The 461,390-nt window shown below is 35.8% G+C and overlaps 4 protein-coding genes across 10 annotated transcripts; 3 read left to right on the top strand and 1 right to left on the bottom strand.

The window, feature by feature from the left end:
- The first annotated feature begins 91,944 nt into the window (after nt 1–91,944).
- Nucleotides 91,945–150,642, top strand: Cox17 (Cytochrome c oxidase copper chaperone COX17). Of its 2 annotated transcripts, none has more exons than XM_081729090.1 (3): nt 91,945–92,230; nt 108,459–108,581; nt 150,399–150,642. In XM_081729090.1, the coding sequence occupies exons 1-2, from the start codon at nt 92,148–92,150 to the stop codon at nt 108,541–108,543; spliced, it is 168 nt and encodes a 55-aa protein (XP_081585216.1). In that variant the 5' UTR covers nt 91,945–92,147; the 3' UTR covers nt 108,544–108,581; nt 150,399–150,642. The 2 variants fall into 2 exon arrangements, with proteins under 2 accessions (XP_081585216.1, XP_081585215.1); XM_081729089.1 differs by lacking the exon at nt 150,399–150,642 and adding an exon at nt 117,352–117,513 and having other exon boundaries at nt 91,951–92,230.
- A 25-nt stretch (nt 150,643–150,667) lies between these two features.
- LOC145662986 (uncharacterized) lies at nt 150,668–162,350 on the top strand. Its single transcript, XM_081729087.1, has one exon. The coding sequence runs from the start codon at nt 150,674–150,676 to the stop codon at nt 155,135–155,137; it is 4,464 nt and encodes a 1,487-aa protein (XP_081585213.1). The 5' UTR covers nt 150,668–150,673; the 3' UTR covers nt 155,138–162,350.
- Nucleotides 162,351–182,962: 20,612 nt separating this feature from the next.
- LOC145662985 (uncharacterized) lies at nt 182,963–376,095 on the bottom strand. 6 transcript variants are annotated; one of them, XM_081729082.1, is made up of 13 exons: nt 375,877–376,095; nt 354,029–354,100; nt 340,780–340,852; nt 253,323–254,348; nt 245,572–245,634; nt 230,368–230,488; nt 228,153–228,268; nt 225,557–225,725; nt 219,416–219,539; nt 218,341–218,655; nt 213,686–213,813; nt 209,435–209,658; nt 182,963–196,129 (listed from the first exon to the last, which is right to left on the bottom strand). In XM_081729082.1, exons 4-13 carry the CDS (start codon nt 254,325–254,327, stop codon nt 196,085–196,087), a joined length of 2,310 nt encoding a protein of 769 aa, XP_081585208.1. In that variant the 5' UTR covers nt 254,328–254,348; nt 340,780–340,852; nt 354,029–354,100; nt 375,877–376,095; the 3' UTR covers nt 182,963–196,084. The 6 variants fall into 6 exon arrangements, with proteins under 6 accessions (XP_081585208.1, XP_081585209.1, XP_081585207.1 ...); XM_081729083.1 differs by lacking the exon at nt 354,029–354,100 and adding an exon at nt 344,894–345,043; XM_081729081.1 differs by lacking the exon at nt 354,029–354,100.
- A 36,665-nt stretch (nt 376,096–412,760) lies between these two features.
- Nucleotides 412,761–451,553, top strand: LOC145662173 (uncharacterized). The gene is made up of 5 exons (XM_081727506.1): nt 412,761–412,915; nt 421,551–421,708; nt 428,803–428,938; nt 434,565–434,691; nt 451,201–451,553. The coding sequence occupies exons 1-4, from the start codon at nt 412,913–412,915 to the stop codon at nt 434,688–434,690; spliced, it is 423 nt and encodes a 140-aa protein (XP_081583632.1). The 5' UTR covers nt 412,761–412,912; the 3' UTR covers nt 434,691; nt 451,201–451,553.
- The last annotated feature ends 9,837 nt before the right edge of the window (nt 451,554–461,390 follow it).

Raw genomic sequence — 461,390 nt, 5'->3', positions numbered from 1 at the left:
TCTCTCTCTCTCTCTCTCACACACACACACACACACACATACACATAAAAATACACTTTTACCATTTTACCAATTGCTCGCTTATTATACAGCAGTCATGTTGTTAAATTCACCTCTTCGTTTGGAAGGCGGGCGCAGGACAAAAAAAGCAGATATTATCGACGAACCCTTCAAATTGTTTGATTTCAGCAAATTTATGATACTAACAATAACACTTTAAATGAAGAGGTTTTACAGGGGGACCTTCGTTTTGTTACGCGGAAATGTTTGATCTGACCAGTGTGCGAAATTGCCCTCTGCTTCCAAGGTTCGCCGACCCTACTGTTCCTTTCCTCTTTTAAGGTCGCGTCATAACTACCCTTCTTTGAAAACCGAAGATGCAGTAAAATTGTGACGTCACGGCGGGAGCAGAAACAGCTTTCGCCCAAGGTTCTTGTCATTCACCCTTGTTTGTTTCTTTGATTTTTGCAGGAATGTGAGTGATTCTTGCTTTCCTGTATTAAGAAAACATTAATTTCTGTAGTGCTCGTGTTAGCCTATAAGCATGTCGAATTCTACACTAAGTATTTGTCGCAATTATAGTAGAAATACTACGGGTTCCAAAGTTATTTATCATGTATTTCCCTCGGTTCCTTTGCGGAAAGTTTGGCGAAAGAAATGCTGTCGGAAAGATATCTTTAAAGTTGAAAACACCAGCGTCTATTCCGATCATTTTATTCCCGAAGCTTATGGACATAATTTAAAATGTGAGCTTCTAAATATTCTACCCAAGAAAAAGTTTAAACAAGACGTGCCTTCACTAAACTTACCATTACTATAAGGAACCGTGTTGAAGTAAATAATGAAAGAATTAAATGTACGGAAGTTAGGTGTTTAAAGAAAAAACAAATCAGACATTGGGGTGCAGCCAGATGAAATAACTATTGTGACTGAAATAAAAAAAAAACTCTTTGTTTATGTTATTTTTCGTTTGTTTTGTGGAGAGTGAGGGGCATAAACCAAAGGAAGAGCTCTCCTTTTTGTGTAAAGAGAATGAAAAACTGAAGTCTAACAGTATGTACAAAGCCAAATAAATATGTTTACAAACGAAGTTAAAAGAATTGGAAAGCAAATATAATAAAGAATTAATTTCAAAGGCCAGTTCTAAAATATAATATTGTGATCGTTTCAATAAAGTGGTTAATAACCAGTGGTGGATATATTATGAAAAAGTTTTATACAGGGCCAAGTAAATATGCTAATGAATGGCAAGAAAAAACTAAGATGGATTGATTAAGATATCATTCGTGCATTAACACAACATGCCTCATTGATAAATTATACAATCATCTGCGGTTACAAGTTAGAATCCCCGTACCCAATGTGTCAACATTTCGACGTTGTATGATTGCGAATAGATCACGACAATATAAGAAACTTTAATCCAAAATGGCCAATCAACTTTTGTTAGACCACTAGCTAATCTAGGTGTACTGTCATGAGTTTGTTACACAAACGGGGCAACCACCATATAGTGGCACACACCTCGCGGTTATGGGAACAGATTTGTACCATGGAGGTGAAGACTGGCCCCAAGTATTCTTTGGTCCGATGTGTCGTTCAGCTCCCATTACTATGGCACTTTAAGTAGAGCTTACTGTGCAGTAACATATAAAATTTCTTCAAATACTTTCCATTACTCAATAAAATTATTTGGTTCCGAGCTTTTTTTTAAAAAAAATAATTGCAACAAATCTAAACATGCTAAAATGAAAAGTAGTTTTTGGATTGGTATGGAAACCTAAAGGCTGGAATATATGAAATCAAAGTGTACATACATATCTATCTCTCTATCTCTCTATTTATCTATATATCTTCCCATCTCTCTCTCTCTCTCTCTCTCTCTCTACATATATATATATATATATATATATATATGTATCTTTACAGACACTATAAAGCAAGTGGGCTGATAGTATACGATAGTGTCGTGGATGGTGACACCATTACATCGAACTTTGCTTGTCGTGTAAACATTATTTGACATTAGTGTAAAACTGAAAAAAGGGCCCGTTGCCATAGAAACCACCGTTTCCATAACAACGAATCCCGTCACGGCTCTTCAATCTAAAACTGATTGAGGGAAAAAAGAATCTGCAACAAATGTGATGCACGGAATAAGTCGTGAGTGGGAACCCTTCACCCCTGGTGGGGATATTCATGAAGCTATCAGCTTATGTCTAATTATATTGGAATATATTACCCATTTCTTAATTTCGAACATACTAGGTTCGATCGAAACGAGAAAACTCTTTATCGGACTTCTAAAGAAAATAAAATAAAATAAATAAATACATGACCGTGTTTATTACATATAGAATTCCCAGTCACGACCCCCTTTTCAGTTTTATTTAAAAATAGAAGAAGAAGATGAAGAAAGGAAAAGGAAGATAGAAGAGAAAAGAGGTAAAGTAAGAAGGTGATAAAGAGGAAACTGTTACTGGATATTTTGAGAAATATGGTAAAGGAAAGTGAATAATTATCGAATTGGGATCATTTCCAATAGCTATTGGGTGAATATTTGGTATTAAGATAATCAAAGGTAGACACATGTTAACCCATACATCCCAGACCTAGATCCATTTGACCCCAACTACCGAATTATCCCAATCTAGCTCTGAGATAGATGAGAAAGTTTAATTTTACCGTTTATTCAATATTTCCAGAAGTTCTAGACTAATATCCAATATTTGAAAAATGAACGACGAAGTTGATGGCATGTTAGAATCGACCACAGAGGAAAGAAAAAAAAAATCAGAGTATCACATATTTGTCGAAGATTTTGACTTTCACAGTTCTCCCATGATGATCATTTGTTCAGGCTACTTCGGTCCTTTTTACTTCCTTCATAGAGCCAACTTAAATTAAGTTAGTATTGACATTCAATGACTTTAATTGCCAACTACCATTAATTATAATAAGTCACACATATATGTCAAAATAATTGGTGCACTTAATACTAAACCTACATTTCACTCACACACACATTCATACAGGACAATGTATACTTCAGGTTGTATTTAGTTGAATTAAACTAACCTAACTACATTTCTATAGACATTTATTACATTTCAATAAAAGAAAACTTAGTTTGACATAACAGGAAAAATTTAATACACGAAAAGAATGTTTCATAAGCATGCACAGAAATCCGCTACTTTCAACAAGATCAAATAACACATTTCTCTTTCTAGATATATTAAAGTTGGATTACATAAAGAAAATTCGACAAAAGACGAGACAAAAAAAATAAATAAAGGGACAAAAAAAATTCAAAGGTCCATGAGAGTATTTAGTCGTTTTTGTTTTAACTATAGACAAATAGTTGCTTCATATCACATATATATTTATATTTCTCATTTCGTCACTTGACGCAATTGATATAAAATTTCAAAGTTTATCAAGATTTAAAATATCGAGTCTAGTCCCAAACATTAGGAACATATTTCCATATTCCTGTATTCACACTACTAAATTATTAACCTAATTTCAGTTCGTTGAATTTAAGATCACTATTTTTTTTCTAGTATAGATCGTGTAGTCAAAAGATTCTAGTCACTGAATAGTTAGGTTTCCGATCGTAGGGGAAGGATTCGTTTTATAGTTTACTGATAGAAGGATTCGTTGGAGGGGCACACTGTTTCGTAGCTTACTGATTTCACTATGATCTCGCAAAGTAAATTTGGATAAGGATTAGGGTTATTTTTACTTTTCTTACGACCTGCTACTTGTTTTATTTACATGCAGTATTTAACATGATATTCAACTTTAATAGTTACAAACATCAATAACAACTCAACAACATGTCATTTATTACAATTTACGCGGTAATGCTGTATATCACAAATAGTTGGTTAATGTCGGGTGTCAAAAATCTATGGCAACCTAAAACAATCAGGGTAAATACCGAGCCCTTTACATACATACTCGCATATATATATATTCATATTACTCAATATAATAAATTTCACTTTAATATCCATCATAGTATTTCGTCGACATTTAATATCTACATAACCCTTTTATATTCGATAAGTATTCATATTTTATTGGCTCAAAAACAAAACAAAAACCCTGACTATCAAAATTCACTTTTTTCCCTCATAAGGTTGCAACATTGTACTTTATATGTAAACCCGATAATCAATAATCATTCTCAATTTACTAAAGATCCGCGTATATAAAAAAAATAGTTGGTATTATTTAATAAGTTGACATAAGAGGTGGAAATACAACAAATAGAGCAGGCACGTAACTTTTAAAACTATGTAAGTACATATATAGATGTATATACAGAAAAAAAATCAATGTTATTCGAAACTAGTGGGCCCAAACTATTAATACATACACACTATATGACCAATCAATAAAAAGAAAACCAGAAATCAGTCGTCAATGGGTATAATTTGTACGATCAATGAATAACAAATGTTTCCAGGAATCTGAAAGCATAGTGTACCTTCTCGTCAATTTCTCCCGTGGTGGATTAAATATCGCGAAAATGGTCCTGAGATGTGCTGCAATACCTCCACGAATTGCATCCCTCGATGTCTCAGTTAGTACATACGATCGAAATAAGTGATATGAATATTGTACGTTTTCATGAGTTTCAGAAACCGGGGGGGGGGAGGTTGAAAAATTTGAAAAGAAAAAAAAATCTCGAAGTAATGAAGACAAAGAGAGAGATAGAGAAGAAGGAAGACGAAGAATAGGGGCGCCAAAGACTTAAGTGGGAAATAACTAACGCTACAAAGATAGAAGTCGAATTTCTATCTTAACAAATCCATAGCCAAAATATACTTAGCATGCCAAAAGGGTGGTCTACTCAAATACGTAGACTCAAGGAGCGCCCTGCTGCCAAGGATGCAAGTTCTGTGTCCATCAGATCCCAATCCCACAAGAGTTTGCTTGTAAGATTGAAATCCGATCCCCGTATCCGGCCCAGACCAGCAGGATAAAAGGAGAGGGGGAAAGGGACCAGGTAACTGCGTCCCCAATTTTGAAATCTCTAAGTAAAAAAAAATATTCGACCCCTTAGAAAAAACTAAGAAGGTTCGAGGACAGTAATGAAACTAGAATAGAAGTATTATCTAAGATATCCCTAACTAATGATTTGCCGAAATAAAAAAAAATTAAATAAACTGAATTTTGGATCGGTGATTTCTATGCCAAACCTCACCGATAGCTACCCTGCGCAGACACGCCACAGTCTGGGATGTCGTTAATTTCCCTCTTCTAATTAAACTAAGAAAAGAAATGAAAATACTTAAAGGGACTAGGGGTCGACATCCGGGTACGCTAATGACATGAATATTAATTTAGTAGCAGTTGATTTAATCGGATAGTCCGAACTGAGTTATATGAACACTGCACAATAAATAAATAAGGTAAGCAACGGAAAAAAAAATCTCGGAGAGGCAATGAATGTTAAAGGTACAAATGACCGAAACCTGTACTTTTCGATGATCACAGGAAATAGCAGTTATTTTTCTCAATTATCATTTCTGTCAACCTTTAGAAGTAATTCCCACATGATGCTACCCTATCTATTGAAAGGCTTAAGATCCGGGGCTGTTATTATGAGGTACTTAAATGCGAAGTAACACACAATTCCCAACTACAATTTACTATCCAAGTAGCAAACTCGGTTGGATGAATGTACTGGTGTAGAAGTCAAAACGCGAGAGATTTTTTTTTAGTAAACATATTCATATTTTCACTATATAACATACACTAGGCCTATCCATTTAAATATAGGTGTCATCATCTCATTCATATTTTATATCATATTATTAATATATCATTACATTCATTCATTATCTACTAATTTTCGCGCGAAGTAATATTTTACAGACACCCTATTTCATACATTTTACACGCAGGCCATACACATATTTACATTACACAGTAATAAATATATATAATTATCACAATCTATCACGCTCAAACTACTACACGATAACATTCATCGAACCACGTACTCTTTGTTTCGAAGCACCCAAATTGTATTTACTTCGCAGTTTTAAAAAAAAATCATACGTGTATTCACTGAAAGTTAAATTGTCAACGATTAATCTATTTGCTGATAAAACTAAAGCAACAATGGAATTTTTCTACAGCCACGGGAAAAGAGAATTTAATACTACATTTTGAAACAAACAGTAACAGCATATGGGCTTTACTTCTATTAAGAAAATATGTATTCTTTATTTCAGTAGATATTTCAATTACTACTGGACCTAGCAAGCTGAAATTTTCAGTACAGTAAGGTCTCATGCTATCTTATATGAAGGTATACTCATCTGAACCGAAAACCATGTCCACGGGAAGTAATTTGAGAATAAATGGCCAAAATCAAACAATCTAGATCACTAAGTCATGCGATGTCGTAATGTCAACAAACAATTGATTACCGAAAACAGACACTATGGCGCTGTAGTGGAGGCATAATTTACCGTGTACTGAAATATATACTTGTACTCATTAATCAGAAATTTAATATTTACTCCGGTTTAGTATACTTCGAGTTAGACAAATGGTACTAAATTAACGCATATTTATACACTGTCCTAACCGAAAATTCACACACTCACACAAAACTAATAACTACATACACCACTGTTAGTACTATACATAAAAACAACTAACTAAACCAAACATGCACCATTTAATTACATGCATGTTGAGGAAAAATACTCCCTTGTTGGTATATACAGTCGGCTCTATTAAACTTAAAGGGGGGCAAAATGAGAAAAGGTAACCCTAGGTCCAATTGACCTGACCAATTGTTTACATAATTATTACTAAAGATTGATGCCCTGGGGGCACCTTAACGAGGTTTATTGAGGGACCCTTCCCCTGAGAGGGGAAAAGGCCCTAAAACAAACAATAACTAACCCATTCCCCCGCTAGAACTGGTTCAATTTGGAAAAGGGGATAGGAGCCCTTTTACGCTAGCTTAAGCTGCCATTATGATTATTTACATTACAACTATCAAACCTACTACGTACATGCAATTACTAAATAAATAATAAAAAATCACATTTACTGTATACACGAACAACATGCACTAAACAGGTCGTAATTTCCCTAATCCCTAACTGAATCTATGGTTTGAAAGAAAAAGAAAGTAAAGTCACTATTTCACTCTGTCTATTACAGCTGGGCAGCAAACATGGCTTCCTAGCAAACAGAAATCCGGAAGCAGATATTTTCCCCTGATTTTACAGTTCTTTGAACAAAAATATGTGTTTCTGGCTCCTAAATGATCACACGACGTTTATCAATGAAATTAACTGGATATTACCTTAAGTTCGTTTGAATTTCAGTCCTAATGGAGTCAAAATATGGTGATCACTTCCACAGATAGTGCTTCGTGACGTGTCTTCGATTATTCTGATCACATTGCGCCGAAAACGCCAGAGGTAGGAGAATTCCTCCAATCAGAACGAAAACTTTAGCCGCGGAAATTACAAAACAAATAGAAATTTGGCAAATCCAGATATAACCGGATCTGAAAGTGACTATGGACTAATGAGAGGGGGTGAGGGAAAGATTAGGTACCTGACTAAATTCTACATTGGTCTGAAATTAAGAAAATTTATATCCAATGACGGAACTATGTTTCGGTATGACGTCAAAATGGTAAACCTTGTAACTATTCAACTTATATATCCGAAAATGGGATTTACACTTAATCAAAATATAAATAAATATATTATTCAGTGGGAATATGGTTACTAATGAAACCTTTGGATTCATTATATTTAATTCGAAGTAAAGAGAGTAAATAAATTGTGTAACTAAACCGAAATTGAAAAAAAATTACTAGGTACAGGGTGCGTAAAAAAAAAAGTTGCCATTACTTTCAACTGTAATGGTACATTACAGTTTTCCCCGGCCCATTAACAAAATTTTGTTAGAATAACAAAATTTTGCTAATTGGGAATACTAACTACTGATGCTTGTTAAGTTAACACACTCATTCATCCCATTCAAATGTTACCAGTCACAGTAGAACAGTATATTATATCTACTTGGGGTATTGCGCGAGTAATTCACTACGTTTATCTTCTGTACAATTGAAAATCTTTAAATTTCGAAAATTGTGAGTTCCGATACTCTTTTTTTTTTCAGTAGTGTTCATATAGCAATAGAACGGACAGAAGTTCTAACTGAGAAATCGACAGAGACAATTCGTAAGGCTTCAGCCGTCGACTAGTATATCTGATGACATTAGGATCTAGTTTCCCGACTATCGCTCCCATTTAATATTTTTCTAGGCTCACCATTACCACGCACTTGCGAAGGGACTGAATTCTGGGGTCTATTTACATTATTGTTACTATTATTGTTATTATTATTGCCCTGACTATTACCGTTCTCCCTTCTTCCGTACGTCCTGTTAAAATTCCTCCTGGTGTTACCGCCCCTATCCGGGTTCGATTCCATGTTGGTACGGTCATAGGGACGATAACTCCGGCGATTGTTGAACATGGGCCGATTCCTGAATAGTCGCCGGCCATTAGTGTTGTTTTCTGAGCCATACCCACTAGGATAACGAGATCCAGCTTGGGTATAACTCAGGAAATCTGTCTGGCAACTTGCCGTTACCTTCGTCTTCGTCGGTTTTAGAATCTTTGCCTGTCGGGCGAAGTATCGTTTTGGTGGACCACCAACTTCCTTGCCGCACAAGGCAGCTAAACGTGAGGTGACTTCTCGCACCGTTTGGCACAAGTGGGACGCTATGGCCCGGGACTCATCGGGTGGAAGAGCGTTAACTATAATATCTACCAGTTCGGCCTGAGAGGGATGTTCAGCTATCTGATAATATAGTTCAATGATTTTCCAAGCATAGTCCAAGAGGGACCCATACTTGGAGCGATCATACCGGAGTGATTGTAAGTTTCTCTTTTGGAGCCGCTCGATGTGCTCATTACAATACTCTTCTTTGAAAAGAATCAAAAAATCACTGAACGTCCGGATTTGGTATTTAACCGAGGCAAACCATGCGCCCGAAGCGGCGATCAAACATTTTTCGACTATTTGTAGGCGTTCCCCATCAGTAAGTTTGTACATATCTAGATATTGCTGCAATCTTCGCAGGAAAACTCGAGGTAACCCGTTAGCAATGTTCCCATCGAAAGTGGGAAAACGTTCAATATCCCGGAGGGAAACTTTAGAGCTCATACTATACGGGGCAGGAAAAGAATCTATTGGAATCAACGCGTTATCCTGAGCGGTTGGGGTTGTCACCGGATTTGCCACCGACGGAGTGGTCACCGAACTGAACGCTCCCATATGACCAAGAGAGGTTTTATAATTAGTGTTGACCAGGTGAGGTTCGAACTTAGGACCCACCACGGCAGTAACCGACGGTCCGGCACATCTCCTTTCCCCTCCTGGCAGCACGCTGTAAGATTGTACCATTCCAAAGGTAGAGTGAGCATTTACGCTAGTGACTGTTGTAGTCACAACACTCGACTGCATCGGTACATCGAAATTACTCAACCATGATTTCGAGGTTGGCTGATGCGGGGGACAATACATTGTTGTGTCCCGTGCATCAGGCAACACTTGACATTTTCCCGGGGGGACGTTACTTGTTTCTGGGAAAATTTTCCCTGGAGAATCGCCATCAGGAAAAGGATAGGAGATATCAGACTTGACGATTTCCAATTTAGTAATATTCCCCTTAAGACTGTCTACTTCGGTTTGAATTTGACTAATTCTTTGATCAACCGACTCTAGTTTGGTTTCTATTGATAGGTTGGATATTGCAACATTTAATTTACTTATTTCAGCCTGCTGCTGTTCAACCTTTTGTTCGATGTCACAAAATCTTTTGTTTGTGCTCTCAAACCTTACATCTATTTCATTTAATTTTTCATTTGTTTCGTCTCTGAGCTGCTCGGTAGAATGTTGGGCCTGATATCTAACCTGCTCTAGTTCAGTAGACGTTTGCTCTTTCAATTTGCTAATCGAAGAAGCAAAGTCTAAACAGATCTGGTCAAATTTATTGTTTAGTACCTCGAATCGAGCATCGGTCTCTCGTTTCGAGGTATCAAACTTTTCATTTATTTCACGTCTCATTTCTGCATTCTCACGCCTCAGATCTACACTATTCTGATCTAACTTCTCATTTATCTCACGCCTCAGGTCTGCACCGTTCTGTTTCAATTCATCAAATTTGTTGTTCATCATTTGCATCATCTGGCGAATTAATGCAGACGTGTCAGACCCTCCAGATGACATTCCTTCCTTCGGGTTTGCCGTCTGATCCCGAGAATCATTGTGATCTCCATTCTTTTCATCATCATCGAGGTCAGATATCTCCGCTGGAGATATTTGGCCTCGGTCCTTTTCACAATCCTCACAATATTTTATTATTTCGCCGGTTTGAACTTTTTCTGCATTTTCAGCAGTATCATCCAAATTGGTGCAAGCAAAGTGGATCCATTTTAGTCCACAACCGGTGCATCTTATTAATCTCCGCGGGGCGCGAGATCTTTTCTCTTTTTCATCTAACGTGCATTGAGTGCACGTGACTTCACATTCGTCCTGTGACAAAACAACTTTTTTATTTGTTGCCATAGCTTTGACACACTATACACTTTACAAAAGACAAGATATATATCAAAAATACACATATACTATAAAATACTTATTCGCTATCAAGACAAGTATTATTCATAAATTAAAGGACTCCCATTCTCTTTCCTTCCTTGAAACCCTTCTAGCGTTTAGTTCTAATTTAGAAAAAATTTTGACACTCCTTCTCTTTTTCCCCCTTAGAAAAGCAAACAAAAATGACAAAGTAGCCAACGACTCTACTTGTTTCACTTGACTATAAAATTTCTCTTATTAATTTCAATGTTGTAATCAATTCAACATGCCTTCAACCTCACTCTTTGACATTCTTAAAAAATTTCAGATCTATCGGTCGCCATTTAAACTGAGATCTGTTGCCATGGAAACAAACGTTGCCATGACAACCATTCTTGTCGCGGTTCACCAATTCAAACTGATTGGTATGATAACTTGTATTATTCAATAAGCATTTTCAGATCCGTTACCACAGCAAACATGCGTTACCATGGCAACAGTCTTGTCACGTGTCGCCACTCTAAAACTGAAAAAAGGGCCCGTTGCCATAGAAACCACCGTTTCCATAACAACGAATCCCGTCACGGCTCTTCAATCTAAAACTGATTGAGGGAAAAAAGAATCTGCAACAAATGTGATGCACGGAATAAGTCGTGAGTGGGAACCCTTCACCCCTGGTGGGGATATTCATGAAGCTATCAGCTTATGTCTAATTATATTGGAATATATTACCCATTTCTTAATTTCGAACATACTAGGTTCGATCGAAACGAGAAAACTCTTTATCGGACTTCTAAAGAAAATAAAATAAAATAAATAAATACATGACCGTGTTTATTACATATAGAATTCCCAGTCACGACCCCCTTTTCAGTTTTATTTAAAAATAGAAGAAGAAGATGAAGAAAGGAAAAGGAAGATAGAAGAGAAAAGAGGTAAAGTAAGAAGGTGATAAAGAGGAAACTGTTACTGGATATTTTGAGAAATATGGTAAAGGAAAGTGAATAATTATCGAATTGGGATCATTTCCAATAGCTATTGGGTGAATATTTGGTATTAAGGTAATCAAAGGTAGACACATGTTAACCCATACATCCCAGACCTAGATCCATTTGACCCCAACTACCGAATTATCCCAATCTAGCTCTGAGATAGATGAGAAAGTTTAATTTTACCGTTTATTCAATATTTCCAGAAGTTCTAGACTAATATCCAATATTTGAAAAATGAACGACGAAGTTGATGGCATGTTAGAATCGACCACAGAGGAAAGAAAAAAAATCAGAGTATCACATATTTGTCGAAGATTTTGACTTTCACAGTTCTCCCATGATGATCATTTGTTCAGGCTACTTCGGTCCTTTTTACTTCCTTCATAGAGCCAACTTAAATTAAGTTAGTATTGACATTCAATGACTTTAATTGCCAACTACCATTAATTATAATAAGTCACACATATATGTCAAAATAATTGGTGCACTTAATACTAAACCTACATTTCACTCACACACACATTCATACAGGACAATGTATACTTCAGGTTATATTTAGTTGAATTAAACTAACCTAACTACATTTCTATAGACATTTATTACATTTCAATAAAAGAAAACTTAGTTTGACATAACAGGAAAAATTTAATACATGAAAAGAATGTTTCATAAGCATGCACAGAAATCCGCTACTTTCAACAAGATCAAATAACACATTTCTCTTTCTAGATATATTAAAGTTGGATTACATAAAGAAAATTCGACAAAAGACGAGACAAAAAAAATAAATAAAGGGACAAAAAAAAATTCAAAGGTCAATATATTTAAGATTCAGTGCAATGAATACATATCATTGCGGGAAAAAAATATATAATTGGTTAATCATTCTCTTTTTTTTTAAAAAAAAAGCACTTTAGTAGCATTTTATTGAGTCTCTGTCCCAAGAGGAGACATTTCGACAATTTTATGAGTCTTTGTTCTCACGTCGATAATAACTCCTTTTTCAACTCTCTTTACGCACTGTGATTTGTGTCCATGAGAGTATTTAGTCGTTTTTGTTTTAACTATAGACAAATAGTTGCTTCATATCAAATATATATTTATATTTCTCATTTCGTCACTTGACGCAATTGATATAAAATTTCAAAGTTTATCAAGATTTAAAATATCGAGTCTAGTCCCAAACATTAGGAACATATTTCCATATTCCTGTATTCACACTACTAAATTATTAACCTAATTTCAGTTCGTTGAATTTAAGATCACTATTTTTTTTTCTAGTATAGATCGTGTAGTCAAAAGATTCTAGTCACTGAATAGTTAGGTTTCCGATCGTAGGGGAAGGATTCGTTTTATAGTTTACTGATAGAAGGATTCGTTGGAGGGGCACACTGTTTCGTAGCTTACTGATTTCACTATGATCTCGCAAAGTAAATTTGGATAAGGATTAGGGTTATTTTTACTTTTCTTACGACCTGCTACTTGTTTTATTTACATGCAGTATTTAACATGATATTCAACTTTAATAGTTACAAACATCAATAACAACTCAACAACATGTCATTTATTACAATTTACGCGGTAATGCTGTATATCACAAATAGTTGGTTAATGTCGGGTGTCAAAAATCTATGGCAACCTAAAACAACCAGGGTAAATACCGAGCCCTTTACATACATACTCGCATATATATATATTCATATTACTCAATATAATAAATTTCACTTTAATATCCATCATAGTATTTCGTCGACATTTAATATCTACATAACCCTTTTATATTCGATAAGTATTCATATTTTATTGGCTCAAAAACAAAACAAAAACCCTGACTATCAAAATTCACTTTTTTCTCTCATAAGGTTGCAACATTGTACTTTATATGTAAACCCGATAATCAATAATCATTCTCAATTTACTAAAGATCCGCGTACTAAAGATAAAAAAAAATAGTTGGTATTATTTAATAAGTTGACATAAGAGGTGGAAATACAACAAATAGAGCAGGCACGTAACTTTTAAAACTATGTAAGTACATATATAGATGTATATACAGAAAAAAAATCAATGTTATTCGAAACTAGTGGGCCCAAACTATTAATACATACACACTATATGACCAATCAATAAAAAGAAAACCAGAAATCAGTCGTCAATGGGTATAATTTGTACGATCAATGAATAACAAATGTTTCCAGGAATCTGAAAGCATAGTGTACCTTCTCGTCAATTTCTCCCGTGGTGAATTAAATATCGCGAAAATGGTCCTGAGATGTGCTGCAATACCTCCACGAATTGCATCCCTCGATGTCTCAGTTAGTACATACGATCGAAATAAGTGATATGAATATTGTACGTTTTCATGAGTTTCAGAAACCGGGGGGGGGGAGGTTGAAAAATTTGAAAAGAAAAAAAATCTCGAAGTAATGAAGACAAAGAGAGAGATAGAGAAGAAGGAAGACGAAGAATAGGGGCGCCAAAGACTTAAGTGGGAAATAACTAACGCTACAAAGATAGAAGTCGAATTTCTATCTTAACAAATCCATAGCCAAAATATACTTAGCATGCCAAAAGGGTGGTCTACTCAAATACGTAGACTCAAGGAGCGCCCTGCTGCCAAGGATGCAAGTTCTGTGTCCATCAGATCCCAATCCCACAAGAGTTTGCTTGTAAGATTGAAATCCGATCCCCGTATCCGGCCCAGACCAGCAGGATAAAAGGAGAGGGGGAAAGGGACCAGGTAACTGCGTCCCCAATTTTGAAATCTCTAAGTAAAAAAAATATTCGACCCCTTAGAAAAAACTAAGAAGGTTCGAGGACAGTAATGAAACTAGAATAGAAGTATTATCTAAGATATCCCTAACTAATGATTTGCCGAAATAAAAAAAAATTAAATAAACTGAATTTTGGATCGGTGATTTCTATGCCAAACCTCACCGATAGCTACCCTGCGCAGACACGCCACAGTCTGGGATGTCGTTAATTTCCCTCTTCTAATTAAACTAAGAAAAGAAATGAAAATACTTAAAGGGACTAGGGGTCGACATCCGGGTACGCTAATGACATGAATATTAATTTAGTAGCAGTTGATTTAATCGGATAGTCCGAACTGAGTTATATGAACACTGCACAATAAATAAATAAGGTAAGCAACGGAAAAAAAATCTTGGAGAGGCAATGAATGTTAAAGGTACAAATGACCGAAACCTGTACTTTTCGATGATCACAGGAAATAGCAGTTATTTTTCTCAATTATCATTTCTGTCAACCTTTAGAAGTAATTCCCACATGATGCTACCCTATCTATTGAAAGGCTTAAGATCCGGGGCTGTTATTATGAGGTACTTAAATGCGAAGTAACACACAATTCCCAACTACAATTTACTATCCAAGTAGCAAACTCGGTTGGATGAATGTACTGGTGTAGAAGTCAAAACGCGAGAGATTTTTTTTTAGTAAACATATTCATATTTTCACTATATAACATACACTAGGCCTATCCATTTAAATATAGGTGTCATCATCTCATTCATATTTTATATCATATTATTAATATATCATTACATTCATTCATTATCTACTAATTTTCGCGCGAAGTAATATTTTACAGACACCCTATTTCATACATTTTACACGCAGGCCATACACATATTTACATTACACAGTAATAAATATATATAATTATCACAATCTATCACGCTCAAACTACTACACGATAACATTCATCGAACCACGTACTCTTTGTTTCGAAGCACCCAAATTGTATTTACTTCGCAGTTTTAAAAAAAAAAATCATACGTGTATTCACTGAAAGTTAAATTGTCAACGATTAATCTATTTGCTGATAAAACTAAAGCAACAATGGAATTTTTCTACAGCCACGGGAAAAGAGAATTTAATACTACATTTTGAAACAAACAGTAACAGCATATGGGCTTTACTTCTATTAAGAAAATATGTATTCTTTATTTCAGTAGATATTTCAATTACTACTGCACCTAGCAAGCTGAAATTTTCAGTACAGTAAGGTCTCATGCTATCTTATATGAAGGTATACTCATCTGAACCGAAAACCATGTCCACGGGAAGTAATTTGAGAATAAATGGCCAAAATCAAACAATCTAGATCACTAAGTCATGCGATGTCGTAATGTCAACAAACAATTGATTACCGAAAACAGACACTATGGCGCTGTAGTGGAGGCATAATTTACCGTGTACTGAAATATATACTTGTACTCATTAATCAGAAATTTAATATTTACTCCGGTTTAGTATACTTCGAGTTAGACAAATGGTACTAAATTAACGCATATTTATACACTGTCCTAACCGAAAATTCACACACTCACACAAAACTAATAACTACATACACCACTGTTAGTACTATACATAAAAACAACTAACTAAACCAAACATGCACCATTTAATTACATGCATGTTGAGGAAAAATACTCCCTTGTTGGTATATACAGTCGGCTCTATTAAACTTAAAGGGGGGCAAAATGAGAAAAGGTAACCCTAGGTCCAATTGACCTGACCAATTGTTTACATAATTATTACTAAAGATTGATGCCCTGGGGGCACCTTAACGAGGTTTATTGAGGGACCCTTCCCCTGAGAGGGGAAAAGGCCCTAAAACAAACAATAACTAACCCATTCCCCCGCTAGAACTGGTTCAATTTGGAAAAGGGGATAGGAGCCCTTTTACGCTAGCTTAAGCTGCCATTATGATTATTTACATTACAACTATCAAACCTACTACGTACATGCAATTACTAAATAAATAATAAAAAATCACATTTACTGTATACACGAACAACATGCACTAAACAGGTCGTAATTTCCCTAATCCCTAACTGAATCTATGGTTTGAAAGAAAAAGAAAGTAAAGTCACTATTTCACTCTGTCTATTACAGCTGGGCAGCAAACATGGCTTCCTAGCAAACAGAAATCCGGAAGCAGATATTTTCCCCTGATTTTACAGTTCTTTGAACAAAAATATGTGTTTCTGGCTCCTAAATGATCACACGACGTTTATCAATGAAATTAACTGGATATTACCTTAAGTTCGTTTGAATTTCAGTCCTAATGGAGTCAAAATATGGTGATCACTTCCACAGATAGTGCTTCGTGACGTGTCTTCGATTATTCTGATCACATTGCGCCGAAAACGCCAGAGGTAGGAGAATTCCTCCAATCAGAACGAAAACTTTAGCCGCGGAAATTACAAAACAAATAGAAATTTGGCAAATCCAGATATAACCGGATCTGAAAGTGACTATGGACTAATGAGAGGGGGTGAGGGAAAGATTAGGTACCTGACTAAATTCTACATTGGTCTGAAATTAAGAAAATTTATATCCAATGACGGAACTATGTTTCGGTATGACGTCAAAATGGTAAACCTTGTAACTATTCAACTTATATATCCGAAAATGGGATTTACACTTAATCAAAATATAAATAAATATATTATTCAGTGGGAATATGGTTACTAATGAAACCTTTGGATTCATTATATTTAATTCGAAGTAAAGAGAGTAAATAAATTGTGTAACTAAACCGAAATTGAAAAAAAATTACTAGGTACAGGGTGCGTAAAAAAAAAAGTTGCCATTACTTTCAACTGTAATGGTACATTACAAGTGTCTTCATCTTCAACGTACCTATGAGCAATTTACTGTATATTCGTGTATTGAAACTGGTGAAACAAATTTCAATGTTTCAGAATGTAAAAAAAAAAAGCCAGGGTCGAGAAGCCTCAGACAACTAACAGCAGAGATATATTATCTTGTAAATTATTTGTCCTTGCCTTGTGAGCTTATTTGAATTTATTTTTAAGACCTTTAGGCAACTTTGGCTCACCCCGAATGGATGATGATGGGAAAATTAGTGGAATGAAGAAAGTGGTAGGATACTAGACAACTTCGAGAAAACACACACATTCGAAAAATGAAATGAAATATTTGAGTTTTAGGTCCCACGGTAATGCCGGTTAGGCTAAAGGAGACGGTGATGATGAGTAATGAATGAAATGGTGGAATGAAGAAAGTGGGATGAAGCGGGAGAACCCCGAGAAAACCCACGCACACGGTGTTTGTCCACCACAAAGTTCACTTGACAGGGGCTGGGATCGAACCCGAGACCCCAAGTGCCAGAGATGAACGCTCTACCACTGAGCTACCGCGGCCCCCACACACATTCGATGTTTGTCCACCACAAAGCTCACATGGCACTAACCGAGATCGAACCGACTACCACATACACCAGAGGTGAAGGCTTCACGGTGTAGTTACCGTGACATTTCTTGTCTTTGTGTTCTGGTTAATACTTGTAACTTAGTTGGATCTTGATTAGCATGGTGCAGCCTGCTACATTTAACTTTCGTTCCCATGGTATGCTGCTATATTTTTTACGAGACAAGACGAGACAAAACGAGACAAACGAGACGAGACGAGACGGGACGGGACAGAACCTCTCGAGACGAGACACGAGACGGGACGAGCACATTTTTTCGAGACGGGACACGAGACGAGACATGCTTTGCACGAGACGAGACGAGACAGCCTGAAGTCTCGTCTCGTCTCGTCTCGTGGCAACACTACTGACATTTGTAAAATCGTTGAGAGAAACTAAGAAATTGTCATTAAAGATGAAGAAAGAAACGAAACAAACAATATTTAAAATGAAACAATTCAAACAATTAACAACAATGAATCAATATAATGTTTCTATGAGGACCGTTATGAATATTTTCTAGCGGAACAGTCTATTGTCTTCATGATTTGGTTGACATGACAAACACCATCACGAAACCTAGAGACTTATCAACAGATCTGCCATCACAACAAGGCCAAGATATGCAGTAAAATACATCGCAGTACCAAGATCAAAGACAGTCCACTTAGTTGATGGAACTCTGGATAATAGGAAGTGTATAGAAACTGAAACTATTTAATAAGGAGGAGGCCCTATTCTTTCCTTGTGACTCAATGTTCACATCAGCGCTTTCGTCACACCTAGAGGACATTCAAAAGTAATAATTCTTAAAGAAGGCTTAATGAATATAGAACCATTACATCAGTCTGCGAAGCACTTTTATCCATCGACAGAAGGAGTTATACAAAAACTAAACTTCAATCTTATAGTTGCTTATGCTCTAACACTAACTGATGAGCCTTCAAGTGAAGACGCGGAACTGTCTTCCGAAATAATTTTGTTGATTCTATCCGATAATTCCGTCACAGTTCTTCTTGGCTATTATCCCGATAGGAAGAAGGTTATTGAGAGTCCGAAACTGACTCTGACAATGAGTTGTGCTGTCAGGCAAATGAATCCAGTTATCCATTTCTGAAAGTAAATATCCATCTTAGTAAAAACTACCAAAGTAGAAAACAACGCAAACTACAATGGAATATCTAATATCTTTTCAAACCGTTTTCTCTTCCTAATGCAACTGTTTCGTAGCGAAAAGACATTATGTAGCCAAACTTTAACTGTGGCAAATTTTAGAATAAGCCATTTAGGACGAAACGTTGTTGAATGGAGCATCTTCAATTTCTACAAAGACTCAAGCATTTACACTGTTACGTTTGGTCATATGAAAGAAATTCCAATAATTATTTTGGTCCTATGCATTTTTAATGCTTATTACCTTTCTCATTCTCCTGTGGTCTTTTTGGATAATGAAATCATGAGATTCATCACCCAATCAAAGTCTTCTAAAAAAAAAAAATCAATTTTGATCTTTCACTAGGAAATGTTATAAATCTGCAAACTGTGTTCAATGAGCTGTAACATCAAAGTGATTAGTGAAATACCAGGCAAGATATTCGTTGTTCGAGAAACTTTGTGTTCAACCTACAGAATGACAAGTAAAAAAACGAGTCAACTATTACTTGCTATCTTCTCATAATCTCTGCGGATTATACACAGGCCCACAACTAGGGTTTCTGTCACCCGGGGCAAACACACAATTCCCCCCCTCCCAGGTTTAGTCGAAAAATATCACTTACTTATGGATTACAACTGTAAATAACATTCTTAATGAAACCAGTTATATTGATTTTTAAGTACTTTAATGAAACTTACTTTAACCACAAAAATATATTACATTCGTTATGTGCTCACAAGTTTTAAGAATAATTTTGTTTTAATGTTGTATGAAGAAATCAAAACAAAATGAACTAGAAAATATCTGCCACATTATACATTTATTAATTGAAATAACACATTTAGTTTTAATAACCCGAAGAATAATTATGAACATACGCTTTCATATTAAAATAAGAAACTAATACAAAATAAACTAGAAAATATCTAGTACATCATAAAGTTATAATTGAAATAACATGTAGTTCTAATAAACCCAAAAATAATTTTGTACATAAGCTTTCATTTAAAAATATAAAAACAATAAAAAATAAACTTGAAAATATCTGGTATATTATAAATAGAGCAACCCAAAAGCATAAAAAGCATAATAGCAATTTAGACATATGGTTGGTACCTTGAACATGGGTGTGGTTGTCTAAGGGTCCAGAAGAAACTAATTTTAAAGAATAATAAAGCATAATTTTAGAAAATAAAGCATAATTTAAAATATATAGCATAATTCTTGGAAATTCTATTTAACTGCAAGTTTAACATATACTATATTAATATTTTTTTTTTTTAATATTTACAATGCAAAATCATTGAGAACATAACAATGCAACAATGAAAAGCTTATTTTTAGTTCTGTAAATTTTTCGGTGTAATCCTTTGATGTGGAGAAAAGAAGAAAACTTTCCATCAACAATGAAACACACAAGAACTCCGCACTATATTGTTATGTGTACCTCTCGAACTTGAGCACTTTCTGTACTTTTTGTGCACCTTTCTGTATACTTTCTCTTTCTGTATATATGCACCTCTAAGGTGCACACAAGTGATAGATAAAACTGATTCGAGCAAAGCATATCTCTTTACAGTGCATTAACTAGAAAGTTCATTAAATATGAAAGAAATTGCTTCATAAAATATTAATAAATAGATCAAGATATTTAGTTTATTTAATGTATAGTAAATATTATACATTATACACGATTAATGTAAAACCATGATTGAAATTAACAATAAAGCATAATAAAGCATAAGTTGGACTGATAGATAACAATTCAAAATGCCTCGAAAAGCTCTCAAGCAAAACTAATAGATAAAACTTCATACAGCCTTCACTCGCAAAATCCCTTGGTAGGCGTACAAGAAACAATTTTCGTGCCCGCGTTAGAATGGAAGCATCACATGTAGCGTATTCATCGTAAATCATTTTCGTTTTCATACATCCGTGCGTGTATTGCGCCAAATTACTACTAGCTATCTAATGCGCATACGTAAAATAGAAAGTTTGCGACTTTAGTTTGTGATAATGGATTCCCGAAGGAGAGCTATCGTTTTAGCTGGAATATATTATATTTCAAAACGCCGCCGTCAGCAGTATGTTAGGAAAATGTGGTGGGTTCACCCCATTTTCCAGCTTCGACGAGAATACGGAATATACAGGAACCTTTTCTTTGAATTAAAACCCGATCCGGATAAATTTTATAAAACAAATAAAAATATTTATAAATCATACTAAAGCATGTTTCAAATTACATTGCTTTTATTTTATATAGGGATTGATAATTTGTACATACCAGTTATTGTATGAACTATCTATTGTTCCCGGTAATACAACTAGTTAATTACACAAATATAAAAGTACTAACCATCGATACCAATATTTTCAGCAATTTGATGGCATGTTTTTGTCCTTAATACTGAATCCTTGTATTTCGGATACTTAAGGTTGTCCAAATTTTGTTTTCTCTTACTTGCTCTACGAGCAGTTCTTCAAACGTTGTTCTTACCTCCGCCATGTTAGTCAGTGAATACAATAGTGTACGCGCGCTACTTCCGTCAGAATTGAACAAATTTCTACTCTGACGCGAGTGTAGCGCGCCATCTCCGATGCGTGATTTCATTGGCTGTTTAGCACAATCGCTCGCAACTCACGGAGGTAAAGGACACATGAAAATCCGCCTTTAAATACACCGAGGCGTGTAACTTATCTTTTCCGCCACAAAACTGCCCTCTAGTTTAAAAACATTACAGCAATTGCGTAACATTAGAGGGGGCGCGTCTGAGCTAAACTCTTCAACTACCAGCAAGCAATAAAAATCGGTAACTTTTCGCCCCCACCCCTATTGATAACAGCGTTTTAAACTTCAGAGCTGTTCTCAATGGAATTATAGAGCTTCTTCGTGGCTAAGCGGTTAGCGTACGCGCCTTTGGCGTGGGAGACCCGGGTTCGATTCCTGGCGGGAGCTCATGTGGTTCGGATTCCACGTTAATCAGTAGGTCCACGTCTCATATAGCCTTGCTGCTGAAAGGGACGTTAAACTCAAAATCAACTCAACTCAATGGAATTTTACAGACAAACAGCCTCTTGTGGTAGGAAAAGGAAAGGGGGCGGATTCTCTGTGGTCGCTCAAGGGAACAAATGCATGCAATATTAGGTTTTTAATGTATGACATTACACCTATTTAGATGAGACTCTCTCTCTCTCTCTAAAAGAGGTTCCATGGAAAAGGCCAAGTACTTTTCATTTCTTTTAACCTCTAGAATAAGTTCCTCAAGGGAAAGGGTGCGATTTTTAAAACAATTGATATACTATCTTCTTTCTGGCGCCCCCTCCAACCACGCGCCCGGGGCACGTGCCCCCTCTGCCCCCCTAGTTGCGGCCCTGATTATACATATATGTACACTAAATAGTAGCATTTTTTATAGACCTTGTTACTCATATTTACACTGGACACACCATTGTCTGAATGGCATATTTTATTTGCTGATGCTGTTTAATTATATCATCCATAGCACTGTATTCTGGTGTTGAAGATGTGTTCATCAGCTTTCACATTGTTTTCCAACTAAAGTGATCACTTGGTACAGCCAAGCACATCCTGTTACTAAACAATAGTTCAACACGAATTTTGATGGCGTTTTTCTAAGGTTAACGTTCCGGCTGCTGATAATATTGGCGCCACTCAACAACTTCGAAAGAGCACAGCTGAGAACCTGAGGATAAAATTCCGAAGACTAATGGAGTGAATTAAACAGTCCGAGTCAAACATCACCATCGCTATCTTTTGCACTTGGAGGAAATGTTGGTCGTCATTTTGGAAAGACAGCAAAAATGATAGACAATATTTTAAGAAGCAAGTGAATCAGTATGTTCATCAGTGAAGCAAGTGAATACGTTCCAGAGGTCAGAAAATCTCGCAGCATAGTTGATAAGAAAAATAACAATCGATTTGAAAGAGTGTGAAGGTAGTTTGCAGAGGGAGTTCCAGTGATAAACGAGGTCCTTCCAGTCCTTCAAAGTTACAGATTACACAACAAAGAGATTGATTTTGAAACAAAATCTGAAAGAGAAAAATGTTTTGCTGCAAATTAAGTAAATTTGGAACTAAATTGCTAGCATATAAACTAAAAGTTGATTATATTTGGTGAAGATCCATTGGTTGGTGAATAAGTTCCTACTTCTCATCATCTAGTGATATCTTCTGAGGTTGAATTGTAAATATTCTAGTAGTGAGCAATATGTATAAATATACTATAAATGTATAAATTTTGGTATTTTAAAAATAGAAGAATTTAAAAATCGTAGAAATATTAACAAAATTAAAAGTACAAATGATGAGTAAAAATTTTTTAAAAATGTAAATAGGTATTGTAAATAACTGTACATATAATTCTAATATTTTTGTATATAAATAATCTTTGTAAATAGTTGTAAAATGTATATAATATGTTGAATAGTATATAATACGAAATGTATCATACTGTATATATGTAAATAGAAATTTATGTATACATAAATGTAAAAAGTATTGTAAATAGATGTACATATTGTAAATATATTTATGTAACATATACAAGTACTTGTATCTATGAGAGTTTAAAATACTCCCTGCCACAAAAGCCAGAAGGGTTTGCAGCTAATAATTTTGGGTTAAGGGCTTATTCAGCACATATTCCATCCCATTGCAGTTTTGCTGTTTTCTTGACTCTAGTCCACGATTATTTTTTTAAAGAGTAGCTTTCATAGTGCTGTTGAATGCGAATACCATCTTGTTCCCTAGACACAAGTATTAACCAGACCTAAATTATGATTTTTAAATCGTTATACCAGTCCCATTAAGAAATTAGCAGTAAACATAGTTATTAATAAGTTACGACTATATGTAGCAAGCCTATATACCTATGGAGTGGTGGATATTACAAATACATCACAAAGGAGTCATCTGATTCAACCCACAGTTAGAAAATGTGTAGAGGGTGGAAGGACACCGTTGATCGGTTTGAAAGAACGGCAAGCCATTGATCTCCCCTCGGTTGACTTCAGGCATACTTCGGTAGGTAGGTATCTTAAACCTTATGACCCCACCGAGTTCCATCATAAACAGAACATTAACATTAGTCATGTTTATTTGTGTTTCAGATGTATAAAATCAAAGCCCGTCGATAGAAGGACACTCAATACCCAAAGAAAAATATATCCTACCTATCTCACTGGCAGAATCGACCCACAGTGAGTTAATTCCCGCTATATCTAGGGCGGACACTAATATCCAGATCATAAGAGAAAAATGGATTTCGCCTATTGAGTGATTAGTCCGTGACCTTATCATCCAATTGTATATGTAGGTCTACTGGTGAAAGAAACTCTTCTTACAAATAAAAAACTACTGGTATCTTCGGTGTTGTCAACAGAGCTTTAAGGAAAGATCACTTAACCCATGAAGTTCTCCAAGGAGTTGCTATACCACCAGGTATCGAATCCGATCATGTAGAATACCATTCTTTTCTCCCAGTTCCCCGGACTGTGTGATCACCGAAGGACGTCATGCCTTATATGTGACACTGGCTTGGCCATGAATGCGGAAAGCCCAGAACTCTAATTCCTAATCCTGATTCGTCAACTTTTTTTTTTTTTTTTTTTTTTTTTTTTTAGGAACTGAAGATGTTGCTGTGGTTAAAAATATTAGCCGGTTTTGTTTAAATTTTATCAATCCATTAAGTAAAGCGAGTTGCGACTTTTGCGTGTTATTGGAATTCTATTCTTGCAATTTCGATTTTTTTTCGATCCATCCTATATGCAACAAGGTTTATCTAAAAACAGGAACCCCTTTTCGTAGAAATCACAATGTAATGTTGTTTCTACCAAAAGAGAACATATCCACCTTTTCTCTTTATTCCTACTATAAAATTAAAATTTGTATTAAGGTTTCCTTTTGAAAATAAGTTCCTCAAATTTGTGTTTTTGATTATATGAATCTTCGTACTCTAATAAAGGTAATAATATTGAGTTAATTTATAGATTTCTGCTATGTGTTATGTGATACGGGGAACCAAATGATAAACCATTATATCTGTTTTTTTTATTCTGAACTCCCTTCTGTTGTCTCTTATAAGGTACATTTCTAATTTGATTTGATTTGATTTTAACATCTCTTTTCCATCGGCATGAGACATAGACCTACAGTTTAACATGGGATCAAACCACATGAACCCCTGCCGGAAATGAGCCCGTGTTTCCCACACCAAATGCGCGTACTGTAACTGCTTAGCCACAAGGGAAGTCACAAGCAGGGGCGTAAATAAGGCCCCCATTGCGGGAGGGCCACAAGCCATCAGGGGCCCCAAAATCATGAAATGGGACGTAGAGAAGAGCCCCATCCCACGCTGTCTGCGGGAGGGCCCCCAAGCTTTTAGTTACGCCACTGCTCAAAGGTAACTCTTATGCATATTTTTCTTTTCAGTATGGTAATTTCTAAGCTATTCACATGTTCTATCCTGATTTCTTGTACTGTATGTTAGACGTTATTTAATATCTGTTGCAAACTGTAAACGATAGGTACCGATAAGTAAATGAAGTTAGAATTTGAGAAAAATGCATAGTGAGAGCACTACTGTAATTTCTGTTATTACCTAATATTTCAGTGATAGTTATATAATTACAACGTATTGACCAGTTAGAAGAGTTATAGACCTATAAGAAATCCTTCACTGATAAGGCATATAGTCCGTCTAGATCAGTGGTTCTCAACCTAATTCCTATCACGACCCCCATTTTATTACATCCCCCTGCTAGTGACCCCCCCCCCCATATAATTTCTGGTTTGTAATAAGCTTGTGTGGGATTTTTAATATACATATTGCGGAGATCTCACGATATCCATCTATTTCTATAATAGTAGAATCAATTTCTTGTATATAGTGGATACAAGCAAATGGATTAAATCAAATTTGATCAGTTCATTCATATTACAAATATCGAATCCGATCTGTCATACAGTTTCGAAATGGAGACCGTTTGAAAGTTTTAAAACTTCATAACTCCCTTAATTTTAGGTCATATGTTAAAAAATAGTGATTTATAATTTTGGTAAAAAAAAAAAATATATTTTGGACAGTTGTTAAAAAAATTATGTATTTTAAATGACTTGATAATGTGCGTCACGAAGATTGAACCGGGCATTGTCGTACTGGTGAAATCACACCATGCTCTGGTATCTCATTAGCTTTCAATTTTAATTGTATTTCAATATGCAGGTTTTGTTGCATTTGTATTTTTCTGGCATTTCAATATGCAATTCTGATTAGTTTCGTATCGTACCTCTTTGATTTAAATTGATTTTTAAACAAATCTGCACCTGTTGAAAATGTTTAGTAGATCTATGTTTTGTTGTTCTTAATAGTATGTATAAAAATAAAAATGTTCCCATCAGAACAAAATTCAAAATAATATTTAATCCGCTTATCTTCGAGACACCCACGAAACCCTCTCGCGACCCCCAGGTTGAGAAACCCTAGTCTAGATAATACTACTAATAACATCTACCAAACTTGGGTTTCTGACAATAGATGCGATCCACTAATCTATTTAAAATCAAGAAATGGCGCTTTCAGTGCACAAGGGAATCAAATCTACTTTTCTGCTTGTAAGGCATATTAATCTTTCAGAACTCTTCCTCAAGCTCTTTTCAGGTTTTAAAACATTCATGTTCAGACATTGTACTGGATAATCTAATAGTCTTTAACTTTTCCATGTACCTAAGCGTACTGTACAAATTGTATGTCTCTTTCACACTTTAGGGATTAGACTTGAATGCTTTGTGCTTTGAGCTCCCCAAGTATCGATTCCCATTCAAGAGCTGGCTAACAGTAAGAGAAAGAACGAACGATACAATATCAAAGATATTATTGATGACAATTGAAACTACTCTTTGAAGATTCTTGCTGGGTTCACTATATCACAAACTGAATAAAATTATTATATAAAGGGTGTCCCCCCAAAAAACGCATATTTTGAAATGCCCGAATTACCCAATCTTTATTCAAATTCAAGATTTTGAAGTAATTTTTGGAAATTAAATTTTAAGTTTTCTTAGGAAGTTTCCCTGCATCAATATTCCAATGAAACAAGCACAAAACCATTGAAAAGTATAAAATACATTCTTATTAACTAAATTAACTTAGTATTAATGAAAAAATATGCGAAATTTAAACAATCGTACTACATATATTTCTTTCTCTACTTTTTACAAAATAATAAACTTGATAAAACTAATTCTAATGACAAAACAATATATTTTAAAATGTTCTTCCAGTCTTCTTCCTTTAACCAAATCTGGACGTAAATATACGTATATATATAATAGGTCGTTCCAAAGGTTATGGACTATGATACATTATACGGTGTTGTGCATTTTTACACGGTGCCCATTTAGTGCAGTCAAATTAGCAAAAAGTAAGAAAAAAATTAGTAACAAGCTGAAACTTGGTACAGATGTTGGGAATGATGTTCTAAACAACATACTAAGAGTCCTCTGAAATCCCAGGTGACCTTGGCCGCCATATTGGAAAATGGCCGCTGGAAGTGTCAAATGAACAATACCCAGATAAAAATTGTAGAAAATACTAGACACTTTTCATGTGGGCTTTTCTGTATTACAGATTATAATACACCTTTTTATTATAGAGCAATCTTGTTATGTAAAGGCTTCTTGAACAGTGAGACTTTGAATAGACGTCACTGAATGCTTATCAATGACAAACAATTTAGTCGTAACAAACAAGGGCGCCAATTTCTCTGTAAATTTGGGTGGGTGGAGGGCATTCAGATGCAGAAGGCATGTATGAGGATTTTAAGATAAATCGCATTCAAATTATGCCAAATATTGTATATTCATAAACACAATTCGGGGGATTCATATAAGCTTCGGGGGCCCGGGGCCCCCGCCCCCCCAGGATCGGCGCTCTTGGTAACAAAGCCTAAAATTTCGATCAAAATCTGAAATTTTCTTCATAGACAAAAACAGATTGCGAACAGCACATTCGGTTAATACCGTTAATAGTAATAGATTTGATATAACATTACTCTTTTACGAGGGGAGTTGGGGGACTTCCGGAAGTTTATATGGAAAAATGTGATAACCATTTTCTGAACGTTTTATAGATATTAAACAAGCGTGACTATGCGGATGGAGCCTGTAAAATTTCATTCTCTTAAAATCCACTTAATTTTAAAAAAGAGCTGGATTTTTTTAAAATCGAACATTCTCTGTTTTCTTACAGGCACTAGATACAAAAATGAAATCTGGCGTGTATCATAACGTCCCATGATTATGCTCTTTTAGGCTAATGGAAACAGGTGATTAAGGTAAATGAATAATGATGGAAAAATTGGTGGAATGAGAATGTAGGAGGAAACGGGAGTTCTCCAAGAAAACCTACATACACTATTTTGTACATTACAAGCTCACTTGGCCGGGTATCGAATCAGGAACCCCACGCACAAGAGGTTAGCATTGTACCACTCAGCCCCACCGTGCTCCCCGCCATCAGGTACAAAAGAACACACACACACACACACAAACACACATATATATACAGTGGCGGATCCAAGGGGGGCTATAGGGGGGCTTTACTTTCAGATATAGATACACTGGATAAAATGGACTTCAATCCTGCTTTACACTGGATAAAACGGCAAAATATGGTTCAGCCCCTCCCTTGATCATATCCTGGATCCGCCCCTGTATATATATATATATATATATATATATAAAATAAAGGTCCAGGCACGTCGCACACATGAATATGCACGTAGGGTGCATATAATTCTACTCGAAAAATCTCTAGCAGAAAGAAACTTTTGAAAAAAGCAAGAAAGTGGGAAGATAATACAAAACGGGATGTTATAGTGTGTCTACTTACTGATCTACTGGCTATCTGTAGTGCGCGGGGTCCCAGGTTCGATTCCCGGTGGGAGAAATTGAAATTTAAACGCATTATGGTGGTTCGCAGGGACGCCCGCAGGATTTGTTTCCAAAGGGGAGGTCAAAAGACCGATTCCAAGGAAGCAAAACACGAGCACAAAAGCACAGTAGCGAATACACACACATTTTGATGCACCCGTGCAGATAATACATAATATAAACCAACAATCATTTCCTACATACCCTTATTAATTAGAGTAAATAAACTTAACACTATAGTATTTAATATAAATACACTGTACATTAAATGCTGTAGTATGTACGAGCAAACTAGTATATTTTGATACGTATTTCCAAGAACTGGACACACTTCGAAAATCCAGGGGGAGCGACTGCTCCCCGTGGTCCTCACTATGGACAGCCATGGTGGTTCGGATTCCAGTTTAAACCGGAGGTCGATGAATCATACAGCCTTGGCGCTGAAAAAGGGAGTATACTTCAGCAAACAACAATATGATGTTAGACTGGATTAGCTTAGTACGGGATATAATCCAATCAAGAAGTTTCGTCTCTGTGGCGATGAATCTTCATGAATATAGTTACTTAATTATGTTATTGTGCCAATTATAGTATCTAACAAGACAAACATTGGTGGCCTTAGGCTGTGATGTACTCAAAGTGGTCTATCAGGTTTCATTTCAACTTCTAAATGATATTAAGATTATACAGCAGGGGCGTCATTTAGGGGGGCAGGGGGCAATTGCCCCCCTGAGTTTGAGATATACATATATATAGATTTTATCAATAAAATAGTAGTAAATCAGTGAAGAATGAGAAATTTTACTTATATCAAGGGGTCTTGCCCCCCCCCCCCAGGAAAAGCTGAAATGACGCTACTGTTATGCAGTGGAATAAAAATTGAATATTTAAGATGTCAATTCGACGATAATGCCTGTCTGGGAAAAGTTTTTTTTTTTTTTTTCAATTTCTGAAAGAATTGAGAATATTTTAAATACAAGTAATTTATATTGATATCCACAAGCGTACGTTATTACAAAAACGGGCAGAAATACTCACAGTAAGCTTGTAACCTCCTAGATAATCTACAACTCTTGTGTTTCTAATACTTAACAAAAGGTATCTCTCTCATTTGTAGTTTATTTCTCTTAAAATTGAAAATTCAGCTCTCCAGGTACCTGATCAGGATCCCCTTTTCTCTCCTTCTCCCTCCCCTTTGGACTATGTGGGTGCGCGGGGGTAGTAGTTCCGCCACTGAAAATACTTCTTTCACACAACACAAAATAAACGTGGTTAAATTTGTCTTCTAAACTAATTTCCCAAACCAAGTTCAACCTTGTCTTTATTTGGCTATAACTAATTAACACAACAATCCAAAATCCATAAATACTAGGAAAAATGTATGAAAAATAGAGATGAGGCGTATTCCGTTATAATAGCATAATAATGGGTGTCGTTCGGGTTGAATTGTCTTGTTGGCGGCTAAGCGAAGCATTCTTCTCCGTTCGATGAAAGAAACTAAACACAATGCATGCGCCCCGCCCTCAAGACATGTCTCCCATCAGATTGTTCAGAATATTAACGAGGGTCATGCACGGGACGTAATGTAGAAACGAGAAAAAGGAACATCAGCCCACAGGTGTGGCATCCAACACATGATTCCACTTCAAGTTCTGGTGAAATTAATCTAAACACACCTATTGTCAAAATTCCATTTACTTATACATTGAAGACTAATACTGTTCTTTGTTCACTTGAGAAATTTCTTGCTTATGTTGAAACGTTTATGCTTTCTTCAGGTTTGGAAACATTTAAACAGCAGTAGAGAACCTACGAGGTTCCCTGCAGAACCAGAAATGTCCCCTCTTCCCCATTCTAAAATACTAATAGTTTCTTCTATAAGTATACTAGTGTCAATTGCCCGCTTCGCTGGGTTAAAATATATATATATTCCGTTAGTCAGTCACTTCGTACTATTATTGAAGCGCTCTCTGATATCAGTTATTTTCGATCATTTTTATATATCTCCCCCTTCCCCAAGTTGTGGGACTGAATTTGGATTTAAACGGCATTGGAAGTGTCACTATTCATCTCAGCGAACCCGAGAACTATATGGATTCGACAGTAATGTCAGTCATTTACGATCGATCATAAATAAATACAGTAAAACCTGTCTTTAACGGACCCTTTATTAAACGGAAAACTGTCTTAAACGGAAATATTTCACGGTCCCATGAATTTTGGAGAACAAAACGTCTAAAACTGCCTTCATTAAGCGGAAACTGTGTTACGCGGACAACGGAAAGAAAAATAAACATTTAACGGAAAATTCTGAGTTCCGGACTAGAGCGTTTAGAAGATGTTTAGACATTCTGTGAGACATATACATTAGACTGTCTGCGATAAAATGTTCATTCTTTTCTTAAATATTTCTGGACAATGCTGATCTTCCCCAACCACTACTCATATTCAGCCCCACAAATTGTCCTTAATCCCCGCAACTTAATGACGAATCATACGGAATGTCGGAAAGAAGAAAACGAGATAGAGGAAGAAGAGGAATACGATACCGAGTTAAAAGAAGAGTGTAGAATAAATACATATCAAGATTCTCTCAGAAGTTTAAAGGAACTGCAAAAATTTGCCTTACGAAAAAATGATTCTGATTCACTTATTATAATTTCTCAGGCTAAAGTGTACGCGGAAAATCAAGGAGCCAAGCAGCAATGTACACAGAAAACCCTGCTTGGCTATTAGAAAAATAAAGAAAACGTGTGCATAGCATATTTTGTATTCATTTTAATTTTTTTGTGTATTTATTCATAGAAGAAAGGAGTACTGTAATCGAACAATGTACGTACAGCAATATATTTTCTCAGGCCCCTTTATAAGCATGTATTTTTTTTTTTTTAAGGAAAGGAAAAGTCTACCTCCACTAAGCGGAAACCTGACTTTAACGGAAATTTTTGCAAGTCCCACTCGATTCCGCTAAAGACAGGTTTCACTGTAGATATCGTCCTTCCCCAAGTTGCACCATCAAAGTGAAATGATAAAAACTATTCCAGGCCCAAACCTCACATACGTTGAAAACGTGGCCTAGATTGGTCGGGTGGTCCTAAAGTTATTAAGACACAAACATAGATACTTTCATTTTTTATGTGTTTACACATTAACATTCATTTGGTTTTAGTTTCTCATATTAGAAAACTATGCAACAAATTTATTACCAAATTCTCCGTGGGGGCGCGGTGGCTCAGTGGTAGAGCGTTCACTTCCGGTGCTTGGGGTCTGTGGTTTGATCCCAGCTCGCGCCGTGTGGACTTTGTGGTGGACGAACACCGGGCTCGTGGGTTTTCTCGGGGTTCTCCCGTTTCCTCCCACTATATTCATTCCACCATTTCACTCATTTCTCCTTATCACCATCTCCTTTAGCCTAACCGGCATAACTGTGGGACGTTAAACTTAAAGATATTTTTTTTTTTCAAATTCTCCGTGCAATCGACTGTAAAGTGGTGATGCAAATGAGCTCCGGGTTTTTCCGGCTAAAGCCGACTTTCTTTCTCCTAGTCCTGGCTCTGCAGATGAACTACAATCCTAGAAAATCTGCATTGTCGTGCAGATTTTCTGGACTGCGTAATGTCCGTACACTACTACCAGATAATGTTTATCAAAGTACATAACCATGATTTTCTGTATCCTGCATGTGTCGGAGGGGGAAACATTATTTCTGCCTATTTGCGGCTATATAGTGATTGTCCTGGCTAACCCACAAAACCTACAGACTACGTAGCCTGTACAAACGATCTTGTGTGTGATACAGAATCCTGCTACATATCACCTCTCCTTACTTTGTAGACTATAAATCAGGTTTCTCTCTCTCTCTCTCTCAATGCATCATTCAACAAAATATTTTGAATAAGTACAATTATTACTACGATATTAAATTTTGCCTCTTGGTAGGTAATGATTTTCTTTTTTTAAACAGCGATGACAGAACAAACTTCTTACCAGCCCCTTTATAAGTGTTTTTTTCAAATTTGTATCTAGTTCGAAGCAATTTCATCTAGTTCCAAGTATAGATTTAAAAAGTAACTTCCATTTTGTAAATCCAAAACCGACACCTTTCACTATCTATCAACGATTACTATATTTTGTTGATCTGCTTAGATAATTTCAAAGAGATGACAGGGACTGAATCAGGAAAAATTTGAAATTTCCTTGTAAGGAATTTTATACACTTAGTGAGAGTGAACAAGGACTTTTAAAAGCAATTTCCTGTAGTTGAAGTATAAGTTTAAAGAATAAATTTCATTTTCCAATTCCAAGATTGTCACGTAAATATTAATATACTTTTGTTCACTTGCTTCGATAATTTTAAAGTGACAGTTACTGGTAAATACAAATAAAATGATAAATGCCGATTTCAGTTTCTCATTTAAAGCACAATGTGTCTATTAAGCTTATTAGTGAATGTACTAAGGATATGTAGAATACAGATGCTAAAGACCTTTTGTTCACGATAGTACATTTCCTTTCCATGGATGGGTCCGAACAGAGATACTTCGGAATTTTGAGGAGGTGGCGGTTTTTGTTATTTTCCAGAGTTGGAAACCCTATAGCAATATAGTTAGTGTACGCGTCTTTGACTCATGTGCATAAATGTCTATACATGTATGGTATGTTGGAAGAAGATTTTTGTTTGGTTTCACTTTGAAAAAAATCGCCCTCCCCCTGATAGAACATGGCAATGGTACTCTGTTTTATAGAACTGTATGTAGCGAATCTAGCTAAAACGGTGTGTAAGGTTATCTATTTGGAATATAAAGGTACAACAGCTTCAATCACGACGTTTCTACTTGCTTTACCAAAGGAACGTCTTTCTACTCAGTTGGTTGATCTTTAAAATTTCTCACACATGTTCTTTCTGGCCCGCAAATTGACCTGTTTCTTCTTTTTTAACATTAACAGGCAATAAATTATATCTTAACTGTTGGTAACGTGTAAACCTTCACAACGATTTGTTTAAACTATTATCAAAGCTTCCCTGCTAAAAACATGAGCGCGACTCTTGTAACACTCTTCTTTTGGGATCTCAGTTTTTTCATTTAGAACTTGGATTGTATTTGTAAGCAGTGGTGAAACTACGATTTCTAGCACCTTTATCCCGCAAGCTGGAGTCCACCAAATCCCACCCCTTCCCAAACTTCGTAATTCGGTATACTTTCTTAATAAAAATATACTTGTTTAGAGATAAATGACTGATGTAGCCTAATGATTTGATCTTTCACTTCATCTATACCATTCCTTTTGTTATAGAAGCAATCTAAACGGCGTGACAAACATCTTGGCATTTGAAGGCGGCGCTCCAAGTTCCCTTTAAATGCTGCTAGCAAATGAGAGGCCAGCGGTATTGACACGTTTATATTGTACACATCCACGTCTATCCTTGCCACGTGATCGCGCTGTAGTTTGTCTACTTAGCTATAGCCACACCCCTTTCCTACTTGGCAACGTCGCGCCAGAGCTTGCGTTTAATTCGTTTAGCTGAAATGCCAAGATGTTTGTCACAGGCTTTAGTTCTATGAGAGTTTTCCCTGAGAGTATAGGCGACAGTACTTAGCAATTACTTGTCGTCTTTTCGGAGGCAAAATAACAGAGCACAATACTATATAGACGCAGTGTCTTATATTATTAGACCCCTCTCAACAAAAATTTCTAGATGCGTGCCTAAAGGTAAGTTAAAATCCATATTCAGTGGTAGAGCGTTCACCTCTGGTACTTGGGGTCCCGGGTTCGATCCCAGCCCCCGTCAAGTGAACTTTGTGGTGGACAAACACCGTGTGCGTGGGTTTTCTCGGGGTTCTTCCGTTTCCTCCCACTTTCTTCATTCCATCATTTCCTTCATTACTCATCATCACCGTCTCCTTTAGCCTAACCGGCATAAACGTGGGACGTAAAACTCAAAGATTTCATTTCCATTTTTTCCAACTATTCTATATATGGTTATTTATCTTTAATAGGAAGAAAGCTCTAGTGGATTCAAAAAGACCGTTTGGCAAACGGGAAAGGCGACCTCCTAGACGATGAATGTAGATTTGAGAAGCAGAATACAAGTCTTAAAGTAAAATAGAACGTTGGGATATTAAATTGTGAATTATGGTTTGTGAATGGTTACCGAAAGCTTAGTGCTAAGTTTAATTGATAGAAGAAAGTAATTTGTTATCTGGATAGTAGAATAGAAAGTTCTGAAGATGTAAAATTGGCCATAAGGTGATATTATATATAATTATGCAAGAAACAATCAGTAATAATTGTAAGTATGAAATTAATTGCAGACTACTAGGTACAGTATAACAAGACGTTAAATGTGATTCGTGACGTGGGTAAGAATATGATGACAATGAAGATAACAATTGTGTGGTTCGTAATGAAGGACCTGTCATGCTATATTCTGTCCCTCTTATATAACAATAAAATCTCTTATACTATATATAACTTACTGTATACGAATATCACTTCATAAAATCTCTTCTAGAGTGCTTAAATACGTTTGAAGTTGTTTTATCTTAAAATTTTACCATTGTCTTGGCTCACTTTTCTGCAGCTTGTATTATCTTAAAGCTTCATTATTCACACCCATTGGCACATGGGCGCCCGAAGAAAATTTTCTAGGGGGCTCAAATCCTTGGTTGCTATATCATTTTTGGTATTTTGTATTTATATTAAGAAAATCTTAAGAAATTTAATACGTTTCCGTGAACCAGGGGAGGTTCCGGCCCCGCCCTGTTCTACCTTTCGGGCGCCCATACATTGGGAGCTACAACCTCATAATATGTTACACCTTTGGAGGGGATTTTCTAAATCTGTTTTCAGGTTATGCAAAACTCATTTTACAATTATTGAGAAGCATACCTGGTAAATTCAAACTCAAACTTTGATGACCAATATTTGGGAACCGAAAGTCTGTAAAGAAAATGACATTCACATTATGTAAATAAAGATCTACCTCCATACTTAATTCCATTTAGTTTGGATCAGTTATATAGATCCCACATGATATACACAGTCTATCCAGCGGGAATGCGGACTGTTTTTTGTCACACAACTATGAGAGCCATTTAAGATAAGTCTATTTACAATGTAGTGACATTTTCTAACTATCATCCTTCAAAATTACAAAACGCGTAATAAATAAGCTACAAGCGGTTTCTTGCAATCGATCCAGTGACGAAGGGACTCAGTGATTTATCTACACCCACTAACACCACCCCAGCACCCTCCTAAAATTTTCGGACACCCCCCGGAAATAAATTCCTTACATCCCTCCAACTAGGGGGGGTTCTGCCTAAAGCCCTCTAGGATTTTGTAGAAAATATTTTAAATTATTTTATCTTTAGGCAGAACGGGAGTTTCCGTTCTGCCTAATTTTTGGAGACAGGAAATTCTATGCGAGGAGGAAATTTTTAGGGAAACACAGCACCGAAAAGCTTGACTCCTAGCGTGTTTGTATGCATATCGGAACTCACGTATAAAATGGCCGTAGTAACGATGGTGGGAACTAAATCCAAGCGGTCAAAATGCAAGGAAAATTCTGACGAGGACAAAATCACAGGAGTTGGATATACCAGTGCATACCTATATGATTATTTTTTTCCCTTCAATTGTCATATATTCTAAAATGTTATCTATATTTTTTTTCAACTGAAATAACTTTTTCTTTCTTTTAATATGCTGAAAACTCAATAAAACGTACAAATGTTAAGAAGGCAAATTAGCTTTAATTACTTTCACACATACCCATATGAAAAGTTCTGGGTATTCCAATTTATTATACCTTTAATACATTTGAAATACGTTTATCATATTACAGTAAGACCATTCATTTTAATTACGAAAAGTAACTGTGATGCTATTTGATTCTTAAAAAAGTAGTTCTTGTGTGGTAGCATATAGCAGTCTTCTATTTTGAGTAATGTATAAATATTTATTTTGGTTCCTTCCTGTTTCGCCTACTAGTCTCCCAGCAATATGTATCAATATTGTTGTTATCAAGATTGTAGGCAAAACAGGAATTCCAGTTTTGCCCATCCCTGTTTCGCCTACTGTTAGGTCAAAGGGAAATTTTTGAATTCGTGATTTTTCTTGGGGATTTTAGATTTATATGATTTCAGAATATTGATTTAATGCAAGTCACCAAAAGGAAATAAAAATGTTTTAGCATAAAATAAAACTAATTTGTAAGTGATCAGGATTAAAAGAAACGAAAATTAGAGAAGAGATATGTTCTTGTACATATTCATTTATCTGTACTTTTTTTCTGTCGTACACTCGTACCCAGTTTTCCAAATGTATGCAATAGGATACAGTAACAATGTAACCCATTAAACCCATAGCTCTAGATTTTAATCTCTCCTTCAAAATATTAATTCGCTGATCTAAACGTTTGTATTTCAATTTCTGTACTTTTGCCCGGTTCCCTACCTCCAACAACAACAATATATTTTCATTCTCCTGTTGTCCTTGCTTCAATAACTTCAACAATGTAAATATATTGGGATGATAATGAGACAATTTTCTATTCACATTTGAATGTCGTCTCTCAAAACTGTTAGTCGCTCTTGTCCATTTTGTCACATTTATTTCCATACAATACAGTAAAAATAAATGGGTAAGTAGGGTGACTATGAAATTTTCTTCACTCTTCCACTTGGCTATTCCACTGTTCATTGGTAAAATCGGACAAACCAACTCTGTGCCTATTATACTACGAACGTCTGAGACTTGCACTACGATAACAATGCGCCCTCCCGAAGTTAAGAAAAAACACGCCACTGTGTTGTGTCTTACAATAAAGAAATGGACGTATCTGTAAATCTTTGGTAGTAGTTGAACTGGATCCTCGATTACCCTGTTCGTCATTTTATCCACTAAACGTCTGCTTCAATTGACGTTCTTTGTGGCTCGTGCAAATGTATACTTGACGATTTTATGAGCTTATCTCCAAGAAGAACAACAGTGGCTTTGCATCCGAGTGTACATTTCATATATACCTAAGTCTTCTCATCATTGCGCCTGTTATATTAAAACAGTTTGCCTCCACCTTAGTGTTTACAAAGTTCGACATATCTGTGAGGATAAAGGCACTTGTTATAAAAATATTCTCACAAAACACTCAGAAGACAATTCTATTTATAATTTTAAAATATATGCGACATGGGCCCAGGAAAAAGCCTAGGAAATTTCTAAGCTTCCACAATTCTAAGCTTTTAAGCGTACCTTGGTTACATATCTCAATGAATGCTGTCCGGAAAAGGTTAAGAGAACTACTAGAAGGAAGTAAATGTTTTGAGACAGTTTTTAATTGGTATACACCACATCTTAAATTACAACGGAATAGGCTAATCATGTTGCATGATATTGCCAATACTACAGGATTACCGACTGATAAAGAAAAATATAAAACTGCTAAAAAGATGTACAGGAAAGAGAGATAAGCAGCAAAAATTACTGCAAAAATAATTCAAAGAATAAATGTGCATCAGCGTAGTCTATAATTAATAAAGATATTGGAAAACGCGCTGTTCGAGACGCCATACTAATATCCGTAAACGAGTTCAACAAATATTTTGTGAATAGTGTGAAAAACAGAATTAAATGATAAATTAAAAGATGAAAATTGTTTCTCCGAAAATCAAAATTTTGACTTTAAAAGTTTATTAGCGCAGCAAAATTTAATTAACATTGAGTCAATTTTTTCATGGACTGCAATTAATACCAGAACAGTTTTATCGGTCGTTAGTAAAATAAAACCTTCAAATTGATGATTTCTATGGATTTTATAACAACTTGTTAAAAAAAAGTATTGATGTTATAATTGAAGCTTTAGTTTACCTATTTAACTGCATGCTTTTAGAGGGAATCTACTTTAACTTCCTTAAATTGACAATCACTGTAGCCATACATAAGAAAAGCGATAAAAGTAAACCTAATAACAATCGTCCTATATCCTTAGTGCCAATTCTATACAAAGTTTTTGAATAATGTATTAAAATTAAATTATTAAACTATCTAGAAATAAATAAACTGATCCACACTTCGCAATTTGGATTCAGACCGGGGTTTTACACGACTAAGGCTGTGGAAAATATAGTAACACATATATTAGACAATTTTGAAAGTAATTTATATACATGTGCAACACTGCTAGATCTGAGTAAAACTTTCGATACGTCACATAATTTATTGGTTACACAGTTATATATCATTGTATCAGGGAATTGAGTTGTCATTATTGAAGTTCTATCTTAGTGATAGATGACAGGTTGTCTGCATTGCAAACGAAAGGTCAAGATTTAAAAAAATGTAACATCAGGGGTGTCTCAAGGGAGTGTGCCGGGGAGTGTGCTAGGACCTTTATTTTTCCTTATCTGTGTGAATGACTTCCCAAGTTTTCTACCTTGTAAATCTGTTTTATATGCTGACGAAACAACACTTCTAAGTACAGATAAGATCTTAATGGGAGTTAAAATTAAAAATAATGAAATTTTAGAAACGCCATGAACATGGTTAAGGTATAATAAACTTTATCTCAATGAATCTAAGACAGAAACCATTCATTTTTATCTTGGTAATCACGTGACTGATGTAGGTGCATGCTATTCTATAAACCTTCTGGGATTCTATCTAGACCCAAAGTTACACTGGAATGTACTATTGAAGATTTATGTAAAAGACTATCTAGAATATTGTTTTTAATTCGCAAACTAAGGGTAACAGTTACTGAAACAGTTATTATGCTTTCTTTCATTGTCATTTATACTATGGCATATTATTGTGGGGTAATATATAGAGTGCTCAAATTGTCTTCCAATTGCAGAAAAAAGCTATAACAGCAATAAAAGGTTTGTCAGATACTGTATCATGTAGACCATTCTTTAAGGAAATACAGATCATGACAGTTCCTTCTTTGTAGATTTTTAGACGTCTTATGCACGTTAGAGAAAATCAGGATAGTATTGGTTACCGCAATAATGTTCACTCATATAATATAAGACGTAAAGATGATTTAAATACCCCATATGTTAAGCTAAATACAACCAAAGAAGCTATAAATATACTGGCATGAAACTGTGTAATGTATTACCAATATATATTCGAAGCATGTGTCATGTCGATTTTGAAAACCAGTGTAAAGTACTTCTTGTAAATAATGTTATTTATAGTATTAACGAATTTGAAGAAAAATGTAAATTATAACAATCTGACTTTTGTATGTTATTGATGCTATTACAATATTCCTTGTTTAATGACAATAGGAAATATTCTATTGTTCTAATTATATGACACACACAAAGTTCAACACAGGGCTAATACAAACGTTATATTCCCGGTGGCTCATTAAAAGTTTCGATTCAAAGGTAGACATATTCTGATATTCTGATATGTTCTCTCCTCAATGAAACACCAATCAGAGCGGAGTATTTATTTCGACTAATTAGTTTGATTGCCTTAAAAGTGATAGTACGTACATCCGTATTATAGTTGTTTAAATCACGATTATTGATGCACTTTCGTTAATATTAAATTATTTTACGAAATAGGCCTACCTAAATTCACAATAAAAATAAAATTCCCAAGAAAAATCCTAAATTCAAATATATCTCTTCATCTTAACAATAGGCGAAACAGGAATAGGCAAAACAGGAATTCCTGTTCTGCCTACAATCTTGACAACGTAGAAACCTTGATAAATATTGCTGAGAGGCTAGTAGGCGGAACAGAAATAGGCCAAACAGGAAGACACCATTTATGTGAATTCTGAAATACTGATCAAGATTTTTTTTAACGAAGATCAAAATCTGAAATATACATACAGTACTTACTATAAAAGTCTTACGTCTTTTATTGGTTTTCCAGCATTAGACAAGAATTTCAGATAACATTTTAGATGCATAACAGTTGAAGAGAAAAATAATTATTCTTTTATTAATCTGTGCCTATAAATCTGTCGCTTGAATTTAGTACGTTTTGTCTTAATTTCCCTTATGGTTTGTCCTCTCGAATTTTGTTCTGCACTCGTAATAATCTGTTTGGTAATTTTAACAGAGGCTGTAAGAAGAATAATTATTTCTTCAAGTTTCATCATAAATTTTAGACGTTATTCTTCTTGTTCTTATCGGAAAAAGACGAGGATACAGTCGTTTATCAGCAGTGTTATTCACCTTATTCACATCTACTTTGGTAAGGATGAATGTGATTTTTTAAAAATAACTGCGGGCAAATGGAAAATTGAATGACTCAGTTGCAAGAAAGCCGTTTGACATTGTAACTGAAACGAACATAAAATAAACTTAATTCGGTATAATATCAAGATTTTATTCACTTTTCCAATAGTTCATCTCTAAGATTGTAAGAGTCGCAGTATGTAAAAGGTGCCACAGTTTACATCCTCAAGACATGTTTGGCCATATATTAAGTAAACAATTCAAGAGGATGCATAAGGTAGAGGTCTGCACGGGCCGGAATTTTTATCCCGGACCCGACCCGGCACGTGAATCTATAATGTGAGACCCGACCCGAGTCTGAAACATATTTTAGCCTTTAGGCCCGAGCCCGGCCCGAGCACGTGCGATAATCAAAAGAGCTCGAATTACAGGAACTTGTAATAATGAACGCAAAATTACATTTTTATTTACAGCAATTAGAGGTTTAATTTTGAAGTTGTGCTTTAAAAGTTCTCCAGAAAGAACGGTGCAATAAATATCGTTTACAGTATATTTAAAAAAATAGGCCCAAAAAGGCAAGAGAAATATGGTTGTATATTTAAAAATTTACGGCCGAGACCGGCCTGGGTTCGAAGTAATATATGCTTTGTTGGCCCGAGTCCGGCCCGCGGGCAGGGTAAGGCTTAAACCCCCAGGCCCGGCCCGAGCCCGTGCAGACCTCTAGAATAAGGTAACTCTTAAGAAAGAATGTTAATGTTCTACATCACAACTCCTTTTTAGGTATCACCTTATCAGCTGATTTGTCTTATATACATAATTCTATACTATATACAATAGTATCATATGTATGATCTGTCAGGAAAGTAAATGTACACCTATTTTTCGAGTCTGGCATTTCTGCGCTCCATCCGTGGAGAGTATGAGAATTAAATTAATCAAATATTTACTGAGGGGCAAAAAGAAAAGTTTAATCTGAATAAGACATTGCAGAGAAGCACAAGCTGTGAATACGAATAGTGCATAGTGTAAATAAAGGACGACACCGAAAGAGAAAGCCAGATACAACTATTAAACTTAGAAAAAAGAGTAAAAATTGTCGAAGTGGGAACAAAAAAACACAAATACAAAAATACGCCTACAACTAAACGTTCACCATGCCATGAGCTTGGTGCAGTTGTTAAGGTGCTGGCTAACAAATGCAAAGGACGCCGGTTCGAATCGTCGGCAAGGACATTTTTAAAAATTTTTGTTAATAATACATACAACTCATGAGAGATGGTAAAAGAGGTCGTATTTAGTTTTTCGTAGCAATTATTATTGGTAATGTTTAGTACTGATAATACTTTTTGTCTTTGCGTATTGCTTTTGTTCTTGTCTTCATTTCCAAAGAGAAGAATATACGAACAAATGCCACCAAAATTCCTCATATTTTGAATGTAAACGCCATTTGCAATTAGTGAAGAATAAAAATTGAACGTTCCGATGTAGCTGCAAAAAGTAAAAAGAAAAAGATGGAAGTCGACCATACTCATGGTTATTAAAAATACAATTTCTACATGCCTTACACCTCCCGACCACGTTTCTACGTTAGCAAGTAAGAGGCTTGTGTTTAGGTTAGGCTCGTCAATACGTTTTGCAAAGGGGCCCGGTTTAGCTCTGACGCACCACAGGTGCGAGAAGGGAGAAAAACACTTTTTCTCTCTCCCTCTGTGTGTCTATTTATCTGTCTGTATATATATATAACGCTATTTGTGAATGCCATAACCACCCTAATTTTCAGCGGATTGAGACGAAACTTGGCACAAACATTAATTGTTGAAATATCTTGATGAGTTCGTTAACCAGAATAATCAGATGAAAATGTTCAAAATGGTGGCCCTTCAAACTCTTAAAAAGTTCCAAGGGAACCAAATTTCGCCCATAAATAAGTATTCAAAAAGTTTGAATAAATTTTCCTCTCCAAGATTGATTCGAACTCGCATGGACGGCGCGAAAAGCCAGTACTTTGTCCACTATTTTTATAACTGACTCACCGAACGCGTTTCAGTAACTTACTTATTGCTAATTTTACTTGCTTCACTCGTTTAACTTGCTTTTTCTAATAACTTATAACGACAGGGACACGAACACAGAAACATCGAGAACAGTTAAAAATGATAGATTCTCTCCCGCCGAGAATCGAACCCGGGACTCCATACACCCAAGGCTCACGTGCTAGCCTCTAGACCAGCGGGGATGGCAACGCTCACTCCCTGTGTCGTTAGGGATTACGACCACTGTATTGCCAGCTATCACTTCTGTGGGTTGTATACTATGATCACATGTTTCTTCTTTGCTGGAAGAACCTACATTATGTGTAATACATGAGGTATTTAGACCTAAATGCTCTTCATATAATGTAATAAAAGGGTCATGCTGTCGGATTTTAATACATGACGTATTGCAGGATACAACATGTTTGTAGACAGCTACTAGCTTAGTGTTCTGAAAGGTTGTGTATAAACTAGGGATAGCCCGTTCCGGAATTATTAGTTTTCGGACTCCCGAAAGTAAAGCCGGACAAATTCCGGAATTCGGAAAATTCCAATTTTGTAATAATTTCGGATTTCGAAAAAATCCGGAATTTAGAAATTTCTGATTTCGTTAACATTCCGGAATTCGGAAAATCCGGATTTTTTCGAAAGTCGGAGTTTTTCTCAATTCCGGAATTTTCTAAATTCCGGATTCTTTCCGAGTTCCGAAATTCTTCTGAATTCCGGAATTTAACTGAATTCCATAATTTTGCGAAATCCGGAAAGTGAAAGTTCCGCTTCCGAAAAATGAATTTATTTTGGTTAATATGAATCGTGGCGGAAATAAGTCTTTGACCAGGTAATGGCGACTGCTTTGAAAGAAATGGGGAGTATGAGAATTCAATCTGTCATATTTGTAGTTTCGTGTGGAGAAAGAACGAACTTGTGAACCAGTGGTTTAAGAAAAACTCAAGTTATTAATGTAAACTTTGCCGACTTCATAAAAGAAATACGAAAGACATTTTGAATCGAAAAATATAACATACAAGTTTGCAAACGGAGACAAAGAAACCTAACGTAACCAGACTAAAGACGAATCGTTTACCGCGTAGCGATCGCGGTTCAGTGGTCAAGGTGCTTCTGCGAATGCACGTTGCAATTTTTTTTTTTTTTTTTTTTTTTTTTTTTTTTTTTTTTTACTTTAGAATTTTTGATGGCGATTGATCAGCGATAACATACGTTTTATTATATTCAGATATTTGAATACTCGGATGTTTCAATACTTGAACTATCAAATCTTCAGGAATAATAATAGTAATAATAATAATTATTATTATCTCGTAGAAGATTAAAAGCTAGAAGCTAAATTATCGTTCAGGTCATACCATTACAAGCAGAAACGTGACATTTGGAAAGAATATTTCGGTTTGGTTTAATGTTGCTCACGAGAAGAGGAGTTTCTCATCTCGTTTCTAAAGTGAACTTTGTGGTGGACAAACACCGTGTGCGTGGGTTTTCTCGGGGTTCTCCCGTTTCCTCCCACTTTCTTCATTCCACCGTTTCATTCATTACTCATCATCACCGTCTCCTTTAGCCTAACCGGCATAACCGTGGGACGTAAAACTTAAAGATTTCATTTCATTTTTTCATCTCGTTTCTAAAACAAATAAAATAACATGAGAATTAACATTTTGCATTCGAGACGGGTCAGGGCTAAATCAAAATTTTCGTCTCTCTTTGGAGATGAGAATCGAGACGAGACGAAAAGTATCGTAAACATGTCCCGTCTTGTCTCGATTCTCGAAATAGTGTATGTCCATTCTTTAAGTAACAATTGCTCTGTAGACTGAATCTCATAGGCTATTTCGTTACATTGTATTTCAGAGCTCATTGAATTATGCTCTGTGTAGGTATTTTTGTAGCAAAGCTTTTATATTTACCTCTGCATATTCTAAAAATTAGTTTATTATATGCCTTACTGTCGCGTGATATTCAGTTATATTTATTACAGTTATTTTCCTCAAAACATACTTTCTACATGAAACTTCAATGAAAGGTTCTATAATAGCTTAAAATGTTGGTAGTTGCAGAGGTGTGTCTTGAAGGTACGGAACCCTTTCCCCGAAATCTCTACTTTTAAGTAAGTTTTGCCAAATTTCAGGGCTAGTTTAAAACTTTTATTATTATTATTATTATTATTATTATTATTATTATTATTATTATTATTATTATTATTATTATTATTATTATTATTATTATTATTATTATTATTATTATTATTATATCAACACCATGTATAATCTTTAAAAGATATACGGTTTGTATCTGAATAGTAAAAGCTAATTGACTGTCGATCTCGGTCGTCTGGAAGTCTTCAGGAGGCAAGGACATCGGTCACGTTCTGGGTTTGAGTTCCGAAGGGGCAAGTATTCGGGCTCGAGCAAAAAATTGTTAAAAGTTATAGGCTTCAGCCAAACATATTCAAAACAGCTGGGACCGGGTTTGGGCTTCTCAACGGCTCGGCTTACAGCTCATTCAAAATCGAACCGAATTGAGAAGTGAGCCGAGCCAACAGCTCACCCAACCGAGACGATTTGAGCCATCGGCTTAGTTGAGCTGAGTCGAAACGTGCTGATGAACTAGTTTCAACTTAGCTGGCTCGAACCGGTTCACATGAGCCGAGTAGGTGACCCATCCCAACCGAGAAAGCTCGAGCCATCGGCTCAATTGAGCTGAGTCGATGGCTTGTTCCAACTAAGGCGGCTCGGGTCATCGGCTCATCCCAACCGAGCCGACTCGAGCTGTTCGCTCAGTTGATACGAGCCGAGCCGGTTGATATCACTACCCGAGTTGGTATTCTGCTTGGGCTCAAGAATTCGACCGTGCAGATCTCAGCCTTGATTTTAAGAACTACAGTATATACTTATATTGGTGATTACGACATTTGAGGCTGTCTCGTAATAATAATAAAAAAACTCTTGTCTTCTCGTTATCTAGACGAGACGAGATACACTAAAATTGCCCCACGAGATGCACTAAAATTACGAGATGAGACGCACCTCTGTCGTGAGCAACACTAAAATATTCCACATTAGTGCTTACATTTCTCATGGCTTTTGCTTTCCAGTCTGATCAGGCCAATATTTCAAAACGAGTTAAAACGAGCTGAACGAGTGAGCGAGCCAATATCAAACTCAACTCAATCGAAACTCGACCTCGAAAACAGCGACTTGGCTCGGAACTCAATTCAAGCAAATTACCTTTGACTCGACTCAAATTGTACTCGAGTCGAATTGAATTTTGGCTCGACTTGTGCTCATCCCTATTCGTGTTTGTATTTTATGTTTCCACTTCAACAATGTCTACTCTTTTTTCTCCTTTTACCTGCTGTTTCTGGATTTCTCTTTCGGTGTCGTCCTTTATTTACACCGTGCACTATTCTTATTCCCAGCTTGTGACCCGCTTCAATGTCTTATTCAGTTTAGGCTTTTCTCCTTACCTTGACTACACATGTGATTGATTTAATTCTCACTTTCCGCGCAGGACCGATGAAAAATTTTTATTTTTATTATTATCATTATATTATTATTATTATTATTATTATTATTATTATTATTATTATTATTATTATTATTATTATTATTATTATTATACTATTGAACTTGCACGGCGAAATTACTGTATAATACGATATCATTTCTGTAATTTTACTCCATTGTATGTTATTTAGTTTATTAATGGGCACTAAATTGTCTCCAGATCAACGAATAAATTAACTACGGCATGCACATTGGTGGAAATATCATTACAATAAGATTATTGGTTCGTTCCAAACATGTTCATGTAATGATATTTCCACCAAAGTGCATGCCGTAGTTAATTTATTCGTTCATCTGGAGACAATTTAGTGCCCATTAATAAATTAAATAACATACAATGGAATAAAATTACTGAAATGATATCGTATTATACAGTAATTTCGTCGTGCAAGTTCAATAGTATAATAATAATAATAATAATAATAATAATAATAATAATAATAATAATAATAATAATAATAATAATAATAATAATAAAACATTTTCATCGGTCGTGCGCGGAAAGTGAGAATTAAATCAATCACATGTGAAGTCAGTGTAAGGAGAAAAGCCTAAACTGAATAAGACATTGAAGCGGGTCACAAGCTGGGAATAAGAATAGTGTATGGTGTTAATAAAGGACGACACCAACAGATAAATCCAGAAACAATAGGTAAACGAAGAAAAAAAAGAGTAGAAATTGTTGAAGTAAAACAAAATACAAATACGAATAGGGATGAGCAGGAGTCGAGCCAAAATTCGACTCGACTCGAGTTCAATCCGAGTCGAGTCAAAGGTATTTTTCTTGAGTTGAGTTCCAAGCCAAGGCGCTGTTTTCGAGGTCGAGTTTCGAGTTGAGTCGAGTTTTATAATGGCTCTCTCGCTCGTTCAGCTCGTTTTAACTCGTTTTGAAATAATGGCCTGATTAGACTGGAGACCGAAAGCCATGAGAAATGTAGGCAGTAATGTGGAATAATTTTAGTGTTGCTCACGGCAAGGGTGCGTCTCCTCTCGTAATTTTGGTGCATCTCGTGGGGCAATTTTAGTGTATCTCATCTCGTCTAGATAACGAGAAGACAAGAGTTTTTTTTATTATTATTACGAGACAGCCTCAAATGTCGTAATCACCAATATAAGTATATACTGTAGTTCTTAAAATCAAGGCTGAGACCTGCACGGTCGAATTCTTGAGCCCAAGCAGAAGACCAACTCGGGTAGTGATATCAACCGGCTCGGCTCGTATCAACTGAGCGAAGTTGTTGTATTACTATACATCTGCTTTCGCCCCTGTCAAATCTGGTCGATCTCGCTGACGCGACATATTTGCTTTTTAATACCCCTTTCTTCGTTTACTGAACAAAACAGAAACTATTCTGAAATATACTACTGCGCATGCCTCGTAGATAAATATTTCTGATGTCAATAGTTTCCGTTTTGTCCAAGGAATGTTCTTTTTCTTATTCCCAGCATGACCCTTTTATTACATTATATGAAGAGCATGTAGGTCTAAATACCACAGCAAAGAAGAAACATGTGATCATAGTATACAACCCACAGAAGTGATAGCTGGCAATACTGTGGTCGTAATCCCTAACGACACAGGTAGAAAGCGGTGCCCTTCCCGCTGGGCTAGTCGCTAGCACGTGCGCCTTTGGTGTATGGAGTCCCGGGTTCGATTCTCGGCGGGAGAGCATCTTTCATTTTTAACTGTTCTCGATGTTTCTGTGTTCGTGTCCCTGTCGTTATAAGTTATTAGAAAAAGCAAGTTAAACGAGTGAAGCAAGTAAAATTAGCAATAAGTAAGTTACTGAAACACGTTCGGTGAGTTATTTAAAAAAAAAAAAAGTGGACAAAGCCCTGGCTTTTCGCGCCGTTCGAATCAATCTCGGCTTGGTTTTTTATCCATTTGAGAGAAAATATTTCTTCTTTACGCTATAGGTAGTCCACTCTTCGTATTTTTCGCTGTCTTTCAAAGTTAAAGTAACTGACTATTATTCTTTCTACGAATGATGGATCTTCTCTTTGGCTTCATGTCAAACACGCACACGTAATGAAAAGACGCTGTCGATAACAATAATAATAATAATATGAAATATTAGTAGCTAACTCGTGTGTGTATTTCGACAATATAATTTTATATTATTATGTGGAAATAAGTAAGGCTGGCTGGCGCCCCCCCCCTATTTTTTTCGATGCGCTTTATGGGTCCACGGTGTCCAAAGTTGGTCCCATCCCAGTATCACCTCTCGATATAAGTTATTGACACTTTGCCTAAAGAGGGCTCTGCCGTGGCCCCATGATTACCCATGACAATGACTCTTCGTTCCTTTTGCATTGAAATCGCTTACTTTTCTGAGTACTATGAGTGCATACTGTCCAACGTTGCTCCCATCGCTCTACAGTTTCTCGTTCTCTCGATATAAATTGCTAATATTTTGTTTGTAAGGGAGATATGGCGTTGCAATCATTACGTTTGAAGAAGAATTGATTAAGATATTACCTTGCCACAAACAACACCTATTATTATTATTATTATTATTATTATTATTATTATTATTATTATTATTATTATTATTATTATTATTATTATTATTATTATTATCTTTATTATTATTATTATTATTATTATTAATTATTATTATTTTACTTACCACTAATGTTGCCTACCTTTATTTGCAATGCAATGTGTTACTAAAAAGCAAATCAAATAACACTCCTCGCCATTCAGGCTCCCGAACTCAAAATACATTATTTACAGTTCTCTGTGTTAGAGGAAAGCACATTTATTATATTATTCTTTCAAATAACATGTTACACAAGTTACTTCACTTTCAATGTGTAATTTCATATCATCACTAACAATCATCTTTTTCCGATAGGTAAATAACCCCCTCCTGCAAAAAAAAAAAAAAATGCCTGACCGTAGCGAAAGAGCGTGAATCTTCTTTAGGCGATTAATCGGGTCCAATATTTCAATAAGTTTCTGCACACAAATATTTCAGTAAAAGAGGAAAATTTATTCAAACTTTCTGAATAACTATTTATGGGCGAAATTTGGTTCCCTTGGAACTTTTTAAGAGTTTGAAGGGCCGCCATTTTGAACATTTTCATCTGATTATTCTGGTTAACGAACTCATCAAGATATTTCAACAATTAATGTTTGTGCCAAGTTTCGTCTCAATCCGCTGAAAATTAGGGTGGTTATGGCATTCACAAATAGCGTTATATATATACAAATAGATAGATAAATAGACACACAGAGGGAGAGAGAAAAAGTGTTTTTCTCCCTTCTCGCACCTGTGGTGCGTCAGAGCTAAACCGGGCCCCTTTGCAAAACGTATTGACCAGCCTAACCTAAACACAGACCTCTTACTTGCTAACGTAGAAACGTGGTCGGGAGGTGTAAGGCATGTAGAAATTGTATTTTTAATAACCATGAGTATGGTCGACTTCCATCTTTTTCTTTTTACTTTTTGCAGCTACATCGGAACGTTCAATTTTTATTCTTCACTAATTGCAAATGGCGTTTACATTCAAAATATGAGGAATTTTGGTGGCATTTGTTCGTATATTCTTCTCTTTCGAAATGAAGAAAAGAATAGAAGCAATACGCAAAGACAAAAAGTATTATCAGTACTAAACATTACCAATAATAATTGCTACGAAAAATTAAATACGACCTCTTTTACCATCTCTCATGAGCTGCATAGATTATTAACAAAAATTTTAAAAAATGTCCTCACTTAAGATTCGAACCGGCGACCTTTGCATTTATAAGCCAGCACCTTAACTACTACACCAAGATCACGGCATGGTGAACGTTTAGTTGTAGGCGTATTTTTGTATTTGTGTTTTTTTGTTCCCACTTCGACAATTTTTACTCTTTTTTCTAAGTTTAATAGTTGTATCTGGCTTTCTCTTTCGGTGTCGTCCTTTATTTACACTATGCACTATTCGTATTCACAGCTTGTGCTTCTCTGCAATGTCTTATTCAGATTAAGCTTTTCTTTTTGCCCCTCAGTAAACATTTGATTGATTTAATTCTCATACTCTCCACGGATGAAGCGCAGGAATGCCAGACTCGAAAAATAGGTGTACATTTACTTTCCTGACAGATCATACTTCTATTTTCATATTTATTGTCAATATAAATAGTAGCAATACAAAATACCAATATCAATATTGAAATGCTTGTATGTTTTTTGTAGTTTCAATCAAATCAAAAAGTCGGATAATCGGGGATAAGGGCCGTCTTACGCATCCTTTTGCATTGTTTGCATAATATGTGGCCAAACACTCTTAAAGATGTGAACTGTGGTACCTTTTGCGTATTGCGAGCAGTTGTGGTTTTAGCGGGTTTTGAAAAATATATAAACACTAAAAGATACAATAAAAAGTAAATATATGTTCCACTTTTTATATTAATGGAAAACAATTTTTAATAAACAGCATCAACCACTACTGTAAAAGTAATTTCCTATTGTCATTAATGAATTTAATGTGCATATATATCCATACGCGAGGGAGCGGGTCTACCCACAATTAAAATCCTAAAGCCGTCCTTGACTGCGAGCCTTAGCATGTTTGAGCTGAACTACTGGAAAACTGAATAAAATTTTGCTGTTAAATGACTTGATACTAGACCGAAGTAAGTTTGTTTTACCTTCGTTTCAGCTACACCAAACGACTTTCTTGCAACTGAGTCAATCAATTTTTCATTTCTCTGCAGGTAGATTTTTTAAAATCACATTTATTTTTACTGAAATAGATGTGAATAACACTGTTAATAACAGAACTGTATCTAGTCATTTTTCCGAGGAGAATAAGTGGGACAAAATCTAACATTTATGATAAAACTTAAAGAAATAGTTATTCTTCTTACAGAATCTGTTACAATTACTAAAGAAAAATTCTCTTGAAAAAACCCCTCCCTAGAAATAATTCCTCGTCTGGAAAGATTAGGCAGAACGGAGATCACTTAAAATATTTTCTACAAAGTGTTTTTAGAGCTTTTAGGCAGAACGGGAAGACACCATTAAAAATCTTGCTATTTTAGTTTTTAAAAGATTTTGAATTCTTGTTTTTAAATGCCAATGGAATAATACTACTTACTTTCGACAAGATAAATTTTCAAGCAAAGCACGCAACGCAAGATTGAATGGAAATCAACTTTTACAAGGCTGCGATTGTCACAACAACGATTGATCAATCGATTGCCAACGACTTCATCTCGATGTCACACCAAGTATGAGTAAGTCGACGCTAATAGGCTCTGGCCGACGAAGGAAATCCAATGCAATCGTTTGTTGCATCAACGAATTTTAGTTGTGTAAAATAAAACTAATTAAAAAGACGATAATAGTATAGGACGACCTTAATTCAAAAATGCACCCCCCCTTTAGAATTTTTGAACATCCCCGTAAGTTCAACATTCTAGATAAATCACTGAAGGGAATATACCGTCACCTCCTGCAACATTCTACTAAAACCAAAAGTGGTTGAAATTTAGTACTACTCCCGATTTCAGTACTGATTTCCACAGAGGAAAACCAGTAAAAGACAACGAGAAGACTTCTTTCTTTCTTTTTCTTCTCTTCTCTTTTCTTTTTTTTTAAAGCTGATTCAGCATTCCAATGAATATGCTCCATTTTCCGCTAGGAGGCCGCCCCCTAAATTTCCACTGCTTCCCCTAAAATTTTCACGGTACGCTTGCAAATGAACTATAATATGGTTGGGTCGGGCCCCCTCTAACTTCTACCGGGCTCCCCCTACATTTTTGTCCTGGCTACCGGCCTGCATATCATCACCATCCGCAATACTTCACAAAACAGCAAGTGATTGAAATTTAATAGTACTTCCGGTTTCAATACTATTTCATTGAGCAAAAAAAAGTAAAAGATGTCGAAAGTCGGTCTTTGGACAGATTCAGCGTTCTAAGAACGAGATTTGTCTCGGCTTTGATGTACGTTTTGACACCGAAAGCGGTGAAAATACATGATTTTTCAGTTACATCGTGATCACATAATGAATAAAACGGAAATACATAGCGAGCTCTATACAGCGAAACCAATAAGAGCGAGTAATTGCTTTTCCATATGGATTCAGCGTCCCAGGAACCGGTTCTACTGTACATTTGACCTTTATTATTATTATTATTATTACTCTAACCAGTAGTTATAGATGCACTACTTCAAGTCTGAGTATTGAATTTGCATAGTTTAGAAGTCTACCGTAGTTAAATATTGTGAAAAGAAGCTCACTTGGCATTATTACTATTAGTATTAGTAGTAGTAGTACAGTACAGCCCTGATTGTTCGCAGAATTGAGTGGCAAGGGTACAACGGATAACCCGAAAAATGACTGAAAATGAGATGCCAACAACAACAAAAACATTTCAGCATACAAATTATGTTTTATTGTACAAAAAATTTTAAAATACATTTGCTCTACGTCTAAATCACTAAAATAAAGAACGGTAAACAAAAAACAACACTGCACTGTAATCCTATCAGTAATTTTCGATCTTCGAACTGTGGGGCCTAGTATATTTTCCTAGTTCTTGGCTTGAATTAAAATTAGTTTTTTTTTTAAAGGTTCGTAATTAAACCTCCATTGTTCGTCTGCGGATTCTCGCTCTGCAATGAACAATGAATGTAATTTACTACCACGCAAATCAATCTTCCTAATTCTCGTTTTTCGTATGTTATAACAATTGGCTTCTATACATTAGACGAAAGTTGCACTACGAAACGTACACTATTGTTAGAAATATTGATTTTTTCAAAGCAATCTATTTTTTATGTTTTCGAGTATATAGTACTTCCTTGCATTCGAAGTGTCAGTCCGCAGCGACTACTTATGATAAATAAATAAGCGCGATTGTAGCAGGATTTTTAAAAAATCGCGGATAATCATGGCTTTACTGTATATAGAAAAATCAAATGAAGAACAAAGATAAATTGGAAATTAAATGAAACTTTTAAGTTTTACGTCCCACGATTATGCCGGTTAGGCTACAGGAGATAGTGATGATGAGAAATGAATGAAATGGTGCAATGAAGGAAGTGGGAGAACCCCGACAAAACCCACGCACACGGTCTTTGTCCACCACAAAGTTTACTTGGCGCGAGCAGGGATCAACCCAAGGACCCCATGCACTAGAGGTGAACGCTCTACCACTGAGCCACCGCGGCCTCACAAGAAAGCGATGGAATTGGTTAATCAATAAGAATACACATTCTAATCTTTTCGTCAATTTTACTCTGATAAAAAGAAAGGCAAATAAATAGTAATTTGATTTTAATTATTCCTTTTGAGTTATTAAATCTATTCATCCAAGCTACAAATATTAGGGTTAATTACGAGAAAACCTGTGTACTTAGAAAAGTAAAATTCTAAAAGATGGTAAAAGTGATGCATGTTGTTGGGTAAAAATTTCATTTTCCTGAAGTTTTCCCCTTATTAATACTCTGCTTCGCATTTCACAGACATGTAGACATTCAACAATACCCGTGCACGCAGGGTTATGTGCCAATATAAGAAATAATTAAAAAGTTCTATTAATGATGTCAATACGTCCCCTCCCCCTCCCCCCGCCGCATATGCAGCTTTCATGGTATTGATTCAATGTCGCTGAGTGCATTTCAAATGCACTCAATAATTCATACTCTTTATAGCGAACAAGGATAGATCAGTCTGTAAGCCATGTTACTGTACAATGCCTAAATATACACTTCAATTGTATAGCTGGTATCTTTGCAGATTATGTTATTTCAGGTATGTATTTGTAACAGATTTGGATTGAAAATCAGGTTTATCAAATTAACTCCACAAAAGGTGGATTATATGTCGCTGCAGCATTCCATACATACCAGCTCCCGCAGCACAATCACACACACACACACACACACTCACACACACACACACACACACACACATATATATATATATATATATATATATATATATATATATATATATATATATATATATATATATATATATATATATATGTATATGGAATGGGAGTGTAGTGGTGTGTTATATAAAAAAAAACAAAAAAAACCTAACACTTTTAAGCTATATGTTATATGATGTTGAACAGATATTCCAAGTTGATTTACATTTTCATCTTCTTTACTGAGTTACATGCCAAAATATTTACTTAAAGCATAGAAGATGAATGTGGATATAGTTTGTCAGCCTCACATCTTAAACCAGTGCATCATTTAGAAGAAATTTTATAAAAATAGACGACAGGAGATATTTTCAACAACAAACTGAAGCTGCGAAACTAATAACATCGTAGAAGTATTCACCCACATTCCTGGGCACATTGAAAATATACAAAGTAGAGATCAGTCGCTTAATTGTGAGAAAGTCACTGTATCGTTTCCAGATTCGAATTCAGTCTTAATGACTTTTTTAAAGAACGAATCCGTACCTTTTAAACCACGATTCGTCACTATTATCAAGTACAGCGAAACCTGTCAGTAACGGATTATGTACACGAAAACCTTGTTTTAGGTTCCAAAGATTTTTTTTGTTTATATATATATATATATATATATATATATATATATATATATATATATGTGTGTGTGTGTGTGTGTGTGTGTATTCTATTCTTGAATGCGTGCAAATACGGTGGGGTGCTGACTGCCACAGCCAATTATTGGTGCTGATTGCCACGATTGGCGCAGATTGCCAATAGCAAGGTGCTGACTGCCACGATGGCGTGCTGACTGCCACGAGTCTGAGAGAAAGTTGCTAGACGTAACATTACCGGACGCCAAGAAGCATGAAAGAAACGTGATGAGCCTTAGGATCGTGTTGTTCAGACCAACACCTAACAAAGGTAAACAGGTCTCTGTATGTACACTCATGTCCAAAATTATTGTCACATGATTATAAATATGTTGTTCTAGTAATATAATTTGATAACGAATTAGCCCGGTATTTCTTATAATGTTAGCATGTGTATTATCGGCAAAGACAAGTATATGGTAAATTTCATGTCAAAAGAGCAGTAAATAAGAACAATAAAACGAAAATAAAATTTTATTTTCCATTTAGTTACATTTTATTTTACTCATTATCATTTTCGTATTTATAATTCTTTTCCTATGAAATTTATCACAGATATAAATTTCCTGATTACTCTGCAAAATTATCAAATTACCCAGATAGCACAGAAAAATTTTTTAAAATGTTTAAAAATTTGCAAAGGCAAACTAAAAAGTTTGCAAAAAACTTGCCTTTTCAAATGAGAAAATTTGCCGAAAGTTCAATGCAAATAACGAAGTTGACGCTGGCTGAGTTTGCAGCAAAGTTGCCTCAGAAAATGAAAACATCTGCCAATACAAACGAAATGTTTGTGACTGCACAGCAAGAAAGTTTGCAAGGACTTTGCTGCAAATATTTTGTGCAAATTTTCTTTGACAAAATTTCCGAAAATGAGCTGATAAATTTGGTGAAAATATTAGAAGGTTTGCAGCAACATTGCAGAAAGTGTTTTCACCATCGCAAGAGCATGTTTGCTGCAAATTTATAAAGTGAAACCTAACTTTATGAAACATAAAAATTTTTATAATGTGGATCCGTCTTTTCTTAGTGGCAAGCATTAAACATCTTTAGCTACTTGACAAAGATAAGAAACTTACGAACAATAAACGCACAGACAAAGGATATCGCAATTTATCTACTTACTCAACGATACTTACTCTCACACACATTCACAAAATAACGTCAGGCTGCCTGGGTCAATAAAAACATCTGATAAGAAACCAGTGAGTTTATTCTGGAGTCCTCTGGTGCATTGGTTTTTCTCGATTCTCACTTCCCGCTTGTTTTGTCACAGTTGATGTAGCGCAGTGAATTCTGGGTACGATGCGCGCGCACTCGGTAATATCATCACATATTTGCTTTCAGCAAGTTTTTCGAAATAAGTTTTTTTTTTTTTTTTTTTTTTTTTTTTTACAGAGTTGCAAACTGTTTGCGACGGCAAACTTTCGACGCTATATTTTCAAAAAAGATGCAAGTTAATTGCAGTGGTGAATTTATTTTTACAAATCAGCGAAAATTTGCAGATCATATTGAAAGCTTTTAATAAATATTAAGAAATTTTGCCTTCGCAAACTTTCAGATTGTTTGCTTCACTAAACGAAGCAAAAATTTGCCGCAAGTATTCGTGCTATCTGGGTATATTCTTACAAGAAGACAGTTATAGATATGCGACACTAATTTTGGACATGAGTGTACTTTCAGTTTTGTCAGGGAGCGGTGCGTACAAAATTGGTACGATTTATGTATTCTCACTTGAACTCCCTATGTCAGCATGAACTGTGTACAGCTATGCAAATTGTTTCGAGCAGCTCTTGAAAGTTCCATCAAAAAAGCACTGCTGGCTGTACCTCACAAGGGAAGTTTAGGAGAAAGCACTCGCCTGCAGAGAAACTAAAAATGCCATTTGAAGTCCCAATTCATGCTGATTATAACAAGCTAATAAAATTCCTGTACGGTTGATAACGGTTCGAGATATTCAACTTGGAAGTTTATATGAGAAAATGAGGATATACGCATCTATATGCGTTAAGTACAACATAATTAGTAACGAATATTGACATACGAATTGGAAGCTATCGGAAGTAACAGAAAAATGTGTTTCGCAATAACTAACGGGTTTGTTACAATAATCATAGGTTAGAGATGAAAATTGATTACTGTTGTTCTTCTGTTTTATGAAGAAATGACGCAGGCAAAATACTTCCTTGCACCATGAACATTTTATATGTGCAATTGTGTTGCATCTGTCAAGAGAACAGTTCGCAGAACCAAAGCAAAAAGCAAATTCCACAAGTGATTCAAAAGTTATAGGCCTATAATTTGTTCGTAACCTGCCTTGCAGAACGCAAACTGAAACAATCCAATGTATCGCGGTGATCGGAAGTGATTCGTATGGACACGAACTTTATTTGATTGTTTCGTTGGTACATTATAACGTCCAGATGAAGAAGATTCATACTATGTACAAATCTTCTGCTATAATCAAAACACATCAAATGGTTGCACAAATCGTGTGCAATTCTTTGGTATCTTCTCAACCATTAGGTCTCTGCCATCCGTCATGCAACTTGTAATGGACAATTTGTCTTTGAATGGACCCAGTGATCAAGCAATAGCAAGTTCAAACCATCAGGCTTCGACATGGGTGAGAATACTTAACGCATTGAAACGTGCATCCACTCATTTTCTCATATAAATTTCCAAGCTGAATATCTCGAACAGTTCTCAACGTACAGGAGTTTTATTACCTGTTGTAATCAGCATGAATTGGTCGTTCTAATGACATACCTATTTCTCTGTAGGCGAGTGCTTCTCCCAAACTTCCCTTGTCAGCTGGCTTCAGACCATCATATCCATTAAATAATACAATAAAACAATTAATATAAACAATGAAATGTGCAAATTGACATATAACAGAAAAGACAACCCCTTTATAAACATCCAAGTGTATGTCGTTCCACTTAGTGAGCAACTTTGTAACTTATAGGATGCCACATAGAATTACTGTGATGATTACTAAATTAATCCCTACTAAATTAATTAATAATCATAAATTTAGTATGAGGGATTAATTCCTCTCTTTCCAAATACAGTTTTTCCCAGGCTCGTGGCAGTCAGCACGCCGTCGTGGCAGTCAGCACCTTCATATTTGGAATCAGCGACAATCGTGGCAGTCAGCACCAATAATTGGCTGTGGCAGGAGCACCCGTGGCAATCAGCACCTATCCGCAAATACACAGTAAAAAATATACATCTTAATGAAATGCAAAGTTTCAGTATAATGTCATCCAGCCATATATTTTCTTTTCGGTTTCGAAACACTATTTCTATGATAATGCTAGTTCCATTTCCCCTCTAAAATTCCTTAAAATTAACAGAATACTCTTTTACTTAGTAACTGTGTTTGTATTATTAATTTAATTTTGCATTATATATATAAAATTCCTATCCAGCAGAGATGAAATGGGTCAGTGGGTCGTGGGTCAAGTGGGTCAAGTGAGTCAAGATTTGTGAGTGGGTCAGTGGGTTGTGGGTCAACAGGACGAGACCTATTGCCTGTGACAAAATGACCCACTCTGATTCACCGATCCAGTCTCACCCACTAACCCTCCATGACCCACTATGAACCAGCGACCCACCATCACTCACCGATCCACCACAAGCCATCGACTCACTCTGTTCAGTGCATTGTATACAGCATCTTCTGAACAGTGGTGAATTTGTCTGCGACTTACTTTCAATACCTCCGTTTTTATTACTTTTTCATTTGTTTCTATTTACTTACTTGAGATGAGTATATCTAAGTAAAAACAGAACTCCAGGCACTTTTGGATATTGATATTTGTAATTATAATAATAGCAACACTTACTACTTGGCTTTCGAGACACAATCGAATTTTACGCTGGCTTTTTTTCTCTCCTTTACGTGGCCTACTTTACCTAGAGCCTACTGGCCTACTAAATTTGAGATTTTCAAATTTCATCCTCTTTTCCACTGAAAAATATCTGTAATTCAACAAGAAAATAATTAAATACGGTAATTAAATTAAAATTTATCGTAATTTGCCCATGACAAAGACTTTACCATTTTAAATCGTAAAGGTCAGATCCACCGGTATTGTATTTAATAATAGAGAGCTGTTTGAGCGATTGACCGTAGAAATTCAAACTTCGATTAGTAATAATTTCATAGAATTGTTTTATTACAAGTGTAAACTCTTTAGTCAGTGGAGAGGAGGGCGTAGATCATGGATCAGAATTGAAAAATGAAATCTTTAAGTTTTACGTCCCACGGTTATGCCGGTCAGGCTAAAGGAGAAGGTGATGATGAGAGATAAGTGAAATGGTGGAATTAAGAAAGTGAGAGGAAACGGGAGAACCCCAAGAAAACCCACGAGCACAGTGTTTGTTCACCACAAAGTCCACACGGCGCGAGCTGGGATCGAACCGGGGACCCCAAGCACCGGAGGTGAACGCTGGATCAGAATTGAAGACGAAGGGTCGTGGTGGGTGGTAGGTCAGTGGGTCATGGGTCAAATTTTCATTGACCCATGCTATCTCTGCTATCCAGTATAATGACTTGTGTTATGTAATAGTCAATGCCAGTACTCTGTAATAATAATAATAATAATAATAATAATAATAATAATAATAATAATAATAATAATAATAATAATAATAATAATAATAATAATAATAATAATAATAATTTACTTTCTTTCCACATTGTGATCTTACGGTAGCTTTACAAACTTATCTAACCAAACGTAGTAGATTTATCATTTTCTATTCAATAGAAAGGTAAAGGAGGGGTGAAACTTTACTCCTGGAACGCTGAACATACAGGGTGGAAAGTTTATCTTGATACGATTTCGTAATATTTGAAATTATTGATAAAAATCGATGAAATTTTACAACAGGCAAATATTGACAGGGGAGTATTGACTACACCCAATTAACAGTATTGCCAACTTAATATAAAGTTTATTTTTAGAAAAGGCGCTGCGGCAGGTTATTGCATATTTCACATCTACATGTTAAACTGAACATTAATATTCAGTATTACAACCTAAGAACGGTAAAGTATCACACACATATGTAAACACCCATATTTAGGATGCCTCTACAATAGGGGTGTGCAACTTGGAATAGTGGGCGGGCCAATCACAGAGCACTAAATGGCGTCGCGGGACTCACTGTGGGTATATCATTTCTACGATAATTAAATAGTATAATACTAAATGAAGGAACATGTTCATCGCAATTTACATCACAATAACACAAAACAACTATCATACTGGTAACCAAAATATTTACTCACTAAAGAGGAACTGAATAATGCTTGTCTTCCGGGCGTTACCACGTTTCTTACCAGTTCACTCTTAACAGGTTTTGTAAAAAAAAAAAAAAAAAAAAAAAAAAAAAAAAAAAAAAAAAGTTTTCAATAGCTGACCAGCGGGCCAGAAGACAGGGTTAGGAGGGCCGCATATGGCCCGCGGGCCGGCTGCTTTACAACAGCAGAAACAAGTGAGACGGATAGGGCAATGGATATCGCAAGTAATTTAGTAAAAATGAAATCTTTAGTTTAATGTCCTCTCATTATACCCTTTAGATTAAGGGAGACGATGATTAAAGCAAGTGGGAGGAAATGATGCTGGAAGAATCGATGGAACGAGCAAGTGGGAGGAAACGGGAGTACCACGAGAAAACCCACGGATACAATGTTGTTCACCACAAACTTACTTGGCCATGGTTCGAACCAGGGACCCCACGCATCAGAGATAAGCGATCTACTACTGAGCCATCGTGCCTTCTTCACAAATACCTTAATGTCGAATACAATGACCATGATAGATGGATTTCTAATAAGTGGGAATAAAGTTAAAAGAAATTAAAAATTTGACTTTCTTGTGACGATATGATACTTATCTAAGAACTTTTTCCAAACAAAAACTTTTAAAGGAAGTCAACTTTTTAATCCCTTTTAACTTTGTTCCGATTGGTAAAAAGATATACGTCATTTTACGGTCATAGTATTCCACGATAAGGTACTTCCAATGTGCATTGACACGTTTGTCTCATTTGCTTTATTGAAGTTGTTGAGGCCTCCAAAATGCGGATATTTATTTACTGATCCAGGCACGTAGCCAGGATTTCGTGAAGGGAGTGGAGTGAGGGTCTGTGTCATGAAATACTGTGAACATCACACCAGGAGCTCGAACATTCTAAACTATTTTACTGGAACATATATTGGTTTGTTTAACCAGGATTTCGTAACGGGGGGGGGGGGGGGTTGGGGGCGTGATATGAAATTCTGAAGGCTCAGGAGCTTGATCAATGTAAACTACTTTACTATCAACATATGTTGCTTTGTTAGGACAATAAAATGAGGACATGTTGGTATTTTAATAACAAACTATGAAGAAATCTCGAGTAATAAAAGAATAAAAAAGTATTGAAAAAGATTTTACAATATTTACGTTCCTTTCTTTGTTCATTCAAATATAACAATTTTCCTTTCATTATGATCTCAACTATTACGAAAAGTACAAATTCACTATTATTTATTTGCCATCAACACAACAGGCATAAGCCCAATTATAGTGTTGGTGTATTACATAATACATTTACAATAGTTTTTTTAAACATAGAGTTCATATTGCAGATGTCAATTTCTTTGTGTTTGATACATATTTTGTTATAAGTAGAACACATTCTCCAAATTGGTGATTTCAATAATACGTTGGTCCTTGCTTTTTTGCAATAAAACAGACCAGAGTTATTAGCACGAGTTTTAAGTGTCGGGACATGAAAATTTAATGTTGATATGAGATCTGTACAATTAAATTCGTTTTGTACTATTTTATGGAGAAAAATCAAATCTGTCACATTTCGCCTTTGTTCAAGTGTAGGGATACAGAAGTTGTCAGTTAATGTTAGATAATTTTCATAATATGGATAGATTCCAGTTGTCTTGTACGTCAAGCATTTGATAAATTTAGATTAGACCTTTTCCAGTTGGTGTCTGTATTGCTGTTGTGATGGGTTCCAAATCACAGCAGCATATTCCAGTTTTGATCGCACATAGGCATAATACATTTTTGTTAGTGTAGTACTATTGTTAAATTCCTTTCCAATTCTAATTATAAACCCTAACATCTTGAGAGATTCGTTGACTATGTTCTCTATATGGTTATTAAATGTCAGTTTCGTATCAAATATAACTCCAAGATCTTTGACTGAATTTAATCTATTTAGTGAGATCTGATTCATTGAGTAATCAAACTCTATTTGACTTTTGTTTCTGGTAAACGATAAAATGTTACATTTGTTTATGTTTACATTAAGTTTGTTAAGAGAACACCAATTAGCAATATTTTCCATGTCACGTTGTAAATCGAGACAGTCATGGATGGTCTTTATCCTACCATATATTTTGAGGTCATCAGCAAAAAGCAATTTGTTACTTAATAATATATGACCAGGGAGATCGTTAATGAATAAAAGGAACAATAACGGACCTAGATTAGAGCCCTGGGGAATTCCAGAATATGCAATATAATCAGATGATTTATATTCCTTGTAGATAACAGTTTGTTTTCGATTATTTAAATATGATGAAAAGAACTTGATCAAGGGAGAAGAGAGATTATATTCGCCTATCTTATGTAATAGTACCTTGTGATTGACTCTGTCAAATGCCTTTTCAAAATCTATATATATTACATCAACCTGACCTCCTACATCTAACGAATTTGCTATAAAGTCTGTGATAAGTGCAAGGTTTGTTGTTGTTGATTTGTGTGGGATAAAGCCATGTTGATATGGTAAGATTACGGGTTGGATGTGGTCAACTATCCGTCGGTATAGGATTTGTTCAAATATCTTTGCAAAAGTAGGTAAAATTGATATAGGCCGTAGTTATTTATTTCATGTTTATCATTGGTTTTTGGCATTGGGCAAACTATAGATGATTTCCATTTATCCGGAAAAACGCATGTTTTTAAAGCGAGATTGAATGCAATGCTTAGCGGATATGTAAACGCATCTATACAACCCTTTACGATATATGGAGGTATTCCATCAGGGCCAACAGCGGTTCTGGTCTTTAATTTTTTGATTGCCATTTCTACTTCAGATTGAGTGATTTCCTCAATGGTAAGTGACTCTAGTTTGTTACTTACATAAGTTAATAAATTGTTCGTAGGAATGTCAGTGAAGCCTGTATCTGGCACATATACTGACGAGAAATACTGTGCAAAAGCATTGGCTATTTCATCATTATGATAAAGTTCGCGTCCCTCATAATTTAATTTCCCCCCAAGAAGATGCTTAGTCTTATTTTTTATAAAATTCCACAATTCATAGTACATACTCAATAATGTCTTTTAAAATATTTTACAATATCTGCGTTCCTTTTTCTGTTGAATCAAATGCTAATAGAACTCCTTTTTCATATAAATTTTTGTTTTTATTATTCCGTCAACTACTGTCAGTTCCAAATGACAGGTTAAAGGAGCAGTAGAAAATTGTTTTTGAAATAACATGTTTGATTCTGGAAGGATGCGATAACGAAAAATTATTATAAAAAATGTCCACGCAGTTCCTCAATGGCACTATGCTTTCAGAAGCTTGAAATCTCCCTGACTAGTAGCAGAAATTCTGAGAATTCTGAAGCTTTTCTAGAAATTTCAAATTCCCTGACTCTTCCAGGATATTTCGCTCACTTCCCGCACCCCGCACCCTTTCAGAATGTACGTAAAGATACTATACAACTGGATAGAGACAAGCTGATAGCGATAAGAAAAAAGTTTATCTGAACCAGATGATCCTACGAGCCTGAATTGAAACGTCAGTCGAGTGAATGGCGCCACCCAGAATCTCCACTATCGAAAAAGCATGGCAAAAACCAGCAAACGTGAAGGTGATGATGATATTGTCATACGACCACGAATGCATTATCCTGTCACATCAAGTTCCACCGGGCGTTACCGTCAATACTGCATACTATGCTTCATACCTCAATTACCATTTGTGAGCAGGATTACGGCGCAAACGTCCACACCTCTTGGAGTCTGAACCAATTCTCCTACACGACAATACCAGATGCCATACAGCCAATCCAGTACAGACTCTGTTACGACGATGGGGTTGAGAGGTACTGGAGGAAACGCCATACTTCCCGGATATGAGCCCCTGCAATTTTGATCTTTTCCCAAAAATGAATGAACCTCTCACGGGCAAACGTTTCAGAGACGTTCCCATCATTGTTCGTGCCTTAGGGCGCACTGTCAACACCCTCTCACAAAGTGGGGCTTTGACAGGTATTCAACAGTTATCAGAAATCTGGCGAAGGGTTCAACAAGCTGGCGGAGACTACATCGAAGAGCTGTAAGCTTCTTGGGGTGAGTGATTCATTACATTCCATTTCACAACTATGTTGCCACTTCGAGTTAAATGGCCCTCGTATGATAAGCGGCATAGGCAGACATCCTATGACCCAGGTGATCTCATTCTAGTCTATTATTCAACAAGAAAACAGAGGCAACCAGAAAATTTCATCTCCTCTTACCAATCATCATCATCATCATAGGTATTCTGCCTTTATTGGCAGGTCACTTGCCGCAGCTGAGAAGCTTCCATGCTCCACGGTCCTCCGCTAACCTTTTCGTCTTCGCGTATGATCTTTCTGTTTTAATATCATCCATTAATTGTAGTCTCTTTCGCCCCCTCCCTCTCTTTCCCGCCACCATACCCTCTAGGACGTCCCTCATGATACAATCTCTTCTTAGGCAATGTCCCAACCAGTTTCTCTTCCTCTTCCTAATAATATCTAAAAGTGTTCTTTTCTCACCCACCATTTCTAACACTCTCTCATTCGTTTTCCGCTCGACCCAACTAATTCTTTCCATTCTTCTCCACGCCCACATTTCGAAGGCTTCCAGTCGATTTTCGTCACCTTTACGTAAGGTCCACGTTTCCGCCCCATACAGTACAACACTCCACACGAAGCATTTTATGAGTCTTTTTCTCAACTCTTTGTTCAAGGTCCCACAAAACAGACTTTTCTTTCTTTTAAAGGCTTCTTTCGCCATTCCTACCCTTGCTTTTATTTCACGTTCGCATTTCATGTCATTACTAAGAACACTACCCAGGTATCGAAAACTATTCACTTGTTCTATTTTCTCCCCTCCTACTTTTATATTTGACACAGACCCCTTCGTTCCAAACACCATGGCTTTTGTCTTTCTAACATTTATTTTCATCCCATATTCTTCAAAGCCCTTTCTCATTTTTTCTAACATTTTATTGATTTTCTTTTCAGATTCTGCAACAAGCGCCATATCATCTGTAAATCTTATACATCTAATCATTCTACCTACTACCGAAATGCCATTATCATCATGTAGGCTCTTTTTCACTATTTCTTCTACATAGACATTAAATAGTGTTGGCGAGAGGCAGCATCCTTGTCGAACTCCCCTTCCAATTGCACTCTCTTCCGTCAGTTCTCCCCCTATCCTAACACTTACTTGTTGGTTCATGTATAAGTTTCTTATGAGTCTTCTATCTTTCCATTCCAGCCCTATCTTTGTTAGAACTCCCAACAACAATTCCCAATTCACGCGGTCAAAAGCCTTTTATAGATCAATAAATACAACATACACCTCTTTCCCTTTTTCTATAAATCTTTCACCGATCACCCTTAATAATCCAATATCATCTCTTGTGCCCTTGCCTCTTCTGAACTCGAACTGCTCTTCCTCAACATCTTTATTTGTTCTTTCATATAACCTTCTGTTCAGTATTCGGAGCAGAATTTTAGCTGCATGAGATATGAGACTAATAGTTCTATAATCCTCACATCTCTTTGGGTTCGATTTCTTAGCCATCGGTATCATGATCGTTTTCAGAAAGTCTCTTGGCCATTCTCCTGTTTCATATTACCAAGGACCCGCAAAAATGCTAGAAAACTTAAATCCTAATCTGTATCATGTTCAATTACCACCAGAATTAAGACAACGGATACAGGATATTTCTATGGATCGAATTAAACCGTTTTATACCGAGTGAACAACTGCATTCTTGTCGATTTCTGAATTTAAGCATGAAATTATTTTACACGAGATGAATAGTCACAAATAAAGGAAAAACAACAAAAGTAAGGAGTACTCATCAGCAGAGAAACAGAAGATGTTAAGACAGAAGTTTCTTCAATACAAACAGTTCCTAATGAAGACAATACTAAAATATACAATGAACTTGTAACAAGAAACCCGGACTACATACATCCTTAGTAATTTAGTACAGCTATTAAATAACAGTGATAACATGTCTTACCACTCTGAAGCATATGATAACTAGACTTATGTTTGTTTGATCATGCTTAACAGAACTACAATGTTATTGTCAGTTTTTATGACAATGTCTCACAAGTGTTTTCCATGTTATTTTTCAGTGTTATATAGCGTTTTGCGTTTTCTTACAGTGCATCAGTATTCAGTCTTATAATTTGGTAATGCATCATTTGTGCTTTTCAGAAAAATAATCTTGTAGATTATTTTTTCTGGTGTGTGGGGGATGTATGTTACTTCTACAAACACGCGTCACAACAGTAAGCATGTGCTATTGTTTACTAAAACAATTATAAGCAAATGATAGTGGGAGGAAACAAGAAAATACGAAACCGGTCCGAAGAAAACCGAAGATGGACGAACCTCCCAGAGGACACCCATAAAAGCGGACCGCAAGAGGATCAAGGTATCAGTTCTTGACTGATCAATTAACCTTCAATAACTTCTCCTGAGGTCGCTATGGACAAAGGAAGATCCTTATAAACGTCTCCCGAAGTGATTACGGACAGAGGAGACTCCTTTAACAAACAAATCTCTGAGGCTGCTCCGAGTGAAGTGGGTCCCATACAAATCTAACTATGCCTTAAATATCCGAAGCAATTGCTGTGATATAACTGACTTTGGAGACGCTTTTGTTGATATTACAAAGAAACTCTGTAAATTGTTTATAGAAACTTATTTTATAATAAATTAGTGAAGAGATTATCCCGGACTATTTATCGACTCTACCGAAAAACATTTCATGGTGATAGACGTGATTTCAGTACACTGCACTGAACTTTAGGACTCTTGTACGGGAAGCTCTTTCTATTAACGAGGTTCGAACTTTAATACAGACACATTATGGGTCAATATAGTACCACTGTTTTCTTCATTTTTTGTCTGAAAGTGCAATTTTTATGCCGGAAACAAGATATGGTAGGTAAACATTTAGATTGGAAGACAATAGTAGTGAACGTAGTAACAATATCGCAAGGGAGTGTCACAAATGCTTTTCCACATTTAACGAAATATTAAGATCGTATCATGGTTAACCCTGACAGCTTTTTCATGCTATATGACCACATGGCCACTCTTCAATCCTAGTCATCGGCTAAACAAAAGTACATTTTACCTAAATATCTATATTACACGGCTTTGGATTTAGTTCTCCAATTTAAAAACCAAAACAATACGGTACAATAACATATCCAAATCAAAAAAAAATCTCATTAAGTAGACCCGAAATTCCTTTTTATGAGGCAGAACAGGAGATATTTCAGGTATAGCAGAAAATAGACGAACCCATCGATGCCTATTTCCTCTACAGACGAACGAACTGTAAAAAGGAAATTGAGGTATAGGGATACTTCTTTAAGTACTAATAATGCGTTCGTTTCGCCGATAACGGAGGGTGGTAAAACATGGATATTTAGATAGTTCGCATACTAGTCCCTGTGTAATTCCTTAAACCGCTTGTTATAATAGGTCCTATAGTTTCTAAGGCAGGGCGTATCGAAACATGATTTTTCGAATTTTCGGCGGTTCATAACTCTGAAATGAGACGTTTTTCGACCTATCTTTATAAGAACTTTTTTCTTTCATTTCATATAAGGAATCACCTCCTAAAGTATGTCGGTAGAGTTACCTACCACCCTGTATATATAAAACATGTGGAGCTATCCCAGACTGCATATGCTCTATGCCCAGAATCCCAATTCTCATCCTAATAGTATATCTCATCTATTCACTAATGATCCTATACTGCAACTCCAAATACAGCTCCTTATTGGTTAAACGCCACTAATATACAGTTCCTTTACAAATGCAACCGGTATCATACCTACAGCAAGATTATATCCTACACCTGTTCCTAACTGTCAACAGTCACAAGATTTGGCATCTTATAATCAGCCTGTAATACCTAATCAAAATTCCAATTATCAGTGTAAGCCTTGAGCACCGCCATTACAATCTTCAACGTCACGACAACAGCAACCGCAAGAAGAGCAAAAAGCCAACCTCAAGCACATAGAATCTCCCCTCCGACAGAAAAATCCTAACCGTAACGATTTTTCTTCCCTGGTTAACTTTCTCTTCTAAACAAGATGGCAAAACTATTTAATAATAGCTCAGTCTAGTTTTCGTAACCAAACTAGAAATAGAGCATAGAGAAATAAAAAGAAAAAAACAATAATTACCGAGAATGGCGGCAAATACAAGAAGAAGCAGGAAATACCATACAACAGCCAACCATCCCCACCTGCTGAAGATCAAATATTAGTATGTGCTATCTGCAGAAAGCTCTGCCACGGCGTTGCTACCTATTTTAAACAACAAAAGCATGCAGGGCGCCCCTTGAAAAAGGGGTCTAGCAGAAAAATGCAAATTTTAATCAGGATAAAACAGAGCTTGTCAATTATGAATTAGATCGTGTAACTCACCGAATACTACTGTAGATGACCAACCGATAACATTGATGGATCGCCGAGAAAACGCCAGCTTGCAACACAATAAATTAATTTTATCAATAGCAACTAAGGAGCCGCGATGGATCAGTGGTACAGCCTTCACCTCTGATGCATGGGATTCCTGATTCGATCCCAGCTCGCACCAAGTAAACTTTGTGGTGGATAAACATCATGTGTGTGGGCTTCCTCGAGGTTCTCCTGTTTCCTCCCACTTTCTTCATTCCACCATTTCATTCATTTGTCAGCACCACCGTCTCCTTTAGGCTAGCCGGCATACCCATGGGACGTAACACTTAAGGATTTCATTTTATTTCATTTCAATAGCTGCTAAATTGGGACGACTCATTGCAGTGATAGACACAGGAAGTACTAGGGAGTGATAGTGCAGGAAGTACTTTACTAGGCCTCAGTAGTACTTGGCGAAGTTTCAGAACAAAAATGGGGGAGGTAAATACAATAGCAAGCCTTTGTAATCGTAAGAGATGCTTCTTATGGAGCTGTCTCGTAATTTCATCATTATGTCAATTAAAGAAAGAAGAAAATGTCACTTTAATGTGACATATAGATGTTGGACAATACTTTAACCGTAGGAGGTGAGAAAAAACATGTGAATTAACTTTTAGAAACATAGGAAACATAAAAGAAAAGGATAGAATTTGAAATTGACAAGCTTTTTTGTAAGTCTTGCGTAATTAGAACCTTGTGTCATTAAAAGAAAGAAGAAAATGTCATTTAAACGTGACATATGGGTGTCTGAGAATACTTTAACAGCAGGAAGTGAGAAAGAGATGTCAAATAATTTAGTTTTTATGTATTTAGAAAAACATGGGAAAATCTCGATAAAGAACAATTGTTAAAAGCACAGCTATATGTTAGGTATAGCTAAGAATGGAGGGGGGGAGGGAGAGAATCCTTTGATGCGTACTAAAGAAAGAAAAATAGACACCTGCTTGTATGTGTGTGTTCCAGAGTGATGGAGGGGTGAACTCTAATGTGATTTTTGAGTAAAAGACCTTGTTTAATTGGGGCTGTGACTTGCACCCTACGGAGAGATACCACTCATTATTTTGAGGACAGAGATTTTTAGAAATACCTTGAAAATGTTACATGTCACTTTTTAAAAGTTAATGTATTGCTTCCCATACTGAGAGACCACACATAAGATTGCATGAGGGAATTGTGTTGTTATTTTGAGGAAAGGACCACTTTAAATTGGCGTGGGACTTGTTACGCATTTTGTTAAGACCTTGCCACCTACAGTGAAATGTAGAAAATTACTGGAATAGAAAGCGAAACATTTTTTTGTGCAGATGAGAAAACGTGATGTTGCTCGCGAACCCCTGTATGTGCAACCCTTTTGAGTTGTTAGCATGTAAATGTGACTTGTGAAAGTTATTTGAGAAAATGTATGTGACATTTATTGTTGACGGATGAGACCACCTGTAATTTTGAGTTGAATGTAACTCTTTTTTTTTAAAAAAAAAAGATTTTTGTGACTTGTTAGACAGAAAAATGTTTTCTACCCTAATAGAATGAAAAAGAAAAAGCCCTTTTTCTGGAAAAGATTCTTGTTAACTTTAAAGAATAGCTATTGTACTTGTTTTTTGAAAAAACGAAAGGGTGAAAACAGACAGGTTAACCAGTATATATAAGGAAGTTTGAAATGAGAGCAAATTATATAGTGTGCTTTTTAGCGTTGTGGAAACTTGGCTTGTGTATTTTTCTGTGAGTGTGTTGTTTGGAGAATAATTTTGGAATTACGGGAAGGGAAAAGGTAAGTTAAAATTTACCATTTATATAAATAAATATGATAAAAAATATTGAACTTGGATTTTAAATGTATTTACATGAATTAAAATGACTTGTGTTTGCTTTTATTTATTGGACAAATGTCAGATATAACCGTTGTTATGAGCGAAAAAGACATTGAGATTTCCTTACGGGAAATTTAAGATTGAAATACGCAAACCGGAAATGTTGTGTATTTTGTGGATATTTTTATGAAGGTTTAGCTACAATTTAAAATGGCAAGAAGCACATGGTGGACAAACAGGTTACCTAGCATAAGAGAGCGAGAGAGGGAGGAAAAAAAGAAAAAGGTTGCTTGAGTGCAGGCTGCAGTAGGGGTTGCTAGAAGGGTGCGGGGGGAGTTTGTGTTTGTAGTTTGACGGAAAGAGCAGGAGCGATAGAGACGCGAGGAAAAAGAATGTATTTTTGTATTGGTGTGTGTGTGAGAGAGAGAGAGAGAGAGAGAGAGAATGATTGCAAAGATGCATAAAAGCTGATTGTAGGCTACAGTATATGCTGTTAGAAGGGAGCGGGGGAGTTTGTGTTTGTACTTTGAAGGAAGGAAGGAGGGAGAGAGAGAAAGAATACGGGAAGCACACATAAATGTGTTGGTGTGCGGAAGAGAGGAAATGCGCGGGTATACAAGGTTAACGTGAATGGTGCTTCAGGCGATTTTTTATTTCTAGCTGAATGGGAAGGCCTTTGAAAGGAATGGAGAAAGCTTGTTTTTGAACACGAAAACTGCAAAAGTTGACGTAACCCATGAGAAAACGAATACCAATTGATTGAAATAAATTAACGAAAACGAATAATTTGTTTGTTGAAATTAGTGGCGTATGCGCATAGCTTATAAATTGAGATTGTAAGTGAATATGTAAATGCTTTTGAGTGACTATTTTTTTCTTTAGCTATTTAGCGTTACTTTAAAAATATGTGTGCCATTTGAAACATTACAAATGGATTTATCAGATATGTGTATGTAAAGTTACATTATAGTGTAATGGAAAGCACATGTAAAGTATAGAAATGTTAAAATGATGATACTTACCTAAGATAAAATGTCTTCTTTGATGTTTGAAGCACATACGAACAACTAAAATATGGCGGGAAAAAAGACGGGAAGCGACAAAATATTTTTGTCGGTAAGCGTATAAGGCATTGCCGGTTGTACAAATAAGACTAACCCGATACGGTTTGGTGTTATTGGCACAAAAGCATGCATGGTACTGACATGTGTTGCTATATAGGTGGCGCTGATGTAAAAAGACTAAGATTTTTTCGTATAATAACTTTAAATGAACATAAATCGTAAACGATTGATCGTACGACAAAATGGACTACAAAAATCGATTTGTCAGGTCAAAAACTATATAGAAAGACACCCTAAATGATAAATTTGAACAATTTTTTGGGGGGCTAACAGTGGCGGCTCGCTATGTGGGGCTGTACCATTACATTTTTGGCTTTTTACGGCAAACTATTGGTCGTAGAAACAAAAGAAAGATATTTTCTTGATTGTTAGGACCTAATGAACACTACGATATCAGTTAGAACAATGTAACTTTAAAATAATTTTAAATGTTCATATTTCGTAAACGATTGATCGTAGGAGAAAATGGACAACAGAAATCGATTTGTCAGGTCAAAAACTATATAGAAAAACACCCTACATGATAAACTTGAAGAATTTTTATTTTTTTCGAATTTATACGAGGTATGTTCAAAAAGTACATTTTTTATTTTTCGCTTTTTACGGCCAACTATTGGTCGTAGAAAGTAAAGAAAGGTATTTTCTTAATCGTTAGGACCTAAGGAACACTACAATATCAGTTAGAACAATGTAACTTTAAAATAATTTTAAATGGTCATAAATCGTAAACGGTAGATCGTAGGAGAAAATGGACTACAGAAATCGATTTGTCAGGTCAAAATCTATATAGAAAGACACCCTACATGATAAACTTAAACAATTTTTATTTTTTTCGAATTTATACGAGGTATGTTCGAAAAGTAAATTTTTTATTTTTCGCTTTTTAGGGCAAACTATTGGTCGTAGAAAGTAAAGAAAAGTATTTTCTTGATCGTTAGGACCTAACGAACATTGCTATGCATGTTAGAACATTGTAATTTGAAAATAAAAATTTAATGAATTTGCATAAACAATATGGCGTCGATTTTTTTGAAACTTTGGAAATATGCTTATTAAAAGATATATTTTTATATGAATAGGTAAAATGAATAATATTACTAAAATAAATACCATTTTCGGGCGTTTTTACCGCGACCGGTGCGCGCCGCGCGGTATTTGCGCCCGGAAAACGTTTTTGCGACGCGGGACGCGTAAAATATTGCCGCCCGGAAACTGCGCAGGGTATTGCCGGTTATAAAAACAAACAACACTCGGTAACTTGCTATGGTACATGTACACACACGCACAGTTTTATACACACTAATGTCAATGTTATGTGTACAGATGGCGTTCTTTCAAGAAACAAACATGGCGGATGGATTTTAATGTGTTTTCTTTGCATTAATGACATGTATAACTAAAAATATTTACAATTAATCTAGTATACGTTATTTTTAAAACAGTAATAATTAAAAATTTAAACAAGTTAACACGAACTTAACTGAAGTTTTACGAAGTTTTCCGAACATTGCCGAACATAAACATAAAAATGTATCATCATTTGCCGTCGAAAATAATTATAATATTAACATGGAGTATAACACTATTACTTGTATAGGATGTAACCAAGTTTGTAATCTCGTACCCAAACGCATTTAGTTTTGTAATCTCGTACCCAAACGCATTTAGTTTGTAATGTTGTACCCAAAAGCATTTGGTTTTGTAATCTCGTACGCAGGTGCTTTAACATATTTTAAATTAGTAACAGTAATATTACACAATATGATGTAATTTGTAATTGTCGTATTATTTTTTTATTTATTTATTATGTCGTAATATTCATTGGATCGCTTGCTAAGCAAGCTCAGAGGAACTATGTTCCGAAAAATATTAAAATGTGTGAGCATAACATAGATGATTACTGTTCCCTTATGTTATTGGGTTTAAAAATTTCTTTCTTAGTAATGCTAGGAATTTCTTTTGTTTGCTTTACTACAGGTGTTTAAACTGGTTTAAACTAGTTTTATTGTTTTCTTTGTTAGGCATTGTGTATATATACCAACGTTGCTGAGGAAATATTATCATATGATTGCTGGAACCGTACCTTCAACACAATATTTACTTAGTGAATAAATTGATAGAAACATATATTAAAAGAAATACTAAAATATTATATTTAGAAAAGAGTATTAATATTAACTGTATTGTTACAGTTGTTGAAATTCAAAACAACATAAGAAGAAAACGAAAGAAGAAAGGAAGGAAGGAAGAAATCCTGATTTTTATCAAGTTTAGAATACATAGCAGATTTACTTAGAAGATCATTGTAAGTATATTTATATATTATACATATTTGAATGATAATGTTTTTATACTTTGATTAAATATACCTATATAAAATATTATTTTTAAATTGTAAAGTGATAAATATTTACAATAATATCCCATTTTAAAACAAACGAAATTTGTTTTATCATTGCAAAAAACGTGTTTCTTATTAGATTTACACTTTATTTTAAGAACAAAGTTGTTGCAGAATTTAAATACGATCACATTGTATTTTAACATTGAAGTTCTTGTAGAATTCTAAAATGTTTACACTGTATTTTAACAGCGAAGTTCTTGCAGAATTTTAAAAATGTTTACAGTCCATTTTAACAACGAACTTTTTGCTGAACTGAATAAATAAATAAAATTAACAGAAAAATAAGTAGAGCTTCTTAGAAGCAAACTAAATAATATTGTTAACTGAATAACACTATATTTTTATATATTGTATTTATATTAATGTAAACTAATTTTTGTTTTTATATTTTACAGATGGAATTCCTTGGCACATCGCTGGTAAACGAGTTCAATGAAATCGATGAAATTTACCTGGCTGGTGTTATAGAAGGCCTGAACACGAAGGAACGCGTGTTGGAGACCTGGTGGAGAATTATGGATAAGCAGAGGCAAGGATTGCGTGGCAGTGAAAGGTATGATACCTTGCTATCAGCTCTTTTTAATTTTTACCATGATAATCAAGCACTTATATTGCAATATACAATGTCTAGTGCTGACATTGTTGACTTATTTGCACACGGATTTTTCCGTGAGCAAATCATGTACCAGTGGGCACATGATAAATTCGTTCATTTTAATTATTTTAATTGTGCACAAGGTGATAGGATAAATGCAGTAGAGGTAGCCGAATTTTGTAATTATGGATCGCGTTTTAGTTTGGTTCATAATAATGTGTCGCCATCTGTTGAAAATTCCGTAACCTCGGTCCACCAAGAAAGTCAACCCTTGGAAAACATACTTCAAGAAGATTTTAATTTAATTGATGAAATTATTAATGAACAAATAGAAAATGAAGCAGCAGATGGTACACAAACAAATCAAAATTCCGCAGTTTTAGTAAATTCCGATGAGTTTGGAACATCTGATTATGTGAAGGCTTTATTAAACGAGTTATGTGAAAATGGACAAAATCCTGTGGATGTTGTAAATAATGAAGTACAGGTATCAAGTGTACAATGTTCACGGGATACTCGTGGTTACGGAATGGGCTCTCCACAGCCTAGTACTTCCGGTTACGTTCCTCCAAGTGAACGTAGCGAACATACAGATGTTCAAAATACAGGGGAAGGTAATTTCGAAGTAGTACATGAAAGCAGAAAAAGTTTCACTAAGTTTAACTTGGTGGGACATGAAATTGCGGTAAGGCCAATGGGAAATGAAGAAATTAGAAATCCTGCGCCCTATATTGAAAACCTAATGAACTTCGCATTACATAATGTACTAAACAATGCGAGACCTAACGATTTTGTTGGAATGTACATTGATTCGTCCAATAGTAAGGATAAGAAAGCAGTGTATGTTCCATGGAGACGCCGCAAAGATATTTCTGCTAAGTCCGTTTTAGCTTCCATTACTAGAGTGTTAAATAGTAATGAAGACTTCCTTTTAGGTAATCATGTCCTCTTTCGATTTCATGTAGTAAATTCAATGTTTGGTGCTGGAAGAACACGAGGTAATAATTCCACACTAAACAAATATTTACCGTTAAATGAATTTTTAGTACATTTGGTTGAGCTCCCGGGAACCGATAATGAGAAACTTTTTTTGCCTAAAAGTATTGCTTGGGGTATAGCAAAGCATACTGATTCACAACAAAATTTGAGTCAATTAACAAATCCAACTAGAGATACATTAAAAGGTAGAGCTATTAAGCATTGTGCTCAGGCAGGTGTTAGCGTTAAAGGAAAAGATGGTTGCGATTTTAATGACGTTGAATTGTTTCAGAAACATTTAAGTCCAAATTATCAAATTATTATTTATGAAAAAGTGCCCGAAAGCAAACGTGAATTTAGAGTGCGTTACCCGGAAACAGAAGTACAAAGACCAGAGTTGCAGGATGCTAAACCGATTTATATTTATTACGATCAAAGAGGAAGTATAGGGCATTTTCGCCCTATTCGTACAATAACATCATTTTTAAGAAAAGAAAAGTACTGCTTATATTGTTTAAAGGGATTTAAAGGTCTCAATCGTTTCCATAAGTGTGAGTTAATGTGTTCATCTTGCGAACATATGCACAAAGTAGATGTTACGATGTATAAAATGAAATGCAATGCATGCAATAGATATTTTACTAGGGGTGAATGTTTTGACAATCACTTAAAAGGTAATAAAATTGGCAAGAATGTGTGTGAATATGTGAAAGTTTGCATCAACTGTAATGCACTCTATGATTTAAGAACACGAAAATCGGATCATACATGTGGTGAATACTTTTGCAGTACGTGTCGTGAACATGTACAGGAAGGTCACTCATGTTATGTGAAGAAAGTAAAACCTACTCATATCAAGAGGTTTCTTTATATTGTCTATGACGTAGAAACCATGCTCAAACCGGAAAATGAGCGTGGGGAGCGGGAACACGTTGTTTGCTTGGTGTGCGTTAAACATGTATGCCATAAATGTATGAACAAAGGCATTGATGAAGCCTGCAGTACATGTGGTGATGAAAACGGTAATCGTTCGTTTTCTTTTAAAACCATTGATGAATTTATTACACATATTTTATTACATAGACCCATATTTAGTACAGTATGTGTTATAAGTCATAATGGTAGCCGATTTGATAACATTTTCTGTTTGAGATCTCTCATTGAGTCCCAGTATATCATTCCAAAAACTTTAATTCAGGGTCAAAAGATTTTTAGTATTTCTATTCATAATAAAATCATTTTTAGAGATAGTTATTTATTTCTTGGTGTAAAATTATCAAACTTACCTAAAACGTTAGGCCTTTCAGAAAATTTAAAGAAGGGAGATTTCCCATACTTGTTTAATACAGTAGAAAACCAAAATTATGTAGGACCATATCCGGGAATAGAGTACTATGATCCTGAATCGCGATCTGCTGAAGAAAGAAAGCGGTTGGAGGGATGGCACCAAGAACGGGTGCAATTGGGAGAGCAATTTAATTTGCAAAAGGAAATGCTGGAGTATTGTGAAAATGATGTGAGAATTCTCACAGAAGCTGTTATTAAATTTAGTAATATCAGAGAAGAGAAAACGGGTGGATTACAATGTTTTCTAGTATCGTCTACGATTGCAAGTTTAGGCATGCAAACATATCGTACATCATATCTTCCAGAAGAAAGTATTTCTATTATACCACCTTTGGGGTACCATTATAAAACAAAAACCAGTGAAAAAGCAATGAAATGGCTAAAGTATATGGAACACCAATTGGGTATAGAAATCCAGCATGCTGGACGAAACGGAGAACAATCTTTTGGAAGGTATAATGTTGACGGATACAATGCAGAGCTTAATGCCGTGTTCGAATTTATGGGATGTTACTGGCATGCTTGTAAAGCGTGTTTTCCAAATAACCGTAATGCCATAATAGATAATGCACATGGTCCGTACAACACATTTGAAAAAAGGTACGAACATACGAAAATCCGGCGAAAATATTTCACAGAAATTCTAAAAATGAATTTGTATGAAATATGGGAGTGCTCTTGGGATAATAAAGTACGCACAGATGTAGATTTACAAAAGTTCCTTAAAGAACATGGTGATACTACTGCCGACTTTCTTATTCCTAAGAGTTGCTACAACGGAGGCCGTACTGAAGTATTTCGTTCATATGTGAATTGTGCGGACGATGAATCCATACTTTATTATGATATTACATCGTTATACCCCTACGTAATGGCAAGGAAACCTCTTCCGGTGGGGGCACCTAAGGTGCATAAGGGGCCGGTTTTCCCAGATGTGGGAAAAATTCATGGGATTGTAAAATGTACTGTATTGGCTCCTAAACAACTCTTTTTTCCCATCTTACCGTATGTAGCGCAAAGCCGATTAATATTTGGACTTTGTAGGCGATGTATGGAAGGAGAAACTATTGATAATTGCACACATAGTGATACTGAACGTGCATTAACTGGAACTTTTTATACACCAGAGCTTCACCGTGCTCTTGAAAACAGTTATAAAATCGTCAAAATTTATGAAATATGGGAATTTAAACTCATGGGTTCTGAAGATCGGAATTCACCTAGTTTATTCCGGGACTATGTGAATACGTTCCTTCAGATGAAGCAGGAAGCATCAGGCTATCCTGTTTGGTGTAAAACTGAAGAAGACAAAGATAAATATATTGACGATTACTATGCTCACGAAGGCATAAAATTAAATAAAGATAATATTAGGTCGAACCCTGGACTTAGACAATGCGCGAAGTTGTACCTCAATTCCTTATACGGAAAATGGGGACAGCGAACAGATATGACACAGTGTGTAATTATTGATAGTGGGACAGAGTTCCATAGGTACCTTGCTACACCGAGATATGAGGTTCATAGTGTTATTCCAGTTGGTGATGAACATCTTATTCTAACATATAAAGACTTGGAAACTGAAAATGTACCTTTACAATTTTCCAATGTCGTCCTTGCTGGTTTTATTACTTCATGGGCCAGGCTACAATTATATGATTTACTAGTGACTGTAGGACCTGAAGACGTAATTTATTGTGACACAGACAGTATTATGTTTACGTGTAGTAAAAAAGATAGGGAACCTCCGTTGAAGCTTGGAAATTATTTGGGTGATCTCACTGATGAAATTGAAGAAGGGTGGGAGTTTGTAACGTTTATAGGCTTAGGGCCAAAAAATTATAGTATGCGGCTTAAAAATGCCGCAGGGGAATTTCGGAATAATTTCAAAATTCGGGGAATTACACTAAATGATAGGACCTCTCAAAGAATAAACTTTGAGAGTTTCTATGGATTAGTGACAGGAAATATTAATTGTACAACTATAGAAAATCCAAATAGCATTGTGCGGAAACAGGGCTTCACTATCTTTTCACGTAAAGAGACAAAAACACACCAAGAGGTAAACAAAAAACGTAAACGTATTGACGATATACAAAGTGACGAACCAGTACCAAAGACAAAAAGTTTACCTCATGGATACGTACAATAATAATTTTAGCTTGGCTTATAAGTGATTGTTTTTATTTATTTATTTATTTATTTATTTTTAACAGAACATTAGTAGAGTATCATTATTTATTTATTTATTTATTCCATTGTTTGCTGTGCAAACTTATAAATTGTAAACCAAAGTATACTCATAACAACAGCTAAGCTGTGATTCTACTCATTTCAAGCTTTAATATTTATTTATTCTTAATTTATTTTTAATTTATTTTGTTAATTGTGTGAGTGAGTGAGTGAGTGTGTGAATGAGTGTATATAAAGTAAAGTATCTATTGTATGCATTCAGTTTAATACAAGATGTTAAAGTTTCAACATCCATCAACCATTTTAATTGCTGGTCCTTCACGTGCAGGCAAAACATGTTTTGTAAATCGATTATTAAATGAACGTGATCAAATGTTTACTATGAAATTTAATGAAATTGTTTGGTGTTATGGTGCAGTCATACCAAATTTAGATGCAAGTTCAGAAATTCGATTTATAGAAGGTATTCCAGATATGAATAATTTTGAAATACAAGAAAATTCATTATTAATATTAGATGACTTAATGTCTGAAACCAATGGTGATGTTGCAAACTTATTTACAAAATATGCACATCATAAAAAATTAACAGTAATATTTATTGTTCAAAATTTATTTCCAAAAGGAAAACATGCTCGTGATATAAGTTTAAATGCACATTATATTATAGTATTTAAAAATCCTCGTGATAAATTACAAATACAATATTTAGCAAGACAAATTATGCCACGATATAGTAAACAAGTTGTGAATGTGTTCGATGATGTAACACGTGAACCTCACACTTATTTGTTATTTGACTTAACTCAAAAAACAAATGATGCATTACGATTACGTACAAATATTTTTCCTAATGAAACACTGCATGTATATGCAAATGTAAAAGACAGTAATTCAATCGTTTACGTTTAGTTTAGTTCAAGATGTTGAAGGTGAAACAACACTTTGATACTCTCCGTGCTTTGTGCAAATGCAAAAGCGCAAAGCGAAAACAAATTATACGACATGCGTCTGGTGATTTAATACGTACTATTTCACAAGTTGCTAAAAACACAATAAAAGGAAACATTCCGTTAAATTCGCGTCAGAAGCAACGTTTACGTAGACATAAAAAGATCTTGCGTGCTTTATCTGCACAACGTACAGCACTTAATAAGAAAAAGAAAATTTTATTGCAAAAAGGTGGTGCATTTTTACCATTAATTTTAGGACCATTACTTGGTGCAGTAGCAAGTAATTTGTTTGGAAGATAAGTATGTCTGAATTTCGTAAAATGATATTAGTGCCTGAAAATGCAATGCAACAAATGCATGCAAATATAAAATCATTAGATTCACATCAATCGCGTTTAGATGAAGAAATGAATAGTATTTTACAACGTCGTAATCTTAGTATTGATGAAAAATGGAAATTGTATCAGCAAGCATTACAACAATATTTAAATTATACTTCATCAGTTTCACAAAATCCAATTACATTACCTATTATTGAAAAAGATGTTCCTCAAACATCATCATCATCATCTCAACAAGAAGAAAAAAATAATTCTATTTTACCCTTTGTATCGGACATTTTACAATCAGTACCAAAAACACAACGAAGGAAAACAGATCTATTATTAAAACAGTTAACAAGTTCTGATAAAATTCATTGGGATCAATCAGGAACAGTACGTATTCAAGGAAAAATAATACCAGGTTCTAATATTATTGATTTAATAAATGATGTTGTTCGTACACGAAAATATTCAAGAAATCCAATAGGCATTCACGAATTTAAAAATTTATTGGATGATCTTAATGTACCACGTGGATTTATTTCTACTCCTATAGTGAAATCACATAACAAAGTTAAAAAATCACAAAGTCCAAAACTAGTAACAACTATTTTTAAAAATTGGAAAGAATATAAAATGTAAATAAAAATGGGAAAATTGTCAAAGTTATATTATGATTATACGAATCCTGCTTCTTTATCAAGTATTAAAACATTACAAGCAAAAACAAAATTATCAAAAAACAAAATTAAAAATTGGTTAGCATCTCAAGATGCATATACATTACATGCACCAGCACGTAAAGTGTTTGAACGTAAACAATATTATGTTAGTGCACCAAATGAAACATTACAAATGGATTTAGCAGATATGCAAAATATTGCCAAGTATAACAAAAATTATAAGTATATATTATGTTGTATCGATATTTTTTCACGGTATGCGTATTGTGTTCCTTTGAAAACAAAAACAGGTCCTGAAATGGCAAAAGCAATCAAAAAAATTTTAAAAAATTTTAAACTACCTGTGTTTAATGTACAAACGGATTTAGGTACAGAATTTTATAATCGACATGTAAAACGTTTATTTAAAGAATACGAAATTAATCATTACAGTGTACATTCAGAAATTAAATGTGCATTAGCTGAACGCTTTATAAGAACATTAAAAGAAAAATTGTATCGTTATTTTACGGCTAAAAATACATATCGTTATATAGATGTGTTAGATCAATTTGTAAAAAATTATAATCATTCGTATCATAGTAGTATTAAAATGGCACCGGTAAATGTAAATTATTCTAATGTTGATCAAGTTTGGAATACGTTGTACGGTGATAAAACAAATAAAAAGAAATTAACATGTAAATTTCATCCGGGTGATTATGTACGTGTTAGTAAATATAAACATAAGTTAGAAAAGGGATATTTACCAAAATGGTCTCAAGAAATTTTTATTGTTGATAAATGTATTCCGACAAATCCTATTACATATAAATTAAAAGATTGGAATGATGAGGAAATTAAAGGAATATTTTACACAGAAGAATTACAAAAAGTAAATGTAAATTCAAACAAAACATTTTTAATTGAGAAAGTATTAAAACGAAAAAAAGATATGATGTATGTAAAGTGGTTGGGATATCCATCAAGTATGAATTCATGGATTAAAACAAATTCTGTTCAGTCTTCAAAATGAGTTCAATGATAGAACATGATTTCTATGTTACTCTTCGTTCAAATGCTAGTAGTGAAATTTTTACTAATAATACAACTTCTTCATTTATAGTAAAGTTAGCACAACCTATTCACTTAAGTGAAGGAGAATGGTATGTTGCCTTAACACAACTTAATGTTCCTTTTAGTTTTTATAATGTGGGTAAAAAGGAAAAAATTGTAATTGAAACCATCGTTAATGAACTTGAAATTGTACATGTTGATATTACACCAGGATACTATACTTCTATTCCATCCATTTTAGAAATGATTCCTGAAGAATTACGCATGTTAAAATATTATAAAAATAAAAATCAAGTTGGAATTAGACATTCTTTAAAATTAAAAGATTTTTGTGTTATTGCAATGACACGCGGATTGCAACATTTACTTGGATTTATAAATGAAAATACAACAGAGTTTACAGATGCTGTCTTTGTAAAACCAGTTAATGAAGATGTTCCAACCGTAACACGTGCAAAATTTCCATGCAATTTAGAATATAATATACCAAACGTTTTTAATGTTTGTGTTGATATTGTAAAACAACAAGAAAATATTGGACCAGTACTTCGTAAAATTAGTGCCTATAATATTGAGCACGGAGATGTAAAATGTTTTCTATTTCACACACCACAATATGTTAAAGTTGTAAAATCTTATTTTAACACGATTGAAGTAAACTTAAAATATGAGCACGGTTTAAAATTGCCATTTCAATTTGGAACTTCAAACTTAACACTTCACTTTAAACGAAAATGATTTCTGAAAGTATTGATGATAGTTTTTACATTACACTTGTATCAAACGCAAGTACTGATGTATATCCTACAAATAGTCCAACACATTTTATTAATCAACTAAAAAATAATATTCAATTATCAGAAACCGATTGGCATGTAGGATGAAGTGAATTACATGTTCCTTTAACATGTTATAATGTTAACGATGGAGAAAATGTTATGTGGTATAAAATAAAAAATGAAGAAGCACAAAAAGGTAAAATTATAAGTGGATATTATCACTCTGCACATCATGTCATTGATGAATTAAATAAAATATCAAAAGACATAAAATTTTCTATATCAAATATTGTACAAGTAGATTGTAGTGATCGTGTTGAATCTGCCTTATTATCAGCAACATTAGCAATGCAATTAGGACTTCGTCAACATAAAGATCTTGTTTTGTATAAACGTGGATTTAAACAACCATATGTTGATATTGGATATCCTCATCAAATTTTTATTTATACTGATATCATACAATATCAGTTTCTAGGTGATACAAAAGCACCTTTATTACGTATTGCAACAATATCAAATGTAAAATACGGTAAAGTGAAAACATTAACATTTCAAGATATTCATTATCTTCCACTTGCAAAGTTTTCATTTAACAGTATTGAAATCCTATTAAAAGACCATGCATGACGAAATTTGCCATTTCGTTCTGGGACACAAAGTGTTACACTTCATTTTAAGCGCTCTCCTAATAAAAAGTAATTAATTAATTATATTTTAAAAATGAAATTTAGACGACATTACGGACATGGTATCCCATACTTTTCAGGACCTGTATATCAACAGGGACATGGTATAGGTAGTTTCTTCCAAGGATTATTTCGTTTTGCATTACCATTTCTTAAACAGGGTGAAAAAACTTTAGGTCGACAAGCATTACAAACGGGAATACAAGTAGCGGGTGATGTATTAGAAGATAAACCATTTAAAGAATCTGTTCGTGCACGTGTAAAACAGGCTGGTGAAACATTAAAGACAAAAGCTGTTAACAAAGTTGGTCAGTTATTAACTGGAAGTGGTAAGAGACGGCCACGCAAACGTAAAGCTCCGGCAATTGTTCGTTTTGGACCTCCAACAAAACGTAAGCGTACAAACAAAAGCAAAAGCAAAAGAAAAGTAAAAAGAAAAATAACTCGTGTTACAGATATATTTTCATAATGGCACTACTTAATTCAAGCAGTGTGGAATGCTGTACCAACGATTTCGATTTATTTAGTACTCCAATGACACAAACTGCAATAGAATCTTGCTTTAATGCTGAATACCGTCCAATTTCAACATTAAGTTCTGATGGACCTATTGAATTTTTTATTCCCGGTGAAACAGGAGAATTTATTCATACTGCATATCTTTATCTTTACGTACGCTGTAAAATTACAAAACCTGATGACACACCATTAGCTGACACTGATGTTGTAGCACCAACAAATAATTTCCTACATTCATTATTTAGTCAAATTGACATTTCATTAAATGATAAATTAATTACTTCTTCATCAGGATTTTATCCTTATCGTGCGTACCTTGAAACATTATTAAATTATTCCCGTGATGCTTCTGATACACATTTGAAATTAGGTTATGTGGTATAAAGATACCGCTAAACAATTTGATAGCATAAGTAATGATAATGTAGGTTTTCAACAACGTGCTAATTATATTAAAAATAGTAAATCGTTTGAAATGTACGGTCGTCTGTATATAGATATTGCTGGATTACCAAGAGCACTTGTAAATAAAGTAGTTCTTCGTATAAAATTACATCGTAGTAAAGATGCTTTTTGTTTATTGTCTCCTGCAAATACTTCTTATAAAGTAAAACTTGAAGATGTTACTCTACATATACGTCGCATTGATGTTGCACCTCATTTGGCAATGGAAATCAATACTAATATGAATCATGAAACAACAAAATACCCCCTTACAAGAGTACAAACAAGATCGTATACTATTCCTGCAAACGTTAATTCATACAATCTTGATAATATTTTTCTGGGTAACGTACCTAAAGGTGTTGTTATTGGGTTTGTTTCCAATTCGGCATTTAATGGAAAATCTGAACTAAATCCATTTCATTTTCAACACTTTAACGTTAACAAACTGCAGCTACAAGTTGGATCAAAATCTTTTCCTCCCAGTCCCCTCACCCCCGATTTTAAAAACAATTTGTACCTTCTAAGTTACCATTCTCTGTTTTCCGGTACTGGTTTATATTATAAAGATGATGCACATACTATTACTCCTGAAGAATATCCACACAGCTATACTCTTTATGCATTTATTCTATCACCTACAGCAACATTAGATGATTGTACGTGGGACCTTGTGCGTGATGCACCTGTAAATGTTAAAGTTTCCTTTTCTGAAAATTTAACTGAGCCTATAACATGTATTGTGTACGCCCAGTTTGATTCTTTAATTCAAATTGATAAAGATAGAAATATATATACTGATAATACTTTTTAAAACTATCATTTTAATAAAAGAAGTATAACTGTTCACTTCTAAGCATATGAATTACATGTGCCCTACTGGTACAAAGTGTGTTAAACATTGTATATTGTAATATTTTTTGCTTGATTATTCAAAGAGTTGCAAGGTATCATACTATGAAGTTTGTCAAAAGTATTTTTTATGCGTTAGCACCATTCATCGTTATTGGAAAAGTTATAAAAAATCTGTCATAAATATTTTAAACATGTTATTTCGTTTTATGAGAATATTCCATATACTCCACTAGGTCTTCCAACATATACGCGTATAAAGTGATGTAAAGTGAAGTGATGTGATGTGAATTTAAAAAACAAAAGTTATGTACACGGATGATTTAATAAAAGTGTTACTTCGTGATAAACTTACTGGTGCAAATGTACATAGCATTTATCCTATTGATAAAATACCAAAAACTGTGCAACCACCGGCTGGACTTATTATAAATTTAAGCAATTCATCTTCAGGTGGCACACATTGGGTGTGTGTATTCATTGATGAAAATCAAAGAGGGTACTATTTCGATAGCTTAGCATTACCATTTCCAAAAGAAATAAAAACTTTTTTAAATAAAAATTGTAAAATATATTTTACAAATAGTTCCGCATATCAAGATGATAATTCAATCTTGTGTGGACAATTTGTGTTGTACTTTCTGCATCATATTGTACGAAACAAAAGCTTTGAAGAATGTTTAAATTTGTTCAAAAAAAAATAATCTTAAACAAAATGATAAAATTGTATTCAATCATGTAACCAATATAATGAGAAAGAAAAACAAGTAGATTAGTTTAATAAAATTTTTTATTTACAATTTAAAATCTTGTATTTTTATTTACAAAAACATATCATTTCCTTTTTACAACTTTGCAAATGCATTAGTTAATGTTATAGTACGTTGAAACTTCCACCAATAACATAATTGTTGTGCATTACGAAATGCACATCCTGATTTTTTGTTAAGTTTAATATTTTGTTCATGAAAAGCACAATAATCATTAAATACGTTTGCATGCATTGTGTTTAATGATGGACATTGTTTACTTTCCAAATCAATAACATTAGCTAGTGCAAAAATATTTTTAATCTAAAGTGTTTTTTCTGCACCTTTACAATAAAAGGTTGCATCTTGTTTACAAAGTTGATATATAAGGTTACGTATGTGTGATACAGTATAACCGCATTTATCATTCCATGTTAATCCGTGTAAATTTAATGTTAACCATTCAATTTGTTTTTGACAACCTAATGGAAGTACGTTATATTCTACTGGTGATTTTATTAAACAATGCAAATTTACTGTATCATCACACGCAGTTAAACAAAATTCACGTATAATAAATTCATAATTTGAAATCTTAAAACCTTGTATGTCAATAATATATTCATTAACACATGGTGAAATTTTATGTTTACGTTCTAAGAAAAACGGTATAATTTGTCCAACAAATTCAGCGTTCTTTAAACAATCACGCGTTTTGCATATAAAGTTTATACTTGAAATTTCACTATGGTGTTCTTCAAACACTTCAAATAAATCAATGAGAGTTATATCGTTAGATAAATATTCTACAGCAAAAGTTCCAATATCATCATGAAATAAACATTGATGTTCAAGATGCAGCAAGCATTGTTCACAAGAAATATTATTATTAAAGCGTAAGTATGCACTTATAGTTTTTAAAACACAAACTTCACTATGTTCTTCACTACATGATACACAAAAATTATTTTCGAAATACATTATGTACAATACGTTTTCTTAACACACCTCACTATATTCGTTCGATCTGTCTTTTTCAAGAAAAATACTTAAAAGTTCTTTTCGTACATTTACATCCACTGATAGTTCACCAAATGTAATATTAAAATAATCTCTTGTTAATGGTGTAATAACTGTATGTGTTTCTGTATAAATATCAAATAATTCCTCCTGTACACGAGGATTCACTAACAGAGACCAAACACGAATGTCTAAAACATCTTCATTACAGTAAAAACATTCATGAGACAATTCACATGTATCATGCCAATAACATGCATAGCATATTAAATAATCATTTGGTTTCCATTTCACAATGCAATCTCTTACACAGTTCACATCCACATAGTTAACACCACATTCACAGTTCCAACTTAATTCTGATAAATCAGGTGAACATGGCGGCGTATCCACATTTGATACCACTTCGTCATTTGATTCCGCCTCAAAATCTGAATTATCTTGCGAAAATTCATACACTTCATTATCTATTCCCGCCTCACTATCACTTGCATAAACTTTTATATTATCGTTTTCATATCTTTCTAATTCATTTTCATCAAATGTACAATCTGGAGAATCTGGATATTCATTCTCAGCGTCTAACTTATGCTTCACATCAACGTCTTCTACAAACTGACGGTTCTCCATCGCTAACAAAACTATACATGCCTATTTTTTAAAACCAATATTTAAATAAAAATTTCAAATGACGTCACGCGCTCGCGCCCGCGTACGCGGGTATTTTCCGTTCGCACTCCCCGCCCCTTCCCGCGCCGCGTCCGCGTTTCCGCCGCCGGTTTAAAAAGTCTTTTATTTTTCTTTATAACAATCCACTATTGTTCGTCACCTAAATTATTATTCTTTAACGCACACACCTCCAAGGTTTCTCTTTTATTATTCTTTATAACAAACTTCCCATTGTTCAACAAGTTTCCAAGGTTTTAAAAAAAATCATTTATCTTTACAACTTTGACATCTTTTATTATTCTCTTTTGTGTCACTCCTATATATACAATAGTACACTACCCATTACCTGTCATCATATGTCATTTAAACAATACTGTATTTCTATACAACTATACTCTCTACCCATTGTCTGAAGGGTCACCCGCTGGCGCTTCACTATTACCAATACAAAGGGTTGCTATTGTATTTACCTCCCCCATTTTTGTTCTGAAACTTCGCCAAGTACTACTGGTTTCTGGCGGACTTGCGTCCTAGTATTAAGCTAATTCCATATAAATCATCAGTGTGAGTTGTTTGTGGGGAAATCGTAAGAAAAATATATCTCCAAGAATAAACCAGCCCCTTAGATCTTTTAAGGACAAATTGTTTATGCCATAATGTCAAGTTATTAATAAATTATTTACTTATGAAATATGAACTATCGCCTGTCATTTTTGAGAAAACCGCTCGGAAAAAACTTATCTGCAATAACAAACTATCCTTCGTAGATTTTTCCAGAACAAATGAGTTATGCTATATTCTCAGAATATCAATGACATATTTATTTATGAAATATAAACAAAATAACTTCAGTTGTTTTTGAGAAAATTGTTCGAAAAAAGTTTATCCCCAGAAATAAACGTACATTTCCTCAGGACAAATAAATTATAAATTATGTCATATTGTCAAGTCATTAATTAAATGTTTATTTATGAAATGTGAATAAAATCGCCTGAGTCGATTTCGAGAAAATAGTTCGAAGAAAAACATTCCCAGGAATAAACTACTTCTCGAGTTTCCCAGAGCTATGACGTATACAACAGCTTAGGGTTGTTATTGAAAATTTGGTTTATGAAATATGAACAAAATTGTTAGAACAGTTTTGAAAAAATAACAAATTTTGGTTTTAACACTTTCAATCCTACTGTAGTTCCCGAACGACAGGCTGTAAACTTACATTAAATCCGAGTGTCGTTCGGGAACGACACGTCCATTTAAAATTTAAAATACCAACCAAAAGTGAATTTTGTACGCTTTTTTATTTGAGAAAGTAATTTTGAGTGCTTTGTAAATGATCTATTGGTGAATCTGATCCAAGAATGCCTTTCAGTCATTGTAGAAACAGAACTAAAGAAGGCATATCATTATCATTCATAAACTTTAGTATTATTACTTTGCAATAAACAAAGTTATTGTTTGCAATGATTGTTCAAATAGCTCTTGTTCGGAAACTGGTATCTTCTAGTAGATTGGTACTTTTTCTTTTATTTCTGAAAGTTTCAACCGTTTAGATTAAAAACTTAAGAAGATACGATTTTTAAAAATAACCCTTATTTTCTCCAGGACACAGGATTTAAATAACCCTAGGATTGAAAATGTTAACCCTCCAGTAAAGTACCCTTAATTTTAGGGGTAGGAAGAAAATTCGAAACCTCCTTCTGGAGAGTCACATAAACACTTTTCGCCTTTTGCAGAGTCGTTTCGACGTATGATTATTGTCATACTAAATGCCTACTACTGCAGGAAATATATGTTAGTCGAACTCTTTAGTATGGCACAAATCACGCGTCAGAACGACTCTCCATAAAGCCCTTAAGTTGAAAATTTGTTCTTGATACGTTGAACGGTATGGCATCTAGGTGAATGTACAGTCAGGTACAAAATGATTCTCACATGTCTATAACTGTATTGTTGGGGGAATATAATTTGAAAATGATTTTGCAGGGTATTTGTAATACTGTTACTATGTGTATAATCGGGAAATGTATATTTGTGGTAAATTTCATAGGAAAAGAATTATAAATTCGAAAATTAGAATGAGTAAAACAAAATGTTGCTAAGTGGACAAGAATATATTTTTCCATTATATTGTTCTTATTTACTGCTCTTCTGACTTGAAGTTTACCACATACATGTCTTTACTCATTATACATATACTAACATTATAAGAAATACCTGGAGAAATCTTTATCAAATTATATTCCTACAACATATTTATAGACATGCGACAATTATTTTGGACATGACTGTACATAAGGACGAACGGATGAGCAGAACGGAGGAACAGACAAATGTCTAAAATTTACTTTTTCAGTATGTGTAGGCAAGGGCGCCGATTTCTCTGTAAATTTTGGGGGGGGGCATTCAGATGCAGAGGGCCACATGAGCTTTGGTGGGCCCGTGCCCCCTTGGCCCCCCCCACAATCGGTGCCCTTGTATATAGGCCATGAAACGTGTATATATGCTGAAATCTCGAATTAGATTTTTTCACGACCATTTTATTTTCTTCTCTCCTTTGGCGCTCGAGAGTAATAAAAGTAAAGAATTAGAATGAGTAAAACAAAATGTTGCTAAGTGGACAAGAATATATTTTTCCGTTATATTGTTCTTATTTACTGTTCTTCTGACTTGAAGTTTACCACATACATGTCTTTACTCATTATACATATACTAACATTATAAGAAATACCTGGAGAAATCTTTATCAAATTATATTCCTACAACATATTTATAGACATGCGACAATTATTTTGGACATGACTGTACATAAGAACGAACGGATGAGCAGAACGGAGGAACAGACAAATGTCTAAAATTCACTTTTTCAGTATGTGTAGGCAAGGGCGCCGATTTCTCTGTAAATTTTTTTGGGGGGGGGCATTCAGATGCAGAGGGCCACATGAGCTTTGGTGGGCCCGGGCCCCCTTTCCCCCCCAGAATCGGTGCCCTTGTATATAGGCCATGAAACGTGTATATATGCTGAAATCTCGAATTAGATTTTTTCACGACCATTTTATTTTCTTCTCTCCTTTGGCGCTCGAGAGTAATAAAAGTAAAGAATTGATTAAATATAATTGTAAGACTGAAGCAATGATCAATTTCTTATGTTCACAACAATAGTAAATCGGTTTTTGTTTCTAGTTCTAGTCCTTCTACTAAATAGATTATTTGAAAATATTTTCATAACATTATCTATTTATAATACATTTAAGGCAAAACTTTAATTCAAGTATGACAAATTAATACTAACGTTATTGACCAATATCATGAAACTTTTAACGTAATTGTTTCTAGCATAAATTATTTCACTTGCTCAAAGCATTTCAATTTTACTGCAAAATATGAACAATTTTCTATCACTTTTCCCTTTTTTGCCGTTGTAATGATAAAATTCACAAAATAAAATCCGAAACACCAATTTGTTGTGCGTTTTCCACAAGAAGTCTGAGCGGATTAGTAATCACTGAACTTTTTCCTTGTTCCGCTCAGTCAATTGCTACATGTAGCATATATCATCTTTTGTTTCATTGGTCGACATATGAAAACACTCGCCAGTTCGGGACGAATGAACTTCCGCGTGTGCGATAACTGAGCATGTTCGCTACGTTAGTAGGTAACTATAGAACAAACCTACGACGTAAGTTCTGAACGAACCTTGTTCTTGGGGTGAGAAGTGGGGAGAAATAGAGAAGGGATTAGTTGTCATTGTTTGTAGTATTTAATAATCAGCCATATCTGTAGAAATTAGGAGTACTTTAACGAGTGTTAAAATGCCAGAAAATAAGCAAAATACGGAAAAGAAGCTGAAGCCCTGTTGTGCATGCCCCGAAACAAAAAGGGCGAGAGATGCATGGTAAGCAATAGTAGCCTAAGGCATATCGAAATGTTTTTATCGGACATGAACAATCCGAGTATTGTTATATTGTTCTCAACATGCACTTGAATCATCTTCCGTGTGAAACGAGATATATAGGAGCCTTACTAGAAAGATTGAGGTGTTTAATTTAAACCGAAATAATATACATTCACATAAAGGGTGGTAATTGTGAACTGGATTGAAGAGACATTTGCAGTTCCGTATCCAGTACCGGTGTGAATTAGATTATTCTTTATTATCGTTTTCGTACTAAGTTTATAATGCTAAACTTATAGGTTCGTAATTTATTTCAGTGTTAAGTGACAGATTTATAGCAACTGCTCATTTATATTTACGCAATATATTGGTTCTGATATCTAATCTGACTACATTCAGATGATGTTTAGAAACATTTGATAAAGGCAGGGTAGTTTGAAGTAAACTAATCACATATTATAAAACAGTGCGATGTTTATCGTTATTCGCTATATATATTTCTTGCAGATAAGCTACGGTTAATCATTTGATTTCAGAAAAAAATATAATTTGTCGTACATGGTACTTTATTATTACGGGTCAGGCTCCCGAAGAAGATTTTCTAGAGGGGGCTCATCTCCATGGTTGCTATGTTACGTCTCGTGTAGCATGTTTAGTACAAGGGGTCCAGAAGTACATAAAACACAAAATTTACAGGAGAATGAATGATGCAAGTGCTTCGACGTAACATAACGTAACCAAATCTAACCTAACCTACCATAAACTAACTTAAGCTAACCTTAACTAACCTAAACTTACATAATAGTAGAAATAAGCGAAATTCTATCGTTTTTTGGAAAATTATGCGGGACCCCTACACTAATTTAACATAAACCAACCTAACCTAAACTAAACTAACCCAACGTACTCTAAACTAACCGAATGTGAACAAAAATTACCAACATTGTAACTTTTTTAGAGAAAAGAGCTGGACCCCTTCTGCTAAACATAGGCCCGTCTCGTATTTCTTGTATTTAATATACGTGGTTTGCTATTTTACGTATACATTTTCGTAAGCCAGAAGGGGCCCCGGCCCTCCTGCCCCCGCCTTCGGGCGCCCATGTTACGGGTTAAGTTTAGAGTTGTTCCTCCGTTTTTCATGAAAATTTACAGGAGAAAGGAGAAATGAGCCAAGAAATAATTATTTGGGGGGTTTTATATGATGTTTAGGTGTGTAAGTTTGATAGTAAAGTTATGTTTAATACGGGAAAAAATATGTAGAATTTGGTACTATTTACAACATGCGGAAAGTTTCGGTGATTCAGTAGCATGGTAGTCCTATAGGATGGGGAATCGGTGCGTTCAATGTGATATTTTCGCGTTGAGTTGTACAGAATTGTATAAGAATAATAAAGAAAATCTACTAAACTTTTATGAAAACCACGGACTAGCCTACTGAATTTAAGTGATAATCGATGCTTCTATAAGAACCGGTTCTAGTCACTGTCCTAGTCTAACTAAAGTCTTACCGGGTAACCTAACCTACGTACCGTAACTTAAACTAACTTAACCTAACAATGTTTAATGTTTCAATTGCTTTTCATAAGTTTGAAACGAGGTGCACCTCTAAACTTAAGCAGAGGTTGCTAATGTTTGTAATTTTTGAACCGGAGTTTACGTTTCACGATATTTACTATTATTTGTCTGCTTATTCAGTGCTAAAAATAAAAGAAATTACAATATTTTAGGTACATTAACAAACGTTACTTTTATTACACAAAAAAGATAAAGATTTTGATTGGAATTAGATCTTGCAAGGAGTTCAATGTGGCAACTTAATATGGTTATACATTTGATGTTTTTAGATTTAAGTTATCACTTACGAAAGTAGTATTAAATGCCGGAGTAGATTCAGAAGTATGAAACTTAACCATATCCAAGCTAGAATTTAACTAACCTAATCTAAACCTTAACATCTTTTACTCTGTAGCACAAAGTCCGTAAAGAGTACTGTGTGGTAAAATAAGGGCATTACTGCTGTATCTCCGGACCAATTTGAAAATCGAAAAAGAGTACCAAAATGTACTGCATTACATTACCTTACGTTAGATTACGCTATTAAGGCTTGTAGTTTTACTATACGAATCCATAAGAGAAGAAGTAGGAGGAGAAGGAGGTGGTGGAACGGGTTAGAAGCAGGGTTTGAAAAAACCCGGGTTTTTTGAAAAAGCCCAACCCACCTGGGCCCATGTGGGTTTTTTCGGGTTTAATCGGGTTTAATTGGGTTTTTTCGAAATATTTCAATATTTTTGGGGTAAAAGTGTTAAAATGTGATTTATACTTCAAGATTATCATTGTCACAACTTGCAACAATTTTCTATTCACTGCTGTTTTGAAAAATTGGCTGCCATTTTGAAATTTTACGTTAGATCGCCGCCAAAATATATACAGCTAATTTAGAGTGTCTCGTGCTTATATTCTAAAAATTTCAACTTAAAAGACCGAAAATTGCACTTTGTAGCGTGGATACCCGCTATATTTTTTTAAAGCCACCATTTTGAAATTGCAGGTTGGTATGCCGCCAAAATCTGTATAGGAAATTTAGTGTGTCTCGTGCTTGTACCCTGAAAATTTAAACTTAAAACATCGACGGTGGTACCTTGTAGTATGTGTGGTACAGGCATACGATCGAACAAATGAAGATCGAATCATCCCAGAAGCCTCACTGACGTTTGCCAAATATGAACACCAAATATATTAATTTAACAGCGTAAAATAAATGACTTTCGATATTTTGTGCGTTCAATTAGGTGAAATTCCCGAGCATTTGTTGCAAGACGTTTCTTTCCAGAAAATTAATTTAAAACAATTAACAAAGATATAATTTATATTTTATCTTCCAGTGTAAAATAAAATAGTTTTATTGTTGAAGTATTCAGTTCCGATGCTTTGTGCGTTCAATTGCGGGAATTTCCCGAGCATTTCTTTCGCGACTTTTTTTCTTCCCTCGAAAATGCAGCTTTCTTTACTGTATATCAAAACTTCCACTAGTACGGAAGTTTGAATTCAGCACTTGAAGTAGTAAGTGTTACGTAGCTTTCGGAACTCTGAGCATTAAGCTTCTTAAATTTGACAACAATTTTTACGCTATTGTTGGTGTTGATTCTGAAGAACGCTTATTTGAAGAGTACCAACAAATAACTGAACTAAACTGTTATTGTTGGAAAACTAAATTTTACTGAAGAATACTTGTGCTACCATCAAAGGTAAGAAATAATACTAATAGTTTTACTAATGCACTACATATTTACTGGTAGTACCGGCACATATGGCTTTAAACTCGTCAAACGTAGGGGAGACCGGGGCACATTGTCACAAGGGGCATGTTGCCACAGTAGCAATTCTGAAAACGAAAAAATAAGCGCGCCGGTGCTGCTTTCTTGTTTACTTACTAGATGTCACTACTAACTACTCGATTGGAGATACGCGGCAACAACGGTGCTGCGTCAGTTGAACTTCGGTTTCAGTGCCGGAATGTAAATTTTCCGAGTCCTGAAATTGCTGTTTTGTGTGTTCGTGAAAGCGGTAGAAACAAATATTTTTGTGTGTGTTATGTAGGTTACAAATAGAGCTTCATAATGTGCTACTTTGAATGCATCTAATCTTGTCGTTTGTTATAGATATTTTGTAAAAAGAGTAATGGCGACGTGTGGGGCATGTTGTCACTGTGACAATGTACCCACTGTGTGTTCTGTATAATACAAACGGTAGGGTTATCTCTGTTTCGCAGACAGTGAGAATATACAAAAGAAAGACAGAGAAAAGCACCACCAATGGAAGATCTACTGGTTGTAGCAAGAACTATGAAAAGAAATAACCCCATATCAATACGTAGGCCTAAAGCTGCTAAAGAATTTCATATCCACTACAGAACATTGGCAAGATTTTGTGCACGTTGTTACAGATGGCGAACTACAATTCGGGCAATGCTCATTTATATTAGGTTACTCTTCGTAATACTAGGAAGAATTACTAGTATCATACCAAAACAAGCTTCTCACATATAATTTGGACTCACTACAAAAGAGGTTCGCGATTTGGCTTACAACTATGCAAAAGCGCTAGAATTGAAATGCCCAGAGTCGTGGAATGAAAAGGCCATTGCTGGCCCAGACTGGTATCCGGTATTTCTGAAAAGACATGGTGATCTTGCTATAAGAATTCCCCAAGCAAATAGTTTTGCACCTATAAACAATGTCAATGAAGGTCCAAAGAAGATTACGATTTTTCCTCAGAGGACAACGATATATTTGTTTAGTTTATGGCGATCCATACAGTGCGAGTACATGTAGCGAGAAGTGGATTCAGTGCATTCGATGTACGGAATCGGCGTACGAAAACTGAGGGAAGCAGAACTTGTTTTACGTGTGTATGAACTGTGACACTGACGATGACCTCCAGGTATGGTATTTTGTAGGAGCAAAAGGATAAACATTTTCAAATTAGTTTGCTGTGCGTACTAATAAAACGCAACTAAACTTCGTAATAATATTTACTCCTCTTCGAGCTATACAGTAGTCCTATCAGAGAAATTCTTTGCAGTTCATAAACTACAATCAGAAACAGCTTAAATGCAATTGGCTAATTTTGCGTTGGCCTATTGGAGATGTATGCTATGATATGATAATTTCGTCATTTTGTTATGACCTTTCAGTTTGTAGTTTTGATTCCTTAGCTATGAGTTAGTTCTGTTTTCATGGCGGTTTTGGTTTTCCTACAAAGCTTGATGTAACAATAAATCTTTCAGGTTGAGAAAATATAAGCTTCCTGTCCTCCTACTTTCTTTCCTATTTTATTAATATAGTTTCCCCTTTCATTTAATTATGTTTTGATTCTCTTTCAGACGCTAAGTATTTAATGCTGGTAACATTTACAGTCTTTTTGCATTAGTAATAGTTGCATTAATAATATCTATCAATTTCTGGAAAGTGCCACAAGAATAACATGTGACAATTTGCCCCATATATTGTGACAACTTACCCCGCATATGGGGTACATTGTCACAACTGTATTGATCATAAAACATAGTACATAAGTCCAGTTCAGAGCGTGTTACATTGGACAGAGAAATATATGCTATGCACAAGATAACAAAGTATGTGTATACTAAAAATTATAATTTTCGGCCTTACACGAACATCAGAAGAAAATAAAACGTGAAAATCGTGACAATGTTCCCCGGTCTCCCCTATGAGGGATAACGTCCCTCGGCATAGCCGAGTCGGTGAGCACACAATTTACGGAAAGTGTTTTCTAAAATATAAAATTGCATTGTTTTCAAATAGGCTATAAGCATAATCAATACATTAATTTGTTATATAATTATCTGAAGCTAAGGTAAGTTTTTTTTTCATTTGTTCAGTGCATTCAGAACTTTATAAAGGTCTTATGTAGAATGTTGTTGTATACCTTAACGTGAAAGCATTTAATTCGCCCGAGGTAAGTCCAAAATTTGATAAAAATCACTTTCAATGTGATCAAGTTAGTTATAGCAATAATATATTAACAAAAAGCTCAAAAACCCAGGTGGGTCCAACCCGAAAAAACCCGGTGGGTTTTTTCGGGCTGGGCCCACTTGGGCAAACCCTGGTTAGAAGCCTCCCAGGGGTTGGTTGAGTTCTGTTCTCGACATAAAATGGGCAAATTAAAGACGCCCAAATTTTTCTGTGCATTTTAGTATATGGATCCTTATAATAAAACAAGTGTACCTCTCCGCGAAATAGTCCATCCGCCTCCACATACAGTGCCGCTTACAACAACAAAAACAATCAGCAAATACAACCACTTTCTTAACTTTTACTATTCCCCTTACAGTACCTGACTTTTACTCATTCTTCCTCACAAACTTAGATAAATTCTCCAATTGACCCGGTAAATTTCCTAAAACTGGTCCGGCGATACAGCAGTTAACCCGAAACAAGCTGTGTTTACACCTTATATTAAGAGTGATGACGTAATAATACAGCATATTTACCGAAGTTAATATACTACAGACGAAGTACTTTACGCTACCGTGCAGTTTTACGAGATGAGTTAAAAGAAAAAAATTAATTCGTGCTTTAAATAATACCTTAGTTCATTATACATCATTATTTTCTTGGCGCATGCGCAACAATTGCGCACAGATTTATAAGATGCGTGCAAACTGATGTGCCATAATGATTATTCATGAGAAAGAAAAAGCACACACCAACTTAAGCTGGATGATCACTATAAGCGAAAATTTTATTTGTTCAAGTTTGACCCGCCGAGGGCGGTGGGGAGCAGATGCGAAGCAACAGTGGGTATACGCAAAAATATTATTCGTGGTAGATCAAGTTAATCAGTACTAACAAGCAGGGTTTGCCCAAGTGGGCCCAGCCCGAAAAAACCCACCGGTTTTTTTCGGGTTGGACCCACCTGAAAAAAACCATCTTAAAACCCACCTGGGTTTTTGACTTTTTTGTTAGTGTATTATTGGTACAACTAAGGTGATCACATTGAAAGTTATTTTTATCAGATTTTAAACTTTCTTTGGGCGAATTATATGCTTTCATGTTAAGATAGACAACAATATTCAACATAAGACCTTTATAAAGCTCTAAATGCACTGAATGGATGAATAAATAAATAAATAAATAAAAACTCAGCTTAGCTTGAGATAATTGTAGAACAAATTAATGTGCGGTTTATGAGTATAGCCTATTTGAAGTAAAGTAAGCGATTGTATATTTTAGAAAATACTTTCCGTGAATAGTATATTTCCTGACTCGGCGCCGCCGAGGGACGTTATCCCTCATACGTTGACGGGTTTAAGGTCATACATAGGTGCCGGTACTAACAGTAATTATGTAAATACATTAGTAAAACTATTAGTATTATTTCTTACCTTTGATGGTAACAAAACTATTCAGTAAAATTTGGTTTCCCAACAACAACAACAGTTAAGTTTAGTCATTTGTTGCTAGCCTTCAAATAAGCATTATGTAGAATCAACACCAGCAAAAGCATAAATTTCTTGTCAAAATTAAGAAGCTTAATGCTCGGAGCTCCGAAGACTACGTAACGCTTACTATTTCAAGTGGTGCATTCAAACTTCAGTATTAATGGAAGTTTCGATGTACAGTAAAGCAAGCTGCATTTTCAGGGAAAACCCGTCGTGAAAGAAATGTTCGGGAAATTCCCGCAATTGAACCCACAAAGCATCGAAAGTGAATACTTCAACAATAAATCTATTTATTTTACGCTGGAGGATATTTCATTTCATTATTTTAGACATTTTGAAACATTTACTTTATAAAATATGAATTATAGGCCTATCTTTGTTAATTGTCTTAAATTAATTTTCGGAAAATAACGGTCTTGCAACAAGTGCACGGGTAATTCCCGTAATTGAATGCACAAAGCACTCGAAAGACCATTTATTTTACGACCATTTTTTTTATCGAAAGACCATTTATTTTACGTTGAAAAATATTTAAGACATTTTGATGAATTATGTCTTTGTTTTAAATTAATATAGCTATTTGGTATTCATATTTGGCGAACGTCACTGAGGCTCCTAGGATGACTCGATCTACATTTGTTAGTTTGTCTGCCTTTACCACACAGTGTTCAACTTTCGGTCTTTTAATTTTTTAGGATACAAACCAGAGACAAAATAAATTTTCTGTTTAGATTTTGGCAGCATACCAACGTAAAATTACAAAATGGCGCGCTTTTTTTAAAAAAAAAAAAATAGCTGATATCCACTGGCGAAAATCCCGGGGGGATGATGGGGACATATCCCCTACAATCTTGAAACTGTCCCCCTCAATAATCCGATTGGAAATGTGTCTTTTAGGAAGAAATGTGATGATTTGTGTCCAACTGCCACAAAGGAAAGTGAGATGAAATTGATACCTCCCAGAATAAGCCTCAAATTTGACCGCCTCCCAATGTTGAAGACAACTCTGCTCCCTACCCATGTTGTCCCGGAGTTCCACACAGGGGACATAAAATATGACGATATTATTATTGCTTTACAACTTTAAAATCAGACTGGCAACAAGGGGGCGCGGTGGCGTTCACCTCTCAGTGGTAGAGCGTTCACCTCTGGTGCTTGGGGTCCCGGGTTCGATCCCAGCCCCCGCCAAGTGAACTTTGTGGTGGACAAACACCGTGCTCGTGGGTTTTCTCGTGGTTCTCCCGTTTCCTCCCACTTTCTTCATTCCACCATTTCACTCATCTCTCATCATCACAGTCTCCTTTAGCCTCACCAGCATAACTGTGGGACGTAAAACTTAAAGATTTCATTTCATTTCATTTCAGACTGGCAATATTGAAAACTGTTTACAGGGAATGATCATATTTGGATCATCCCTTGTAAACAGTTTTCAATGTTGCCGGTCGGATTTTAAAGTTATAAAGCAATAATAATGTTGTCATATTTTATGTCCCCTGTGGAGGACGCCGGGACCGACATGGGTAATCCTCCTCAGCATTGTTTTTCGCCTTCATAAATATTTTGTACATCGCATATATATATATATATATATATATATATATATATATATATATATATATATATATATATATATATATATATATATATATATATATATATATATATATACCGTCTTACCCGTCCCCCCAATGTTGAAGAAAAATTTGCGCCGCTGCTGAGATGCACGCCACAAAGCGCAATTTTTGGTCTTTCAAGTTGGAATTTTCAAAGTAGAAGCACGAGAGACTAAATTAGCTGTATATATTTTGGCGGCATAAAATTTCAAAATGGCGTCCATTTTTCAAAATAGCGGATATCCATGCTACAAGGTACAATTTTCGGACTTTTTAAGTTGATATTTTGAGGGTAGAAGCACAAGACATTCTAAATTTGCTGTATAGATTTTTTCGGCGATACAATGTAAAATTTCAAAATGGCGGCAATTTTTTCAAAACCGCACTGAATAGAAAGTTGATGCAAGTTGTGACAATGACACTCGTGAAATATAAATCATATTTTAACATTTTTACCCCAAAGAGATTGACATATTTCGAAAAAACCCAATTAAACCCGAAAAAACCCAATAAAACCCGAAAATACCCGAAAAACCCACATGAGCCCAGGTGGGTTGGGTTTTTTCAAAAATACCCGGTTTTTTTTCAAACCCTGCTAACAAGATTGGTATTCATTCACACCCCAGACTTAACGTTGTAGTTACAGAATTACCACGTTTCTCTTCGATAAAACATTGAACAATTCCATGGTTCCGTCATATTTACGGGTAATTTTACCACTTGAGCAGAACATTCATAGGAACCTATTACGAACCGAACCTAACTTTACCTATTACGTACAAATAATAGTGATTCTATTTCATCTCCAATGCCACATTCTGTGACAAAATCAATTGTTCTGCTCAAAGTGTGCTTTCTATTGCCACTGTGTATTGTGCAACATTACTGTAAAGAAGGCGTTCAGCGTGATACTTCCATGAACTTGCATCGTTGCTTTCTGATCTATATTACCATGTTTTATATTTTTTTTAACTTTTTTTTTTTTTGCTGCGCGCGTTTATGTATGTGTGTGTGTGTGTGTTTTTCAATGTGTATGAGAGATATACACAGTGAATTATAGCTTTTTGTTTTAAGAAGACACTTTGTGCTGCAAGAAGTTAGAAATACAGTATCGGTGGAAACACCCCTCTTTCATGTACTTTCACGCATTTTTACCGTAACGGTTTTTTATATATATATATATCAGGGTTGGCTGCTTTAAACCAAGGTGGTTTAAAAAAAAAAGTTTAAACCAAACAAACGAAAAATGTTCGTAAAAGTGTAAATGTTCGTAAAATCTTGATGAACACGCATTTGTGGGTTATCGCGTGTTACTCCCGCATATTATTCGTATTATATTCAGAACTAAATTCCCCATTCATTACTCAAAGAAATTATACTACAAAAATAACTTTTTTTATAAGTTTATGAATGTTTCTTTTGTGATTTTTTTTATAGTTTGTTATTATTGTTATGCAATTGCAATCAAAGAAAAATTCTAAATATTGTTTCGTTTTAATAATGTTTACTATTGATAAAATACGTCGAAATACTGTACTTTTTTTGGGAGGGGGGGGGGTCATACAAACCCCACGAGAGGCATTTACTGAAATCAGAAGTTTCTTTGGTATCTATTTATGTATAAATGGGTCAGAGCCAAAGTGGGCTCAAATAATTCTAATCTTTATTCACTTTTCTTACTGATATGCAAATTAAGTCGTTATATTTCTTTAGCTTGGAATAATAAAAGTCGTAGTGAAGGAACTTGGACTTAATTAGTTCTTCTGTACTCTGCAGTATTTTGAAATTGTCCATATGTAATTCTGTATAATGGTTTCACTTGTGCAACTGTTTATCTTTTTGTCTTTCTCAAATCACTCTTGACAATTATGTAAAGATCAGTACAACTGACAGTATGTAAAGATCAGTACAACGTATCAAGAGTTCTTCGTGAGTGAGTCGGCAGACGTATCACATTTGTGGCCAATTAGCCCCGGTTTCGAGTTCAAATGGAGGACAATTTGTTTTGGATGTAAGTCAGAAACGGTTTGGACTCCGCTTTAAGCTTATGTGACCCCTTCCAGCATAACCCGGTTGTTGCATAATAACACCAAGGTGAAACAAACTTATTTCTGTTCATATGTGATATAAATACATAGAGCAAATTATATAAACAAAAAAAAAAAAAAAAAAGGTTTAAACCAAAAAACCGGTTTTTTGTTTTTTTCAATAAAAACCATGGTTTTTGTCAACCCTGATATATAAACGTCTCGTAAACTACCCACGAATAGCTAGTTTTTAACTGGTAATTATTCTGTGTGGTCCTGGCTGACTTCTCTCGTTCTGTCATTATTGGTTTTTAAGATACGCATTTCTTTGTGCCAGTACATCTAATAAAGTGTCACTTGCGTTATTATTGTTGTAGAACTTCGAAAATTTTGATGTTGTGATACTGTGGTGTCTTTAGTTTGGAACACTGCATAAGTGTGGAATTGTAAGTTACTGTTTTACGTGTATATTTGAACTATGTAATAACCTGACGTAGTGCCATTTGAGAAAATACAACTTTGTTGGGTTGGTAACACTGTTAATCTGTTGGTATTGCAGAATATATCAAACAGTATCTCCCTTAAGATATTTGCATAATACGAAATTTCGTCTTTTTTTTTCCATATTTTAAAAGGGCGTATCATCATAAATGGTCCACTTTGTATGCATTCATTTGTTGCTTTGTGCATTCTTCAGCACTATTCTAAATTGATTTTAGCATAAGCTCTAATGAATTTTTAAAAAATGGGAATCACAAATGATTGTGAACATCATTTTTAAGTTTGCTATGTGAATTTTTAAAAGTTTTGAATTATTTTTTAAATTTTAAAACTGACTTTGTCAGTAGAGAATAGCGTGTACATTTTTTAAAGATATAATTTGATGCATGTTGATATAATTTTTAAAACGTAATAATTACTTATTGCGTCAAAATTGTACTGTAATTGCATTAAATTGTTTCAGCAATCATTCGTGTTTTTATCGGTAGCTCAGTATAACTATCCTTTCGTAATGTCGTCTTTCAGTTTTTTATGTATCCAGCTGAACAGTGATGAAGTCAAAATTCTTCCTAATATAAATCCTTTGTACTCGAACAACTCTTTTCAACGATTTCTATTGACCTTGGATACTAAACGCTCAGCAATAGTTTTTGTAACGACAACAAATCGTTGGATAACTGTTGAATTTATTAACTTACAAATTAACATACGTTGTAACTTTCCACTCTGTTACTTCAAATTTTTGTTAAGCAACTGTACATAATATTATACATTTTTGAATGTAAAGTAAGACCGGTGTTTGTAAAAATTTGCTGACCTCTAAAAAACTTTACGAAGTTACACATTACAGGTTGCTAATAAACGCTATAATGACACATTTCTATAACTAAGTAACAATGATTATTTCTTTTCCTTTCGGTCCTCTTTGGGGCCACTAAAAATCACACACACACCACAAATTCATCCATTATACAATCGTGTAATCTCGAACTCCCAAGACTAACATATTGTCATAGAGGAATAAACTATAGATGGGTTGAAAAATCAGCTTGGACAGCAAGATGTCGCTAGTGCCGATAGAAAAAAAAAAATAGTTCGGGCTGTGTGTTCCCATTTTATTTCGTGTTGGAACACCTAACTTTCTACCTCGGAGAAACCTACTCTTAAGGAGTAATCTCAATTAGCGCTGTGATCTTGGTCACCATTACGTTGATTTGTCACTGAATAGCTGGTCACCACCACAGCAGCTTATAACGTCAAAATTGTAAAACACCAGGTCGTGCAGGTGACTGAAGCCTTATTATTTGAACTGTGCCCTTGGTGGCGCTGCTGTCTATGTGATTTTTCGTACCTTCCTCAAAAGAGGAGGGACAAGTTGCTGCGGCCGAGATCTTTCAATTGTTGGATGCGGAAGCGTTGCCACAATGAATTATTTCACACTTCATTATGCTCTGTCTTGTTAGTAAGCTCTGTCTTCACTCGTCAAGACCAAACGATTGAATGTCAAATTGCCAACACAGCTGAGGTCATTCACTTCTTTTCCCTAAGCACAGGGATGGTTTCCTCCGTCAGAGGGTGAGGGGTTGGGGCCGAAGTATAGTTCTCATAGTTTCCGAGGGCACAGGTGGAATAGACAGGCTCTAGTTATCCAATGATAGGTGGACGTGATAAAGATCGCAGTGCAAATTGATTAAATTAAGATATGTCCGAGACACAGTGGTAGTTCTGTTGTACTTACGTGATATGTACCCCTATAACTTCAATCACCAAGTACATAGAGCTTAACTTTACCTTTGACGTACGTAATCTTTGGTTTGACTCAGGAAGTGGCTTAAAAGTTCCTGTTGGCAGAGGTAAGATCGATAATTAGAAGCGAATTAAATTACAAAATGTCGGACGTGTATTCGACATCGGAAGTTAATTCACTGACCTTCAGCTCTTAAATAACAAATGCATATAACCTACTCGAAGGTCTTCTTGGGCTGCGGTACCATTTAATAACCAGCTTGGTTAGTTCATTCAAAATTAATGAACAAATTTGAGCAGAAAGTTACGTCTACTTGTGTTAGCATGAGGTAAACCAGTCTTGATGTCCCAGTGTTTTGGTTCCACTGCTGTTATTGTATTCATGTTTGTATTATCATTCTTATCTCAAGTCTTCACAAGAATATAGGTACGTTCTGATTCAGTAATTACAACAAAACTAATGCCTATATACCAAAACATAATTATTTTTTTAGTTTAATATCCCACGATTGTGCACCGAGGCTATGGGAAACGAGAGAACCCTGAGAAATCCTTACTGACGGTGTGTGTCCACCGTAAAGGCTCGCTTGGCTCCAGCTGGAGTCGAATCAGGGACCCACTTACCGGCGTTGAGCGCACTACCACTGAGCCGCCGTGGCTCTACAGGTTACATGAACTAAGGAAATTTACATTTATTTTACTCTTAATAGATGACAAATGTACTTTCACATACGAGTAACGTTGGGTTGCTTGAGTTAGTGTCATTTACCTTCAAATATATGTGTAAGACCCTCGTAACTTGATTCAACAGGATATGACAATGAAATGTTTAAGTAAGAGTTTTAAAGGGAGCATAAATTTAATGTTTTCTGCTTTCGCTTATATTGTGGTGTGATCGTTGTATGCAAGTAGAGATTTTTCATTGTGTAGCTAAGAACTCTTCGTAGAAAGTATAAAACAGTATTAGTGTTTTATGAAGCACTGTTAACTTTCGTTTTAGGGTAAAGGACATTATATAAACTTCGGTAATTAGATAGTTTAAATCATAGAATAAAGTTAAATGCATAAAATTCCACAAATTTTATGAACTTCATGGTGACGTTTTCATATATCTTAAACCATCTAGGAGGTCTTTTCACACACAATATAACCCCAGGAAACATGAATGTAAGAGGTTTATTGAAATCAGAAGTACTTTCTGAATATGCATATTTATAAATGGTTCAAAGCCAGAATGAAAATGATTCGTATCTTATATCCTTTTTTTTTTTATTATTGATACGCAAATTAAGTCGCTGTTTTTTTTTTTTTTTTTTCTCAGTGAACTACTTCGACTAGATTGGATCTTTTGTATTCAGTAGTCTTTTAATGTGTATAAGTGTTTACAATGATTTCATTTGTGGAGTTCTGTAACTTTTTGTTATTCTGAAATGACTTAAAATATTCACAAGTGTGCAAGATCAGTACAACGTATTTCTATCGGGAATCCTCATTGAATGAATTGGTAGACTCCTCACCTTTGTAAGCAAGAGATTCCGGGTTCAAGTCCAGATGTAGAACAATTTTTCTCGGGCGCAATTGGAGTAGTGATTCGGATCCTACTGTAAGCTGTAGGACCCGTCCTTCATAACCCTGCTGTTGCACAAATACGTTAAAGCTAAACAAATTTACATCTTTCCATGTAATCTAAATAAATAAAACAAATCTACTTAAATAGAATGGTTTAATTTTTTAAAAAGTTTAGTTTAAAAAATGACTTTTGGCAACCGTGCGCACATCTAGTCAGAATGACCGACCGTGGGATTTCAATCTGGGACCTTCCTCTTACTAAGCAAGAACTTGTACCTTTTACGACACAACACTTTCTTTGCTTATCTTTTGTTCCGTATTAGCATTTTAAAGAGTTTTAAAAAGTATAGTATCGATATCAAATTTAATTATATTTTGAGCAGTTTACTTACTTAACAAAATATTCATATATATACTGTTACCGTGTATTCAAAGCAGGGTTGGCAAAAACCATGGTTTTTATTGAAAAAACAAAAAAAAAAAGTTTTTTTTTTGGGGGGGGGTAAATAATTTGCTCTATGTATTTATATCACATATGGACAGAAATAAGCTTATTTCGCCTTGGTGTTAGTATGCAGCAACAGGGTTATGCTGGAAGGGGTCACATAAGCTTAAAGCGGAATCCAAACAGCTTCTCGGCTTACATCCAAGAGAAATTGTCCTCCATTTGAACTCGAAACCGGGACTAATTGGCCACAAATGCGATACGTCTCCCGACTCACTCACGAAGGATTCCTGATAAAAGTACGTTGGACTAATCTTTACATATTTGTTAATATAATCGTCAACAGTCATTTCAGAAAGACAAAAAGATAAACAATTGCACAAGTTGAACCATTATACAGAATTATATATGGACAATTTCAAAGTACTACAGAGTACAGGAGAACTAATTTAGTCCAAGTTAAAGAAATATAACGACTTACTTTGCATATCAGTAAGAAAAATGAATAAAGATACGAGTTATTTGAGTCCACTTTGGCTCTGACCAATTTATACATAAATAGTTACCAAAGATTCTTATGATTTCAATAATTTCGTGTCTGTATGCCCCCCTCCCAAAAAAGCACGGCATTTCGATGTATTTTATCAATAGTAAACATTATTAAAACGAAACAATGTTCAGAATTTTCTTTTCGTTGCATAACAATAATAGCAAACTATAAAGTAATCACAAAAGAAACATCCATAAAGTTACATAAAAAAAAAAAAAGTTGCTTTTGTAATATAATCTCTTTGAGTAATGAATGTGGAATTTAAGTCTGAATATAGTACGAGCAATATATAGAAGTGAAACGTGATAACCCACAAATGTGTGTTCATTAAGATTTTACGAATAGTTACACTTTTACGAACATTTTTCGTTTTTTTTTTTTTTTTTTAAACCAGCCAACCCTGATTCAAAGCGAGTAATTGATGCATTTGAAGTACTTTTAAGTGGTCAAATGGATTTAACTTGTTTATTACGTTATTTAACTTGTTTGTCGCTCCCATATAGGGAGATTTGATCAACTATTAGCAGTGAAAGTATCAATAAGAATAAGGAAGGACTTGTATTGCTGTATGTATAATTAAGGGGAAGATGATTTAATTCCTCGTAATTAACAGCATTATAGACTATTCACTAAACATCCGTGCTTTTCTTTCTTTATTTTTTTATTTTAAATACTAACAGGCGTATGTGAGGTCACAGTATAAGAGACGGAAACAGTCAAGGAAAATTTCTGAAGACGCAATAAACAAAGTAGATTCATACTGTCACTTTCTAAATGGCAGCTCAAAATTTGTAATTTCTGTTTTATTTGCAGCATAATAGAAAGAGGCGAAGAGAATTGTAAAGATCTTATTGAAGCCCACATAGCCTGTATGAGGAGACATGGATTTAATGTGTGATTTCTTTGATAGTATTACCTGATGGCTCCGAAAAATAGGTGAGGCAAGAATTTGATTTTCTTTCTGTTATTATGTACAGTGGTTAGTAAACGCTTTATGTTTGAAAATACTGGAAAATAATTTCGAAACTGGTATCTAACTGTAACTTGTGTAAGACTTAACGTATTGCTTTGTCAGTTCGTTTTTCATTTATATTTATGGAAAATCACGTTATTACTAACAAAGACTTGTCAATATTGTATAAATAACCGTGCAACTTCAACAGATGACCTGCGTGTTTTGTGTGGTTTCACCATGCTTCAGATCTGTTTTTGTAACGAATGCTGTTAGAGTTAATGCGAATGTTTAGAAGAATGCTATTAATATTTTTAGATTAATTATTGTGTTCTATATAAACTATCACAAAGTAATTTAAAAGGATGCGCCATATTCCTTGCAATTGGATGAGTTTAATATTTAAATGATAGTTGTTATGGATATTGAAAAAGTTATACCAAAGAGTGCTTTGGCAAATTGAAATACTCTACACATTATTTCATTAACTGGCTTCTGTCTGCTTGGTCACGTAGATCTACTGATAAAATCTACAGGGCATACATTCATAAGAGAAGTTACATTATACCTCCGTGTTAGTTACTTCAATTGTATATTTCTTTCGTGGGAACGTCGTCAGGACCAGTTTCGTTACTGCATCACCGAATTTTTACCTTTACATATCGGTGATACGGTTAGAATTTTAAGAATCGGTGGGAATTTTCCACGTCAAAAATATTGGAAATATTGTGTGAATTTTGCATAATTTTAAAAATTGGATGTCTTCGAGATAGAATCCGACTTGCAGCGCACGCTTGAAAATTTTGGCGGGAGTTATTTTGATCTGCAACCAATCCGAATATCGACTGATTGCAGGGTTGCAAAAGTTTATGGCGTGGAAAATTACCAGCGATTCTTAAAAGTCGAACCATATCAGGGAGACATGAAGGTGAGGACTGGGTAATTCAGAAATAAAACTAGTACTGACGACGTTCCCAATGAGAAAAGGAATATACAATTAAAGTAACACATGACGGAACAAGGTAAGCCACTTCTCGGTCCTGCAAAATCTATCCTCAAACTTGTTTTGAACTAATGACTATTTTTCTTCTGATGTTCTGTATTTTGACCGTAAGAATACTGATAAACCTGTAGAGACACTTAATTAAAAAGCTTGAACAACGAAAGCATTAACACAAGGATCTGCCATCTTTTATTTTCAAACTCAGAAAATTTCGTTGATAAATTGTACGTGGCGAAGTTGACAGATATCAATGAACGGAATATTGCAGAATTTTTCAATTTGCGTAGTACAGAGTATGTTCAATTTGTAATGCAAGAAGTGATGTGATGCAGCAGAAGTTTCAACACCATTCATATTCAGAAGTTTCAATGGATGAATTTCAAAGTGGTTCATCCATTGAAATTGTACGGTTATTTATAAATGTGATCAGTTACAGAAGTCTGATGTTTACCAAGTTATGGGCCCATTGATCTCTTCCGGAAAAACTACTCAATTTTATGCGACATTTCCAAAGCTATTGACAAAAGAATGTGATAGGCGGGAGATACATGCACAATTGGTCCAATGTCTAGGACGGATAAAGAATAGTCTAATCTCGCTGTAATGTGGTTCGTGATGTTTCAGTTTTGATTATTCAGAACAAACGTTTTTAAGGTTTCTCGAATGACACTGCGAAATTTCCAATATTTACTTAGTTTCTTCAGTGAATGTAATACAATAAACGGGATACTCAAGGAACATTGTAGATATTGAAGTTTCGTATGATCATTTTCGAAGTATTTCAAAGGATGTATCGAAATTATTTATAAAAATATATAATACAGTTTGGGTTGTGTTCATTTAAATGATTGGAATTTTACTACTGTTTACGTAAGAAATGATAAATCTTGATTTATTTATTTATTTATTTTTTTTTCGTAAATTGCATAAAGAAGTGAGGAAGTAAGAACAAACTAACGGGAACAGGTGAACTAAAAGTTACGTGATATTTCAAAGTGCAAATTCCAGTTGTATGTTTCAGAAAAAATCGGTCTCTATATTAGGTGAAAATTTTAAAGGGAAGGACTAAATATTGGTACAAACATGAGATTTACCTTAGCCTGCTAATGCAAGGATCTTTTGTATATTAGATGAGTTGGAGTCTGGTTAATTCGCGATGTATCAGACCTTATCAAAACGTGATGCAAATATTTTTGAATTAGCGGGTTAAATATTTCATGTGTTTTTACGGATGTTTCATCTTTTCTTTTAATCCTTCCACTTGATAGTGGATTTAGATTTATTCTGAAACGTGAAATTCATAACTTTTACTTTCTAATAGCATGGTGGTCTTTTTCATTTCGGTATGTTGAAAAACAAATCTTGGATTTAATTCTCTTAAATGTGACTTAGTTCATTAACAGAATACTATCAGTATTTCGATTTAATTTAAAATCTGTATTGGTATAGGGAAGACTTGTGCATTTGTATAATTCCAAAAAGTATTGAATAGCATCAGTTTGGTTACACTTATTAGAATTACATCAACAATACCGATCTGGATTTTATCAAATATAAAGGGGTGAAAATGTACGTCTGAATTGGGGGTTTGAAACTGTGACCCTGTTCTGCCGAGTCGATGAGCTATTGCACAATCTGATACATAGTTATTACCGTACGGGCACAGTACTCCAAAGTCTCGGGCTTGATTGCCGATCCACTCGCAGAAGTCTATCTTTTCAAATTCCTTTGTATCTATGCCTTGATCAGATATGTTATAAAATTTAAAGGATGATTCGTCTCTTTGACACCTTTAGCAGTAATTTAATAATCAAGAATTAACGTGTGGCATTCAATAATTTACATAACCTGCCGTATTACTTTATGTAAAATAAATTACAGTTCAAGAAAGTAGAAATTGTCATATAAAAAGGTGCATATATTTGAATACTTCGTATATATTACTTCTCATGAAGTACAGTACACAAAACTATATTTTCTTTTTAAAGAATTTCTCCCAAAATAGACGTATATTTATTATGCTCTTGAGGCATACAGGCTGTTCTCAACTTGAGGGAATTCGTCTGATTTTAATTTTTTATAGTAATTTCCCTCTTCTCTTTGTTCTTTATGACAAAAATCAATCTTACCACAGTTTCTTTCTTTCTTATATCGTATACGAGGGCACGCTATATATATATTTTGAGATACAAGAAAAACACAAGGCACACCGTCTGCGTGGGTTTCCTCGGGGTTCTCCCGTTTCCTCCCACTTTCTTAATTCCACTATTTTATTCATTTCTCATCATGGGGGCGCGGTGGCTCAGTGGTAGAGCGTTCACTTTCGGTGCGTGCGGTCCCTGGGTCGATCCCAGCTCGCGCCGTGTGGACTTTGTGGTGGACAAACACCGTGCTCGTGGGTTTTCTCGGGGTTCTCCCGTTTCCTCCCACTTTCTTCATTCACCATTTCACTCATTTCTCATTATCACCGTCTCCTTAGCGTAGCCGGCATAACCGTGGGACGTATTTCAAAACTACAAGGCGTGTGATGCAAATGGGTTTGTTTATGTTCAAAGTAATCCTCACTTACATCAGTGCACTTTTGTAACCGAAGTTTTTACTACTGAAAGGCTTGAAACCAGTCACCTTGCCTCATCGATCTCCTGCATCGTGAGACGACGACCTCATAAATGTCAAATGTAAAAAGTCAACGGTTTACTGTGCTGCGTGTGACGATGCATTGTCGTGATGCAACATTAACCCGCGAATCCTGACTAACTCAAGCACTGCAGGTAAACATTTTGTGGTGTACCGGGTAGCTGTAACTACGTTGCTCTTCAAGCTTAATTGCTTTCCCGGTAGAAGGTAGCGAATTTTCAGCATTGAGGATATATAAAGATGGACCTTCAGCTTGACGGAAGATCCGAAACCACGTGAGTTATTGGAAATAGAATCTGTGTATCCTGCACAAAAAAGAAAACTTTCGAATATATGGGATAAATGAGTTTTAAAAGGATCATCCGTCTTCGTTACATTCCATACCGGTACTTTTAAACAAACATCACATTTCATTTCGTCTAATCAAGGCATCCGTAAATCATTAACATTCCCATTATTTGTTCAACTTTATAATGAATGGTACTATTTAGGTAGCTTTCGTTATTAAATTGTGACCAAATTGTACGTTACATGTACTTGTATGGTATCCGAAATCAAACTTAGGGGAGATGTTAAATTTTTTACTTAATTATATGATATGATATTTGATTACCTGTGGGAGATCATCTTAGTATATGTCTCCTTTATATATAATATACGAATACACTTCGTATCCCAACAACCCTAATCTCGCACAGAAATTCAATGATTGGTTAAATATTCTACTTTTTGATTTTGCATTTCCTTTCTTTTTACAATACATGTAGCTATACTTGATTTAACTTTGAGCTTATTTATAGTCTAATTAAATCCGAATATTTAGCTGGTTATAAACCAGCAGTACGATAACAAATCTTGACGGCTCCCACAAAAATACAATGATATATGTTTTCCTCTTCTAAATACTTGCATCAAATAACGATATGTAAATAAGCAATTGAGCAAAAATCTTAATAAAGCTGTGTTATTGCATGTATGATTAGGAAAGTTTACGAAGTAGAATATTCTTGTTTGTTTCTTTACGTCAGTAAGAATTGTTGCTGGTCTGAAATTTTGCTACATTATTGAAGAAATATAGAATGTAGTACTAACAGTGGAATAAGGAGTTTTTGTCACACTTCTTTCAGTAAATAATTAAGATACTTCTGTACTAGTGCCTTCAATATTTATTTCTTGATGTATTTTGGTTAGATTGATTGGTAGTTTAGCATCCTGTTCAGCAGTGGGACTATATAAGACGTGAACGTACAGTTTAAAATGGAATCCGAATCACTGTGTATTGCGTGCAGTATTTCAAGGATTCCACATTGAATCGAACGCGGGACCCCACTAGACCAGCAAGGTGATCATGATATATTTCAGGAAAATGAAGTTCCTTTCATTAGTCAAAGGTCGAAAAAAAATTAATAGATATCAGTCACTTCACATAACACCACAAAACATGTCGTCGTGTAACGAAACTTCTAAGTTTAAGAGTGTTGACAGTTTAAACTCAGGACTTCTACTACAGTAGAGCATATTTCGTGTTTTATGTAAATTTATTGGTAACTACTTTTATTTTTTTCGACAAGGAGGGAGCCGTTGCTTCCTAAAGTTTATCAAGAAATAAATATTGAGACCATAAAAAAATCAGTACTTTATTACTAACAATATATTACTTAATTTAGTTAAGTCTTGCTATTTCATAAACATATTTTTTATTATTTTTTATTATCTGGTTGAATTGAAAAATCATGGATTCGAAAGTACTAACCTCCTTCTGTTTTCCAATTTGTACAACAGATCTTTGAGCTGTACGATATTTAGCAAAATATGAAGAGTTTGTATGTAAATAAATTTTAAGAAAGTCGTGCTACAGGAATTAAAATACGCAAGTTTTCACTCAAAGTCAGTGTTAAGAATTAGCTTATAAGTGGATAAATTAACCTTTTTTTTTTTTTTTCGTACACTATATTCTTTTTAGTTGCCAAAGAAGTTCAGAGTAAAAAAATGTGCGACTGGACCGCAAGTTAAACCTGGATCTCCTGCTTTTTATGCCAGTAGGCTAATCACTTTGCTCCTGTGTCCTTTTCCTGAGCAGCTACTCATGAAGTCGATGCTCAACTATTCTATTTGTTAAATAATGTCTAATTCAGCCATTATAGGTATTTAATAAATGATAAAATACTGACCATAGACTGACTTAAGCACCCAAATTATTAACTTATTCGTATACGCTTCAACGACTGCTTGGTCATCATCTTCGGCACTTGTCTATTGCGGGATTCTTTACGTCGGCACTTGTTTATTGAGGGATTCTTTACGTTGATTCGTGGATTCACTGTAACGAAAAATATCTGTCCGCAGAAAGTTGTATGATATTGAAGTACATGAAATCTTTCCTTTTTGTAAATTCAGAGTACTGCTTGGTGTGAATGAAGTATAATAATACCTTTTCTACTGACAGAAACATACCGTTAAACTGAGTACATGACGTTAAAAATCCAGTTTTAATAGACACGTGCCAAAGACTATGATAAGCAATCATTAAAACGTGCTTGAATCGTATGTGAATAAGTTAATAAACTCGGCTAAAGGAAGTATAGAGGATCATCCGAAACGTACATCTATGACTAGATGTGCTTAAACATTTTCGCCTATATGTTATGCAGCCCTTAACTAAAGTATTTGGGTGTTGCATATTAGCGTTACGCGAAAGGTCAATTTATGAATGAATGCGAGAGGATAGCCGCGAAAATGGTAACGGATTGTCTCCAGTAACGAATTCGACCGAGATAATCACTCTAGCTATCTGTTGCAAAACACACGACTCAGAAATTAGCTATCGTTCAAGGGTTGCCGTGTGGAGTAACGGACGCACGTATGTACTATCATTACAATCCTATAATGCCCATTAGCGTGATCCTAATAATACGAGTCTTTTGTAAATTCAAGATTAGTATCTTATTATTAAATATGCACCCTGTCAGTTCATTAAATACGTTTACTAAATAGTTAAGCACCGATCTCAACAGTAAAAATTTATATCTGGTCTGGGAGCGGACTGAGTATCGTAGTGATTAGATACCGGCACGATAAGCCGGAGACCCTGTTTGTGTTTCCATTCCAGTCGTTAATTTTTCACTCCGTGAATTTCCTTCAGAATGGGATTTCTTGTTTAAAGCAGAAATACTCAACCATATAAGGTTAACAACTAGCGTCAAGATCAATTTACTTTATTATTAAAATTTGTTCCTACCTTGCGTCCCGGACTTGAGAATCTTAAAAACAGATTATTTTAGACCATCTCTGGGTTCTCTTTCAGTGCTCTTTCTACTACTGGCTATAGACTCCGGCAATCCATAAAACGTCATGCTTCAATTCGGACTTTGTATAAAGGACACAAAGTTTAATCAGTCCACACTTTATGAAAAATAATTTGGATGAAGTACACACTTTTCTCACAGAGACTAGTTATTACACTAAAATGTTTATCACATCTGGAAATAAAGGTATTGTAATAAATAATGGACACACTTGTAAAAATCGGAAAATATTGAATTAATGTGGTGTTAGTGCAGCATTAGCACACAAAACAGCTTGATTTTGAACGGAATAGACCGATGCAAGTCCCAAAGAGTGGTGAGTGAAAATTGAAACAATTCTTCTTACAGCGCAGCCTCTAGCTCAAGTAGAGGCAGAAGAGGAGGAAATCGACACAAAACCTTGTTTTCGGAAACAACTCAGAGAGGCGCAGTGATATTCAGGTCTGGGGACTGGGCAGACCAAGGAAGATGTTTAATCTCATCAACATTCTCTTGACACCTCTCTTGAACAGCGCCAGCGTTGGAATGAGTCATTTATGGCATTCCCATTTGGAAATAAAGTTTGCACTCAAGAATTCGGACTGATCTTGTGAGTCAACTCCGCAACGTGATAATGGGGGCTGCCAAATCCCAGACCACTATAGAACACCACCATGTTCGATAGACGAGCGGAGACAGTCATCATCGTATGCGTCAGAGAGTGTTCACCAGACAGATACGCATCCAGTGGCGGGGTAGAGGATAAAGAGTGATTTATCTGATAAAACAACACGTTGCTAGTCTTCCAACGTCCAGATTTTGTGAGCATTACACTACGTATGTCGTCTTTGCTCATTCATATCGTTTATAAGGGAGTTGGCATAGCAATACGCCATGGGTACCCATTTTATGAAAGTCCTACCTTACTGTATTGGATGACACTGGAGTGTTTTAGCTGCTCATTAAGCTCTGTAGTCATTTTCTTTCCGTTGTCTTCTGCCTCCTCACAATACGGTTCAAGATCCGGCGGTTCCTATCGTGGAATTTCGTCGTTGGACCACTATTGTAGTTCGCCGATCTTATTTTACCGTGCATTATGTATGTGATCTGACTTTCAACAGGATGCCTTCTATTAACGTCTGTTTTCTTCACCGATGCTCCAGTTAGATGCATTCAGGATTTGGACCTTTTTGAAACTCCCATAAGATCCGACATACCTGCACACTTCCGTACTGGACTAATAGTGCACACTTCATACTACCTGCAATAAGCAGGAGACGGTTGATTTACGCAGTGCTCAGTGTTTTCTGACAAAGTTAAAATATATCGTACTTTTAACAAGCGTTTCCATTATTGTGTCCAATACCAATAGTTATTTACTTCTTTAGTAACGATAAATCTGAAATGTCTAAAAGTAAACCGTATTTTTACTGTCGGTGATAGTGGAGACAGTTATGTTATAAGAATAAATGTAGCACTGAAACAATTTGCTGTAATATTCTCAAGCCCGAGATGCAAGATAAGGACATTTTTTTTTCTAATAATAACAATGTATCCAATAGCTTTCGTAAGTAAAAGAAGTTAACTTTTTTCTGAACATATTAATTTTGACAGTTTATTCTTATAATTTTTATACTTCAGTACCTTTTATGTTGGCGCATTTTCATATTCAAAACTATTGTTTTCACATTTTAATTCTTTGCATGGCTCAATGTGTATCCTTTCTTTTCCTTGATTTGCTTTTGTAAATGCTGTTAAATGTAGTGCATGTTTATAAGCTGTTGCATGGGGATCGTTGCATTTTTTTGGCATTGTTAATTTTTCTTTCAGGATTGTTGTTGTTGGTGGGGTAGCTACAAGCAGCATCCATCGTTCTGTAACTTATTTCCAGAAATATTCTGTATATATCTGTTTATAGACAGGTTGGTGTTGGAAAGAAAGATGTTGTATAAGGGACTTAAAAGTAAATAAATAAAAAACAAAGCTTGAGTATATTTGATTTTTATTTTATGCTAGTACTCCTTCCTTTTCTGTTTCTTTTTGGCATTTTTATTTCAAGGTACTAGACTGTTACGCGTGTAGTAAACGATTTTTTTTTTTTTTGTCTCAGGCATGTAACCTCTTAAGTAGATTCTTTTTTCTGTTCTTTTATTAGAAGTAAATCTATAAGATGCTGTTTATATAGTTGTTCAAATTATAATTATGCGCACTAATTTTGTTCTAAGTACGAGGCGCATCCAGAAAGTAAATTCAGATGGACTGTAAAATGAAGGATGAAAATTAGAAGAAAATTATTTTGTTACTGGTACAGTTAGTTATACATAACGTACTTTTCAACATACGCGCTATCCGTGTTGAGGCATTTGTCGTAGCGTTGCGGCAGCTTTCGTATGCCTGCGTCAAAGAATTCTGCCGCAAGGGATGTCTCTTACGGATGACTAAAGAGTGACATTACGGATTTTTGTAGTTACACATTCATTGAAATGCGTGTCATGAGGGAAGAATGGGTTCAAATTAGGGATGGTTAATTCCAGAATTTTTACCTTGTGGAATCCAGAAAGTAAAGTCGCAAAAATTCGTGATTTTTCTGAATTCCAGAATTTTTCTAAAATCCAGAAAGTGAAATTTCCCATTGCGGAAAATGAATTACGTGGATTACGGAAATTTTGGTCATCCCTAGTTAAAATACTTTCCATAAACATATTCTTCCCGTGCTAAGAACGGACATTTCAGCTAGTTAAACACATGAACTGGAACTAAAAAGAGATCAGGAAACTTGCAAATTCTGTGTATCTGGTGACGTATATGACATTATAGTACTATTCTCACATATTACAAAGGTCCTTTAATCGCAAATTCTGTTGTAACCAAATTGGCCACTAGAAATGAGATTGAAAAGAAAGTTTCCAACATTTTAGTTTTTCCAAGCCCATCTATTTTATTATTATTATAGCTCCTGATTTGAGGTATTATCATAGTAGGAGTATTTGCCTAACATGTTTTGAGTGAAACTAAAGGAATCTTTCGTCAGGGCGACTGGCCCAAGGATTGTAGCCCTAAATGTAGTAGGGGATTTTTATCCTTATTCTATATTATATAGAATTACCAACCTCTGTTACTTTACAAAATTGTCTACTTCCTTCTTTTTAGAAATCGATATACAAGCGAGTGCCAATGGTGCAAAATGTGTCCTACGCGGATGAGGCTTCACAATTCCCTTTGTGCAACAAGGAAATTCCATAGTTGTATGTGTACAATAAAACATGCGTGCTCAAATGATATGTTAAGTAGGAATACAGCTTTTAAATGTATGTCTAACATTTCATGAAATCCTATTTTGCCCAAATCCACTGGGCTGGATTCTCACAACACTGCTGTATGCACGCAGCCATATTTACCATACCACAGTTCTCTTGCCACTAACTCCCAACTATTGCTCTGACCATTCTTGCCATTCTTGGGTACTTTCGAAACTTATTTCCTGGATGCGTTTCGTATTTAATCATCAGTTTGAAATACCTTTCTGTTTTATGTTCCAGTTTTCTGCAAATAGTGTAGTCACAGATGATTGAGAGAATGTTATTTTTATTTGTAAAAGCGTAAGAAATTAAGAATGCAAAGAATTGTGCACTACCAAAAATAACAATTACAGTAAAAAGCAATGATTAAAAAATATGTAGTTTTGATTATAAGAAGAAGTGTATCAACATTCTTCTTTTCCCATTTCAAAGAGCTAACAGGATTGGATTGAGTTTAACTTCCATTTTCAACACCTTGGTATATGAAAGTTTAAAGTGAGATCAGAAACACCACTATGGTGATCTAGCAAATTGCACCCCAATAAAGTCACGTTCTCCGAAGTTACTGATCTAGTAAATTGCATCATTGCTTTAGTTTGCGACTGATAAGTAGCGACTTACTATTTACGTAGTAGTGTCTTCTGAAGGTAGTTGTGAAGTTACGAGTAACATACGTGATATCTTGTCAGTCGGTTCTTGCCTGTCTGAGTGTGCTTCCGTATATGTGAATCGGATCCGAATCGTACCAAGCCAATAATTTCGTTTCTATTTAAATTGATTCTACGTTATTGCTTCATTTTCAAAACTATAGTTCAAATTACGGTCTATAGTTTTGTTGTTAAAAACTAGACTCATAGGATCTGGGTTCAGGACTAGAAAGATCCATTGGGAAGAGAAAATTTGCTGGAGGTTTATTGTGTACCTGGCTCTCATGCTATACCTAGTTATTTCTTGAACAGATAGGCTTACAGTTTGTTTGTTATGTATTGTGGCCTCTTTCTTCTTTTGTATGTTCTGAGCACAATTAATGGACGATTGGAGACTTCAAAGCTTATTACTTTGTGTCTGTGTGATTCTAAAGATAACTATGTAAGTGTATTATATTTTCTTTTGATGGTACGTAATTGAAAAATTATAAACGTATCAGTAAACGTACCTTTTGATAATGTTGGCTTATTTTCAAGAGAGATAATAATAGACTCGTCGTATAACGGGTCCCATTTTCTTTGAAACTGCAGTGAACAGTGTTGTGTACCAAGATATCATTACACAGTTCATTGCGCTTCTTGACAAATATGACCGTGATTGTTGGCTCCAGTAGGACAGTGCTGTATGTCACACGTCTGACGACACAAAGCAGTTCTTGCTCGAGTTTTTTGTCTAGCATATAATCTGTAAAGGATTATGGCTCCGACGTTCACCCGTTTTGAGGCCTCCTTATTTCTTCCTGTGTAGTTTTTAAAGTAAGGTCTATGGCGACAGACCACACACACCGGAGGAACTAAAGATAAATATAACAAATGAGATTAACACCAGTGCACAGGTGTTCCATAAAGTGGCTTCAACGAGTGAGAAAGAGTTCGTACGGTACTTGCAATACTGAACGGGGTAGCCATTTTGAGTATGTTGTGAAAATACACATTTACAAGAGTCCATACGTTGTCAAAATATATAATACTTTATCTAAATAGTGTCAAGTAGTCAAATAGTTATTTTGGTGTGCGCTACTTTTGGGTCACCCGTTATGTTATTTGATTTCTCCTAATATTGAAAGAAACTTAGTGATATATATATATATATATATATATATATATATATATATTGCTAAAGTTTAAAAACTAAATTAAATACAGAGCAAGGCGGTTTCAATAAGATTTTATGATTTGTTAATTTGTTATCCATTTTTACCCAACCTATCTTTAGTATCCTTTGAAAATGTTCTTCGCCTCAGGACAATAACATTAAGATTATAATAGTGACAGTTCTGGTTTGGATACTTAAGTGTAAGATTTTTCTTATGATTTACAAATGTCTTCATTCTGTAGCTATTATCACACTCATAATGTATACTTTTCACCGTATATTGAAGAGAAGTGAATAGTCAGATGTTGGTATGTTGGCCGGGTGCATTACTTAAATAAAGAAATATGCACTGGGTGAGTATTGTTGGTTCGAAAGCCTCTTGGAAAAGGCTTTTGGATAGATTGAAAAGAAGATGGGGTATAAAGAGTTTTGAAATTTACGTAATACCAAACTGCATTTAATGCCGAACATAAATTCAAAGAGGAAATTTGCTTTAACAAATTTTAAAATTAGATCTGCAGAGTAGGAAAAATAGAATTTCACTGGCTGGAAGAAAAGTAAACAAATGGAAAGTATTCTGGCCAATTTGAAGCATCTCTTCGCCGTGATGAATTATTAGTTATCGTCGAGATTCATGGCCTCTTTAAAATCAATAAAAAGATCAGCGATTTGCCATGAAATACTAGCCTTCAACTGCATTTAAGCACCCGATTTGGCGGTTGTGGATGTAAAGAGTCCGTGAGTGCATTTCGCAGGTCTCCTTCATTTCGAAGGAGCTCATACGGAAATGTTTATCGAGAGAATGAAACAGGTGGTTCTGTTGGCGCAAGGTCTGGTGGATATGATGCATGAGTCTCCCCCAACCAAGTTGCTGAAAGATCTGTCGGGTTCTCTTTGCCACATATGGCTTTGCATTGTCGTGCAGGAAAAGCATACCGTTGCGGGTCACCAATGCCGGCTCCTGTTGCAATGCATGGTGCACACTTTTCCCAGCTACTGAGAGTAGAAGTCAACAGTGATGGTCTGACCAGGTGGAAGGTGTTCGTAATGCACCACTTGCCGACAATTCCACCATACAGAAAGTATAACCTATCGATTGGTGCGGAGATGGTCTTGAGGTGTGAGGAAGAGGGTCACGCGGCGACACGCTTGAGAGTGACATAAATGATTAACTTTTCGTCACGAGGAAGCAAGCAATTAAAGATGGATGTGTTCAGATTCCGATTGAAAAGGACAAAGCAGGCAGTTACTCGTTGTTCCTTGTTGGCTGCCGACAATATGTGGGATACCTACTTGCATAACTTGTATAACTTCCATATCCCATTCATGTGCAGGGGAAACATGGAACCTTTCTGCTGGTTAATAACACATTGGACCACTTTCGCCCTCGATGGCTGATTTTAGTCTCGTCATCCAACACATGTCGTCCACCACGAAGTTCATCCGAAAGACTCAAATCTCCCGAACAGAATTTTTAGAACCAATGCTTCTAGGTGCGTTTGTTCAAGGTATAATTTCCAAATGCCTGGCGTATGCGGCGGCTTCATGCGACAGCTTACAGGCTCACCTTAAACAACAAACACAGGCAAACGAGCTGCTTCGATACCTCGCATTTCTCTTCGACAGTGGACGAGCTATGACTGTTGTATATGTGCATTACGTGCTTGTATTAGTGAAGGTCTGTGGTCAGACTAACTCCCGATCGCTTGGTAGGCACGTGCGTCATTTCGTTTCCTCTCTCTGAGCACATGATTAATGGAACGTCGAAAACGGCAAGAACTTTGTTGGTTATCTTGTATTTCGTTATTTAATATGCATTCTATCATTTCATTTAATAAAATGTGCGTTTTCTGTTTATTGCTCGAGTGACACTTGAGAGTTGTAGAACATTTAGTGTTCCATTTATCTCAGCTATCGAAATTCATCTCATAAAGTGATGTCTATGTTTGGAGGAAGAAAGTTAAAATTAAGGCATAGGTGCGGTAGGGATGTACCTTCGTAATCGGCAGGTTAATTGTGGTAACCATTTTGATTTTTCTTGAAGTGGTTTTCCACAGCGTCTCCAGGCAAATACGGTATACGTAGGACAGGCAAAGATTTGATACAGCCTTGTCCCTTCATAGTCAGTGCTGTGTTGTTATCCTAACGTCTATAGATAGTGCAGTTGCATGAACATTATGATGTATTAGTATCAAAACATTTACACCTCAACTCCCAGCATAACGAGACTAAGTGCAAACATGGTTAAAAGAACTTGATCCAAAATTGATCAGATTGTACGAATAACAAGCAGATATCTTCGACCTCAACCCTCTGGATCAGGGTGCGAAATCATAACAGTCGAAGTATCAGACCATTTTTTTTTTTTTTTTTTTAACTCATCTGATTTTGAGTTCTGATGTACTTCACACTTAAGGAAATTGTACTCCACATTCAACAGATATATAATTTCATCTTAATTTAAAGATTATTTCTTGAAGAAAATACAGTAACGGAATAATTACTGCCCGGAAGGGGAAGATTGAGTAGGTTTCTTTTGTCAGTTTTCTTGATCGGAACTCCGAAACAAGGTCGGTTTCACGAAGCCTCACGTGAAATTGTGGTTACTTCATATTTTGGAGGAACAGAAACAAATCAGAAAAGAATATTGGTTTCTTTCCTAATTTAACTTTTTTTTTTTTTTTTTTTTTTTTTTAAGTTGGAGTAATAAATATATGCTACTGTTTGATAGAATTAGATTTGGGGGAGTTTTTCTTTTCTATGCAGATGTGCGTGGGTGTGTAAGGAAATGGGGGGAGTGGGGGTGCAGAATATTCCCACGTTGCACTGTTCGCAATTCTACGAGTACAGACGTGCAGTGATGGTGTGGTCTGATGATAGAATGTTATTTATTCAATTTCTATACCTTTCATATGCGTTATGACTGTTTCCTCGGAAAATTCGAAGTGCTCAACAGATTCACCACATGTTTGACTGCTTGCCTTCTCTATGCCTCCTTAAGGGTTTTGTCATGCAGCACCTTTGCACGCTTACTGCTTGGTTCTTCACAAAGACGTAGATCTCCCGACCAACTTCAGGAACCAATTTTCGCGGTGCGCTTGTTCCCGGAATAACCCTCAAATGTCTGAAGTATTTGACGACTTGATGCGGCTGCTGACAGACCCACCTTAGTCATACAGCAAACAGCCGCGAACGAGCTGCTTCGATACCTCATTTTCTTGGACGCTTTGTGTGCGCAACATGCCTGTATTGGCGCTGCTCAGTGTCTCAATAACCCTCCGGTGCTTGCATCACATATGTTTTTCTTTGTATTTCATTAAATGACGTCAAGAACTTTCTGACTGCATTGTAGTTGGTGACCAATGGGTAAATAACGTAGGTTATCTAATAAGATGATTATCTAATATGCATACTATGAGTAAAAGTATAGTGAAAACTTACCAAGGAGTACCCGGGAGTAGTTGAAACCGTTAATATTTTTAAAATTTCCATTTACAAGAAACGTTCAAAAAGTTCCTTTCTCGACTTATTTGCAAATAACGTAGAACAGTGTTTGCGTTTACACATTATCTGTACGGACGTGAGAACACTTCTGCCAACTCTTCTGCTATAGCTGAATATTTGTAGAAAAGAATGTTTTTCCTTGTTCATGTAACCGTCGTTCACCTACATTCATGACCTCTTCATTGCCGGAAAATCTGTGCCCATCGGGATATTCCTTGAGTTTTGGAAACAAATTACAAAGGCTGGATAAAAAGTAATGGCGACATTATTATAATTCATATCTAGGTTTGTGCACAGTACACCTGTTGAAATTCCTTCAATCTAATTGCTTCCTATCTCTGTTACCTTCTGCCTCACGTATGGAAGGTGTCTTACACCGTCAGTGCGTCAATCTTTGTCATTGTCTACCAGTTACTGCCATATGGCACGGACGATGACTTCTTTTGTGTTGTAGTGCTTTGTGCGAAGTGGTTCCTTAATTTTGGCGAAAGGATCGTCACATAGTCGCTGAAAACATCGTTGTACAGCGCGTCACGTGTCATTTCAATCTCGAACCACCCACGTTGCTAGTCTTTCTGAATTATTAGTCTAATGCTTCGACTTTCCTTCTCTATTTTACGGCACTGGTACTTTTGACTGAACAACACAGTCGTCAGTACTCGCCACATTTCATCGACTCACATTCCCTTATCACGTACAAATCTCTTATAGTGCTGCGACACAAGTGATAATGGCGTGAGAGCAATGTTGACACTACATTTTATCCAACCTATATATATATATATATACACTTGGTGCTAAGTCAAACCAATACAGTGTGTGCGCCACTATTTGTAACCTTGCTTACACTACGTGAGATCGTTTGGGGCAATCCTGAAGAAGCAAAACACCGTGTTGCAATTTCCACGTCTCTTTAATTTTACTCTTAACGTATTTTCGACGTAAGTTCTACACAACACAGGCTTACCTACGTATAAGCTTTACGTGATAGTCAACAGCAGTACCTCTTTTCATCCCCCTCTCCTTTTACCGTGAACATTCAAGAAGACTTCTGGGGGAGTTCTGGGCAAGATACTTGGTTTGCTGTTGTGAATATGAATGCTGTTACTCCGAACATGTTTTGTTAGCATGAAAATGATGAATCTAGATTTTGTCCACTGGACCAATTCTGGACCAAAAAGGCTGTAGGATTCTATAGAAGAGGCATCAAATTAGGAGTTGGAACTCTTTTGCGGTAGTATTTCTGCTCTTATAATAACATGGACGGCATTCAACAAGATCCAAATGTTCCAAGGTCTAACGAGATGGTAGTTAAAATGGACTACCAAGTGATAATGACGCGAATTTCTGCAAACGCTGTAATGAACGCGGCTGCTCACTTTAAATCAGTTCGTGTAGATGCTGCTTGATATTTTCCACAGCAATATAAATCGTCACTATTTTGCAAAAATTTCTCAGAAGCCAAAATAGGTTGACTTCTGTATACCACAGTCTATCTTTTTGTCAGTTATACCGCTAGCTACCTCTGGATTGGCTGGGTTGTAGTTACAACCGTTTCGCATGATGATGCGGTTTTTTATTTCAAGTTCAAAAATGCTGTTATCTCAATTTCGCCAAAAATGTCACCTTTTTGCAAAATAGTAACGAAATTCAAATTGGCCTGGGTCATCGTAATACTGTCTTTCATAGGAAGATCCATAGTTCCATTTCTTAATGGAGGAGTTTACACCTAATGTCTGTTTCACGTGTCATGAGTTTGCTGTTACGTAAGTCATTTCAATCAGAGGTAACTTATCACTTCTGTCTCTGTTTTGCTGCATAAAAAAATCATGCGCTATGAGCCATACTCAATTCATGACATGTCATGATACAATAAAATAATCACAGGTAGTAGTTTTTCCGTAAGTCTACCCATTTATTTTTTTCTTCATATTAAATTCACTTAAGTGAATGACATTTGTGTTTTGTACATTAACAAGTTCCCATATAGAAATTACACATCGGATAAAAAAAAAAAAAAGGAAAATTTCCCTACCCTGTAAATGGGATTTTCAAAAATTTAAAATCATGGGAACTAATCATGAATTAACACACCAAAAATGATTCCGACCTCCAAAATCGCATGTGCAGTTTCTAAAATTAAATTTTATATACGTATAAATGTTTCTAACTTTCTTGATTCCTTTGAATACTGTTTAGAAAAGTGTCCCAAGATAAAAGGTTTAGTTTTACATTACACATAAAGTTTCTTCAGTTTCAACAAGAAGATTTCGGAGATGTATGCGACGCATAAAGTGTGCCCAAAAACATATTACTGGTAACACTGTGCAACAGTGAATTTTTTACAGAAATGTAAATGGTCATCCTTTATTAATTTTTGGGCGCTAAATACGAAACTGACAATAAAAATGTGCTCCTGGATAAGATTTACTTATAATTACCCAATTTGCATGTTGAAATTGTAAAGTCACAAAACATTGAAATGATTACGGAAATAAAAGTAGCTATTCTTTATAATTTCTTAGACGCTGAACAATAAAATGGCAATGATAACAGGCTCCTAGCTCAGATTTAGTGGCAATTGCATAATTTACCTTTTGCATATAACGCTATTATGATGAAATTGTAAAAGGTAAAAGTCACCAACTTTGAAATGATTACATAAATAGAAATATCCGTCCCTTATAATTTTTTGGGCGCTGAACACGAAAAACACAATAAATACATATTCCTAATTCAGATTTAGTACTAATTGCACAATTTACATTTTGCATATAACTCTATGATCTTGAAACTGTAAAGGTAAAATTAACAAACATTAACATAATTACGGAAATAAAAATAGCTGTCTCTTTTAAATGTTTGGACACTGAATATGAATATAAAAAATATAACGTCCTCCTGGCACACTATCGGTGTAATAGCATTCTTAACATTTTGCATTTAGCGCTACAGGAGAACTGTTGGTAAAAGTTACGTAAAGTATCTGTTTTAAACACGCCATGTTTTTGCTTATATCTTGTGAGGAACATCGGGAGCATCTCTTGGAATCATCCAGCAGAAATCCGCTAACATTGAAACTGACCACTTCCCTTTGTAATGTTGTTCCATCGCAGTAATGTCGTAGTGAAATCGCTCTCCTTGATCGTCACTGTAAGATCCACAAGTCACTGGAAAGACATCAAGGTGGGAATGGAGGAAGTGCATTTTGAGTGACATATTGCACCCAAGTTTCTCGTAGGCAGATAGCAATTATTCTACTAATTCTTTGTAATTTTTGGCTCGGTTGTTGCCCAACAATCTGGTACAAACATTGTGGAAACAATGCCACGCATGGAGCTCATCAGCACTGAAAATAGATTCAAACACCTCGGCTTGCAATAGCTTGCGTATTTGCGGACCAATAAAGACTCCCTGCTTAATCTTTTCTGTGCTTAGACGCGGAAACTTTTGGCACAAGTATGCCAATGCACGTTCATTCCTGTTCATGGCCTTCACAAATGCCTTCATGAGTCTAAGCTTGATGTGCAATGGTAGAAGCAGAAAGCTTTTTGAGTTCACGGAAGGTACATTTTTTTATTTTATTTTTTATTTTATTTTATTTATTTATTTATTTATTTTTTTTGCCTGGCAACAAAGCTGTTTGTCGCGGACATTCCTTTTGAGTGTGATGAACATTCTTTGCACGACTATCCCACTCACATATGTAACAACTGTACTTTGTATAGCCACCCTGTAGACCAAGCAAAATAGCGATCACCTTAAAATCACCACAAATTAAAACTACTTGTGTTCACGATATTTTATAAGATCCAGAACTTTCTTTACCCAGGGGTGCATAAGCAACAGGGATTGATACTGATATCTCCTTACTGTTGTACAGGAGCACAGCTTTAAGGCTTGTTTTGGAGGCGTCTATAAACAGTCTCCAATCTTCTGCTTCGTACGGAATTTTCAGTTTCTGCATCAAACCTGGAACATCATTGCAAAATACTAACTCATCGGTGCAACAGAAATATTTTGCAAGATCTTTTTGGCGATCACGTAGAGTTAATACCCTAAGTGTATCCTCTAGAAGGTTCCACTGTTGTAACCTAGATGCTAAGAGCACTGCTTTATCCTTTGGCAGTTCCAAATCTCTAATCAGGTCATGAAGCCCTGCTTGTGTTGTCAATCAGAGCCCTGCACGGGCCGGGCGCGCCCGGTTCGGCCCGGTGCCCGACCCGTTTCAAGTATTTATCAAACTAGACCGGGCCGGGCACATTTCGGGCCGGCCCGGCTCGGCCCGGATACTCTGAAAAACGGTTCGGAAATTAATGTTGTCAGCCTATTTGTTTTTTTAATGTCCTCCACTACCTCTATTTTTGCCGTGTTTGTACGGTCTTACTGTCAGCCTATGTTAATCGTAATGTGTTTGGGAAACTGACTCTTTATTAAAGACTGCGATGTACTGGTAATACTATTACTATTACTACTTCTACTACTACTATTACTACTTCTACTTATTACTACTACGACCACTGCTAATACTACTACAAGTGCTATGACTTCGCGTCAGAGTTGACATATCTGGTGGTACCAAGTACAGAATAAAATGGAGAAATGCTAGTTGTTATGGCCGGTCTGCGTAGAATGTGAACCGATGCTTGATCTACGAGGGAGAACAGTGGCTCAGTAGAAATAACACTCACATCTGGTGCTAGACGTCGTCGGATCAATCCCTACTCATTTTATGTGAGCTTTGTTGTGAACAAACATCGTGTGCGTGGGAGTTTCTGGGGTGGTCCCGCTTCCTCCCACTGCTTTATTTCCACCAATTTATCCCATCATCATCCATACAGCCTGAGCCGTAGTTACCTAAAGAACGTATGATAAAGTCAAGTACTTGACCTAGTAAGTAGAATTTGGTACGCTACCATTGGACCACGGAGGGCAAAACCATGAACTGGCGTGCTCATAAGATCAGTGCAATTTGTAGTAATGTTCAATTAGCAAGGCAAATATCGAATGGTGTTACATGTTCATGTATTGTTTATAGTATGATGCTACAAATATAACAAAATATAATGATCAAATAAATCACCAAATCGCCAGGGTCGATTAGGTGTTCCTGGAACGGTGGCTCAGTGGTTGAGCGTTCACCTCTGGTGTATGGGGTCACTGGTTTGATCCGAGCTCTCGCCAAGTAAACTTTGTGGTGGACAAACACCGTGTGGGGGGTTCGCGGCGTTCTCCTGTTTCCTTCCACTTTATTTATTCCACTATTTCATTTATTTCTCATCACCATCGTCTCCTTTAGGCTAGTTGGCATAAGTTGGAACCACCTACCAAGAAGTATAAACTAATGGATTGGGAAGATAGACATTCAGTCTCTGGTGAATTTGATGATGTAGACATCTACCTCAACATGTCATCATGTGTAAGAGAACTAGATATACTGCAGTGGTGGAAGCAACAAGAACAAACATTACCAAAATTGTGTAAATTAGCGCGTCAGTATCTCGTCATCCCTGCTTCTAGTGCGTCTACTGAAAGAGCTTTTAGTACTCAGGAACGGATAAATGCTCTAAAGCCTGAAACTGTTGACTCTGTTTCCGTGCTATTCGATGCGTACAAGGACATACAGTAAAGCGATGTTCATTTTGCACTATTGGTTTCTTAGGAAACCTTATATTTTCATTTTCTTAATATAAACTATCCCTTCTATTATATGTGATGTTAAGAGGCATTTTTGATAGCTGATATCTATACATTTTTCATTCAGGGGACTTTTGAGGTATTTTTCGTTCAACAATGATATGTGTGGATTTTGTTTTGATTTACTGCCTCGCATTTCGTCATATAGCTCTGTTGTTTACTTGTTACGAACCGTTCCAGGAACACTTCATCGATCCTGGGGTCTGGGTGATTTATTTCTAGAGATGCAAAAAAGCCGGCTTTTTTCAATCGATGGTTTTTTGCACATAAAAAGCCGGCTTTTTTGGAAAAAAAAACTTGAATTTTGGAAATTTTGGCTTTTTTCATTTTCATGATTTTTCTGTTTAAATAGCTTTCTTATAGTATACTCTAAAGTTAAATAAGATTCCATGACCTGAATGCCATATTTCGCTCTGGAATTCACCATCATAATGGATGGAGCACATGTTTTATGAGTTAAAGTAAACATAAAGTAAGTAGTATTTGAGGGCAATTTTAGAAGCTATTTAACTTGATTTTAACTTCTGAATTATCGACATTCTTTCTTCTCTAGATCATTTCTTTTTAGTCATCTGTGTTTCACTTCTTAGAGCTTAGTACTCTAGCTTCTAGCACATAATTAAACTTATGTTTTTTAATATATCCATCAGAGCGTACGTTTTTCAATATATCTGTCAGAGCGTACTTCCACATTTCCGTTATACTGTAGCTGTGCAATGATTTAACAATAATCTTCCCAACACGACCTTGAATACCATTTGATAGAAATAATCAGTATCGGATTTAGAAAAATATTTGAGAGGGTTTTTTTCTGAAAAATGTTTGTTTTTTCTAAAAATTTCTAACTTTTATTTGAGAGGAGCTTAAGTTTATGATTACAGGCATAACAAATATTTCGTTTCGTTTGTATAATCAGCTATAATCTTCCAGATACAACCCTGAAGACCATTTTATATTGATAATCAGTGGCGGATTTAGAAAAGTGGCGGAGGGGCTTGTCTTATTAATGCTTAGTTTTTCTAAAAATTTCTATTTTTTTATTTGAGGACAGCTTGAAGTTATGAGTAAAGACAAAACTAATATTTAGTTTGTTTTAGAACTTCCGTAATTTCGGGCTAGAGGCTTCAATCCGAAAGACATCCCCACCCTAACCCTCTTCGCAAATCCATCACTGCTGGTAATTAGTAATAACAAAGATTAGAAACGATTATAAAGGAAGTCAACAAGGACTCACAGTACACGCACTATCTCTACTTTCACAGATGAAATTAAGAAAAACTTTTGTCAAAATGATCGAATGCGGGGTTGAATCCCGGACTTCACGATAGAAGCACGAAAGCTAACCACTCCCTCATGTTTGTTGTGCAGTTGTGCTTAACTTAAATGTATTCTCTCTCTCTCTCTTCCTCTATGGCAACAAAAGCTCTCCATTGACTTCTGTCCTTATCCAATTCAATCCAGTTTCTACTCTATTCCTATTTCTGCTAGATCCATCTTAATAGTGTCCTCTCATCTGGGCCTAGGTTTTCCTAATGGACGTTTCCCGATTGGATTTCCAGTTAATACTTTGAAAGCGTTCCTACTTTCTTCCATTCTGGCTACATGACCTGCCCACCTGAGCCTCCTAGACTTGATGACTCTAACGATGTTTGGTAAACCGTATAAATTATGTAGTTCCTCCTTATGAAGTTTCCGCCACTCCCCATTCCCGTTCCTCTTGGGTCCAAATATTCGTCTCAGAATTTTATTCTCAAATAATTTCAGTCTGCGTTCTTCCCACAGCGTAAGCGACCATGTTTCACAACCATAAAGCATAACAGGCATGATTATCATTTTATATATTTTAAGCTTTAAATTCTTTGACAGAATTCGCGACGACAAAATATTTTGTACTGTATAATAACACGAATTTCCTGATTTCAGTTGACATTTAATTTCTTTGTGGGCATGATTTTGGGCTGGTAATACTGATTCAAGATATTTGAAAGTATCCATTGTGTCGAAAGTATTAATTGATATTTTAAAGCATTCATAATTTGCCGTATTAGGATCCTTGTTAATTTCCTTGTATTTAGATTTCTCTGCATTTACTCATGTCCCTGCAAGCATTTTTAATAAGGCCTCTGCATTTCTTTCGATTGTTCTCCTATCAGATTTACATCATCAGCATACACCATAACCTGGTGAATACCATTCAACTCTAGGCCCTGGTTCCTATCTTTGATTTTTCTTATAGCGTACTCAGGAACAAACCTGAATAATAACGGCGATGACGCGTATCCTTGTTTCAGGCCAATCTCGACGTGGAAGCTCGCATTTTTCTACTCGGACTTTACTCTGGGATTCATTTAAACACTTAATAAATCTAGCTTTTTCGGTATTCCAAATTCTGTAAGAATGTTGTACAATGTTTCCCTCCTAACCGAGTTGTAAGCCTTTCTAAAATCAATAAACAGTTGATGTACTGGGTAATATATTCCCATTTCTTTTCGAGTATTTGTCGAATGGTAAATATATGGTCGATTTCGACTAAATTCACACTGATAATCTCCAATCATTTCATCTGCGTATGGGGTCAATCTTAATAATATAATGTTAAAAGAAATGCCTCGATAATTATTACAATCAATTTTGTCGTCTTTCTTGTGAATTGGAACAGTGATTGATTCTTCCACTCTTTTTAAATGTATTCCATAGTTTTTCTTTTTTGTAAAAAAAAAAAAAAAAAAAAAAAAAAAGTTACATAATGATATGTTGAATTTTCTTGTTAAAAGTTCAGAAACCTACAGGACTGGGTAAACCGTGATGGTGGTTATATATTCTACAGCCTAGGAAACAATATGCTCAGATGAACCGTCTATTACATATATGATCCATGAACAGAAAATTCGATACTTTTCCGATTCTGAACAAATTTAAGGAACAGTCAGTGCATTACAGAATTTGGAGCTTTACCGATTTTGCAGATCCGAAGCACCTGATAGGTGGTAACAGATTATTACGTATATGATCATTCAGTGAAAAAATTGTTCGAAATATTCATACAATGTATATGAAAGTTAAAACTTAACTGAAAAATTTCAAGAATGTACAGAACTACCCGAAACGAAGCTCTTGATGTGCAGATTTCTCTCATGTTTTTCTTTATTTTGCTTCAAAAAGAGGGTGTGTGATATTTTGAAGTAAAAATACTACATACAATTTTGCTAGCTTTTTGTGTATCATTTTTTTCAAGTACTTATTATATATAAGAGGTTAAAATATTATTACATATATTGGTTAATCCTTTGGAATTCATAATGTAAATATGTTAAGAATTTTAAAAAATCTTTCGAGATTTCAGATCATTATCTGCATCAATCACTAATTAAATGAGTATTTTTGTTGTAGAGAAGCGAAACAAAATCTGCTTCATCAATTTAAAGCAAAATTTTCAAAAAAGCCCAAAATTTCCCAAGCAAAAAAACAAAGCAGAAAAAACCGAGTTTTTTTTCCAAAAAAGTCTGTTTTTTTCCGAGCCCTTGCATCTCTGTTTATTTCATCATTGTTTTTTGTTATTATTATTGTAGCATCGAATTATAAAGAATACAGGAACATGTAATATGATTTGGAATCTGCCGTGCTAATTGAACATTACTATAAATTGCGCTAATCTTATGAACACGCCAGTTCATGGTTTCGGCCTCCGTGGTCTAATGTAGCGGAACAAATTCTAATTAGTAGGTCAAGGACTTGACTTTCTCATATGTTCTTTAGGCAATTACGGCTCAAAACGTATGGATGATGATGGATGAATTGGTGAAATGAAGACAGTGGACGAAAACGGGCTAGTCCAAAAACTCCCACGCTCACGATGTTTGTCCACCACAAAGCTCACATAACAAGAAGAGGGATCGATCCGACGACCTCTAGCACCAGATGTGAATGCTTACTGAGCCACCATTGCCCCTCGTCAAGCATCTGTTCGCATTCTACGCAGACTGGCCATAATAACTAGTATTTCTTCGATTTTTTCTGTACTTAGATTGTAAAGTATCTACCACTAGACATGTTAACTCTGACGCGAAGTCGTAGCAGTTGTAGTAGTAGAAGTAATAATAATAATAATAATAATAATAATAATAATAATAGCAGTAGCAGTAGTAGTAATAATAAGAGTAGCAGAAGTACAGTACTTTACAGTCTTGAATAAAGAGTTAATTTCCCAAACACATTACGATTAACACAGGCTGCCAACATTAGTTTCCGATCCGTCTTTGACAGTGTTCGGGCCGAGTCGGGCCGGCTCGAGATTCGGGTCGAGCCGGGCACAGAATTCAGATCCATTCGGGTCGGGCCGGGCCGTCTTCGGGCCTGGGTTTGCAGGGCTCTGGTGTCAATGTGGTTCAGGATAGTTGGTTTTAGGCTCAAATGACGGACCAGTGTCACTGGTATGTGGAGCAGGTTCACCTTCACTTTCATTCTCTGTATCACTTTCTGTCAGAATGGTAGCCCGGGGATCGGGAACAGGCAATTCTTCTCCATGGGTCACTGAATGAATGACAGATGGTATCACTGGGTATTCGATCTCACTCCTCTTCTTCGTATTTATACCTTTCTTCAAGCAGGGTAGCATGCAAAAGTAGCAGTCTGTACTATGGTTTGTTGGTTCACGCCAAATGGCGAGCACAGCAAAGCGCATGGAAACGTTCTTCCCTTGCATCCAGGCATTGAGAGTAGATGAACAACTCGTACAGCAAACGTGGGGAGCCCACGATTTATCCTGGTCTCCAACACGACAGGGACCGCGGTGGCTCAGTGGTAGAGCGTTCACCTCTGGTGCTTGGGGTCTCGGATTCGATCCCAGCCCCCGCCAAGCGAACTTTGTGGTGGACAAACACCGTGTGCGTGGGCCTTATCGGGGTTCTCCCGTTTCCTCCCACTTTCTTCATTCCACCATTTCATTCATTATTCATCATCACCGTCTCCTTTAGCCTAACCGGCATAACCGTGGGACGTAATTCTCAAAGTTTTCATTTCATTTTTCCAACACGACATTCAAAGTATAGTAAATATGCTCTTCGCACTGCAGCAGTCAATGGCCGCTTCCTGGAACCACAAGTCATATGTAACACACACTGTCCACCGAATTTTTACAACCGCGGGGCATTGCTGCACTTTCCTTGTATCACTGATACTTTGCAATGAAAACAATATGTACAACAACGATAATGTCCTCACTCACTACTTTCAAACTGCTGGTTCACCAGTAACACAAACAGTCTGCCAAACTACTGCTTGAAGCACGCCACGCCACGACTACGATTAGAGACGTTAACTGGAGCTAGTTGCAACTTGCAATCATTGCCTCACGTGACTCATGAGACGCTCACACTAGCTGCTGATAACGTACAACGTTGCCAAGTCGAATATGCAGCAAATACTTGCCAAGAACGACACTTTATACCGTGTAAAACAATAATTTCAAAATGTCTCATAGCATTATATACAAAATACAAAACGCTAAATTACTCAGAAGCCTAAACCAGGAGGGAATTTTAAGTGCGATTGTCGCGCTCTGTGGTCAAAAATCAATAAAGAACGGCTACTTTCGTTTCTGTAAAAAATAAAAAATGAAAAAATGTAGAACAGTGAATCCATTCGGACAACACTCCATAATTTCGTTGAGAGTAAAAATATTAAGGTTACCATATATTTAGAACGATTTAATATGTTCCACACTTTTCAAGATGAAGTAAATGTTATAGTTCAAATCTTAAGTGAGTTCGACTACTAAGTCTATTTAAAGAGAAGAGTAAGAAACGGACTAGAGTGATCAGTTAGTGATGAATCATTATTACTAGGATCATCATGTCAGTCATGTTTGAGAGTTGCAATGTACAGTGACAGACAAAATTAAAAAAATTCCCTATTTGAGAAGTTGTTCGATCCGAGTTCATTTTTCTGTAATTATAGAGAAAACATACAATGACAGAGAATGTAATTTTATGTAAATTATAGAAAATTTTCAAAATGTTTGAACTTATCATGAAGTTACGGACGAAATGTTTTGTCGAGTTTTGTTTATTGTACCTGATTGTTATATGGAATTAGGCAGAGTGGATTCAATTATGACAGTTTAAATTCAAATATGCAATAAATTTCCGTTAAGACGCCAGGTATTTTTTGTTCAGCTACTATTAAGCGAAAGTTGGAATTTTGTCAGAATAGAGTTCTCTTTGAGGTGAAACAAAAGCTTGTGTAGCATTCAATGAATACCTTGAAGATACAGCAGGAAAATATTTTTGAAGTATATTACCCTCAAATAGAAGAAGTGAAAATAATATTGGAACTAAGATAGCACAGACAAAGCAGGTCTTCGACAACAAAAGAAAGAACTACTAATTGCTCAAAGATAATGTTGGTCGTATATTCAAATTATTAAAGAATTATCCTGTGAGCATCCTGTAATACTATAAACCATGACGACTGTTTCAGCGAACCACCACCACCTTCATCAGTGTAAATATATACAGTGCATTCAATACGTTCCGGGACTATCTCAAAATAATATACTTAACGATGCCAGAAGAGTAATTTGTTACCATGTTAGTGGCCTACAATACGTCCCTTCCTGGGCCACACATTCACAGGACTCTGGTAGAAGCTTTGGAAAGCCCAAGGAAATTGTCCACTCGAGTTTTGTTCAGCACAGTCACTTTCTTTATTCCTTGTATTTCTTTATGTTCACTGTCAGTGTTTTTGTTCGTTGCCATTGTTGAGAGAATGGATGATCAACGTACTTCAATCAGGTTTTGTGTTAAATGCTGTAAAACTACTACTAAAACAACAGAATGGTGCAGAATGCGTTTGGACAGGATTGTCGAAGCAACGTTCGTATGATTTTCACGTTTCAAGAATGGTCGTGAATGTGTAGAAGACGATCCTTGTGCCAGTAGACCTGTGAGCATCCGAAGTGGAGAAAATGTGAATCGTATACGCACACTGCAACACGCTAACCGACAAAGAAGCATGAAACACTTATTGCACCAATTTTCTTGTGCGTCAGTTTTTGGCCAAAAGAATGGTTACAGTCCTTGAACACTCCAGTGTTCTCTTAACTTGAGTTTTCCTTAACCTCCCATTTTGAGGATGTTACTCGATTCAAACGAATAAAACGGCAGTGCTGAATAGCATTCCAGCAGCTTTTAGAAGGTGTTCCAGAGCCTCTACACAATCGTCTCCGTGAGTGTGTAGAATGGGAAGAGATATATGTAGAAAACTAACATGGCATACATTTTTTCCGGCAGCATTAAGTATATTATTTGGAGATAGTCTCAGAACTTATTGAGCACACTGTGTATAAATGGAAACATTAATGGAAAATGTAACGAGTTAAAAATTATGATAAAGAAAAATTAATTAATTAAATTAAAAATTAATGTTAGAAAAAAGAAATGAGTAAAATTAAAATTTAAAATGGCAGTTTTCACTGTTAACCATGAGAATTGTCTTGAGTTCTGAAAATTCAGGAGAAAAGTTAATGAATAAATTAGGAGCATGGGAAATTATTAGGTTATTATGAAAAGTTACCGTTCTTAACAAAACTGATAATAAAAAAGGAAGAAAATATAAACGAAATTATGTATTTTTTATATTAAATATATTTTTTGTTTATCTCTTAGTGTACGAGGAACATAATCTTTTGAATATATATAGTTTCTGAGTAATTTGCCCATGTGTGATTTCTTTGAAATTTGCCAGCTAAAGAGATGTGAGCGAGCCTTCCAACTATCAGAGAGCAATGAAATTTTACATGTATAATCCTGCATACCTATGTAAGTCTTGTGGTAATGTACAGCTCGTAACTCTGTGCCGTTGCTGTGTTATAGGTCCGAACATGAGGTAAGGTGTAGTGGTCCAAAATCCATTACTGCACCTCGGAAAGCAGTGTGACAAGTACTTGCCCCTAGAAAATGTCTGCATGGTTGGGAGGAGGTGGAATGAAGATGGTGTGCGGTCAAGAGAAACTGATTTTATACTCGGTCGTGCATCTGTCTGGCCAACTTTCGAGCAGTGAACGGGGTACGTTGTTTTCCCGGAGGTGGACACCTTTCGTGTCAACATAGGATTTCACAGAATCCCGTATCGCACACAGCAGTGAGGCATAATATATCCTGTTAACTGTGGTACCCTTTGCCTGGAAAGCAAGTAGTAATACCACTTGTTGATCCCAAATAAATGTGATCATCACTTTGGTCGCTCAGAGTTGAACACGGACTTCCTTTGTTGGTAGTACGTCGGCACGCTGTAATTGGTTTGACTAGGTTTTCCCTGGTTTTCTTCACTCCCACCAGGCGAAGGTCGGGATGTGCCATGTAGGATGCCAGAGCCAGTTCCTTCTCAAATCCTAGACCCACCTAAAAGACCGATGTGACCCCGGAGTTGGAGGCCTGAGCCCCTTTCCTTGAGCCATTCTCTTGTGTAAATAAATAAAAATAAAAAAAAAAAAAAAAAAAAAATAATAAAAAAGCAGTCGAATACATCGCTTTGTTATGACTTTTCAAGGTTTACATTTTTACCTTTTGGAGTAAGTTTATAACATTAGGTTGTAATTGTAGCAATTGGTACGGCAATGGGCGTAATTTTGTTTTGAGTTATTAAAGCGATTTTTTTTTTTCGATTGCTATTTCTTTCTGTATTTATGCAAGGCAATAACTAGAAGGTCAAGACCAGTTCCTTCCCAAATCCTACAACCATGTGACCCCGGAGTTAGAGGTCCGTACCCTTCCTTGAGTTATCTATGATGATGATGATAACTCAAGGAAGGGTACGGACCTCTAACTCCGGGGTCACATGGTTCTAGGGTTTGGGAAGAAACTGGTATTGACCTTCTAGAAGGTACTATCCCGGCCTTCGCCTGGTAGGAGTAAAGAAAGCCAAGGGAAACCTAGTCAAACCAATTACAGCGTGCCGACGTACTACCAACAAAGGAAGTCCGTGTTCAACTCTGTGCGACCAAAGTGATGATCACATTTATTTGGGATCAACAAGTGGTATTACTACTTGCTTTCCAGGCAAAGTGTACCACAGTTAACAGGATATATTATGCCTCACTGCTGTGTGCGATACGGAATTCTGTGAAATCCCATGTTGACACGAAAGATGTCCACCTCCGGGAAAACAACGCACCCGTTCACTGCTCGAAAGTTGGCCAGACAGATGCACGACCCTGTGTATGATATCCATCATAGTTTGCGTCTTTCTTTGACCGCACACCATCTTCATTCCACCTCTTCCCAACCATGCAGTTGTTTCCTAGGGGCAGGTACTTCTGCGATGTTGCCACGCTGCTTTCTGAGGTGCAGTAATGGATTTTGGATTACTATACCTTACTTCACGTTCGGACCTATAACACAGCAACAGAGCTACACATAGATACAGTTACGAGCTGTAGATCACCACATGACAGGATTACACACGTAAAATTTCATTGCTCTTCGATATTTGGAGGTGTCAGGGTAAAACTTTCTCGCTCACCTCTCGTTAGACGGCAAATTTCAAAGAAATCACACATGTGCAAATTACTCAGAAACTATTGATTTGCAAACCCTGGTTCATATAGGTGAAAATGTTCCAAAGTACTTGTAGAATATCCCCTTGCAAAAAAAGCATCAAAGTACCAGTCACCGTATATATATATTGGGACAACATTGGGAAAGGAGACCTTCATTAATCCTCTTCTGTAGTGGAACTGCATGTGAAATTTGAGAGAAGCCATAAAAAAAAAAGTTCGTGCATTTCTCATGGTTTTCGAGAAAAAGGAAGTTTGTCGCTGTCCTCAGTGTTATAGAATGCTTATATAGTCAAGTTCTTAAATAATAATTTAAAGGACTACTAACATCGAAGAACATGTTGATAATATTAAAAAAAAAAAAAAAAAAGCCATTATGAGTATTGTATGTATAGACTGTGGCTCTCTAGGGAGCAGAAACAAAGAAGAAATTGAAGGCGCTTGGATGGGATACTGGCAAAGAAGGCTGTGCGTATCGTAAACAAATCGTCTGGTGACACTGTTAGGAGCGTGAGATGATGGAAATCCTTGCGTCTATCCTGTGTTGATCTTAGTCCTTATTACAGTTGTTACCTTATTGCTTATGACCCTACCGCCACCCATCGGAGAATACTGGTATTTCCATATTTGCTTGAATTTTTCACATAGAAACCCAACCCACTGGGCGAGCGGATAATCAGGATACTCGAAGAAAATTCTCTTCGTTGTCTCACTGGTGGCATCGATCCACTATTATTGCTCAGAGTCGTCTCCCGTCATTTCTGGAGCGTTCACCAACACTCAGTAGGGTAATAGAATACGCCAATTGCATGATAGACCAAGTTCTGTCTACTGGTGGAGGGTACTTCCCTCATAAATAGAATTTTGTTGACATCTCCAGTGTCGGCACCGGAGCTTTAAAGAAAGCTCACTCCCCTCTTCTCCAATGACGCCCGACGTCACCAAGTATCGAATTCCGCGCTATAACCAAAACCTAGTCAGAAACCAATCTATTTCTTGGATCTCCTGGAATTCCTTAGCCCTGTCTACCTCAGAATCGAATTCAGTGGCTCATGTAGGCCACACATTTGGGAGTGGCACCAACTTCTTCCTCGGGGAAGAGTAGAGCTCCTCATAGAGATTTTTTTTTCTACCCCACTCCTAACAGATTCCGTCATAAGGGTGAAACCACAGAGTTGTTGAGAAAAAAGGCCAAGTGATATATTTATGGATGTGTACTACACAACTTCTTCCAGGCGGAATGTGCAATCGCGCACACTAAGGCCAGTATCGTATACTATTTACAGTAGATCGGTCTGTGTTTGCCAGAGTTTCTCTTTCAAGGAATAATTGTTAAACACAGGAAACCCTTCCGAAGAGCGATAATAGGATGCATCCATTAGCGCGATGAAAACGAGGCACATCTCCCAGTTATACCTTCTAGTGAAGGAAACACCTGTGTCGAGCCGGGCAAGCCTCTCTTCCCACGAGAAGAGATGACAAAGCAGGTAATATCCGTTGCATTTTAAACATATAGAGAAAAGAAGGTATAAGTATAGATGACTGGTTTGATTTTGCTTAGCGTCCTGCTCAGCAACGAGGCTGTATGAAAGGCGGGACCTGAACTACATGAGCTCCCACAGGGAATCGAACCCGGGTCTCCCACGCCAAAGGCGCCTACACTAACTACTTAGTTACAAGGGAGCTCTAGTTGGCTGTTTGATTCGCCACTCAGAATAGACTGATATTAATATACTGCTGGAAGGAGGGAAGAAATGAAAATCAAGAACAAGAACAAGGTATTAGAACGGATATCAGGAAAGAATGATCAAACAGCTCTAAATAAATAAATAACTTGAAAACCACCCGTGTTGCATACAAACATCAGTCGAGGAAAAAAGACAATATCCTCCAAGATCTAGTTTTCAAATTTGAAATTAAGGTAGAAAAATGTTTGGGAGCTTAACAATCTGTTCTAGTACTGAGGCTATATGAGACATCGATCAGCGTACCTTCAAAATCCAGAAGTTGACTGTAAATATAAAAAATGTCCTGACATTATTTATAATAAGCTATTCTTCGTTCGAATAGTACTCGTATGTTGAGTTTTTTTTTTTTTTCTTAATGCGAAGTCGAAAGATCTTGTCACCCACTTTTCTCTGATAAAACACTCTAATCCATAGAGGGAATTAAACAAACGAGAAATTTCTGTAGTCAGTTCAAATTTTTAGATTTTTTACGTGCTCTTGAGAAAATATTGCGTTTATAAGAAAGTTAGGTGACCAGTTATTTTTTACAAGACTACAAAGCACGGCAATTGTATCGTATATATAAAAAATATGTTGCGCGATGTGCTGACGGCACATCATCACTTAAAGCAGTATGACGATCGTATCTTTGTGGGTTACAAAGGTAGCGATTTTTCGTTTTTGAAAAATTAAAAAAAAAAATGAATGAAATGAAATCTTCCAGGCTAACGTCCCACGTTATGCCCTTACGCAAATGAATGATAATGGAAGAATTGGTGGAATGATAAAGTTGGAGTACCTGAGAAAATCCATGCACACGATGTTATCCACCTTAAACTTACTTTTCCTGGGATCGAACCAGGAACCCCACGAACCAGAGACAAACGCTCTACTACTAAGCAAGCAATTAAAAATGTCGCCAACTATTACTCTATTTAAAAGAAAACGAAAGTAACATTTTCTAAAGGCAGATTACCAGTAATACCAAAGTTACAGTCTCATATGTGCATAGGGCTATTTCTTTTCAACCTCTATTAGGCCACTACGGAAATTCTATGTGAGATGACGAAACGGGTTAACACAAAACTGTTCATTAGACATCGCCCATCCCCACACCGATAGACAGACTGCCAATTAATCGTTGTGGAGTAGCGAGGTGAAAGCATATCAACTGCAATCGAAGTGCCAACCAGGTGTGAAAGCATATCGACTGTAATCGAAGCGCCCGCCAAGTGTGAGCTACGTGATGTAATTCGATTTCTCCATTCGGAATTGTAACACAATCGTAATTCATTATCGAATGAGTAAGGATTAGGGCGGGAACTTTATGAGTGATGGCTTTGTACCAGGCACGTAGCCAGGGAGGGTCCGGGCCTTCGAAACCAGAAATGAGCAAAATAAGGAAAGATGAAACAAAAAGGAACTAGTAAAGGAAGAATCAATATTAAACATAAAAAGCTTCAGCAAGCATTGGTTACTCTTTCTTATGAAGAGCATTGTGTAGAGGAAAGGATGGAGGAGGAAGGGTCAAGTTAAAAATGGATATTATTGTAACGAAGCATTTCGAATTCCATCTAGCTCCATGCTAATCCTATGGACTACAAATGACGATCGATAAACCGGTTCTGTTACTTGCGTTACTTGCATTTAGCTGAATTACTTGCAATACGTGGTGGCGAATGAGCGGGACATCCTGGAAGAGTCAGGGAATTTGAAATTTCTAGAAAAGTTACGGAATTCTCAGAATTTCTGCTACTAGTCAGGAAGATTTCAAGTTTCCGAAAGCATAGTGCAGTTGTGTAATAGCGTGGACATTTTGTAAAGGAAAGATAATGTCTTTTTATAAACATAAATACAGTGGTATTAAAACATTTAAACCTTAGAATTAAATCTATTAACCAATCGAATATGAAAAAAATGAATAATATGAAAGTAAATGTAATTCATATTTTGTTACCACTTAAAATCGCTGGAAACTTGCAAATTTAGAAACGCGTAAAGTATAACATTTATTGAAATAAATTCATATTATTCATTACTCTTCATATAATGAAACTAAACAAAATAGTAAACTCATGCACACTAACGTTATATTTGCTCATAGCAATTTAGAAAACATCTAATATACGTGAATTATTAAAATGAAATTGTTTTGTGAAACAAGCTCTGTCAAATATACAACAAACATAAGTTTATTTTCTGCAAACGGAATATACTTAAGATGTGAAGATGATCTTTCCACATCTGTAGATTTCAATCAAGACAAATAATTTGTTTGTTGCCAGGTACAACACTCAGCTCACTGGTAACATCGTTAAAGATTTCAAGAGAATTCTTCAAAGCGTTGTTATTTTTCTCAGTGTTGGTAATAGGTGTAACACTAAATGTGTAACACTAAAAGATAGGCCCTTTTCCAAGGAATTCTTAAGCAATTTTAATTGAAGTCGGATCTTTATAAAAAGTATCGGTGATTCTGTTGACTGATTCAAACTTGTTAGCAAAGTTCATGCACCCATCTCGTTAAGGCCACTGGAATAGGAGGGGAAGTTCAGGAACCATATCATGAAAGATAGTGATTGGTTCGCGAGGGGACCCTCTGAAGTACCTTTTTCACATTTGACACGAAAAGACCAAAGTCGGGAAGATAAGAAAGCACTTTCTTTGCAATCCTATGTAGCACAGAATTTCTCAGTCTTTTCTACTGGCCTATCACCACACCACAATTAATATTACCATAAGTCGTAAATACCACCCAACAGTGGCTTCCGTAGGTTGAAAAATCGTGATGTAACATATTTGCCAGGCAGGTAACATGCATTTTTGGGAATATAACCTTTGTTGCGTTCTTGTATACAACTCCATCTGTAATGACAAGAAGAACCCTTTTGTCACAGAGCGGTCAGGGTGTCTAAATCTTCTGATGGAATCAAGGATGTGTTTGTGGGTTCCAATACTTCCAAAGTTCCAATTACAACATTAGTAACGGAACGGCCTAGAATGTTATGTTTCATTCATTGAATTTTATATACTTCTTATACCAACACTTTCACGGATTTTGTTAACAGTTCTGTTTTTTCTTTCTTTCTTTCTTGCGAGAATTTTTAAAGAAAAGATATTCTAACTCTCACGTAAGAATATCTCCTTTAGAAATTCACATAGATCGTTCCCAAAACTTACAATGCGACGAGGAATTCTTGATCGTATGGAGGAAGTCCTGAATCTTTCTACCATCTGATGAGCGTGTCTCTGCAGATTTATGTTTTGCATTGTGTGTGACAAAACCTTTTTTTCCGCGAAAAGCACAGTTCAGACTACTTACAAACCAGTATAGAATCCTTTGAAAAAAAAAAAACACGTACTAAGACTAATTCAGAAAATTTTCCATCTTTCCAAGAAAGACCTACTTTAGGTATCTTGAAACACTGAACTCTCCACCAGCAAATACGTGTATATACTACACATTAGTCACGCGAGCAACTCGTAATAACTTGTACCTGGCTGCATCTTCCAATATGAGCATACTCATTTTTCTTTGTCGTTGAAAAGTCCAAGAGCTGAAGACTCAGCAGGTTCCACGTGCACTTGCCACATTCCGAAGTCAATTGAGTGTAAATAACTATTTATCGTTGTTATGAGGCGCTATGATCATTAATCACTCCCTAGGTAAGTGCAACCAACTCTTGTTTGGTATGTTATCATTCACATATAAATAAAACATAGAAAGAAACGAGAAAATGGAGAAAGGCAAGAAATGGCTTCTAAACTTAAAAATAACGTTTTCTCTGAAAGTATCAAAATTGCAAAATACGGATTTTCTAGCTGAAATTCCCGTTCTTCGCTCTGGCAGAATAGGTTTCGGGAAAGTATTTGAACACCCTTTCCTTTTCTTTCCTAGGATACACACTTCAATGAAAGTGCAGTGATAGTGATGCAGTTGCTCTCTTGCGCAGTGTCAGTTTGTGTCACAAAACGTATTTCTTTTGTTTCTACACTTCTATGAAATATACATTATCTAAAAAGCTGAATATATTCTTTACACAATTATCTTACTGTTGTTTACCCTTTGCTAATCACTCAAGATTAGAACCAATAATCTTTAAATTAAACATAATATCATTTGTTTAGACAATCAAAATTCTTGAAATGTTTTCATAAGGTATCTTCATAGAGACAAACACAAAACAGCATTTTTCATTTTTTTAACTCTCCGCTCGAACTTGCCTGTACAAACTCCCAACCATTATTAGTTTTAGCCAATAATCTTGTTGCGTATTAAAAGGAGAATCGTAACTATACTCGCTTATAATATAGGGTGGGCCAAAAATCACGAAGGAGTTATAACTGTGAATAACTTTTGTATTTATCATTAGTTTCCATTGATATTTCATAGACTTAAAGATGAAGAATGAGAGATTGTTTACACTTACGTGTGGAATATAATCTCAGGTAGATGTCTGCCATTATGGACGTCATAGATAAGGACCCTGTATAGCACACGATTCATGACACGAATCAACATGTCTGGTCTGAGTGCCCCGTATTTCTGCACGAATATTGTCTTTGAGCTGCTGTATTGTATCTGGTTACCATAAGTATAAACAACAGTGGCGGCTCGTGTTTTGAGTTTTAGGTGGTGCACAATATATGACCTAGTTTTATTATTATTATTATTATTATTATTATTATTATTATTATTATTATTATTATAAATAATAATAATATTAATATAATAATAATAATAATAATAATAATAATAATAATAGTTAGTATAAACAATAATAGCGATTTCTTCATGGTGTACTTCTAACATACAATGGAGAAGCTCATTTTGTATGATTTTTGACGTATTCTTAAAAATTGTTGCGTTTTCTAAATTACTCTTGAGAGCGCTGTCAAATTCAGCGCTGAAATTAATTAATCCACTAAATACGCATGGATTTGAAGAAGTGTCTTGTTTCATTATGTCCTCTTCAAGTCAATTCGAAGACGCCACAAAACCGAATTGATGACTATATTGAACACGTACCTGTTTTGCGTCACTTTTTGATTGTGATTCTCAATGGACCGCCTATAACCAGCATATAGTTGAGCAGCAATATTCACATTTCCCAACAGTGAGATTAACATGTTTTATGTGAGCTGACGATTTTTTTTTTTTTTTTTTTTTTTTTTGCAGATTTTGGATATCCACAACATCTTTTTTACTCTATGCATCATCCCCCGCCCCGAACAACAAACACGGAAAGCAAAACAAAGCATTTTTAATTTCACATCCACATATCACCACATGCTGTTCGTACAAGTTGAGATTAAACTTTCTTGTAAATGTTTGTTTCTGACTTCTAATAACTTGCGTTATATTGATAGTAAGAATCGGCTCTCCGATGTTTTACACAAGTAGCTTTGCTTCTAAAGTTCTTTTTGAAAACGGCTCATTCAACAGAGACGTTACAGAATTCATTAACATTACATTAATTATGCAATACAGCAACCATTCCAATGAACAACAGACACTACACACACAACACTACAAAGTACAAACAAATTCGACAATTTGATCTTGAACAAACTTCTGTCTGACTCCAAACACATGTTTCTTTCCGGTGTGATCTATTTTGCGTCAAAAGAAACCATCGAAATACTCCTCCTCAAATACCTTTTAGTGAGAGGGGTGCTAGCCCCTATTTAAGCAGCCAAAGGCGTGGTTGATAGTAGGCGGAAGAGGAAAGTGAAGAAAGACAAGGTTTTCCTACATTGGACATGGGTCAGTCGAGTTGAGGACAGGGATTGCAGTCCCCTTTAAAATCTCACCCCTTTCCCTATTAACGCCTTTTTCCCAAAACTGCTCTCCAACTCTCTCATTCACCCACACACACATATGAAAAGGAAAACATTCTCTCTATGCTGCCAAATTTCTACTCATTCAAACATAAGTGTATTAACTATTGACACCCTTAATCTGTCTTCACTCTTCATGGGGTCTCTTTTACTGTCTCCATACTTTCACCTTACTTGGTTGACAGAACCAATAGTTATGGCCACTTAGCAATCTCGCATTTAGGCAAGGCGCAAAGTTTTTTTTTTCCTCCTCTGTGTACGACTTGGAGGAGCGGACCATGTCCTTTTAGGCGAGAACCGTGTCAACCAATATTGCAGGGGGAGAAGACGGTGAAAAATTTCCAGTTCCAAAGCGTTTTGTTTTGGAAAAGTTGCTTTTGTTGGTAGACTTGCTTGCAAAAGATCTGCAAACATATATAAATTCCTATGAGGCACTATAAGAATCCTCACACCTCGCAATCCCCGCAGTAGCCTAGCTGGGGAGTTTGTCAAACTCCCAAGCAGAAAGTTATTAGCCAGCCCCGTTTGAAACGCACTTCTTTAAGGAAAGATAATGTTGACAATAAAGCGAAAAGTGATTTAGCATAAAAAAAAAAAAAAACGAAAATATTGGAAGGAGGTTTGTACAAATATGCAAACATTAAGAGAAACCGCTACTGATAAACGATCTCCCATCCTTGGTCTTTAAGTCTCTGAAATATCAATGAAAACTAATGATAAATAAAAAGTTATTTACAGTTACAAACGCTTCGTGACTTTTGGCACACTCTATATAATCAATGGAGTTAAAATCTCAGAAATAAAGTTCAAATATATTTAAAAAGAGAAAAAAAAAGTGATTACTGTATTGCTGTACAATTCAAATAAGAAAATTGAACCTATTTTCCTACTCCATATGGTAATATTGGAATGCCGTTGCTAGGTGCATTTTCTTCTTCTAGGGTACCTTCTCGGGAAAACTTATATATATATATATATATATATATATATATATATAAATCAGTTAGGTCATGGTTCTTTGGTGTAGAGACACTAATCAAAATCGGTGCAGCGGTGTAGGAGTTGGTCACCAAGCATCGTTACATTTATTTATATAAATGACATGGCATTTTGCCATTAATTTAAGCGTTAATTATGAGTCATACACCGATTTCTAGGCTATACGAGAAGGCTTGAAAACTATATAGATTCTCATATTATACTCAACTTAAAATATGTGTTAAAAACATCAGAGAGTTTCTAGGTGGTTACTTGCTTATTGCCAGTTTGTTTCTTGTTTTTGTGTTATGTATGAAAATCTCAAGATAAGAACAGGTACGAGAGGTCCCACTGTGGACACTAGGGATGCGCACGAGACGAGTCGAGACACGGCTCTTCCAATAGTAAAATATTCATTTTTCGAGTCGAGACATCACTTTTACAGCACATTTTCGAGACAAGACAGCCACAAATCTTATCTCGTGCGCATCCCTAGTGGACACTCGGTGGAAAAAATGTAAAAACTCTTTTAGGGCAGCCATCCTGAGTTGGGTTTTGCTCATTTACACCAGTCAGATGCCGGAATGGTGCCTAACATGAAGGTCCTAGGCCGCTTCCTTCCCTTTTCTCATACAATATTATCACTGAGGGACGTCATCCCTCATATGACAGGCTAACATGGCCATAGATGCTAAAAATCCAGAAACCTAATTCGTAATCCTAATCCCAAAACAATGAGAGTGTACTAAAGAGCTTTAGGAAAGAGTTTTTCAATAATAATAATAATAATAATAATAATAATAATAATAATAATAATAATAATAAGCCATTAAACTGAATCATTTTTACAAGTAGTAGGTTCCTACATGTTGGAATGTAAACAACAATAGATACAAATTGCTAATTAACTTTCTTTTAAATATATCCAGTGCATAAATAAAAGATACTTTCTAGCAAATTAGAAGTTCCTAATTAATATTGACAACGGACGTCAGTCGTACTTTTTTTGAGGCCATAAAACTGTTTTTTTTTTTTTCGTTTTTTCTTTATATTCTAGAAAACTATTCATAGAAATTTACCCTCAAGTATGGCATTTTGTTCAGGTTGATGTCTATCGATTGATACATGTTACTAACTTTGGACATGAATTTAAACAGAAATTAAAATTGAAAAGTTAGGGAAATGTTTGGGCTGGATCTCATTAACCATACTATATATTGTCATCATCTTCGTGTCATAACAGGAACTTGATGAGGAGTTATATTTCAGTGTTAGTTTTACCCTAATTGATAGCGGGTTTTCGTACAGCATCAGTATTTTTAGATTTACAAACAAATTCGTTTTTCTTGATTTTCTCTAAAACTACACATGCGCTTTCACACTCACCCATATCATTTTCTTCAGCTTAATGAGATCTATAGATTAGTAATATGACTCGTGTTTTGATAAATGAGATCTATAGATTGGTAATATGCCTCGTGTTTTGATAAATTTGTTATAAATGAGATCTATAGATTGGTCATATCCTCGTGTTTTGATAAATTTGTTTTAATTGAGATATATAGGTTGGTAATATGCCTCATGTTTTGATAAATTTCTTATAAATGAGATCCATAGGTTTGTAATATGCCTTGTGTTTTGATAAATCTTATATATAAAAGAGAACGCACAAATCCTTTGTTCCCTCATCACGCTAATACGGCTGAACCAATTTCTTTCATTTTTGGGGGGTTATTAGGATTTGGACCCTAGATGGTTTTTATCATATCACTTTAATTTTTAATTACCAGTGTCTTGAGATAATTGACCATTCAAGTGTCCATAACGTACAAATCCTTTGTTAGTTCATCATAGGTAAAAATAAACGTATTTATATGCAACCCGCATGAGCGTGTCACTCGGCGGGTTAACATAAATGACAGGCGATATAATGTTAACATTTACTGCAATCTACTATGGTTTTTATCATATCACTTGAAAGCGAAAAAGTAAAAATTATCTAAGTAACAAAGTTTATTGCGTTCCGGGGTGACCGCAGCGAAGCGGGGTGAACGCTGCTAGTTTCTTATAAATGAGATCTATAGATTGGTCGTATCCTCATGTTTTGATAAATTTCTTATGAGACCTATAGATTGGTAGTATGCCTCATGTTTTGACAAATTTCTTATAAATGAGCCCTATAGATTGGTAATATCCCTCTTGTTTTGACAAATTTCTTATATATGAGATCTATTGATTGGTAATATGCCTGGTGTTTTGACAAATTTCTTATAAATGAGACCTATAGATTGATCATATGATTCATGTTTTGACAAATTTCTTATAAACTAGATCTATTGATTGGAAGTATGCCTCATGTTTTGACAAATTTCTTTCACTTAAACTCCAACAGAGGTCTAGAATTTAACGTCTTCAGATAATACTTAAATTGATGTAATACTGTTTAACTAATTACTTTTTTTTTTTTCTGTGTTCTAGGCAAATACAAGAAGTCTACAGCAGTCATCAGAAGATTGTTTAATGTGGTGCTTGAAGTGTACTAATAATGACTTTTCCGAGTTGAGTCCACAAGTGATCATGAAGAAAAATGGTGTAGCAATTTTTCAGTGTGACAATAACGACTATCACAAGATGTAACAATTAACTCGAATTGTGTGTGCGCGTGCGTGCGTGTGCAAGAGTAAAAAAAAATGTAATCGTTTTAATAGGGAAAGTAGTGAAAGAGGGAACAGCACGTAGTTCATCTGTAGAAGATGAACTTAGGTTCCATAGTGTTGCTAATTTGGTGCCTTTTTGTGGTGACCAGCAACACACAGCATCATGCGCGTCTGCATCGCTTCTTATCTGGTCGTCAAACAAGACATGTATTCCCTGATGCTGAAAGTGTCACCCGTGCTGGTCGGAACTCTAGGCATCAAAGCAATAGCACATCTTCTGGTAAGAGTAGTGCAGTGCATGCCAATGAGTCACAAATCACAAGCCCAAAGAGTGTGGTTATGCCAAGTGTATCGCGTATGGATTTAGCATTTGGATGGGATCGTAGTTCGCTAGAAAAGGATGTTGCAGCAGTATTTACTAAAGTAGCCTATGGAAATTCTCAGCAACAGAACGCCACAAGCGCACCCAACATCACAAAGAATACAACAGGTGATAAACCTTCAAAAATGCCGCCGGATGTAGAAGAAGTCACACCGTCAAAGGTACCGGAAATTTTGTTAACGTCATCGACACCACAACCAACGGCACTTCCTCATTTTATTCCACCACCCAGTCCATCTCATCCAGAGTTACCTGTCTACACACCACCTAGTAGAACGCGGTTTAAACCCCCGCTTCCTCCAGAATATGCGAATCCATTTGCTAATAAACCAATTCTTCGAGGCAGCCAGTCGGAAGGGAGTATGAGTGGTGTTGGACCACCACCCCCTCCTCGCCCTCCGCCAGAACGAGAAAGGATACCGATTCGTCCTCCGGATTTGGTGATTGGACCAAGCTCCGAGAGAAAGAAACCTTTGAATACTCCAGCGGGATTTTTGCCAACCAATGCTACAATGTTGAAGCCATCTAGAGGAGCAGCTGGAATTACATATCCACGGGGAATCCCTGTTACTACTCCTGGCAGCACAAGATCTCAAGTTACTTATTCCGAAGTTGATCAGGGTCAAATTCACAAGGATAATTCTGAAACGAATAATACCGAATTTGACTTTGTTCCTATCTTACAGGATCCTACGGCAACACGCATTTTATCCGGAAGTAGTGGGAAGAAACAGCCTTTAGATGGAATTTTAAGTGTGGGAAGTTTTGCTCCGGTGGACGTTGTAAATAGTAATAGTAATAATTACAAAGATAATAATAATAATAATAATAATAACAACAACAACAATAGTAGTTCTAACAGCAGTAGAAGTAGTAGTGAAGCTGGCAACGGTGGCATTGTTACTACAACTGTTGGTACGAACAGTGGGGGTAGTAGTGTTTTATTGGAGCACGTGAATAAGGACTCCATGACAGATGTGAAAGTTGCAAATCCTCCACCGGAAACTGTTCCAGTGATACCAGAACCAGAACCACCAGAAGAGAAACCCAAAGTTGTGATTGTTGCTGATCCCAAGTCCCCGTATCCAGAAGCAGACCTCAAGTTTAAGAATACCGTTAGTGTACTGGGAGTAGCCTTGGATGTACATGTCTACCTCATGGGTTCACTTTTCACGTTACTGGCCCTTCTGTCACTTCTCAATATAATTCGCATCAACACATTTCATCAGCTGTTGACGAGGGGATACTTCGTCATTGTAAATGGATTTATGTTTGTAATTGGAACACTTCGAAGTGTGTATTTATTTTATGATGCTTACAATATTCACAGATCATATCCACAGGTAATGTCGGATTTTATGTTAGATGTTGTGTTTCCATGCCTAACATCGTCTTTTGCTGTTTTGTTTTTTGCCCTTCTCCAAGTTACAAGGGTGCAGTTGTTCAGTCCTCGTATCCAGACACCTGTAGTATTAGCCGTTGTACTTGTCTTCCATTTTGTGCTAAATATAAGCGTTGATATTGTCGTAGGAAGCGTACCACATGCAAAGTTCCTTCTCCTCATCTGCCAAAGTTTCTTTATTATGTGGTGTGTGGCGTTGTCTTTAGGATACTTATATATCTTCAGTGCTCTATATCGTGCTGCATTAAGAAAACAAGGTGAAATGATACGATCCAATTTCACCAAAATGCATATAGATGGAGTGTGTCTTCCTCGAAGATTGCCACACCCAACGTTGGGTCTTGCAGTCCGAGTTACTTTAGCAACCGCCATGTTATGTCTTTTAATGGCAGCTGTACAACTATATGGGATGTTTGGCGTGTATGGAATTTTGAGTGAGCAAGTGAGTAGTCATCCTATATCATGGCCATGGTGGGGTTTCCAGTTCTCAGTACGAGTGATAGAAATCTCCATGTGTTACCTAATGTCATTCGTTGCAACACAGCCTCTCCGTCAGTACGAAGTCCAGGAGAAACAAAGGCATATATTCGCTTTCTTCCCGTGTGGCCCCAGCCCAATTAGTTGTGGTTTAGCTTTATGCAGTTGTGCTGCGACACCTGCAGAAGAAAACAAAACATCCGAAGATATGTATCCAACAATTTGTAACACCAACCAGGCTATACGTAACTACGCAATGCACACAGGAAAGAAGGTATATGACGACTCGTTTCCCTTAAGTAATTTAGTTCCTACTTCCGATACAATGATGTCCATTACTGCCATACCGAAACGTCGCTCCTTTAAAAAATCCGGAACTTTAATGTCGTCTATAGCCGAAGGGCGAGCTTCCCCGAATTGTCAAATAAATGCTCAGACTTTGCCGGCCACTCACAGCAGACCCTCGTCAATGCTGTTTGCTGAAAATGGTTTTGTAAGATTCAGAGCGTCCGGAGATCCCGAACAACCAATGGAAGAAGTTCTTCAGCAGTCCAGCATGAGTAAAAAGGGGTCATCTGCTCAAGTTAGTCTAGAAGAAGGTGTGACAGCTTTCAACAACCCTAGTACAGGGTCTTCAACGCCGTGTTATAAAAGTATTGATAGCGTTCACTATTCTCGACATCTGCCATGTGAGAAGATAGCTGAAATCGAAGTGGAACAGGGTAAAATTAGCGAAAAGGTATTTTATCACCACAAAATGAATGTTCAGTGTTCTGGGAATACAAGTTCTGACACGTTAAGCAGCTTTCCTCCGTCTAGAGGGGCAGCTAGTGCTCAGGACATACATTTATATAAATGCGCAAGCACATGCAGCTCGGAAAGTGCTGCCAACAGCTTTAATATTCGACTATTTCCACCATGTAAGGAAGCATCGGATAGATTCGTCGGATTTTGTGGTAGCAATTATAGAAGCTTAAGTCGATCCCGTCCATGTCCAGAACCGCTACTCCACCAGGGGGAAACCATAGGCGGGCGACAGTGGAGAGTGGGGGAACAACACACAGAGAGGCGGTCTCTTCCACAAGTGGGTGCTGATCAAAGCCCTCAAATCAATGATTTGAGTAAATTAACTCCTTCCAGAACCGCCTTTCTTCCCCACGGCTCCTTGTCGCCCGCCCCCACTGATACTACGTCAAAATCCGACATGAACGTTGATTTTCTTACTGACTTATCGACGTCGAATTCTCACGGCAATATCAACAGCTCAAATGATCAGATGCAAGATTTATCTGATTCATTGAATTCTATGCCATCGGGATATGAGGATAGTGTGGATGATGAGCAAGATTCTGATGCTGGTCCTTCGAATCAGTATCCTGCTCTTAATTTACAATTACTAAATACTCAAGAGTCTTCGAATATAGTGATGTGTAACCCAAATTCACAAGACATTACGCCCGATTCAGCTGTTGTGGCTGATATTAGTGACTATTCAAAAAACGAGGACGCCCCCGTGGAAAGCAGCTATTTTCTGAAGTATAATGATGCTCCTACCTCAAGAGTGTGTGACCGAAACCTCCCATCTCGTAATCTTAAATTATCAAAATCGACCGGTAATTCAGTTAGTGATATTCTCAGGATTAGTGCAACATCTGTGAACGATATTTTAACTGGCTGCAGTGCATATACATTTCATCCTTTGAAAACATCTCGCATTCTTCATAAGTTAAAAGGAAGTAATTACTCTCTTAATGGTCAATCTTACACTTACAGTCCATTATGCTGTGAAGATCCCATTTGTAAGGATGCATCTGGCATGTACGGTTATCGTACAAGCGACTATGATTTTAAGAAGCGCATGAAACCTTACAATAAATCTGCAACAAAATTACCCAAGCATAGTATGGAATCTCAGCTTTGCCCTTTACTTCCGCATACAATCAATACAGGTTTGCCGAGATCTCATGAACTAGTTTACTCCAATGCAGTCTCACCGCAGCTAGTATGTCACAATTATTATTTCGTAGACAAAGCTGGAGTCAGTAGATTAACTTACGGTGCGTACGGTCTGCGAGAAGATGGTAGTATGTGTGACGGTGAAGATGAAGACGATTGTAATGACATGTGTTACGGAGAAAATTGTATTGGATACAATGATTTGTCCGTTGAAGCAGAATGCAGGAAATTAGAGAAATTAGACATCAGTTCAAATAATATAAATGATAACTTAGTTGCATCTCGTACGGAGAATGGGTCAGGTGAACATAATTACGTTTCGGAAGAAGAAAGTGTAGTTTAGTTTGAAACAATAGAATGATATTTTTAAACTATAAAGGGTTGTTCATTTCCTGCTCTTTCTGATATCTTAAAAAAACAGACGATTGGAATTCTCTTGTCATCCAGACAAAACGAAGTTTGCTGTAATTTGTGGTTTACAGTGCACCGTATTTATGGGTGAAGTCTTTATTACTCAATATACAAAACAAAAAGAATATCAGTTTGCAGGAGTAATGTACATAATTCTAACTTATTGTCTAGAGTAATAATTCAAGTAGTTCTTTTTATTAAGAAATACACGATAGTTCATATAAAACAGTATTAGGTATGCCATTTTATAAACTAAGATATCATAATATCCACTCTGTAGATTTTGAGTTGCTTCTAGACTATAGTATGTACTGTAATGAAGAAAGAAATGTTTAAAATTCACCAAATATGTTGCATATTGAGGATATATTTATTTCTTCCTTCATGTTTGTATGGTTACCAATTGTTGTTGAATTAAAAGGAAAACAGAATGAAGTTAATTTAATGGTTTACCAACTAAAATGATAATAATCCTGAGTTCTAGAAATTCTGTCTACAAACATCTGATTCATTTTTTTAAAAATTAATCGTTACATTTCATTTGGTGATGTCTGCTGAAAGAACTAAATATTCTATGTATTGATTCTTTTAATGGTTATTTTAGCTAAAAGATATAGAATGTCCTGTCTATATATATATATTCATCCATCATAAACTAAAATTGAGGAAAAATCTTTGTTTGATACACTAATCACATTTAATGATGAATGAGATAAAATTTAGCGTGAATTAATCTTTGAAACTTATTTACAGAAATCAGCTAATAAACGTACTTCATATGTAGTCAAAATGAATAAATTGAGATACACGTTGCATTTGTGATAAAAATTGTGTTTGATTTAATGTTGATTTAATGTTCATTACTGGCATTGATTCATAATTTGGTATTCTGTTGTAATGTTATACCATAGTTTTCAGTATGTAGCGTGCAAGTGAAAGTCAGGTAGAAGAATACAGTACTGCTTCCAAGACTTACTAAACAAAATAGAGTAGTACACCAGAAATTTCTTTACTGAATTGTAATATTTTTCAAAAACAAACCTTCATCAAAAATCTTCTTTAACCATTTGAGTAATATGTTTAATTGTGTGACAAAAAAGATAGTGTTGTAATCCTGTATGTTTCATTGTAGTCATAGTAGAAAAATGTTATGTTTATATGGTAAACAGAATAAAACTACATAAACTTCACAGAACAACTTGAGTAGTACCATGTGGACACATCAGTTTTCTTGGCTGAATTAAACTATACATAAAGCACAGGTTTAATAAGTAATATTTATGTGTGTGTTTCTAGCAGACTGTAATCTGTCGAGCTCGGATCTTTAGGTACAGTAATATTGAATTCCATCGTGAGCAGTTTGGATCAAAATAAAACATACATACATGATGCATTGAGCAAAGCACATAGCAGACACAAATGTGCGTTTAATGTTTTTAATATGTTTTCATCACACTAGTATCTTTTGTATGTATGGTTAAAAGAAATGAATTCTAGAAAGATACTTGTATAGTAGTCACGGACAAAGACGCAGTCCTGGTATTAAGTATACGCACTTAGTTTTCGAAATTGAACGTTAAGTTGTTAAGAAAGCGAGTGGAGTAAAAAACCATGAATACCAGGATCAGAACTACATTCGTGCGTCACTCAGCGATGAGTGTTGTCCAATATTCATTATGTCTGACAGTGAGACATAACCAGTCTCGTTTCTGGTATTTTTTCCCCTTCCTCACTCCTCCTCAGTTGACGAGTATGGAAGTTGTCTATATTTAATGCCTTCAAGTATATTTTTATTCAAAATCATCAAAGATTTAAGAGAGAAAGTTAAATTATGTTCTTTACAATAGGTACGTTATTCGTATACCCAAAATTTCACCTATTTTCGTAAACTTGCCATTTGTTCATCAACTAAATAAACGCTTCCAACTGACTATTCAGTAGTCCGTAATATTTTGCATATAGAGAGGCTTCGCGTTCTGTACTGTGCTCTTCCTACGCTGTTGATTTCAACAAGTTAAATTGCCTACTTGAATATATTGCAATTTTGGACCAGTTCTGTTGTAATCTGGAAATCAGCCTAAGATGCGTCCATGAGATTTAGTGATTTTCCACTGTATTGTTCATACAAGAAGCGTAATTTTAATCTAATTATGCACCGTAAGCAATGTTCCAAAAATGGAAAAGGGAAAGTGGGGAAGAAATAGAGGAAATATTGTATTAGAAGTAGGAAGTGCATATGAGATAGTACGTAGAATGATCTAAGTGCAAATCAGGAGGAATGAGGTGCTTCAGAATTTATCTGGATTGAGTTTCCTACACATCATACATGTATGAAAACATTCAATATTACTAACATATTTATTTTCTTTTAGGTGCATTATTATATAGAAGTGCGAGCTCGACTAATTGCAGTCGTATTACATGTGTTCAATAAATGTATAATTTGTACAAAACTTGTATCTAATTTGTCAAGTTTACTTTATTGTCTCAAGGCAGCTATGAATACAAGTCATTTTTTCGTTGTTTGGCAGAATAGATTCTTTCTATTTCACAAAGCTGGATGGTAAAAGAATTCTATGGAAAGAGAGAGAAATAGTAAGTTTATTTTTAGAAATTAAGTTTTCAGTTTATTCGTGTATCTGTCATGTGAAAGAAAAAGCTACAAGATAAAACCCTGAGTCATGTATAAAAGTTTTGATGTTACAGAATGGTTGTTCGTATTTTACAATTTAGTGAATTAAAAAAAGTGTAGATAAATCTATATATACATACATATATATAAATATAAAAGAAATTCATTCCATAAAAGTATTATTTGTAACTTATATTTTCTATTTTGTGAAAAGAAAATAAGTCATTCCAATTCTTATATACATATTTCATTAAATGTGAAAACCAATAATTCAATATATATATAAATATATATATATATATATATAAATGTAGTTCACATTTAAGAGAAAAGAGGTCATATACTTATACATGAAAATATTGAAGTGCATGTTATGGTGCTTTTATTTTTGCTGTAAATAGCCTTGCATTTTTTGATGCAATATTCTTAATGACATTTGATATGAAATGCTGTTTTCCACGGGGGACTTCCATCTTGTGAAGTTGTATTAAAGGTATTTATGGTAACTACCAGTACAGGTAGTACCACAGCGTTATACATATATATATATAAATATAAATATTAAATATATTCTGTATTTACTATACTTGTTGAGACTAGTTGGTGGGTGAAGCTGCTTAAAGTGCTCAGCCTGTTATACCAGACTACGCAGAGTAATTGTTTTGAATATTAGTGGCATTGTGCTGTAGTGGTAATGCACAAGAAGTGGGTTGTGTACGTTTATAATTAGTAGAAATGAAAGAATGGTTTTTGAGTTTTGCGATACCACGGAAAGTCATGCCAATTATTTGAGTACCATGTCTTTAATTAAAAGAAAGAGCAACATTTGCGTCTTTTCTTATACAGCGTCAAAGTATAGCAATATCACCTCTAATTAATAATACTCCCCTCTTAAAGTACCTGAGATTCAATTAAAAACAGATAAAAAAAATGTGCATAATGTTATTATGTCTTCAAATTCAGTATTATCGAAGTTACTAAGATTTCACGTAGTAATGTAAATATAGATTATATTTTGTAGTCAGTAGATAATTACTGTAGAAGATGGATTTCAATTTTTCTATTTTATTTTTTATTTTATGAGAGGTTGAAGCTTATTTTGGTAATTAATTGTTGATTCCCTAGCAGCTGCATTCAGGTTAAAACAGTCGGTTTCTATCAGATACAGCGCTTATACCTACTGTAGAATAATGATCTCGTATTACCGTGAGGATAGAACTTAAGCAAAGCGGTGCAATAGTCTTGTCTACTTAAATATATATAAAATAATAATAGTACGCTATTTTTCATTGCCTAATGTGTAAATACTTGTTCATACATTCTTTTGTAATGTACTATTTCTTTTCTTAGAGTAATAATGAATTTTTTAATCTTTAAAACTACTGTATATAATTCTTCGCCTAGATGTCATTCAGTTATATATTTGTATTTTTTTTACCCGCTATATTTATGCCGACTACTTTTATGAACATTTAAAAAAATGTTTGCCACCTGTATTTTTCGAACTAATTTTGAATATCGATTCCAGTGTTTAGTAGTAAGTAATTGAGCGTCATTCGTTACTTCCGCTTAACGCCCACGCTTGAGATGCATCCTTCAATCGGAGTTGAAGGCTCAACTAATTATGTCGTATAGTACAAATACTGGATATCTCTTTTACTTTTGTCAAAATGAGTAAAACAAAATGCTAAATTGAAACTTAAACGACGTAGCGTCTTAGAAACTAGTACGAAATGAAATTGCATGATTACTAATAAAGAACATGATGTGATGGTCATTCCATGATGTAATTAACATGGTGTATTTTTCAGTAAAAATAAGATGTCCAAAACACTTGAAACCCTGTTTCATAGTAAAGTTCGAAGAGCGCCATGTTTTAAAATGTTATTATTTAAAAGATCAAAATAACTGTAAAACAAAAAGCGAAAATCAAACTGGGAGAATATAATATTTTGAAACTGAAAAATATATGATTAAGTAATTGTACCATAAGACGATTATGAGTAACGTCAAGAAAATAGTAACACCGAAATTGATACTAATTTCTACATTTCAGGCCTCCGTATTGTCTTAAATTTATTCTCCAGGACATGAAACTGATTTGCTTTCGCAACACTCTCCTTGCTTCAAGTTTCATGCGTTTATCTGCTTAGGATATGGTAAATAATGTAAGAAAAGGGGAAAACGAATACGTAATATTCAGAACGTAGAATGTCTTTTTGAAAAACGAAGTTTGGGAGACAAGTACATACACACATATATATGTATAAATGTGCTTCTTAAATACTAAAAGAGCGGCTGAAGGACTTAGTGATGGAGCTCTCACCCCCCGAGGCGTGGTGTTCCTGTCGATCCCAGCTTCCGCCAGGTTGGCTATATGGCGGAGAAAGACCGTGTGTGTGTTTTCTCGAAGTTCTCCCGTTTCCTCCCACTTTCGCATTCTACCATATTATCTATGTCATCATCTCCGTCTCCCTTAGCCTCAATGCATAATCGTGGAGCGTTGAACTGAAAGGAAAATATACGTACTAAAGACACCACTACTCGTGTGTCTTATTACGTTAAAACTTTTCAAACACTAAAATGAAACAAGGAATTCTTATCGTGTGTTTCTAAGGACAAGATTCCTTTCCTACCGAATCTGATATGTTGATCGTTTCTGTATAATGGATTTGCTTCGTTTTGAGACTTCGTATATAATGATAAGGAAATAAAATTTCCTACAATTGTATGTATATCATGGATTTTCTCTCTCTCTCTCTCTCTCTCTCTCTCGATAAAAGATTTTCTAGTTGTAATACATGAGTTTTGTCCTGGGCTCATTGGATTTGGGCGAACATGTCCTCATTTCACCTATTTTGTTCACTGTCCTTGTTTCGTGTTTTATTCATAGGCTTTTCCCAAATACATCCTAGTTTCATTTGGTGTCGCTTAGTTGGAGGACGAAATAGGACAGAGTGTACATATAATTCGTTAATTAATTGTGATTGTAAATTTGATTTTCAAATGTACAAGTTCAAGTACAATCAAAAATGGTTCTGTTCTCCATTGGTCATGTAACGGTATGTATATTGGAAGGATTACAAAAAAGCGAAAGGGAATTTAAATTTAGTTGTTAACTGTTAAATATTTCAGTATTTCTAAAACAATATATAAAACCAAAGGTTCAAGAAATCTATCATACATACCTTTTAGCATCATTCACAGTAATATTTACAAATTGTAAAACTTTTAAAATAGGTGTTGAAAGGTGTGGAACACAGATCAAAAGAATGATAATTTGAATGCCGCTACGAGTACTAACCCTTGTAGGGGAATTATATTGTGGATAATATTTATTTTTGTTTCACAGTTATTTTGAAAGTAGACGAATTCGTTCCTTTTAAGTGATTTTGCAGACATCTTTACTTATAATAGCTCTTTACTTTTGTTTAGGGTAAGCACTTATTGACTTGAATTTGTAAAATTCCAATTCGGATACTTGTTTACTGTCGAACAAAATAATGGCAACTATATAATTAAATAATAAAGTAACAAACATACGTTAAATTTTTAAATTAAGTGCCAAAGAGAGGTTCTACCAGTTAAAAGATCTGAATATTCATAGCGAAAACCATATTTTCTTACGATGTGTTCATTTGAAATCTAAATCTTTGTAGTTATTTTGAAAAGCACATGGGGTGCGTTTCTTCAGGGAACATACAAACACATTTCACTTCACGCTATGAATATATCTACCAGAATTTAGGAAACAATTGTAGCTTTGAGAATCTCGACTTGTTTCGAGTGGTACTCTATCAAGCATGCGTAAAATGGAAGTATTTTAGGTTTAATAATTTACAAGAGGATACGGGTTAAATTTTTGATTGGCTGCCAGCTTCATTGCCTGGAAATACGAAGTATGCTGCAGAAGACAGCAATAGTTTGATAAATGCTTACATATATATGTCTAATTTACAAGTATTGGTAGCTGGGGTAAACTATATGGTATGAATTTAGTGTAGTTGAAAACTTAGGAAGGCCATAGAAACATTAAGTTCAAAAGATCATTTAAAAAAAAAAAAAAAAAAAAAAGAAAGAAAGAAATCCGTTCTTGGTTTCGGGCACAACGCGACGAGCAAACATTGAGACTGGAATATTTATTTAAAAGCAAAATTATGATTTTTTTCTTTGTGCAGAAATCTTCAGGTTTCTGACTCTTTTTAAAGCGGTGGTACTTCCTTTGCGCTAGAGATTCTGTAATTTTCTCCCCGAAGGTTGTGAAATAGTATCTAGCAATATTGAAAGTTGAGTATTTATGTATTATTTTTAAATACAAGGAATGATAGCTATTCGTGGAGGAGGGAGAGGTCAAGACTGGTCCATCCTCAGCTGTCACTCGAAAGTCTCAAGAAGTATAGATAATTTTATCTTCATTGACATATGTATGTATTACTACTATGTGATATGTGTCATGTTCCATATGTTTGTATACAGTCAATACATCTGTAATAAAGCTCGTGTATAAACTTAGCGACAGTTTGTTATTATTTCCCTTATTTATTCCACGAAGTTTTATAATTATAGTTAACTCTTTTAGACAGTGGTAAGCATAACGTACTATAGATTTACTGATCATCCAACTAACCTCCAATAAGACGAACGTTGGGCATAGTTCACCCTTCTCTTTTATATTTTTATTCCAAATTTGCTGCACGATATATTCACAGCTTCTCTCCTACACATTCATCCGTGTTACTTATTGTCAATACGTGTGCAATAAGCTGTAGTGTAGTACAGTATTTTTTCCTCATCCAAAATGTGTTAATGAAAAAGATTTCCAAATGGAGGAACAATTATTGAAAGTGTAACAGGTTATATATTTTTGAAAGAACAAGCTCTGTAGTTTTCTGAAATGTCTTTAAAATAAAAACTAACGAATTATTTTCTATGAATTTTTGAAAAATGTCAGAAAACTTTCGTCTCTGCTAGAGAAAGTACGATATTTTAAATAACATTGTGATTAAGGTAGTTACACAATTCGGATGCTTAAATTGCAAGAAAATTGGGTTGAAACTTAAATTCATAGCAGTTTCTCTTTGTTTTTGTACATTTAAGAAAGCACACAACAATCTTTTAGGCAATTTGGATAAAGGTTACGGTTTTAGAATCTCGAAGTATACTTTTGATGTTCCTAATCTTTATTCTTTGGAACTTTCCTGAGGACGGAATGTTAAAATAGTCAAATCAACACTTCGTTATTTTGTTGTGTGCTTTCAATCAAGATTTGAATACCGTTAAAGGTAGAACAAGCATTCAGTTGGTAAGTAGAGATGACCTTGAAGAACACACAACTTGAAAATGGTTTGAATGCTTTAAAGGCCACCAACTTATACAGGTTGCGAAGACTATCAGGTTTTGTTCAACTTGCAGTTAAAACACTAACAGCAAAACAACTCGTGGAAATAATTGAGAAGGTGGATGCGAGCCAATCAACAGTAGAGCTATATTTCCTGTCGTATCATCAGGTATCGTTTGCTCAAACAGTTTTGGTTAATGTTGTTGAATACCTGCGTCATATATGTTTCTCAGCGCATAGATTTTTATGGGGAATAATTTTGAAAAAAAAAAATGGAATTTTAACGGCAATTTTACAGATGTCTTCTTCAAATTATTTCATTTTCTCGTACTTCGTGAAAGTTATATTTTGTTATATATAATTTTAATATTACATTTAAGTAATAATAAATTCAGAATTAATGCAAGTTCATTTTGTAAAAGCAAGGGAGAAGGGACATTTAAATAAACTTAAAGAAAATAATCTATAAAATGACGTAATTAAAATTGGAATTCATTTCAAAGAAAACAGAAAAAAAATAGAATTTCTCGTATAAATCAATGGGCTAAAAAATAAGGCGGTGTATGTACTTAACATTGTTAAGTACATACACCGCCTTATTTTTTAGCCCATTGATTTATACGAGAAATTCTTTTTTTTTTTTCTTTCTTAATTCTTGTTAATTCTTTTCTACCGCAACGTCACCACAGAGGATGAGAAATCGTGTCTGTATATAAATGCTCAGTGATTGCAAGAACGGTTGAGCCGTCTTACAAAGGATGCAAACTTTCTTTGAATCGTGGATTCTGCTATACATCGAGCCCAGCCATTCCGAATAGTTGCTGAGACGGCATTTCAATTTGTGTTAAAGGTAAATACCAGCAAGTATCAGAAATGATTAATTTTCTGTTATAGGATTTGGAAAATGCACAGTAACATGAAAGGTGTATCATGTGATTATTACCGTAATCTTTATCCAAGAGTCGTAAGAGTAGTGTACAGTACATTGTTGTTAGCAACAAGAATTTAGGAAAAGATGGTTTCGAATATACTACAACAACTCAACATTTTCCGATAGCTAAATATCCCACAGCTTGAAAGTACTTGTTCTGTGTTCCACTAACAGTCTCATGTTTTGTGTTTTTTATTTTATTTTTTTTTTATTTAGCTGTTTATTGTGTACCAACCACCAATTTGGAAAGAAATTGAGCAACCTCAATGAAGAACAAAAAAGGAGATTTTCAATTTGAAGAACCCACGCATAAGCCATTTAGGCTGAAGGAAATGGATGATTAATGAAACTGAATGATTATAGAACAACTGCTGTAATGAGAAAGTGGGAGAAAACAGAACCCAGAGAAAATTCACGGACACGATGATCCCCACCACGAACTCTCATGGGCTGGAATTGAACCGGGACCTTAAGAGCCTGACATCTAAAAATAATATAAAATTTACCATATTTCTTTTGCTTGTTTTTCATAAGTGAAAACTGATAATGAAATGCAAATTACCACAATCATAGATACAACAGAAAATATGAACCTGAAGAATTTTCAGTGTTGCTATCCATAGAAATTACAGCGTTGCCAGAATAACATTTCACTGAAAATCTAAGTTAAGGCAGGTACTAGAGGAAGGAACTCAACTGCATTTGATTACGTATCATGTTGTTTTGGTATCCTGTGATCTACTTTACTGTGAACTGTGAACTAATAACATTATTATTTAATTTTAATAACTATATGTTGAAACTATTTTGTTTATTACAAACTAAATACAACTATTATTTAAAAAGTAGTTCACAGGACTCCAAGACAACATTGGAGTAATCAAATGTAGTTGAGTTCGTTCCTCTAGTTGCTGTCTTAATTTAGATTCTGGGGGAAATGTTATTCTGGCAACATTGTAATTTCTATGGATCGCAACACTGAAAATTCTTCAGGTTCATATTTTCTGTTGGAGAATAACATTATCTATGATTATGGTAAGTTGCATTTCATTATCTCCTTTCACTTATGAAAAATATGAAAAAAAAAAAGTAAATTTCGTATTAAGTATGGCTCAAAAAAAAAAGTAAATTTTGTATTATTTTTAGTATGGCTCAACCTATTTTTCAAATTTCAGAAGTATAGGAATGGCGAAAGAAGCCTTTAAAAGAAAGAAAAGTCTGTTTTGCGGGACCTTGAACAAAGAGTTGAGAAAAAGACTCATAAAATGCTTCGTGTGGAGTGTTGTACTGTATGGGGCGGAAACGTGGACATTACGTAAAGGTGACGAAAATCGACTGGAAGCCTTCGAAATGTGGGTGTGGAGAAGAATGGAAAGAATTAGTTGGGTCGAGCGGAAAACGAATGAGAGAGTGTTAGAAATGGTGGGTGAGAAAAGAACACTTTTAGATATTATTAGGAAGAGGAAGAGAAACTGGTTGGGACATTGCCTAAGAAGAGATTGTATCATGAGGGACGTCCTAGAGGGTATGGTGGAGGGAAAGAGAGGGAGGGGGCGAAGGAGACTACAATTAATGGATGATATTAAAACAGAAAGATCATACGCGAAGACGAAAAGGTTAGCGGAGGACCGTGGAGCATCGAAGCTTCTCAGCTGCGGCAAGTGACCTGCCAATAAAGGCAGAATACCTATGATGATGATGAACTTCCTTAACCATATACTTTCACATATATGGATATTTTTACTATCTCTTCACTTTTTATACCGTTGCTATTGTAAATTCCAATAATTGACAATTTTATATGGTTGTCAACAGTAAATACAAGTAGGTGTATGTGAAACTAAGGGAACAAAGAATGAATGAAAAAAAAAAAAAAAAAAAAAAAGCAATTAGCAAAACTCTTGAATTGAACATTATAATTGCAGGGGAATATCCGAGCAAGCAAAATATCGTTCTTTTAAAAGTCATGAAACTGTTGATTGAGTATTATAATTAGAGATAAAAATCACACAAGAAAGCAGTCTTTCTTAAAAACAAGTTAATGACGTATAATACAAAAACCATCTCAGTTGTTACTGAAAACACAAGATATGGAAGTTCCTTTTCGTACGTCACTAGAATGAAAACTTGGGACCAGAAAAGCATAGGCCTTCATTGCTACAAATAGTCCGAGTGGAAGGAGATGACAGAACTTGAGCAGATACAGAGATAACGTTAGAAATCTCGTAAAAGTTGCTGCTTCAGAAGTTAGAATTTTTATCATAAGGTGAACTCAAAGGTAGTCCAGTGATTGCTCCAGTGAGAATTCCTTTATTCAACGTACCGTAAGTCAACTTTTTCTTTACAATCAATGTAATTTGAGATTTGAGAACCTCAGTGTGGACATTAGTCATCTTGTTGGGACTAGAAAACCGAGATACCAGTAATAGTTATAATTTCAGTTATCTAGTGATTTCTTTGTTGATGTTACGTTCATTAACTAAAATCATAGTATAACTTGGGTTTGAGAAGATATGTCTGTTACTTTCATCAGAAACCATTACTTATTCCGATGTATTCTGCAACCTGTGAACCAAAGGTTTCACTGAATTTTCTCGAATAACTCTTAAAAGTTTGCAATACTGTTATGTAATAGATATATTTTTGTTCACCATTATCCAGTCATCTTACATGAATAATAACATGGCATAGTTGCCGTTTGAAAATAAAAAATGCATACCGAATTGGGAACATTGCATTACTTACAGCACTGACAATACTTTTGTCTAAAATGATTGTCGCATATCTATAACTCTTCTTGTAAGAATATAATTTGATAATGATTTTGCAGGGTACTTTTAATACTGATACTATGTATGTAATCGGGAAATGTATATTTGTGCTAAATTTCATAGGAAAAGAATTATAAATACGAAAATTAGAATGAGTAAAACAAAATGCTAAATAGACAAGAAAGTTTTATTTTCGTTTTATTGTTCTTATTTACTGCTTTTTTGACATGACATTTGCCACATACATGTCTTTGCCGATTATACACATACTAACATTATAAGAAATACTGGGAGAATTCGTTATTAAATTCCGTGCTCGTGGATTTTCTCGGGGTTCTCCCGTTTCCTCCCACTTTCTTCATTCCACCATTTCACTCATTTTTCATCATCACCATCTCCTTTAGCCTAACCGGCATATCCGTGGGATGTAAAACTTAAAGATTTCATTTCATTTCGTTATTAAATTATATTCCTACAACGAGTGTACCTATAATGTTACCAAAATTTTATTTCAGAGCAATTAGACTGGTGGTGTTCTCGACACAAGCATAAACAGTTTTTACAAAACAAAACCAGCTGTCATAAACAGAAAAAAAAGAGTAACAATTAATTGTGACCACGTTAAACTCATAAAGTAGAAAGAACCCAGATAGCACGAATACTTGCGGCAAATTTTTGCTTAATTTAGTAGAGCAAACAATCTGAAAGTTTGCGAAGGCAAAATTTCTTAATATTTATTAAAAGCTTTCAATATGATCTGCAAATTTTTACTGATTTGTAAAAATAAATTCACCACTGCAATTAACTTGCATCTTTTTTGAAAATATAGCGTTGAAAGTTTGCCGTCGCAAACAGTTTGCTACTCTGTAAAAAACTTGTTTCGAAAAACTTGCTTAAAGCAAATATGTGATGATATTACCGAGTGTGCGCGCATCGTACCCAGAATTCACTGCGCTACATCAACTGTGACAAAACAAGCGGGAAGTGAGAATCGAGAATCGGGAAAAACCAATGCACCAAAGGACTCCAGAAAAAACTCACTGGTCTCTTATCAGATGTTTTTGTTGACCCAGGCAGCCTGACATTATTTTGTGAATGTGTGTGAGAGATATGATCGTTGAGTAAGTAGATAAATTGCGATATCCTTTGTCTGTGCGTTTATCGTTCGGAAGTTTCTTATCTTTGGCAAGTAGCTAAAGATATTAAATGCTTGCCACTAAGAAAAGACGGATCCACATTATAAAAATTTTGATGTTTCATAAAGTTAGGTTTCAATTTATAATTTTGCAGCAAACATTACCTGATACATTTGCAGCAAACATGATCTTGCGATCGTGAAAACACTTTCTGCAATGTTGCTGCAAACCTTTTAATATTTTCACCAAATTTATCAGCTCATTTTCGGAAATTTTGCCAAAGAAAATTTGCACAAAATATTTGCAGCAAAGTCCTGGCAAACTTTCTTGTTGTGCAGTCGCAAACATTTCGTTTGTATTGGCAGATGTTTTCATTTTCTGAGGCAACTTTGCTGCAAACTCAGCCAGCGTCAACTTCGTTATTTGCATTGAACTTTCGGCAAATTTTCTCATTTGAAAAGGCAAGTTTTTTGCAACCTTTTTAGTTTGCCTTTGCAAATTTTTAAACATTTTTAAAAAATTTTCTGTGCTATCTGGGAATGTTTCTAGTTGAATCCTACTGTTTACTCATACCAATGAAGGAAGAGTTAAAATTGCTTGTGTCAACCATTAAACGAAAACAACTGCAAATATTTTTGATTGAAAGTATTCGTAAAATCAAATAAGATGTGATTTTTCCATAATTATTAATCATCACAACTTCCCAGATAGCACAGAAATTTTTTTTTAAAATGTTTAAAAATTTGCAAAGGCAAACTAAAAAGTTTGCAAAAAACTTGCCTTTTCAAATGAGAAAATTTGCCGAAAGTTCAATGCAAATAACGAAGTTGACGCTGGCTGAGTTTGCAGCAAAGTTGCCTCAGAAAATGAAAACATCTGCCAATGCAAACGAAATGTTTGGGACTGCACAGCAAGAAAGTTTGCCAGGACTTTGCTGCAAATATTTTGTGCAAATTTTGACAAAATTTCCGAAAATGAGCTGATAAATTTGGTGAAAATATTAAAAAGTTTGCAGCAACATTGCAGAAAGTGTTTTCACGATCGCAGGATCATGTTTGCTGCAAATGTATCAGGTAATGTTTGCTGCAAATTTATAAAGTGAAACCTAACTTTATGAAACATCAAAATTTTTATAATGTGGATCCGTCTTTTCTTAGTGGCAAGCATTAAACATCTTTAGCTACTTGCCAAAGATAAGAAACTTCCGAACGATAAACGCACAGACAAAGGATATCGCAATTTATCTACTTACTCAACGATCATATCTCTCACACACATTCACAAAATAATGTCAGACTGCCTGGGTCAACAAAAACATCTGATAAGAGACCAGTGAGTTTTTTCTGGAGTCCTTTGGTGCATTGGTTTTTCCCGATTCTCGATTCTCACTTCCCGCTTGTTTTGTCACAGTTGATGTAGCGCAGTGAATTCTGGGTACGATGCGCGTGCACTCGGTAATATCATCACATATTTGCTTTCAGCAAATTTTTCGAAACAAGTTTCTTACAGAGTTGCAAACTGTTTGCGACGGCAAACTTTCAACGCTATAATTTCAAAAAAGATGCAAGTTAATTGCAGTGGTGAATTTATTTTTACAAATCAGCGAAAATTTGCAGATCATATTGAAAGCTTTTAATAAATATTAAGAAATTTTGCCTTCACAAACTTTCAGATTGTTTGCTCCACTAAACGAAGCAAAAATTTGCCGCAAGTATTCGTGCTATCTGGGTTATTGATGTCGAAATCTAGTTTCTTGACCAAACTTAGCAGAGAAGTATGAAATATCAAGAAATGAGTGTAAGCAAACTTTAAAGCGCTTCCGTCCATAAAACGGCCGCAGTGGCCAAAAACCTGATTGTTCAGAATAAGCCATAATAATGTGTTTCAAGTTTGAAAATTTAATTTTATTTGTAAAACGGGTAAAGGGATGAAAAACAAAAACACCGGGTTACTAGCCGACACCGGGAGGAAGTAGACATCTATTTGAGGGTGTGTGCATATTATGGCCGCCATCTTGAAGTCAGTCTTGTATCTCGCTCGACATTTCTAAAAAGGAAGAGGGTCATGTAATACATCAAATTAGGTTAGAATTTTACGAGAAATAGAATGGTGAAGTCTATGTTTCCATAAGTTTATATTTGTAAGACGTAATGAAATGCGCATTGATATAAATTCGTAGGTTCAAAGATTTCTTAACAGCTTTTTGAAAAGAATTCAAGTCAGAGAATCCTAATAACATCGTACTTATGAAAGGTATAATCAGTTTGAAATCGTTATCGACTGCAGACGAAATGAAATGGTGATGAGACAACACAAACCTTAAGGAGCTGATGGAAGATGGATGACATTTTCTATTGGATTAGTTGAGTTAAAAAGACAAACCTTCATAAGTAGCCACCTATTCAATACGCACTAGTATACATTCCGTTTTCCTGACTTAATTTTAAAAAAAGAAACATCCACGGGATATTTCGCAGGAGAGGGCAAAGTTTGTCCTTGGTTTGGTATTTTTAATATACCTATAATAAGAAAAAGGATATGCAAAGAAGTCGCACTGACAAGGAAAGGTCACGAACTGGCCCGCTGAGATGCGAACGAGACAATTAATTTGATATTTTATAACTAGACGAATCCCAAAGTTGCACGTGCCACCGGTTGGGATATCGTGTAAAAGCTATTAGCTGGCTCCTGGCAGAATAATTTGAACCGGGTCATTTGTTCGGAAACGGTTGAGTAGATGAAAAACTCGGTTAACACGTATCCCATCCTTTTTCAAGGGCATACTTTTTGGGGTAAAAAAAAATTGCCGAGGGTCCCAAAGGGGGTCCAACTCAAAAGTTTTCAATGGCAAGGGGCTTAAGTAGCACATCCTTTGAAAGCTGTTGTCAAATGAAAAACGATGGAACAAGTCTCGACTCTCTACGATAACTGTGCAAAATGACAGAGGGTCAAAATGTAAACACAAACTTAACTGAAAAGTCTATGGCCACCTTGAATCCAAGATAGCCACTTAAAACCTATGTCGAAAGTATAGGCACTCCAAACTGTTGAAGCTAGGAAAACCAAATTTGGCATGAATGTTGATCAGTAAGCGTAGGTGTCGAAAAGATACGAAATGTTCAAAAACACATCTTGAGTTCAAAATGCCGCACTATGTATCACACGCATGTCCAGCTCAAACCACTGGAGCTAGAGAAGCGAAATGTGGTATTTACGTTTATTGTCAATAGTAGATATCCACAAGAAATCAAATACTTATCAACTGTGATCCAATAGGGCTGCCATCGTGAAAAATGAATTTGTATATAAATGCCGACAATTATGTTGCATCTGACAATCACAGCTGACAATTATCCCAGATAGCACGAATACTTGCGGCAAATTTTTGCTTCGTTTAGTGGAGCAAACAATCTGAAAGTTTGCGAAGGCAAAATTTCTTAATATTTATTAAAAGCTTTCAACATGATCTGAAAATTATCGCTGATTTGTAAAAATAAATTCACCACTGCAATTAACTTGCATCTTTTTTGAAAATATAGCGTTGAAAGTTTGCCGTCGCAAACAGTTTGCAACTCTGTAAAAAGCTTGTTTCGAAAAACTTGCTGAAAGCAAATATGTGATTATATTACCGAGTGCGCGCGCTTCGTACTACGCTACATCAACTGTGACAAAACAAGCAGGAAGTGAGAATCGAGAAAAACCAATACACCAGAGGACTCCAGAATAAACTCACTGGTCTCTTATCAGATGTTTTTATTGACTAAGGCAGCCTGACGTTATTTTGTAAATGTGTGTGAGAGTAAGTACAGGGATATGATCGTTGAGTAAGTAGATAAATTGCGATATCCTTTGTCTGTGCGTTTATCGTTCGTAAGTCTCTTATCTTTGGCAAGTAGCTAAAGATGTTTAATGCTTGCCACTAAGAAACAACGGATCCACATTATAAAAAAAATTGATGTTTCATAAAGTTAGGTTTCATTTTATAAAATTGCAGCAAACATTACCTGATACATTTGCAGTAAACATGATCTTGCGATCGTGAAAACACTTTCTGCAATGTTGCTGCAAACCTTTTAATATTTTCACCAAATTTATCAGCTCATTTTCGGAAATTTTGTCAAAGAAAATTTGCACAAAATATTTACAGCAAAGTCCTGGCAAACTTTCTTGCTGTGCAGTCGCAAACATTTCGTTTGTACTGGCAAATGTTTTCATTTTCTAAGTCAAATTTGCTGCAAACTCAGCCAGCGTCAACTTCGTTATTTGCATTGAACTTTCGGCAAATTTTCTCATTTGAAAATGCAAGTTCTTTGCAAACTTTTTAGTTTGCCTTTGCAAATTTTTAAACATTTTTAAAAATTTTTCTGTGCTATCTGGGTATATTGCATCTTCATTCATTCAACCCGTTGACATAGAGATATCTACGGGTGACCCGACTGAAGTACAGATAAATTGTTGCCACCAGGCGGGAACCCTAACCGCTGCAGCTTTTGATTGGAAGCATCATAGAACGGAGACTACTGTTTTTTTTTATTTATTTATTTACCATTTCGATTATTTCTTATTTCTTTGTTATTCTCACTTTCATTTTCTATCCTGTTTTCATCATATATAAATTAGTCCGTCATTGTGAACTCATCTTCTTTCACTTCACAACAGCATTCAAACAATGTGTTACTATATCCCCTTGCCTTCGAAACTTTTGAGTTGGACCCCACCTGGGATCGTGCGGGGCCCCTGGGACAAGACTTTTTTTACTTTAAATCGTTGTACTTTGAAAATAATGCCACACATGCTTTCCTGGTTTGACATTTGTCTCACCGTTTCTGATTCATAGGAGTGGCCATGTGCTTTTCAATTAACCCTTATACGGGCCAGCGGGGCCTCCCAGACCTAGTAGCTTCATATTTTTTTTTTTTTTTTTTTTTTTTTGAATTTCTCAATAACCATAAATATTTCGACGACATAAAATTCTTCTATCTTTAGTCGAAGTTAAAGTCATGAACATATCGAGTTGGTAAGGCTAATAGAGTTTGTAAGACCCCAGTTGCCGTCTACGTTACAAAAATATCTTGCCCGGACAAGGGTTAAGTTTTTGTTTACATTTTGACCCGATACCATTTTGCATAGGACTGTCGTAGAGTCGAGACTTACTCCATCCTCTTTCATTTCGCAGCGCTTTGAAATGATGTGCTACTTAACCCCCTTTGCCATTTGAAGATTTTGAGTTGGACCCCGTCTGGGACCCTGCGGGGCAATTGTTTTTTATCCCAAAAAGTGTGTCCTTGACAATGATGGGATACGTGTTCCCCGAGTTTTTCATCTACCCAACCGTTTCCGAACAAATGACCCCGTTCAAATTATTCTGCCAGCTAATATCTTTTACATTACAAAATATGTTCTAACTCACGATATCCCGACCGGTTCTTTGGGATTCGTCTCGTTATAATATATCAAATGAAAACACAATTGTTTCGTTTAGATCTCAGGGGAGCCAGTTTGTGACCTTGTGAGTCTGATTTATTTGATATCATCTCTGTATTCACGTTAGTATCACATGACATAATCAGTGAGAACGCCAGGAACTTTTACTTAGTGGGGTGTTCAAAACAAAAGAGGTTGTGCACCCAGAATAATGATACACATCTTTACACAAACTCAAAGAAAACAATATTTTTATGCCAAAGAGCGTGTGTGTAAGGAAATTTGAAAAGTATTAGTGGTGTTGCGGGTGTGCAGAATAGTCCCTGGACATATCTATTTTTACAACAGAAGTTGTAAACGTATAAAAATAAACTACTGCAGCATTAAATTCAGAAAATATGTACTTATACTCGGAAACTTAATATAAACTATTCATTTTCTTGTTAGGGAGAGGTCATACCCTCCTTTATGGAGTCCATGGATATACCTGTATTGCAATATGTTGCTGTGTACTTGACAACCGAGAGCAGCAGAACTATCTTAACGGTACCATAGCCATTTAGTTGGGGGCCCGCGAGCAGTATGGCATGTATTAATTACATGTATTAGGAGCAAAATTCAGTCATAGGGACCACAACACACTTGTTTGCTCTGGGGCCTAATATGATGTTAAAACGGCAGTGGAGAGTACAGTAGATTAGACTGGACAGTAGAGTAGACGGAACTAGCACGGGGCCCGATTTGGAGCAATCGGTCCAATCGGCTTAAGGCCGGCCCTGAAGGTAAGTATATATATGTATGAGCAATTCATTACTATATGTCTCTATAGAATAAATGTTCTTACATATAAATACTCACAGTTATTTATTCTTTATTTATATGTCAACGTCATCTGACACCTGTCATGAAAGTCAGGGAATCTCCTGCCAAAAGTCAGGGAAAGAGATTTCTCTAGATCAGTAGGAACCCTGTATTGAATACTCACGTGAAAAATTGTATTTATTTCAAGATAAATAATACGAGCTTAAGCAGAAAAACTCTTGCAATTCCAGATAAGATTTATTTTTTAATATTCCCTTTCAATAACTGGATGGTCACAAATGCTTTATTGTCACGGTTGGGTCTAGATTCTAGAATATCATGTGTTATTCTTACTTTTGAAAGGTGTTCAGCAGGAAAATTACATTCGCTAGCCTCAGCTTGTACCATGTGTATGATTAGATTAGATTAGATTCCAGTTAAGACTTCCCCTTTTCACAATCAGTTTATTTCTTGTTTTGTGAAGAATTTTAAAATATGATAGTAAACTTGAACATAAATGTGGTAAAGCACCAGTCACCAAATTTAATTTGTTTCACTTTTTTTTTTTTTTTTTTTACAATTAAAAGACTTGAATTTTTTTTATTTCATGGGATGTTTTCTATCTGATGAATTAAGTTTTTCATTCTAAGAAATTATTATTTTTCAGTGGCTTAAAAAATAGTTACTTTTTACTGAATTTCCATATCCAAATTTACATCATAGAATAAAATCAGGTACCTTCTTTAGTTACAACACAACACAACAGTTTTCAACTAATTACTTAAACTAATTTTTTCTTATATTCTCACGAAAACAAAATAACTGTCAATAGGACAATATGTGGAGGGCTTTAGTGAACGAATATCCATATTACTACTATCTATCAACGTTAACCAGTCGCGGAAAAGCATATTAAACTACCTGTTTCTTTAATAGACTTCTTTAGACAAAGATGGAAAGATAGATGTAACAGCAGCGCTGTACTTTTCTAGTTTGCTGCAGGACTAAAGTTTGCTCTATCTCTAGCGTGTTAAACAAGTAAAATACAGTGGCTCAATAAAGAAGTCGGACATATACATACTTACACATTTCAAGAGAGAATAAGCATTCCAAGAGTACGCTTCAGAGAAGAAATGTATATTTTAAGTACTCTATATTATTTACTTATGAAAAATAGAAACATCGATGACAAAACTCAAATTCATGACTATAAAAAATATAAAAAGTGAAAACGTAGCTTAAATCCATGTCAAAAAAGAACTTGGACACTTTATTTCAATCAAAAGTTTAGAATGTTATTAGGTATTTTTAACGTTTTGTTGGCAATCATTTATTGTTCACGCTGACTTTCAATCTTGCAGGCATGGATTTTACAAGTTTTTTGCAGAAGGAAGGATCAATTTTTGCACATTCAGTCTGTAGTGTTGAATCCAAGTCTTTCTTTGTTCTAATAGTATACTTTTTTTAAAACTGATTTTCCAAATGAGCCCATAAATGCTCAATAACATTAATATCAGGAGATTTCGGAGGGTTTCCATCACATGTGGACAATTATACAGGAGCCACAAACACACATTGAATGCTTTGTGGTTGGGATCGTTATCCTGGTAATACTGGAAGTTATCTTTTAGTCCCAATGTTTCAGCACTTGTACCAAATTTTGCTTCAGTATGTTTAAATACTTTGTTTGGTCAATAATACCATCGATTACAGAAAGTTTACCTGGACCAGCAGCAGACATGCAGCCCCAGATGATTGCCGAACCACCTCCATGTTTCACACTGGATCGTAGATTACGCTCTCGGAGTCCTTCATTAGGTTTTTTGCCAGATATAACATTGACCATCTGAGCGGAGCAACTTAAATTTGCTTTAGTCTGCAAATAACAAAGTGCTCCAAACCGAAAAATCTTTATTTTATAAGTTCTTGCAAAACTGAGTCTCGTTTTTTTCTATTGCATTTGCTCGCGATCGGTTTTTTACAGGCTACTCTTCCATGTAAATTACTTCTTCTTAAAACCAATCTTATTGTTTCGGGATGCACACTTTTATTAAGATGTTCTTATACTTCTTTGCCCAGTTTAGGAGCACTTATCTTGAGGTTTTTATTACCCTGTAGTACAATCCATCGCTCGTCTGACTTTAAAAACATTCTAGGTCTATTACTTTTTGGTTTATTTTCCACTGATTTTGTTGATTTAAAACGTCTAGTAATGTCATGAACAGTGGAATGTGACATATTTACTAATTCCCCAATATCATGATCTGATTTTCCTCTTTATAATATTTTAAAATAAGTTCTCTTACTTCTAAAGAAGTTTGACCAAGTTGTCTTCCCATTTTGACTTTTAAACACACAGTTTCACTCATATGGGAAAAGTAACGCTTCGACTCGCTTTACTTGGACACCTAAAACTGTCAAGTAGACAAATTCTTGGAAATCCTCCTATTAAACCCAAAAACAAGAGAGTGCTGCCACGTGTCCTAGTTCTTTTTTGACATGGGTTTTAGCTCTATTTTCACTTTTTTGCAATTTTTATAGTCATAAAATTGAGTTTTGTTATTGTTGTTTCTATATTCCATAAGTAAATAATATAGAGTAATTAAAATATATTGTTTTTTCTCTGAAGCATACTCTTGGAATATTTATTCTCTCTCAGAATGTGTAAATAGGTATACGTCCGACTTCTTAATTGAGCCACTGTACATACACTTTTTATTTCTATTCCCTACGGTTCGATATAACGAAGTTTGTTTTCCTTTATTATGAATAATATGTTGTTTGAGTGGCGATTCAAAAAGTAATGCCTCCAAGGTGATATCTTTATTTGTATTTGACAGATAGCAAGGGTACAGGTATCAGTGGAAAGCTTGCAATGTCAGCTACAAATGGTGGTATCATTTTTCAACATAGTCCCCATTACAGGCAATACACTTGCACCAACACGAAACAAGGTTTTTCATGCCGCCAGCAAAGAATTGTGGTGGCTGCTGGTGACACCATTGCCGAACTGCTGCTTCCACCTCCGCGCCATAACAGTAGCATTGTCCCTTAAGGTGATCCTTAAGTTTGGGAAAAGTCAAAAGTTGCAGGGCGCAAAATTCGGACTATAGGCAGGATAAGGCAGAATGTCAACACTTTGCCAGCAGATGGGACAACTTTGAATTTATTTGGCGAAGGAGAGAACATGTGGCGCTATTCTATCGCATGACGTTTTGTTTCCGGATCGTCATGGTGTATCCAGGGCTCGTCGCCGGCGATGAATGTTCCTGGACGCACAACCTTCCGCAGTCAGAAATTCAATGACAGCCCGATGTTTCAATCGGACGTCACCACTGAATGCCATGTAGTGCTCAATTACTCTGGAACGAGAAGAGATAGAAAGATGAAACAAATGACATTCTGTAGCTTAAACATCAGTGCTTTAATGATAAACAGTTCAGAATGTTTGCAGTATTATTGGCCAAGTAGTGGGCTTGGAGGCATTACTTTCTGAATCACCCTCTTGTTAACTGAGTACACACTTCTGTGTTCTCTGAGTACGATTACTAATTACGTATACACTTCTCTAACTTTACGAAGATTTGATCTCAAAGTCATGCTCCAAAATAAGATCACTCACTCCAAAGTTGTAAAAAAAAACTCACTTTTGCCTACTGCACGTCTGTACTATCAAAATTGCAGATTTTTCAATTCGAAGAGGTAGAGAGGGAATGAAAGCTAATAATAGTTTGAAATGCAACGTTTTATTGCTTCTGTAGAAAGTTAGCATACCCAAAAATATCACAGTAATAAAGTGAAACGAGACGAGATTTTCTGTAAAGATACTATGAATCAACAGACATACAAGATAGATATACCAGATTGTGTGTCTGCAAGTATTTTTAACCAACTATTCGAGTACAAAAACAGAATCTAACAAGTATATTTATTTATATGTGTTAAGCTACTTAAAACAATCCTTTTACAATATGATCTCTTTTTACATTTACATAATATTTATATATATATGTATTTTTTTTTTGAAAACATAATCTGTAGCTAAGCACAACTGCAACTAATGCATACAAAGCATTGCGATGTAAACTTTTTAACTTAAGGCACAAATTTACAATTACACTAGAAGTGTAAGTGATAGGAGCTTGGTCTGTGTAACGTGTAGATGTAGTTATGAACAGTTATTGGGCTTTAACTGGATATATTCATACTCCAACAGGCTTCTTTTTTTACCTCCTTTTTTTTCACATTTGACGAAACTTCTACCCGCCAACGTTAATTTGTGCACAATATTTGTTTCAAATATACACACATACAGACAAGAATTAATAGAGTATGTAATTAACGCATTACGTACATAAACAATTGTAATTACAAGTTATACAAGCCTTAAGGTATTTACAGTATGTCTACTGTTACATACAAACCACAACAGCTTGTCGATGTAAAAAGCAAACACTTTTTAGTACTAAACTTTCGTTTATGTCATTCTCGGAGTCTACTTACTTCCTATGATCATAATATTGTGCTATATTGCTTGGAAACATGGGATGGTAATTACGGATACTTTAATAAATAATAATAATAATAATAATAATAATAATAATAATAATAATAATAATAACAACTTTAATAAGAAAATCGGACACATTTTAGAATTTCTTGAATTACCATAAACTGCCAATCGTGGGAGAGAGAGAGATTGAGATTTACAAATCAAAACTTCTCACTGAAAGGAAAAAAACACTTCAGAATTGAACTGTAAAAGCAATATTAAATTAAACTTATTTCCCGAGAATATTAAAGTGCCCAAGTGACAACCAAGGCATTTGCTTGTGCAAGTATTTCATTTTCTATATGTGATATTTGTATAATTTTATTATAATAAAATTATATTTAAGATTAATTAGTAAAAATAAAGCAATTATTATTAATTGGGAAAGTATTAAAAAATATTAACTAACTTCTTATTATGAAAGAAATATCAAAAACCAATCGGAAACAAGCTGATGGTAGCGTGGTACCTTCACGATCAAGAAGTTTAGGATATATTCCAAATCTTTAGTTTCATCTCGCGCTGGATATTCCTTATCTAAAAAATCGTATTCAGAACTATATGCAGAAAAGAAGAAGACCGAATTATAAAAAATTTCGGGAAGTTGTAGTTTATCATTTAGAGAAGGTAGACAATATTTGAATCTGAGATTTTCAATTGAGGGTGTAATTTTGTTTCATTCCCAATTTCTTATATTCTTAAGCAAATAACTGAAGCATATTTAACCCGAAATGGAATATTAAGAGAAATATTTGTCCAATGAAGGAAGACACTGTGAAACAGATTAGTTGTTTTAAGTGTCTGCTTAGGTCAGATTGTATTTAAATAATTAGTAAATTTAGGCTGAAAAGAAGAATGAAAAATAAACATTTCTAATTATATCCGTGGCAGAATTTCTATTACTGCTTGTTAATAAACTGTGGCATGCGGAAGTGTTTTGTACTTTTATTATTAGATTCATAACGGACTTCATAATCTTGGCTTAGTTATGAGCAAACTATGACTTTCGGAAGTAAATGCTATGTTAATAATAACAAAAATTAAAAAGTTTTCAAGTAATACGTTAAATATCTCAAGTATTTGCAACAAAATTGGTAACCAATAAACGGCATGATTACGTATTGTAACTTTGTGTTCTTGAAATTCAATGTGGTTATTGATTTTTCCTAAAATAAGACTCCTACTTCGTTAATTCTTATAATGTACAAATGGAGAAATATTGTTTATTATATTTTACTAGCAGCGTTCACCCCGCTTCGCTGCGGTCACCCCGGAACGCAATAAACTTTGTTACTTAGATAATTTTTACTTTTTCGCTTTCAAGTGATATGATAAAAACCATAGAAGATTGCAGTAAATGTTAACATTATATCGCCTGTCATTTATGTTAACCCGCCCCGCTTCGCTGCGGTCACCCCAACCCGCCCCGCTTCGCTGCGGTCATCCCGGAACGCAATAAACTTTGTTACTTAGATAATTTTTACTTTTTCGCTTTCAAGTGATTTATAGCGCCTGTCAGTTATGTTAACCCGCCGAGTCACAGGGTCATGCGGGTTGCATATAAATACGTTTATTTTTATACCTATGATGAACTAATAACAAAGGATTTGTACGTATTGACACCTGAATGGTCAATTATCTCAAGACACTGGTAATTGAAAATTAAAGTGATATGATAAAAACCATCTAGGGTCCACATCCTAACAACCCCCCAAAAATGAAAGAAATCGGTTCAGCCGTATTAGCGTGATGAGCGGACAAAGGATTTTGTGCGTTCTCTTTTATATATATAGATTAGATCAGACAGATTCACGACTTAAATGCAGCTAGAAAAGTCTTATTTTAGATGCGTGGCCAGGTCACGTTGCCGCAAACAGAGAAGTTTCCATACACTACAGCCCCTATTACTTCTTCGTCTTGATGTAATAAATTATTAACATTATCATTTCTAATATCATCCAACAATTATAATGTTTTGTTGCATCTTTTCTTTTTATGTCTATTATAGGCGCGCACCCAGAAATTTTTGTTGGAACGGGTCCAAAATTACAAGATATCACGTCTATGCTATTGAACAGATGTTACTCTGCATCCGAAAAAACTATAAGTAAGTGTTAGGTACTCTCAACTATATTCTTTAAAAAAAAAAAAAAAAAAAAAAAAAAAAAAAAAAAAAAAAAAAAAAAAACCGCTAGAACTAGATTGTTTTTAGGACATGAAAAGCAAGAGTACAGATGAAGTTTAAGATCAAACCTTTAGGCTACAAAGCTACATCAATAATTTCTCTGCTAAATAAATATAGTTTTATTAAGAAAGTGTACAAATGTATGTCGAATTACGAAGTTCTGGGAACGGTCCGGACCGAGTGGACTGCCCGCATGAGTGCGCTCCTGTGTTTACTGAACTACATTTCACGTCCTTTAGAATTGTATTCCTTCTCATGACAAGCATTATATAATAATAAGTTGTTTTTTTTTTATTTATTTACGAAGCCATACACAAATTTTATTAACATTTACTTGAAATACCCTGAAAACGGATTTGAGCTTATTGGCAGTTCAGTTAGACTTCAGAAATACGAAACATGATATTTCATTACATTTTCATGCTCTCAAATCAGGTTTTACTTCACCAAATTTGATTTACAATCCTCAACGCAGTCCATTACACGTTCAAATCAATAATGATTTCAATGTATTAACAACATACATATGCGTTTCGCTCTTATTTTCGTTGTTCAGTTGAGATACATGTGACAGATTATTCACTCGAAAGGATCAAACAAAGGATATTTAAAAAAATCAATACTAAGATAATTGGTGTATATGTAAAATGGAAGTTAAGGAATACAAAATACGAAGGATAATCGAAAAAAAAAAGTTACAAACCTATTATGGCTTATGTGTGAGCAGGCTCGCAACCAAAGGGAGGCCCGGCCTCTCTAAACTTTTCGTGACCCGTCCAGACCTCAATACAAAAAACAATTTAGATATTTGTAAAATAATTTTTAATGTCATGCTTCCCCTAACATATTTCTGGCCTCCCAAATCTCCGTGGCTGGTTTTGGGCTTGTGTGTGAGGTATAGCTGGAAGATCAACACACCTAATGATAGAGGGCACTCAACAATAGTCCTCGATGTAATCAGTTTTTGTTCAACCGCTTGTCACAATGGAAGATAAAAGGTTTCTATACTATTTACATATAAATCTGCATCAAGTTCTCATAGTCACCGTGAGGCAGCGGTTTTGACGTAATCACATGCCAGATAATGATGGCTATCCTTTCTCTTTTCTTTTCTTTAGAACAGGCAAAATAAGAAAGTCACTGGGGCTACGTCAGGGCTGTAATTTAGTCGTTCCATACGTAAAGTCAGTAGTTGAAGTACTGGGTCTACTGCTGTGTCCAAAATTGTCGTTAACAATAGTGGTCTGTCTTTCTTTGAAGGCACGACACTATTTCTCTACATGTTACTTTGAAATTTAGCCTCCCCGTACACCTCAACACTCTACCTCTATGAGTGTCAGCACATGTAATGTTTCGGGCCCACAAGAACCGCACAACTGACACTTCTACTCTTGACCAATTTTTCAGACGAGTCATCATTTTTAATGTTCGCTTCTTGTGTATACATGATCAGAACTCGAAGTCTTCAAACCTGCACTAAGCCAGACATGCTATTAATCTACAAATAAATTTTCGTTAAGTTACAGTGAATAACATAAAAAAAAGTTTTATGCTTTGTAACTTTTTTGTTCATCCCTCGTAGAAAAAAAAAAAAATCTTTAATTTAATGTACCATGGTTATGGTCTGCAGGCTACAGACATGCATAAATACTGGAAATAAATGGCTATGAAACAATGATGCAATGAGAGTGTGGAGGAAACGGAAGAACTCTGAGGAAGCTCACGGACACGATGTTGTCCACCACAGACATGACCTGAGATTGAACCAGGGACCTCTTGTATCAGAGATGAGCGCTCTACTACTAAGTCACCGTGTCTCCTAATTACAAGACAGAGATAACGAAACAATATTTGCCACATCTATAGGAGACTCGACCCATACCATCATATTAAATTCACTATAACAGTGAAAGAATCACTTGGCAAGTTTTATGCTGTCATACTTTACTGAACTTTATAAATACAGTATTATTTTGGTTTTAAAAAGGATCGTAAAAAGAATAATGCTTGAAGTTACTAACGACTGTGGACTATCAAATATTTTCGATTCAGATCCATAACTGGAATGTTCATAATTAAGTTACAACAGCTAAATATGGCCTATTTTATTATCAGAATACTTCATACCTCCAAACGATGTAAAAGAGAGTTGAAGAACGTTGTGAACATAAAATATACACATTGAAAGAACAAAATAAAGAAAGAAAAAAAAGAATGTAATATCTCATATAGATGGTGTTAATGGGCTTAGTAAAGTATAATACTAATAGTACTGGGAAAAAAGCAATACAAATGGAACAGAAAGATCCCTTGTGCGCTTATCATTAATTATTATTATTGCTTTAATTATTACTTTACGTATTTAATTGTCTATATATTAAACACACATACATACAATACTTTGTTCGTGTTTATAGCCAAGCAACTTGTAACTTTTACAACAAAGTTAAGCATGTTACGTACAAACAATGCTTCTATTTACGTATTTACAAGCGAGTTTTTTTTGAGTGCGTTCTTTAACTGCTGAATAAGAAAGCGTTTATAGTCCTTCGTTGATGGACGTTAGGAGCAATATTGTCTTCCTGATATATTAAAGATTTTATCTACTGGGTGTTTCCTAAAGACTAACAATATTTACAAAGCAGGTACAACGGAAGTCTAAGGAAATATTTATCATAGGAGCAAACTACAGTTACTATTTCTAGTATAACTTGAAATATGTGATTGAAATAGTTAACTATACTAACGAAACTAAATGGTGTAATCATATTCCAAAGTACTAATAGAGTAATCTAATTAGATCTCGTTCATAGACCACGATTTTCGAATGTAACTTTAAGCAATATTAAGCATTCTCCTTAGTACTTGTATAAAATTATTGTAATATTATCTTCAATTCTTTTTTCTACTAATTTAGGCCGTGTACAAATCCATACCTATAGATTGATGATTGATTTTTGGGCTTAACGTCCCTTTCAGCAGCGAGGCTATATGAGACGGTACCTACTGATTAACGTGGAATCCGAACCACATGAGCTCCCGTCGGGAAAACAACCCGGGTCTCCCATGCCATACCTATAGAGGTTGAGATTTCACTTTTAAGAAAGCAGCAAGCCCTGTCCTCACATTATCTCGGCGTTCAAAACGGGCATTAAACTCAATCAATGAACCACGTTGGTTTCTTATATACACCGCTAATGCCATCCAAATTTACTTTCAACCACAATTTGAAGTGCACAAAGTTATTTTCGAAGTTTTGCCATCCAAATTTACTTACAATCACAATTTGAAGTGCATAGTCATTTCCAAAGTGTTGCCATCCAGTTTGGTAGATATAAATCACAATACTGAAGATCATATGAGACTTTTCGGGTAGTACGGACGAATGAAACATCGTTTTTTTTTCCATTGTTATCCAAAGTGATACAATATGTTGCAGCAACCACACTTGCACATGATGTAAATTCTGTATAGTTCGCCCATTTTTCCCACAATATCAATAATAACTAATTGATAGAGGAACGTTTTGTTGAGTTTGTACTACCGGAATGCCACATATCTTAATTATTAAATCTATACTGTTCGTACATTTCGACTTCACCTTTTCTGAATCTCGACCCTTTGTTTGATTTTATCAATCACTTAAGATACGTATTAGAAACAAATTTAATTATTATCTAATATCCAATAAAACATTTTATACTAAAACATTGTTTCCGAAAATTTCATTATTGTTTCTACGCTGGCAATAATATTTAATTTTTTTCATTTCATTTTGTATTCAAGATCACACGACCTGAACTGATTTGTTAAAGATGTTAAACAAGGGGCAAATTTTATAATGTTCACATGATAAAAAAAACTGCTGATCTCTGAAATTATTTACAGGAAACAATGGGATTTATATCGACTTCTGAAATCCATTGCAGTAAGTAGTACAAAATTAACATTGGCGGGTAGTTAACACACAATTTAAAAGAAGTAGACATATAGTAGTAAAATAGTATTACAGCTTTTATATAATGATAAAAGAGAAATATAGAAAGTAACATTTGCATGTATAGCGTAACTTACTTAAAGATTAAGTTCTTTTCTTAGTTTTAATTGTGATTCTTTTTCCTTAAAACGTTATTTTCTCTCCAATATTTTATATTATATTCGATTCATCATTGTTAACAATTAACACATCTTATGCGAAAAATAAATTCACTATTATAATAAAAAGTTACTAAGACTAACGTACAGTAAAACGTATTAAGTGCCCACGTGCTCAACTCCACCACATCTGCGAACCCATACGTACAGTTACATATTATTTCATAAGTTGTCCACTTGTAAATGTTGACATTTTCTGGGAAACAAATATGGCAAACTTATGAAGTTTTACTGTATATCCAACACAAATTTCTAAGATAAATACTTTTGACAAACATCCAGAGTGATTAAGTATGGACCATCCTGGAAATATCCACAAATGTGACATGAACGTAATCATATGGCATATATATATATATGGAATCACGAGTATGTGCTTGCACTTGTCGCCAATTCTGTTCGCCTTCTTGAATTCAACGTAAATATCTGAAATGGGAATACGGACATGTGACTTCTCAGAACGCCACCGGTGCGGTTATTGCATGTTACTCTGTATAATGGGTACATACCGATTTCACAGAATGTACTCAATATGTTCTTTCGAGTTACTCACATCTGCTTCAACAATCTAACTTTCTACTCCTCTTAAATAAAGACGGTTAGTTCCCCTCCTTCTTACAGCAGTATGGCATACCTTCTCATTTCGCCGCACCTGTTCACTCGTATATGACTGAGTAATTTCCTAGTGCTGGATTGGGCGCGTAATGCAGTAGAGTCGTTACCCCAATTACCATAATTAACATGGTTGAGTTGATTTTTGAGTTTAACGTCCCTTTCAGCAGTGAGGCTATATGAGACTGGACCTACTGATTAACATAGAATCCGAACCACACGAGCTTCCGCCGGGAATCGAACCAGGGTCTCCCACGCCGAAGGTGCGTATGCTAACCGCTTAGCCACGAAGGAGCTCAATTAACATAGTTTATATATATATATATATATATATATATATATACTAAAATAGTACATGAAAAGTAAAATTTATGTACGTTCGGTACGAGATTTCCGTAGCTTCACGAACCACTGTTAATGCATGTGAAATACAATACAATACGATAAACAAAATGGTCACGTGCATTCACATAGTTGTGGGAAGTCATTTGTATGTATTAAAAAAGACTACACCATATTCTTCAGCATGATCTGAAAAGTTTGAAATGAAATCTTTGAGTTTTACGTCCCACCGTTATACCGGCTAGGCTAAAGGAGACGATGATGATGAGAGATAAATGAAATGATGGAATAAAGAAAGTAGGAGGAAACGGAAGAACCCCGAAAAAACCCACGCACACGGTGTTTATCCGCTACAAAGTTCACTTGGCGGGGGCTGGGATCGAACCCGGGACCCCTAGCACCAGAAGTGAACTCTGAAAAGTTCGATACACATTCCTATTCTCGGAATCATACGCAGGAAATTTTAGGATTTTGGCTTGGAATAAAAACCTCAAACAGCCAAAGCAGATTCCAATATCCTTGATTTAATTTTATTTATAGACAAAAATACAAGAACCAAGTTGTCTTAACAATACTGTGCCTAAGGTAACACGTACACGATGTGATGATGATTCAAGATACTGTAAAGATAAGAATAAGAGTGAATTTTTGAGAACATTTCTCCTACGTCACATGCATTTACGTTGAATTCAAAATGTCGGACAGATACGTAATATTTAGTCTCAATATATTCAACGTGGTCACATTCATGTTCTGTTAAATCTGGATATTGTAAGGATAGTTGCACACTTTTAAATCAACCTGTATAATTATAAATACCAAAAAGCGAAAATTCTATAACTCTCTACATTATATCTTACAATTAAATCCTGATTTCATATATATGATAATAAGAAACGTAAATAACATATCGTTGCAATTTTCGTTTAACGTAAAACAAATGAGTCCAAATGAACCGTGGCTAAGCTACATAAAGTGTAATTGTTGTCTAACATTAGGTTTTCTTACAGAAAGATAATTTCACAATATTTACAAAGGTACTTCAGTAAGTATGGAACACATTATGTATATTCTCAGCTCCATATCTATAGCTAGTTCAGTTTGCAAATTCCTACTATCGTAACCAAAATAAAGTACGAAAGTAACTAAGACGTTTTTATATTTGCAAATAAAATTATATTAATAATTTCTTTTAAATGTAATGGGAGCAATAATAATAATAATAATAATAACAATAATAATAATAAATTACTGGTGTTTCTAATTAGAAACATGACTCTTGCCGCTCTAGTTGAATTGAAATAAATTTGCTCTTACACTAGAATTTGTGCACTGATCAGCAAGTACGTTTTGATTTCATTTTTTCTTTTGAATTCATCTTATCTTTGTAAAATTATTTCTCAAATAGTAGAAATCAAATAACCTGAAATTCATTGTTACATACATTCAACAAGCCAGTTTCTTAATTAATGATTTATTTTACGATTAAAGACATGCCCAATAAGAAGAAAATACAATGTCTTTCGTATTATTTTCTGCAGAATAAATACACAAAAAATTAGCTTTGAACAAACAGAATAATTAATTTGCAATTTCGTAAATGTTATTTAGAAAGAAATATTCCAAGTTTCTCTCTCTTGCTATACAGAATTATATAATTACATTTTTTTTTCACTGTCCATTCTTCGTGAACGCAATTAATTTTAAAATGTTATCTGCTGGTGGACATATCGTATCATGGACCTATACAGAATTATTTTTCTTCTGACCACTGACAATTACATATGATACTGTTTACAAATGATAGATAAATTTCTTAACATTATCAGTAATCGTCATCGCGGAATCTCTCTACGAAGAAACTAGAGCAAACAATCGAAAAAACGACATTCGCAGGAATAGTGAAATCAGGTATATCTCAAAATATACTTTTAGTTAAGCTGATAATTTTATGAATGTTTCGGTTTGCCTTATCAACATCTTACCACCCAAAATTTCTTAACATTATCAGTAATCGTCATCGCGGAATCTCTCTACGAAGAAACTAGAGCAAACAATCGAAAAAACGACATTCGCAGGAATAGTGAAATCTTGTATCTGTTTCACAAACGATACATCAAATTAAATACATTTTTGTGATTATTACTTTTGTTGAAGTTTAGCTTCCTTGTCAGTACCGAGGCTATTAAACGTGGACCTACAGACCCACAGCAATTCATTCAAGCTTTAATGTTCTCCTACTGGGAACTGAGCCTGGGATGCGATTATTATCATAACTATTATTTATAATTTCAATGATAAATAACCCAATTACAAGACACTATCTTGCTAGGAATCTTCAATTTATGCTAAGATTTTAATTTTCAATATTTTCAAGATGTCCTTTCAAATCAGAGAGTAAATTAGATAGTCAAATCCAATCTAGCAAGAATGATTTTGCAAGTGTTAATTTGATCTAGGATCACCAGAAAATAACAGTATTTCGCTAAAGAACATTATTACATCAGCTGGCTGGAACAGTGACTTTTTCTTTTCGAAATTGAGTTATTGCCACTTGGAGGTAGTTTCTGATCATATTTATCTCTTCACAAATACCGCATCTCAAAACTCAATAGCAATATATCTATAGAACTTCAAAAGATTTTGGTATATCTCAAAATATACTTTTAGTTAAGCTGATATCCGGCCGTGGAAAATCAGCGCCCACGGCTAGAGCATACGATAACGCCCCCATACATATGAGTGAGGTCGACAGACCGTCCGCGAAGTGTAAGAAAATGTTCAAAAATAAACCCTGGTTTTCCTTGATTTTGAGCACTTTTTATTACTTTTTTTCTTCCATTTTGTATGTGCACATGCACATTCTCCCGAATTTTGCGCCTTCTTACTTCGGCGCCTGGGGCCGTCGCCCCGCTCGTCCTCCTTCCCCGCCATGGCACTGGTCGATATAACGACAGTATCTCAAAATAACTCGATTAATTAATTTTGAAAAAAAGACACTATGTCAGCCAGTTGACAATTATTAGTACCTGAAACTTTCATTAATGCCTGTTTGCATATTTATTGATCTAAATGTCTATATGAGTAACATGTAATAATTTTTTTGACAAGTTCTGAAGCCAATAAATCGGAAAAAGATATTGTCAGTACCAACTTAGTAAAATCTTTTTCAACAATTTGATCTCGTACGTGCCTCAATGTGAATAACCTGCAATAATACAATAGTTGCGTGTTTGAATCCTGATTGTAGTGCTTTAAGAGTATTCAAAATATACTCTACACACTCCTTCTCTAATGAAGTCCCTATGACGAATAATACTAATAGATCTATCCTTTATCTTGTATGTTTAACCCTTATCCGGGCAAGACATTTTTGTAACGTAAACGGGCAACCGGGGCCTGTGAGGCCCAGTATATATTTTAAGTGTAGAATAATCAAAATCAATGCCTATTGTCACTTACTGTTCAGACTAGTCTAGAATGTACCGGTATATACTTTTGTCAAGTAGCGAAACTTCGTGTCACGCTTTTGTAAGCCAACCAAGCAGAATAGCAAATCCGGTCCAGACATTTTTGTAACGTAAACGGGCAACCGGGGCCTGTCAGGCCCAGTATATATTTTAAGTGCAGAACACTCAAAATTCAATGTCTGTTGCCGCATACTGTTCCAACTAAAGGTTACAATAGTCACCTGTTCAATATATAATTATGTGACAATTTGATAGGAATTTCACTAAAGTTATACGGGCCCTCCTAGGCCCCGGTTGCCCGGTTACGTCAGGAAAAGATTTTCAAATTAAAAAAAAAAAAAAAAAAGCTTTACCAACTCAATATGTTCATGATTTTAACTTCGACGAAAGATAGAAGAATTCAGTATATTATGTCTTCGAAATATGTATGGTTATTGAGAAATTTTAGAAAAATGAAGCTACTGGGCCTGGGAGGCCCCGGTTGCCCGGATAAGGGTTAAACATATACTGTAGACTAAGGATTATACAAAACACTATCAACAAAAATAAATTTAGTCGAACATTAACTGTCAGATTTTAAAATTTTAATTTTTTAGTAACCTTGTCCATCACTGAAATACCTTCGTATACTAACATCATTAGAAAAATATTTTTATTCACTAGAAGTTACAGTTTCCACTCATAACACTTGCCTTCTACGTATTTCGTTAATTATAAGATCTCGAAGTTCTTATTTTTACGACGCAGAAATACAGGGCGATTCAGAATGTATAATACCATACAAAAGAAAATCTCACCTGTGATTGCTGTAATGAATTTATTGTTCAAAATACTGATTAACTCGAAAGATAAACTTTCCAAATTTATTTTCCAACATTGACGAACTAGCCATTTTGGAAACTGTGCTGATATGCAAAATAGCGGCATCAGCGTCAAAAATGGCTCACTGTGTGTTCAATACGCTACATCTTCATCGTCTTCATCGGTAATGGTTCTTAAAGAGACATTTCCGAGCAATTTGACAAACAAATGCCGCACCGGCCAAGAGTTTCAGGATCTTATGGCCAGTGAAACAGTTTTAGGATACAGACTGCATAAGTACTAGCAGCCTGTCTGTCTCCTCATGCACGAGCACGCAAGAGTGTAGCAAGTGCTTGATTACCGTTTAGACATCTGAGGAATTACAAAAGTTTTCACATCAAATAACTGTATGTCCATAAAAAAAGAAAATCATTGTAGAGTTTACCTTTCACATTACAAATGTATTTTCACAATAAATTCATTACAGAAGTTACAGATAGCTTTCCTCTTTGGAACATTTATTTTGAATTGTCCTGTGATTATATCTCTATCAATATATAAGAAAATTACTCCAAACTCAAATTACTCCAAACTCAAAAAATTATGAATTTGAAAGCATTACAAAAAATATTACAAATTTATAACACCCCACCAAATAAACAAAAGATATTCTGGGTAACTACTTAAGGGTTATGATTCACAGTTACAGAAATGGTATCGTGCATTTTTAATCATACTGATTTTGAGATTTAATTCTAGTAATGACAAATATAGGACTTCGTTGATTTTAACACTCTAGTTTGCATGTTTTACCACTTTCACTTAAATATACATTATCTAATCTACGAAACTTTTTATAGGAACGAGGTATTACGCTCGCATAAAAGTAATGCTAAAAGATTTTACTTGACAGTTTCGTGAGAACAAAATTTGGGAAAGGATATAGTAGTTTATCATTTTGGGCAGTAGCAATCTAATCCTAATAAGCTGAAACGAAACTTATAGATATTGTAGGTTACATAGAATGGATGGTATAAATCTGGTTTAACAACGAGAAAACTGATAATGAAATGAATAGTGCTCTAATAAGAGTGAGAGATTTTAATTTGTTTGCCACTTTCGTTTTCGTGTTAATGGTGGAATCTTCACAGCCGTTATGTAGGCTCAATGCAGTTAGTAGTCACGGATGACTACAAAGAATGAACAACGTAGTATTGTTGTCAAAAATTACAGTAGGCGTTTCGTTTACATTTTATTCGTATATTAGTTTAGCAATTCGTAATTAACTCTTACAAATGTGGATTTGTGTAATGTTGCATGTCTTCCTGTTACTTCTTAAAAAAATCCCTGTAAAACTTATTACAAGTAAGAAGGAAGTTTTACGGAGACAGTCCACAAATTGCATGATTACATGAGCTTATCCTCTTGACACGTCATAACCCTTTTTCTGACACCATACGACTCTCTCTTTGAAAGTGTGTCAAGTATTGTATCAAAAAACCGAAAGTAATTCTGCAGTTGAAGAAAAGACTCCAGATCTTATGGCAAGAATTGAACGATATAATACAATAGAAAAAGTAAGATTACCAGCAAGTCATGGGAAACATTTGTAAGTTACTGTGTTCCACATTTAATCGTATTGTGTGTTCTTCACAACAAAATTAAAATGTAGACACTTTATGAGCATTATACCATCTACTGAAACAATCCTGCGCTCTTATTAGTGCACCATTATATAAGTTATTTAGTATCGACAGTGAGATATACAAGTTAAGATAATTATCAACCGCAACAAGCAAAATCTGCTTTGCAGAATGCTTCATCAGCTAGATACAAATGCTATCTACAACAGGGTATAATTAAAGAGAAAATGTTTATAATAGAGGTAGAAAATATGAATTGGAAAGGTTTTAGTAATGGTAATTTGGGTGTTTTATCTAGCAATTCAAGAAAAATGTATACTATAGGATAAAGGATAGGTGGAAATATTATAAAAAGGCAAGTAATTATTATAGTTGTATACTAGCATTTTACAGTAAGATCTATTATATTTCTCTAATTTAAAATGTGAAATTTCCATAGGGAGGGAAAGCATAGTAGCAGAAGCTAAGCTTCCTTATATCTACAAATATAGACATATTAATTTTTCCTTTCTGTAGATAAGATGAAGTCCCCATATGCAAAATCTTATCAACATCAAGTTCTATAGAGTATTTGACAAACTTAATAATTTGCAATTATGGAAGACTTTTGGATAACAAACAGTAAACATACAGTTCGCTTTTCCTTAGTTATTGGTATTTCTTAGAGAGACCTTCCTGTAATGTTTCTTCAGTCGCATGTGGAAAATACTGGAACGATACTCTCAATTTTGGCTAGAACTGATTTCTCATTTATTATTCAAAGATACAAAAATAAATCATGATTCCTTCCAGTCTCTACAGTTTCGCTTAATTTCTATTTGCTTTTTTGTAACTTTATAAGACATACGTTGATTTCTTCTAGGAAATGGAACAATGTTATATTTCTAACTTGTTTCATTATCAATCGTAGATTTGAAAGATCATTTTTGGAATTCTTAACAGTGTAAAGACATTAAATTAGTCAAACATAAAGTACTGTTTGGTGTATGGACACATTGATGCTTCCATGTAACTGGATGTACACTCTTCTTTCAATTTACTATGAAAGGACGCTCTTCAAAGTTGACAAAGTAAAACTATTTAAATGAATAATTAAAAGAACTGAAAGCTTCCAAGTTAAGAACTGTATGAAGGTTAAACACCATACATCACCAAACTAAAACGTATATTCACACCCTGCTTTTTCTTTCTTACGAACTGTAATAATGGAATTTAATTATTTCACATACTATTCACTTGGTCGATTTCAAAATATTACTAACAAAGAAAGAGTTTTTAAAATGTTATATACTCGCCCACCCAACATGAAGATTTGTCAATACCCCTCATGAGTTTACTTTTTAAACTAACATAAAAATAAGAAGTCTTTTTTTTCTTTTTTAAAGAAAAGAAAAAAAAAAGCTTTTGAGTTCATCCGTCTACATATGGAGTGACTTGGCGGATATACAGTATATTCCTACAAAACGAAACAAATTTGAAACCTACGGTGATTCGACACTTTTTAACTCAAACAAAGTCAGTTACTGAAACCAGATATATCAAGCTCTGACAAAGTTGTTTACATTTTCTAAATAAATGTTGTCCATTTGTTTTGGGAAAACACTAAAATACATCATATGGAAGGCAGAATTATGGGATCTGATGCCCGCTACCTTTACGAGCTCTTTACAAATGGACTACTATAACATTCTCACGTACAAAATACTATTCTACGAAGTCACAAATAAAACTAATGCCATCCGGAATCACTCGAAGATTCAAATTAGCGTTCCATTTTAGCGCCAAAATTTAGATAGCCCTCTCCACTGCTCTAGTGGCTAGCGCGCGGTTTTGGTGGCCGTGGTCCCGGGCTCGATTCCTGGTGGGAGACCATTGAAATTTGAACACATTACGATAGTTCGAATTCCTCCTTGAACCGTAAATCTACGTCTCACATAGCCTCGGTGCTGAAACGGGACGCTAAACTTCAATCTAGAAAATTAAAATTTCATAAATACAATATTAAAACAATTTCCCTTTTCTGTCCTAGGACAATAGTGGATCATTAAACATCATAAAACAATATTACACCGACGCTTTTCCTTGATCAGAAGTGTACGAAGCAGTCTGTGAATATATGAGTCCTCCATCAACATGTCAAAACATAACATTAAAATAAGGAAGCTAGGATTAACAAACTCAACAGGAGAAAGAGACAACAATAAGAGTAACAAACCACTACCCGCAAGTTGTTAGGATACGGAAGTTTTCGAATCAACTTTCATGAAAACAAAAATCCCAAATTAAACTTGGACCAGAGAAATTTAATTTAAAAAAGGTTACAATGGATAATAATTTACACAATGAAATGGAAGCAGAAAATACCTCGACATAATTTCACTGAATTGCTTATTCGAATTACATTAATTTGTACGGTACTGAGCTTAGAGTCTACGGAAGAAATATTGAAGATGTTACTTTATATACAAAAGATACGAAAGGTAAGACTGTTCTATTGTTTCGCATTCTCAGTGAATATAATGAAGACATGTTTCTTGTTTCTTTGTGGTCTCGTTTTATTTTTGCATTTTTTTCCTTTTAACTCAATGTGGCGATTTAATATATCGTAATACCAATTATTACTGGGTTCTATTGAAGTTTTTATATATATTAGCGAATTTGTGCGTTGTATCGCAACTGGAAACAAATATATCTTTTCCATATTAATTAAGCTCTGCTTTCTTCTCTAACACAAAAGAAATAGATTAATGCAGTATTAAATGTATTTACAATTGTAAAGCTTGATTAATTTTCATAACCTAGCTAACAGTGTATTTACACATGAGTTAATGGTATATTATCACAGTCTAACATTGCTTGAATATATTACGTCTTACAAATATCGCTCTGGAGTAGGGACAATAAACTAATTGAATAAATGAGGGAAACTAACTACTTTCGTTGCCTAAATTTAATTAATTCACTACATTAGTAAGTGTGAAAAACATGCAAACTAATTAACAGCTTATCTTGATAATATTATAATCTCATCTTGCTTTAATATGATCTAAATTATACCTTCTAAAAGGAAAGAAGACAAAGAGTATTAACCCACTAAACAAGAAACATATAATTTTTTCTTCGTGTACATGATTTTTTAAAAGATGTTTCGTCAAATGTTCAGACATACAATTTTGTTATTCGTTATCCTTGTTTAAGACATTTCCATCCAAAATACTGATAATATTCAGTCTTCATTAGTCTGAATGTAGCCTAATGAACACATTTTTTTTTTTTGTATACATATATAAGTTTTCTTTTTGTTCATGCTTTCAACAGATATATAGAAATACAAAAATCGTTCGTTAGTTTTCTTCAAGAAACAAGCAATTAAAATATTTATAACAGAAATATATGTTCAACAGTTTTATTATTTAAAATATTCTTAGTTGCCAACAGGAATAGAATTGAAATCCATGAGAATAATATTTGAGTTTAATATTTTCAGAGGTTAGTAATAATAATTATGGTAATGCTAACATTGATTATTTTCAATTTTTTTTTTCAGAAAAAAAAAGTTACAAGAAAGACATTTGGGTGATGTATGTATACGAGTACAGAGAAGAATGTAAGTACTTGTGTCCTATAGATGTTGAATTATTTCCTACGGTGAGCAGGCATCTAAGGCAATGTTTTTAACCTGCCGTTATTTCTTTTGGCAGCCGTTGGAAGTACATAAGTGTGTCCTGATCTTCTTTCCTTCGTCTCCCAGATATTAGCAGAATACGGATTAAGCAGCCAACAGAACATAAAAAGTGCATTATAAAGAATATCATACATTGAAGGTCACAGGCCACGAAATCAACAAGAAGTTCATTTTATTTTTGAGTTTTAATGAAGAAATATGTCTTTTGAGGAATACTCACTATTATTTATTATTATTATATTTATATATTTATTAGTATTATTCATACGAATAACTTTGAATGAGCAGTTAATGCTGCGATACATTACTGCCCGGCATAGTTAAACGCCTCTTGAATAACAATGTTCAAATGTTAAAGCACATGAATAAAACTTACAACAAGGGCTACTTATGCACTGTTATCATCGATCCTGCGGTACGCGAATGGAACGTAGAACCTTGCTTTGCTGAAAGAAAGAAAAGTGTATATTAGAAAGGATACCTTGTAACTTTAAAACTCCACACTCCTATTCTAAAAACCAAAAGCTACGTACTAAGTACTACAATGTTGGTTTCATTTTTAATACTAGCTACTACTTCATAATCATTATACCTACGGTGAAATATTTTATATGGATATCTATTTAGATATATAATTTGACATGAATTTATATAATTTGTAAAAAAATATAACTAGAACTTAATGCGTCCAAGTGTATTTTAAAACACCATATTATCCATGAGGTAAAAGTTCTAAACTGTTCATGGATCATATGGTGATACAAAACAATTGTCGTAACTTGTCTAGTGCTGGCTACGTCATATCAAGCTTGTTGACGTTCAAAGCCAACAAATTATGATTTCGAAATCGATGTTGCTTTGATCTTTTGTCTTCCCAATACGTAGATTACGACAATGCGATGTAAAAGGGATACAATATTTTTTTCTTCGTTCTAACCATCATTTAGGCTTGTGAAAAAAAAAAGTGCTCCTATACCTTATACATTGACTTCATTCTTCACTGCTGCATTATTCATCTTATGTCATATTTACAATAGCAACTGTGAAGCAGTGGTTTCAACTCGTCATCGTAATATTCACTAAATCTCCAGAAACAGACATGTTTCTTTTTGCCCTAAATTATAGCGAAAAATCAGTAAACTTTCACGTGTTCGTCACGTATTGTCCTAAAAACGTCCAAACGAAATTCTATCTCATGCCATGTGTTTACACTACAAGCATTTGCAGTGTGATGATTTCACAAGCACCAACAATTCTCTGCTGCAAATCAACTAAATCCGATACTAGAGTTCTTTAAGCATTGTTCTTGTTTATTCTACTTAGTTCCTTATTTTCAAATATTGTACATAACCATTATTCTTCCCGTGAGAAGCCGGGCACTTCTGCCAATATTTTACATATAAAAATGAATATATATAGGTTTGTCAGATATACAAATCCACACCGTTGGCTAGGCGTACTTCTAAGTAATTTTATCGATGAGACTGCACGGAAAGTATTAGTTTAAAATTTATATATATAAAAAATAAGAGCCTAATGTTGGCAAGATGAAACTAGGTATGTAAATTCATTGTTAAAATCGAACTCACACACATATATTCTTATAATCTGGAAACATAACTGTGGGGGTAAGCCACCCCTATGAGGTTCGGCAGGGCATGAAATATAAAAAGTAATCAAAAACAACCGATATTAGTGTCGAATTTAAAATTTTCGAGGGTTCTGATAAGAATACTGACACTCCTGATGTCATTTAAGTTCAAGTCCAGCCAGTCCAGACAAGGGGGAAGGGGGAGAGGTGAAAAGATATGAAAAATAAAATGTTCAAAATGACCGAGATTAGTGTAGAATCCAAAGTTTTGGGGGATCGCTAAGCTGATTAGTGACAGTTCTGACGACATTTAAGGCCAAGTTCTGTCGAGAAGGTGCGTGTCAGCAGGGAACTGATAGAAGCAACGCCTTCGTCGTTATTTATTCTAATCAGTTCTTGTTTTCAAATATTTTGCATAAACATTATTCTTCCCGTTCGAAACCGGACACTTCTGCTAGTATTGTACATAAAAATGAATATATGTGTATTTGTTTGATTGTCCTGCATGCAAATCCAACCGTTGGAAATAAATTTTTGGACATATTTGGTATCTATTTCGAGCTGGACCGTAGGTTATTCAGAATTTTATTAGTACAGGGTGGCCCAAAAGTAGGTATACAAACCAACATCGATCAAGTATGACATTTAAATTTATTAAGATAATAAATTTATTTGCTATGGTTTGTTTCGAGCTTAAAGTATAAGTGAAAATAAATTAAAATAGATAAGGAAAAAATTAATCAATACCGGTATGGATAATAAGTAAATGGTATAAAATGTCATGACCGATCAGTAGGGGACTGTACACCTACTTTTGGGCCACTCTATATATCCTAAGGAAAGAGGGGGGAGTTCAAATATACCTTTGAAATATTTTCCATAAATCGTAATTCTTCCCATGCAAAGAAAGGGAATTTTGCTACATTATTACGGAAAAACAGCTGAACCGTTTAAAATGAATTTTTCAACATTGTACACTCATGTCCAAAATTATTGTCGCATGTCTATAAATATTTTGTTGTAAGAATATAATTTGATAATGAATTTGCCTGGTATTTCTTATAATGTTAGTATGTGTATAATTGGCAAGGACATATATGTGGCAAATTTCATGTCAATAGAGCAGCAAATAAGAAAATTAAAAAGAAAATTAAACTTTCTTGTCCATTTAGCAACATTTTGTTTTACTCATTCTAATTTTCGTATTTATAATTATTTTCCTATGAAATTTACCACAAATATGTATTTCCCGATTATACACATAGTACCAGTATTAAAAGTACCCTGCATAATTATTATCAAATTATATTCTTACAAGAAGACAGTTATACATATGCGACAATCATTTTGGACACATGTGAACTGGGTGTTTTTGTCAAAGTCCGTCTCTTACGGGAAGAAGGGAAGGGTTCAAAATTTAAGGAAAAATTGAGTATCTTAGGAGCCTCACAAGTCAGGGAGATTATACTCGGTATGAAATCTCCTCGTTAAAAATAACTGGAGACATGTCCCAGCGTTTTTGACAATTTCGCTCCTAAAGAAGAATTTCTATAGTATTGTTTGTGTGTGTGAACCTGCTCTACAAATCTACAGTGCTGAACAGTTTGAAATTAAATCTGAAACATAGTACACATCCCCAGCCGGACCTAGGGTATTTAAAACATTTCTGTGCGTATACTAAAGGGCGGGGCGGTCGAATATACTTTTTAAAATATTTTCCTTAAACTTTATTCCTTCCCGTGCGAAGAACAGGCATTCTGCTACAATATTACGGAAATATGATTGAACAATTTAAAATTGATTTTTGCATATAGTTAGCACTTACCTTGAACTGGGTTTTTATCATGACAGTTTCATAACGGGGCAGAAGAGTTCAAAATTTATGCCAAAAATAGAGCATATGAACTGCTGTTAGCTGCAACTTTTATACTTTACCAAAATTATTCCGAGAACTTCGTTAGATAATTATGTGCAATTCTATATATTATATGATGCGTACGTGTTGAACTATTGTTCAATAGAAGTGCCATCTTTGATATTGGAAAGTATATTCTTTCATGTCTTTAAATGAGTGTGCATATTTTGTACATATAAGTTTAATGCTCATAAATTTTACATTATTTACACAATAGTAAAATACAAAATAAACTCATTTTTACAAAGCACGAAACATTTACGAGTAAAAGAAATTGGCGGAATCAAGCATTAAAATATCCACTTATTTCAAGCTGAGAAAGAACACGATGTCCACTAAAATTTATTTTCAAATTTTAGGTGTTTTCCAAATCTAATTGTCTACTCTTATCAGGTCTAATCGATGCAGTGAAAACATTTATCATATATTAATACTGTAATCTTATTATCTTTCAAACAAACAAGTATTGTTTTATCTCATCAATTGAAAGGTATTCATGTTATATTCCAAAAACACTATTTCTTACAGTAATTGTAAAACTATCGATCAAATGAAGAGTACTTTTAACAATCAAAAATTCGCTATTAATTTCACTACACAAAACTAATTACTTTATTCTTAGTTCTGTTAATTCCCAGTCCATATCCGAGTTCCCGGTTCACCCTCAATCCATATCCGAGTTTAAAAAATTGTCTTTCTTTTAAGCGTTCAGAGAGTACATATTTGAAAAACAGAAATAACATAATGATAGTTTCTGAGCGTGAATACGATTAAGATTCACCAAAGATTCAGTACTCACTTCTTTGTTGTAAATTCAATGTAATGTTACAGATGCATTCGTCACCTCTGGAACGTCTTGCAACTATGGAGATAGGGAAAAGATTTGTATGGGAAGATAATAATAATAATAATATCCCACGTATACTGGTTAAATATCAGGTTTTTGTAAATCAGGAGGTACTACGAAGAAAATACTTCTCCAAATAAATTAAAGGAACTAGAAAATCAAAGATGGCGCCACTAATGAACAATCTTAAGAGTTAAGGTGAAGTATTTTCCTTTCTTTTCCGTTTTTAAGCTATTCAAACACACTTGAAAATAAACCAAGTAACTATTACTATTTCAAGCTTACTCGATTCCTTGATAGTGAACACCATTACTATTGTTGAGAAAATTTTAGTACCGTATTTATTCGCGCATATGATACACATTTTTGACAACAAATTTTGGCGTATAAATTCAGTGCAACTACATAAATAAAAACTAAAGTGATCTTTCTGATCGCATCACGGGAAAATGGCTGAACCGTTTCAAATGAGTTTTTAAATATAGTTATCACACGGCTCGAACTTGGTTTTTATCATGTCACATTGATTAAAGTAAGTATATTTTAAGAAGGAAGAGGGATGTAAAATGAATGCTGAAAACTATGTAAAATGAATGCTGAAAACTATCTTACGAGCACCCCATGTTAGCAAGAGGAAACTTGGTAGACAAATTGCTTATCAAAAATAAATGGACACGTGCTCCAACCTTTCATAAATTCCGCTTGTAAGGAGGTAAGGGGGCAATTTCTATATAATATTTTATGTTTCCAGTTTGAATTCATAAAATGGTGAAAGTGAGGAAACGGTTGAACTACTTGAAATGAATTTTCGAATACTGTTAGCACTTTAGTCGAGCTGGATTCTTATAATGTCATTTCCATTTAAATACGTATCGTAAGAGGCGAAAAAGAGGGTTCAAATAAATCTTTTAAAATATTTTTCATAAACCTATTCTTCCCGTGCAAAGAACGGGCACTTGAGCTAGTAATATATATGAGCAATTTACTTCACGATGAATAAGTATAACTAGCTATACGGTAAATAAGACAAACATTTTTGAGGTATTATCTGGAATATACGGTAATTACAACACTCGCAAATTTAGTGCAAGTATGGCATTTATATATCTTGGCAAAGTTCAGACCGTTTGAAATTAGTTTTGGAGCACAGTTAGCACCTACTTTGAACTGAACTTTTAATTAAACTAAATTAAATTAAATTAATGAATGGGAATTAAATTAAAATGTGTCTCGTACCGCGGGGAAAAGTTCACAATTTATGCCAAAAATACAGTATTACAGATACTCTCAAGTTACGGAAATAAAACTCGGTATAAAATTCCGCTTTGATGTGTATCCTAAGGTGAGAGAAGAAAAGGGTTTAACCTTTGCACAAAAAATAATGGTTGCAAATTCTTAAATGCATTTTTGAACAGTTAGCATTTGAGTAGCGCTGAATTTTCTTAATTTCAGTTTGATTCAAATAGGCATAGTAAGAGGTGTGTGTGTGTGTTGGGGAGGGGGGGGGGGTAAGGAGCTTCAAATATACCTTTCAAATGTCTTCCATAACTCTATTTTTCCCGTAAGAAGAACATGTATTTCAGCTAGTACAGTATACGTACGAAAATAGAATACGCTAGCAAATACGGCAGTATCTTCAAAGTTCCAGTCTGAATACTTTTAACTTTCAGATTGTCAATAATATCTTGTATCTATTATTATCTGAATTAATTTAATCGAATCCATAATTGTGGTGTTTAGTATTAAGGAATGAAATACACAAAGGGCTCATCCAAATTGGGTTGAAATTCGACTGACAAGGGACGTATGCGAACCATGACAGCTAGATATTTATGAAAATTGGTACCCTGACTAATTGTGGATCGCTAATCATCGTGGTGATAGTCACTCAGTGCGGAAATGCCTTGTTTACCCGTTACGTATAATACTAATGAAAAAATGAAATTTTTGAGTTTTACGTCCCACGGTTATGCCGGCTAGGCTAAAGGAGAAAGTGATGATGAGAAATGAATGAAATGAAGAAAGTGGGAGGAAACGGGAGAACCCCGAGAAAACCCACGCACACGGTGTTTGTCCACCACAAAGTTCACTTGGCGGAAGCAGCGTTTGAACCCGAGACCCCGTGCTAAGTATAAATTAATACATATACCACGCAGTGACTGGGTGAGGCTGTGCCGAGCTATACCCTAAAAAGCCGGGAAAAAAGGCAGAAAATGAAAAATGTGTGCAGGTAACCTGATACCTATGATAGGGGAACACATGACCAAGAACACGGCAGTAGTGTCACACAAACAGTGTTGCCACTCCAACATAAACTTATAATTTTTCAAATAGAACGTATATCATTTTATGTCATTAAAATAATTGGCATAAAACGTGAAAGAAAATAAGCAAACGACGGGTTATCAGTTTTGTCAAATAAGGGTATACGAGACTCTAAAGCTGAGAAATTATGGGGCCCGTACAAAGAAACGAACAAATGTACAACAACAATAAGACTATAGAAGGGACAAATGTACAGTAGAGAGTAAACCATAGCATGCACATCATCCAGTGACTAACGGACTTGGTGCTTCATATCGAGTGTGGGGCTAGGGCGAGAAATGTACATATTTTGCCATACTATCTATAGTTTTCTGTTGTGTAGATTGGTGTATTATGTTAAAATATTTTGCGCCTGTATATTACTATTAACCTGAATATAGTGTGTTTTGTCTTCATTGTTGTCTCACATGTTAACGTTTCCTATACTCTTGACTGACACCTGTCATACGAGGTCATTAATCTTTGCGAATTGATTGTGACGTATTTTTGTCTCAAGTTTCTTATCTTTCGTGCCACAGTTTTTCTGTAATCTTTTCAGGCGCTGCGCCCTCGTTTCTGTGGTTTGGAAGGCATTCAGGATTTTATGCAGTGCTGCAATCCAACGACAGTTCGTTTTATAGCTCTCGGGAACGGCTGGTGATATCGATTCCTCTCACACACCATTGGAATTGCTGGGCTACAAGAAGGCTTCCTGCTCACATTTCCGCTTTATTTCACATTGAACTTCTTTCTACGGCTACTCTAACATTTACCAATTTTTTGGGAGAGCCCTGTATGAAGCCTGTTAGTCACTGGATGCTGTACATGCTGTAGTTCACTCCCTATTGTACATTTGTTCCTTCCGTAGCCTTATTGTTGTTGTACATATGTTCGTTTCTTTGTAAAGGCCTCATAATTTCTCAGCTTTAGAGCCTCGTATCTCCCTTATTTGACAACACTGATAACTCGCCGTTTGCTTATTTTCTTTCACGTTTTATGCCAATTATTTTAATGCCATAAAATGATTTACGTTCTAGTTGAAAAAATATAAGTTTATGTTGGGGTGGCAACACGGTTTGTGTGACACTACTGCCGTGTTCTGGGTCATGTGTCCCCCTATCATAGGTATCAGGTTAACTGTACGCATTTTTCATTTTCTGCCTTTTTCCGGCTTTTTAGGGGAGAACTTGGCACAGCCTCATCCGATCACTGCGTGGTATATGTATTATATGTAGCGGGTAAACAGGGCATTTCCGCACTGAGTGACTATCGCGGACTAGCGATCCACAATTAGTCAGGGTACCAAATTTCATAAATATCTAGCTGTCACGATTTGCATACGTCCCTTGTGAGTGGGGCTCTACAAGGAACATTCATTTTTTATACCAACTGTTTTTACATCACTCAGTACATCTTAATTAATCAATTTTTCTCCCTTGTAATAAGTCGACTTCAAATATTTATTTTAAAATTTCAGGTTTCCCATGTCTAATTGCTTTTCTTTGTGACAATATTTATCATATATTGTTTTTTTTATTGTCTTTCACACAAACAAAAGTATTTTATTTAATTAATTAAAAAGTGCATATGTTTATATATCACTATACTGACTAAAATGCACACTGTATGAGATTTTGTACACGAGAACGTTGGTACAAAATCTGTAGCACATATATTAGGTAATCTAAAAAGCAGTAAACCTTTTGAGTAAGAGATGGCGTTAGTGTTCCGGGCACGTGTTCCTCAAATCTCAGGGTATATGAGTCGAAGCGCGTATATGGGTCATTTGACAGTAGAAGCAGAGGTGCAAAAAAAAGTGTTAGATTTTTTATAATCAAACGTAAGGCATTGCACCATGAGGATGGGTGAACTTTCGAAAAAAAATTGCGCTACATTTGACAATTTTATTTAGATAAATGCACAAACGCTGCTCAGGTTCGTGAAGATTTTTTTTTTTCTGTTTATGAGCAAGATATGTTATCAAAAGCAACAGCCGAAAGATGGTTCAATTGCTTTCATTCTGGAAATTTCAATGTGCAAGATGCTCCTCGCTGTGGGCGACCAATCACAGCAAAAGTGTATGATATTCCGGCAAAAGTAGAACAAGACCGGGATGTAAGCAGTCAGTGTTTGGGTGCCATATGATCTGACTCGAAAACAAACAGAGCTCCCTCGTGGCTAAGCAGCTAGCATCGCATGTTAAGCCATAAGTCCAAGTATCATATAGCCTCGCTGCCGAAAGGGATCCTAAACTAAAAATCAAATCAGAAACAAACACTCCATTGAATTTCTATTAGAGCATAATGAACTCGAATCATTTCTGAAGCGGTTGCTAACGAGTGATGAAAAGTGGACAACCTACGCCAACAATATGCGAAAAAAAAGTGGTTGAAGCGAGGACAAGCTCCGCAGTTTGTGGCAAAGCCCACATTGATGCTCAGGAAGGTTACGCTGTGCGTTTTGTTGGAATTGAAAGGGCATCGCATCTCAAAAGTTGCTGCCGCCGGGCAGAATAACTGGTCAACAGAAATGGTATCGTATACCTTGCTCTAACAACGCCAAATTGCACATACCTTATTGACCGTCAACTTGGCTGGAAGGTTTTTAATGTATCCACAGAACAACTCGGATCTGGCACCGTCAGATTATCATTTGTTTCGGTTTGCGCAGAAATCCCTGAAAGGATTATAGTGTTGTCGGAAAACTGACAGAAGGTCATCAAACAAAATGGTGCATATGTGGTTTCATAATGTTCATAATGTATTGTCAATTTTGACCTCCAAAGGTTCTAATACATTTTAGACAACGTGATACATACAATTTATATGCAGAAATAACTAATAAGCAATATGTGAGACATGAAAATAATACGGAACATAGTGAAAACTGAACTTTTTCTCTATTTCCTCAATAAAATGTAATATTACCTAGCCAATCGTGATTTACTACATTGAAGGGCCTATACCAAACCAACATGTTATCCTTTACTCCGATGCTTTTAAATTTTATCTTCTATCTAAAATCTACAAACCCGACAATTTATTATTTCCAGTATTCATAATAACTAACTAACTAACTAACTCTATGGCCTATGGAACCCAGAGGTTCGGTGCCGCATTCACAAAAGCAGAAAGGGATTACAAAGTATTGATAACACACTTGCGAAGATTACTAATATTCGGAAAGCAAATAAAGAAATTAGAGATAACACAAATTAACTACGAAATACGGAAAGAAATACATAACGAGACATGAGAGCTTCTTCCTCTTCTAGTATGATGCACATCTCCCGCTTGTCAGCATACTTAATTATTACTGGGTAGTGTTGAATAGCTTAAATAAATAAAGGAAGAATAGCTTAAATAAAACGGAAAGTTAAACCAAGAGATACTTTCCCGAAACTGAGGTTTATTTCTTTGAGATGGCTGGTCAAGGTAACAGACATAGCTCTCCACCATGCATTCTTCCCCTTGCTACTTACAATTTAGCATATCGAAACGTTTGACCTTACACCAGTGTTTCTAAACTAAGCCACAATATGATTGATCAGATGAAAAACGGATGCAACAGAGGGTTATAGTTCATTTTACACCATAAGTATTTTATTTTGTGTGGATTCTTCTCCTTGTCTTGACAAAAGGAACTGAAGTCTTGAGACACTATTAAATATTAAATTATAGAACTTCTTTCCGATCTATATTACAAACGACATTAGCGCACCTAGCGCAAGGTTAACCGTGGCGAATGTGGTGAAGAATGCCACCAAAGATCCTACTTACCGCGAAGGTTACATAACGGCGCTTTCCGATGCCAAACAGTTATAGTGCCATAATCAAAATGTACAAGGAACGGGGATGCACGTGCGATTCCTGTAGAGCACAAACAAGCCAACCTCCATCCTATTACGAGCCGTACACCAGCTACTATTTGCAAAGTGCAAGCTCTTCTCATAGAAAAGAACCCAGGTACATTGGAATATTTTCCAAAATAATTCAAATCATAATACATCATGATCTGGGGTCGGAGGAGCGTCAAAAGAAATGTGTTCAGAAACTCTATCAAAATACACTGCAGAACATTACACCAATTGTCGATGACTCTAGCGGGCGATAGTTGGAAATACGCTGTCACACTGGAAGAGACATAGGCATATCTTAATTACTGTACCAGACTCGGCGAAATTTTCTACAGAGAACGTAGTGTGAAAGACTTACGAAGATGATAACTGAATGTAGGGAAAGTTTTAGTAAGGGGTAATTGATGGTTGCTACTTTCTATAACAAGTAAAATTAATGATATACCGTGTCTCCAAAAATGCCAAGGTAAATCACATCCAATTATCAGACTAACATTCTGACACCAATTTTTTGGGCATGGCATTCCTCGTCTGTATGGGAAAGAAATGAATTCGGGGATAATTGGATCAAGACAAGGCATCCAGCTATACTTATTATTCAGCGTTCTTCCTCCAAGAAAAGACAGAAGAAACTAGTATCCGTGCTATTCGCTTTGCCCACATTACAGTGAAATCACCGGATGCCTCACCGGTTGGGCCTTCGGTCTTCTCAGATGAACCTTAGCACAATAGACCCATAATCGAACCACACAAAATCTTGCAAGGATTGGTTCGCTCTATTATAAGTTTTGTCGGATTAAAGTAAACGTAAGTATTTCAATCCTTTGGTTCACAATAAATATTTTAGGAAGATGATTCACCTTTGTTTAATTCTATATATAGATAAAAGGGCAGAGTTTTCCAAACAAAGGTAGTAGCCATCTTTCTCTTCTTAATCCTAGTTACGAAACGTGGATGTATCTCATGATCTATATACTTTTTTTTCTTTTCACTCGAACATAGAAGTTAAATTGTGCTTTGCATTTAATGGAACTTTACACCAAGAATCTATTATTTTTGTACTTGCAACGATTCTACATAATTCTCATAACTATAAATAATTAAAATCTGTCCTCACTGTAATAATGCACTAATATCCATAGTAACAGATCATAAAGCACAAATTTTAATATCTCTGCGTGTACATTTTTAGAACGAAAAACAAGTCACTACTAATTAACAAATGACTAAAATGGAAGTAAGACAACGAAATTTGATGGACGATTTGTATTTAACATAGCATATTCACAAAGAACACTATTTATAAACGCTTCTACTTCTTTAAAAAAAAAAAACGCTACAGAGACGACGATCTTCCGAACGAATTTGGAGGTTGACAAGAAAGTGAAATTCTCGCTTTTCCAATACGTTCTTCAATTGATACTAAGGAATATTGCTACTTAAAGAAATAAAGTTACTGGTAAGTGGCAAATGTCAATATTAGTGTTCATTATTAATTTTGAACTTAACCTGTATTTTAATATGTATTTTTCAGATCAAACTACGTCAGAAATAAAATGAATCAGGACTTTCGCAAAATTTTGTGCCAACTTACATAATTACGCACTATTATTACTGCATATCCGAACACATAACATTCTAAGTTTTCACACTAAATTAGCAACATTGTTACAAACAATCCGCTGTTAAAATGGTGACCCCGCTTTTTGATTGTAATATAGTTAAACAAATTACTTTCATTCGTTTTTTTACTATTACAAGACGCTAGTTAATCCTTTCGTTCATTGTTTCCTCTCCAAGGGACATACAAAAGCACTATTCCTAATCTTTTTGTGATTTTTTTTTTTTTTTTGTGAGAAATATGAAAACACTGGTATTAGTTTCAAGTAAACCACACATATATATTATTACATGTTTGACTGTTTCGGGCTGTAAAGCCTGAATCGGTGATATTTGAAGCAGAATGTATGCATAATACAGAGAACTTTATTATTATTATTATTATTATTATTATTATTAAAACTTCTGAAGGGTTCGTTAAGTATAGAGAATGAACATTGACTTCAAAACCGGTCGAAACAGTAATATATGAAATAATTGAAGGCGTTAATTGCTTATTCAGAACGCGTTATTCAGGAGAATCAACGCATTGCACTGGTTAAAGTTTATACAGATTGTCACCTGTTTTGCCCACCTAAAGCTGTATCCAAGTCAAGGAAGATAAAACGTTTAAAACAAAGTAATTGGATGTATTCTTTATAAAAATTTTTGTTTTTAAGTGCCATTAAAATTATGTAAGTCCTGAAATAAATATATCGAAATAGATGATTATATTGGCGAAAAGAAAGAGAAAGAAACTGAATTTTAATATTTCTGAATAAACTATCGTGATGTTATATTGAAATTAATTTTATTTTTTTGACTTCAACTGCCATCATATCAACTAATTGCTCTGGCAAATGAGATCTCAGGAAGAAACTTTGCTGAATACTCTCACCTTAAAATGACGGATTAATGCCTATATTTTAAGCTGATGTAGTATATCAAAGCTAAACTATGAATGTGCTGTCCCACTTACTTACTGCAAAATTTGGTAAAAGTAGAAAAAAAAAAAAAAAAAAAAAAAAACCACCATCGTTACGGCATTACACCATCGTTTCGGCATAGTTTAGTATAACTTTACAAAATTTTCGATACGAGTTATCAATGACAAAACGTTATGTCGTCTTGGTCTTAGATTATATTGCCGCTACAAAACTAATTTAATATTTCTTTTGAGTTTAATGTCCCACAATTATGCTTCGAGGCTAAGGGAGACGATGACGATGATCAGGAGCGAAATAGTAGTATAAAGAAAGTGGAACAAAACGGAAGAACCTAGAGAAAACCCACGCATATTGTGTTTATCCAGCACAAAGTCCACTTGGGACGAATTGAGATCGCACCAGAGGGGTACGCACTTTACACTGAATCACTACGGCTCCTTTAATGTTCTGTTACATGGTCCAACCGACTCCGCAGTAATATTTCGTAACTGAGACCAATACTTTCAATTTATGAAATAAATTCTCTCTGTAATTAAAACTGAATACTTATGTCAGATCAAAGGAAAGAAAGAAAAAAAAATAAATAAAATTAAAGTATGAAACCAATTTATGCTTAAAAAACCCGACATACCTCAACATAACGTACATATTTTCTTTTTCAATAGTTTATAATACAAAAATTGAATTAGTACCTGATACTCCTGCTCTGTATCCATGATTCCACACACTGCCACAATTTGATACTGTCGAGCTTTCATGGCCGCTAATGACTTCCTAATTAGTCTCATTGCAGAGGCAGCTGTAGCTGTATTTTGAAACTGCGACATTTGGTGAGGGGAGTGACTGGGGTCAAACACTAACAGGTATAGCGTGTCGTCTTTAAGCTGTTCTACTCCCACTATTGTTCTACTATGGCCTGGAAGAAGAATGACAAAAATAGGTTTTACTAGTATTAGTTCCTTTAACTATTTTACTCTGTGATTGGAATATAGAAAATACAATAATCATTGAATTGAGACAACATTCATCAGCTACTGAGTTGTACGAAAAGTCATAAAGGACTTTTCAGACAGATGGCGTTGGTTCAATTTTAGACGTACTGGAGTCATTCAGATTTATGTTATTGCTATGTAATTTAACAGCTGAAAGTAGTACCTTTATTATTATTACTATTATTTTAAATAATGATTTGGCGATTCTTCCAGATTTTATAAGTTGAAGATGGAGGACCGAACTGTGCATTTTCGCTATATTTTACTATTTTGCTTCCATGAAATGGAGAATGAACGTCAAACTTGTAAAATGTTGCGTAAAAGTTTACAGTAATAATGCTCTATAAGAACGTCAGTGCCATCAATGGTTCACAATATTCCATGCAGGTGAATTTGATCTGAACGATGCTTCTCGGTTAGGAAGGCCCAACAAGGTGACGGCAAAATAAGGATAATGATTGAATCATACAATGTTATTCAACACAAGAGATTGCAGAAACATTGAATATTAATCATTCCAGCGTTCATGACCACCTGATATTTACGTTCTTCATGAACTTAACATAGTTCACTCGAAATAAATCTTTGAGTTTTACGTCCCATGGTTATACCGGCAAGGCTGAAGGAGATGATGAGAAATGAATGAGGTAGGAAGAAACGGGAGAACTCCAAAAAACCCATGCATACGGTGTTTGTACACGACAAAGCTCACTAGGCGCGAGCTGGGATCGAACCAGGAAACCTATGCACCAGAGGTGAACACTTTACCACTGAGCCACCGCGGTCCCTGAAGTTCACTCGACAGGGCGTATAAACATCAACGATACGCTCTTAAATGTGAGGTCAACTAACCTTTTGTGAAGCGACTGATAATTGATGATGAGAAGTGCAATGTTTACAACACATGTGGTGCGCAAACGGTCTTGGATCCGACTCGTCTCAAACGACATTCATCTCAGGAAGGTTGCAATCGCCCCTTTCTGGTGATTCCTTTTCTCTTTCAGGAATACACGTCTTATAGGTAGAGGATAATTAATAGGCAAGCATCAATTCGCGGGATATATATTTAGTGTAGATTACAGTTAATAGATAGACTAGAGTCTCCTCAGGTAATATTCAGTTAGATTAGGTAGTTATACAATTATCCGATCTAAGTTATAAACTAAGCCATGCTCTTCAAACGTTTAGTACTGTTTAACTAATTTATACAACACAAACATTAACGTTCCATGATCAAGCACATAGACTCCTAAGTTCGCATTCCCCTTAGGCCATATTCCAGGATATATTTAAATATTATTAATAATTAGAATATTAAAATGTCATATTCCCAGCATGCATATGAGCAGAATATCAAGGAGTATTCACGAATATTTATAACATATGCTAATACTATGTTGCTGTTGGACTACAATACTATGAAGGAAGCGCCTGATCGATCCATTATTTGCAACATGATGAGCATAATTAGCAGCATAACTATGTCCATCTTTGATGGCATATCGGAACTATAGATTATCCTTCCTCGAACTTGGTTCCCGGATTCCACACATGCGAATCTGAAATCGGTGGCTCGTGAAAGAAATAGAATATTGACGCCACGGAGTACAAGTCCTGTAACACTATCGGCCAAGACGATAGACGTCTTATGTGCATGATTATCTATCGTAGCACTCTTACATAGGATTTCTGGAGTATTGAACGACAAATGGTGTTTGCGGGTATGGTTCACGTAGCGTGGAATGTCATTTTTTTTTTCCCGGCAGATATTGCTGAGAACCCCTCTGATTGCACTGCACACTATAGACAGGTCTGCTGCTGGAATGGTGTTGACATCGTTGTGCATGGCAGATAAAATGGCATGACATCTCTACTCTCACGTTGTTTCTAGTATTACGATGATTACATTCATGTCTTGCAATGTTGCTGCGACTCAGTAAGTAAAGTTTGTATTTTGCATCAGAACACCACGCACTGGCACTTGACGCTATGGTATAGGATGCCACTGGATTACTTTTCCGCTCGTGATTAGTCTGTATTAAAAACTATGATTATAGCTACATCGCCAAGCATATTGTGGTCCTACTTCTACGTAGTTCTTGACTTGAGTCAATTTCCAACAGGGCAATGCACGATTATGTGTGGCATGCAACATATGACAATTCTTTTATAGAAACTATTCTATTGCTTCATTACCTTGCGCGCTTACCTGATTCCTTGCTTATTGAACATATCTCGTCCATGATTACTTAACGATTCGCACACTAAAGACTCTCCATGGCTACACAGATCAACTTGAGCAATGGGTCAAAACCGCATGGCATGTGATATTACAGAAAGACATGTGACGTATCTTCCTTTATGCCAGGCAGTGTCAAAAAAAAAAAAAAAAAAAAAAAAAAATTATCGATGCCCGTGATGACCACGTGATACTGAATTCTATTTGGTTTACAAGGGTTGCGAGAAGCCACAGTACGTTGAATAGATCGGTAAGTCTAACTATTTCATTCATCAATCAAATTTGGCGTTGCTCTGTTGCGATGTTATAAGGCGGCAGCGTATATCGATATTTTTATTTTGTATGAACACTCACAGAGAATGCCAATATTATTATTTAACAATGTACACATTCCTTCTTGTAATATTATCGAGTGTGCTTTCGAATGTACATCTATTATGTCACATTTAATTCTCCCCCTGCCAAGAAGTTGCACATATAACGATATTCAAAAATTTATTGTAATACTGAAGCACTATCAATCTTGAATTAAACCTAGCATTAAATGCCAATTTGAGTCTGATATAAAACTATGTTTGAAGTTCTAGATTCTCTCTATTGCGTATGGATCGGCAAAATGCGCGCATATTAAGAAGCTTAGTCTTAAATTTCATGTACTACTTTATACCATACTGAAGATGAGGATATATGTCAAGCACTAGAAGCATCTTCGTATTAACTTTCACTCGACTCTTTGTATTGATGTTGCTTCCTTGAACGGTATTATACAGAACAAAAAATAGAATTTTTTTCCTGACACATATTCATCAGTTTATTGGTTTAATGAGTGTGTTATATCTTGTTTAAATGTTCTGCCTGAAGACAAGTGCTAGTTCACTTACCCTAACGCAGTTGGGTAAGACTACTCAGCTAGGACAGAACGACTAATTCCTTTTCTTTGCTGTTTAAAAGAATACATACAAAACTGGAAACTGAAATGAAGGGATAGCTTAAGAATTACGATTTGGGATATTACATACATGTTCATTTACACAAGTCAATTAATATTCACCCAATACAAAAGCGAGATTTCTTATGGTGTCTAGAAGTTAATAATTGACTTGAATATGAATTCAAAATAAGAAAGGACGTTTCAGGTTTATAGTAACGAATTCGATCGCTAGGTACCTGTACGTCAAATAGAAAGTCAAGCAATCCATTTCACAAATATTTCTGTGAAATTCCCCTATGCATCATTCAATATGGGTTCTTGTGGGTTTCTGTTATTGAAACGAGAGTTCGGTCATTGACAGCCACATACACTCGACGGTCTTTGGAAAATTTGTCAAGAAAAATGCAACAGTCTTGATCAAACTGTGATTCAACGCAGTCTCTTTCAGTGGAAACCGAGATACAGGGTGATGGCTAACAGACGGAGTCTGCATAATAAATACAACTGCTGAGGCGTCGCAGTATTTAATCTGGTAAGGGTGTCAAATTCGTTACTATAAACCTAAAACGATCTATTATTAATCTTCTAGTGTGTTCAATGTCAATGCTGTGAAAGAACGTTTGTACTTACTACAGAGATAATTACTGGAAGCTCCTAAAACCAAAAATATAATTTAATAATAGGGGTACAACTCTACATATTTAATTTCGCTTTAATCTTATATACTCAACAAGTAAATTATACATACTAAAACTCGTGAGAATTTTTAAAAAGACGATACCTTGGTGCTGGAGATACAGAGGTGGCTTAAACTCCTCATTTTTCTGGAAGTATTGAAGTACCCAATTAAATAGTTCAGGATGACTTCCATCTGGGCTTGTTGGTCTATGGAAGTCTACTAATTGACACCTGTAAAAATAATAGTATTTTGCTGAAAGAGGAAAACATTACACTTACTGTTCCATGAGAAATGAAGGAACGGATATAGACGTCAACGACAGCGCAATGGATTTTCTGATGCGCTAACACACAACAATGTCAACAGAGCGTAATAAATCAATTTTTGAGGTGTTATCTTTTGGTGGAACTTTGCACAGTTAGCTCAGTTTCCAGTCCAGAACACTGCCATGGAATCTCGCAACTCCGCAGAAGTCCCTTGTGGCTATATGAGGGATGTTCGATTCCCAGTGGAAGTTCATGTGGTTCGGATCCCACATTAAGCTGTACGTCTACGTCTCACATAGTCTTCATGATCTGTTTTAAATATCTGTCTCCGTATCTTGCACTCGACTAGTGCTCTTAAAATTATTCGAGTAAAGTTTCTTCTGTTATTAGAGTATCTGAATACTCGTTTTCAATATTCGAATAATTATTAGTTATCTGAATCTTAACAACACTAAACTCAACGAACGACTTCATCTGTCGAAGAACTTTCTTTGCACAGAAATTGGATTACGCCATACCACCTTTTGGAACTTCATTAAAAAATAGTAATAAAATAAAACTGAAAATGAAATTCCATGCTAATATTCAAGCTAAAGAAGGATGATAAAGGCAAGTGAATGATTATGGAAGAACAGCTTATGTACGGAAATGACATATATCGGAAAAGTCCTACGAAAATGCACAGATACCGTGTGGTACGAACCTAGGATTGAGTCAGGAACTGATCTAGTCAGCAATCAGGTTTCTATCGCTGATGCTTTGTGTTTGTCAGTAACTATTACAGTACTAACAAGATGGTTAGAACAAAGAAATTCAAGTGGGGGCATACGACAATGAAAATGAAAAAATACTGCATGCACATTTGTTTAAAACATGGAAAAGAGGAAAGACATTAAATAGATTTCATTTGCAGCTTGATAGTGTACCTACTTTAAAAAAAAAAAAAAAAAAAAAAAAAAAATTATTGTGTTCAATTACAGACTAATTGAACAATTATTCTGAGGTAAAAAAAAAAAAAAAATCCCAATCTACTAACGAAGGTATCCGAATTGCTGAAATAGTTTAGTGGAAGTGAATTGCATTTGTACGCAGTAAGTTATATTTCTTTAGTAATTACATAAATATACGTCAAATCATATTCTTACATAAGTCATAGAGTAGGTGACATAATGTAGATGTAAAGCAGAAATAAAAGAAGGAAAAATCTATTAGAGGGAATGTTTAATCACGTGGCACTGTAAGTCACTTTTATGAATGAAAAACAACGGACAAAGAAGCGTTAAAAGTAACAAATGGCCGGTTCGCTTTCCTTCTCTTATTTACATTTTGACGTAGTTGTTAATCATTCAAGGCTTCAAGCACCGTCAGCGTGTACGTGTGTTAAACATTATGTAGTAATTATAATTAAACAAACAAAACTTTCGATATTCCATCCATGTTGTATTTTTCTTGAACTGACGTTTCAAAGCTAATTGACTCCTTTTATCATCAGAGCTGCTGTAATTATCATCAGACAATTGTTGTTCAGTTGCTGAGATATACTTTTAACTGTTACATTGTTATCATTTTATGTTTTACAATATAACAATAGAATACTGTCACAGTTTTTAGTTTAATTCAAGTTTGTAATATTAATCGTTTCCATAATTACTATTCATATCATATCTTCACTTTTTCTAAATCTTATGGAATTCAACGTTATTCTTTCGTAGATAAACAAAGGGCGCCGTAGTAGATAACAATAAGGGAGCTTTGCTCTCAATTTTTTTTATCACTATTTACTTATAACAATTTATTACTTTAGACAATTTTATGTTTAATACAATCTTCAATATCTGTTTTACAATTTAAATATGCTTGGTACCGCTTCTCCTCCCTTATTACGTTAAAACGTGTGGAAAACAAAAATCTACTTACCAGGTGTGTTAATATGAAACCGGAATTTGTTCACAGACGGCGTTAACTGTTACTGTGGTTACCGTAAAACTGCGTCCTTGGCGCCACTTCTTTGTTTTGAGGGGCCGCGGTGGCTCAGTGGTAGAGCGTTCACCTCTGGTGCTTGGGGTCCCGGGTTCAATCCCAGCCTCCGCCAAGTGAACAAACACCGTCTGCGTGGGTTTTCTCGGGGTTCTCCCGTTTCCTCCCACTTTCTTCATTCCACCATTTCATTCATTTCTCATCTTCACAGTCTCCTTTAGCCTAACCGGCATAATCGTGGGACGTAAAATTCAAAGATTTCATTTCATTTTTCTTTGTTTTGATTGCTGATAACGATTTGCAACTTGACAACCAGACAAATTTCATGTCATAGTGTAGTGTTTAATAGCGTTGAACATGGTGCAATTTGTACCAACAAACTACGATTTGTGGACAGCAATGATTTTTTGTTACCACTTGAAAAAAACTGCTGCAGAATCGCATCGCATGCTTGTCGAAGCTTATGGTATGCTCTTGGTATGTCACAGTGCCATGAGTGGTTTAAAAAATTCAAACATGGCGATTTTGACGTGAGAAACGAAGAACGTGCATGACCACCGAAAAAATTTGTAGACAGCGAATCGCAAGGTTTGTTGAACGAAGATGACGCTCAAACGCAACAACAACTCGCGGATCAATTAAATGTGACACGAGAAGCAGTTTCCATACGTTTGAAAGCCATGGGCAAAATTCAGAAGGTGGGAAAATGGGTTCCACATGCATTGACTAAACGACAGCAGGTAACCCCCCCCCCCAAAAAAAAAAAAAAATTCTGCTTTGCCAGGTACACAAGGAAATCATTTCTCAGGGCTCATAGTGGTCTGGTCTCTTGTAAATAGTTCAAAAGTGACCAAAAGCACACGAAAAAGTGACCAAAAACTCATAATGCCCCTTTTTTTTCCTTTGTCAATTTCTCCATCACCTCTCTTTGTTTGTTGTTTTGTTTCATCTTTTCTTCTTTACTTCTTTTTGAGCTTGTTTCTTTCTTAAGTTTTCTAAGTATGCTTAGTAGTTACTGTAAGCAGATGTAAGAAGCTTCTGAGTAAGTAGAACCAGTTTTGGCCTATTTCCGAATTTCTTCATCCCAGACATTATATTTAACTTAGCATTGAGAGTTTTCAAAGCCATGAAATATTCAAATTCATCACCTACTCTTAAGAAGAACATGCAAGAAGCATAACACAAGACGAACATGATGAACCACACAAACACACACACACAACATTGAACGGAGCGTTAACTATTACGAGAGAAAACTAAAAGACTATTATGATAGAAGAAAGAATAGACACAGAAGGTTTCTCAACCCCACCTTGAGAGTTTAAGCATCTACCAACCATCCACTGTGCTTTAGAAAGAATAAAAGCTGAAGTGAGAATAAAGCTGACTGTTTCACATGTGGCAGCAAGTACTGAAGCTTTCAGAAGAGTAATGATTAACAAGTTTCTGCCTTTTTCTATTATTTTTATATTTTTCTTAGAAAACTGCCAACGCAAAACATAAATCACACGAAAAATTCACTTAACCTTCCAAGAAAAAAGTAACTTTTAGTGACAAATTTGTAAAAAAGTTACTTTTAGTGACCAACTTGAAAAAAACTAACTTTTATTAAAAAAAAGTGACTCGCTATGAGCCCTGATTTCTCTATCAAATTGTGACTGGAGACGAAAAGTAGATCTGTTTCGAGAATTCTAAGTCTAAAAGATTATGGGTAACTCCAGGAGAACCGGCAACATCGACTGCAAGACCAAATCGCTACGGACGGAAGACAACGCTTTGTGTTTGGTGGGATCGGAAGGGAATGATCTATAAAGAACTGGTGAAACGGTTAACACCCAACGTTACCGGTAACAAATGATCGATTTGCATCAATCTTTGCGTGAAAAATGACCAGAATATGATCAAACACAACATAAAGTGATTGTGCTTCACGACAATGCACCCTCTCACACACAGCAAAACCGGTCAAGGAAACGACTGCGACGTTTGGCTGGGAAATCCTTCCGATTGCGGCTTACTCACCAGACTTGGCGCCTTCCGATTTTCACTTGTTTGCATCCATAGGACACAAGCAATTGCTAACTGGCACTTCACATCTTACGAAAATGGCTTGATGAGTAGTTTGCAGCATAAAAGGAACAATTTCTTTTGGTCTGGCATCCACAAATTGCCGGAACGATGGCAGAAATGTATCGCTAGCGATGGCCAATTCTTCGAATACAATAATTCCTAGCATTGTCATACAATCATTGTGTGTTTTCTGTACATAAATTCCGGTTTCATATTTACGCACCTGGTATAACAGGCTAATCGTCCATCTTGGACGGGTCATTTTGTATAACAAAGTCTTAACTAAGAACAATTTTTAGTGGTATAGCCGACTTAACTGCATGACCTGCGGCTTATAATAATAGTCATTCTTCGCAAGAGGATTCAAGGCAAGACAAGACTAAATCTTTTATGTACTGACGGTATTTGTAAGTAATACTAGGTATGTATTTTATACGAACTTACCTTATCCTGAGTGACGAAAGGAAGGTTACCACTTCCGTAGCTCCGATCCATTTTCTAGTATTGTACAACTTCCCGCCCAGTTGTTCACAGCCTTGAATATCGAAACCTTGTCTCCATGCCCATTCTAAATGCTGCTGTAATCGTGATATGGAAGGCATTGCACTACGACTGATCACATCTACTCCCATTCCGTACGACCTGCCACTACACGCCTGGTTCATCCCAAATATTCCGCCACCGACTATCGGCGGCTTATACAATTGCTCATTATACCCTGTGTGATGAAGTAACGATGATACCATCATCTGCATGTTTCTAGAGGTAAAAAAGTTAAAAAACGATTTATCAATAAACTTATCTTGAAAATGAAACTGCTTGTATTGTTACCACGTACTAAGATTAAGCTAACAATGAAATAACACACTTTATGGGCATATTATAACTTGATTAGTACATATCAATTTTGTAAATGATTGTTACTTTAAATTGATAAGATTTTCGATTTGACCAAAATAATGGAACCATCTTTTCAAAATGCGACCTATTTAATATGGTTGGACAGCGTTTAACCTGAACTACAGTTTGAAATTTTAGTTTGGATATCTTTCAGGGTTTTCACATATTTAGCGAGCACGAATTATTCTCGGACTTTTTCACGTTTTCTACGTTACAATTTACAGATTTCTAGATCTATATATAATATGAAGAATACATATTTTTCTCGACCAGGAAGATCCTCATCTACTATGTATTTACATATATATAGTATGTTGTAAGTAGAGAAGTTCTGTCAAACTAACTAAATTTATTTCATAAAATATTTCCTACCAAACAGCAGGGTAAAGCAAATATAGAAAGGAATTCTGAGAAGTAAATAATCGTACTCATTATTCCATGACCTTTTGCGAGTAAGCTGAATTCCCTGATTTTTCCAGGTTTTCTAGGATTTTCAAGTCGGTGTGAACTCTGTTTCTGGATGAATATTTCTTGTATAACTAGAATAACCCTATGAAATAACTAGAAAATAATGAAAAGGAAGATAGGCTATGTAATTATATACTTTAGAAGATACTACCTGTATCCACAGCCCCATCCTTTATCTCCGTATGTTGATGCATAATGATCAACAGTTGTGCACATCAGCGTTCTTATCACGTTATTTGAGCTACCACTGATTGCTCGGATTTTAGGAACAAGACCTGTAAGAAAATAAGACTGTTTTAAACGTCAAGTAACAATATATAGTAAGATTTAAAATGTACTTATAAATAGAAGAAATCTTTAAATATACCGTAATATTTCAGATATCTGTAACTAAAATTTAAATATTAATTTTATTTTTTTAAAAAAAAATACGAAAGTTCTCAATAGTCACATAATTTTATTCATTTATTATTATTATTTAAATTGAAGTGTACCTGGGCTTTCACCATGACAAATAACCAAACTACTTTATCTTGCACAAGCATACGATTTAGTAGGCTTGACTATTGAAAATATTTTCTAACATGGCGCCTAGTAGCTTTAAATTATTCAGTATTAAAAGTAAAGCTTCTGCGCAGATAGTTCGTATGAGTTGTATACTTAATATAAGTGCGATTACACCTTTCAGAAAATGTTGATATCAGTGAAGGAGTTGTACAGTCCGCAGCAAAAAACCTGCAACAAGTTTATTGTGAAACTACGCCTAACAGCGCAGAGAATCAACATAACGTCTAAATGGCTCGAATCACGCCAGGAGAAATCTCGGCGTCCTACCCTGCACACTTATTTTGGAGTAAAAGACTTCGTCGTTTCACAATAAACTTACCTGCTCATGTTGCAGGTTCTTTGGTGCGGACTAAACATATTTAAATCAATTACCTACAACAGGGACTACACACAATTATTACTGAAGACTGGATGCTATGCGAATGCCTATTTCTTCAAGTTAAAGATATGATTAATAGAGTATTTAGGAGCCGTTTGCTTTAAGTTCAGCAAAATTTATTATGCCTATTTCGCACTTTGTTGCCTAAATTATTGCTTCAGTGCCTAATATCCTCTATTCTTTGCCTTCAAAATCTGGTCTTTATTGGAATAACTACATAGATATCTTATTTGAAGAAAGGATTCTGTTTTCCAAGAAATTTAAAAATAACAGAAATTACTAGTTTTAATTCTTAATCCTTCCTGCAAAGCTAGTAACACATTTTATCAACTGTAAAACACACGAGTTTTCATAAAAGAAATACATTGTTTTTCCAGCTTCCGAGGATTAAGGTTCTACCATTTTTCCTATGTTAGTTTCACAGGAAGGAGAAACCTAACAATGCCTCCAGTTTAGCGATTCTAAGATGTTACTGATGAATGTTTCAGAGTACTTTGGAACTATTCAAGTAAACATCTGACTTAAGATACAAGAATTTTCATAGAAGAAATACATTGTTTTTCCAGCTTCCGAGGATTACGGTTCTACCATTTTTCCTATGTTAGTTTCACAGGAAGGAGAAACCTAACAATGCCTCCAGTTTAGCGATTCTAAGATGTTACTGAAGAAAGTTTCAGAGTACTTTGGAACTATTCAAGTAAACATCTGACTTAAGATACAAGAGTTTTCATAAAAGAAATACATTGTTTTTCCAGCTTCCGAGGATTAAGGTTCTACCATTTTTCCTATGTTAGTTTCACAGGAAGGAGAAACCTAACAGTGCCTCCAGTTTAGCGATTCTAAGATGTTACTGAAGAATGTTTCAGAGTACTTTGGAACTATTCAAGTAAACATCTGACTTAAGATACAAGAGTTTTCATAAAAGAAATACATTGTTTTTCCAGCTTCCGAGGATTAAGGTTCTACCATTTTTCCTATGTTAGTTTCACAGGAAGGAGAAACCTAACAATGCCTCCAGTTTAGCGATTCTAAGATGTTACTGAAGAATGTTTCAGAGTACTTTGGAACTATTCAAGTAAACATCTGACTTAAGATACAAGAGTTTTCATAAAAGAAATACATTGTTTTTCCAGCTTCCGAGGATTAAGGTTCTACCATTTTTCCTATGTTAGTTTCACAGGAAGGAGAAACCTAACAATGCCTCCAGTTTAGCGATTCTAAGATGTTACTGAAGAAAGTTTCAGAGTACTTTGGAACTATTCAAGTAAACATCTGACTTAAGATACAAGAGTTTTCATAAAAGAAATACATTGTTTTTCCAGCTTCCGAGGATTAAGGTTCTACCATTTTTCCTATGTTAGTTTCACAGGAAGGAGAAACCTAACAATGCCTCCAGTTTAGCGATTCTAAGATGTTACTGAAGAAAGTTTCAGAGTACTTTGGAACTATTCAAGTAAACATCTGACTTAAGATACAAGAGTTTTCATAAAAGAAATACATTGTTTTTCCAGCTTCCGAGGATTAAGGTTCTACCATTTTTCCTATGTTAGTTTCACAGGAAGGAGAAACCTAACAATGCCTCCAGTTTAGCGATTCTAAGATGTTACTGAAGAAAGTTTCAGAGTACTTTGGAACTATTCAAGTAAACATCTGACTTAAGATACAAGAGTTTTCATAAAAGAAATACATTGTTTTTCCAGCTTCCGAGGATTAAGGTTCTACCATTTTTCCTATGTTAGTTTCACAGGAAGGAGAAACCTAACAATGCCTCCAGTTTAGCGATTCTAAGATGTTACTGAAGAAAGTTTCAGAGTACTTTGGAACTATTCAAGTAAACATCTGACTTAAGATACAAGAATTTTCATAAAATAAATACATTGTTTTTCCAGCTTCCGAGGATTAAGGTTCTACCATTTTTCCTATGTTAGTTTCACAGGAAGGAGAAACCTAACATTGCATCCAGTTTAGCGATTCTAAGATGTTACTGAAGAAAGTTTCAGAGTACTTTGGAACTATTCGAGTAAACATCTGACTTAAGATACAAGATAAGAACGTTCTCTTTAAATTACGTATCATATAGCATATATTTGCAAGTATTGTCCATATATTTCGCTTCCTTCTACTAAGGCGTTATATCAAGAGTAAAGAGAACTCAAAGTGATAAATAAATAAACTACAGTTTAACATCCTTTTACGGTGATGAGACTATAGACGACAGAAGTTACTACTTCAAGTGGGACCCGACTCCATGACCACACGAATATAAATCTTATACGTTGATCTCTTGGCCACGAAGAAGCAGAAGAGGACAAGAAGTGAGATGTTTCACTTCCAAGTTACTGAAAATGGCAATGGTACTTTGAAACTACACACCAAACTATTAGCTATACTTCAAAATTTAATGCATCACTACATTCTTATATAAGCCTGCACTAAACTCTTTTTGATATTTCTGATCTAGACGATTACAGTTAATTGAGTAATTTGAAAGTGGAAACTTTAGGTATTGCAATAATTCTGTTCAAACTCATACACTTCTTTTTTTTTTTTTTTTTAATTCTATAGTTTATAAAAAAAATAAAGTGAAGAAGACGAAACCAGCAAAATACTAATATACAAAATATATAATAACGTAAAGAAAAAATACAGTTAATATATCAAGGGTATATAGAAGCAAAACCTGCTAAATCAATTTTTCAAATTTGTCAGGAAACGAAGAAAAAGTGACGCCCTTATGTTTCAGAATTGTTGATTTTTTTTCGGGCACTATTTAATGCAGATTAGTGTAATCTACAAAAAAGTTCGACAATTCTGAAACACAAGGACGTTACTTTTTCTTCGTTCCCTGACAAAATTGAAAAATGGATTTAGCATGTTTTACTTCTATACCCCTGATATGCTTATAGGTGCAGTTACAAATAACTGTTTTTGATCATTGTAGTAAATACTAGCTGAACCTGCGCTCTCTACACAGCGCATCATTCGCATATGAGCATAAATCTCCTTATCATTCCTTACAACATCTGTACATGTCCCTTTACAGACACAAGCGAAAGTCGTATTGATTTTTTTAAAAAAAGCCAAGGGGTATCATAAAGCGGAGACTTTTTTCGATTATTTTGTCTCAATATCTCGCACCGTTTGCAAGATTTGAGCCTGCTTCCGGTTAGAGTTTCTAATTCATGTATGACCAATGTTTTCTTTCTTCTTGCACGCAGTATGTAATAAGCAAATACATTACATACACAATTAATTATAATGTCAGTAATATATGGTGTTCATTGGGGAAAACACTCCAAACAATAAAGATTCAACTTACTGTTAAGGTGGAGAAATGGTTATCCTTCGTTTTCCATTATTATTTGGCCATAAAACAAACGCCTCAGACATATACAACCCCTATATACAACAGTTTGGTGTTGGAATGTATAATGCTTAGGATGTGATGCTTTAGTTTTTTTTTTAATTTCAACACTTCCAATGTACCCGTAAAAATGTAATAAAGAAATAGTGCCCATGTTTCTTAAATATTCAATTAGAACTGGACAATCTACATGAAATTTGCAATCGATCGGTGAAAACGTCATGTTTTTAGAGCCTGTAGTTTCCGAGATCTCATTGTCGAAAGGGTTGGACACAAACATATAAGCGTAGTTTAAAAGAGCTCCAAAGATGGCAGCACAATTCATTTGCATTTATTTCGGAGAAGGCTTATTAAAAGGCAAGGGCCTTTGAACAATAATTTAAAAAGATAAACTTTGTGAAAAATATTTCTTTAAGTAATTTATTTAAAGTACACTCTTTTAAAAATATTTGTCTTTGTTATAAACGTGAAATTACAAATAACCCTAAATCAAAGGTTTGAATACTGAGGTTATAGGTTAGAGCTCCTTAATTGGTACTGTAGCATTTTAGATAGATTTTTATACAGTGAAGTGTTGATTTCTTTACATCACCTACAGAGGTTGTTCAGTCTACATTTGGCCAATTTCGACTTACCTAAAAATTTACAAGAATCCATGGCGCCAGGTCCGTAAGTGCTCGATGTGTTTCCCTTGGTTCCTAACAATAGCCCGACAGCGTAATTTCCACTGTAATAGGCTTCTCTGAAGAAGTGAGAAGGGAATCTTGTCTCATTTCCTTTCCACAGATTTCTAAAGTCCTTCCACAGTTGTCACACACCGTTTTCCCAAAGCTCGCTTCAGCAATTCAAATCCACAATAGTCCATTGGACTTGCATCTGGAGATTTAACAGTACCTCATTGAAAGGTATCACCTGTATACCACTTGCCTCCTCCATCTTCCTGTAGAATGCGAGGGACGATCGTGAGGTATGTGATGAGGCCTTGTCCATGTGAATGCGCACCAGATTGGCGTCATTTCCGTCCATTATTGGAATCTCATGCTCGTAGATCGGCCGCAAGACCTGCTCCTGAAAATACTGCGAATTTATTTTGCAGTTCTTCGCCACCCTACGAATCTTCAGTTTACCTCGGTAACAGTAGCCAGTAACGACCATGAACCCTTTTGGGAAGGATTCTTTACAGACACGGACCCGCCTGCTGAAGTTCTTGGCACCTTTCTCTCGGTACATGATGGCTCTCGGTTTGCCGCAGTCGGAAAGGTAAATCTATGCTTCATCGAGCATTACGAAGACGTATACCCACCTTTGTTTTGCCAGATGCCGTTCGCACAGCTTCCGGGCGTTACACTTTCGTTCCTTTTGGTGGGCATCCGTGAGAAGATGGCCGCGAGTTTTCATGACTTTTTCCAGCTTGAGTTGATAGTGTAACGTCCGGCTCACAGTCCCCAAAGACACGTCAAGACGATTAGCCATACACCTTTGTGTTGGCGGATTTTCTTGCACTGCCATTTTGCGAAGTTTTCTCTGCATGGTGGAGGTGGCCTTGGTGCATTCCCGCTTCCTAGGCAACTTCGTTGGTGATCCAAATGGTGGAGCTTCGTTGCCCTTGTACTTTTTAATAACATTTTTTATTCCACTTAAACTGATGTTGTAACCATTCTTCTTGCACTGTTTTCTAATGACAGAAACACTAAAGTGGGCGTCATAAAGAGCCGCAACATAGCCTTCCCAAAACCGGCTTAGTTTGGGTGGCATTTTAGTCACAGAGCGGAAACCCACACACTTGGAAACAAATTTAACACAACACTCACAACAATGGTCCTGTTTGTGCGTAGCATGAAATAATACCAATAATATCCTAAATAAATATAATTTCTAATAACAATAATAGTACTAATAATAAAATGTAAATGAGAATTTTCCCCAAAATTGAAGAGAAATCTTATTTGCTCCCATCTTACAACTGATTTCAAACTCCTTACCTTTTGTACAAGAGCTTCCGTCATCCACTCCATTCATTTCTGCAGTTCGTAATTCAATCTGCCGCTCATAATAGTCTGCCACAGACATCTCTCCAGCATATACAGCCTTTTGCATATTTGTTAAACTTTGTTCCCTGAAGTTTCCTTGATTGTCCATTCCGTATTGAGCCTTGACGACAAAAAGAACAAAATTAAAACATTATCGTTAAAGTAAACATACAACAATACAATTACATGACAATATCATAGTAGAGTCCACGAAGAACACAATTTCAGTTTGGTGATGTGTGGAGCACATTGCCTTCTATCTCCGTTACTTCCACGAGCAGCATGTTTTGTGAGTCAGCGAATAAAGAGTATAATGATTTTTCTGTTATAGATTTGTTAAAAGAACTCCTTACAAACCCACTTAAGCATCTTCGATGCTTTATGTTGGAACTATTGTGGACACATCCACACATAACTTAAAAGAAGTTGAAACTATTAGGAAAACATCATTACAAATTGCAAGAAATGTGGATAAAGTAGCTTGAACTAATAGATTATATCATAAATCACAACAAACAATAAAATTTTACACTTATTGCTACTGCACCGAAATTTTCACAACATTCAAGTCAGTACACGCCACTAAACATCCAAGGGGAGCACGGTGGCTCAGTGTACGGCGCTTACCTCTGGCGTGTGGGGTTCCTAGTTCTCCGGCCAAGTAAGTTTGTGGTGAATAACATCGTGTCTGTGGGTTTCACCGGAGTACTCTCGTTTCCTTCCACGTTTCCATTCCACCATCACTGACTCGCCTTATTTTAAAGGGCAAAATCGTGGGACGTTGAACTGAAAGATTTCAAAGATCTACAAAACATCCATTTACCTAGGTAGTTTAATCTTAATGGACATGTAAACACTGTTGTTTCAGAAAAGAAGGACCATATACTCATCAACAAAAGGTAAGGTCTGTGTAGAGTTTATCAAATTTCAGAAGAGATTAATAAGCACCTTTTCTACTTCTCTTTTACATGTTAAAGTTGAAAATGAAATGAAATCTTTGAGTTTTACGTCCCACGGTTATACCGGTAAGGCTAAAGGAGACGGTTATGATGAGTAATGACTGAAATGGTGGAATGGAGAAAGTGGGAGGAAACGAGAGAACCCGAGGAAATCCACGCACACGGTGTTTGTCCATCACAAAGTTCACTTGGCGGGGGCTGGGATCGAACCCGGGACCCCAAGCACCAGAGATGAACGCTCTACCACTGAGCCACCGCGGCCCTTACATGTTCAAGTTATCCTTTTTTTTTTTTTTTTCGAATATAAGAAGAAAAACATGAAGTGGTAGTTCAAGAAGTATGCAGAGAATAGGTCTGCATAAATAAGCAAACAACGATGTTTGTAAAATATACCAGGAAAATAATAATACATAACGCACCACACATGTAACAATATTTGCTCATCTATATACAGAAGGTAAATTAGTGCGTTAAAATGCATACAATAATGAGTTTGTCATATTATATCAAGACCATAATACAATATTAAATCTCGATTAAGGCAACCTCGGCAAGAAGTGGGATAGTGGCGTTAATAGTTTTGTTCAGAATTGCGAGTCTAAATGACGTTAATTTAAATTTGTAATATAATTTTCGGGATAGACCAGAAGAAGAGTTTGGATATGACGGAAAACTGAGTCAATAGATTTGAAATTTGACAATAATGCAATAGCATTGCATAATCACACAATGGGGAATTTTTAAATTGTGAAAACGTTTTGTAAATACAGTATTATATAAACAGAAAACATATAGGATACTATTTCGGGGCAAATTACGTTCTGAGAAATGTAATAAAAGCTATTAAACGAACAGAAAACGCAATACTGGAGATAACTGAGAACAAGAAAAGGAACTGATTAGGATACTGGATTTCTTTTATTTTTTTAATATCCTAGAATACTATTTCAGGGAAAATGAATTTTGAGTTGAGTTGAGTTGATTTTAGTTTAGCGTCCCTTTCAGCAGCGAGGCTATATGAGACGTGGACCTACTGATTAACGTGGAATTCAAACCACATAAGCTCCCGCCGGGAATTGAACCCGGGTCTCCCACGCCAAAGGCGTGTACGCTAACCACTTAGCCACGAAGGAGCTCTAAAATGAATTTTGAGTAATGTAATAAAAGCTATTATATAAACAAAAAAACATAGGACACTATTTAAGGGCAAACTGTATTCTGAGGAATGTAATAGGAAGTATCGTGTACAGTAAATGCAATACTGGAGATAATTTTTTAAAAAAAGGGACTGGATAGGATACTATTTAGGACAAAATGTACTCTCTGGAATGTAAAGAAGAAGGGAGGAATGTAACAGGAACCGATGGAGGGAAGAAAAAGTTTATAAACAATGAAAGACATTAAACGGTTAACACTTACGAGAGACGAGCAACTTTTGTGATAATCGAAGTACATGGAAGTGTTAATTGTTCTATTAATGATGCCGGGATAAACTAGCATTAATTTCATATGTTCAGCACCAAACTTCAGGCCATCGAAAATACTTATGAGAAACAATAACAACGTGAAAGCTGCACGTAACTACTTACCCGTAACATCTCAAATTCTCTTTGTTCTCGTAATCTTCGAACTTCTCGCTCCCTCCTCTCTATTTCTCGAGCTAACATGCGATCACAAGACATATCGGGAGTAACAGGTGATACTCCTGCAACAAATTTAGGAAGTAAATCTCAACAACTTTTAAATTAGAATTTCATGAAACAAAAATACAGTATTTTCATACAGTTTATACAAGAACTTTAAAAAGAAAGCCTACTACTTTTTGACCAAATACTTCTTTATATTCCACTGCATGAACAGATCTGTATATTGATTTGTCTTAAAGACGACTTATTACTATTAAAAGAGGCTGAACTTAGGAAGCACCAATTGTATATATGGAACATTTACAATTATTTCATATAAACAATTTAATTATCATTATCACAACAACAACGTATGTTTATTAAGACATTAAGACATTATTGCAAACTTGGCCAGTACCGAACTTTATTATGTTTTTATCTATATTTAGGCGCTCTTCAGTGCATTTGTACTCGTAACAGATATGTGCACTTCCGTCTTAAATATATGGATATTTCTAACAAGCATATAAAGCATAACTATAAATTATTTTTTCTCTTTCTTGTTTGTTAACATGAACACTAGTTACAAAACTAGTTTCTAATAAACACAATGAGAGATTTCCTACTGACCTTTTATTCTTTGAGCAACTTGCATCTGTAACCTGGCCATTCATAACCAGCTGGTTTTCAACCAACAAGGAAGATATTTTCAAGCAACAGAAGGAACAATTATCCTTCATGATCCTCCGAAAAAACAATAAATGGAAGATACAACTTCAACAGTGGTGTTTAATTGGAATTACTACAGTTGGCCATCCATAACTGAAGTTCGGGACCTTAGAGGACCAGAAGGACGCTGTCTTTCTAGAAGAATATTCAAGACGAACTACAAACTTTCGACGCTTCAACCTAATATGGCCAAAGTCCAATCACCTTTAATCCTTACTCTATCTTTTCTAGTGACCCAATTCTCTTCTCTCATTCTCTCTCGAACTTTTCAGATTTTATCTGATATTCATTGTCTATAATGGTTGCCGCTCCGATCTCAGATATCCCAAACAAATTAAATATCCCTAAATTGGCGATTCAACCTAAATGGGATCATATTCTCATTTTAGATTCCGTTAAAGTAGAATAAGCTTTTTGTTGTGGGAAACATGGCCGTTCTAGAGTTCCTTCCTCGTTTAAGATACATTTTCTTTCTAGAAACATCTTTTTTACTCTGTTAATGCTTTCTAACAAGCTTGCCGTCTGCAGGTGAAATACAGAATAATGTTTGATGCACGCTACAGAGTGTAAGAAGACATGAGGTTGATGAAACCATTAACTCAATATCATATGGAGCAAAAATTCTCCTTTCGATGGTAGAACAGATCATTACCGGTGGTGGCGGGTGGTGCATGGTTTTTAGACAAAAGGAAGAAAGTGTATATATAGTGTTCTTCATTTATAAAGGGCTTTTGACAGCGTATGAACTAAGTAGGAATTTCTGATGAAGGTATTACAGAAGGTCAAACCTACGCTGGCATCCGGTAAGGCATATACCAACCAACTAAACTGTCGCGAAATGATGTTCACTGGGAGCGGAATTTAAGTGATTTACCCAGGCCCTACCGAATGGGTACCTGTGAGTAAAACCAGTTTGAACGTAGCTTAGACCAAACAATCTCTTGTGTGCGCCAAACCGTCTTGAATGTAGAGTTTTACCTTCATCTCGCACATAGACCTACAGTATTCCAAATATGAATATATACTTCAACCTTACTCTTGTTAAAGGAGATTGGAGTCTATTGAAAGAAACATGTACTTGAACAAATGAACAAGAATTAGAATACAAAATGAAATAACATAGAAGTGATTATTACTCTGAAACGTTACCTTCCATTAACTTTATTTAATATATATATATATATATATATATATATATATATATATATATATATATATATATATATATATATATATATATATATATAATTTGTCGCTCTTTACCTGCCTTATCGTAAATTCACTATAAATACTGAATTACTACTCGATCAACCTTACAGAGTTTATACAAAGTTTATACGATAATAAGTTCAGATTTTACACATGAACACTTTATACCCCATTCAGATTTACTACATAAAACTAGGTTGTGTAGTTTTGATACAAAACAAACATAACGAATTATAAATACCTTTCTGGTTAAAGTGTTCCTCTATGTGCGCCGCCATTTCGTGACTATCCTTGAAACCTGACATACAGCAAACTGGACAGCTTTCAGTAGAGTTTTCGGCATTTGGCAAGGATTGGGTAGGCTGTGAAAAATCGTAAATCATCGTAAATTTTAACGATATAATGAACACAACAAACAACTAGTACAAATAAACAATCTTGCTTATTTGAAGAATTCTTGTAAGAGTACATGCTCTTAAAAATTACATGTAAGAATGATCGTTCTTCAAGGCAGCAGTACAATAGCTGTTGTTACAGACGTTTTTCTCATTTTGCACATTACTTGTTGAAACCTAAATACTATAACTGATTCTGAATGATTAGACATAAATTAACGGGAGAAAATTACCATGAATGTAAGACTTACAACCAAATGATCTGAACTATTGTGTACATATATTAAAATAATAATAATAATAATAATAATAATAATAATAATAATAATAATAATAATAATAATAATAATAATAATAATAATAATAATAATAATATAATAGCAATAATAATAAGTATTGCTTAATCATTATTGTTAGTTATGTTGTTAACATTTTTACGTACTGGCATTATTTCATTTTCAGTATGTACACAGAAAATCATTTGAGAGTGTTTGTAATTGACTCTGGAGTCTGTTCGAACAATATATCCGTTCTCATTAATGTTTTAGTCCTACACAATGTGATCGCCATCCCCGTTATTCCTGACATGGGAAAATTAAAATCAAAAGAAACAAGATTCTTCGTAAGAAATAAGGTTAACATAGATATATGTATATCTAATGTTAGGATTTTACTTTTATTCTGACATTTTACTTAAATCATGTACTTTTGTATCTTTTAAAACATGGAAGGAACATTGAATAAGTGCTAGTACATTCCGAATACAGAAAAAAAAAAAAAAAAATAGAATAATGTGCCTGAACGATCCTCATGTAAAAATGTTTTTAAAAAATATAAATTATTGACATTACCTAGTTTATATATATATCGCACAATTATGTATGTAATCGAACACAAGGATCTATTTACATTAGCTAATACGATTCACTCATACAATACTAGGCAGAATTGTAATATGTATATTATCCAATAGAACTATGCAAATTTTAGCAAAACTGTATATATAAATTGTATAAAATTATATAACAAATTACCAACAAAGTACAAAGACATTAACGAAAAACTGATATTCAGAAATACTCTGTTAGAATTATTGTTAGAGAAAAGCTATTACTCTGTGGAAACATATCTTACTGATAACATATAGAGAATGTAAACCATATCTGACAACTGTAATGCTTAATTGGGGATTGTCCTCATATTGTAAGCTATGAACAGGCAAATAAATATATGAATATGAATATGAATACAGTTGAAATATAATATTATCATTTTAATAAGTAGTGTTCTATTTTAGTTATTTAGTCAGTAAAAAAAATCATTATTTAACTTTTACGTCTGTTCTTTGTCTTTCTTTCAGGCTCGACACAGATTCCCTATGACGTGTCCCTTGAAGATCCAGTTCCGTAAGTGGTAAGTATGCGACTTTCCTGCACTCCAAAATTATTTCATAATTTCTTATTTTAATTATATATCTATACTTCTCCTTCTTCTAATTCATATTTATTTTTTTCTCTCTGTCTATATATATTGTACATCATTATATTTAATCTATATTTCTTCCTATTACGTTAATTAATATTTTCTCTTTTTCTCTTTACAAGTTAGTCGACTTCTACCACATCGCCAAATGTGAATCTCCAGGGAAAATAATGTATATGGAAAATATTGAAACTTTAGATGTATAAAATATCACTGAAAACGGGTTAATTGTTATATAATTTTAGAAAATTTACCAGATGAATTGGAGAATTTAGTTTGGTTTGTGAGGAAGAGTGAGTGAAAGTAAGGTGAAGGGAATAGTTGAAGTTAAGAAAATACTTGTTGTTGTTAGTTATTCTTGATGTTGTAAGCGGCACTATATGTGGAGGCGGAAGGGACTATTTGACGGAGAGGTACACTTATTATGATTTATAGGAAAGGCATTGTGGAAATGTTGCGTAAATGGCAAGATTGTCACAAACCGTGATTGAATTTTATCGAGTTGTACAAAAATAAGGAGTGTCAGTTGTTGAAACTGTGTGAAAGGTATGGTTTACTAAAACAAGCGTACAATTTGTCGTAAGTGTAGAAACGAATTACAACTACAGAAAAGAAGAGGAACATCTAACCAAACCTAATTTAATCTAACCTAATTTAGTACATTTTTGGTACTTTTTTTGTATGGCATTTAGTATCTCCCTTAAAGCTCTGCATAAGCCATGCATTTTATGACATAAAGTAGTCTTCCACTATCCTCGTTTATGCATATATCCACTGACAATGAAGCGCCTGCTCCCTATGGACGCACCCTCTCGAGCCCTCCTGCTCTGACTCGATTAGATAGCATTCGTGCTTTTTAGTGGTCACCTAGCACAAGTTGGTTCGTGTTTTATACACTAGTTTTTATGCCATACGTCCACACTGTACTTCGAGTAATAATCACAACCTTGGGGAAGAAACCAAATAATATGCCTTTTTCTTATTTTCGTGTGGTCCGGCGATACAGTAGTAATGCCCTGAAAACATTAGCTAACTTGATGTAATGTAATAGTAACAGAATTTCAGCAATATCCCTTCCAACTTTGATGTCAATTGTTCTAGCGTTGAATAAGAAATTCATTCTCATTTGCTAGAAATTTAAACATATCCGAGATCCAGAATTATAGAGTTTGACGAAAACACTTTCTTATATTTTAGATTTCATTTTATGGTGGAGGAGGACTTAGGGAGAGGGAGAAAGTCTCTCCCGACCTAAAACTTGAACTTAACGTTTCATAGTTATTTCTTTTCTTCCTGCCACAAAACAATTAAAATAAACATGTTTATATATTACCTGTTGCTATTTTTTTTACTTTAAGTCACTCTATTAAACGTTTATATTCTGCTATTATTACAGGAAAATATTAAAATTACTTATTTTAAACATATTTCAGCTAACAGGTCAATTTTCTAATATCAATACATTTTTCTGTCTGTCTGCTTCACTATTAGTAGTGATAGGTGCACCAGGCATCAGCCAGTGTGCTAGAAGTATAGATAAAGAAAAAGTAATCGAAGGACAAGTATTACATAACAGTAAATGTATAAATAGCGATGGAAGTAATATGGTTCCAATATCTTGAAAGAGAATCTTGATGTTGAGCTCCCTCGTGGCTAAGCGGTTAGCGTACGCGCCTTTGGCGTGGGAGACCCGGGTTCGATTCCCGGCGGAAGCTCATGTGGTTCGGATTCCACGTTAATCAGTAGGTCCACGTCTCATATAGCCTCGCTGCTGAACGGGACGCTAAACTAAAATCACCAGAATCTCGATGTTATGATCCAAGATGCATTCAGTTCTTAAAGATAACTTTTATCTAAATTGAATAGGAAGTTTTCGAATTCTTCTATGTGCCAGTATAATTCCATATTACTTCGTTGAATTCTGTATATCCAAAGAGCGCATATAATACGTTTGTTTACTTATTTCGATTCGAAAAAGTTTTCATGTTTCCAAAATTTAGATCATAAGATATAGACCAGAATGCAAATCACCACTTTCCAAATATTATGTAATGTAATGCAATGTATACGTAAGTATATATAAACTTGCGTTTATTTCTGTGCACCCTTGTATCCAACTGGTCAATAACACGTTCATTTTTATGATAACGACGAATCAAGACATACTTTCGTACTTCTCTATCTCAGGAACGTTTACAAGACCTTTCTCTTTTTCGTATTCAAAGTGATATTTTGAAAAAAAAAAAAAAAAAAAAAAAAATATGTCATCGATGCTTTCGCCCAGCAGAGACAGCGAATGAAACAGGGACCTCATAGTGACCACCACAATTCTCTTACCGGAGGAAACCCTACACTGAAATCAAAGACGTGAGGAACTGGCACATGAAGCCCTACCTTACCGCCCAGTATTACAGGTTGGGAACTTGCTTTACACAGTGAAACCGTATGGTTTCGCTACTGATAGTAAGTCTAATCAAATCATTCGCCAACATGGTGATCTTTTGTTCAAATATTCATACTTAATGTTTCTTCAACGATCATAAGAAGCCATGATCCTCGTTCTCCAGAAGTCAAAATATGGTCGAACACATTGAGCATCACAAGCGGACACTGTGTGCTACATAGAATCCGGATTCTGGACTAGGTTGTCGTTCAAAATGGATCATTACACATATAATAAAAGATCGCTTTCATCAGAAGTAAGATTCTAGAGTTAGAAGAATTATTACAGATCATTGGGATATAACTGATTTAAGCGACGTATAAGGAAGAAACTAATCAAATTAAAGGATGGATCTTATTCAATTACAAAGGCTCAAAATTGGTTGTATTTCTACTCAAGAAATACTGAAATAATGTCATGATATCTTAAGATACCTTGTGCTACTAATGGAAAAGTGAAATGAAACTAATTTCACATCCTACGTTTATGCTCTTTAGGGTAAAGGCGGCACAGACGATTAACGAAAGTGAACGAACACGAAATAACTGGTGGGATGAAGCGAAAACGGAAAAACCTTACGAAAATTCATCATCACGTTGTTGTTCACCTCAAACTCTCACGGTCTGAGATCGAATCAGATACCCTTCGAGCAAGAGACGAGAATTCTACCACTGAACCATCGTGCTTCCTATATTCCTAATGGATTAACAAAGTATGTCAAATTCTTCCAAAAGTACTAATTACGAATGATTCAGTGATGCTAATAGAAACAGGCGATGAATTAAAGTGAATGACTGTGAAATTATTTTTTTATGCTCTCCCACCGGGAATCGAAACCGGGACTACAAACACCTAAAGCACGCGCGCTAGCCACTAGACCAGCGAGGAGGGCTTGTAGAAGTTCAAGACTAACGTGTAAATAAAATTTTCACAGATTACAATGTTAGATTTAGACCCTTCAAACGCCTATCCCTTTTACGTCTGCCGCTCTGACTTTGAATTTTTATTAATCTCTGTTAGTACTTTACAAATACATATAATATGTCTAGATCCCGAAATGTCGGGCGAAAACGTTTACTTGTGAAATATAGCCTAAAATTTTCATTAACTCTTACATTTTAATTTCTATTTGACTAGAACATTGTCTAAATATAAAACATATATCCAGTCAATAGACCATAACGAGCTGAGAATAAAATGCTTGAGGGTCAATTCTCAGGCGTAGTTTTAGAGAAAACCTGAAAAAAAAAAGTACTTTTATAGAGCTAAAACAAATGTCACTCGCTGTCAATAGTAACACAGCCACACAAAAATAAAAGTTCTGTGCAGTGGACCCCAGGGTATGGATTTGATGTATTTTGTTATGCAAAATTCAACTTGCGAAACCCCAGGGCGATCGAGCGTTTCAACTTTTTTTATGGGAGAAAAATCTGAGCGATTTTGGATAGAAGGACACACGTTTCTCGCCCATAAAACAAAATCGACACAGTCAATCGCCCTACGGTTTCGAAATTTGGATTCTGTAACAAAATACATAGAACTCATGCCCTGGGGTCCACTGCACAGAACTTTTGTTTATTTGTATGGCTGTGTTACGTGTGTTCTCCCTATCCAAAATCGCTCAAGTTTTCCGTTCATAACAAAACATTGAAACGGCTATCATCCTGGGGTTTCGATTTTTGGATTTTGTGAAATAAAATACATCGAATCCATACCTTGGGGTCCGATGCATAGATTTTTTTGTTGTTGTTGTGTGTGTGTGTGTGTGTGTGGCTGTGTACTTGACTGACATTTTTGATTTAGCTGGAAGAAATTGTTATTCATTCATGCACTGTATAGTAGCAAATTACCCTGCGAACTAGCAGATTGTTTCGTCAGTTGTCTGTCTTTTCGTAATCGTGACACACACAAACAAACACTACTTTACGCACATAACTACTTCTAAAATTACTAATTTAATCTATAACATACAAAATATGTTAAACAAGTGATTATCATATTTAATTTTGGGAAATCTCGCCTATTTCTCAATGAAGTTCAAAAAACACGGTGCACTACGCTTTCTCAGAGCAACATTATATATATATATATATATATCACAACATAAGCGATACATATTATATATAAAGCGAGCATGACACAAGAAGACAAAAAATTAGCAAATCCTATCAAACAGAAAGTATGTGGTTGAAGACTGTAGTATTCTCAAGAAGCTCAATATACCAAGTAATTATCGAATGCAGGTTTCCTATGCATCAAAACGTTTCTCTTCTTTTTCAAGTGTTCCTACAATTTCTGTAAAGCAATAAAAACAAGGAGACCATTGAATGCACGAAGCATGTAACAAGTAGGCATGAGCATAGAGAATCGTTGGTGAAAAAAGAAGGTAGATTCTTCAAACTGGCGTAACAAATTGCAACTGAAACTGCAGAACTGCTTCGTTGCAATAAAGGAGGATATGAAGATTTTAGAAGCTTTCATGGGGGATCAAAGCGATTATGATGGTTACACTTATAATGATACGAAGTTTTACGACTAAAGACAGGGAGGAGAGAATCCTGAGGGGAAAAAAAGAAAAGAAAAGAAACAGTAGAATGAATGAAAATAGAGCGACAAAGTTTAAGAATGACAATGTGAATTCTAAAATAGAATATGTAAAATTGTGTATTACAGAAGATGTGACTTCGTGAAAAATAATAATAACTGAAACAACAAAGGCGAAACAGAGTCTAAACAATGACGAAGGCAAGCTGCTGCTTATAATACTAAAATTCGTAAATGAATGCTGCAAGTGTACAATGCTGAGTGGAAGAATTGTAAAAGCATCGCGATGGTGCAAATTTTATTTGAAAAGGTCGCGGTCTTCATTCCGGTCTATTTCAATTGCTGAACATCAGCTTCTATCAGAAACATTAAGCACGCAATTCGGAATCATGAACGAACCCATATGTGAATATTGATACAGCTATCATCATTTCGTACTGCACAGCCTTTACTTGCAAAATCACTGCAGAAAAGGTGCCCGATGGCAGAACTTTCTTTGTCTTTCTGCGATGAGCTTTTGTAAGTCAAAAATTTTCTGCAGGAATTCCAAAATAAAAAAATCAAGATGATACAATCAAGTTTTTACTACAGCGTTACATGAAGCATGGTAAACAGTTTTCAGAGGTACCCCTAATTCGAGTTACAACCTGTGAAGTCACATCTTTTTCTCCCGAGAGTTTTACTAAAAGAAGCAGATTTAAAATATTTGTGATACAATATACCGTATTTTGTAATGAGAGTAGCTTTAAGGATTTATTATTATTATTATTATTATTATTTTATCCAGACAGGAGTCTATTTAGGATAATGTATGTAAGGTGGTCTGTTGTTCCAATATCATCACTAAGTCCATCCTTTGCTACTGGTCTTTTCTCCATCATATTAGTAACCACTAAACCCTAGCTTCCACATATCGCCTCAGACAATGGTATACTCAAACAAAACATCATTAGCTTTACTGCAACAGAGTATTTGTCTCGGAAATCTGTTACTGCAATTTTAAAGAGAGTTTTCAACTCAAAAAAACTTTCCTTCATTTCTTGAGCTGGTTACCAAGTCCTGCATAGATTTAATGAAAAGCTTGTATTCAAAAAATAATCTATCCTGATCTATAATCTATCGAAGACTAAAATGGGAATATATTCACAAAGTCAAAGAAGTTTGAAGGAGTTATGCAAATCGTCCATGCCTTTAGACATCTGTGGCGTGCATGACGAATTGACTTAAACTATTGCTTTTGGAAAATTCCGCGTTTTTTAAACCCGAAACGGAAACGACATGAAATTTTCGGAAAATATTCCTATTTTCACGGCTAGTTCCTCATTTTAGATAGTGTATATTCACAACGGGGGTGCACGTGCTCCGGTGCACCCCCCTAAATCCGGCACTGTATATAATGGAGATGAAGAGAATCTGAATTAACTTGATCAAACTATAATGGCTAGACTCTATTCCTACTCCCTAGTTTCCCGTAAAATTTCCCGTATCCAGAACAGGACAGGGGAGTAGGTCGAAAAGATTTCGGGCGAATAATTCAGTGGCGGTTCTCGAGGGAAGTCACACTGGTAACAATTATAATTTTATTGCTACAAGCTAAGAAAAGAAAGCTTATCACATGCGCTAATTCCTTATAATGTATACAAGAATAAATACATTACGTATTTCTTCCCTTAGCTTAGCAATAAAATTTAAACAATTTCCATGTGACCTTCCTCAAGAGCCGCCTCTGGATTACTTGTGTTAACTTTACATCTGTAGTTATTAGTACAGAAATGCTGTTATTATTTACTACATAGAATCAGATTATTTGAAATACATTGAACGATTAGCACAAATGTGAAATAATTTCTCAAAATTAAAAATTGATCACAAAATGAATCAAGTGAATATAAAGCCTGCTTACCTGCAGAAGGCAAATCCATTTTTTTTTTTTTAATGAAAGAAAAAAGAAAACTGCAAGTTCTGGTGGAAATCACTATGGATATTATGAACAACGAGAACAACCTACGAAGGATTCGCACTCCACAAGATACCGATCGAAATTGCTAACTAAACTAATATAAGACTCCAACGAACTGTTTTGAAAATGTACGTATATGTACATAAACAATCTTACTTTGTGAAAATGTATCAAACAGATTTTTTTTTTTTGGAAAATGTACCAAACAGAAGAATTAGAAATTCTCGTCAAGATGGTTGATTATATACAAATTATTTCGATCATGTTTGTAGCTGAAATGTTGTAGAATGATGCTTCAGTTCAGTAGAATTAATATATAATATGAAGAGTAAGAGTTTTTAGTTAACCTTATTTATATGCAATTTACTGAAACTTGCAATTATTCTGTAGTTTATTTCTATATATTATTTTTTACTTCCATGTTATTATAGTCTTTGTGAAACAAATATAAAAGCATTTTTGAGTTCGGAAAAGAGTAAGGTTCATGTTCATAATACTGAAAGGAACTAGAACAAAAATATTTGCGAAAGGCAGTCTGCTTAATTTATATTAATATTCATCAACATGTAATGTCCAGTTCTAAAGACTATCGGAAAAGAAAAAATATCGAAATGCAAAGATACTGTACAATATTTGCATTATTTTTTCTTCGTGTTAGCTGTTCCATAGTGTGAATGGACATTCCTGAATTGATGAGTGCTTAACGTGATTGCTTTCAATGCATGTGGCTCCCTCCCGCTTCCTTTCCCCTTTTAAGCTCGACTCCGCGTACGGACTGTTTCCACTACCTCCAGATTAAAAAAAAAAAAAAAAAAAGTTACGTGATCACTTTTTAAATCTGGAAAGTGAAACGAAACTGTGCCAAACACTCTTAATTTTCGTGTAAGCACATAGACGGTACATGCATGGTTTTTTGTACTTGCACATAACGTCGATTTATTTAAAATTCTGAAAGATTTATAAATAAAGAAAATTTTCCATAACAATATGGCTTCATCACGCAAATGTTGCAACTACTTAACCAGTTTCCATTAACCTATATACAAGATTTCTACTAAACTAAGATTTTCGCGTATGGCGTTTCCTTTATACGGTCTTAACAAAATAGTAACCTGAAGTTTAATGCACGTGGATCTAATTTAGGAATGTAATATTAAAAATAGCAGAAAGAAAAAAAAAATGCATCCAAACCTGTACTTTATTCCTTTCCAACATTTTTGTAATTTTGTTTTGTTTTGTTTGATTTTCTCTATATTCCCCACATATCTAACCTCTGACTCCTTCCATTCAACTTATATAACAACTGCGTGTAAAGTTTCACATTATAAAATTACAGTAGAAATTCAAACCAATCACTTCCTGTTTCAATAAAATGATAAGGTCGGAAATGGAGCGTTGAATTCATATCAGAAGCCGTTTGCCTCTATCGCTTACAGTTTGGCGCTATAAGAATCAATATTGAAATTGAAAAAATAAAATGAAATCTTTAAGTTTTACGTCCCACGGTTATGCCAGTTAGGCTAAAGGAGACGGTGATGATGAGAAATGAAGGAAATGGTGGAATGAAGAAAGTGGGAGGAAACGGGACAACCCCGAGAAAACCCACGAGCACGGTGTTTGTCCACCACAAAGTCCACACGGCGCGAGCTGGGATCAAACCAGGGACCCCAAGCACCGGATGTGAACCGTCTACCACTGAGCCACCGCGTCCTCATGATATTGAAATTGAAGGTGATATATACCACTTCCAGTTGCGATAGAGGGTAAATGAAGAGAGAAGCCTAATTCATGAAATGAAAAATGAAATCTTTAAGTTTTACGTCCAACTGTTATGCCCGCTTGGCTAAAAGGAGACGGTTATGATGAGAAATGAATGAAATGGTGGAATGAACAAAGTGGGAGGAAACGGGAAACCCTAAGAAAAGGCACACACACGGTATTTGTCCACCATAAAGCTCACTTAGCGCGAGCTGGGATTGAACCAAGGACCCCATGTACCAGAGGTAAGTGCATAAACCACTAAGCCACCGCGGCCCTATTAAATTCACACCAAAAAGTTTTATCATTTCCGTAATTGTTTCTATTCTATTGGCATCTATATTAAATTGGAAACTGCAGTAGACTTCAAACACTTTCGGATTCAGGAGACTGGTGATGGAGTGTATTGTTGGGACGATAAATTCTTATTAAAAATTGCTTTAGGTACTTTTTACTGTTTTTTCTCTATAGTGATCAATGATATCTTGTATTGGCCCAAACGCAGAACTTATTATTATTATTATTATTATTATTATTATTATTATTATTATTATTATTATTATTATTATTATTATTATTATTTTGTATAGGAACAGTTTCGTAAAACCAATACTCGTAATGCAATCGTAGTGGTATCGTATATCTATGATGGAGGTGAAGACTGGAAGTGATGAGCATCAAAGAAAGTAATAAAGAAAGAATGAAAAAGAAAGACTGGTATATAAATCTCACAAAAGCTCTACATTGATTACGGTAGGAGTTAAAAACTTTGTCACTATACTGTATTACTTTCAAAGCATGTATAACCATGTTGGTTATTTTATTTGTCCATTAAAATCATCTAAAAAAAACTTGAGGTTGTATTACATTTCAGGTCGTACATTGTGGCTATATTGTGGCTAATACGTATATTGTGGCTAATATGGTATTTCTACCGATTGCGATTGCAATAGAGAGGCAAAGAAGAAAAAATGAAATGAAATGAAATCTTCGAGTTTTACGTCCCACGGTTATGCCGGTTAGGCTAAAGGAGACAGTGATGATAACTAATGAATGAAAATGATGGAATGAAGAAAGTGGGAGGAAACGGGAGAACCCCGAGAAAACCCACGCACACGGTGTTTGTCCACCACAAGGTTCACTTGGCGGGGGCTGGGATCGAACCCAGGACCCCTAGCACCAGAGGTGAACGCTCTACCACTGAGCCACCGCGGCCCCAGAGACAAAGAAGAGATGAAGCTATTCTGGGTCTTTATCTGTTAACCATTTCTCGCTATCTATCATAATTTCTGAATAGAATTCCCCCCTCCTACAATGCAATCGATTCATCTGCTACAATCCTTCTGAACCACATTCTAATATTAGTCAAATACTACGAATATGAACTGAATTTGAATTTTTAGGTTTATCTGCCTTCGAAGTTTCAAATCAAAAGGATGGCAATAGGTTATGATGAGTTAACATTTTTGATTTCTTTTTAACGTATTTGAGCATATACGAGGTGTGGCTAAAATATAGCGGGACGTGCAAGAAGTAGGGTTGATTGTCACAAACTTAGAAATTAAACGTGAACCCTTTCAACATACTCTTCTTCCCTCTCTATGCACGTTGGCATACGAAGTTTCTATTGTTCGCAGCAATTGTGAAAAATTTCCGGTGTCATCGTCTTGAGTACCGCTACTGTTTTCTGCATCACCTCTTCCAATCTGAAAAGGGTTTCCCTTGAGAGCAGAAAAAGAGAAAATAACACGGTGTTAAGTCTGGTGAAAAAGGTGGGTATTCCAATACTGGAGTCTTCTCAGCTGCCAGAAAGTGCTTAACGGTCAAAGCAGTATTCGAAAGAGTATTATCGTGATGCACAATCCATTCATTACTCTTCCATAAGGAGGGTTCTTTTCTTCCTCACACGTTATTCACCAAAAGCTACTGATAATACTACTTATTCACTGTCTGACCTGATGGTACCTATTCAATCAGAAGCAGACCATCGATATCAAAAAACACGAGGAGTATGACTTTCACGTTCGATTTGCTCTTTCGTCCCTTTTTCATTCGCGGTGTTGAGGAAGTTTTCCAGTACATGATTGCCTTTTCCTTTCAGGAACATTCTGAAAGATCCACATCTCGTCACCAGTGACTATTTGCGTTAACAAGTCCGGTTCTACTTCCAGGAGTTCCATTGTGTCCCCGCATACGTGCTTCCAGAAGTCCTTCTACTTCTACGTGGGAGGTTTTGGTGCCATTTTAGCACAGACAGATTCTTTATCGATGCTCACAATGTCTGATATCTTGCCGGACAACGTCAGCCACTTTTGCTACATTTTCCTCTGTTGTGGCTGTGACAGAACGATCTTGTTTTTCATCATCATCAACGTCCTTGCGTCTCTCGCTGAAGCGTTTGTGCCACTCCAACACTCGCGTACGTAACATTGTAAAGTGAGACAAAATAAGTTATTTTGAAAATGAAGCAAAGATTCCCGAAATTAATTAAATTTATTTTTACAATATCTGGAATACTACGAAATATGCATTTTGCCTAATGCCCGGCCTCTACATTATCAGCTTGGAAAAGACAACTGGTAGAGCCCATTTGATCAACTATATCCATTTAATAGCACAGGTATTTAATATTTCGAGTTACATTTTAGTGCCTCTTTTCCATGTTTTTAATGCCTAACTATCCGGTTTCCGCTGGTAATAAAATCTGTTGAAAACCACTATGTGACTCCTCAAAAAATGCAGGGCTTGTATTTCATTAGTAGAATCAGAAACTCTATTATGGAATATGAAAGTTGAGAGTAATAAATCTCTTTTGAGTAAATAGTGTGTTTACGTTTACTTTTGTACAGATGCTTAAGCCTAACTCAGAGTGAAGGAACGTATTGTTATGAATGTTGTGGCACTCAGTTGTGAATATAAGTTAAGAATAATTGTGGCACGGTTACAGATGATACGAGCACTAATTGATATTTTTATTAGTTTTTCAGATCATTCCAAGGAATTAAACCACTTTTGGTATGAAGATTGATATAATACTACTATAACAATCATGCAGAATTTATAAGTGTGTTCACTCTTAGGATCCAAGCTATTTTGAATTTTCAAGAGTACTCTTGATTAGTTGATTTGTTGGATGGATAGAATAGAATTTAGTGTCCCTTTCAGCAGCGATGCGATATGAAACGTACGTCTTAAAGTGGAATCCGAACCACATGAGCTCCCACCAGAAATCCAACCCAAAACTCCCGTGGCGATAACGTCTACACTATAGTTGGATTGGACTTCAGCGTCTCTTTTAGCACCGAGGTTATAATGAGAAGTAGACATACAGTTTAAGAACGCGTTTAAATTTTTCAACGGTCACCCACTGGGACACAGTGCACAATCAATTCTGTTCTATGTCCTCTTAAGTAAGTATCCTGTCCAAGTATCTAATATATTTATTTTTTAATTTTCTACGGTTATATAGAGGTTGTTTTCGATCTATGATGACCGAAATTACACACCTTGTGCAGCACCACCAAGCGGGAAGAGAAGGAAACTGCCAGTCGTGTGGGCCCCTTGGATCATTAACTGTGCGTGACGGGTGTGGTAAGTGCATATCGGGACAAATGCCACCGAAAATAAGTGATTTTTGGGAGGGCTACATAGTGCCATTATTAAACTCTGCAAGGAGCGTGGATTAACTGTGTCCAAAATGGCATGTCACGGGTGTTGAAAGGGGCAGGTAAGGCGAGGCCTGGGATGATTCCTGTGGGACAAATAGGCCGATCCCTAGCCTGCCGCTAGTCGCAAACGAGCTAGAATTCGAGGAGTCGGGGCTCTGGTCACCAGGGAGAATCCACTCACACAGAGGAGTATCGTGAATCGGCTACAGACAGTACACACCATCATTGACAGCAATTTGAGACTGGTAAAGCGACAGAAAGGGCGTGTTTATAAGCTCTTGCCAAAACAAATCCAGGAACGTCACGCCAATTGTCGAAAGCTGTATGAGTGGTACCCGGCCGATGAAAAGTGGAAGTTTGTTGTAACACTGGACGAGGCATATGTTTATCTGGATGACTGTTACAAGCCAGGTGCAAATTTTTATCGATCAACAGGTGCGAAGGACTTTTCCAAGATAGTTCACTGAATGCACGGAAAGTTTTAGCACATGTTTCATAATCACTGCTGAATACTCGTACCAGGGCTAGCTGATCATACATCGTGTAGTCAAAAATACGAAGGTGAATTCGGAATATCATCAGGCTAACTCCTGACACCAGTTTATCGCCATGACATTCCATATCTCTACGGGAAGGAAAAGAATCGTGTGTGGGTGCATCAAGATAAAGCGTCAAGTCACACATCTCGCTCAACCTGCCTCTTCCTCCAACAAACTGGAATTCGTGCCATCCCATTTACAGACATGCAAATGAAGTCCCCTGATGCGTCATCAAGGACTTTTGCGCCTTCGGCCTTCTGAAACGAGTCTTGTCTCACAGGAGAGCCCGCACCGTTGAAGGGCTATGGAAAACCTGTTAGGACGAGTGATTGCGGCTTGATAAGACTACACTGCATCTTAGTCTCCTACAGCGGAAACTTCACTGTCGGGCAATTGCCCAGATGTAGGGCCACCAAATAGAGCACTTTTGATGGTGGCGACATAGTTTCTCTTAAAGTACGTGGAAGTTGAAATCGTTATCATAGATCGGAAACAGCCTCTGTATTTAACGACTATAGGCAATATACTTGAGTGCAGAAATCGGATCCCTAGTTTATAGTTAACATGAATGGAATTGGTTCACGAGAAGTTCTTTGTTCAACATCTTTAAACATTCTGTGATTTCTTTTAATATAGATATATATCTTCAAACTTACATTAAACCTTTTCCTCTTCTTCCCATTGTTTCCCTCTCTGTTATCTTCTGTCCTTCGTTTCTTCTGTAAGTGTGAATGGCAGTGATTGGGCACGTAAAAGCAGGCGAAGCAGGATAATAAAACAGCGCCAGCGTGTATATAAGAAACAAAATAAATACAAGTGTGAAACAAAAAAATTAAAAAAAAAAGGAAATGAGTAAATTAAAATGAACTAAGCATTTTTTTTTCTGTGTAAATGAAAGATATCAAAATAAAGTGGAACGCTCGGCAATCTAATAATATATTACGTCACATTCCACAAATATGGTAGGTTTTAAATAAATTATTTTATAGTTGAAAAATAATAAAAGAAACAAATGCAACCAAATTAATGCAAAAAAAGTTTATTTCGTATAATGACGGGGATTTAAATTTTAATCTTCCTTTCCGAACGAGTTTTCCACAATTTGTTTTGTCAATATTCTCCCCCTTTTCTCAGCACTTATTTGCCTTTTAGTGTTTCGTCAAAACAAAACATAAAAAGACGACTTCAAACAGCTACATGTGAATACAGGTGAATCATTTTCATATCGTTTTAGTGTTTTTTTTTTTTCTATTGGTAGCACACTCCACGAAATATTAAATCGGGGCCGTAGTGGCTCAGCGGTATGGCGCTCACCTCTGGCGCATGGGGAGTCCTGATTTGATCCAACCTCACGCCAAATGGTTTCTGTGGTGGACAAACACTATATGTGGGTAATCTCGGGGGGTTCCCGTTTCCTCCCACTTTTGTCATTTTACCATTATCATCCATCTCACCACTAGTGTCTTCCTCAGTATCGGTGTATAAGTGTACCAAATCAGAAAAACAAGAAAACATTAAATGTTTGGAAAGGAAATAAAACAATTCCACATACTAAAATGCAATTTGTGCCTATTCTCGCTCTTGATTCAATGACGAAAGAGGTGATCTAACTTTCTGTCAATTCCCTCTAACTTCACAGCCTTGCATGTCTTTAAGAAACTGGTGCTAGTATATCAGCAATGACAACTCTCAGAATTTTCAATATGTAATAATCATTTCGAGTCAATAAATGACTCGCTGCAAATTAATTACACATTAGATTCTATACTAATGTTTAAAGTTGAAAGAAAAGAAAAAAAGTAACCCTCTATCAGTAGTCGAATCTACGTCGATAATGAATAATACAACAATTAGTTAAAAAAAAAAAAAGAGAGAGAGAGAAAATCATATGTGCAAAACAGTGATTAACTCATCCTAGAATTGAAATGAAATGAAATATTTCAGTTTTACGTCCCACGATTATGCTGGCTGCTAAAGGAGACGGTAATGATGAAAAATCACTGGAATGGTAGAATGGATAAAGTGGGAGGAAACGGAAGAATCCCAAGAAAACTAACGAACGCGGTGTTTGTCCACCGCAAAGTCCACTTAGCGCGAGCTGGGATCGAACCAGTGACCTCACGCACCAAACGCGAAAGCTCTACCACTGAGCCACTGCGTCCCCTCATCTTCGAATTAATTAATTCTCCCCCTATGATCTGACTATGGGATACTATTCGTACTAGTACTCTTGCGAAAAACTTGGTAGGCTTCTACTATTTAAATTACAAAATAGTACTTCCTCTGAGAATAAGGTGGTATATCTTTCTTTTAAGTTTTACGTCCTACGGATATGCAGTCTATGCTAAAGGAGACGGTGATGATGAGTATTGAATGAAATGGTGAAGAAACAGGCGAACCCACAGAAAACCTACGCACACGGTATTTGTTCACCACTAACTAGATGAGCGCAACCTTACATAATCCTTAAAATAACTTTAATAATAGAAACATGAAACTCAGGTAAAATTACATATACATTCCCATAAAATGAAAATTTGGGAATCTCAAAAAGTTGAATGATTAAGGTGGGTACTTTCTGGGTCCCTAGTTCCATATTCAATCTCTGGTGGGTGCACATGTGGTTAAATTGTGATTCTCAAGCAGTCTCGATCCGAATTAGAACGTTTAACTTCAAACAAAACAAGTACCATATTCAAACTAACATTAAAATACTAAAATATTAATTCTATTTTTCCGGTAATGTGCCGAGGATAATAAGAGACAGTTCTTACATTAATATCCTCTGAATTAATCGTTTCCTTATACTAGTGTCTCAATAAATCGGATGGTTTGCCAAAGAAGGTAGTTAAATGGAAATACAATAATAATAGTAATAATATGGTTATCACATACGCATCCTTATTCACAGGACTGAAGCAAATGCGATTGAATGGAGTGAGCTTCTACATAACTTATACAAAAGGTAGTGGTTTCGAAGTTTTTCAAGTAAAACTTGTGTTATTAAACCTTTCTTATTTTTATTGATTTCCTGTAAAAAAAAAGAGTCAGATACGAATTCTACTTTTTGGTTATTCCAGAGTAACTCGTATCATTGTGCCATTTCGTAACTCATAACTTTTGTCATTTCTGCTTCGCAACTGATAACATCTTTAAGAAGAGTAGATATACAATTAATATAAAAACTATTCTCCTTAGTTCTTTTTTTATATTATAATTAAGAAATCGAGCTACTTTTGCATTGTTGTGCGTTTCATATGTCACATTTAAAGTTCTCTATGTACTTTTTTTTAAACTTCTAGTACATATTGCAGCAAGAAAGAAGCAAAAATCAGAAGAAGAGTGAGACAGGCATGTCCTCTATCACTTTACTTATTTAATATGTTCATCGAAGAGGCTATAACCACAACGAAAGGAAAGACGAGATGAATCAAGATTAATGGTACATATACTCACTGCATCAGATTTGCCGATGATATCGCAATAGTACAAACTCAAAACGAGATAAATAAATACGGTACAATGCTCAGAGTCTTAAACCAGGAAATAAGGAAGCTCAAGCTAAAAATCAATACCCAGATCAAAATCATGATTACAGGTAAGAAGAGAGGTGAAGGAAGAGCCGACATAAAAATAGAAGACAGACTCGAGAAAGGTCTGAACTTTGTTATCTCGGTAGCAAAACAGAAGAAAACAACAGATGTCTTAATGAAATAAAGAAAAGAATAGCACTGGCCAAGAACATCTTTCAGAACAAGAACTTTCTCCTGAATAAGCACATTAACATCCACGTTAAGAAGAAATTTCTAAAAAAACTTTTGTTTGGAATGTTTTGACATATGAATGCAAAAACCTGGACGTTAGCAAAACAGGAGAAAGTCCGTCGTGGTTTTGGAGAAGAATCACCAAAACTAACTGGACTGAAAAGAAGAGCAATAAGATGGTACTGCAAGAAGTGAATGAGAAAAGGCAACTAATCAAAGTAATAGAAGTACGAAATGCAAAACTCATTGGTCATTTACTTAGATATGATGCTTTTTCCCAAAACATTTTCGAAGGCAAGATATTAGGGAAGAAGACGAGAGGACGACCGAGAACATCATACCTTTAAAATATGATCAATGAGATGGAATGTACTTCCTACAAGGAGATGGAAAATAGGAAGCTGTGGCTGAAAAGATAAGGTTTAGCCTTTTGAAAGAAGAAGAAATATATTTCTAACACTTCATACTTCATTTTAAATTTTGAACATAATTCCTTTTCGATTGTTTACTTTTTTCTTTGTTTTTGTTAAAATCAAATGTTTTACTTGCATAACGAAAGGCTAAGTAAGGGAAGTCTCTGTTCTTGAGTCTTGCAAATCACCTTTATATTATCTAACTCAGAAGCCTTATAACCACTTCTTCACTTGTTCACAATTGCATGTGCATTTGCCAGATTGAGGGTTATAATAAAGGTTAACCAATCCAGAACAAGGTTGCTAACTTTCACGGAAGGAACGACATAAGTGAAGGAGATAGTGACTACAATTATGTCCTTAAAGTGAAATTTCAAGTTTTACGTCCCATGGTTATGCCGGTTAGGCTAAAGGAGACATCCTCAAAATAAACATATCTTTCACAATTATTTTATTAAAATTATAGTACAAGCGTATTATTCTATTCTATTGCGAGATTTCTATTGAAAATCGAACTTTGCATGAAAATGGAAACCTGTCAGAATGGCCAACCTGAGAGGATGACTCGAAATAAATACATTTTTTATTTGATAATACCTACGCTATTTTCGGCTTAATCTACACAATCTGACGACTTATTTCACTGAGTTCACTATTTTACACGAGCATAGGCCAGATATGAACACAAAGACAGCTATTCAGAATTGAGGCCGAAACCATGAGTAAGAGATTAATCCTAGACCTTAAAATTTCAAAAATACATAAATCACACTGCGTGTTTGGTGAAAGTCACTATATTGGAAACAATATCTAGCCAAACATCTTTAATATGTTACACTGAAAGGGGAAATCAATCTCTAAAATGTTATTAAGAACTGAGTATGAGAGGCAAAAGACGAATATATCAAATGAAAAAGAGCAATATTTCAGAGATAAAAAGAGAGAATATGACAGACACATGACTTGTCTCCTCAATACAACATATATGCAGTTCGAACTAACGTGGTTATTCATGGAAGTGAGACAGGGTAACAACATTTTTCGATCTATCAGATCAAAAATCCAATGTTAAATTTGAATGACGGCAACCCTGATAAGAATTGTTATTAACAACTTTACTAAAAAAGAAAGAAAAAAAGTCTCTCTTTGACGTTAATTCTGCCTAACATCTTTATTTTCTGCTTATGCTCAGAGGCGCTAAACAAAAGTAATTGTTCTTTGCGTTTGGAATTTGGCGAAGTATAAGACTTAACAACAGCTATACTGGATAACGTCAAGAAGATTTTTTATAATATGGCAAATCTTGCAAATATTTTTAATTGTCTATACTTTTCTGTTTGTAGTTTAATATTTGCATGCTTCTTATGTGAGTTTTCCAACAACAAGCATAGCGGGCTAACAAGTTCGAAATAATGTCTCAATATTTAGTTTGTTGCGAGAAGAGGACAGGTCTCAGTGTAAATATATATGAATATTTGACATCTAATTTCCTGTTTTCGAAATTCGACTGAAGAAAGTAGAAGTAGCTTCCTAAATTATTTCAAATTGAACATAACGGTGTAAGTGTCTGTTTATAATATACGTTTGTTTAATCGTTATATAGAGACAATGTTGCTTTTTCCACTAAAAACGTAACTTGTGTTCACTCATTTTTGCGTACATCATAGTATTTAACAGTTAGCGACGGTTAAAAATTTCAAAGGCAGATGGTTGTCCTAAAAATTCAAACTATATGATGGCCTAATGTTCACATTATAAACGTTATCCATTTTAACATTATAGGTCATTCATGTTCCAGCATATTTTCTTCTGCAGCACGATAGCATAACAGGTTTCTTTCCTTGCTACTTTATCATTATTTTAGTGGTAAAAGAATTAAGAAAATCAAGCTCTGTCACGCATAATACATATTGAACATCTTTAAAAAGAAATGCACAGCCTTTATCCAGTATCTTTATACTTGTTTGCAGCTTCAAGGAATCAATAGTTATGCTGACAACAAGAGGGATAGGATCGTTTTATTTATTTCTTACTAACATTTTTTGTTATATCACGTCCTATTTTTATGCAATATGCAATCTAGTGACGTAAATCGTAAATACTGCAGTTTTTTTTACTTAATTTAATAAAATATTATCATTTAAAAAGCGTAATGTTATTATTATTTTAAAAAGCCCGATTTACTGTACTACATATTCAGAAAAGAGGAAGTGTGTTCTTTTATATCTCCTATATTTTCTTATTAGACCCCAGCTTAACACTGTTTCGGAGACCAGAAGCATGGAAATCCTACCTTCTCACAATAATCAGACGGACACTGGTCATAATAATTTGCAAAACTGACTTTTAATCAAAACTTGACTATAATACGGTTTCCTGCCATGCAACAGATAATTTCATGGTTAGTAAGTACATTAAAAAAAAGTTTTCCAACACCTAATATACAGTACATACACTACTATTTTAATCAAGTAATAAATATTAGCTATAGTTTAGTCACATGGGACATAACAACGCAACGACAGGAATTCAATGGGTAACATAGTCTGAAAGGGTTACGGGCTGTCTGTCGTGCTTAACGTACAAGATGTCCAAATGTAAGAACGCTTATAGTAAGCGTAACAAGTTACATATCTTTTTAGAAAGCATGCTTTATAGTTTCTAGAAATGCTTTTGAAACGAAAACAAGTAAAATGATTTTTTCTACCAATTTTTGAATAATACATATTTTTTCTAAAAATAAATCTTTTCGTTTATAACTACACAAAGATATACGCGCGCATGTTTTTATTAGCAATTTATACACTTCATTACAGTGACCATTTTCATTATGTATGGTTAGTAATTCTACAATTTATTCTAGTTCCAGCCCCTATTACGCAATACACGAGTATATTATGAGAACAATCTTTTACAATACTCATTCGAGCAAGAAATTTAACTTTTATTTTCAGTTTCAATGTCTTAATTCTGAAAGACTGAGAGAAAATTGCTTGGCTTCGGCCCAAATTCATAACAAAATGTGCTACATTAAGAAGATAGTTGTTTAGAATCTTAAACAAGATATTTTTTTTTTTTGTTTTCATGATATCCTAGTTAAGGAAGCGACCTATCTCGGATCATTTTGACTCATACGCGTTGAGAACTAAGTTCTTGAAATTCGTATCTAATTTGTAACTTGTGTAATATTCACATAAACACCACACTCACCTAAAATTCATGTTATTCGCGAATTAGTTATTTCTCTTACTTATAACTAATGTACGATTTTATCATTTAAAGTAAATTTTCCTGTCGTATAACTGAACTGTAATAGATAATTTTTTTTCAGAAGGCAAATACAATTTGTTTTAAAGTAATGCAAGCCTTATATTGTCATTCATTGATGTCACAAATACCTATGATGTTATCAAGTCAATGTTTGTTACTCAGAGCAAATGCACGATCTCAAGAGATTAATTCTTCACACTGTTTTGCTACTTCCTTACTCCTTAAATATGAATTTTTATCTATTTCATTATCCGGAGAATTAAATCAAAAAACCATCAAATTACAGACCGTCGTTAAGGACAGCCAAGATAAACCTTTCGAGGGACTATAAGTTAAAATAACCACAAGTATTTCGACAGATCTCAAAATGAATCGAATTACAGGTGAAGGACTCCATTTATTACGTATACATATTTTTTATATGAAGTTTTTACGGCATTTACTGTTGGACTAAGAGGAGTACGGTGAGGATTTAGGATTTAGATTTCTGGGCTTTCGGTATCTATTGCAATGTTAGTCCATCACGTATTACGGATGACGGCCCTCAGTGATCACATTATCCAAGGAAAGAGAAGGAAGGAAGCGGCCTAGGACCTATGTTAGGTACTATCCCGGCATTTGTCTGGTATGAATGAGGAAAACCCAGGAAAACCTCACTAAGAATGGCTGGTCTGAAAAAGTTACACTTTTCCGACCGAGTGTGAGTACGTTGAAAGGAGGGAGAGAAGGGACGAGTGGCTATAGTATTTGAGGTTGCTAGTGACAGTCAATTTACTTAAAACGATAATGTTACACTTCATTTAAAGAAAAAGTTTTGTAATTTAACTTTGAGTTATAATTCTAGTCCTACTATGAATATTTGTAATATTAATGATATTAAGTTAATTAATACAAAAATATTACTAGACAGAAAAAAATACATTAATATAAAAATATTATTACACAGAAAAAACTACATACCTTGGCTGGGCTGAGGATATCCTTATGCTCTATATTTACATGGAGTTCCAGGTCTGGACTATTTTGGAATGTTCGAACACAGAGTGGACAGTTATAAGTGGAGTCACGGTGTCCACCAGCAGGGGATACCACAGGGAAGGAAGGACTTGTTAAGTCAAAGTGTTGACGATTAATATGCTCTTCGAGATGCAAAGGAGATTCGTTACGATATGAACACAAAGGACACTGTTGCACTATTCCCCCTGAGATGCCACTATTTTCATTGTTCACTGCATGGTGACCTCTCCCTGGTCCCGAAGATCGAGCAGAACTTTTCAAGTTAAGCGCCAACTGGGAGCGCAAAGGCGATCCCTGGCCAGCACTAGCAATACCACTGGAGCCTCCAAAGGAAGAGGTACCGACTTCATTATCTTTCGAATCAGAATCATCAACCGAAACTATATTATTATTGTTATTGTTGTTGTTATTATTAATATTATTTTCTTTGTTACTTTCGTCTCTAGACGATACACCCCATCTTTTATTATCTGAATCAGACGCTGCACTAGCACCGGCACTTAACACATTCGCATCTTTCGGAAACACACGGTTAGAACTCATACCTCGATTCACTTCCACTACATCAGGCAGATTCGCATTATGATGATGATAAGGGTGATGATGATGGTGGTGATGTAAATGTAATTGGTTGCTGTTTTCCTGGTAATGACGTACGGACTCTGGACTCACTGGGCCATCGGTCGGCGTTTCATAGCGCCCACCATCATCACTCTCATCATCAATAAAAGTTAACGGTTCTTGCTCCGGAGTAAGGTACTCTAAATGGGCACTATTAACATGAATCAACATATCTTCTGCTGAGATGTCCCCAAGATCACAAAATGGACACGACACAGCTCCTTCGAGATGGTAAACGAGCATATGACTTCGCATCTCCTCATCGTTGAGGCCCTCCATGCCACAAATTTCACACGAGTAACTGAATTCTGGCATCTTGGCTGCCATTACGATCAGTTAACTATCACTCTGCAAAAGGAAGAGAAAAAAACATTTCAATTATGTTTCGAACCTCTATATGGAATTCTAAAAATCAAACTTTAAACAGGCGTCAAGAATACACAAGAACCATGATAAAGCATTACTTACATTTAAGAGTAGCAGGAGATGCTAAAACGCTAAGAAAACCAATGGACGTGATAACCATTAAATATATATGCGACGTAAAAAATCGAATCAAGAATCTTTCAAACCTGAAGTAAATGTTCTATCACTGAGTAGGGTTGTGGGATATCCGAATTTGGATATCGAAATTCAATACACAATCGAAATTTCAGAAATATAGAGAAATGTCAAAATAACAAAATACGAAAACATTGAAATACAGTAGTATTAAAAGATATCGAAAAGTAAAATACTGAAATATCGATCAGTGATACTATATATCGATGTTTCGACATTTGATAATATATAGCGATCAATCGATATAACGAAATATCGCACAGCCCTATCACTGACTCGTGTTCCTTTGATATTTCTAAAGATAACCATATAATAATAACGTACGTGTGTAAGAACAAAATTTAGTTAAGATGACGGTTTAATCATAGAAATGAGTTTGTTTTTTTTTAATGCTAAAATATTAAACCAAAGCAGCTTGAATTTTACTCGAAATTCTTTTTTTCTGATATTATTTGCTTTAAAATATCAGGTCAAAAAGCAAATATTAGAAAAAAATATGAGTTACGCAAGGTACTAAGGAACAGGATAAGTAAGATAATGCATCATAAATATACATATTTCACCATACTTATACAACATATGAAGCATTATGAGTAGTAAAGGTGAACTCAATAAAGGCTTATTTCCTGAAAATTCATTTTGAACGATCAAAATAATCGTTCATTTACTTCGAAATTGTATTTTCTAAGGGAAAGAGGAACGACTTCCACAAACTATACTGGAGGCACGAGAATCGGGTGCCACAGACCAGTTTGGTATTTCTACTTGAGTATCTCTTATGTAATTTCCGTGCGTTTAGATTACATGTAACTTTCGTTGAGTTAGCCTTTACTTGTTCTACCCAAAAAGTTTTCCGTAACTTTATTTCCTGATAACTCAAAGTCCAACACTCGTTAGTTAAGTCTCAATTTTGTTTATAATATAATATACAATGTTAGTTCTGTGATAGATTTCTTGAACGCATTTTGACATATAGTCAATGTATGATAACATTACAAGGAAAATTACAGAGTTATTAATTATGTTTTATGTTTTCAAGAACTAGACTCAAAACAATGCTTACAATAATATTCAATTTCTACAGCAATGTACTTATGCTATATTAGCTGAAATGTCCATTCTTAGCACAGGGAGAATCGGTTTAAGAAAATATTTGAACCTCTCTGAGGTTTATATCCCCAGTTCCATCTCCTTAACTTCAAGGCTTTATGTTGTACTCTATTCTGGGAAAACATTTGAATCCTCTTTATCTCCCTAAGTATATGCATTTTTTAAAATCCCTTTTTCTTTATTCACTGGTCTCGTAACAAAGATAATTTTCTGTTAAAACCTCACATTTCAATATATATTAATATGGCCTGAATTTTCAGTGAATCAATTTCATTCTTTCACATAATAGTATACAATGTCCTCTTTCCCTTCTAGGAGAGGATTAAAAAACACTGATACACATATTAATTAAGAGTTTATATAACGAATTTCACATCTTCAACATAAGCGAATAGATTAACCATTTTCTGAGTAAATCTTGGGAAATTTTAATATTTTCTACAAAAGGGTTTTTCCTAGTGAGATAGTAATATCGGTCCTTGATCCAAATTGGGTCGTTATTGACCCCCTATCCCTACCCCTTACCGAATTATCGTATCATACGTGCTCAAAATTGATTATTTTTTAGTTTTCGTGGGGGTGGTCGAAATAGTTTCATAGATTGTAGATACTATGTAGATGTAAATGTGCGATTTTTTTAAAAAAAAAACACCGTTGCCCATATTCTTTGTTTTTTTGTATATTGAAAATTTCAGAAAATCGTAGAAAAAATTTTTGAGGAGGACACATCGCTGATTTTTTGTTAAAAATTTTGTAATACCCTCAGGTACAACATATATATATACATTTTTTTTGGGGGGGGGGACTGAAAGTGATGGCAACATTGTCAGAAAAAGAAATAAAACTGAAACTAAACGTGATTTTCGCAGTTTTTCCATCATTTTGGGGTCCTCAAGGTCAAAAAGCAAATATTTCTTTGCCAGAGTTCACGATTTTCCTTCTCTTGCGTCTCTTCCACTTCTGTCGTTCTTCGCCTGCTTCGATTGTGCCAATTTCGGAACAGAAGCGCCTAGTATATATATATCTCCGTAACAGTGCTTCCACTTCAACCGACTCTTGCAAAACGAAGTTACACACACCTCGCGTCGCCTCCTCGCATCTACAGTGCTTGCTTCACTGGTAGCATACAGTGGCGCGCTCTGTTACCAGCATTGGGAAATTACGACTCCCTACCGATGAATACTGTTTCTCAACAACTGACGTTTCGAATACACCCTAGAGGTAGCGGAAAAGTAAGGTACGCCATTTATTTCTATGTTTTAGTAGGAATCGAAGTAACTCCACATACGTTGTTATTATTTAGGAACCTGAGATTATTTGGATAAATATCGGATAACAAAAGGCGTGTTTTGTTTCAGATATTCTGTGTACCATGTTTACCAATTAACTTTCTGTTTTGATTTTCTTTGGTGATGTAAGCTGTATTTCGTTGCTGTTTTGTTTCTTCATTAAGAAATATGACACCTTCTTCCGAAGGGTTGAGCTCATTGATTATGGCTGTTTTGAGGCAAAACTCTTCTAAAGCCAACTTCGGGTATCTTCGGAAACAGTTAGCCAATGATCCCAAGTTCAAGCCTCCAATTCAACTTTCGCAAGCGTGAAAATTAGTGCACATATATTTTTTCTTCTTTCAGGTACAATAAGACATGTAGAAACGTTATTAAGTGTAGAGAAAATAACATTGTTTGAAATACTTAATGACAGAATATTTCGAAACTATGTATACATGTGAGCACAAGTTGGCTTTGTCATTTAAGTTTCTTTTACGAATTTTAGAATGCCATTCAGTTTGATATACCTTTCCATTTGAAATTTTAAAGTTGACCCTGCTTCCCGGGATCTTTCACTTATCACGAGCGCCTCACACAGTGTGCATTAGTGGTACACACACTACGTGACAGCAGAAATCTCCACCTCCGAACTCTTTCTGAAAAAAATGACCTAGGGTCAGACTTTACTTCGTTGTAGCTTAAGAAATTGAACTTGTAGTTTGACGTGTCATCATTCGTGACTCCTTCGGGGGGCGCGGACAAAATCCAAGAGGACAAAATCCAAGCGGATAAAATCCAAGGAACAGTATCATGTTCACAGCTGTGATATGTGCCTGTGAACACCTAATTAAATTGTATGTTTGTTTCTTTCTTCAATTGTCATGCATTCTAAAGTTTTATCTGTAATTCTTCAATTTATTGAAATAACATTTCATTTACTTTTAAAGAATTGAAAATCCAATAAAACATGTAAGATTGTCACAGTAAGAGTGCAGATGAGCTTTAATTACTTATCACATCGATATGAAAGTATGTAAAAATATTATGTATGAACAAATACATTATAAAAGTATGTATTTTCTTCTCAATATATATACAGTATAATACATTTAAGACACTCAGCATATTATTGTGAGACCAATCATTGGAGTATTTTAATTCCATTCTTATGAGGTGGCATACAGAAGTTTTGATTTGTTTATTGGTAGTGTTTTATGTATATTTTGAAACAAATAATTATGATATACTAATCAAAGTTTCGTCAGAAATGATCAAAATGTGAAATATGTAGTGTGTATTTTTAATAATGTAATAATGTGTGTGAATTAAATAATGTAAAAGTGTTATCTAGAAAATCGAAATGTGAAAATGTGTCTAGACAAACTAAATGAAAATGTATATATTACTGATTATTTTGACAAGTGTAACTGAAGTAAATACTTTGAGGATAGAGAAGTATTTTTTTTTTATCTAAATTATATCTTTTTAATTTTATTTTTACTTTAATTCTCAATAAATATAAAAGAATTAAGTAAGTAGTGTACTCTTATTAAGACTGGGCTGCTTTGCTGTTATTTGTTATCTCTGATATAGCAAGCCAGTGCTTTTATTTTCTGGTTAATTTATGTGAGTATACTCTTTTTAGTCAAAATATTTCTGATCATCCTAAATTGGATTCACCTGGGCATGTCCTAGCAGTGACCAGACTATTTTATGAGTAATTAAAGCTCATCTGCACTCTTACTGTGTCAATCTTACATATTTTATTGGATTTTCAGTTCTTTAAATGTAAATGAAATATTTGGTCTAGGAATTAATTCGTGCGGGTGGACAAGAGATGGCGCAACGAACGGAGCGTCCCACAGTTCCGTGTATCCACACATGTGTTGCAAACCCCTGTCATCGCGTATCGTTCGTAGTATAGGGCAGTGGATTAAAGCGTCAACAACACCAGTTTGTAGTTAAGTGAACATGGCGCAATTTGTGCCTGATAAAGTGTTTCTGCGGGGTGTCCTGCTGCATTACTTTAACATGCAGAAAAGTGCGACTGAAAGTCATCGTATTTTGGTGGAAGTGTATGGTGACCATGCTCTAGCTGAGCGAACGTGTCAGAAGTGGTTTGCACGGTTTAGAAGTGGTGATTTCGGCTTGGCAGACCAAGAGCGAGCTGGACAGCCAAAAAAATTTCAAGACGAAGAATTGACAGCATTGCTCAAGCAGGATTCGTGTCAAACGCAGGAACAACTTGCAGCAGCATTAGGCGTTGATCAAACAACAGTCTCCAAACGCTTGAAAGCCATGGGAATGATTCAAAAGATGTCACATTGGGTTCCACATGAATTGAAAGACAGAGACGTTGAAAGACGAAAAACCATTTGCGAATTGCTGCTTCAACGACAGAGCAGAAAGGGGTTTCTGCATCGAATTATTACGGGTGATGAGAAGTGGATCCATTACGAGAACCCTAAACGAAAAAGGGCCTGGGTGAAACCAGGTGAACCAGGTCCATCACAACCAAAACGAGATAGTCACTGTGCAAAGGTTATGCTGTGCATATGGTGGAATATGAAAGGTGTGGTGTACTATGAGCTGCTGCAACCGGGTGAAACTATGAATGGAGAACGTTATCGACGACAATTAATGCGTTTGAAGCAAGCTCTGGCCAGAACACGACCAGAATGGGAGAACAGACATGATAAACTTATTGTTCAACATGATAACGCTCGCCCACATGTCGCAAAACCGGTCAAAACCTATTTAGAAAATGTCGGATGGGAAGTTTTACCCCACCCGCCGTATTCACCAGACGTTGCTCCTTCGGACTACTACTTGTTCGATTGCATGAACAACGATTTGATTGGACAGCGGTTTACTTCTTCAGAAGATATCGAAACATGGGTCTCTGACTGGATCGCTTCCAAGGATGAGGACTTCTTTCGCCACGGAATCCGTACATTGCCTGACAGATGGGCGAAAGTGGTGGCTAGCGATGGACAATATTTTTCTTAAGGTATTTATGTATTTTGTGTTTGTACTACAGCTTCAATGTGTGCGTACCAACCGCACGAATTAATTCCTAGACCAAATATTATTTCAATAAATTGAAGAATTACAGATAAAACTTTAGAATGAATTACAATTGAAGAAAGAAACAAACATACAATTTAATTAGGGTGTTCACAGGCACATACCACAGCTACGCACATGATACTGCTCCTTGGATTTTATCCGCTTGGACTTTGTCCGCCTTACCAGAATTTAGCTTGGATTTTGTCCGCTTGGATTTTGTCCTACACTCCTCCTTCGGTGTATCAGTATAGGATAAACGTTACCATTAGTTGTTTCTTAGGAGTTTTTGAATGCTGCCTAATTTGACATGCCTTTTCATTTGAAAATTTTCGCTGTCTTTTCTTTCAATGGAAATGTTCTTTTACATATGGAAACATAAATGACAAAGCCAGCGTGTGCTCACTTGTATACATAGTTTCGAAATATTGTATCATTAAGTATTCCAATGAATGTTACTTTTTTCTACACTTAATAATATTTCAACATGTCTTATTATACTTTTAAAAATAATCTGCATAATTTGTTCCGATTGCAGAAGTTGGCTTGGGGTCTAGAACATGGCATCTTTGGTTTACTGTTTCCGAAGATACTCGAGGTTGAACTTAGAAGAATTTTGCCTCAAACCAGCCATAATCAATAAGCAACCCTTCTGGAATAAGGTGTCATATTTCTTAATGGAGAAACGAAACAGCAACGAAATACAGCTTACATCACAAAAAAAAAAAAAGTAAACAATGATACACAAATTATCTGAAACAAAACACAATAAATTTTCGCTCTTTGACCTTGAAGGTCCCAAAATGATGTATAAACTATGCGAAAAACACGTTTGTTTTCAGTTTTATTTCTTTTTTTGACAATGTTGCCATCATTTTCAGGCTCCGAAAAAAAATACATGTTGCACCTGAGGGTATTACAAAATTTTTAACAAGACGTGTCCTCCCCATTTTTTTCTACGATTTTCTTAAATCTTCAAAAAAAAGTATCGATGTTTTTGAAAAATACTGCACATTTACATCTACATAGTATCTACAATCTGTGAAACTTTCAATATATTTCGACCACCTCCACGAATATTAAAATATTCAATTTTGAGCATGTATGATACGATAATTCGGTAAGGGGTGGGAGTAGGGGGGTCAACATTTTTTTGAGGTAGTTTTAGGTCAACGGTAACATTTTGGGTCAATAACGACCCAATTTGGATTATGGACCGATTTCACTATCTTACTAGGAAAGACCTTTTCTGCTTATCTCCTTTAAAAGTGGAATTTTCGCGGACGCTGGAATACGTATTTAGTTACTTTTATTTGGAGTTTATATCCAGATTTTTACGTACATCTGTAACTTAAGCAAATCCTCACAATGGGCACTTTTTCAATAAAGTAAGGGAAATGATGATGTAATAGACTTGACCATAGTTTTCCTTGTTAAGAACGAAATTTTTGAAAACGCTGAAATATGTTTTTCCTTAACTTTGTACGAGTTTATGCGCCGAATTTCACATCTTCAACATCAGCAAATTCTCCCATTGGACAACCCCTCAATACAGAAAGGGAAATTTCAATGTTACAGAATCGACTTTTTTTTTTTTCTTTTCGGAAACGCTGCAATATGCGGTCACTTTTTTTATGTAAGAGTTTACATACATACTGAACTTCTTATTTCTAACTTAAGCGAACTTCCTCATTTGGCACTTTGTGAATAAATAAAAGGGAATTTCAATATTATTGAAATAGCCCTCCTTTTCCCCCTTAAAAGCAAAATTCTAGAAAATGCCGAAACATTTATTTTCTTATTTTTATATAAAAGTTTATATATCGAACTAACGTCAATTACTCGCTTCACTAGGTTAAAATAAGAAAAATTAGTAACAAGTTCCGTTAGTCAGTCACTTTTTACTACTACTGAGGCGCTCTCTGATATCGGTTATTTTCGATCATTTTTATATATCTTCCCTTTCTCCCAAGTCGTAGGTCTGAATTTGGATTTAAACACCATCGGAAGTGTCACTGTTTATCTCAGCGACTCTGAAAAGTATGGATTCGGCACTGATATCGGTCATTTTCGATCATTTTTATATATCTTCCCCCTCCTGTAAGCTGCACCATTAAAGTGAAACGATAAAACACCAATCCCAGGAATGAAAGAGATTATATGACGAGTTTTTTCTCTCTAATGCTAGAATTCGTGAGATTCACTACTCTTCGGGAAATTTTAAGCTCCTTTTTACCCTTCTTAGAATATGTATTTCCATAAATGCTTCTTTATTCCTTTCTTTCGTGCCAAAAAGAATACTATCTCCATATTTTGCCTATCTACCAATAGTACTATGGCCTGGGCGATGGTAAGTCATCCACTTCTACTCTTTTATATAATTTATGCTATACTAGCGCTCGATCGTTCAATTAAGTAGCAAAATTGAAATGGTACAATGTGTATGAAATTAAGTATGTTCTGAGTTTGAAAAAATGTATTTGCCACGTTTAGATAATTGAATATTATCTATACAATTTGTTGCAATGTTATAATAACATAATAATCAATTTGTTTTTGAGCTTTAAGAAACTCACTAACTGTGTCTAACACATATTTGAAAATATAATGTGTCATTCTCTGTAGAAAAATAACTTTGATACATGTCTTTCCTGGATTTCAAAACTTAAAATAAGTATTCAATATGTGAACGAAGTGATGGTCTAAATCTACGTCACTATATTATATACCTAGAGATTATCAAATAAACGTAAATATAAAATGAGTTGCCTATGTTCTAGGTGTATATTCATTATATGCACTACAATAAAACTGTGAATCTAAAATCATAGTTTTGAGCCAGTTTTGTTTAGACATACACAACACATTAAAAACACAATCTTATAAGTTCACATTTTGTTTAAAATGATGTATACGGGAACAAACTTTACTATTTTGAATTTCTTCTTGTTTTAGCCTGTGCTGTGAATCTTTATTAAACGCGTGTCTCAACACATATATTTGAAAGATAAAAGAAATGATTTTTTTAGTTTAACGTCCCCACGGTTATGTACTTTAGGTTAATGGAGACGGATTGGTAATAAAATTGAATGATTGTGAAATTAAACTTGTTGTGCTCTTCCACCGGGAATCGAACCTGGAACTACGTGCACAAAAGCACATGCTACTACCCACTAGACGAGTGAGGAGGGCTTATATACAGTATTTGAAAGATCAATGATTACAGCTGTTCCTAGTGGTATGACAGAAAGTAATTATGAACAAAATATGAATGGGAAGAAGTCACTAGCAAAACATTATGCCTAAAACTTTTGTACTGCACTGAACAACTGAACAAAACTAGCGGTTGGGAAGATGACTCTGGTCATCTCCACTTATTCACAGAAAGGTCAAATAGTGTGCTTCAAACTTATCCCGTTTTAATTCTGTTCTTAACTTTTTTTTTTTTTTTAACCATTGTCAAACAAAGAGTTACTTCAGTGCGTAGTCTTAATAAAACACAGCTCCGAAACAAACTTAATATACAGACTCTACTTGCTCGACACATGGTGGCAGACTTTCTCCATAAAATTATCAATGGGAAAACTGACTCTGAATTATTGGTTTTTGGTCTTAATTTTCGCGTACCTTCTCACCTTATTCGTAGTCATACGTTACTATTTTTTTTCTAACATATGTAACATCCTGATTATCAATTATATAACGTTATTTATGCTTCAGGCGGGCATCATTGTATAATAGTTTTTCTTCAGGTGTTGATAGCTTTGACTCTGTGGAAATCATTTTACAAACAAGTCTCTGTAAATGTGTTATTTTTTGTTGTTGTTCTTGTTTCTTATATACTTTGTTACATTATTTCAGTGTAAAATGGACATAGACCTGATACATTTATAAATAAGTAAATACTACTTTGAAATCCATGCCAAAAAAAGCCATAAAAATAAAGCAATCTTGTTAGAAGTTCCACTACGAGGGTTGCACGAAAAGTTACTGCAAACTACTACTAAGTGGCGTTAGTGCTCCACTATTATAAAATTCAGAACAGACCTTTCTATGTTTAAATTATCTTTGTTTAACCTATTCGTTTATTTTTCATGGTATTCTGAAGTAGTTTATATGAGAAAGGACAATTTCTCGTGAACATTTTCAGGCAATGATTTTTCAAGTGTAATATCAAAACAATACACCAAGCGACTTCATTTGACTTTTAGGAAATGAAATGAAATCTTTGAGTTTTACGTCCCACGGTTATGCCGGTTAGGCTAAAAGAGATGGTGATGATGAGTAATGAATGAAATAGTGGAAATGAAGAAAGTGGGAGGAAACGGGAGTACCCCGAGGAAACCCACGCACACGGTGCTTGTCCACAAGGTTTACTTGGCTGGGATCGAACCCGGGACCCCAAACCTCAGAGGTGAACGCTCTACCACTAAGCCACCGTGCCCCCCCCCCCATTTGGCTTTTAGGGATGAGGTACCACGAAATAGGACTGCATGGTCGCACAATTGGTTTTCCGAATTCCAGCGTGGTCGCACATTTCTCAGTGATGGATTTTATGAAAGTCGTCTAACCATCACGTCTGTTGTTGACTGTTTGTACGATGATTGAGACATATCGTGAGATACAGGGATCCTTAAACACTGATATGAAGGGAATACATACGATTTTGCACGGTCACCTGAACCAATGTTGGATGAGTTGAGTTGATTCTGAGTTTAATGTTCCTTTCAGCATCGAGGCTATATTGAGACGTGGACCTACTGATTAACGTGGAATCCGAACCACATGAGCTCCCGCCGGGAATCGAACGCAGGTTTCCCACACCCAAGTCGCGCACGCTAACCGCTTACCCACGAAGGAGCTCTTTCAAGATTTTGGATCGAACACAACTTGACTGAAGCTCAAAAATAAGCTTGTGTCAACTGGTGTAGCGAAGCTCAAAAAATTCAACCGAGGTGAGTCAAATTTAATGTACTACATCGTTACAGGAAGCAAAGCTTGGATCAATACGTACAAACTCTAAACGAAACAGCAATCTACTGTTTGGGTATTTTAAAGTGAGCTGAAACCAACAAATATTGTTTATTCGAGGAGTGCTGACACTCTAATGATTGTTTGTTTCTTCGGTTATGCCGGATATGTGACAACCATAGTTTTAGAAGGTCGAAAGAAAAGGTAGAAGGTAAATGTTGAATGGTACACTACAATTTGTTTGCCACAGGTCATCAATGAATTGCGTAAATCGTAGCATCATTCTTCACACTACAACGCCAGTTCTAACTCAGTAAACCAAACATGTTTATCCAGTAAAAATGTCGAATTAATGACTCACTGTCCGTACTCAACCGATTTATCATCTAATGACATCTTTTAGCTCTTAAAAATGAAATATAAGATGCGTGGTGAATAATATATGTCGCCTAACATGTCTGTTGACGAATTCCGAACAGTGGTTTCTTAGGTAGCAACGTCAGAGTGAGAAAAAAAATCAAAATTTCATAATATGCAAAATTGTATCGATCTTAAAGGGTGAATACTTTGAAAAATATAAAGCCATTTCTAGAATTTCACATGCCCATTTTAATATGGATTGCAGAAAATTTTCCAGAAAACCTCTTTATAAAAAGGAAAATCTCTCTGCAGAAAACAAACAAAACTGCTTTCTCTGTATAAGCAAAAAGTTTGTGGTAACAATCTACTCTTCTCAAATGCAGCATACACTGTGAAATGTAGCTTGACTGTATTAATTTATCGGCCTCACTTTATTTCAAGCAATTCAATATTCACATTTATTCTTTCAAATACCTATTTAAGTAAGCGTTTTACGTGTCCTGTCTGTATCACAAATTACTACCACCACACGAGACAATGTAAATGATTGGCTTTGTAGTCTTTTCTCCAAGTATACGTTCTAACTCCTTTAATGATCAACATATGTGATCCTGGGTTCGATTTCTAGTAAGGGTACATAATTTTAGATGCTTATCTGTATTGTAAGGCAACTAGGAAACTACCTGAAGTAAGAAGTAGTGAATTATGAGAAAGGAAGCCAGAAATAATGCAGGTGTAATTCGATGCGCTGACCACGTATCTCCCAAGTGGAAATAAATCTTTTATAGTTATTACTACGGTATTAGAAGTGCACCTAATATAAAGTTTTACATAACCTAATTTAATACGTTTTGTATGCAATCCCATATACTCTGTACTAGTGTTGCTTCAGTGTTTGGGATCTAAGACTTAGGTAAACTACTGTTGTTGATGTAACTCGTGAAATTCCTCGTCTCGTCTCGAATTTAGAAAAGGTACTTTTCATCTCGTTTCCGAGACGATACATTTTTTATCTTGTGGGCAACTCTATTGTGTACACTTTTTTAGTGAATTCTGTGTAACATTGTTCATATATCTTTTGAGAACAGATTCAACTTTTAGCATTACAAACTTTCCTAATCTATATGTTTTAAACCCATTCAAAATAATGAATTTTAAAGATATTTTAGACTTCCATGTAGCAAGTTGCTGCTTCTATCTAATTACCTTAGGTTCATGGTTCGCACATCATTATCTTTCGAATGAATCTGACTTCTAAATAACAATATATATGCCTCCCCGGATGAGAAATTCGGGTATTTTCTGGGAATTTTCAAGAAAATCAAAATCCGGTAACCTATCTAGATCCAGGAGTGTATTCCACAAACAGCACCTCAAAAAATATTCACATTCACAAAATTTTCGGAAAGGCTTTTTTTTTAATTTTTTATTTTTTTATTTTTTAGTATGGTTGCATCTGTCGGGACCCCAAGGTCATGTACCGACACGAAATCCCGAAAAACTCTTCGTGGCTTAGGCTACATATCCGCCAAGTTTTATTAATTTACGGGGACTAGATATGAATATATAGAAGGTTTTCGAACCAAAGTCATAGTAAATATGATTTTTGAGAACGAGGAAAGAGAGTGCGAAAGAGTATGTATTCCTATGTATATGATAGCCCAAAGTGTAATAAGGGTTGCATTACACACACCTGTAATTAAGTAGGTATAAATATCAGTTGAATGGCATCTTTCTGGCAAGGATTTTACGAAGGTTAATGAGTCAACTTCATACTAATTTCTTTGCTTATTTCAACACCTTTATCAGCGATGAAAAGGAAAGCACGAAATAAAAGTATATTACGAGTAATTCAAAACACCAGTCCGCTGCTGATACAGTGATACTCGTTTTATTTTCCCAACTCAGAAACAACTAAATACTACTCTACTAATAATAAATATTCATCCGCAACTTTAGTAGGACATTTAAAAAATAGTTGTAGAGACGAAACCAAGGTTTCCCACATAGGGATGCGCACGAAACAAGATTTGTGGCTGTCTCGTCTCGAAAATGTGCTGTAAAAGTGATGTCTCGACTCGAAAAATGTATATTTCTCTATTGGAAGAGCCGTGTCTCGACTCGAATTTTGTCAGGAAAATCCTGTCTCGACTCGTCTCGTGCGCATCCCTATTCCCACAGGCAGATCATTTATCAATACCTGCGGAATAAACTACGCAATTTGAATGGGGTTTTGGTGCAAACAATCCATGTGAAATTCAATTTGGGGATTTGTTCAATAATTATAGAAAATTATGAGAAATTTTTACCTTCGAGTGTACTTTTAGCCTAGTTTACTATAGACAGCTTATGGAATTTGTTTTGCCCCTCATGGTATAAGTTTTATAGAAACATGTCGTATATTGGGGTCATTTTCGGCCTCAAGGTGGTTCTAGCAATTATATGAATATATCACGTCTTGCAAAGAAAACTTTGCAACTAACTGGGATCTGTTTGTGTATGCATTTTATATAAATTCACACACAAATAAAATATAAGTAAAGTTGTTAGTTGATATTTTTTATATAAACACCAGTCTACAGAAGTTTACCTGCACTGAAAATGACGAATAACATTAAAAATAGAATATTTAATCTGGTATCATTTCAAAAATGTCAAAAATTAATTTACTACTAATGGTCATGTAACCTTGAATATGTTACTTAATTACAGAAAGTGTTCAAGAAAGAATATTTGGAGGATGAGAAGCCTATGCAAACTTTAGAATCGTTCTTTGTATCAAAAATTGGCGAGGGGGTCAAAAAAGACCACAGACACCAAAGAAGGGTTATATGATGACATGCGTCACGACATTTGAATTTTAAGATTACAATGTACTTCACATTTGTGCAGTGAGAAACAAATGAATGTGATATTTGTTACCATAACATGGTAACTAAACAATAAATATTAAACACAACCAAACAATTTACAGATATTCAAAATTGTATTTAAAGGAGCAGTTTGAGTTGAAAACAAATTAGGTGCAATAGAAAGAGTAACAAACAATAAGAGACCCGTTTTTTTTAAATCTTGATAGGCCGTCTTGTTCAGCTTCTATAGGCATTTGTTTTTGATGAATTGCAAATGCTGACGTCACTCGTGGGCTACGCGAGGAACTCAATGTGAGTCAGCAACCAGACCCTTGTACGCAGCTGATAAACCTTTAATAGTGGATTTAATAGATTGTGTTTTGGGTTCGTTAGCAGTCTTGCTTTGTGTTGAATTCTTGAGGGACGTTTTTGTTAGTTCTTTTCCTACAGCATTAGTACAAAAAAGAGTAGAGAGCAGTAATTACGTAGTGTTGCACGAAGCAATGTTTCTTCCAGACATGTTTTTTGGTGATGGCACTGTCTCCCGAAGCTCCGAGAGTGCCCCTTGGAAGATACCAAAATAATACGTCTATAAAATAATGTAATAGTATTGTGTGAAAATAATGTGCCCCTCCGAATACTAAGTGTGTCCCCCTGGAACATTTTTTCTGAAAGAAACACTGGTGCGAAGTAGAAAACACGTGTTAGAACAGCGCGTGCTATGTCTGTGAATTGAGGTAGAAATGCCTAACACGTGCTGTTTTCAGTTGTAATTTTCGTGAGATTAAAGTATTAAAGTATCTTTTTCTTTTACGTTTCCAAGTTGTGAGAAATCACCAGATCGATATAAATTATGGCCCAAGAGATCGATTTGGAAAACTTTTGTGCCAAATGAAAATACTCGTTGTTTGTTCCAAACATCTTGAAGAGTCCGACTTCGAGCAGTCATGTTTACTGAAAGAAAAGCTAATGCCAGGAGAATTATTTACATGCAAACTGAGAAAGAATGCTGTTCCAGGTATATTATAGAAAGGTTTAGAATCCGAGTCATTGAATAAGCGCCAATCTATGTTCAGTTACCAACGTAAAAATATCGTACACGACACAATTGACAGTTATAGTTGAGACGAGATATTACAGGGTAATAGAAACGGTGTCACTCATGATTGTGACGGTACTGCTTTAGAAATAAATGTTAATACAACTGCTATACAATGTGAATTGCGGAGTGAAATATACCGGCTCGTAGAAGGAATCAGTGACGATGACAATGTTCCTCAGGACATTGATTTCGTTTATTTCTTCTGCATCATGTGACAATTATGGGACGAGTGATGAGAGTTGTTCCGCGGAGAACGATGCGAATGAAACAAATTTAACCGGTAAAGTATTTTTCGTATTCTGACGAACTTTACAGATGTTATTTTATTTTTGTCACATATGTCGCGCTCCTGTACATACCTTGAAGCACAAAATTATAGGGTCAGCGTTAAAAATTGCAACAAACGTGAAAATGAACATACTTATATTTGGGAATCGAAAGCATGATTAAAGAAACAGTACTATGGTGTAGCAATCTCGTCCGCCATCTATTTACATGGTGTTGGTTTCGAAATTTTCGTTTCTTTTATGAAACGCTGAACTTATACTTTGTAGGATAAAAACTACGTTTTATACTATAAAAAAAACTTTTGTGCAGCCCACCATCACATATTATCATTTCCCACATGCAGATGATATTTCTAAGTCCTTCAATCAGTTCTGGGAAAGGAAATCGCACTTTAGAACGTGCCACCGCACCTCTCACAAACGAAATGCTTGGCACTGTGTATGGAAACCTGCTCTCGCTGTTTGACCACATATGGCGTCATCACAAGATCTTTTTTATTCTGTTACTCGCTAACAACTGAATGTATCGCAATAAAACAAACACCATTCCTTTTATAATTTTCAACTCATCAAATCGAAATAATTTGTAAAAAATGCATTTCTAAGTCGAACTGCTGCTTTAAATAGTAGTTTGCACAAATAATAATAACGAACGCTCAGATTAGCTACCAACACAATATTCGCATGTTACATTCGAGAAGAGCATTTCATTGGTACAAAAAGCGGATTTCCCGATTACGAAGCAAATTCAGTAATGGTCGCTTATTCGTCTCCGCTTGATCATTGTATAGTTCGAAAAACTAAGAACCGAATACAATAAATAACCTTTAAATGTTAAAGCAATAACATACATATTTATTTAATTGAGAAAAGTATTATCTCAAGTAACCATTGGTTTGAAATGCGTTCAGGGTTAGGAGGGTTAAAGGATAGGTCTCCCACTTTATACATAGGGTAGGTACAGAACTTTTTGGTACTGATACAGCATTATGAGACAATTGGAAAGATACTCTAATTAGAAAGTAGCAAATTCAGTCTAGAAAGCCAAAAATAAACGTGATGCAAGAGTATGTCGTCAGTAGACATCGGATTTTTATGCATGTAAAATTCATGAAATGTGCATGTATTAATAACTATGCTCTAAAATATGCACTTAATATGCACTAACAGTGGAGTAAAAGAGAGCATTTTCAAACATGCCGCATAGTTGTGAAAAAGTTTTGTAGGTGAAATAAAACATCAAAAGTGCACTCTACTTTCAGAGACTTCTCTTTAAAATTTATTTTTATGACAGCACAATTTATATACTCCTATTTTTTTAAAAAAAGATACACAAATTATGAGAGTAAGATAAACAGAGTGATATGAGAACACGATCTTTAGTTTTTCTTCACATTTGTATTGTAGAGTGTATTCACTTTACACGAAATAATATGAGTCTCACTTTTCTACACGTTTCCTCTATACCAGCGTTTCCCAACCGGTGTGCCGCGGCACACTGGTGTGCCGCGAATGGGCCGCTGGTGTGCCGCGAGGAAATCGAAACAAAATTATTAATTCTATAGCAACCAAATTGCAAGACATAGGGGAAAAAATATATTTTTGTATTTCACATTACTATGAATTTCTACCATGAAAAAAAAGTACTGTAATTGTAATATATTATTCTACATCTTTTACTGTGTAGCAGACAGTATTTCGGCTCGTACACATTTCCACGGTTAGCTGCTATGTTACGCTTCAATTGCGAGTCATACGAACACCGAGAAATGGAAGCACTTGTACGGTACGCGTCAAATGAACGTTCGTAGAACACTCATTCGCACGTGAATGACAGAGCAGCACTTTGTTCAATACCTGTGTTTTGACTTCAATGCATCGCAAGCTGTGTGATTGCAATAATATGCACCGGTTTTGGTTAAAAAAGCAAAGTTAAAATTACAAGACATTTGTTTGTTCGTTCGTTGTTTAGTGATCTTCGTTCTTAGTGAAAGGTTGGATAGTTTTCGAAAAAGAAAGTGTATTTTTAAAAATCTGAGTCCTTTATTTCATTGCAATTGTTTTTTTTATTTTAAAATTAGAATAAAAAAGCATAATGAATTAGCATGTGAGAAAGTCAGTGATCGAGCTTTCATCTTTGTGAGAAGGAGATCAATAGTCACAGAAAAAAATACCATGGTATTTTATATTTGCAGATAATAATAGGGGCTAATAATAATAATAATAATAATAATAATAATAATAATAATAATAATAATAATAATATCTATAAGTGTGCCGCGAGAATTCAAGTTACACCCGTAGTGTGCTGCAAGTTGAAAAAGGTTGGGAAACGCTGCTCTATACAAAAGAAAAAAAATTTTCGTTTTTAAGGATTTACTCCTTCCCGTAAATTGCCTTACAGTATATCACAAGTTGCTTCTCTTTATTTATTGGTGTCAGTTTCTGACATTTGTAGCAAATCAAGCTGAAATTTAACCCTTGAAGGTATTTTTCCACGGCTTCAGTTGTTTTGTAGTTAGAATTTCCGGCAATAACACCTGTCAATTTATTTTTCCACAGAGCACCTGAATTCACCAGGAACTGACTGGAGTTCATGTCGAACTCCATCAAAAATGAAATAAAATTTTTTGAGTTTTACGTTCCACGGTTATGCTGGTTAGGCTAAAGGAGACGGTATTGATGAGAGATGAATGAAATGGTGGAATGAAGAAAGTGGGAGGAAACGGAAGAACCCCGAGAAAACCCACGCACGCGGTGTTTGTCCACCACAAAGTTCACTTGGCGGAAGCGAACTCCATCAACTAGAGCTAAGCATTCACTGAGCAGCATTCCTCACGTCTCTTGTTTCTGAATTGATCGACACGATATTACAATGTCTTTGTCATTCTCAGATTTCTCTTAACATCTTGGCAATTGTAAGTCTCTTTGCTCTGCTGATCAGTCGCTAACAATATTGGTCCTCCATAAACTTCCATCCTCCCATGCAAAAAGCCGTTCTGTTGCATAGACATGTAAATGCGTTGAAAATTCAAGTTAAAATTGGATTTATTATAAGAACTTCTAGAATATGCTGAATATGCTCTTAAGCACTAATATATGATCTAAACTTTGAAATATGCAGTTATATGCACTATAAAACTTCAAATTCGAGCTGTATTATTGTTGTTAGAAACCCTATCAAGTTTAACACAGATGCACATAAACGAACAAAATATGCATTTGCATAAAAATTCGATGTCTAGTCATCAGCACAAATCATTCAATTAAAACACCATCTAGTCGGCCTAATTTTTAATGGTCTATAATGCTGGTAAGTCTATTACCTTCATTCTTCGACTTTCTTTTCCCGAAAAAAAAAAGAAAACAAGCACAATCTAGACTTTATGTGTTAGAATAACTCGAACATGCAATGCATATAGTTTTAATATCCATTGCGTCTCTCATAAGAAAAAAAGGACCACTATCACTTGTACATCACATGAAGGAATTTGTATAGCGTGATATTTCATCAATACTAAAACTGGAAGATGTTGTGGATTTCTATCACTTCCAGTTTTAAGAGAGACAGATTCGAGTGGAGGTGGAATATATTATTAGGATAATTGATTACAGAAAACCGCTTCTCGCTATATATTACCGTTTCTAGTCTATAGCGATCAACTTTAATCCCGGAAGTGGTTGATTTCTGCCATTTCTTGTTTGAATAGAAAGTTAAGACAAAAGACGGTACCTATTCTTACAATGCTAAATGGATTCCACAACAAATGCTTCTCGCTTTTGCTAATGTAGATCAATATTGAAATAAGAAATTTTAGTGGATTTATATCATTTTCGGTTGTAGCAGAGTTTAGGATGGAGATGATGTGTACTCTTGGAATGTTTAATCGATTGCAGGAAACCGGTTATCTCTTGTCTATTATCGTTTTGCCCTATAGTGATTAACATTAAACAAGGAATTGATTGATTTCTACCACTACCGGTGGATGGATCACTTCCATTGACGAACTCCTAACTTTTGATCCTCTACACCAAAATTGATGGTGATCCATGAAGTAGCTAGCTCTTAGGATTTTTTTTTTTGTCTTCTGGACGGATACACACGGGCAGACAAATTAAATAAAAGGTAACCAAGAAAGTTCTGTCGCTTTTTCTGGAGGTCTTGCTCAATTTGCCCTCAAACCGTGAGTTGAATGCAAATGGAGATAAGGCGAAGGTCAGTTGTTGGTGTGGGTATATACAACATACTATCTGGTTGAGACAGTTCAATTACCGTGAACTTGCGTAAGGACAGAATGAACATGAGAACTTCACTGAGCGTCATAAGGACGTGTATGCCGTACGAGTTCAAACTGGAGTCACACGCCATTGCAGCAGGGCTGAAGATAGGACAGGCCTTTGGTGAGTGTGCCGTGACTACGTGGACAGTGCAACGGTGGTTTAACAAGTTTAAGGATGGTGACGAAACACTCGAGGACGCACCACATGCAGGAAGACAAACATATGTACAAAATGAAGATTTTTAGGCAGTAATTAAGGCGAACAGTAGCCAGACATGTGAGGAACTGGGACTACAATTTAATGTGAGTGGAGAAACCATTAGACAGCATCTCCATCAACTTAGGAAGCACTACAAGTTGGGTCAATGGATTCCACATGATTTGACTCCGGGCCAGAAGGCAACGCGAGCACACACTTGTGTTTCTTTGCTGTCTCGTCTGAGGAAGAAACCATTTCTGGACAGGATGTTGACAGGGCGCCGTCACCATTGGTTAGCATCCCATGAACCTATTCCAAAACAGTTGAAACGAGCACTGCACATGAAGAAGGTCCTCCTGTGTGTTTGGTGGACTGTTCTCGACACCGTGCATTGGGAACTGCTACCAACTGGTCAGAGCATCAATGCAATTGTGTACTGTCAGCAGTTGAGGCGTGTCGAAGAAAAACTCAAAACTCTGGAGCCACCACTTCTGTATCGGAAAGGGGTCCTCCTGTTACAGAATAACGCTAAGCCCCACGTGGCTAGGATAACCCGGGACACCATTATACGCCTTGGATGGGAAACACTATAGAATCCGCCATACCCCTCGGACATTGCACCGTCCGATTATCACCTATTCCATTCCCTGGACAATCACCTTAGAAGACGCCAGTTCAAATCCTTTGTAGAGGTGCAAAATGCACTTGATACCTTCTTCTCTTCACAGTCCACCAAGTTCTATCGCGATGAAATTCATGGTCTTCCAGAACGTTGGCAGAAGGTCGTCGATGCTAATGGGCTCTATTTTTGATGTTCTAGGTACGTCTTGGGTGACATATCGATGTCCGAAGGTGGTGGGTGACATAGCGGCAGAACTTTCTTGATTACCTTTATATATACAGATGTTTTTTTGATAAACTTCATAAAAAAGTATTTGGTAGATGACGCTTATAGGGTTCCTCAAAAGTTATGAACATTTCTGATTTTTGTTACGAAGGTTATACAAATCTTAGTTATATTGAAGTTCTAAGAGTAAACCCTCTTAATGCTTCATTTGAAAGCACAACGTTTTCATAGTCAAAGACCTGAAAATCGAAGACTTGCCATGCTTGTTTAAACCGCTATTAGTGGTTCATAACGGAGTTTTAGATACAGACCCTAATTGAAAGGTCATTCTACGCTCAAAAACATTAACAACAAACCAATGAAGACATTTTAGGAACAACGGGTGAAAAAACGGTAATTATTACATGTAATTAAAAGGAACAATGTATTTGCTGGGAAGGAACTATATATATTATATATTATTATATATATATTAAATGATATGATAGAAGAAAAACTGTTTCGTTAATACGAGAAGTTTAACTTAAGACTATATGGTGTATGGGAACTTCTCAGGTTAAAGCAAGTGACTACCAGCAATAGAGAATACTTATGATGAAGTGAAGGGAAAGGAACTTTTGGAAGAAATCGACCAGAAGGCGTCTTCCTATTTAATAGTATTGTCGGTATGTTTAGTTTAAAGATAAAATAAATTAATCACTTATATTGCTGCCACGCATACATCATTTCCTTGAATTCTACTTTGAAAGTTTAGTAGAAGTTACTCATTAAGAGCATAAAAATGTACTCAAGTTACTCACTAATAACATGAAAAAGTAGTGGAAGCTACTAACAGCATGGAATAAAAATGTTTATTTGTTTATTGAAGATTAGCGTCCCTTTCGAGCAATGAGGCTATATGAGGCGTGAACCTAAAGTTTAAGGTGGGATCTAAACCACGCGTTCAAACTTCAATGCTCTCCCACCTGGAAATAACCCGGGACCTGACTACTAAAGGCTCACGTCCTACTCATATACTAGCGGGGAGAGCTAATGTTATGTAAGGTAGTGGAAGTTACTTAGTAAGAGCATGAAAAAGTAATGGAAGTTACTCACTGAAATAAGCATAAGTTGCTAAACGTAATCATTTTTATTTTCTTCTGAGTACGTGTCCCATTAATTCAAATCTATTTGTACCATCTATAAAAATAATTGTTATTGTACGAAACGACACTTTTAATCAACATTAAGAGTGTTAGATGTTGAGGAAAGCGCTTCGTTATAAACTTGACTTCACCACATTAGTAACTGAATACACTTACTACACATCAGTTGACAGCAGCAGTGGGAGAAGTTAAGAATATTGCATACTGAATTTCATTATCCATGTGGGACTTTCGACTAAATGAGGCAAGAGGACGACGTGTGTTCCGAGAACTCATCCACAGAGGACATTGTTCCTATAAGAGAAACTCATTGTCGAGAAAAACTGACCATGAAAACATATTTCTTTAGATAAATACTTAAAAGCTACTTTCTGTGGAAAAGAACGCATTAGAAGTGGTAATAATTTCAAATTATTGTCTCAGATGCAGTGCCTTTACTATTTGTGAAATACACTTATTTAACTATGTTCCATGTATTTTTAATGTATATATTTTTAAACCATGACAATAAATTGGTATTGCCACAATAGTTAATGCCTTTCCCTCACGGAATTAAGAAAACTCGTCTCTTATGATCATTTGTTTCTCGACATGCACCATGACTAGAATAAACAGGAGACAGTGTTATGTTTTCAGATTGTGAGCATTATTGCGAGTCGGATACTAGATTCTAGATTTCCAACAGATGGATGTAAATCTCATGCACAAAGCTAAATGCATATTTAACCTCTATACAAATCTATACCGTGTCTATTCGAAATTAGTTCTGGAACATTCTTAGTACTTGGCTTGGGTCGGGATTTCATCATGTCATTTTCATTAAAATGTGCATCATAAGGGAACAGAGAAATTTCAAAATTTGTCAAAAAATAGAGTATATCACAAATCCTTCATGTTCAGCAAATGAAACTTGGTATATAAATATGTTTGTAGCAAATTCTTTTGACAATGATATCTCAGAAACCACAAGCTCTAGTAAGATGCCGTTTTTTCTAATCAATTGCAAATTTTGTGTAAATTGTTCAGTTCTAATTGAATATTTTAAAAATGACCGTTGTTTCTTTATTACATTTTTAGGGGTACACTGGAAATATTGAAATTGTAAAAAGCATCATATCCTAAGAGTTATATATTCCAACCCACAGATTTGTATAGGGGTTAGTGTATCTCTCTGGCGTTCGTTTCATGGCCAAATGATCACGAAAAACGAAGGATAACCACTTCTCCAGGTTAAGATGAATCTTTATTGTTTGGAGTGTTTTGTCCAATGAACCAAATACCACTGACACTATAATTAATTGTGCGTGTAATGTATTTGATTATTACATGCTGCATGCACGAAGAAAGAAAACACTAATCATATATGAATTAAAAACTACAACTGGAAGTAGGCTCAAATCTTGCAAATGGTGCCAGATATTGAAAAAATAATCGCGAAAAATCTCTCCTTTATGATACCCTTTGCGATTTTTATCAGGACATCCTTCAGTTGTCTGTAAAAGGACATGCATAGATGTGAGAAATGACAAGGAGATTCACGCTCATATGTGAATGCTGCGCTGTGTAGAAAGCGCAGGTTCAGCTAGTTAAAAAATAATTAGATAGGTACCCCAGCGTTTTCGAGAATTCCGCTTCTATAGGGAGGAAGAGGGAAAAATCAATATTTCAATGTCATATTTTGTATTCATAAAATGGAAAAAATAAGGAAACAAATGAACCATTTAAAATCAGTTTCTGGAACAGTTAGAGGTTGTGTCAAGTTGGGCTCTTGTTATGTCATTATACTCGGAGATGCATATCTAAAGGGGAAAAGTATTTAAATTTTTCTCAGAGTAAACTACCTCTTGAAATTAAAATAGCTTGGGTATTACTTATAATTTTAACGGCAGACCATGCAGCAAGCGAAAAGTGTGTCTATGTAGGAAATAATAAATAATAAACTTCGAGGTCAAAGTGGTAACGGGCACGAATTAACATGACTATTCCAGTCTGTATTCCCGTATTCGCTTGCTGAGTCTAAAAGAAAAAAAAAGTTAACGTACGCCACGGATTCAAAACTGACAGGAATATGGTGACTGAGTGATACAGCAGTTAGCTCTGGTGCAAGGGGTCCCTGGTTCGATCCCAGGCCCTGTGTGGTGGAAAATATCGTATCAATAGGTTTTCTCGAATTACTTCGTTTCTTCCCACATTGTAATTGTCCTAATTCTGTCATAATCATTCACTTTCATCTGTCTATTTTAGCCGTATCCGAACAGGTATAATTGGAAGATGTTAAAGACTTATTTTCTTTTCAAAACCAGAGCCTATCAACTAAGGCTAAAATGTAAACTATTCACCTACAAAAACTGGATTCAATATCAAATTTAGGCATTCGTAAGTTACATACAAAAAAACCAAATCCCCAGATACAAGCTGATACTGGGCTTGCGTGTATCACGTATTTTATGAACAACTTGTAAAAAGTATAAAAAATACCATATCATATTTCCTGTAATAATTACATTTAATTAAAATTTACTATAACTGTGATAATTCACAGTTTCACTGAAGAAGATTTACACGCAAAATTTATCCGAGTCCTGAATACGATTAATGATTTTCTTTTATTTTTAGAGATTAACCAGAAAGGAAAAAAAAATCTTTGTTACATGCGAAATTTGAACACGAAATGCATGTCTGAAAATATACCGGTACGAAATATGCATTTCTTAACATTACCAGAAAATACCCGAAAATCGACTTGATAATATCAAGATCAACTTTACCTGATTAAAAGAAAAATTACTTACGATTTCCTTGAGGAAAACTAAAAACAAGGTATTTTAAATTATGTTATATTAAAATTTTGTGTTCGAGAAAGTACCATTCTACATACTTCTCACCAATTAATTTTTTTCTGCGGTGACCAGTTCAAACTATTTCACTGAGAGAGAATATGCACACTGTATAAACAACTAAGCTATCTTCCAAATTTATTAACCTTTAAATGCTGTATTTGCGGAAGTATTTGAACAGTATTTCTTGAAACAATTCCGTAGCTCAACGACTAAACGATTATATCCTTCCGCTTATGTGACCTACATTTACACTGTTGTTATGTGGGTTGCATGGCACTCCGGCGTCTTGGAAACTATTTATTTTTTCCACACATATTACAGACACAAGAAACGATTTAGAAAACATTAATGAAATAGCCAACCTTATTCATGGCTAATGAGTAATACACTAAAACGTGCACATAATAGATACATAATCAACTCAACAACCTCAAGGCCGACGAGTGCTTTAACACATCACTATGTAAGAACAGGAAAGTAATTCAAAATGGCGTCCACGGAATCCATCACTTCCCCAATTTCACACTGAAAATTGTTATGCGAGTGTACATACATGTTATATGATTCATTCATCTTACCTACAATCCGAAAGATGAGAAAACTCTCCCTCGGAGCTTTCCCTGCTATCCTTACACTTCCGTGACTGCTGCGACACCTCGTGACTTACTTACGAACTAGGTCGCAGACCCGACATCGAGACAAACCGACGCCAGATTATTCGCTATGATCAAACCTTAGTTCATTTGGCTCGGCTCGACACGTCGTGGTTCGGATCGTCCGTACACTTTCTCTCCAAACCAAGCAGTCATCGATCTCCTCTTCTCGTTCTAGAGGTCGAATCGTATCGCGTGTTGTCGCTAGTCCCATTGAGAAACGTAACTCCACCGCTTTCCGTGATTCAAGCTTTGATCTGCTCGCTCTCTCAAATTCTAATCACAGTAGCCGTCCACTTCCGCCTTCATGACACTACCCACTCAGAATAAAGACAGAAGAAAACTCAATATCTGTGTAACAATCACGCGCATGTTCATGAGCATCTTTATAATGGCCTAACTATGTGTTTATATGCTATTAAAACTGAACAATTCAAACTCAAAAACTATAACCAACTTATACGTAAAAGAATCAATGTATCAGCTAAAAGAACAAATGTTGAAATTGTGTTGCCTAAAAATAATTTCATGTACAAAAATAAGATTATGTTAATACTTTATTTAATATACTAACAAATATTGCCTGTAAGGCCAATTTACATTGGAATAAAATCAACATTCACAATAACAATGGGAAATGATATGGCCAGGGTCGGATCTAGAATTTTCTGACGGAGGTGCACCAATAATTACTAGTAAAATTTAATTAAATTTGAATTTTTAAAAACACCTTTCATCTGTGGTGTGAATGAGGAATTGCCCTGGGAATGCTCAGTGTCTTGTCTCGGGAATCGAACCCAAGACTTTCCGAATGCAAAGCCAACGCTTTACCAACTAAGTCACGGTCTCTACATCGGTATAATTTTCAGTATATATGTAATTAGCTTGCTGCCTTAGATGAAAAATTTCTTTAATCATAAACACTTGGAATATGATGGATACTTGTATCGTACAGTATCCTTATGAAAGTGTTTCTATTTTCACTGCTAGCTTCTTATTTTAGATAGTATAGGCCCATATTTACAACGAAGGGGGTGCACCACATGCATCCCTCCTAAATTCGGCTTTAGATGTGGCTTATATTTAAAGGTAAACCCCGACATTCCCACGGTACTTGAGTCAGGATGGGAGCACGATGGCTTAGTAGTACAGAGCTCACGTCTGGTACGAGGGATCTCTGGTTCGATGCCGAATCACGAGTTTGTGATGGACAACACTATGTCCGTGGGGTTTTTCAGAGTTCTCCCGTTTCCTTCAACATTTTTATTTCAATAATTATTTCATAATTATTCATTAATTATCCATCACCTGTTGCTTGAAAGGCCTAAGAGTGGGGTGTAAAATAATGTGAAGTCAATGATCGGACATCGAATTCAACTCCGAGATATCCCGTACTTCAAGTTTCCTTATGGTCAAGTGGTCAACTCTCTCATGTTCGGTGCGAGTGACTTTCATTTGATTTCCGGTAGAAGTATATTACATTTGGAATTAACGTTACTGTAAGTCAACATCTTATGGAATCCGGTTACAGTTGTTTAAGAAACCATACCAACAATAATTAGAAGAAACAAAGAACCGATATGGTGCAATGCTCACATCTAATTTACGCATTTATTCTATATCCTACAAAGCGAGTAGAGATGAACCAGTCCCACGTATGTAGGGTTTCTTGGGTTGCCGTTTCAATCTATCATTACGACTGTCCTAGTCTATTAACGAGTTTTAGGAACTTACTTTTGTATCTGACTGTGCCAAAGAAAATACACAAATGATTATAATATTATTACAGTGTTATGTTGATCATGATTATGTTGCATAGGTTAAAACAGTTGGCGAAGTGTGCAAGAGACGTATGCTGGAAAAATCAATAGAAAAACGACATGAATATTTGTCAACACAATGTTGCTCACCATACTTTCATGGAATAACACTGAACTGAAGACACTTCGCACCAGACATGAATACACTACCACTAAGCTATTGTGCTCCAACCAGTATAATGATTGTACTAGATATATGTGGGATGTTTTTCAATAACAATCCATGTTGAAGTTGATTGATTTTACGTGAATGTAATGATCCTGAAGATACAGCTCATGAAGCCAGTTACCGGAATAATCAATATCAACACAGTGCGCAGGAATTGGAACTGAGGAAAAACCTCATTTAAGACAACTATTACCAGATTCTAACCATCACTTAATACAAATATTGAGATTAAATTACTCCTAGAGATGTTTGGAATCATGGCAAGAACGATTTGAACAAATATTTTAGTAATAAGCAAGTTTAGTTTTGAATCGAACACAGACAAAATTAAGTGAAGTGAAATCGTTTAGTTCAACACGTACTGACTTCTAGTTTTTGAGTTTCATGATCCATTTTGATACCTAAGTTATATGAGGATAGATTTACAGCTTAATGTGGGTCCCGGACCACAAGTTTTGAGTTCTCCCATGGGTATATGGTCTGCAAACACGCCTTCGGTACGGAATCGTCTGGGTTCGATTCTGGTGGGGAGCTCATGAAATTAGGATCCTATATAAAACTGCACGGACAAGTTTGAAACAGCCTCGGTGGTAACAAAGGAGTTTAATTCAACAAATTAATTAACTAACTAACTCTATGGCCTATGGAACCCGGAGGTTTAACGTCGCGTTCACAAAAGCTCTCCACTGACTTCTATCCGCTTAGCTAACTGCATCCAGTTTCTACTTTGTATTCCAAACTCTGCAAGATCCATCTTAATATTTTCCTCCCATCTGCGCCTAGGTCTTCCTAATGGTCGTTTTCCGATTGGTCTTCTAGTTAAGACTTTGAAAGCGTTTCTACTTTCTTCCATTCTAGCTACATGACCTGCCCACCTAAGCCTCCTAGACTAATGTTGGGTAAACCGTATAAATTATGTAGTTCCTCGTTATGAAGTTTCCGCCATTCCCCATTCCCGTTCCTCTTGGATCCGAATATTCGTCTCAGGATTTTGTTCTCAAATACTTTCAGTTTATGTTCTTCCCTCAGTGTAAGCGACCATGTTCCGCATCCATATAGAACAACAGGCATGATTATCGATTTATATATTTTAAGCTGCAAATTCCTCGACAGAATTCGCGACGACAAGAGATTTTGAACCGAATAGTAACACGAATTCCCTACTTTTAGTTGACATTTAATTTCTTCGTGGATATGATTTTCCTCTGTTAATATTGATCCTAGATATTTGAAACTATCAAAAGTATTTAATATTTTAACGCATCCATAATTTGCTGTATTACGGTCCCGACGCACTTCCATGTATTTAGTTTTCTCTGCATTTACTTCTAAACCCATGTCCCTGCAAGCGTTTAATAAGATCTCTGCATTTCTTTCTATTGTTCTCCTATCATCCCCTATTAAATTTACATCATTAGCATATGCCATAACCTGGTGAATACCGTTCAACTCTAGGCCCTGGTTGCTATCTTTGATTTTCCTTATAGCGTATTCCAGAACAAAGTTAAATAATAATGGCGACAACGCATCTTGTTTCAGGCTCGTGGACAAAAAATTTCCTACCCGGACTTTACTTTGGGATTCATTTAAACATATTTGAATTAATCTAATTAGCTTTCTCGGTATTCCAAGTTCTGTAAGAACGTTGTATAATGTTTCTCTCCTAACCGAGTCGTACGCCTTTTCAAAATCAATAAATAGTTGATGTACCGGGGTACTGTATTCCCACTTTTTTCGAGTATTTGGCGAATGGTAAATATTTGGTCGATAGTTGATCGATTTCGTTTTAATCCGCACTGATAATATCCAATAATTTCATCTGCGTATGGGGTCAATCTTGCTAATAGAATATTTGAAAGGATTTTATAGGATATTGACAAAAGAGAAATGCCTCGATAATTATTACAGTCAGTTTTGTCGCCTTTCTTGTAAATTGGAACAATTCAACAAATTAACAAACCAACTAATTGAACTTCGTATGTTTTGACCCGTCAAAGGTGGCGCTAACTACTTAGCCACGAAACTGGGACTGGTAGCATGGACCTGTAATCCAGTTATCTTAGAGGCGAGTTTGTTTGTTTGTTTGTTAAAGTTTAGCGTTCCGTTTTAGCATCGAGGTTATGTGAAATGTAGACCTACAGTTTAAGGTGGAATTCCAACCACCCTAATGCGTTTACATTTTAGTACCAATCTCCAACCAGGAATTGAATCCCGGGACCATGTGCTTCAAACAGACACGCGCTAGACCTACTAGACCAGCGGAGACAGCAGGTGGCAAGCTAGTGTGTGGAAAATGGCCTATCGTGCATGTTAGTCTGTTTAATCGCCAACTGCACGAATCCATGCCCCGGGTCGTGGATCGAAGCCCACGTTAATAGTGGGTTCTGTCCTTCATAAATTAGGTGTTGCATAAAAACACAATACAAGTAAATTCAAACGAAAGAGCTTTATGAATGTCCTAGCCTCATGGGCTCATACCACCACGAGCCTATTTCTCAAAGCCACAAGTCTTATGTTTTTTTTTATTATTTTTTTTTTTTTTTTTACAAATCTTAAAATATCACGTAGTAGAAACATTACAAAAATAGTAAAATTCAATTCTAAATATTAATGCTGATACCTCTAATTTGTCATGATTTTATAGTACATATATAACTGTGTAATATTTGGTTTTGATAATTATACTAGTATTGCAAGACTAGTAGTTTTGGGGAATAGACCCCAGCAATTTTATTTTCATTTAGTTTAACAAATACAATACAATGTCCAAAACTAAACGTAAAAGAGTTCTCAAAATATGAGATTTTTGAAATCCTAACTTCCCAATACTATGAGAAATGTGCTGCCACATAAGTACAAAAGCTAAAGTAGGCGCCATGCCATTCAGTTATAGACCGGTGAAGGAGTGGTATGCAGCATATATACGCCATGTAAATGTATTACAATGCTTTGTCAATAAGCAAAATTTCCAATACTAGGCCCTTGAAAACCCACGTATTCTGCAAGAGGTGTCATTATACAGCAATGAAATGACTATATGGTATGCAGTATCATAATCTGATATCATGAGTCCTTATTCTTTTTGAATACAGTGATGGTAATCCAGTGAGTCAATTCCCATGTTAAGTTCATATGATGAATAATTTTGTTGCTTACGCACTAAATCAATTTCCAGAGATTCGTGATAATGTATATTTTCAGCAAGATGGGACATCACACAACTCGCCAATCAATTACAACATTAAGATAGTTGTTTGACAATCGAGTAACTTCGCAATTTGGTGACATCCCATGGCCTCCGAAATATTCTGATCTGATTTTTTTTAACAGGCTACTGGAATACAAATATGTATGAACATTTACCGGCGACAATTCAAAAACTAAAGCCATGAATCCGTGCGCAAATCAACCGGATTCCTGAGAACATGTTGCATCGTTGCATCGAGAAATTCACGATGTATGACTCCGGCATGTGTAAGAACAAACGGTAGCCACCTTCCTTACGTTATCTTCAAAGCATGAAGTCCAACTTTGTGAGTCATTAACATGTTTACAATTAATTGCATACTATATACTATTTATCTCCACGAATATACTTGCTTCGTAGTTCATAATCTTTTATTTTCAATTTTAAAATGTTCCACATTTCTGGGGCTTTTTAAAATAACAAGGGAATATGAATATCTAAAGGGGAGGATAGGAGTATTTTGAATCATCACTGAACTCAATTACCTCCATTTCTTTTAGCCTACAGTCTCTAATTGTGGAACTTCAAGATTTAATTTGTTAACTGTCTAAAAACTACCTAGGTACATTTGATAAGTTATTGGGGCAAGTAAGCACTAGTACAGGCTTGGTTTGAAGCTTCGATATCTAATCATATGAAAACATAATATTTTTGAATTTGAAGTATGCATTAAGTTGGAAGATATTTTGCGAAATCTTAATATCAACCCACCCACAGCTTCTCAACACAGTACAAACTACCCCATGCTTTAATACGGTGACTACGCGTCTCTTAGCAAAAGTTATACGAGAAGAAAATTAATAAACGTAATATATACCATTATTTAGAGAGTAATAAATTTACAGTAAGTTGCTTGGCAATGTTTTATACTCGCTAAACCAAACACATGTTTTCGTAAGTTTGTTGTTCTTCAGATATATTCTATGACCATATAAACATTGATTCTTTGTAAAAGTGGTAACAGATAGGCTGGTCACAGGTTTAGTTTCCGATAGCTACCTGTCTATCACGGGACGTATGATTAAAATACGTGTGGGTAGGTGAATAGTAAACGTTCTCTCTTAGTAATTGGAGATTCAGTATTCGAATACCAAGGCAAGTTCATCCTGATTCGAGTCGCATTAGTGCAGCGATTCCCAACCATATTTATTGGTGCCCTATAAACCTTGCAGACTTAATATTCCTCTCCACTCGTGACAAAGACAATATGTCATATATGTAGCGTGTATGAAGTTTGCTAAAGCTAAATCGTATATGGTCATTACAAGTTGTGATTTATATTTTCACACTAGCTACACTCTCTACACAGCGCATCATTCACATATGAGCATGTATCTCCTTGTCATTCCTCACAACATCTGTACATGACCCTTTACAGACACAAGAGAAAGACGTCTTGATAAAAATTGGAAAGGAGTACCATAAAGGGGAGATTTTTCTCAATTATTTTTTTCAATATTTCGCACTGTTTGTAAATATTTGAGCCTACTTCCGGTTGGAGTTTCTAATTCATGTATGATCATTGTTTTCTTTCTTCTTGCATGCAGTATGTAATAAGCAAATACATTATACACACAATTAATTATAATGTCAGTGATATATGGTGTTTATTGGGCAACACTCTTCAAACAATAAAGATTCATCTTATACTGAAAAATAGTTATCCCTAGTTTTTATCATCATTTGGCCATGAAATAAACGCCTGCGAGAGATACAACCCCTGCATACAAATATGTGGTGTTGGAATGTATAACTCGCAGGATATGATGCTATACTTTTTAAAAATGTTAATACTTCCAGTGTACCCATAAAAATGTAATAAAGAAATAACGGCCATCTTTTTTTTTTTTTTAAAAAAATATTCAATTAGAATTGAACAATCTACACACAATTTACAATCGATCAATGAAAACGGCATCTTTCTAGAGGCTATGCTTCCCGAGAACTCTCTGTCGAAAAGATTCACCACAAACATATAAACCTTTCTAGCATTTTAATATAAATATTCTGTTAGCTTCCCCCCCCCCCCGTGATTACTCTTCATGCTCAACAGGTTGGGAACCAGTACTCTAATGTCTCACCTTACTAACGTCGGGACATTACGTATATATATAAGGTGTCCATAAAGTCCATTGCCACCCCGTGTATCGTCGAAACGACTGCGAATATGAGAAAACGCAAAAACACGCCCATCATTATTTTAAGGGGCGTGAGTTTTGAGCTATAAAAGGTCCTCCCCAGACACCCCTATATAGAAGTACGCAGGCTCAACTTGAAAATTTTAAATGGCAAAGGGGGTCGAGTAATATATCGTTGGAAAGGTCTCGACAAGATAAATATTTTCCTGATAGTTTCAAGTCCCTATGTTGATCCCATTCAAAATGGTGGGGGTTCCCATTTTGTGTCCATAAAGACTGCTGCCACCCCGTGTATCTTCGAAACGACTGAGAATGTAATAAAATGCAAAAACTCGCCCATCATTATTTTCAGGTGCTTGAATTTTGAGTTATAAAGGGTCCACCGAAGTTATAAAAGCTTTTTACATTTTGTCTTAGCGCTAGCGATAAACAACCAATAGGGTTGTCCGTAGGCGTTGTGTGAAGTCAGTGTTTTTACAGAAGCCCATTCATATGTAGTTCTTTGTCATACATACTTTTATTTTCCCTTAGGCTTATACAAGTTAAGTTTTAAGTGTGAGTTACAAGAACAGTGTAATTTGGTGTGCGAGCAGGTTCTTCAGAAACATTAAATGTAAGTAGCCTTACGTACGATATTTTAATTATTGTATGTACTGTATAACCACTGTATCGATAAAAGAGCATAACGTACAGTATATTTAAGTCTAAATAGTATTTCCTTGGTCATTTTCGAAAATCCGAATTACCTATGGTCCCAATTAGTTCGAATTTTCGACTTCCTACTGTATATATATGTAACTATTGTGCGATTTCTTTTGCAAACTTCCCTTACACCACTGTTAATGTTAGTGTAATATGGCCTTCCACTTACAGTTGAATGACTGCGAATAAATATATAAATGACTTTCTCTGTAACCCAAACACAATTCAGGGACCGCGATGGCTCAGTGGTAAAGCGTTCAGCTCTGGTCCGTGGGGTTCCTAGTCCGATCCCAGCTGGGCTTTTCGGTGGACAAACATCGTGTGCATGGGTTTTCTCGGGGTTCTTCCGTTTCCTCCCACTATTCAATCCACCATTTCGTTCATTTCTCACCATTACCGTCTCCTTCAGTTCACACAGCATAACTATAGGAGGTAAAACACAAAGATTTCATTTCATTTTCAAACACAATTCATGCCAATGGAATTTACTGGTTGTTGGACTATTGTTCTTGTACTTTATATTTGCTTACAAAGAAATTTATATTGGTTTACAGTAAGACGTAAACAATAATAATAATAAACTGTGCCTATGCAGGTAAATAACTTACATAACATACTAGAACAGGAAGAGAGAAATAATTACATGATTCATTTGTTGGAACTTGAGTCCATACACTTCACGTGCGATTGAAGAAAAAAAAAAATACACTAATAAAACATTTACTTTTCACAAATGCAGCACGAATTACGACAAATACACGAACTAGCACGCTATACTAGTGCCACTTTATTCATTCAATTCCATAAGAATAAACACGATGCAGGTAGGAATAACCGCTACTAGGAACTAATAATCACGCGATCAATTCAGGAAGTTTCCGTTATTTTCTATTGTACGGATCAATTCGGACATTACCACCACGAGCTACACGTGTTTTCTTCATATGATTTACACTACAAAGCGGCAAATAGAAAAAAAAAATAATAAAACAGCTTACAGGATTGGCTACAACAAATCAATGTAGTGAATCAAAAATACAGTACAAGGAATAGGTTTCTACTAACGGAAGTTACTTACAGAATTAAAGTACGGCCATTGAGTAACGCATCAATTGGAGGATAAAAGATCTTTTACTTTCCTCAGTGCAAGATCCTTATTTAGATTTATCTATTTCTATGTCAGAAATTCGCTTTATTTTAAAAGGAAACAAACGTCGCTTATTTACTATTAAGAACATTTCAATGAGAACAATAAAGATAACCAATATAGTTCTGTCGCTTTTTCACCCACCACCTTCCAACATCAATATATCACCTAAGACGTACCTGGAAGATTAAAAAAATAATCTCCATTAGCATCGACGACCTTCTGCCAACGTTCTGAAAGGCTATGGATTCCATCGCGGTAGAACGTGGTGGACTGTGAAGCGAAGAAGGTATCAAGTGCATTTTGCACCTCTACTAGGCATCTGAACTGGCGTTCTCTGAGGTGATTGTCCAATAAATGGAACAGGCGATAATCGGACGGTGTAATGTCCTGGGAGTATAGAGGATGCAATAATGCTTCCTATCCGAGGCACAGAATGGTGTTCCGGGTCAGCCTAGCTACGTGGGGCTTAGCGTTCTTCTGTTAGAAGAGGACCCCTTTTCGATTCAGAAGTGGTGGTTTGAGAGTTTTGAGCTTTTTCTTGAACACGGTTCAACTGCTTACAGTACATAGTTGCATTGATGCTCTGACTAGCTGGCAGTTGTTCCCGATGCATGATTCCGGGAGCAGTCCATCAAATACACAACAGGACCTTCTTCTGGTGCAATGCTGGTTTCAGCTGTTTCTGAACCGGTTCATGGGATGTTAACCAATGATGACAACGCATGGAGTTTCGTACAGAACCCACTTCTCATCACATGTCAACATCCTGTCCAGAAATGGCTCCTTCCTGAGACGAGTCAGCAAAGAAAAACAGCTCGTGTTCTGGCCCGGAGTCAAATCATGTGGAGCTCATCGACCCAAGTTGATGGAGGTGCTGCCGAATGATTTCTCCACTCACACTGAATTATAGTTCTAGTTCATCACATGTCTGGCCACTGTTCACCTTAATTACTACCTGAAGATCTTTATTTTTGTACATGTGTTGGTCTTTCAGCACGTACTGCATCTTCGAGAAAATCGAAGCTGGGTCTTCTATGCCAAAGGCGCATACACTAACCGCTTAGCCACGAAGGAGCCCGTCACTAGATTTAAGTACAACTGAAAATTTGTGAGGCTACTTGGAGCAATAAGTGAAATGAAAAAAAAAAATGGCATCCTCGTACTTTGTTGTAACTACTACCTATTGATAAGAGAGTGTTTTTACCAATGTGGCATACATGCGACCAGTGGTGGATGCAGAATCTTGTCAAGGAATTGGGGCTTCAAGCTTATGTATAGAACCCGGATTTGTAAGCGCAAACAAACAATATAATAAGCACGTAAATATGCACTATAATATTAAAAAATAATATCCAAATAAGCAAACCAAATACACGAAAATCACACAAAATACGTATTTGTTTTGATGAAATTCTACTTTACTCGAGGGTATTACAGTACATAAGGCTTATCTTGAGATTTTCCTGTGTGAAGCTCCTGTGTCTGCTACTGAAAAATGATTTGTACACTGAAATATGTCTCACGTCGCATGACGTTACAGGGACATGTGAAAAGAAAGCAGTTCTTCTTTTGCTGAATCCTTCTTTAATATCTCTTTCTTGACCGGAAAGCTTTCTAGAAAATTTACAAAGCGTTTTCTAACTAGGATTTTTTTTTGTAATACCTAAGTAGCCTATATCAAACGTGATTTTAAAACAGTATGAATCTATGAAGATAATGACAGTGAAATTTCTTCTATCACAAAGAGCTCCTCCGTGGCTAAGCGGTTAGCGTACGCGTCTTTGGCGCGGGAGACCCGGGTTCGATTCCCGGCGGGAGCTCATGTGGTTCGGATTCCACGTTAATCAGTAAGTCCAGGTCTCATATAGCCTCGCTGCTGAACGGGACGATAAACTCAAAATCAACTCAACTCAACTCTTCTATCACAAAAAGTAAATGATCTAAGGAATCATTTCGACCTTCTAAGTGTTTTATAAAATCGGGTAGTTTGGAGAACTGGTTATGGTTGTATTACGGAAAATATTGTATTAGTGATAAGAACAGTGCATGGAAGTGCAACATGCACTTTTAATGTGATATATTTTACTTTGATTTGACTTGATTTTGAGTTAAGCACCCTTTTCAGCAGCGAGGTTATGTGAGACATGGACCTCCAACTTAACGTTGGATCCCACCGAGCTTCCACCGAGAATCGAACCCGGGTCTGCTACGCCGTGTTATTTTTGAGAAAAATATGCCATTTTAATTGAAAATCGAAAAATAAGCAAGCAAAAATATTTTTATGCCAAAATAAGCATTTTAAGCACTATCAACCATGGGTAAAATTATTCCCAAGATGTGTAGTACCAAATTTATTTATACCTACCTTTAGAAGAAATAAGCATTTTGCTTAGAAATCCGGGCACTACTCATACATTCAGGTATTTGTATACGCAACCTATTAGGGGTATATAGTAGTAAATATTTATTTTTGCTTAATTTCTTGCTCGAAGGGGCCTAAAACCCGGAACCTCCCCTTGTGTACACTTCTATGCAACAGCTAGTAGTCAGTATTAGACCAGATGCAGTGTCACCTGGTATTAGGGGATAGGTGCTGATTGCCACGGGTGCTGACTGCCACAGCCAATTATTGGTGCTAACTGCCACGACTGTCGCTGATTGCAAATATGAAGGTGCTGACTGCCACGACGGCGTGCTGACTGCCATGAGCCTGGGAGAAACTGTATTTGGAAAGAGAGGAATTAATCCCTCATACTAAATTTATGGTTATTAATTAATTTAGTAGGGATTAATTTAGTAATCATCACAGCAAATCTATGTGGCATCCTATAAGTTACAAAGTTGCTCACTAAGTGGAACGACATACACTTGGATGTTTATAAAGGGATTGTCTTTTCTGTTATATGAACAATTTGCACATTTCATTGTTTATATTAATTGTTTTATTGTATTATTTAATGGATATGATGGTCTGAAGCCAGCTGACAAGAGAAGTTTGGGAGAAGCATTCGCCTGCAGAGAAATAGGCATGTCATTTGAAGGACCAATTCATGCTGATTACAACAGGTAATAAAACCCTGTACGTTGAGAACTGATCGAGATATTCAGCTTGGAAATTTATGAGAAAATGAGTGGATGCACGTTTCAATGCGTTAAGTATTCTCACCCATGGCGAAGCCTGATGGTTTGAAATTGCTATTGCTTGATCACTGGGGTCCATTCACAGACAAATTGTCCATTACAGGTTGCATGACGGATGGCAAAGACCTAATGGTTGAGAAGATACCAAAGAATTGCACATAATTTGTGCAACCATTTGATGTGTTTTGATTCCGATCAATCAAAGATTATAGCAGGAGATTTGTATATAGTATGAATCTTCTTCATCTGGACGTTATAATGTACCAACGAAACAATCAAATAAAGTTCGTGTCCATACGAATCACTTCCGATCACCGCGATACATAGGATTGTTTCGGTTTGCGTTCTGCAAGGCAAGTTACGAACAAATTATAGGCCTATAACTTTTGAATCACTTGTCGAATATGCTTTTTGCTTTAGTTCTGCGCACTGTTCTCTTGACGGATGCAACACAATTGCACATAAAAAATGTTCATGGTGCAAGGGAGTATTTTGCCAGCGTCATTTATTCATAAAACAGAAGAACAACAGAGATCAATTTTCATCTCTAACCTATGATTATTGTGAACAATGTAATGACTAATTGTATCTAACAAACCCGTTAGTTATTGCGAAACACTTTTTTTTTCTGTTACTTCCGATAGCTTTCAATTCGTATGTCAATATTCGTTACTAATTATGTTGTACTTAACGCGTATATATGCGATATCCTCATTTTCTCATATAAACTTCCAAGTTGAATTTCTCGAACCGTTCTCAACCGTACAATAATTTTATTAGCTTGTTATAATCAGCATAAATTGGGACTTCAAATGGCATGCTTAGTTTCTCTGCAGGCGAGTGCTTTCTCCTAAACTTTCCTTGTGAGGTATAGCCAGCAGTGCTTTTTTGATGGAACTTTCAAGAGCTGCTCGAAACAATTTGCGCAGCTGTACACAGTTCATGCTGACATAGGGAGTTCAAGTGAAAATACATAAATCGTACCAATTTTGTACGCACCGCTCCCTGACAAAACTGAAAGTACACTCATGTCCAAAATTATTGTCGCATATCATCTATAACTATCTTCTTGTAAGAATATAATTTGATAATTTTGCAAAGTACTTTTAATACTTATATTATGTGTATAATCAGGAAATTTATATTTGTGATAAATTTCATAGGAAAAGAATTATAAATACGAAAATCATAATGAGTAAAATAAAATGTAACTAAATGGACAAGAAAATTTTATTTTCGTTTTATTGTTCTTATTTACTGCTCTTTTGACATGAAATTTACCACATACTTGTCTTTGCCGATTATACACATACTAACATTATAAGAAATACCGAACGAATTCGTTATCAAATTATATTACTAGAACAACTTATTTATAATCATGTGACAATAATTTTGGACATGAGTGTACATACAGAGACCTGTTTACCTTTGTTAGGTGTTGGTCTGAACAACCCGATCCTAAGGATCATCTGGTTTCTTTCATGCTTCTTGGCGTCCGGTAATGTTACGTCTAGCAACTTTCTCTCAGGCTCGTGGCAGTCAGCACCAATAATTGGCTGTGGCAGTCAGCACCCCACCGTATTAGGTAAGTTTTACGGGTGGGGGAGGTGATCTCTCTATGTCTGCAGTGCTTATATATAAGGTCTAAAGCAAGTTTGCATACAAGACGCATTAATTAAAAATCATTTTATATACGATACTTTTAAATAATAAAAGAGGGTTGGTAATACCGAAACATAATGCGTAAGTATTCTTACCCGAACTTCCAATTTTCTAGCGAATATTGCAACTGAACACTAATTTTAGGTCTAAGTTCAATATAAATATTTATAAAATGTTTAATAGAAAACTTTTTCTGTCTAAAATATTTTTAAAACGGTAGAAAGAATGTTTTTATCATGATGGATATATTTATCTTTCACAAAAGTATATTGCACAAGACCTAAGCTTAATAGAGTTCAATAAACTTCACTGAACTTAAGTGCTCTTCAGCTCTTAGGCAAGAACTACAGCGGAAACATTAGCGTGCACGAAATGCTGTTCAGTTTTTCCTCTCTTTCTCCGTAATTTCAAATTAAAAAAAATCGTCTCCTACAGACACATATCGAATGAACTTATTGATTTTTATCCATTAATAACTTGTTTTTTCTTCATTTTTGCCCATATTAAAGTATAAATATGGTGTGAATATGTTTGAGGAGAGATTTTATATGCTGTACATAATTAATTCTTTTAGTAGTAGTCAGTTAATGTAAGTTGAACTTTGTGTTCTTAGAGACTAATATAATCTATAAGCTATTAGCAAAAATTATGAGTATTTCTAACCATGAAAAATATGTTACTATTTTCCTAATATTTTTGTCACACACACAAACTTCTATGAATATATGAGAGTATATATATATATATATATATATATATATATATATATATATATATATATATATATATATATCTTTGGTGACCAAGAAAGGTTTGTCGCTTTTTCACCCACCAGCTTCGAAAATCGATATCATCTAAGACATAATAAAATATATTCCCATCAGCACTGACGACCTTCTGCCAACCAACTGGAAGGCCATGGACTCCGTTGCGGTAGAACTTGGTGGGCTGTGAAGCCAAGAAGTATCAAGTGCAATTTGCACCTCTACTAAGGATTTAAACTGACGTCCTCTAAGGTGATTGTCCAAGGAATGGAACAGGTGATAATCGGACTGTGCAATGTCCGGGGAGTATGGTGGATACAATAGCGTTTCCCATCCAAGGCATTCAATTGTTCAAAATTTAGTGGCAGTGGCTTCAAATGTGACTAGGTTTTCGTATCTACCAATTTTGGTTTCTTGACTCACTATAAAGAAACTAGAAACTACGGGAGAATTACTATTTCGGTTAAAGAACTACAGTATGTTGAAAGAAAACTGAATGTTCTTTCTGCTTCGAAAGCTGAAGTTTAAGAATAAAATTTAAAGATTTGTTTGAGGAAAACATTGGCTATAAAACGCTATGTAAAATATCTGAAGGCTTGGCTTTACGATGGACAATTTGAAATAGACGTTAGTTATTCACTGTAATGCCCATGGAATTTCGACATCTGATGAATAGGAGCTATTGGTGAGTACCAGTGTTTATTTTTCTTATGCTGGGCGTTTTTCCATACTTTTCCTTGTTATTTTTTGTTAAATATTTTTTTAATTTTTAGCAATATCTTTATTTTTTAGCACATAAATATTTTACAATTTTCAGCACATAAAAATTCGGGCTCTAATTTTAATGTATTTCGGATCAGTACGTTTAATGAACACTACCGAATTTGTAACCGAACCATGCAGAAGGAAAGCATGTGTTGAACTTTTGGCATGATCCTAGATGTGTCTCGGAACTACAGTTTCAACGGAAATTGAATACTTAATTTAACCACCAAGTTTGGTATTCATTTTGAAAGTGACAAATTTTCTAGCATCCCCTATATATTCGAATAGTTCTGAAAAATATTAAAAATCAAACATTATTTCTATATTACTGTTGGATTTCTAGAAACGAAACTTTATAATGTTAGGTTCTTTTCTTACTACGTTTAAATTCAATATTTTTATCTGTGCTCCCTTTTTCTTCTTCTATCCCCCTTTTTTCTCTGTCTCACTTCTGTACATCTAACAGATATCTATTGGTTTCATGTTTTCATTGAGATGTGTTTAAGTTTCTCCCTGTATCAACTTATGAATCTTGTTTCGTCTTATTTTTCTTTCGCTTTATTGATACTAATACATGTATATTTTGAAATTAGAATTGTGCTCATGTTGTTGCTCATTTTAGTATGGAAGAGGGGAAAGGAGGAGAGAGAGGAGGGTCTCTTTACCATACACGATTATGGTATAAGGTGTATATTGGGTCGCTTAGCTGTCGCATTTTTTTTGATGTGGAGTGTATAAGATCAATAATTCATCACGAATAGAGCCAACCAGAAGTGTTTTTGTAACGAAGAAATAACAACATAAAATGTTAAATCTCTGTTAATAAACTGTCGAGATTTGAGAGTCGACAAATTTACACTTTCAGCTACCGACTATCTCGAAACCCCGGTAGCCAGAATTAGCCCGGGATAGGGGACTTATGTTTAAAGAAAAGTGACAATCACAGCAAAATACAGAAGTCTTTTAGTCTGAGAGAAAAGGGAATGCAATCTCTCATTTCCAGTCCTATTAGTCTTGTAGCTCTCAGTCTATGGCAAAAATAGATATACTGGTAAAAATAAGGACAATGAATTATGATTTTGCAGATCATTTCACTTTAATATCACAGGAATTTAATCTTCCGATTTGCTTAGTTGTGAAAAATTAGAGTATACTGCTATACTATGTAAAGTGTGTGTACTATCGTTGATTTGTAATGACAATTCTAAACAGAAGTAAAAGATAAATTACAGTAATAGCTTTCTATTAAGGGAAAGTATAACTATTTTTATTTTAAGAATTTTTTTGGCTTAAAAGTTTTGTTCCAGTTCACTTCCTTACCCCTCAACCTTGGGTACAGAAATGGAAGAACATATTTAGATTTTGATTGTTGATTCCAGTATATTTCTAGTATTATTTCTCGAATCTAGACCTGTGCGATATGTCGATATCGACATATATCAACATTCGATATCGCAAATACATCGACATCGATATATCAACATCCTAAATTTTCGATATCGATATTCGGGAGAGGGACGACGTATAGGGGCCCCTAAGACTTGCAATGGATGAAGAAATAAAACTTAGTTTTTACAATAATGTCTTCTAATGACAATTTCTTTATTGCCAGAAATTGCAATGTAAATAAATCCACTTGCAAATTCGCAATATTATATACTGTAATTTCTTAAGCCGCGAAAACTCTTCTGTTTCCGAAAAAAGAAACAATAAAGCACTGTCAAAGCAATTGCTTCGAACTTTGACCTAGAATTTATCATAAGAAAGTCTTTCTGTTCCTCTCTCTCTCTCGGAGATATCCACCTCTTCTCACCTTTGGGACCGCTCATTGACAAAAAGTGCACACATGACTACTATATGCAGACATGGTCTTAGGTAGAGTAACAACAACAATAATAATTATTATTATTATAACAATTGGGTTTACAACTAGGGTCCCATCGCTTTACCTTGCACGGGAGGCCCGCAAGTCTGCTACGCCACTTGTGTCCGTTATTCTGTGTTTGTCTTTCTTTCCATTTCGTGTGGATGTTTGTTTTTGTACTGTTAGGCTTTTATATTAAACTTCTACATTAATAGTGGAGGCTTTTACCTTGTAAAACCTTTTTCTTTTTTAACGATTATTTTTGGAAAAAGAAAAGAAATTGTTTTCCTTTGATATCTATTTCTTTCCATTCATCTTGTTTGAATTGCTTAAATAAGATCATATTGTAAGTTTTTATGTCATACATTGCCTTCATGATGATAAAATCCTTTTTTAACATTTTGTTCTTTTCTTTGCAGTTTGCCACAGTGATATGTTTGTAAGAAACCTGAGGTTTGATCCAACGCCTTTCTAATTCTCAACGACTCTGTCTTTTGGGTTGCCTACTATTGCAGAAAAGGGAGAATTGCAGGTGGGAATGCACTTTTGAGGTCGTCCATATATACTGCATTTATTTAACATTTATCAGGATTTTTTGTTCTCCCTTATAAATATATATACACACACAGGGAGTTCCAGAGCGACCCAGACACTACCTTTCTTTTCTAGAACGGTACATGCTATCAACTTGAAATGAAAAAAAATGCATCACAAATGAGGGTCCAAACAATCCGTAGAAATTATTTACAAAATCCTGAAAGCCTCTTCGTGGTTTAATGAGGGGAACATGCCCCGTTCTTGCGATTTTCAAATGGGAACGATGTTTCGAATGCACATTCGAAAAGGTGTGGAAAAAATAAGATTGCCCTACGAAACATTTGTCCGTACTACCTACCGTTTTCCGTGTACTTTTTTTTTTTTTTTAATGAAGGTGCACGAAATAGGGTATGCGGAGTTTACTACTATTTAAGATAATGTAAGCATTGTCACAGTTTCGGGAAGTGCAAGACACATGCTTTCCAATGATATGCCACATAGTGACTCAGGGTCTAAAAAAAAAAAAAAAAAAAAAGAAAAAGAAATTGCGTAACCCAAAAAAGGGGGTCCAAAATAAGGTCAGAACTGGAAAATTTGAATAGAAAGAGGGGTCGAATAATACCTCGTTGCAAATGTCTCTGCAAATGTTAAAAGAACTCGAACTCGATTTTGGAATCCACTAACCACTATTAACATGGCGACCATAACAATATCGAAACCCTGAATTTCTGGTTCGTCATGAAGAAATAATGTAACTTGGACCGCCCTTCACACTTTTTCCAGACTTAGGACTGGCAACGATTTCCACTCACAATAAGGAGTTCGTTGGCATGTTTAACGACTGCTTCGCCAACTGAAAAGGTCCTTCATTGTACAAAAAATGATTGCCACAACGTTGCTTGGCAAAAGATAATAAATTGGTCTTAAGTGAAATAAAAAGAAAAACGAAACACAATGAGAAACGAATGATGAACGAAAACGAAAAGAATAGGTAAAGCACTGACTTCGAAGCACATTTACCAATTTACAGTAGATTTTCGAAATACCTGCCTCAATGCATTTCAGCACACGGTAACTGAAATGATTCCGTGAAGCAATAATTTCCTCCTCACTAATTTGTCTGCTTGCAGCAACTATGCACTCCATCATGTTGTCCTTTGTTGTGGGGCGATGTTGATAAACGATTTCTTAAAGTCGTCCCCATAGAGAATAATCCAAATATGTTAAGTCTGGTCACCTAGGTGGTCCACCCCTAACTACCCAGCGACCACGAAACATTGCATCCACCTGATTCCTAGCTGTCAGTTCAAAATGTGCTGGGCACCATATTGTTGTAGCCACATGTGTGTCCTGATGTGTAAGGGGACGTCTTTGAGAAGAATGGGCAATTGTTCTTGCAGAAATGTACGGTAAACAGCACCCGTAAGACTCGCTTCAAAAAAATGAGGTCCAATTATTCTTTCGCCAATGATACCACAGCGCACATTCACAGACCATCTACGTTGCTGATCAACCTCTTGTATCCATTGTGGGTTTACGGCGGCCCAATAATGCATGTTGTCACGATTTACCTGACCATCACTCTTAAATGTAGCTTCATCAGGCCAAAATACTATTTCGTCAAAGAATCGAGCATTTGCATGCACTTGAGCTTGAGACCACATGAAAAAGTAGAGCCTGCTTTGAAAATCAGTGCCATGTAGCTCTCGATGCAAGGACATATGGTATGGATGAAAATGTGTTAGCCTTCAAAATCTTTGACACCGTAGTTGCGCTGACACCAGAATCGTGAGCAACTTGCCTGATACTCGTGTGAGGATTAACATGGAAGGCTGCAAGTACATCAGCAGACGTATTATCTCGAACAGGTCGAGCTATGCGTTCATTCCTGTGACTGCAAGAAGACTGAACATTTCCATTTCTGCGTAGGCGTTCGGCAAGGTTGCGAAACATGTCGGGATACCTAGCAGCATGCACATGAGCAGCAGCGGAACTATTTCGTTGGCACTCACCCAACACCATGAGCATATCAAATACTTCTTCGTTTGTGAAAGGCATTTCATCTTACATGCCACGATTTGCCAATGCGAAATAATTGACAGAAATGCACAAGACCATGAGGAATGTACGTTAACAAATCCAGACTTTTCACACAATCCCTTCGACGACGCAACATTGCAACAGACAACGGTGAATTAGACCAAGATTGGAGTGGCGTATTCATATTATCAATGGAAGCACACTAGAACTGGCAGAGGAGCTAGGCACACCTCGATCTGTGCGACATAACTTGCGTTGAACCGGGCAGTGTGAAAAGCCTACGGGCAGGCAAATGGAACTTGCTTCTTTGTTGTACTATTACGTGCCCGCCCTTTTTTTGGACAAGTGGGTAACTTCACTAGTACGTTTTATTTAATGACGAACCAGAAATTCAGGGTTTTAAATTGTTATGGTCGCCATGTTGAAAGTGGTTAGTGGATTCCAAAATCGTGTTCGAATTCTTTTAACATTTGCAAGACCTTTGCAACGAGGTCCCCCCGACTCCCTTTCCATTTGAAATTTTCGAGTTCTGACCTTACTTTGGACACCTTTTTTGGGTCACGCAGTTTCTTCTTCTTTTAGACACTGAGTCACCATGTGGCATATCATTGGAAAGCGTGTGTTTTGCACTTCCCGAAACTGTGACGCTGCTTACATTATCTTAATTTGTAAACTCCGTATACTCTATTACGCACACCTTCATTTTTTAAAAAATTAAAAAAACAATTGTTCACGGAAAACGGTAGGTAGTACGGACAAATGTTTCGTAGGGCAATCTTATTCCCCCTCCCCACCTTTTTGAATGTGGATTCGAAACATATTGTTCCCATTTGAAAATCGCAAGAACGGGGCATGTGCCCCCCTCATTACACCACGAAGGGGGCTTTCAGGATTTTGTAAATGATTTCTACAGATTCTTTGGACCCACATTTGTGATGCAATTTTTTTATTTCAACTTGACAGCATGTACCGTTCTCGAGAAAAACATAGTGTCTGGATCGCTCCAGAACACACTGTATATATAATTCTCCATAGCAATTATATATTTTAAAGAGTTTTCTCTTTGTTGTAAATAGCAATTAGTAAATTGTTTGGGAATTAGGCATTTTCAGGAAATCTAAGTTTACAACTCCAAATGAAAGAACGCAGCTCATCTTAAAATACACGGGAATGATATAGAACGTAGAACCATGCAACACTTGTAGTTCTTCGAGCCGCCGCTAGTGTCTAATGTTTTCGACACTACAAATGGTGACGTTCACAGTGTGAAAGGAAAGCATGTTATATCTTTTTCCCTCTAAACTGTATGGCTTGGCACCTATCAATATTCACAGACAACTCAGAAAGACATTACAAAATATAGTATCTCCTACTAAATAACCGGGTAAGGCTAAAAGATAAAAGAGTTCTAAGTTGAAAACCCCGTATTTAAAATTCCCTTATGTTCAAGTTCTTTTTTCAGCTTGTCATGAAATTCCTTGACTTTCCCAGGACTTCTTACAAGTAAGTTAAATTTCCTGACTTTTTCAACTTCTCTAGGTTTTGCAAGTAAGTTGGAATCCTTACGGATGCGCACGAGTCGAGATTTAAACCTGTTTCGACTCGTCTCGAGAAAACGTTGTCTCGACTCGAATTCTCGACGAGACGTCTTGAAATTCGAGTCGAGACAAAATATACGAGCTCAAATATACGCACACATCAGCCAGAACATTATGACTACCTACGCAATTGTCAGTATGTCCACCTTTGGCACGGATAACAACGGCGACGCGTCTTGGCATGGGCGTAATGATTCTTGGTAGGTCGCTGGAGAGAGTTGGCACCACATATGCACACACAGCTCACCTAATTCTCGGTAGTGGGGTGATGCGTTCTGACGTCACGTTTAATCACATCCCAGATGTGTTCGATTGGGTTCAGATTCGGCGAGTTGGGGAGCCAGCACATAACTTGGAATTCGCCGCTGTGTTCCTCGAACCACTCCATCACACTGCTGGCGTTGTGACATGGTGCATTATCTTGTCGAAAAATGCCACTACCGTTGGGAAACATGGTCATGGGTGTACGTAATCTGCAAGCAGTGTGCGATACGCCTCGTCCGTCATGGTACCTTGCTCGAGCTCCACTAGGCGCATGGGTGCTCACGTGAATGTTCCCCAGAGCATTATTAAGCCGCCGCCAGCTTGTCTCCGTCCCGCAGTACAGATGTCAAGGAGTTGTTCCCTTGGAACATAACGGATTCGTACCCTCCCATCACGATGAAGAAGGTGCCGGGATTCATTAACTGAACTGACCAGAAAATGAAATCTTAATCTCGAAAGATTAACTATTAAGTTTATGCGTTTAGTACCTTTCTAAAGTAATAAATGGTTTCAAGGCTGTTCCTGAGTGAATATTTTCTTCAAAATAATATTAAAAATTATAGAAAGATTGTCGAGACATTCGAGTCGAGTCGAGATTTTTACAAGCAGTCTCGACTCGTCTCTAATTTTACAAGGCGTGTCTCGACTCGAATTCGAGAATCAAGACACTACTCGACTCGTGCGCATCCCTAGATATCCTGATATTCTTGTATAGGCATAAGTTTTTTTTTTTTTTTTTTGAAGATTACCTGAATACTTTTAGTTACAATAAGAATTTCCTTTCAATATGTACTATTATTCCCTTCTATCTTCTAAATTATTAATCCCACGAAAAAATGTATTCGACTATTTTCGTAGGAAATTCAATGTAGTTTAATTTTGTATTTGAAACATTTTCTTTTTGCTAAACCTCCTATTTTTTCTAGGTATTTAAGAAGAAACCGCCTTTAAACATTAAACCCTCCGGGACTTTTAGTATGTCATTTACGACACTGCACCTCTGACACAACAGTGCTAAATTTCAAAATACACTATTTGTTTTCTATTTTTTCATCCTTGACAGGACTAAATTATAAAGTAACCAAAACGTTCTGTCACTTTTTGTGGAGGTCTGAGTTCAATTGGCCCTCACACCATGATTTGAATCCGAAAAACCACAAATACCTACCTTATTGGGTCCTGGACGAATTTGAATTTTGAATATATCCTAAAACCCTCCGTTCTAATAAAGTTAAAAATACAACCCCAATTAAAACACAAATAATCAAAATCTGGAGAAAAGGCGAAGGTCAGTTGGTGTAGGTATATCCAACATACTACCTGGTTGTGACAGTTCACTTACACCGTGAACTTCTGTAAGGACAGAGTGAACATAGGACCTCCACAGAGTGTCATAAGGGCGTGTATGCCGTACGAGTTCAAACTGGAGTCAAACGACGCTACACGCGTGGCGAAAGATATGAAAGGCCTTTGGCGAGCGTGTCGTGACTATGCGGGCAGTGCAGCGGTGGTTTAACAAGTTTAAGGACGGTAACAAAACACTTGAAGACGCACCACGTGCCGGAAGACCAACACATGTACAAAATGAAGATATTCAGGCAGTAATTGAGGCGAACAGTGGCTAGATATGTCAAGAACTGGGACTACAATTCAGTGTGAGTAGAGAAACCATTCGGCAGCACCTCCAACAAATTGGGAAACACTACAATTTGGGTCGATAAGTCCCACATGATTTGAATTTGGGCCAAAAGGCAACGCGAGCAGACACCTGTGTTTCTTTGCTGTTTCGTCTGAGGAAGGGGCCATTTCTGGACAGGGTGCTAACATGTGATGAGAAGTGGGTCATGTATGAAGCTCCACACGCCATTAGTTAGAATCCCATGAACGGTTCCAAAAATGCCGAAACCAGCACTGCACTTGAAGGAGGTCCTCCTGTATGTTTGGTGGACTGGTCGCGGTACTTTGCATTTGAGGTCCGCACGGTTTGTGCCCAGCCCGACCCGGCCTGCGGGTCGCACTCGGGCCTACAAAACATATATCAGCCGTAAATTTTAAAATATACAACCATGTTTCTCAGGCCTAACCTTGTAAATGCTTATTGGATACAATACAACGGGTACAACGGGTACAACAAATGGTACAACGATATTTATTGGATGTTTTGACCGTTCTTTCTGGAGAACTCTTAAAGTACAACTGCAAAATTAAACTGTTAATAGTTGTAAATAAAACTACAATTTTGCCTAAATTATAAATTTCTGTAATTCGGGCTTATTTAGGGCTCATTTGTTTTTCACACGAGCTCGGGCCGGGCTTGGGCCTAAATGCTAAAACTCTGATCGGGCCTCATTATAAATTCACGGGACGGGCCGGGCAAGGGGTAAAAATTCCGGCCGCCCATGCAGACCTCTACTGTGCATCGGGAAATGCTACCAGCTGGTCGGAGCATCAATGCAACTATGTACTGTCGGCAGTTGAAGCGTGTTCAAGAAAAACTTAAAACTCTGAGCCACCCAGCACTTCTGAATCGCAAAGGAGTTCTGTTTCAGGACAACGCTAAGCCCCATGTGGCTAGGATGATCGGAACACCATTCTACAACTTGCATGGGAAACGCTATTGCATTCGCCATACTCTCCGTACATTGCACCATCCGATTATCACTTGTTCCATTCATTGGACAGTCGCCTTAGAGAACGTCAGTTCAAATCCCTAGTATAAGTGCAAAATGCACTTGATACCTTCTTCGTTGCACGGCCCACCACGTTCTACCGCGATGGAATTCATGACCTTATAGAACGTTGGCAGAATGTCGTCGATGCTGATGGGGACTATTTTCCATCTTCCAGGTACGTCTTATATTCTATTTTCGAAGGTGGTGGATGAAAACGCGACAGAACTTTCTTGGTTACCTTTATAGTTTGCTATATGATGCTTTCTGGTGATTTAAAGTAGTAAGCTTTTCGTTTTAAAATTCTGAATTCTTTAAAGAGGAATGAAAATACAACTATATGAACTGAATATTACTGGTATTATTCATACAATATAGGAACGACGATTCTACTTGGAAGTGGTTATGTCTATCACTGATATTAGGCGATCATGGCACTACAGATGCCAGAAGGTTTCATTGCTATAGTGTATTAAGTGCTTTTCCAAAGCTGAAGTTCAGATGTTATAAATAGCCCGGTTTGTTCACGGTTTACAAAGAACGTCATAATGTTATAGTTGTTATTCAAATATATTCGTGGCAATTGTCAATGTGAGAACAACTTAGTACAATCCCCAATTTACTGAGCTTTTAACCGTGATTAAGCATGTTGTAAAGAAACAAGTAGCTTTTTATTATAGTTTCATTAAGTACCATAGAGTTGATAATTTACAGGGTGGTCCATAAATCTTAGTACATTGGATTATTTTGGAAACAAACATGATTAAACATGATCTGACTAGCGGAGGGCAGACTTGGGTAAAGGAGCTACCGATTGATGGATGCGTGGTGAATGGCGGCCATCTTGGATCCAGATTATTGTTTCAAATAGGAAGGAGGCATGTGATACATCAATTAACAGTGTTTTTGCAGGGGAATGCAGTTCCGCAAGCAGAAATGCGTTATCATGTCCCGTTCCAAAGTTATGACGCCCCAAAGTTGACGGTTTTCTGTTTCCTTGCAGGGAGAGCGACATGGCACTAACGTAGCAAGAAAGATGTGACGCCCAAAATTTGACAAGTTTTCTTTTCGTTGCAGGTAGAGCGAGATGGCACTGACGAAGCAGGAAAGAATTGAGATCATCTTAGTGTCTGGGGAAAGAAGCAGTCGTGTGATTGTCCAGGACTTCAATACGCGCCACCAAGAAAGACCTGTAATAAGCCACAACACCGTTAGGTACCTCATTAGGAAATTCAGTGTAACTGGTAGTGTTGCCGACAGACCACGGTCAGGTGCCCCACGAACCGCGATAGATGGAGACATCCACAATGGTGCTTGCTGCGAGTGTGAAAAGTCCGAAGCGCAGCACAACTATCAGCGATAACAGGCGTACTACGTGATCCCGTGATGAGGATTCTCCATACGAACAAGTGGCATACCTTCAAGCTGCAACTTGTCCACAACCTTTCAGAGGATGGCCCAGACTGGTGCATGGAATTCGCCAATTGGGCTTTGTCACAATATGACCGAGATCCGCATTTCCCAGCCAGCGTTCTCTTCACAGACGAGGCAAACTTTTATTTGGATGGGGAAGTGAATCGCCAGAACATGCGATATTGGTCGGATGCAAATCCATATGCGATCAATTCCTGCAAGAGGTTTACCTCTGCTCATATCATGGTGTGGTGTGACATATGGAACACGTCGATCATAGGACCCTTATTCATTTCTGGTACCCTAAATAGTGTCCGATATCTGGACATGTTACAGGAGTTGCTGTTTCCGTTGCTTCTCCGCCCTGATGTCACCCTGCCGCGATATTTTCAGCAAGATGGTGCCCCACCGCACTATGCGCTGCCCGTGCGAGAATGCTTGAATCTGCATTTTCCTGGACGTTGGATCGGTCGGAGGCACTGTGGAGTGGCCAGCCCGGTCGCTGAACCTCACTTCCCTGATTTTTTTTAATGGAGACACTTAAGACACCTGGTGTATCAGAAGAAGATTCGGGATGTTGCACACTTACAGAGACGTATTCAGGACGCCTGTGATAGCATCACCCCCGCTGTGTTGTTGCGGGTTCAGGAGGACTGATTTAAGAGACTCCGGTTGTGTGTTGCAACGGACGGGCAACATGTGGAGCACATCCTGTAGGAGGGAATTTGGGGCGTCCTAACTTTGGAACGGGACATGATAACGCATTTCTGCTTGCGGGACTGCATTCCCCTATTAAAAAAAAGTGTTAAATTCGCCACGCATGCATCAATCGGTAGCTCCTTTACCCAAGTCCGCCTTCCGCTAGTCAGATTTGCTTTAATTATGTTTATTTCCAAAATAATCCACTGTACTAAGACTTATGGACCACCCTGTAGTTAAAGAACGAAGTACATTTCTACGAAAATAATTATGTATCAGTGATATTGCTCTTCAGATACATTTTTTACTTTAATCGGTTTCATCAGCAGTATCGGAAGCATGATTATCAGCTAAAATAATTGATTACTGCTCGAGTAGCTACCCACTGAAACAATTAAATGAGTAGTTAACCATATTCCACTTAGAATACACATACACTTCATCGCAACTTCAACCTTACGACCAGTGACGGATTTAGGTTTGATGAGGCTCTAAGCTACTGAAAAGGGCAATCTATACGTCAAGCTTTTTTTTTTTTTTTTTTTTAGCGACAAAATGTCGTCATTTTCTAGGTTTGAAATATGCTATATGCTAATTTATGGACCTAATGGATATCTAAAGGGAAACAAGGGCCCATTGCAAGCAGGGCTGGAAAACGGGGGCTACGTTATAAGTGGGGCTGGATAACAGGGGCCTCATTACAAGTGGGGCTGGGAAATAGAGCCCTATTACTTACTTCATAAAAGCCTAGTACATAACAATACAAAACACTATTGCTGTATGTGTGTTTCATCTTATTTGCTTTTCCTTGTTATTTAGAAATTACATTACAATCAGATTTTTCTTTAAATTTTTTGGGACCCCAAGCGAGTGGGGCCATAAGCTATAACTTGTTTAGCTTATACGTAATTCCGGCACTGCTTACGACGTCAACCCACTAACTCAATCTAAAATCACTTTGGGGCTCCCTTTCTACTGAGGGGCGCCCTTTCAGCATCGAAGCTATACGACAACTGTTTCTCATCTTAATCGAAAAATGAAATGAAATCTTTGAGTTTTACGTCCCACGGTTATGCCGGTTAGGCTAAAGGAGACGGTGATGATGAGTAATGAATGAAATGGTGGAATGAAGAAAGTGGGGGGGAAACGGGAGAACCCCGAGAAAACCCACGCACACGGTGTTTGTCCACCACAAAATTCACTTGGTGGGGTTGGGATCGAACCCGGGACCCCTAGCACCAGAGGTGAACGCTCTATCACTGAGCCACCGCGGCTCTTCATCTTAATCGATTCTGAGTCATACGAATTTCTATACGAAATCGAATCTGGATCTCACGTGCGGAAAGGCAGAATTTAACCGAGAAAAAACTAATTCTCATGTACCAAAATTGAAAATTAGTGAGGCTGACATTGGAATTTATACCCGTAAATGTACGAAGGTCTGTATCCAGGGGGTCCAGGGGGACCGCCTTCTAAATTTTTGCTGGCCCCCTAAAATTTCCACAGTAAAATGAACTATAATATGATGATGAACTATCATATGGTTTGGATCGGGTCCCCCTACATTTTTCGCCTGGATGTAAGTGTACACAAACGATTTGAAGAGATTTGGTTATGCATTCAAAGCAACTATGAATCAGGTAGCTGAAGAATCACGAATTTCTGAAAATCAATCTTGTACGATGAGCACGCAGATCCTTAACAGAATGTAGGTCAAGGAGTACTCTATGCTAATTTAGTACCCCATGACACCTAAGCAGTGGCGTATATTGTTCATGAAAATCTGAGGGAAGAGACGGAAACTAGAGAAAGTATATACAGTGTGTCACATTTTTGTTCGTACAGGCGAAAATTTTCAAATGTCAGCAAGAAATTTGACGTTAAATTTAATTATTTGTTCAAAACGACCTGTATTTTGAAAAAAAGCACATATCGATATTAACTAATAGTAAACAAAAAACAAAATATGTTTTCCTTCGTGCTAATATTGTTCACTAAACAAATACTTCGTCCATTTTATGTCACATTTTTGTTCGTACACTTGAGAATATAGTATCAAAAGGTATAAAACTAAACCCCAACAACTGAAAATTTAATATTTTGTGGCATATCCTCTTGCTTTGATGACCATTTGACATCTTACACGCATAGAGTTAACGAAGTCTTTACATGTTTGAGTACTTATTGACTCCCATTCTTGCATCACTACCCTCTTAAGTTCGTCTTTCGAAGAAACCCCGTGTTTACCCACATTACGCTTTAAAGTAGCCCATAAGTGTTAGATGGGGTTTAAGTCGGGGGACTGAGAAGGTGTTTTCAGCAACTTTGGTACATTCCATACTAACCACATTCTATTAATTTCAGTCGTATGTTTGCTGTCATTATCTTGCTGAAATATATAGCTGCATTTTTGGTGCACTTTGCTTTACATTTCGCTTCAAAACATTAAGGTACACGTGCTTGTCCATTATACCATCTATGAACTCTAATGTCCCTACTCCCTTGAATGACATGCACCCCCATATCATGACAGAACCACCTCCATACTTTACTGTGGGTGTTGTATTCTCAACCCTATCAGCTGTGTTCACTTTTCTCCACACCCTGCTTGCCCCATCTGACCCACATACGTTCACTTTTGTTTCATCGGACCAAATCACGCTGTCCCAGAACCGTTGGTCCTTGTCAAGGTGCTCTTTAGCAACTTCCTTCTCGCAGCACGGTTCTTTCTGCTAACGAACCGTTTCTTACGACACATTCTACCGTGAAATCCATACTTGTGCAATACTCTTCGTACAGTTTCATTACACATACGTTTGTTACACACACTTTCAACCATTGGGCGGAGCTTTGGGACACTTAATTTCGGATTACCTCTAATCTTATTCACCACAAAGCGTTCCTCGCGTTCACTTAGTTCCCTTTCTTTCTTTCTTCTCGGCACATTCTTTGTAGACCCATTATCTTTAAACTTATTAATTATGTACTGAACTGTGGAATGTGATTTCTTTACCAACGTACCAATCTTTCTCATCGAATACCCCTTTAATGCCAAATTTATGATTAGTCCTTCAACTCACAACTAACCTCTCTTCTCTTACCCATTATGATCACAATAGATAGACGATATGGGTGGGAATACGACCTTGATCACACTATCACAGCACAAGTGAGCTGCTAACATCCCTATCTACGGCCTTCTTCTTCGCATCGACGCGATTTGTATAATCATTGTTGGGGTTGAGGTGTAGTGTACGAACAAAAAAGTGGCGTAAATAACGGGAGGTTCTGGAAGAATAATTATTTTATTTCTTTCTTACATACATAAAAGCTTTGCAATCCTGCCATTAGCTTGCTTTTATATACATTTTACGAACAGCATAATATTTTAATCGTTTTACAAAAATAGATAGACAGGTTAATGTTCTAAACACAAAAATGTCATCCGTACGAACAAAATTGTGACTAACTGTATATAAAACACTGTTTCACATTATACTGTTAGTGACATAAAAGGCTTTGTATCATTAGATAATTTATTCTTGTAGTTTACAATTGTGAAGTATTAGGAGCACGCATTTCTTGGATTAATCAATACCACAAATACAAGCAGAAATACTATTCTCTTTCAAATACGAGAACAGTTTAACCTTCTTTCATTACGTAGAACTGTATTCCTCTTGAAACATGCCTTTCTACAGATAAGGAGGTGGAGAATGATACGGCTAGAATTTTCTATGAAATGAAATTTTTGAGTTTTACGTCCCACGGTTATGCCGGTTAGGCTACAGGAGACGGTGATTATGAGAGATGAATGAAATGGTGGAATGAAGAAAGTAGGAAGAAACGGGAGAACCCCGAGAAAAACCACGCACACGGTGTTTGTCCACCACGAAGTTCAGGCTAAGACTTTCATAGAATTTTCTACAACTTGAAATTTTAGACCACGATAACCTTTTAAAATCTTCTATGAATAGTCTGAATAGTTTGCACTGAGGACTGAACAAAATTTTGATGTTTATTCGTCATAAGCTACTGTCTACAAGTATTGTTATATTTAGCAGTAAGACATACAATTGCTATGTGAGAGTAACTATTGGATGTCTGTTTATCTCGCGGGTGCCAGTTTTGTGGAACGAGACCATTACAGGGGCGTCGGGGTTATGGTCTGGGTAGCATTACGTTAGAGGCAAGGATACCTTTGAATGTGATTCCGCAGGATATTATAACAGGTACGATTCATCGAAATGTGATGTCGCAACGAAATATGGCACTTCCGTGGCGCGTATAGTCCTAACTTTCATCTCATGGACGATAATGCCCATTCACACAGGGTGCAGATGAAGAAATACCTGGAACAAGAGGATATCACGCATATGGCCACCATGCTCTCCAGATCTTAATTTGATTAACTATGCCTGGGACGTCCTTGGACGTCGGATTGTATCCCAAAATCCGGTATCCCGCATTCTGGATCACCTCCGACGGGTGTTTTGAAAGAGTGCAACGTATTATTACAGGAGTTGCTGAATGGTCTCATCCACAATATGAGAACATGCTATGAAACCTGAAACCTGTTTTCTTTCTCACGCGTTTAGGTTCACCACAACCTGCTGACGACACTGCTTATTCGCTGTCTGACCTATTGGCACCCACTCAACTAGGAGCAGGCTATTGGTATCAAAGAACACGATGAGCTTGATCTTCACTTTTGATTTGCTTTTGCGTGTCTTTTTCATGAGAGTTTTACAGTATATGGATTGCCTTTTCATTTCAGGATCATACTGAAAGATCCACGTCTTGTCATCAGTAATGATTTTCGTTAACAAGTTCTGCTTCCAGGACTTCCATTGTATCATTATACATGTGAATCTGGAAGCACTTCTACTCCTGAATGAGTTTTTGTGGTACCATTTTAGCGCAAACTTGCACATGATCAGATGGTCATGCAGAATTGCGCGCACAGACTATTTAGTGATGAGCACCATGTCTGCTATTGTTCGAATGTTGAGTCATTTTTGCAACATTTTACTCTGTTGTTGCTGTGACAGAACGACCCAGTCTTTTATCAAAATCAACGTTATCGCATTCCTTGCTGAAGCGTTTGTGCCACTCAAACACTCGCTTACGTGACATCGTATTATCACCATACACATGCTGCAACAGTTTCATACAATCACTCGGTGAGTTCTTTAATTTCACAAGGAATTTCAAGTTAATTCACTGAACAATTTTCACATTTGAAATTCTTCCGTCAACACAATTGCACATCTTTCCCTTCAATCAACTAAGAGCGGCAATTCATGAAATCATTCTCAAAAGTTCAAGGTAGCTCTGTGCACATGCGCTTCCCACTGTTCCATCTATACTATTGACAGGGTTGCCAGTCCAGTTATTTTTAACCAAGCCTCGTATATATAGTTTGGCTGATGAGCGCATATATATATATATATATATATATGCGCTCATCAGCCAAAACATTATGGCTACCTACCTAATATCTGTTATGTACACTTTTGGCTCCAAGACAGTAAAAGTGCAGTTTGGAGTGGATGCAATAAGGCCTTGTTAGGTGGCTGGAGGCACTGTGTACCGCATTTGAACACACAATTCACTTCATTTCTGCACTTGAGTGGAGGGGGTGATAAGCTCGATCTGATGTTCAATCACATCCTAAAGGTGATAAATTGAGTTTAGATGGAGTAAATTTGGGGACCATTGCAGCAATTGAGATCCATAGCGGTGAATCTCGAACAAATATACCAAACGTTGGCTTACGACAAGGATTGTTATCCTGATGAAAGATGCTAATGCCAGCTGGAAACATGGCAGATATGAATGGGTATGCATGATCAGCAATATCCCGATAACTAGGAGTCATGACGGTGCCTTCCACACGCACTACTGGGCCCATGAATGACAATATGAAGTTTCCTTAACTCACTGGCCTGTCATCATTCTACTGTGCACTCTCGGTAGCTGCTCCCCTGGAAGAGACGGAAACCGCCCATAGATATGATGAAGGCAGTATCGTGATTCTTCAGATCATGCAATGTTGCGTCATTTGCTCGGCAGTCCAATGACGATACGCACATGCTCATCATTCCAGTCGAATCGATGATGCTGTGCGGTTAACATTGATACACGTGTGGAACGTCGGCTGTGGAGGCCCATATCTAGCAGTGCACGGTGAATTGTGTGTTCAGACACACGTGCTTTCTCCACTGTTGAAGTCTGCTTTTAATTGTGCCACGCTTACACCCTGGCCTGTTTCCCAACGTCAAGAGTCTACGATGTCCATTATTAATGAGGTATGGTCGCCATACATCTTGCCATTTGGTGTGCTTTCACCATTCTTTTCCCATCCTTGCTCGCTACAGTAGCTCGCGAACACCCTACAAATCGCGCTATTTCCTAGGTGTTTGTTTCCAGCCGTTAGGCCATTATAATCTGGCTCCTATCAAACTCTGATACATCGCTGACCTTCCACATTCTAAGCACAACTACCACAATGACTGATGGAGTAAGATTACAGTCACTATCTGGCCAGTGGTTCTGATGGGCACCGTGACTCATGCCAGTTTAACAACTTCGTTCAAAAATACCGGGTGGTCATTATGATTTTATTGTTGAGTATATATCTTGTATGTAGAAGTATTATCTAGGTTAGGCATTTGTCTAGTGAAATTAAATATAAATCCTGGAATAACACTTATCGTCACGGTAGCTGTAAGTGGAATTCGGAAACGTTAATATTTTAATTGCGACGATACAATGTTAAAGACTATATACTCACGATTGATAGGTTATATTTGGTCTAAGAATTAATTCGTGCGGTTGGTACGCACACATTGAAGCTGTAGTACAAACACAAAATACATAAATACCTTAAGAAAAATATTGTCCATCGCTAGCCACCACTTTCGCCCATCTGTCAGGCAATGTACGGATTCCGTGGCGAAAGAAGTCCTCATCCTTGGAAGTGATCCAGTCAGAGACCCATGTTTCGATATCTTCTGAAGAAGTAAACCGCTGTCCAATCAAATCGTTGTTCATGCAATAGAACAAGTAGTAGTCCGAAGGAGCAACGTCTGGTGAATACGGCGGGTGGGGTAAAACTTCCCATCCGACATTTTCTAAATAGGTTTTGACCGGTTTTGAGACATGTGGGCGAGCGTTATCATGTTGAACAATAAGTTTATCATGTCTGTTCTCCCATTCTGGTCGTGTTCAGGCCAGAGCTTGCTTCAAACGCATTAATTGTCGTCGATAACGTTCTCCATTCATAGTTTCACCCGGTTGCAGCAGCTCATAGTACACCACACCTTTCATATCCCACCATATGCACAGCACAACCTTTGCACAGTGAATATCTCGTTTTGGTTGTGATGGACCTGGTTCACCTGGTTTCACCCAGGCCTTTTTTCGTTTAGGGTTCTCGTAATGGATCCACTTCTCATCACCCGTAATAATTCGATGCAGAAACCCCTTTATGCTCTGTCGTTGAAGCAGCAATTCGCAAATGGTTTTTCGTCTTTCAACGTCTCTGTCTTTCAATTCATGTGGAACCCAATGTGACATCTTTTGAATCATTCCCATGGCTTTCAAGCGTTTGGAGACTGTTGTTTGATCAACGCCTAATGCTGCTGAAAGTTGTTCCTGCGTTTGACACGAATCCTGCTCGAGCAATGCTGTCAATTCTTCGTCTTGAAATTTTTTTGGTTGTCCAGCTCGCTCTTGGTCTGCCAAGCCGAAATCACCACTTCTAAACCGTGCAAACCACTTCTGACACGTTCGCTCAGCTAGAGCATGGTCACCATACACTTCCACCAAAATACGATGACTTTCAGTCGCACTTTTCTGCATGTTAAAGTAATGCAGCAGGACACCCCGCAAAAACACTTTATCAGGAACAAGTTGCGGCGTGTTCACTTAACTACAAACTGGTGTTGTTGACGCTTTAATCCACTGTCCTATACTACGAACGATACGCGATGACAGGGGTTTGCAACACATGTGTGGATACACGGAACTGTGGGACGCTCCGTTCGTTGCGCCATCTCTTGTCCACCCGCACGAATTAATTCCTAGACCAAATACAATTTAGGACCTACAAGATCTGAATATGGTCCCACACTTTACATACACAAAAATCCAGACTTATATAGTGCTATCATCATATGAATCTTCTAAAACTGCAAACCCAAACTAAAAAATTAAAACAAACATACAGTACATTACTTCTGTGCATGTATCACGTCAGTTCTATATTTTATTACCAACCAAAAAGTTATGCCATTTCCGCTGGTCTAGTAGCTCGCGCCCGTGACTTTGATACAAGTGATCCCGAGTTCGATTCCCAGAGGGAGAACACTGAGCGAATCACGGTGGTTCGGATTTTATGATGTAAAGGAACGAACATACAAACTAAAAAATTAAACTTATTAACATTAAATTGCTGAACTTTATATACACGATAACTTAAAATCTTATAATTCCATTTAACAGAATTGTATTCCTTGAATTTGCGCGAACTGGATTGCCAGAACTATCTATCAAGTTGCATTTTTTTTAATCCTTGAAAATAAAGAAAAAATCTAGAACTTGCATGAAGCATGAGATTATGAAGTAATAACATACAGTACACTCCCTGTAACCCGGACGTGTGTTATTCCAGCCCATCCAGTAATTCGGCATTTTGTGGCAAACTCTTTGCGAGCGTAGAATGAAATGAAATCTTTCAGTGTTCCGTCCCACCCTTATGCCGGCTAGGCTAAAGGATACGGTGATGACGAGAAATGAATGAAATGAAGAAAGTGGGAGGAAACGAGACAACCCCGAGGAAACCCACGCATACGGTTTGTTCACCACAGAGTTCACTTAGCGCAAGCTGGGATCGAACCAAGGACCCAACGCACCAGAGGTGAACGCTCTACCACTGAGCCACCGCGGACCCTTTTTGCGAGCGTGAACGGACAGTTGCCGGATGACCGAGAGGTTGTATACTCTTCATGTCATGTAATGTGTACTATTTTAAAATCCATCGATTTCGATAATCCGGCACAACCTTTCTGATATCCGTCGGATTAGCATGGTTAGAAAACTTGAAAGTCGTTTCTCCCTCTAGAAGATTCGACTGGTTGCTTCGTATTTACGTTCTTTGTCAGTACAGTTTAAAGTAACGGGATCTGTAGTGATATCCCACCGTGAAACAAACTCGGAACCTCGCACACCGACCACTACACTAGGATTGCCAACGCTACAAGAGTGAGGATGTATTGTCTCGAAAAAGCGTTGGTGAAGGCGATGTCTTGTATATCGCCACGAAAATTTCATCTCGTATCATTTAGTGGTCAATCTTTACACTAAACATCAAGGGTGCTAAATTTTTGAGACTCGTAAATGCTGTATGCTTCAATAATTTAACCATATCATTTTCCCGCACACCTTTTTACATTTTAAAGCTTACTAAGGCTTAGTGAAGCTAAAATGCATTAAATCAGTCAAACTTATCTTACGAGGAAACCTTTTCTGGTGTCACACGAAATGTGGAACGAGACTATGGTCAATCGATGTGTTAGTGAACACGAAAATCCATAGGCGGGAAAAACCCTCGATCGCAACCGTTCCGTACTTATGGGGGGAAGAGTAAGGGCCACTGCCAACATAACACGTTGCGGATGAGACGAAATATGGCGCGAGTTCGACGCAAATATCCATAGAAGCACAGTTAAATATATACTGCAATCTAACATTAGTGAGGGCAGAGGCGTAGTACATAACGACAGAAGAGGGGGCGGATAAGCGCAAGTGAAAATAGTCAGATAATTGAGGAAAACGAAGAAGCAAGACGTCAGGGGAATTGTACAGTAATAATACGTGATCAAGTAATCAATCACAAACTACAGACAGCCTGTACGTTAACTTAAGGGTCTTCACTACTGCGAAATTAAACTACCGCTAATTTTAGAGATTTTCTGTAATAATTTCAAAACAAATAAAAAATATTCGAAAAGCAGAAACGTAGTGAACTAGACAATATGAATTTGCATGTGATACCATTATCACAAGTCATCTATCTACTTCCGATTTGCAACAGTAGATAGATTTAGTATTTTTTGCGGATTCTGTAAATAGCGGCATACCAAAAGCAGATACGTGAACTGTGGTAAAGGTATCACATGCAAAATCGTATTGTCTAGTTCACTCCGTTTCTGCTTTTCGAATATTTTTATTTGTTTTGGAGATATTACAGAAAAACTCTAAAGCGGTTGTTTTATTTCGCTGTATTGAAGACCCTTAAGGCAGAAATGAAAGAAAGAGCTATGGAGGGGATTGACCGTAGAATCCGAACCCCCTCTCCTCGTAACGTCCGATGTGTATAGACTGTTTTAGTGGTAAGGGCAGCACTTGGTCTCGCTTTTGGTCCCTGGGTCAATGCCTCAGGACCCATGGTCCCTGGCCCAGGGTCAATGATCTAGAGGTACTTAGGGCCACCCCCTTAATTTTGGCAGGGGTATCTTGGCAAAACTAAGGACACGACACTAATATCCGTAATGTTTATTGTATTTAGATGTTACTCCTTCCCCTATAAGGATGTTTTATCCCTAAAGGTTTTAGATTTAAGTGGTAGGTCTACTTTCAAAAATGAGTTCACATATTAAGTTTTATCATCGTTACATGATGAACTTATGATACTCTATTTTTGGTATAACTTTTAAACCTGCTGTTTCCCATTGAACTCTCCTCCGCGCCCGCTTAGAATAAATATCAAAAGTGAAAATAGTCTACGGTCTCTTGAGTATAGTTATTTAGAAGTATGTCAAGCCAGCGGCTTAGATCCGTATACCAAACAAATCAATCTTCATTTTTACGAATATAAATAAGAATAAAATTTTGACGTTTTATTTAGTAACATCTTATCCAAGTCGCTTTGCTTAATCGATATTTTGTTTATGCTCACCACGTCTTCTCTATTTGACATTAATTTCGCTTTCTAATACATGGTCTAACAGAGAAATAATGTTCGCCAATCTATAAATTCATATCTTCCATCCAGTGCAAATTTCTGTAATGCAACAAAGAATAAATGACATGTCGAAATATACATAAATTCATTTCTGTGGCAAGATAAGCAACATATTTAGAACCGAGTGTTAGGAAACGAACTTCACATAAATATTTTACATATAGAGATGTGCTTGTTCACCTTGAAGGACCATGAAAACTTTTTTTCTTTGTACCCTATTCCTTCCTTTTACGAGCAACCACGAAAAACTCCCGCGCTGATTGATCGGCTTTTCTCGTGACACTAAATATACAGTACATTTTTTTTAAAAAAAAGAGAAGAAAAGAGTAGCGCAGTTTCATCTGCATAATAACATTCCTTAAACGCTAAGTAAGCATGTATTATAACAGTAGAACACAAATCAGCATTAGGTAGGAGAACAGTTAAAATATACAAGAATGTTTCATGTCGCCTATTCCCCACTTCAAATTCCATCACACTAAAACATATATTGTACGAAAACGGCATTTTAGGTTTAAGTCTTACGTCTCAGGGTTATGCTGGTTAGGCTAAAGGAGACGGTGATGATGAGAAATGAATGAAATGGTGGAATGAAGGAAATGGGAGAACCCTGAGAAAACCCACGCGCACACGGTGTTTGTCCACCACAAAGCTCAGTTGGCGCGAGCTGGATCGAACCAAGAACTCCATACATCAGAGGTGAACGCTCTACCACTGAACCACCGCGGCTCCTACATTAGATTGGCTGGAGTTTAGCTCTCTTTTAAGCACAAAGGCTATATGAAAAGTGGACCTACCATTTAAGGTGGAATTCGAGCCACAGTAGTAATCAGTTCAGATTTCAAGGCTGCCCCCACCAGTCAAGGCACTAAAGTTGCGTGGGCTTGCCATTGTAGGGTTAGTGTGAAAGGCCAAGTTATTGGTGCCAGGTTGCAGAGTTGGCAAACAAGGCCAAGTTGTTAACGCCACTTAGTTCAATTGTTAAGAAACATTTGAAGAATTGTTATTTGTAATTTTGTTAGTTCATGGATAATGCTGTGCATAGCGTGGTGTCGATATAGGAGTTGATTAGGTATGGAAGTACGAGACGTATAAATTTAAACAGATTAGTAAATACCCATTCTTCGTACGGGAAGAATATGTTTCATTTTGGACATAAAGGAGTGAATTTGGATTTAAACGTCATCGGAAGTGTCACTGTTCATCTCAGCGACCCCGAAAGCTATGGATTTAATACTAATATCGGTATTTTCGATCATATATATATATATATATATATATAGTATATATCAAGGGCTCGGGGCAACAAGTGGACAAGCCACAATTTTGTGAAAATCCTTTTATTTGTTTAAATGGTGTATTGTAAGTATATTTACATTTTTAAATATATATTTCGTCAGGTTCCCACCCGATGGCAGTATTATTGTGAAAGTCACGCTGTTGCTCAAAAGGTTTTTATTTCTTTTTTGATAAAAACAATGACATGCTACAGAGAAAGATGGCGTCCTGCAGCTGGGATAATGCTGCGAGCAGAAGAAAACTGTTCAATTATAATGATTTGGAGAGAAAAAATGGCGGAGATTTGAGCGTGTTTAATGACATAACAGATCAAGACTCAGATTACGAACCGTCCGCAGACAATGCATCAACATCGAGCCAGGTAATTAAATCATATTATAAAGTGTGGCATTCATAGTATTATATCGAAACTTCTTGAGTTTTATGTAGCTTGTGGCTTATATTATAATGTTGCTATGATAGCTGCAGAGATCGACGACATGTTCATTTTCTTTTAAGTTTACTGGGCTAGTGAATCATTTGGTTAAGAAAAGTGGAATGTCTGAAGTAAAGAAAGAATTTCTTCTACTCATAACTCCAGATTAGTTAGGTTTGATTTCCTTAGCAATCATAACATTAAATTATCGGACGTGATGTTCTTGTACTTCTAAATACTCGCATGAAACAATTAAAAAATGCAAATCACATGGAAGGGTTTTTCCTTACTCTAGGCTCTCCTCTTTAATCAGGAAGTGGTACTAGTGTCCTGAGTCCTAATCACTCAAGACGACGTTCGCCTGCTGCATGATATGAATTGAAACATTATTTAAAGCCTTGAATACAGCACCTACTTTGCCATTTATTTGGAACCAGAACTGTCACAGTTCGGAACATGTTTACCAGTGTGTACGCCTTGAGGTGTACAATGTAATACACTAAGGAAGAAACATTCTATCATTTTTAAAGCTGCTTGTGAAAAAAAAGCTCTTCACAATGGAGGAAGGCGGACTTATTTTTGACTCGATTTTCTCAGAACAAAACAAACTTAACATTTCCTCTTTCTTCTGTGCAGTCTTCAAATGAAGCCAGTGTTTTCACCTGCAAATTTTGCTCAACGTGTGCTCGGATATTTGAATAAACTTTTATATTAGCTATATTTTGTGAAAAGATTTTAAATATTGTTGCAATATATTATGTTCTGTATTTCGTTTCAGGATGAACCTGCGCCCGTTGATGATATGCAAGGTACTGCACGACAAGCAGAAATAACTCCCCAAAAAGTGTCTCGTAAGCGATGGAGAAAACGAAGTCCTTCGTCACATGCGAAAACCAAGAGGAAGAGGAGGAGGAATGAAGGGCGTGAATACTTCAGCGAACATTCAAAGAAAAGGGTCTCTAGCCGAGTTCTTGGAAAAAATTGCAAAAAATTGTGGATCTAAACTGTTAGGTAAAGAGGTAGACATTTTTAATGGATTTTGGGATCTTGCTTCCCATGACATACAAAATGCTTACTTATTTGGTTGCATTAAAGTAAACCCTAAGAAGAGATCATATTTAAAAAAAAAAAAAAAGAAAAAAAAAGAAAAAAAAAAGAAAAAAAAGAAAAAAAATCTTCACGAAAATTTACAGCCGAATACACAGTTAAAGTAAGTGGTAAGGAAATCAAAATTTATAAAAGTGAGTTCTTGAGTGTTCATGGATTGCATAATTCAAAAGAAAGAATAAATTCTATTGTCTCTCAAGTTGCAGGTGGAGTTACAACACCCAAAGCGGATAGCAGAGGCAAGAATAGGAACAGGCCAAACAGAATAGACGAAAATCGACTTCAGTCTGTTAGGGATCACATAAACAGCATACCAAAGTACCAGAGCCATTACAGCAGATAGGATAATCAGGAAAAAATATTTTTTGACTGTGATTTATCAATTTTTCGGTTGTACGAAGATTTCTACTTACCATGGTGCGCGGAAAAGGGCATTGAAAATCCAGTCAGTCAAGATGCATATCGTAGATTTTTTTTTTTTTTTTTTTGCACCGAATATAATATTAGTTTTAAATTGCCTAAGTCAGATACTTGCAAAGTATATGATATGTCGAAGGTCAAAATTGCTGCTTTAAGATCAGAAGGCAAAGAAGGTGAAGTAAAACCTATCGAAAATGATCTGAAGGTGCACCAGAGGCGAGATGAAGCCATGCCGGACATTCTAAAAAGGGAAACTCTGAGCAAAGATAATAAGAAACTCGTGATTGACATTGACTTGCAACAGGCCTTACCAGTCCCAAAACTCACCACCAGTATTGCCTTTTACTGTCGGAAACTTTGGCTATTCAATTTCAATATTCATGATTGTACGACCGGGAAAGGTTACATGTTCGTGTGGAGCGAAGAAACTGGTCGCAGAGGCTGTAATGAAATGTGCAGTGCTTTCATAAAATTTATAGCCATGAAGCCCGAAGTGGAGGAGCTTGTTGTTTTCAGTGATAATTGTCCAGGCCAGAATAAGAATTGGACTATGAGGCTCTTTGGTTCCGTCTTATTAGGGAGAGGCACTTCAAGGAAATAACTCATTACTTTCTAATATCAGGACACACCATTCTACTATCTAATAGAGACTTTGCTGTTATTGAGAACTTTCAGCGGAAACACAAGCAAATTTATAATTCTAGTATGTGGATGGACATCATTTCCAAAGCTAATAAAAAGAATCCTTTTCATGTAACACGAATGACTCAATAGGACATTAAATGTTGAAGCATGATTACAAAATGTGACGAAGACAAAGAAAATGAAGTGTGGACGCCCAGTTGATTTCTCAGCAGCAGTTGCATTCACATTTACTGCTGATTATCCTTGCAGCTCTTTCATCAAGTAAGCAGTTAACGAAGTGTACAAAGAGGTGTAATTCCTCAGAGTTGGTCGACCACTTTCAATTTCATTGGATAAACTGAAACCAAAATACAATGCGCCACTAAGGATAAATAAGAAGAAACTTGAAGGTGTAACAAGTCTCTTACCATTCATTCCTCCCATCTACAGCACCTACTTCCAAACGCTTATGCCAAATGATGATGATGATGAGAGCAATGCGGAACTTATTTAGTATCTATAGGGCAGGCAAAATTGAGTTTGTCTCTAATGTTATACAAACATGAAAAAAGTAAATTTAACTATAAGTGTAACAAGAAAAAATGTATAACAGTTTGTTTTGAATGTATATAGTTACTTCATTGTTTCGTTTTAGTGTTCAAAACTGCCCAAATAAATATTTTTCGTCCAGAAAAAAAATGGCTTCGAAAATTTATTTCATGAAGCATGTCATAGTGTTGCCCCAAAACTTTCATTTCATATGTTATCTCTACGCAAGAAAGTGACAAGTCACAAATTTTAACATTTTCTGCCCTAAAATAGCGATTTTTACAAAAAATTATTGGTAAATCAAACTTTAACTTGCAGTAACGTATTCATGATATATTGATGCGTGAAGTAACAAATTGTGGCACATATAGAATGAATAACAAGAATTATGGAATTTTTTAAAACTTACAAATCACTGTACTGTAAAATTTGTATATTGTGGCTTGTCCACTTTTTGCCCCAAGCCCTTGATATATGCAGGGGCGGATTTAGGATATGATCAAGGAAGGGGCTAAATCATATTTTGCCGTTTTATCTACTGTAAAGCAGGATTGAAGCCCATTTTATCCAGTGTTTACCTGAGCGTCAAGGGGGGGGGGGGCTATAGCCCCTATGTGCCACTTGGAGCCGACACTATATATATATATATATATATATATATATATATATATATATATATATATATATATATATATATCTTCTCTTCCCTCAAGTTACGGGACTGAATTTGGATTTAAACGGCATCGGAAGTGTCACTGTTCATCTTAGCGACCTCAGAAACTAGGAATTCGACACTAATATTGGTCATTTTCGATCATTTTTATATCTCCCTCCCACTCCCTAAGTTGCAGCACCATCAAAGTGAAATGATAAAAAATGTCCGAGGCTTCTCATCTATGCTGAAAATTTGATCGAGACCAGTCGGATGGTTCAGGAGTTATTAAGTCAGTCATAAACATACAAGGCACTTCATTTTTATATACATAGACAGGGTTGGCAAAAATCATGGTTTTTATTTTAAAAAAAAAGTTTTTGCTTTAAACTTTTTGTTTTAAACCAGGTTTCTTTGGTTTAAATAATTTGCTCTACGTATTTGTATCACATATGGACAGAAATAAGTTTGTTTCGCCTTCGTATTATGCAACAAAGGGGTTATGCTGGAATGGGTCACATATAAGTTTAAAGCGGAATCCAAACCGCTTCTCGGCTTACATCCGAGAGAAATTGTTCTCCATTTGAACTCGAAACTGGGGTTAATTGGCCACAAATGCGATGCGTCTTCCAACTCACTCACGAAGGACTCCTGATAAAAATACGTTGTACTGATCTTTACATACTTGTTAATATCGTTGTCAAGAGTTATTTCAGAAGGACAAAAAGATGAACAGTTGCACAAGTGAAACCATTATACAGAATTACATACGAACAATTTCAAAGTACTGCAAAGTACAGAAGAACTAATTTAGTCCAAGTTAGTTCACTACGACTTTTATTAGTTAAGTTAAAGAAATAAACGAATTAATTTGTATATCAGTAAGAAAAGTGAATAAAGAAACGAATTATTTAAGTCCACTTTCGCTATTTAAATCACACAAGAAACATTCATAAACTTATAAAACAAAAGTTGTTTTTGTAGTATAATCTCTTTGAGTAATGAATGGGGAATTTAGGTCTGAATATAATACGAATAATATACAGGAGTGAAACATGATAACACACAAATGTGTGTTCATCAAGATTTTACGAACACTTACACTTTTACTAGCATTTTTCGTTTCTTTGGTTTAAACCAAGGTGGTTTAAACCAGCCAACCCTGTACAAAGATTAGGATAAGTTAATTGGTGTTGTGTAAGAAAGGAAGTATATGCTAGTACAGAGTGTCTAGTAAAATTCCAAAATTAAATTTCGTGACCTTTTCTTTATCAAACCATAAAATATCGTAACATTCTCAAGAGCGAATTTGGATGCGAATTAGGCCCAATTTTCATGCATGCGATAGAAGCGTGCTTTATTTGCAATTTCGTAGCGTCAAAAACCAACCATAGACATTTTTGGTGGTGAATTTTGACGTTTTCACAGCAAAATATTTCAGTCTGTACTTATATTTGTACAGATAAATTAAAAAAAACTTGACCCAAAAGGTAAATTTCGTGACTTTTTCATGACTTTCGCGACCGATAGACACCCTGTAGTATGGTATTTATGTATAGCGTACAGACTGTTTTGTGCTTACCAGCTTAGTTAAGGTAATTTCGTATGAGGTTACGGATTCATAAGTTGTTATATTGATAATGAAGAATAATTACACGAGTCTATAACCGTTTGAGACTGCGTATTAAACTTCATCAAACATGAGACTAGCCGAGAGAGCAAATAGTATTTAAGGATAATAGTATGACACAGCTCTCTTATGAATACTGCTCATTAGGCACACATACCTAGGTCTACTAGAACTAACGTGTAAGTCCTCCCATGATAACAACAGTAGCATATAATTGTCATATAATGAAGTATACGAGCTGCTAAAAGTTACTTCGCGGATATACTTACATGGTTTTCACGTAATACGGACAAACTTTAGAGAGTGATTCATTGGAACAAAAATTTCTAGTAAAGTACTGGAAAGCAGGATTTTTAAGCTTGACAATCGGAGAGAGAAAGCAGTTTGATAGATTACACACAATACATACGTATCCATGTTTTTGGCAGATTGCTTGGTAGTTTCGGAATTTAGCATGTCGTTTCAGTACTGAGAATATCTGAAACATGAACCTTCAGCTTAGCATATAGCTCGAACCACATGAGCTACCATCGGGTATCGAATCCGCGTCTCCCGCATCGGACGTGTAACACTTACCATTTAACCACCAGGAAGCACCAGGTAGCATTTAACCACCAGGTTTCTGAAATCATGTAGTATCTACCCATCGAATTTTACTGAGAGGAAACCTAATCACGATAAGAAAACCTTTTAAAGGGAATCACTATATTTTGAAAATATTTTTTGCAGTTATCATATTTTTCTAATAGTTGAGCATTTTGGATTGTAACTTATTCAACTAGATCGTCTTATATAGGCCTATATATTTTCCCAAATTTCCAGTAGCTGATATCTTTCAAAGGATGTGCTATTTAAAAGATAATTATTAGAGCTTATTTTTATTTGTTATCAAAATTACCTCCTGAAGTTTATCATTATTTAAAACAATTCTGTATTTCTGTCCAGTTACGTTCAATGACTGTTCAGAGCAAAGTTGTGTTTTCTGAGATTGCTCTAAGGTATGGAGTGATATTTAAGCAGTCTTAAACATGCTCAATGACGTTGAAATCCGGGGAACTAGGAATCCTTGGAAGTCGCCAGTATACACAGAACTAGTTCTGTGCCACCCAAACACGAGTGGCACTGCGTTATTGTGGGAATACAAATTATTTCCACTGCAAATACGGTTGACATAAAGTAATAATGTAAATGGGTGTAGATGCCGCTTAGGAGGAATGAGTGCAGATTCTGTTTCTAGTTTAATTATGGTTCCGTCTTGCTCAGGACAGATTACTCAACTGCCTCATGTGGTCTCCACACACGGATTAGATCACCTTGAAACAATCAAAAACGTCAGTCGTAAGATAGGCGATATAACACTATTCTTGTATAGCTTCATTTCAGTGTTCTAAGGCCACGATGACCCACTTTTTTTCTTATAAATAATGTCCCTGATTAATAATGATATAAAAACAATAAAAGAAAATAAAAAATGTTAAACAGAAAAACATTACTAGCGATAACTCGATGTTTTAGTGAGAGTAGTTGTGATTTCCATTTGAAAATTTTATCTACCTAAGACTAAACTAAGTATATTACGTATAACGTTGCATTGGAGATTATCACAAGCTACAAGAAAGCATTTGTAGAGGGAAGTGTTTTATATTTACTTACTTTCATAATCCACTCAATACGGCAGGGAGCATACACAAAGAACATGATTGATAACTGTCGTATGTCGAAACTTTTCCACGTAATCTTCAGATTTTGTGCAAGATGTATAATGATAATGAAAAGTTTAACTTGATGAAATTATAGCTTGTAAAAAATAATTAATTGAACAACCCACACAAAGGGGACTAGGATAATTTTCTAGCACGACTATTTTTTTTTTTTTTAAATAATACATGCTGAATTTCTTCTTAACGCAAGGGGCTTATATGGTATACTCTTTTTCGCATAATTCTTACTTCTTCTCCCCTTAGGAAAGTTCTAAATAGTATGTGGTTTCTTTGATATGCATCAAGCATGCCAAGCCATAACGATGTAAATTTCTATAAAGTGAAAATCATATTTATATGTAAGATAATTTTAGGTATTCGTGTACCTGCAAATGACAAAACAACAATCAAGCAAAGCTTGGATACTCCATAATGCACAGTCAACTATTCGTTTCAACCATCACACACATTCTTTTCTTGCCTTTGTACATATGACTATGTTTGACCTCATCAGATGAAATTTAGTTTTATAATGGTGATTTTTTAATATTCGGAGCATTTCAGGTAAGATTTGCCAACATTTTTCTCCTTTCCTCCGCAATCAGCATTTCAGGTAGTTTTAAATCTCATTATTTTAACCCTTGTCCCTAAGATAATTTAGGTTTGAAGATAAATTCTGCTACTTAATAGAAATGTGAAACACAAAGACCTCATACCAACAAAATTTAACTGGTTTGAATTTCGCTGTGATTGAGAAATTCATATTTTCTTTCGAAAGAATCATTTTTCACGAAATATTAAAAATTAAATACGCTGAAAAGTTCATAACATGCAGTTTTGAACAAAGAAAAATAGTAACGCTATGAAATAGAGATATAACATAAAAATAAATAAATATTTATTATCACATGGAATTTACTGAATATTAAGGAATAATTATAAAGATAAGGTAAAATTTTCAGCTAACTATCACTGCATGTAATAAAGAAGTGAATACTTACTACTTCGTTTAGAACAAAACTCATGCACTATCGAGTTCCGGTGAACTACACTAATCATCGTTTGCTATTATCTACTATGGAAACGTTGTTATAGAAATTAATATTATTATTAGTAGTAGTATGAATTAAAATGTATACATTATTAATACATAATACATTTACATTCTTGCTAATAATACTAGCAGTGTTGCAAAATTATCCTCAATATATAGCTACAGTAGAATTTATGCATCGAACCATGAGGTTATTACATCAATCTGGATAATGTGATTTTATTTTGAGTAACTAATGCAATACTGAAGTTATCAAAGACAATAATAATACATAATTAAAGTAGGATCCAAACAACTACTTGGGCTTTTGTCGGAAGTACTGTATTCCAAATCAAGCCGAGTTTAAACATGAAAACAGTGATATGTGTCTACGCGTAGAAGTCGACACGATAACAGTCACATGCAAGCAAGATGTAGACAGAATCTACGCAGACAATACATAATATATCTACTATGGCACTTTTAATGTTTTAACATTTCGGAATACTAATATTGCAAAGCTGAGGGTTAAAAAAAATGTTTTTAATAGAAGAGATTCCTAGGGGAAATCCCTAGCTCATTCTTTCTTAAAGCGATGGGTAATGAGCAGTAGTTAATTATTTTTTCTTTTTCTTTATACTTTACTGCAGTGAATATAGATAAAGCTCCAAATACGTAATACGAAGATAATGTAGCACTTTCCACAGTAATATTTTCATTTATGTCAAATTGACTTGCAACATGCACCCTATAATATGATATTATAGAAGGAGTTCCATGTAGTGTTACTTTTAATTTTCATGTTGTGTTGACTCCTGTAAAAAGTTTACTATTCAATATATTAGTTACACTTTTTTCAAATATTCTAAAGTTTCTAACAAATAAATAAAAAATAAAATAAATAAAACTAAAATGAAACTGACTCGAACCTATTGTACTTCTCTCAAGACTTATTATGCGTCTTTCATTTTCTACTTTTCTTTTGTTTGAAAAACTGAAAGTTCGTTGATTGCATAATCGTTGCTTACCTGATATGGCCTCAAATTTTTACATATGTAAATAGAATTTGGTTTCCAAATTTTCTCAGGGAAGCGAAGGAAATTTATCAACAACGAAAAGATAAGTAAAGCTTGAACAGTACTGATCAGGAGTGATCTGGGATCTCCACAAAAGTACGAGGTGCATGTCAAAAAAGAGACCGATATTTTTTATGCGGGGTTGGCTACACTGATGAAGTTGAGCATGCATAGGAGCATGTCCTAGTATTCTGTGCATCAGAGAAAGTGTAGTTGCGTATGTGCGAGTAGCAGTAAGGTGAAATGGCTGCTGTAATACAAAGCCCTACCAAATGTGAAATGAGATGTGTCATACGATTTCTGAACGCCAAAGGACAGGATGCAGTTGATACCACCGGGAATCATGTGCAATTTTTGACCAACAGTAATGAGTGGAGGGAAGGAAGGTCAGGCAATGGTGTAACGAGTTTCGGGAAGGGCGTTCAAATGTTCATGATAATGATGGTAGCGGAAGGTATAGTGTTCACACAGACAATCTGGTGGAACGCGTTAACGAGAAAGTGCGATTCAATTGCGGTTCACAATAACTCTACTCACTAAGAGTTCCAGAAGTGTCTGTGAAAAAAATGAATCGAACTATGAGTAATAAACTGGGTTATCACAAACTGTGTGCAAGATGAATGACAAAAGTGCTGGCCAACGCTCACAAAGAACAAAAAATGACAATGATTGACACGTGATTTTTTTTTGGGGGGGGAGGCCGCTGGGGAAACGATAGGGATGACCTCTTTTCTTAGTCTGACGGTGCATGAAACCCGGATATTGTATGCCACTGGACACCCGAAGCAGTCAATGCAATGGAGGCACTCTGGTTCTCCTTAAAGTAAAGAAATTCAAACAAACACCATCAGTTTACAAAATCATGAACACCGTATTTTGGGACCAAAAGGATGTGATTATTGTGGAATTCTTGAAAACGGGACAATTACAGCTGATATATATTGCCAAAGACTGAATAACCTGCAACGTGACACCCAAAATCGACAGAAAGGAATGCTACGCTCTGGAATTCTTCAGATCCATTTCAATGCCCGCCCATATACAGCTGCTCGTACTGTTGAGTCAACTCAAATATTTCATGGGTATTGTTCAATCATCCTCCTTACAGCCCCGAACTTGCACCTAAGCGTTTAAAGCTGGGTTGTCACTTTACGAGAATCTTGCAGCTGTAAAAAGCTTGCAACTGTATAATTTTTCTCCATGTAAACATAGTCTTGAAAGGGACATACAACATTTTTTTCATCTTGCAAGGAATCAAACCATGTAAAGTTTTCTGGGTCGTCTTGCTTGCTACCTGCTATCGCTCTCCCGCTGATATAAAGAGAAAAACAGTTTCGCCGCTTTCGAAATAACGGATTCTTTTGGACGGGGAGGGGAAGCGCACCAAAATACACGTTTTTAATGAGGAGGTTCACTATTTGTCCACTAGAGTGCAGTGCTGCATGGATGAACATATCTTTCGTGCTTTCAGAGGGTTGTAATGTGTAAACAGTAAATAGAAAGACCGGGTTACAAGATTTTTTTAATGACAGCTACAAGATTCTTGTAAAGTGACAACCCAGCTTCAATGACAGTGAAGTGCTTAAGATATCAGTTCTTGACTAGCTGCACTCTAAGGCGGCAGATTTTTACCCAGAGGGTATATGAAAGTTATACCACATATTTGGAGGTTCATGGTGACTATGACGAAAATTAACCAAGGTATGTACTTGTATATCAATCACAATAATTTTCTACTTATATATATATATTGTTTTTTAATATCGACTTTTTTTTTGACATGAACCTCCTAACTAAAATACAGATAAAAGCCCCATTGAAAGCGTATCTCTCAATATCCTCGTTTGGGAAGATGTGAGACGACTTGTAATAAAGAAATTAAATGTGTGTGGTTTTTCCTCTTTCAATTTTTAGTTGTGATAGTAAAGATGTTGTCAATGACGCTACTAGCATTGCGGAAACATTTTATTTTAAGTCGGAATTCTGTCTCGTTCCGACAGAAAATAATTTAAAACTTAATTCTCAATAAAGGAATATGTTACTTTAAATACCTGTGTATCTGTTGTCACCTGTCCTGTTTCTTCCAAATGTTTTGATAAGCCTGGAGTTGGAAGATCACTGTCTTTGGTGTGTTTGATATGTTCTTTAATACTGATTGAAATATCTGTTGTAATTATGCCAACGTATGACTCCTTTTGAACCCTAATCTTATAGTTTTCTCATGAACTGACAGGGTTCGTAAAGGAAACTTATACTTTGTAAGACCTTTTAATCATTGCTGATGCTTTTTAGGTATGTGTAAACGATTTTTTTTCTTTCTTTTTTCTAATCTGTTGATGATGAGAGAAAATAGATAAGCTTTTCCAAGTTATCCTTTAGGACTTCGTTTTCAGTCTTACTCCGCTTTTCACTGTTTCTTACTTGGAAATATTGTTTTTCTGAATACCCATATCTCTGAATAATCTTATAATCCTTTTATTTATCAAACAGTATGCATTTCTTCATACAAATTTCTATAATACATAAATAATTATCAATTTCTGGAGTTCGGACTATATCTTTAATCTATTTTACACAATTTTAACTAACAGTTAAAGAGCCTGGCAAATAAGGTAAAGACAAACGAAAATATTTTTGAGTTCAAGTTCGACCATTCATTTATGTCGATTTGATATGCGTTTGTTACTGCATTTAGTCAAGAATTATCCAAATACAATTCTTCTATTATAGTTGAAGAAGATTATTTGATAGAATTTGTATTGTGCCTTACTCTTCACCTATCCCAACTATAAGGACATTTCAAGAAATGTATGATATGGAAACTATCATATGGTTCGTTCTAAAAACTTCAATCTCAAGAACATTTTGTTTTCGTGAACAGTTGTTACAAGAAACCAAAATAGTTCTTACCATTCTTGATTTTCCATTTGATGAAGCGCTCACAGAAAAAAAGCGAAATGATTCACGCACTGGAAAAGCAATGAGATGTTAATGTGACCATTATCCTACACTTATACAGGCACGCTGCGCGCATACAGCAATCACTGTTCGTCTAGTGATAAAGAGAAATAGAGATATCGAAGCAGCTAGTTTGTAGTTATTTCCTGTATGACTTTAAGGTGGATCTGTTAATAGCCGTATCAAGTCGACGAATACGTCAAGCATTTGGGGAGCATTCAGTGAACGAACACACCTGTCAAGCATTGGCTCTAGAAGTTCACGTCGGGAGATCTGAGTCCTTATGATGAACCTCGCACTGGGCAACCACAAGTATCAGATGACGAAGTCCTGAAGGCAGTCACAGAGGACAGCAGTCATGCGTGTGGTGAATGTGTCGAACGCTTTCGCGTATTTTTCGAGGAAACGCCTAGACTTGCTCTGTACTGCATAGGGGAGGTATACAAGATGAGCAAGTGGGTACACCATACATTGTCGACAGCCAAATAGAACAACGAATCACAGTCTATTGATCATTGTTGTATGGGTACCGCAACACACCCATATTCGAGAAAGTGCTCACGAGCAAGGAAAAGTGTGTCCACAATGACATTCTCAAGCGTACCAGACATTGGCTTTCACCATGTGGCCTTGTGCCTCACATCAAGATCATCTCTACAGCCACCCAAAATTATGCTTTGTGTCTGGTGGATTCGTCGCCAAGTGGTGCATTACAATCTCCACAGTACATATATATATATATATATATATATATATATATGTGTGTGTGTGTGTGTGTGTACGTATGTATGTATGTATTAGAGATTATTTTAATAAACAAAGAAAATCTCAACGATTTGGAACAGATTAGCAAATCGAAGAACTGAAGAAGAGGTACAAAAATGAACAAGAAATCCAGACAATGATAGGAGTCAATATTATTCTATCAACAAAACATTTCTGAAATTCAGTAATAAACCACAACTTGGTCCTGGAAGTACAAAACTAAAGCTTTTCAAAATTCTATGTGTGTGCGTGTGAGTTGTCATCAAAAAGTGTATAACTAAAGAACATCAACAATCCAAATCAATACATACATTACATATATACAAGTTGTGACAATCGCTTAGAAGCAATAATCATTACATATGTAAATTATGTGCAATTAACTTGATATTAAAATTTGAGTTAGCCAAAAAATAATTTTCTTTTTCTTTAAAAAGGAAACATCTTTACTTTGCGATTCAACCAGCTTCGATCGCAAGCAACGGAAGGCCAACTTCTGTGAACAATAGATCCCGTTTCTTTCTGTCCTTGTGGTTCACACATAGGCTGAGCAATTAACAGTTAAAATTCTTCGAAAAACTGCTAAAACATCTTTTTTACATCGGAGACATTCAGAACCCTTTGCCTTTGTAAACATGGGTCATAAACAAGCTAAAACGTTACTACGAACTTTTTTTAAGGGAACAACGAAAACCACCACCACAACAAACCAAGTTGCGAATTTCAAAATTTTTGAAATAAAGAAAGACCTTTTTGTTTATCGATAGGTACGCACCCTAGCACCGAAAGAAGCTGTGGCAGTTGATATACATTCGTCGAACATTACACACGGCCGCTCTACACACACACACTCTCTCTCTAACAAACATCAACGAACTTATTTTTTTTCTCAAGTGATTCTTAGTTAAAAACTATGTGTTAGTGCATCGTCGTGGTGCTTGTTAGGAGCCGACCTGCTAATACTTCATATTTTTTAATTTCGTTCAAACGCTGTACACTACATGGATAAATATTTTCGAATTATTTTCTTTTAAGAAAAAGTGTCAGCAAAAGCAGAAGTGGTTTGTTGCTAGTGGCAGTGATCGAACTACCTATGGTTCTAGTTGGTAATTGGTTGCTGAATGTCTGTGTTTCTAGTACAAATAGAAAAGGTTGCACATGTTTTGAATAGACAGCATAGTGGGAAGTGTTAGACAAATCCATGGGATAAAAGAAGCGAACATCTACATCCCATGTAAGCCCTAGCATATGCCCTGTGAAGAGGCTAAGGAGCGACTAGCCAAGTATCCAGCCCATGAGATGCACACGCCGGGGTCCAAAGCAAGAACTTCAACCATGGAACTGTGACGGACGCATTGCCCAGATGGAAAGGAGCATAAGAAGTGTCAGTGATACAGTTTAACAAGTTTAACGCAAGGAAAAAGTACGTGCCTGGTAAGAAGAAACAGTCATAAAAAGAAATGTCGACCAGTTCCGGTGAGAAGGTAGGAAATATAGTTATTTTATGGGTGATATAGTTATTTTATGGAAATATAGTTATTTTATTCGCAAAATGTGAATATTTTCTGCGCAGTGAAACAGACAAAGGTGTACGGGTCGTTTTTCTTCTCTGAGAACACTGTGACCGTTACAAGTTATGTGGATATGTTGCAATTGTGGTTGTTTCCACAACTAGCTGCTGATATGACGGATTTTGTCTTCCAACACGACGGAGTATCCCCTCACTGGAACATTCAAGTTCGTGAATACCTAAAGGATGAGCTTCCGCATGTCTGGATTAAGCGTGTTGGTGAGGACGACCTAGCTTTGTTTCCATGCCCCCGATCACCTGATTTAACACTGACTTCTTCCTTTGAGGATACATTAACGACCTTGTTCACGTACCTCCACTTCCAAAGTATCGATGCTGCAGTGCAGACCATTGACAGAATGACGCTACATAATGTGTGGAACGAGGTTTTACTACTAGTCTGGACCAGGCCCGTATTTATATATTGTGCGCCTCCGTGCTGTAAATAATTTGTTACCCCCTTCCCCTCCGCACAAACTTGTCTCAAACAAGGAAACAGCAGCTCTTGTTGAGGCCTAATTCTCTCAATGATGATTATGGTGTGGTGATAGATGAACCATAATAGATAGAGATAAGAAATTTTAATGTTTTAAAGCTCTGAGAAATGATCCAAATAACCTGTTCCAGGTCCCTACGTCACACCTGAGCTGATATATGGGGGTACAAAGTACTCATAAGAATAACATGGGGACATTTTAAAAATAATTGAAAATGACCAATATTAGAGTTGAATTCATAGTTTTTGGGGTTACTGAGATTAATTAGTGACAGTTTTAATCTAATTTAACTTCAAGGTCATACTCCACTCCCCAGGGAGGGGGCGAGATATTAAAAGTAAACGACAGATATTAGTGTTGAATTTATAGTTTTCGAGGTCGCTGACTTTAACGGTATTAGTTTTCAATGATGTTCAAGTTCATCCTCACTCCTTGGGGGTGGGGATAGAAGAAGATGACTTTTTAAAAATAATGAGATAACTAGCTAATTAGTAACTATTTAATTACAGCGAATTAAACACATTAACATATTTTCTCCGGCTCGCACAGGATTCTGCGGGTTGTTAGTTTTAAATATTACTTTTTTCGTAAATCTTTTTAAAAATCCAAAATTTTGTCGCCCCATAAAATTCTGCCGCCTTGTGCTCGAGCTCAGAATAGCACTTACCTAAATACGGGCCTGGTCTGGACGTGTGACAAATGGGGACATACAGAATATTTGTAGAGGGTGCAGAAAACTTAGTGAGTTCGCGGTTATGTTCATCTCTCCCGTTTGTACGTGTAACATTTTTGAAAATATAGCCTTTTGAAAACGAATGAATCATTTACAGTAGTTCTGAGTTTCGGTAAATACTGAAACCGGAAATAGCTAGTCTGAACCACTTCTAGTTTGAATGAAGCTTCAACAGAGAAAATGAAACCTATTCTCGGGACTCTGGATTGATTGCAAAAAGCCGATTGATATCTTCTACTGTTTTTGCTCTATGGAAATCAATATTTAAATCGGAAATGTCTAATCTGAACCACTTCCAGTATGAACGGAGGAGATGGAACCTATTTTTGGACTGAATCGATTGCAAACAGCTTCTCGATATCTCTTACCGTTTCTGCTTTGATACCTGTTCACAGACGGACGGACAAAGCCATTCCATAAGACTTCAGACCAGGGTTGGCTGGTTAAAAAAAAAAAAAAAAAAAAAAAAAAAAAAAAAAAAAAAACTGGTTTAAACCAAAAAACGAAAAATGTTCGTAAAAGTGTAAGTGTTTGTAAAATCTTGGTGAACACAAATTTGTGGGTTATCACATTTCACTCCAGTATATTATTCGTATAATATTCAGACTAAATTCACCATTCATTACTCAAAAAGATTATACTACAAAATTAACTTTTGCTTTTTTTTTTATAAGTTTATGAATGTTTCGTTTGTGATTTTTTTTTATAATTTGTTATTATTGTTATGTAATTGCAATCAAAGAAAAATTCTAAATATTCTTTCGTTTCAATAATGTTTACTATTGATAAAATACATCGAAATGCCGTATTTTGTGTGCGTGTGGGTGGGTGGGTGAGAGGTCATACAAATCCCACAAGAAGCATTTAGTGAAATCAGAAGTATCTTTGGTATCTATTTATGTATAAATGTGTCTGAGCCAAAGTGGACTCAAATAATTCGTATTTTTATTCTTTATTCACTGATATGCAAATTAAGTCATTGTATTTCTTTAACTTGGACTAATAAAAGTCGTTGTTAACTAAGTTGGACTAAATTAGATCTTCTGTACTCTGTAGTACTTTGAAATTGTCCATATGTAATTCTGTATAATGGTTTCACTTGTGCAACTGTTTCTCTTTTTGTCCCTCTGAAATGACTCTTGACAATTACATTAACATGTATGTAAAGATCAGTGCAACATATTTTTATCGGGAGTCCTTCGTGAGTGGGTCGGCAGACGTATCGCATTTGTGGTCTATTAGTCCTGGTTCCGAGTTCAAATGGAGGACAATTTCTCTCGGATCTAAGTCGAGAAGCGGTTTGGATTCCACTTTAAGCTTATGTGACCCCTTCCAGCATAACCCGGTTGCTGCATAATAACACCAAGGAGAAACAAACTTATTTCTGTCCATATATGATATGAATACATAGAGCAAATTACTTAAACCAAAAAGCCTGGTTTAAACAAAACAAAACAAAACAAAACAAAACAAAAAAAAAAACGTTTTTTTTTGTTTTTTTTTCAATAAAAACCATGGTTTTTGCCAACCCTGCTTCAGACACTTGTTCATGGAATAGTTTGGAAGATTGTTAAAAAAGAAGGTATAATGTATATTGAAATGAACAACAACACAAAATGCGCCCTCCCTCTTCTATCAAACTGGGGCTACTAAGGTCGAACACTAGAAAGAGAGAGATATCTAAAACAACTCGTAAGTACTCCTGCCCTTTTTTGTGAGAGCAGTACTCGCGCGGGGGTCCAATATACCCCCAAATTGATACTATTTTTTACAATAAAAATATTTTTGTTATTTAATTAAGACAATGTAATATGACTCTAGATATGTTTTTAAAAGTATTTGCTGCAATTAGATTTTTGTACTTGTTTTGAGACATTTTATTACATTTTTTCATCAGTACTTCTAGCTAGCAACACAAAATTTACCTGTTGGGGTTTCTGTGTGCACCCCGCGCGAGTACTTAAGGGTTAAAGAAAATATAGACATGTCAAGGACAAAGAGATTTGTAGCGACTGCTATTTAATAAGTCCACAATAAGTGGCAACTGCAGGGTAAGTTGAGGTTGATGATATATATAAGGCCAGGCTTAGAGTCCTCAATGCGGAAGTCTATAGTGATATACTAATATACCACAACGTGAAATGGCAGGAACCTGACTACAGGCTTGATGTGATCGAGTAACAAAACTTCTGAACACCTTTGCTGTGGAAAGTAATTTTTATGTTATGAAACAAAATCCTTTTGAGTTTCTTCTTCCGTTGATACCACTTTTATATACCTGAGTGTCATTAATTATGAGTTATTAGTGTTTGTAATTCGAAGAATCATTCGTAATAACTTTGTATATGAATTAATGCTACTTAAATATTACAATGATACCTCCATAAACCTACTATATCACTACGGACAGTGTGTTTACATAATTTTAATATTTGTTACATACTTTCAAAGTAAATACTAACTCGGGCATTCCAACATTTTTGTTACGATAAGCAAATTCATCTTGTGCAAACAGGCCTTTGATTAGCTAAGACTTATCTACTTGGATGGCCAAAATTTCAACAATCTCTTACCTACTAGCTACATATTCGTTTCTTTCCACTAAATCTTTTTTGTTCTATAAATTTCAAAAAGATAGTCTAAGTTAAAACATTTTTTTAAAAAATAAATGACAACACGTTTACCGTATCGGCTTTATTATTACTAGAAATTTCATTTCATCTCATTTCATAAATCAAAAAGGTTCACAAACCAAGACAGCATTAATGGGACGAGTTTATGAATAGCCTACTGCTCTCCTGCAAGGTAAAGTAACGACACGTATCACAACTAATTAACACATTTTATGAGACGTTTTATCAAAGGTTACAAAAAATTATTGCAATAATTAGTGTTGCGGAGTGTCGCGTTGCAATACGTGTTAAAAATAATATGAATATACGTATATATATATTTTGCACAATAACACTTTTTTAACGCGCCAGATCAAGGTAAGAAAGGTCAGATGTTTACCAATTGTGTTACAAAAGAGACAATTAAACATGAGAGTTGCAGCTGCTCCTTTCGTTGCATGATATATGTATTCTTGTCAAGGACTGCCAAATTTAAAACCTGAGTGCGATAAATATTGATATTACAAGTGATTGATTATAAATTATTAGTTATTCCGCCCAAGCTTTCGGCCCTACGTACACTATACTTACACACTGAAATCGTCCTTCTTTCTTTATTTTATTTATTCACTTATTTATTTTTTTGAATTTGCCCACCGACCAGCTTAAACTCCATATGCAATTATTCAAAGATTTCGTTATACAGGCAAACGATGACGAAAACATCTATTAGCGTCATGCAGGCAAGTGATGACGAAGGTAGCGACATCTATTAGCGTCATGGAGGCAAGCGATAGCGCAGGTAGCAACATTTATTAGCATAATGGAGGTAACTGATAGCACAGGTAGCGACATCTATTAGTGTCATGGAGGCAAGTGACGGTGAAATGTAACTCATATCTATTAGCGTCATGGAGGAAAGCGATGGCGAAAGTAGCGACATCTATTGGTGTCATGGAGGCAAGCGATAGCGCAGGTAGTGACATCTATTGGTGTCATGGAGGCAAATGATGGCGAAAGTAGCGATATCTATTAGCGTCATGGAGTCAAGCGATAGCACAGGTAGCGACATCTATTAACGTCATAGAGGCAAGCGATAGCGCAAGTAGCGACATCTATTGGTCATGGAGGCAAGTGATAGCGAAGGTAGCGATATCTAGGTGTATTAGCGTTATAGAGGCAAGTGATGTCGAACGTAGCGACATCTATTAGCGTCATGGAGGCAAGCGATAGCAAAGATAGCGATATCTATTAGCGTTAAGAAGGCAAGCGATAGCAAAGGTAGCGACATCTATTAACGTCATAGAGGCAAGCGATAGCGCAAGTAGCGACATCTATTGGTCATGGAGGCAAGTGATAGCGAAGGTAGCGATATCTATTAGCGTTATGGAGGCAAGTGATGTCGAACGTAGCGACATCTATTAGCGTCATGGAGGCAAGCGATAGCAAAGATAGCGATATCTATTAGCGTTAAGAAGGCAAGCGATAGCAAAGGTATCGACATCTCTTAGCGTCATGGAGGCAAGCTTGATGTGACTGCTTATTATTAGAATTTTAATGAGACGCACATACTGAGACGCCTGTCGTTTGTTATTAAGATTAAACATTACTTAATGAAATAATAATAACAAAGTAAATAACTAAATAAAGTTTGTGTGATAAAAAGTTGATAATACACCACCAACGTTGATGGGAAACAATATTGAAACGCTGTTGTGACTGACCATGACGGCAGACTCCATTACGTGCCATGTTGAACCACGCCTTCTTTTTGCATAATAACGAAAACACGTAGTTGGGATCGCACAACTGGGATTTTATGAGAAATTGTGTTACAAATTAAATATATCACACACAGATGTCATATGTAACTATATATGAACTCGCTCCCGTTCTCTTTAACAAAGGGTGACAGCCGGCCATAAGGCTGTGGTCAGAATGCATGAGCACACTATCAGAGTTGCAATCTACAACCGCCCCAAAATGTTGGTCAACATTGAAAACTGTTTCCACTGGACAGTGAATTCGGGACAACGCGAACCAAAGGTTTCCCTGTTAACCATTTGGCTACGCGAAAGCACTCTCCAGCAGAATAACATAAAATTATATATTTACATTGCATATTTGCCACAGTTTCTTGTATTCCTACCATCACTTTTTCATTCCATATTCTTCACAAGTTTTCTAACAGTCATAATCAAATACCCTTAATCCTTTTACCTTCTACCGAAATGCCATCTTCCCTAATCAAAAGCTTTCTTTACATCTACAAACTCAAAAGTTACTCACTTTCGCTCCTCAAATTCCTATAAATTGTTTAAAAAATTATATTAAGCGAAGAAATTTCGCTGGTAATTCAGCATTAGTCAAGACATAGGTAAGGATTGGTATTTAGTAGGGATAGTGTACATGGAAAAAATGAAATGAAATTTTTGAGTTTTACGTCCCACGGTTATGCCGGTTAGGCTAAAGGAGACGGTGATGATGAGAAATGAATGAAATGGTGGAATGAAGAAAGTGGGAGGAAACGGAAGAACCCCGAGAAAACCCACGCACACGGTGTTTGTCCACCACAAAGTTCACTTGGCGGGAGCAGGGTTTGAGCCCGGGACCCCAAACACCAGAGGTGAACGCTCTACCACTGAGCCACCGCAGCCCCTAGTGTACATGGAAATTAAATGTTTACTCTCATAAATAAAAATATCAGGCTGCTCTAAAGAATACAATCATAAATCATCATCACCTTTTTCTTCTTCTTCAGTAGTTGGTGGGGACGGTGCAGCTTTCAATGACGTTATTTCAACTTTCGTCCAAGGTGTCCATGTCCAAATTTAATTCTGATCCCCTAATTCGAACGAAAACTTCTTGCATCCAATTCTTAATGCAATCCAATTCCAATTTTTATGAACGACAATGTTCTAATCAATTTTACTTTTTCGATAATATGTTTTGTGTTTTTAGGTGTCTCGAAAGGCGCTTTTTTTTTTTTTTTTTTTTTTTTAACGTTTCCTGCATATATATGTGTACTGAAGTTGGTAGAAGGTAACATTCCAGTGGAACCTTCTTTCACATTTCACATCCTTTGTCACTTGTTCTTGTATTCTAACTCTGATCTATTGGTTCGTAGCAACTTATTTACAAACTTTAGATCTTTCCATTCCATCTGATTGACGAACAGTTCCATCAAAATTCCTCATTTCACCCGATCGAAATCCCACTATGTTAACAAATACTACACAAATTTAATTTTCCACCTCTGAAAAACTACAAACGATTATTCTTTATAGTGTCCTTTCCTCCTTCTAAATTCGAATTATTGTTCTTCGACCTTTTAATTTGTTCGTTCATACAATTTTGTGCAAATTGATGGTACTTTTTCATCGGCCAAATGCTTAGCCACAAAATAGCTGACAATTAGACATCATGCTTTTGAAGCCATTTCAATGTTTTTTTTTTTTTTTTTTTTTTTTTTTTTCAACACAACAGAACAAGTTAGAATGCTAACTGGATTTAGAGTAAAATCTTACATTAATGATTTTACTTAAACTAAAAGGAACTGAAAAACAGACGGTGATGTTATGGGTCACGCGCAGTTAGGTAAGACGTTCAGTTTTTTCCACTATATATATAATCTACCTTACAGGTAATTCAATTGAGATTTCTTAATGTTATTACAATTATTTAAAGTTTCCAACTGAAACGACAAGGTTTTTAAAGATACTCTTGTTAATCTTACATAACATATAAGAATCGCCAGTCAAATACGAGTACATTCAATCTGACAGATCGCTGAAGCGGTTAAGTTGCTAGATTCAGAAAAGCTGAAAATCACAAGGGATCAAATCCACCTATTCGGAAAAAAACTTATCAATTACTGTGATAATCATATACTAAGCACGAACTTCATAACGACATACTTACAGTTATTTATCTTGAAACCTGGTTCCTTCTTATCCCTTTTAGTCACATAGTAACTGACTCTTCTCTGTACTGGCTGAAATAAAATGAAATGTTAATATGAAAAAGACAAGTAGTCTTTATATATGAGTAAAGAATACAAATAAATATGGATCATTCCCGGTTCATCGTTTCAGTTTATACTGGTATTTTGAAATCTACTAATTTTTATTATTATTATTATTATTATTATTATTATTATTATTATTATTATTATTATTATTATTATTATTACAGTATTATTATTATTTACACTAAAGATAAAGAATTAGAATTGATTTCTAAGTACGTCACAGGATTATGCTTTTACCATGGACTAGATGAATTCAGGACGTTTGGCACTAAGTTTATCTAAAATGATACCGTCCAAATTAAGTTAAATATACAACCAAAAGTTTATTATTAAAAAAAAATGAAAAAAAGAAGTAAAAAAAAACTACTTCCTTTATATTACGTTAATTAAATTCCAATAATACTATAACAATCTCAAATGGGTTCCCTTTTTACTGTAGTACAGTTTCTTCAGTGCTTAATGATACCAAAATCAAATATACTAGTTATGACGAATAGTTACTTTACTTGCAAAATACTTCTTATACTAGGACTCGACTACGCATGATAGTTGTTATGCACTGGCGTATATTATGCACATCTTGCTTAGTGTTAGGTCTTACAATGAATTTTGAGATTGTGCATTATTCACCACATTGAGGTAAGAGAATATATAAGCTGGGGTGAGTCATGATTCTGGGTACAAACAAGATGCGAACTAAACAACTGAATAACACTGTTTTTTTTTTATATATATATATTATAAGATAACGATCTTGACCTTGCAATGACTTTTATACCAGAATGAAGGAAAACTTTTGCCTCTTCGGAATTTCGCTTCCACAAACCGATATATTTAAGTATGTACGGGATGAAAACCACAATGACTTAAACGTAGACGGACAAATCCCAACCAAACACTTCACCACACTCAGCATTCGTAAAAGTACTCCAAGAAATGGTATTTAAGTGCAAACAAAGAAGCACACTAACTGTGGCTTCGTTATGCACATTATAACAATGATTATGTAAAGTCAATTTCAGAGTGAATCAATCAGCGCCAAGTTGGAAGACATAAAATTTCTGATAGAGGAAAAATAATGTGAACATAAATGAATTTTCAATCATGCCACTAATTAGAAATTAATGCCAAAGATAGTTTTCACAATACATACTTACACTAAAACAGAAACTCAAGAGAGGAATATATATACACAGGGTGTCCAATATACAATGCAACCCGGAGTTTGGGATAGTAGAACTTTTGAACCTGAAGTGATGGTTATACCAAATAATGGTTATACCAAAATGAAGCCTTGTTCATGTATATATTTTTAAACTAGGAAGCAACGATTGAAGTACACTAGGAACCACACAGTGTTGCCATATGTAACCGAAGGTGTAAATCAATTTGTTTTGCAAAACATGTAAATTGACTCATAACTCATATGTATGGATGTTCTGTCGTTCATTTTCAGTTTGTTTAGTTGGAGTAGCTTGGAAACTATGGAGCACAAAAAAGAATTTTTCATTTGCACGGATAACTAATCGGATGGGGCCTCTGTAAGAGGGAACTAGGGAAATCGTAGTTTTCATAAATTAACACTCTGAATTGGCAATCCTGCTGATGTTTCAGTGCATCAAAAGGTGTGTTAAGGATCTGTCTACATTATGCAATTCCTGAAAACAGTGAAAAATAAACTTTGAAATTATCATGATAACATTTTTACATACATGCACCCGGCAACACTGCTATTCATTTCTATGGGGCTACTTAAAGCAAGAGATATACAAGAACAATTCTCGAATTATTCAAGACCTGGAAACGAACATTCGCAGTACCATTGAGAACATTAACACTTCTAATCTTCGTAAAATTGCTGCCAACCTGGTGACACGTGTGAACCAGTGTTCGAATCAAAACTGGGGACACTCCCAACATCCGCTGTACAGCTGGTAACTCATTTCTGATAATAGCAGTGTTGCCGGGTGCATGTAAGTAAATGTTTTATCATGATAATTTTAAAGTTTGTTTTTCATTGTTTTCAGGAATTGCATAATGTAGACAGATCCTTAACACACCTTTTGATGCACTGTAACATCAGCAAAGTTGCCAATTCAGAGTGTTAATTTATGAAAACTACGATTTCCCTAGTTCCCCCTTACGGAGGCCTCATCTGATTAGCTATCGGTGCAAATGAAAAATTCTTTTTTGTGCTCCATAGTTTCCAAGCTACTCCAACTGAACAAACTGAAAATTAACGGCAGAAACATCCATACGCATGAGTTATGAGTCAAGTTACATATTTTGCAAAAAAAAATTATTTACACCTTCGGTTATATCTGGCAACACTGTGTGGTTCCTAGTGTACTTCAATCGTTGCTTCCGAGTTTAAATATATAGGCATGAACAAGGCTTCATTTTGGTATAACCATTATTCGTGTATTACTTCAGGTTCAAAAGTTCTATTATCCCAAACTCCAGGTTGCATTGTATATTGGACACCCTGTATATATATTCCATACACCACTGCTTGTTTCAAGGCAACTTTTTTTAAGTTACATGCGAGATGTCTATTTTCACTTGTCTCCTTTCTTTCTTTCAGGTTCGATCCCAGCCCCCGCCAAGTGAACTTTGTGGTGAACAAACACCGTGTGCGTGGGTTTCCTCGGGGTTTTCCCGTTTCCTCCCACTTTCTTCATTCCACCATTTTCATTCATTACTCATCTTCACCGTCTCCTTTAGGCTAACCGGCATAATCGTGGGACGTAATACTCAAAGATTTCATTTCATTTCATTTTCTTTCTTTCAATTTAACGTCCCAATATTATACTTTTTTGGCTAAGGGAGGCGAATGATGGAAGAACTAATAGAATGACATTTCACATAAGTTTGTCCTTGTTTTCTAAGCAATCATCTATGGTAAATAAATCTATTCCGGTAAGTCAAGGAATAAACCACAGACAAAATCAACAGCAGGAGGTATCAACTAAACCAGAGAAACAACCCTGTTTAGTATCCAGGAATGATAAGGAACTACATGTACCGCACTTCTCTATCAGCTCGATTTCAACTGCAAATGACGTGCATCTAAAGCACCTACCGTAAACGGTAGTAAGTTCTAATACGAAATCAGAAGGAGATATTCTAGTTCATGAAATTCAACTTTCGACTATGGAAAAGAAATTAAAGGTGCATAAGCGGACGGAGGAGGTTCACAAAAAGAAGGAAATACATCAAAATCATCAATTAGAGACGAAAGAACACTACCAAAAATGGCAGTCAAGTCCATTCAGACTCAAAACACACATGAATTACCATTGAAACATGAAAAACGAATAGACACCAAACAGTCAACAAAGGCTAGAGAAACTTTTTAGTCGCATGAACCTGAACAAACATCTTTGCTGAAATCGATGAATAATGAAAAACACACTAAGAAGAAGAAGAAACATTCGCGGAAGAAGTTATATAAAACATGGGGAGATTTCATTCTTTAAATTCTAGATGTTACGGCAGTCTGATTAGAAAAGAAGCAGGCCTTTCTCACACACATTATTGAAAACTGCAATATATTGTCCGGTATTAACTTCGTTGGTTTATATCAAAGGCTTGAATTTGCGTGGAGTCGGAAAATAGATATAGTCAAATTTAAAAGTCAAGTATAAACGAGTGTAATCTTATTTGAAATAAAAGTTTAAAGAAAAAAGAAAAGAGGGGAATGTTGTTGGGTATTGAATAGTGGGGGATATCAGAGTTGGCAACGAATGACTAGTGTTTTAACGACAGGTACGTCGAGTAGTAGAAGAGAATGAAATGTATTCACCTGTGGTTATTGTGAATCGGATAATTGTAGTGGGCAGTTAGATTTATGTTACGATAGAATGTGATTTTAAGATAAGAGTACAGGATTATTCTTCAGTGTATTTAGAATATGTCCAAGCTATTAATTGAACAAATAAGATAACTGATTAATAAGAGTTCGTGCTAATTACATGTAGTAATTTAGCTACTTCGATTTAGTACCTGATCAGTGCAACTTGCTGCGCCTAATTTTGGTAAGTCCTGTTTCTCCTTTCATCACGTGCCTCCATATTTTTATTTACCAACACTAGGAACGGCTGAAAGGTGACACTACTAGGCAACTTAAGGGCTACTCTGGGACCAGACTCCCATCTGCAGGAAAGATTGAATATTAAGTTCAAGTGGGCAAAACAAACAAAGCTGCATGATGCAACAGAATAAAAGAAACAAAAATATTTCTAGTCCCATCTTGATATTTCAATATCTAGAACGCATATTTGAGCTTTCTACTAATCTTCAGGTGTAGTCTGTCTCACTGACTAAACCAACTTTCTACCCTGAAGGACATGTATTCGATTCTTCCCGTGGATCCTGCTTTCTTGCAAAGATCTTACCTCAGAATAGAACAACAACGCAGGTTACACATGGTTCCAAAAAAAACTTCTCTGTCACTGGTTTCTACCACATTGATATCCTTAATAGACCACACTGAACGGAAACTAAAATAACTAATGCCCAAGGCAGCACTTGAGCTAATTATCCATGTAGGATGCACTTTGGCTTAAAAATTTTGGGTAACACTTCATGGTTTTAATTCTGACTGATCACATGTCACATACGTAAAAAACTGTCTTTACACTACCCTGTGTAAATATGCATTGTGCAACACACTACACAACGGAACTTGCCATCACGATGTCAATCTAACAGTGGTTTCCTCACGACTCCCTTAACTGTGAAATTAGTCAATTTCCCACCCTACTTCTACAATATATAACGATTATTTACTAGCAACAAACTCAATGTTTCGCAGGTGGTTGGTGTTCTCGCTTTTCAGCATAGATCTAGGTTGTAGGTTTGATCCGGCGGGATATATATATATATATATTACAAACGGGTAACATCTACTTCAAAATCATTCACTTACTATGTGGAATATTTGAAATGACGACATAGCAACGAGTAACGTGAGTAATCATCTATCAATGTTGCTTAGCGAAGACATTGAAATCCATATTATTAACAAAAATGTAACAGAAAGAAAACAAAATGAAAGGCAAACTGCTAAACAATAAAAAATGTACAAGAAATGCATATAAATACACAAAACAATGATGCTAATAAGCGCAAAGTTGTGAGGTAAAAGGTTCACTTGCTACAACGATTTCGAAGAAGCTACATTGGTATAAATATTTTTTTTTTTTTTTTTACTGACGTACTTGTCAGTCCCTGAAAGAATGTTTCGTCTAGGAAATTCTCCCTAAAGCATTCGAAAAGTTATTATAAATTATAAGACATATCGCTGCTATGAAATGTCACCAGTATATATACGCATTCCCTAAACAAAATTACAACTCTCTACTATGTATAGCCTGGACCAGCAAGCAATATAGAAAGACCTACTGAAATCTCTATTCTTTGCACAAGAAAAATAGATTTATACAAAATATTTGAAAGATATATTTGAGCCACTTTTCTCTCCCTCAGTATACGTATTTGAATTCAAATGAAATTATAAAAAACCCAGCTCAGTCCAAGTCGAACAAACTACATTTCTAATTCACTGAAATAGTTCAACTGCTTTCCTGTGATAGTGAAGGGAGACAATGTTGATACCGTTTTTATACATCGAGAAAAATAAAACAGAAATTACCCACTTTGAAGCGGAATTTTCTGAAACGCTGGGCACGTCCATTTATATAAGGACTTCATATTTCAAGTTTCAAATCTCTGACATGAAAGCTCGTGAGATACTTACTCTATTTTGGCATACATTTGGAACCCCTTCCTTATCCTTAGGATACTTATTTTAAGCAAGTGACATGCCAATCATTATGGCTCGATGTATACGCAGAGTGCCACAAGCTTTTTAATGTAGTCCTCATTGTTTCTACACGTCGCCAACCAACCGTCTTACACACAACTGCTAGAACACCGTTCGCTGCATCTTATGAGTATTTCAAGTCACGGCATTTAAAATTCAGGTGAATTTTACAGGGAACTAAGTAATAATTTACACTGCGATTTCCTTATAATGTGATGTTGCTGGGAGTAAACCATACCCTTCAAATATCGCATAAGAAAAATAATTGCATAGTGATAAAGCACGGGAGCATAAAGGCCATTCAAAATCTCCGAAATGAGAGACTCTTCATTAAAAATAAGGAAATATGTGTTTCAGCTTTTCGAAACTTTGCTTCTGAGGAGGAAAGGGGTATCGGTTCTCTAATATTCAAATTTCTCTTTATTTATTTAGAAAATTTCAAAAATTAAAGATTCGCTTAGGGCGGAGGTGTGGAATTTGGCATATAGGCTTTTAATTAAAGGTAATAAAATATGTTTCAGCGTTTCAAAAACGTTCCTAAGGACGTCATTTTCTTCCTTTCCTTTATTTTGAAAGTGCCTTAAGTATGGATTCAATTAACATGAAGGTGTGAAATTTGGTAAATAAATTTTTAATTAAAAATAAGGAAATATGTGTTTCAGTGTTACTAAACATTTCGCTTTAAAAGATGGAAAATAACTCACTTATACAATATCCAAATTGCCTTTTCTTCATTTAGAAAATGGCCAATTTGAGCATGCTCAAATTGGAAATGTAAAATTCGGTATATAAACTCTTAATTAAAAGTAAGGAAAAATACTTTTCACAATCTCCTCTGTACGGAAGAATAGAGGGAAATTTATAAAATATTCAAATTTCTCTTTCTTTATTTAGGAAGTGCTCAACATTGGGATTTGCTGAAGTTGGAGATGTACTCTGCGGTACACAATCTATTCATTACAAATACGCGATTCAGTATTGGGAAAAAAAAAAGAAAAAAGAAAAAGAAAAGGAGGACAATTTCTACAATGTTCTACGCAGAAAGGACTACTCGCAGTCGTCATTTCAGATTTTGTTTGGAGCGAGGGAGGGAAGACTCTCCGATATATATAGTTTTATGTTCCTCATTAGTATATTATTATACTATTGATTACAATGTCCAAAATGATTGTCGTATATCTATAACAGTCTTCTTGTAAGAATATAATTTGATAATGATTTTGCAGGGTACTTTTAATACTGATATTATGTGTATAATCGGGAAATGCATATTTGTGGTAAATTTCATAGGAAAAGAATTATAAATACGAAAATTAGAATGAGTAAAACAAAATGTTGCTAAATTGACAAGAAAGTTTTATTTTCGTTTTATTGTTCTTATTTACTGCTCTTTTGACATGAAATTTGCCACATACATGTCTCTGCTGATTATACACATACTAACATTATAAGAAATACCAGGCGAATTCGTTATCAAATTATATTCCTTCAACAACATGTTTATAGACATGCGACAGTAATTTTGGACATGAGTGTACATACATCTCGAACTTGGGGAGGGTGAATGCTGCCTGTTTTCCAGAAACACACCTGCTGCAGTAATTTTACAACAGTGTTGGCAGGGGCCGTGTTTCTGTCAAAAAAAAAAAAAATTACGGACTTGCATTAAATAGCATTTTCACTGGCAACAGTGCATCAACTTTGACATATTTTCGTACCAATAGATAAATGTTGATGCACACTGCACATATACACAGGGATTCACCCGCAGGAAATCAGTCTTTTGCAACTCAATATTGATTTTCTTCATTTTGTGCATTTTTTATTTAACACTTTCGGTACTTTCTTTCGTTACTACACAGAAATGTTACAAATTCCAACATTGGTCATGATCTCGAAAATATCTACATAGAACACGCTTGCTTATATTTGTTTCAAGTCTTAGGTCTTTATTGTTCTTGGTTCAACAGGTATATGCAATCAAACTTTGGATTGCGCAACTTTACGGACACTCTATATAAGACATATTGTTTAACCACATGAGCTCGAATATGAATCTCCCTCGCCGGAGTAAATGTTAAGGACAAGAGGAAAAGGAGTTGTGATTTTGTCTTATATATATGTTCTAATGTGCTATTTTACATAGCTGTGACATGTATTTATAAACTTCTTGCACTCAAACATGAATGCTCTGTTAATAAACTACAAAATCTTTATTTACAAAAAAACAGCTTGCCTGCTAGTTAAACGATGCAAATATAAATATTGGCACACGAATCCATTACGAATCCACTAGATCAAGAGTGCATGACAACTTGTCTTTTCCGTTTGTGTCTGTTACTCTTCTGTTCACGGTGTACTTTCCACAGGCTTTCATCTTGTACCACGTAGTATGTAAGTTTTTACTTTTATTTTATTTATCTTTTTATTTTTTTTAAATCATCAATAGACTGAAAGTATTTGAGAACAAGATCCTGAGATGAATATTCGGACCCAACAGGAACGGGAATGGTTGGAAGTTCCAAACGAGGAACTATAATTTACACCCTTTATCAAACATTGTGAGTGTCATCAAGTCTAGGAGGTTAAGGCAACACCACCTAGATTTGAGAAGGCCAGATGGCTGCTACAGTGACGTCACACAAGTGGTCTTACCAGCTGAGTAGAGGAGTTCCCGAGTGCTACGAACTTCATAACTTTCAGAAATGGGAAATTACAATTTAGTATTGCCTAGCACTGTGCTCTATTTGTGCCCTTTTACGTGTTCTTTCTTAAACTACATATATGCCAAATAAGAAGATGCATCAGTAACATTGTGACTTAAAACCCGAAAAAGGAAAGAAATTAGAGGAAGTAAAGGACTTTTCCCAGATTGCAACAAATAAGTTACTATTGTTTTCCAGTCAATATTGTTGTACATTCCCAAAAAACGTTTATCGTTCTGTTATAAGCATAAAAGTATCGTTAGTGCAAGCGAAAGTAAGTATCATGACTTCACGTTACTCGAATAACATTCATGACTCAATCACAATATTCATAATCAAATATAGTAAAAATGGATGATTACAAAATTAAAGAGAAAGATCAAAACGTCTATTGTAATTAAGATACATCACAACAAATACATGCTACTTGAAACTAAGTAAGAAATTAAAGCATTACGACCCCTAACAAGGTGAATTAAATTTTGTAACTCAGTTTTATTGAGGAATGGTTTGCAATTTTATACCAAGCAGATGCTTCAAACCAGTCTTTTTCTTTTCAATTTTCATGCAAAAGCATAAAATATTTTACTATTCTGTACTAGCGCTAGTTCATTTTGTGCACTAATAGTCACGGCAATTTTCAACATTGTTAATTAATATTATGAATACCAATTACGGTAAAAGACGACATACACTTTGGAGAAAGGGTCTGTTGTTAACACATTCTACACTTTTAACAAAATTCAATATTGCTCAAATGCATACTTATGCAATTTTAAATACATGCATTAATACAACACATAGTCAATATTTTCGACAATAAAAATATTTTCATTTTCTGAGAAGATCATAGGAAAATTTAATAACACTTTTTTATAAACGAAAATCAAGACTGTATTCTCTTATTACAATATTGTTTCTTATATGTTTTTGATCTCTTTGAAACTTTCTTCCATTCCTAGTTTCAAGTTATTTGAAAAAACCTAAACCAATGATAAAAATGCTATCGAAGAGAATCACTATTACTTACTATAAACCGCAACAAATTTCATTAAAATGGGAATAGCCGCATGTCGATCTTTTAGTTTTTAAAATAATAAAACATGAAACTAAACTAGAATATACATAACGCCAGTTGAATAGTAAAATGAAAATTATCTACTAAGCATCAATTGTTTGCTCCAAACCTAGATCTGTCGCATGAAACTTAGTTGGTGGACCTATATATTCCTGGTAAGAACCCCAGAAATCTCAGATGGAAGAGGGCTCAATTATTATTGATCAAAATAGTATTGGATATATTTGATCAGTCTTATGTAATTGGAATTTCTCGCTTACTTTTCGTTTTAGTTCCATCAATATCAATTCCGATTAAATAAATATAAAAAAATATATGGAATGTTACTATTACACCAGGTAAACCTAAATTTGGTATGTTTTTCATAAATCTAAAGCCCTATAATGTTTGAATTTTATAATTTGATGTTGAACGTTATGATTGCAGTACATTTCATCCAGTCATATTTAGGTATAATTATTTAATTTCCACATAAGAGCTGCAGTCAGATAAATGGATTCTAATTGAGTAATGTGTGGTTAGTCAATACCACTCAGAGAGAAGGCCAATGGTCTTTGCGAGGACACCATGTAATATCCTACTTGTAAGTGGACATTACATATTTATTGTATGTACACTCATGTCCAAAATTATTGTCGCATGTCTATAAATATGTTGTTGTAGAAATATAATTTGATAAATTCACCCGATATTTCTTATAATGTTAGTATGTGTATAATCGCCAAGACATGTATGTGGCAAATTTCATGTCAAAAGAGCAGTAAATAAGAACAATAAAACGAAAGTAAAACTTTTTGTCCATTTAGCAACATTATGTTTTATTCATTCTAATTTTCGTATTTATAATTCTTTTGCTTTGAAATTTACCACAAATATACATTTCCCGATTATAAACATAGTATCAATATTAAAAGCACCCTGCAAAATCATTATCAAATTATATTCTTACAAGAAGACAGTTATAGATATGCGACAATCATTTTGGACATGAATGTACGGAAATTACTTGCAACTACTAGCTATTATTATTATTATTAAATGAAATGAAATCTTTAAGTTTTACGTCCCACAGTTTTATGCCGGCTAGGATAAAGGAGACGGTGAAGATGAGAAATGAATGAAATGGTGGAATGAAGAAAGTGGGAGGAAACGGGAGAACCCCGAGAAAACCCACGAGCACGATTTTGCACATCACAAAGTCTACACGGCGCGAGCTGGAATCGAACCAGGAATCCCAAGCACCGGTGGTGAACGCTCTACCACTGAGCCACCGGACAGGAAACAGTTTGGTTACCTGAGAGCATAATTCTGGTAGTAATCCTTGTTTTCAAAGCAATGTATATTATTATTATTATTATTTTAATGACAGAATATAAATCATCAAGTAGATTCGGACGAAGCAACAAGGAAACACTATTAATGTTAATTCTCTCTTTTGTTTTCCCATTTTAGTGGTAGTAATTGTGGAATTATCTCATCTTTCCTGGCACTCAAAGGTATAAAATTCAGGGATTAGGGAGCTATTAATGCAAATTATTATATATATTAAATAATTTCAAATAATTTAGATTACTGTATATGCAGGACTATATTTCAACTATCATTTATTTTTGAGTTCGCAATCAAACAATGCGTCTTTCAGCATCTTATTTCTTACAAATATTCAAAGCAAACTGTTTCTCATAGATTAATGTGACAAATATAAAATAAATATGCTTTAGGTTAATATTACCATTTAGATCAGGAAAATGAAATATTGTCTGTTTAAAATGAGGCTGCAAGTAGTTGTAAAGCGAAGTTCAATTTCTTAAGAGTGAATACTGTAAAAAGGGGAAAAATAAACTTAAAATTATTGTTCCTTCAGAGATGATGGGTTTTAAGTATTATTACAAAACACTTTTAAAGGCCACAATCCATAACAAACTGACTTCATAGCGATATTTACCAAAGTATTAAACTATGCACATAAAATGAAAAGTCTTTCGATTTGTTTTTAGTAATCTGAAAAGTATTAATTTGTATGGGTAAAATATGTCAAAGTTAGTTTATCTATTCTAATTTGATTAACAGCTTGTACGATTTTAATTAGTATGGTAAATTTGTAGTTTTTTCTTGCAAATTTTAACATTATCCTCAGATCAGCATAACGTGAAGGGAACTTCAACTAAAATGGACAAAAGAGAAAATGTTTAATATTTTCAACGTTCAGATAATAATAATAATAATAATAATAATAATAATAATAATAGAAGAAGAAGAAGAAGAAACGGATAGATTAATTTCATATAACTAAATGGACAGCGCCTATATTCCTAGACTTTCTCCAGTCCCCAATGCTCAACTTCTGTTGACGCCACTGCGACATAATAGACTTAATAATATTTAGTAAGGCCTACTATAAACGGAGAATATGCTGTTACTTACTCTGGAGTACTTTGAAGGTATAAAACCTTCTCTTTTAATCGCGTTTATCCACTTAGTTTTGAGGCTTTCTTCTTCTGGAAACTTAAAAACGTGAACCTTTGGCCCGTTGTTGTAGTTTTCATTTTAGAGAGGCACATTTAATTAGCCATCGATGAGACATATTTAATTAGCAAAATAACATTCCTCACAACACAAAAGTAAACTTTTACATGTAGAGAATACTATATCCACAATTAATATATAGAATATCTCAACACATAACCACAAGCATATATACACATAAGCAAAACAATGCACGTAACAAAAATCACAACACACTCATTAAAAGCTAAAGAAACTCTGGCAAGTCCGAGGGAAAAGGAATTTCCTTTGGGGAGACGCGCAATAAATAACTATACCAACACCTCCCACAACAGAGGGATGACAGCAAGGGTGACAGCGAAGTTTGAGATTTCTGGACCAGACCACTTGTGCTGACGTCACAGGCTTCTCCGAATCCAGCACTCTGGCCTTCTCAAATCTAGGTGGTGTTGGTTAAGGTGAGCACGTCATGTAGCCAGAATGGAAGAAAGCAGGAACGCTTTCAGTCTTAAATGGAAGACCAATTGGAAAACGACCACTAGGAAGACCTAGGTGCTGATAGGAGGACAATATCGCGGAAGTGGGAATACAAAGTAGAAACTGGATCCAGTTGGTTAAGGATAGAAGTCAATGGAGAGATTTTGTGAACGCGACATTGAACCTCCGGGTTCCCTAGGCCACAGAGTTAGTTAATTCCCCCCCCCCCTTTTTTTTTGTCATATTTTGTTCTTGTTTTCTACATGTAACCTGAATATTTACTTGGAGGCAATATCCAGATGGTTTATTTCTATTAGAGACTACGCACATTGGTCTGTAACAGAATGGAAGGAAACTAGATTTCCCTTGTATGTAAGGAGACCCGAGGGACGTAAGGATCTAGGTTCAACTTTTTGGACTTAGTATCTGGAAGCCAGTCTCACTTTCTGTGAGCAGAAGTGTACAAACTGATATCTGTCGAATGACAATACGTTCACACAGATAACAAAGAGCCAGGAAATTGTAAGAACAACTAAACAAAATCTCACCTCGATTCCTTCAGAGAGTTTCGCCCCAAAGTAAGCATGTTTCAGGTCACACCGTGAGCCATCTTTCGGAGGCTGTTGAGGACAAGGAATAAATGGTAGTAGAAAATATGCAGGGTAAAACTAAACACAAATACACAAAAACTAAGAATAAAACGTTTATTGTTAATCAGACAATATTAGCCTGGCTTTCTTTTGTATTCATCACTTTTATTACACATAGCTTTAGATCACTTCAAACTTCTACATAAGCTAAAGGTAACACTATAATGAACACAGTTTTAAGAACAATCTTATAAATAACTCACTTCTTTCATTGGTTTACATGTTTGTTTAGGCTAAATTGGCGTATTTTTGAATTACTGTATGACTGGGAAACCTCAAATAAAGAAATGATTCATTTATAATAATCAGACTATACCGGATCCTTGCATGTTAAGAAATGTGAAAATACTTTGGATATTTGGTATGATTTTAAATAATATATATATTGGTAATTTCTATCTCAATCCTAGCATTTTCATATTTATGAAAGCCCCTTTTATCTGCGACTGATACATACACTTCGTAATGTTATGCAAAAAAAACAGTATTACATGATTTAAAAAAAAAAAAAAAAACCGTTCAGAGGTTTGTGATGGAACTCTGTGAAGGTATCGAGTATTCTATTTGCCATATGGTATACTGGACGTAAGTTTAGTTTTCTACAAAGTTTCGTGCTTTTTTCGTTTTAATTTTCTGAGCTGAAACATGCTAAATTAAATTGAGAATCTAAAACCGTAAATTCGTAGATCTACCGGAATGCAGATCGCTGTTTAGTTCGCTGATTGGAGTTTAACGCCCCTTTTCCATCACTGAGACTATATGAAATGGAACCTACTGTAGTGGGATTTGAATCACAACTCGGGTTTGCAGTTCTATCTCATTCTTATTCTTTTAGGCTACTTTGTTCTAAGGACCATGATTGTGTTCCTAATGATCTTGCATCGTTTGGCCTAATCCTCGTTTCGCCTAACCAATTATCTGACACTTTTATGACAGATAAAAGATAAGCTTTATGTCCGCCATTTTAGGCGAAATAAGGATACTCGTTTGGCCTAATCCTCGTTTTGCCTAAAATGGTGGACTATAAAAAAATCGTGGAGATAAAACTGGAGGGAAATTTTTCGAAAATAAAATATTCCCTACTATGTGAAGAACTGAGAAATACAAATTAGTTTTCCCATAACTAATTTGTAATAGAACTATTAGCTTTCGGAAAAATGTTTCGACAATTGTACAGTTATTTTTCCGTTCTATTTTGAGAATATTAATACCCCCACAGGGTGTATAGTGACTATATTTGAGATAAGAGAAACACAAAAAGTTACACCTGTTATTAATTTTGTTTAAAGGTGAGTGCTGTTCAAAAGTAACTTTTAGTTTGCAGTTTGTTTCCAAATATCTGATATTGTCAAATGGTACTGCTAATCGGTATGTTAAAGGAAATATAGTTTGTGTGTTTCTTCTTATGTAGGTGCAAAAGTTATTTTATTGTAGGTTTTGCTGATCTTTCAGACGATTTCATTCCAGTTTCAACGCTTTTTAAAACTGTTAGTGCATTATAAGAGACCCGATTGTGATTCTATTGTAATTACAATTCGTATGAAATTTGTATCTATTTCGAGCTAGATCTGACAAAAGATCCCTAAATTTGCTCATAACTTAACAATGGACAACTGTGATCGAAATGAGTGATTTGTGACAAATCCCTCCGCTGACAAATTGCTCTTTGGATAATTCCACAATTCAAACATCTCAATGTGTTACTGACAAAGAAAAAAGAAAAATATATTTCATTTTTTATTACTTTTGAAATTACAACTTTTGAGTTGAATTTCCACTCGTTTCACATATTACCGGGAATGTCCATAGTATAAGTCTCTGAGATGCACAATGAGATTGAAATCCGGGCTTCTCGGTGGTTGTTTCAGCAGGAAGAAGTTGAATGCTCCTCCAAACAGATGGTGGCCAACCGGGATCTGTTACGAGGGTGGTTGTCTTGCTGGTACATTCCATTTCCACTCGTATGACAGAAATAAAGATATAGTTGACTCTGGTGATCTTCATACTTCGATGCAATACGGGTGAATAGTAGGTACCAAAGGTCCAAAACATTGCTTACAGAAAAGCACTCTCTAAATCAACATGGTCTCCGTTATCTTGTACAATTCCAACCTGACATGATTTCGTTGGGTTGGCACCAAATTATAGATCACTATCGGCGTGATGAGATTGAAATCGAGACTCATCGTCCCAGGGTTTGCTGGTTTAAACCAGCTCTTTAAAAAAATGGTTTAAACCAAAAAACGAAAAATGTTCGTAAAAGTGTAAGTGTTCGTAAAATCTTGATGAACACACATTTATGGGTTATCACGTTTCACTCCCGTATATTATTCGTATTATATTCAGACCTAAATTTCTCATTCATTACTGAAAAAGATTATACTACAAAAGCAACTTTTGTATTTTTTTTATAAGTTTATGAATGCTTCTTTTGTGATTGTTTTCATAGTTTGTTATTATTGTTATGCAATTTCAATCAAGGAAAAATTCTAAATATTGTTTCGTTTTAATAATGTTTACTATTGATAAAGTACATCGAAATGCTGTAGTTTTTTGGGGGGGAGGAGGGTTCATACAAATCCAACGAGAGGCATTTATTGAAATCAGAAGTATCTTTGGTATTTATTTATGTATAAATGGGTCAGAGCCAAAGTGGACTCAAATAATTCGTATCTTTATTCACTTTTCTTACTGATATGCAAATTAAGTCTATTTCTTCTTCTTCTCGTTGTATTTCTTTAACTTGGACTAATAGAAGTCGTAATGAACTAATTTTGACTAAATTAGTTCTTCTGTACTCTGCAACATTTTGAAATTGTCCATATGTAATTCTGTATAATGGTTTCACTTGTGCAACTGGTTATATTTTTGTCCTTCTGAAATGACTCTTGACAGTTACATTAACAAGTACCTAAAGATCAGCACAACGTATTTTTACCAGGAGTCCTTCATGAGTGAGTCGGCAGACATATCGCGTTTGTGGTCAATTAGTCCCGGTTTCGAATTCAAATGGAGGACAATTTCTCTCGGATGTAAGCCGAGAAGGGGTCTGATTCCGCTTTAAGCATAACCCGGTTGTGGCATAATAACACCAAGATGAAACAAACTTATTTCTCTTTATATGTGATATAAATACATACATCAAGTTATTTAAACAAAAAACCCGGTTTAAACCCAAAAAATACCGGGTTTAAACAAAAAACCGGGTTTATTGTTTTTTTTTAAAAAAACATGGTTTTTGCCAACCCTGCATCGCACCATGCTACTCGTTTTTATGGTCCAGTCATGGTATTCTGTTGCCACTGTAAAACATTAACCGTAGTGACATATAATGACAAGTAGTAACCTCGTGGGTTATCGGCTTCTGAAGTCCATACGATGAAGCGAACGTTGTCTACTAACTATCCGGCTGAACCCCTTATTCAGTTAGGTGTCCGTCTTGGCTAAGGTTTACTGGTGTTCGGTGCAGTAAGCAAAGTTATGGAAACATTTATACCTTGTTCTCTTACATGTGAGTTTCTTTTTACATTGTTAAATTATTGTAGATTTTCAAATTATGCAGATTCAATATCGAAACCGCAAATATATCTATAACTTACGGTAGGAATAGAGTGATAGTGTGACATTCAACCTGTTTATCGGAAGCTGAATTCTCATCAAAAACGATTTCTCATTATCTCTTACTATTTTTAATATTTAGGAATCAATATTGAAACCGAAAGTTGTACTAGTTCTTACTTTAATAGAAGACTCAAGCTGAGATGAAATCTATTAGATTTGGAATCCATACCATAAATCGTCTAGATCGTTAGAGAATGTGTCGATATATATACGATATATGAGTAGGCCAATGGCAAAACCCGTTAAATTCACTTTTTTATTTAAAAAAATGAGATAGTGGTTGCTCTGGAAACCTTAGTTGGAAAGCTATTATTTCCAAATAGTATTCAGTAGAAAAAGCCAAATAGTATTCACTAGTTGAAAATTGAGATTGAAATATGTGAAATTACCAAAACTTGTTATATCCATCATGGCAACAGATGCAAAAACAGTTAAATCCATCTTCAATTATCGTTTTCATAAACTGTTAAATCCCAAACCTGCAAAGAACCTCATGAGAAAAGCAGAATCAAACCCGGTTAATTCCATATTTCAAACAATTTGAAATTTCGTACTGTATAGGATTAGTTTAGTAATCTGAATATTTATTGCAACTCTTCGTAAAGCATTCGAAATTTTATTTCGCAGAATTTGAAGTCTGTGCTTTTATTTTTTTTTAATTTTTGGACTGAAAATTGAAAAAAATGTCCCACGGTTATGCCGCTTAGGTTAAAGGAGACGGTGATGATGAGAAATGAATGAAATGGTGGAATGAAGAAAGTGGGAGGAAACGGGAGAACCCCGAGAAAACCCACGAGCACGGTGTTTGTCCACCACAAAGTCCACACGGCGCGAGCTGGGATCGAACCAGGTACTCCAAGCACCGGAGGTGAATGCTCTACTACTGAGCCACCGTGCACCCTGGACTGAAAATGGAGACATTATACGTCTTAACCTAACTGTTTGTGAAACTTTTCTGTGCTTATTTGCTTTTCTTTAATAATTACTAGACAAATGCACCCAAAATCGAAAGAAAACGATACTCTAGGCAGCGATGATCATAATTTTGTTATCAGACAACACCAAAATTGTCTAGAAAACGTACAAGACACATGAAAAACTGGAAACGAAATGTAGCCAAAAAGACATGGTGAGTGGACTATCCTATGGTTAAAAGTCGTTTGTTTTGTATTTCAGGGTAACTCTTTACTTTGAACAGAACATTGTTGGATTAGGTTCTTCTTTAAACAGTCTCTTCAGCTTCAGCAGAACCTCTTTCTTAAAATGTCTCGTGTCAATTATCATTCAAAATTATAACATGCTTCTGGTACAATGTTAAAAAATTTTGCCACATATTTACCATTTCTGATTCTCTTTCAGCCACTGTTTTTCTCAAACTCAACGTTTTCACATTTTGTTTTGCTATATTTCAAATTCATATATTGGGATAGTTGGCTAATTAATATTCACCCTATGTTAGTCCATCAAAATATCACCATTCAGTTTAGAAATGTATACGGATAGGTATAATGAACTCCGCTTGTAGTTACGAAGGGTTTGACGATTGAAAACAGCTCAAAGCTCATGTTTTACAAAGAGGTTTTTGAGGAATAGAAAACCGAGAAAATGGTGATGCACCAGAGGACGACGACGATATAGATTTCCATTTAGTAGATGATGATGGAGAGGAGGTTACATAACTCAATTTTTTATATATTTGGATCCATTGTTTTCAATTTAGAACAAAATTAATGTAGCATTTATGTATCCATATTCATTTGTGCCAATTTTGTGCAATGTATAGTTGATAGTACATCCTCCCCCCCCCCAATATTTTAGTAGGCATAATACTGATTTCTGACTCTGACTCCCTTTCTTTTTGACAGGTTTTGTATCTTAAGCCTCAACAAAAATGGCCGCTCGTCCAGATGCAAAAGCTGTTATTTCCATTTACATACGCAAAACCTGTTAAATCCAAACTATTTTCTTCAATAACGCAATTCACATACTAGTGTGATTATACAGCTTTCGACAGACCAACACACATTATTCTTAATTTTTCAATGTTCTCTAGTTTCTAATGTTATTTTACAATTATGACGTGTTTAAACAGTTTTTCTCGATTTGTCACAAATTTTAAAATGTGAATTTAACGGGTTTTGCTATTCGCCTACTCATATATATTCATATATATCCATGGTCCTAGTAAATACATAAAGGAGTTTTGGTAATCCTAACTCCTCGAAAATAGTTAATATAATATTAATCTATATATGTTGCATTTCTTAATTCTTTATATACTAGGGAATTTTCTCTTATATAATTTCCCTCTAGTTGAATTTCCACGATTTTTCTTATTGTCCGTCATTTTAGGCGTAACGAGGATTAGGCCAAACGAGGATCCTTTTTTCGCCTAAAATGGTGGACACAAATCTTATCATTTATCTGTCATAAAAGTGTCAGATAATTGGTTAGGCGAAACGAGGATTAGGCCAAACGTGGCGACACGGTTCCTAATAAAAGGAAATTAATAGTATTATTTAGAAGATAAGAACAGATGTCAAAAGGATTTCTAGCACTTACTAAACCTGCTCTTTACAAATCTGTTTTGCGTGGTAGAAAAAGGGAGACACTTAAGTTAGATTAAGAAAACTTTTAGCAGTTCGAATCATTTTTGCCATCTCAAGTGTTCACCTAACTTACTGACGAGGATGGTTTTGATTATTACCAGTGCGCTTGCGTATGAATATACATACAACGCAACCAAGATTATATTACTTCTTATATGCGCAGTAAAACTGCTCGCCAGACAGTGACAAAGATCTCACTCGATTACTCAGTGATGCTTCTGCGTAGAATAGGAAAAGCCAGCGATATATCAGTTTGATTGGGGCCAGATTGTGATGGCAGACGGTTGGGAACGAGCATCTCAGAAATAGAGCGACTTGTCGGAGGTGTTCGTGAGCTGCAGTAGTTAGTGTCCTTTAAAGATGTGAAAGCGAGGGTGGAACCAGCATCAAACCACAAGATATGGCACGGCCGGACTTCACTAAAGATGTCGGACGTCGTAGATTTTCAAGATTGGTATAACAGCATAGGATGCAAACTGTGGCAAAACTTAGAGTAGACTTTAACAGTGAACAGAGCACGAGTGTACCTGAGCACACAGTTCACTGTACACTATTAGATATATAGCCGACGTCTCACATGTAAAAATGTAAAACACACGGTATCGTTAATTACGACTCGTATGGGCAGTGCCCATCGTCATTGGACTGACGAATATGCCACAAAGTTCCATGGTCCGATAAACCATGATACTGTCTTATCAGATCAATAATTGGTTCACAGTCCGCTATTTTCGACGGAAACAGCTGCTCAAGATGTGCACAGTAGAATGACAATGACTTGGGAAACTCTCACATGGTCATCCATAGGCACGGTTGGAGGGCATCATGCCAGCTACTGGCAGATGAAGAGCAAAGTATCTCTCCCCTTGACTGCTATAACTCCATTAGGTCACGCCCAGCATTTTTGCTGCTATCACAAATGTCTGGACAGTTGCATACAAAAAAATTTAGACCTAGCATATCAACCAGCAGACGACAGTTGATAAGCCTATAGAGCACTGAAGCAGCCTTTTATTGTAGATTTGATGTACGAAGAAATTTCTTCATTTTGAGATTAATATCTGTTGTTTGGAGCGTGTTGTCCAATGAGTGATACATATCATTAATATTATAATTTGTTCTGGGATGATGTATTGTTTCACTACATTGTGTATGTGAGAACAAAGGGGAAGAAAACTTGATCATATATGTGTTAGAAAATTATAAATTAACTGAAAATATCAAACCTGAAACGATTGAAGGAAATAAGTTTGTAAATTTTTGTCTCCATTCATGAACCTAATCCAATCCCCAATCATTAGAACATTTTTTATCTTTTCCACATGAGAATATTTTGCATCTAACGTAGAGATTCAAATTGAAGTACGTTAAAAATTTCGGACCTATAGGGATTCGAACCAGGGCCTCCTTGGTAGAAAGTAGATGCGGTAACCACTTGCATATACCAACCATTTACTATACTAGGTGCTGCATAAAAACTGTTAGCTAGTTGAACAGCTTTCATGTAAAAATAGTACAGCTATGAAAAGACCTTATTTGAAAAGACGATTATTAGATGAGTTATTTATAATTTCCTTCTTCAACTAACAAACAAGTCAAAGAGGCCTTTCTCAATGAGATTTATTTAAATTGTATCAAGACATCCAGGAACATTAGTTAGGTTTCGAGATATTTTAAGATAAAATATGCTTAGCAAAGATATTTCCTCCGTAACTAGTACTTTAATTTGACACCTTTACCCAAAGGACTTGTAGCGTAATGGTATAATAAGAAAATACTAAGCGACAGACCCGAGCTCGAATCTCCCTCGTGTCAATTTTCTTCAGCAAATTATATTGTTTAATTAATTGTTATTGTAATTCTATTATTGTTTAATCTTTACTATTATTATAAACGATCATTCCAAACCTCATCAGTTCAAGGATTCTGTTTTACATAAGTTTTCGTCACGTAAAATAAAAACTGTGACTACGTTTATACATTACAAGAGCTATAGCTCCAATTATTTGTAGAAAATTCAATCGTGTCTGACTGACAAAATCTATTGTGAAGCAGAAGAGAGAAGTATGAAGATCCCGACAAAATAATCGAATCGAGATTTCAACAGATTTATATGTTTCACTGTATACCGAAAAAGTGATTTCGAATATTCGTCCGTCCATCCCAATCTAACGTGATTCACTCGCCTAAAAATCATATTGTTAAACGAATCCACATCAAACTTTACACTTAAAATTCTCTAGGAGAATTCCTTGATTTTCTTCCCTCCCCAAATATAAATGGTTATTAAAGGGTGAAAAAAAAAAAAAAAAACGATTTTCTCGAAAACGGCTCTAATGATGTCATATAAATATTACGCTGATCAACTCTATACTATAGTATAAGATTTTTTTCTTTTTTTTGGGGGGGGGGGGGGGATTGTATGAGTGGTAGTTAATTCGTGGAGTTAAGTACTTTTTGGACGATTTTCTCGAAATAGACTCAGACAATTATGTTTAACTTCCATAAATATATATTTCATTCATAATGTACTAATGTATAACTTTTTTATTCTGAACAGATCTGCGGGAAGCTGTGGTTTTGGGACGGAATGTCGTCTCAAAACTAACTCAAGTAAGTTTGTTCACATTTCATAAATAAATATTGGATTAACACCCTGACAATATGACACAATTCATTTGTCCTTGAAGAAAGTTGACCTAAGATATTTTATTCTTTGTGATCAGTTTTTTCGGACGATCTTCCCAAAAACATCTCACGTGAATTTGTTCATATTTCATAAATAAATATTCCATTAAAAACTCTATACATGAATAACTTACTTCCTACGAGAATATTCACAATAGGTTAACTCTTCGGGTTGAGTTTTTTTTTTTTTCTTTTCAAATACGACTCATGCGATTTTCTTGAAATTAGATGAACAAATATTTCCTTAATAACCGTACAAAGGTATAAAGTCATCTGTTATGAAAAATCTAAAAGGGGTAAGTTTAATTTTGAGGGTAAGACTCTTTCCTCATGAAAGTTCCTGAACATATCTTATAATTTAATTTCTTATTTCACAAGAAAATGATTCGTTTATAACTACAGCATAACGTGGTTTAGTGTAAAGAATAGAAGCTGGGAAAGTTTTATGCGCTGGCCCATATCTTTTATTTATTTTTCTTGGAGACGTATAAAAATTCAACTTGTTTTAATTCCATTTCTTGGCTTGGGAAGCTGAAAAGCTACAATCCAGTTAATCCACATGGAACATTTTGTTTTCATTCAGAAAACAATGAAGAGGACATGAATTTATATACTCTCCACAGCTAGTCATTATTAACTGGATGATCTGAAAATCATGATTAATTCGTCGTGTTAGCAGTAAACCATACACAAGAGAGCAAACATGACCTTGACGGAAGACAGTGTTTACTGCTATACGAATCGATGTCGTGGCTTTTTAGATTCACTGTCCTAGTCCTCATGAGTAATGGTACCCACACAACACGAGTTTTATTCCATCATACCTATATTGTTTACCTGTTTTCTGCACAACCAGTTTGCTTCGTCCTGGTAATAATTGTCATATTCTGGTCAGTTCGAAAAGCCTTTTAGAATTTGCAATTCCTGTAGTCAACACCTTTCGTCTGCATTTTTAGTTCCATTGACTTTCGAAAGATTTCATTTTAAAGAGGCTGGGTGAATATCAGGTCTGCAATATAACGAAGATATAAGAACATAAAATTTTTATGCTTTACGTTCCACGATTATACCGGCTAGGCTAAAGGAGACGGTAATGATGAGAAATGAATGAAATGGTGGAATGAAGAAAGTGGAAAGATATGGAAGAACCCCGCGAAAAAACATACATATGGTGTTTGACCACCACGAAGTTCACTGGCCGCGAGCTGGGTTCGAAACCCAGAGGTGAAAACTCTACCACTGAGCCACCGCGGCCCTAAAATATAAGAACAAAAAATTGTAAACAACACCTGGGATAGAACCCGAGTTTTCAGGTTAGTAGGATGATATCTTACTGGGTACACTACTGTATCTCCTTTGAAGATGTAAATTTTCTTAAAAGATAAAAATTACTACTGTTCGCAGAAATGGCAATTGGTGAACTGTAAGGCGTTGCTAGCAGGGTTGGCAAAAACCATGGTTTTTATTCTTTTTTTTTTTTTTTTTTTTTTTAAATAATTTGCTCTATGTATTTGTAACACATATGGACAGAAATAAGTTTATTTCGCCTTGGTGTTATTATGCAACAACCGGGTTATGCTGGAAGGGGTCACATAAGCTTAAAGCTGAATCCAAACCGCTTCTCAGCTTACATCCGAGAGAAACTGTCCTCCATTTGAACTCGAAACCGGGACTAATTGGCCATCGGTGATACGTCTGCCGACTCACTCACGAAGGACTCCTGATAAAAATACGTTGTACTGGTCTTTAAATAATTTAATATAATTGTCAAGACTCATTTCAGAAGGACAAAAAGATAAACAGTTGCACAAGTGAAACCATTATACAGAATTATATATGGACAATTTCAAAATACTGCAGAGTACAGAAAAACTAATTTAGTCCAAGTTAGTTCACTACGACTTTTATTAGTTCAAGTTAAAGAAATACACCGAATTAATTTGCATATTAGTAACAAAAGTGAATAAAGATACGAATTATTTGAATCCACTTTGGCTCTGACCCTTTTATACATAGAGACCAAATGTATTTCTGATTTCAATAAATGTTTCTCGTGGGGTTTGGATAATCCCCCCCCCCCCCAAAAAAAAAGTACGGCATTTCGATGTATTTTATCAATAGTAAACGTTACTAAACCGAAAAAATATTTAGAATTTTTCTTTGAATGCAATTGCATAACAATAATAACAAAATATTTAAAAAATCAAAAGAAACATTCAGAAAAAAGTTGCTATTGTAGTATAGTCTCTTTGAGTAATGAATGTGGAATTTAGGTCCGAATATAATACAAATAATATACGGGAGTGAAACTTGATATCCCACAAATGTGTGTTCATCAAGATTTTACGAACACTTAGACTTTTACGAACATTTTTCGTTTTTGGTTTAAACCAGTTTTTTTTTCTTTTTTTTTTTTTTTTTAACCAGCTGGTTTAAACCAAGGTTAAAACCATCTGGCTTAAACCAGCCAACCCTGGTTGCTAGTTAATAATGTTTTAATAAAATCACATTGTAAAATCACTGCCCCCTATACAAAAAGCATTGGACAGGACGTTTAGGGAATCCAACGCTTTACATGAAACTGAAAACTAATATTAAGTCACTAATAAACGTTTGGAACGTTTTTTGAATTCATCTCCTGCTCGTTTGAACTTTTAAGACCTTTTGTGCATAGCACGTAAGTTCTCCAGCTTCTGCTTTCTTGCTATTCTCACAGTGATTGTCTATGGATTTTGGTATGTTGTTGCTCACAAAAACAATGCACTGACGAAAATGATAAGTAGCATTAGTATCAGTCAATTAAATTTGAACAGTATGTGATTTCAATACAGAAAGAGCATCTAAGGTATTTGACCACACTGGAAGAGAAATATGCCAGTTACTGGGAATTCACTCACATACTGATGAATTTTCCTGCATCCCTGCAATGTTTCCTGCAGGTTTCTTCAAAGGACACGGATGCTTTCTTCGTATGTCTAGTAGAATCTAACCTGCTACAAGTACTTTACGAATGTGTGCAAAGATGAGATATATCAATCGATAGACGACATCGACCTGAACAAAATGACATGTTTGAAGGTAAATTCCAATTTCGAGATTACTTTGACGATTTGCTTAACACGCAGCCAAAAACTAATGTGCGTTGAGAAAGAGAGATACACACCGCAGAACCGTATATTCCAGAACCTAGCCGAATAGAAATAGAAATAGAAATAGATAAAGAAATTAAAGAAACGCACATCTCCGGGTGTAAACGAAATACCGGCTGAGGTAATTTTAGCTGGAGGCGAAAAATTGTGGAACAAGATATACAAACTCATTCTCCTTATCTGGAACAAGGAAGAATTGCTACAAGAGTGGAAAGAATCGATCATTGTTTCAATTCACAAGAAAGGCGACAAAACTGACTGTAATAATTATCGAGACATTTCTCTTTTGTTAACATCCTATAAAATCCTATCAAACATTCTATTACCAACATTGACCTTATACGAAGATGAAATTATTGCAAATTATCAGTGCGGATTTAGACGAAATCGATCAACTATCGACCAAATATTTACCATTCGACAAATACCCAAAAAGAAGTGGGAATACAATATCCCGCATATCAACTATTTATGGATTTTAGAAAGGCTTACGACTCGGTTAGGAGAGAAACATTGTACATTTTTACAGAATTTGGAATACCGAAAACGCTTATTAGATTAATTAAGATATGTTTAAATGAGTCCCAAAGTAAAGTCCGAGTAGGAAAATTTTTGTCCACGACCTTTCACATCGAGAATGGCCTGAAACAAGGAGATGCGTTGTCGCCATTATTATTCAACTTTATCCTGAAATACGCTACAAGGAAAATCAAAGATAGCAACCAGGGCCTAGAGTTGAACGTGTTCACCAGGTTATGGCGAATGCTGATGATGTAAATTTAATAGGGGGATAATAGGAGAACAATACAAAGAAATGTAGAGGTCTTATTAAACGCTTGCAGGGACTTGGATTTAGAAGTAAATGCAGAGAAAACTAAATATATGGAGTTGAGTTGAGTTGATTTGAGTTTAGCGTCCCTTTCAGCAGCGAGGGTATATGAGACGTGGACCTACTGATTAACGTGGAATCCGAACCACATGAGCTCCTGCCGGGAATCGAACCCGGGTCTCCCACGCCAAAGGCGTGTACGCTAACCGCTTAGCCATGAGGGAGCTCCTAAATATATGGAATTGCGTCTGGACCGTAATACGGCAAATTATGGATGCGTTAAAATTGATACTTTCAAATATTTAGAATCAATATTAACAGACAAAAATCATATTCACGAAGAAATTAAATGTCGATTAAAGCACGGAATTCGTGTTACTATTCGGTTCAAAATCTCTTGTTGTTGCGAATTCTGTCGAGTAATTTTAAGCTTAAAATATATAAAACGATAACCATGCCTGTTGTTCTGTATGGTTGCGAAACATAGTCGCTTACTCTGAGGGAAGAACGTAGACTGAAAGTATTTGAGAACAAGATCCTGAGACGAATATTGGGACCCAAGAGGAATGGGAATGGTTGAAACTTCATAACGAGGAAACTACATAATTTATACGATTTACCAAACATTGTTAGGGTCATGAAGTCTAGGAGGCTTAGGTGGGCAGGTCATGTAGCTAGGATGGAAGAAAGTAGAAACGCTTTCAAAGACTTGATTGGAAGACCAATCGGAAAATGACCATTAGGAAGACCTAGGCGCAGATGGAAGGACAATATTAAGATGGATCTCGCACAAATAGGAATACAAAGTAGAAACCAGATCCAGTTGGTTAAGGATAGAAGTCAGTGGAGAGCTTTTGTGAACGCGGAATTGAACCTCTGGGTTCCATAGGCCATAGAGTTGGTTAGGTAGCTATAGTTTTCGAAAATATAGTTAAAAACTAATTTTTATGGCGCTAAAAGTATATCGTTTGCTGCCATTAATAATTGGCAGCTTTTATTCTGCTAGAATACATTGTTCATTTGTGTACTATATAGACAATATATGAAGAAAGTAAGCTGTTAACTAGAAGATTTTGACTATCTTTGTTTGTTCTTTCAACAGTGACACACAATCCTAATAATAACATAGATATTCTTACAGTTATACACATATAGGGTTCAACTCAACAGTTACAATTATGCAATTCCCTGACTTTCATGACAGGTGTCGGATGACGTTGACATATAAATAAGGAATAAATAATGGTTGGCTAAGCTGAAATGGATCTACAAATAATGTTAGAAAACATATATTTTATAAAATTTACCTGATTTCCAATCTTTTTCCCTGACCTGCATAATTTTCCCTGACTAATAGGAACTCTGACATATTACTTGTAATCATCAAAGAATCAGGCAGGAAAAGCGAGCATGGTGAAAATCATTAACATGAACTGTTTTAACCAGTTCTTTAGGTTGTCTGGTTATTAACGTACCGAATTCCAATGTACAGAACGTGTTGCTTCAAATTACTCTTACAATTTGCGAAACTGCTACATGTTATACATATATTCTTATTCACCGTTATCTAGTCACCTTTTTTGTATATCTAAAGGAACCAATTGGAATATTCGGAGACATCGTAACAAACAAAATTAAGCAACTAGAGGTTTAATTTCGAAACAAAGTTTCTTTGTATTACATCTGGAAAAATGACCAACATATTGATTGATGTTTGAATTACGGCACGATTTAGTAATTCCTGTGTCAATGATAACCACTAAATTGTCTCCTTTTTGATTCATGGACTGGACAATAAAATGAAGACATTAGAGAACATATCCCATTAAATAACTTTAATATACAAAAACTGTATCTCTGAGAGTTCCACTACCATACAGCTATTACATGTGGGTCTTAATGCGATTTCAAATGTATTGAAGCGCACTAGCTGCTACGTTGCTATGAAAGAAATGCCTTATAAAGTGTATCAACGTAAATAAAACTTTTTAAATTGGTTTACATCGAGTATTTTCCTGCTCATCAGTCACCGATCCATATGAATCCAGACTTCACACAAAATTCATATAGGTATGAATCCAAAATAGTAAACAGCTTCACTATTTGACACCTATGTAGCGCTTCTGGATATTGTTCACTTATTCGCTTGAACATTCTCATGTGTAGTTCTTACTGTGAGAATGTATTTTAAGTACACCATACCTTTACTTATATATCAACTTTACTTACTCATTTACATACCTCTGAAAGGAAAAATATGTAAAATAAGTACAAGAAAAATTATAGGTTTTCAACTTCCCAAAGTTAAGAAACGGAGTAAAAGCTGAATTTCTAAACGACTTCAGGAAAAATTAAAAAAAAAAGTACGGACCAGTGCACTAAACTTTTCCGCTCCTATTCCTTACACTAAATCATGTTATGCTGCAGCTGTTAAGGAAACATTTCTTTTTTTGTGAAATAAGAAAAAAAAATATGATTTTATTTTTATTTTTCGTAATACATGACTTAGCCATTTGTTAGGGTTATTAAGCAAATATTTGTTTATCTAACATCAATAAACTCTTCAGTACTTTTTTTTTTTTTTTTTTTTTTTTTAAAGTGAAATAAAATAATGGGTAGGAAGAAAATTCAAGAAACTCCCCTAGAGAATCTTAAGTTTGAAATTTGGTGTGAATTCGTTAAACGATATGATTTCTACGCGAGTGAACATGTTAGACTGGGACGGACGAACAAATATTAAAAATCGCTTTCTCAGTATATAGAGGTCATGAAACATATAAATCACTTAATACCAATTCGATTTTGTTCACGATTATCATACTTCTTTCTCTCCTGCTTCTCCTGAGGTTTTGTCACTCTGACACGACGAGTTGATGGCGAATAATTGGGGTTACAGCTCTTGCAACATTCAAACGTAGTTTTCACACACGTCACATTGTAGTTCACGTAACTAATTTAAACAAAGTCTATGAAAGGGGGGTTGGAATGACCGTTAATAATAATAAAGCAATCACAGAATTACAATAGCAATTTTCTAAACAATAAAATTTTATGTAGAAAATAATTATGACGAGACCCGAACCCGGATGTGCCAATGGGTAGTTTCGTACAATACCATTACGCTGCACGTGTGAAGATGATAAATTAAAGTACTAGTTACAGAGGTAATACGTTTTCTAAGCACATTTTACTATGAAGTATCTTGAAATCTGACTAATATTTCTGGACATCTTGATACAATGTAATTACAAAATAACGTCTGCTATCGTTTCTTCTTCCAAGGCTGCGGAACCAACATTAAAACGTCAGTCTCAACTTGAAGAATGTTTCCAGACACTCTCCTTATTAAGAAAGGTCTATTTGACCTGTTTCTGAGTTGAAGAAGGAAATTCAAGCAATGATAGTCTTTTCATATAGTCTTAGTATCTGAACTACTCTTACATGAAACGTTTCCAACTAGCCAACAGTTTTTGTGTAATAGGAATTAGGTGGTCCACGGAGACAAGTTGTTACCGCATCAGCTAACCAAGGTAGCCCTGGTTCCAAATTTTAAACGCGCTTCGGTCTGAACTCATACTGTCTCTGGTATGCAAGATCTTTTTCTGTGGAGAAGGAAAGAGATGTTTGAATGACGAGAAAGATGGGGAATCGGAGTAGATCCATCAATGGAGACAAATATTAACAAACTTATTACCTTCAATTGTTCCAGGTACGATATTTTCAGTTAATTTCAATCATTTTTTACTCATGTATGATCAGTATTATTTTGTTTCTTTTTCTTATATAGAATGTAGTAAGTTAATATTACATATTATACACATAACAAATTATAGTATCAATGATATACCTAGATATAGCACTCATTGGACAACACGCTCCAAACAACGGAGAATAATCTCAAAATGGAGTTTTTTTTTTTTTTTTTTTCTTTTTGTACATCTAATTCACAGCAAAAGCCTGTTTCAGTGCTCTCAGTTTTATCAACTGTCGTTTACTCGTTGAAATGTTATAGCAGTATAGGAAATACTTTTGTTGCTGACTGTACATTTCATTCGTTGAGTTGATTTTAGTTTAGCGTCCCATTCAGCAGCGAGGCTATATGAGACGTGGACCTACTGATTAACGTGGAATCCGAACCACATGAGCTCCCGCCGGGAATTGAACCCGGGTCTCCCACGCCTACATCTCATTCGTGTGGGATATATTTGCAGCTAGTAATGTCATCTTTCAGCAATACAATGCTCATTGCCAGAAGGCCAACATTGCGCTGCAGTGGTTTGAGGACCACAGTGGTGAATTTTAATTGCTGCAATAGCCACAAAGTCACCCAATCGTAACCTAATTGGGGATATCATGGAACGTCAGATTCAAGTAATTTTGAAAAATTAAATGACTTTTGTGTACAGAACTGGTGCGCGATACCTCCAACAATCTGCCAGGGCCTCATTGCTTCAATACCAAGTTGCATTGCTGTGAACCAAAGGTAAATTTACCAGATATTACGTAGATGGTCATAATATTTTGGTCAAGTGTGTTTTCTATAATGACTATAATATTTATGCTGTGTTTTCTATAATGACTACTTCATTTTTCAAGTACATTTTAATGATTTGCACACTTTCCTTGGTATTTGTTCATTTTATAGGCACGAATCCATGGAACGCATTCCTTTAATTCTGGTGGAACAAAACAGGAACTTCGTTCATTTCTTTGAGAAACGTGTTATCCCTGCTGATTTAGAGGTTACTAGGAGTGTCTCTGGTGCACGGAAGGTTCGATTTCCGGTGGGAGACGCATTATGGTGGTTTGGATTACACTCTAACCCAGTAGATCCAGATCGAATATAGCCTCGGTGCTCAAAAGAGACTCTAAACTTCAACAAACTAACAAACAACATAAAGAAACGTGAACATTGTTTTAAAACTTTCTCACTCTGTAACTATATGCATGCATTTAAAATTATGTTTGAAAACTGTGCTAGACAATATGTACATTTTATTTAAAGAAAGGATGGTAAGTTTTAAAAAAATATAAAACAATTTTATAAGGCTATATCCATCTTTGAAAAACCGTAGAGATTTTACTCACTGGTAATATTACGGGTCTAGGATGTTTTGGTGTAGGTTGTTTAGGTGTAAGACGTTTCGGTGTAAGACGTTTCGGTGTAAGGACGCTTGGCTGTAAAGGACGTTTTGGTGTATAGCCTAATATTTGATTGCATTAATCATATGCTAGTAATGAACAGCCATGAAGTGTCATAGTGTAGCCACTCTGCAATAGTGTAAACTGATTAACATTGTTATTGAGTCTCATTGTTATTACTCAGTCTCTTCGTAACATCGGCGTATTTTTTTTTTCTTTTTTCTGACTTCATGTACGCCAATTAACATTTTGTTCCATTTGAACAGCACTAACAAGGAGATTTACGGAAGTTTAATTTACTGATTTTGAATGAAACTTTGCATACTTGTAGAATATCAACAAATAATCGTCACGTATTTTTATTCATTTTGACAATGATGCGGGTTTAAGGGTAGAAACCACCCTTTGAACGTTAGAGGTGATCTCCAAGCATAAACAGAAAATAATCATTAAAATATAAGATTAAATGATACGGCCAGCTTACTGAAAAGAGGGTTTTAGGACAGGTGATTCAGAACCTGACGCTAAAATTACAAAATTCAAATTGGCGGATCCAATATAATGATTACAATTACAAATAGTCTTCTCGTTTAAAATGTTCTGCAGTTAGCCAAGAACAATTATAATTGGCAGGGACTATCGAGAAAAGGTGCAGACTGCTTTGAAACCCCTTTCTGTACTTATTTTAACAGGACGTTTGATTAAATCTATAGCCCAAAAAGTTAGAAGGCAGTGCCAATGCATTTGTCGCGAATGTAAAGCAACACATGTTATTGAAAAAGAAAATATTTATAACTCTGATCAATACGGTTTAATTTGGAAATGCAGACGGGACGTACTCTAGTGTTTACAGGGACACAAACAGACACAGAAAGTTCTAGAAAGTGTGGCAGTCAGTAAATTCTATGACTGGTAGTTACATCATACAGCCTTTAATTTCTGCAAAGAGTGTTTTGTTATCACCACTGTTAATTGTTTTATAGGAAAACAATGGAACATTTGGCCTTGTAGTACAACACAATCTCTTTAAATTTGAAGATATCCTTTTGAAAGCATCAACTCCAGAAAATTTAACATCAAATCATGTGAGATCATGGTTCGAAGAGATTTTTCTTCAAGCGTCTAATGCAAAGTCCATTTTGTTATTAGCTTCGTGGAGTGGTCACAATTCATCAACTTTGAACCTATTTTAAGAACAAAAGAGTAACTCATAACAGAAACTATTTATGCAGGAACAACTGGTAGGATTCAGCCTCTTCTTCTGTTCTACAGGCCGTTAAAAAAAAATTCTTGAGACATTTTTCTGACACTGTCCTTCTCTACAACTATAACATGAATTTACATCTCCGTAATAGTATAATTAAGATCCCAACACTGATTCATAATTAGTTTTCTTCTCCTAGATTTGCTAATCTTATTGGGTATGCATGATATAAAAGCGGTTATTTGGAAGAAAAACTACCTGTGTTTGAAAATTTCCTTTCAAAGATTGTGCAGCATTTTGCGATTTGTGCACAGTTATTGCCGTAATAAGGTGTGTGTGGTGTACACAATGTTTATGCATCACACACTTTTTTACTATATATCATTACCGTAAAACGTTTTTCCAATCAATTCATAATTATAACATTTGAGGATATAAGAAGTTCTGACATAGAGTGAAGTGAGGGGACTCACTATAAATAAGTAACCCCTGTCAATTAGAGCAGCATTTAATTTTTATTTCATTTATTAATTTATATTTTCAGCTTCATGAATTTATTTCTCCCTAACGAATAACTTTTATTTTGAAGAGTGGACGTTTCGGTGTAAACATTGGAACTTTTACACCGAACCAGCCTCACACCTAAACGTCCTTACATCGAGATATCCGTGCACCAAAACGTCCTACACCGAAACAGCCGTATTCCTAATATTACATCACACAAAATCATATATTCAGTACTCTTATTTTTCTTACGCCATGCATCCGGAAGCCGTATTTATACGTAAATCGAAAAAGAATTGTATTTTTCCAACAATTACTTCTGGTCGCCCCCTTGAGTTTTATCTACACCAAGTGAGATATTTTCATGTCGCCCAGCGCAAATCATTTAGAAGACAATACGAAGGAAATTAGTGAAAGAATTATAATTTTTTTGGTTGGATTACATTAAGTTACGTTAGATTACAATACATTAGGCGTGCAGTATTACCATACGGATCCATAGTATAAGTAGTAGTAGTAGTAGTAGGAACGGTTTAGAAGTCTCGCAGGGGTTGGTTGGGTTCTGTTCTCGACATGAAATGGGCAAATAAGACTTGCCTAAAATTTTCTGTACATTTTACAATCTATGGATCCGTATAGTAAAACAAGTGTACCTTTCCGCGAAATAGTCCATCTGCCTGCACATACAGTACCGCTTACATCATCAAAAACAACCACTTTCTTAACTTTTACCATTCCCCTTACCTGACTTTCCCTCGTTCTTCCCCACAAACTTAAATAAATTCTCCAATTGACCCGGTAAAATTTCCTAAAATTGGTCCGGCGATACAGCACTTAATACTAATTTTTTAACAATCATTTCGAGTGGTGCGCCAAAAGTAAACCTGCACGCAAAAGCTGAATTATCCCAATCATGTGAAATGAAGTCTTTCAGTTTAACGTTACACGATTATGCCCAGAAGAAAGATGATGATTATGGCAAGTGAATGATGATGGAATAACTCGTGGAATGAGAACGTGAGAGGAAGCGAAAGTACTCCGAGAAAACCCATGGACATGATGTCTTATCACAAATTACTTGGCCTAGAATCGAAGCAGAGATCCTGCGCACTAAATGTAAGCGTTCTACCACTGAGCCACCGTGCTGCATTAACCCAATCATAACTAACTCATGCTTTATAATTTATCATTGTATTGATGAATCTTAGCTGTAAGATTATACTAACTCCAGTGCTCCCTTGTGGCTATGTGGACAATGTACGCGCCCTTGGCGTGGGAAACTCGGGTTCAGTTTTTGACGGGAGCTCATGTGGTTGAAATCTCACGTCTCCTATAGCCTTGTTGATAAAAGGGAAATTAAATCTTACTAACAATATTAATTCCATTTACGGCTAAAATTGCTGTCATTAGTTTGCGCGAATCATCACGAAATCAAACCACTTGTTCGAAGCAGTGAATCATGTGTGCCATAAACTATAACTGTACCACAGAATAGGCAGTTCATCCTTAAATTCTTGTCGAAAAGGTGGTAAGTTTTGTGGAGGAAATTGTTTTAATGTGGTCACAAAAGAACTGTCTACAACAATAATGCATCTCTGTTAGCCGTTCAGTCAGTAATTAGAGCAGTTATCCCTCTACAATTTGTGTATGAATATATTTACAATTGCATTGAACTACTGGGATTGTTGTATAGATGTCTTGAGGGATGCAATATTCAGAAATGAAACGATGGCATAAGAACCAGTACAAATACCAAATGTATATGTAAAATTCTATTGTCAAAGCGCGGGAATAATTCCAATTCTTATTCATATTGTGAATTATCTTCTTTTAAGTTCAGAGCTTCACCATTTCTATAAGTATCCAATTAAGAGTTTTCAGTAAATACTTGAATTTTGGAACAGTTCAGACTACGATAGTATTAATGAATATATATTATTCGTAAGACTGAATTAACTGAACTAGGTCAATATTGTTGTATATAAGATCAAAATACTTACATGAGTATATTTGAAATCTAGGGTTATTTTTCATAGTTTTTTATGTCGTACCATTATAGATTTGTATTACAACATTACTGAAACAATTTTATAGCAGTTTTTACAGAAAACGCAAAATTAACCTCACATTATAATATTTGTCAGTCTGCCAAAACGCAATATGTTGCTCATTTGTTATGTTGTATTAATTTGAGTTTGAATCTTGCTTCTCAGACTTGAACGATGAAGGAAGTATGCTAGAGACAGACCGGTCCTCATTCTGTGTTAATCATCTCAAAATTTGCAAAGTGAAATGTAATGCAAAATATGCTTGAAGAACTTTTGATGCTAAGTCCATAGTGCGGAATCAACAGTCGAAGTGGGGGCAGACAGAAGTGAAAAAATCTTTGCAGTGGAATGTTTCGACATGGACGTTCACATGTTTGAACATCCGTAATTATTATCTATTATTCTTACAATATTGGGGATGCCGTAAACCTGGGGCGACCATACGTCCCGTTTTGACCGGGACAGTACCGTTTTAGGGACGTCCCGGCCGTCCCGTCAGTAAATGGAAAACGGCAGTATTTGTCCCTTTTTATGCAAGTGAAAGAAGTAAATTAACAAACATAATACCTTTACTCCTTGTAAAGGTATTAATAATTAATAATAACGAAGTAGCAAGAATTGAAAAGAAATTAACTACATTAAACATGGGGATGGTGTTGTGCCTGGCTGGTTTCACTTCTGTCGAGCGTGTTTTTCAATCATGAATAATATATGGGCAAGTGAAAAATCTTTCTTACATGTTGCAACAATGAAATCTATGTTACTCGTGCAGTCAAATTTCACAGAAAGCTGCAGTGAATTTTATAAAAGACTAATGAAGAATAAAGCTATTCTCAAAAAGGTAAGTTCTTCTGATAAATATTTCTGGAATACTTCAGTTCAAGAGTCAACTTCTCACCCTATGTAATATCAAGGATTCGAGCTAGGGCAAAGGAGCAAATGCAGGTAGCATCATGTCCTACTATAGTGCAAGTTAAACGCTGTTTATATTTTATAGCTAATATATATTATGTTATATTACAATATAAATGTATTAGGTATTGCTGAGGTAAATAGGAATTAATTTACACACTGACTTGTTTCTCGTTTCTCATGATTTTTAAAAGGCAGGAACCCGTCCCGTTTTCAGCTGAAAATTTTATGGTCAGCCTACGTAAACCACTACTTTACTCATAACTTACATGCAGGGGTAAAAGAGAAGGAAGGGAACGCTTCTCTCCCTCTTCTAGAAAATGCCTATGGCGTTCCTCCACTTCCCAAAAAATACAAAGGGCAAAGTTAGGAACGGGGGACGGCCTGTTGTCCCCTACCTCTTCAGATCTACTTTTACCCCTGCCTAGATGTGAAATATATGTCAATTAGCCCTTTATATGTATTACTGTACTTAATTTGCAAGTTTCTGATATTTGTAACATTTTATTCCGTATAATATTAATGAGACGAAATTCTCTTCTAAAAATATTAAGTCGGGGGATTTGTCCCTCTGGGTGAGTCTGTGAAAGAAGTGCATATCTTTTTAGACAATCATCTATTTGCATATCATTACGTAGAAGTTACCATGATCGCAAGCTCAAAATTTCACTGGTTTCGTATCGGTAAATCAGTAAGAGATATCGAATATTGTAAACTAAAACGCAAATATTCTTTGCGTTGAACCAGTCTGATACAATGAGAAAGTTTTGCAAAATATACTTAACAAACTAGAATTTTCATATCAAATACCATCTTCATGGATACTACGGAACTAAATTGCGTGAAAATAAAACGGAATAATCAGGACATCACAGATTAATACTGGGAAAAATTATAAAGCCTGTTTCAGACGGGACTGAGGTAAGGCTGCGGTTCACGATCTAAAACTGATGACCTTACTTAACGATCGTGTGAGAAGTAACTTGCCCTTAGTCCAGGTTGAAATTTTCTGCTGTCCTGATTTGGATCCTGAAGGCGGATTTTCATGTGTCCTTTACCTCCGTGAGTTGCGAACGATTGTGCTAAACAGCCAATGAAATCACGCATCGGAGATGGCGCGCTACACTCGCGTCAGAGTAGAAATTTGTTCAATTCTGACGGAAGTAGCGCGCGTACACTATTGTATTCACTGACTAACATGGCGGAAGTCGCAAACTTTCTATTTTATGCATGCGCATTAGCTAGGGAGTAGTAATTTGGCGCAATACACGCACGGATGTATGAAAACGAAAATAATTTACGGTGAATACGCTACATGTGATGCTTCCGTTCTAACGCGGGCATGAAAATCCGCCTTGGAAGAAATACAAGCAGTTTCTACTTTCTCTTGGACTTTCATACAACTACCAATCAGAAAGGATTAGCGCCTGACGACATTCAACTTTATTTCTCGCTGTAATAGACTGAAATAATGTGATGTCATTTCCGTCTCATTGCTCTAGACTGAAATAGTGATGTCATCATATCCTCTTCGTTACCATGCTGATCGCCATGTTTTTTTCTAAACAAATGCATGAAGCGATAGAAATACTATGAAGTATCCTGTTGATAAGAACACACAATTAGTAATAATTTTATAATATTTTGAGGAAAAAGTAACGTTGACACGAAAAGATACAGATTAAGAATATGGGTCTACCATTTAGAAAGTTTAGGAATGAAATCTGGTAATTAACAAAATAACACATAAGGTACTTTTTCCTACAGGGCCCACATCTCTAGGTAATCTGATAAGATAGAAATTGCATAAGTAATGCCAGCGCCATTACCCATGTAATGCACAATGAACAAAAGCAACTATGCACAATGTAAAAACTCTAAGGTACAGACTGATGAGCTGTCAGCACAATGAAAATGGAACAAATATACGATTTGTCTACAAGGAAAAATAACTCTTTACTTTGAAAATAATGTTAATTATATTGGTGCCTTTAGAAATTTTACGCCCACCTGTTAAAACATGAGTGTATAGTTACAGTGGTTACAAAATAAAGAAATAAACAATCAATAAAAAGAAAAAAAAAAGGACAAAACTTGTAACCATATGCATGTTGAGAATTTTTAATATGGACTAATTTCTAATAGGTTAACATGCGTCGAATCTTTCCTTATATTTTTTATTTAACTTAAAAATATATAATAAGAGCACAAGAAAGCATCCAATTATGAGTGATTCAACATAAGTTTTAAACACCAATTCTGTAGGCCTACACATTTGCAACGCAGTGTGTGATATTGACAGGAGTGTAGCCAGCAGGTTTATGTAGGGGGGCCTGTCGTTTTTGAGTAGGGGCCAGCTACAAAGTCAAAAGAAATTATGTTGGAGCGAGTGTTTTTGAGGCCTGAAAAAAACGAAAAATTGTGAAATCTGCTGTAAAAATAAATAAATAAATAAAAATAAAAATAAAAAAGTAAAATAAAAAATAAACCATACTGTTTTCCGATTGGTATAAGGAGGAGATACCATACTATTTTTCGATTGGTATGGTAAAATAATTTTTCCGTACTATTTTACCGTAAATTATTAATTATATGTAAACTTTGTTATTTTTAAATGCCTGAAGCGAGGTAATCTTACAATGATGTTTAAAAGCTGGTCATTTGGGGGCCAAGAAATCATTTGGGTGGGGTCTGGCCCCGATGCCCCCCCCCGCGGCTACACCCCTGGATATTGATGATGCTAAATAAGATTCCAGAATTATTTAAATTAAGTATCCGATAATAAATAACCGAATATACAGTATTTGAGCACTTAACGTAACCTCCAAATGTATAAATCACAAAATCTGTGATATCAGGGGAAACATTTCACTTTCAACGCTTGACATATTTTAACATATTTTTTACCTAATTGCTTGTTTTTTCTATATTTTTATAGTTTCATTCATTCAAAAAAACGTGCAAGTGTTTCTTTTACTCTAATGTTTGCAATCCGGAAGTTAACACATCACTGTTTCGCTTTGTACTTATGTTCTTAGGCCATGTTGTTTAGAAAATAAAACTACGATCACCATAGCAACGAGACAGATATGACGTCACACTATTTCAGTCTATACACGTAGTTCCAAGGATCTTATAAAATAGAGGATCCGCCCTTACAACAAAATCTTGAAGCCATACGTCGCAGTTTTGCCACCCCTACTCTGCCCACTCCACCCAATAGGATCGCAATGTTTTGAGCCAACAAACATGGCGGAAACGAAAGTAGCCAATCAGACGATGGCGGAAACGAGAGTAGCCAATCAAAGGTGCCAATGCTTGGTTGTTTTTGGCTTCATTATTTAATAGGATGAAGATATATATGGGCAGATCCTCTATTTTATAAGATCCTTGCGTAGTTGCGTGTAAGTGGTTACAACAGTTTGTGCGTTTCGAACTGGTATTGTCAAATATGTCTCATCGTCGTTGTGTTACCAGTCCGGCCAATTCTGTCTTATCTGTGGTGAGTACACAATCAAGAAATACCAACGAAATATAAACGATTTCGTCAAGAAGGTATATTATGCATATTTCGGGTGAAGAATAGGTAGTCAAGATAAAGTGTGAGCTCCTCACAAAGTATGTCATAGCTGCGTAGAAAATCTGCACTTGTGGCACACATGAGAAGCAAAATTATTTAGATTTGCTATCCCTATGACGTGGAGGGAGCAAAAAGATAGGGATGCATTCGAGTCGAGTCGAGTCGAGATTTAAGCCTGTCTCGACTCGTCTCGAGAAAATGTTGTCTCGACTCGTGTCTCGACTCGAAAATATGTTTCTGTCTCGACTCGACAGTCTCTGTCTCGACTCGACTCGAATTCGAGTCGAGACGTCTTGAAATTCGAGTCGAGACAAAATGCACGAGTTAAAATATACGCACACATCAGCCAGACCATCATGACTACCTACCTAATTGTCAGTATGTCGACTTTTGGCATGGATAAAAACGGCGACACGTCTTGGCATACACGCAATGATCCTTGATAGGTTGCTGGAGAGAGCTGGCACCACATGTGCTCACTCAGGTCACCTAATTCCCGTAAATTCCGGGAAGGGGGGCGATGTGTTCTGACGTCACGTTCAATCACATCCCACAAGGGACATCACTCAAATGTCCGGCTCCAATTTCAATGAAACTTTTTTTGCTGATAGAAGGCATGTATGCATCATTACTTGTGATGACAAATTTTTGCCATGGTGCATGTTTTCTATTTTTTTTAATTACTTTTAAGGGTTGTGATGTGGTTATTAGAGATTACTACAGAAGTTCCTTACTACCCTTTGTAAACGGAGCGTTAATGAAGAAAAGTGAAGAAAAACCATGTGGATACATGTAAGTCCTGGGGGGAAGTCGTATGGTAGATATGACCTTGATGGCAGCCATTTTGAAATCCGCCTTTTTGAATTAAGGTCAAGTTTTCAAAATGGGAATAGGGTAATATGATACATAATTTCGGGCTAGAATTTAATTAGAAAAATAATGGCGAGGTTAGTTTTAAGATACACCCATTTGGGGGAAAGTTACAGGCATATTAATTGTTTTTACTTACTGTGTGCGTAAGTCCCTTCTTACTTTCGTCTCAAGACCTGTAAATCGATCGCAACGGCAGAGCCCGGTTTCGCACTAGTGTTTAGAAATCTTTAAACTCACTTGAGGCAATATTTGTGGATTATTGTATTGTATTCTGCCTTTAATTAAATTTGAACCCACTTCATGATCTTGTGTAAAGTATCACTAAAAGGGAATTTCTGTTTTTATGGAGAACGTAAGCATAGCAATTATAAAAGGTGAGTAAGGTGCGTATGTATTTATAAGAAAGTTTATTTTACGAGTCTTTTGTGGTTCCGCCAACCTATTCTTTAGTTTTTTTTTCAAAATACTCATCTATATTATAAAAGAGAACGTACAAATCCTTTGTTCCCTCATCACGCTAATACGGCTGAACCAATTTCTTTTATTTTTGGGGGGTTATTAGGATTTGGACCCTAGATGGTTTTTATCATATCACTTTAATTTTTAATTACCAGTGTCTTGAGATAATTGACCATTCAAGTGTCCATACGTACAAATCCTTTGTTATTAGTTCATCATAGGTAAAAATAAACGTATTTATATGCAACCCGCATGACCGTGTCACTCGGCGGGTTAACATAAATGACAGGCGCTATAATGTTAACATTTACTGCAATTTGAAAGCGAAAAAGTAAAAATTATCTAAGTAAGAAAGTTTATTGCGTTCCGGGGTGACCGCAGCGAAGCGGGGCGGGTTAACATAAATGACAGGCGATATAATGTTAACATTTACTGCAATCTTCTATGGTTTTTATCATATCACTTGAAAGCGAAAAAGTAAAAATTATCTAAGTAACAACGTTTATTGCGTTCCGGGGTGACCGCAGCGAAGCGGGGTGAACGCTGCTAGTATCTCATAAATAAAAGAGCTATTATAAAATCTCTTACCACTATTCTTTAATACTTATAAAATTTTATTTATTGTAAAAGCACTGGCGAGATATTTCTTATCGCCCACTGAAATAATGGTGGAGCTCCTTCGTGGCTAACGGTTAGCATACTTGCCTTTGGCGTGGGAAACCTGGGCTTGATTCCCGGTGGGAGTTCATGTGGTTCGGATTCCACGTTAATCAGTAGGTCCACGTCACACATAGCCTCGCTGCTGAACGGGACGTTAAACTCAGAATCAATTCAACTCAAAATTATGGTTTTGACTTTATTATGATGTCATTAGTTTAAACGCCCAACTGCCCAGTAATTATAAACACTGACTACATTATAAAATTGTAATTTGTGACGACTAAAATATCAGTAATTAAAGATTATTCTTTGGGTTTTGGAACATTTTGAAAAATGTGAAAAACTGGTACTGCACCGATACAACACACCTTTTGGATTTGTCATTGTGTAAAGTGATACAAACTAAAGAAGAATTACAACTTTATGAAATTGTATTAGGACTTATTATTTAGAAATAAACACCAAATAAGTGTAATAGTTCATATCCGTATCAAATACCAAGTTTATGATGAATCAACTACACAAAATAGGATCCTAAAACGCTCATTGCAATTTGTTCCATCCTTCAGTCGAACCAGGAACTGAAACATAAAGAGTGACATTTTCTTTTTAAAGATACTTTGTCCAGCTAAGTATTGTGAAGGTTTATGTCAGTAGAAGGAATTGCATTCCATTATACAAGCGCAATTTCACAACTTTATGTACACATTACTAAATATCGAACACCCTTGTCCATATGATTAGCGTACGCGTCTTTGGTGCGGGAGACCTAGGTTCGATTTCCGATGGGAACTCCTGTGGTTCTGAACCCACGTTAATTTGTAAGTTCACGTCTCATATAGTTTTGATGCTGAAAGGGACACTAAACTCTAATCTAATACTAAATACAAATATTTAAAGAAAAATGATGACGCACCAAGATGACGTGAATTTGGCTATCAAATCCATTTTGTGTTTTCAGTTATTTTCTAGTAGTATTTTTTCTAGGCATCCTTTCAAAAGACAGTGATGCAAATTTCGTAACTGCGAATTCCTGTTAGAAGCCATGAAATTACGATTAGATGCAAAATTTCCCGTCCACTAAAATAGATACCGTAAATTTACAATATCTAACAATAAATAATTTTGAAAGATATCGCTTTCGAGGGAAAAAATGAAGTGAAATCTTTGAGTTTTACGTCCCACGGTTATGGCGGTTAGGCTAAAGGAGAGGGGTGATGATGAGAAATTAGTGAAATCGTGGAATGAAGCAAGTGGGAAGAACGGAAGAACCCCGAGGAAACCCACGCACACGGTGTTTGTCCACCACAAAGTTCACTTGGTGTGAGCTGGGATCGAACCAGGGTCCCCAAGCACCAGAGGTGAACGATCTACCACTGAGCCACCGCGGCCCCGCTTTAGAGGGGCCATGACGTATAGTTGAGCTCATTCTCGTAGTATGAAAGGCATTATTTATAATTGTGCATGATAGGATCACAAACAAAATTTAAAAATATTATGTGCACTTTCTTTTAACAAACATTATATTGTCTTTTATGGTGTGGAAGGGAATGTTATGTTCGAAAACAAAAGTCCTTAACACGATTCTTGTTGCTACACACTGCATGTTCCTAGCCACAGAAAAGATGCAGCGATAGGTAGGCTATTTTTTAATTGCTTTACATTAGCTTGATGTTTCAAGTCTTTTGTGTGTTTCTGAAGTTCACTTTTACCACAAAAGAGCTCAATATTAACATGTCTTACATAGCTTTGGTTCGATTCTCAACACGGACTGCAACTACCCGTTAAATTGTGCATCCGAAAGGCACTCTTTGTTAAACCTCGCTTATCACCGCTCATCTTAATAATATATATATATATATATATATATATATATATATATATATATATATATATATAACTTCACCGCGAAGCAAATGTTGCATTTCTCTCTTTCATCCTAACACAAAACAAAACTAACCACAGCTGTGACACGAAGGAGCTATTTCGAAAAGAAACAAGCTGTGCTTCATAGAGATGTGTACCAAATGATAGAAGTATAAAGTATTGTTTTCTTTCCTGTTTATTGATATCAGTTGGTGTTCTTAGTGAGTTTACTCATTAGTTTAGAAAGAGTATATATGGAATTTGGACATATGTTGTACGTATTCTCCTGAGAAATTGATGAAACCAGAAAAATTATAAGGGCAGATGGAATAGGTTTAAGCGCATCTACGTGACTTTATCAAATATTTATTCTCCATAATGGTACCACGCGGAAAACTTGGTATAGGCCTACTTTTATCTTTGCCTCCCTCTGTTAGCTGTTTTGTATCATATATATCGGATGGTTTTGATATTTCTTCTGATCATTAAAACAACAATGGTACCTGTGTGCGTGCAGAAATGCAAAAGCACAAGGTAACTTCCTATTTGATTTGGAAACAACAAACCCATTTCACGTGTGCGAGAGAAATTGAGCACAGCGTGATCGGGTGTTTACTCACGGTCAGTTCGCAGCAGGAGTCCATGGTAAAAGATTTGGCTATCTCGAAAACACTCGCAAAACCTTACAAATACGAAAGACTGCGCTTCAAAGAAAGTTTAGACACAGATGTTTCAATTTTCTTTTAGCATCTTTCTTCAGCAAAATAGTCGGTTCATTGTATTCGAAAACGGGAAGGGAGAAAGGGTGAATTTATATTTTATGTGGGGGGTAACGTTGTAAGTAGTATAAACAATACATACCGCTACTGAAGCACTTCCTTTAGCGGTATATCACTAGATCTGACCCTCATCCCACCTCAAGTTGTAAAGTAGAAAGGGACAGAAGTATTCAACATGACTGCGCACTTGAGTTTCAGTTCACAATACTAAGACCAGTGAGCAAGTAAACAGTCTTTTGTAGGATCGTGTTTTACTTCTTGAATTTCTTTTTGAACATTTCTGTGAATTCAACAACAGAACGCAGTAGAAATACGGACTAGTTTTTACTCCAACAATTACTTTCGCTCCAACCCAGGGATGCCGCATTTATGATTTCGTACTAGATTTAGTGATTTTACTATTGAACTAGTGATCTAGTACGTACTTTGGGTAAATAGGCACATTTTAGTGATTTTTTTGCATTTTTTTCTGATGCAGACAAATGAGAAGGAAATGGTTCTTAAAATAAAAGAAAGAAGTATATTGCAGTTCAAAACAAATGTAGAAACCTTAAATTATTTTTTCTTTTCCCTCTGACTGAATGAAACCTCTGCTGTGTAACGACCTTAGGTAAACAACGGCTATCTTTGGTCCGCTACCTCCTTTTGTTAGCCAACATGAGATGGGTTACTTTTTTTTCCTGGAAGAAAGTGAAGAAATAATTATCCAGTACATTTACGTTTTGTCAGGCACACAGGCGCAGTCTGTACTTGTTTCCTAACGAATTTTAGCAACATAACATAAATGAAACATATGTACCAGAAAATAGAGGCAGTACAAACAGAAATTTTCATCTGTGACACATTTGATGAGAAATATAGTTAGATGTCACGTGCAAGCGCTCTAAACATGTCCTATCCTGTAATTCTATTCGTATGTTTATGTAGGTGAGACTGAGAAATCAAGAAACAATAATAACTGGTTTTCTTCCAGGGGAAAAATCTAAATGTGAAGGGGTGTTACACTGGGACTTTAATTGCGTCCTTTGTACAAGATTAACAAGTAATAGCAATTTTTTAATTTATTTTAGTTCTTGGGGAGAGGAAGATGGAAGCGAACCCTCGTAAGGACCTCTGCAAGGAAACATGAATACTATCCGCCACTGTTTGTTACATTACACAAAATAGTTTTATATATATATATTGAGTTTTAGTCAGGGTTTTCATTCTGCAGGAGAGGGGGGATAGTAATACCTGACAAACATTTTCTATTATCAGAGTGTTGCAATGATAGCATTTCCTCCATTATAACTTGGCCAAGCTAGTTGCATTATATGTAAGGATTAAGTTAGCCTAAAAAGCTTAAATTTCTATGGCTGTTTTACTCTGTACCCATGTTTCTCATTTTCGGTCTACGGGACTCTGTGTCCGGAAATTTTCGATGGCTTCCAAGTCGGAAAATAAGTGTATCAAAGGCATATATATTATATTTATGGTTATATGAGGTATGGATCTACAGTTTAAAGTGGGATACCGGTAACAACTTCATGAGCTTCCACCGTAAATCGAACCAGAGTCTCCCGCTATCAAGGCGTATGTGTTAACCATACAGCCACAAGGAAATTCACATAAGCACACACACATATATATTGTTGAGTTGATTTTGACTTTACCGTCTCTTTCAGTAGCGAGGATATATGAAATGTAGACCTACTGATTAACGTGGAATCCGAACTACATGAGCTCGCGCCGGGAATTGAACCCGAGTCTTCCACGGCAAAGACGCATACACTAGCCGCGGAGTTCACACACACACACACAGAATCAGAGTCCTCACACACCAAGGGTGAGAGCTGTGCCACTGAGTCACAGCAGCCACGGGGCTAGGTCGAGTCCACTTTACGTTCATAGTTTCTTAGTACATAAATGTTACGATTATGAAATAGATTTTCCTTAATGAGCTGCATAAAAACAAAAGCTTTCGAAATGCATTAAACAATTAGCTCGAATTGAGTGTGAACTTAAAATTATATCAGAGTATAAATACGGATACGCACCAAAGCTCGAAAACTTAATACACTATTTCTCCTATATAGTCAGCATGTATCAAGCAATCGTTCAGCTTTCATTTGAGAGGATGGAAATCGAAGGCCCCTGAACAACTATGTTACTAATGTGCGGAATGTATTTATCTTACAGTGAACTGCTTTGATGCCAAGTGGCCTAACTCCAAAATTGAAATTTTCCAGAGTGAAAGTTGAAGTTCAATATCTCATGAACAATCCATATTTCTTTTATGTTGGGAACCAAAACCATAACTACTGTATGTAGTTCATTGTTTTATAACTTAGTGTTTACAAAAATCCTTTTAAAAAATACCTATTCATAGAAGTGAATGGTACTTATCTGTACTAGTTCTTGTTATCCAAGCAGTCCATTTATTGTAATACTAGCTTAAAATACCCATTCTTCGCATGGGGGCTGTATTTGGAAGTCAACACCTGTGGAAGTATCACCATTCATTTCAGTGACCGCGAAAACTATGGATTTGACACTAGTATCAATCAATATGGGCTATTTATACATGTCTCGGTATTCCTCACCCGCTGACACCCGGCCCACATACAGTAGTAGCTGAATTTGCAAATCATCGCTGATGGAAATCCATTGATCTCAGCGACCGTGAAAACTATGGATTTGACACTAATGTCGATCAATTTGGATTACTTTTACTACATGTCTCGCTAAACGCCTCCCTGAGACCCCCTGGTTCCAATTTTGACAAAAACGCTTCGCCTTAGACTGGAACCTGGACCAAGGTATCCGTGACCAAAATTTGGTAACTCTCGGTCAACTTGTCTGGTCCCCAGGTCGGTCCCAGTAAACGTCCCCCCCCCGAGACCCCCCTGGTTCAAAATTAAAAAAAAAACGCTTCGTCTTGATCTGGGGCCTGGACTAAGGTACCCGTGACCAAATTTTGGGAACTCTCAGTCCACTCGTCTGGTCCCCAGGTCGCACAGACAGACAGACAAACACACAAACAAACTCTTTATTTTATTTATATTAGATAAGATATACTATGTAAAATAGTCTCGTATCATAATATGTGATGTACAACAAATGTTACATTATATATTATCCGTAGCTCGTGATATGCTGCAACATATTAAAGCCTCAGAATAGTTGGGCAAGCGAATAATCCAGAAGTTACGTATCCCTATTGCGTTCATGGGAACGAAAACACAATAATTATAACTATGCTAAATTACTATAGACTACCAACTGCTCATTCAGAGAATTTATGAAGTTCACTTTATCGCAATAGTTTTATACAAACTAGATTTAGACTACGGATAATAGTTTTATACAAACTAGATAATCAATTATTATTATTATTATCATTATATTTGCAGTACAACCAAATACAACGACATTAACTATTAGTTCTAATTAACTGAATTGAGCTGAAAATTAAATCTTGATCTTTAAAGATTAACTATTAATTTTATGAGTTCTGTACCTTTCTGAAGGAATAAAAGCTGGAATTGGTTTCAAGGCTGTTTCTGAGTGAATACTTTCTTCAAAATAATATTAAAAATTATAGAAAGATTTTCGAGACATTCGAGTCGAGTCGAGATTATTAAGAGCCGTCTCGACTCGACTCGTGTCTCGACTCGAAAATTCGAGTCGAGAAATACGTTTGTCTCGACTCGTCTCGAATTTTACAAAGTGTGTCTCGACTCGAATCTCGACTCGAATTCGAGTCGAGTCGAGTCGAGATTCGAGACATGTCTCGACTCGAGCGCATCCCTACAAAAAGACCATGGAGATGACTGTACTTTTGTACCTGTGATGTTCAAGGTTATAATTCCTAAAACCAGAAGCTCATTAATACCCTAATCTTGAATCTGCTAGTCGTCCGGTATCACACAGTCCGGCATTGCCAGTTCTTCAGCCCCTGATGACTTGGACAGCCTTGATTGGGAAACAGAGGGGGAAGCTTTCAACGTGAAAAAGTATGAATCAAACAGTGATTTCGAACCAGACAGTTCAGATAACGAATCGCAGCTTTTTTTTTTTTTTTTCACAACAGGAGTGAACGCCTTAGTGCGAAATCTTGGACTTTCGAAAGATGTTGCTCAGTTACTTGGCTCCCGCCTTAAAAACAAAAATTTATTACAACCAGGCACATCTTTTTCATGGTATCGACATCGCGAAATAGTTTTTTCTGCCTTACTTTGCACAGGATGAGAATCTTGTGTACTGTAAAGACATTCCTGGACTGATGGGCCTATTTGGTGTACATATGACTCGAATCAATGGCGTTTATTCATTGACTATTCGAAGTCTGAAGGCCGTTTTATTACACAATGGTAATACAATATGTATCAGTGCCAGTTGGTCATTTGGTACACTTAAAAGATACATACGCCAATTTCGCTTTACTTCTCGACAGAATTTGTTATAATGAGCATAGGTGGTTGATCTGCGGAGACTTGAAAGTAATCATCATGCTGTTAGGTGAACAATCTGGGTACACAAAGTTTCCTTGTCTTTTGTGCTTATGGGATAGCCGTGACAAAAATTCCCACTGAAAAAAAAAAAAAGAACCGCCATCCAGATATTCCCTGTTGCCAGGTGAAAAGAATGTCATTAGAGACAGTTTGGTTCCTTCTGACAAAATTCTGCTACCGCCTCTACACCAGTGTTGGGTAAGTTACTTGTAAACAGTTACTTTACTTTCTCTTAAAATGTAACGCGTTACTAACGGGTTACTTGCCCCCAAAAAGTAACTGTTACTTTACTTCGAAAGTAACGCGTTACTAACGCGTTATTTTTAGGTCCGAAACTTTGAATATATCAAAAAACCTTATTACTTCAATTTTCCGTACTACCATTACTACCGCTATTATTATTATTATTATTATTATTATTATTATTATTATTATTATTATTATTATTATTATTATTATTATTATTATTATTATTATTATTATTATTGCACTTTCTGAATCGCTTTATGTAGATGCAAGGGCAAGATTTTAATTGACAGCTATGTGAATATTTTTATATAATGTAACATTGACTAAAATGCCATACTGCGTTACTCGTATGGATGGGCCAGGGTGACCAGACACTGATTTTCGCAATACAGTACTGTTTTTCAAAGAGTTGTCCTGCGTGCTGCGAAGACGCCTAGAAAATCGAGAAGTATCCTTCTTCTTTAAAATGTCCTGCGAAATATCCTGAGTTAATTTATTTGCAATATCTTAACATTTTATTCTTTATTTACAATATTTTGAATCAAAGGCACTCTTTTCCTGAATGATGAACCGCTGTATTTTTTAACATTCCTCAAAAGACTAGGGATGGAGAAAATTAACAAACCAGTTTTTACAATACATTGCTTTTACTGAGAAGGGCTTGTTGAGATATCGGTAAGGTAGGAAAAGTTTATTTTTCAACTTATGGTAGTGATGACCAATTTAAGCACCTGTAGAAGTTCTTCCCTTGTGCCGGTCTAAATTTCTCTCATTTTTTGAAGTAATACCACTCTTCGAAAATCATTATTTTTAGCCCAACACGAAGTTTTCACTGTACGTTCATAAAAATAAGCCATTTTGTAATTCATCAAAGCATTTGGAGCTGTGTTGAATTCCTGGAATACTTTTGTTCAGTGATTCTTCTTTTTTAACAAAAATGTTGATTAACTTAAGGTTAACATTAAATGAAATAAGGATATGCGTTTTGTCGACGCAGTAAACTATCATATACTATTATACTTGTGTCCTACTTTTCGTTTGTTAGAATCTGATCACCCTAGGATGGGCACGACCGAGTGTGAGCGAGTTTTCTTTGAAACTCGATTCAACTAGAAACAGACATCTTTGAGCTCGACCCGAGAACTCGGCTCGAAAAAATTCCTCCAACTCGACTTGGGGTTGAGTTTCGAGTCGAGTCGAGCCAAATCTGGTGTGTAGTTTCGAGTACTCTCTTCAGGTATCTTGCATTGACAATATAAGTTATCAATGATACTACTACTACAACTTATTATTATTATTATTATTATTATTATTATTATTATTATTATTATTATTATTATTATTATTATTATTATTATTATTATTATTATAACAACACTGTTTAAACATGTAAGATGGCGGTTTGTATTTGAATACTAAAAAATAATTGATTGGCAACCTCGGTAGTCGTGAAGTGTAGGAGTCAAGGACATTGTTCACGAGCTTCTTAATTTGGATTGAGGGTCTACGTTGAGTATTCGGGCTCTAGCCAAACATTGTTAAAAGTTATAGGGCACTGGCCAAATATCTTCAAAACTGCTCGGCCCGGGTTTACAATTGTCAACGACCTGAGCAGCTCGGCTCACAGCTCATGGACTATCGACCCGAACAGAGAACTGAGCCGAGCCAATAGCTCACTGAGCCGAGTCGGCTAGAGCCTTCGGCACAGATGAGCCGAACCGAGCAGATGGCTCATCCCAACCAAGCCAGCTCGAGTCGATGGTTCATCCTAAGCGAGCCGGCTCGAGCCATCGGCTCAGTTGAGCCGAGCCGAGCTGAGCTTGTTATAAAAAATCTCTTGTGGTCTCGATCTTGAGACGAGAAGAGATGCGAGCAGTGTTCCCTCTCATGAGCAACTCTAAAAGTATTCCATATTACTGCTTAGCTTACAATTCTCATGGCTTTTGCTTTCCAGCAGTGGCATGGCGTGACACTTTCACAATTGTTACCGGTTGTTGATATTACAAGTATCTCTAGTTTTTCAATATCAGAAAATCTAGTACTTTTTTTTTTTTTTTTTTTTTTTAGCGTATCAATCATTTCAGACTATAGGTATTGGCAACAATTTTTTAGCGGGGGGAAGTCAAATCCCACTTAATTTACCTTGATCTTTTCGAAAAGTGTGGCTCTTCGGGTTCTTCAATTATTTACTAAATATAATCGAAACAGTCTCTCAATGATCTTAGATATTCTTCAAAGTCATCTTTTTTTCCCCCCTGCAAAAACTTACATCATGAATTTCCTTCTCTAAGATATTGAACAAGATTTCTTATCTTGATCTTATAACATAAAACAGTTCAAGTAAAACACTGAAGTCAAAACTTTAAAGGGTTTGGTAGAATTTTGCTGCACTAACTCTGGTTTGAGAATCTAATTCGTCGATGTTTTTGTCATGGATTTAAAGAGTCCTAACAGTTCGTCTTTAAAGCTATACAGCACATCATTTATTCTACTTCTATAGTTCCACCTTGTGTTTGAGGCTGTTGGGATACTTTTGTTGACTACACAGGCCAGTAGCCAGACCGGCTCCCCTAAACCCCCCTGGATACGGGCCTGTGACTACACAGTCCAAAGCATTTTTTTTTGAAGACTTCGAGAATAAAGAAGCAAGTCACGACATAGTTTTAGAAAAAACTTACATCCTTTTGTATAGTCAACGGACTTTTCTAACACTAAATTAAGCCTATGGGCATGACAATGAAAAAATAGACTTTTGTACAAGTTTATCTTTGTTTAACAAAAGGCTGCTGCTTCCTACCTCACTAGCCATAACCGAAGCTCCATCGTATGTTTGAGCAACAAGTTTTCCGTATTGAAAACGAGTCAGACTGTCAAACACAATTTGGGACAGTCAAACTACATTATGATGAAGACAATTGCACCGTTCTCTTTCAACACATCAAACTGCATCAAAGTGCAAATTCAACTAGTAGGCTAGATGCTAAAACTGGAAATTGGCTGAATCGAAAGTATTCTATACTAAATTAAAAACAAAATATTTCCAACTTAATTAGCATAAATCCTAAATAATAATAAATATTCGAATTAGAAGGAGCGCCGGGAAACATCTTTACTTCTCTCTAACTATCATTACTATGAAATTGTATACTGTTAAGACATACGAATACGGAAATTACAGCTAAATTTCCATACTTGGATTAGGAAGCAAACGAAACAGTATAGTTGAATCACATTGCCAGCTCGATCCTCTATAGCGAAAGGAGAGCGAGTAGAATAAACATGCTGATGATATTCTAGATTCTCCTTGTTTTGACAGGGAATGTTCCTATATTTTCCAGTTCCACTCAGCCGAACGGTAACATAAGGGCCATTCCGAACGTCCAAATACGAGCGCGCAGGATGCTTCTGGCTGGCACGCTGAAAGGTACTTCTGGAGTGAATGACCGCTATCGGGGTTGGCGTTACCTCTGAAATCTACGGTATCAACAACAGTATGTTCCTATTTGACGCTGGGAGTGTAAATGCCGTCCGAACTTAAAAAAAAAAAGAAGAAAAGAAAAGGAAAATATGTAAACATCTTCCCATGTTGATGATGAAATTTACACACATATGAAAACAACGAAAACTTTCATATTTTTACCGTTACCGCCGATAACAGCGGTAATATGCACTACACGCCCCTGCTTTCCAGTGTAATCAGGACATGATTTCAAAACTAGTTATAACGAGCGAACAATTAATCAAACTCGACTCGACTCGAAACTCGACGCCAAAAACAGTGAATCGGCTCGGAACTCGACTCGAGAATATTACCTTTGGCTCGACTCAAAACTCGACTTGAATCTGAGTCGAGTTTTAGCTTGACTCTTGCCCATCAATATGCGTTACAAAAGATGATTGCTTATTATTGTTTTGCTAAGCTAATTATATAATAATAACGATGTTGTTATGTAAAATTAAAAATACAGAATATAGAAAAACTACAACTATTAAAATGAGAACACATTAACTGAAGGTGAATCAAAACTTGCCAGTAACTCTAAAATCGATACGTGCTTTTTAAAGCTAGTTGTTCCAAACTCTATAATCAATGGAACTTTAGGATACGTAAACTGATCTGAAAGAACTCCAATATTACACACCATCAACAAACTAGTAATAAAGTAGCCCTGCTCATCAGAACACCGTTTATTCATATTAACCCCTTACTGTATATCGTTAATTTTGGCACCCTAATTGTTGATAAATATTTCCCGCCAGGGCACCACTTTACTTTTAAATTCTGTCCACTATCATCTTCAGATTTTAAGAAGTATCTTTCAAATGTTCGAACGGTAAAATATTTTCGTTCTCCATCTTTATAAAAACAACGCCAATCAAAGTAAAATAGACTCGCCGTACAATTGCACTCGTAGTTCACTCACTGAATGGACTTGGAGCTGTCAAAATCTCTGCCAGGTACTTGCAATCAGTACACATGATTTCCCTGAGGCTGTAACAGCAAGTGGTACTATGATCTTATCTGTTTCTTTGAGTGCTGGTGACTGACTGTCGGTCACTGACATTCTTCATATTCCATTGCTCCATTCTGAGAAATTCACTTAGAGGAAAGAAACATTTGTTTCCGAAAAATATACATATATTGTAGTTACTCATCCAAAATGTAACGCAAAAAAAGTAACGCAAACTAGGTACGTTACTTAAAAATTGGTAACGCGTTACCGTTACAGTTACTTTGGAAAAAATGTAACGCGTTACTTGCGTTACGTTACTTCCCAACACTGCTCTACACATAAAGCTCGGGTTGATGGAACAATTCGTAAAGTTTCTCAATCAACCAGGTACATGTTTCAAGTACTTATGCTCCGTGTTTCCTGGTTTAAGTGACGTCAAGCTGAAAGAAGGGATATTTGTAGTTCCAGACATCATGGGCCTTATGCAGAGTCGTTTTGACGCGTGATTAGTGCCATACTAAAGAATTCGACTAACATAAGTTTCCTGCTGTAGTGAGGCCTTTAGTATGGTGCTAATCATTCGTCAAAATGACTTTGCATAAGGCGGCATAAAACTTTTCGCAGATGCACAATTTATTCTGACCATGGATGAGAAGGAGAAGGAAGGCTTGAATTGTTTCAAGGAGGTTGTAGAGAAGTCTCTTGGTAACGTGAAGGATTCGAACTACAGAAGTATCGTGGAACGTATGTTGCATGGGTGTGAACAACAAGGTTGTAGGATGAGTCTAAAGGTTCACTTCTTACACTTGCATGTGAAGTATTTTCCGGAAATCTTGGGTAACGTCAGTGAAGAACAATGCGAACGGTTCCACCAAGATATCAAGGGGATGAAACTTAGGTATCAAGGTAGCTAGAACGTTAATATTCTAGCAAACTATTGTTGAATGCTACATTGTGATTTATCTGAAGAGTCCTAAACACACAAGCGCACAAGCAGAACTTTCCAAGAAAAAAGAAAACGTTTTTAGTGAAATGATTGTGTACTCTGCCATTCTGATATGCGTATGGACTTATATAATTGGTATTGTTCAACAGGGAAAAACCTAAAAACTGTCAGTCGATTGTGTCCTTTTATCGCAGTTCCTATCTGTACAGGTTGTGACTGGAGCTTCATGCCTACAACACCTACTTCGGGTGAGTGATATTAGATTTTACAACTTATAGTTTATTTTAGTATATTGTATTTTACGTTATTTTATGTTATTGTATTTATTGTTTAACATATTACCAAACGTTCAAGGGAGAAGAACAAACACTACACTTTCCACATGTATTATATACATACAGGTATGCTAGACACCTGCTATTATGTTATATGGTCTTGAAAAAAACTGTAAGTGATGGGGAAAAACGGACTTCATTTTCGGTTGCGGCACAACCAAAGACATAAAGATAAGACACTTCTATCAAATCAAAATTTGGATTGTAGACCTGTGTAATTTATTGAATTTAAAAATAACTCAATATAAAACTAATTAATTGAAATGACAAAAGCGAGATCTATACGGGAGACAGACGTTTCCAATTACATGGTAAGAATCCTAAACATTCCCCATTGAAAAATCACGAGTAGACAATATCCATATTCTAGGATAAGAGAAGAATTGTCACTTGTTAATAGTTGGCAGAAGAGACCAGAAGATCCAACCTATGATGAGCGGGAGAGATCCATGTCAAAACTCCAAATGACGGAGACCTAGGAAGATGTACAGCATAGATTCCAACTAAGACAACTGCCTTCCTTTTCCACTGAATTCACTAGCCCCGAAGCTAATCTACGGCAGTCATTTATTTGTATCGTGTAACTCTGGTTAAATTTCTCTTAACCTATTCTGTTATGACCCACTCATCTACAGAAGTCACGTAGCATAGAATAAATAATATTTAGAATTATGCTGTTAGTTGGAAACCTCTGGTCGCTTCTAATTCAAAGAACGTAAAGAAATACATCTTTGGTTTCTAAACCTGTATGAGAAAATAATTAAAAATATGTAACTTTTTTCGACTGTGATTTATACTACAATAGTATGTATACATAAAAATGAGGAACAACAATAAGAATGACCATTTAAGAATAACAAAAAATAATTCAACAATATGAATAAAAGAATTTAACAATATAAAGTATAATTCGACAATAAGGAAAATAATTTGACTACTGTTTTACATATACTCTTTGAAGTACAGAGGGAAACAACTTGCCACCTTACTCTTGTAAATCGTCTCTTGTATCTAAGTATAATAATACTTCATGGAGCCTTTTCAGTATTTCCAGTCTGACATAACGTCTCCTGGTCTCCTGGTTATTAGTTATTTCTCTACACTTACTTAGTCAATAGCTTTATACCTAATAGCTACTTCTACAATGATTATTATAGAAATTGTTAAACCACATAGAAATAATAGGAATGTACCTGCAAAATCCTGAATTTCTAATGAACGTAATAATTCATTGGTTTCTATCTGAAATTCTACACCTGCAAGCTTCGACAATTCTCTTTCCCATCGAATGGTTATGCCTGACTCAAAAAGTGTTTCAACAACTGGATTGAACATACTCAGAAGTGGAGAATTTTTGTGAAAGGTGAAAGCAACTGGATAGCTAAACGCACTTTCCTTCATTACTCGAAGTTTCTTTAAAGCCTCTTTTTCTAAGAAGTTAGCAGCTAATATGCAACCCGATGGATAATATTCTATTGGAACTGCAATGCGTTCTTCCATAACTAAACGATTCAATAATATGGGGTTCAGTGTATGTACGTGTCTTTGCCTCATGATATGAACATGAGGATTAGTCGATACTTTTAAGGCACCTAGCCACCATTCAGTATTACTACCCCACATTAAGTTAGATTCCAAGAGTTGTTCCAACGTATCTATTGGAGATTTATAAATTGGAAATGTAAGAAATGAAACGAGATTACAGGTATAGGCCGTTATTAAAAGTGTTGAAGTTACAAACATCCAAGTAACTAAATGTCTGAAACCGCCTTTACTATTGCTTGGAATTCCAAATCCGACACTTATCCTGATAGAATTTTCAAGGAACGAAACATAATTTAAGTATGATAAACCTGAAGATGATCGAAATATTGAGTTATGTAGAAATGAATACATATATAATATTAAGGAGCTGAAGAAAACAAATCCGAAAAAAGTGAACCAAAGAGATGGGGAAAACGGAGAAATTATCGACCATAAATTGTAGGATCGTTTTGGAACTGGAGCAAGAAATTTTACATGTGAGTGACCGTTAGTACGAGAAAAATCCATATGTTTGTACCGGTCATATGTTAGGAATATGGATGAAGATCCAACTTGATAGTCCACACTTTTAATTTTCCCAAAATAACTTTCGTTTGTCTCATTGTCTGATGCATCTCCCCATATATGAACGACATCTACTTTCCAAGTAAAATTCCACTTCGTTGCAAATTCTGACATTATTCGATAACTAAACCCATCGTAGCTATTTCTGTCAACTATTATAATCCAAGGAGGGTATGCATAGAGTAGTAACTTTAGTGATAGGCCATTTAAATTCAAAGTGTTATAAGTGTTTAAGGCTTCTTTGTGACTTTTTTCTAGATCTAGCTGTTCAAACTTTAAAGGTTTTAGATCATTTTGTAATGTGTGTGTCATTATGTGAAATGTGTTATAAAACTTGGAGTATGTCAGAATATACACAAAAGGATAGAAACGAATATAATTACATTCTATGTAATTATCTGAAAGTTCGTTTTCATTTGTGACAATGATGTACCTTATTTGATATCTCTGAGTTGCTACATTACTACATTTATGTATAGTGGTAAATGCTTCACAAACATTTGTTACAGACATGATGAAGGTGGAGCACTTCTGATTCATTGAAGCCACGATCAGTTCTCGACCTATTTCTATCCGTAAGGACTTATTATCATGTACGTATATAACAGGTAGAGCAATACCCCATTGGGTTTGAATTTGTTCATAGATGAAGTTCGTTTCATCCAAAATTACCACACAACGCTCGACGTAAATAATCTCTTTCAGCACTTCCTGAACTCTGACAAATTCGGAAGTATTCCATAGCTTTTCCGAAGAGAATGTAAATTGAACACAACACATTGTGGTTATTTTGAACAATAAATCCATGACCTGTTAAAGAAAACAATACAAAATAATATAGAAAAGCTTTAAATAAAATGAAATTGTGCTAAAAGCATATAACGAAGCTAATAGTAGAGTAATTACATCTATTTTCATGCATGAATACTGTTTGTAGGTACGAACGTATATACCTTGTAAATTGTAGTAATATTCAATTTATTTTTTTTTTAATTTAAAAACTGTAACTCTTAATTTCAACACATGAGGTATTTTTTTTAAAAGAAAGGATTTACTAATATAATTAAATTGTTTTATTAGAGAAAATTTAAGATAATATCAAAATCTTTGAATCTTATATGTTTGATATACAGGTTCTAGTTGAGTGGCTTGTGATCAGAACATCGGTATCAATGGCAATTATTTCTAAGCTTCAAGACAAGTTTTTTACACCTTAATTCAGATAGCTAAGGAACTTTTTTGTGATAGTGAGTGAAGACTTAAAAAGTGAGTCAAGACTTAGTGGACAAGACTTGCATACTTATACCACGAATTGTATCACGCACACTAAAAGCATACTCATGATCCAATCTAACATTTATGAAATAGAATTGAGTTACATGAAACCAAAATATACTTTGCAGAATGCGGTTGTAAATAACATGTGTTTTATTACTCAGCAAAGTAAGGGAAGCGCTCTCACGTACACTCAATTTATAATATAACTATTGGAGTGTGCTCCCCATGACTTTCTTTTTAGTCATACAGATTTTTTTTTTCAGATAGTAATTATCTTGTAAACAATTATTTTATACTTTTTTAAAGTACAATTTAACTTATTTTATTTTCAAAGAAAGCTTGTTTTTTAAAATTACTTTTATGTAACATTTTTAAGCCATAATTAAATACACTTTCTACTTACATTTTATTCTATCCATATATTATTATTTACATTTTATTTTCCATTAGGATTATAAATTACATTAGGATTATAAATTACATTTTTGGACTTCCGGCATCTATGGCCATGTTAGTTCGTCACGTATGAGGGATGACGTCTCTCGGAGATCACACTATCCGAGGGAAGGAAAGGAAGGAATCGGTCTGGGGCCTATATGTTAGGTACCATTCCGGCGAGTGCCTGGTGTAAACGAGCAAAATCCAGGACATTTTATTTCTCATATGGTTATTCTTCGTACGGTCCAAGAAAATACTTTTAGTTAAAAAATATTTAAAAATGTGAAAGTAACAATGGAATGTCGTGTTGTCATCCGATTTATGTCGCTGTGCAAAATTTCATCATTGTAACTTGTCGGGAAATGAGTGAAATTAAGATTGTGGGATTTGAGGACAAAGTTGAAGCATCGTAAGTCCATGAAGTTTTTCCGAGATTGCTCTGTTGTCTCACATTTTGATTTCCTCACTTCCTTTCATAATCATTGACTTCCGTTAGTCATCTGTCTCCCTTAGCCTAGAGAACATAACTATGGAACTTAAAACTAAAAGATTACATTTTTCATTTACAATTCAAAAGAATATGCAACTACTTTTGTATGCTTTTGTATTTCGTATATTATTTAGTTTTGATATATATACGATCCATTGAAGTTTTATTTTTTTTCTATGAGTACATTGCCTTATCCTTACCATATCACCCTGTCTGGATTCTTCATTCTTTATTGAACTGCCGGGTTGAAAGGTAAAAAAAAACTGCTGAACTGAACCTGTAAGTCACTTCTGAATAAAATCCAGAAGAGAGTAAGACAAAGGATTATTTTTGGTAGAACCTCTGCCCAACGTTTTAATCTTTAAGAGGCCTCATCCCGGCGAAATTAAAATACTGCTAATTTTACAGTAATTATGTGATATCTTCAAATAGATAAAAGATAATTGAAATGTGGAACAAGAGCGCCTTAGACAATGCCATTTTGCGTTAGGTACCGTTATCACAAGTCACCTAGTGGCTTTCCGCTTTCAGCCATTTAGAAACGCAAAAATAAATGCCGATTTTCGAAATGAATTGAAATCGAAAGCAGATTAGTGAGTCGTGATTACGGTATCTCATGTAAAATGACATTGTCTACGGCGCTCTTGTTCCACATTTCGATTATATTTTATATATTTGAAGATATTACATAATTACTGTAAATTTAGCAGAATTTTAATTTCGCCGGGATGAAGCCTCTTAAGTGAAAGATCTTTTATACAACTACCACAAGGACAAGTGGAGGGCCAGATATGGATAGCAGGAGAGATATGTACTGAAAATCTCTCTAACTATGATATGACTTTCGCCATAGGCCATTAGATAAATTTATTAAAAGGAAATAAATCTGTACGTGAAGAGCTTAAACTTACAAGGAAACATCTTATACTGATAGTAGCGTTGTTCAATCAAACAATACGCAGTCGATAGAGGAGTGAACCAAAATGAGAAATCCAAAGTTTTACGGGCCGACATCCAGAAACACAGGAGATACAGAGAAAAGAAAGATCTAGAATTATGTGAAGATAGCAATACAAAAGATACACTCACACAGAAATAACTTTAAAATGATTAAAGTAATCAAAATAACATTTACACAACAGTATAGTAAGCAAATATTGTATCCACAGACATGCTCAATAACATCATATGTAATGCAGCGTTGCCAAATGAGCACAAAATGAAGTTTTGTTATATGACACGGAACACAAATTATTACATTTAGCAAATCTAATTATGAGTAGAACCATACCTGTGAAGTAATGATGTACAGTGTTGCCAACGTTTGAGGATAGGCCTATCCCTAACAGCACAATTACATAGCAGGCATATGCCTATCATGTTACCTCAGGTACATGAGAATGTATCCAGTATGTGCCTTATGTACCTGTGAGAGAAAAATCACTTGGATGGCAGGTGATAGTCATAGTCTATGTCCGCTCCTAGGCACATGCCTGACATGTACCTGGGGATCGTGCTAATATATTCTAGATATGTTCCCCATGCCGTAAGCGTCAATGAACCACAAAATATGTTAAATCGCCTATATGCTTAATGTACTTACATTAAGGCGAGTCTTAAACAAGTAAAAAAACGTATCCTTGGGTGGGCGCGAACCACCAACGTTTTGATTACTAGCTGCGTGCTCTTACAACTTGGCCACGGTGGCGATGAAATGAACGTCGCTTGTAGACGCCTAAATTGATGAGGTCTTTTGAATTTGGATAATCAGAGTGCTCCTTTAACCGCGTATATTCGGTGATAACCGTTTGGGATCATATAAAATCTACTCGTCATGTATTTTTATAACAAAATGTCTATTTACTTTCTTCCATATTCACTCAAATGATCGGCGACAGTTGCCATCTAATAAAGTTGATGCTTTTGTTGCTTCTAGTACACAATCGCTTAGAAAAAGAAGCAACAAAAGCATCAAATGTGGGAAATGAATTTAGAACACCTAAATGGCGCATGCTTAGCACATCTTGTGCTGTTAGGATATCTGAAACAGTATGTACCTAAAGGACGTACATAGAACATGACATATATATGTTCCAAGTGACGATATAGAAACAAATGACTGTTAGAGTGCGAAACTGTGTCAGGTATATAAATGCTATATTTGTGGTACATAGTTGCAAATATCAATTAGGTGTAACAAGTACCTAAAACTGTAGATAGCTGAAGTACATACTTAGCACAGGAATATTATATGTGCCAAGCGCCGGGTACCTAAAAGGTATCTGGGACACCTAAATGGCACATGCCTAGCACATCTTGTGCTGTTAGGGATATGAATTCCTACATGAATCTTGGATGTAGAAGAGTACATACAGTATACGATTTGAACTAGTTAAAACCTAAATATGAGACCATAATAAGAACATAATCACTGAAGTACGAAAATAAGGGACGAAGCACAGTGTCGAAGCAGTTTTGCCCAAGTGGAAAATAAGAATAGTATCAAACACAACACTGGAAAACAGACTAACAATAATATGTGGTGATACAATATTACGTGCATCAGAAAAGCGAGCCTCTAGTCAATTGTCAATCCAACCGCATGCATCATTCAGTTTTGTGTGTTGTGTTTGATACTATTCTGATTTTCCACTTAGGCGAAACTGCTTTGACATTGTGCTTCGTTCCTTACCTTCGTACTTCAGTGATTATATTGTTGTTGTGGTCTCATATTTTGGTTTTAATTAGTTCAATTCGTGTACTGTATGTACTCTTCTACATCCAAGATTCATGTAGGAATTCATATAGGCCTATCCTCAAATGTTGCAACACTGTACATCACGAATTCACAGGTATAGTTCTACTCATGCTAGATTTGCTAGATGTAATAATTTGTGTTCCGTCCCATTTAACAAAACTTCAAACTTTATTTTGTGCTCAGTTGGCAACATTGCATTGCATATGAAGTTATTGGGCATGTCTGTGGGTACAATGTTTGCTTACTATACTGTTGTGTAAATATCATTTTGATTACTTTAATAATTTTGAAGTTATTTCTGTGTCAGTGCATCTTTTGCATTACTATCTTCACATTATTCTAGATCCTTCTTTCCTCTGTATCTCCTGTGTTTCTGGGTGTCGGCCCGTAAAACTTTGGATTTCTCAATTTTCTTCACTCCTCTATCGATTGCACATGGTTTGGTTGAGCAATGCTACTAGCAATATAAGATGTTCCCTTGTTAAATATGTTATTTTAATAAAATCAAATATTAGTTCATTAGTGCATCCCAATGCATATATATATATATATTATTTGTTTGCTTGTTTGGGATCACAATAAGACTTACGCGAGAGTAATGAGCATTGGGATGCACTAATGAACTAATATTTGATTGGATTAAAATAACATATATTTACCAGCCAAATCATTATGACCATCTGGTACTTCTGAACGAAGTTGTTGGATTGACGGAAGAGTCACGGAGCCCATCAGAACCGCTCGCCAATCAGTGACAGGGATCTTACTCCATCAGTCAGTGTGGTACTTCTGCGTGGAATGGGAAACAGTATTTAAACCATGCTGTTTAAATACTGTGTGGTTTATTTTTAATGATATATATTAAAAATAAAATTGTTATCCCACATTTTTGTGAGGAACAAATAAAATTTACTCTTTTTGTAAAAAATCTCTGAATTACTTGGTTTTACATAGCGTGGAACCTCTGTATTACTTGGTTTATTGGAACCTATTAACCGTGTTACGCAAATATTTCTGTAATTAAATGATGAAAGCAAGCACATATCATTAAGAAACTTACAACAAATTTTGTAATGACATATTGCAACAAGTTTAAGAAATAGACTAAAAGTATATTTAGAATTTGCAATATTATGTCAACATACTTACGAGCAAATGCTTTGAAGATATATAGTAAGTAGGTATAATAAAATTCTTCTACCTTAATCTATATTGGAAATAAGTTTCTCAAAGCAGAGGCTCACTTGTTAATATAAATGTTGCTTTATGTAAGATGAATATATATAGAAAATATTGATAACAAATTATTTGCATTTGTGACAGCTCTTCCTGTAATTTACAGCTATTTATTCTTACTCCTCCAATAGTGACATACTTCCTAGAATACAATTTGTCCTTCACTTATGAAAATGTTTCGATGTCAATTACATTTGTGATGGATATGTTGCTATATTTACAAAGCTTTCTAAGGAAAATAATACTCTACATATACAATCTTCATATCAGTATACACTTCTCTATAGAAAATTGTATACATTATCATTATCCTCCACAATTTATAAAACGCAATATCATGATAAGTTGTTAGAAGTTATTCATAGTTTGTAGACTAATTAGCATGTACTACTAAATCGCAATGAATAGCAAATTGCAAACTCTCCAAATAATAATAATAATAATAATAATAATAATAATAATAATAATAATAATAATAATAATAATAATAATAATAATAATAATAATAATAATAATGCCTAACTGAATCTGCGCTGTCTACTCAGCACATCATTCTGATATGACCATGGTTCTCCTTCCCATTTACTCATTATGTCTGTCTATTTTCTTTTACACACAGAAGTATTGGACAAATCGACTTTCCAACGGAGAAAAAGCATAAACGTAGCTTTTAATATAGGGGTGTTGAGTTGAGTTCTGTCAAATGTAGGTTTTTTCCCTTATAAATCCATATTCGTCCGAGTAGGTCTCATTACAGTTCTTAAAGCCTTTGAAGTTGTCAGCATGCAATAGATTTTTGTCATTCAAATTTAAGTAAGGCGCCTGCATTGTCCGTCAACTCGCCATATAAAACTCCTCTACTGGTTGTCCTACACAAGGATATGAACCTTAGCTTCTCCCTAGTTACAATGGCTGAAAACAGTCCCTAAAATGTTGAATAGGACAATAACGACACGGTTTCTGAAAATCCGAATGAGAACTTACAGATGTACACAAAATTTGAAACAGAGCAGCAAAAGCAGAACGTTTCTAGAGCTTGTGGTTTCTGAGATCTGATTACACTGTTCAACAAATTTTGATGGAAAGTATGTAAATTCTTTGAAATTGATTTTTACATTCATTTAAGCATAATATGAAAGGAAATGATAATGGAAGAATTTTCTTAGCTCAGGTTGTAAAAAAAACGCCCTTGTACAACAGTAGCTGTATATATATACAAATGTATTAATATTTATAGAACATTTAAGCACAATCCTTGTAAAAACCTACATTTCACTTTTTTATCTATTTCACTGTGATGTGATAAGCTGGAGAGTTAAGAAGTACCCTAACCTATAGCTTTCTATACCCTTGTACTTCCTTTTTCAAAATTGCGCAAATACCTGTTTCACAGCGATACAGAAAATAAAGTAACCGTGATCAAGTTAAACATTAACAATTCCGTAATAAAAATCAGTATTAACATCAAAACATGAAAAATATGTACAAATACCTTTTTGTGCAAGAACTACACTGCAATATAGACAAACGTTTCAAGTGATCCCTTGTATAGGATTATGTTTATTTAATTTTGAGCGTCTTCGCTTGGCTTGCCTTTTGTAAGTTACATCTGGAGCATCCCTTGCAATAGTCCAACAGTAGTCGGCGAATATGTTAGAACTCCACATTCCCTCATATCTCTTCTCCATGGTTGCAATATCTTGATGGAAACGCTCACCATGTTCGTCACTTACTGTTCCACAATCTTCGGGAAAGAAGTCTAGATGTGAATGAAGAAAGTGGAGTTTCAGAGACATATTGCAACCAAGATTTTCGTAGCACAATAACAACTTTACTACCAGTTGTTTGTAATTTTGTTGCTCGGTGTCTTCCCAAGAACTGTGAACAAACACTCTTCAAGCTTTCCCACGCAGCTTTCTCCTCACCTTGGAGAATTTCGTCGAACTTGTGATCTTTGAATAGTTGCCTAATCTGTGGCCCTATGAAAACACCCTCTTTAACTTTGGCATCACTTAATCGAGGGAATTGTCCTCTTAGGTACTTATAGACCTCATTCTCTTGGTTCATGCTCTTAACAAAACTTTTCATAAGACCTAATTTAATATGTAGAGGGGGAAGCAAAATTCGGTTAGATCTACCAGTGGTTCATGCTGAACATTTTTCACTCCCGGCTGAAGAGTTTCTCTGGTACTCCAATCACTTTTGCGGTAATGAGATCCACGATCTCTACTGTCCCATTCACATATAAAGCAACAATACTTTGTATACCCTAACTGCATACCTAGCAACAGTGCTATTACTTTAAGGTCACCACAAATGAGCCACTGAAAATCGTAATATTTAATGGCTTGAAGTAAACGATTCAAGTTTTCATAAGATTCCTTCATATGAACTGCGTAACCTACTGGAATTGAAGGAAGTTCATTTCCAATATGCAAAAGCACTGCCTTTAAACTCACCTTGAACGAATCTATAAAGAGCCTCCACTCCGTAGGTTCGTAATTAATTTTAAGTGCGCTCATGAGACCATTTACAATTGTACATGCCACAAGTGTGTCTTCCATAGTAAAAAAATGAAGTGATCAACATCTCCCTATTCCGATACACTGAAATATTTACTTTTTCCTGCAATAAATTCCATTGCTTTAAGCGTGACGCTAAAATTTCGGCTTTTTCTTTTCGAGAGGTCCAAGTCTCTGATTAGATCACTTAGTTCCTCTTGAGTAAGTCTATGTGGTTCACATGGAGGTTCTTCTACAACAAACGTAGGGTCCTTCGAAGTACTTGATTCAGGAGCTTCAACTTCTTGATCATCATCAGAAAAAAGATCGTATTCTTTAGGTGGGTCAGGAACAGGTAGTCCTTCTCCATGTGGAACAGGGCGCATTGCAGAAGAAATGTTAGGATAGATCAAGGCCCACTTCTTCTTCGTGGAAATTCCCTTCTTGACGGAAGGAAGCATACAAAAATAAGTCTCTGATGTGGTCGCTTGGCTCCCTCGAAATCATGGGCACTGCAAAAGGCATTGAGCGCCCCTTCCCATTAATCCAATTTCTTAGATTGCTGGCACAAGTGTTACACACAATGTGGGGTGCCCAAGATTTATCTTGGTCTCCAATTTTACAACCAAAGTAATATTGATAGACTTTTCTTATTAGTGGTGTTATAGTCTGGTTTTGTGAGGAAAATGTCACTTTCCCATACACGTAGCAGAAGCTATCCGCACTGTTTACACAATTTCGCGGCATTTTTGTTTATTGAAATTCTCAAAATGTCACTTGAAATAGTTCCGACAACTGTTTAAAAATATACATTCGAAATACCAGTATTTTTTCGTACTTGTAGTTGTATTTTTATGTCCTGCACTACACAAACGTCACACCCAAAACGCTGATAACTGCACTAAACCTGTCTTTTCTAACAATAGCAGAACACTACTGAGATAAGGAACACAATGAAATCAAGCGTTCTTATAGTTTTTCCAGTGTTGCCGGATCAGTGTAACATTTTACCCCAAACGAAGCGAATATATTTTTAAAGCGTTATTATTAGACATGCCTGTAAAACGAAAAGTAGAGCTAATATTCGAAAATAACTTTCAAATTCGTGATCAGCACCACAAAATCAATAAGAATTAGCTGATTTTGTTCAATTTACATTTTCGTTGTTGAACAGTGTTATCGATAAGAATTGGCCACAAACATATAAACAGAATTAACCACAAACATAGAAACCCAGCATTTTAATATACAGTGTCTTGGAAAAAGAACTCCCTAGTTTCAATGTGTAATAGAATCTGTACAAAGTGACATACACTATTCTAGTTTGTGGTGTTGGATTCATCAACTCTCCAAGTTTGGCTCCCCTGCAGTTCGCGGGTCTGCTTGACCTTGAGACGGCACGAGTGCTGTTTTTTCCTCCGTTTCCTCAGTTCAGTCCAGGCAGGTGTGCAGTGCAGAGCAACTCAGCAACAATGTGTAATCCGCAACAGAAAGCGCAGTGTGTTATTTGGTTTGTGAAAACTGGGTCAGTTATAACAGTGCAACATAATTTTAGACGCCAGTATGGTGGTGAACCATCTACAGCAAAAACTATCCGTCATTGGCTAAAGTATTTCAAGGAAACAGGTAGTGTTTTAAAAGCAAAATCACCAGGTAGACCGAGAACATCTGAAGATGTTGTTGAACAGATCGGTGTTTCTTGTGTTCGGAGCCCGAGGAAGTCATTGGCCAGACGTAGTCTATAATTAGGAGTGCTTAAAGGTACTGTGTATGATGTGCGTACAAGACTTAAGTTGCGCGCCTACAAATTGCAACTGTTACATGAAATTAAACCTACTGATAAAATCGAAAGGTATGAATTTGCTGCTGACTTTCTACACAGAATTGATGATGATGTCATTAAAAAAAAAAAAAAAACAAAGATTTTCTTTTCTAATGAGGCTACATTTCATGTCAGTGGAACAGTTAATCGTCATTAACGGGAAAGAATCGTCGCGGCGGTTGGGACAGTTACACCTGAAATGTTGGTGAATACGTGGCGAAAAGTGTAATATCGTCTCGACGTGTGCAGGGCAACAAATGGATCCCACGTTAAAGTCTACCAACATTAAACAAAACTTGAAGGAATTCTCTTTCATGATATGTACTCATTGATGTAAGCTTAGATTTATTTCCCTATTAAATTTATACTTAAAACTAGGGAGTTCTTTTTCAAACACCCTGCATAGACTAGCTGAACCTGCGCTGTCTAGTCAGCGCACCATTCTGTTATGACCATGAATCTCCTTCCCACTGTGCATGTTTCTTTACTCACACAAGTAAAGGATAGGAGACTCACAAAGAAAGTGAATTGCTATGTATAGATGTTGGAGTAAGTTTGTAGCAAATTTGTAGAAGTAACACGATATCAAGTGGAGATATATTTCTTTGTGATAAATCCATATCCGTCTGAGTACAATTAATTGAATCCCTTGTGGCCTTTGAAGTTGCCAGTACACGAGTAAAGGATAGGAGACTCACAAAGAAAGTGAATTGCTATGTATAGATGTTGGAGTAAGTTTGTAGCAAATTTGTAGAAGTAACACGATATCAAGTGGAAATATTTTTCTTTTTGATAAATCCATATCCGTCTGAGTACAATTCATTGCGTCCCTTGTGGTCTTTCAAGTTGCCAGTACGCAATAGGTTTTGCCATTCAGATTTATGTAAAGCGACTCAATGTTCGTCAACCCGCCATACGTAACTTCTCTACTGGTGGTCTAACATCGTAGTTGCGGCCTGCAACAATGTTAATCTTATAGGCTCAAAACGTCTCCTAAAATGTTGAATGGAACAGTAATGTGAAGGTTTTTGAGCATTTGAATGAGAACTGGACAATGTACACAAAATTTGGAATCGACCAGTGAAAATGGCACGTTTCTAGCACTTGTGTCGAAAGGATTACGGACAAACATATAAACCTAGCATTTTAATATATAGATTAGCTGAACCTGTGCTCTTTACACAGCCCATGATTTACATTTGAGCATGAATCTCCTTGTCATTCCTCACAACCTCTGGACATGTTCCTTTACAGACACAACTGAAAGACGTCTTGATAAAAATCGGCAAGAGGTACCATAAAGGGGAGAGTTTTCGATTTTTTTCAATATCTCGCACTGTTTGCAAGATTTGGGTCTAATTCCGGTTTGAGTTTCTAATTCATGTATGAGTGTTTTCTTTCTTCTTGCATGCAGTGTGTAATAAGCGAATGCATTACATACAAAATCAATTATAATTATTTGGTGTTAATTGGGCAAAAGACTCCAAACAATAAAGATCCGTCTTAGAGCAGAGAAATGATTATCCATCGGTTTTAATTATCATTTGGCCATGAGACAAACGTCTGAGAGATATACAGCCCATGCATACAACTATGTTGTGTTGGAATGTATAACTCATGGGTATGATGCGTTTTTTTATTTCAAAACTTCCAATGTACCCCTTAAAATGTAATAAAGAAACAACAGTCATGTGTTTTAAATATTCAATTAGAACTGGATAATCTACATAAAATTTAGAATCGACCACGGACGTTTCTAGCGCATATGGTTTTCCAGATCTCATGTCGAGACAAACATATAAACTTTTCTTTGGAGACAAACATAAACTGGCTGCTGAAATGCAACTTAAAAAATCTATCGTTATCTCCCGAGGATTAAAAAATATGGACTTCTTTCTTGTCTTGGTTACCAATTCTTGTAGCATCTCCATAAATGATTCTATTTCCGCAGAATGAATAACATACATACAAGTATCACCAGCATCTCCAATAGGAGCTCTAATTGCGTATATCTATTCGAAAAGATCCAGGCGGAATGAAAAATTACCATCTGCACACCAAACCTGCGTCATTTCTATATGCTTCAGTTGCTAATCTGCGGTGAATGAGTTGAGTTGATTTTGGGTTTAACCTCCCGTTCAGCAGCGAGGATATATGAGACGTGGACCTACTGATTAACGTGAAATCCGAACCACATGAGCTCCCACCGGGAACCGAACCCGGGTCTCACACGCCAAAGGCGCGTACGCTAACCGGTTAGCTACGGAGGAGCTCTAAATCTGCCTTGAAGAGAAAGATCCTATTCTCTGCTTGTGTATAAAAGAAAGTCACAGGAGTGAGACCATCCTTTAGCTGTCCACTCGCCATCTGAAAGAATGAAAGCTAATGTAAGTTGCAGTATAACCTGGGAAGACAAGTACACATCCTGAATATAAACAGTAGGTACTTACATTTTTAAATAAATGTCTAATACGTCTTTCTAGTCCATACAACATTTGAAATAATGGAAGCTACGATTAATATCAGGAATATTGAATAAAACCACTGAACTGAAAAATTTTATATTGAATGTAATAGACAACAAAATATACTAGATATTTTCAAAACTTACGTTGTAATATATCAACGTTGTTTGGGGTTCTTTCGGAATAAGTTTACGTCGTTGTTACTCATATTATCAATCTGCACGCAATTATTCGAGCATATGCCTCGAAAATAACATTCCAGAATGTTTAAACCAGTAATGGTTAAAGTACGATACAAGGCAGGCAACATTCGGGTTCTAAAATGTTCTATCCGGCTCGCGACATGATTCTTGTCCGGTGAATTTAATTTGGTGCAGTGCATATTTACTTCTTTATTATTATATTTACTCTTTGTACCTTGAACATTGATTTTCTGTAGTTGGAATTGCATTCCTCGGTGCATATTCACTTTAGGAGGGATTACTCATTATAGGTATATGCTATTAAAACTTTATTGCAAAAAACGGTAAACATTATCTAACTTGTGCTAGGTGGCCACTAGAAGCGAGAATGCTGTCTAACCGAACCAGGGCAGGAGCACAGCAGAGAGACTAGCTTGTTAGCACAGGTGCGTCCGTAGAGACCAGTCACATCAGCAACGCCAGGTATATGCATAAACGACGATAGTTGAAAAAACATTTCATTTGCAATAAAAAACCTATGTCTTACATGTTAAATGTTCTCATTTACATTTTCACTAGGGGACTGGTAATGAGTGGATTCTGGTTCGTGTGGTTCATGGTTTCATCCCAGCTCGCGCCATTGGACTCTGTGAAAGAAAAACACCGAATGCGTTCGTGGGTTTTCTCGTCTCTTCCACCGTTCTTCATTCCACAATTTCATTCATTCTCATCATCACTGTCTGCTTTAACCTGCATGTCATTAATGTGCGACGTAAAACTAAACTATTTAATTTCTTTTACACTTTCACTTACAAATTACAAGAAGAAAACATCCTTTGTACTACTTTGCAGATTTACCGCTTTTGTACTCAATATCAGTTATAATCTCCGTTACTCATAATTCCAGCATCACCACAGTAAATAATGTTACTTACACACACTTACACGTACTTACACCAGCGTACTTACATGACGAAATTTCAATGGTTTCCGTTTATTGCTTCACATACTGGTTTCGCCTTTGTTAATGCTGCATAATGAATTACTTATGGAGGAGTGAATGCTTCCATTACTCTATCTTTTCCCCTTCATTTATCCGCAAACGCAGCTCACAGATAAAACCACGACATTTCTATTGCTTACAGACCATCCTTTTATATATTTCAAACTTATCCTGCAAATTTTAAAAATATGTAGACCCCTATTATAGGTCGTTACCTATAGCTTTACTTCGTAGAATTAATGCATCTCAGTTTGAACTATTATAAAAAAACTTTTAGAAATGAACTCTCATTTAAATAATCACATTGTCTTTCATACTCTTTCAATTATTAATATTGATTAATAGTACTAAAAATTAGTAAAATAATTCATTGTTCATTTAAATAAATTATTCTGATCTGCTTAAAGTTACTCTTTCTTTGGCCCCCTCCTTAAGGTGTTCCCCATTTTACTATTTTAGATAATCATTTAAAAGTATAAAAGTGAAATAAAAATATTACTTTTCAATTTGATGATCTATTGTAAATCTGCACACTCATCAGTACTATGTTCATTGTCTTTATGGGATAATATCCTATTTAACATATATTTAATATTTAAATTCAAAAATAAAACATCGATGCATAATATTTCTTCAAACAATTTTTAATATTTTGAAATATCAGATTTTCTGTAAAATTAAAGATGTTAAAATAATGGCTGGAAAATAAAACGTCATCCTGGGTACCATTTACGTCATAACATGGTAGCTTAAAACCCTTATCAAGATCCATTTATTCAGTTAATATTACATACATGAAAGAAATATATATTTCTTTAATTATACATGCTGTTCTTTTAAATTAAAACGAATGAAAATAGTAGAAATCCTATTACGCTAACAATGTAATCGTTGTTTCGTTAGATCTAATTCAGTACAGAAATATTTGCTGCGAATAGTTTGGTATTTCATTGTTTTAGTCTGCCAACAAAGATATATACAATTCCATAGAAACCGTTGAGTATTTAAATCTCGTGTTAATGTCAGGTATTCAATATTTTTTTAAAAAATAGTTTCTAAAACTCAATTACTGTCCAGATTTTTAATATCTACAGTAAGAAATGGTAAGATATATTAACTTCCTAATTTTATATTTGTCTGATTGTAGTCTTATACGCATATTTTTACGAATAACATGTCATTAGGCCTAAAATGATAATTTTGTTGTGCTGAATGGAAATAAAAGTTATTGTCATGCTTTTGCTTTGCAGTTACAATTTTACAATTAAAGGAAGGGTAGTATTTTCATTTTTTAATTTTGAAAACCAATTTATCACGATATTGCAGTTATTTTACTTTTGGTTTTGATGTTAAGTTCTCCTGTATAACATTTTACGTTATCTTCTATGTTCTAGAACACAAAAGTATTAGCCATTATTCGTACAAACTATACTAAAGTTTATAATTGATTCTTGAACAACTATAAGAACAATTATAAGATAATTATAAGAACAATTTCCATATTTGAATATATACATATATATAGGTGTTGTTGACTGCACGATAAATTATAGGGCTAGTCAAAAACCTAAATAACAAATGTGTCTTTTAGATTGAAATATGCTTAATATATTTAATAAGAAGGAAATCTACTTAAATCACGGGAAAAAGATGATTTCTCCAATGCACAATTTTTATTAGGTAGGCCTATAGTTTTGTATATGATTGTGCACTGGTGCACTGCTATGGGCATTTATTCCCAAGTAGGTCATCCGACTGGTTTTCGACAAAAAGCGTAATGAAAACGGGTTAAGTTCCAAAGTTGGGTGTCCGTTTGCAGCAAAATTTTTAAAATTTACAGGAAAGATATGGATAATTTGATCGTTTGTGCGCTTGATAATATATAAGAGTCTCGAAACAATGTTTATTTGTTATATATAAGCGGCTATAAAGCTGGGACTATACGGCGAGCGGAGGGAACTACTTGGCGCAAGGTAACCGAACAGTTGCATTGTGGGAAAGAAACGAGCATTTATGTTATCAACATGGCGAATGTACAAGGGCAATGATCTAACAGTTTTAACATTTGTGAAGCAATACGTTGATAATGAGCAAAATCTTTTTAAAGTTTGTGAAGAGCACGGATTAATTAACCTAATAACAAATTGCAGAAAGTGTGCAAAGGAGATAACAGCGAAAAAAACGTGGCGAAAGCGGACGCTCAACTTCGGAATAAATGCCATGAAAACTACAAAAGTATAAAAATCATCAATTTGTAGGACCGCTTTAAGAATGTATAATAGAGTAGGGTGCAGTAGAGTATGGTAGGAATAAGTAGGGTAAGTTGGAGTCGGGTTAGCTTAGGGTTAGGAAAATTTTGATAAATTTTGTTAAAAATAAAGTGTAATTTCTCGTCTCTGCGTAAGGATACCAAATGGAGCGATTTGGTTCAGAATACAAATACTCGTTACTTTCCCACAATTCAACCATGCGGTAACCTTGTGCGAAGTAGTTAAGCTTGTCGAATAGTTTCATGTTTAATAACCGCTTATAAAAAGTAAACAAAACATCCGCACTTCTTGCATATTACCAAACACACAAACGAGCAAATTATCCATTTCTTCTCGGTAAATTTTCAAACTTTTGCTACAAACGGACGAACAACTTTGGAACTTAACTCCTGCAACGTAAAAATAAATGAATGTTTTCAGATTTACGACTATCTAAATCAACTCTATCGAACACTGTAAAAAATAAAACAGCATTCAAACATTTCAAAAACAGTTTTTGAGGAGAAAATTGATTAAATAGTGTTTAAGTAGTGTGCTTCACCTATCCAAAAAGCGTTAATTCTTAAAAACAGTGTCTGGTATGACATATATTAAAAATACATCTTCTCTGCAAACACTTCGAAAACAAAGTTATATTACATTCTACAAACACATTTGAGAGTTGGAAAAATATTATCTAAAAGGGAGTGAATATGTATCATCTGGTTGTGTTCAAAGAGAATGGGTAATGTGTAAAGTGTCCTACATGTGTCTAAAAGGCGTTTCCTAATATTTTGTAGCGGAGGTAAAGGAAACATGGTGATTCAGTGGTAGAGTGTTCACCTCTACACAGCATCGTGGTCGTGAGTTTCCTGGGAATTGCACCGTTTTCTCCCACATTTCCATTTCATTAGTCTCTTCATAATCATTTACTTTTATCTTTCATCTGTCTCCTTTTCCTTAAAAGAAATCATTGTTCTACGTAAACTGAAATGTCATTTAATTTTTCTCTTGTGGTGAAATAGAGTGGTATAAAAGAAGAAGTATGTTGATGTGGATCTCTCATGATAACTTATAGATACGCAGAGTTTACAGGAATCTTGTGCTAGGTGGGCCAGACTCTGGGCAATAGATCCTTTCGTTGGTTCCTAAGGACGGAGTGGAAATACAATCACACTACAGTATAAGGTGATGTATTTATGAATTGTACATTTAACTAAAAGCAACTACTGAACAAATTTTCAATTTCAGAATTATTATAAACTAGTTATTATCACTCTCATACATGATAATTTCAGAGATTTTCATATAATTCCGTAAGACAGTAAAATACTTCAGTATTGGGTACAGTAAAATAGGTACAGTAAAATAAATCCAGACAAGCAACACCACACATACACCGGTTGCATAATTTGCAATTATACAAAGCTATGGAACCAGAAATATACAGAAAGTATCATCGACTTACCTCTTTAGTATGGTTAATTGAACTGAACTGGGAAAATAATAATTAAACATTTTATGCTAATAATTCCGTATTTATGCAACGAATAATAATCGATAACATACTCATAGACAAACTAATTAATATATTTTTTCTTCTCAATTGTTAAAATAGTTTAACAAAATATGCAAACAGTTTCCATTCACTATAATACAAATACTTATCAATTTAATGGTAATACCTAGAGCTGGAAACACCTGAGATGTCGGGTGGCAACGCTCATGCCGGAAACCTAGTTGTGGTGTATTAGTGTAAACTACGTACTATTAGAGAAGCAGTAGAGTGGCAGTGTGCAGCGAACTGACCAGACGATGATAGTGTAAAATGGGTGACCGATGATTTCCAAGTAGGGAAAATTATTTGCGTTCAGTCATGTGGTGAAACGTGGCAAAAGTGACAAGTGTCTTGAGCATGCTCGGAGGGCAGTGTCCGACTGATGATGATTTAAAAAATTCACGAATCAATGAAAGCGAACAGTACTTGGAAGAAATCCCTGAGTGAAGAATCCTACCGTGCATTAAAGCAAATTGTAACTGACAATAACCCTGCAATTGCAGTTCATGTGACCAGGGGTGCCCATCCCCCCCAAAGCTGATGGCGCACTCCCCCAAAAAACTAATAATCTCTTCCCTCCTCAAAACTCAAGTCCTCTAAAAACAATTGCCCAGTGTAGCAGTAGTTTTTATAGTACTAGTAATTGTTATTTTTGTTTTTTATTTCTTGTAGTAGTATTATAGAATGCTTGTAGTAGTAGTAGGGGCACTAGTAATTATAAAATGGCATTACTTTTATTAGTATACCTAGTCTTGGTAGTGTACAATACTAAATATGTTCTATAAGGATATTGAAGGGTATAAAAACTTCTACACACTGTGTATGGCACAGGTATTCTTTTTTTTAGAATTAGTAGTATTATTTTTTCTTTACAAAATATTCATATAATTCCCTTGTACATGAAAAGTAAGACGCAAGTTACAAGTTATTGAGTTTGATACCAAAAGAAAATGTTATCCTCGAAATTAGCCTACAAAAAGAAGTGATATCCAACAAAAAACATTCCTGTAAAAGAGCCAAGTACGAGTGGCCTTAAAAAGAATTGAAATCACAAAAATAGGCGCCAAGTTCTGGTGGACAACAGTTACAAACACTCACTGGCTCACTTCAAATTTAGATTTGAAACTTGGCTGTTGTCTGTATGGTTACCACTAGCTCACAATTATGTCAAACTACTTTATAATTTTCAACAGACAACATAGGCAAATTTCAAATCTAAATTTGAAAGTGATTCCTTGAGTGTTTGTAACTGTTGTTCACCAGAACTTGGCGCCATCCTTTCATATAGCAACTTGCGTGGTACTTCATTCATAGAGTTTCTAAGCAGGGGGTAGGTGGATTCATTCTCGAGATTAAAAAAAAATCGCATCGTGTTCCAATGTTATTCTGACGACTTATTCGACATTAGAGTAAAATTCTTCCCCAGTATTTTATTCCCCCCATTTTTTTCTCGATGGCACAACTTGCGCCATTCATCCCTCCTGTGGGCGGCTCTTCTCTCTTAAAACGAACCAACCTTTCCTTTCATACGGCTACTTTGCGCGGTACTTCATTCATCGAGTATCGAAGCAGGGGTACGGGGGTTCACCTCGGAAAATTTTTGAAAATTAGCTTCTCAAAATCGTGTTTTAATGCTATTCCGACAGTAAAATTGCTAGTTCGAAACTAGAGTAAAATCCCCCCCAAAATTTTTCTCAATGGCGCAGCTTGCGCCATACACCCCCCCTGTGAGCTGTCCTGCATGTGACGAAGGAACTCAAGAGTAATTGCAGCGTAGCTAAGAGTTTTGCGGAGCTACTAACATTTTGAACGGGATATTGAAAGTTCCTCTTTTTGTTTCCTCTGCCCATTATATAGAGTGGTCCAAAAGTGTGAAATCACACTAATACGTGATAAACACTGCAAAATATAACCAAAGTAAAACGTAGGTAGAAAAAAAAGGTATGGGAGAAAATGACGGAGGAGGACACATTTCAATGATGTCCGCTATTTTAAATTTTAAGCAGTTGTCTTAATTGAAAACAATAGCATGTCATGTATTATGTTAATAGCAAATTTCTGTAGAAATTACATGCATTGTTGTTCTTGCTCTAGCGTTAACTTTTACGAAGTTATGACTATTTCTTTGTTGTCTACCCAACAAAGAAGCTACCGCGTGCCGTAAACGTCGCCAACTCCTAGTGGTCTACTTGACGGTAAATGTCAATCATCGATATAGCGACACACTGAAAGATTGCGGCTGGTGTGTCACTAGAGGCAGGGTTTCGTCGAGTCGAAACAGACAACCTAAAATCGAGGTATTGAAGTTACCACCGCGTACCAACAAGGATGTTATTTCGGTCCACGCTCGTTCGATTCGTCGCGGAGAATCGCGAAGGGACCAACACAAACTATCGTCAGTCATGTGCACGAGGTTATTATTATATATTAATTTTTTCCTGGCGAATTGCTCCTAAAGTGAGCTTTTGATGTCAGGAGTAACTCCTGCCTCTACATCATGAAGTGAAAAATCTTGATATGAGTGCATATAATTGTATGAATTTAGATGAAAACTATCGCCAATCATTAGAAAGTGAATATGGGAGAACTATGAAATAAAGTAAATAGACGAGTGCCATTTTGTTATAGAATTACACATTACGAATGCATTTTACCTGATCCCAAACGGTTATCGTCGAATATACACGTTTAAAGGAGCACCTTCATTAGCCAAATTAAAACTTCAACGGTTTACCCTTCTATAAGCGATGTTTTATTAATGGCCTCCATGGCGTAGTCGGAAGAACACGCGGTTGGTAATCATAAGGTTGATGGTTTGCGTCCTCTCTGGGGTACTTTTTTATTTTTACTTTTTTAAAGTGTTTTCTAGACACACCTTAATGTAAACAAATCATACATATAGGCTAATTAACGTATTTTGGGGAGTAATTTTATGGTACGTTGGCATTTCGTTTCGTCTCTGCCGCTGGTAAAATAATTTTGAAAAGGGAAGTGGGGCCACCGCTGATCGTCGCTCACAGGGCCGCCAATTTTTGGCGATAAGTTGCTAGTTGCCCATCAGTGGTCCACCGATACTTACGGCATGGGGTAGTAATATAACTCACTGTTACAAGTCGTGTTCAATGTATCCCATTCTGATCGATTGTTAAAGGCATTCTGAGATCACAGTCACGCAAAATGTCGACTGTGATGTTGGATGATGCATCCAGAATTTGTTCGTTAGGATGCTGAACATCCAAATTTTCGCCTATGTTTAGTTGAAGGAGGCTAGTGCATCTTTTTCTTTCGAAAAAAGTTACAACTTCGCTACTTTCTGTTAATATTAGGTTCGGTTCGGTTAGTTTACTGCGAATTACTTGCATCATTGCATCATATTCCCTTATGTGCGCTCCCGATACTATATGCTGTAGATATATATATAGTATCTACAGCATTACGCATTACTCATTTCTACAACATGTACTATTAAATTCGTAAATGAAATACAACTCAATTACATTTTCGTTACTTCAACTCATTTCGTCTATAAATTTTCTACCTTTTACGTACTTTTGGCTCACTTAGGGAGGAGCTTGGTAGGAGTGCAGCAACCCCTAAAGGCTGCTACATCCTTATAATTACTTAATAAAATATATAAAAGAACATGTGTGTCAGTCTCTACATTGTACCAGATTTCTCGTTAAAAGCAATCAGAAGAGCCACTATATTTTGTACAAAGGTAAGTCTTCACTAGGTATATTCGCGTACGAAGCCGTTTTATCGATTTTCAGTTTGAGAGGGGATTGGGGTGATTCACACGCTTTGGCTGTTCAAAAAGTATAAATATCTCAGGAGCTCCTCAAACTAGACAACCTAAACTACTCTACTGTATTGCAGGTCGCATGCTGTTGAACCTTGAACAAAATCTTTCACCCCAAATAATTAAAGAGCCATTCATTATAATGCTGAACTGAAATATATTTAAGACTCTGGACTTCTTGCTCCTTGCTATTGAATTGAGATTTAGGGCTGAAAAATATAAAAATTAATGTTGACAAATCAGTAACTCATTTACAAATTCACAGGTATTTTGTGGCAAATATATTCGAAATTGAGGAAAAATATGATAAGTAGTCTTCCGTAAGGTGTGCATGTTGTTATACTTAATATGAGGGCAAGAAAGAAAATACTGGCAACACTCTCGCCATATTGCACTTATACTAGGGCGTTGTTATTTTCAGTGCATATAGTGGAAAGGTGGAGGTATTCATTGGATTCAGTCTCTCGTGCAGTATGTGTATGTGTGTGTATACAGGCGTGAAATTGGAGTACCTTAAAACTATATTTTCGTAGTTGCGCGCACAGAGCATAGATAAAAATTGAAACATCTAGTGGCAGAATTGCGAGAGATGCCTCATCACCTTACGGTAGTTCAAAGTTAGAAACCTTCAACTATTACAAATGACCATTCGGAACGTTACAAGCTCGAAGGACAGTCATTTCTAGAGTGAGTCATCATCTTAGGGAAAGCTTGGGCACGATCATATGAATCAAAATTGAGGCGAAAGATCAATGAATAGCACGACATTCGTGCCCAGACTGCACCCAAAACCCCCGAACAAATTGGGGAATATATACATACAATAGAGTTGGAAAGAAAGTCATTGCCACATATCCTTAAAATACATAATCTTTATAGTAGAAATTATAAACGTTTATACGTCTTCAGTTAAGACAAAATATCAAAGTCAAAGGTGCTTATATATTGCTTTTAGATGCTGATATTAGTGTACGATGTGGAGTGAGTCACATTCCAACAATTCCTAGAGGTCACACAGTGAATGACTCATTCTACTTTTGGTTCTTAAAATATCATCTTCATCCTAGTTTGCGGAGGAAACAAAACCAGTTTCAAGCAGTCCGCCCATTATTTGCTGCATGTAAATGCTCCGTATAGGTTTCAGGCCATTGAAAATCTCCTGATATTACCTGGACAATGTACTACTTGCTCATCAAATTTAGTTCAGCTAGTAGTATCAATACAAGGAGAACCGAATGTAGCTCAGTTTGTTATTGTCCGAGTTGGGTTACCAAATATAGCAATTTTTATTCATTTGGGCATGGATTATTCGCATACGAAATTTGGTGCAGCTCTGCCCAGTACGTACTGAGAAATAAATACCATATCAAGAAAGTCAAGTCTGTTTCTGACCGAGCCTGGCCATCAAGTATAGCGACCTTTATTTCTTAGACGTTGGGTTACTTGCTTACCTAATTTACCGTATTTACTCGTGTAATAGTCGCACTTTTTGTACTATTTTTTAATGTGAAAATCCAACTGCGACTATTACGCGAGGAAGGCTGCCACTCAATTATCGCTATGACCAAAACAATTTCGAATTTTGATACATATAGCATTGTGCCAACATAAAATGGAGGGTGGAAGTAGGTTACTTGATCTCTGTTGACAGATGGGTCACGATATTACGTATCAGTAAACACGAAAAGTTATTTTGTTCGGATAAGCGCAAGGTAAACAATTTCGAAGGAAGTCTCGTTCACAAAGACTGTAACTTTATGCAGAGAAATGTTTTAGCGAATATTTTTACTTCAAACTTAAGGTACGACTATTATGCGAAGGCGACTATTACGCGAGTAAACACGGTAGTTTAGATCCAGTCAGTAGTTACCGAGAAATAAAGCACAACGCACATTCACTCCCGGGTGCGTACAACAGAAGCTAACAGCTGAAATAAAGTTACAAATAAAAGGGGGCAATAGCTATGTAAAGAAAATAATTGAGAGCCAATAGGTTTCTACATGACCCTACTATTATCAGCTTACTTTTTTGTAGACTTTCCCATTCAGCAGTTAAAAGTATACAGTTAATCCTTACGGTTTGGCACTGTTCTTGTTACATTCTAATTCGACACTACTGCTCTTTCTCTGTAGAATATCCTAAATGTTGGAGGAGGTAATCAGGCTTTTCCAATTTTTGGAGGAGGTATTCAGCCTGTAGGAGCTGGTCCAATTTTTGGAGGAGGTGTTCAGCCTGTAGGAGCTGGTCCAATTTTTGGAGGAGGTCTACACTTTAATGTTAGTCTGCCCCAGTAAGTACTTTTACATAAATTCTACTTGGTTGCAACGTAAGTTTAAATTAGCTATCGTAATTATTGACTTATATGAACCATGAAATTCTTTATTCTCGGGTGAAAACTTAGCGAAAAAATGGTGAGAAATCACCAGGCCTAGGATTTATATGTGCTAACAAGTAGCTTTATATGTACGTAAGTACATATTAGGGTTGCTTCAATTTTCCCAGTGTGTTTTTTTTTTGGGGGGGGGGTAAAACCAACATAAGAAATATACAATAAGCCCTCAAAAATCTTCAAAAATATATAGTACTTCAAAACTTGCTTGAACCTTAATAATCTTAATGTGATTGTAATTACTTCCCTTAATCGTGGTTAGTGAATATTTAGTTTCAGAATTGGCTTAACATATGTATTTATCACTACATCCAAATATCATTAAAAACAACAACAACAAAAATTTTGGGAATTATGCATAAGAAATTCTGTTTTCGCTGGATCAAATTCGCTGTAAAAGTCTTCAACTACAATATACGAAGTTCGTTCGGAAAGTAAGTTCCGTTTGGCAATAAAAAATCAAATAGAGTACAGATAAAAAAGCAATGCATTGCACAAAAATCAATAACACTTACACTACTTTTCCATATAGCTCCCGTAATTTTCCAGGCATTTTTCATAGCGTGTTATAAGTTTAAGTATTCATGCATCATAGAATGTTGCCGCCTGTGTTGTCAACCATGTGGTAACATGTTCTTTTAACTCTTCATCGTTGTTGAAGCGCTTACCACCAAGGAAAGACTTCAGATGCAGAAAGAGATGGAAGTCGCTAGGAATGAGATCATGACTGAACGGAGAATGGCCAAAACGTCGTAGCCAAAGCTTTCAATTAGTTGTTTGGTCACATTCGCAATGTGTGGTCGGTCGTTTTCGTGAATGAAAACCATACCTTTTGAGAGCATTCCTTTGCGTCTGTTCGGTATTGCACATCGCAATTTCTTAAGCATCTCGTGATAAACATCTTTATTGATTGTTGCATGTCGTGACAAAAACTCAAACACTAAAATACCTTGTCTGTCCCAAAACACTGTGCACATGACTTTGGGTTATCAAGAATTGCTTTGGTTTTTCCTTTGTTGGGGACGAAGTGTGCTTCCATTTCATGGATTGTCGTTTTCTTTCAGGGATGCCATAAGCAACCCAAGTTTCATTCCCCGTAACCATTTGCAATAAAAATTTCTCGCCATCATCATGATAATGTGTCAAAAGATCAAGTGCGCTGCCCATTCGTTGTTTTTTGTTCTTTAGTAAAGGTTTAGGCACCCAACGTGTGCAAAGTTTACGAAAACCCAATTTTTCAGTAACAATCTCGTAAAGTACTGTTCGTAAAATTTGTGGAATTCAAGACTAAGAGCATTAATCGTAAAGCTACGGTTGTTCTCAATCCTTTATTCAACTGCAGCACCAGTTCGTCAGAAACCACAGATGGACATCCACATCGTTCTTCATCACGCAGTTGATCACACCCTTTGTTAAATTGTCGGACCCATCTTCTCACAATTGAATCATTCATTGCATTTTCTTCGTAAACCTCGCAAATTTGTCGATGAATGACACTTGGTTTTACGCTATTTGCATTCAGAACACGAATCACACATCTAATTTCACAAGCGGTGGGATTTTTGATTAACGCTGCCATTATAAACAATCACTACGAACGACACACAACACAGAGCGATTTCAAAATGGCGTCATTTCGTCCTTGGGGTATCACGGGGAAGCGGCTAAACCGTTTGAAATGAATTTTTGATGTAGTCACCACGTACTCCGAACCAAAATTTTGTCGTGTTACTTTGATTAAAATACGTATCCTAAAGTGCGGAGTGCTGAGCAATGTCAAAGTCAATGCGAAAAATTAAGTATTTGATGATTCTTTCAAGTTAGAATGATTAAACTTGATGTATAAACGCTCCGGTAAAAATAAGTGAACTCGTATTCCAGCGTTTTTTTTAGAATTCCTGTTTTGACAGGAAGGGGGCATTTTCTATAACTTGGAAGCATTGCCTATTGTTTCTGATCTCATCATGGGGAAACAGTTGACCAGTTTGATATGAATTTTGTAACATTATAATTAGTATCTACTTTGAGCTGTTTATAAGATATGTATGATCAGAAAACTCGCTCCAAAGTTATTGCGATCGAAACAGAGGAAGAGGTGGATAACGAAGAAAAATGAGCTAGTATAAGAATGATGAGATGGAAGGCCACTGGAGACTTAGATATGTCAGAATATTTGTTCAAGGGATTAGGACATAATACAATGAAAGTATTTACTCCACTTATTAATAAGATCTACCTGAGTGGAGAAAGAGCAAAGGATTTTCCTGATGTTACAATGATTGCATTACACAAGAAGGGCAAGCAAATAAGTGCAGTGATCACAGAACCATTAGCCTTATTAACCACACTGAAAAGTTTATTGAGTGCATAATGAACAGGCCACTAGAAATTAAGATAGAAGGGATGTTAACGGATGATCAATTTAGATTCCGGAAAGGAAAAGAAACCAGAGATTGCATTGGGTTGATAAGAATTATATTAGAACGAGTCTTGATATTGAAGTAAAGGAAAAGATACATTTGTACATTATTGACTGACAAAAAGCTTTCGACTGTGTCAATTGGACCAAACTTCTGAAAATACTCAAAGAAATCCAGGTCAACTGGAGAGACCAATGACTTATTTGCAACCATAGACGAACGGGTGAAGAAACGCTTGAATGATGGAGAAACATATAGGGTGAAGAGTAGAAGAGGAGTCAGACAAAGGTGTAGTATGTTGCACCAATTATTCAACATTTTCGTTGAATAATTAATGTATTGAGCATTAATGGAAATTGGAAATTTCAAGATTGGAGAGAGGATCATTAACAAGATCAGGTATGTATTTGATAGATTATTATACACAGAACCGAACAATTACTACAAGAGATGATAAGCAAAATAATTGAAACAGGAAAAATATATATAATGGAAGTAAAATTGAAAGTCATAAGAATATCACGTAGAAGCTCGGCTTTATGGGTCAGAATAGAACAAAGAAAACTTAAAAAGCTCGATTATTTGAACTATCAGGGACATATTTTGACGAGAAGCTTACCGCATCAAAGAAATCAGGTTGCCATAACCATAGAAGCATTCAAGAAGAAAAAAATCATTCTTAACTAGCAGATTTAATATTGGACTAAGGAAGAAGCTGGTCAAGTATATTGGACTGTATGGTTTAGAAACTTTGATACTACGAAAAGTAGAGAAGAAATATATTTTAAAACTGATAGCAGAGATGAGGACGCTTCTAGCCAGTATGCTTTGTAGGAAGGCCAATAAAACTGAAAACATCTTGCGAAGAAATTGCTTCCTTCATAACAGCCATAGAAGGAAAGATGAAAGAAAAGCGAAAAATGGGAAGAACACAATGATAGAAGAAAATAATGGGAGTTAAAAGAGGAAGCTGAAGTTCGAGAAATATCTATGAAACATTTCCGCTCCCAATAGAACCTAAAACCAATAGAAGCGTCATTAGTCCCAGGAGCTATCAAAGGGCAGAAGACATATATACATATACATATATATGTATATGTATATATTCCACCAGTTACGATCGAAACTGGTGGAACTTTCGTAATCGGACCAACCGTTTTAGCTCGACTTTGGTATAGCACAAATAATAAATAAAAATGCAACGTTGTCACGTCAGTGGAGGACAAGATGGAATGAAATAATCTGGAGCGTGAAATACCCTGGGCCAAGGAGAATAGAAAGGGGAGCAAATTAAAGAACAAAGCGTGCAGACCTATTTGCAGGGCCCACGACAGTGGCGTCTGTACCACAAGAGGGAGGGATAGGAGAGAGGAGATATACGAGGAAGACAAACAAATGAAAATAAGTCGTGTCGTTTACTGACATGTTTACTGTGAGATAAGCTTGCGGGAGGCAATATAACAACTGAAGTCGCCTGTTTCTATGGCTGGGTCCTATCCTTGATTTATTGATTTAGGTATGTGTGGAAGGAAGAGGCTAAGGGAATGGCTCAGGCTGCAAACGCCGAGGTCACAGCGGCTCTGTTAGGTAAGGTGAGGAGTGAGCAAGGCAGTAACCCTGGGCAGTTTAGAGACGGTAACCTCACGGCATTCGCGTGGTGGGACTGCGGAAAACAATGGAAAACCGCAGTCGGGATGAGTGGATCGTGTCATTCCTTGTGTCCATGTAATTGTCTATCAGTGGTGCTTGTTTATGTATATTTCTTTTCTATATGGTTATTATATTATTATTATTATTATTATTATTATTATTATTAGTAGTAGTAGTAGTAGTAGCAGCAGCAGTAGTAGTAGTAATAGTATGATTATGTAAATTGTGATTCGGGTCTAGCCAGTATATCGGTGTTGTTTGCTCAAGAAGAAACAACGGGTCAGCAAATCTAATTAACTGGTGGTCTGTGATACACTTACACAAAGTTGGCAAGGTCGCAACCTGTACGTACACAGATCATTTGTCTGAGTGAATTTGATCGTTTTCACCAGAGTGCAATGATGGAATTAGTACATAGCAATCGGAGTTACCTGTGCCACGCGGCTATTTGTTCGTGTGGTGTCTAATGCGACCACTCTGGATGAATTGAAAGTAGTTCTGTGCTATCGATTTCACCTGTGACACGTGTATTTTGAGGACGTGTAATATATTCAATGCAAGAAAAATCTGAAATGGTGCTCCTTCATGCAGCTGGAATGAGTCAATTGGAAGCAGCAGCAGAGTATCACAGGCGTCATCCAAATCAGGTAGCACCGTCCCACTAACTCATTTCGATACTCATGTGACGCTTTAAAGCCACAGATAGCGCTGCGGACAGGCCTCGTTGTGGACTACCACGAACTGCAACATCCTGCGACATGACTATTGATGTGCTTGCAAAGGTGGCAGTTAGTCCTCAGAGACCAACACGGAAGATTGCACAAGAGGGGTCCATATCTCAGAAGTCGGTCTCCAGAATTTTATCAACGGTATCATCCTTACAAGATACATTTGGTACAAGAGTTACATGGAGATGACACAGGCAGACGAACAGACTTCTTTGAGTGGTTTCACCGGACACGAACAAACATCCTATGCTAGAGGCTGAAATTCTATTCAGTGATGAGATAACTTTCCACTTCAACGGCACAGTCAACAGATACAACGCTGTGTATTGGTCTTGCGAGAACCCTTACATAGTTGTTGAAGCGCACAATCAAGCCGATCCGCTAGTGAATGTGTGGTGTGGAATACACGGCAACGTCATATTAGGGCCCATGCTTTGCCCGATATTTTAACATCAGACAAGTATTTACATTATCTGCACATCACATGACAGCCGTATCTGGATAAAATGCCTTCGGTATCGCGCCATGTATTTTATTTTCAGCACGATGGAGCACCGCCACATTACGGCCACACAGTGCAACAATGGCTCAACGAGGTGCTTCCTGGCCGATGGATTAGTCGAACGGGTACCGTGGAATGGCCGCCCGGATCACCTGACCTCACGCCATTAGACTTTTACTTGTGGGGGTATCTCCGCGGGTAAGTCCGTTGTGTATCGGAATAGGCACAGAACAATGGAACAGCTGCAGGAGAGTATTCAAAACGTGTGTAGAGCAATAACACCCCAAACACTCCAGCGTGTGCGTGGTAGTGTGCAATGCCATATCTGTTTGTGCCACCACCAGGAGGGACACAAATTTGAGCACCTATTAGCATAGTGCCCAGGACTGTTGCCTCTGGAAGCAAGTGCCGTGCGTGCCTGAAGTATGTATATTTCTTCTCCCTCTTGTGGTGCTGACGCCACTGTCGTGGCCCTGCAAATAGGTCTGCTCCTTTGTTTTTTTAATTTGCTTCCCTTTCTATTCTCCTTGGCCCAGGGTATTTCACGCTTCAGATTTTTTCATTCCATTTGTCCTCCACTGACGTGGTAACGTTGCATTTTTCTTTATTATTGGGTGCTGTATCAGTGTCGAGCTTAAACGGTTGGTCCGATTACGAAAATTCCACAATTCCACGAAAATAAGCACTCCACCCCCTTAGGATATGCAATTTCCTGTACTTTTAGTTGCAACCTAAGTTGCAAGGAAAGTACGTATACAAAATTCAAGATTCTACGCTTATCAATGTCGGAGATTTGTTGATACCCGTGTCAAGTTAGATCAACCACCAACACTAAAACGACTTATCTCAAAATAATGGGCTATTTATGGGGTAATTAGTTGCTCTAATCCCAATTTTTGGGCTCCTACTGTTTGGCGGGAAATCGGAATCAAAATGGGCGGGTGTAGCTTGACATCAAGCTAGAACCCCCCATACGGTTACAATGGTCGATCGAAAAAATTCAAACGCCAGAATTATGGGTTATTTATGGGCTAATTAGTTGCTCTAATCCTAATTTTTGGGCTCCTAATGTTTGGTGGGAAATCGGAATCATTTTTGGACATATTGTTTTTCACTTCTTCTCATCCTATGGGGGCTAATTGTTTTTGGAATCATTTTTGGACATTTTGGAATCATTGAGTCTAATAAGTTTTGGATATATTGTTTTTCGCCTCTTCTCATCCTATGGGGGCTATTTGTTTTACTTAAACGACATCAAGACTGCTACTATTCATCTCGGCGACTTTGAAAACTATGAATTTAACACTAATATCGATCATTTAAGATGATTTTTGGGATCTTGTTTGTGTCTTACCTCAATAGCATATTTTTCCAGATTGTATGTTAATATATGTGTATATCCACTGAAGCGAGACGACTGCAATTTCTTTTCTATTATCGAATTTTGCACTGCAGTACTAATAGTCTAGTATTTACTGTTCATTCGTAAATGATTCAATAATATGAATTTCGAGATGAATACAAGCAGCACCATGGCCTAAAAATAGTTCAACGTCCTATAAATCAGGTAACGTTTGATTTCGTGTTTTTAACTTTTTGGTAACTATCTCTTTGTATACATGAAACTGATTTACCTTTGTAAACTATCTCATAGTTAAAGTACAAATTGATTTTTCTCTACTATTTTCTATTCAGATCAGTTTCACAGTTGGGCAGGAAGGTAATAGAGAGTGAAGGCCCGCTTCAAGCTGAGCGAAACCATCTGCGTCTGCTTAAGACAAAGTACAGGAACGAACTGCGTAGCCTGCTGCGCTTGTGCAAAAGAAGACAAGTATGTATCGAGTAAATTATACTTCAATTTATGCAGTAGTTTCCTTTATGCAGTTATTCTTTACTAATGATATAAGTATACTGACTAACCAGAACATTATGACCACTTATTTAATATCTGGTATGTCTATCTTTGGCAGAATAGCAGCAATGCTGTTTGGTATGGAAGTAATGAGACATTAGTAGGTGGCTGGATGCACACCATATCTGCACACAACTGTGAATATTTGGAGGGTGTCAATGAGCTTGGATTTGACATTCAATGACATCCTAAAGGTGTTCAATTGGGTAAACATCAGATGAGTTTGAGAACCCTTACAGCAATTAAAGGCCACCATTACGCTCTTCGGACAACTGGAGAATAACGTTGGCCTTGTGATAAGGTATTGTCCTGCCAAGAGATACTATTGTCCGCTGGAAATACGGTCTATATGAATAGGTGTACGTGATCAGCAATGACCTTCTGATAGCTACGGCTGTCGTGGTGCCCTCCACATGAACTATTGGGTCCATGGATGACTATATAAAGGTTTCTCAAGTCATAATGAAGGCGCCACGGACCTGTCATCCTACTGTTCATGTCTCGAGCAGCTGTACCCTAAATGAAAACGAATTCCGAGCCGATGATTGACGCAATAAAAGCTTCATTGTAATTCATCGGACCACACAATGTTCTGCCATTGCTCTGAGAATGACAATACGCACGTACACATTCTATGATGCCGTGCAGTTAACATTGACAAATGTGTGGGATGATGAACTGTATGCGCAGATATACTCGTGTTTTGTTCTGTTAAAGTCTCAGAACTTAGATATACTGTTAAAATCTACGATTACTTTCCCACAGTTTGCGTTCTACGCTGTTATACAACCTTGAAAATCTACGATGTTCGACATCTCTACTGAAGTGTGGCCACCTCATATCTAGTGATTTGGAAGACAATAACCACGGCAGCTCACTAACACCCCGTAAGTCACGGTGTTTCCGAGATGCTCGTTCCCAGCCGTCTGCTTATTGCAATCTGGTCCGAATCAAACTCTCATATATCGCTGACCTCCATTATACGCACAGACATCACATTAATTTATCGAGTAAGACCTTTGTTACCGTCTGGCGAGCAGCTACTCTGTGGCTCGTGTGTCTCACGTCAGCCCAACGACTTCGTTCAATAAGTAGCAGATGATAATAATGTTTTGGCTGGTCAGTGTATGTGTTTAAGCTTTATACCTACGTTATTTTACCACTGTTGATTTGCAAACGAAATATACGTGATAAATAAAAGGAGTTTTGGTATTTGTAAATTCAGCCATATCTTCATATATTTGCTGTACAAAGTCCACACTACTCTGCAACAAGGCGGTAGCTATCTAGATAGAACAGAAAGAAGTAGGTATTCTTTAATATTTATTAAACAGCTATTTCCTAGGTCCCATATTTAGAAGCACTATTAGATTATCTATCATTTTGAGTAATTTCAATTCTGATGCTATTACTTCATAAATTTTAATAAATTCAAGTGGTATCCTCTTTTTTTTTTTCTTTCGGAAGTTCCAGTTCAGAAATATTTTTAAAGCTCAAAATTTGTTCAATCAACAATTACAAAATGATACTTTTAGTTAATGATTATTTTAATAGTAAGGTTAAAGCAAAGCTAATTTCATTTTAATGTGAAGTATTTTAGTTACTTTTTCACAAAAAATAAATCTAATATTCTGAATTAATTTAAACATCCAAATAAACACAAAAAAATTAGAAATGCGGAAAATTTAGTTAAACATTGTATACATAAAGCTGTGAATACTATGGGTATCCGAAAATACGATTTGAGATTAGGACATCCATTTTCCAAGCCCATTGGTGTGGATATCTTTATCGAAAGTAACTAAAAGGCGGTCCTAATGGAATGACAAACTCCTTTCCAGAAACGCCGAAACACTGGAAGAGCTATACACTATGCTATGCCACACTTACTTCAGTACAGTGTTGCCAGGTCTAGCATAATGATGCTAGTTTTAGCATAATTTACATGTCTTTAGCATCTAGCAACTTGCTTTTAGGATCCTGCCAAAATCTAGCATAATTTCAGCAAGTTTATCAAAAAGCCGCAAAACCTGGAGATGAGAAAGAAGTTGGTCGTGGGTAGAAAAAGAACGGCAGAAATGTATCCTCTCCCATTGATTCATACAGTCGGTAAACCATACAGGCAGTCTTATTGTTCGAAGCAAGTTCGAAACGGCGGGAGGTAATCTCTTTACCGATGCCTTTAGAGAAGGGTCTTGGGAATAAAATCAATTTAGTGTTTCTGAAAATGAGTTACAAAACGAGTGACTTAAAGGCCTTTCGCCATGTGTTTGACCCGGTCCATCCCAGAGATACATTATTGTATTTTTACTTTTTTTCTAGCTCCACCCAAGGTTATTCAGAATAATTCCAAACTGCGAGTCTGGCAACGACTACACCAGTTTATTTGAGTTTAAGATTTGGTGCGTGAAGTATTGACACTTCTACCCTCGTACTCTTGCGCTCTGCGTATTTTAAGTTACATTATTGTATCTCAACTTCGATTTTCTTTTTTAAAAAACTTTTGAATTAGTAATTATGAGGATCTAGCATAATTTGACCGAATCTAGCATAATTTCAATCAGGTTTTGGAATAATTCCGAGCTGTGAGTCTGGCAACGCTGCTTCAGTATTAGTGTTGCCTACGAGACAATACGAGACAAGAAATAACGTTTCCTCGTATCGTAACGTAAAATTTTGTACAAGTGTCATCTTGTCTTGATTTCCGCAAAAATGCTTTTCCCGTATTGTTTCTTAAACTTATGTGTAAAATTTATACTTTGTTTTTCTGTGGTCGAACAGGAAGGACTTTTTAAGTATATACGTACGTATAATGTATTTAGAAGTGAGTGTACCACTTTTCTTCTAGAAATAATATACACCCCAAAGATACACTTGTTGAATTTTAGATATATATTGATTAATTATTTAAAGCATATAATTATTTGAAGCAATTATTAATATTTAACCATGGCTGAAATATACATGTCTAGACTAGTGTTTCCAGCAGTCCCGAATTAAGATAATCTATCCTGTTTCAAAGGAATTGTTCAAGACTCCAAATGTTCCGGTTTCCTTTCAACATAAAAGTGATATCATTCTTGCGGTATATATACAGGGTTTGTCCGGAAAGTAAAGGACTGAGTCGATTTAAAAAAAATGAGCCTATCGTTACAATTCTTTAAAAACTTTCTAAAATAGGCTCCTTCTGCGTCGATGCAGCGCTGCCAGCGCGATTTCCAAGCATTGAAGGCGTCACGGAAGTCATTCTCCGGAATAGCCTTCAGAGACGCGGTGCAAGCTGCTTGGATCCCCTCTGTCGTCTCAAAATGCTTGCCTTTCATCGGGCATTTCAGGCGAGGAAACAAAAAGCAGTCCGGGGGTACATCTGGGCTGTAGGGCGGCTGCGGAAGCGTTGGGATGCCGGCCTTGGTCAGGTAGCTGTTCACAAGAAAGGCGGTGTGAGGCGGGGCGTTGTCGTGGTGCAGCTTCTAGTCGGCTCCGATGTCTGGTCGGACCCGATTGACCCTTCGTTTGAGTCTCTTGAGCACTTCTACGTAAAACTTGGCGTTGACGGTTTGTCCAGGAGGAACAAATTCATGGTGGACGATGCCTTTGATGTCAAAAAAGACAATGAGCATCGTTTTCACTTTGGATTTGCTCATTCTTCCCTTTTTTGGGCGAGGAGACGCCGGCGTGTGCCACTCGGAAGATTGCCTCTTTGTCTCGGGATCATACTCAAAGATCCATGATTCGTCACCTGTGATTACGTTATTCAAAAATTGGGGATCACTTTCACACATGTTAAAATTTTCTTGGCACAATTCCACTCGCCGCAATTTCTGGTCGTCAGTGAGCACTTTTGGGACAATCTTCGCGCACTCCTTGCGCATGTTCAAATGCTCCGTCACAATTTCATGAACCACAGTTTTTGGTAAATTTAACATCTGGGCAATTAAACGAATACTTAGTCGACGGTCTGAGTTTAAAACTTCGCGCACACGAGTCACATTGTCGGTGTTTGTCGAAGTCGAAGGTCTTCCAGCACGGTCTTCATTGGCGACCTCTTCCCGGCCCTCCGAAAAGGCCTTGTGCCACCGAAACACACCACTTCTTGCTAAAGCATCATCTGGGTAAGCCTGCTTGATCATATCAAACGTCTCTGTCGCAGATTTATCGAGTTTAACACAGAATTTAATCGCGTACCTCTGCTCTAACGAAGGCTGCATTTTCGGCCTGCACCACTCACAGAAACACGTCGCGCGAAAAAGCCTGTCCTGACTCTCCGTGTGCTCGGAGACAACTGACCAGCCGCTCGTTCGTTAGCTAGGAACGCCCTCTTCCGCGCACGCTCCGAAGTACAGTCATGGCGGAATAAAATCAGTCCTATTACTTCCCGGACAAACCCTGTATATATATATATTAAAAATTTCCACCGCCTTTATTAGTAATTGATTCTCAACTAATAGAAATAATGTACTCTCTGCCATTGACTTTTAGTGATGGTTATTATGCATATTGATAAGACTATTATACAATATTTAGGCTAATTTTGATATTTCAACAACGAGCAAGTGCCTAACTATGAAGATACTCTATCTTATCATAAAGTGTCCCGGTATTTTAATCTAGAAATATGTGAACACTATTCTAGATGCTTACATGTAGACGTTTGTCGGGAATGCTTACAAATCATTCTGTCTCACAGAACCAACATAAATCAAAATCTCTCATACAACGTCATACTTTTTTTTTCAACAAACAGCCTCATTAGAACGCTTCTATATCCCTGAAAATTACCTATATAAGCTTAAAGTGAGAACCAATCACAATCTTTTTATCAATATATTCAGATTTGTCGATTGCTATCCGTGAGAAGGATCAACATTCCATGAGAAGAAGGACGGACAAATTAGTAATATGATTCTATAAAGTGGGTAAATTATATACAACTTCTTCAGTTCCAGTGAATTCCAGTCTTAAAATCAGGATCTTGTTCTGAGAGGAGATAATCGTTGTACCTTGAACACATGTATATACACTCTAGAATGTATATACACTCTAGAATGTATATACACTCTAGAATGTATATATAAGTATATCTAGAATAAAGATATAATTGACTATAAAGCTGTATTGAGTTGACTGACCTTAAGTACACTTGCTTTGACTTTTACCTAGAAAAGTACTCATTTCATTCACACAGGCACTTTTTCATCCAAGATTTTTATATTGTCTAAAATGTATTATTTGGCTTTTCCGTTTCACTTAGCTTTTCCTTTTTATCTAGCTGTAAGTCGCAACCTGTTAGGTTTCTGATAATCTACTGAAATATGTGTTTTATGGTATGATTTGCCTCTGACACAATACAATGTTTTATATTGATCTTATCATAATGCAAATTTCGAATGCAGAAAAGACGCCTAAGTATCAATCGTAAAATGAAGCGAAATATGTGTTTTTTTAAAGAATCAAAGTCTTTACTTTCTCATCATTATCTGTTTGTTATTAAATTTGCAATTATATGATTATCACTAATTTGAGTGTCTTTGATCCTGAATATTAGGCAGAGCTAGAGTACTTGAAGAATCACCCTCCACAACCTCATGGCAATCAGGCTCCTGAAGCTCCTGAAGTTGTAATCTGTCCCAATTGCAACCACGAGTTTGAGGAAGCGGATGTTCAAAATTGAGGTAAGACGTTTCATATTTTTATCTTTTCAAAATAAGAAACAAATTGATTTAGAGCAAGTCGTGTGTTACCCTGTTGCCACATCATGAGTATTCCGCTGAAGCGTTCTCTGTAACTATCCGCTCATTGGAAAATTTAGTTAAAGCAAATACCTTAGCGGAATACTCATGATATGACAACAGGGTAACACATCTTGCTCTAAATTTCAATTCGTTTCTTATTTTGAACATATTATTTTGTTCTTTTGCTATAACAACACGGTGTCCGAGAAATCCCAGTACCTGTAGTTTGAGTATCACAAAGAGCGATGTCAGTGTAATATTAACTTATTTATTACATATTATAGTTGAGAACGAACCATTTATCAACAAGATTTGTATATGCTTAATCGTGCTACCTCCATTGTCCTCCTTGACATTCTGTAAAGCATCCAGGATTCATCGTCCTAAAAATCCTCTACATACTTTCACGCTATTCTTCATCTATCCTGTACGACGTTGAGAGACATGTGACTTATTTTCCCATTATGAGTTGTTTGGTGTCGTAAAGTCCTGCTTCGTAGTGGCCATTTTAGTGGGAGTAGGGATGTTGGAGAATCACACCAAATCCAACAGCCTGGAAATGGTTCATAAAGGAAATCATGCATCTGAAAATCTCAATCTGCTGGAGTCCCATCCTGTTGAACTAACACACGATCCGCGATTCACTTCTCTTGTAGCTGAGGTGTTAACCAGGTTTGCAGCATGTCTAAATTGTCTAAATAAGAATGCATATTTGCATATTCGTCAAAAATATTGGACAAATAAGTGTCATGATGTGGCCATAATCCATATAATAACATGAAGTGGGGTTCATTCTAACCCTTGCACGTAATGAGGATTTTCTTTAGATCAGAAGACCAAATCGTCATGTACGAATTGCGATATACGAACAGTCGTTCTTTAAGAAAAATGTTTCTGGGGGCACTTTTAATATTCTGGGGGGGGGGGGGGGACTGCTGGAGACGTATTATTTTGGTGTCCTCCGGGGAAGCAGTGCCCCCCAAAAACATGTATGGAAGAAAAACTGTATACGAATATCTTTCATTCGTCTGAAATGAACACTCAAGAGCGAGACAGAATTGGGAAATTGTGTCAAAAAAGTACTGTAGGATGGATCAAACTGTTCGTTATCGTTGTTAGATAATTGAATCACAATTATCGGTAACAAATATGCTTTCATATACAACTCTTATTTAATGTGATAATGCACTGTCGAAAGTTGTATGTTTTTTTCAGCTGCTCTTTGCGAAGCGATCTAGAGATATCGCAACGAGCTGGGGAGATCAATTTAGTTGGAGGCCGAGCGACGACAGCACATACTTTCCTCACGCGTCTTGCTACTTACACTACGGAGCCTTTCTTTGACACAATTTGATGCAAACACAAGTTTCTCCTAATTAAATATTGTTGCTTTACAAGATGCCAAGGCGATCTATAAACGCAGTTATTACTTGTGTCATTGCTTGCCTCATATATGATTACACTATTTCTCAAGTTTGTAACTTCAAAACTGATATGCTCCAGGTGATCTTGAATGCAAGGATATTATTCAGTGCTTGAAAGCAGGGATACCAGACAGTGCTATTTGTAACCATGAAAAAACTGTTACCAGTACCACAACAAATAACACTGACATTGCTCTGTTATACTCAAACCTTCGGTTACGAAGACTTGTCGGCCACCCTGTAATCCGTATACTGTAGCTAAACAGTAGCTATCACAAGCACTCGGTTATCTAAAAAAGTTGACCATGTATTATATAAATCGAATTGGTGAGACAAAAAATAGTTGAAGAAAAAGTTTCATGATAATTCTATTAGGTAAGAACATAAAATCTCAGGTGGGATATACTGTTATAAAATGCAATTTGATTGGAACAGCAATGCTAGAACTAATTACTGCCATAATCCAAAATAAAACATTATTGTTCTATTTAAAAGTTTACTGTTCTCATTCTCATAGAGCATAGACTGACTAAGCGAATTTAATATTTAATTATAAATAAAATTCAAGAAATCGATGTCGGGCAATTTGATAATAGAATTAACAATAATTAATTTTTGTCCAACTGCATTTGGAATTGTTCGAAAGTTAAATTATTGTAGTTGTCAACCTTTGATTTGCAGTAACACTAAGGAAAATATTTATAGACCATTCAGTAAGAACGTGGAAACATATCCTTTCCCAATATACTTTACTTATATTATGTGCTTGAAAATGAGTACTTTATGAAAACGGCGATGACACTTAAAAAACTGAAAATTAAATGTAAATGGCCATCACATTTAATGTAATATTACTAAACTGTAGCAAGATTATAATGTAGTTTATGACACTTGGTTGAAAAGTTTGACAACATCGGTCGAAAAGGTTGACCAACTTTTTCAGCACAACCATCCTGAGAAGTTTTTTTTTGGGGGGGGCTACCTCCTTCACACCAAGCAAATGCCGGGATGGTTTCTAGTGAATAGGTCCCATAAGCCTTCCTTTCTTCCCACTTTCCGGATAGTACACACGCCAAAAGAGTCATCCGCAGTAGATCCCGGTAATACCCAGAAATATGAGATAGTATCAAAAAGTTTCAAGACTAGTTCTGTAACACGCCAACAGATGGCAGCGCAAAGAAACACGCAAAAACACAGGGAACACTGACCTTCATAATCATTCTGAAACGAAACATCGTCCTGTATCAGGAGCTGTGTAGCTGGTGTTATTATGACCACGTGTGTTACCACGTCTGCGATTTCATCACGGACAACAAGTTAGAACAACGAGCGAACGTTAAATTCTGTGTAAAACTGGGAAAATCCATCTCAGAGACACATGTAACCGACCATTATGGTGGTAGGGTAGCACACCTGTTGACAGGAATCCAGCATTTTCTGGATGCGGCAGCTAGTAAATGTTCCAATGTTGTATAGGAGATAGATGCGTTAATTGTTGCTTTCTCTTTCAATAAATCGACGAGTAAAGACACCTTTCTGATTCCAGAAGATATAGTAATGACTTTGCCAGCTAACTTCACACTTAAAATTTCTTGCTGTTTGGGAAACCTGGATGCCTCCACTAAATGTTTGCTTTTCTTGTTTCTGGGCTATGGTGGAGAACCTGGGTCTCATCCCACTAACAATACCCTCATCCTCTTAAACAGAGAAAATTAACAGTATTCAGTGTCCTGTATTTTACAATTTATTTTCCTATCGTTTCTGAAGTTCATACAGGACGCTCATTCATCCTTGTCAGCAACGGATTTCCGACTAGGCAAACAAGTCAAACTGCGTAGGGTTGCAAAACTGAGAGAAAACGTACAAGAATAAAAGGTAGCATTTTGAACAATTCTTTTTTCTAAATTATTATTGTAATGTTTTATGGTATGTTTAGTTTGGTACATTTCATTATTATCCTAAAACAACATACTTAAATTTTATCAAAACGACTTCATAGCTCATACTCACCACTTGTCAGAAAACTTTGCGTGATGTCATATGCTAAACTGCTGACTCAACGTCCACTACAGCTAAATTGTGAACGAACACGCTGTCAGGCGAAAAAACATTATCTTTTTGGTACTGATTAATAATAATAATAATAATAATAATAATAATAATAATAATAATAATAATAATAATAATAATAATAATAATAATAATAATAATGTTTATTTCTGTGCCATGAACAGCCTAACGGCAAAAATACAGCACTTTATCAGACAATATAAACACATATTACATACAATGTAAGCTATATACTGAAACAATAAAACATAATGATAAAATAAAGTAAAATAATATCGGATTAATAATTCCTTGTCAAATTAACACCATTTTTTTTAGTATCAAAATAGTCGTCATACATAGTAAAAATAATATTTGTCAAGTTCTAAAATACATGCTTTTATACTGATAAAAATAAATTAAACTAAATTAAAAGAATTGGTCAGTCTTCTTAAAATTACAGATTTCGGATTCAATGGAACTAATGTTGATATATTTTTTGTATTATACTTTGGTACCCTTATACCTATATTATGCAAGCAATATTCACTATGATAGCTATTGTCTAGTAATTTCTTAATAAAATCTCTTTCAATAACTTTTCTCCTGTCGCTCAATGCCTGCAATTAGTGCTCTCAAACGGGTCGGGTTATCGGGTCGGGTCAGTCGGGTCAGCTCGGATCGGGTTGTCGGGTCGGGTCAGTCGGCTCAGCTCGGGTCAGGTTGTCGGGTCGGGTTGGGTTATTCAGGTCGGGTTGTCGGGTCAATCGGGTCAACTCGGGTCGGGTTGTCGGGTCGGGTCACCTCGGGTCGGGTTATCGGGTCGGGTTGTCGGGTCGGGTCAGTCGGGTTATCGGGTCGGGTTGTCGGGTCAGTTCACTTTGGTCAACTGAGTTTAGGTTGAGTTTAAACTCGGCTGGAGTCGAAAGCTGCTGTTTTTCACTAGCTGCCTAATTAAAAATAGCAATTTTCAATTGATTTTATAGAAACCATAAATCTATTTTGAACACTTGCAGCTAGTGTTTTTATGATAAATGTTTATTTTTCTACTTGTGTGTACTTTAATTTTTAAATGTGGAAGATTGATTTTACCAATCGACTGTAATATTAATATCTACGCCAATATGGAGTCTGGATTTAGAACAAAACTAGAAGTTGTTTAAGCAACGCCAAAAGAGAGATTGGATATGGACGACCAAGCCCAAGCAGGGCCGCGGTGGCTCAGTGGTAGAGAATTCATCTCTGGTGCATGGTGTCCAGTAGCGTAGCTAGAGTTTTTTTCAGGGGGGGGGCAATGAAGGGCCCAAGAGGAGGGGGACATCTCCAATATATATATATATATATATATATATATATATATGTGTGTGTGTGTATTCAAGGTGAATGTTTCCATCTTTATTGTTCATGATTTTACTCTTTGGAAAACAGTGAAAATATAAGAATTTAGTACCTCAAACAACTAGGATACATTAATGCAATTGATTTCTAATATAAGTAAATAGTTATTTAATCATGGCGTTTAAAATATGTGTAGCTGGTTGACTTAAGTGGAAGCAAATACACTTTTACAGGTAAAGAAAATAACTTATAGGTTCATGCCTCTACTTGAAGAGGATCTTTCTATCCGTGTTGGCAGCAGGAAACATATCCACAACTTGTTAAAGATCTAACGATTTAGCAATTTTCTTCTCAATATAAAGTAACACTAAGTTTTTCAACGTATCATGAGTCATTGACTTGCGTATACAAGTCTTTAATCTTTTCAAAGAAGAGAATGACCTTTCACATGTAGCACTAGAAACTGATATAATCACAGAGATGATACCTAGCTTGTAGGTTTCTAGGAATGCGTTTTTGTAGACACAAAGATGATCAACGAAATTCGTTAAGGAATCAGCTTTCGATTTTCTTCTCGTCTTCATACAACTTAATTGTTAGAGCAACCCACATTATGCTTTATTTCTTGTTTAATTATGCTTTTTTAAAATTATGCTTTATTGTTAATTTCAATGATTATTTTACATTAATCGTGTATAATGTATATTTATTATACATCAAATATTCTAAATATCTTGATCTATTTATTGATATTTTTTTGCAACTAGTTTCTCTCATATTTAATGAACTTTCTACTTAATTCATTTTAAAGAGATGTGCTTTGCTCGAATAAATTTTTTCTATCATTTGTGTGCGCCTTACAGGCACATATATACAGAAAGGGAAAGTAAAAGATGCCACCAAAAAGTACAGAAAGTGTTTAAGTTCAAAAAGTAAACATAACAATACAGTGATGACGCCAGAGGGGGGCAAGGGGGGCGAGCTCCCCCCCTAGTAGCTACTTCTGCCCCCCTGACTGCCGCCTAGACTGCTTCCCCAGACTCGTACAATCTTTAAACATTCTTCATGTAGTATTATATATCAGTATCATAACCAATCTCATTGACAAATTGTAGTCTACTTTCCATGAATTTACTATGTGGCAGATTAATCCTCAAGCTTTCTTCTTTGAGCGTCTGGGTATGCACGCATATTTCTGTTTTCTAATTTAGCCCCTTTTGAGGTAAATTTTAGTTATACTTCTTTCTTATGATTTTTAATAATTGTGCCTAGCGAACAATAGTAGATTTGGTCGACTTGTTTTCTTCTCATTGGATCAACTTCGATTGGAAACAAAAGAAAGGTAAAACCAGTTAGGTAACTTGTTTGTATTTGTCCAGGTTTGAAGTTTTCAGTTTCATATTTTGTTTTATTTAAAACTTCTTTTTTCTGAAACATTATTCTCGGCTTCCAATATTCAGAGGATGTGCTTATAACAGCTTAGTTTGCAACTACTAGGGCTTAATTTTTTGAAGGAGATAAAAAGAGTTGTGTTTTCCCTTCCTGCAAATGATAATAATAAAATTATGGAATGAAATTGATTCCCAATAAAATGTATTGTCAGAGTGCTGATCTTTAGTTAGTAATTGGTTTATACTAGTGCTCCTTTACTTATTTTGTTTCAAAGTACTGACGTGACGTCTACCATATTGACTAGGAACTGCTGAAAAATTCGTAGCCCAACCCAGAAGGAGTGCACGTGGATTGGTGAAGTTTTACTTCTTCTTCTCTTCCCCCGAGAGTCAATATACTACCTTGTACAGTGCTCCAGCTTTTGCAGAAAAGTTAAAAAAAATCTAGATTTCCTCGCACCACTGTTCGTAGCACTACCCCTATCAGATCTAAAATGGCATCTTTCAAGTGTTATTTAAGTTTGGGAAATAAGTACACGTAATAGTTAGACGGAGCTAAATCTGCGGAATAAGAATGATGATCTAGACATTGAAATCCTAGATTATGCAATGTCAGTTATGTTCGCAGGGGCTTGATGGACAGGTGTATTCTCCTGAAGGAACAGAATTCCTTTCTTTTCATTTTCCGCAGCGTTGAACTTTGAATTTTTCTTTCAGTTTTGTAAGTAATGTAGAGATTCTGGATTAAATATCTGACCATTGAAGAGGTAGTCTACCACTCCATACTTATACCAGAAGAATGTTCCAAACAGTTTCTCAACCTACTTCTGTGTCTTGAACTTCTTGGGGCGATGGAGAAATGAGTGCTACTACTCCATTGACTGTTGTTCCGATTCAGGATCATAGTGGTACAACCATATTTCATCTATGGTTACTATTCGTGAGCGAAATTGATCAGCATTACGGTCAAATTGGAAGAATACTTCTCTTAATGCCGTTACCCTTTTATTCTCCTGACATATATTTTGGGAACCCATTATGCCGAGAACTTGCGCATACCCAAGCCATTCTGAATTATGCTACCGACGAGTTCCAAAGAAATGCCCAGAATCCCTGACACAAGTTTTGTTGAGAAGGTAAAAACTGAGAAAGCGGGGTGCAGATCTCAGACTATAATAAATATAAATAGCTTAAATTATTTTTGTCACACAATAACTGGGGTGGCCTAGGCCCTCCGGCCCCGGGCTATATCCACCACTGGCTGAAATGCAATTTTCAAGAATAATGTCACAAATTGCATCCATGATTTCAGGAAGAGTCATTGCTTTTAATCATCCTGGATGTAAAGCATAATTTGTTGAGAAATTGCTACGTTTATACTAAGCCAATTACTTCTTCAACACTATATATAACGGAGGAGAGTTCCGCGGTGTTTCACTGATTTCCTAATTAATTTACTTCGGTGACTTTCCTTGGTGGAACAAAAATGTTATAACAGTAAGGATCTGGATGTTCGTGAAATTATCTGTTTGGGCACACACAATCACTTCAGAGGCCTGAGAAACAATAAGAATTTCATTATTAATATGAAAATTTATATTTGTACATACAGAGATATGTTTTTCTAAAGTACGGTTTCATTTTTCTACCTAGTACCTACACTCCTTCTGGATTGGACTACGACATTTTCAGCAGCTCCTCGTAAATTCTCTCTCTGGCTCTCTCTCTCTCTACATATATATATATATATATATATATATATATATATATATATATATATACAGAGAGAGAGAGAGAGAGAGAGAGGGAGAGAGCGAGAGATACGTAGCATATAGACGAATGTGTTACTTGTAGCATACGCGAAAGTAATTCAATTTATGTTTAGGCTTCAAAAGTTTCATTGAAAAATATTTCATGTGCAGACGTTACTTATTTGTTAGTTACAAATTTTATTTGAAATAAGTTTAATTTATAATCATATGGATCTAACATAAAAACAGCAACGAAACACACAATGTCACGTAAGATAAGTCAAAAGTAATAAATATGTCATTTTTGGTATGGCAAATAGCCGCCCCCCTAAAATGTATCTACCCCTCCTTTGCCCTCCTAAGAAATTAAAGCTGGCGTCGTCACTGTAACAATATAGTATGGAGTTCTTGCATACTATTCATTGTTGGCGGAAAAATTTCTTCTTTTACTTTCTTTTCTCCACATCAAAGGATTGCACCGGAAAGTTTACAGAAATGAAAATAAGCTCTTCATTGTTGCATTGGTATGTTCTCAATGATTTTGCATTGTAAATATTGGCTTTAAAAAATATTAACACAGTATGTTAAACTTTCAGTTAAAGAGAATTTTCCAAAAATTGTGCTATATATTTTAAATTATGCTTTATGCTTTATTTTCTAAAATTATGCTTTTAAAACTAGTTTCCCAATGTGAGTGCATTTTGGCGTTCACCCAGTGTCGTGACCATAGTGCTCTCAAACGGGTCAACTCGGGTCGGGTCAGTCGGGTCAGTTCGAGTCGGGTTGTCGGGTCAGGCTACTCGGGTCGGGTTATTCGGGTCGGGTTGTCGGGTCGGGTCAACCGGGTCAGCTCGGGTCGGGTTATCGGGTCAGGTCAATCAGATCGGATCAGGGCTCGGGTCAGTCAGGTCGGATCGGGTCATCGGGTCGGGTCATCGGGTCGGGTCAGTCAATTCTTGTCACGGGTCGGGTCGGGTCGGTCTTCAACCCGACCCGACACGACCCGTTGAGAGCACTACCTGCAATCCCCAAAATTGACACCAGTATTCATAACTACGTGAGTAGTACTCTTTTTTCATTTTATAGCAGAGTAACCTAATAAAACATTTTTGTACTGATTCAATTTTGTTTGCCAACGTTATACCTATACTATTCCAAATAACTACACCGAACTCTAATTTTGATCTTGCAAGCATCTTGTATAAATATACATATGAGCTGGCATTTCTAAACTCAGGCTATTGTTTGAAAATAAACCCTATTATTCTTCTAGTCCCTTGGATTATATCATTTATATGATAGGTAAATTTCATGTTTCTGTCAAACACTATACCCAAATCTTTAATCTGTTCGGCTTTATGCAATGTTACTCCATTAATTACATATTTGCTCACGTAGTATTGGATTTTGTTAGTATATGATATGTATTTAGTTTTGTCACAATTTATTTTCAATAAGTTACTTTTACACCATGTACTAACAGTATCTAGATCTTCCTGTAGTAAGTAGTTATCATACTCACTATTTACTATTCTAAATAATTTTAAATCATCGGCATACAACAAAATATTTGAGTATTTAATTTTCTCAGGCAAATCATTAATAAATATTGAAAAAAGAAGGGGTCCCAGAGGAGATCCCTGAGGTATGCCATTCTTTATATAACCGTAACTAGAGGTTATTTGACCAATTTTTACTTTAAACGTTCTGTTTGCTAGATAGCTTACAAACCATCGAATGTACAATGGAGATAGACCTATGTTTCTTAATTTATCAATAAGAAGTTCATGCTCTATGGAATCAAAAGTTTTTGACATATCTATATATATAGTGTCTACTTGTAATCTATTCTTAAGTCCTAAATCTGTAAAATCAGTAAAATGTACAAGATTTGTTACAATCGATTTCCCTTTATAAAATCCATGCTGAAATTCACTTAATTTGTTTTTTACATTAAAATATAAATGCTTGTGTATTATAATTTCAAAAATCTTGCAAAATGCATTGACTAGTGTTATTGGTCTATAATTTTTTATAATTCTACGATCACCTGCTTTGTGTACTGGTACAATGTATACTTGTTTCCACATTGAAGGAAATTCACCATTTCTCAGGGGTGCATTAAATATATTTGTTAAAACAGTTGACAATTCGGTACTACAGGCTTTAATTATATAATAGGGGATATTGTCAGGACCAGGCGCTGTGCTCGCCTTAATAACTTTGATTGCATGAATTACATCAGACTTAGTGATATTAGGTATATCTATGACGTCATGGTTGCTAATGAGCGAAGGAGAATTCATAACCTGCGTATCTGGGTAATGTCCTAATTCTAAATTAAAATTTTCACTAAAAACATCTTTAAATAATTCCACAACATCATTTAATTCTGTAACTGATTTGTCATTATGTTTCATTTCAGTTGGTATATGCTTGCCATCAGAACTTTTAAATATTTTCCAGAAAAACATATTGTTATTGACAACACTATTTTCCAAACTCATGTAATGTGATTTTCTCGCCTCTAAGTATTTCTTTTTGACAATTTTCCGTAAATCTGAGTATCTTTGATACCATGTATTACTATTTGTTTGTCTTGCTTTAACAAAATATTTGGTTTTCTTATTAATTAATGATTTCAGCTCTTTGTTCATCCAAGAGTCTTTGTATTTAGGCCTATTGCTAGTTGTTGTCTTAGGTACACAATTATCTAGCACATCATATATATTGTTATACAATATATTGGTCAATTCACTAATATTACTACTCTTTGTATCTATCCGATCCATTTCCTTAATTCCATTATATACACCTAGAAAATCAGCAATTTTAAAATCATAAATTCTGGCTTAATTTGAGGTGTTCCCAAAGACATTACTATCATTTTTTGTTATTTTCCATTCAAATAGAATAATCCATCATAAAATGGTAATTTACAGTTAAAAAGAGTGAGTACATATGAAAGAAAGTTGCCTAGGATATTAAAATTCATCGGAGAAATTTTTCACAATGTAGGAAACCAGTATTTCATGCTTACAAGTGATGTTACAGAGGTTGTTCAGTCTACATTTGGCCAATTTCGACTTACCTAAAATTTTAGAAGAATCCATGGCGCCAGGTTCGTAAGTGCTCGATGTGTTTCCCTTGGTTCCTAACAATAGCCCAACATCGTAATTTCCACTATAATAGGCTTCTCTGAAGAACTGGGAGGGGAATCTTGTCCCATTCCAAGGTTTCCAAAGCACAGGTTTCCAAAGTCCTTCCACAGTTGTCACACGCCGCTTTCCCAAAGCCCGCTTCAGCAATCCAAATCCACAATAGTCCATAGAACTTGCATCTGGAGATTTAACAGGTACGTCATTAAAAGTTATCACTTGTATACCTCTTGCTTCCTTCATCTCCCTGTAGTATACGAGGGACGATCGTGAGGTATGTGATGAGGCGTTGTCCATGTGAATGCGCACCAGATTGGCGTCATTTCCGTACATTGTTGGAATCTCATGCTCGTAGATCGGCCGCATGATCAGCTCCTGAAAATACTGCGAATTTATTTTGCAGTTCTTCGCCACCCTACGAATCTTCAGTTTACCTCGGTAACAATAGCCAGTAACGACCATGAACCCTTTTGGGAAGGATTCTTTACAGACACGGACCCACCTTCTGAAGTTCTTGGGGCTTTTCTTTCGGTACATGATTGCTCTCGGTTTGCCGCGATCGGAAAGGTAAATCCATGCTTCATCGAGAGTTACGACGTACATCCACCCTTGTTTTGCCAGATGCCGTTCGTACAGCTCCCGAGTGTTAGACTTTCGTTCCTTTTGGTGGGCATTGGTGAGAAGATGGCCGCGAGCTTTCATGACTTCTTCCAGCTTGAGTTGATGGTGTAACGTCTGGCTCACAGTCCCCAAAGACACGTCCCTTTGTGTTGGCGGATTTTCTTGCATTGCCTCATTATGGTGGAGGTGGCCTTGGTGCATTCCCGCTTCCCAGGCAACTTCGTTGGTGATGTAAATGGTGAAGCTTCGTTGCCATGGTACTTTTTAATAACATTTTTTTATTAAACTTAAACTGATGTTGCAACCATTCTTTTTGCACTGTTTTCTAATGACAGAAATACTAAAGTGGGCGTGATAAAGAGCCGCAACATAGCCTTCCCAAAACGGTTTATTTTGGGCGGCATTTTAGTCACAGAGCGGAAACCCACACACTTGGAAAAAAATTAACACGACACGCTGCAGGACGCCATGATCCTGGTCAGGTGAGTTCATTCTGCCCGCGAGGGGGAAGGAACGAAATCGGCCAAACGTAGGCTGAACAACCTCTGTACAAGTTTGAAATCACTATAAGGGCTACACTATGGTTAAAATGCATGAGTACATACCAAACACAACTGTGTAACATACTAATTTCCACCAACAGAGTATTTCCGCATGATGTAGAGAACTTGTATTTTATAAGTACATATTTACAGGTTGAAAGTGATTTAACCTATGTAATTTTCTGCGATATCAAGTGATTTTTACACTCCTCGTTTATGCGCATACTTCCATTGCTGACTCGTTTGCTACTTGCGTACGCACTTCGCGTAAGATCCGCTGCGACGCTCCTGATTTGACTCTGTTAGACAGTATTCTCGTTTTTAGTGGCCTCCTAACTCAAGTTCGTTTGTGTTATTTTGCGAAGTCGTTTCTATGACATAATCCGGACCAGTTTTTCTTCCAGACATGTTTTTTGGGAGGTACTGACCCCGCAGCAATGAGAGTGCCCCCCGGATGTGACCAATATAATACGTCTACAATATAATAATAAATAAAACAGTACCAGAAATGCCCCCCGGAATTCTACGTGTGCCCTCCCGGAACATTTTTTCTGAAAGAACTTCTGATCCGGGAGCGTATTAATACTTGTAAGGGAAAGTCTTCGTAAAGTGAATCTGCACCCACGAACGAATCTCCTACACTTAGAAAGAATTTCTACGAGTCAATTTCGTGATGAAATAGTTGCAAATAATAGGATAATACGTAATCATTTCTAGCGGGATAGTAGTTTATACACATATCTATCTATATGTAATTATTTGTATGCGGAAGGGTCATAACAGTCCAGAATGTCCTAGGAAATCATTTACAGCGAAAAAAAATGCTACTTCAATTTGACGGTTTATTCTTAATCTGCACTCTACTTTTATTATTGTATTGCTAAGTGCCTAAAACTACTTTTCATCAATGAATTAATTCTTTTAAAAGTTTTATTGCTATGGAAGTTATACCTTTGCTATGTAATTTTCTAAGGAGTCTCCGGCCGAAAATTTCCTAGGTTGTAAGATGCCTAAATGCCCACTGGTCCTTGTTACATATTATAAATTCCATTGTAAGAATTCTGCTACATATACTTCAACAGTTTCTTCAATCTATAGTGTTTCACTTAATTGTTAGGCTTAAAGATAACCTAATCGCGCAGGGTGATCCAGGTTTCAGTTTCGTAGTTTTGATTTGGCCACAATGGCTTGATGCGGGAGGGGGTGAGTGAAAGTCCTATCAGCCGGTAGCAGATGGTCTTGGATTCAGTGCATAGTGGAGCGTTGGCCGGTAAAGTAGCGCGTGTTTTGTGTAGAAGAATTTATAAAGCGTGAATCAATAGTGTCCGTGTAGCAAGCATTCAGACGTGCCTTTAGTGACCAGGAAGGAAGAGGAAATGTGCCATTTGGAAAAATAATACGTAGATGGGTTACAGAGAGACACTCAAGTAGTTATGTAGAGGATTAAACACACACGCATAAGAAAGCAGTCCGTACAGCCGAAAACATCGCACGCGTGTGGGGGAAAATTCTTGCAAGTCCAAGACATTCAGTAGAGCGACATTTCCTCACATTCAAACTTTCTTGGAGCAGTGTTGGACGAATGTTGCTATGTGATATAAAATTTCACCCATACAAGATGAGAGTAGTGTAGGAATAATCGTAGGCAGATAAAAAGAGTGCCAGTGCCATGTTGCCAGGCCATACTGGAATTAATTAACCAAATACCAGAATATTCATGACTCAGTTCTCTTGGCAGATGATCAGGCTTCATTCTGAACGGGTATCTGAACCGAACTTTGAATATTAGGCGCCTGAAAATCCACGTCAGTTACATGAAAAGACTCTCCACATAAAAAAGGTCGTGTTGTGTGCTGTGGTGCTAGGGGTGTGTCGGCCACACTTTCTCGAGAATGAGCGGGAGCAACCTATTACTATTACAGCGGAAAGATACAAACAAATGTTGACAAATTTCCTGTTTCCACAGCACCGAGTGAAAAATATTAATCTAGTGTTTGTGTGGTTTCAACAAGGTGGTGTAATAGCACACACAGCAATGCAATCGAGGGTAACACTCAGGACCATGCTCCCTGGAAAAAGCTATTTCCAGATTTGGGGACTTTCCATGGTTCCGAAGAACCCCGGGCTTGACCGCATCTGACTTTTTCTTTTGGGGGGGGGTATTTAAAGGACAGAGTGCGTATACAGTTCCACTCCAGACTCGGGAGGAAATGAAGCACAGGATTCGGGAGGAAATTTTCAGGCTCATGGGCAATTTCCGTGAACAACTGACCACAGCATTCACAGAGGCGGAGGAGGATACTTAGGTGATGATGTATTTTAAAAAAATAACAACTCAACTAAAAAGCTCAGTATCGTAATTATCGAATTTAATTACCTTTATTTATCTATGAAAGTCTGGGTTTTATTTCAATATGAAATAGGGAACCGAATCTTGATCATCCTATATATATATATATATATATATATATATATATATATATATATATATATATATATATATATGTATAGCTTAGTATTTTCACTTTTTTATTCTTCGGAATCCAATCAACCTACATTTATTAATTTAATATCTAACAATAGTCCTGCATTTACTTACCAATATCACGAATAATGTAATTAAGTGCACGATTCAAGACCTTGTCATAGCATATCATAGCAAATTGCCAAAATAGCTTATGTATTGCATGAAGTTTATAAGTTTGCTTTGCTTTTATTTTATTGTATAATAGTAACCAAGAAAATTCTGTCCCTTTTTCACAAACTACTTTCGAACATCGATACGTCACCTAATATGTACCTGGAAGATCACAAATTGTCATCATCAGCATCGGCGATCTTCTGCCAACGTTCTCGAAGGCCATTGATTCCATAGTGGTAGAATGGTGGGCCGTAAAGCGAAGAAAATATCAAGTGCATTTTTGCACCTCTACTAGTTATTTGAACTGGCGTCTTCTAAGGTGATTTTCCAAGTAATTGAGCAGGTGATAATCGGACGGTGCAATGTCCAGTGAGTGTGGCGGATGCAATAGTAGTTCACATCGAAGGCGTAGAATGGTGTCCAGGGTCATCCTAGCCACGTGGGGTTTAGTGTTGTTGTTTTACAGGTTCACCCATTTGCGATTCAAAAGAGCTGGCTCCAAAGTTTCGAGTTTTCCTTGAGCACGACTCAAATGCTGATAGTATACAGTTGAATTGATGGCAGCAGTTCTCGATGCACGATGCCGTGAGCAGTTCACCCAACACACAGAAGGACCTTCTTCTGGTGCAGTGCTGGTTTCGGCTATTTTGGAACCGGTTTATGGGATATTAACCAATGATGACGGTGCCATGGAGCTTTGTACAGGACCCACTTCTCATCATGTCAACACCTGTCCAGAAATGACTGCTTCTTCAGACGAGACAGCAAAGAAACAGAGGAGTCTGTGTTGCCTTCTGGCCCGAAGTCAAATCATGTGGGACTCATCGACCCAACTTGTAGTGGTTCCGAAGTTGACAGAGGTGCTGCCGAATGGTTTGCCCACTTACACTGAATTGTAGTCCCAGCTCCTCACATGGCTGGCCACTGTACGCCTCAATTGTTCACTGAAGATCTTCATTTTGTACATGTGTTGGTTTGCCGGCACGTGGTGCGTTTTCAAAGGTTTCGTCACCGTACTTAAACTTTTTAAACCATCGCTGCTGTGTCCGCGTAATCACGAAACCCCCACCAAAGGCCTGACGTATCTTCCGCCTCATTGCAGCGGCGTTTGACCCCAGTTTGAACTCGTACAGCATACACGCCCTTATGACGCCATATGGAGGTCCCTTGTTCACTCTGTTCTTACGCAAGTTCATGGTGTAAGTGAACTGCCACAACCAGGGACTATGTTGGATATACCCACACAAACAAGTGACTTTGATCTTATCTCCATTCGCATTAAACTCCCGGTTTTTTAGGGCCAATTGAACACAGGCCTCAACAAAAAGTGACAGATTTCTCTTGATTACCTTTATATTTTATATTTTCTTTTGACAATACACGTCTTGTACTTATAGTGGAGAAATGTGGTAATCCTACCATACATCCTTCCTGTAATAAACCGAGAACAAACGTATAGTTATGTTAGCTTAAGCTATACAGAAATAACATAAAACATTCATTACCCTATTTTGCTTTATAATGTTTCTTTCAGCTTTCAGAAAACTACCGAATTTGACAGCATATCTTGGAACCAAATCTCAAAATTTTGCACCTGACGTTATAAAGTGTGATAAAAATCTAGACGGAAAAGCTTTTACTTGTAAACATTTAAACAGGAATGTACTAAAAAGTGGAATTTGTAACTTTTGTAACTATTTGTTGATTTTTTTGAATTTTATTGTTTTGTAACTATTGAATTTGTAACTACAGTATTTTCGAAGATATAGACACAATTATATTTCATCAACTATTTACATATTTTCCAATGTATAATTTACATATTTCTTTTCAATTAATAAGAGATAAATTAGTAACTGTCGATGTGAATAAACCATGCTAAACAAAGTTCGTATTTTCATTCTTAAGCATGTAAGTGATGCCGTTGATTTCTAGCTGCAACTCAACAGAGAAGAACCCATCTTTTATTTAATCTTAATGTCTCAAGCCCTGACTTCGGATCAACATTACGCAATGTTGGGAAGCATGCTATCTTTTTCCTAAATCTATAATAACTAATAAAATCTTTACAGTGTAGAAAAGAATCGTTTTCTGTTACTTCAACTGCATGCAATAAAAGAAATTGTTATAATGAAATTATTAAGCTTATGTGCTTCAATTGTCCTCAAACAGTTTATTATGTATATCTTTGCAGTGTATGATGAGAAGTTTATCACATAATGAATAGTTTTCCTTATCCCCAGGGTCATCATTTAACGAATAATTTTAGTAATTATCCGTCCTAAGTTATATGTATGCTTTTTAATTAGTGGAACTAATTATGTCGGAGGAGTTTTACTCCTCTGCCCCAACCAAAATCTGAAATGTCACTATAGATTACATTATCCGACATTTTGAGGTGAAGTTTCTGATGGCTTAGGTTTTTCTTCTGGATTTATATATTGAGGATGCTGGTTACGAATATGAACTTCGTTTTACGCTAAGACATCAAGTTTCTTCAGAAAATGCGCTTAACTACGGGAAAAGTATGAGATTTGTATTATATATATATATATATATATATATATATATATATATATATATATATATATATATATATATATACAGTATATATAACTTTTTATTATTTGCTCAATATATAATCAACTCTTTATATTACAAAGTAGCACTTAAAATTCAATATACATTTGAATTATTCCTTATTAATTATTCGACATTCAAATAAAATAACAGACATAAATGAGGAATGGAACAATAATTGCTAACAGAATAACAGAAAAATATAATAATTTGAATAAAATTGTAACAATTACATTAAATAAATTTATGAAATAATTGAGAAAAAATAATTAAGTCAGCAGGAAATATATTTCGATAGTCGAACCGAAGGAAGGGGTAGAAAACTATCTATCAACGGCATCATATCTAGTGTTACTCTCTGCTTTTCTACGTCATCCAATGATATTACATCTTATTTGTATAGTATGTCGTCCAGTTGTATGAATGATCAGTGTTGTCCTTTGTGTTAGAGAAGAAACACCTCATCTAGTTCTTTTCTATGTGGTAAGGTGCCAAGAACCGACGACACGTTGCCACGTTGGATAGCAATAGATATGCGTTGAATTAGGAAAGACGAACGAATATCTCCAGTAACGATAGAAATGCGTCTGCCTACTTCTCTAATAAAATCAAGGCTTGCAGATCCCCAAGCACCCCTTGTCTCGATGGCAATTGGAGCAAAAATAAATTTATCAAGGAGGTTGTTATATTTCCTTTGCTTTTCTACTTCTCTACAACTAGCAACAGCTCTAGCATTCATAACAGCTAAAGGGAGACTTGAATGGGCAAATGTATCTGAACACGTAAAGTCCCATACTAGTAATTTGCCTTTCAACCAAGGAACTAATGTCATGCCATCAGGTCGTTTACCATCTGAACGACAACATCCTGAAGGTTCCCGTATGGAAGGAATTCCAGCTGTGGTAAAGGCTCGTAAAATGATATCATTCACAGAGGAGTGTCTAGCGTGTCTACGCATGCTCTTCATGCATGAAAGGCCATGGAGGCCACGTTGGTTAACCTGATCCCCGCAATCTGGAGATCGATATGGCTCACAAATATCTGAACCTAATCTTAAGGCGACAGAGATTCGAAATGCCTCATTAGTCATATGAAGACCTAATGGTGGGGAGGGTATTGCATTCAACCATGCCCCAGCATGTAGCGATGAGGCAGCACGAATCCTGGCTTTATCCTCTGGAGCAATAACTGACTGTAATAGAAGTTCATGAAAATGCGCTGCAATTGGTGTGTATCAAGATGCCTGAGAACCTTTTTTGTTAATTTCTGGAAGATCTGTATCCGTTAAAATTTTCCATTTGGTAGAGCTTTCTTGAACTGTGCCATCTTGGTCTAGGTGGTAACCTTGCGGAAGAAGAGCCTCGACTAACGAAGAGATCCGTGGTAGGACGCTAAAAAGGAAGGAATCGCCATATCCACGGATCGCCGAATACCAAAACCCCTAATCTCACAGTTAAGGATACTTGAATCCAAGATTCGTCGCTTAAGGAGCAGTTTAAATTGACTCCAGACCCATTTTAAGGATATGATCATATTTCTCCAGTAGTGGAGTCTCATTCCAAGATGGAAAGCATCGTAAGAAGTAGTTTAAACGGGGGATTGACAAAGAGGCACGCAGAAGAAAGAAAGCTGCATGGACAGAAATCGAGGCGAGTCGAGACAAAAAATATTCCAATTTCGATAATTTGCTTAACAGGACATTGGTAAAAGCTTCCTTTGTGAGAGCGGCGCCTAGAAGACAAGCATCCTGGTTAGTTAGGAAACTTATTCCTGGGGCAGTTTCGTCAATCTTTTTAAATAATAGGTTGAACTTGGCTTCGTCTGACCCAAGAAAACCAACTTCACACTTTGTAAAATTCAAATATAGGCCAAGTGCAGACGCCTTCTCATTTATTTGTGCTAGAGTTGAAAGAACTACTTCAGGTTCATCAGCGATAGTTCCATCATCCAAATACCAAATGTTTAATTCAGTGTTGATTGATTTCACTAAGGAATGAATGGTTATAGCAAAAGGTGCTGGGCCCAGGGGATCGCCTTGTTGTACTCCTCTCTGCGATGAAATAGTGTCTTGACCTAAGAATAGATAACCGGGTTAAGCGTAACATTGGTAAACATATGGATAGATTGAAGGAAATTCACTCATTCAATATATACATACAGGATGTCCATAACCTTTTTGGGTTAAATTTATACAGGTGATAGAGGGGTCCAATATAAGTATTTTGGAACTGAGGGTCGAAAACGGTTAGTTCAAGCACCACGCCATCTTGAAGTTCACCAATCTGTTCGAACAACTTCGAAGTATCAACAGAAAATATGTTATCAAATCAACGTAACCTGCTCTGTTGTGCATAATGCTACACCTGAGTACGTAAGATGTAGTACAAACAAACTACTGCTGCACTGTACGTACGAAACACTCACTGCTCAAATTGACGACCACCAATCTCAATGCACCTAGCACGCCTATCGAAATCTTGCCTCACTCGCTCAGATATTCCCGGTGTCTGTTACACAATCAAGCTGGCAGCTAGGACTGTCCAACAAGTCTTCCTCGGATTGAGTTGTCAACGAAAGAAAAAGGCGACAGGGTTGTAATCCGGTGCCCAGTGCGTTCCCCGGGATCTTATATGCAAAGTTTTTTCACGGAACTTCATTTTGAACTTATATATTTTGTACCTTCAGTAGTTTTGGGAAACTTATATGTACAGTTTTCTTCACTTCTCAGAACTTCATTTCAAACTTATATATATTTTGTACTTTCAGTAGTTCGGGGAAACTTATATGCCAAGTTTTTTCACTTCTCAAAACTTATATATTTTGTACTTTCAGTAATTCTTGGAAACTTAAATGCAAAGTTTTCTCACTTCTCATAACTCCATTCTGAGCTTATATATTTTGTACTTTCAGTAGTTCTGTGAACTTATATGCAAAATTTTTACTTCTTAGAATTTTATTTTGAACTTATATATTTTCTACTTTCAGTAGTTCTGGGAAACTTACATGCAAAGTTTTTTCACTTCTCAGAACTTCATTTGAATTTATATATTTTGTACTTGCAGTAGTTCTAGGAAACTTACATGTAAAGTTTTTTTCACTTCTCAGAACTTCATTTGAACTTATATATTTTGTATTTTCAGTAGTACTGGGATACTTATATGCAAAGTTTTTTCACTTCTTGGAACTTCATTTAAACATATATTTTGTACTTTCAGTAGTTCTGGGAAATTTACATGCGAAGTTTTCTTCACTTTTCAGAACTTTATTTTGAACTTATATATTTTGTACTTGCAGTAGTTCTTGGAAACTTGTATGCAAAGTTTTTTTTCGCTTCTCAGAACTTCATTTTGAACTTAAATATTTTGTACTTTCATTAGTTATGGGAAACGAATATGCAAAGTTTTCTCACTTCTCAGAACTTCATTTTAAACTTAGATATTTTGTACTTTTAGCAGTTCTGGGAATCTTACATGCAAAGTTTTTTTTCACTTCTGAGAACTTTATTTTGAACTTATATATTTTGTTCTTTCAGTGGTTCTGGGAAGCTTGTATGCACCTTTTTCACTTCTCAGAACTTCATTTTGAACTTATATATGTTGTACATTCAGTAGCGCTGGGCTTTTCTAGGAAGGCCACCGAATTGACCCGTATTTTTGTAGTGGTTTTGTAGTTACTAGTTACTTAGTTACATTAATAATTTACGTATAAATATATATCATGTTAAAAAGATAAAGTAGGAAAATTGATAATTCGTTTACTTTTTCAAAATTGCATATCTCGTATATTTCATATGCTTTATATAATTTGGCATTTTTCTCAACAAGCCTAGATTGAATTACTCTTCTTTTAAATGATCTACTACTGCAAATATTTTACAGTAGCACTTCTTTTGTAACTACATGGAATTATTGACTTAGTTTTGTATAATGTGTTTATCATTGAAAATACTTTAAAGCTATTGTTGTGGTTGTAAGTTTACAAGATAACTTGATTTTCCAATTTAGCATCAACTGAAATTGGTACGTATAGTAGAGGTCTGCACGGGCTGAGGCCCGGGCAGGCCCAGCCCGTGAGCCGGTCTCGAGCCTAAAAAGCATAGATCACTTTGGGCTCGCGTTGGACTCGGGTCGTAAATTTTTAAATGTACAATCATATTTGTCTACCTTTCGGACCTAACTTTGTAAATATACTGTACAACGACATTTATTAGGTCATTCTTTCTGGAGAACTTTTAAAGCACATCTAAATTTGTAACTTTAGACGCCCATACTAAAAATGTATCATTGTGCAATTGAAAGAAAAGCTAACTGTGTAATGGATTGAAAAAGTAAAAATAACAGAAATTAATATGTTTAGCTTGTCTGTGAGTAAAAATACTGTTTCTTACACCGAATTAAAGGAACAAAAGCATACATAACAAGTTGTCTTGTTTTCTTTGTTCAAGACAATATCAGTTTATATTATAGTTTGTTTTTTATAATTATTTCTTTCTTTTGTTGATATCGGAAGCAATTCTTTCACAAATTCTTCACAAAAAGTATAACAATTCCATTTTCACTTGTAAAAGAGGAATCAAACGTTACCGAAACTGAACAGCAACAGTTGCACCTATTCCCCACGTCATCAGTTCAAGAAAAAAAAAAAATGATTTGGTGAGCGTGAGGCAAAAGGAAAACTGCTTTGGGGACTATCTGAGTACACATACATTTGCATAAGAATCTGCACACATTGACATTCTGTTTTAAATATTTAGAGTATTCCTGTTTACATTTCATGTGAATATATAAATTAAAAGAAATAAAATATTTAGTTTAACGTCCTACGATTATGGACCGAGGCTAAGGGAGACGGAATTTATATAAATGACTATTTTCTTTAGAGAATTCATATAGTTGCCGTAAGTGTAAACGGCAACTTTTATTTCATTGTTTTCTCCGAATCATGTAACATTTTAAACTGCAAAATTAAGCCTCTAATTGTTGTTAATAAAAATACAATTTTGTGTTAATTATTAAATTTCTATAATTCGGGCTTGTTTCGGGTTCATTTGATTATCACACTGGCTCGGGCCTAAAGGCTAAAACATATTTCGGACTCGGGTCGAGCCTAACGTTACAAAGTTTGGCCCGTGCAAACCTCTAACGTACATGCAGATATGTATTTTCTTAGTGTTTTCAATTTTAAACTATTATTCTTCTGTAACTTCTTGGTCAACGCTATCATTAACCACTGTAGAAATCTGGATTCAACTGAAGCCCAAAATGACCAACAAATGGGTGGATAAAGAATTACCTGTTACGGAACCTCAGAATATACTATACAAGTTGATATGGTGTGTATGTGAAGATCATTAGAATTTTATTGAGTTGTGATTAATACGAACCTATGGGTAGACTAACAAAAGAATCGCAAAATAATATAATAAAGTCCTTTGAGTAGTAGATTTTGTTATTACGAAAGAACAGTATGGATATGAAGCAATAACTATTATGGTTGGAAGTAACACGCTGTTCTTCAGATGAAAGATGTCAAGGTGAATTTGTGATGTAATTGTTGAATAGATTAGTTTTTTGCCTTTGTATGTTCAGGAATAGCTACGTGAAATTATGTACGAAGTAGGTGTATTAAGTTGTTCATTATATACCTAGTGATGCAAGTAGGAAGGAAGGCTGGGTCTGTAAGAGTAAATGAATAACAGGTGGAATCAACTTACCTAGATTTATTCAAAGTAATAATCTCCTTTGTCTACAAAGCTTTGGAATGTTCGGTAAGTTATCGATTGGGTTTTGGAAATCTTAATCTGTAATGATGATCAAGGTCTTCGTGATTGCTTCCTAGGTGATGGAAATATAGTCATAAAACCATCATTCGATGGTGTTTTTAATTTAAGGAAAGAAATGAATCATACGTGAACAGATATGGTGAGTAAAAGAAACAATTCCTTTGCTATTAAAAATAATAAGAGTGTATTTACCTCTTCTTTTGATTGGCGACTTTTTAGAGTTTTTGATCTAAATTCACTCTACGCAGAACTTTTCTCCACCGTTTCCGGATAGTACTGGGAAACCCATGTTTAGTCCTTTGATGTTTTGAAGGAAATATGGTTTCCTTTCAGAAATAGCTATAACTCTGGCAATGATGCACTCTTTCCAGTTTATGAGGCATGAATCGTGCACACACTTTCCGTTTCTTTAAAACCTCCAGTATTACATATATGGAGAACAGTCTTTTTATTCATCCCCAAGAAGTTTGATGGTAACCTGAGATTTACATCTTGGTGATTAAAAATGATAATTCGAACTTATCAATCATTTCAGTTGTTCTGACTTGCCTGCTTGGACTTGAGCACTCATTAGTTTTCACAGACTGGTTGCTAGCTCTGAACTTCTATTATCATTGGAATCCACGGCAACGTGAAAGGCAATCGTTCCCAAAATATTTTTCCAACATCTTAAACGTTTTCGTTGGTGTTTCCGCTAAGCTCGCAAAGTTTTATATTCATTCTTTTTCTATTATTGTAACAGTGACGAGGTATCACAACACCAGTTCATATATAGCCGAATCACACACGAAGTTGACGACTGGCAGACCTGGACATTTCTGTACGTATTCTGAAAGTAACTTTTAAGACGGACTACTATGAAAAGCTTAGATACCATAAATAACTTGCCAGTAAAAAAATAATAAAGTCGTTTCTCAACTACCGCAGTATGTACTCAAATATTGAGAGCTCGTATGTATATCATAGTGAAACAAATAAGTTGAAGAGTAATGAGATGTATTCCGAATTAGTTGAATAGACGTAAATGGCAAAGACGATGAGATTTTTGGCCTCTTGCTTTTATGATAGCACAAAATTTAAGATTTGAGGGAAACATAGTTTACTTAGGTAATATCTATTTTACACGTTGGGAACTACTCACTGAAAATGTTATTATGATGAAAAATAATAGTGTGTTCTTACTTAATATTTTTCACACTCTTCAACGTTAGACAACCAACAATTCAGTGAGGATTGCCTGATTGAGAACAAAGTATGGTCTTCTGCAAGTGATTTAGTTTGTTCAAAAGATGTAAGTATAGCAAACTGCAAAAAGGTAAAATAAAATCCATGCCTATGCAACGAATAAAAATTGGGAAGAAGACATTATTTAGTGTATATAGAGCGATTGATATCATGCATGATTTATACATAATTTATACACACAAAGAAAAAATCAACCTTGTTCAAACTTTAATTTTATTTCACAGGATACAGTATTTTGTAAAATCTCTTTATGTTTTATATTATTCATTCTAACTTCACCTTCATTTTTGTTGGTTGTTAGTTTTAATACCTCTACTAAAACTTAATTTAAATAATATATCACGTCGTGCAAGGTGATTTGATTTCCATCTTTGTTTTTTGATTTCTATTATCCCACAAACCATTAAAAATTATTATTATTCTTTGCTAACACATTAAAGCTAACAAGAATATTTTCTGGTGTTATAATATTGGTTTCCGGTCTGTTCAGAAAATACAACCGAAAAAACGAGACGACAATCTAAGAAAGTAAAAACAAGATGTCCAGTGTGCGTAACAGTTCAATTTGTGAAAATCACTGCATCAACAGAAAACATGCCATATGTTTCAGTATAAGACAAATTGTAAAAATGTATATGTTGGAGTATTTCGTGAGCACATAACATGAAATTGTGTAATTTAATCTTTAATTAATAATACAAGCATATCTCTATTAGAAACATTCCCTAACAGCACAGGATGTGCTAGGCATGTGCCATTTAGGTGTCCCAGATACTTTTTAGCTACCCGATACTTGGCACATATGATATCCATGTACTAAGTATGTATGTACTGCAGCTACCTACAGTTTTAGGTACTTGTTACACCTAATTGATATCTGCAACTATATACAACAAATATAGCATTTAAATACCTCGCTCAGTTTCGCACTCTAACAGTCATTTGTTTTCATGTCACTTTGGACATATATCTGTCATGTTCTAGGTACGTCCTTTAGGGACATATAGTTTCAGATACCCTAACAGCACAAGATATGCTAGATATTCGCCATTTAGGTGTTCTAAATTCATCTCCCACATTTGATGCATTCGTTGCTTCTTTTTCTAGGCGATTGTGTACTAGAAGCAATAAACCCACCAACTTTATTAGATGGCAACTGTCGCCGATCATTTGAAAGTGAATATGGAAGAAACATGAAATAAAGTAAATAGACACTCGTCAATTTGTTATAAAATTACATGGCGAGTAGATTTTATCTGATCCCAAACGGTTATAGTCGAATATATGCGATTAAAAGAGCACTCTGATTAGCCGAATGCAAAAGACCTCAATAATTTGTCCCTCTACAAGCGACGTTCAGTTCATCACCTCTGTGGCCAAGTCGGTAAAGTACGCGGCTAGTAATTCAAAGGTTGATGGTTCGCGTCAACCCCGGGTACTTGCTTTTTTTTTACTTGTTAAAATGTTTTTTAGACCCACCTTAATGTAAAACCATTACGCATATAGGGGATTTAACATATTTTGAGGGTGTAATTTTGTGGTTCATTGACGCTTACGGCATGGGGAACATATCTAGAACATACTAGGCACGTTCCCCAGGTACATGTCAGGCATGTGCTTATGGGCGGACATAGACTGTGACTATCACTTTCCATCCATGTGATTTGTCTCTCAGAGGTACATAAGGGACCTACTGGACACATGCCCATGTATCTGAGGCGACATGATAGGCATATGGCTGCTATGTAATTGTGCTGTTAGGGATTAGAACGCCATATCATTCACTATCTCTTGCTATATTCCAAGTAATCGATAACTATAATTTCGTAAAGAAGAAAAAAACAAAAATGAACTAAAACATAATCAACTATGAATATTGATGAATGTTCCTATTAATATCTTAATGACACCTTCCTCTACTCTATCTTTTTTCGGGTAATATGTGTATGATACTTGCATATTATCTCTAGATAGAGAATTTTGAGAAGAGAAAATTTATAACTAATCCTGTAAAAGAAAAATTACATTTAGAAATATTATTTGTAAATAGAGTGGATTTGAACTGAAGGGACCAGCACCAATATCGACTCGACTATCTTTTTCACCCCTGGCAAAGT

The sequence above is a fragment of the Thermobia domestica genome, chromosome 10 (assembly GCF_964235325.1).
Source record: "Thermobia domestica chromosome 10, izTheDome1.hap1.1, whole genome shotgun sequence".
In the NCBI taxonomy this organism is placed as follows: Eukaryota; Metazoa; Arthropoda; class Insecta; order Zygentoma; family Lepismatidae; genus Thermobia; species Thermobia domestica.
The sequence above is the reverse complement of the archived record's forward strand: the minus strand, read 5'-3'. Positions and strand labels throughout refer to the sequence as shown.

Bases quoted from the DNA above. Each gene is read 5' to 3' on its own strand.
- LOC145662985 (XM_081729082.1), bottom strand. From the start codon at position 254,327: ATGGCAGCCAAGATGCCAGAATTCAGTTACTCGTGTGAAATTTGTGGC. The intron at 228,269-230,367 runs GTATTTATAATT...AATTTGTTGCAG, and splicing joins GGAACACTTTAACCAGAAAG to GAGTATCACCTGTTACTCCC. The intron at 213,814-218,340 runs GTAAGTTCGTAT...TTATTTTTACAG, and splicing joins CTTTCGTCACTCAGGATAAG to GTGTCAATTAGTAGACTTCC.
- LOC145662986 (XM_081729087.1), top strand. From the start codon at position 150,674: ATGAACTTAGGTTCCATAGTGTTGCTAATTTGGTGCCTTTTTGTGGTG.
- LOC145662173 (XM_081727506.1), top strand. The intron at 421,709-428,802 runs GTAAGTACTTTT...TTTTCTATTCAG, and splicing joins TTTAATGTTAGTCTGCCCCA to ATCAGTTTCACAGTTGGGCA. The intron at 428,939-434,564 runs GTATGTATCGAG...CCTGAATATTAG, and splicing joins GCTTGTGCAAAAGAAGACAA to GCAGAGCTAGAGTACTTGAA.
- Cox17 (XM_081729090.1), top strand. From the start codon at position 92,148: ATGCCAGAAAATAAGCAAAATACGGAAAAGAAGCTGAAGCCCTGTTGT. The intron at 92,231-108,458 runs GTAAGCAATAGT...TTTTATTTGCAG, and splicing joins AAAAGGGCGAGAGATGCATG to CATAATAGAAAGAGGCGAAG.